At 48.6% G+C, this 453,092-nt stretch overlaps 13 protein-coding genes, 1 long non-coding RNA gene, 1 other non-coding gene and 1 pseudogene across 69 annotated transcripts; 11 read left to right on the top strand and 5 right to left on the bottom strand.

Moving 5' to 3' along the window:
* Nucleotides 1–538: 538 nt before the first annotated feature.
* ZMYND12 (zinc finger MYND-type containing 12) lies at nt 539–22,008 on the bottom strand. The gene is made up of 8 exons (XM_070078644.2): nt 21,722–22,008; nt 13,772–13,913; nt 11,465–11,636; nt 7,992–8,161; nt 4,956–5,078; nt 3,460–3,571; nt 1,725–1,870; nt 539–874 (listed from the first exon to the last, which is right to left on the bottom strand). Exons 1-8 carry the CDS (start codon nt 21,829–21,831, stop codon nt 749–751), a joined length of 1,101 nt encoding a protein of 366 aa, XP_069934745.2. The 5' UTR covers nt 21,832–22,008; the 3' UTR covers nt 539–748.
* A 360-nt stretch (nt 22,009–22,368) lies between these two features.
* On the top strand, nt 22,369–25,371 carry PPCS (phosphopantothenoylcysteine synthetase). Its single transcript, XM_008265464.5, has 3 exons — nt 22,369–22,894; nt 23,038–23,141; nt 24,556–25,371. The coding sequence occupies exons 1-3, from the start codon at nt 22,387–22,389 to the stop codon at nt 24,877–24,879; spliced, it is 936 nt and encodes a 311-aa protein (XP_008263686.2). The 5' UTR covers nt 22,369–22,386; the 3' UTR covers nt 24,880–25,371.
* A 3,567-nt stretch (nt 25,372–28,938) lies between these two features.
* On the top strand, nt 28,939–186,104 carry CCDC30 (coiled-coil domain containing 30). 11 transcript variants are annotated; one of them, XM_089300843.1, is made up of 18 exons: nt 28,947–29,948; nt 36,918–37,111; nt 42,133–42,286; nt 47,675–47,746; nt 70,421–70,536; nt 99,708–99,845; nt 103,931–104,094; nt 115,014–115,257; nt 123,717–123,896; nt 138,660–138,869; nt 148,146–148,300; nt 154,160–154,322; nt 163,584–163,696; nt 175,449–175,590; nt 177,272–177,408; nt 179,747–179,861; nt 185,353–185,411; nt 185,756–186,104. In XM_089300843.1, exons 2-18 carry the CDS (start codon nt 36,944–36,946, stop codon nt 185,946–185,948), a joined length of 2,523 nt encoding a protein of 840 aa, XP_089156969.1. In that variant the 5' UTR covers nt 28,947–29,948; nt 36,918–36,943; the 3' UTR covers nt 185,949–186,104. The 11 variants fall into 11 exon arrangements, 10 of the variants coding, with proteins under 10 accessions (XP_089156969.1, XP_089156965.1, XP_089156960.1 ...); XM_089300834.1 differs by lacking the exons at nt 99,708–99,845; nt 103,931–104,094; nt 115,014–115,257 and adding an exon at nt 74,512–74,610 and having other exon boundaries at nt 28,955–29,948; XM_089300839.1 differs by lacking the exons at nt 99,708–99,845; nt 103,931–104,094; nt 115,014–115,257; nt 179,747–179,861 and adding an exon at nt 74,512–74,610 and having other exon boundaries at nt 28,949–29,948.
* Nucleotides 75,908–79,801, top strand: LOC149125740 (tRNA methyltransferase 10 homolog B pseudogene; annotated as a pseudogene).
* Nucleotides 186,105–186,945: 841 nt separating the features above from the next.
* Nucleotides 186,946–203,978, top strand: PPIH (peptidylprolyl isomerase H). 28 transcript variants are annotated; one of them, XR_011390754.2, is made up of 11 exons: nt 187,755–187,844; nt 188,164–188,228; nt 188,503–188,526; nt 188,783–188,827; nt 191,726–191,768; nt 192,692–192,784; nt 195,961–196,048; nt 197,494–197,534; nt 198,540–198,629; nt 199,969–200,873; nt 203,466–203,978. XR_011390754.2 is itself a non-coding variant. In XM_089300854.1 (10 exons), the coding sequence occupies exons 2-9, from the start codon at nt 188,176–188,178 to the stop codon at nt 198,606–198,608; spliced, it is 456 nt and encodes a 151-aa protein (XP_089156980.1). In that variant the 5' UTR covers nt 186,976–187,338; nt 188,164–188,175; the 3' UTR covers nt 198,609–198,629; nt 203,818–203,978. The 28 variants fall into 28 exon arrangements, 14 of the variants coding, with proteins under 14 accessions (XP_089156981.1, XP_089156980.1, XP_089156979.1 ...); XR_011390755.2 differs by lacking the exon at nt 203,466–203,978 and adding an exon at nt 201,403–201,974; XR_016211074.1 differs by lacking the exon at nt 203,466–203,978 and adding an exon at nt 201,403–201,974 and having other exon boundaries at nt 198,778–200,873.
* Nucleotides 203,979–210,464: 6,486 nt separating this feature from the next.
* Nucleotides 210,465–227,329, top strand: YBX1 (Y-box binding protein 1; the record flags this gene model as incomplete). The annotated part of the gene is given in 8 exon segments (NM_001082785.1): nt 210,465–210,733; nt 211,379–211,442; nt 219,787–219,820; nt 222,331–222,420; nt 222,764–223,066; nt 223,330–223,412; nt 225,978–226,243; nt 226,968–227,329. Coding segments are annotated over 7 exon segments (975 nt in total). The 5' UTR covers nt 210,465–210,567.
* A 21,817-nt stretch (nt 227,330–249,146) lies between these two features.
* Nucleotides 249,147–253,407, bottom strand: CLDN19 (claudin 19). 2 transcript variants are annotated; one of them, XR_011390753.2, is made up of 5 exons: nt 252,906–253,341; nt 251,703–251,867; nt 251,515–251,599; nt 249,888–250,107; nt 249,147–249,285 (listed from the first exon to the last, which is right to left on the bottom strand). XR_011390753.2 is itself a non-coding variant. In XM_002715178.6 (5 exons), exons 1-5 carry the CDS (start codon nt 253,126–253,128, stop codon nt 249,237–249,239), a joined length of 675 nt encoding a protein of 224 aa, XP_002715224.3. In that variant the 5' UTR covers nt 253,129–253,407; the 3' UTR covers nt 249,147–249,236. The 2 variants fall into 2 exon arrangements, 1 of the variants encoding a protein (XP_002715224.3); XM_002715178.6 differs by having other exon boundaries at nt 249,955–250,107; nt 252,906–253,407.
* Nucleotides 253,408–258,179: 4,772 nt separating this feature from the next.
* On the bottom strand, nt 258,180–274,321 carry P3H1 (prolyl 3-hydroxylase 1). The gene is made up of 15 exons (XM_002715177.6): nt 273,776–274,321; nt 269,921–270,073; nt 269,056–269,245; nt 268,703–268,834; nt 267,462–267,601; nt 266,124–266,213; nt 265,786–265,838; nt 265,492–265,613; nt 263,207–263,334; nt 262,837–262,932; nt 262,281–262,431; nt 259,918–260,035; nt 259,445–259,520; nt 259,002–259,142; nt 258,180–258,653 (listed from the first exon to the last, which is right to left on the bottom strand). Exons 1-15 carry the CDS (start codon nt 274,238–274,240, stop codon nt 258,498–258,500), a joined length of 2,211 nt encoding a protein of 736 aa, XP_002715223.5. The 5' UTR covers nt 274,241–274,321; the 3' UTR covers nt 258,180–258,497.
* A 199-nt stretch (nt 274,322–274,520) lies between these two features.
* Nucleotides 274,521–282,708, top strand: C7H1orf50 (chromosome 7 C1orf50 homolog). Of its 6 annotated transcripts, none has more exons than XM_008265444.5 (5): nt 274,521–274,622; nt 274,732–274,847; nt 280,471–280,557; nt 281,042–281,173; nt 281,870–282,708. In XM_008265444.5, the coding sequence occupies exons 1-5, from the start codon at nt 274,553–274,555 to the stop codon at nt 282,053–282,055; spliced, it is 591 nt and encodes a 196-aa protein (XP_008263666.3). In that variant the 5' UTR covers nt 274,521–274,552; the 3' UTR covers nt 282,056–282,708. The 6 variants fall into 6 exon arrangements, with proteins under 6 accessions (XP_008263666.3, XP_002715753.3, XP_089156956.1 ...); XM_002715707.6 differs by having other exon boundaries at nt 274,521–274,631; XM_089300830.1 differs by having other exon boundaries at nt 274,521–274,631; nt 274,732–275,158.
* Nucleotides 282,709–289,099: 6,391 nt separating this feature from the next.
* Nucleotides 289,100–300,897, top strand: TMEM269 (transmembrane protein 269). Of its 4 annotated transcripts, XM_008265445.5 has the most exons (7): nt 289,100–289,114; nt 290,344–290,455; nt 293,014–293,152; nt 295,634–295,731; nt 296,328–296,471; nt 296,917–297,120; nt 300,428–300,658. In XM_008265445.5, the coding sequence occupies exons 1-7, from the start codon at nt 289,100–289,102 to the stop codon at nt 300,547–300,549; spliced, it is 834 nt and encodes a 277-aa protein (XP_008263667.3). In that variant the 3' UTR covers nt 300,550–300,658. The 4 variants fall into 4 exon arrangements, with proteins under 4 accessions (XP_008263667.3, XP_089156951.1, XP_089156952.1 ...); XM_089300825.1 differs by lacking the exon at nt 289,100–289,114 and having other exon boundaries at nt 290,284–290,418; nt 296,328–297,120; nt 300,428–300,897; XM_089300827.1 differs by lacking the exons at nt 289,100–289,114; nt 290,344–290,455 and having other exon boundaries at nt 296,920–297,120.
* A 6,543-nt stretch (nt 300,898–307,440) lies between these two features.
* SVBP (small vasohibin binding protein) lies at nt 307,441–313,911 on the bottom strand. Of its 4 annotated transcripts, none has more exons than XM_002715176.6 (3): nt 313,779–313,911; nt 313,085–313,225; nt 307,441–307,820 (listed from the first exon to the last, which is right to left on the bottom strand). In XM_002715176.6, the coding sequence occupies exons 2-3, from the start codon at nt 313,196–313,198 to the stop codon at nt 307,734–307,736; spliced, it is 201 nt and encodes a 66-aa protein (XP_002715222.1). In that variant the 5' UTR covers nt 313,199–313,225; nt 313,779–313,911; the 3' UTR covers nt 307,441–307,733. The 4 variants fall into 4 exon arrangements, with proteins under 4 accessions (XP_002715222.1, XP_069934730.1, XP_069934729.1 ...); XM_070078629.2 differs by having other exon boundaries at nt 313,768–313,909; XM_070078628.2 differs by having other exon boundaries at nt 313,724–313,837.
* Nucleotides 313,912–323,658: 9,747 nt separating this feature from the next.
* ERMAP (erythroblast membrane associated protein (Scianna blood group)) lies at nt 323,659–343,914 on the top strand. Of its 3 annotated transcripts, none has more exons than XR_016211071.1 (12): nt 323,659–324,025; nt 330,429–330,530; nt 330,747–331,085; nt 331,891–332,172; nt 334,255–334,371; nt 334,890–334,918; nt 335,899–335,931; nt 338,254–338,274; nt 338,960–338,980; nt 339,078–339,104; nt 339,195–339,221; nt 341,695–341,781. XR_016211071.1 is itself a non-coding variant. In XM_008265438.5 (12 exons), the coding sequence occupies exons 2-12, from the start codon at nt 330,452–330,454 to the stop codon at nt 342,417–342,419; spliced, it is 1,704 nt and encodes a 567-aa protein (XP_008263660.1). In that variant the 5' UTR covers nt 323,659–324,025; nt 330,429–330,451; the 3' UTR covers nt 342,420–343,914. The 3 variants fall into 3 exon arrangements, 2 of the variants coding, with proteins under 2 accessions (XP_008263660.1, XP_089156949.1); XM_008265438.5 differs by having other exon boundaries at nt 334,890–334,922; nt 341,695–343,914; XM_089300823.1 differs by lacking the exon at nt 341,695–341,781 and having other exon boundaries at nt 339,078–339,197.
* Nucleotides 343,915–345,704: 1,790 nt separating this feature from the next.
* On the top strand, nt 345,705–351,508 carry ZNF691 (zinc finger protein 691). 2 transcript variants are annotated; one of them, XM_089300822.1, is made up of 3 exons: nt 345,747–345,823; nt 347,424–347,488; nt 350,024–351,508. In XM_089300822.1, exon 3 carries the CDS (start codon nt 350,033–350,035, stop codon nt 350,870–350,872), a length of 840 nt encoding a protein of 279 aa, XP_089156948.1. In that variant the 5' UTR covers nt 345,747–345,823; nt 347,424–347,488; nt 350,024–350,032; the 3' UTR covers nt 350,873–351,508. The 2 variants fall into 2 exon arrangements, with proteins under 2 accessions (XP_008263658.2, XP_089156948.1); XM_008265436.5 differs by lacking the exon at nt 347,424–347,488 and having other exon boundaries at nt 345,705–345,823.
* Nucleotides 351,509–383,890: 32,382 nt separating this feature from the next.
* Nucleotides 383,891–413,589, bottom strand: SLC2A1 (solute carrier family 2 member 1). The gene is given in 10 exon segments (NM_001105687.1): nt 383,891–384,981; nt 385,272–385,475; nt 386,459–386,560; nt 387,015–387,119; nt 387,356–387,543; nt 387,644–387,806; nt 388,310–388,550; nt 388,694–388,854; nt 399,995–400,090; nt 413,446–413,589. Coding segments are annotated over 10 exon segments (1,479 nt in total). The 5' UTR covers nt 413,464–413,589; the 3' UTR covers nt 383,891–384,780.
* On the top strand, nt 413,082–419,270 carry LOC127493468 (uncharacterized). Of its 3 annotated transcripts, XR_016211068.1 has the most exons (3): nt 413,855–414,081; nt 414,324–414,453; nt 418,857–419,270. It is a non-coding gene; the product is annotated as an uncharacterized LOC127493468 (long non-coding RNA). The 3 variants fall into 3 exon arrangements; XR_016211069.1 differs by lacking the exons at nt 413,855–414,081; nt 414,324–414,453 and adding an exon at nt 413,082–413,209; XR_016211070.1 differs by lacking the exons at nt 414,324–414,453; nt 418,857–419,270 and adding an exon at nt 416,119–416,448 and having other exon boundaries at nt 413,795–414,081.
* Nucleotides 419,271–437,443: 18,173 nt separating this feature from the next.
* Nucleotides 437,444–437,546, top strand: LOC127493804 (U6 spliceosomal RNA). The gene has a single exon (XR_007924345.1). It is a non-coding gene; the product is annotated as a U6 spliceosomal RNA (small nuclear RNA).
* Nucleotides 437,547–453,092: the final 15,546 nt, after the last annotated feature.

Here is a 453,092-nt window from a genome sequence, read left to right as displayed (position 1 = left end):
TCCCAGGCCACAGCCGAGAGCTGGACTGGAAGAGGAGCAACTGGGACTAGAACCCAGTGTGCCAGCGCTGCAGGTGGAGGATTAGCCTATCGAGCTACGGCAGCGCTAGCAGCGCCAGATTCTGACCTAGTTGCTCCTCTTCCAGTCCAGCTCTCGGCTGTGGCCCGGGAGGGCAGTGGAGGATGGCCCAAGTGCTTGGGCCCTGCACCCGCAAGGGAGACCAGGAGGAAGCACCTGGCTCCTAGCTTCAGATCAGCGCAGTGGCCATTGAGGGGTGAACCAATGGAAGGAAGACCTTTCTCTCTGTCGCTTTGTCTCTCACTGTCCACTCTGCCTGTCAAAAAAAAAATGCACAAAAAAAATTCCTGTAGAATAGATAATTTTGGTTTCAGCATAGCTCTCCTTCCTACCTCCTCATTTAGAAAACATGCATTCCTGGGAGACTTCTGTATTTGCAAGTCAATTGTAAATACCTGGTTAGTGATCTGACTACACGTGACTGAAAGACGTAAAAAGTCATGGTAACTACGTGCAAAGGTCACGATCCATGTGAGTTTTACTGCTTTCTGTGCCTAAAGCTCTACTCCCACACAGAGGCTGTGTCAGAATAAAGCTACAGCTCTGCATGCAGGCCCCAGGGAAGAAGGTGAACACGTCAACAAAAAGTGTCTCGGAGCAGTCAGGCAAGGCAACACATTGGAGGCTCAACGGTCCCTTGAATGCGCTCTGATGCCCAGCTCACGGGCCCCTACGTAATGGGTTGATCTTCTTCAGCTAAGATGAGACCCAGCAGCTCCTGAATGGTGCTTTGCTCCTGGATGTCGAGCTGATACTCTCTGCAGAGACTGAGGGCCTGCATGGCATATTCCTCCGCCTGAAATAGAAATGCAATGACAAAAGGAAGCTGTCACAGGAAGGCAGAACATTGGGAGGAGGCCCCATCTGTGCTCAGTTCTAGAAATGCAGGAGAGAACTATTCACCTTCTCCCGCTAGCTGCTGAGCTCTTAAAATCTCCGAACACTGAGAGCTGGTGTTGTGATGTAACGGGTGAAGCTGCTGCTGCCTGCGACGCCCACCAGCATCTCATAGGGGCACCAGTTCGTGTCCCGACTGTTCCACTTCCAATCCAGCTCTCTGCTTACATGCCTGGGAAGGCAGTGGATGATGGCCCAAGTGCTTGGGCCCCTGCCATCCATGTGGGAGACTCGGATGGAGTTCCAGGCTCCTGGCTTCAGGCTGACCCAGCCTCAGCCACTAGGTCCCTCTGGGGAGTGAATCAGTAGATGGAAGATTCCCCGCCCCACACACACACACTCTTCCAAATAAATAAATAGATCTTTAAAGAAACAGAAGCCACAACGGTGACGTTTTTAATGACCTGACAGCACTTCCTCCCTGCCTGACTCTGAGCTCAGTGACTGAGGGTAGCTGGGGCTGCTCCTTCATTCCTGCCAGGACTCCCTGGAGCCCCCAGGCTTCCTGCCACTGCCAAGGCTCAGTTGCCTATGCAACCCTGGGAAGCCTCCCTGAAGGGAAGAGGATAACCCAGTGCCCATTACGCAGGCTGCACCCAACAAATGAGCAATGGCACGTGTGTCTGAACATTGCGGCTCCGGGGCTCGCTCGGGACAGAAGCCAGTGGAACCGGGCCAAACACAGCAGAGCTGGACTCCAGGCCTTCCTGCCTCCCTTTTGGGCAGGCGGGCTTTCCTGGGACACTTGCCTTTGAAGAATTCATCATCAGGTAGTAGAGCATGACCAGGGTTTTCAGAACGAAGACAGTTTTTTGGGGGGCTTTCTCAGTTGTCAATTCCCGAATGTTCAAGACTGAAGTCAGAACCCGGATGGCTTCTGCTTCCTGGGCTTCGTCTGCATTGGAAGGGGAGGGAAGACAAGACAGGCCTTGAGCAGCTGTGATGGTGCCTGGCAGGCAGGCGCCTCCTCTCGGGGGCTCTGGCAGAAGCTGTGCGAGTCACCTCACCGGAGCAGCCATCAGGGCAGCTCCGGGCACAGCCCAGCCTTGCCTAGCATGCCGTTTCCACGGAAACCTCTAAGGATGCTCACTCCCTCAGGCCCCCGAGTTGCTGAGGTGTCTCTCCTACAGAGTCCTGAGATTTAAAGCACTTAGGCTCCCCTTGGGCCCAATTCAGCTAACAGGGAGAGGCAGGGGAGGGGCTTGTGCCCGGCAGAAACTGAATTCCTCTTCCCCAGCCAAGGGTGCTTAAGACATAGCCTTCCTGGTTCCCTACGTGGGTCTCTTTTTTCCTCTCTGATTTCTGATCTTTAGTCACCATTTGTGGAGCAGTTATGGGTCAGACACTCTTAAAATCACTCAAGTACTAAGCTGAGAGAAACAGTTAGCAAGATGGACACCATAAAGTCAAAGTCGGCGCTCTTTGGGTATCTGTGACTTCCAAGTTCTCTGCTGTCACATGGACCCCTTTATAGTGAGAAAAGCAAACGAAGCTTCTCAGCTTCTAAGCTGCAGCTCAAAACCTCTCCTCCCCAAGTCTCCTTCTCCAGCCCCACCCGTCCTCCCCTTTGCATCCTGGGTCTCACCCAATGGTGTGATGTGTGCTCGTGCAGGGGTTGTTTAGCTGTCGCCCATAGCTCCCGTGTCACCCAGGGCACTGTCCATTTGGAGCAGAAACTAGATCCTCTCCTTTTAGCATCTCCGAGGGCAGGATGATGTGCAGTGCCACTCAATGCTTAACTTTTGCTGAGGCTGGGGAGAGGGGGGTTCAGACAGGGCCCTTCCACTGAGGAGCTCACTGTTCACGGAGGAGGAGGGCAAGGCACCAGAGCAAACCAGCGGCACAACTGCTGTGTGGAGTGTGCTGACCCTGGAGGGAGAGTGCTTAAGAAATGGATGCTGGGGCTGGCACTGTGGCACAGTGGGATAAGCCACAGCCTGCGGCACTGGCATCCCATCTGGGGGCTGGTTCATGTCTTGGCTGCTCCACTCCCGATCCAGCTCTCTGCTATGACCTGGGAAAGCAGTAAAAGATGGCCCAAGTCCTTGGGCCCCTGCACTCGTGTGAGATACCGGAAGAAGCTCCTGGCTCCTGGCTTCGGATCAGTCCAGCTCCGGCTGATGTGGCTATTTGAGGAGTGAACCAGTAGATGGGAGACCTTTTTTCTCTGTCTCTCCCTCTCTCTGTCTGTAACTCTGCTTTCAAATATAAATAAATAAATAAATAAATAAATCAAATCTTGAAAAACAACAACAACCACCACAACCAGATGCTATGAAGAAACCACGGGGGCTCTCACACGGGCTTTCCCTCCACAGCTATCCCTCATTCGCTCCCTGAAAGGCTGTGTGGGATGACAGGGCACTCCTGGAGCCCCACGTGTCACTTTTCCCATCAGCAAATGGGCAAGGATCGAGATGAGCACAGGGAGCAGGGGTGAGGCTGGAGCAGGAGGTGGGATGAAGTCACTGCTCTGCCACTTACCCAGGCCGGTGTCGTTCACAAATTGTTTGCCCAGTAAGTCTATCTGTTGGACGCGGGCCTGTGAGAGGACTTGATAGTGGTCATTTAAATATTTATACCAGATCTCAGCAACCTGTTGGGAAGGAGACAGAAGTCAGTCAAGCAGGCCAGACCTCAGCCTTTGGCCCCACCGGGTGGCGAGAGCAGCCAGGTTTCCTAACAGTATCTCTCATTGCACTTAGAGACAGAGGGGGCCAGGAGCCCAAGCAGGCCTGATCAGATGGAGTGTGAAAGGAATGGGCTGCCAAGGGCGTGTGGCAGGCTCAGCCGGAGCAGCCACAGTGGGATCAACGGCTACCATCTATGGGGCATTTTCAACACCAAACCTTCACAGCCTCACCACACCCCAATTGAGGTGACATTGTTACTATTCCTATTTTAAGTGTAAGTAAAGGAGGCTAAGAAAAGTCTTGATCAACTGGTAAGTTCTGTTAAGTGGCATAGCCAGGAACTAAACTCAGGTCTGACTCCAGAGCTTACTATGTTTCAGCTACACCAAACCGCCTCTGTCTGAGAAGTGGGTCTAAATAAAAATCAGCACTCACAGCGTGACAGCCTGTCACCTAGACCTGCTTCTTGTTAGGTGAGGTGTTACAGAACCAACGTAATTGATATTTTAATATCCTGGAAACCATCTAGAAGATTTCACATGTTAAGGTAAAAATAAGAAAGTACAGTGAGGCACCACAAGCATTTCAGACGACAGACTGTGTAGTGGCAGTGGTTCTGTGAGGGACCATCACCTACTGATCTCAGTCTGTGTCAGTACATGCTATGTTTTTCACAAATGGTGCAAATTCCTAAGGATCAATTCTTAGAATGTGTTCCTGTGATTAAGTTACACATGACTACAGTCTTATACTATTTGTTTTCATTTTTACTTTATTTATTTGAGAGTTCCCATCACCCCCCAAAATACCCATGATGGCAGGATTGGGCCAGATCAAAGCTGGGAAGCACATGGTTGGCAGGGCCTTGAGCCATCACTGCTGTCTCCCAGGGTACGGATTGGCAGAAAGCTGGAGTTGGGCACCAAACCCAGCTACTCCCATGTGGGACGCAGGTGTCCTACCTGGCGTCTTGACCCAGAGGCCAGATGCCTGCCCTCCCATATGCTCTTTGATCCCTTGGAAAGCTCTCCTCTATCATGCACCCCAACATGCCCACATGAGTGTGCATCTATGAGTATGTGCCACCAGCTATCTGGAGGGGTGTGATGCTTACTGGCCCATGACTCACTATTTGTTAATCACCCTATGGATAGTACAGATTAGTCTATTTTAGCAGTGAAGAAATGGGAAGGAGAAAAGTGGAGTATGTCATGTGTCAGGCCACGTAAGCTTGAGCAAGTCATTCCATCTCTCTGAGCCTCTCTCTCTGGTGTGTTCTCTAGAATGGTTTGACAGCAGTTCTAAGGTATCAGGGTCAAGGCTCTGTTGCCACATTCCCCAGCTCACCTTGGTGTACAGTGAGTCTGCCAGGTCCAACTTTTTAAGGCCATAGAAGATGTTGGCCAGGTGGAAGTACCCTCCTGAGGTTCTGATGTCCTCTGTTCCAAACGCGCAACTGGCAAAATAAATCTACAGCCAGAGGAAGAAGGAGAGTACTTGGGTTCACACTGAAAATCACACATCTGATAAAAGACTTGTAAACATAATACATATAAAGAACTTTTAGAAAAGCCCAATTTAAAAATGGACTAAGGATCTGAATGACACTCCTCCAAAAACATACATGAATGGCTAAGAAGCACAGGAAAAGATGCTTAGCATTGTTAATCATTGGGGAAATACTGAATAAAACCACAGTGAGATATCACTCCCTGCCCACTAGAGTGGCTATAATCAAAAAGACAGAAAATAACAAGTGTTGACAAGGTGTGGAGAAGAATGAAACCCTCTTGTGTCACTGATGGGAAGGTAAAATGGCACCGCCCTGTGGAAAGAGTTTGTCAAGTCCTCAAAAAGTTCAACAGAGTTACTGTGTGACCTGGTGATTCCTCCCCTGGGTGCTGACTCAAGAGAACAAAAGACGTGCCCGCACAAAGACTTGGAGATCAATGTGCGCGCAGCATTAGTCGCAATGACCAATGTGCAAACAACCGGAGTGCCCATCAACTGCTGAATGGACACACAAGTGTTGTGCAGCCAGACGGCCTGCTGCTGCTCAGAAACACAGAGGAACGAGTGCCGGATGCTGCAGCAGCAGGGACGCATCTCAGAACCATTGTGGTGGGTGAGAGCGGTCAGGTACAGATGACCACATGTGGTTCTGTTCAGATAAAATATCCAAAAGAGGAAAATCAATCGAGACCGAAAGTGCTGGTCTGGGCCTGGGCTGGGAATGGGAAATCACCGCAATGGCTAGCAGGGAGCTCTTCGGGGTGATGGAAGGTTTCCACGACTAGGCGGTGCTGGCGGTTGCAGAACTCTCTGAATTTGTTGAAATGCATTGAATTGTGTGCTTAAAACGGGCGAAGCTAATAATATGAAGGAATAAATTTGTGCTTTTTAAAGCTAGGCTGAGGATTGTGAACTTGATCTAATGCTTCACTGTGTGGCCCACCCCAGGACAGAATGTGCCTCTGCCTGATGTGTTGGAGGAGGCGCAGTACAGAGAGGAAACACAGTAAAGAATTGTGTCATTCATGGCCCAGTGGAAAGACATGGCACCCTCAAAAGAGACTGAAGATACTTCATTGGAAGAGTTATCCAAGATATGGAAGGGTTAAGGAACCAAGAATGGCTAGTGAAGCGCTAGGGACTACCAACAGTCAGAAACTGTTACCATCCCAGCATCTGAAGAGGTCAGGATTACCAGGGCCTGGCCAGAGCTAGCACTGTGCAAGAAGGCCAGGGAGGAGCACTGCCCCTGCCAGGGTGGGGGGAGGCCGAAAGGCAGCAGAGAGAATAAACACCCCCTCCTCTCATTCTCCACCGCCCTGCTTTGCCTCCTATTCCACAAAACCAGAGAACAATGGAGTCCAGGTTGTGTAATCTCCGGAGGTCAGCCTCCCATGGCACAGAGGTTTGGGTTGGAGGACATGGGGAACAAACAGCCCAAGGGTGAATCTGTGGGTAGTGTGCAGCAGCAGGCCCCAGGGGAGGGCTGTCCAGTGGAGTGGACAAGAAAGCATCAGCCTGCATGGGGACGGCAAACCAATTCTAAAGTAGCCCAACATTTCAGGCTCAGAACCTCTTCCTTTCGGTAATAGTTTCTGGTAATTAGACTGAAATCTTAATGAAATCTCATACATTTTGGAAGAATAGCTCGTTTATCACCGTCATCATCTTATCCAACATGTGCACAGAATTTGATAGTTTGTAGTGTTCTCTTACAAATCTAGCTCATTTAAATTTAACAATCACACTCTGATTTTAAAAAATAATAGCCAGAGGCTGGCACTGTGGTGCAGCAGGTTAATGCCCTGGCCTGAAGTGCCGGCATCCCATATGGGCACTGGTTTGAGTTCCAGCTGCTCCTCTTCCAATCCAGCTCTCTGCTATGGCCTGGGAAAGCAGTAGAAGATGGCCCAAGTCCTTGGGCCCCTGAATCCGTGTGAGACACCCAGAAGAAGCTCCTGGCTCCTGGCTGCGGATTGGTGCAGCTCCGGCTGTTGTGGCCAATTGGGGAGTGAACCATCGGATGGAAGACCTCTCTCTCTCTCTCTGCCTCTCCTCTCTCTCTGTAACTCTTTCAAATAAATAAATAAATCTTTTTAAAAATAATAAAAAATGAAAAACCTGCTGGCACCGCGGCTCACTAGGCTAATCCTCCGCCTTGCGGCGCCAGCACACCGGGCTCTAGGCCCGGTCTGGGCGCCGGATTCTGTCCCGGTTGCCCCTCTTCCAGGCCAGCTCTCTGCTGTGGCCAGGGAGTGCAGTGGAGGATGGCCCAAGTGCTTGGGCCCTGCACCCCATGGGAGACCAGGAGAAGTACCTGGCTCCTGGCTTCGGATCAGCGCAGTGCGCTGGCCGCAGCGCGCCGGCCGCGGCGGCCATTGGAGGGTGAACCAATGGCAAAAAGGAAGACCTTGCTCTCTGTCTCTCTCTCTCACTGTCCGCTCTGCCTGTCAAAAAAAGGAAAAAAAAAAAAAAACCCTAAGGGCTGACACTGTGGCAGACTGGGTAAAGCCACCACCTGCAGCACCGGCATTGCATTTCAGTACCAGTTCAAGTCCCAGCTGCTCCACTTCTGATCCAACTCCCTGCTATTGCATCTGGGAAAGCAGCAGAGAATGGCCCAAGTGCTCGGGCCCCTGCACGCACATGGGAGACATGGAGGAAGCTTCTGGTTCCTGGCTTCAGCCTGGCCTAGCTCTGGCCGTTGAAGCCATTTGGGGGAATGAGCCAGCAGATGGAAGATCTCTCTCTCTCTCTCTGTCTTTCTCTCTTTCTCTAACACTGCCTTTCAAATAAAAACAAATCAAACTTTAAAAAAAAGTAAACAGGCATTCTCAGGACCATGTGGGTGTTAGAATTGAACTTGTTTACATCATTGGCCAGATGATAGCGGGCTTCCTCATAGTTTTCCTTAGCCACGTAGAGAAGTCCAAGGTTCCGATGCAGTAAAGAATGGGTGGCGCTACTACAGTGAGTTGACTTGAGAACGGTCCACTGGGCTTGGGATAGATATTCTTCAGCCTGAACGATCCGGCCCAGACCTGCCCAAAAGCAGTAAAAAAGGTGATTCAGAATCCAGCCATGACGAAGCATGAGTCATCACCCATTCATTCGTTTATTCATATTTACTGACACACAAAAACTTGTACAGGAGTATTCATAGCAGCCTATCCACAGCAGCAAAACAACAGGGGCAGGTACTGTGGCGTGGTAAGTTAAGCCACTGCTTGGGATGCCTGTACCCCATATCTGAGTGTTAGTTTAAGTCCTGGCTACTTCACTTCCAATCCAGCTTCCTGCAAAGCAGGAATGACAGCCCAAGCGCTTGGACTCCCGCCACCCATGTGGGAGACTTAGAGTTCCTGACTCCTGGCTTCGGCCTGGCCCAGCTCTGGTTGTTGCAGGCATTTGTGGAGTGAAGCAATGGATGAAAGATATTTCTCTCTCTCTCTCTCTCTCTCTCTGTCTCTCTGACTTTCAAGTAGGTGAAAATAAATAAATAAGTCTTTAAAAACAGTAAAAATTTAAATGTCCATCAACTGATGAATGGACAACATGGTATATTTGTATCCATGGGTAGAATATTTTTCAGTCACAAAAAAAATGAAGTACTATTCCTGCTACATTGTGACTAAACCTTGAAATCACTGTACTCAGTGAAAGAAGCCAGATACTAAAGGCTACATATTTGCATGATTCCATTTCTATGAGATGTGCAGAATAGGCAATCCACCGAGACACAGAGCAGAGCAGGGACTGTCAACAGCCAGCAGTGCCTGGGGTGACTAACAGGGAACAACTCCTGACACTTCCCGGCTTCCTCAGAGGGGTAATAAAAAGGTTCTGGAATCAATCGTGACGATGCTCATACAGCTTTGTAAGTATACCAACACCCCGAACTCCACTTGAAAAGGGTAAATTTTATGATGTATGAATTACATTTCAATTAAATATATATCCTTATTTAATGACTTTTATGTGCTAGGCCTTGTGTTGAGTGATGAGGATTCAAAGATGAATCAAATCCATTACCCTGGAAAAACACACTGATGGGTTGGGGAAGCCATGAAAACCCCTCAGTTCACAGTACAGTGTACTCATAAATGTGACGATAGAAACATCAGGTTTGGGAGTGGCGGAGTGGGAAGTGTACAATGCTATGGCTGAGGTAGAGAGGGACAGTGGAGTAGGGAAAAGCGTGATCAGCAGAATCTGAGCCAGGTTTTGAGAAATTTTTCCCAGACAGAAGACATGAAAGGCAGCCCAGGCAGAGGTAAAAGCACGGGCAATGTCGTGGAGTTAGGAGAGAGAGTTGGGTTTGGAGAATTACAGGTTGTGATGCTTGAGTGTCAGGAGATAAGGCTAGAGAGATAGGCAGCAGGGCTGGGCTCTTGCACTTCCTACCCAGTTTCCCACTAATGTGCACCCTGGGAGGCACAGGTGATGGCTCAAGTGCTGGGTCCCTGTCACCCATGTGGGAGACTCGAAAGGAATTCCTGACTCCTGTCTTTACCCTGGCCCAGGCATCTGAGGAGTGTACCGGCAAACCCAAGATCTCTCTCTCTCTCCCTCTCTCTCTCTCTCTGCCTTCCAAATAAAATTAAAGTAAATAAATTTTTAAAAAGAAGAAGAGGTAGGCAGATCTCCCATGGGGGAGACCTGGATTGGATTCCAAGCTCCTGGCTTTAGTCCTGGCCCTGCTGATAAAGTCATTTGAGGAGTGAATCAGTGTATGGTCTCTCTCTCGTTCTCTCTTCCTCTCCTTCTCCCTCCCTCACTCACTCTCAAACAAGTAAATAAATAAATACACTTTAAAAACAAAATCACATTTATTTCTGATATCTGGATACTCTTGATACTTGGAACTTTAATTCCTAACAGCTACCTGCCCCCTCCCTGGCTTTCCCCCAGAGAGGTTGCTGGGACTGGACAGGAAACTAGAGCGGCAGAATTCTCAGAGCAGGAGGCACACTCTGGGTGCGAAGCACTTTGTGTGGCAGATGCTGCCGCACAGACGGCAGCAATAAAGGGTCCGGGGTGAGGACGCAGGCCCCTTGTAAATCAGCCTCCTGCTCTTCGTCCCTCCTCTCAGGCCTAGTTCCTAGGTACACATCTTGTTCTGGTTGTAATCCTAGGCCACTGAGGTAAAGGGATGGGCTGCTGCTGGCCCTCTGTCCTTAGCCCGAACCAGGAAGGTGACCAGCGAGTGGGTGCGTTCAGCCGCGCCTCTTCCACACAGAGCCTGCCTGCCGCGGCACAGGGCTGAAGCGAAGGCGGTGGAGGCCGGAAGTGCGGCTCTCCCAGGGCTGACAGGAAGAGCACACGGAACAGAGGACAGCCACCTGAGGACCAGTGGCACTCGTCTGGAGGGGGAGGCTTACGCTGGGTTGGAGGCAGATCTCAGAGAGTTGGCAGGACTTGGTGATTGACAGTAAAGGAACACAGAAGAGAGCAGGCACAGATGACTCACGGGGTGTGGCTGGGAGGCCCCTGGAGGAAGAGAAGCCAATCGCCCGTACTGAGAGTGTGCTAGCTGCCCTGCTCTGTGTGGACCATTTGCAGATGTTACTTGAAAAAAGTTATTTGTTGATTTTTATTTACTTGAAAGGTGGGCGGCAGGGGAGACAGAGTTAGAGAATCTTCCATCCACTGGCTCATTCCTCTACCCACTACACCACAACACCAGATGGATAAAGCCCAGACTTCTAAAGCAAACTATGAGACCTTGCTTATTCTAACCCTTAGATGAATTCTCTTACCACAGTTCTATAACCTGTGTTTTTCAAATTATTTTCTCCCTTTCATCCAGGCACAGGGGCCTTCTCCCAGTGGCTGCTCTATGGCCACTTCCTCCACTTTTCCCCCTCCCCCCCTCTTAACCAACTGGTTACTGTGGAGGGCTCAGCTTGAAGGTTACTACTTCCTTGTCTAGAAGCCTCTTCCTAGCACCCCTGCCACAGTGGGTCTCTTTCTTTTTTTTTTTTTTTAATATTTACTATAATCATTTGAGAGGCAGATGGAGGCAGAGACAAGAAACAAGGGTGCCAGCCTTGGTTTATGACAGCAGTGCAGTTCTAGTCCCTTGTGAAGCCTCAACTCACTTCGGACACTCCAGCATCCTAATAAATCTCTTCTGTTTCATAGGCCAGCTTTAGTAGATTTCTATCTGCTGTGGCCCAAAGTCTGTGACATCTCTTCCTCCACATTGGGCCATACTTCACAACAACCTTGTTCTTCCATAAATGGTGTCTTGGTGACATTGTCAAAGCTGGACTCTGGTCATCAGCGTGACTTAACTTAGCACTTCTTAAGGGCTCCAGGAGGTCTACGTCAGCGTTACTCACCAAGGCTGGCCTCAGCCAACAGCAGGTAAGCAGGCACAAGCTCTACTGAACTCAGGCCGTGAATGTTCATGCGGAAGCGGAGGGAATGCAAAGCTGCAGGGACAGCATCTTCGTGTCTTCCTTCAAAGAGATATTTCTGGGCAACAGTGTAGCAGAATTCAATCAAATGCTTCTGTGGAAGACAGAAATAGAGCATCCAAGACAGTGAGCAGGTAAGAGGCAAAGGGGGATACAATACACCTGGAGATGAAGCCCAAAGCTAAGGAACCAATGGAAGACATTTTAAGACTGCTCCTACTATTGTGGACATGAGACCCTAATGGACGACATAAAAGGCAACCTCTGGACGGTGAGGCCCTCAGGATCCAAGAGCACGTGTCCTTTCCCCAAGTTCAGTGCTTGACATATGTGAAAAGTTCCTAGTTGGGTACATGAGTGTTATTTTTGTGGTCCCAATACAACATCAGTTGAGCAATGCTATTGTGTGTCACAGAAATTTAAAACTTGCTGCCTTTTGATTTAACTTTGAGAGAAACATCTCAGTTTTCCTTCTGGAACTGTCTTACTTAGCTAATATAGGAAACAACTTTAACTTTGCATTGTTCCAAGGCCACTATCAAAGTGTCATTAACACTAAAATTGATGAACCTAGTGTTTGGAGATTGACAATTAATGAAGGGCTAATTAAAAAAAAAAAAGAAAAAAACAAGGGTGCTATTATCAGAGAGTAAAATATCCCACCCCAAAGATGTCCTTTAGCACATTTTGAGTTGGTTATTCAGAGAAACCGCAGACCTGCAGACATGGGCATGGCCCTGGAAAGCTGTGCTTCTGTAAAAGGAAACTGAAGTCTCTACATTAGACAACAAGGATGCAGGCAGAGGCTTTTCTATCTGATACCCCCTTATCTACTTAGGAAAAATGTCTTCATAGGAAGATGAGAATGGGAGTTGGACATCTGGCCCAGACTGAAATGGCCAGAGGCAGCCTTCTGCTGTTACCTGGGAGACTAGCTCCCTTATAAGACCACCTTAATTGGGTGAATTTTTGTCTCGCCCTTCCCTAATTTGTGCCACCACCCACTCCCAGCAATCTCAAGCCCCTATTTCTTTCTATAGCTCAAAATGCTATTTAAGCTTCAGCCATCTGATCCTTTCTTTTCATCTCAAATTTTGTATATGGCTCCTGTGTTTCTACACATTAACACAGTTGTGTACATTTTTCTCTGTTAATCTCTTTACTGCCATTTCATAGACTAAAATTACAGAAACTTAAGAGGGAAATTAGAAAATTTAAAACTTCCCTACACTATTGATGTGACAGTAACAGGTGCTAGTTTTGCTGATATCCTTTATTTATTCAGTAGTGTATTTAAAAAACCTCTTCTTACATAACCAGGCTCTTATCTGGCATATGAGGATGCTGTGAGCGGATTTATTTACTTATTTATTGACAGGCAGATTTAGACAGTGAGAGAGAGAGAGAGAGAGAAAGGTCTTTCTATCCGTTGATTTACCCTCCAAATTGCTGCTACGGCCATGCCGATCCGAAGCTTCCTCCTGGTCTCCCATGGGGGTGCAGGGCCCAAGCACTTGGGCCATCCTCCACTGCACTCCTGGGCCACAGCAGAGAGCTGGACTGGAAGAGGAGCAACCGGGACAGAGTCCGGCGCCCCGACCAGGACTAGAACCTGGAGTGCCAGTGCCGCAGGTGGAGGATTAGCCAAGTGAGCCGCGGCACCGGCCTAGAGGATTTATGTTCTCCGCACATTCCTATGTTAAAGCCCTGTTAGTCTCTCTGAATGTGACTGTATTTGAAGAGAGGGTCTTTAAGGATGTGATTATGATAAAATGAAGCCATCACAGGGGACCCTAACCTAATCTGATGGTGTCTATGAGGAAAAGGAAGTTGGGCATACATAGAGTCACTAGGAATGGGTGTAGACCAAGGACAGCAAGAAGGTCGCCTTCTGAAAACCAAGAAGAGAAGCCTCCGAAGACACTGAACCTGCTGACTCCTTGGTCTTGAACTTCTAGCCTCTAGAAGTGTGGGGAAATAAGAACGTACTGTCTGAGCCACTCAGTCTGTATTATTTTGTATGCAGCCTGAGCAGACTAATACGGTGAGAGTTTAATAAATGTGTGGGACACAACTGACCAGAACGTATGGAGGATATAAAATCATAGAGAAAACCCTCTGCCCTCATCAAGGCTACACTGTGGTTATCTCAGCACAGTTGAGGCCTTCCCCTCGTGCCGTGTCCTCTGGCTGCACCTGTGAGTTAGCCCTGCGACAGGCGGGACCTACCTGCCGCTGCTGCAGCTGCTGCAGGCCGTGTTGGCGCTCTTCCTCGGAATTGTAGAAGGGCATGGTAGTGCGCAGTGGAATCAGGAGCTGACATATCTTCTCATGGATGCTGCCCCAGTCAGCTCTCTGATGCACCACTCCACTGGCAAGAAAAACACGGGCTTCATTATCTTTATCTTTGGCCTGACCTAAGACGTCATGGGCCCTCTGAGTGCCCTAGACCTAGAGACTGGAAAAAGACATCCAACACAAACCAGGAAGGGAGCCTCAAGCCATTTCTGACACACATTTCTTTGCCTGCATGTGGATACTTAATAGTAATGAAACCATGTTGGGGCCAGCGTTGTGGCAAAGTGAGTAAATCTGCCGCCTGTGATGCTGGCATCCCATAGGGGCCCTGGTTGATGTCCCAGCTGCTCCACTTTCAATCCTCTCTGTAACTCTGATTTTCTAATAAATAAATCATAAAAAAAAAAACAAAAACAAAAACAAAAAACAGTGTTGAGGGTGGGGAGGGTGGGAGGATGGGAGGTTGTTACTTCTGTTGGCACATGTTCACATTCTGAAGTCACACAGGGATATGGTGGTTGATCTGTTTAATTAATAATAACAGAGACAACTTTAGTTCTTTTTAAAGATGTATTTATTTATTTACTTATCTATTTATTTATTTAAAAGGTAGAGTGACAGAGAGCGAGAGGGAGAGACACAGAGAGAGAAATCTTCCATTCACTAGTTCACTTCCCAAATGGTCTCAACAGTTGGGGCTGGGCCAGGTTGAAGCCGGAAGCCAGGAATTCCATCTGGGTTTCCCATATGAGTGGCAGTACCTGGGCCATCATTAGCTGCCTCCTCAGGTGCATTAGCAAGAAGCTGGATACGAAGCAGAGTAGCTGATCTTGAACTGGCATCCCCACATAGAATGCTGATGTTGCAAGTGACAGTTTCACACACTGGGCCACGATGCTATGAGGTCATTTTCTTATTTATTTATTTATTTATTTGACAGGCAGAGTGGACAGTGAGAGAGAGAGACAGAGAGAAAGGTCTTTCTTTGCCATTGGTTCACCCTCCAATGGCTGCTGCGGCCGGCGCGCTGCGGCAGGCGCACGGCGCTGATCCGATGGCAGGAGCCAAGTGCTTCTCCTGGTCTCCCATGGGGTGCAGGGCCCAAGCACTTGGGCCATCCTCCACTGCACTCCCTGGCCACAGCAGAGAGCTGGCCTGGAAGAGGGGCAACCGGGACAGAATCCGGCACCCCGACCGGGACTAGAACCTGGTGTGCTAGCGCCGCAAGGCGGAGGATTAGCTTAGTGAGCCGCGGCAACGGAGGTCATTTTCAAGATGTCTGATTACCAAAGTTGATGGATTTGAGTCTTTTTCTCGGGAAATGGAAGGAATTTACTTTTTTTTTTTTTTGACAGGCAGAGTGGACAGTGAGAGAGAGAGACAGAGAGAAAGGTCTTCCTTTTTGCCGTTGGTTCACCCTCCAATGGCCGCCGCGGCCGGCGCGCTGCGGCTGGCGCACCGCGCTGATCCGATGGCAGGAGCCAGGAGCCAGGTGCTTTTCCTGGTCTCCCATGGGGTGCAGGGCCCAAGCACGTGGGCCATCCTCCACTGCACTCCCTGGCCACAGCAGAGATCTGGCCTGGAAGAGGGGCAACCGGGACAGAATCCGGCGCCCCGACCGGGACTAGAACCTGGTGTGCCGGCGCCGCTAGGCGGAGGATTAGCCTAGTGAGCCGCGGCGCCAGCCAGAATTTACATTTGATAAGGCTCTAGGAGATACCCTAAGAACCTGTTTTCCTAGAACCAGTGCCACCAGTTGCGTGGCTGTGATGAGCACCTAGCATTGTCTGCAGGGCTTTCAGTGGTGGGGAGGGGACTCTGAATGTTCCCTGACTTCACTGGAGCAGCAGGTGATCTTGTATATAACTACTTAACTCTTTTTTTTCTGTTTTTATTATTTAATTTTTAAAAAGATTTTATTTATTTGAGAGGCAGAGTCACAGACAGAGGTAAAAGGTCTTCCATCTGCTGTTTCACTCCCCAAGTGGCTGCAACAGCTGGAGCTGGGCTGATCTAAAGCCAGGAGCCAGGAGCTTCTTTCATGTCTCCCATGCAGGTGCAGGGGCCCAAGATCTTGGGCCATCTTCCACTGCTTTCCCAGGCCATGAGCAGAGAGCTGGAACAAAAGAGGAACAGCCAGGACACAAACCAGTGCCCATATGGGATGCTGGAGCCACAGGTGCCAGTGCACTGCACCACAGTGCAGGCTCCTAACTACTTAACTCTTTACAAACAAAACAAAGTCGGGACCAGTGTTGTGGTGTAGCAGGTAAAAGCTGCTACCTGCAGTGCTGGCATCCTATATGGGTGCCTGTTTGAGTCCCAGCTGCTCCACTTCCTATCTAGCTCTCTGCTATGGCCTGGGAAAGCAGTAGAAGATGGCCCAAGTCCTTGGGCCCCACTGTCTTCAGATCGGCGCAGCTCTGGTTGTTGTGGCCATCTAGGGAGTGATCCAGTGGATGGAAGACTTTCTCTCTCTCTCTCTCTCTCTCCCTCTCTCTCTAACTCTGCCTTTCAAATAAATAAATAAATCTTTTTTAAAAAAAAGTCTGTTATTAGCACCTTGAAGGTCAGGAGCATTAGTATAGAGAAATTTTTTTTTTTTTAGTATAGAGAAATTAAGGAGTTGCTCTTAAGCTTGTATTCCAAAAATCAATGTTTTATAGTTCTCCAGGAAGGAGCACTGTGACAATGTGGTTTATAGCTTTTCTGAATGTGTGTTTGCATATCTAGTGTTTTTGAATACTCAGTTGGACAGGACACAGACAGAACATTTGCATCATTGCAGACAAATTCTACTGGACAGCACTCCCGGAGTAACCACTCCCATCTCTTAAATACCTCTATGAATGACTCCCAAATCCATTATCAAATTTTGACTTTTTTTTAAAGATTTTATTTATTTATTTGAAATTCAGAGTTACACAGAGAGAGCAGAGACAGAGAGAGAGAGAGAGGTCTTCCATCCACTGGTTCACTCCCCCATGGGCCACAACGGCCAGAACTGTGCTGATCCAAAGTCAGGAGCCAGGGGATTCTTCCGTGTCTGCCACAAGGGTGCAGGGACCCAAGGACTTGGGCTGTCTTCTACTGCTTTCCCAGGCCATAACAGAGAGCTGGATCGGAAGTGGAGCAGCCAGGTCTTGAACTGGTGCCCATATGAGATGCCGGCGCTTCAGGCCAGGGCATTAACCCACCGCGCCACAGCGCCAGTCCCAAAATTTTGACTCTTCCTCCAATCATGTGGGGCTTCCCCCCTCAATTTTAATTGTAGCATAATTCAAATGACATAAAATCTACCATTTTGCAGTTACAATTTAGTATTTCTTAGTATATTTACAAAGTTGTTTAACTATCATTTGATGTAAGTCTAGGATATTTTCATCAACTCCAAAGCAAACGTTGTGCCTGCCAGCAGCCATGCCCATTCTTCCCTCCTAAAATTGACATCCAGCAATCATCAATCTATTTTCTCTCTCTCTCTCTCTCTCTCTGTGTGTGTGTGTGTGTGTGTGTGTGTGAATCTAACCATTCTGGATATTGCATATAGATGGAAATCAATTTGGAAAACCTGTGGTCTTCAGTGTTTGCCTTCTTTCACTTACAATAAGGTTTTCAGGGGCCGGCATTGTGGTATAGGGGTTAAGCTGCCACCTGCAGCACTGACATCCCACATGGGTGCTGGTTCAAGCCCCTGCTGCCCCACTTCCGCTCTGGCTCTCTGCTAATGTGCCTGGGAAAAGCAGCGAAGATAGCCTAAGTCCTGCGACCCCTGCCACCCAGGTGGGAGGCCCAGAAGAGGTTCCTGGCTCCTGTCTGGCCCAGCCCTGGATGTTGTGGCCATTTGGGGCATAAATCAGTGGATATAAGACCTCTCTCTTTCTCTGTCTCTCCCTCTCTGTAACTCTTTCAAAGAAATAAAGTCTTTAAAAAATGTTTTCAAGGTTCATCCACATTGTAGCTCATATAAATATTACATTCCTTTTTTATAACTGAATAGTATTCCTCTGTGAGGCTACACTACATTTTGTTCTTCCATTCCTTAGTTGATTCACATTTGGGTTGTTTCCACTTTTTTGCCATTATGGATAACGTTGCTGTGAACATTTGTGTACAAGTTTTTGCATGAACACGTTTTTAATTTCTCAGGGATATAACTAAGAATGAAATTGCTGGGTCATATCATAACTCTATGTTTAACCATTTTCTTCCTCTACCAGCAATGTACGAGGGTTCCAATTTCTCTATATTGTCACAAACATTTGTCATTTTCCACTTTTTTTAATTATACCCATCTTAGTGCATGTAACATAGTATCTCATAGTAGTTTTGACTTGCATTTCCCCAACATTTTTCATGTGCTAATTGGACATGTACTTGCATAAGTATACTCCATGCTATTTGCACAACAACAACAACAAAAATCTAATGATGCATTTCTCAGAGCTTCTCCACAGTCCACTGTTAAGTGACGCATGATTATTTGGTAATTCCAAACATTCCCATCTGTTACCACTGATTTTATTACATTGTGATTGGGGAACTTTGTATGATTTTAGTCCTTATAAATGTATTGAGATTTGTTTTATGGTCTAACATGCAGTCTATTCTGAAGAATGTTCTATACACACTTGAAAAGAATATGTATTCTGTTACCGAGTGGTGTTCTACAAATGTCTGTTAGGTCTAGCTGGTTTATAGTGCTGTACAAGCCTTATGTTTTCTTATTAGTCTTCTATCTAGTTGTTCTATTCATTACTGAAATTGGAATAATGAAGTCGCCCACTGTTATTACTGAATTATCTATTTCTTCCTTCAATTCTGTCAGTTTTTGCTTTATGTATTTTGAAGCTCTGTTGTTAGATGCATACAATCATGGGTTTTTGCATTTCTTTTGCCTGTTACACATTTTCACTTACACGTGAGACAGCTAACTGTTGGATTCCACTTACACATATTACAGAACAGATAACAATAATCTAGGAGAGAGGCCATATGCAGAGTAAATGTTTTAAGCTTTGAGAACTACATGGTCTCTATTGCAGCAACATACTGTTATAGCACAAAAGCAACCAGAGACAATACATGGCTCTTCTATCTGCAACAATAGAAATGTGATCATATTGACCTTAGAAACTGTAACTGCTACCATAGAAAAAGTTGTTTGGGGGAGGAGGGGTTAGAGAATTACTGTAAACAGATCAGTAAAAGCACTTAACAGCCAGAATATAGAAACAGCTGCCTTTCAAATAAATATATAAATCTTAAAAAAAAAAAAAAAGCCTATAGAAAAAGTACCTAGTTTTGTTCTAGGACAGGAGGGCATAGAACTCTCTTAAAAAGAGACAGAGAAAAAAAGAGATGACCTTAATGAAAGTTAAAAACATGTGAAAGAAGAGAAAGAAAAAACATTAATGATAAGGGCATAGAAAATGACAATTTATTCATACATTTATCAAATATTAATAGCAACTATTTCAAGATATTTTGCTGGAGACCATGGGGCATAAACAGACAAGTCTAACACAGATGAAAAGATGCTAGCACACATGTGCCGTTCCTTCTATACACATTCAACATAATACCTGACGTCAATGAAGAGCACTGAAACAGAGATAACATGCTCACAAACAATTAAAACAGAGGGGAATTAAGAGCGACCTGAGAGGACAGAGTGAGTTGTGAGGAAGGAATTACTTCTGGCTGGAGGGATAAAGAGGGCAGGGTGTCTTAGTTGAATCTCTCCCTGGAGTGCCAGACCTGTACTTGGGGTTGTATACTGGCCAGCTCTCCCAAGGCAGCCTGAAACCCCTCAAAGTCTGCACTCACAACAGAATCTATCACCCACCACCTACTCCGCTGCATCCCTTACCCAGGTTAATGGATTTATTGCACATTCAGAAATTCATTTATTCAACAAATGTGCACTGGGTGGCCGGCATGTGTGGGCACTAGTAAAAGGCAAAGGCATTAGTTAAGTGAGCAATAACTAGTGTGGTGGGAAATGAAGGTAGAGAGGTAATCAGTGCTTGCAGGTCCTGTTACAAATTCAGAATTATATTCTAAATGCAGCGAAGCCACCAGAGGGCACAGCAGACGCCATTCCTGCCCTCCTAGAGCATACAGCTTAATAAAGGGTGCAACGAACAACGAACTTCAGTCCATGCCCTGAGTGTTAGGCTGGGGGACGTGGAGTTCTGTGAGGGCACTGAGGAGGGCGACCTGGTCCCATCTGAGACAGGACCACCGCACTAGCTCCTTACTCGGTCATACAGCCGTTAGTGGCTGCCTTCCAGTCACCACTGCCTATCATCTTTCCTAACACAAAATACAGCATGTTGGCTCAGAACCATCCACAGCTTCCTGGAGGATAAATTCCAAGCTCCTTGATCTCATGCCACTGCCTGGCCCTAATATTTATCTTCTTTGTTTAAATTTCTACCACTATTTTATAGCAATGATTTTCATATTTTTGACTCAACCCACATAGTAAAATAATTTTACCAGTATAATACACACATATCCCCATAAAACACTAAAACCAAAGTTTTAAGAAACAATTCAACCATGGTTGCTCTGACACTTTCTATGCTATGCTATGTCTTTTCTTTAAATGCTGATTTTGACTTATTTACGACCTGCTAAAGAATCCTGGTTTACAGCCTGAAAATCATTGACTGCTTCCTCCACTATTATCTTTTCCACTCACTTTTCAGAAGATTCTGTTCTTTCACCTTTCACCCAAGCAATTCGGGATGCCAGGAATGCCCCACCCTTCTTCATATATCAAGTTCCAAACACTAGTTCCTCAGTGAAACCCTTCTAAATACTGCCCCAAGCACTATGCTTCCTTCCTCAGAGGTCCTGGGACTTAGCATACCCCGCATTACCAGTCCTTGTCATGTAGGTTGTGTTTTGACTTTTTAAAAATAAACAAGTCAGGGCAGGTTTTCTGGCACAGCAGGTTAAGCCACCACTGCTTGGGATGCCCAGATCTCATATTGGAAGGTGGGTTGGAGTTCTGGCTCATCTGCTTCTGACCCACCTTCCTGCTAAAGAACCAAGAAACCATGGTTTCTGCCACCCATGTGGGAGCCACAGATGTTGTTCCTGGCTTCTGGCTTCAGCCTGGTCCAGCCCAGTTGTTGGGGCATTTAAAATGAACCAGCAGATGGAAGATCTCTCTCTCTCTCTCTCTCTCTTTTAAATAAATAAAACTTTTAAAAAATAAGCAAGTCAGTCTGCTGTGGATTAGGTTTCTGGATGTCAGTAACATATCTCAGGCCCCAGTTGGATGTAGTCTAAAGCAAAGGTGGGGCACTGTCCGGCTGAATGAAGACAGACTCCTCTGGTACCACCCTCCTTCCTCCCCTGCCAGCCCATTAGCTGTGTTCCTGCTGCTGGCTCACCGCCCTGTCCTATTCGGAGCTGCGCTGGCTCGCTCCTCCCCTCTCTCCCCTGTATCTGCAGATCTGTAGGTCTGCTCTCAGACAGGCTGCCTGCCTGCCCAATGGCCCGTCACATTTCTTTTACTTGTTTTTTGACACCTATCGTTCTCCGAAAAGCTCCTGCTTTCTCTTTAAACGTCTGTCTCCGGCGTGTGACTGTTCCTCTTGGAGGGAACCGGTCGACCGCGGTGCCGCAGTAACTTCAGCACCTAGAACAGTGCATAGCATACAACAGGCCCCCTCACAGGGCACCGGGCGACCACCGAGGGGGCGGAAGAGGCGGCGGACGAGCTCACAGAGTCCCCGGGGCCTGTCTCGCAGCAGCCTCGGGGGTCCCTGGCAGGACCGCGGCTCACGCAGAGCGCCCCGGCGCAGGCCGGCGAAGGGGCCGAGGGAGGGAGTCGAGGCGCCGGGGCCACGTTCCAGGGCCTACCAGTAATAGGTGACCGCGCAGGCCGCGCACACCCGCTCCGCCGGGGCCTCGCACACCTCGCAGCACAGCCGGCGCCCCTTGGGCACCGCCAGCGGGTAGATCACGTTCATGTTGCGGGCGGCGGCGTCGGTCTCTAGGACGGTTGCCCGGCGAGGCTGCGCTGGACCCTGGGCGTCACGTGACGATCGCCGGGCAGCCCGGTTCTCCCGTTTCAAGGGCAAAGGGAAGGGGTGTCGCTCTTCCGACCTCTGATGTCTATTTTTGAAGTGTTTAAAAAAAAAAAAAAAAAAAAACTAAAAGGACGTAACCCACAGCTTCAAAGACTAAGCAGCTAGGGAATGTAACTCCAATCGAATCCAAGTTCAGGAAGGTCTGTACGGTGGCCGGTCAAGGTCAAACATGGTCGGTACTAACAAGAGGGAATGTGACCCTTCCGTATGCTCTCCCAGCCGAGAACACGCCTCAGCCGCAGTGTCACTGGGCTCCAAGACAAAGCAACCACATGCCTCCAGACTTGGCGAGGCTGAGACCAGCGGCAAACGTAGCGTAGAGACCCTCAGCCGGGACCCGCCCGCTCACACTGCGGTTGCGCGTGGGCCGGGCTTGAAGAGCCGGGCGTGGTGCCGGCCCCGGGCGTGCGCAGGCGCAGAGGCGTTCTGGGACTGATGGCGGAAAGGGACTTGGTTGCTGAGTTTCCTCGGCCCGCCGGTGCTGCGCGCTGGGCCGAGGTTATGGCCCGCTTTGCGGCCAGACTGGGCGCGCAGGGCCGCCGGGTGGTGTTGGTCACGTCAGGCGGCACCAAGGTCCCGTTGGAAGCGCGGCCAGTCCGCTTTTTGGACAACTTCAGCAGCGGGCGGCGCGGTGCAACCTCGGCCGAGGCCTTCCTGGCTGCGGGCTACGGGGTCCTGTTCCTGTACCGCGCCCGCTCCGCCTTCCCCTTTGCCCACCGCTTCCCGCCCCAGACCTGGCTGGCGGCCCTGAGGCCCTCCGGCCCGGCGCATTCGGGCTTGCTGAGCCTGGAAGCCGAGGAGAACGCGCTGCCCGGCTTCGCCGCGGCTCTGCAGAGCTACCAGGAGGCAGCGGCTGCCGGCACCTTTCTGGCGGTGGAGTTCACCACCTTGGCAGACTACCTGCACCTGCTTCAGGCGGCAGCGCAGGCGCTCAACCCGCTCGGTGCGTGCCCTCGGAGTCAGACCTTTCTCCCCAGCCACGTTTCCCCCTTACCTTCCAGGGGTTTCACGGCCGGAGGACCCGAGTCGACAGGAGCGGATCCCACACCTTCCCCGGCTCCTTACAGCTTCTGCTTGTTTTTGCAGGCTCGTCCGCGATGTTTTACCTGGCTGCGGCCGTGTCCGATTTCTATGTTCCTGTCTCTGAAATGCCTGAACACAAGATCCAGTCATCTGCGGGCGCACTGCAGGTGATGGGCGCTTCTCTTCCAGAGCTCTCTGATCCCCCATAACCAATCCTGGGTTAATTTCTTCCTGATCTGGAGATGGCCTTGCGCATTCTCCGTGCGCTAGGCAGTGGGGATACCGAGATGAACAGACACACCTCAAGGACCTCACAGTCTAGTAAGAGAGCTGGACACAGACATAATTACAGTACAGAGTGATAAATGCGCTAGCGGAGGTATGTACGAAGTGCAGGCAGGCCATGGGGGAGTGAACCCTGGGGTAGCCATCTGAGAAGACCTGAGCTGGGTTTTAAGGGATGAGCAGAGGGTTTACCAGACCCAGTGCGGAAGTCATCCCAAGTGGGGTTATGCGGTGGACAGCAGAAGGGGAGAGGGCGGGCCGAAGAGGTAAATGCTAGTGGCCTTTGTGTTACTCCTTAAGGAGCCTGGCCTTTACCTGTGGAGCGGAGGGGCTCATAAGGAGAGTGAGATGCAGTTTTTGAGAAGAACATTCTGGCATCTGTACAAAAAGTGAGTTAGGAAGACTGTAGGAAGGGTATTATAGTTTAGGGGGAAGGCAGCCCTGTGTTTGAGATGTTGAGATAATCTGGTGTCTTGGAACCCAGGGGAATTCATCGTTTTTATCATTGGGTGATACAAATAGGATTTAAATAGAAAATTGACTGGTGGAGCACTTGCCAGCTTTGTAGTATATGGTTCACATGGTCATTTCTTCCATGCTTATCTGATGATAAAACAGCAAAAGGAAACGTACTCAGCTCTTGTGTTTCTTACGCTCATGAAGGAGAGACAGTAGGTCAAATACATACTACATCTTGTGGTCATAAATGCTAAGGAGAAAAATAAAGTGGGATATATAATCTTTATCAGTTGCTGACACCTTTTTCTAGGGCAAGCCTTGAGGATTAGTGATTTCACACTTTTTCAACTCTGTGATCTTTTTTATCCCTTATTTCTTAGTTCTATCTTGAAGGTAGAAAAAACAGCATTTCCCATAGGTAGGATTGAGAATCAGGCGGTAGGAGTTTTAGTCCGGGGACAATGAAGAAAATCAGTTGTTTCCTCAGTGCTAAGTGTTAAATTCTGCCAGTGCAAGAAATATTTTAGGCTGGGCGATTTAAAAACCCAACTTTGTTGGTTTTCTGCCAAAATAACATTTGCATAAACAGATTATTTGTTTCTTTGAGGGTTTTGTTTTAAAAAAATAAAGGGGAATGTTTGGTAATGTAGATTGTTGTTCTTTAGAGTTCTATTAATGGTAAAGAGAGTGGCCCAGCAGGACTTGCCCAAAGGCTTTGAAAAGTTTGGCCGTGGGAAACCTCACTTAAATTTCTGTAAAAATCTGAGTCCTGGATTCCTTAGTGTCCTGGTAGGTAGTGACCAGTTTGCTTATTAAGCTTTTCTTTTTTCGATACAGATAACAATGAAGATGGTGCCAAAAATGCTTTCTCCTTTGGTTAAAGATTGGGCCCCCAAAGCATTTATTATTTCCTTTAAGTTGGAGACTGACCCCTCCATCGTAATTAATCGTGCTCGGAACGCTTTGGAAGTTTACCGGCATCAAGTGGTGGTGGCTAATATCCTTGAGTCACTACAGTCCTTTGTGGTTATTGTAACCAAAGACTCGGAAACCAAATTGTTCCTATCAGAGGAAGAAGTAGAAAAAGGCATAGCGATAGAAGAGAAGATAGTGGATAACCTTCAGGCTCGACACACAGCTTTTTTAAATGACAAAAACTGACGTGAAAAGCCCTTAGAGGATCAGAAATTGTTCAGTGGACCAGGGCTCTTGCAGATGGTGAGAACCAGAATAAGCCCTCTGTTTTCACAAGGGCAGGGGAAATGAAAGGAAAGGGAAAGCAGTGGTGTGCAGGCAAATATGATTTGGCGTTTGTCTTTTAATGATGGAACCACCTGACACACTCAGTTGAATATTGTCTTGATTTTGAAATCAAACACTAGACCTATTTCTCACCTTTTATAAAAGGAGCATATGGGAATTATATATTCCTCAGAATATACATGGGGGCCTCAATGGCAGCCTTCTCCATACTATAAAAAGGGGATTATGGGTGCATGAATGGTCATGCTTTCTTTGAAGATCAAGCATTTGTTGAGTGCCTATTATGCCAGGCCCTATGTTAAGCTATGGTGATTAAAAAGATGAGCAAACATGTCTTGTTTGAGAAATGGATGTATAAAAAATTATGTGCAATAAAGTCTGTGCCCAAAAGCCTGCTGAATGGACTGGATGTTGTTTTTTGGAAATGTATCAGAAGTGGGAGTAGGGGAGACCTTGAAGGTAGACCCTGCAGAATGGCGAGTTTCCCTCAACATTCAATTTTTAACTCCTTGTCCTATATTTACTCCATATTTGATTCACAGTTTACCTTTCAAATCTTTTGAAGAGTACTCTTCAGACCAGGCTGAGGTCAATTAGTGTTGTAAAGAGTTACCTGTTTGGAGTCAAGTTAGCCATCTTTGCCACCTATTTAGCTTTATAAACAGGTGTGTAACTTAGTTTCTTCATTTACACAATGGAAATGAGGGGGGTGAACTTTTGAGACAGTGGTTAAGGTGCCTTTTGGGACTTCTGCATCCCAAATCAGACTGACTGAACTCAAGTCCCAGCTCCATTTCTGATCCAGGTTCCCGCTACTGTGCACCCTGGGAGACAGTAGGTGATGGCTTAAGTACTTGGGTCCCTGCTACCCACATCAGGGACCTGGCTTCAGCCTCACCCAGCCCTCACTGTTTCAGGCATTTGGAGAATGAATCAGTGGGTAGAAGATCTCTTTCTGCCTTTCAAATAAATGAATAGATTTTTTTTTCAAATGCCAATAATAAATCTCTGGAAAGTAATGCCACTTGTGAGGATTGAATGAAGCATAGAAGATAGCATTAGCCTGGTGCTGGCACTTTGTATTCAGTGAATGGTTACAATTACTGTTCTCACTTAGCAAGGCAGTGTTATCCCAGCATCCCTGAGAAACTTTGAAACTCCTCTCACTGTCCTGGGTTTTGAGTTGGGAATGCACAAGAAGTATAGTGTATGAAAGTCCCCTTGGAGGCCAGCACTGTGGCTCACTTGGCTAATCCTCTGCCTGCAGTGCCTGGTTTCTAGTCCTGGTTGGGGCGCCGGATTCTGTCCCGGTTGCTCTTCCAATCCAGCTCTCTGCTGTGGCCTGGGAAGGCAGTGGAAGATGGCCCAAGTGCTTGGGCCCTGCACCCGCATGGGAGACCAGGAGGAAGCTCCTGGCTCCTGGCTTCGGATCGGCACAGCACCAGCCGTGGCAGCCATTTGGGGAGTGAACCAATGGAAGGAAGACCTTTCTGTCTCTGTCTATAACTCTGCCTGTCAAAAAAAAAAAAAAAAGTCCCCTAAGTGAGTGCACTTTGAAAAACTGTGAATAACTTGGTAGAAGCAAGGACTGTCCTTCACATAAATATTTTATTTAAAATGCAGTTCATACAGTTTCACAGAGTTGGGAAGGATAGGCCAATTTGACAAGTTACAATAAATTTTAGTTGAGAAGGTTTGATCAAAAGTGCCAAGATACACTAACTACATTAAATCAGAAAGTGTGACTTTGAGCAGAGAAATAAAGCTGCAGCACTCAAAACTTCTGGAAGCAGCAGTCCCACTGAACAAAGATTTTAAGTGAACTTTGGGTTTAGTTGGCGAAACTGCGGGAGCAACAGGCTCTGTCAGCAGCGGCTACAGTATTGACAGGGCAGGAAGTAAGTGGTTTCCTCCCCAACGTCCATAGCTTCAAGTGAATGATGACACTGTCATTGAATGGGAATGGGGATGAGGGTTACAACTGGAAGTGATCTTTGTTTTTGCGATTGTTACCTGCCTTTCATTTCATGCCCTGTTTTGTTAATACAGCTGGCACCGCGCTACATGAAGTTGAAGTGTTTTCCGTTCAGTTTAGGTTCTGTTCAGAATGCTAACACTGTTTACAAAGTACAAATTCCAGGAGTGTGTGTATTTTTTTTTTTTTTAACTTGACAGCTAGAGTTAGACAGAGACAGGAGAAAGGTCTTCCTTCCGTTGGTTCACCCCCCAAATGGCCACTATGGCCGGAGTTACACCAATCCGAATCCAGAAGCTAGGTGCTTCCTCCTGGTCTCCCATGCGGGTGCAAGGCCCAAGCACTTGGGCCATCCTCCACTGCCTTCCCGGGCCACAGCAGAGAGCTGGACTGGAAGAGGAGCAACCGGGACTAGAACCCAGCACCCATTTGTGATGTCGGCGCCACAGGTGGAGGATTAACCAAGTGAGCCATGGCACCGGCCCCTGTATGTTTTAACAATGGGTAAAGCAATGGCACATAAGCCAGTGAAGGCAGATAAGAAGGAACCTGATCCGGATTGGAGGATCAAGGACTGTCTCCCTGAGGAGATGATGTTTACACTGATAAATAGTTTAAGTGGGTGAAGAGGTGGTGGTGAGCATTTTGGGTCAGAGAAAAGACACTTGGAAGAGCTGTAGTGCCAGAGAGGGAAGCTGAAGTACAAACAGTAAGTAAGGGGTAAGATCCATCCAGGCCATGCATGTGGAACCAGCAAAGGTTTGGCAACTATCCTCTTGGGGAACTAGACTGAGGCCAAGGAATATTAGTGTTTGGGATACCTGCAAAGCAAGGGCTTTGGAGTTTTGATAACTGGCACCTTGTAATAAGAGCGTCATTCAAAGATAATGTAAATTGAGCCTAGGTTAAATTTTTTGTCCTTCAGAATTTTTTATTTTGTATTACATAGATGGGACCTAAAATTCACCCAAAATTTAGCAATAGCAATCGGGATCTCCAAAGATATTCAGCCTTAGGGACAATTTTGCTCATGTCTCGTTTATTCATTTTTACACTAATAAGGTGAGTCCAAAGGTGTTATTTAACTCCATTGGTTAGTGGCCTTAAAACCAGATGCCCTGACCTAGTGAGTCTGCCTTCTATAAGAAGGAATAACTTGGGGCCGGTGCTGTGGTGTAGCAGGTAAAGCCGCCACCTGCAGTGCGGGCATCCCATATGGGCACCGGTTTGAGTCCCAGCTGCTCCACTTCCGATACAGCTCTCTGCTATGGCCTGGGAAACCAGTAGAGGATGGCCCAAGTTCTTGGGCCCCTGCACCCGTGTGGGAGACCTGGAAGAAGTTCCTGGCTCCTGGCTCCTGGCTCCTGGCTTCGTATTGATGCAGCTCTGGTCACTGGGGCCATCTGACTTTCAAATAAACAAAATTTTTTTTTAAAAGGAGTAACTTACAGAAAAATAAATTGAAGGTTGGTGGGTAGACCAGCCCTCTGGATAAGGCCTTATAAACTACTGGGGCACTTGGAAAAGTTAGTGAAGAAAAAATGGAATTGAAAACTTGTTTATTTTGGTGCAAAGACATTTTTAAACACATACAGTTTTGCTTTAAAACTGTTTTTCATGCATGGAATAAAAAAAAAAAAAAACTTGCACCAAAAGAAACATCTTCTCACTCCACTTCTGTTACCGGAGAAATTGCAGGGTTCTTGTCTTCGCACAAGAAAGAATTCAGGCGTGAGACAGAGAGTAGTGGGAGGTAAAATAGCAGGTTTATTAGGGAAGGGACATCCGTAAGGATGGATGGGCACCTCTCCAGACAAGACCTGGGAAAGAGTGCAGTCACTCGGACTGGGGGTGGGGGGCGAGGTTACATGGTTGAGTGGAGAGATTACACCTGGCCAGACCAGGCGGGCGGCTCAGCAGAGAGGCAGATGGTTGAGTGCGCAGTCCAGTTGAGGCGGGGGGGGGGGGGGGGGGGGGGCGGTTAAGGAGATGGGTATCAGACAGGAGGAAGCCTAGCTGGCGCCATCCTGAGTTCAGAGGAAGGGTGAGCAAGACCCCTGGAGAATGGGGATCCGGAGCAGGGTGTTTGAAGTGCAGATACTGGGCTGCACCTGGGAGATTGTGGAAGATTTGTCAGGCAGAAGGGGCGGGGACCTCCACCTGGCAGGTTATCAGGTACAAGGGGGCAGGGCAGGATGCGAATACCTGGCTGCCCCTAAAACATTGTCAGGATGACTTTGAGATGCAGATGCATATGCTGGACATAGATGTCTTCTCTTTAGGCCTTTATGTCACACACACATAAGCTCATAACTGACTTCCTACCTAACGCTTCCACGACCTTTGTGAAGTGCCTTTGTGTTGAGAACTGGAACACCCTAGGAGGAAGAGGTATCCCGTCAGCCGCAAACGCGCGCCCTACGGTTACTATGGCTACTGCCCTCGGAAGCCAACGAAAAGAGCTGTGGTGGGACCTGCGCGGAGGGCTCCGCCCCCACGGCCTGAAAGCCAATGACGTGCACCGTAGCAGCGGTCTCCACAGGAAGAGCAGTCCCCGGCGCCAATGGCGTGCGTCGTATCTATGGTTCCCACCGGAAGGACGCCTTAGCGTCTCCGCAGCGAGCGCGGTTGCTAGGACGCTCGGGCTGCTGAGGCCCCTGCAGCTCGCGGCTGAGGTGCCGAGAGCCGAGGGACCCACGGGTCTGGTCGCCTTCTCCAGCGGAGAAGTCCAGGCGTGGTTCGTGGGGTTCCCGCCTCAGCCCCGAGGAGAAAAGGACCGCGCCTCACCTGTTTCTTTCCAGGACGTAGCCGCTTCTCTCCGGAGTATGGCCCGAAACTGCAGGAGGACAGCCCCTCCTGGCCCGGCCCTCCTGGCCCCCGGCTGGACTGACTCGGCCTGAAGGAGGATTCGCGCGTTCCCCCGGGCCCCCGCTGGCCCAGGCGTTTAGGGCCAGGCCGCCGCTCCTCCCAGGGCGGGCTTGGAGCACCCTCGGTGAGTTAGGGGAGGAGGCGCGGCCCTGGGTGCAGGCCCCTAGGGGGGCCGCGACGGCACAGCTCCCGCCCGCCTGCGGGTGCACCCTCTTCCCGCTGTTTGGCCGGCGTTCGTCCCGATGGAGCTTCTGGGGCCATCCAGTCAGTCGCCTTCTGCCACCTCACCACTACGCTCACCGCTCAAAGTCCAGTTTGCTCCACGCAGTCGTTTCCACCCTTCTTTGTGTGTGCTGCGCGGTGTTAAATGTCCATTCGCCTCCACCACCTCTGTCGTCCGTGGACCACCTCCTGCTTTCCCGCTGCAGTGCTCTGTGTAGCTAATAGGGAGGTTTTTCTGTGTCTCTGCACTGCGGACAGCCTAGGGACTAGCGTGGAGACGTGCACAGTGGCAAATGCGAACATGAAATTACCACAGAGTGGAAGAAAGAAATCAAAACGGTAGCCTGGGCCCCATTTCGGGACTTACGTAAAGGAAAGGAAGGACGTTCCTTGTTTAATTAGGTGATTATTATGTCAGGCAAAATGTTAGTGATGTGTCTTACCTGTGAAAAGGCCATTCAAAGTGATCGTGTAACAGGATTTCAACTTTAAGCCTCTATGAACCCAGCAGCTGGGATGGCATAGAATTTTCTGGAGAGGAGATGACTGAAACAGGCTTGTGCCTCCTCTTCATCTCACTTTCTGAATCAGAAAACATTGTTTGTGATGTGAACTAGGAAACAAAAACAGTAAGGATTGAATGGAAATATTTTTGGCAGAGGAGTGAGCTTAATAGACTTAAAAAGACTTAATAGCTTAAAAAGACTACAGTGCTGTGGCTTAAATACAAAATTAGATGAATTTAGATACAGTACAATTATAGTTTGGAAAGCTTGATTTGTCTTAACAGTATGCCCTCCTTGTTAAGTCTTAATATTTTTTGTCAGTATTTAGGTTTCAATATAAACCTTTGACAATATACAAAATATACATTTTGGAAAATATTTATTTATTTGAAAGGCAGCGTGAGAGAGAGAGGTCTTCTATCTGCTGGTTCACTCCCCAACTGCCCAGAACGCTTGGGGTTAGGCCAGGCTGTAGCCAGGAGCCAAGAATCCCATCCCAGTCTCGGATATGAGTGGCAGGAACCCAAGTACTTGTGCCATCATGCACTGCCTTCCAGGTGTGTTAGCAGAAAGCTGGATCTGAAGTCAAATCAGTCTCTTCAGTATGGGGTGCAGGTGTCCCAGGCATCAGCTTAATCCACTGCACCACAGCACCTAACCCAAAGTGCACCCTTTCAGCAGGTGTTTTGGGGGTTATAATGATTTGAATATTTTGATTTCTTGGGCCAAATAAAGCAACAATTTTTAATATCTCATGTTAATAAAGCCAGGTTTTAGACACTGAGAAATTCAGCTTTCTCTTATAATATATTGGAAAAGAAAAACAAGTTATGCAACATTTTCAATTTTTCACATTAAGTGAGAACTGAATAAATTTCCACTTTTGAAAAAAAAGAGGCTGTTAGATGCTATATGGCAAGAGGCCTTCTTTTTCTCTTCCAGTATGTACTGAACAAAACATTGGCAAGGTTAACATAAATTAAAAGATTTTTTCCCCTCTCATAGTAACACAGTTCTAAACCTGGGAGGTGAATTGCCCCCACGAGACATTTGGCAATATATGGAAATATTTGTCATAACTAGGAATGTGCTACTGGCATTTAGTGGGTAGAGGCTAGGGATGCTGGTAGATATCTTACTAAGCACAGAACAATTCCACAGCAAAGAATTATGTAGCTCAAAATGTCAGCAGTGCCAAGATTGAGACACTCTGTCCTAATGTATCATTGGTTCATTCTGTTCTCTGTCAGTTCTTCACATGTGTACATTTGTACTGTTGTATGACTTTTTCACTCAATGTTGTATTTTGAACATTTTCCACATTGCTACATTATTTTCAACTTTTTAAAAAGGTGCATTTCTCATCTGGGAATTGAAAAGGAAGAAACTATATAATACATATTGTATTTTAGATATCTAAGTTTGAAATTATAAAGAAGGAAGAAAGTAAGGTTAGGGTGAAAAGTCACTTGACTAGGTATTTCTGTTTTGGTGTCATGCTGTTTCCTTTTGCCCCCTACTGTCACTCAGAGATGATTGTATCTAAATCTCATCCTTTGCTCGGAGCCAGAAGATGTGCAGTAGCCTGAGGTATGGTCCTGGCCCCTGTACTGTACTCAGACCTGCTAGGAGGAAGAAACAGCAACAACAAATAGAAGTAACTGCATGCATTCTCTTTGTGCTCTTTCCTCTTAAGAGTCTTTGTCTCTGTGGCAATTTACTTTGACAGCCTCAGCACCTCATTCTTTGCATCTGGAAGTTTTTGGAAGCCTAAAAACACTGCAGGATGTACTTCTTTAAGATACTTAATGATCATTTATTCAATTACTACGTTGGAAAGAATAATATTTTTTTAAAAAATGTTTTCTTACTTTTACTTAAAAGGCAGAGAAACAGAGACAGAGATCTTCCATCTACTGGTTCACTCCTTAAATGTCTGCAACAGCTGGAGCTCTTCACTCCCCAAATGCCTGCAACAGCTGGAGCAGAGCCAGGCTGAAACCAGGAGCTAGGATCTCAAGTATTTCACAGGGACTCAAGTGCCTGAGCCATCACTTCGTGCCTCCTAGGCTGTGCATTAGCAGGAAGCTGAAATCAGAAACAGAGATGAGACTTAAACCTAGGCACTCTGAAATAGAATGTGGGTGTCTCAACTACTAACATCAAGAATAGTATGCTTGTATATCTTGTATGGACAATTTTAGGTACAGTTTAGATGTCAACATTTATAATCCAAAGAACAGATTTATATTACTTCCAGAGCTGCTTTATTAGAATTTTCAAACTACTCAACCATCAGATTTCAGTAAGTCCACTGGAAAAAAATGTTCTGGGATATCAAAGCAGCATTCCACAGAGAGGCACCTGTGTGTCTGAAGTCAAGAGTATGTATGGGGAGCAATAGGTATCCCGGCACAGAGAGCTAATGTCAAGGAGTGACAGAAGATAAAGTTATAGAGATAGGCACCAGGTTGCGGAGCATCTCTGGTGCCAAGCTACAGGCTTTAAACTCTGAAAGCACGGAGATGTGAAGCAGCAAGTGATTTGCATTCAGAGACCAGTCTGGGAGCTTTATAGAGCACAGATTGGAGGGGGGCCAGTCTGGCAGGAGGAACATCAGTTAAAGATGCTATTACACTAAACTGAGCAAATAGTGAGGAGAGCCTAGACTAAGGCAGCAACCACAGCTCTGAAGAGGAGCAGTTAGAAAATGATGAAAGAAAATTAAAAACAAAAAATGATAAAAGAAGTAGAACCTGCAAGTATTGATTGGTTGTGTATGAGAGTAGAATGAATAAGGAAGAATCAAGCCAGGTTTCTGGCTTGGGAAATGACATTGATAGGGATTTTAACTATGGAATGCAGAAAGAGCAGGGAAAGATGAGTGGATTGTTTGAGCTGACATGCATTGATCTTAAATAGTAGATTTTTTTATATTGCCCCATCTAGCTTATATACTCTTCTCTGGAATTTGCATCTGTGTGCCAAATCTTGCTTGAAGCATAGCTTCAGTGGCCACATCTGTACTCCTGCTTCTGACCTATTCCATCCACAACTGACTGAATGAGAAATATACAACAAACTTTGGAAAGAGGACCAAGCCTTACTGAGTGAACAAATGATCATTAAGTATCTTAAAGAAGCACATCCTGTTTCTTTTTCAGTGTTTTATTTTTAAAGATTTATTAATTTATTTGAAAGGCAGAGTTACAGAGAGAGAGATCTTCCATCCATTGTTTCACTCCCCAAATGGCCGGAGCTAGGCTGATCCAAAGCCAGGAACCAGGAGCTTCTTTGAGTTTCCTATGGGGGTGCAGGGACCCAAGCACTTGGGCCATCCTCTACTTCTTTCCCAGGCGCATTAGGGAGCTTGATCAGAAGTGGAGCAGCCAGGACCCAAACTGGTCCCATATGGAATGCTGGCACTACAGGCAGCAGCTTTACCCACTACACCACAGAGCCAGCCCTTTTCAAAAAGTCTGAAACTAAGATGAACAAAGAAACAGCTTAGGAGGTGAATGGTTGTTTTCAGCCTTGCTGAAGAGGTACAGAAAGTCTGTCCTTATAGAGAAGCCGGATGATGTAGAGAGATGATCCAGTCCCATATTCCATTCCTGTGTGGTCATGTTTGTTCCAGGTGTGTGTCCTTGTATCCCAGCCTTTCAGTAACCCTTCTGTAATAGTTGGAATGGAGTGGCTGTGAGGGACGAGTCGGTCATAGGACATATTTCACATGTAGTGCACGCTCATGGTTTTTTCCTTTCCTGCTTTCCACTGTGTAGATCGAGTTTTCTTCTGCTGATGTAAAAGTTTCTATTCAAGTTTTGTTTTCATGGTGGTTGCCTTTTGAAGTTTTCTTTCATTTCTTATGGCATTTTTAGTAGGAGAGTTGTTCCAGACTCTAGTCTGATAATACTTGCAAGAAGCAGAACATGCTGTGTATCCTGCTTCCAACATGGTTTTGCCCTGTGAATTTTCTCATGGTGGATTGGCACCTAGGGGGATGATATAATAATGTGGAAGTTCATATGTAATTTTCCTGGCGATTTTCCCAGGAAAATATAATTTTTCCCAGGAAACCTTGGAGTTTGTACATGAATCCTATTCACCCCACGTTCTTCCTTTGTGCTCAGTTTGTCCACTTGTTTTTGGCTTGATGGTGCTTATTTCACAGATATCCCCAATCTTTGTGCATTTTTTTGCCTTTGTTTCCACAACTCTGTGGTCTTAACTCCTCCTTTAGCCCACATTTACATAATCTTGATTTTTTAAAAAAAGATACTATAATTCCTTTATGTTTTAGGAATTTGACATATCTGTTTAAATGTCACAGTATAATTATAAAATTATCAATATTTTATTTTAAATTTTTATTTGAGAGTCACAGAGCCAGGAACAGAGAGACAGAGAAACTCTTAAGTGGTGTTGGGAGCTGGGAAGCAGAAACTCAATCCAGGTATCCCACATGAGTGGCAGGGCTCAAATCCTTTAAACATTTTTTTTATTTATTTTATTTGAAAGGCAGAGTTACAGAGAGAAAGAGAAAGGGAGAAAGAGAGAGAGAGAGATCTTCCATCTGCTAGTTTGCCCCTCAAACTAGCTGCAATGGCTAGACTTGGGCCAGACCTAAGCCAGGAGCCAGGAGCTTCTTCTGGGTCTCCCATGTAGGTACAAGGACCCAAGCACTTGGGCCAGTTTCTGCTGCTTTCCCAGGCGTATTAGCAGGGAGCTGGATCAGAAGTGGAGCAGCCAGGAATCCAGCCAATGCCCATATAGGATGCCTGTGTCACAGTTGATGGTTTAACCGGCTACACCGCAGTGCTGGCCCTAGGATTCAAATACTTGAGCATCACCTACTGTATCCCAGGGTACACACTGGCAGGAGGCTGGAATCAAGAGCAAAGCCAGAACTCAAACCCAGGCATTCTGATGTGGGATGTGGGCATCTCAACTGTCATTTTAACCACTAAGCCAAAAACCCACTCTGGATTGTCATATTTTTATAGCACTCTAGTTACACAACAAGGGTTAGGGTGGATTATCCGAATCTGTGCTTTCAATAAACCCTATTTTTCTAGTGAGAAACTTTGCAAAATGCAAGATTTTTTTAGGAACACATGTATCTGTGATAGCAGTAATACCTGTGGAATCAAAGGATATATTTGAAAGTAGAGTTAATATAATTTAAGGTGAATTAAATGTTGTTCAGAAGGAAAGAAATCATTGGTAACCCATAGATTTGTCTTGAATAATTAGAATATTGGCATTTCTAACTGCTCAGGAGGAGATTGTGGGAGACTTAGCTTGGGGGAAACAATAAAGGGTTTGCTTTTGGACATACAAATTTTGAGGTGTAGGTTAGACATCCAAATGGAGATGTTAAGAGGGATCATTAGAGAATAGGCTACTTGAAATTGATATAGGGAGAGTTCACTGCTATTGGTAATGGCAAGGTATAGGGAATTACTGTGGAATAGGTGGCTGAGGTGGGGGTGAGTAGAGGACTGGATTTTTAATTTTTTTTTTTGAAAGTTACAGAAAGAGAGAGAATCGTCCATCCACTGGTTCACTCCCCAAATGGCTGCAGTGGCCAGCAGTGGGCCAGGCCAAAGCCAGGAGCTTTATCTAAATCTCCCAGATAGGTGGCAGGGGCCCAAGTACTTGGGCCATTTTCCACTGCTTTCCCAGGAATATTAGCAGAGAGCTGGATTGCAAGCAGAGCCACCAGGACTCAAATGGGTGCCCACATGGGATGCTGGTGTCACAGGAGGTGGCTTAACCTGCTACGTCACAGCCCTGAGGGCTGGATCTTTGGAAGTTAGTTGGTGACAGAACTAAGAAACCAGGGCACTGAAATAATTATCTGAATATTGAAATCACTGAGAATTTTGTCAGCATTAGTTGAGTGACTCTAGACCAGTTATTGAATTCTTGATGCCTATTTTTTCTCTTAAATAGTAATAATAATTGTTCTGACCCAATTGGGTTATTATAAGAGACAGATGTGTCATAAGTGCTTATACTATACTGCCAATATAATAATTGTTTGATAAAACAACAAATATATAAGCATATATAAATTCATATTTGGATTCCTAACAAACCTTTCAAAAAAGGATGTGCTTAATCTTTATTAAATGAAAAATTTAAGGTTATGCGACAGTTAGCATATCTACTGCTTTTAAGAACCTTTTATTGTTATTGTTTCTGAAAGTGTAAATACTATGGAGAAACAGAGAAGGCTGGTAATATCAATATAGCTTTTTATATTAATTTTTATCTAATAATTCATTCAATATCTTATAACAGCAGTAATTGACCTATGCTCTTTTAACAGTTTTGTTTCTATTATTTCTTCCTAACAGAAACCCAAATAAAGGAAGATGAGGAAATGTTGTATCAAGAAGGCTTGTCCAGAACACCTCTGAGTAGACCCAGTGAATATAGTGCATGCTTATTGGTGGAGAGACATATACTCTTGGGGAAATTAGAACTTGTAGACCCCAAGCCAGAGTCTCAAAGATGTAAGAGCAGTAACCTACAGAAAACATTTCTACAGGTATTCTAAAATTAACTAGTCATTGAATAAGATGCATGCCAGTTGTAAAATGTGTTCAACAGGGGGCAGCACCATGGTGTAGCAGGTTAAGCCTCTGCCTCTGGCACCTGCAATGCCATATGGGTGCCAATTCCAGTCCTGGCTGCTCTACTTCTGGTCCAGCTTCTGGCTAATGCACCTGGGAAAGGCAATGAAGATGGACCATGTGTTTGGGCCCTGCACCCATATGGAAGAACTGAAAGAAGCTTCTGGCTCCTGGTTTCAGCCTGGCCCAGTTCTGGCCCTTGTAGCCATATGGGGAGTGAACCAGCAGATGGAAGATATCTCTCTCTCTCTTTCTCTCTCTCTCTTTCTCTTTCTGAAACTCTGCCTTTCAAACAAATAAACAAATCTTCTTAAAAATATGCATTCACTGGGGCAGGCATTTGGCCAAGCAGTTAAGATGCCAGGTGGGATACCCACATTGTATATTGAAGTGCTTGAGTTAAAGTTCCAGTTCTGCTCCCAGTTCCAACTTCCTGCTAATGTGCACCATAAGAGGCAACAAGTAAAGGCTTTATGGGTCCCTCTCACCCTATGGGAGATCAATTGGGTTCCTGGCTTTCAATTTCAGCCTATCCTGTCCTGGGATGTTGTGGACATTTGGAGAGTAAACCAGTGGAAGTGCTCTCTGTGTATCTTTCTCTCTCTCTCGCTCTCGCTCTCACCCTCACTCTTGCTCTCTCTGCCTCTAAAACTGATAAATTAAAATGGGTTCATTTATTTAACCAGTCATTCATTAAAATATCAGGAAACCAATTTCTTCCTGCTTAAGAATACAAGGGGCTCAATGAGTGCCTGGAGGCATAGGTAGTTAACCTAGCAGTTTAGATGCCCGTGTTCCTCATCCAGTTGCCTGCGTTTGATACCTGGCTCCAGCTCCTGATTACAGCTCTCTGTCAGTGTAGATGCTGGAGGGCAGCAGTGATGGCTCAAGTCGCTGGGTTCCTGCCACCTAAGTAGGAGACCTGGATTGATTTCCTAGCTTCTGTCTTCAGTCTGTCCCAGCTCTGGCTATTTGAGGCATTTGGGGAATGAAACAGCAGATGGGAATACTCTCTCTCCCTTTCTCCCTCTTCCTCTCTCTACCTCTCAAATAAATAAAATTTTTAAAAAATACTATTTTGCATCCTTTGGATAAATCCAACCTGGTCATAATGTGTTATTCTTTCTAAATATTACTAGTTAGATTTGACAACATTTTGTTTAAGATTTTTGTGTCTATGTTTGAGTCAGATTACCCTGTGATTTTTCTTTCTTGTATTATCTTTCATGTATTATCTTGTATTAGTGTCAAGTCAGTTAGTCCAGTGTTATTCAACCTTCTTTCTATTATGGCCTCTGTAAAGAAATTTTTAAAGTAATTTTTCCTGATCATTCTCCCATGAAACTTTAATTTTACAATTATATCCTACATCACTTTATGTACTGTCAGCACATCCATGCTGTGTACATCAAGACAGTAAGGAGGTTTTTGTTCCCTCTAAGAATCAGTATCATCTGACTGAGAACACAGGTTTCGCAGGTTTTTGCCTTATAAAATGGATTGGACTGTGTTTCCTCATTTGCTAATATAAATTGGTTATTAATTTTTTTAGATATAAAATTTATTTGAGAAGACTGTTCAATAGAAGTTTTATTTATGTCTTGATTTTTAAGGAGAGACTTAAACAAATCCACCAGCCTCAGGAAAGAGAACATCAGAAACATCAAGAACCTGTGCAGCAATCTAAAAAAAACTTGAATGAGATATTTAAAAATATGTGTTATATGTAATATCACTGCTTGGGATATCCGCATCCCGTATTGGAGTATTGGGTTTGATTCCCAGATCCTGTTTCCTATCCAGCTTCCTGCTAAAGCACTGGGAGGCAGCAGGTGATGGCTCAAATTCTTGGGTCCCTTCCACCCACATCGGAGACTGAGCTTTGGGCCCCTGGGTTTGACCAGGCCCGGGTCTGGCTGTTGTGGGACTTTGGGAAGTTAAGTAACAGATGAAAGGTCTCTCTGTGTCTGTTTCTCTGTATCTCTGTCTTTCTGCCTTTCAAATGAAATAAAAACATGTAGACAAATCGTGTTTTTCAAATGTGTAGATGCATGCTGTAAAGATGATCAAAGTGACCATTAAAAGTATTACAAACACATCATAAAACTTTGTGGAAAAAAATGAATCTCCGTCTAATACATTGGATAACTTTTATTGAATATATCAAAATTTAAACAATGTGTGTTATATCCTTTAAAAAAATCACAAATATATTTGTGATATACTCCTCCTTTGGGGAGTCCTTTATAAAGAATGCCATGTATTTTTAAATATAATCAATTCTCTTCAATGAATTTAATTTTTTGATCTGGGGGAATATTATTAAGAGCTAAATCTGGTGAATAAACTGTATTCTGGAAATTTAACCATGAGAAATAACCCAAGAAAAGGAAAATACATACAGCTGAAATTATATATTACAGTATTTATAATAGAAGAAATGGAAAACTATCCAAGTGCTTAAATGATTGTATATGTGTATATATATATAGATATGTGTGTATATGTATGTGTGTATATATAAATATATATGTGATGTTATACCCACTGTGGAGCATTATACAGCCTTCAAAAATCATTGTTCCAGGCTTAGGCATTTGGTGCAGCTGTTAAGCTACTACTTGGGACACCCAAATCCTGTGTCAGAGTGCCTGGGTCAGAGTCCCAGCTCTGCTTCTTATCCAGCTTCTTGCTAATGTGTACACTGGTAGGCAGCAAGTGGTGGCTTAAGTAGTTGGGTCCCTGTCATTTACAGATTGAGTTCTACCAGCTCCTAAATTTGGCCTTATCCGTCCCTGGCTATTGTAGGCATTTGGGGAGTGAACAGCAGATCTGTTCTGTTTCTATGTCCTCTCTGTACCTTTCAAATAAAATAAATAAATGAATAAGACATTTTAAAAAAATAACTTCCATGGGGCCAGTGCTCTGGCATAGTGGGTAAAGCTGCCACCTGCAGTGCCGGCATCCCATATTTGTGCTGGTTCGAATCCCAGCTGCTCCACTTCTGATCCAGCTCTCTGTTATGGACTGGGAAAGCAGTAGAAGATGGCCCAAGTCCTTGGGCCCCTGCATGCTCATGGGAGACCCGGAAGAAGCTCCTGGCTCCTGGCTTCAGATCGGTGCAGTTCCAGCCATTGCGGCCAACTGGGGAGTGACTCAGCGGATGGAAGACCTCTCTCTCTGCGCTTCTCCTTCTCTGTGTAACTCTGACTTTCAAATAAATAAATAAATCTTTAAAAATAACTTCCTTTAAAAAATTGTCATATAGTGGTATGGGAAAATGTTCCTGTTATAATGTAAAATTAAAAAATAAAAAAGCTGGGGGCAGGTGTTTGACCTAACTGTTATTCCATGTCAGAGCACCTGGATTCTATTCCCAACTCAGGTTCCTGATTCCAGCTTCTCACCAATGTAGACCGTAGGAGACCAAAATCAAGTTTCTGTCTCCTAGCCTCAGCCTGGCCTACCTCTGACCCTTGAAGCCATTTTGGGAATGAACCAACAGATGGAAGACCTCTTTCTCTGTCTCTCCCTTTCTCTCTGTCACTCTGCCTTTCAAATAAGTAAAATATTTTTTAAAAGTAAAATAAAATCTTTTGAAAATAATTGCAGAAAAGCTCTTAACATGAATTGAGCCTTGTTAAATGTGTGCTTACTTAAAATTAAATGAAGTGTTTTATATGAAAGCATTTTATAAGGAGTGTTGCCTCCTCTTTTTTGCCAGATGATGCTCTATTTTGAATGTTTAATTTTTTAAATATCTACTTATTATTTTTAACTACTTAAAAGGCCAAGTGAGTAAGTGAGAAGAAAGAGCAAGAGATATTCTGCCTGCTACTTCACTTCTTCAAATGCCTGCAACATCTGGGACTTGGGTCAGGCTGAAACCAGGAGTCAGAAACTTCATCCAGGTCTCCTTTGTGGGTGGCAGGGGCCCAAGAACTCAGGTCATCATCTGCTGCTTTTTCCCAGGATGCATTAGCAGGCAGCTGGATCAGAAGCAAAGTAGCCAAGGCTTAATATGTTGTGCCTCAGTGTTCACCCCAAGTTTCTGTTTTTTATAGTCCTATGAATATGATGACTTAGATATGTAAGGTTGAGCCATGTAAAGTCAAATATGTTTTAAATTGTTATTTATATTATTTTATTTGAGAGAGCAACAGAGAGAGCTCCTATCCATTGGTTTACTTCCCAAATGCCCACGGTAGCCAGACTGGGCTGGGCTAGGCTGAAGCCAGAAGCTGGGGATTCAATCCAGGTCCCTCATGTGGATTTTTTTTTTTTTGACAGGCATAGTTAGACAGTGAGAGAGAGAGACAGAAAGGTCTTCCATCTGTTGGTTCATCCCCCAAATGGCTGCTACAGCCGGCACGCTGCACCGATCCAAAGCCAGAAGCCAAGTGCTTCCTCCTGGTCTCCCATGTGGGTGCAGGACCAAGCACTTGGGCCATCCTCCACTGCCTTCCCAGGCCACAGCAGAGAGCTGGACTGGAAGAGGAGCAACCGGGACAGAACAGGTGCCCCAACTGGGACTAGAACCCGGAGTACTGGCACCACAGGCAGAGGATTAGCCCCTCATGTGGATTTCAGGAAACCAACTACTTGTGCCATCACCTAGTGCCTTCCAGGGTGTGCATTAGCTGGAAGCTAAAATCAGGAGATGGAGCCAGGAACCATACCTAGGCACTCCAGAATGGAATGTGTGCATCTCAACTGGTGGCTTACCCACTAGACCAAATGCCTATCCCGAAATTACATTTTATAAGTAAAAACCATAAAATACCAATTTTTTGGTCAACCTAATGAAAGAAATGCATGTAAATGAAATATTGTTTACTATTTTCTTTACTAGCTTTCAAGCATTATAGAAAATAGCAACTTATCATGAAGACTATTTACTGTTTTATTACTAATAAAATAATTAACTTTATTTCAGTCACATAATGAAGACCTGGAAAAAAATAAAACATCTCAAAACTGCATAGAAAGAGGTGTTGAACACATAGCAAAGAGGTTAGTGATGGCTCATGCAGAGATTCAAAGGCTCACTGATGAACTGCAAGAGAAGGAGAAAGAACAAAGTGAATCAGGTAAGATGTGGTTTCAGATGACCATTTCTGACTATGTTTTAACTGTAATGATCTTCTCTCAAGATGGAACAGGAGTACACTGAACAAAAATATCTTTCAAGATGAGCACGTAAAAGTCTGATAAGCAGTCTCATTTTGTATGATGTTCAGAAATCTTTATTGAAGCATAAACATAACATACCTACCAAAAAGCACCCCCCAAAAGTCCCAGTATCCCAAGAGACCAACCCACAGATTGGGAGAAAAAATATATCCAGAATATATAAGGAATCTTACCACTTAATGATAAGAAGATAGCCCAGTTTAAAAATGGCAGAGTTTATGTGAATGACCAATAGGCACATGAGAAGATGCTCAACACTTTCTATCACAAAAATTGATACATGTATGTGAGGTGCTGGATATGTTAATTCATTTGGTATATTCATATCACAATCTAAAATGTTTTAGCTTGAATGCATCCTTCAGAATTTGTGTGTTGGAATCTTTATCCCCAGGGCAACAGTGTTGAGAGGGAGGACCATTAAGAGGTGGTTAGGTCATGAGGGCTCTGCCCTGATGAATGGGTTAATGCCATTATCATGGGAGTGCGTTAGTTATTGCAGGAGTGGGTTCCTGATAAAAAGATGAGTTTGGCCCCGTTCTCTTATTCTGTCTTGCATGGCTACTTTCCTGCCATCCACCATGGGATGAAGGCCTTCGCCACATGTGGCACCTCAATTTGGACTTCTCAACCTCCAGAACCATGAGCCAAATACATTTCTGTTGATTATAAATTACCCAGTTTCAGGTATTCTGTTATAGCAGAACAAAACAAAGTTAAGACAGACATATCAAAACATCACATTGTACTTCATAAATATATATAATGCTTATTTGTCATTTTTTAAAAAAAGATGCACAACACTTTTAGTTGTTAGGAAAGTGCAAACAAAACCACTATGAGATACTATTTCATACTCACTGGAATGGCTTATAATAAAGAAAGATTGACAAAGGTAAGAGTTAGCAAGGATGTGGAGAAATTGCAACTCTGATACAATCCTGGTAGGAATGTAAAATAGTTAGACACTTTGGAAAATGATTTGATGATTTCTCAAAATATTAAAAGTGAAATTACCACATGACCCAGTAATTTCATTTCTAGGGATCTGCCAAGGAAAAATGAAAGCATTTGTCCACACAAAGACTTTCCTGTGAATGTTACTAAGACTATTATTCACAGTAGCCAACAGTTAGACAACTCACTTATCCATCAATTGGTTGACTGAATAAACAAAATATAATGTAGCTATCTGCAGAAAATAGTTAACATACCATGCCTAACACTGCTGTCCCTAAGGAAGTCCTACTTGTAAGGTTAGTCCTTGACTAACATCTGGAAACTTGGGTTTTGGGAGAGTTTCCATCATTCCCTAATTGATAATTATGGTTCACTGTGCTCAAATTGTTTGTACAAACACTGTGATTTGCTTTCCTTCTGAAAGGCTGGGATTTGGGCACACACTAGGCAGAAAGTGCAGATGTGAGCAGCCCCCAGTAAACACCTTGAGCACTGAGTGTCTAATGAACGCCTGGGTACACAGCATTTCGCATGGGTTGTCATAGTTCACTGCTGGTATACACACAACTTTTTCCAAGTATGCAGCCAAATGCAATGGAGATGCTGCTGTGAAGAGATTGTGCAAGTACAGTTATCACAAATAGGCTGGTCTGAAGGAAAATTATCTTTGGTGAGTCTGATCTAATCAGATGGGCCCTTAAATGGGTTGGCCTTTTCCTGGCACAGATTTGAAGTGTGAGAGGGATTTAACTTGAGGGAGAACTGTGAACTAACCCTCGGATGATGTTTTAATCTACTGAGTTTGTGGTAATTTGTTATACAATGTTAGAAAACTAATACAATATGTAAAGGGTGTAAGTGAAACAAGATTTGCTGTGAGTTGATTGTTGTTAAAAGCCAGATGATGGGGGCTGACGCTGTGGCATAGTGGGTAAAGCCGCCACCTGAAGTGCTGGAATCCCATATGGATGCTGGTTCAAGTCCTGGTTGCTCCACTTCTGATCCAGCTCTCTGCTATGGCCTGAGAAAACAGAAGAAGATGGGCCAAGTGCTTAGGCTCCTGCACACATGTGGGAAACCCAGAGGAAGCTCCTGGCTCCTGGCTTTGCATCAGCCCAGCTCTGTCCATTGTGGCCAATTGGAGAGTGAACTAGCGGATAGAAGACCTCTCTCTCTCTCTGCCTCTGCCTCTCTGAAACTCTGCCTTTCAAATAAATAAATAAATAAATAAATAAATCTTTAGAGAAAAAAAATGGTGGGAGGGGACACCACTGTGGCGCAGCAGGTTAACGCCCTGGCCTGAAGCACCGGCATCCCATATGGGCGCTGGTTCGAGACCCAACTACTCCACATCTGATCCAGCTCTTGGCTATGGCCTGGGAAAGCAGTAGAAAATGGCCCAAGTCCTTGGGCCCCTGCCCCTACGTGGGACACCTGGAAGAAGCTCCTGGCTCCTGGCTTCAGATCAATGCAGCTCCAGCTGTTGCATCTGGGGAGTGAACCAGCAGATGGAAGATCTCTCTCTCTCTCTCTCTCTCTCTCTCTCTCTCTCTCTCTCTCTCTCTTCTCCTTCTCTTTGTGTGTAACTCTGACTTTAAAATAAACAAATCTTTTTTTAAAAAAAGTAAATGGAGCTACGAGTTTTAAATATCTTCACAAATGCAACAGAAGAAGCTAACCTGGCAACACAAGTTAATGAGTCTGATGGTCTCTGAAACTGTTTAAATTTGGTGTACAATATATTCAGTTTTGTCTGTTACCATGAAAATAGCTATCTTAAAATGGAAATGAAATCAAATATTTCAGAATACCTGAAGTTCCTGTTCAGTTTGGAGGCCGCTGGCTTGGGTAATAAATCCTGAACTCTCCTGTGTAGTAAATAAGGCTTTTGTGGTTTGGCGCCTGCCTGTCTCTCCTGCTCGGATCTCACGCTTGTCCTAACCCCTGGCACTGTAGACACAAGCAGTATTCGACTACATATAGTTCCCACAACACTAAGCAGTCTCTTCAGCCTCCCCTTCTTTGCTCTGTTCTTCTTCCTTTCCTTACTCATACCATTCTCGCTTTCTGTAACATCCTTTCTGCCTAACATCACTCTCCTTCTTCTAAGGAAGAATATGTTGGAAAACCATTCTTTGAGTATAACAGAAGCTGTTCTCACATCTCAGGCCCAGTGAAAGCAAACCTAGTCTTACATTCCAACCATGGCATTTACTAGCTGTGTGACATTGGATAAGTTGCTTTACTTTTCTGAGCCTTTCTTGTCTCATCTATAAAATGAGCATATTAATATCTGTTTTAGAGATTTGTCATCATGATTGACATATCTGAGATTAGGGGCAGGCATTGTGGCACCACAGGTTAAGCTGCTGCTTGGGATGCCCACATCCCATATCACACTGACTGGGATCTAGTTCTGCTTCCCTTTCTGATCCAGCTTCCTGCTAAGATGATCACTGAAGTACTTGGGTCTCTGCAATCCATGTGGGAGACTCAGATTTCATTCTTGGCACCTGACTTTGGCCAGGCCCTGGCTGTTGTAGGCTCTAGGAAATGAACTAATAGATAGAAGATTCTCTCTCTCTTTCTCTCTCTCTCATTCAAATAAATAGTTTAAAAAAAAAAAACCTCATATGACTATAAAGTAAACACATGTCACCAACTAAATATATCTCTGATATTAATAACTGCTACTGGTGGTAGCAGCAGTAGCAGTACTATTGCTATATTTAGGAGAATAATTTTAGGTGAAACTGATAGGTTAAATTGGAATTTGCTTGAAAAAACTGAGTGTTTGGGTGTAATTATAATTTGGGTGTAATTTGTAATGCACAATTGTGCTGATAGACTCACCCTGGTTAGGAGTGATCTCTTGGCTGGCTGCGCCACCACTCTGGGTTCTAGTCCTGGTTGGGGTGCCAGTTCTGTCCTGGTTGCTCCTCTTCCAGTCCAGCTTTCTGCTGTGGCCTGGGAGTGCATTGGAGGATGGCCCAGGTGCTTGGGCCCTGCACCTGCATGGGAGACCAGGAGGAAGCACCTGGCTCCTGGCTTCAGATCAGTGCAGCGCTGGCTGTGGTGGCCATTTGCAGGGGTGAACCAGCAGAAGGAAGACGTTTCTCTCTCACTCATTCTGCCTAGAAAGAAAGAAAGAAAGAAAGAAAGAAAGAAAGAAAGAAAAGAAAGAAAAGAAGAGGAGGAGGAGGAGGAGGGAGGGAGGGAGGGAGGGAGGGAGGGAGAGAGAGAGACAGAGAGAGAGAAAGAGAAAGAACGAGAAAGAAAGGAGGGAGGGAGGGAGGGAGGGAGGGAGGAGAGAAGGAGAGAAAGAGGAGTGATCTCTTGTAAGATTCACATTAGCTCCTTGCCTCTAGGAGATTTTCCATCCTGACAGTATTGGTGACCCACTAGTCATACACTGGTGATTAGGAGATGTCAGGAGGCAGAGGGGTAAGATCTGGATTAGACACCTCAAATTCGATCAACTCCAATGACTTCTGCCACCCTCATACAATTCTCCAACAGCACCAAAAGCTGTGTCCTGAAATTCTCTCCCCCCTCCCCATCCTTCTCCCTCTCTCTAGCAGACATTGGGAAAATTCTGAGTATAGTCATGTGCTTGCATAATGATGTTTTAGTCAAAATAGACTGCGTATTTCATAAAATTCTGATACCTAATTGTACCTTCGCCATCTTAGCTTGTGTATATATGCACTCTATATGTATATTCATACATAGAACCTACCCTGCTAGAGGAGATAGCATTTATGCAGAAACTCCAAGGACAGTTAGTCAGATGAAAGGTAATGTCCCAGAGTTGGTCTTCTGTATATAAAATTAAACTAAAAATGAACCATAATGAGGAAGGTGATGGGAGAGGGAGTAGGTGGGATGGGAGTTGGGATAGGAGGGTAGGTAACCTAAAGTTGTACCTATGAAAAATGCATTCATCCCCCAAATGGCTGCCACGGCTGGCGCGCCGTGCCGATCCAAAGCCAGGAGCCAGGTGCTTCCTCCTGGTCTCCCATGCAGGTGCAGGGCCCAAGCACTTGGGCCATCCTTCACTGCCTTCCCGGGCCACAGCAGAAAGCTGGACTGGAAGAGGAGCAACCAGGACAGAACCGGCACCCCAAATTGGACTAGAACCCGGGGTGCCGGCGCCGCAGGCGGAGGATTAGCCTAGTGAGCTGCGACGCCCACCAAAAAATGCATTCATTAAATAAAAATTTTTTTTTTCAAAAAAGAAAGGTAATGCCCCAAAGATAGAGTTATTTGAACTGAGATTGCTGTACTAATCATTTGCTTCTTACGCAGATATTTTTTTCTTTTAGATTCTGCACTTGAGAAGGCTCATCTAGAAATTGAGAAACTGAAAGAAAATTTGATAAAACTGAAAGAAAATGGTGAGTTATTCTAGCAGAAGTAATGATAATAAATTAAGCAATAATGTAATAACATTAAATAATATTTAATACCTGAAATAGTGATTACTACTGCTAATATTACTATTGCTATTACTTCTACCATTTGTTTATTAAGTGACAAGTACTATGCCAGGGTCTTCACTGCATTATCTCTAATTGTCACAACAACTCTAAGTAGTGAGTATTATTATTCCCATTTCATAAAGAAACTGAGTCTTAGCAACATTAAATGAGCTCTCCAATCATTAAGTATCAGGACTGGCATTTGGATTCCTATTTGGCTAATTCCAAAACCTGTCATGAACACCAACAGTACATATTTTACTAGAACCACTGAGAGCAAGACAGCATATATGCATTTAACCATACTTCACATATATTTGTTTACTGCAAAGCCAATAGGTTTGGGATCATTGCTGAATTAATGTATTTGACCCTAGCTTGACTACATAGAAATGCTACTAGCTATTTGAGTGTTGTAACAATAACAGCTATACAAGTCATTTAAAATGTGTTTATCAGCTTTAAATAATTCTAAAATTAGATGTGCTCTCCTTTTCAAAGATATATGAATATAATTATAAAATGAATATTGCTTTCTTAGCAATCAATGGAGCAAACAGAAAAAATTAGGATAGAGAAGACTGAAAATGTTACCAACAAGACCTAGTTGAGGCTGGCGCCGTGGCTCAATAGGCTAATCCTCCGCCTAGCAGCGCCGGCACACCGGGTTCTAGTCCCGGTCGGGGTGCCAGATTCTGTCCCGGTTGCCCCTCTTCCAGGCCAGCTCTCTGCTGTGGCCCGGGAGTGCAGTGGAGGATGGCCCAGGTGCTTGGGCCCTGCACCCCATGGGAGACCAGGAGAAGCACCTGGCTCCTATCTTTGGATCAGCACGGTGCGCTGGCCGTGGCGGCCATTGGAGGGTGAACCAACGGCAAAAGGAAGACCTTTCTCTCTGTCGCTCTGTCTCTCACTGTCCACTCTGCCTGTTAAAAAAAAAAAAAAGACCTAGTTGATATGCATAGAAAATTCTACCAGAATGCACACTTTTTTCATGTACCCGTGGAACTTTCACCGAGAGAGGCCACCCTGAGCCATAGGACAAAATTGCTGTGCAGAACTAAAGTCATACAAATTATGTTCTCTGACCATAATGGAAATAAGCTAAAAACCAGTAGCAGAAATATATTGAAAAAATCTCCAAATATTTGGCAGTTAAACAACATACTTCTGAAAAGCCCATGTCTTCAGAGAAAAAATATTACAAGTTACATTAGAAAGTATTTTGAATTGAAGAAAATAAAAAACAGCAATATCAACATTTGTGGGATGCAATTTAATCAGTGTTTAGAGGGAACTTATAGTATTTGATGTTTCTACCAGACATCAAAAAAGGACTTAAAATAATCTAGGCTTACACATTAACAATTCAGAATAAGAAAAGCAAATTAAACCTTTAGCAAGCAGAAGGGACAAGTTATCAAAAATAAGAGTTAGAATGAATAAGACACAAAATAGAACCACAGTGGAGTAAATCTGTAGAACCAAGAGCTGGTTCTTCACAATGATCAATAACATTGGATAAGCCTCTGACTAGACTGATCTTGAAAAAAACAGAAGATATAAATTCACAAATTGCCAGTGTCAGACATAACAGAGAGAATATTTCTACACATTAAAAAGATAATAATAGAAATGATGAATAACATTATGCCATTAAATGTGATGATCTGAACGACATGAACACATTCTTTGTAAAACACAAACTACCAAACCTTACTCATACAAAGAGATGGCCCTAATGGTAATAAGGAAATTGAACTTGTAGTTCAAAATCTTCCCACAAAGAAAATCCTAGGCTCAGACAGCTTCACTAAATTCACTATGAGCAAATTCTAACAGATGCTCAAAGAATAAATAACATCGTTTTATATAAGCTCCAGAAAATTGAATATTTCTTAACTTTCATTTTTCTTAATATTCCTGTTTTTTATATTTTTTTACCTTAAATTTTTTATTTATATTCCGTGAACAAATTTCATGTATTTCATTTATACAGATTTAAGAGCATGATGATACTTCCCACCCTATCTTCCCTCCTGTCCACACTCCACCCTCCTTCCTTTCTTATTTTTTCTTTTAATTTTTGCAGTGATATACTTTTTTTTTTTTTTTTTTTTGGACAGGCAGAGTGGACAGTGAGACAGAGAGACAGAGAGAAAGGTCTTCCTTTTGCCCTTGGTTCACCCTCAAATGGCCGTGGCGGCCGGTGTACTGCGGCCGGCGCATCGCACTGATCCGAAGCCAGGAGCCAGGTGCTTTTCCTGGTCTCCCATGCAGGTGCAGGGCCCAAGCACTTGGGCCATCCTCCACTGCACTCCCGGGCCACAGCAGGGAGCTGGCCTGGAAGAGGGGCAACCGGGACAGAATCCAGCACCCCAACCGGGACTAGAACCCGGTGTGCCGGCGCCGCAAGGCAGAGGATTAGCCTGTTGAGCCACGGCGCCGGCCAACAGTGATATACTTTCAGTTTATTTTATAATCACCAGCTTACCCCTCTACCAAATAAAGAATTCAACAAGTAGTAAGTAGAAAAACCATTGATCCTCAAGAGTATAAACAAGGGCTATAAATAATAATCAAATCTCAAAATGTCAATTTCACTCATGTACATTGCATTTTTTGTGCTGTGTATATTAGTTACCACAAATCAGGTAAAACATACAATATTTTTCTTTTTAGGACTGGTTTATTTCTCTAAGCATAAGCATTTATATTCACATCCAGTTTTTTGCAAAAGAGAGGATATTTTTCTTTTTACAGCTGAGAAGTATTCCATAGTATATATATACCACATTTTCTTTATCAGTTGATGGACATCTGGGTTGATTCCATATCTTAGCTATTGTCACTTAAGCTGCAATGAACATCGAGGTACAGATAAATCTTTCTATTTTTTATTTTTTAAAATTTTATTTTATTTTCCCCCAAAGAAACCCTTTATTTAAGGAATACAAACTTCATGCATCATAAGTACAACTTTAGGAATATAGTGATTCTTCCCACTATACCCGCCCTCCTACCCACTCTCCACATCTCCTCCCCCTCTTGCATCTCCAGTCTCATTCTCCACTAAGATCCCTTTTTTATTAACTTTATACACAGAAAACCAACTCTATACTAAGTAAAGAGTTCAACAATTTGCACATACACACACACACACACACACACAAAACAGCAACAACAAAAGAAATGTTCCTCAACAGTCATGCCAAGAGCTATTCAAAGTCATTGCAACAGATAAATCTTTCATATACTGATTTCATTTCCTTTGGGTAAATTCCCAGGAGTGAGATAGATAGATGGTAGATCTATTTTCAGATTTCTGAGGAATCTCCATACTGTCTTCCATAATGGTTGTACTAGTTTACATTCCCACCAACAGTGTATAAGATGAACTTTTGGGCCGGCGCCGGGGCTCACTAGGCTAATCCTCCGCCTAGCGGCGCCGGCACACCGGGTTCTAGTCCCGGTCGGGGCGCCGGATTCTGTCCCGGTTGCCCCTCTTCCAGGCCAGCCCTCTGCTGTGGCCAGGGAGTGCAGTGGAGGATGGCCCAGGTGCTTGGGCCCTGCACCCCATGGGAGACCAGGAAAAGCACCTGGCTCCTGGCTCCTGCCATCGGATCAGCGCGCTGCGCCAGCCGCAGCGCGCCGGCCGCGGCGGCCATTGGAGGGTGAACCAACGGCAAAGGAAGACCTTTCTCTCTGTCTCTCTCTCTCACTGTCCACTCTGCCTGTCAAAATAATAAAAAAAAAAAAAAAAAGATGAACTTTTTCCACTTGTCCTCATCAGTGTTTATTGCTTTTTTATTTTTGGATGATAACCACTCTAAGTAGGGTGAAGTGAAACCTCAGTGTAGTTTTGATTTTCATTTCCCTGATGGCTAGCAATCCTGAGCATATTTTCATGTGACTGCTGGCCATTTGAATTTCATCTTTTGAAAAATGCCTGTTCATGTCCTTTGCCCATTTCATGACTGGGCCATTTGTTTTGTGATTGTTGAGTTTCTTGAGCTCTTTAAAAAATTCTGAATATTAATCCTTTTTCAGTTGCATAGTTTGCAAATATTTTCTCCCATTCTATCAGTTGCCTCTTCATTTTGTTGAGTGTTTCCTTTGCAGTGCAGAAGGTTCTTATTCTGGTGTAATTTCACTTGTCTATTTTTGCTTTTATTACTTGTGCTTTTGGGGTCTTTTGTAAGAATTCTTTGCCTATGCCAATGTCTTGCAGAGTTTCCCTGATGTATTCATCCACTAATTTGATGGTGTCAGGTCATAGATTTAGGTCCTTTATCCATGAAGAATTGATTTTTATATAAGATGTAATGTAGGGGTCTTGTTTCATACTTTTGCCAATGAAGATCCAATTTTTTCAGCACCATTTTTTAAGAGACTGTCCTTTCTGCAGGGATTAATTTTAGCTTGTTTGTCAATGATTAATTGGTTGGAGATGTGTGGATTAATTTCTAGAGTTTCTATTCTGTTCCATTGGTATGCATGCTATTTTTATGCCACTGCCTGGCTATTTTCATTATAACTGCCCTGTAGTTTGTCTTTAAATCTGGTATTGTGATGCCACCAGCTTTGTTTTGTTGTTTAAGATTTCTTTATTTGTTCAGGATTTCTTGTGTTTCCATATGATATTTAGCATTGTTTTTTCTAGATTTGAGAGAATGTCTTTGGGATTTTGATTGGGAGTGCATCGAATCTGTAAATTATTTTGGGTAGTATGGACATTTTGATGATATTAATTCTTCCAGTCCATGAACATGGAAGATTTTTCAATTTTTGTGTGGGTGTGTCACCTTCTATTTCTTTGTTTAATTTTTTGTAATTTTCATTGCAGAACTCTTTCATGTCCTTAGTTAAATTTATTCCAAGGTATTTAAAATTGTTATAGCTATTGTGAATCATAATGATCTTTTTTTCTTTTTTTCTCAGCCATGGCATTCTTTGTATACAAAGGCTAGTTATTTTTGTGTGTTGATTTTATGTCCTGCAACTTTATCAAAAACTCTCTTATAAATTCCAATAGTCTCGGGCCGGCACCGCGGCTCACTAGCCTAATCCTCCGCCTTGCGGCGCCGGCACACCGGGTTCTAATCCCGGTCGGGGCGCCGGATTCTGTCCCGGTTGCCCCTCTTCCAGGCCAGCCCTCTGCTGTGGCCAGGGAGTGCAGTGGAGGATGGCCCAGGTGCTTGGGCCCTGCACCCCATGGGAGACCAGGAAAAGCACCTGGCTCCTGGCTCCTGCCATCGGATCAGTGCGGTGCGCCGGCCACAGCGCGCCGGCCGCGGCGGCCATTGGAGGGTGAACCAATGGCAAAGGAAGACCTTTCTCTCTGTCTCTCTCTCTCACTGTCCACTCTGCCTGTCAAAAAAAAAAATTCCAATAGTCTCTTGGTGAAGACTTTTGACTTTCTTATAAATAGGATCATGTCATCAGCAAGCAGGGATAATTTGACTTTCTCCTTTCCAATTTCTATCCCTTTGAGTTCTTTTACTTTTCCTTGCCTAATGGCTGTGGCTAAAACTATATTAAGGGACCAGCGCTTTGGCTTAGCAGGTAAAGTTGCCTATAGTGCCAGCATACCATCTGGGTGCCAGTTCAAGACCCTGTTCCACTTCTAATCCAGCTCTCTGCCATGGCCTGGGAAAGCAGTAGAAGATGGCCCAAGTCCTTGGGCCCTTGCACCCACGTGGGAGACTCAGAAAGAAGCTCCTGGCTCCTAGCTTTGGGTCGGCGCAGCTCTGGCCATTATGGCCATTTGGGGAGTGAACCAGCAGATGGAAGACCCCTCTCTATATATATCTGGCTCTCCTTGTCTTTCTGTGTAATTCTGACTTTAAAATAAATAAATAAATCTTTTTTAAAAAGTGAGAAACATCATGAACAAGGAAAAATATTTTTTAAAAACTATCTTAAATAACAGTGGTGAGAGTGTAAATCCTTGTCTGGTTCTGAATCTTAGTGGAAATGTTTCTGACTTTTCCCCAATATGATGCTGGCTATGTTTTTATCATATATTGCCTTGGTTGTGCTGAGAAATGTTCCTTCAATCCCCAATTTGCTTAAGATTTTTTTTTATCACGAAAGAGTGTTATATTTTATCAAATGTGCATCTATTGAGATAATCATATTGTTTTTATTCTTCAGTTAATGCAATATATCAAATTTATTAATTGCATATGTTGAACCATCCCCGCATATAAGAAATAAATCACATTGGCCCTGATGAGTGCTCTTGCTGGATCTGATTACCTAGTAATCTGTTGTAGATTTTTATATCTGTATTTCTCAGGGATATTGGTCTATAGTTCTGTTGTTCTGTTTTTTTTTTTTTTTTCCATATCTGTTTCTTGTTTTGGAATTAAGGTGATGCTGGCCTCATAAAAAGAGTTTGGGAGGATTCTCTCCCTTTTAATTGTTTTGAATAGTCTGAGAAGAATTGGAACTAGTTCTTTAAAGATTTTGTAGGCTGGCGCCGTGGCTCACTAGGCTAATCCTCCGCCTAGCAGCGCCGGCATACTGGGTTCTAGTCCCTGTTGGGGCGCCGAATTCTGTCCCAGTTGCCCCTCTTCCAGGCCAGCTCTCTGCTGTGGCCCGGGAGTGCAGTGGAGGATGGCCCAGGTGCTTGGGCCCTGCACCCCATGGGAGACCAGGAAAAGTACCTGGCTCCTGCCATCGGATCAGCGCAGTGCGCAGGCCACAGCAGCGCTGGCCGTGGCGGCCATTGGAGGGTGAACCAACGGCAAAGGAAGACCTTTCTCTCTGTCTCTCTCTCTCACTGTCCACTCTGCCTGTAAAAAAAAAAAAAAAGATTTTGTATAATTCAGCAGTGAGGGGCTGGCGCTGTGGTGTAGTGGGTAAAGCTGCTGCCTGAAGTGCTGACATCCCATATGGGCGCCGGTTCAAGTTCCGGCTGCTCCACTTCTGATCCAGCTTTCCACTATGGCCTGGGAAAGCAGTAGAAGATGGCCCAAGTCCTTGGTCCCCTACACCAGTATGGGAGACCCAGAAGAAGCTCCTGGATCCTGGCTTCAGATCAGAACAGCTCCGGTCATTGCGGCCAACTGGGGAGTGAACCAGCAGATAGAAGACCTCTCTCTCTCTCTCTGCCTCTCCTTCTTTCTTTGTGTAACTCTGACTTTTATATGAATAAATATAAATTTAAAACAAACAAACAAACAAAAGAATTCAGCAGTGAAACCATCCAGGCCTGGGCTTTTTTTTTTGGGGGGGGGGGTCTTTATTACTGATTCAATTTTTGTCTTGGTTATTGGTCTATTTATGTTTTCTGTGTCTTCATGACTCAATTTTAGTAGATTGTATGTGTCCAGAAATCTATCCATTTCTTCTGGATTTTCCCTTTTGTTTTCATAAAGCTGTTTGTAGTATATCCTGATGATTCTTTTATTTCTGTGGTATCTATTGTAACATCTCCTTTTTCTTCTTTGATTTATTAATTTGGGTCTTATACCTTTTTTTTGATTAGTTAGGCTGACAGTGTATCAATTTTGTTTATTTTTTTAAAAACCACCTCTTCATTTCATTTCACTAATCGTTCATATTTTTGAGGTCCAATTTTGTTTATTTATTCTTTAATTTTTTCTTTCCTCCTTCTAATTTTAGACTTGTTATTTTTTCTAGGTCCTTGAGATTCATTGTTAGATTGTTTCTTTGATGCCTTTCCAATTTCTTGATGTAGGCACCAATTGCTATAAACTTCCCTCTTAATACTACTTTTGCTGTATCCCATAAATTTTGATATATTGTGTTGTCATCTTCAATCACTTCCAGGAATTTTTTTTATTTCCCTTTTGATTTCTTCTATGACCTACTGTTTATTCAGGAGCATGTTGTTCAGTCTCCATGTGCTTGCATTTTTCCTAGAGTTTCTTAAGTTGTTAATTTTCAACTTCATTCCATTGTGGTCACAAAAGATGCATGATATGATTTCAATTTTCTTGAATTTGTTGAGACTTGTCTTATGACCTCACATATGGTCTATCCTAGAGAAAGTTCCATGCACTCATGAAAAGAATGTGTATTCTTCAGCTGTGGAATAAAATGTTCTATAGATACCAACTAAGTCCATTTGGTCCCTAGTGTAGATTACCTCTGTTGTTTCTCTGTTGATTTTTGTCTAATTGATTTGCCTATTTATAAAAGTGGAGGGTTGAAGTCCTCCATTATTACTGTATTAGAGTCTATGTCTCCCTTTAGATCCATTAACATTGGTTTTAAATAGCCAGGCACCCTGGCATTGGATGCATATATATTTACTATAGTCACATCTTCCTATTAAATTGTTCCCTTAATAATTACATAATGCTCTTCTTTGTCTCTTTTAACAGTTTTTGTGTTAAAGTCTGTTTCATCTGACATTAGGATGGCTATTCCTATTCTTTTTAAATTTCCATTTGCATGGAATATCTTTTTTTTCATCCTTTCACTTTCAGTCTGTGTGTATCTTTGTTGGTGAGGTGTGTTTCTTGTAGGCAGCAAATAGGTGGGTCTTATTTTTCAATCCATTCAGCCAGTCTATATCTTTTAATTGGAGAGTTTAGACCATTTACATTCAAAGATATTGATAAGTAATGACTTGGCTCTACAATTTTTCCCTTAACATTCCTATTGTTTACTTTGGATTTCTTTAGTATTTTTCTTTAATAAAAATTTTATTTATGTATTCAAAAGGCAGAGTTACAGAGAGGCAAAGATGTCTTCCATACACTGGTTGACTCCTCAAATGACCTCAACAGCCAGAGATGGGCTGACCTGAAGCCAGGAACCAGGAGCTTCTTCTGGATCTCCCATGTGGGTGCAGGGGCCCAAGGAATTGGAATTGGACCATCTTCTGCTGCTTTCCCAGGCCATAGCAGTGAGCTGGATTGGAAGTAGAGCAGCCAGGACTCGAACCGGTGCCCATGTGGAATGCTAGCACTGTAGGTGGCAGCTTTACCTGCTGTGCCACAGCACTCGCCCCTCCTTAGTACTTTCACTAGGAAATTTTCTGCCTTCACATTCTTTCATAATGATGACTATCTTTCTTTGTTTCTATGTGTAGCATATTCTTAAGTATCATTTGTAAGGCTGGACAAATGGTGACAAATTCTTTCAATTTCTTATTTTTTAAAAAGATTTATTTATTTTATTTGACAGAGTTCCACAGAAAGAGGAGAGGCAGAGAGAGAGAGAGAAAGAGAGAGAGAGGGAGTTCTTCCATCCAGGGTTCATTCCCCAATTAGCTGCAACAGTCGGAGCTGCGCCCATCTGAAGCCTGCAGCCAGGAGTTTCTTCCGAGTCTCCCATGTGGGTGCAGGGGCCCAAGGTCTTGGGCCATTTTCTACTGCTTTCACAGGCCATAGCAGAGAGCTGGATAGGAAGTGGAGCAGCTGGGACTCAAAACGTCACCCATATAGGATGCTGACACTGCAGGCAGTAGCTTTACCCACTATGCTGCCGCGCCAGCCCCCTCAATTTCATTTTGTTATGGAAGGTCTTTATTTCACCTTCATTTATACACGAGAGCTTTTCTAGGTACAGTATTCTAGGTTGACAGTTTTTTCTTTTAGGAGTTCAACTATGTTTCTCCATTCCCTCTAAGCTTTTAGGGTTTCCAATGAGAAATCAGCTGTCAGTCTAATTGGAGATCCTCTTAAGGTCATCTGGTATTTCTCTTGTATATATTTTAGAATCTTTTTTTTTTTTTTTTTGACAGGCAGAGTGGACAGTGAGAGAGAGAGACAGAGAGAAAGGTCTTTCTTTTGCCGTTGGTTCACCCTCCAATGGCCGCCGCAGCCGGCGCGCTGCGGCCGGCACACCACGCTGATCCAATGGCAGGAGCCAGGTACTTATCCTGGTCTCCCATGGGGTGCAGGGCCCAAGGACCTGTGCCATCCTCCACTGCACTCCCTGGCCACAGCAGAGAGCTGGCCTGGAAGAGGGGCAACCGGGACAGAATCCGGCGCCCTGACTGGGACTAGAACCTGGTGTGCCGGTGCCGCAAGACGGAGGATTAGCCTAGTGAGCCGCAGCGCCGGCCAGATTCTTTTCTTTATGTTTTACTGTTGAAAACTTTACTATAATATGTCATGGTGAAGATCTTTTCTGGTCATGTCTACTACGAATTCTATGTGCTTCCTGTACTTGGATTTCCCTTTATTTCTCCAACCCAGGGAAGTTTTCTACAATTATTTCATCCTTTTAATCCATTCACACTTTCCACACCTTCAGTAACTCCTAAGACCCATATGCTAGGTTGTTGAATAGTATCCCATAAGTCTCAAGCACTGTTTTCAGTTTTTCTTCTTTTTTTGTCTGAGATATTGACAAAGATATGTCTTCCAACTTGTATATTCTTTCTTCTGCCTCATCAAGTCTATTAAAGCTTTCCATGGTATTTTTTATTTGATATATTGAATTCTTCGTTCCTAATATTTCAAGTTGATTTCTCTTCAATATCTCTATCTATCAGCAAAATTTTTCATCCATGTCATGTATGGATTTCTTTAACTCATGAATTTGCTTCTCATTGTTTTTGAGTAATCTTACTATCATTCTTTTGAATTCCTTTTCAGGCATTTCATCAATCTCTGCATCTTCATATTCCAATATTGAAGTGTTGCTGTGTTCCTTTGGGGGGAGTCCTAGTGTCTTCCTTGTTCATGTTTCTTATATTTCTATGTTTATTTTTAGGCATTTATAGAACCACTTGTTGGTTTTCCCCTCTGATGGTTTTTATCTTTGAAATATGCTTCTGTGGCTTAGTGGAGTGTCTGCTCCTTTCGTGGATATTCAGAGGCATGTACTGGGTGGGGCCAGGGAACTCCAGTCAGTGCTCAGGAGTGGTAGAAGGGTCTAGGGTGACACCCATGTTGAGAATGATAGATCACCTCTATTGCAGCAGTGGGGAGGGGGAGGGTATGATAACAGCTGGTGTGACCACTGCCTCACCTCCTCTCTGCCAAGGTGATCAATGCCTGGGTGAACCCACAGTGGCTACACACCCCACCCATGCAGACACGTGAACCATACAAAGGATCTGTGTGATCTTCAGTGTGACCACAGAACCCTCTGCAATGACCCACCCCTAGCACTCAGAGAACTTAGAGCCACTGAAACCAGACACAGTGATATCCCAGAGACTCAGGTACAGCCCACACCCTATCTTGCAATCATAGAATTCCCACAGTCATAGTGTGTAGTGCTCCCACAGTCACAGGGCAGAGGGATCCACTCTCAGCCCCAAGGGGAGAATGAAGGTGTCCCAGAGCCTGCTGCATGTCGATTTTCCACCTTGGCAGTTTGAGTATGGTCACCTGTGATAAAGTTAGGGGAGGGGAGCGCCTCACAGGCTGCAGTGGGATCCCTGCCCCCTGACAGCCCTCCAGACCAGACTCAAAGTCAATAGGGACTGTGGATTTATCCCTCAGATAAAATCCCCTACTTACTTACATGTACATGAGCCACTGCTGCCTACACTCGCCTTATCAAGATGGTGCCTCCTTCCTGCTTGTTGCCCAGAGCCCTTTGTAGGGAGAATGGGAAGCAGGCAGTGTGCTCTCCTTTCACAAGGTGAGGTGGTCACCCTACCCCCAACTAGTACTTCAGGCCGGACTCAAAGTCAGTGTGGTGTGCAAGGTTCTCCTTGAGGCAACATCAGCAGGGGCCCAGGTTGCAGCAGACTCCTTTCACTTCTCTCTAAGAATATGATGTCTCCTCCTGACTGCCCGACTTTTTAAGTATGATGCTCTGTGGGAGCTGGGGAGGGGAAGGAAGCAAGCTGGCTTCCCTGCTCGAAGCCTGGCAGTTGCTGAACTCCCAGTCAACTCCCCAGACTGAAATAAAAGTCAGGGGCTGACTGTGGAATTCCCTCTCAGCTGAAACTCTGAGTGGTGCAGCACACAGCCATTTCTTCCTGCTTTGACATGTAAGATGGTGGATCCTCAATAGAATCCAACAACACATAAGAAAGATAATCTACCCAGACCAAGTGGGATTTATCTCTGTTATGCAGGGATGGTTCAACGTTTGCAAATCTATCAATGTGATACATCACATTAACAAACTGCTGAACAAAAACCATATGATTATCTCAATACATACAGAGAAAGCACTTGATAAAGTACAACACCCTTTCATGATGAAAACTCCAAGCAAATTGGGTATAGAAGGAACATTCCTCAACACAACCAAGACAATTTATGACAAACCCATGGCCAGCATCATATTGAATGGAGAAAATTTGGAACAATCCCACTGAGATCTGGTACCAGAGATGCCCACTCTCACCATTGCTATTCAATATAGTACTGGAAGTTTTAGCCAGAGTTATTAGGCAAGAAAAAGAAATCAAAGGGATATAAATTGGGAAGAAAGAAGTCAAACTATCTCTATTTGCAGACAACATGATTCTTTATTTAGGGCATCCAAAGAACTCCACTAAGAAACAATTGGAACTCATAGAAGAATTTGGTAAAAGTAACAGGATATAAAATCAATACACAAAAATCAACAGCTTTTTTATAGATAGACAATGTCACACCTGAGAAAGAACTTCTAAGATCAATCCCATTCAGAATAGCTACAAAAAAAAATCAAATACCTTCAAATAAATTTAACCAAGGATATCAAAGATCTCTATGATGACAATTAAAAAACTTTAAAGAAATAGAAGAGGATACCAAAAAATGGAAAAATCTTCCATGCTCATGGATTGGAAGAATCAATATCATCAAAATGTCCATTCTTCCAAAAGCAATTTACAAATTCAGTGCAATATGAATCAAAATACCTAAGACATTCTTCTCAGATCTGGAAAAAGTGATGCTGAAATTCATGTGGAGGCACAGGAGACCTCGAATAGCTAAAGCAATCTTATACAACAAAAACAAAGCCAGAGGCATCACAATATCAGATTTCAAGTCATACAACAGTGTGGGGAGCAACTTGGACTAGACTAAGTTACTGGAATTAAGACTTATTCTATGCATCTGCTCTCCCACAATATGGCGCTGGGAGAGGAGGAAACAGCTTCTACACAGCTGCCTCCAGTTCAACCAATAAACAGCAGGACCTGCTCCTGATTGGAGGAGAGCAGAGTACTCGGCGTTGTGGGTAGCAGAGTTGGGATTGGTGGAAGAGGACTATAAAGGAGGAGAGAGACAACATGCACCAGGAACATCTATCTGAAGAAACACCTGAGCAGCCCCCGAGAGAGCCGGCCGGCGGTGTGCCGCTCCCCCGTGGAAGTGGGGAAAGTGGCAGGGGGAACCGCCCTTCCACGGAGGTGGAAGGGACGATAGCCAACCCGGGAAGAACCAGCAGCAAACCCGGGGAGGGCCGAGCAGACAAAAGAACAACGCAGGGTCCTGTGTCGTTCCTCCGCGAAGAGGGGGAGCGACATAATGGTGCCGTGACTCGGATAGGAAGCCTAGGCAGGGTTTAGTGTCGTTCCTCCATGAAGAGGGGGAGCGACATAATGGTGCCGTGACTCGGATAGGAAACCTAGGCAGGGTCTAGTGTCGCTCCTCCACGAAGAGGGGGAACGACACAACAGGGCAGTTATAATCAAAATAGCCTGGTACTGGTACAAAAACAGATGGATAGACCAATGGAACAGAATAGAAACACCAGAAATCAATCCACACATCTAAAACCAACGTATATTTGATCAAGGAGCTAAACCCAATTCCTGGAGCAAGGACAGTCTATTCAACAAATGGTGCTGGGAAAACTGTATTTCCACATGCAGAAGTATGAAGCAAGATCCCTACCTTACACCTTACACAAAAATCCACTCAACATGGATTAAAGATCTAAATCTATGACCCGACACCATCAAATTATTAAAGAACATCAGAGAAACCCAGCAAGATACTGGCATAGGCAAAGACTTCTTGGAAAAGACCCCAGAAGCACAGGCAGCCAAAGCCAAAATTAACAACTGGGATTACATCAAATTGAGAAGCTTCTATACTGCAAAAGAAACAGGAAAGTGAAGAGGCAACCGACAGAATGGGAGAAATTATTTGCAAATTATGCAACTGATAAAGGATTAATGACCAGAATCTACAAACAGATCAAGAAACTCCACAACAACAAAACAGACAACCCACTTAAGAGATGGGCCAAGAACTTAAACAGACATTTTTCAAAAGAGGAAATCCAAATGGCCAACAGACACATGAAAAAATGTTCAGGATCACCAGCCATCAGGGAAATGCAAATCAAAACCACAATGAGGTTTCACCTCACTCCGATTAGAATGGCTTACATACACAAATCAACTAACAACAGATGCTGGCGAGGATGTGGGGAAAAAGGCACACTAATCCACTGATGGTGGGAATGCAGACTGATAAAGCCACTATGGAAGACAGTTTGGAGATACCTCAGAAATCTGAATATAGATCTACCATACAACCCAGCCATCCCACTCCTTGGAATTTACCCAAGGGAAATTAAATTGGCAAATAAAAGAGCTATCTGCACCTCCATGTTTATTGCAGCTCAATTCACAATAGCTAAGACAAGCAATCAACCTAAATGTCCATCAACAGAAGACTGGATAAAGAAATGATGGGTTATGTACTCTGTGGAATACTACACAGTGGTAAAAAAAAAAAAAAAGGAAATCCGGTCATTTGCAACTAAATGGAGGAATCTGGAAAGCATCATGATGAGTGAAATAAAACAGTCCCTGGGATATGTCCCTGGGATATGTACTCTTTAGAATACTATACCGCAGTAAGAAACAACGAAATCCAGTCATTTGCAACAAAATGGAGGAATCTGGAACACATCATGCTGAGTGAAATAAGCCAGTCCCAAAAGGACAAATACCATATGTTCTCCCTGATCGGTGACGACTGACTGAACACCAAGAGGGAAACCTGTTGGAGTGAGGTGGACACTATGGGAAATGGTGGCTTGATCAGCATAGCCCTGACTGTTAATGAACAACTAAATACATTATCCCTCTTAGTAGTTTTTTTATCTGTTCTACTTAATATGACTGGTTTAGATCTGTAATTGATGCACAGTTATTCTTAAGTGTTGAAAATTAACTGAAATGTGAGCCCTGTTGAACATGGTGGTGGGAATGGGAGAGGGAAGAGATGTATAATTTGGGACATGCTCAGGCTGACTTGCCCCAAGTGGTGGAGTTGGAAGCATACCAGGGGATTCCAATTCAATCCCATCGAGGTGGCATGTACCAATGCCATCTCACTGTTCCAGGTGATCAGTTTCAGTTCACATTTGGTCATGGTGAAGGGACTGGGAGTCAAAGGGAGCACATAGACAAGTCTAGTACCTGCTAACGCTAACTGATGGAGTAAATAAAGGGGAGAGTGATCCAACATGGGAAGTGAGATACTCAGCAGACTCATAGAATGGCAGATGTCCTAAATAGCACTCTGGCCTCAGAATCAGCCCTAAAGGCATTCGGAGCTGGCTGAAAAGCCCATGAGAGTATTTCAGGCATGGAAAGCCAAGACACTCTGGCAAAAGATCTCTGCGAGTGAGATCCCAGTGGAAAGAACAGGTCTTCAAAGAAGGAGGTACCTTTCTCTGAAGGGAGGAGAGAACCTCCACTTTGACTATGACCTTGTCTAAACAAGATAAGAGTCGGAGAACTCAGAGGGCTTCCATAGCCTTGGAAACTCATGACCGGAGCATAGGGAGATTACTGATGCCATAGACAGGAGTGTCAATTGGTAAAGTCAACAACAGGAGTCACTGTGCACTTACTCCTCATGTAGGATCTCTATCCTTAATGTGCTGTGTATTGAGATTTAATGCTATAACGAGTACTCAAACAATATATTTCACTTTGTGTTTCTATGGGGGTGCAAACTGTTGAAATCTTTACTTAATGCATACTAAACTGATCCTCTGTAAAAAAAAAAAAAAAAATTATCAATTCCCAACTTGACTCTCACTGGGATTAAACATGACAATAGGTCTGCTCTGATTTCATCATCATTTAAAAAAATCATCTATTATTTTTCACTTTATGTTTCTGTGTGGGAGCAAACTGTTGAAATCCATACTTAATGTATACTAAGCTGATCTTCTGTATATTAAGATAATCGAAAATGAATCTTGATGTGAATGGAAGGGGAGAGGGAGTGGGAAAGGGGAGGGTTGTGGGTGGGAGGGACGGTATGTGGGGGAAGCCATTGTAATCCATAAGTCGTACTTTGGAAATTTATATGCATTAAATAAAAGTTTAAAAAAAAAAAACAGTCCCAAAAGGACAAATATCATATGTTCTCCCTGATCTGTGACAACTAACTGAACACCTAAAAGGAAACCTGTGGAAGTGAAACTGACACTATGAGAAACAATGACTTGGGCCAGCGCTGTGGCTCACTAGGCTAATCCTCCGCCTGCGGCGCCAGCACTCTGGGTTCTAGTCCTGGTTGGGGCGCTGGATTCTGTTCTGGTTGCTCTTCTTCCAGTCCAGCTCTCTGCTGTGGCCCAGGAGTCAGTAGAGGATGGCCCAGGTCCTTGGGCCCTGCACCCACATGGGAGACCAGGGGAAAGCACCTGGCTTCCAGCTTCAGATTGGTGCAGCGCGCCGGCCGCAATGCGCCAGCTGTAGCAGCCACTTGGGGGGTGAACCAATGGAAAAAAGGAAGACCTGTCTCTCTCTCTCACTGTCTAACTCTGCCTGTCCAAAAAAAAAAAAAAAGAGAGAGAGAGAGAGAGAGAGAGAGAAACAATGACTTGATCAGCCCTTGTCCTGACTGTTGAGGAACAGCTTACCATTTTATTCTTTTTGGTATTTTCTTTTTCTACTTAATACCATTGGTTGAACTCCTTAATTAATACAGAATTATTCTTAGTTGTTTGAATCCAATTGAAAATTGATCCCAGTAAAAAAATAAGAGTGGGAATAAGAGAGGGAGGAGATATACAGTTTGGCACACATTCCCTCAGATTTACCCCTAAGGGTAAAGCTAAAAATTTGTCATGGGACTCCAAATCCCATTAAGTTGGCAAGTACCAATGCCATCTTACTAGTTAAAGTGATCAGTTCACGTTCATAACTGATCATAAAGATAGGAATAAGTGTCAAAGGGTTCACATAAATAAGACCAAGTGTGTGCTAATAATAATAGATAGAATTAAAAAGGAGAGAATGATCCAACATGGGAAGCAGGCCACACAGCAAACTTACAGAATGACAAATGCCCTAAACAGCACTCTGGCCTCAGAATCAGCCTTTAAGGCATTCAGATCTGGCTAAAAAGCCCATGAGGGCACTTCATGAATGGAAAGCCAAGACACTGTGGCAAAAAATGATCTACATGAAAGATCTCTGTGAGTGAGATCCTGGTGGAAAGAAGGGGCCGTCAAAGAAGGAGGTAACTTTCTCTGAAGAGAGGAGAGAATGTGAGACCTGAGCCTGGATCAAGGTGCAACTATTTTAAATTAGGCCTCCATCTTGTAACTTGGGCCTGACCAGGCCCTGAACCCTGAGCCAGAAGCTCCTAAAAGTAAATAAATGAACTCCCCTTGTGATAAACTCTCCTAGCAATAGCCAATTAACAGATAATAGAGAAATACCTAGAGTTTCTGGTGTCTTCGCAGGGCAGATAAGGTGATTGATAGCTACCTGAGACCCTGCAGTTCAGTTCAGCACGTACACCCCATCAGCTCGGACCCTATGCTTCGGCCAATCAATTCAAAAGGCATCAACCCCAAAGCCATCCAACCACCTTTAGTAGGTCCGTTCCCGCCACTGGATGCACTAATCAGTTCTAGGAGATGTCCTTTGAATTTCCCGCAGGATGAGATGATTTGCTAAATGGTACCATGATGTATAAAATGTCTCTGAAAACCCTATAAAAACCCTGTTAACTGAAGGGTCGGGGCTCTCAATTCAGACCCGCTGCGTCGGTGTTGATTGAGAGACCAGGCCCGGACCTGCAATAAAACTCTCATGTGCTTTACAGCAGTATCGGCTCCTTGGTGGTCTTTGGGGATGACTGAACCGGGCATAACAAGAACTTCCACTTTGATGATGACCTTGTCTAAATAATGACAGAGTTTGTGTACTCAAGAGGCTTCCATAGCCTTGGCAGCTCATGACAAGTGCCTCAGGTGATCACTTACGTCATAAATAAGAGTGTCAATTGTTAAATCAATAAAGGAGTCACTTTGCACTTGCTCCCAATGTAGGACCTCTGTCTTTAATGAGTTGTACTATGAGAATTAATGGTAAAACCAATCTTCAAGCAGTACTTTGGACTTTTTGTGTCTGTGTGGGTGCAAAGTGTTGAAATCTTTACTCAGTATGGAGTTGATCTTCTGTATATATGGATAATTGAAAATGAATCTTGATGAAGAATGGAATGGGAGAGGGAGCAGGAGATGGGACTGCTTGGGGATAGGATGGTGGGTATGAGAGAAAGAACTGCTGTAATCCAAAAGTTGTACCTATGAAATTTATATTTATTAAATAAAAGCTTTCTATAAAATAATAAAAAAAATGGTGGTTCCTAGCTGGCTGCCAGCTGCACTGCACAGCTAGCTGCAGTGGTGTCTCTGTCTTCTCTCCTCTTGTTCTATGGAGTCTGTTGTGTTTTCATTTCATCACTGAAAATTTCTATCAGTCATACCCCTGGAAACAGGGTCCTTTGTTCTTTTCATATCCCAGAGCCAATATTTGTCAACTTTCTAAGTGACAAGCATTAGTCCAATACCAAAACCATTCAATGACATTATAGTATCCTTAAAGAACATAGAAGCACCTGTGAAAACACAGAGAATTAGAACTAACTTATTAGGTAGTAAAATTAAATAAGATGTACTTACCAACAATCCAACTTGGTTGCTTACCAACAATTGCTTACCAACAAGTCACTTGGTTGAATCAGTGACTGCATGGTTAATACCTTGCACCTGTTAGTAAGACTAACAGCTATGTATGCTCATGTGAATACATGACTGTGATATATTATTAAGTGACTAAATCAACTTGCGATATAATAACATTTGGATTTTTATATTTGTGATGTGTGATAGGGGCAGGGATAAGACCCATGGAACTATTATAAACTGGTATACACTGGTATGGCAGAAAAGTTGTAAAGACACTAGAATAATTGTGTGTAAGTAATTGATTCCCTGAGTCTTCTAAGTCCTCCATCTGCCCCAGCTGTTGCAGCTCCTTCTAGTCCTGGCCAACTCAGCCACTGAATAAATAATAATTGGCACAGCAAGGTATTCTCTGGGACTCTGCTCTAAAGGGATATTCTTATAGATGAGGTTCATGTTTTACCACTTGCTAAATACTATATATATATATATATATATATATATATATATATATATTTAAAAGTATTTATTTATTTGAGAGGCAGAGAGAGAGAGAGAGAGCAAGCTCTTCCACTTGTTCATTATCTAAATGCCCAGAAGCCAGGAACTCAATCCAGGTCTTCCACGTAGGTGGCAGAAACCCAATTATTTGAGCCACTACCTGCTGCTTACCAGGGTCTACACTAACAGAAAACTAGGGTCAGGAGATAGAGCAAAGGATTCAACCCAGGCATTAGGAGCCAAGAATTAAACCCAGGCACTAGGACATGGGATATGGGTGTCTTAATCTGTGGGTTAAATGCCTCCCTCAGGTGGTGCTGTGGCTTAGTGGGTAAAGCCACCACCTGCAGTGCTGGCATCCCATATGGATGCCAGTTCAGGTCCTGCCTGCTCCACTTCCAGTCTAGCTCTCTTCTATGGTCTGGGAAAGCAGTGGAAAATGCCCCAGGTCCTTGGGCCCCTGCACCTTCATGGGAGACCTGGAAGAAGCTCCTGGCTCCTGGCTTTGGATCAGCACAGCTTCAGCCATTGTGGCCAATTGGGGAGTGAACCAGTGGGTGGGAGACCTCTCTCTCTCTGTCTCTCCTTCTCTGTGTAACTCTGACTTTCAAATAAATAAATAAATCTTTTAAAAAAAATGTACCTGCCTCCCTTGTTAAGAATTTTTAATCCAACATTTTTCTGTATATTAGTATATGCATATAAAATTTTTTGAAGAAAATTAACCAAATCTTAACAATATTATTTTGTGACAAGGTGTCAGTTAAAGATTGAATAAAAATTTCCACTTTGGGGCTGTTGTTGTGGTGCCCAACCTCATTGCTTGCCACACTGGCATCCCATATCAGAGTGTGGGTTAGAATCCAGCTGCTTGGCTTCTGATAAGCTCCCTGCTAATGTACATGGGAAGGCAGAGGAAGACAGCCCAAGCACTTGGGTCCCTGCCACTCACAAGGGGGACCCAGATGGAGTTTCTGGCTTCTGGCTTCTGCCTGGCCCAGCCCAGGCTGTTCATTTGGGGAATGAACCAGTGGATGGGTGGATGGATGGATGGATAGATGGATAGATGGATAGATGGATGGATAGATAGTTACATAGATACATAGATCTTTTTGAAAATGCTAGGGAGAACTTGCTAGGCTGTTTTGGTCCATGCTCATGAGCAGGCCCTTCCTTTGGCTGTGTGATTCATGGGTAAAGAAAGAGCACTTGTTCTGCCCTACCCAGCATGTGCAGCATCACAGGGGCACCCCAGGTGTGGTGGACTTTGCCTGGCAGCAAGGCTACAGAGAGAGCTTCGTGAGGGACATTCATCCACCACCCTGGCTGCAGTGCCCTGCTCGCAAGTGTTCTTGTGGGATCTGCACAGGTTTAAGAGGCAGAAGCAGCTCCCCTTCACCACCATGAGCATGCACACAGCCAGTTCAGGTGCTGCAGCAGAAGGCCCAGCTCCACACTGGTAATGTTCTCCCCATAGGCACCATGCCCAAGGGCAAGATTGTGTGCTGCCTGGAGAGGAAGCCTGAGGACCCTATGTCACCATCACTTCCCACAACCCTGAGACTAAGATGACCTGCATGAAGCTGCCTTCAGGCTCCAAGCTCATCTCTTGCCCACAGAGCTGTGGTTGCTGTGGTCGCTGGAGGTGGTTGGATTGGCAAACTCATTCTAAAGGCTAGCCGTGCCTACCACGAGTATAAATCAAAGAACTGCTGGCCATGTGTGTGGGTGTGGTCATGAGCCCTGTGGAGACCCCCTCAGAGGGAGCAGCCCTCAGCACACGAGTCAGCCCTTCACATCCACAGGGATGCACCTGCTGGCCACAAAGGGTCTCATTGTGATCTGCAGGACTGGGCATCTTCAGGGAGCCAAGACTGTGCAGGAGAACAAGATTAAGGGTGAGAGGTTCAATGTCCTTCTGCCAATAGGCTGTGCAAGAGAAAAATAGAGCATGATGTACAATTTCAGGAAAGTTATAGGCAGCAAGTAGCAAGTTTATATTATTGAAATGATAACTTGGAAAGTACAGGTCTTAACATGAAGTGCTGAGTTGAGAGAGAGCAATGATATTATGGGCAGTGGTGCAGACAGAAAGATGGTTTAATTTTTTTAAAGATTTTATTTATTTGATTGACAGGTAGAGTTACCGACAGAGAGAGAGAGAGAAAGGTCTTCCTTCCATTGGTTCACTCTCCAAATGGCTGCAACAGCCAGAGCTGTGTCGATCCAAAGCCAGGAGCCAGGAGCTTCTTCCAGGTCCCCAATGTGGGTGCAGGGGCCCAAGCACTTGGGCCATCTTCTGCTGCTTTCCCAGGCCACAGCAGAGAGCTGGATTGGAAGAGGAGCAACCAGGACTAGAACCGGCACCCATATGGGATGCCGGTGCCACAGGCGGAGGATTAACCTAGTGCACCACAGCGCCGGCCCCAGAAAAATGGTTTTAAATACTCAACTTTATTTAACTCGAAAATTCACTCCCTGCTCTTAGGTGTGATCTTATGAAGGTCTTATTGTTGATGAGTGGAAGAGAAGTGTCCAACAGGTATATAAAAGAGGCAGAATGGAAAGCAAGCTAGGAAGATGACTTTCTTGATGGTTTAGCTTTTAGAAGGTAGGCTCAATTGTTTAGAATTCCAGGCCCAAGAAGGGTCTGTGTTACTGGAAACCTATACTCAGAATGTCCAGCACATTAGTATAGTGTAAGAAATACAAAACTTGGGGCTGGTGCTGTGGCATAGTGGGTAAAGCCCCCATATTCAGTGCTGGCATCCCATATGAGTGCTGGTTTGAGTCCCAACTGCTCCACTTCCAGTCCAGCTCACTGCTATGGCCTGGGAAAGCAGTAGAAGATGGCCTAAGTCCTTGGGCCTCTGAACCCATGTGGGAGACATGGAAGAAGCTCCTGGCTCCGGGCTTTGGATAGGCACAGCTCCAGCCTTTGTGGCCACCTGGGGAGTGTAATAGCAGATGGAAGACCTCTGTCTCTCTGCCTCTGTAACTCCACCTTTCAAATAAATAAATAAATCTTTAAAAACGAAGAAGGAGGAGGAGAAGAAACCTTATTTAAAAAAATACAAAGCTTTCTGTTCTGCTTCAACAGTTTGGTAGAAAATTCTGGGACTAGAGAGTCTAGCCACTGTCCTGTGGAGAGAGCCCCATACAGACACATGGTGGGACTGACAAGGGAGCAGGACTAGCCCTACCCCAAACTAAGGCTTTGATCCAGCCATGTAAACTGTGTTCTCTCTATTTTAGATGCAATTGACCTACAGAAAGCAAAAGAACATAATCAGAGACTGGATGAGGAAATACTGACTTTAAGAAATCGGGTTCGATCACTTGACTCAGAAAAAAAGGTGCTTGGGGAAATGGTAAGTTTGATTTAATCCTTAGAATGTGTAAACAATAACAATATTGTATTTGATTTAGTCCTTAAATATGTATACAAAAACAATCAGTAGCTTGAACAATGTAGATAGTGCTTGAGTTGGCCATTAGTGAGATCTGATCCTGGTGACTGTAACATTCCAGTTAGATGCCAACTTTGGCCTTACATGCATTATATCAATATTTATATTTTATACATTTTAACACTTGTGCTAAGCAGTAAGATTAATGTTTAAGTATAAATCTAGTATTTTTTTTCCTTTTAGTAAGGATCTAGAAAATAGTTTGTAGTTAACATATTTGCTCTAATAGGATTAAGTTTGACATTTCTGATATAAATCTTTAGTTGTATCCTAGTTTTTAAACTATTTCTCCTTAGCAATTTATTGATTTTAATATATACTTCCAGAATTTGGAAGTTTATTTATTTTAGTTCATACTCATTTCACAATTTTATCTCTAGTGTCAAACAGAATGCTTGGCATAATACTAGGTGCACAAGAGATTTTATTGCAAGAATGAATAAGTACTCATTAGAATGACTATTATCAAAACTATAGAAAATAACAAATACAGATAAAAATGTGGAAAAATTGGAACCTCTGGGCATTGCTGGTTGGAATATAAAGTACTACAGCCACTGTGAAAAACAGTATGACAATTCTTTCAAAAGTAAATTGTCATGTGATCTCACAATCCCACTTCTGTGTATATATCCAAAAGATTTTATAACAGAGACTCAAAGATATGTGTATTTACCCACATTCATAACAGCATTATTCACAATAGCCAAAGATGGCAGCAACTCAAGCATCCATTGATAGATGGATCGATAGATGAGCAAAATACAGTATATATACAATGGAATATTATTCAATCTTGAAAATACAGGAATTCTGACACATGCTATAACATGGGTGAATTTTTTTATTTTATTTTTTTTCTTTTTTTTTTAACTTTTATTTAATGAATATAAATTTCCAAAGTACGATTTATGGATTACAATGGCTTCCCCCACATACCGTCCCTCCCACCCACTACCCTCCCCTTTCCCACTCCCTCTCCCCTTCCATTCACATCAAGATTCATTTTCGATTATCTTAATATACAGAAGATCAGCTTAGTATACATTAAGTATGGATTTCAACAGTTTGCTCCCACACAGAAACATAAAGTGAAAAATAATAGATGATTTTTTTAAATGATGATGAAATCAGAGCAGACCTATTGTCATGTTTAATCCCAGTGAGAGTCAAGTTGGGAATTGATAATTTTTTTTTTTTTTTTTTTTACAGAGGATCAGTTTAGTATGCATTAAGTAAAGATTTCAACAGTTTGCACCCCCATAGAAACACAAAGTGAAATATATTGTTTGAGTACTCGTTATAGCATTAAATCTCAATACACAGCACATTAAGGACAGAGATCCTACATGAGGAGTAAGTGCACAGTGACTCCTGTTGTTGACTTTACCAATTGACACTCCTGTCTATGGCATCAGTAGTCTCCCTATGCTCCGGTCATGAGTTTCCAAGGCTATGGAAGCCCTCTGAGTTCTCCGATTCTTATCTTGTTTAGACAAGGTCATAGTCAAAGTGGAGGTTCTCTCCTCCCTTCAGAGAAAGGTACCTCCTTCTTTGAAGACCTGTTCTTTCCACTGGGATCTCACTCGCAGAGATCTTTTGCCAGAGTGTCTTGGCTTTCCATGCCTGAAATACTCTCATGGGCTTTTCAGCCAGATCCGAATGCCTTTAGGGCTGATTCTGAGGCCAGAGTGCTATTTAGGACATCTGCCATTCTATGAGTCTGCTGAGTATCTCACTTCCCATGTTGGATCACTCTCCCCTTTATTTATTCCATCGGTTAGTGTTAGCAGGTACTAGACTTGTTTATGTGCTCCCTTTGACTCTTAGTCCTTTCATTATGATCAATTGTGAACTGAAATTGATCACTTGGACTAGTGAGATGGCATTGGTACATGCCACCTTGATGGGATTGAATTGGAATCCCCTGGTATGTTTTTAAGTCTACCATTTGGGGCAAGTCAGCTTGAGCATGTCCCAAATTATACATCTCTTCCCTCTCTTATTCCCACTCTTATGTTTAACAGGGATCTCATTTCAGTTAATTTTTAACACTTAAGAATAACTGTGTATTAATTACAGAATTAAACCAGTCATATTAAGTAGAACAGACAAAAAAACTACTAAGAGGGATAATGTATTAAGTTGTTCATTAACAGTCAGGACTATGCTGATCAAGTCACCGTTTCCCATAGAGTCCGTTTTTATTCATTTGAAAGACAAAGTTACAGAGAGGCAGAGAGAGAGAGAGAGAGAGAGAGAGAGAGAGAGAGAGAAGTCTTCCAATTGCTGGTTCAATCCCCAAATGGCCACAATGGCCGGAGCTGAGCTAATCCTAAGCCAGGAGCCTAGAGCTTCCTCCAGGTCTTCCCATGTGGGTGCAGGGGCCCAAGGACTTGGGCTATCTTCTACTGCTTTCCAATCCATAGCAGAGAGCTGGATTGGAAGTGGAGCAGCCAGGACTCGAACTGGTGCCCATTGGGATGCCAGCACTGCAGGTGGATGCCTTTACCCACTGTACCACAGCACTGGGCTCCCATCCCCTACCCTCTGAATGTATTTGAAGACACTATTCCAAATGAAATAACACACTCACAAAAGGACGAATCCTGTATGATTCCATTTATATTAGGCACTTAGGACAGTCAAAATCATAGACACAGGGAGTAGAATCATGGTTGCCAGGGCCTACGGGAGAGAATAATGTGGAGTTATTTTTTAACGAGTATAGAGTTTCAATGCAAAATGAAAAGAGTTCTGAGGGGGAGGGCAGTATTTTGGTGCAATGGGTTGAGTCTCTGCATCCAACACTGGCATCCTATATGAGTCATTCAAGTCCCTGGTGTTCCACTTCCAATCCAGCTCCCTGATAATGCACCTGGGAAAGCAACAGAAGATGGTCCAAGTACTTGAGCCCCTGCCATCTTCATGAGAGACCTGGTTGGAGTTTCAGGCTCCTGATTTTGTCCTGGCCCAGCCCTGGCTATTACAGCCATTTGGAGAGTGAACCAACATATGGAAGATTTCTCTCTGTATCTTCCTCTCAGTCTATAACTCCACCTTTCAAATAACTACAGTAAATCTTTACCAAAAAGGAAAAAAAAAGTTCTGGAGATGGATAGTGGTGATGCTTGTTCAACAATGCGAATCTGATCGTTACCACTGAACCATGAACTTAAAAATGTTTAAAATGGGAGGCAGTGTTTGGCATTACGTGGTTAAGGTGCTACTTGGGATAGTTGCATCCCGTGTTGGAGTGACTGGGTTCAAGTCCTGACTCCACTTCTGATTCCAACTTTCTGCTAATGAACACCCTGAAAGGTAGCAGGTAATGCACCACATAAGAGTCTCAGATTGAGTTCCTGTCTCCTGGCTTTGGTCTAGCCCTGCCCTGGCTGTTGTGGGCATTTGGAAAATGAACCAGAGGATGAGAGAAATATCTCTCAAATAAAAAATGTTATTAAATTATTAAAATGCTAAATAAGTAATGCTGTAAAATGCAATTATAGAAAAGGATAAATAAAACAATGGAGATTACTCAAGTTGTCTTATTATTGATAAATTTATGTATCTAACACACGTATGATTGTATTTTGTGTGTGTGTGTATATATATGTGTGTGTGTGCGAGAAAGAGAGAGAGAGAGACAGAAAGAGAGGGAGGGGGGTGAGTTCTGGAAGGGTGTATCCAAGCAGTGTTACTTTGAGGAAGAAAAGAATTGTTACATGGGGGAAAATGCACTTTTTATTTTGTAGCTATGTGTTGTTGAAATTTTGCAAGAAGAATGTATTCATGTACTGTGTATTTTAAAACAAAACAATATTGTCATCAAACAAAAATTAGGAAGTCTACAAACTGCTTACTTTTGTATTAAAGGTTGAAAGACTTAAAGGAGCGATGTGTGAATCTCAAGAGAATAAACAACTTGGAAACCACTCCCCTGGAAAAGCTGCAGGTGCTGAACAGAGAGTACAGGTATTTTAAGTTCTCTTCCTTCTGATTTCTAATTTTTTGGTGAGTTGCATTTTTATAGAGTATACTAGACCAATTGATGCTAAACATTTGCTGTCTTTTTACTGGACTGCTTTTTTTTTCTTTCTTCTTCTTCTTCTTCTTTTTTTTTTTTTTTTTTTTTTTTTTTTTGTTATTGCACAACCAGTTAGAGTAGAAGAAGTTGAAGTACAGAAGATGTGTTTCTGTTCACTTCTTCCCCACAAAGAGCAATTAACTCAATAATATAGTGGATTTTTGCTTTACACACAGACACACACACACAAGAACATTACAAATATACAACCAATTTGAGCATTTTAAATGATCACATACAGTTGGTTTGTAGAATCAGCCAATCCTGGGGCCTGGGTGTAGTTGGAACCATACCAGACATAATAAAATATGGTAGAGAATGACTGAGGTGAAGGCCTTTATGTGTACAGCCTCTAGTTACTTCTGCATGATTAGTCTCTGAACTAGTGGGCAAAGCAGTCCAACCTAAGACAGACTGAAGCGGGCACTAATGTCCATTTAGTAGACCTGTTGGCGGTATCTCACTGTGGTTTTAATTGCCTTTTGAGTGTTTCTGATGACAATGAATATGTTTTAATGTGTTCATTGGCCATCTGTGTTATGCTTTTACAGAGCATCTGTTCAAATCTTATGCTCAGTTTTAATTGGGTCACATGCATTCCTTATATTGAATTGGAGAAATTCCTTATGTATCTTGCATTCCAGTCCTTTGTTAGGTTATGTACAAGAGGTCTTCAAGAAGTTTGTGGAAAGTGGAATTAAAAGATTGGCTTATTTGGGTGCAAAAAATTTGAAATCCACACATAGTTTTTTCACAACATGTGTTTTCCATGAACTTGTTGAAGACTTGTATTACAAATGATTTCTCCCAGTCTGTGTCATGTCTTTTCATTTTCTTAAAAGTATTTTATGAAGAATAGAGGTTAAAAATTTGAGGACAATTCATCAATATTTTCCTTTATAATTTTGCAATAAGATATAAAAGACTAAGAAGTGTTTGTCTACCATAAAGGCACAGAAGATGTTTCTTATCCTTTCTTCTAAAAAATTTACAATTTTAGCTTCCTGATTTAGTCTTTTGATGTATTTCAGATAATTGTATATACTGTGAAATAAGGGTTATGTTTCATTTATTTTCAATTGTATATCCAGTTATTCCAGAAACATGTTGAAAGTCAGTTGTTTCCTTCTTCTGGGTTTTATGATTTATTTCAAAGATATATTTATTTTTTTGTTTGAAAGACTAAGTGACAGAAAAAGAGGGAGAAAAAAAGAAAGATCTTCCATCTACTGGTTCATTCCACAAATGCTCACAACAGCTAGGCCTGGGCCATGCTGAAGCCAAGAACCAGGAACTCCACCAGGTTTCTCATGTGGGTAGCAGGGACTCAAGCCATGATTTCCTGCTTCCCAAGTGCATCAGCAGAAATGTGGGCTTGTCCTGCAAGGCCCACACTTTTGAGATGGTGGGGCGACAGCGTCCTTTGACAAGAAGTACCAGAGACAGTTTCAGTGAACATGTCCGTTTATTAACAGTCAGGCATGGCATGAGGTGATGGCATCAGGACCGGGGACTAAGTACATGGAGTGGAAATTTGAAGGGAGTGCTCAGAAGACAAAGTCAGCTGTTCTGCAGGAGCAGGAAGGCATCCTGGAAGACACATGTGAAGATGGAATCTCTGAAAGCTCCCAGCTTCTGCAGATTGACATGGGATGCAAGTGCAGTGAGAGAGAGACCCTACCCACAGGCAGTGCATCATAGTGCTCAAAAAATGTCCAGAGGAAACAGAGGCGTTGGGAAAAAATCGTTGCAGCAAAGAAGAGTAAAAGAAGAAAAAGAAAGAAAAGCCAATCATGCAGAAACTCCAGACATCTGCCCCAGCACGTTTTCTGAGAGCCTTAACCCAAGGACCAAGATTGTATTGATTTGAGTATGACCCACCATATGTCAAAGAAGCAACTGAGTAGACTGGCTGGACAGATCTGAAGGTTGTATGGTTCAAACGAGAAGGCTGACAGGCCATTTTGGGTCTACCTCACTGAGTTTACAACAGACAGCCCCTCTATAAAGAGTGTTTGCGGATGAATGATGGATTTGCTGGTTACCTGCTAGACATAACAGAAGAAAACTACTTTAACTTATTTCCTTTGGAAACCCTAGTTTACCTGACTCCTGACTCAGAACATGCTTTTGAAGATGTTACTCTAAACAAAGTTTACATCCTTAATGGACTTGTGGATGAAAGTATTCAGAAGAAAGTAATATTTCAAAAGGCTTGGGAACACTCTGTCAAGACAGCCTGCTTGAAAATACAGGAATTCATGGTCAGATGCAAGAATCGGAAAAACTATCATTCAGAGATACTGGCCATCAACCAAGTATTTGATGTCCTGGCCACTTACTCTGAGACTCACAATTGGCCTGAAGCCTTGAAGAAAGGAGTCTTTAGGAAAAGGCTATGTTGTGCGCCGTTCGGTAGAATGATGGACAGTCTAACACTGCAGCTGCTGCAGTCGTCCTCACCAAAGAGCAGGGTAGAGGGTGGCAGTGGACACACTTACCTTTACTTGATGTCTTTGATCTTCATAGGATATAACCTACCAATGACAGGGACCACATTTTATGCCCTTCTTATCTCCTATAGTGCCTAGCTTACCAAAAGTGACTAGATATATTTTAAGTAAAAATTTTACATAACAGTTAGCCCTAAAACTACATGGCTCTGTATGTGTTGATTCACCTGTCCCTGTTTGTCAAAGACTTAGAGACTGTTTATTGTTACATCAAGAATTGAATTTTCACTAAATTGGCATCATAAAAATGTATGCAGTTCTCTGGCTTCTTCTGATCATGCTGATTTTTCCCACAACTCAGTAATGAGCTTTAAACAGCTTTGTAAGGAATAGCCTGTCCCAACCTGGTTCTCCGTTGAGACCCCACAGCACTTTGTTCCCTCCTGTGGCTCTTGCCCTGTTCTCCCTTGTTCTGAGTATGGGCAAAGAGAGCTTCTCTCTTCCCAATGGCAGGATCCTAGCAAGAGGATTTGTATTAATAGCCCTGTATCCTTCTTAGACTTTTACAAACTAGATTCTTCACATAGAGTAGTCCTCTCTTATCCACAGTTAATTGGGGTCAAGATAATTGATAAATCCCAGAAATAAATAATTCATGTTTTAATCACTTAAAAAAAACAACCAGGCACAAGCTTTTATAGGGCAGGCAAAGGGGAGTAGCTAGCTCAGTGCAACACTAATTCTATAGGATAAAGCAGATACTGGCACCTCTACTCTTCTCCAATTAGCTTGAAGGTCATGGAGCCTACATAGCCTTCCTGATGGTCTTATAGGTCTTGGCCACACTCAGGAGCCATTTACCTAGTACAAGGCCCTTCAACAGGAAGTGGGGTGGGGGAAATGTGCCTGGGGTCACTACCACCCGTCAGCAGTCGGGTCATGGGTGGATCTCAGTGTGCTGAGTCCTCAACCAGGGTTTTCCCCTAGAGGCATGGTGTGCCATGCCCTCTTGACCTCCTGCATAGGCTAGGCAGGCAGTCTTCTGGCCAGGCATTGGATCACGCACATAGGAATCTGAATCAGAAGTGGAACAGCTTAGACTCAAACTAGCATAACCCACTATATCACAACGCCTGACCTGATAGTGTTATCTTGATATTTAAACACTTCTAGTTTTCTTTTTTTAAAGATAGATTGAGGCCAGCACTGTGGCTCAATAGGCTAATCCTCCACCTTGCAGCGCCAGCACTCTGGGTTCTAGTCCCGGTCGGGGCACCGGATTGTGTCCCGGTTGCCCCTCTTCTGGGCCAGCTCTCTGCTATGGCCCGGGAGTGCAGTAGAGGATGGCCCAAGTCCTTGGGCCCTGCACCCGCATGGGAGACCAGGAAAAGCACCTGGCTCCTGGCTTTGGATCAGCATGATGCGCCGGCCGCAGCACGCCGGCTGCGGCGGCCATCGGAGGATGAACCAATGGCAAAAGGAAGACCTTTCTCTCTTTCTCTCTCTCTCTCTCACTGTCCACTCTGCCTGTCAAAAAAAATAAATAAATAAAAATAAAAGATAGATTTATTTATTTATTTATTTGAAAGTCAGAGTAACACAGAGAAAGGAGGAGAGGCAGAGAGAGAGGTCTTCCATCTGCTGGTTCACTCCCCAGTTGGCTGCAATGGCCAGAGCTGTGCTGATCTGAAGCCAGGAGCCAGGAGCTTCCTCTGGATCTTCCCACATGGGTACAGGGGCCCAAGGACTTGGACCATCTTGTTCTGCTTTCCCAGGCCATAGCAGAGAGCTGGATCAGAATTGGAGCAGCTGGGACTCGAACTGTCACCCATATGGGATACTGACAGTGCAGGTGGCGGCTTTACCTGCTACACCACAGCGCCAGCTTTACCTGCTACACCACAGCGCTGACCCCTAAACACTTTTAATTTTCATGAAGTAAATTTGTTTATTTCATTTGGTGCTGTCTGTGTCTTTGATGTCATATCCAAGAAACCATCATCAAATATAACATCATGAAACTTTTCCCTTAAGTTTTTTTCTTAAGTGTTTTAGTTTCACAATTTTATCCCTTCCAGATTTTTTTTAATCCACTTTGAGTTAATTTTCATCTATGATATAAGGCAAGGGCTCAACTTCATTATTTTCATGTAGATGTTGTTTCCAATCATCATTTGTTTCCTTTATCCATTGAATGAATGCTTTGGCACCCTTGTTGAAAATTATTTGACTGTGCATGCAAGGACTTATTTTTAGACTGTCTGTTTTATTCCCTGGGTATATATTTTTATGCCAGTACCACACTATATTTTAAAAGATTTATTTATTTGAAAGTCAGAGTTACACAGAGAGAGGAGAGGCAGAGATGAAAAGAGAGGTCTTCAATCTGCTGGTTCACTCCCCATTTGGCTGCAATGGCTGGATCTGTACTGATCCAAAGCCAGGAGCCAGGAGCTTCTTCTGGGTCTTCCCTTGTGGTTTCAGATGTCCAAGGACTTGGGCCATCTTATACTGCTTTCCCAGGCCATATAGTACCACACTATTTTTGATACTGCAGCTTTAAATTAAGTTTTAAGATAATGAAATATGCATCCTCCAAATTTTTTTTCTCAATTGTTTTTGGATATTTGGGGCTCCTTTGAGATTTCATATGAATTTTAGGTCAGATTTTTCTACTTAGAAAGCATTGGGATTTTGGTAAGTATTGCATTGAATCCATAGACAGCTTTGGGCAGTGTTGATGTTTTAACAATATTAAATCTTTTAATCCATATTTATTCCTATCTTCTTTAATTTTTTTCAGCATGTTTTGTAGTTTCCATTGTACAAGTCTTTCACCATTAATTCCTGAGTATTTTATTGTCTTTGATACTATTGTTAAGTGAAATTGCTTTCTTAATTTCCTTTTCAGATCGCTCATTGTTAGTGTACAGCAGGGATGGGGAATGTTTGGCCCGTGGGCCATGTAAGGCCTACAAAATCATTTGGTCTGGCCTAGCCAAAGTAATCACAAGCAGGACTCCAAATTCAGTAAATCTATAGCAGCCTAATTTTTAAGTTGATAATTTTGTATGGCCCACAAATGATGTTATAAACATCCAAATGCCCCTTGACAGAAAAAACATTCCCCCTAGAAATGCAGCTGAGTTCTGTGTATTGACTTCGCATGCTGCTGCTATGCTTGATTTTTTTAAGTTCTAAAAGGTCTTTTGGGGAAGTGGGGGAGATGAGCACTGTGGTGCAGTGAGATAAGCCACCACTTGGGACAACCACATCCCATACCAGAGTGCTGGTTCAAGTCCCACCTACTTTGCTTCCCATCTAGCTCCCTACTAATACATTGGGGAGATAGCAAATGATAGCCCAAGTACTTGAGTCTTTGCTGCCCACATGGGAGAGCTGGATGAAGTTCCTGGCTCCTGGCTTCTACCTGGCCACCCTGGCTGTTGCAGCCATTTGGGGAGTAAACCAGCAGATGAAAGCTCACTCACTCTCTGTCTCCCTTCCTTTCAAATAAATCAATCAATCTTAAAAAAAAATAAAAGTTTTTTAATGAAATCTTTAGGGTGTCTACATTCAAGATTATATCATATGCAAACAGAACTAATTTTATTTCTTACTTTCCAAGTTGAATGCCTTTTATTTCTTGTCTAATTGCTTTTCCTAATAATTCTAGTAGTGTGTCGAATAGAAATGTTAGCTGTGGACATCTTTGCCTGATCTTAGAGGAAAATTTTTCAGTCTTTCATCCTTAAGGACAATGCTCACTGTGGGTTTTTCACATATGGATTTTCTTAAGTTGAGGTAGTTTCCTTCTGTTCTAAGTTTGTTGAGTATTTTTTTTCATGAAAGGAAAATTTCATGAAAGGAAATTGATGCATTTTCTGCATCAATTGATATGATTGTGTGGTTTCATTCTGCTAATATTGTATATTACATTGATTGAGTTTTGTATGCTAAACCATCTTTGATTCTAGTAATAAATTCTTTTTGGATATGATTTACAGTCCTTTAGACTGCAGAATTCAGTTTGTTAATATATCATTGAAGATTTTTTTTCATCAGTGTTCATAGGGATACTGTTTTGTAGTTTTCTTGTGGTATCTTTTTAAATTTATTTATTTGGGAGACAGAGAGACATACGGAGAAACAAAGAGAAAAACTCCCAACCAATGAATGATTCACTCCCCAAATGCCCACAATGGCCTGGGCTAGACCAGGTTGAAGTCAGGACTGGGTCTCCTCTGTGAGTAGTAAGGACCCAACTTATGTAACGTGCTGTCTCCCAGCATGCGCATTATCATATCAAGCTGGAATCAGGAGCGGAGCCAGGACTCAAACCCAGGCACTCCAATATGGGATGCAAGTGTCCCAACTGCCAACTAAACTGCTGGGCCAAATGCCCCCATTTTGTGGCGTCTATCTGGCTTTGCTTTCAAGGTAATGCTGGTCTCTTAGAATGTGTTAAGAAGTAGACCTCCCTCCCCCGCTTCAATTGTTTCAGAAAATGAGGAGTGGCATTATTTCTTTAAATGTTAGTAGAATTCACAGTGAAGTCATCATATCTGGGGATATCTTTGTTGGGAGTTTTTGGTTACCTATTCAGTCTCCTTCTTAGCCTTGTCAGATTTTCTATTTCTTTGTGATTTAGTTGTGGTAGGTCTTGTGTTTCTGGGATTTTGTCTATTTCATGTCAGTTGTCCAATTTGTTGGCATACAATTGCTCATAGTGCTCTCTTACAATCACTTTTAGTTCTGTAGAATATGTAGTAATGTTCTCACTTTCATTTCTGGTATAATCAATTTGAGTCTTATCTTTTTTTTTAGTCAACATAGTTAAAGGTTTGTCAATTTTGTTGATCTTTTCAAAGAACAAACTTTTGATTTTGTTTATTTTTCCTATTATTTTATTTTCTTTTTTATTATCTTTCATATAATTGATATTATTTCCTTTCTTCTAGTTTTGGGTTTATTTTGTTCTTTTTCTAGTTCTTTTTCATAATTTCTAAGAACATTTATTTATTATTTACTTTATTCATTTGAAAGGCAGAGAAACAGAAAAAAAGAAGAGAAGGAGAGACAGAGATATCTCTCACCTGTTCATTCACTCCCTGAATGCCCATGACAGCCAAAGCTAGGCCAGGCTGAAGCCAGGAGCCAGGAAGTCTATCCTGGTCTTCCACGTGGGTTACAGGGGCCCAAGCTAAAATGGAGAGCAGAAGCAGGACCCAAGCTCAAGCACTCCAATAATAATACTTGGATGTATTATTATTAAAAACATAATACTAGATTTTATAATTGCCAATATGTTTACCTTTACTGAGAATTTTATTCATTTCATAGGACTTTGGTTAGTATATACTCTCCTTTCTTTTTTTCTTTTTAAAAAGATGTATTTATTTACTTGAAAGTCAGAATTACACAGAAAAGGAGAGGCAGAGAGACAGAGAGGTCTTCCATCCACTGGTTCACTCCCCAATTGGCTGCAATGGCCAGAGCTGCGCCAATCTGAAGCTAGGAGCCAGGAGCTTCCTCCAGGTCTTCCCATGCAGGTGTGGAGGCCCAAGAACTTGGGCCATCTTCTACTGCTTTCCCAGGCCATTGCAGAGAGCTGGATTGGAAGTGGAGCAGCTGGGACTTGAACTGGGCTGGGATGCTGGCACTGCAGGCAACGGTTTTACCCACTATGCCACAGCACCAACCCCCTACTCTCCTTTCGTTTTCACAGGAATCCTTTACTGTTTATTGTCATGTAATGATAATAAACTCCCTTAGTTTTTGTTTAACTGAGAATACCTTAATTTCTCCCTCACTTTTGAAGGACAGTTTTACTACATCGTTCTTGCTGCTCTCAAGGTTTTCTCCTTGTCTTTGGCTTGATAATTTGATTATAATGCATCTCATGGTTCTCTTTAAGTTCATCTTATTTGGAATTTGTTAAGCTTCTTGGATGTTTATATTCATGCCTTTCATAAAATTTAGATAGTTTTTAGCCATTATTTCTTCAAATAATATCTCTCTGCCTCTTTCTCTGACCATTCTTCTGGAACTCCCCCAATGTGTATGTTGGTCCACTTGATAGTGTCCCATAGGTGCCTTGGATACTATTCACTTTTATTAAGTTTCCCCATTTGTTCCTCAAACTCAGTAATTTCAGTTGTCCTATCTTTAATCTGAATCTTTTGCCTGCTCACATTTACCTTTGATTCTATCTAGTGAATTTTTATTTTAGTTATTGTACTTTTTAGCTCTAAAATTGCTTTTTGTTTTCTGTTTTCTAAAAATATTTTTATTGGAACCAGCACTGTGGAATAGTAAGTTAAGCCTTTGCCTGTGGTGCTGGCATCACATATGGGTGCCAGTTCAAATCCCAGATGCTCCACTTCCAATCCAGTTCCCTGCTAATGGCCTAAGAAAGCAGCAGAAGATGGCCCAAGTGCTTGGGCCCCTGTACCCATGAGGAAGACCCAGAAGAAGCTCCTGCTTCAGACTGGCCCAGCTCCAGCCACTGCAGCCATTTGGGAAGTGAACCAGTGCATGGAAGACCTCTCTCTGTCTATCTGTCTCTTTCTGTAACTCAGCTTCTTAAATAAATAAATAAGTCTTTTAAAAAGTGTTATTGATATTCCTAAAACATTTTTAAAAATAAATTTAAATTTTTTGTGTATTTGAGAGGGAGAGAGAGAGAGAGAGTGAGTGTGTGTACGTGTGTGTGTGTGTTTGTTACCATCCACTGGTTCACCCCCCAAATGCCTACAGTGACCTCAGTCAGGCCAAAATTGGGAGCCAGGGATTTAATTCAGGTTTCTCACATGGGTGGCAGGAACTCAACCATTAAGGCTAATACTGTCAGCTCCTAGGACCTGCATTAGCAAGAAACTAGAATCAGGGGCAGGAGCCAGGAATTAAACCCAGGCACTCCAGTACAGGACAATAGAATCCAATATCTTAACCACTGGACCAAATTCCTGCCCCTCTTTACTAATATTTCTGTTTTGCTCAAAGATCATTTTCTTGACTTCACCCATGTCTCCTTTAGTTCTCTGAGCATCTTTTAAAAAAAAGATTTATTTATTTATTTGAAAGTCAGAGTTACACAGAGAGAGGAGAGGCGGAGAGAGAGAGGGGGGGGTCTTCCATCCGATGGTTCACTCCCCAATTGGCTGCAGTGGCCAGAGCACCAATCTGAAGCCAGGAGCCAGGAGCTTCCTCCAGGTCTTCCCATGCAGGTGTGGGGGCCCAAGAACTTGGGCCATCTTCTACTGCTTTCCCAGGCCATTGTAGAGAGCTGATCAGAAGTGGAGCAGCTGGGACTCAAACTGGTACCCATACGGGATGCCGACACTGCAGGCGGCAGCTTTTCCTGCTACATCACAGCACCAGCCCCTCTCTGAGCATCTATAATACAGCTGTTTTTAAGTCTTTGCCATAGAATCTTTTTCAGGGACAGTTTCTGTTTGTTTTCCTTTTGAATAAGCCATCTATGTCCCTGTTTCTTTGTATGCCTTGTGTTTTCTTAGGGTTGTTGAAAATTGGACTTTTGAATACAATATCACGGTGGCAGGCACTGTGGCACAGCAAGTTAAAGCCCTGGCTTGAAGCACTGGCATCCCATTTGGGCGCTGGTTCTAGTCCCGACTGCTCCTCTTCAGATCCAGCTCTCTGCTATGGACTGGGAAAGCAGTGGAGGATGGCTCAAGTCCTTGAGCCCCTGCACCCACGAGGGAGACCTGGAAGAAGCTCCTGGCTCCTGGCTTCAGATCAGCACAGCTTTGGCTGATGCGGCCATCTGGGGAGTGAACCAGCAGATGGAAGACCTCTCTCTGTGTCTCTACCTCTCTCTTTATCTCTGTCTTTCAAATAAATAAAATAAATCTTTATAAAGAATGAATACAATATCGTGGTAACACTGGAATCAGATTCCTTATCTTCCTCAGCGTTTGCTGTTTTTTGTTTTCATTTGGTTTTGTTTTTGAAAAGTTTTTTTTTTTTAATTTGAGGTGCAAAAAGACTGAGAGACACAGACAGAGACTACATTGGCTGGTTCACTCCCAAGAGTCTCCAAATAGCTGGGGTTGGGCCACGCCAAAGCAGGAGCCTGGAACTCAGTCTGGGTCTCTGTGTGGGTGGCAGAACCCAACCACGTAAGCCATCATCACCTGCAATCTTCTAGGGTGCATACTAGTAGGAAGCTGGAGTAGGAAGCTGAATCAGAACTCAAACACAGGCACTCCAATATAGGATGTGGACTCTCAACCTCTATGTCAGATACCCTCCCCTGTTTTGCTTTTGATTGCCGTAGGATTTTTTTTTTTTTTTTTTTTTTTGACAGGCAGAGTGGACAGTGAGAGAGAGAGACAGAGAGAGAAAGGTCTTCCTTTGCCGTTGGTTCACCCTCCAATGGCCGCCGCTGCAGCCGGCGCACCGCGCTGATCCTGGCAGGAGCCAGGAGCCAGGTGCTTTTCCTGGTCTCCCATGGGGTGCAGGGCCCAAGCACCTGGGCCATCCTCCACTGCACTCCCTGGCCATAGCAGAGAGCTGGCCTGGAAGAGGGGCAACCGGGACAGAATCCGGCGCCCCAACCGGGACTAGAACCCGGTGTGCCGGCGCCGCAAGGTGGAGGATTAGCCTATTGAGCCACGGCGCCGGCTGATTGCCGTAGGATTAACTGGAGGTATAAATTGGGTCTTTACTGAGCATGTTTCTTCCCTTTGGCATAGGTGATGATTTTCTACTTTCCCCTGCATTGCAGTTGCTTTTGGATCTCCTACTCTTTAGTGTCTGGCTTCTCAGAAGGGAAAAAGAGAAAAATGAAAGGGAAGCCAAAAAGGCTGGAGGTCCTTTAAATTCCCTGGATGTCAGTCAGGTTGGATGTGAAGGTGCAAAATGACTGCCCAGCTCAGTGTTGTCGCCTACAAAAGGAGAAGCAGCAATCATGCATCAGAACACAGATCCCCAGTACTTGAAGGACAGGGTCCTTGTTGTCCATCCTGGCTCCTCCAGGTTAAATGCAAGTCACTCAAGGAACTCATGCATGCTCCCTCATGGGACTAAGGGATAGAGGATGGATAGCTGCTGCTGAGCTGAGAGCTAAATTAAAGTTAACATCAATTTGTCATAAAAAAAAAGCTCCTCTAAACATTGCAAACCTTCAATAGATTCCAGAGTGCCAGAATAGCTACATCAGGCAGATTCCACCAGTGGTATTATTGTCCATTTGGGAAGACAGATGTCTGATGCTTCCTCTCTGTCATCTTCCTCTTGTCTTCATTCTTGGAGAATATTTTGCCAAGATACAGAATTTTAAGTTGACATTTTTCTTTCATTACTTTATAGATACCACTCCTTTGTCTACTTGCTTTCATGGTTTTTGACAAATCTGTAGTCAATTTTGTTTATGCATGCTGTTTCTTTTTTTTTTTCTGGCATTTGCAGCATTTTTTCAGTAGTTTTATTATAATTTGCCTTGGTTTTATTACTATTTACCTTGCTTAGAAGTATTTGAGTTTCTTGGTTCTGTAGGTTTATAGTTTTTATCAAATGCAGAAAAATTTTAGTCATTTTTTAAATATTATTTATTTGAAAGGCAGAGTGACAGATAGGGAGAAAGAGACGGGGGGTGGGGGGAGGGAGAGAGAATCTTCTATCCACCAGTTCATGGCTCAATTGACTAAAATAGCCAGGGTTGGAACTGGCTGATGACAGGATCCAGGAACTCCACCTGGGTCTCTGATGTGGGTGGCAAGGAACCAAGTATTTGGGCCATTATTCGCTACCTTCCAGATGGATTAGCGGGCAGCTAGATCAGAAGCAAACTATCCTGCATTTGAACCAACACTCAAATATGGGATTTGGGTGGCCCGAACAGCAACGTAACTGACTGTGCCACAGTGTCCACTTCTTGTTATTATTTTTTCCAAAAAATGTTTGTTACCCTGCTTCTGTGACTTCCACTACATATGCACTACATCTTTTGGTATGATATTCAAGGTTCTGTTCACTTGTTCCCAGTTTCTCTCCCTTTGTTTCAGTTTGATCACTTCTATCATTGTACCTTCAAGTCATTCACTTTTTTCTGTCATGTCTATTATGCTTCCAATTCCATCCAGTGAATTACTCATTTCACATACTGAATTTTCCATCTCTAGAAACTCTGTTAGTCATTTTTAGAAATATTTCCCAGAATCCGGCTGAAAAGCCCATGAGAGTATTTCAGGCATGGAAAGCCAAGACACTCTGGGTGAAAAAAAAAACAAAAACAAACAAAAAAACAAACAAACAAACAAAAAACCTAAATGAAAGATCTCCGCGAGTGAGATCCCAGTGGAAAGAATGGGTCATCAAAGAAGGAGGTACCTTTCTCTGAAGGGAGGAGAGAACTTCCACTTTGACCATGGCCTTGTATAAATATTATCAGAGTCAGTGAACTCAGGGGGTGTCGCTCCCCCTCTTCGTGGAGGAACGACACAGGACCCTGCGCTGTTCTTTTGTCTGCTCGGTCCTTCCCGGGTTTGCTGCTGGTCCCTCCTGGGTTGGCTGCCGATCCCTCCACCTCCACCTCTTTATTTAATGTATGCTAAACTGATCTTCTGTATATAAAGAGAATCAAAAATGAATCTTGATGTGAATGGAAGGGGAGAGGGAGTGGGAAAGGGGAAGGTTGCGGGTGGGAGGGACGTTATGGGGGGGAAGCCATTGTAATCCATAAGCTGTACTTTGGAAATTTATATTTATTAAATAAAAGTTAAAAAAAAAAAAGAAATATTTCCCAGAGCCAGCATTGTGGCCTAATGGCTAAAGCCTTTTGAGTCCTAGCTGTTCCACTTCTGATCCAACTCCCTGCCAATGTGCCTGGGAAAGTAGTGGAAAATGGCACAAGTGCTTGGGCCCCTACACCCACATGGGGGACCTGGAAGAAGCTTCGGGAATAGGAAGCCAAATCAGGACTCAAATCCAGGCACTCCAATATGTCTGGCCCATCCCTGGCCTTTGTAGCCATTTGGGGAGTGAACCAGAGGATGGAAGATCTTTTTTGATCTCTCTCTCTCACTCGTTCACTCTCTTTCTCTTTCTCCCTGAAACTCTTCCTTTCAAATGAATAGAATAAATCTTTAAATATATATACTATATATATATCTTCCATTTTAAAAATTAATTATATCTCTAAAAAGATCCACTGTCATTTCTGGGCCTATTTCTGTTGATTGATACTTCTTTCCTACTAAGGTCACAATTTCTTATTTCTTTGTGGATCTAGTAGTTCTTTAAATAAAGATTTATTTATTTATTTGAAAGTCAGAATTACAGAGAGAAAGGGAGAGAGACAAAGAGAGAGATCTTCCATCCACTGGTTCACTCCTCAGATGGCAGCAATGGCTAGGGCTGGGCCAGGTTGAAACTAGGAGCTAGGAGCTTCATCCAGGTCTCTCATGTGGGTGGTAGAGGCCCAAGTACTTGGGCCATCTTCTGTTGCTTTCCCAAGCACATTAACAAGGATCTGGATTGGAAGTAGAGTAGCCAGGATGTGAACCAGCACCCATATGGGACACCAGCATCTTAGGTCATAGTTTTACCCACTAAGCAACAGTGCTGGCCTGGTCTGGTAATTTTTTACTGGATGTTGGATATTATGAATTTGATGTTATCAAGGACTGAATTTATTGTCTTGCTAAAATAGTATTGAACCTTGGCTGGCGCCGCAGCTCAACAGGCTAATCCTCCGCCTTGCAGCGCCGACACACCGGGTTCTAGTCCCGGTTGGTGAGCCAGATTCTGTCCTGGTTGCTCCTCTTCCAGTCCAGCTCTCTTTTGTGGCCCGGGAGTGCAGTGGAGGATGGCCCGAGTCCTTGGGCCCTGCACCTGCATGGGAGACCAAGAGAAGCACCTGGCTCTTGGCTTCGGATCAGCGCGGTGCACCGGCCACGGCGCGCTGGCTGCAGAGGCCATTGGGGGGGTGAACCAACAGAAAAGGAAGACCTTTCTCTCTGTCTCTCTCATTGTCCACTCTGCCTGTCAAAAAAAAAAAAAAGTATTGAGCTTTGTTTTAACACTTGAGTACATTGCTTTCTGAATAGCTGGATTGTTCTTCAGCTTTTTTTAAGATTTATTTATTTATTTGAAAGTCAGAGTTATACAGAGAGAGAAGGAAATGCAGAGAGAGAGAGAGAGAGAGAGAGAGAGAGAGAGGTCTCCCATCCTCTGGTTCACTCCCTAAATGGCTGCAATGGCCAGAGCTGGGCTGATCCGAAGCCAGGAGCCAGGAGCTTCCTCTGGTCATCCCATGCCAGGGTAGGGGCCCAAGGAATTGGGCCATCTTCCACTGCTTTCCAAGCCATAGCAGGGAGCAGCCGGGACATGAACTGGCATCCATATGGGATGCAAGCACCCACTAAGCCACAGTGCCGGCCCCCTTAAGCTTTCTTAAGGCAAATTTAAAGTAACCTGTATTCTAGGGCTAGAATAGTTGAATAGGGCTCCTTTTAAGGTGTGACCCTAGGTGCTCAATGAAGACCCTCTAATCTGGCTTGTCGGAACTGAAACATTTCCTAACCCTGTTGATCTCTGAGAATTCTTAGAAATTTCCCGTTGTTCTTTGCCTGTCTTTGTGGAGTTTTGCCATACTCTCATGTAGCTTAGTGTTCAGGAAAAACTTGGAAGACCATGTGCAGACTTCTGCTGTTCCTTCTCTGTGGCTGCCTTTTCTCTGGTAGACTGCCCCACACATTTCTGACATGTTGCCTCCCTGGCCTCCTTTATCTATCCACTCAGTTTTGCAAGACTGCTGTACTCTGCAGAGGATTCCCTTCATGTTAGCACATTCTGGAAAGTGCTTTCCATCAGAAATCCCTGGAACTTGCCGTGCTCACCTAATCCGCCCCACCCCACCCCATCGATAAAGTCTTCTGATGTTTCTTATCAAATGTCCCAGAGCATTTATTTATTTTCTACTTTTCTGCTTGTAATGATGAAAGTGTCATCCTCATTTTTTCCTCATGCCACTTTATTTCTTTTTCAGTGACTTGTTTTTCTTGTTCATTGCCTGTTTTTCTGTAGGAAGGTTGAGGTGTATTTTTTTTTTTCAAGAATGAATTTCTGGTGCCAGAGTCATGGCATAGCAAGCTAAAGTGCCTGCTATGCCATATGGGTGATGGTTTGAGTCCCAGCTGCTCCACTTCTGATCCAGCAGATGATGGCCCACGTGCTTGGGTCCCTGCCACCCACATGGGAGACCCAGATGAAGCTCCAAGCTCCTGGCTTTGGCCTGGCCAGCCCCAGCCATCTTGGCTACTTGGGGAGTGAACAGCAGATGGAAGATCTCTTTGTCTCTCTCTGTCTTTCCCTCTCTGTGTCATTCTGCCTTTCAAATAAACACAAGTTGGGCAAAATTTCTGCTTGCTGAGTACCAAGGTTTGTGCCCAGATCAGCTACAGAGAAGAACATAGCTTATGATGGAAATTTTATACCAGATCCAAGATTTTATGCCAGATCCCAAAGCATTTTTTTTTTCAAAGAATTGTAATAAGAGATGGAGCATGGCTTTACCAGATGATTCTAAAGACAGAGCACAATCAAAGCTATGGCTACCAGGAGGGGGAAGGGGGCCAGTTAATGCAAAAGTAGACCAGTCAAGAACAAAGGACATGATAATAGCTGGAGGGTGAGAGAGAGAGAGAGGGAGAGAGAAAGAGGAATCTTCTGTCCACTGGTTCATTCCCCAGATAGCTGCACCAGCCAGGGCTGGACCAGGCAGGAGCCAGGAGTCAGGAGCTCTTGCTGTCCTCCATGTGGGTGGCAGGGATCCAAGTACTTGTGCCATCTTCCACTGCTTTCCCAAGTACATTAGCAGGAAGCTGGGTCAGAAGGAGAGCAGCTGGGACTTGAAGCAGTGCTCTAGTATGGGATGCCAGCATTGCAAGAGGCCTCAACCCTCTGTACCACAATGCCAACCCCACTTACTTGATTTTTATTTATTTATAAGTCAGAGACAGAGAGATCTCCCATCTTCTTGTTTACTCCCCAAGTGCCTACAACCATAACTGGCCCAGGCCCAAGATACGATCTGGGAGCTCAATCTGGGTCTCCTCCATGGGTGGCAGGGACCCAGCTACTGCAGCCATCACTTGCTGCCTCCGATCATTAGCAGGAAGCTGAGATCAGGAGTAGATCCAGATCTTGAACTCAGGCATTCAGATATGGGTTGTGGATGCCCCAAATGGTGTCTTAACTGCTGTGCTAAATACCTGCCCCACTTTTCTCTAATGTTTAACACGCAGTATTATAATTATTTTTCCTATGTCTAATAATCCTCTCTGCTGTGGTGTAAACCAGTTTTCTTTTCCTTGACATCAAGACTTGAAATATGTGTGGATTTCCCAAATAGTAAAATGAAGCTTCATATTGCCTCTGAAGATCCTTTCTCTTCATCCCAGGTAGAGACAGCTGGAGTGAGTGATGAGGAACATTGCAAGTGCATGTTTCTTCTCTGTAAAGATGTTTACCAGAGAAGGCGATCAGTAAACAGTAGTCAGAGTTAAATGATCTTTCAAAGTCATTTCCTCAATAAAGAGGAGATAACTGAATGGGGTTTTATCTTCAGTGTTCTCTTTTAATCATTCATGAAGAAAAAGCCTTGAGCTTCCTGGATTGTGTCTGGCAACCAGGCCATGGTGATATCAATAATAACGGGTAACTGAAGGCTAGTTCCTAGCAGAAGTGAGTGACCCGAGTGCTGTCATCAGCAGGCAAGAAGCACAGCCCTTTCCCAAGAGCGCGTTCCCAGATCTGACGTGGTTCCGTGCTGTCCTCAGTGCGGATCTTCAGCTTTGCCATGGCTCTGGGGTGCCTCCTGCGGTCATTCCTTCCTGATTGCTAACGACTTTCCCTTCTGTTTCTCACCAAAAGGAAGTCAAATGATGATGTGATGTTTACTTTCATGTGTCAGTTTGATTGGAACACAGGATACCAGACATCTAGTTAAACTTTATTTCTGGGTGTGTCAGTGAGGGCATCTCCAGAAGAGATTAGTCTTTGAGTCTGTAGCAGATTGCGATACAGATTCCAAATTTAAGGGGGCATCACAGAATCAGCAGAGGGCCTGAATAGCACAAAAAGATGGAACAAGGGAGTTTACTCTCTCTGCCTGTTTGAGCTGGGTCATTTGTTTTCTGTTGTCTGCTCAGCCTCCGTAATTACATGAGCCAATTCTTCATCTCCCCCCGACACACACACTCCCACCCCATGTATGATCCCGTTGGTTCTGGTTATCTGGAGAACACTGTCTAAAGCAGATAGGCACTAATGTTTAAGTGTTTGCAATGTTGCAATGACTCTGCTAAAGGACTGACTAACTCATTTATCATTAACAAATTCTAGGAGGTAGATATTATTCGTGTAGCTTTACAAATGAGGAAAGTAAGATTACAAATTCAGGGCTAGCACTGTGGCATAGCAAGTTAAGCTGCTGCCTGCCGAGCTGGCATGGCATATGGATGCTGGTTCGAGTCCCTGCTGTTCCACTTCTGATCTAGCTCCCTGCTAATGCACCTGGGAAGGCAGCGGAAGATGGCCAAGGGCTTCAGCCCTGCATCCACGTGGGAGACCTGGAAGAAGCTCCTGGCTCCTGGCTTCTGACTCCTGGCTTCAGCCTGGCTGTTGTAGCCGTTTGGGGAGTGAACCAGCAGATACAAACTTCTGTCTCTCTGCCTCTGCCCCCTCCCTTTCTGTAACCCCACCTTCCAAATAAATAAATAAATAAATCTTTTTAAAAATCACAAATTCATAAATATGAGAGCTCAACTTGAACAAGACCCATGTTTTTGTTTTTAAGCTGTTTCCAGGTATCCTTGATATTGCATCAAAGATGAAAATCTCTTGGTCTTCTACCTCCCCACCAATCAGAGGAGCCTCCACTTCTGGGTACTTAGTACAGTGTTTCCCCTAATAATTCCTTTGAAAATAAAAGGAAGAGGGGATCCCTGTGTCTTTTTTTTTTTTTTTTTTTTTTTTTGACAGGCAGAGTGGACAGTGAGTGAGAGAGAGAGACAGAGAGAAAGGTCTTCCTTTACCGTTGGTTCACCCCCCAGTGGCCTCTGCGGCCGGCACACCGCGCTAATCTGAAGCCAGGAGCCAGGTGTCTCTCCCGGTCTCCCATGGGGTGCAGGGCCCAAGGACTTGGGCCATCCTCCACTGCACTCCCGGGCCACAGCAGAGAGCTGGCCTGGAAGAGGAGCAACCGGGACAGAATCCGGCGCCTCGACTGGGACTAGAACCCAGTGTGCCGGTGCCGAGGATTAGCCTATTGAGCCGCAGCGCCGGCCAAGGGATCCCTGTGTCTTAAAAAGGAAGAATAGTGTAGAACAGCACTCCTTTCTATCAAGCAGACTCCTTGAGATAGAACTGTGTTCCTGACCCATCTTGGCCTGCAGACTTACCACTCAGTGGGGCCTCTTGGTGCTGTTGTTACACATGTTCTCAGAGAAATGCTTAGAATGGAAGGAGTGCCAGGTGTCTGGCAGGAATCATGATAGCCACAGCATGCTGAGCATCTGTAATGTGCCAAGGTCTGCTCTATTTGCCTTACAAACATCCTCTCATGAATCCCTGGAGCAGTCCTCCCAAGGTATTTAGGAGTGTTGCCATTTCACACTCACATTTGTGAGAGCTTAAGGGAACTTGACCAGAGAAAGAATCAGATTCAGGAATTGATCCAGGTTTACCTGGCCCTAGTGCTCATTTTCTGCACTATACTACCTCTTGTGTAGACATGTAGAGGGGATTTATTATAACCCACAGGGACCATTGCATGACCAGCACTGAGCACATAAACTACCTCCCATAGAGTGATGACTGGGCAGTGTTCTATTCTGTACATAGTCTCAGTTGGCTGTGCACATCCTGAGTAAGCGTGCACAGGGTTGGCAGTAAAACTCATCAGATGGTGCCTGGGAGTCACAGTTTAGTTCAGAGCACTGGAGATCCCCACCTTCCAGGTAGTAGAACACCAAATGTGGAAAATTCTGAACTGTTAAACCGTTGTTCTCCAGTCCTTGGTGGCTAATTGGGCAATCTGAAACAAAGCACTGCATCTCCTGTTTACTGCTGGCTACAGGTGAGGTAGGCTCCTCTCAGCTCCCTGGAAAGCTTTATAGCTCATTGTCCATTTCTCATATTACTTCCTGAACCTTTCCTGTGTTTTTCTATTTTAAATTTGGTTGGTGATCTCAGGAGGTATATAAATGCCTGAATACATTATTGTATTCAATATGTTGCAAATTATTACACATTTCAAATATATCTTATTTGGGAAAGCTATCTTTTTTAAATTATAGCATTAAAATACATAACATTCTTTTTATCGTTCAATTTTAGTATATGTGCTGCCAAAGCGAGCACATAACATTCTTTTTTAAAAGGTTGTTTATTTATTTATTTGAGAGGCAGAGAGAGATTGATCATCCGCTGGTTCACTCCCTAAATGTCTGCAGAGGATAGACCTGGACCAGGCTGAAGCTGAGGGCCAGGAAATTCAATCCAGGTATCCCACTTGGGTAGCCATCACCTGCTGCCTCCCATGGTGCATGTTAGCAGGAAGGTGGAATCAGAAGCAGAGCTGGGACTTGACCCCAGGCACTCTGATATGACATGGGCATCAAATCAGCATGCTGTGCTAGTGCCCACTGCACATGACATCCTTACACTGTGAAAACACAAAGGAATTGAAGAGTTTTTAAGAGCTGAAGTGCTTCCTCTACCGTGTTCTGAGGCATCTCACGTGGTATAAGACAGCTAAGAAAATTCTTGCCTTGAGTGTTGAATGCCTCAGCATGTCATATGTAGATTTGCAGAAACATTCAGCAGAGGTGGTGGCTGATGAAGGGGAAAAGATTCATCCTAGAAAAAAATATATGTCATCCTTCTTCACATCCATGTACAATGTTGTCAAGTCAATACAATTCTCATTAGGCTTATGGTCCATATAGCTGGACAGGAAGAACTGTGAAAGTCGTACCTGAATCTTAGCATTCATTTTTCTCTTAGCATTCCCCATTATTCCCAATTCATCATTTTGGGATTACGTCCTATTTTATGGATGTTAAACATGAGAAAGTTTTAATAAGTAAAAAGTTTTAATAAGTTTGATTAACTCAGAACAGTCAGAGTTCTGTAGTGTAGTTTCTAATGCTTATTCCCTTCAGTTCAGCTGCCAAACAACAGCAAAGGCTCACATCCGTAATAAAGCAAATCTCCAAAGGCTCCAGGACCAGATAGGAGGTGAACCTGCTGTTCGGAAGAGACCTCATGGGTATAGGTATATCCCTCAGGGAGGGATGCTTAAGGAATGTAGCTTATTTTTTTTTTTCAAATAATGTGTGTATGTATTATAACTAATGATTTATTTGGATTAAGATTTCCATCTTAGAGCCCAAGTTATCAATATTATAGGAAGACAGAAAAGAACCAGTATGAAAGGTCAAGAGACAATTAAAGCACAAGATCTGAATGAGGTAAGATATTAAAAAGACAATATTCTGCTACATTTTCTAATACAGGTAAGGTAAACTCCATAAGGATGCTTAAGAATTACTGAAAATGGGCAAAAGGAGAAAGCACACATCCAGAAATGGTAACTCTACATTCTAAGATTGTGATCAGTAGTTACAGAATGCCCTTTCCAAGGCATTCCCAGCAGTCAGTTAGAAAGGAGCCACTAAAGATGTCTTTCAGATAAACTAGTCTGTCAAGATTTAAGAGTGAAAAATTAGGACAATCTGATAATAATATAATAGAACTTGTTCTATGAATGGGGTGTCCATGGAGAGAGAGAGAAAAAGAGAGAGAGATTCAGGCATCATTATCCCTATTTTACACATGAGGAAACCAGGTCTAAAAGTGAAGCAACTGCTCTGGTCTCTCTGTTGTTAGCTAGTAGTACAGAACTGGTAGGGCTTCCTGCTGTCACACCATTCTTCACTGCCCAGCTTCCAGAGTACACATGAATCAGTTGCATGCTGTTTCCTAATTGGCCAAATCTAACATGCAGTTAGTTTCCTGGGCAGGTGTGCTTTCACCATGGAGCAGTGTCCACAGCTTGCTTGATGACAAGGTAGTCATCAAGGAAATTGTCCCCATTCTCACAGTTTGCTCACTAAGCTGCATTTTTATTTCAATTTAATTACTTGGTATGTTAAAAATGTTTTTAACTGTACATAATTTTTGGGTTCAGTATGATAATTCGCTACAAGTATACATGTGTAATGATCAGATTGATTTAGTTAGCATTTCCATCTCCTTAAACTTAAAACATATTTTTTGGTTAGCACATAGTTACACATGTTTATGGGGGTACAGTGTGGCGTTCGGTTACCTGCAACAATGTATGTTGATTAAATCAGGGTGATGGGCATTTGCCTCTCTTTATTATTACTCTCTAGTTAGAACCTCCAAGCTCCCCTCTTCCAATTATTCATAAAGTATAGACTAGGTTATTGTGAACTACAGTCACCTCACTGTGCTTTACAACACTAGAACTTAATCCTTCCGTCTGTTTTGGATGGAAGGAATCAGTTCTTAACAGAATTTTTTTTTTTTTTTTGGACAGGCAGAGTGGAGAGTGAGAGAGAGAGACAGAGAGAAAGGTCTTCCTTTGCCGTTGGTTCACCCTCCAATGGCCGCTGCGGCCGGCACACTACAGCTGGTGCACCGCGCTGATCTGATGGCAGGAGCCAGGTACTTATCCTGGTCTCCCATGGGGTGCAGGGCCCAAGTACTTGGGCCATCCTCCACTGCACTCCCTGGCCACAGCAGAGAGCTGGCCTGGAAGAGGGGCAACCGGGACTAGAACCCGGTGTGCCGGCGCTGCAAGGCAGAGGATTAGCCTAGTGAGCCGCGGCGCCGGCCTTAACAGATTTTTGTAAAAGAGAAAACACACTTTGACAAAATTGAATAGAGTAGATATTAAAAGGACTTTTAAGTTAGACTTGGATTTGAATCCCCTTACTGACTGTGTGACCTTGGTCACGTTATCTAAGTTATCTAAGCCTTGCCTATCTCTTCTGAAAAAGAATGTAATAGTAATTCCAGTCTCATAGGAGTCCTGGGAAAACAAAATGAGATAATTCATGTAAAGCATGTACCGTAGCATCTAACATATAGGAAGCTCTTGATAAGTAGTAGCTGCCACCATTATTACTCCGATGATTATTATCACTTAATTTGGATAGATTTGAACAACACCTTATATTTATAGGTACCTAGAATTTATAAAATACTTTCAAAATCATATTTTATTCCTTCTGTGATGGCTATAATGTAGGAAGAATGAGTATTACTACATTGTACATTGCATGAACAGGCTTGTTGAGAAAAATACATGTTAGGAGCAATGGTACCCTGACCTAGTTTTCCTCAGTTCATATTTCCTGGGTGACTTTATAATTGAGTTAGGCAGAAAAATGTTATTATCAGAATTTATAGGAAACACTGCTATTGTATGTAGAATTAATTGTGTAAAATGCTTTTTACAGATATTTAATATGAGCCAAGAAAAAATTGAAATATTTGAAAGTGATTTATCAAAAGAGAAAAAGAAGAGAAAGCAATTAGCATGCAGTCTTAATTCCATACAGAAGGCTTTGAAAGTTAAAAGTGAGGTACTGCCATTCAAGATGTTTTTTTTCTCTTATAATAATCCTAACTTGGGAATTTCACATTATCTTCTATTTTAAAATAAATTATAACTATATATCTTAGCCTATGGTGCCATAAGTGGTACTATAGACTCAGTAGCTAAAATAACAGATATTAATTTTCATACAGTTTTGGAGGCTGGGAAATCTCAGCTCAAGCTGCGGAACAATTCACTTCCTATGGAGGGCCTTTCTTCCTGGCTTGCAGACAGCTGCCTTCTCGATCTATGCTCACATGATGGAGACAGAAGAAGCTCTGGTGTCTTCCTTTTTTATAAAAGCACCAAGCCTATCAAGTCAGAGACTCACCCTTACATTCTCATTTGACCTTTATCACCTCCTTGATATTGGGGATTAGGGCTTCAGCACACAAAGGGGGTGGCCACAATTCAGTCCATGGCACTATAGAATGTGTACCTCTAGTAACAATAATGGAGTAGGTAGTTCTGTTGCTTCCCCAAGCTGAGTTCCAGCACTAGTCAAAGAATCCTGCAAATAGCAGGTGATTGTTACGGTGTTCATAGACTCATGTATTTGTCTCTTGTTTTAACCTCATATTGGAAAGATCTATTAGGACACAATCAATCTATACTTTGAAGAGAAGCATGGAAGTGAGTTTGTGGAAGTCCAGTGTAGAGCACAGTGATACTGAATCAGTTTGCAGGATGGGTGGCAGCCAGTATAATGTCCCAGATCCCATCCTAATGAAATGAGATAGGAAATTGATACCACTTGCCCTTCCTGTGGTGTTGGGAAGACACTCCCTTATCATCTTGCCTTTTTGTTGAGTGCTTATTAGCACACTCCCTCTCTGACTTCAAGGTTTTGGGGAAGTACCAAGTAGCTGTTCTTCTAAAGTAAATTTTATGTAACCTGTTCCCTTCATTGGACACCACAGTCTGACTCTCAGACCCTAATCTTCCACTGTATAGTCCATATGATCAATGTAAAAATTTGATGAAAATCTTCATCTGACTTAAGATGAAAATCATCTCATGGATATGAACGGAAAATCAGAGGACTAGTCACTGGGTATACACTGTTAAATAAGGCAGTATAATTTGTATTTAAAAGCACAAAGTCTAAAGTCAGATAGACATGGGTCTGCAATCTCAGCTTTGCCTCTTCCTGGCTTTGTGAACCTAAGTGGGTCATTTAAGTTCCCCGGGCCTTAGTTTCAATAATCCATTGCTAAGATTGTCACAAGATTAAAGGAAAACCACATAACACATTATTCTGTTAAAGGTAGTTTTTAAAATACATTTCAAAACAGATAATAACCATTTAATACAGGAGTCTCTGAAGAGTTTACCTCTATACAAACCTTGCTTAATGTAGGAATGACACTAGAAACCCAGTCTTTCAACCTGTGGATCAGAGAAACAGAATGCTAAGGTTAATTAAAATTTTTTAACAAAACATTATCAGAACCATTTTAAGACTTTTAGAAATATTATACTTTGTATGAAGAAATAGTCTCAGCCAGCGCCGCGGCTCACTAGGCTAATCCTCCGCCTTGCAGCGCCAGCACACCGGGTTCTAGTCCCGGTCGGGGCACCGGATTCTGTCCCGGTTGCCCCTCTTCCAGGCCAGCTCTCTGCTGTGGCCAGGGAGTGCAATGGAGGATGGCACAGGTGCTTGGGCCCTGCACCCCATGGGAGACCAGGAGAAGTACCTGGCTCCTGCCATTGGATCAGCACGGTGTGCTGGCCGCGGCGGCCATTGGAGGGTGAACCAACGGCAAAGGAAGACCTTTCTCTCTGTCTCTCTCTCACTGTCCACTCTGTCTGTCAAAAAATAAAAATAAAAAAATAGTCTTATTCTAAAAATTATCTTCATTTTTAATAGGAATTAGAAAAATCAAAATCAGAACTTACATTCCTGTATGATGAAATTCAAAGTCTTCCAGGGGCAGTAGACAGCAGAGGCCATTTTTTAACAGCGTATGACCTGCTACAGAAAGAGAATTCTGAATTAGAAACAAAGGTGAGATTGAATTGTTAAATATTTAAATTTTCAATATTTAATATATTTTAATGAGGGTAGGATAGAATGAAATAATTTTCAATAAGAAATGACTTGGAGATTAAAACTTCTTTTATTATTATAGAACAAATTGCCATATAAAGTGGATCATAAGTCAAGTTATATTTGTATTTCAGGACAAATATTAAGACTTCAACCAGTACTTGGTATTTAGAATTAATGTGTGAATTTTTAACTTCAAATCAGCTTCATGACAACTTAATTGCTAGAGCACATATTACAATGTGAAAAGTTTACTTAAATGTCTTCAATTTAGAAAAGTATAGTTCTGTTATAGTGAGAAGTGGGATTATGCTTAAAATTAGGAAAATGCTTAAATGTCCTGACCTAAATTTGTTCCCTGAGCTTAAAAATGACTACCAGATCAGAGTTAGTCCAATGGTAGATGAAGAGGTTACCTATGGTGTAATTTATAGAGTCCTACCTATTATGTTATCTTCTCCTGGCTGAAAATTCCTTTCCTCAATCACTCTTTCAATCTAGATTAAAATGGTAGCAAGGAATGAAGGTTTGAAAGCAACAGTTAAAATATGCTGGGTTGTATTTTAATGTCATGTATGAGATGAAGAGCTAGATCAAGGCCTAATTCATCCTATCTGCAGTTGTTTAGAAACGAAGTAGCAAGTTGCTGAAGGATTGAGATCTGGATTATGTGACAGTAAGGAGGGAAAGATCCAGAATACTTCCTGGGAGGGTGAATGTGTAGGGCACACCCTGCAACTAAGCATAGCTTGTGGGGCCTTGTCACACAGTGAGTTATCACTGTGTGCAAGGAAAGAACTTGTGTTTCAGAGAAACATCAGGAAAGTTAACACAAAGGAGGGACTGGAGTGAGAAGAGTATAATGTATCCTATAAGGTAATAATGTAAGATCGAGAAACCCAGATCACTATCCTGGTAATATAGATATAGCTATCCTACTCTCTCCCTTGTTTTTTAACCTGTTTATGTTGAAACAATTTCACACTTTATACAAAAGTTACCAAAATATTACAAAGAATTCCCATAAGCCTCCACACTTCTAAATGTTAGCATGATGCAGTGTTTGCCTTATTATTGTCTCTCCCTACACACACACACACACACACACACACACACACACTGTGAACCCTTAGAAAGTAACCTAGAGGTATAATCTTTACCTGTAAATATTTCCATGTGTGTTTGCTAAAAATAGCAATATACCTTATGTTACTACAATACAAATCTGAAAAATCATAAAATTAACAGTGACACAGTATTTCTATTACATCTACAACTTGGATTCAGATTTACCAGTTACCCCACTTTCTAACAAATGAACAGTTTTTTTCTAGTAGAATACCTAATGCAGGATCATAAATTGTATGTAGTTGCCACGTCCTAAGCTCCTTTAATCTCCAACTGTTCCTCAGTCTGTGTTTGTCTTTCATGACCTTGCTATTTTTGAAGAGCACGGTCATAGTCTGAGCAGCTATAACAGAATGCCATAAACCAAGTGGCTTAAACAGCATTTATTTCTCACAGTTGTGGAGGCTGGGAACCCAAGACCAATGTACTAACAGATCCCATGTTTGGTAGGACTCCCTTTCTGCACACTGTCATCTTCTCATTGCACCCTCACATGGCTGAGGGCTGAGGGCAGAGACAGAGGAGGCAAGCTCTGTCCTGTTTTGTCTTAAAATGGCGCTAATGTCTTCGTGAGGGGTCTACCCTTGTGACCTAATCATTTCTCAAAGCCCTTCCAAATCCCATACCACTGAGAGTTAGGGTTGCAACATCTTGAGGGAAAACAAGCACGCAGGCCATAACAGGTATAGACCACTGACTGTGAAGAATGTCTCTCAGCTGGCTTTGTCTGATGTCTCCTCACAACACAACTCAGGTTAAGGCACTGTCTGATAGATTTCTCCACCTTTGCAATTAGTACATGTTCAGGAGATTACTTTTGAGACTATATGTGTTTTGTTTCCCATCAAACTTTTATCCCTTAAAAAGTTCCTGTTTTGAATATTTGATTCATTATATTCCATTTTCTCTACGAAACTGAGGATGGTTTAGACTTAAAGGTTGGTTTGCTAGGTGTGGCTAAACAGGTTGAGTCTTAAGTATTTGATGAAGTGCCTGTCTTTTGTTTGGATCACAATACCCAGGCTCCAAGTTCAAGCTGAAAGGGCTGAGATCATGTAGGTCAACTCCTTCAGCTGATACATGAGAACTCTGAGGCCCAACAATACTAACCCACTGCCAAGTTACTTGGTGATTCTCAGCCTATGCACTTTCTATCCCACCCCAAGCCCTCAATCAGAAAATGGAATGATCAGTTTAATTTTTATAGTATTTAAACATGGCTGATTGTTAGGTTGAGCTGTTATTCATTAAGATATCATCCTGACAAGGAGAAACCTGTGGAACAGAGCTGGCCTGTTCCACAATGTCCAAGTCATGGAAGATCCTGTAACTTTAACTTTCCTTGCAATAAAGAACAAAGTCTCTACTCAGCAAGCTTGTCATGCAAAAATTCAGAATACCCAGAAGTGTATTATTGTCACCATCCCCTTCAGAAACCTTCAGCAGTTTTCACATCAAATTTAAACTCCACTGTTTGCCATCCTTTACTTCTGAAGAACTGAACATTTATTATCTGTAATGTTTACTTCTCTTTTTTTTTCACAATGACCAGAGAATCAGTGATTAAGTCACATTTTGGAAACCTTTTTCTTGCTTACAGTAATGCCAGCTCATTTTGAAAGTTGTCTTTCGAGGCCTTTCATAATCTGATCCCTCCGCTCAGCCTCGCGTTGTTTCCTCAGCTTCTCCTCCTGTAGCCTCTATTCCTTTCTCCACAGATTACTCTCACTCACTCTGTGCTAGTTCCTTTGACTACATTGCTCCCAAGCTTAGAATGTGCTGTTCATAGTCTCTTCTTCACCCATCTATATCATGCCGTGCCCCAAGACCCAGTTAAAGCCAACCTTCTCCCCAGCGAAGGTTATAGTCCGTGTGAGATTTTTGAGATTATAGACCACAATCGAACACTGCAGTTTCTCTTCAGGGAACTGAAAAGGCATAGGAAACCAAATTTAAAGAACTCGTAAAATAAAATTAAATTGATCTTTAGAATGTAAACCAATCTGTTCTTAAAATCATACATAGTTACAAAAGAAACTGCATTTCCAGAGAGACTCAGGGTCTGAGCTAGGAATGCTGTTGCCTCCTTTAGTGCAATGCTTTGATGGGGATCCCTCTGCTGTTCCTAGGACCAGGTCCTACCCATCCCTTCTACTGCCTGAAGGAAGTTGTCTTTCATTTTATATGAAAGTATAAAGAGTAACCTTTGAGGAAAAGAATCTTGAGAATCTATTTATACAAAACAAATAAACAACAAACAAAACCTGAACACATGCTTTTCCCAGTCACACACAAGGCAGTGACTGAGAGCATCAGCTTGCATCAGAATTCCCTGGGAGACTCGTTTCAAGGGTGGATCTCTTCTCCCACCCTACTTCTCTGATGGAATCTTGGGGTTGGGGCTGCAACAGTGCCCTTACTAAACTACTCAGGTGATGCTTTTATATGCTAACGTTTGAGAGCCACTATGATAGCCACTAAGATAGTCTGGGAGTCTTTACTAGTTCGTGTGTTTTCAATAGTCGGTTGTTCTGTCTTGCGTGTATCCAGTTTTTCTAATGTTCTCTTTTACAACAGTGCATTCTTGCTTTTAGGAGTCAGCAAAGTACATTTGAAACTTGACAACAAAGAAGTGTGGAAATAGTGTAGAACTTTACAGATAGCATCATTTTGCTTGTTAAACGGTAAAATAAAACTCAAAACACCAATGTATACACTTTTATGCCTATAGTAAAAATGGATTAATTTATATAACAACTACAAAGTATTAACCTGGAATGAAACTTCAATTAGTACATCAGTTTATGCTATTTAAGGCAATAATTAAGCATTTAATATAACCAGTATAGTTTTTTTCACAGCTATACATAACAATATGCAAAATAGAATATTTGTCTTTTTACTTAACTTTACAGGTCTTGAAGCTTTCACAAGAATTTGAAAATTTAAATCATTTTACTCTCGGGGGGAAAACTGCAAATTTAATTACAAGTGAGAATACCTGTAAAGATCTTGTGTCTAAATTATCAATTTTGGAAATAGAGATTCAAAATCCAAAGGAAGAAAGAGAGGAACTCTGGTAAATAGAGTAAAATCTCTTATCAATGACTTAGGATTCATTTTATTTATCTTGATCACTGTAAGAATTTGATATTCATTCCAAATTATGTGACTGGAAAAAATTAGTCATAACCCATCTCTAAGGAGTTTGTCTTTTGATGTGTTATTATATTTTTTAAACATTTTTAACATTTTTTCTTTCTTTGTAAAAAAATACGCTTTTTACAGAGAATTTAGAAAGCATGGAGAAACATAAAAGGATAATCATAACCTGTAATTCTCACTAGGATTATCTCAATTTTTCTTTCTTTTTTATATGCATACATATTTATATTTTTATGTAACTAAGATCATACCCTCCAGAGATGTTGTTTTTTGCTGTTTTTATTTAACATTGTGTCTGATAGCTACATTTTGAAAAACTTTCTCTTTCACTTTTTAATATGGGGGAAATAATCTTGTCTTCTAACTGTTATATTTTTGCTTTTTCACAAAAAGTATCTTTCACAGAAATCTTTGAGGCTTTGAACAAATGCAGTGCTATGCTTTGGCACAAAAACAAGCACATGCAATCAAATTATGTTTGGACAAAAGCCTAAAAGTCAATAATCAAAAGGAAATGATAGATATCAATTTTTATTTAACTGCCTTACTAAAGGATGCACTCATCAATAAATTGGGGAAATACAGTCTAGAAATAACCAAACTTGTATCTTTGTAAATGTTTTTAGAAGGAGATTAGTTTGCTAGCTTGGAGCCCCTGAATTTTATGCCCACTTAAAATTTGCTTTAAACTTTAGAGTAAGCTCTCAGTCCAGGATTCTCCCTCAAGAGATATAGTGTCAGAAGCAGGAAGAATATATTAGCGGGATGATGGGGAAGAATATATTAGCGGAATGGTGGGGGAGAATATATTAGCGGGATGGTGGGGAAAGAGACATGATCATGGTGGCAAGAACAAAAGCCACAAAGCTGGATCATAGCTGTAGTTTGCTGTAGGGGAGGAGAGCACTAGGAAGGTACATTACATGACTTTTAAGTGATACAGTTCTGGTATTTCTATAATAGATGAAATGGGAAGCTAATTAATCCACTTATGAGCCACAGATGAAAAGACATTTATCTTGATAAATGACAGTGGAGATGAAATGGTCCAAATTAAAGCTCTATCAGAGGAGGAGTTGACATCAATGATCAAAGCAGATAAAAATCCACCCCACTGATTGGGGTAGTTGGCAGGGATACTTGCCACAGTGAGCAAGGCTGCGGCCTTCTTTCGTCGGGGACGAGGAGCCTTGCCGTAAGACACTGGGCTTCCTTCTGAAGAACTCCTTCCTGCGCCTGTTTCCACAACTTGGTTCACACTGCGTCCTGTAGCTAGGACTGTGTGAAGTCAGTGCATCTGCCATATGCTACTCTCTCTCCTTTACTCGTAGTGCTTTCCTGTGTCCACCTTCACAGCCAGCACTTACTCAGGTCCATATACAATCACATTCATCTATAAATTGCACATCTACCATGTGCTGAGTACTGTAGGTAGATAATAAGGATACAAAATAAGACACAGTTGCTGTTCTTTGGCCCACACAGTCTGCTGGGGGAAGATAATGAAACAAAGCAGACTAGACGATATAGGAACACAAAGCTCAGGCCCTGGCCCAGACCAATGAACCAAAAATTAGTCTTAAAGTGAATGAGTCTTGAAATATGACTGATCCGGGGCTATCAAAGAAGGAGGTACCTTTCTCTGAAGGGAGGAGAGAACTTCCACTTTGACTATGACCCTGTCTGAATAAGAACGAAGTCGGTGAACTCAAAAGGCTTCCATAGCCTTGGCAACTCATGACTAGAGCCTAGGGAGATTACTGACGCCATAAACAAGAGTGTCAAATTGTTAAGTCAACAACAGGAGTCACTGTGTACTTACTCCTCATGTGGGATCTGTCCTTAATGTGGTGTCCAATGTGAAGTAATGCTATAACTAGTACTCAAACAGTATTTTACACCTTGTGTTTCTGTGTGGGTGCAAACTGATGAAATCTTTACTTAACATATACTAAATCGATCTTCTGTATATAAAGATAATTGAAAATGAATCTTGATGTAAATGGAATGGGAGAGGGAGCAGGAGATGGGAGGGGTGCGAGTGGGAGGAAAGTTATGGGGGGGGGAGCCATTGTAATCCATAAACTGTACTTTGGAAATTTATATTTACTAAATAAAAGTTAAAAAAAGAAATATGACTGATCAAAGGCCAAGGCAAAAGACTGAAGAATAACTTTCAGGGGGATGGTGATGGCATGTACAAGAGAAAGCATCATTTATTTGAAGTCCTAAAAGTCGACCTCAATCTTGACCTCAATGGTGATATAAAATTATCAACTTAAACATTGGCCTGCTATAGATTTATTGAATTCTGAGTCCTGCCTGTGGTTGTTGTGGCAGAGCCAGACCAAATGATTTTGCAGGCTTCCTACAGCCTGTGGGCTGAATGTTCCAACCGTGGCATAGAATGTGAAGAGAGGAAATGGGGAAGGGGTGATGAGAGTGAAGACCCAGTTGTGAAAGGACATGAGTAGGAAACTTAGGTGATAGAAAACTACTGCAGCTTTTAGAAACACGGATAAGACAAAAATAGATTTGTTCTTTAAAAAAATCTCTGCCTGCTCTTTATAAAATAGATTGTTGGTGCAAGAATGAAGGTAGCAAGATGTGCATTGTGTCACAGCAGGTTAAGCTGCTACTTGGGATGCCTGCATCCCATATCAGAGTGTCACTTTTATTCCCAACTACTCTGTTTCCAATCCAGGTTCCTACTGAGGCATTCTGAGAGGCAGCAGATTATGGTTCAAGTGCTTGGGCCCCTGCTACTCATGTGGGAGATGAGGATAAAGTTCCTGGCTTCTGGATTTGGCATTGGCCTGATCCTGGCCATTTTGGGAATGAAGCAGTGGGTAGAAGTTTCTCTGTCTCTCTCTCTCTGTCTCTGCGTGTGTGTGTGTGTGTGTGTGTGACTCTTTCAAGTACATGAAAATAAATAAACATTAAAAAAAGAATGAAGGGGGCCGGCGCTGTGGCGTAGCAGGTAAAGCCACTGCCTGCAGTGCCGGCATCCCATATCAGCGCCAGTTTGAGACCCCGCCGCTCCACTTCCAATCCAGCTCTCTCTGCTATGGTCTGGGAAAGCAGTAGAAGATGGCCCAAGGCCTTGGGCCCCTGCACCCGCGTGAGAGACCTGGAAGAAACTTTTGGCTCCTGACTTCAGATCGGCTCAGCTCCAGCCATTGCAGTCATCTGGGTAGTGAACCAGTGGATGAAAAACCTCTCTCTCCTCCTCTGCCTCTCTGTAACTCTGCCTTTCAAATAAATAAATATATCTTTAGAAAAAAAGAATGAAGGTAGCAGTTAGGGGGTAATCTAGGTGATAGATGATGATATTTGTGGAGATAGAGCAAAGTCCATGGAATTGAGAGGAAGAAAATCAATAGGACTTAAGGAGTGGTGAGTATGGAGAATGAGGAAGAAGGCATAGTAGACAGTGATTTGGCTGTGGAAAGAGGTTAAGGATAACTTAATTTTTGATTTGATGGTGTCATTCACTGAGTTAGAGAATAATTTTGAGGAAGGAGAAAAAGGAGTGTAGCTTTTGGCACACTGACTTTGAAATGTCGTTAGAATAGCCAGCTGGAGACAGTCATCACACAATTGGATTTAAGGATTTGGAACTCAGGAATTTACCTCTGGAAAAGAGGTAAATTTGGGAATCCTTTACAAGTAGATGGTAACAAAAGTTACCGGTATGTTGCTTGATAAAAGCACCTGTAGGCAGAAACCTAAGGAAAACCTCTCTCTAGGAGGCATAAAGAATATCCTCCTCGAACACACATCAAAGGTAACCGAGACAAAGCAGTCAGAGAAGTAGGGAAAAAATCAGGAGAGTGTGTTACAGAAGCCAGATTAAAGAGTATTTCAAAGGAGTGGTGAGTTACATTAAGTACTGCCACGAAGTCCATGAAATAAGGAATACGGAGTGACTACTGAGTTTAGCAGTAAGGAAGTAAGAGTAGTTCCAGTGAAGGCAAAAAAACAGATTGCTTTCTGAATGACAGCCTATGGGGCAGTGAGTGGGAATGAACTGAGGAACAAGTAGGGAATGGAAACGTGAATGGTGAATGTAGACGAGGCTTCCCAAAAAGTCTGGTTGTGAAGGAGAAAAAAGGAGATGGAGCTGCGATAAGCAGAACCTAGTGTGTTTAGATGCTTATGGGGATCTGCAAATTGATAGATGTATCGGAGTATCAGCAAAGGGGCCAGCCTTAGCCGGGGGTGGGGGAGGGGGCATACCTGTCCATTTTAACAGGAAGAATAATAGAGGATAAATGGAGCTGCAGGTGAGTTTTTAGCGTAAGAAGAAATCAAAAGACACGCTCAGTGGTTTCTGTGCTCTCTGAAGTGGGAAGAAAAGATACCTGCTGGAAGTGAGAGAGGAATAGCAACAGCAGAGAATTGTAAAACTTTGAAATAATCAATGTGGAAATGGAAGAGATAGCAACAGGGGAGGGTGGTGGTATTGAAGGCCAAGTTGGGCTACAAAACCTGAAGTTATATGGCATCCATCTTTGAGAACATGTGATGATCCTTAGCAATGCTCAGTAGTTTACTTTTAGGGAAGAAAAGACAGTGGTATTTACTCAAGGTTAAAGTTTTGCCACTTCAGCACGGTGGAAGGAAAATGGGGTAAGAGAGTTGTTCATTTTGTTTACACAGTGATGGAAGCAATGAAGTCTAAAGTCTGCTGGATAAAGAAGTAAGAAAAGGGAACTGATGGAGGAGACAAGGAGGACTATTCTCAGTGGGCATTTCTTTTCTTTCCAGGCTTGAGCACTTCCTTATGGCCTCTATGGTTTCTTTTTCTGTTAAGATTCATTTATTTATTTAAAAAGGGGGAGTTAGAGGGAGGGAGGGAGGGAATGAGAGAGGCAGAGAGAGAGATGGATCTTCCATCCACTGGTTCATTCCCCAAATGCTCCCGCCAAAACACAGGATTTTTCCTTTCAAAAGGTGTAAGAGACAACATATACACTAGAAACCAGAGTCAAACTGAGCATATTCTTTAAAAGAAATACATATTTCTATGGATAAAAGTGGGGTCAGCAAAAGTGAACTACCAGCCAAAAATGACGTGGAGCTGAGAACATGCTTTGTAGCTAGCAAGGGTCTGGAGATCCACCATGGCTCTCAAATTTCCCCTTCTTTCTATAGTAGTTTGTTTGTTCCAAAGATTGCTTCATTCATTTATTTATTTGACAGGCATAGTGACAGAGAGCGGGAGAGACACGACAGGAGCCCTGAACTCCATTCAGAACTCCCACAGTGGTGACAGGAGCCCAAGTACTTTGGCTGTCACTCACTGCTTTTCCCCAGTGAATTTGCAGGAAGCTGGATTGGAAGCAGAGCAGCCAGGACTCAGACTGGCCCTGTGCCACAATGCTAACCACTATAATAGTTTTCAATTTTCTTTATTTGAAAAGGTTATATAGTTCTGACAGAAACTCATCTGTTCTGTTATCTTTATACATCCTACAAAAAGCAGAGGTGGCACTCGACCCTAGACGCTCAGATATGAGATGCTGGCTTCCCAAGCAGAGATTTAACCCCCTGCTAACCCACTGCCACAACACCCACCCCTCTGTAGTTTCTGATGAATGTCCATTCTCATTCTAATTGTTTTCCCTTATAGGTAAAACAATATTTCTTACTGCTTTCAAGATTTTTCTGTCTGGACTTTTTCAGAAGTTTGACTATTGTGTGGCTTGGTATGAATTTCTTTAGGTTTATCTTGTTTAGGGCCATCCCCGTCTTCTTGAATCTGTATGTTTATGTCATTTGGACAGTTTTATAGTCACTCTTTCCACAAGTGCTTTTCAGCTATGCCTATATGCTCCTCTCTTTCTGTGATTTGATGGGATAAGTGCTAGACCTTTTGTTGTAATCCCACAGGTCCCAGAGGCTCTATTCATTTTTTTTCCATTCTGTTTTCTATCTCTTATTCAGATTAGGTCATTCCAAATGCTCTATCTTCAAGGTCACTGGTTGTTTTCTCTATTCTTTGCGTTCTGCTGGTGGGCCCAGGCATTGAGTTTTAAAAATTTTAGTTACTATATTTTTCAGTCCTAAAATTTCCATTTGATTCTTTTTTATGTATTTTATTTCTTTGTTGAAACTTTTTATTTCTTTTCTGAGACTTTGTTTCAAGTATGTTCATAATCCCTCATGAAATATATTTATAATGGCTGACTTACGGCTTTGTTAGAAAATTCTAACATCTCAGTCTTGGCATCAGTTCTTGTCTTTCTTCATTCAAGTCAAGACGTTCCTGTTTTGGGTTGTTGTGGTGAGTATGATGAGTGATTTTAGAATGAAATTTGGATATTTTGTATATCTTACTTAGACCTTTGGTTGAGCTGATCTTTTTCAGGGGCTACTCCATGAAGGGAGGTGTTTGGGGGAGGTAAGTGCTGTCTCAACACTGCCCGGAAGGGGCAGAAGTCATAGCCTCACCCAGCCTCCATGGACACCCAAGGAAGAAAAGGGTCCTTATTACAGCTGGTAAGGGTGGGAATTCCTCCTCCACCTGACTGAGAGGGAGAAGGGTGCTTTGTTATTTCTCCCTACTTGGGCTCCACTGATACCACAAGGCGGGTAGTGGGAATGGTCTCATTGTGCCAACTCTCCACCTGGCTTCCTCTGACACCACCCAGTGGAAAGGGAGTAACATGCCCATCTGCACTCCAGCTTGGAGTAGAATGCTAGACTCCCCACATGGGGCATGGACACTGCAGTGTAGGAGAGCTCATCACTGCCTGGCAGAGATTCAAGTCCCTGCTCCCAGCTTGGGCTTCTCTGATTTCAACCCAGTGGTCTGGTGAGGGTAGAAGTCTAAGCTCCCAACTCAGCCAGTGAAGTATCCTGCTGGAGGAAAGTAGGTGTTAAACTAAAGTCCTCTCACTTCCTTTGTATCCTTTTCTTGTGTTTGGCTAAAGATAGCTGGATTTGGGGGGTTTGTTGTTTGTTGTTGTTTGTTTGTTTTTGGCCTGTGCTTGTTGGCGTTGTCTGGGTTGTTATCTTCTGAAGCTCTGAATCTGACGTATTTGAGTATGAAGCAAACAGAAAACTTGTGAAATTTCCAGCCATTATCATTCCTCAGGTTTCAAAATCTATAGCTAGTCTGCTACCTTCTCTTCACCTTTCAGATTCTTCTTATATTTGTTTTATATGTAATGTTCAGAGTTTTTAGTTGCACTTAGTGAGAAAAATAAGGAAAGGTGGATTTCCATCTTCTGACAAGAAAAAATCCTTTTTCCATCTCTAAACATATAAAGTATATGTTTACATTGTCCCAGTCTTTTGTTTTTTAAACATTTATTTTATTCATTTGAAAGATGGAGTTACAGAGAGAGGTAGAGACAGAGAGAGAGAGAGGTCTTCCATCCATTGGTTCACTCCCCAGATGGCCGCAAAGGTCGGAGCTGCGCCAATCCGAAATCAGGAGCCTGGAGCTTTTTCCAGGTCTCCCATGTAGATGCAAGGGCCCAAGGACTTGGGCCATCTTCTACTGCTTTCCCAGGCCATAGCAGAGAGCTGTATGGGAAGAAGAGCAGCCAAGACTAGAACCGGCGCCCATATGGGATGCCAGCGCTTCAGGCCAGGGCATTAACCCACTGTGTCACAGCACCAGCCCCTGTCCCAGTCTTTCTTAAAATATTTACTTATCTATGTATCTATTTATCAAAATGCAGAGTGACAGAGGAAGAAAGCAGGAGCTTCACTCCCCAAATGGCCACAATAGCAGTTCTGGACTAGGCCAGGGATTCTACCTGATCTCCCATCTGGGTGGCATGGGGCCTAAGTACTTGGGCCATCTTCCACTGCCTTCCCACATGCATGAGGAGGGCATACGAGCATCCAGTTTAACCCACTGTGTCACAATGCTTACCCCTTTCCCATTCTTAATGTGATTTAGCTTCCACTGGGAGTAGGAAAAGGAAAAAGGGTTATAAATGATGTAAAATTCATTATTATTTTATTAAAAAATTAGTTAAGGTATTTTTCTCTACTACATGCTGTTTTGTATCATTTGGATATATTATCTTTTGAAAACTGCTGAATCCAAAATAAAATGTTTAATTATTTTCTATAGTGTATTAGAGAGGAAAGTTAAAAGGAAAAAGCACTCCTGAGATACAGTCTTTCTTCCTGTTTCTTTCCAGATTTTTCCAAGTGTACATTTTCCTATAGTATGCATGCAGGTACTTCAGAAAGTTCATAGACAAATGGAATTAAAAGATGAGTTTATTCTGGTGAAAAATTTTGAAATTAATGCATTTTTTCATAATACACACATTTTCTATGATTTGTTATTTACTTGAAAGGCAGAGTGACAGAGACAGACAAAGAGAGAGACAGAGAAAGAGATCCTCCATCTGCTTATTCACTCTCCAAATGGCCACAACAGCCAGGACTGAGCCAGGCTAAATCCAGGAGCAAAGAACTCTATCTGGGTCTCTCACATGGGTGACAGTGACTCAAGTACTTGGGCCATCAATTGCTACCTTCCCAGGTGCATCAGCAGGGAGCTATATCAGAAGTAAAATAGCCAAAACTCGAATGGCACTCTAATACGGGATGTGGGCGTCCAAAAGGGCGGTTTGACCCGCTGTGCCAGTGGTGGCTGCCCCTTCCATGAACCTTTTGAATATCCTTCATATGTATGCATATGCAAACATACATGTTTTTTTGTCTGATGATTTTACTTTGATAATATTCTTCATGTTGATGACTAGTGTTTATATCGCTTTCTGGTTGAATTATCTTTAATCTCATAGCCATTTTCATGTCTCAATTTAGTCACTGTTTTAATAACGTAAACATTGTACATTCAGCTTTTTTGTAATGCATTATTTTGTTGTAATTATCTTTAATCTTATAGTCATTTTCATGTCTCAGTTTAGTCACTGTTTTAATAGCATTGTTGTAACTGTACATTCGGCTTTTTTGTAATGTATTATTTTGTTGTAAAGTAATCTCATGTACAATCATTCGCAGAGTCTTGGCATATTTGGTCTGCTCTACTCTTCGTCCACATTCTCTAACCACGCAAGGCGCATTTCCTGCTCTTGGTTTCTGAGGCTCACAGTCTCCCGTTTTTCCTCCTTCCTCAGACTCCTCAGGCTCCTCTGCTTGTTCCTTGCATGGTTTTTGTCTCCTCCTCCAACTTCTGCTCTTTTCCCTGGGTTGTTTCATCCAACCCAGTGTTTATGTCACAGATTCTGCCCACAGACATCTCTCCGCTCCATATCCACATTCCCCCACCTTGGTCTTGCCCATTTGCCCCAGGCAGAAATCCAGGTGTCATCTATGACTGCTGTTCTTTTCTTTTAAGGATGTGTTTATTTATTTAAAAGGAAGAATGACAAAGAGATAGAGACTGACAGAGGGAGAGATCTTTCATCCACAGGTTCACTCCCCAAATGACTGCAACAGCCAGCATGGAGCCAGGCTGAAGCCAGCATCCTGGTCTCCCACATGGGTGGCCAAAGCCAGGAGCCCGTGATTCAGTCTGGGTCTTACATGTGAGTGGCAGGGACCCAGGCACTTGAGCCATCGTCTGCTGCCTCCCAGGGTGCACTAGCAGGAAGCTGGATTTGCAGTGGAGGAGCTGGGACTCCAAACAGGCACTCCAATACAGAATATGGGTGTCACAAGCAGCAACTTAACTGCTGTGCCAAACACCTGCTCCCCGTGAACTTTTGAAGACCTTCATATTTACACACTTCCTTTACATTTATTTAGCTCGTGTCTACTCACCTGTCAGGCCTCATATTACCGTCAGCCCTATGCATCTGGAGGCTCCTCAGCTATAGACTCAACTCAGTGGTGGTTCAAAAATGTTTTTTAAAAATTGCATCCAGGTGGGCATTGTACAGCAGGTTAAACTGCTGCTGCTTGGGACATACACATCCCATATCAGAGTGTCCACTTCGTGTCCAGCTACTCTGTGCTTTTGATCCAGATTCTTGCTAATGAACCTGAGATGCAGCAGATGATGGCCTAAGGTATTGGGCCCCTGCCACCCATGTGGGAGACCTGGTTGGAGTTCCTGGCTCCTTGTTATGGCCTGGCCTAGCTTCAGCTGTTATGGGCTTTTGGGAGTGAACCAGTGGATGGCAGATCTCTCTCTGTATCTCTGTCTGTCTCTCTGTTGCTTTAAAAAGAAAATTGCTCTACTAACATATGTACAGACTTTTTTCTTTGTCATTATTCCCTAAACAATATAGTATAACAACTATTTCTATAACAATTACATTGTATTGGTTATTATAAGTAATACTAGAGATGGTTTGAAGCACAAGGAAGGATATGTGTAGGTCATTCTAATACTCCACCAGTTTCTATCAGTCACTCAGATGTTGGAATCTGCAGGGGTCCTGGGACGAATCCTCCGAGGATACTGAGGGATCATTGTACTTATTACTCATTTAGTCTAATCATATACATACCTGTCTTTCTTTTTCACTAAATTGTAAGCCCCTTAGGTCAGAGAGTTTGTCCTGTTACAGACCTGGTGCTTGCTAAAATGCCTGGCTTCCTGTTGAGTTATTTCTTTAAGAAAAAATCTTTATAATGTTTGCCCAATGTCATACTAAACTTTGAAAAGTTAAAGAATTCATTTAAAGTGATTGTTTGTGGTAAACAGAAGTCTGTGAGTGAAAAATATAACTCACTGTTTCTAAGGTTACTTATAATAATATTACTCTACCTGAGAAGTCATTGGAAAATCTTGCTTGTAGTACCATCCTGACTTGTAAGATATTTTCTCCCTGTTCTGCTACTCCAATAAGCACTTTGATAGTTTCTTACTGTTATTGTTGCACCAAGTCCCACATTAGGAGAAAGTGAGCAGAAGGAAGCTCCAGAGGAATCAGGAGAGGAGGGCACTGCCTCAGCAGAGAGGCAGAAGGAAGAGGACTGCCAGCAGAATCGAGAGATGAAGGGTGAAGAACAGCCCTTGACCGTGAAGCCTGAGGAGGTTGTGAGGCTTAGAGAAGAGCTGAGCCATATCGATCAGAGCCTCCTGCAGTCTCAGAGCTCTGGGGATAGTTCAGATGACAGTAGTGCCCAGGTAGGTGCTGTAAACACACGCTCACATGGGGTTCATTTCCTACTACTAGATGTGAATGTACACTTTTTTAAAACTTTTTTATTTATTTGAGATACACACAGAGAGACAGACAGACAGAGAATAAGATCTCTTATTTGCTGGTTCACTCCCCAAACGCCCACAATAGCCAGGACTGGACCAGGGCTGCTGAAGCTGAGAGTCAGGAATACAGTGCAGTGAGTGGAAGAACCAATCACTTGAGCCATAACCTGCTGTCTCCCAGAGTCTGCATTACAGGACCCTAAGCTGGGCATCAAGCCAGGCATCTGCATATACAGCTGTTACAAAACCAGGTTCTAGGCCGGTGCCATGGCTCACTAGGCTAATCCTCTGCCTTGCGGCACCGGCACACCGGGTTCTAGTCCCGGTCAGGGCGCCGGATTCTGTCCTGGTTGCCCCTCTTCCAGGCCAGCTCTCTGCTGTGGCCAGGGAGTGCAGTGGAGGATGGCCCAAGCCCTTGGGCCCTGCATCCCATGGGAGACCAGGATAAGTACCTGGCTCCTGCCATCGGATCAGCGCGGCGCGCCGGCCCTGGCAGCCATTGGAGGGTGAACCAACAGCAAAGGAAGACCTTTCTCTCTGTCTCTCTCTCTCTCACTGTCCACTCTGCCTGTAAAAAAAAAAAAAAAAAAAAAAAAAAAAAACAGGTTCTTTGACTCACTTGCAAATCGAAATTGACAAGAGACCAACATACAACCCAGACAAGCTTATTGGGGGTTTATGCACAAGCACAAGGGAGACAGCATGGTAGGCAGAAGTTTCACTGATGGGCTCCCCAACAAGAGTGGATCAGGTGTTTCTATGGGGATGGGTGGGCGTGGGGGTTTTTCTCCTTAGCAAACAGCACTTTAGTCTGCTCAGTCACCCCTGGTACATGACACTTAAGTTTGTACCTTGCCTGGTGTCCTGTGCAGGCACTGTTGGTTGGTTGATGTGTTTTATTTTTCTATATGACATGTTCAAAATGGTGGTGTTGCTCACTGCCAACAACCCAGGAAGATCACTTAGTCACATTGGGCTATCCTGGACATGTGTGCAGGTTGAAGTCTCTAATAGGGCAGTAGGGGTCTTTTGTGGTTAGGGTCTGGATGCTCCTTGCTCTTGATTGGTTTGGAACTGGAGCTGGATGCATAATTAGGTGGGAGGGGGATGTATATCATTTCCGGTGGAGCTTGATTTTAGTGAGTCCTGCTTCTGTCCTGTCTTAGAACAAGGGCGTCTTAATCAGTGTCTTCACTGCTAGGTTAATTGCCCATCCCAACATCATTTTTTTTTTTTTTACAAGCAGAGTGGACAGTGAGAGAGAGAGACAGAGAGAAAGGTCTTCCTTTGCTGTTGGTTCACCCTCCAATGGCCGCCGCGGCCGGCGCACCGTGCTGATCTGATGGCAGGAGCCAGGTACTTATCCTGGTCTCCCATGGGATGCAGGGCCCAAGGGCTTGGGCCATCCTCCACTGCACTCCCTGGCCACAGCAGAGAGCTGGCCTGGAAGAGGGGCAACCAGGACAGAATCCAGCACCCTGACTGGGACTAGAACCTGGTGTGCCAGCGCCGCAAGGCAGAGGATTAGCCTAGTGAGCTGCAGCACCGGCCTCCCAACATCATTTTTAATCTCATCATTAACATGTACTTACTGAGTGATATTATAATCATGGCATAAATCGTAATACAGTAGCAATTAAAATCTGAACTAAGTCCATCCATTGATGTGCATTTTTACAAACTTTTGTTGGAAAGGCAGAGTGACAGAGAGAGATCTCACCCATCAACTGTTTCATTCTTCAAATGCCTACAACAGTTAGGGCTAGACCAGGAGAAAACCAGGAGCCAGGAACTCCATCTCTGTTTCCCATATGGGTGACAGGGACCCAACTACTTTCACCATCTTCTGGTGTCTCATGGGTACATTTGCAGGAAGCTGAAATCAGAAGCAGTGTTGGGAGTCAACCCCAGGCACTCTGGATATGGGGTGTGGGCATTCCAAGAGTCATCTTAACCTACTACCACCTCAGTTGGTGTACTTTATTATCAAGAATTCTTAAGCTCCATCTAAGCTCATAAGGAAAAATTGCTGATTGATTGTTGAGGTCTGCCCTGAGCAGGTGGGATAGGGAATGTCAGGATAGGTGCTACCTTTTCTATTCCTGATATGCAGCTTCCTATACAAAGTACTTCATTTTAGTGGGGAGAAGACTACAAACACAGAACTATTTTAAAGATGGCTTTTGCTATTTGCTAAAAATCTACTTGTAAGAGAAATAATAGGAGTGACCACAAGCCACATAAATTCTTTCTTATGTCTCACTTTTATGGGCTCTTGTACAAGTTAAGATTTCAGTCCATAAATATTCTAGAACTGATTTTGAGATCCCAAGAGGGAGGCCTTTGTATTCATAAGAAAGCCAACTTCAAAAATCTGATAATTTGCATTTGAAAAGTGATTCAAGTATACATTTGGGAAAAATAAAAAGAGTAACAGTAAGGGAAGTCAAAGGTATATTTGAGGGGCTGGTGCTATGGCATAGAAGAGAGTTATGCTGCCACCTGCAGCGCTGGCATCCAATAAGGTCACTGGTTCAAGTCCCGGCTGCTTCACTTCCCATGCAACTCCCTGCTAATGCGCCTGGGAAAACAGCAGAAGATGGCCCAAGTCCTTGGGCCCTGCACCCATGTGAGAGACCTGGAAGTAGTTCCTGGCTCCTGGCTTAGGATTGACCCAACTCCGGCCATTGTGGATTAGGGAATGTGACATCAAATATTCAGGAAGAGATCAATTTTACAACTCCCAGAAAGTCCCCTTGTTGGGTATTGGGCTAGCAGAAGAGGCTTGAGCTGAGGCTGAACACACAGCCTTATAAATAACAAAGCTCACAAAGGTTATGAAGTGTTTACCTAGGAACTTAAAATGATCAGCATGCCTTTAGAGTATGCAATTTAGAGCATGAGAAGTAATAACTTGGTTAATTTATTAATTTTCTTTTAATTTACACTTTTCCATTGTAATGAAGAATAATTTCTCAAAACCTAGAATGGAGGTGAAAAACTATGAAATATATAAAAATTCTATGGAACACTGGGAGAATAGGCACTTTGTAGAAGAGCAAATATTCCTATATAACCCACAGTCTTTTAGGATTTTGCTGAATTCTAACACTAGTTCAGAAATTTTTTCCCATAATAGTGACCAGGAATTATTGGAAGAAGATTAAATTTTTCTTATTCATTTATTAAACCAATATTAATTGGCTATCTATGATATATCAGATCCTGTATTAAGGCTTATACAGTAATAAACTAGATAGATTTGGACCTCATGGGGAAAAAATAACACATTTGTATTTGAACTTTACATTTCCCAAAACTTTACATTTCCCAAAGCCCTGTTGGATACTTCATTTACTTCTTTAAAACATTTTTTTCTGCCGTGTGCTGTACATTGGTGATTTCAGAACCTCTTTCTATGTGTAGCATTCTTTGGCTAACTGATGGCTGTAGAATGTTCTGCTTTTTATCTGGTCTGTGCCTGTGTGTGTTTGTATGTGTGGCTTTCCTGGTCTTTGTTCCTATGGTCGGCCAGCTGCTATTCTGTGTGTGCTGTGTCTTCATTACCCTCATAATGGACACATTTAAGTAGCGTCAGCCTGAACCAGATACCAAATGTTTAATGTTTATAAGTGTTAAAGACATAGAAAAAGAACTTTGAGAGCACTTTTATAAGTAAGTATGTGAGCTGTTTTGGTCATAAGTATTTTGTAGCATCACATATGAGGCTTAACTTCTGCTGCTCCACAATATTACAGGGTGCCTGATAGCTGATTTCTAGATAACACTCTTGAAGTAGTTGGAACCAGCATTGATTATCTTAATTTTATGGGCTAAAACCTAGTTTCCTGGTTCTTTTTCCTAACATTATTGATAATTTACTATGCTCTAGGCACTATACTAAATATCCTTATGTATCAAACAGTACAATGAGGCAGGAATATTATTGTTGCCTCTATGTAGATACGGAAACTGAGGCTTTAGAAAAGTTACATATTTTTCCAGAAAGGGAAGCTTATTTGCCCATGTTAAGGAAGTGATAGAGCCTGAGTCTGCTTACTCAGGCTCTATCACTTAAATAAGCAGTAAATAAGCTTACTGCTTATTTAATAGCTATGCCATTTGCTTCTACTTGCTGCAAACTTCACAGAATGCTTACAGTTCTCACTCAAGCTGGTGTCCTAAGGAAGACTGCCAACTGGCTCCCAGAAACCCCAGGTGTTAGAGATTTCTTGGTGAATTTAGCAAGAGTTTAGCGCTCAAAGGCCGGCACCATGGCTCACTAGGCTAATCCTCTGCCTGCGGCGCCGGCATTCTGGGTTCTAGTCCTGGTTGGGGCGCCGGTTCTGTCCTGGTTGCTCCTCTTCCAGTCCAGCTCTCTGCTGTGGCCCGGGAAGGCAGTGGAGGATGGTCCAAGTGCTTGGGCCCTGCACCCACATGGGAGACCAGGAAAAGCACCTGGCTCCTGGCTTTGGATCAGTGCAGCACACAGGCTGCAACACCCTGGCTGTAGCGGCCATTTTGGGGGGTGAACCAATGGAAGGAAGACCTTTCTCTCTCTCTCTCTCTCTCTCACTGTCTAACTCTGCCTGTCAAAAAATAAATTAAAAAAAAAAAAAAGAGTTTAGCGCTCAAGCTTCTAGCCTCCAAAACCTGGAACAGATCTGTCTTAGGAATAAATTCACATTAACAAAATTTTCAAAGCAATTAGATAAAATAAGAGCATTAATTCTTCAGTGATAATTAATTTAAAATATCACAGGAGCATGTGTAGATGAACAGTTCAGTCTCCCGGGGTTTGATGGCTGTCTCTAGCTCCTTACTCTGGCTTCCTGATGATGTGGCCGCTGGGAAGCAGCAGGTAACAGCTGAAGTACCTGGGTCCCTGCCACCCACATGGGTGACCCAGATTGAGTTCCTGCTTCCTGGCTCTGACGTGGCCCAGCCCTGAATATTGTGGACACTGGGGAGTAAACTAGTGGATGAAAGAGCTCTGTCTGTGTGTCTGTCTGTCTGTGTTTGACTCTGTGTCTCTCTGCCTTTCAAATAGAAAAAAAAAAACACACACACACAATGATCACGTCACACCTGTTAGAATGGTTATTATCAAAAAGGCAAAAGATAAGTATTGGTAAGGATATGAAGAAAATAGAACTCTTGTACACTGCTAATGGGAATGTAAATTAGTATAGACATTATGGAAAACTGTACAAAGAGTCTTCAGAAAATTCACAGAAAATGCACATTTTAAAATCCCATTTTCCACGAACTTTTTGAAGTCCCCTGTGTAAGGTAATCCATATGACCTAAAGCTATTAACACTTCACATAGCACCTGAAACTGTAAAACCACTAGAAGAAAACATAAGTGGGAAAACTACCTGGCATTGATCCAGGGAATGGATTTTTCCATTTGATTCCAAAAACTCAAGCAATGAAAACAAAAATAGGCAAATAAAATAGCATAAAACTAAAAGCTTCTGCACAGAAAACAATTAGCAAAGGAAACAGGCAGTCTATAACTGGGAGAAAATATTTGCAAGGCAGGCATCTGATAAGGGACTAATGTCCAAAATTATGAAAATTCCTCAAAACCTAAAACTAGCCGGCACTGTGGCTCAATAGGCTAATCCTCCACCTTGCGGCACCGGCACACCGGGTCCTAGTCCTGGTTGGGGCACCGGATTCTGTCCTGGTTGCCCCTCTTCCAGGCCAGCTCTCTGCTGTGGCCAGGGAGTGCAGTGGAGGATGGCCCAAGTGCTTGGGCCCTGCACCCCATGGGAGACCAGGAGAAGCACCTGGCTTCTGCCTTCGGATCAGAGCGGTACGCCGGCCGCAGCGCGCCAGCCACAGCGGCCATTGGAGGGTGAACCAACGGCAAAGGAAGACCTTTTTCTCTGTCTCTCTCTCTCACTGTCCACTCTGCCTGTCAAAAAAACAAAACAAAACAAAAACCTAAAACTAGAATTGCCATATGATCCCACTTCTGGGTATGCATCCAAAGGATCTGAAAGACATTCCTGACTCCAATTTCATTGCAGCATTATTCACAAAAGCCAAGCTACAGAATAAACTTAAATGCCTATCAATCAGTCGGCGCCGTGGCTCACTAGGCTAATCCTCCTCCTGCGGCACCCGCACTCCAGGTTCTAGTCCCGGTCGGGGCTCCGGATTCTGTCCTGGTTGCTCCTTCCAATCCAGCTCTCTGCTGTGGCCTGGGAAGGCAGTGGAGGATGGCTCAAGTGCTTGGGCCCTGCACCCGCATGGGAGACCAGGAGGAAGCACCTGGCTCCTGGCTTTGAATCGGCTGCGCCAGCAGTGGCGGCCATTTGGGGGGTGAACCAATGGAAAAGGTAGACCTTTCTCTCTGTCTCTCTCTCTCTCACTGTCTAACTCTGCCTGTCAAAAAAAATGCCTGTCAATGAATGAATAAAGAAAATTAAGTATATATACTATATACAATGGAATATACTATTCATACTTGAGAGCATGTCTTGAGGTGGACAATTAGCCTAGTAGTCACACACTAGTTAAGACGCCCATGTCCCACATTAGAGTACCTGGAATTGATACCTAGCCCCAGGCTCCTGACTCCAGCTCCTGCTCATGTAGACCCTGAAAGGCAGCAGCCAGGCAGCCATGGCTCAAGTGATTGGGTGCCTGCCACCTGCATGGGAAACCTGGATTGTATTTGCAGCTCCCAGCCAAAGCTGCCCAGTGCAGCCCTAGCCTTTGCAGGCATTTGGGGAGTGAATCAACAAACTAAACTCTCTATCTATCTCTACCTCTCAAATAAATAAATATTTTAAAAAACAGAGGCTGGCTCTGTGGCATAGTAGGTTAAGTCTCCACTTGTTGCCCTGGCATCCCATATGGGCGCTCATTCGAGTCCTGGCTGCTCCATTTCTGATCCAGCTCCCTACTAATAGCCTGGGAAAGCAGTGAAAGATGGCCCCAATGCTTGGACCTCTGCACCCACGTGGAAGACTTGGAAGAAGCTCCTGGCTCCAGGCTTTGAGTTGGCTCGGCTCCAGCCACTGTGACCATTTGGGGAGTGAAACAGCGGATGGAAAACCTTTCTCTCTGGCTCTCCCTCTCTCTGTCTGTAACTCTGCCCCTCAAATAAATAAATAAATCTTTAAAGAAATAAAATAAAAAACAGCATTGGGGCTGGTGGTGTGATACAGCAGATTAAGCTGCCACTTCTGATGCCAGCATCCCATATCAGAGTGTTGATTTGAGTCCCAGTTACTCTGCTTCCTATCCAGCTTCCTGCTAATGTGCCTGGGAAGACAGTGGAAAATGGCCCAAGTACTTAGGCCCTGCCACCCACGTAGGAGACCAGGATGGAGTTCCTGACTCCACCCTGACCCAGTCATGGCTGTTGCAGCCATTTGGGGAATTACAAGCAGATGGAAAATACCTCTGCCTCTCCCTGTCTCTCTATCATTCTGCCTTTCAAATAAATAAAAATAGGTCTTAAAAAAAACAGTGTTGGTGAGTAATAGCTGGAAGAGAATTACTAAGCAGTAAAAGGAAAGTGATGAGGAAAACTAGGAACTTAAGATCTTTTGCTAAAGTTTCTTGCTTTTTGCCAGCAGATACCACATGTGTGTGTGCACGCATACACACATACATTCACACTTATTTCGCATAGTGACTCTTTGAATTCCCCATTTAAAATGTTTTATTCTGAAAGTGTCCGTGCTTCTGTTGCCATTAATTGATATGAAAAATAGGAAGGGTGATTGTCCATGCCTAACTGCTTTTATTCACTTGATTTCCCTGGTATTCTCACCATAACAGGAGTTCAGTTATATGAACATGTAACAAATAGCCATAAATGTAAAAGAGTAATGTGTTGTAAATAAACTAACTGCAGAAACATCTACATGTGAATACTTACAACCTGGGGATAGGAAGTTGGCCTGGTTGTTAAGGACTGGTTAAGACACTTGTTTTCCACAACAGAGTGCCTGGGTTCCATATCCGGCACTGCTCCTGACTTCAGCTTCCTGCTAATTTAGATCTGGGAGGCAACAGTGATGGATCAAATGATTAGGTTCCTGCCATCCACATGAGAGACCTGGATTGAATTATTGGCTCAGCTTAAACCCCTGGCCTGGGGCCGCAGCAGGCATTTTGGGAGTGCAACAGTGGATGAAAGTGCATTCTCTCTCTCTCTCTCTCTCTCTCTCTCTCTCTGCCTTGCAAATTAATTAATTAAAGTAACCAAAAAAGAACTAAAGTATAATTTAAAAGAGAGAGATGCTTTGAAAAAAAAATGACATTTTGATAATTCTGACAGCTTGATCCCATATTTTACCAATAATCTTTCAAACTGCCCTGGTTTCTTTTTTTTTTGAATGTTTGCTTTAGTATTCATTGTCTGGAGAAAAACTAAAATGCCAGCAGCAAGAGGAAGTACAGCAACTTCGCCAGAATTTGCACCGGCTCCAGATCCTTTGCAACTCAGCTGAGAAAGAGCTTCAGTATGAGCGAGGAAAGAACTCGGACTTGAAGCAGCATAATAGTTTACTGCAGGAAGAGAGCATTAAGGTAACTCCAGCGGGCACATCCTTTATTGTGGGCCTCAGTTGGCCTTGGCAACAAACAAGTCAAAATTCTTCAGTTTTATCATTCATGGCAGGATCCACAGATGGGTGAGCCACGTGAACCTGGTACCTCCTTCAATTATTCCCTACTGAATAAGGACACAGCTCAGTTATTTCTCTGCCGTTTAAGGGCTGTATGTGCTATCAACTTGTAGATGGAAAAAGGTTTTAAATTATGCGATCTTGGGGCTGGCATGTGGTCCAGCAGTTAGGATGACCACATCCCTTGTCAGAGCACCCGGATTTGATACCTGGCTGTGGCTCCTGACTCCAGCTTCCTGTCAGTGCAGGCCTGGGAAGCACTGGTGATAGCTCAAGTAGTTGGGTTCCTGCTGCTCACATGGGAGACCTGGGTGGAGTTTCTGATTCCCAGCTTAATGCTCAGTCAAGCCCCAGCTGTCGCAGGTGTTTGGGGAGTGGACCAGCAGGTCAGGGTGCTGTCTCTCTCTCTCTCCTTCCTTGCACCTCTCAGATAAATACATAAACATTAAAATGATGTTTAAATAAATCAATCTTTTGAACTCATTATCTAAAATTTTTAGCACCTATAAATTTCAATGACTAAGCCAAAATACTAGTTGTCCTGCCTTAGTTGTGTATCACTTATTGATCCCTAACAGAGGTATCTATTATTATTGATCCTTTTAAGTATTAACGGCCCGTGATAATATTCATGGGAGGGCAAAGATATTTTTCCTAACACAAGAGCATTATAAGTTAAGGGGACCTCTCCCAAAACACTCACTTTCAAATAATCTATGTAGAGGGTAGGCGTTTAGCCCAGTAAGATACCAGTTAAGACACCTGTGTCCCATATTAGAGGGCCTGTGTTCAATGCCTGGCTCTAGGTCTTGACTCCAGTTTCTTGCTACTGCAGTCCCTGAGAGGCAGCAGTGATGGCTCAAATAATTGAATTCCTGCTACCCACAGGGGAGACCTGGATTGAGTTCCTGGCTCCCAGTTTTGGTCCAGGCCAGGACCATCATAGGCATATAGAGAGTGAACCAGTGGATGAGAATGTATGCTCTCTTTCTCACTTTCCTTATCTCAATACATCTCACATATATACATACATAAAAATAATATATGTAGAGCTGTCACGCAGATTCATCTAAATTTTATGTGCCACATAAATGTTCAAAATTATTCACCAGGGGCAAGCATTTGGCACACTGATTAAGCCACTGTTTGGGAAGCTGCCATCCCATATTGGAGTGCCTAGGATCAAGTCCCAGCTCTACTTTTTTTTTTTTTTAAGATTTATTTATTTATTTGAAAGGCATAGTTACAGAGAGGCAGAGGCAGAGAGAGAGAGAAAGAGAGAGAGAGGTCTTCCATCGCTGGTTCACTCCTCAGGTGACTGCAATGGCTGGAGCTGAGCCAATCTGAAGCCGGGAGCCTGGAGCTTCTTCCAGGTCTCCCACGCAGGTGCAGGGGCTCAAAGACTTGGACCATCTTCTACCGCTTTCCCAGACCATAGCAGAGAGCTGGATTGGAAATGGAGCAGCTGGGACTTGAACCAGTGCCCATACAGGATGCTGGCACAGTAGACAGCGGCTTCACCCGCTACACCACAGCACCAGCTCCCCAGCTCTACTTCTGATTCCAGCTTCCTGCTAATGCACACTCTAGGAAGCAACAGGTGACGGATCAAGTTTCTTGTATCCTTGCCACACATGAGGGAGACCCATAAGGAATTCCAGGCTCCTGGCTGTGGCCTGGCCTAGCTCTGGCTGTTGCAGACATTTAGGGAGTGAACCAGTGGATGAACATTCTCTCTGTCTCTGTCTTTCAAATAAAATGAAAATAAATAAATAAAATTACTCAATTCTATAAGTTTATATTAAATAGTTAGGATGCTAATGGATCCTGGGAGGTAGCAAGCTTTGGGGGAGTGAACTACTGAATAAAAGACCTCTTTCACTCTCTCTCTATATCTCTGTGTGTGTGTGTGAATGTGTATGTGAGATTCTGCCTTTCAAGGAGATGAAAATAAATAAATAAATAAACACTAAAAATTGTTTTTGAATGATCATTTTGTTTGTTTGTTTTTAATCTCCCTCCTCGTGAGGTGAATTATCATCAATGAGACATCAGCCTCTGGGCTAGCACTTTAGATCAGGCACCTAGGTAGAGTCACATTTGATTAACAGTTTGTTCACTTTATGTCTTAAAAACCTCCCTTCAACTCTAAAGGGTCAACCTTTAATAGATAAGGAAACTGCAAAGTTGATATAACAAACTGTAGAGTAAGAACTTATTCTGGCCGGCGCCGCGGTTCAATAGGCTAATCCTCCACCTTGCAGCGCCAGCACACCAGGTTCTAGTCCTGGTCGGGGCACCGGATTCTGTCCCGGTTGCCCCTCTTCCAGGCCGCTCTCTGCTGTGGCCAGGGAGTGCAGTGGAGGATGGCCCAAGTCCTTGGGCCCTGCACCCCATGGGAGACCAGGAGAAGCACCTGGCTCCTGCCTTCAGATCAGCACGGTGCGCCGGCCACAGCATGCTGGCCGCGGCGGCCATTGGAGGGTAAACCAACGGCAAAAGGAAGACCTCTCTGTCTCTCTCTCTCTCACTGTCCACTCTGCCTGTCAAAAAAAAAAAAAAAAAAAAAAAACAACTTATTCTGGGGACTGGTGCTGTGGTGTAGCGGGTAAAGAAAGCCGCCACCTGCAGTGCTGGCATCTCATATGGGCGCCAGTTCAAGTCCCAGCTACTCCACTTCCAATCCAGCTCTCTGCTATGGCCTGGGAAAGTAGCAGAAGATGGCCAAAGTCCTTGGACCCCTGCACCCATGTGGAAGACCCGGAAGAAGCTCCAGGCTCCCGGCTTCAGATTGGCTCATCTCCGGCCATTGCAGCCACGTGGGGAGTGATCCAGTGCTGGAAGACCTCTCCCTCTCTCTGCCTCTCCTTCTCTCTGTGTACATTCAAATAAATAAATAAATATTTTTTAAAAAAAAAAAGGACTTATTTTTAAACCTTTAAATCATTTTATTTGTTTTCATTTTATTTGGAAGGCAGAGAGACAGAGACAGAGATCTTCCATCCACTGGTTCACTCCCTAAATGTCCCCAACAGCCAGTCAGGCTGAAATTCCAAGCCTGGAACTCCACCTTGGTTTCCCATGTGGTGGTAGAGACCCAATTACTTGAACTGTCACTTGTTGCTACCCCAGGTGTGCGTTGGCAGGAAGCTGGGTCAGAAACAGAGGATCTGGGACTCTAACCAAGCTCCCCAATGTGGGATACAAGCTTCTCAAGTGGCACTCAACCACTGTCCCAACACCTGCCCCTAGAATAGGAATTTAAAAGCGTTTAAGCCTAGGTCTTTCTTCCACGTGTAGTCTTGTCTTCCATATTACATCTCTCCTCAATCTGGGCTCATTCAGAACCTCAGCTTTGCAAACTTATGGCTCACTTTTTAAAATTCACTGACAGATGGCCAAACACTGAATCCCTAGTTTGTGTCAGGCAGACTTACAAGACTGATTAAGAAACCAGAATACTAATTTATTGCTTTTTGTTGTAAAATATAACATTCAGAAAATACATAAAATGTAAATATACTGTTTCACAAGTTGTTAGAAAGTAAATATCGGGGCTTGTTCTGTGGCATAGTAGGTAAAGCCACCGCCTGCAGTGCCCAGCTGCTCTACTTCTGATCCAGCTCTCTGCTATGGCCTGGGAAAGCAGTGGATGATGGCCCAAGTGCTTTAGCTCCTGCACTTGCATGCACCAGGAGGAAGCTCCTGGCTCCTGGCTTCGGATCGTCCCAGCTCCTGCCATTAAAGTTATTTGGGGAGTAAACCAGTGGGTGGAAGACCTCTCTCTCCTCTCTGCCTCTCTGTAACTGTACCTTTCAAATACATTTTAAAAAGAAAGAAAAAAGAAAGTAAATTTCAAAGTAGCCACCACCCAGAACAAGAAATAGAAGGATACCAGCAGCCAGCAGCCCCTACATGCCTTTTTTCTATCACAATCCCTTCACCTTCCCCCCTCAACAGTAACTGCACTCTTTGGAATTAAACTCTTGGTTTACTTTATAGTTTTACCCTCTAGGTTTGAATCTCATGAATACAGTTCAATTTGCCTACTTTAAAATATTTTTCAAGTATAATCAATATGTGCATTTTATGAATATCTTTTTTTTTTTTTCTGGACAGGCAGAGTGGACAGTGAGAGAGAGAGACAAAGAAAGGTCTTCCTTTTCTGTTGGTTCACCCCCTAATGGCCGCTGTGGCTGGCACACCGCGCTGATCCAAAGCCAGGAGCCAGGTGCTTCTCCTGGTCTCCCATTTGGGTGCAGGGCCCAAGCACTTGGGCCATCCTCCACTGCACTCCCGGGCCACAGCAGAGAGCTGGACAGGAAGAGGAATGACCGGGACAGAATCCAGCGCCCCGACCGGGACTAGAACCCGATGTGCCAGCACCGCAGGCAGAGGATTAGCCTATTGAGCCGCAGTGCTGGCCTGAATATCTTTTTAAAGTTCTCTTTATTTATTTGAAAAGCAGAATGACAGAGAAAGGGGGAGAGACAGAGAGAGATTTTCCATCTGCTGGTTTACTCCTTAAATGACACAAAATCAGGGCTAAGCCAAGAGCACGGAACTCTATCCAGGTCTCCCATGAGAGTGGTAGGGACCCAGGCATTTGGCCCATTATCTGCTGCTTTCCCAGATGCATTGGCAGGAAGCTAGACCAGAAGTGGCAGAGCTGGGACTAGAACCCACACTCTAAGATGGGAAGCAGGCATTGTAAGAGGCAGTTTACCCCTGCACTGCAGCACTCACCTGTCTTCTCATGATCAGCTGTTTGCAAGATTCATCCATGTTGTGGTGTTTAGCCACTGCTTTTCATTTTTTCTTTGCAGTCTAGTGATCTCTTCTAAGAAAATGTTGTAAGTTTTTCCCCCTATGGCTTAAAGACACTTTGCCTGTTTCTTGCTTGGCAATATAAAGAATGTTACAGACCTGCAGAGCATCAGGCAGAGAACCGTTCTGTTTCCACCAACCCCAAAACAGTGTACTGGGTCCTCTTCTTGGTATTCCAGTGTCCCAACCAAAAGCTGAAAAGGCCACCTTGGGTGTACAAATCATTGGCCATAGCAGCATTTGTCCCAGTGTTGTCTTATATCATCATTACTAGGCATCATCAAGATTGATGACCACAGTTCCCAGAGGCCTTTAGCTTTTTTGGCTTCTCAACTAAATGGACAATATACTGTGAAAGGACTCAAATCCTTTCTATTTATGGTAAGTAGTTTATGTTTCATAATCCTGAACTAATCCAATGCACCAAATTCCATTATTTGTTTTTTTTTTCCTTTAGATTTATTTCTTTGAAAGGCAGTTGAGAGAGAGAGAGAGAGAGAGAGAGAGAGTTATCTTCCATCCTTGGTTTATTCCCCAAATGACCACAACAGCCAGGGCTGAGCCAAGCCTAAGCCAGAGGCCAGGAACTCCATTCAGGTCTCCCACAATGATGAGAGAGGCCCAAAATTACCTGAGCTATCTTCTGCTGCTTTCCCACATGCATTAGCAGGGAGCTGGATCAGAAGTGGAGCAGCTGGAACTCAAACTGGTGTTCCAATATGGGATGCCAGCACTACAGGCAGCAGCTTATATATAACCTGCTGTGTCACATGGAGGGCCCCAGTTTTTCACTGATTTCTTGGTTCCTTCTTATGTATTCATTGGATTTGTCTATGACTGAGTTTTTTTTTTTTTTTCACGCAAAAAAACTGAAAAAAATGATTGCCCACAAAAAGAAAATGAAATGCCTAAGCTTTCTAACAGGGTGGAATGTCTTTTGAGAAAATTCCAACAACTAATGAATTTGTTCCCATCAATGAAGTTTCAGAAAGCTGCACCAATCCTCCAAAATAAAATGAAGACATGAGAGAGGGGGAGAGAAACAGAGAGAGAGAGAGAGATTGAGAGATTAGATTGAGTTTGAATTTAGAATGGCAGGGAGGAAAAGGATTTTTACTGAAAAAATAAGAAGCTTATTCAAACTTGGTCAGGAATTTCCTTTGAGTAATATCAAAAAGACAAGTTACTATATTTTTCCTGTTGACCTACATTGACCAATGACATCAAGGCACTTTTCTGTTAGGGTTTAATTTCTTCATTTCTACTCTATTTAATAAAGCATTTAATAATTTTTACATATCTCTAGTATTTTTGGATTTGACGTTTCTGCTCTTTAGAAATTAGTGCAGAGCCAGTGTTGTGGCTTAGTGGGTTAAGCTGCCACCTGCAACACCCACATCCCATATGGGCTCCAATTCGTGTCCCAGCTGCTCCACTTCCAATCCAGCTCCTTGCTATTGCACTTGTGAGACTAGGAAGAACCTCCTGGATTTGCCCTGGCCACTGTGGCACTTAAGGAGTGAACCAGCAGATGGAAGATCTCGCTCTCTCTCTCTCTCTCTCTCTGTGTCCCTCCCTCTGTAACTCTGCCTTATCAAATAAATAAATAAGTATTTTTTAAAAACTACAAAATTTCTTTTAAAAAATAGTAATGCAAAATAAGGAAGTGGCGTCTCATTAGCTGACCACTCTGGATACTTGAGCAGCTTCTGTCCAAGGAGATTTGCTTTTGAGCAGGGAGCACCAGAGCACGTGATTTGAGACACTCAGAGTTCATCTGAACACGAGACGAATGAACGGAGCTGGGTGGTGTTTCTGCTTTTTAAGAAATGCAGCAGTGAACCTTCCTGTGCATGTGTCCTGATGTCACCAAGTGTGGACTTCCATGCGAAGACAGGAGAATTACTGTGACGTAGATACGTATTACTGCACCTCTTTCCCGAAGTTACATACTTCTACCAGCAGTGTTTAGAGGTTTCCTTTGCCCTATCAGACATGCTAATTTATTGTGTGTATACAGTGCTCATTTCTAGCAGTTTTAATGTGTATTTGCCTGTTTATAAATGAGGTTGAACTGCTCTTCATTTATTTGTTTATTTGACACTTGAATTTCCATCCTGTGAAAGGCCTATTCGAGATTTTGTTCATTAGCTGGCGCCGCGGCTCACTAGGCTAATCCTCCGCCTTGCCAGGTTCTAGTCCCGGTCGGGGCGCCGGATTCTGTCCCGGTTGCCCCTCTTCCAGGCCAGCTCTCTGCTGTGGCCAGGGAGTGCAGTGGAGGATGGCCCAAGTGCTTGGGCCCTGCACCCTATGGGAGACCAGGATAAGTACCTGGCTCCTGCCATCAGATCAGCGCGGTGCACCAGCGCGCCCGCTGCGGCGGCCATTGGAGGGTGAACCAACGGCAAAAGGAAGACCTTTCTCTCTGTCTCTCTCTCTCACTGTCCACTCTGCCTGTCAAAAATTTAAAAAAAAAAAAAAAAAGATTTTGTTCGCATTGTTTTGGGGTTTCTGTTATTTTAATTTTTTCAGGACTGTTGGAATTCTTTACATATGAATCCTTTCTCAAGTGTGTGTTACAAACATCTCTGTGGCTCACATTTATATTCTCTTTATACATCTTTCGATGACTCAACTTTTAATTTTCACCTGACTACTATATTTTTTATTTTTACTTGCTTATTTGAGGCACACAGACACAAAGTGAGAAAGAGAGAGAGTGAGCTCCCATCTGCTGCTTCACTTCCCAAATGCCTTCAACAGCCTCAGCTGAGCAGGGAATGGGAATTCAAGCCAGGTCTCCTTTGTGGGTGGTATAAACCCAACGACTTGAGCCACCACTGCTGCCTCCCAGGGTTTGCATTAGCAGAAAGCTGGAGTCATGAGTGAGAGCCAGGTATCAAACTCAGCAACTCTGATGTGGGACATGGATGCATTAACCACTAGACTACACATCCACCCACCCCTGCTTTCTTTTTCAGTTAGAGGTTTTGGAACCTGATTTTAGAAATCTTTGTCTCCCTCAAAGTCATAAGCATATTCTCCTACTTTTGTCTTTTCGAATTCCGATCTTAAATCTATTGGAGTTTATTTCTCTGTATAGTGTTTTTTTCCATTTGGATTTTCAATTTTCTGGTGAGGAAAATTGGTTTATATTGTCACCTGGGTCATAAAAAAATTAGTGTGTGTGTCTCTGTGTCTGTGTGTGCATCTGTGTGTGTCTATGTGTGTTTCTGTGTATCTGTGTCTATGTGTGTCTCTGTCTGTGTCTGTGTGTCTGTATGCGTGCATGTACCTCTGTGTATGTATCTGTATGTGTCTGTGCGTGTGTCTGTGTGTCTGTGTGTTATATATTTCTGAGCTCTCTATCCTGCTCCATCATTGTTCAATCTGCCTGTCCTTGTGCCAATACCACACCATCTTGGCAATTTTAGCTTTATATCAATATTAGTATTAGAGAGAGCAAATGTTTTCACATTGTTCTGATTCCAGGATATCTTCGTTATTCTTGGCCTTTTGATTTTCTGTATAAATTTTATAATCAGTTTGTTAAGATACACACAGATACTCACATGAACTTACACATATATTCACACCAGACCTTCTAGATTTCAGTTGGAATTACATTGAATCCATAGATGAATTTGTACAGAATTTTAATGTTTTAATCTTTTAAAATATGAATCTTCTAATTTGTGAAGTGTAGGTTTGTATTTAGGTCTTTAATTTGTCTCTTTATAATTCTCTTATACATCTTTCTTAGACATAGTCCTAGGTACTGATATTTTCTATACGATTATAAGTGGTAACTTCTTTTAAGGTGAACAAATTTCATATATTTCATATAAATAGATTTATGAGCATAGTGATACTACCCACCCTGCCCTCACTCCCACCCATGCTCTGACCCTCCCTCTTCCTTTCTTTCCTTTTCTTTCTTTTAATTTTTAGAAAGATCCACTTTCAGTTTATTTTATATTTATAAGGTTAACACTACACTAAGTAAATAATTCAACAAATAGTAAGAAGAAAAAAATACTATTATTCAGCAGTAGAGACAGGGACTATAAATAATCATCAAATCTCAAAATGTCAATTTTGATAAGTGATAACTTTTAAATTTTTCATTTTCTAAGTATTTGAAATATATAAAATATACTTCATCTTTTTCTTATATTTTTAAAGGATTTATTTATTTATTTATTTATTTGAAAGGCAGAGTTAAAGAGAGAGAGGTCTTCCATCCACTAGTTCACTCCCAAAATGGCTGCAAGGGCCGGAGCTGAGCCAGTCCAAAGCCAGGTGCAAGGAGCTTCTTCTGGGTCTCCCACATGGACTTTGGGCCAACGTCCACTGCTTTCCCAGGCCATAGCAGAGAGCTGGATCGGAAGTGGAGCAGCTGGGACTTGAACCGGCACCCATATGTGATGCTGGCACTGCGGGCAGTGGTTTTACCTGCTATGCCACAGCACCGGCCCCACTTCATCTTTTTCTAATAAAAATTTTGTCATAATTTTTATTCTTATAATTTATATATATTATTTTGGATACTCCATGCAAACAATCATATCATCTGGAAAAAAAATATAATATTTCTTCTCTTCCAAATATTATCCTTTGTATTCTTTTCTTTTTGACTAGCTAGTAATCATACAATGCTGGATAGAACTGGTGATTGGCCGGCGCTGCGGCTCACTAGGCTAATCCTCCGCCTTGCGGCGCCAGCATACCAGGTTCTAGTACTGGTTGGGGCGCTGAATTCTGTCCCGGTTGCCCCTCTTCCAGGCCAGCTCTCTGCTGTGGCCAGGGAGTGCAGTGGAGGATGGTCCAAGTGCTTGGGCCCTGCACCCCATGGGAGACCAGGATAAGTACCTGGCTCCTGCCATCGGATCAGCGTGGTGCGCCGGCTGCAGCGCGCCGGCCGTGGCGGCCATTGGAGGGTGAACCAACAGCAAAAGGAAGACCTTTCTCTCTGTCTCTCTCTCTCTCACTGTCCACTCTGCCTGTCAAAAAAAAAAAAAAAAAACCAAAAAACAAAACAAAAAACTGGTGATAGTAGGCATCCTTTTCTCATTCCTAATCTCAAAAGAGAAACTCTCAAATTATATAATTTAATATGTTTTTGTAAGCCTTTTAAATTTTTTTTTAATTATTGTAAGGAGGCCGGCTCTGCAGCTCACTAGGCTAATTCTCCACCTGCAGCGCCGACACTGCGGGTTCCAGTCCCGGTCGGGGCGTTGGATTCTGTCCCCGTTGCTCCTCTTCTAGTCCAGCTCTCTGCTATGGCCCAGGAAGACAATGGAGGATGGCCCAAGTCCTTGGGCCCTGCACTCACATGGGAGACCAGGAGAAGCACCTGGCTCCTGGCTTCGGATCAGCACAGTGCGCCTGCCACAGCAGCCACTGGGGGGTGAACCAATGGGAAAAAAAATCATTATAAGGAAACTACTTTGTAGTGTGACTTTGCTCAGATTTTTTTTTTTTTTAGAAGATTTATTTATTTATTTGAAAGGCGGAGTTACAGAGAGAGAGAGGTCTTCCATCCGCTGATTCACTCCCTAGATAGCTGCAACACCCGGAGCTGAGCTGATCCGAAGCCAGAAGCCAGGAGCTTCTTCCGGGTCTCCCACGTAGGTGCAGAGGCCCAGGGACTTAGGCCATCTTCTACTGCTTTCCCAGGTCATAGCAGAGAGAAAGCTGGATCAGAAGTGGAGCTGCCGGGACTCAAACCGGCATCCACATGGGGTGCCAGCACTGCAGACGGTGGCTTTACCTGCTACGCCACAGTGCCAGCCCCTGCTCAATGTTTTATTGTAAATGCGTGCTGAATTTCATGAAACTATTTTCCTGAATATTTTGAGAAAAGGCAATATTAAGAAAAATTTTCAATCTGTTAATAATGTTAACCCACCTTAGCATTCCAGAGTTAAGTCATACTTTATTGTAAATTAGCATCCCTTTCCTACATTGCTCCATTTCGCTTGCTAATATTCCTTTAGGAATTTTGTTTCTTTGTGCTTGAGTGAGACTTGCATGTCATTTTCTTTCTTGTAATGCTCTTGTTGGATGTGTCGTTGTAAAATAAGATGGGTGGTGCACTCACTTTTTCTACTCTCTGAAAGAATTTGTGTAAAATTGCAATGGTTTCTTGAATTTTTACAAGATCTCATCCCTGAAGCCTTCTCATTCTAGAATTTTCATTTGGAAAACCAAACTGAAGCCAATTGCTGGTTCTTTTTCTTTAATAGTTAGGAGAAATCAAGTTTTCAAACTTTCTTCTTGTATCAGCTTTGGTATATTTTATTTTTCTAGACAATTTTTCGGTTTCATTTAAATTTCTAAAATGTCTACAGAAACTTTTTTTTATTTATTTGAAAAGCAGAATGACAAGAGAGAGATATCTTCCATCCACTTGGTTCACTCCCCTAAATGGCCACAATAGCCAGAGCTGGGTCAAGCCAAAGCCGGTACCCAGAACTCCATCAGGTCTCCCACATGGGTGACAAGGACCCAAGTACCTGGGCCATCCTCTGCTGCTTTCCCAGGCACATAAACAGAGAGCTGGATCAGAGGTGGAGCAGCTGGGACTTGAACCAGTCCCCAAATGGGATGCTGGCACTGCAAGTAACAGATTAACCTGCTGCACAACATAAGCCCAACTTCTTTTATTTTTTATAAAGATTTATTTATTTACTTGAAAGTCAGAGTTACAGAGAGAAGGAGAGGCAGAGAGAGAGAGAGAGAGAGAGAGGTCCTCCATCCACTGGTTCACTCCCCCGTTGGCCACAACTGCCAGAAGCTGGGCTGATCTGAAGCAAGGAGTCAGGAGATTGTTTTGGGTCTCCCATGAAGGTGCAGGGGCCCAAGGAATTGGGCCATCTTCTACTGCTCTCCCATTCCACAGCATAGAGCTAGATTGGAAGTGAAGCAGCCAGATCTCGAACTGGCACCCATATGGGATGCCAGCACTGCAGGCGGCGCCCTTACTATGCCACAGTGCCAGCCCCACCACTTCTTTTTTTAATGTAGTGATGGTTCTTTTTACTTTCTTGTTAGTTACCTATGTTATATTGCTTTTTCCTTAATTAGTCGTACTAATTAAGAAGTTGATTCACTTTAGTAGACTTTTCAAAGGACCAACTTCTACCTTTGTTGATCAACTGTATTATATTCTTTTTAGCGAGATAATAAATACATGTATGTCATAGTCAATGTAGTGTGAAGTCCTGGATCAGAATCAGAAAATCTGTTTTGCAGACCTGGATCTCTCATTTGCCAACTTTATATAATAGTTTTTTTAAAAAGTGTATTTTATATTTGAAAAGCAGAGCTACAAAGAGAGAGAGGTCTCTCTCTGGTTCCTTCCTAAATGGCCACAGTGGCCAGAGATGAGCTGATCCAAAGCCAGGAGCCAGGAGCTTCTTTCAGGTCTCCCACATGGGTGCAGGGGCCCAAGGACTTGGGCCATCTTCCACTGCTTTCCCAGGCCATTAGCAGGGAACTGGATCAGAAGCGGAGCAGCCAGGACTCGAACCAGCACCTGTATGGGATGCCAGCACTGCAGGCCAGGGCTTTAACCAGTGGCACCACAGCACTGGCCCCTATAATACAGTATTTTCATCTCTAAAATGGAGCAAATTACCAATCCCAGTGACTTTGTAGATGTGAAAAATTTAACACATGAAAAAGTAATATTTCAGTTACATGCTTCATATACAATAAGTATTCTATAACTGATCCTTGAATGACAACAGTTAACTTTTAGATTTTTTTCCATCTTATTTGAAAGGCACACAGAAAGAGAGACAGACAGGGAGAAATCTTCCATCTGGGGGCCAGCGATGTAGCATAGCCACCGCCTGAAGTGCTGGCATCCCATATGGGTGCCAGTTCAAGACCTGGCTGTTCTGCTTCTGATCTAGCTCTCTATTATGGCCTGGGAAAGCAGTAGAAGATGGACCAAGTGCTTGGGCCCCTGCACCCGTGTGGGAGTCTTGGAAGAAGCTCCTGGCTCCTGGCTTTGGATCAGCCCAGTTCTGGCCATTGCAGCCATTTGGGGAGTGAACCAGCAGATGGAAGATCTCTCTCTCTCTCTTTCTCTCTTTCTCTCTCTCTCTCTCTCTCTGCCTCTGCTTCTCTGTAACTCTGTCTTTCAAATAAATAAATAAAACTTCTTTAGAAAATGAAGAAGAAGAAACCTTCCATCTGCTGATTCACTCCCCCGAATACCCACACCAGCCAGGGCTGAGCCAGGCCATAGCCAGAACACTATCAAAGTCTCCCACATACATATCAGGGACCCAGGTACTCAAGCCGTCACTGTTGCCTCCCAAGATTACATTAGCAGGAAGCTGGATCAGAAGCAGAGTAGCTGGGACTTGAATCAGTCACTCTGGTGGCCTTTCCAAACAGTGACTTAATCACTGTGCCAAATGTCCACCCCATCAACAGTTAACTTTTACTAGGTGTTTCCTATGTATCTGCCTCTATTCTTCATGTTCTAATTGCTTTGTTTTACTTACTACAGTCTCACAAGTATCCTATAAATTTAAGCAGTAATTAGCCCCATATTACAGATGAAGAGACTGATGCTCAAAGAGACTGAACACCAATAACGTTTAGACCCATTTTATATACTATGGTTAATACATAGAAGTTAAATATAGAAAAGATATTGTAATTATAATTCCCATTAACTTAGTTGAAAAGCTTTGAAACCAGTGAACACAGCTTTCCATGAGGACAAATAAAAATTTGTTGTAACATTTTTTCCTGTGAGGCTTCCCTGCTAATATATACATTCTCCAGGTTCTGACATTCCTCAGAATAAATTTACCTGCACAGTGAATACTGATTAACTGCCTACTGTCTGGCACTTGGATTGGCCTCAAACACGGGAAATGAGTAAAAAAAAACATGCATGATGCCGGCATCCCATGTGGGCGCCGATTCATGTCCTGGCTGCTTCACTTCTGACCCAGCTAAAGGCCTGGGAAAGCAGCAGAGGGTGGCCCAACTGTTTAAGGCCCTACCACCTACGTGGGAAGTTCCTGGTTCCTGGCTTCCTCCTGGCCCAGCCCTGGCCATTGCAGCCATTTGGGAAATGAACCAGCATATGGAACACACACACACACACACACACATACACTCTCTCTCTCTCTCTCTCATATATCTTTCTGTCTCTCCCTCTTTCTGTAACCCATTCAAATAAATAAATAAAAAATAAGGCAGTCCTTGGGGCAGGTATTTGGTGCATCAGTGACAAAGTGACATCGCTACTTGGAACAATGACATCCCACACCTGGGTCCCTGGGCTCCAGTCCCAGGTCTCTTCTGATCCACTTCTTGCTAATGCACACCATGGGAGGCAGCAGGGGTGGCTCAAGTTCTTGGGTCCCTGCCACCCTTGTGGGAGACCCAGATTGAGTTTCAGACTCCTGGCTTTGACCCGGCCTAACCTTGGCTACTGGGCACAATTGGGGAATGAAGCAGTAGATGGAAGATCTCGCGTGTTCTCTGCTTTTCAAATAAATGAGTAAATCTTTTAAAAGGAAGGAAGAAATCCAGCTTGGAGTGAATAGAAGAACATGTGCAAATGCTTCAACCACATGTGTATAGAAAACCCTTAAGAAAATCCCTTTGTCCCACCTCTGTCTGACTAGATGAACTAATCTGACAGACGCATGACAGTCCAGAAAGGCAATCAGTCACGTGCTGCTGGCATGTGTCAGCCTTTGGTGTTTGTGTGCCCTCCTTTGAAAGCTGCCTATTCCAGCTCAGATTCCCATTCATGCCATCCTTATTGTTGATATCAATTGGATTCATCCCCCACCTCTAGATGAAAATTGAGCTACAGCAAGCCCAACAGAAGTTACTGGACAGCACAAAGATGTACTCCTCCCTCACGGCAGAGTGGAAGCACTGTCAGCAGAAAATCAAGGAACTGGAGCTGGAGGGACTCAAACAGGCTCAGAGCATCAAAGCGCAGCGCACCCTGCAGGAAAGGCTGGCTCAGGAGAAATCGAAGGCTGCCAGCGCAGAGGAAAAGGTAGTTCCCGTCACACTCGGGAGGCAGGGAGCCCCGGGTACCACTGCTGGAGCCCTGTTTCTCTGAGGATGCTAAGAAATAGATGCGATGCGTACTTGATAGAATTCTGTTTTATCTTTACCATGTTTTCAATTCTTTTGATTGCATCCATTCCTACAATTCCAGCAAATGTTGCATTTTTTAAAACTGCGTGAACTTAAAAAGATAAATTTCATTAAAGCTAGAACTGACTGAGCCCATATGAGTTTTTTTGTTTTGTGACTTTTTACAGCTATTTGTCTTGTGAATGAAACGAACCATTTTGAAATATTGTCCCTGCATTTTAGGGTGCTTAACACCAGGTGGCAGTAGTACATAACGGTTACACAATTTTATGTGTAGGTTTGAGTAAAAACTTAAATAATTGCATCAAACTATATACATATAAAGCAAATATTAAAAAGTAGAAGACATAACTCTGAATTAAACTTAAAAAAAATCTGGGGTATTTGCTGGCGCCGCAGCTCACTAGGCTAATACTCCGCCTTGCGGCACCGGCACACCGGGTTCTAGTCCCTGTCGGGGCATCGGATTCTGTCCCGGTTGCCCCTCTTCCAGGCCAGCTCTCTGCTGTGGCCAGGGAGTGCAGTGGAGGATGGCCTAAGTCCTTGGGCCCTGCACCCCATGGGAGACCAGGAGAAGCACCTGGCTCCTGCCATCGGATCGGCGCGATGCGCTGGTTGCAGCGCGCCGGCCGCGGCGGCCATTGGAGGGTGAACCAACGGCAAAAGAAGACCTTTCTCTCTGTCTCTCTCTCTCTCACTGTCCACTCTGCCTGTCAAAAATAAAAATAAAAATAAATAAAAAAAATAAAAAATCTGGGGTATTTCTTTGGTGTCAAGGTTAAGATGCCACTTGGGACAAGTCAGAACCTGTATCAGAGTGTCTGGCTTAAGTCCTGGCTTTGCTTCCCATCCAGATTCCTGCTGATGCACACCTAAGGAGGCAGCAGATGATGGCTCAAGTACTGGGAGACCTGAATGGAGTGCCTGGCTCCTGGCTCCAGGCTCCTGGCTCCACACTGTTACACCATTTGGAGAGTGAATCAGCAAATGAAAGATTCTCTCTCTCTCTCTCTCTCTCTCTCTCTCTCTCTCTCTCACTCTTGCTCTTGCTCTCTGCCCTCTGCCTTTCAAATAAAATTAAAATGAATAAATAAAAATTCTTAAAAAATAAAAAGTCTAAGGTTGAGCTAAATAAGGCAGCACAAAATAGTTTATCCTGTATGAATCTGTTTGTTGAAATTCAAGAATAGATAAAACTAAGCTATAGAGATAGGATAGTAATTATCTTTATGAGGGATGTCTACTAAAAGGGGCCTGAGAGAATCTTCCATGCTACTGGAGGCATTCTATATCTTGGTCTGGGAAGCAGTTATGTAAGTAAAACTTTATAAATAAAATTTTATCTAACATACTTAAAATATTTATGTTAATTACCAAATGTATGTGTGTTACTTACCATACATATGTTATTACTTTATTTTTAAAAAACCAATTGTGGTACAACTTGTTAAGCCACCACTTGGGACGCCCACTTCCCATCTCTGAGTATTGGTTCAAGCTCTGGCTACTCTGCTTGCAGTCCACCTTCCTGCTAATGCATCTGGGAAGGCAGCGGAAGATGGCCCAAGTGCTTGCATCCCTGCCATCCGCGTTGGAGATCAGGATGGAGTTACTGGCTCCTGGCTTTGACTTGGCTCAGACCTTGCTGTTGAAGCCATTTGGGGAGTGAATCTGTGGATAGAAAATCTCTTATCTCTCTCTGTCTATCTCTCTCTGTCTGTCATTCAGCTTTTCACATACATACATATATACATATGTAAATAAATAAATATTTTTAAAATGATAAAGTAACTGATGAAGTTAATGAAGATTGATGACTTTTTTTTGTTATTCTATTACCAGGCTTTTTTTTTTTTTTTTTTTTTGACAGGCAGAGTGGACAGTGAGAGAGAGAGACAGAGAGAAAGGTCTTCCTTTTGCCGTTGGTTCACCCTCCAATGGCCGCCGCGCACCGCGCTGATCCGATGGCAGGAGGCAGGAGCCAGGTGCTTTTCCTGGTCTCCAATGGGGTGCAGGGCCCAAGCACCTGGGCCATCCTCCACTGTACTCCCTGGCCACAGCAGAGAGCTGGCCTGGAAGAGGGGCAACCGGGACAGAATCCGGCGCCCCGACTGGGACTAGAACCCGGTGTGCCGGCGCCGCTGGGCGGAGGATTAGCCTAGTGAGCTGCGGCGCCGGCCACAGGCTTTATTTTTTTCTTGACCAAATGTACATGACTCAACAAAATATGGAAGAATACCTTAATACTTATCCCTTGAAAAGAAAGCAGTGATTTTTTTCCCAAAAAAAACTTTTATTTAAAGAATACAAATTTTATGTATTTCATAAATACAACTTTCTGAACATAGTGATTCTTCCCACCATACCTGCCCTCCCACCCCTCTTTCTCCTCCCTCTCCACTGTGTAGTATTCCATGGTGTATGTATCCCATAATTTCTTTTTTTTTTTTTAAGATTTTATTTATTTGAGAGGTAGAGTTACATATAGTGGGATGGAGAGACCGAGAAAAAGGTCTTCCATCCGCTGGTTCACTCTCCAAATGGCCACAACAGCCTGAGCTGTGCCAATCTGAAGCCAGGAGCCCGGAGCTTCCTCTAGGTCTCCCTCGCGAGTGCAGGGGCCCAAGGACTTGGGCCATCTTCTACTGCTATCCCAGGCCATAGCAGAGAGCTGATTGGAAGTGGAGCAGCCAGGTCTTGAACTGGCACCCATATGGGATGCCAGCTCCTCAGACCAGGGCATTAACCTGCTGAGCCACAGTGCTGCCCCCCCCCCCATAATCTCCTATCCAGTCTTCAGTTGATGGGAATTTGGGTTGATTACATGTCTTAGCTATTATGAATTGCACTGCAGATAACACTTTCATTTGCTGATTTCATTTCCCTTTGGGAAATTCCCAGGACAAGGATGGCTGGGTCATATGGTAGGTCTATATTCAGATTTCTGAAGTATCTCCATACTGCCTTCTATAGTGGCTTTACCAGTTTACATTCCCACCAACAGTGAATTAGAGTACCTTTTTTCCCACATCCTTGCCAGCATTTTTTGTTTGTTGATATCTGTATGTAAGCCATTCTGATGTGGATGAGGTGAAACCTCATTGTGGTTTTGATTTGCATTTTCCTTATGGCTAATGATCCTGAGCATTTTTTCACGTGTCTGTTGGCCATTTGGATTTCCACCTTTGAAAAATGTTTAAGTCCTTTGCCCACTTAACTGGATAGTTTGTTTTGTTGTTGTTGAGTGTCTTGATCTCTTTATATGTTCTGGTTATTAATCCTTTATCAGTTGTATAGTTTTCAAATAATTTCTACCATTCTGTTGGTTGCCTCTTCACTTTCCTGACTGTTTCTTTGCAGTACAGAGCTTCCCAATTTGATGTAATCTCATTTGTCAATTTTGGCTTTGATTGCCTGTGCCTCTGGGGTCTTTTCCAAGAACTCCTTGCTATTCCACTGTCTTGCAGGGGTCCCCCAATGCTCTCTAATAATTTGATAGTATTGGGTCACAGATTTAGGTCTTTAATCCATTTTAAGGGGATATTTGTGTGAAGTGTAAGGTAGGGGTCTTCCTTCATACTTCTGCATGTAGAGACCCACTTTTCTCATCACCATTTGTTTAAGAGACTGATTAGTTGAAGGATTGATTTTAGCTCCTTTGTCAAATATATAAGTTGGTTGTAGATGCTTGGATTGATTTCTAGTGTTTCTATTCTGTTCCATTGGCCTATCCATCTATTTTTGTACCAGTATCAGGCTGTTTTAATTATAACTATCCTGTAGTATGCTTGAGTTCTGGCATTGTGATGCCTCTGGCTTTGTTTTTGTTGTATAAGATTGCTTTAGCTATTTGGAATCTCCTGTATTTCCATATGAATTTCAGCATCATTTTTTCTATATCTGAGAAGAATGTCCTTGGTATTTTGATTGGTATTGCATTGAATCTGTAAATTGCTTTTGGTAGTATGTACATTTTGATGATACTGATTCTTCCAATCCATGACCAGGGCAGATTTTTCCATTTATTTTGTGTCTTCTATTTATTTCTTTAATGTTTTGTAATGAGAATTACAAAAGAGATCTTTGATATCCTTGGTTAAATTTATTCCAAGGTATTTCACCTTTTTGGTTCCTATTGTGAATGGGCTTGCTCTTAGAAGTTTTTTCTCAGCCATGGCATTGTTTGTGTATATGGAGGCTATTGATTTTTATGTGTTGATTTTATATGCTGCTACTTTACCAAACTCTTCTATGAGTTCCAATATACTTTTAGTGGAGTCTTTTGGAACCTCTATATAGAGAATCATGTCATCTGAAAATAGGGACAGTTTGACTTCCTCCTCCCAATCTGTATCCCGTTGATTTTAATTTATTTAATTTATTTATTTATTTATTTATTTATTTTTGCCTAACAACTCTGGCTAAAACTTCCAGGACTATATTGAATAGCACTGGTGAGATTGGGCATCCTTGTCTGGTTCTGGATCTCAGTGGAAATGCTTCCAACTTTTCCCCATTCAATAGGATGCTGACCGTGGGTTTGTCATAAATTGCCTTGATTGTGTTAAGGAATGTTCCTTCTATACCCAATTTTCTCAGAGTGTTGAAAGTGTGTTGTATTTTATCAAATGCTTTCTCTGCATCTATTGAGATAATCATATGATCTTTGTTCACCAGTTGTTAATGTGGTGTATCACATTGATTGATTTGCAAATGTTGAACCATCCCTTCATAACAGGGATATATCCCACTTGGTCTGGGTGAATGATCTTTCTGATGTGTTGTCGGATTGGATTGGCTAGTATTTTGTTGAAGATATTTACATCTATGTTCATCAGTGAAATTGGTCTGTAGTTCTCTTTCTGTATCGTATCTTAATTGATGCATTAATCATTACATAGTGCCTTCTTTGTCTCTTTTAACAGTTTTTATGTTAATGTTTTTGTGTTTTGTGTTAAAGCTTTTGTGTTTTGTCTGATATTACGATGGCTACACCAGCTTGTTTTTGGTTTGTGCTAGTGTGGAATATCTTTTTCCATCCTTTCACTTTCAGTCTGCATGTCTTTGTTGGTGATGTGTTTCTTGTAGGAAGCAAATAGATGGGTTTTGTTTTTTGTTGTTTTTGTTGTTTGTTTGTTTGTTTGTTTGTTTTGACAGGCAGAGTGGACAGTGTGAGAGAGAGAGAGAGACAGAGAGAAAGGTCTTCCTTTTGCCGTTGGTTCACCCTCCAATGGCCGCCGCGGCCGGCGCGCTGCGGCCGGCGCACCGCGCTAATCCGATGGCAGGAGCCAGGAGCCAGGTGCTTCTCCTGGTCTCCCATGGGGTGCAGGGCCCAAGCACTTGGGCCATCCTCCACTGCACTCCCTGGCCACAGCAGAGAGCTGGCCTGGAAGAGGGGCAACCGGGACAGAATCCGGCGCCCCGACCAGGACTAGAACCCGGTGTGCCGGCGCCGCAAGGCGGAGGATTAGCCTAGTGAGCTGCGGCGCCGGCCGGGTTTTGTTTTTTAATCCATTCCACCAGTCTGTATCTTTTAACAGGAGAGTTGAAGCCTCTTACATTTAAAGTGACTACTGATAAGTAATGATTTCGCCCTGCATTTTTCCATAAATATTCTTATTGTTTACTTTGGATTTCCTTTTTACTTTTATTGGGAAATTTTCTGCCTTTGCCTTCTTTTGTAAGTGATGACCATGTTTCTGTGTTTCTATGAGTACCACATCCTTAAGCATCTTTTGTAAGGCTAGATGGTTGGTGACAAATTCTTTCGATTTCTGTTTGTTATGGAAGGTCTTATTTCACCTTCATTCATAAATAAGAGCTTTGCAGGATATAGTATTCTGGGTTGATAGTTTTTTCTCTTACGACTTGGAATATATCTTGCCATTCTCACCTAGCCTGTAGAGTTTCTGATCTGAAGTCAGTTGTGAGTCTAATTGGAGATCTTCTGAAAGTAATCTGGCATTTCTCTTGTGTACATTTTAGAATCTTTTCTTTATGTTTTACTATAGAGAGTTTGATTGCAATGTATTATGGTGAAAATCTTTTCTGGTCGTGTCTCTTAGGAGTTCTATGTGCTTCCTGTACTTGGATGTCCCTTTATTTCTCCAAATTAGAGAAATTTTCTATCATTATTTCACTAAAAAGCCTTCTAATCCTTTCTCTCTTTCCATGTTTTCAGGAACTCCTAAGACCTGTATGTTGGGTTGTTTGATAGTATCTTTTGTTTGTTTGTTTGTTTTTGACAGGTAGAATGGACAGTGAGAGAGAGACAGAGAGAAAGGTCTTCCTTTTGCCGTTGGTTCACCCTCCAATGGCCGCCGCGGCCAGCGCGCTGCAGCCGGCGCACAGCACTGATCCGATGGCAGGAGCCAGGTACTTATCCTGGTCTCCCATGGGGTGCAGGGCCCAAGGACCTGGGCCATCCTCCACTGTACTCCCTGGCCATAGCAGAGAGCGGCCTGGAAGAGGGGCAACCGGGACAGAATCCGGCGCCCCGACCGGGACTAGAACCTGGTGTGCCAGTGCCACAAGGTGGAGGATTAGCCTAGTGAGCTACGGCACCGGCCGATAGTATCTTGTACTCCAACAGTGTATTTTAGTTTTCTAATTTCTTCTTGTTTTTGTTCTGACTGTAAAATTTCCTGAGATTTGTCTTCTAAGTATGATTTCCATTGAAAATAGCAATGTGAGCAGTCACAGTTCTATTTTTTTAATCTTTATTTATTTGAAATACAGACACAAACAGGGCAGGTACACAGACAGACAAAGAGATCTCCCATCTACTGGTTTGCTTTCTTTTTTTATATAATTTTTACTTATTTATTTATTTGAAAGTCAGTTTCAGAGCGATAAAGAGGAGAGACAGAGTTCTTCCATCCACTGGTTCACTCCCCAAATGGCCACATGTCCAGGGCTGGGCCAGGCTGAAGTCAGGGGATGGGAGCTTCCTCCTTGTCTCCCACTTGGGTGCAGGGGTCCAAGCACTTGGGCCATCCTCCACTGCTTTCCCAGGTGCATTAACAGGGAGATAGATGTAAAGTGGAGCAGCTGGGACTCAAACTGGTACCCATATGGGATGCCAGTGCTGCAGGTAGCGGCTGTACCCACTATGCCACAGCACTAGCTTCTGGTTCACTTCCTTTCAAAAGCCCATTACGGCCTGGACTGTGCCAGGCTGAAGCTAGGACTCAGTCCAGATCTCCCACACGGGTGGTAAGGCCCCAAGGACCTGAACCACCCTCTGCTGCTTTCCCAGGCATATTATCAGGGAGCTGGATTGGAAGTGGAGCATCTGGAACTTGAACCAGTGCACATATGGGATGCTGAAACTGCAGACAGTATTTTAACCTGCTACATCACAACGCCAGACCCAAAGCACCACTTTTAATCCAACATATAAATTGTAATATATAATTTTATAAAAATATCTCTTTCAAATTCATAAATCATTTTTAGTTTACCAGGGCATTAAAGAGGCCATTATTAAAACTAGGCAATATACTAACAGATACTTCATTTGTAAGAGACTTCTACTTTGTTTTGAGGTATTATTCATTAATTTAGCCACACTGTGGAGAAATGACTCTTTCACATAATGCTATTGGAAGTATAGATTTGTCTGATAACCTATGGAGGTAGTTTGGCACTATCTTTCAAATACAAACTAGTAAGCTTTGCCCTAGCAAATCCACATCTCATAGTTTACTCTATAGACATTAAAATAGTATTATTTGTAGTAGTAAAAGATTTGGAATCCACCTAAATGTGCATCAGTAGGGGGCTGGTTAAGTAGTTTATAGTATATCGATACAGTGTGATGGTATACAGCTGCAAAGAAGATGGGGCTGGCTCTGTGGCGCAGTGGGTTAATGCCCTGGCCTGAAGTGCCAGCATCCCATATGGGCACCAGTTCGAGACCCGGTTGCTCCACTTCCGATCCAGCTCTCTGCTATGGCCTGGGAAAGCAGTGGAGGATGGCCAAAGTCCTTGGGCCCCTGCACCCATGTGGGAGACCTGGAGGAGGCTCCTGGCTTCAGATTGGCACAGCTCCGGCTGTTGCGGCCAATTGGGGAGTGAACCATCAGATGAAAGACCTCTCTCTCTCTCTCTCTCTCTCTATCTCTCTCTCTCTCTCTCTCTCTGCCTCTCTCTCTCTCTCTGTGTAACTGTGACTTTCGAATAAATAAATAAATCTTTAAAAAAAATGCAAAGAAGACAATTCCATGTGTATATGGATATGGAAGAATCACCAAATTGTTATTATTGAAAAAACAAGATACACACTTGCATATAGTATGTCATCATTTATTAAAAATTTTTGTGTGTATGGGGAGAACTATAAATGTTTGTTATATGTACATAAATCTCTGAAAGAGTACACAAGAAGCTAATAACAAGGTCACCTATTTGGTGGAGGAAAACTGGGAGGAAATGGCTCAGGGATGGGAGATTTTTCACTATGCAACATCTTTTATACACACATCACATATGGCAAAAACTGAGTAGTTTATTTTAAAATTAAGATAAATCTAGAGTGGGCCTTGAGCCTACCAGCTAAGACATCTACTTCACACATTGGAGTACCTGCATTCAAGTTCCAGCTCTAGTTCCTGATCCCAGCTTCCTGCTAAGGCAGACTCTGGGAGAAGTGGTGATGGCTCAAGTGGTTGCCACTCACATGGGAGACCTAGATTGCACCCACCCCAGCCATTGTGGGCATTTGGCAAGTGAATTAGTGAAAGAGATTTCTCTCTCTCTCTCTCTCTCCCTCTCCCTCTCCCTCTCCCTCTCCCTCTCCCTCTCCCTCTCCCTCTCCCTCTCCCTCTCCCTCTCCCTCTCCCTCTCCCTCTCTCTCCCTCCCTCCCTCCCTCCCTCTGTGAGATTTTTTTTAAAGATAGATTAAATCTAACCACACACTTTAGATTAGATTTATATGTTAGCCCTGCTGTATTTGAATTTATTTGCTATTTCTCTAATTTGAAAAAGGTCATACTTTTCTTAACATTTTACTTGTAAACTGATTTCATTAAAGATAGATTAAATCTAACCACACACTTTAGATCAGATTTATATGTTAGCCCTGCTGTATTTGAATTTATTTGCTATTTCTCTAATTTGAAAAAGGTCATACTTTTCTTAACATTTTACTTGTAAACTGATTTCATTCAAGATTGTGGAACTGCAACAGAAACTGGAATATGCTCAGAAAATCTGTCTCACAGACACTTGTATTTTGAAGAAGAAGCAACTGGAGGAGAAGATCAAAGAAGCACTAGAAAATGAAGCTAAAGTGAAGCAACAGTATCAGGAAGAACAACAGAGGAGGTAAGAGCAGCCAAGACAGCTTGACACTTGGGTTTAGCAGTGACTGGAGTTCATCCGTGGTGTCAGTTTACCAACGTACTGTTTATTTCTCCTCTGTCCCACTGGGTAAACTCATCACACAACTGCTTATATATAGCACTTACCTCACTGTATTCTGTTTATTTTCCTGTTTGCCTCTGCCACTGGAGTGTGGGATTCTTCAGGGGAGGTTACTTCTTGTTCTGAGACACAGCAGGTGCACCAGTGAATTTCCTTGAATGTCAGGATTACCCAGGAAATTTGATAGTCTAGGATTTGCTTTTCTAACTCCTTGACATGACTGACACAAATGCAGATGACAGTGGTGTTGATATTTTGTATTTATTAGCTGACCTTCCTCAAACTGGTTCCAAGTACTATGTAAGTATCTTAATCACCTACTATCAGTTCAGTTGTTTATTTTTTTTTCTAAAATTACTATGAATGTCATTACAATTCTTACACAAAGCATCCTTTTGAATGCCTTCAACTTCAGTAACTGGTGCTTCTTATTTACATGACATTCAGAGTGGTCCACATACATTTTGAGAGAAATGTGGTTTTAGCCCCTGAAAAGATATGAAGATGTTCCCACTTACTTTGTAGCTCAGAAACTTACTTGCACCTTCAGTGAAAGCTATAGCATAGACTCTGGCACTCAATAGGTTCATAATAAATATTTATTGAATGAATGAAAGTTTGAATCAATGAATGAGTTAATGTATATATGAAGTATCATGATCTGTTTATCTGATATTAATTCTTCTCTTTCTAGAATATTATTTTAATAGCATGCCAGAATTTACTGTTTTAAAATTGTATTTATTTACTAGAGAGACAGAGCTCCTACCTGGTAAGCCCCCAAATACATGCAACAGCCAGTGCTGGGCTGGTAACAGAGCCAAAAACTCAATCCAGGTCTCCCATGTGGGTGACAAGGACCTAACCACTTGAGGGTTTGCACTGGTAGGAAGCTGAAATCAGGAGCTACAGTCAAACATCAAACCCAGGCATTCTCATATGAGATGTAGGCATCCCAACCCACATCTTATCTGCTAGGCCAAATGCCTGCCCCATAATCTATTCAATGAATCCCTTACTGTTGGTCACTTACATTTTTCCCAGTGTCTGGCAGTTACAATGACATAATATATATCCTGGCACATAAGCACTTGTAGCAGTAAAGATTCAATCAGAGATACAGAGTCAGTAGGAAGCGTACATATATATACATTTATATTTATATATACTTAAGATTTATTTTGTTTATTTGATAGGCAGAGTGAGAGAGGGAGGGAAAAGAAAAAGAGATTTTCCATCCACTTGTTCACTCCCCATGTGGCTGCAACAGCCAAGCTAAGCTGAAGCCAGGAGCCAAAAACTCCACTGTGGTCTCCCACATGGTTGGCAGTGGCTCAAGTACTTGGGCCATCTTTTGCTGCCCACACAGGTACGTTAAGAGGAAGATGGATCAGAAGCAGAGCAGCTGGAACAGACTTGAGCCAGCACTGTGAGATGCTGGTATTGCAAGCAGTGGCTTAACATGCTGTGCAACAATGTTGGCCCCAAGGGAGTTCTTACAGGAGTTTGGTCATAAGCAATTGTGGGAGTTTATGCCATTCTTTCTCTAGTTACCTATGGTGGAAGATTAGATGACTTATTTCAAATTTTTCTTCCTTTATAATATATGCATTTAATTCTACAAGGTTCCTGCTTTTGCTATATCCCACAAATTCTTTAAAAAGCTGTATTTTTATTTGCTTCAAAATGTTTTTAATTCCCCATGAGATGTCATCTTTGATTCATACATTATTAGAAGTGTGTTGTTTATCTCCAGACACTTGGGATTTTTCCATCACTTTCTTGTTATTGATTTATGGGTTTTTTTGTTTGTTTGTTTTTTGGTTTTGTTTTGTTTTGTTTTGTTTTGTTTTTTGACAGGCAGAGTGGACAGTGAAAGAGAGAGAGAGAAAGGTCTTCTTTTTCCGTTAGTTCACCCCGTTATGGCCGCTGCGGCCAGCATGCTGTGGCTGGTGCACCGCGCTGATCCGAAGCCAGGAGCCAGGTGCTTCTCCTGGTCTCCCATGCGGGTTCAGGGCCCAAGCACTTTGCACTCCCGGGCCACAGCAGAGAGCTGGACTGGAGGAGGAGCAACCGGGACAGAATCCGGCGCCCTGACCAGGACTAGAACCTGGTGTGCCGGCGCCACCGGCAGAGGATTAGCCTATTAAGCCACGCCGCCAGCCTATAGTTTTATAATATGTATCATTTTAAGCAGTTGTATAACATTCTGTTACACAAATATATCATAATTTATGTAATATGTCTTTTAGACATCTTTTACCATTATGAATTTTTCTGCATTGAATATCCATGTACATAGACTTGGGTACTGCAGTGAAATGTGATGAGTATTATACTGAAGGAGGCACAGGTTTCTGTGGTGGCACATAGCAGGGACAGCTGCAGAGCTCAGGTGCTTAAGAATGCTGCTCTTGGCAGGCATCGTGGCATAGTGGGTAAAGACGCTCCCTGAGATGCCTATATCCCATATGATCACTGATTCCTATCCTGGCTGCTCCATTTCAGATCCAGTTCCCTGCTCATGCACCTAGGAAAGCAGTGGAAGATGGCCCAAGTGCTTGGGCCCCTGTTCCCACGTGGGAGACCTGGATAAAGCTCCCAGCTCCTGGCTTTGGCCTGGTCCAGCACTGGCCATGGTGGCCTTCTGGGTAGTGAACCAGCAGATTGAAGACTCTGATTGAAGACTCTCTCTCTCTCTCTCTCTCTCTCTCTTTTTCTTTTTCCCTCTCTCCTTCTCTCTCTGTAACTGTAACTTTCAAGATAAATATTTTTTTTAAAGTAACCTTCAAAACTCCTGAAGCTGAAGTGAAGTAGTTGGTATGGGAAAGGTAAGTAGGGAAAAGTATGCCAGGAGAAGTCTGGAAGAAGACAGGGAAAGGGTTGGAGTTGAAGGTGGGAGAGGAATACCAAGGAGACCACTTGTTTGAGAAAGTGAAGAAAGTTCATTGGCAAGAACAGAATGTTTGGGATCAGGAGGTTGGCAGGAAAGTGAGACTACAGAGTTCAGCTAAGCCCATGCCTGAGGCATACAACAAGCCACAATGAACGGTTTAGGCTTTAGTCCAAGAGCAGTAGAAGCCACTGAAGGGTTTTAAGAGGGAGTGATAGGATTAGATTGTGATTAGAAAGAAGCTCTCACCGCCAGGTAGGGAATGGACTTGTGAAGGGCTCAGGCTGCAGAAAAACAGAGTGTGATCAATCCATGGATTTCTTAATTTTGTTTTAAGATTTATTTATTTTTATTTGAAAGTCAGAGTTACACAGAGAGGAGAGGCAGAGAGAGAGAGAGAGAGAGAGAGAGGTCTTCCATCCAATGGTTCACTCCCCAGTTGGCTGCAATGGCCGGAGCTGTGAGGATCTGAAGCCAGGAGCCAGGAGCCAGGAGCTTCTTCCAGGTGTCCCCAGCAGGTGCAGGGGCCCAAGGATTTGGGCCATCTTCTACTGCTGTCCCAGGCCATAGCAGAGAGCTGGATGGGAAGTGGAGCAGCTGGGACTTGAATCGGCGCCCATATGGGATGCCAGTGCTTGAGGCCAGGGTGTTAACCTACCGCGCCACAACACCGGCCCCAGATTTCTTAATTTTATTCACTAGTCTTTTATAGCCTAAACTGTCTATATGGTATATGAATTATTTGCTGATATATTCATGAGTTGCTGTTTTCATTTTGACTTCCTACTTTTTATTTATTTATTTTTGAAGATTTATTTGAAAGGCAGAGTAACAGAGAAAGGTGAAGAAAGAGACCAAGAGGGAGAGTGAGAGAGAGAGATTGTCCATCCATTGGTTCACTCTTCAAATGACAAAAATGGCCTGTGTTGGGCCAGACCAGTCAAAGCCAGAAGCAAGGAACTCCATCTGGGTCCCCCATGTGAGTGGCAAGGCCCAAGCCCTTGGGCCATCTTCTACTGCTTTCTCGGGTGCATTAGCAGAGAGCTGGATCTGAAGTAGAGCAGCTGAGACTCAAACCAGCACTTATACATGATGCAGGTGACTAATCTTGTTGTGCTACAATGCCAACCCCAACTTTCTACTTTTTTAAATTCCAGTTTTCAACTCTCAAATTTTACTACAGATAATTCAAGGTTGTTTAGTTTCAGCAACTCTTACTAGTCCATGGTTTATCTCTTAGTGCAGTCCTTTGATCAGAAATCAAGAATGAAAGCCAAAAGCAGAAGTAAGCAACAACAGTAAGGGGAATCCAGTGAATCACGTGAAAGAGGGCGTGGTGGGGCTGGCAACAGCATAACTGGTAAAGTCGCTGCCTGCATCCCCTGTGGGTGAAGGTTCCTGTGCTGGCTACTCCACTTCTGATCCAGCTCCCTGCTCATGGCCCAGGAAAAGCAGAAGATGACCCAAAAGCATAGGTTTCTGCTTCCTACATGGAAGACCTGGAAGAAGCTCCTGGCTTTGGCCTGGCCCAGCCCTGGTCATCACAGCCATCTAAAGAATGAACCAGTGGATGGAAAAATTTCCTCTTTCTTTCCCTCTCTCTGTAACTCTGACTTTCAAATAAATAAATAAATCTTAAAAAAAAAAAAAAAGAAGAAGAAGAAGAAGGAAAGAGGGTGTGTTGATATACGGGTAGGTATGGATGGTAGAAGCCACAACTGTCCTTGTAGAGCCTGTGCCTACTCCAAGCAACGTAACTAGAAGAATGAGATGGAGAGATCTGAATCCACATCTTGAATATAAATACCCTCCCCCTATAATCCATTGTCTTCTCAGAATACTGAAGTTAGAGAATCTTTTTGTCCAGTGTTTGTATTTGACTGCCCTTTTGCGTGGGTAAGAATTTTTGCTAACCATAATCACCATATTCTTCAAGAGGAATCTTCTAAATTCACAGAACCTTGGTCCCAAATCCTCAAGAACTCTGCACAAGCAGTATCCTGATGAGACTTTCTCCAAAGCAGGAAAGTACAAATGGTCCTCTTTTGCAAAAGGGTGAATTTTCTCACCAAATGCCACAGGCTCCTTCATGATTCAGCTGTACCAGTGATAACATGCATGCATTAGCAGCAGTAGAGTTTGTAAATAAGGACCTTATGTTGTGAGGAAGAAAGAATATGGGATTCAGGATTAGAACCCTACCTCTACCTTGTCCTGGATGTCCCCTGCCACAACTTCCACATATCTGAAAGAAGGAAAATTCATTTTGTTAAAGATTTATTTTATTTATTTGAAAGGCAGAGTTAGAGAGAGAAAGAGAGACTGGAAGGCAGAGAGAAAGAGCTAGAGTGAGAGTGAGAGAGAGAGAGAGAGAGAGAGAGATTCCATCTGCTGGTTCACTCCCCAAATAGTCACAATGGCTGGGGCTGGGTCAGGCTGAAACCAGGAGCCTGGAATTCCATCTGAGTCTCCCACATGGGTAACAGGGCCAAGCAGTTGGGCCATCCTGCACTACTTTCCCAGGCTCATTAGCAGGAAGCCAGATTGGAAGCAGAGCAGCTAGGACTCAAACCATTGCTTCTATGGAATGCTGGCATTGCAGGCAGGGCCTTAATCTATGGCCCTGTTTATCCACTGCCCTGGATAATTATTTCTTCCTCAGAGAGCAACTTGGATGAGTGTGAGAGAACTAAGAAAGGTTTCTGACACAAAGGAGGTTGCCATGTCAGTCCCTTTACACTGAGGACACATACCCCATCTATTTAAGCAAAAAGTCTCCTGTGGAGGTATCAGAATGTTAAGTCCGAGTTTCGTGTGCAATGCTGTGGTATTCACAATGTGATTTAATGTTCATTAACTTCCCTCAGGAAACTCTTAGATCAGGATGTCAGTGAGCTACAAAGACAAGTGAAGACCTTACAGGACAAAGAGAACCGCCTGGAAATAACCAGTTATCAGCAACAATCCAGAATTCAGCAACAAGAAGCCCTCCTTAAACAACTGGAAAATGAGAAAAGAAAATCTGATGAGGTAAGAAAGGAGACAGACACGCGTCTCCATCTCCCTGTTCCTACAGGCTTGAGTGACAGCACTTCACCTGTTAGCTTTAGTCAGGGGTTCAATCAGGAAAGCAGAAACTACTCCAGGTATGTCAAGATGATGGTGATAGGGAAGGGTGGCAGGGGAATGGCGTCCTCTACCCTTCCAAGTTCTTTGGCTGGACTACAAACTGGATTGACATAAAACAGATCAACAGGAGAAAAGCCACTTTAAATACGTGCATACACATGTGAGTCTTGCCAAATGAGACATGAAGTATTAGATGATTAAAGCTTATAAATAGTGCTATAGATAGCTTCCTCCTGAGCTACAACCAGGGATAGCCCCTTGGGGATGGTGGCAGAAGGGACACAAGTCCTGAGAACGTGAGAGGAGGAAAGCATGAGAATAGAGGCTGTCCTGTTGGGCTGGCGGAAGTCTCTCCGGTAACACAAGAGCCGCCCTCTTCCTGACGGTGCAGATACTTTTACTAATGGGGATTTCCTCAAGGACGTAATTGCTTCTACAAAAGGATCCTTGTGGGAGCTACTCCCATGTCTGCTGTTTTTCAAAACAACCAACTCAAAAGACACCAAAGTATATTTCCAGGTAGCATATTCTGGTCTCCTGTACTTGTGCTTTGGAATGATATGTCCTGAGCCCAAACACAATCAAGCAGGAATTTAAGATGCTTACGAAACTGTCTGAAGGCAGGGAAGGGGGAGAGTGGATAGCCAGAAAGAACTGCCGCTGGCTTCCAAAAAGCCCTGAGGTTCAGAAATCACAGGAAAGCCATCTCCTACAGCACCAAAGTGGGAGATTTGCAGAAACTCCTTGAAGCCCCTGCAAATGTCTCATCCTCTGCCATTCACCTACTGGCTGGTGCTAGACAAGAAAAAAGGGGGAAAATCCCAAACCTGTTTTTTTCCTCTCCATACTCAATGCTACTCTTAGCACTTCCCTTATGATACCAGCTGTGTGGGGTATTCTTACACTGTTACAGGCAAGAAGACAGACAGAGATGGGAGAAAGAGCCAGAGGAAGTATGTCACCACACCCTCTCCCAGGGCTGCCTCTAAAACTTCTTCCATGGCCAGCAACTGTGAAGCCACTGGCCAGAACCAGCCAGGCTGAAGATACCCAACGTGACTGCTGACTGCATCCTGCAATGACCTATATATGTAACCAATTATAATATCACTATAATAGGATTGCCATGGTTGACACTTCTACTCCCATCATACACTATGAGGCTTCCAGGACTTCCTAAAAAGGCCAAGAAATGAGAAGTTATCAAATTCCTGGAAATCTTTGGCCTTTCCCGAAAACTCTGTCCAAAGCACCATCACCTGTGACTCCAGATCATGTCGAAGGATGACTCCTGAATCTCATGGGTTGCAGCTCACTCTAGAGTGAGCCCACTGTCCCTTTAAGTATGTGCTTTCACTTTGCTAATGAAGCTTAATCCTCCACTAACCTTTAGCTATATCTAGTCCTTGAATTCTTTCACAAGTCAGAGACAAGAATCTGGACCCCTCAGTAACACTGAGCAAGTTCCGTAGTTCTCTGTGGACACCAACTCGGCATAAGGAATTTATCTCAGTTTGGAAACTTCAGATCCCACAAGTTAAGGGCTCAGTCCCACAAGACTATACTCATTTCAGATGCCAATTGCAAGTTCAGGTTTTTACCTGTGCTTCCAACCAACCAGCAATAGAGGGGAGGGTCCCACAGCCCACCCTCAGGTTTGACCTTTTGTTAGACTCACAGAACTCAGGAAAACAGTTTCCTTACTAGCTCATGGGTTTATTATAAAAGGATACAACTCAGAAACAGCCAGATAGAAGAAATGCACAGGGTATGTGGCAGTGGGTGTGGAACTTGAGTGCCCTCTCTGGGTACCACCCTCCCTGCACCTCCATGTGTTCAACCCAGATGCTCTACAAACCCTGTCCTGGGCGGTGCCCTGTTAGGGGCCGGTGCTGTGGTGTAGCAGGTAAAGCCTCTGCCTGCAGTGCCGACATCCCATATGGGCACCAGTTCCAGTCCTGGCTGCTCCACTTCCAATTCAGCTCTCTCTCTGCTATGGCCTGGGAAAGCAGTAGAAGATGGCCCAAGTCCTTGGACCCCTGCACCCACATGGGAGACCTGGAAGAAGCTCCTGGCTCCTGGCTTCGAGTTGGCCCAGCCCATCCACTGTGGCCATCTGGGGAGTGAAACAGTGAATGGAAAACCTCTCTCTCTCTCTCTCTCTCTCTCTCTGCCTCTGTAACTCTGCCTTTCAAATAAATAAATAAATCTTTTTAAAAAGTTAATTAATTAATTAACTTAAAACGAAAGTCCTTTTGAGGTTTTGTGGAAGCTTCTGGTTTTTGCTTCCGCATGAAAGGAACTTGGCAATCATCACCGCCCTATCCTAACAAGTAAAAAGCTGAACAGACTGAAAAATCAACACCCCTTCTAAATTCAATCAGAGAGGTGAGGTCACAGGGCAAACCACTGCTCCTGAAATTGGAGACTAATGGACTACAAACAGAACCTCAGCCTACAAGAGCGGAACCTCTGTGAGGACCAGTGCCCAGGTAGAGAAACCTGAGCTGTAATTAATGAACTGCTGGACTCTCAGTGTGGACAAGTCTGGGAAATTTAAGAACTCCAGGGAACCCTATCATTTCGGGGTCCCAGGGTCCCCACACTTTGGTGAATTTTACCTCCTGGAGTTAGTTTATTGGTTTTGTTTGATTGTTTATTGTTTCTGTTGTTGTTGTTGTTGTTTTTGAGAGGGCAAGAGACAAAGAGAGCTCCCATGCTCTGGTACATCCCCAGATACAGATATACTCTCAACAGCTGGCCAAGCCAAAGCTTGAGCCAGGAATCCAAGCCTTCCACATGGGTGGCAGGAAACCAGTTACCGGAGCCATCACTGCTTTCCAGGGTGTACATCAGCAGGAAGCTAGAGTCAGGAGCTGGAGGTGAGTACCAAACCCCAGGCACTCTGATATGGGATCTAGGCAGCTTAAACAGTAAGCTGAACACCCATCTTTTATACAGCTTTTACAGTGAGTATCTGAGAAAAACCTGCTCCCAGCAGGGGGAGGGGAAAAAGAACCAGTTTTGAACTTCTTGACAAAGCTTGCCCTCAGGAGAGACTATTTCACCCAGCCTAACTGATCTAGAGGAAGGAGGATGTCCAGCTCAGATCCCTCTAGGCATCTAGTCCCACAGCAGGGACGTGGGAGGGCGGGGAGGGCAGCAAGTGTGCAGCTCGCAGTCCAGAGACACAGGCTTGCTGAAGGACTGAGACCTGAGCCCACGAATGCGGAGCACTTCCCAGTCTCCCAACTTTTTTTTTTTAAGATTTATTTTATTTATTTGAAAGACAGAGTTACAGAGAGATGTAGAGACAGAGAGAGAGGTCTTCCATCCGCTGGTTCACTCCCCAGATGGCCGCAACAGCTGGAGCTGCGCCGATCCAAAGCCAGAAGCCAGGAGCTTCTTCTGAGTCTCCCATGTGGATGCAGGGACCCAAGAACTTGGGCCAGCTTCTACTGCTTTCCCAGGCCATAGCAGAGAGCTGGATGAAAAAGGAGCAGCCAGGACTCGAACTGATGCCCATATGGGATGCCAGTGCTTCAGGCCAGGGTGTTAACCCACTGTGCCACAGCACTGGACCCCCCAGTCTCCCAACTTTAAACTACATTACTGAAGGCGTATTTACCGCAATTCCTTTTACACAGTACATCATGTTCAGCTATCAAGAAAAAAAAAATTACAAGAGATACTAAAAAACAGCATAATTTAAAGAAACAAAGTAGGCATTAGAACAGACCAAGTATTTAAAACACCTATGCTTAATATACTGAGGGTCCTAATTAATAAGGTGGACTACATGTATGCAAGAGCAGGTGGGCAATATAAGCAGAGATGCAAGATCTAAGCAAGAATCAAAAGAAGTGCTCAATTGAAAGCACTGTAACGGAGATGGCATGCAGCACAGTGGTTTGGGACATCCACATTCCATATCAGAGTGTATGGGTTTGAGTCTCAGCTTCACTTCCAATTCTAGCTTCCTGCTAATGTGCACCCTGGGAGGCAGCAAGTGATGGCTCAAGTAGTGGGATCCCGGCCACCCATGGAGGAGACCAAAATTGAGTTCCAGACTCCTGGCTTCAGTCTGGCCCACTTCTGACTGTTGTGGGTGTTTGAAAAGTGAACTAGTACATGGAAGATCTCTCTCTCTAATGAGCTCTTGTCTGTCTCTGTCTCTGTCTCTCTGCTTTCAAGTAAATAAAAGTAATTTTTTTAAAACCAAAAAAAACAAGTATAACACCAATGATAAAAGCCTTTGTGAACTCATCAATAGACTTCTCCACCTGAGACAAGAGTCTCTGAGCCTGAGGACATCTCAGCAGAAACCCACAAGACAAACAAAAGAAAAAAAAAAAAAAAAGACAACCAGGATATCCAAGAACTGTAGGGCAAGTGCAAAAACACGTAACAGACATGCAATGAGAATATCTGACAGAGAAGAAATAGAGAACACAGCAGAAGAAATATTTGAAATAATGATTGAGAATTTCCTTAAATTAAGGTTGGACCCCAAACTACAGATCCAGGAGGCTCAGAGAACAGCAAGCAGGATAAATGCTAGAAAAACTTCATCTACGTATGTAATTTTCAAATGACAGGAAATCAGAAAGAAAAAAATCCAGAAAAAAAGATGGAGATGGCGGGGCGGTGGCAGGAATCCTTACTTGTAGAGGAACAAATGTAAGAATTATGTCCAACTTCTCCTCAGAAAACATGCAAGTTTGAAGACAGTGGAATGAAATATTTAAATTATTGAGAGGGGAGAAAAGTCTAGAATTCTGTACCTTGCAAAGTTAGCCATCAAAAAGAAGGAGGTGGGGACTGACATAGTGGCATAACAGGTTAAGCCACTGCCTACAATGCCAGAATCCCATATGGGTGCCGGTTCGAGTCCCAGCTGTTCTACTTCCTATCCAGCTCCCTGCTGATGTGCCTAGGAAAGCAGCAGAGGATGGCCCAAGTGCTTGAGCCTCTGCACCCATGTGGGAGACCCAGAAGAAGCTCCTGGCTGCTGGCTTTGGATATGCTCAGCTCTGGCTGTTGCAACCATTTGGGGAGTGAACCAATGGATGGATAACCTCTTTCTCTTTGTCTCTACCTCTCTCTGTAACTCTGACTTTCAAATAAATAAATCTTTTAAAAATAAAAAAAAAACTATAGCAAACATAAAAATGATATGATGAAATCCAACATCCATTCATGATATATTAGGAAAAAAAATCTCAGTAAACTAAGAGTAGAGAATTTCCACACGGTTTGTCGTCAGGGAATTACAGTATAAAACAACAATAAGATCCCACTGCACAACTATTAGAATGGCCAAAGTCCAGAACACTGACAGTACAAAATGCTGGCAAGAATGTGGAACCATAAGAATTGTCAGTTATTGCTGATAGGTCTGCTAAGTGGTACAGCCACTTTGGAAGACAGCTTGGTAGTTTCTTGGAAAACTAAACGTATAATGTATTATCTTAACATAGAATCCAGGATTCATGCCCCTTCATATTTACCCAAAGGAGTTGAAAATGTACACCCACCCAGAAATCTGCACATAGATGTTTGTAGTAGCTTTGTTCAAAGTTGGCAAAACATGGAAGCAACAAAGATACCCTGATATGAGCACCACTGAAAACTTGCAGCCCTGAAGGTTACTTGATAAAGGTGTTGAAGGAGCGAATGTGGCGCATATGTATTCCAAGAGGCAGCTCCAGGCACTTGGCTACCTTTTCTAACATCAGTAGCCCCCACTCCTCAGGTCAAAAAGCCAGCGTGGAGAACCTGAAGTTCTGATTATGCATTCAAAAACTGAGGAAATAACCACTGGGGAGATCCACAAACTCACTAGGCCCACTGTAAAATGTACGCTGAGCTATGGAGTCGCCATAAACACACTCTTTTATTTTATTTTGTTTATTTTATTGTTTTTAAGATTTATTTATTTGTTTGAAAGGCAGAGTTATAGAGAGGCAGAGAGAGAGAGAGAGAGAGAGAGAGAGAGAGAGAAAGAAAGAGGTCTTCTATCTGCTGGTTCACTCCCCAGATGGCCAAAAATGGCAGAAGCTGGGCCAATCCAAAGCCAGGAACCAGGCGCTTCTTCTGGGTCTTCCCACGTGGGTGCAGGGCCCTAAGCACTTGGACTATCTTCTACTGTCTTCCCAGGCCATAGCAGAGATCTGGATCGGAATTGGAGCAGCCGGAACTTGAACCAGCACCCATATGGGATGCCAGCACTGCAGGCAGTAGCTTTACCTGCTACACCAGAGCACTGGCCCCTCTGTTTCTTTTTATTTTGTTTTATTTTTGTTTGTTTTTTGGTCTTTTTTTTTTTTAAAAAAAAAGCACATTGTAAAACACACTGAATTAAAACTCCATTTTCTACCTTATTTTCTTGCCTCCCCCACCCTGAATTGTGAAAGATCAATGTTGTTTTGTTTCCTAAGGTCTTAGTGTCTCCAAACCACTGTACTGTAATCCCCCAAAAGTCTATGTAATTCCCTTTCTCCAGGTTCTGGTCTTGGTAAAAGACCAGAGGTCTCTTTGGGAAAAGATCACACACTTGTGGCAGTAAGCAGGGTTTCTCCTGAAGAAAGCCTGGTGTTTCTATCACTCAAAGACCTCTGAATCTGTGAAGTGGCTCAGGTATAGAGAACGAGGAAGAAAAGGCCATGCCTCACCATTCTTGTCATTTAAGTTGAGCCTCTGTTCACCTCAAGTAAGACTTTCATTGGCAGCCCATCTGTTCTAATCCTGCAACCGTTGTGATCAATGATCCACAGCCAGATTGCCACGGGTCCAATCATTTGATTATGTCTCTGGTCCTTTTGCCTATTTACAGTACTGATGTCCACCCTGTATCTAGGGGCTAAGTACTGCTACTTAAGCTCTGACACTCTTTGGAACCACCACCCCCTTAAAATCAGGGAGCCATTTCAATGTTAGCATCCTCAGCAGGTTTGCACTCGCACTGTAGAGCACTGCAAGGAATTTGGTGCTCCCTCACAAGGTTCTTGGTAACGCCTTGGTGAAAACAGTGTCTTCTGCATCTCCATGGTTTTCTGCTGCATGAACAGGTCACCCTGATAAATTTACTCCAAATTTTCTATCTGTTTAAGCCTATGGATACCCTCCTCTTCCTCATTCCAAAGAAGTATGTCATTTAATATAGGTCCTATGGAGTTCAAATATAAGTCAACCAACCAAGAACACTAGTTTTAGATGACCCAATTAACATATTAAGTTCTGACTCTCTGATAAGTGCATTCATATCAATAAATTCTGCATAGTCAACATTATATTCCTTCCTCCATAACATAAAGCCCTACAAGCACATTCCTACATCTATATATTCCTTGAGTTTATGCCAATTCGATTGGCAAAATTTTGCCAGTCCTTGTACTCAACTCACACCCCAGGATGTGCTGGGATCTCACTCTAGTTACAGGATTGGAAGCCGTGTGATGGGTAGTGGTACAGAGGTGAACAATAGGTAACCTCTTACAAGATAACTGTCTCAGGTGGCATCAATGCTGATCTAAGCAAAGGTGGCTAAAATCTTTAGCCATCAGAGGAGGGAATGCTGATGCTGGCATGAGAGTCTCCATCCAATTCGGAGACCTAAGAACTGAATGTCACTGCAGTTCCCTCAGATGTTGTCACTCCCAGTTCTCAATTAACCTGGCCTTTCCCAAGCCCCATTTATCACAAAGGAGACTTGAAAAGGCTATGAAAACAATGTGTGCATAATTATGCAACCTACTTTATGAAAGTTAGGATTTGGTTTTTGGATAAATTGGCCTTCTGGCTCCAAGAGTGAAGAGGTTTCTTCAGGATACTCCTAAAAGCTCTCTGGTTCTCTGATGATGCTCTGTCCCAATAATTAAATCTTCAATTTGGACATTTTCTCCTTATAAACTTATTAAGAAGGCCAGACGTGGCTAGCTCAATCCCACAGTCCCACAGTCCTTAAGTTCTCAATTCCAATGTAATATTACTTGTACAGCGAAGTGGTCTCCCAAAGCACTTCATCATAGGCATCTATAAGTGATAATTTAATCAACTCTTTTGCCACATAGTGTTAGTGACAAGATCTTACTACCTTCATATCCAACCAGGTCAGATAAACAAGCTCAGACTCCCACCCTTGAGCTTCAGCTCACTGCAGTCACTTCTAGAACCAAGTTCTTTCATCAGTCAAGATTAGGTCAACAGAACAGCTTTCACTTTCTGAACTCCATGCTGGGAGGATTTTTAATGTAGGGAATTAGGTGCTTACAAAATTATTGGGAAGGCTGGAGAGGGTTAAAGTTAAGGAAAACAGCTGCTGCCTTTAAGGAGAACTGGAAGCACACATATAACAATCAGATGAAGCTACTGTGACCTCAGAACCTGGAGTGACTCTAAAGTTTTTTTGACAGAAAGGCTTCGCCAATTCAGCATCAAGCTATTATGAGCACAGAGTATCCTTACACCCTAAAAAAATGTTTTGGGGCCACTTGTGATGCCCTAATGCTATTATCAGAGTGCCAGTTTGAGTCCCGGCTACTCCACTTCCAAGCCAGCCTCACTGCCAATGCACCTGGGAAGATGCATTAGAAAATGATGGCCCAAATATTTGGGTTCCTGCTACTCATCTGGGAGACCCCGATGGAGTTCCCGGCTTTGGCCTGGCCCAGACCTGGCTATTGAGGCCATACTGGGGATGAACCAGCAGATGAAAAAATCTCTTATCTTGCCCTTTCTCTCTTCACTCTTTTTTTTTTTTTAACAATTGACAGAGAGAGGGAAAAACACAGAGAGAGAGAGAGAGAGAGAGAGAGAGAGAGAGAGATCGATCTTCCATCCACTGGTTCACTCCCCAGATGGCTTCAATGACTTTAATGCTAGGCCAGGCTGAAATCTGGAGCCAGGAGCTTCATCCGGGTCTCCAGTGTGGTGGGCAAGGCCCCAAGCACTTGAGCCATCTTCTGCTGCTTTTCCCAGGCCCTTAATAGGGAGCTGGATCAAAAGTGGAGCAGCTGAGCCACAAATCAGCATCCATGTGGGATGCTGGCATTACAGGTGGTGGCTTTACCCCATATGCCACAGCACCAGCCCCCACTCTGCCTTTCAAATAAATAAATTGTGTTTTTAAAAATCAAACAAATATTTTTAAATGTTTTTCAGCATATGAAGAACAACCAGGAATTGTCAGAGAAGCTGTCCAGGTTACAGCAGGAGAAGGAAGTTCTCTGTGAAGAGTACGGGCGATTTCTGAAGCAGGTTGATGTCCACGTGAGGTAAACAAAAACAAATTCCCACTGGAGGAAAACCAGGGGGTGGTTCCTTCTTACTGAGTCTGCTCTAGGACTAAGCCAGCAGATGCTCACGGAAGCAACCTTTCAAGAGGGCCAACTTAATTTCCCTCTGTTTCCAGAAGTTCTAGGGCTTCTCCTAGGGAGATGAGGGGCCCGATTTCTGCTCGATCTGGAGGAAGAGGAGGATTCCCATTTCTTGAGCTCTGGGGAATCTCACCTGTTTTCTCCTAAATGAACCCTCTCACTTACCATCAGGCTGTTTTCCCGCTCACATACTTTCCTCAGCCTGTACCACCCTCTCCCCAGCATCCCTAGATTGGGAGTCACCTCTAAGAAGCCTTTCTTGACTTCTCCAGCTCGGGCTGGATGCATTGCTCACTCCTGGTGTCCCTCTGGTCCTTGGTACATGCCTCTCTGCACTTGCTTCAGACTTGCCGCAGTGTTTTGAGACAATGTGTTTTATTAGCTATCTTCTCACCAACCAACTAGAGACCTTTCAAGGGAGTGGGCCATGGTGTTACTCATCTCTTCACCCATAGTTCCTAGTATTGATTAGGAATGCAATAAAAATTTATGTTCCTGAACTTCCTGCTCTTCTCTCCGTTCCCTGCTCATTGTTCAGCCAAATTCCTTCCACTCTCCTCCTCTCTGAAGTGTAACCCTGTAGTTGAGAGAATGGACAAGGGAGCCACTTTGCCTGGGGGATGAATCCTGAATCTATTAGAAACCAGCTGTGTAGCCTTGTGTGAGTTATTTAGCCTCTCTGTGCCAGAACTCCTTCATCTTTAAAACAGGCAAAACAATAACATTTACCTCTTTAAGTTGTTGTGAGAATTGAGTGAGTAAACACATGTAAGGCACTGACTTAGAGCCATGTCTGGCACATGCTAAGTGCTACCCCTATATTGACTTTTTGTTCTTTCTCCATGACCCACCTCTTGACTCATAGCTCTTGTAGTCTTTGGCTAATTTGAAGTTTCTTGTTCAATTAGGTCATTACCTACTGTATTGATGATTTTAATAATCTAAAAGTCATTGTCTACTTCTTATAGCAAATATTTTTCAAAGCCATGGGTATTTATTATCTCACCTTGACCCTTATATCATTGAGAAATGTAGAAACCATGGTAGAGGGAGTGTGTGTGTGTGTGTGTGTGTGTGTGTGTGGTTCAGCCATGCTGTTAACTATCTGAGACTGGAACTCAATCCTATGATAACCTATGCAGGTGCCCTTGCCACACTGTGTCTTGCTATTGAGGCAGGAGGATGAGGTGCTGGATTTACAGTATATAAAAATGCCAAATGAATTGACACTGGGTATTATTGATATGTGTACCGTATGAGGGGTCTTCAAAAAGTACATGGAAAAATCCATTTTATGAAAAAACTAAGTGTGGATTTCAATAAACTTTTGCACCAAAACCTATCTTTTAAAAATTTTATTTATTTATTTATTTGAAATGAAGCATAATAGAGTTAGAGAGAGAGAGAAAGAGATCTTTCATCCACTGATTCACTCTCCAAATGGCCACAACAGCTAGTGCTGGTCCAGGCAGAAGCCGGGAGCCCAGAGCTCCATCCAGGTCTGCCACATGGGTGGCAGGGACCCAAGTACTCCAATTGGCAGTCCCCTGTGGAAAGTGGCATCCCAAACATCAGCTTAACCTACTCTGCCACAATGCTTATCCCAAACTTATCTTTTAATTCCACTCTTCCATGAAGTATCTAACATCTTTTCATAGTCCCACTCCATAAGCTTCCTAAAGAGCAGAGCCTTCTTGGACTCTTGCTGAGACGAGGTATAGTCTTCATTCTCACAGTCACCAATAAAAAATGCTGACAGACTGGTCCCAATTGCTATGAAACTCCTGGGGCCTGTGGTTAAGGAGCCACATTACTTTAATCAATATACTTCATGCTTTGCCCAGCAGAACTTAAGCAAAGTTGCTTAAGTTAATTCTAGGCCTGCTAGAATTAACCCTCACAACACAACCCTATTTTAGTTCAGAATTGCTCAGTAATTTGATGATGAATAGTTTTATTAACAATAACACTGGAAAAATGATTTTGATATATACATTTCATTTGGATCTTATCATGTTTTAACAAAAACATTCAGGGGGCTGGCGCTGTGGCTCAGTGGGTTAACGCCCTGGCCTGAAGCACCGGCATCCCATATGGGTGCCAGTTCTAGTCCCAGCTGCTCCTCTTCTGATACAGCTCTCTGATATGGCCTAGGAAAGCAGTAGAAGATGGCCCAAGTCCTTGGGCCTCTGTATCCGCGTGGGAGACCCAGAAGAAGCTCCTGACTCTTGGCTTCAGATTGCAGCAACTCTGGCTATTGCAGCCAGTTAGGGAGTTAAGCATTAGATGGAAGATCTCTCTCTCTCTCTCTCTCTCTCTCCCCACCCCCCCTGCCTGCACCACGGCTCACTAGGCTAATCCTCCGCCTGAGGCGCCAGTACTCTGTGTTCTAGTCCCGGTTGGGGCGCCGGTTCTGTCCCGGTTGCTCCTCTTCCAGTCCAGCTCTCTGCTGTAGCCCAGGAAGGCAGTGGAGGATGGCCCAAGTCCTTGGGCCCTGCACCCACATCAGAGACCAGGAGGAAGCACCTGGCTCCTGGCTTAGGATCGGCGCAGCGCGCCAGGTTTGGCTGCCATTTGGGGGGGTTGAACCAGTGGAAGGAAGACCTTTCTCTCTGTCTCTCTCTCTCTCTCATTGTCTAACTCTGCCTGTCAAAAAAAAAAAAAAAAATTCAGAAGCATCCTACCAAACATTTCTGCCACCATGGTATAAGAATAGCAGTTTTTCCACATCCTCAGTAGTACTGGGTGCTACTATTGTTAGGGGAGAGGGGCTTTGATGAAATTTCCCCCATTACTCTCTGTTTAGTTGAAATACAAATTTTTTTTCATGTAAAATTCGTTAAGTTTTGACAAATGTATACACACCCACATGACTGTCACCCTGGTTAAGACACAGAACATTTTCCCTCTCCCTTTAAGCTCTCTCCTGCTGTTGCAGTCAATCTGCACCTCCTGCTTCTTCAACCTCCCTCAAGCAACCACTGTTCTAATTTCTGCCAACTTTGGAATTTCTTTTTTTTTTTTTTGTAATATTTATTTTTATTATTTTAAAGTGTTACAGAAAGAGGTAGAGCCAGAGAGAGAGAGAGAGGTTTTCCATACGCTGGTTCACTTCCCTAATGACCACAATGGCCAGAGCTGAGCTAATCTGAAACCAGGAGCTAGGAGCTTCTTCCTGGTCTCGTATGTGGGTGCAGGGGCCCAAGGACTTGGGCCATCTTCCACTGCTTTCTCAGGCCATAGCAGAGAGCTGGATTTGAATAAGAGAAGCACCTATATGGGATGCCGACACTGCTGGCTGGGGCTTTAACCCACTGTGCCACTGCACTGCCCCCCTGGAATTTCATTCTCATAGAAGCATTCTGCATATAATTTTGCTCAACATGTTTAGTATTTTTTTAAGATTTATTTGAAAGTCAGTTACAGGCTGGCGCCACGGCTCAATAGGCTAATCCTCCGCCTACAGCACCGGCACACCGGGTTCTAGTCCCAGTTGGGGAGCTGGATTCTGTCCCAGTTGCTCCTCTTCCAGTCCAGCTCTCTGCTGTGGCCCGGGAGTGCAGTAGAGGATGGCCCAGGTCCTTGGGCCCTGCACCCGCATGGGAGACCAGGAGGAAGCACCTGGTTCCTGGCTTAGGATCAGCGCATCATGCCAGCCGCAGAGCACCAACTGCGGCAGCCATTGGAGGGTGAACCAACGGCAAAGGAAGACCTTTCTCTCTATCTCTCTCTCTCTCACTGTCCACTCTGCCTGTCCAAAAAAAAAAAAAAAAAGATCAGTTACACAGAGAGATCTGTCATCTGCAATGGCTGGGGCTGGGCCAGGCCGAAGCCAGAGCCAGAAGCCAGGCACTTCATCCTGGTCTCCCACATGGATGTAGGAATCCAAGCACTTGGACTGTCCTCCACTGTTTTCCCAGGCACATTAGCAGGGAACTGGATTGGAAGTGGAGCATCTGGGATACAAACTGGTGCTCATATGGAATGCCAGCATCACAGGCAGGAGCTTTACCTGCTATGCCACAACACCTACCCCATATTCTAATGTTTTATGTGTTTTTAGTCAGAATTTGTCATTTTATCTTGAGTTTCTCTGATGGCTGGTGAGGCTGAATGTCTATTCATGCTATTTGGGGCAGAGCCTTTGGGACGGTGGACCCTGACACTGCCAGCACTCACCTGGGCTCCACCATAAATAGATTAAGTTGATGTTTGTAGGGCCTATGGGCCTAGGGCCTATGGATCAGTATTTTTCTAATATGCAACCAAAGTTGAAAACCATAGATTTAGGAAAGGAAATGGAAAAAACTGTCAAAACCCCATGTTCATTTTTGCTTTCATTCCTTTGATCCCAATATTGACCTTTACAAACTAGCTGATTTTTTACTTCTTTTCCCAACCACTTCCCCAAAGAAACAAATTCCTTGCCTTTTTAAAATAAAAATAATAGGTGATCTCATTTTACTTAAATACATTGTTAACTTAAAATTGTCCCTACATTTTAGAACGTAAGTATTGTGCTACCTCATAATGCTAATAGTTAACAAAACCAAAAGCAAATAAACACAGTGAATCCGCATGTTCTTTGGGCAAGTTGGTCAACAGAATTTTGGCCAAGCCAATAACGTACCAAATACCCAGCCTCCAATGGCAAGAAAACGCTCTAAGCTCTCATCTGCTCTACTGCATCTTCATCATCTCTTCCAACCATGCCTAACACTCCAGAGAGAAACCTGAATATCCACTACTGGGATACTGGGAAGTAAAGGATAACCGTCCGCTTTATGGAATGCTACTCAGCTGTAAGGCTAATGGCTGTGAATGCTAGATAACAACATGGAAACATGCTTGTGATAAAATAATGAGAGTGCAAGGTAAATATGTTAATACGGACAATATTTAACTAAAGGATGCTTCTGAAAAGACTAAAAGGTGGAGTGGACATTTGGTGCAGTAGTTATGACACCACATGGGACACACATTCCATATCAGATTGCCTGGGTTCAGGTCCCAGCTCTCCCTCCAAAACCAATTTGCTGCCACGCACATGGGAGACCTAAATTGATTTCCAGCCTCCTAGCCTTGGTCTAGCCCAGCCCTGCTGTTGTAGGCATTTGTGAAGTGAACCAGTAGATGAAAGGTTTTTGTTTCTCTCTCTCTCTCTTTCCCTCTCTCTCCCTTTCAAATAAATAAAAATAAATTTTAAAAATTTTAAAAAGACTAGAAAGAAACACAACAATATCATAATACTGATCATATTGGGACTTTGATTTTTCCCAAATTTTTCTATAATTTATCCTCTTTCCTTGAAGAATAAATTTATTTTTTAGTAACCAAAATGGCAGAATGAAAGACAATAGCAGCTATTTGGCATGGGAAACTAGAGACTTGGTTTTTAGTATCCCAGGTGATAGTTGAAAGAAATTCCAGAAGTACATGCTACGTTTCCTTGAGAACAGCTGAGAAAACCAGAGAATGACAAGTAAATTGTACACTGCCAGATGTTACATCTATGAAGCTGTAGACCAAAGGACATTGAAACCCAGTGAAATCTTACACCAAGCATTTCCAGTAAAAGGGAAAATGAGAACATTTATAAGATGCAGATAGCTCCTTACAAAGATTCCAAGTCACAACAGTGGTTATTGTGAGCACAGTCTTTAAAAGTATGTGCCTCATATTACATAGTGATTGCTTTGAGGGCTGCAGAACTGAATGGGCCTGAGACAATATGATGAATGCAGCCAACTCCATTAATTAGAGTGCAGGTTGAGAGCTTGTATCCGAGATCCTGAACAAGAATGGCTTCAAAACAAGTGAGTTTTGAAGCATGTCTTACTCCTCGTTCCTTTAAAAAAAAAAAAAAGATTTTTTAAAAAATTTATTTGAAAGACAGAGTTACAGAGAGACAGAGAGAAAGAGGTCTTCTATCCAATGGTTCACTCCCCAAATGGCTGCAATGGCCAAAGATGAGCTGATCCAAAGTCAGGAGCCAGGAGCCAGGAGCCTCTTCCGGGTTATCCAACACAGGTGTAGGGGCCTAAGGACTTGGGCCACCTTCTACTACTTTCCCGGGCCATAGCAGAGAGCTGGATTGGAAGTGGAGCAGCCAGGACTAGAACCAGCGCCCACATGGAATGCTGGCGCTTCAGGCCAGGGCTTTAACCCATTGCGCCACAGCGCTGGCCCCTCCTTGTTCCTTGAACACATTTGATGTCTTGGTTAAAAAGGAATTATTGACATTTCTAGGCATTCAGGGATGTCAGGGGCTACAGAGACCATTAGACTAATTTTTCTGTTTGGGGGCTATCAGGATGCATTCAACCACAAATGTACTAGTCAGAAAACGTAAGTAATATCTTTAGACCAAAAAATATTATTTTCTTTCATAGCAAGAAATCTACAGGAAGGTAGTTATTAAGGTTCATTCTACTATTTGGCATCATGAAGCACCAGATTCCTTCCTTCATTCTGCTCTACCAAGTGTGGCACATTGGCATTTTTGTCCTTAGGCTTATCGCATCATGGTTACAAGGCAGTGACTTCAGAGAGGGTACGGTGGCCTAGCGTTGTGACGTTAGGTGAAGCTGCCGCTTGCAACATGGGCATCCCAAATGAGGAACCAGTTCAAATCCCAGCTGCTCCACTCCCAGTCCAGCTCCCTGATAATGTGCCTGGGAAGGTAGCAGATGATGGCCCAAGTGGTTGAATCCAGGCCATCTGTGTGAGAGACCTGGATGGAGCGCCTGGCCTCAGCCTGGCCCAGCCCTGACCATTGCAGCCTTCTGGGGAGTGAACCAGTAGATGGAAGATCTTTTTCTCTCTTCCTGTCTCTGTCATTCTACCTTTCAAAAAAATAAAATAAGTCTTAAAAATATTTAAGGGACTGGTACTGTGGTGGGCTGGTGCTGAGGTGCAGTGGGTTAAAGCCACAGCCTGCGGCATCAGCATCTCATCTGGGCACCAGTTCAAGTCCCAGCTGCAGCTTTTTTTTTTTTTTTTTTTGACAGGCAGAGTTAGACAGTGAGAAAGAGAGAGACAGAGAAAGGTCTTCTTTTTTTCCGTTGGTTCACCCCCCAAAGCAGCCGCTATGGCCGGCGCGTTGCAGCTGGTGCACTGCACTGATCCGAAGCCAGGAGCCAGGTGCTTCCTCCTGGTCTCCCATGCGGGTACAGGGCCCAAGGATCTGGGCCATCCTCCACTGCACTCCCGGGCCACAGCAGAGAGCTGGACTGGAAGAGGGGCAACTGGGACAGAATCCGGCACCCCAACTGGGACTAGAACCTGGGGTGCCGGCGCCGCAGGCGGAGGATTAGCCTTTTGAGCCTATTGAGGTTGGATTCCAGGTCTGCTATGATAGGTAAAGGCTCCTTTCACTCTCAAGTGTGTGGCTGAGAAGGGAACTGGGTAACGTGACTCTGACAACAGCTTGTCCCTCCACGGTAAAGAGCCACCATTGCTCTTGCAGCTCCCTTTCTCCAGTTTCGGAAGTCTCCAAGGTGTGCATCCCAAGTCACCCATGGGAAACATGCTAGCATTTGCCACAAAGCAGGATAACATGTTTGTTTTCCTTTGGACCCAGCATCTCTCCAGAGCAGCCCCTCCAGCACTGTCTGGGCTGCTCTCATAAATCCCAACTGGGTTGTTCTGGGCCCTCTGTGATTTCTAAAGGCTTCAGCTAGCCTCACAGGCCTACTCTCAACTGCTATTATGATCCTACCTATAAAGCTATCAAACCCTTGAGCCCTGGATGTCTCTTTCAGATTTCATATCTTCCTCAAATTCACTAAATGCCTCCTGAATTTCAGAAAGCAGTTACTTACCAGCTAATTCAAAAATGCAGCCTAATTCTGTGTGAATCACTGCAGAGACCAGCTCTAAAGGTCAGGAAGGGAAGGTGTGGTGTACCAGTCCCCCTCCATCCCATCACACAGATCCCCAACCTGGCCCTCATACCCTGACCTGCCTGAGACTCCTCTGCTCATTCCTTCTTCCTAGCTGCCACTCAGACCACAGGTGAGGCCCTGGGCTGCACACAGGTAGCCTGAAGTAGATACATACTGCACTGTGGGTCAGAACCCTGGACTGCAATTTGAGCCATACTGTGGGCCTGCATCATTGTAGAAAACAGAGCCACACCGGGGCTGCTTTACCTATCACCTTGACTGGAAACACTCTCAGTATGGAAGGAAAGAGGCTGTGCTCAAGGGGACAGGCTCAAAGCAAAACTGAAACTACCTTTGTGTACAGTGTTGTGAATAGGTAAGGGGGCGGGGTCAGGGTTCCTCAGTGACCCCTCTTCCAGGCACCGTAACTTACAGGGCTTAGGCTGGTACCAAGAGCCCTACACAGTAGAGTCATTGCCAACAATCTTCCCACTTTGAAAGAGGAAGAGAAAAAGTTACGCGGAATACAAATAGATTGAGCCTATGGAACCTAATTTAGGAACATTGGCTACAGCAGCGGTCCTTGACTTAGGACAGTCTGCTTCTAAGGATTTATAGGAAAAAATATAAAATAACTTCTCCCCTGGTCTCTTATACAGTCACTCAACACAACACTTCTGACATCAGCCGTGTTGCAGAGTTCTCCCCACACACCAAGCAGGGCGCTTCCCCAGTGGACACCAGTTGAGTGGCATCTAATTGAATTTGATTCTGACACTGTCTATCTGAAGATAACGTCATATCCCAGACACTCAGTCCCACAGGCCTGTTCCCCACTTCAGTGCTTCTCACTGACCAATCAGCTTTCCCAAGAAATTCAGGGAATTCGCCAGAGCATCTCACAGAACTCAGGGCAGCACTTACTTAGGCTTGCCCAGTGATAAAGCAGCATCGCACCAACAGTAAGATGGACAACTTGATAGAAAAGGTGCACAGGGCAAGGCCTGTGGGAAGAGGCACCTCTTGGGGTGTGCCACCCCATGCAGAGGCTCCCCAGACATGGTCCTTTTGAGTTTTCATGGGAACCTCATTGTGGATGCTTTGGCCTTCCTGGGGACCAGCCCCCAACCTGAAGCTATCTAGGGGCCTCCAGCCCCCAGTCATCAGCATACAAAGGATACAACCTTCACTTTGGAGGAGGTTCCAAAGGTTTTAGGAGCTTCATGCCAGGAAGCTGGTACCAATTATGTGTTTCTCAGTATCACAGCCTCCCAGGGCAAGCAAACATTTGGCAATCTCTGGACATAGCTGTACTGACTGATGGATTTCAAAGGCAGAGAGACAGAATCAGAGGCAGATTGGAATCCAGAATGGAGCTGGAACTCAAACCCAAGAACTCTTAAAAGGGATGGGGTCTTAACTGCTGTGCCAGATGCCTGCCCTTCAAGTTACTTTTTATTGTGTGTAAGGATTAAGGCAGCAGGGACTGTTAGGCCAACTGAAACTGACCTGTTTGGGAAATTGCACTGTGAGCTTCATAGTCATAGTTCTCAGAATGTCAGATACACAGCTTAGTTCCAACTTGGTGATGTAGAATTAGTTTCAGGATTTTGGGATCTAGTACAGGAACTTAGTCCAAAACAATGGCCCCTGTAATTTTTATTAAATGAGTTCTCAAAGAAAAATTTCTTAATTTTTTTAGAGATTTATTTATTTATTTATTTGAAAAGTGAAGTTACAGAAGCAGAAGAAGAGAGGTCTCCCATCTGCTGGTCCACTCCCCAGATGGCTGCAATGGCTGGAGCTATGCCAATCTGAAGCTAAGAACCTGGAGCTTCTTCCAGGTCTCCCATGTGGGTACATGGGCCATCTTCTACTGCTTTCCCAGGCCATAGCAGAGAGCTGGATTGGAAGTGGAGTAGCCGGGACTTGACCAGTGCTCATATGGGATGCCAGCACTGCAGGCAGCAGCTTTACCTGCTACACCACAGTACCGGCCCCAAAACTTTTAATTTTTAAAAATTAACTTACTTGAAAGACAAAGAGAGCCCAAACTCTGACAGTTCCCTCCCCAAAATGCCCTCAACAACTGCTTGCCAGGGCTGAAGCCAGGAACCAGGAACTCCATCCAGGATTCCTACTTGGGTGATAGGATCCAACTACTCAACTTGAAGCATCAGGCCTAACTCCTAGGATCTGCATTACCAGGAAGCTGGAGTCAGGAGCTAAGTCAGGAATCAAACTCAGGAACTCCAATATGGGTTGCTGGCATAACCAGCACCTTAACCGCTGGGCCAAATGCCCACCCCTGAATAACGATCTTAGCTTGGAAAGCACAGTCACTCTCAAAGAGATTTGTCTAGGGGCAGTATGCATTCTTTAATCTGTTTTATTTATTCTGATTAGCTGTTCTAGTAGTTTGAAATGGTAACAAATTTTTGTTTGGTTGGATTTTTAAATAAATATTCATTATATATAATTATATATTATACTATTATTATTAATATAATATATAACTAATATAATTTATATCCCATACAGTTCACCCATTTAAATTATACAGTTCAATGGTTTTTAGTTGTCCATCCATCACAACTTTAGAACATTCTATCACCTCAAAAAGAAACCCTGTACCCCGGCCCTGATTTCCCTTCTTAACACTAGGCCTGGGCAATCACTAATCTACTTTTTTTCTTTGTTTGTCTATTATGGACATTTCACGTACTTGAAATCATAATATGTGATCTTTTGTGACTGGCTTCTCTCAGCATCACGCTTTCAAGGTTTCATACATGTTGTAGCATGTGTCAATACCTTACTCCTTTTAGTGCTGAATGATAACCCATTTCATGGGTATACCATAATTGTTTATCCATTCATCAGCTGATGGAAGTTGGGTTGTCTCCACCTTTTGGCTATTATAAATAATGCTGCTATGAGCATTTGTGTATAAGGTTTTGTGTAAACACATGTTTTCATTTCTCCTGAGTATATACCTAGGAGTGGAATTGCTAGGTCATGTGGCAACTCCAGGTAAACTTGTTGAAGGAAATACCAGGCTAGCTACATGGGTTCCAATTTCTCCACATCCTTACCAACACATATTATCTGTCTTTTTGTTCTAGCCATCCTCCCTGTGGAGTAGTACTTCATTGTGTCCTTGATTTGTGTTTCCATAACAACTAGAGATGTTAAGCATCTATTCACGTGTTTATTGATGCAACTTAAGATCAGAGTAAGAATCTTTAGCAGGGACCTGATAGAATTGACATTTAGATGTACAGACTCAACGCAATGATAGAAAACAGATCCAGCTCCATGGAAATTAGATAAGATTGAACTGGGTGTATCACTGCCCAAGGGTGTAGCCAAGTACGAGGAAGTTGTACATTAATGACTGAATAGGTTGAGTAGGATTCAGAATTTAGGTGTCAGGGATCAGAAGCCAAGGAGTTTCTTAAATTAAACACAGGAACTAAAGTCATATCACAACCATTGGTTCTGACCAAGGTAAGCTAGAGGCTTAAGACCTCAGGGATTCTTCAGATTGGTGTTAGGTAGGGGGTTTATCCTTGGTTCATTCCCCAATATGGGCAGGGGAATGAGACGATGGAGAGACGATGCAAGGCTGGATATGCATCCCTTTCTGGTGCCAGGTTCCTTAGATTAGCAAGAAGAGGAAACTCAGGGAAGGTGTCGCTTGAGGAGGCAAAAGAAACTTTAACTGTGTTCAGGTGTGCCTGTACTCAAGTTCACTTTTACAGGAACTATAACAGGAAGCATCACCACAACAAAGTCAAGCTTCAGAAAGTCAAGGAGGATTTTGTTCAGAAAGTAGAACTACAAGCGGAGAGAATCAAACAACTTGAACATGAAATTGGAACACTGCAACAACAAATGGAAAAGGTGAGAAAATGAAAGGTGAAACAGCTCCATGATGTTGCTGGTGACTGACCATTCGGAGAAAGACCACTTTTTTAAAAATTACTTGTGGCCTCTTCATAGCCTTTATTTAAATTTATTTGCTTTGTACCATCTTTTTTTTTTTTTTTAAGATGTATTTATTTATTTGAAAGGCAAAGTAACAGAGAGGCCCACACGCACACAGATCTTCCATTCCTCACTCGTTTACATCCCAAAATGACCTCAATAGCTAGGGCTGGGCCAGACTGAAGCCAGGAGCCAGGAACTTCATCCGAGGCTCCCACATGGGTGGCAGGGGCCCAGGTATTTGGGCCGTCATCTGTTGCCTTCCCAAGCACATTAGCAGGATGCTGCATCAGAAGCCGTCCACTGTTTCACTACTCAAATGGTTGCAAATGCCAGATTGGCCCAGACTGAAGCCAGGACCCAGGTCTCCCATGTGGGAGGCAAGACCCCAAGTACTTGGGCCATGATCTGCTGCTTTCCCAGGCCATTAGCAAGGAGCTGGATCAGAAGTGGAGCAGCCAGGACTCAAACCTACACCCATATGGGATGTTGACATTGCAGGCAATGGCTTTACCTGCCATGCCACAATGTCAGCCTCCCAATATCCTTTCTAATCCAGTTATAACTGCAAAGGGCATTATTGGGGGTGGGGGCTGCTTCTCATATCAATTCTTACCAATCCGTTATTAATTAAAAGTCCTTCAATAACAGCAGGCAAGACTGTTATCCAACATTGAAGGGTCCTGGGGAAGGACTTTAAAGTCTGGAACGGTTTGTTTCAGATCATCGACTGCATTAAGTGTCCTATTACACTAGATCTTAGCCAAAAGGCTGAGAAGCAATATTAGCCTTGTATGTAAAAGAAACCTATGGAATTGCCCCTCTTGACCTTGTAACTCCCTCTTTGTCAGAGATTGTCATTCTCCTGCCACCTCCTGCAGGTGAGAAACAAACACAAAAAGGTGAGGTCACTTCCCTGTTACCATTGACAAGTCATTAGTGAGGGAAGACTGGCAGTTCTACACATCTGAGCTCTAAACCCTCACCAAGAGTGAGATTTATAACATCTACTGATTCTTTCAATACAAGGATGTTAGTTTGGTGGGTTTTATTTTCCCACAAAATACACTCCTTGATCGTTTTAACTGTAACTTCACAGTTATTGCTTTGGTAGAAATCAGTGTTAGAAAATGAAATGTGGTATCAGACTAGAAATCTCAGCATCACTGAGAAGAGACTCCGCTCCTGGCTTCCATGCTTGACTTGCTGTGCTGACTGACAGCCTGACACTACATGCCAAGTCAAGTGGCCAGATTTCCCCTTTTAGAGTGGAACCCTACGGACTGAGAATACAGAGAAGAGTTTTGGGACCATAGTGGAAGCTGAGTGCTCAGGGTTTTTTTGTTTTTTTGTTTTTTTTTAATGTTTCCACAAAAGAATGATTAAATGTCCAAACAAAATACATGACATGAAACAACCAACATTGAACTATTGAGCTGGGATGAATGGCAAGGTCAGCCAACAGGCGAAAGGGACTGGAGAACAAGAGAGAAAAAGCCAAGGGGAATGTGCAGTGAGGGCTTAAAAACAGAGTGATGCTCTTAACTGTCCAGTTCATTCTCCTGCTGTGGCAGTTAGAGGACTTTCTCATCCCTAGGAGAGGGCACTGCAGGACCAGATCACTGCCCAGAATGATGTCCTGCTCCTGGAGAAAAGGAAACTTCTGGAGCAGGTGACAGAACAAGAAGAAGTGATCCACAGCAACAAATGGATAATAACTTCCATCCAGAGCAGGTAGGTGCAGTCCTGCCTGAGAGCCAACCAAGGCCACCGAAAGAGTGTTTCTCCCTCAACAGAGAGGTGGTTCCAGAGACTGACCTTTGACTTTGTGGCCTGTCCTGTGACTTCTGCTCTGCTGTCTGCTGTTTCCAGCAGACTGTACAATGAAAGAGAAGGAGGTCCCGAGTAAGCAAGCCAGCTATTCAGGAGGATCTTGAAGAGGGCCTGGCTGTGTGGATTCTGGTCTCATACTGATCTGTTGACATTCCCTTTTTTCATTTGATATCTATGGAATTAAGGTGAGAATCAAGCTCACAAGAGTGACTTAAATTCATGAAACCCACAGGATACCAATGTGTTAATGTAAAAAAAATTATATTTCTTTGACACACAGAGACAGAGAGCTCACATCTGCTAGTTCACTCCCCCAAAGCCACAACAACTCAAGTTGGGCTGGGGACAAAGCCTGGAGCTGAGAACTCAATCTGGATCTCTCGGATGTGTGGCAGGAGTCAATTGAACCATTACTGCTAATTCCCAGGGTCTGCATTAGTAGGAGGCTGGAGTCAGGAGCCAGAGCTGGGGATTGAACCCAGTCACTCTGTTGTGGGACACAAGCATCTTAACTGGCATTTTAACCTCTAGCCTAAATGCCCACCCTTGGTGTATTAACTTTTAATGAAAATACTCTAAGTAGACTGTTCAGTTGCTAGCCAACAGCTTTAATTACAATGAAAAGTTTTTCCTAGCAGTAGGCATTTGGCACAGTGGTTAAGACACCAGTTGGGACACTCATATCCCATATCAGCGTGCCTGGTTCAAGTCCTGGCTCCTCTACTCCGGTCCAGCTTCCTGCTGATGCATTCTCTGGGGGGCAGCAGATCATGGCTCAGGTACTTGATTACCTCTCCCGACTTGGGAGACCCACATTGCATCCAGGCTCTTGGCGTGGGCCTGACCCAGCCCCGGCTGTTGAGGACATTTGGGGAGTGAACAGTGGCTGGAAGATCTCTGTCTCATTCTCCCTGTGTCTGTCTCTCTGCCTTTTGAATAAAATGAAAATAAATTTGACTTATTTATTTATTTGAAAGTCAAAGTTATTCGAGCAAAGATCAAGGCAAACAGTGGGTTGATCTTAACAAATAATGTCACCAATAGTAACTTCAGAGGTTATCATTTATATGAGCATTTACTATATGCTAGTAAGTTTCTCTCTCTCGCTCTCTCTCTCTCTTCATTTAATCCTAACACCAATCTCAAGAGATCGGCACTATTATTTAGCCTTATTTCCTGGATGAAGAAAAAAGGTGCCAAGGTGCAAAGAGGTTAGTCAGTGGCTGAGCAGCCTGCAGTTCTGAAGTCTGGGGAGAGATTGGTTGAGCCCACTGCAGCTCTCCTGTCCACTGCATTGGGTTTTCTGCCCTGGGAAGGACTGGAGAGTCTTTGATTATCTTTTATTGTCTGTGTCTCCCATTTGATTTATCCTATACAAATCATCACTCCTCTCAAACAGTCATAGCTTCTGACAGTCAGGACCCAGCACAACTGACTTGTGTTGCTTTTACCTTCACATTAATGATGTTCCTATTTGCCCTCCGGGGACACAATCTGATCATTTGGAGTGGTCTTGGATGTTTTAGAATATGCATCTTCTCCAGGACATTCCTTCCTTTTACAGATGAGGAATCTGAGGCTCGGATTTGTAATTTGTCAGGGGTTATATAGCAAGTAAGTGGGCGAATCAGAATTCAAACACAAGTCTCTGATCAAAACAATTACACTGTCAAGTCTCCCAAACAAACTGTGGCCCTAGAGAGTGAGCCTGAGAAAGAGGTTCAGAGCTCAGCCATGGAAATCTAAAAGATCTGAATTGGCATCCTAGCTCTGTGAATTCCAGCTCTGTGTGCGTCACCTGCCTAGGTGATGGTGCCTGAGCACACAGGCAGTAGTTGGTAAATGGTTGCTACTGCTGCTATGTCTGCATCTGCAGAGAAGTCAGATCTAGGTGAGTACAACAGATACTAGCTGTAGAGCTACAATGTTTGAAGGCATTCAGTCAGTCTCCTGTCTCAATCCCACCCATAAATGGGCTCATATTCTTCCTTAAATTTCTCAGGGGCTGGAATTGTGCCTTTCACATATTGCACCTGTTCTTAATAACCACATAGGGGTCAGAAGCTTAATAATTTTTACTTGATCATGAAATGTGGTTGGAATTATTCTGTCAAATTTTGCTTCTAAAATCCGGACAGTGGTCTAAGACCTAGAGCTAGTGGAACATGGAACGTAAATTTTAGTACTTAGGAATGATACAGGAATTTCTAGTTACAACTCTGCTTTGTGCCATTCTTAGAGCACTTTTCCTGGACAAAGAAAATAAGCAATTACAGGAAAATAGTCTTCGGCTCACCCAGCAGATTAGCTTCTTAGAGCGCATTATACGAAGCATCAAGATTCGTGGAGGACAGGTAAGATGTGAGCTTCCTGTTGGGTCTTTTTTTTTTTTTTTCAAGACTTATTTATTTGAAAGGCAGAGTTAGGGGGTGGAGGGCCAGGGAGAGAGATCTTCCATCTGCCAGTTCACTCCCCAAAATGGCCACACAATAGCCAGGACTGGGCCAAGCCAAAGCCAGGAGCCAGGAGCTTCATCCAGATCTCCCGCATGAGGGCAGGGACCCAAGCACTTGGGCCATCTTCAGCTGCTTTACCAGGTGCATTAGGAGGAAGTTGGATCAGAAGTGGAGCAGCTGGGACTCAAACCAGTGCCCATATGGGATGCCAGCGTTGCAAGCGGCAACTTAACCAGTTCTGCCACAACGCTGCCCCCTGCTTTTGGGTCCTTAATCTGAAGCATGTATTGCTAAGGTTGCCGTGCCCTTTTCTCCCTTCACCCTTGGGTAGCAGTTGCCTCCTTTCAGCGTTGCGATCGGGTGCGGCAAACAGGCTCCCTGGGCTGCATGAAGGGCAGAACCGACACTGCTCTTGACCAGATGCTTTGCTCTAACGAGGTCAGCTCTTACTAAACACCTTCCTCTGTGTGCCCAAGCGTCTTCCGTAACGTCATCCTGTCACTGCCTGTGTCTGTCCATCACCTCCACAAGGAGACCCTGGGACGAGAACTGTATCCCACATGTTAGAGCCTCAATAGGTGCCCCATCCGTATGTAAGAATGAATGAATGTTGGATGTTTTCTCATATATGACTCATTCCCAACACTCCTGTTTGCTAATTGCAGCCCCATTTGAAAGGAAAGATGAGCAAATCTGCTCAGAGACAGGAAGCAAGGCCGGGCTGATCTGGGAAAGAGTTTGTCTTAAGGAGACTATCTGAGGCAGAGAAAAGTGTTTAAGCTCTAAAACTCCAAACAGACAAGTAGCTAAGTCCAGACAGAATATATAGATAAAATAGGTAACTCCATACAAGGTACAGAGTAACTTCAGTGGTCAGAACTGCGTTCTGAGTCCAGGGCTGAAGCTGCTGACTTTGTTCCCTGAGACATCAGCTGCAAGACTCTTCCCGAGCTACTGCACAGTGCTTCCTGCATGTTGGGCTCTGTTCCTATGACTACAAGACCTGCATCTTGTGCTGTCAGAAAGGTGATTAGGGGCCAGTGTTGTGGTACAGTGGCTTAAGTACCCGCCTGTGACTCTGGCATCCTATATGAGCACTACTTTGAGTCCCAGCTGCTCCCCTTCCCATCCAGCTCCCTGCTAATGCAGCTGGGAAAGCAGCAGAAGATGGCCCAAGTACTTGGGCCCCTACCACCTATGTGGGAGACCCAGATGGAGTTCCAGGCTCCTGCAGTCATTTTGAGCGTGAACCAGCAGGTGGAATATCTTTTTCTCTCTTTCTGCCTTTCAAATAAACACTTTTTTTAAGTGATTATTTCCAACCTCTGTTTTGCAGATTTTGTCAAAAGTAGAATTGCCAGATTATGTGGCCTGGTTTCCAGTAATTTTTGTCTCATTTATTTATTTTTATTTATTTTTTTATTTTTTGACAGGCAGAGTGGACAGTGAGAGAGAGAGAGACAAAGGTCTTCCTTTTGCCATTGGTTCACCCTCCAATGGCCGCTGCAGCCGGCGCACCGTGCTGATCCGAAGCCAGGAGCCAGGTACTTATCCTGGTCTCCCATGGGGTGCAGGGCTCAAGGACTTGGGCCATCCTCCACTGCACTCCCTGGCCACAGCAGAGAGCTGGCCTGGAAGAGGGGCAACCGGGACAGAATCCGGCACCCCGACCGGGACTAGAACCCGGTGTGCCGGCGCCTCAAGGCGGAGGATTAGCCTAGTGAGCCGCGGCGCCGGCCTCATTTATTTATTTAAAAATGTGTTTATTAAATCCACAAAACAATGTCTTTAAAAATTCATATATTTTTTTGAAAGCCAGAGAGAGAGAGAGAGAGAGAGAGAGATCTTCCATCTGCTAATTCAGTCCGCAAATGCCTGCAACAACCAAGTCTGGGCCAGGCTGAAGCTGGGAGCTGGGAACTCCATGCAGGTCTCCCATGTGGGTGGCAGGGGCCCAGCTGCTGGAGCCACCCTGCTTCTTCCCTACTGTGCTCATTAGCAGGAAGCTGGAAAAAGGAGCCAAGCAGGGACCTGAACCTCTGAGGCATTTTAATGTGGATTGTGGGTGGCCCAAGCAGCATCTTAACTGCTGCACCAAATACCTTCCCCCACAAAGTAATCTAATGTGATGTCTGTCATTTAATTTCCACATCCACACAGGAAGAAATAGATCTAGGGAGGGAAATGATGTCATTACTCAAGGTTACACAGTTAATTAGTAGAAAAACAAAGGCTGAAACCAACTCTGTAGCCCCTTGATCTTGGCCATTATCTCATGATACCCAAAATCTACTATTTCCCTTCCAGAGGCATGGAAGTAACCAGGGACACAGACTGGTAACAGACCACATTGCTCCTTGTACTGTGATTCCATCTTCCTTCTCTCTTGGATTATTGACTCCATGAGGGCAGAACTATGTCCCTCTTGTTACCCATTGTATTCTAGATGGCACCTGGAATAACAAAACAACTATTTAATTATCTCCTTTTAGGTTTTTTTTTTTTTTTGACAGGCAGAGTGGACAGTGAGAGAGAGACAGAAAGGTCTTCCTTTTCCGTTGGTTCACCCCGCAATGGCCGCTGCAGGCAGAGTGCTGTGGCCGGCACACCGTGTTGATCCAAAGCCAGGAACTTCCCCTGGTCTCCCATGTGGGTGCAGGGCCCAAGGACCTAGGGCCATCCTCCACTGCACTCCTGGGCCACAGCAGAGAGCTGGACTGGAACAGGAGCAACTGGGACAGAATCCGGCGCCCCAACCGGGACTAGAACCCCCGGGTGCTGGCGCCGCAGGCGGAGGATTAGCCTAGTAAGCCGCGGCGCCGGTCTCCTTTTAGTCTTTATTCCTCTTCTCATCTATCTCGTGCCACCAGAACAACCTATTCACGTGTTGCTTAACAATGGGGATCCATTCTGAGAAATCATCAGTAAGTGTTTCCATCTTTGTGTATACATTGTAGAGTATACTTGATATAATTTGAATATGATATGTCCTCCACCCCCACCCCCACCCCCCAACTCATGCTGGAGTTTAATCCCCAGGTTAAAAACTTAGTCTGACTCTGGCCTTTAGAGGTGGCGCCTTTGAGAGGTAATTAGTATTAGATAAGGCAGTTAGGGTGGAGCTCCCGTGATTGAATTCTGGTGGCTACATAAGAAGAGAGAGGGAGCAGATGTTTGGTGCAGCAGTTAAGATATTATTTACAATGCCCACATCCAATATTGAAAATGCCTGAGTTAGAGTTCTGGCTCCACTTCTGATTCCAGTTCCCACTAATGCACGTTAGCGGAAGGAAGCAGGTAATAGCTTAAGTACTCAAGTCTCCGTCACTCTTGTGGGAGATCCAGATAGAGTTCTGGGCTCCAAGCCTGACTTGGCCCAGCCCCAGCTCTTGTGGGCATTTGGGGAGTAAATCTGCAGAGGGAGGATCCCTCTTCCCCTCTCTTTCTCTCTCTCTCTCTCTCTCTCGTCAAATATAAATAAATAAATAAATTTATTTTTTTTAAAAGGAGAGAGACCAGGCAGATACACAAACATATACACACACTACCTCTCTGTGGGACTCCTTGCACTGCCTCAGACTCTGCCAGCAAGAAGGCCATCTCCAGACTAGACTTTAGCCTTTACACATCTAGAACTGTGAACTAAAATCAACTACTTTTGGAGCCGGCCTGCAGTACCAGCATCCCATATGGGTGCTAGTTTGAGTCTCAGCTGCCCCACTTCCAATCCAGCTCTCTGCTATGGCCTGGGAAAGCAGCAGACGATGGCCCAAGTCCCTGGGCCCTGCACCTACGTGGGAGACCCAGAGGCAGCTCCTGGTCCCTGGCTTCAGATCAGCTCAGCTCTGGCCATTGCAGCCATGTGGGGAGTGAACCAAAGGGTGGAAGACCTCTCTCTCTCTGTCTCTACCTCTCTCTGTAACTCTTTCAAATAAATTTAAAAAATATTTTGAGGGGCTGGCGCCGTGGCTCACTTGGTTAATCCCCTGCCTGTGGCACCAGCATCCCATATGGGTGCCAGGTTCTAGTCCCAGTTGCTCCTCTTCCAGTCCAGCTCTCTGCTGTGGCCCGGGAAGGCAGTGGAGGATGGCCCAAGTGCTTGGGCCCTGCACCCGCATGGGAGACCAGGAGGAAGCACCTGGCTCCTGGCTTTGGATCGGCGCAGCGCACCAGCCGTAGCGGCCATTTGGGAGGTTAATCAACAGAAGGAAGACCTTTCTCTCTGTCTCTCTCTCACTGTCTAATTCTGCCTGTCAAAACATTAAAATATTTTGAAAAATCAACTTTTTTTAAATAAAGTAGCCTGTTTCCGATATTTTTATAGTAACAGAAAACAAACTAATACAGGATTTACATAAACCTAGATAGTGCTTAACCATTATAGTATAGCATATTTTTAATTTTTTTTTTTACTTTTTAAGATTTTTTTGTTCAAAATTAAGACAGAAGAACACACATCAGCCTAGACTTGTACGGGGTTGGGATCATCAATATCACTGTCTTTCACCTTCACATCTTGTCCCGCAAGATGTGGGATATATAGGCTGCAGCTATAGACATCAGGGAGCTGATGTCCCTGATAACAGGGCCTCCCTCCTGCTGGAACACCTCCTGACAGACTTTCCTGAGGCAGCTTCGAAACAGAAGTACACTGTAAAATGGTGCTGGAAAATATAGTAAAAATGTAAAACAGTAACTTATTATCAAGTATTTTGTATGTGTTGTTCTTTGTACTACTGGCAGTGCAGTGGGTTTGATTACACCAGCATTGCCACAAACACATAAGTCGTGCATCGAGCCAGCCACTGTGACAGCTGCAGCGTTGCTAGATGATGGGAGTTGTTAGCTTCATTATAATCTTACAGGACCACCATAGTATATGAGGACCATTGTTGACCAAAGTGTCATCAGTGGCCCGTGACTATACTTCATTGCCAAGAGTTTCAGTCTTCCTTTGCCTGTAAAGCAAAGTTCACACAATCCACAAATATTGATCGAGCATAGATGGTGTGCCAGGCCTCATGCTGCCTCCCATCTGGCTTGGATATGAAGAAGAACGAGAAAGGGTGTCTGCCTGCTCAGAACTCAGCTGAGGGAATGACAATCATGTCACTGCCACTAGCATACATTCACTAAGTTCTGCAAGTATAGTAGGCCCACAGTGCTGTGGAAACCAGAGGAGTGGTATCTAAACCAGCATGAGGTGGTCACAGATGCTGATACCTAAGCCGGAAAAACTGGAGCCACATAGGGACTCCAGTTTCAAACCCCTTTTTGATATCAAATAAGCCTGATGAAATAAAACCAGTGTATTCACAGTTTGCCCCAAAGCTTTGACATGTTCTTCCTATCATTATTATTTTTAATATTCACCTTTTCTTTCTCTTAGGAAACAGAAATCCCTGAACTTGAACTAGTGAAGAACATACTGCCTTTACCAAACTCCAGGTTAGTAAAATCAAGACAATCGTCTGCACGTCTGATAGTCATGGATGCTAAGCAGTCCTGAGTTACTCGCTTGTAAAAGCATCATGTTTTGGAGTGATTTTTTCTATATTTGTATTTGAACCCTCTTCCAATTCTTTCTCCCCTCACCACTCCTTCACCCCTACACCCCACAGAATCCCGTCTTAAGGTAGAAGTTAATTCATGAGCATGAGTTTAAGGTATATTTCACTTGGTTTTCTTTGTTTTTGACAGTTGTAAAAAAATGCAAATCCTAGTATCCTTGTATGCTAAACTGCCACCAAGAAATTCTGTCCATACAATGTCCTTACACGTGGTTTTCTTAGTGTTTTAGGAACCAGTTTGGGAGTTGGGAGTCTTCAAGAGACTGAAGATAATGTGTCGGAAGCAGCAATGGCAGCCCCAGAGTCCCTTGAATCTCCTTCACGTTTAAAAAGTCCCAAAGCTGGACAGATAACTGAAGCTTCTGTAAAAGAGACACACAGCACGCCAGAACAGGAACACAAGTCAGGACTATGACATCACTGCTCTCCGAAGCTACACGGACCACACCTGCTCACTGAAAGTTTAGACACAAAACTGGACCGTGACAGAGAGAAGTACTGCAGGTCCCCACTTACATCAACCAGAAGTCTTTAAAAACTACCGATATATTTATTAAATCAGTTCTAAGAATGGTTTTCTCATTTGTTTAATATCCTCAGAGATCTTGCATTCATCAGTATTGAGACTTAAGTTCAAGGATTTAATTTTCTCTTCAGCAGAGCACATACACAATTAATTGAATGTCCCTTCCCATTGTCATGGTGTTATTTCTTATTTGATTACTTCTCCCTTTTTAAAGATTTATTTATTTTTACTTGAAAGGCAGAATTAGAGAGGAGAGACACAGAGATATCTTAGGTCAGCGATTCACTCCCCAAATGGCCACAACGGCCAGGGCTGTGCCAGGTGGAAACCATGAGCCAGGAGCTCATGTGGATGGGTAGCAAGGTTTAAGTACCTGGGCAATTTTCCACTGAACTGTGAACTAAAATCAACTACTTTTGGAGCCAGCCTGCAGTACCAGCATCCCATACGGGTACTAGTTTGAGTCTCAGCTGCCCCACTTCCAATCCAGCTCTCTGCTATGGCCTGGGAAAGCAGCAGAGGATGGCCCAAGTCCCTGGGTCCCTGCACCCATGTGGGAGACCCAGAGGCAGCTCCTGGTCCCTGGCTTCAGATCAGCTCAGCTCCGGCCATTGCAGCTGGGACTCGAACCGGCGTCCATATGGGATGCCGGCACTCCAGGCAGTGGCTTTACTCACTATGCCACAGCATTGGCCCCTATCCTCGGCTCCTCAGATCACAGAATTACAAAGGATGATCAAAAGTACCAGTTGCACACTCTGACCCCGAACCTTGCCCAGTCCACCTTTCACTCAGTGAACTGAATCTATTGAATACCGCTAAGAGCTCAGCAATAGCAGGCACTGCAGCTACAGCGGTGAACCAAACAGGCGGAGTCCACTTCCCTGGAGGTTCCGGGCCTTCAGGGAGCCGGATGTCCCTGTGGAGACAGGTGCTGCAAGGCAATTTTGGCTGGGGGAGTGGTGTAAAGAAAACAGGTGATCCGAGTGCAGGAAGGCTGTCTTAGGTTGGGTGCAGTGTTGTCTCTGAGGGGGAGCCGTCAGGCTGCGCCCTGCACCTTGTACAAGGAACATCCCCTGACCTCCACTGAGATCTGGAAGAAGAGGGGCCAGCTCGTACCAGGGGGCATCCCAGAGGCCCCAAGAACACAGGCCCGCGCCCGGCAACAGTGCGAGGGGTAGCAGGGGAGGCCAGGCGGGTGGCGGCAAGTTCCAGCTGCTCTGGGGGAAGTGGGCTGGAAGCCACAGAATTCCGATGTCCCGACGTGAAGGAAGAAGGGGTAAGCATTCACCGAGGGAGTCTGCGTCAGGCTGCTCCAAGCGCCCGCTGAGCGCGAGCAAACCAGAGCGCCTGCCTTGGGTCTCACCTGGGCAGCGGCAAGACCCTGCCCGCGCGGTGGGCGCTTCAGATGTCTTAGCTGTAAGCTGATGGAATCTGCAGACTGCCCAAAGACCCTAGAATTTGGACCGTATTAGTACAGATACGCGAGCGGGGTCCCGTTGACCTTGAGGGAAAAGACGCCGAGGCTTTACCGGCGGTACAGCCTCCACGCCACCGCCACGGAGCCGCCCGGAGCCACCGCACCCGCCCCGGAAGCCGGTCGGCTTCTACTGCGCCTGCGCCGCGGCCTCCTCTCCCTCCCGCCCCGCCTCCACGAGGGGGCTGGGTCTTAGTCAGCCGGAACTCCCCGCTCTCGACGTTTGCTTCCGGGTCGGAGCCATGGCGGTGGCAAATTCAAGCCCTGTCAACCCCGTAGTGTTCTTTGATGTCAGTATTGGCGGCCAGGTGAGATCCAGGCGGCCACTCCGACTCACGCGGGAGGGAATGGGGTTAGAGGGGCAGAACCCACCAACCCAGGGACGCCAGAGAGTGAATCTGCAGCCAGACCCAGCGACCCGCTGCCAGGGGCCTGGTAGCAGGAGGCGTGGGAATGGCGCGCATCCTGGCTCCCTGCTTCTGGAGGGGCTGGGGGGACCCACGGCTAGGCCAGGGATGCGGAGGCGGGAGAAAGCGGACGGGTCAGCCTCCGGGGCTCCCAGCTCCCTGAGCCCTTCACAGACTTGAACTGAGCCTTGTGACCATCTCCGTCTCCCTCCGGTTACAGGAAGTTGGTCGCATGAAGATCGAGCTCTTTGCAGATGTTGTGCCCAAGACGGCCGAGAACTTTAGGTAAGGAGATGCTCCAGCTCCGCCAGGTGAGCCGAGCCAGCCGCCGGACCCCAGGCGGCCTGCAGAGTCGCTTGGTGCGGGCTCGGCCCGAACGGTCACCATGGTGACTGTTCGCGTGTCAGTTCGCGTCCGCAGTCTGCAGGCCTGCGTCTGTGCACGCGTGGGGGCAGGTTGACGGGCTTGCTGGCTCCGGCGTCTGCACCCGGCCCTCCGAGGTCCGAGGCGCGCACGACTGTAATGCCACAGTGACTGAGTCTTCACTCTTTCCTTTCAGGCAGTTCTGCACTGGAGAATTCAGGTCAGTCTCGGGCGTGCTTCACTTCTCTGCCTGCTCCTATGGGTGTCTTAGGGCCGCACTGACTGTATTGGGGAACCACCAGCAGGCCGCCAGTGATTGCAGGCGGTGCTGATAAAAGGTGGCACCCCAGGGGTCTGTCCTTCGCAGGTGCTCTTCTCTCAGCGGTCTCTAGGAGAGCCCCTCTGCTCCAGTGCAGGAGCTGCAGAGGCCTTTGATTACCTGTCGTCATTCCAAGTCTCTTTCTTTTTGCTTATAGAAAAGATGGGGTTCCCATTGGATACAAAGGAAGCACCTTCCACAGGTAAGGCCGTTGGCAAGCATCCTGGGGGCTGGGACGCCTCTCAGCATCCACAGGGGATTGGTTCCAGGATCCCCCTCAGGTACCTAAATCCAAGGATGCCTGGTCCCTTACATAAAATACATAGTACTCGTATATATGGATTTCCCAAGTTTTTGCACCAAAATAAGTTTATCTTTTAATTCCATTTTCCATCAACTTTTTAAAGTGCCCCTGTTTTGCATATAACCCACACAGTCCTCCCATATATATTTTTAAGATTTATTTATTTATTTGAAAGAGAGAGAGGGAGAGGCAGAGAGAGAGAGACATCTTCCATCTGCTGGCTCACTCCCCAGTTGACTGCAACAGCCAGAGCTGTCCCAATCTGAAGCCAGAAGCCAGGAGCTATTTCCAGGTCTCCCATGCAGGTGCAGGGGCTCGAGGACTTGGGCCATCCTCCATTGCTTTCCCAGGCCATAGCAGAGAGTTGGATTGGAAGTGGAGCAGCCAGGACTAGAACCAGCACCCATATGCGATGCCAGCACTGCAGGTGGCGAGTTTACCTGCTATGCGACAGCGCCGCCTCCCCCCTTACGATTTATTTATTTATTTGAGAGTTGGAGTTACAGACAGAGGGAGAGGCAGAGAGATATCTTCCATCCACTGGTTCACTCCCCAAATGGCTGCAATGGCCAGAGCTGGGCCAGTCAGGAGCCTCTTCCAGGTCTCCCACGTGGGTGCAAGGGCCCAAGCACTTTGGGCCATCTTCTGCTGCTTTCCCAGGTCACTAGCAGAGAATGGGATCAAAAGCAGAGCAGCCAGGACTCGAATCAGCACCCATATGGGATGGCAGCATTGCAAGCTGCAGCTTTACCCATTACACCACAGCACCAGCTCCTTTGCATATACCTAATAAAATGTAATACTATATTGTTCAGGAAATAATGGTGAGAAAAATAACTCAATACATGTTCAGTTCAGATATAGTTTTTTCTCCCAAATATTTTTTATCTCAGGTTGCTTGAATTCCTTGGTTGTGGAATCTATGGATATGGAAGGCTGAGTGTACTTTGTTACGGGGTTAGGATTTTTATTTTTTATTTAGTATTTGAGAGACATGAGAAACAGGGAGTTAGCTCCCGTCTGCTACTTCACTCCCCAAATTCCCACAATAGCCAAAACTGGACCAGGCTGAAGCTGGAAGCCAGGAACTCAGTCCAGCCCTCCCATGTGGGTGGCAGGGACCCAGTGACTTGAGCCATCACCTGCTGCCTGCCAGGGTGCGCGTTATCAGGAAGCTGGAATTGGGAGTGAGCCAGGCATTCCGACGTGGGATGGGGATGTCCCCAGCAGCATTTTAACCACAAGACCAAACATCCGCCCTCCTGATGAGGAGCTTTGAAGAGAACTAAATCAGAGGCTAATTCTTAGCCCTTGAGAAGACATGTTTCTGTGGACTCAGCAACCTGAAGATCTAAATGTTCTAGCTACACTTACAGTCCTCCACTGATTCATCTTATGTATTTAACCCAGAAACTGCATCGTTCCACTGTCCTATCAATTTCATGCCTTTATTTGTGTGACCACAGATTTTAAAGATTTATATATTCATTTAAAAAGCAGAGTTAGAGAGAGGGAGAGAGAGATCTTACATCCACTGTTTATTGCCCAGGCGAGGGCTAGACCAGTTCAGAGCCAGAAGCCTGGAACTCTATCGGGGTATCCCACATAGGAGGCAGGGGGTCAGTACTTGGACCATCTTCCCTGCTTTCTCTGGTGCAGTAGCAGGGAGCTGGATGAAGTGGGCAGCCAGGAGTTGAAGCGGCACCCAGAAGGGATGCCAGCATTGCAGGCAGCGGCTCAGCCTGCTGTGCCACAACAGTGACTCCTAGTTCTTTTTTTTTTTTTTTTAAACTATTTATTTATTTATTTATTTGAAAGGCAAACTGACAGATCTTTTATCCGTTGGTTCATTGTCCATATGGCTACAACAGCTGGGACTGGTCCATGGCAAATCCAGGTCTCCCAGATGGATCATAGGGGCCCAAGTCCTTGGGCTATCATCTGCTGCTTTCCCAGTCACACTATCAAGGAGCTGAATTGTCAGGAGAGTGTGCAGCACGCATGGGATGCCAGTGCCACAGGTGGCGGCTTCACTGGCTGCAGCACAACGCCACCCTTACGTAAGCGATTTTAAAGCACTTGGCTACAGGGAGCAGCACAAGTGTGGCACGCAGCTGTCCTCACAGAAGTGCTTCCTGTGCAAGGCCGTGGTGGCCTTTGTGCGTGGTTGTTCCGGTGGAGTCTGGTGGTGATTGTTGATATCGGGCAGTTTGTGGATGAGAATCCTTTCTTCATAACCTCCCAGCTGTATCCTTTTATTTATTTTTGTTTGTTTATCTATTACTTCCATTTTAATCCTGACAACTTTCACATAGGCAGGTGTGGTCTCTGACCTCCAACAACACCCCTGTGAGGTAGCACGCATTATTTTCTGTTGCAGAGGAGGAAACAGGTTGAGAAAAGTTAGGGACCCCTGCCTAAGAGTAGTAGCAACCGTTATTAAGCCCCCTGGTGTAGGGGCCATCCCACATATATTCTCCGTTGTTCTTGGCCCCAAAGCTGACGTCAAGCCCTTGACCCGCTTTTGCCATGGTGAATATTTTGGTAGTTTTTCCTGCAGGGTTTTACTTGTTCCTGTTCAAATACCAGATCATGCACTTAGATCACCTCTCCAGGATGCCCTTATGTATAATTAAAACCCTTCCTAAGGTTAGTGATCCTTTCAGCCCACTCATTCCAAAAAGAATAATCATTTGATAGTAAAAGTGATGTAAACATTGTACTTTGAAGTCGACATTAGTCTGACACCTCGGTGGCTAAGTCAATGTTTTTCTAAACCGTGGAATCTTGTTTCAGGGTTATAAAGGATTTCATGATTCAAGGTGGTGACTTTGTTAATGTAAGTGTTTTTCCTTCCCTGTCAAACCCCGGGGGTTAGTTTTGTTGTTACTGCTGCTGCTGTTCTTACTAGGGGGGACCCAGGCCGGAGCTTGAGAAAGAACAGTAGCCAGGATTGACGGGGTCGAGTTAGAAGATGGTGAGAGGGACATCCTTTAGAGTTGTTGGCCACTACTGACTGCACCAGTGACATCAACACTTGCACAAAGTCATTAAACCTCAGCCCTTCAGGTCAGAAACGACTTTCCCAGCCTACTGCCAGACGGTCCATGACAGCCCTGCAGGAACTGTCCACAGGACCTGAGTTAGAAGGAGCTGACCTGAGTGTTCTGAGTGGCGGTATAAAGCTTCCTCCAGTGAGTTGGATGCTTGCATCCCATTTGCCCTTCCACTTCCAGTGCCACAGTGCCTGGAAAGCTAGGTCTTTCATCAGAAATTGATTGGTAGGCAAAGAATTAGAACCAGATAGGTAGTTCTGAAGGGATGTTCACTGTATTCACTGAGAGAGCCCACTGGAATCATCTTTTGCTGCTAACCATGATGTTCTTTTTTAAAATACTGATTTGAAAGGCATACGCACACACACACACACACACACACACACACGAGAGAGAGACAGACAGAGATATCTTCTGCTGGTTCACTCATCAAATGCCTGTAACAGCCAGGGGTTGGCCAGTCAAGAGCCAGGAACTCAATCCAGGTCTCCCATCTGAGTGGAACGGACCCAACTACTCAGTCCATCACCTGCTACCTCTCAGGGTGCACGTTAGCTTGGAGCTGGGACTCCAGCCCAGGCACTCTGATGGGGGATGTGGGTGTCCCAAGCAACACTAACTGCTGGACCAAACACCCTTCCCTTTCTTCTGGTTTCTAAGATGCTCAATGCTCCGTGTTGCTAACACTTCCCTTCTCTCCACTCAGGGAGATGGTACTGGTGTTGCCAGTATTTACCGAGGACCATTTGCCGATGAAAATTTTAAGCTTAGGCACTCAGCTCCAGGTCTGCTTTCTATGGTAAGTGAGTTCCAATCAGGGTTTTGGGTTAGATTTATAGCCAGCTCATTTCTGGGCCCCTCTTGAGGCCCCATGCTGTCTTGTGGGATGGAAGCAAATACTTTGCTGCCTTGCCAAGCCAGGACCTCAAATCCAGCTCTTCCATATGGGTGACAGGTACCCAAGTAGCTGCCCCCAGCTGTGCATTAGCAGGAAATTGGAACAAGGAACAGACCTGGGACCCAAACCCAGAGACTCCAATATGGATGCAGGTGTCCCAAGAGGTATCTTAACTGCTGTGTACCTGTTCCTAAAACTTTATATTTTAAATTTTTATTTAAAAGAGAGAGTGAGGCAGATCTTCCATTCACTGGTTCACTTCCCACATGCCCACAACAGCTGGGATTTGACCAGGCTAAACCCAGGAGCCTAGAACTCAAGCCACATGGGTGGCTGGGACCCCAAGCACTTAAACCATTACTTGCTGCCTCCCAGGGTACACATTATTAGAAGCTGGAATCGGAAGCAGAGGCACTCTGAGATGGAATGTGAGTGTCCCAAGTGATGTCTTAACTGCTGCATCAAATGCCTGCCCCAGCTTTGTGGTTTAGAGTCAGGATCCTGCCCACAATGTGAGTGGCAGAAGGGGATGATGGGACTGGGGCAGAGAAGCCATTTAGGGCACTGCCATACCCAGGGGAGAGACCAGTTCAGCAAACAGTATGCAAGCCTCCTTCAAGGAAAACCACTCGGCCAAGTGCAGGATGAGTGCAGAAGCCGCTCGGGTAGGCTCACTTTCACCATGAGGATTAGAAGTCCCCTCTGATGCTTGCCCCTGCGGGGTGGCACTGGCTGGACTGTGCGGTCACGTATCTTGCAGCACAGTTGTTTTTGTTTCCATCTTCTACTAAGTCATGAGTTCTTCCAAGGCAAGGACTGGCTGTCATTCATCTCCAGACCTCACTTCCTGACCTAGAAGGGCTTCTGAGCAGGTGTTGGTGAATGACTGGGTGATGATCGGAGTGGAAGCGAACACTGAAGGTGCATTTGACAAGTGCTTTCTGTGTGTTAATCCATTTCAGTCCTCTCCTCATCCATTTGAGATGGGTACACGTGAGGAAAGTGAGACATAGACATTATGTGGCTAACCAAAGTCACAGTCAGTGGTGGAGCTAGGGTTCGAGCCAGGTCATCTGGACAAGACCTTAGGCTGTAAACAGGAGCTACACCACCAGAGAATGAATGTGAATAAATAAGTGCCTACAGCAGAGAGTGTCCTTGAGCTATACAAACGTGTATGACTGTTTTTGTACCTACTTGAGGAGAAATGATTATACATAGCAGCAGCAAAAAGAAACAAGATGATCGGAATCCTTGGGAATTCTATCCTACATTCCAAACTGGGACTACTCTGGCCTGTTTAGGCAGTCTGTTACTTTTCATACGAAATGTTTTGAATACATCCCCAAAATAGCCCCATCTTTTTTTTTTTTTTTTTTTTTTTTTAGATTTATTTACTTATTTGAAAGGCAGAGTTACAGAGAGGCAGAGAGAGAGAGAGAAAGGAAGGTCTTCCATCCGCCGGTTCACTCCCTAGATGGCCACAACGGCCGGAGCTTCACTGATCTGAAGCCAGGAGCCAGGAACTGCTTCTGGGTCTCATGCAAAGACTTGGGCCATCTTCTACTTCTTTCCCAGGCCATAGCAGAGAGCTGGATCAGAAGTGGAACAGCTGGGACTTGAATGGGCGCCCATATGGGATGCCAGCACCACAGGCAGCAGCTTTACCCACTACGCCACAGCGCCGGCCCCTAGCCCCTTCTTACATGAGGGATTTGTAAAATATGATATAAAATCCCTAACTGGTGGTCACCTCTCTAAACATAATCTTTAATGTTTTGCCAGTACTTCGTTCACATTTTTTCCTCACAGTTGAAACACAGACCTAGCCAATTTAAATCCATTAAAAATCTGATTCAAGTTAGTGGCCTATCTAATCAAATTGCCACTTTTGTCTCAGTGGGTAATTTTATGAGATCTGTCTTTCCTTCAGAGTAGTAATAATTTCAGTTTTCCTCTCTCTACTCATTGTTTTCCAAAATAAGGGAAATGTACAACAAAATATTCACATAGTTAAACTGACCCTGTTGTAAGGCAGTGCTGCCGAATTCCAGCCGGAGTTCACTGATATACAGAAGTCTGAATTTCGCAGGTTAAAGGCAGTTTAGGTTATCAGTTTAAAATGTATGCAAAGTCCACTTCATATGAAAGTCAAGGATTCTTTGCAAGGTATCACTCTGCTGTGTAATTATAGTGCATTATTAAATACAATAATTAAAAACAATGTCAAAGAAAGAGATGGCTAGACAGTTTCAGATTCTCTGGAAAGTAATTTTTCCTATAAATTTCAATAATAATGAGATTGGGTGTGGCTCTGAATATGAATAACTACAAGCAAGCATAAACTAAATGTCGTTTTTCTAGCACAGCAGCTTCTTGCAGCTCCTTACATTTTGTTAGTATTGTTATGATCTAGTACAAAGTCATTCAGACAGGCCTTTCCCAGCTGGCAGCTAATTTGTAATTATCAAGTTGTAACCAGTTTGGGTCTAATACAACAAATCATGTCTCCAAAACAATTGTTCCTATTGTAAACACTCTGTAGGGAAAATGTACATTTATTAAAGGGTCCAGCTCCTCAAGAGCAGGGCTGCTGTGTTTGTTCATCTTTGTGTTTTTGGGTTTTGCTTTTTAAGTCTTTTAATGTTTGTTATTTAAGAAGCAAAGTTAGAGGGGAGAAAGAGAGGGCAAGCTCTTCTGTCTGCTGGTTCACTCCACAAATGGCCACACTGGCCTGGGCCGGGCAGAAGCCAGGAGCCTGGAACTCCATCTGGCTCTCCCACGTAGGTGGCAGGAACCCAAGTACACGAGCCGTCCCCTACTGCTTTCCCAGGTACATTAGCAGGGAGCCGGATCAGAAGTGGAGCAGCCAGGACTCATCAGCACCTGTTGGGTACTGGTGTTGCAGCCCCCATCTCTGTATCTTTTGATCCTGGCTTAGGCTGTGACTCCTAATAGGTGCTCACATAGGTTTACTGAAAGGAAGTGTGGAGGAACCAGGGCCACAGGCTCCTTTGGGAATCTCGCCTCTAACATGGACAGAGAAAGTAACTGCAGGTGTGTTTGGTCCCCATCAGGCCAACAGCGGTCCCAGTACAAACGGCTGTCAGTTCTTTATCACCTGCTCGAAGTGCGATTGGCTGGATGGGAAGCACGTAGTATTTGGTAAGTTCTACTCCTGTCCTGATGGCTAGGCTCCATTCATCCAAGGTGGGACTCCCAGAGGAGCCAGTCCCAAACCCTTGCCAAGAATGTGCAACTGGTGTTACCTCCAGGTAGTAGGAGGGCAGATGCTAGTGGGGTGGGGAAGATGTGCGGTTAGAGGACTAGAAGGAAGGGCAAAGGGGCGACCTGATGTGGTGTGTAACCACTTGGGTAGTAGGTATGCTGAAGGAAAAAACTCAGATGTTGGGACTAAAGAAATGCCCTAGTAGTGAGCTAAGCCATCACCTGCAGTACCGGCATTCCATGTGGGCGCTGGTTCAAATCCTGGCTGCTCCACTTCCGATTCAGCTCTCTGCTGTAACCTGGGAAAGCAGAAGATGGCCCAAGTTCTTGGGCCCCAACACCCCTGTGAGAGACCCAAAAGAAGCTCCTGGTTTTGGTTCGGCCCAGCTTGGGCTATTGCGGCCATTTTGAGAGTAAACTAGTGGATGGAAGGACAACCCTCCCCCCCCAACTCTGCCTTTAAAATAATAAATCTAAAAAAAAAAAAAGACATGCCATACAGGCAACATACTAGAGTGGGTTTTAAAATTGTTCAGACGTGGGGCTGACACTGTGGTGTGATAGGCTAAGTTTCCGCCTGTGGCACTAGCATCCCATATGGGTGCTGGTTCAAGGCCTGGCTGCTCCTCTTCCCATGCAGCTCTCTGCAAATGTGCCTGGAAAAGTAGTGGAAGGTGGCCCAAGTGCTTGGGCACCTGCACCCTTGTGGAAGACCCAGAGGAAGCTCCTGGCTCTGGCTCCTGGCCCATGGCTCCAGATCTGCTCAGCTTTAGCCGTTGGGGCCATTTTAGGAGTGGACCAGCGGATGGAAGACCTCTCTCTCTCTAACTCTACCTCTCAAGTAACTAAATCTATAAAATAAAAAAAAATAAGCTTGAGCCCTAACTTTGCTACTTGTTACCTGTGACCTTAGGCAAGTCATTTTGCTTCCACTGAATCCCAATTTTTTTCTAAGATTTTGTTTGTTTATGTGAAAGTCAGAGTTGCAGAGAAAGAGGGAAAGAGAGATCATCCATGTGCTGGTTTACTCCCCCCATGGCTGCAATGGTTAGCGCTGGGCCAGGGCAGAACCAGGAGCCAGGAGCCTCATCCATATCTCCCACGTAGGTGGGAGGGGTCCAAACGCTTGGGACATCTTCCACTGCTTTTCCTAGGCCTTTAGCAGGGAGCTGGATCAGAAGTAGAGCATCCTGGACACAAACCAGCACCCATATGGGATGCTGGCATCGTAGGCGGCTTTACCTGCTACACCACAACAACAGCCCCTCCATTTCTGAAAGTTAGTAAAAGGGATTAGTAAGATAATATCCAAGAACATGCTTTGGAAATGAAAATGCTATGTAAACAAGAAGAATAAAGTCCAACTTGTACTCTTCCTGCAGGAAAAATCATCGATGGCCTTCTGGTGATGAGAAAGATTGAGGTAAGTCCTACTTGCTCTCCTTCCCAACCATTCGGGTCTGGTCCCTGCTGACTAGAGAAGGTAAAGACAGGGCCAGTCTTCCCTGCCTCTGGTTCCCTGCACACCCTCTGGAAAGGGAGGAGGTCGCACTCTCCCCTCGAGTGCTCTGTCCCTGTTGGTTAGGCTCTCTGTCCCACAATGAGGAGCGGCCTCTGGCAACCTGGTCCCCTCAGCCCTGCGTCCAGGGTCCCTCGTGATCTGATCCCTGCCTGCCCCACTGTGCTGCACTCTCTGTGTCGGGCTGCTGGCCCTGCTCCCACTGTGCCACACACGGCTCCGCCCCAGCCCTTGCCCCTGCTGTTTCCTCCACCTGGATGCTCTTCTTTCTCTTCCCCTTGGTGGGATCGCGTTCATCCATCTAGGCCCAGATCAAGCCTTCTCTATTTTCTTTTCTGTTCATTTAATTTTGCCCCCTCCCCCCCCCCATCAAAGAGCTAAACAGATCTTCCATCTGCTCGTTCACTCTGCAAATGCCTGCAGTAGCTGGGTCTGGGAGACTGAGGCGGGATCTGGGAACTCAGTTTAGATCTCCCATGTGGGTGACAGGGACTCAAGTACTTAAGCCATAACCTGCTGCCTCCCAGGCTGTGTATTAGCTGGAATCGGCGGTGGAGCTGGGACTGGAACCCAGGTACTTCCCTGATGGGGGGTGCCGGTGTCTTTAACTGCTAAGCCAAACGCCCTTCCCCCTATGCCACCCTTTTAAGCATCAGTTTAGTTGCTTTGTCTCTGTATATAACTCTGTGACTTACTGTGTTGTTATGAATCATAGCTTGATATTTTCCAAGTGCTTTACATTTTTCTTTGAACTGTACTGTGTCCTTTTCCTGTCTGCTGGGATGTAGATTGTCATATCAGTCTCTGAGTCCTGGGTCATTAGCACAGGAACAGGCAGACATCGGTATGGCTTCAGTGAAGGAGTGAACACGTGACTGAGAAGGTAAGTGTCCTCTGCTCTCTTCCCAGAATGTTCCCACAGGCCCCAACAATAAACCCAAGCTGCCTGTGGTGATCTCACAGTGTGGGGAGATGTAGTCCAGACCAAGACTGAACCAGGTAAGTGGGTCTGTATCCTGTTTGGTTAGGAACCAGACCCCAGAGAAGGTGGCATGGTCCAGTGGAAAGAATTTTAGACTTGAAGATACAGGATGGAGCCCATGTCCCCTGTTTGTGACGTGGGGTATCAGTTCCCTTTCCTCTGCAGAATGGTGATAATGCCTCTGTCTCAGGGTCGCTGTGAAGATGGCAGAGGAAGAGTGTGTCTTAGTCCCTTTTAAGAATAGACTAGCGGCTGGGAAGACCAGGTGCAGCTTGGAAAGAAAAGCAAAACATGATCTGATTAAGGCTTCCCTGTTCCATTAGACAAGTGACACAATACCGTCTCATGAGAACTTTCAGTTTCCTGAACAACACCAGACTACCTTGTTCACTGTGTTTTCAACGCGGCATTATATCTTGAAGATCTTTCCTTGTTAGTGCGTGTGAGACTACCTTTGTATTTATAAAACAAAACTATGCCATATTCCATGAGCCGCTGGCATCGTGCAAAATTGGCCCTCCCTATTCGCAGGTTCCGGTTCTATAGATGCAGGCAAATGCAGACTGAAAATATTTGAAAAAGAATTTCTTTCCTTTCTGGTCATTCTTCTCCGCACAATACAGGATAACAACTTTACATAGGATTTACCCGCTTTGTGTATCATAAGTAATCTAGAGATGATAAAGTATCCAGGGGCCCTTGTTGTGGCATAGCAGGTAAAGCCACTGCCTGTGACGCCACCTTCCCACATGGGCACAGGTTTGTGTCTGGGCTATTCCACTTCCAATCCAGCTCCCTGCTGATGGCCTGTGTCCTTTGGCTCCTGCACCCACATGGGAGACCCAGAAGAAGCTCCTGGCTTCAGGCTAGCCTGGCCCTGGCCATTGTGGCCATCTGGGGAGTGAAGCAGCAGATGGAGGATTCCTTCTTCTCTCTAACTCTGCCTTTCAAATAAATCTATCAATCTTAAAAAAAAAAAAAAAAAAAAAAGGGCTATCCAGAATTTATTTTTATTTATCTCCATATGGAGATCCAGGCACATACCAGGCCATATTAACGACTGCCTGTACCTGTATCTGTGACTCACTTGGTGCTCAGAGCATCTGGCAATTATAGGCATTTGATAAAAATGTATTGCATGAGTTAGTAGAGAGGCGGAATGTCAGGCATTTTAGGCAGGGACCTGGCGTCAGCAATGCTGAGGCAGGAATGCGCAAGTGTGTGCTGAGAGCTGTGCATGAGCCTCTCTCTTCTGCAACCAACGGGGCCTCCCCAGGCCCGACTGACAACCCTGAACTTTCCCTTCCGCCAATCCCAGGGGCCCCTTGGGCTCAACCTGCTCTCCCCTTTCAATAGGTGCTGGCAGCTCCCTCCGTGTGCACAAGCATGTGCTGCTACAGTTGAACGCACACGTCCTTTTCCTTCAAACAACGGACCACCCATAACTACTGGAGGATAAGAGTGATAATACAAAACTCAGAATTTCTACGTTTGGGGTCTCTTCTGCGTTTTCTGAGTCCTTCACGGGAAGTTGCTGGAAGCCCCTTCCCGGGGGGGAGGGGGGAGATCATGAGCTTTCCCCTCCCGTCTGCCGTTAGCAGAAGCATGTGCACTCTGCCCCATGAAGGCCCTCCTCTCAGCCCGGGGCTCCAGCAGGACACGCTCCTCTGGGGCTGTTTGACATTCCAGAGGCCCTGTGGACCCGGGCCCTGGAAGAGACCATTCTTTCCGTGACGAGGGCGACGTTCTGTCTCTGCTGCCCTGTTTGGAAGGTTCTGGCCACAGGACTGTTGAGCACTTGAGATGTGGCTAGTATGACTGAGGGATGAATTTTTTATTTTATATAATTCAGGGGCCATATGCAGCTACTGGCTACTAAATGGGACAGTGAGCTCCAAACTTAGGTACCTCCCATTCAGTCTCATAATCTGGACTTGCTCAGAATTCCATCTCATAAGTGTTAGAAACATGATAATAAAAGCAATTATCATTTATCAAATACATCACTTTTTAAAATTGCTTATTTAAAAGGCAAGAATGATGGGGGTGGGGTAGGGGAGAGAAAGAGATCGCCATCTGCTTGTTCACTCCCCCAAATGGCTGCAATAGCTGTGGCTGGACCAGGCTGAAACCAGGAGCCCAGAACTTAATCCAGGTCTCTCAAGTGGGTGGCAGGGACCACTTGCTGCCTCCCAGGGTGCACATTAGCAGGAAGCTGGATCCGAAGCAGAGAAGCCTAGACAGATCAGGACTTCAGAGTGGTATGTGGTTGTCCCAAGCAGCTGCTTGACCCATTGTACCACAGAGTCTGCCCTGCCAAGTACTTGTCCTGCCCAAATATTGAGCTAAGAACTGTACTTCAATTATTTCATGTTACTCTACCAGGAAGCCCTAACATAGGCTTTACAGTGTTAGAGAAGCTAGGGGCAGTCTGATGGAAAGGATTCTACAAATAGGTAGCCCACTCTGGGTTGCTGCATAATGTGATTTGGGAGAATCAGGGAGAAGAGATTACTGCCCCAGGGAGTGGAGGGGGCCATGGAGGGAAGTGGTATCATGATACCATTTTTCTCTAAAATTTCAGGAGGGTTTCCTAGCCCTCAAGTTTTTTGGTGGCAGAAGAATGCTTGGACATAGATGATGTTTTTAAGCCCTCCTGGGCAGTATTTCTCATAGTTCCATGTGTAGATCAGTATCCAAGAGAAATTGTTAAAATAACTGGGTCTGAGTCAGTGGATCTGGATGGTGCTGAAATTTTGCATTTAAATTTTTTTTAAATTTGTTTGAAAGGCAGAGAGAAAAATGGATAGAGATCTCCTGTCCACTGGTTCACTCCCCAGTGTCTGTAGCAACCAGGGCTGGGCCAGGCCAAAGTCAGGAAACCCAGGTCTCCCACATGGTGGCACTGCTGCCTCTGCTGCCTCCCAGGGTGCACATTATCAAGAGGCTAGAATTGGGAACACAGCCAGGACTTGCACCCAGGCATCGTACAGGAGGTGGGCATCCCGAGCAGTTTCTTAACTGTTGCACCAAATGCCTGCCCTGGGTTGTTCCTTTGTGACCAGCTCCCAGGTGATGCTGGTGCTGACTTTGAGCTACAAGAGAATAGAGCCACAGTGTCTGTTTTGATTGCGAACTCGCAATAGTCCAGAGAAAGGACCCAGGAGGAGACACTCCCTTGGTGGCCCTGGAATATGGGATGAAGAGGCGAGGAACCAAAGATGGAAGACAGGTGAAATCACTTCATCAGCTGAACCTCCTTTGGGAGCACTTCCCTCCGGAACTCTTTTGTGTTTTGCCTTCCTAAGTTCTGACTTAGTTTTTAGTGAAAATAAAGTTTTCTGTACTGCTCTAGACCTTGAGATGGAGAAGCCTTGGTCGTTGTGTTGGGTTTTGATCTCAGTGGCTCTGCATGATGAATATGGTTAGGTATAGAGTAAACTGACATCAACCCTCAGGATTCTCCAACTGTCATCTGAACTGGGTCCTTTGCTACTTACATACACAAGAGGATTCTAAAAGTTCAGAGAAAAATGAAGTTATTGGTGTAAGATGTTTTGAAATCATGGACATCTGTTTCATAATACAGTGTCCATGAACTTTTTAAAACTTTTATTTTCATTTTACTTAAAAGGCAGAGAGACAGACACATATCTTCCATCCACTGATTCACTCCCCAAATGCCTATAGCACCTAGGACTGTGCCAGACCAAAGCTAGGAGCTGAGGCTTTAATCCAGGCCTCCTAGGTGGGTGGCCGGGACCCAAGTATTTTAGCTTATGCTTGCTGTCTCCAAGGGTGCACGTTAGCAAGAAGCTGAATCCAAAGAAGAGAAGCCAGGATTTGAACTCAGGCTCTCCAGTGTGGAATGTGGGCATCCCTAGTGGCATCTTAACTGCTGTACTAAATGCCCACCCCAGTAGTTCAGAGTAGATAGCAGAGAGACTCTTTACAGTTGATATTGTCCTTTTTACACTTGAATCTTCGGTGTTGACTATGATCTTATAACACAGTATAAATGTAGGTTTTACTAATCCTAATCCCTCCCGGCCCCTCTTCAGGAGCACGCCCATAGCTGGTGCTAACATCAGTTTGTGAATCCCTGCATCCTCTCCTCCCAGGCCTAGGCTTAGTGAACGGTTCCAGCCCGGGGGCTCCAGCAGCGTTTGGTTTATTCCTCCTTTACAGCACTTAACCCATTGGTCACTGAGCTCCTTAAAGCAAGAACCGTGGTCACTGACACAGTGCCTGATCTATTAGAGCTTGGGTCCAGGTGCGCTATGCAGTTCCTTTTCTTTTCTTTTCTTTCCTTTTTTTTTTTTTTTCTTCTGGACAGGCAGAGTTAGTGAGAAGGAGAGACAGAGAGAAAGGTCTTCCTTCCATTGGTTCACCCCCAAATGGCCGCTCCGGCTGGCACACTGCGCCGATCCAAAGTCAGGAGCCAGGTGCTTCCTCCTGGTCTCCCATGCGGGTGCAGGGCCCAAGGACTTGGGCCATCCTCCACTGCCTTCCCAGGCCACTGCAGAGAGCTGGACTGGAAGAGGGGCAACCGGGAGAGAATCCAGCGCCCCAACCGGGACTAGAACCTGGTGTGCTGGCGCCGCAGGTGGAGGATTGATTAGCCTAGTGAGCTGCGGCGCTGGCCGCGCCATGCAGTTTCTAAGTGAGTTTATACATTTTTATAGAGTTTGGAGGACCCGGGGTTTAACTTCTGTCTATCTACATTATGACACCACCGGGACCCACTGTCCACAGGGGGAGGGTGGGGCCCGGCGGAGGGGGCAGTAGTATCTGAGAGTGCTCTTCAAGGCCATAAACACAGTGTGGACCTTCCTTTCTCCAAAACGTGCCAGGAGGAAGGACTGCTCTGTTCTGGAGCTCCACAGACAGCTGTCAGTCCAAGAAGCACGCGCGGGCTTTGGAGCCCAGCACACTCACCGCCGTGACCTCAGGACAGTGAGCCCCGGGCCTCCTGTGCTCCTCTCCATAGAAACCATGCCTGCTGCTCGGAGTGGGACGGGGAAACAGTAAACGGGACAGTATGCCTGGTTCTTGTGCGCTATACCTCTCAAGGGTGCCCTGCGGAACTGGAGTCTGACCTGTGGCTGTGCTGTTGGGAAAGAGGAGCAGGAGTGTGGAGGGCAGCGGGGAGCCCCGGCGGCTCACCTGTGCCCCTCACTGACCACCACTGCTCTGCCGTCGTAGGCCTCCCCTCGCTCCAGGAGGTGTGCTTCGCTCTGGCTGTGCTTCCTGCCTGCTGCTTCCCCTTTGATCAAGAGACCCAGGAGGTATCACAGATTCAGAACCCAAGATTGTCTGTGTTTAAGTTTTCAACTGTAAATAAAGTTTATGTGTGTTTTCTTGTATTGTGTTGTTATTTTTGTTTATTCGAGAAAGAGATCTATCTGCCAGTTCAGTCTAGGTCTCCTCTGGGTGGCAGGGACCCCAGTACTGAACCATCACCTGCTGCCTTCCTGCATTAGCTGGCCGGCAGCTGGAATTAAAAGCAGAGCCAGGACTGGAGCCCAGGCACTGCTCCGCGGGGTGGGAGTGTTCCTGGTGGCATCTTACCTGCTGCACCAGACACCTTCCTTGTTTCTAGGGTGCTACAGTGAAAGCACTGTCTCCTCAGAAGATCAGCGTCTCCAGAGACCCACACAGCCCAGAGCCAAGGCCTTGCTGTGCATGAAGTTATTTCAGAAACTTCAAGGACAGGGCCGGCACTGTGGCATAGCAGGTAAAGCCACCACCTGAAGTGCCGGCATCCGATAGGGGCGCTGGTTCAAGTCCCGGCTGTTCCACGTCTGATCTAGCTCCCTGCTATGGCCTGGGAAAGCAGTAGAAGATGTCCCAAGTCCTTGGGCCCTTGCACCCGCGTGGAAGACCCAAAAGAAGCTCCTGATTCCTGGCTTCAGATGGGCACAGCTCAGACTGTTGTGGCCATCTGGGGAGTGAACCAGCAGATGGAAGATCTCTCTCTCTAACTCTGCCTTGCAAATAAATAAATCTTAAAAAAAAAAAAACACTTCATGGAGAAATGGAATTAAAGGATATATCTATTGGTATAAAAATATTTATTTTAAAGATTTATTTATTTGAAAAAGTTACATAGAGGCAGAGACAGAGAGAGAGGTCTTCCATCCACTGGTTCACTCTCCAGATGGCTGCAACGGCTGGAGCTGCGCAGATCTGAAGCCAGGAGCTTCTTCCGGGTCTCCCACGTGGGTGCAGGGACCCAAGGACTTGGGCCATCTTCCACTGCCTTCCCAGGCCACAGCAGAGAGCTTGATTGGAAGAGGAGCAGCTGGGACTAGAACCAGCGCCCATATGAGATGCCGGCACTTCAGGCCAGGGTGTTAACCAGCTGCGCCACAGCTCCGGCCCCTAAAAATATTTTTAAGTCCATATATTTTTCATGAACCTTCTGAAGGCCCATGTATACGTGGATTTCAGAATTTTTTGCATCAAATACTTTTACGTCCATGCTCCATGAACTTGTTAAAGTCCCCTTGTTTGTTCATGCTTAAGACTAGCTATCTCCCGCTTAGGTTCAAGCTTGCTGGTCAGAGAAGGCAAAGCCCCAGGTGCTTCACAACACCATTCGGTCCAAGGATGTTCCAACAGCTTCAGTGTGGTCAGCTCTGGAGAGTGGCAGAAGGGCCACTTACTTGGGATGTTTGAGGCTGGGAGACCCTTTGGAAAAAAGGGTTTTGATGATGAAGTGGGAATCATTTGGCAAGCTTTTGAGTCTGGGGTCATTTTTTCAAACAGCTGAGAGGTTGAGAATTTCACTTCCTCTTTCAGCTTCGTCACCTGTACAGTGAGGATAATACCTTTGTTCAAAGTGTCAAATAAGCGAATGGATACGAGAGTACCCTGTGAACAGTAACATGACTTGGGGAAAATGGGTGTCGCATTGAGGGAAAGAAAGTCCCCGGTGTTCCTTCCGCAAGGCATTGTCTGGGTTCTGTTCTCCCTTCTTGTGGACAGCGATGCCTCCCAGCGACTAGCGGTGGCAGAGGAAGCAGCTGGAGTCCACGACAGCATAGGGTGTCGTTCAACATGCCCTTCCTGTGCAACAGGGACGAGGGCAATGGTGAGACAGCCAAGGACCCTGCGGTTTAGATACCGACCACTCTGCAGCCAAGTCACGGGCTCCAGGAGACACAGGGGAGGGAGGACGGTGATCCAGCAGAGGAGCCAGCTCTGCGTAACTACCCAGTTTGGGACTGTAGAGAGGGGGGGGGGGCAGCCCGGTTCTTGCCATGGGCTGTCCAGCAGGTGCAGCTACACCCGAGGCCTGCCTTCTAGTGTCCGCATAGGCACGAGGCTGGGAAAATGTGTTTGTGATGGAAGATGGGCAGTTTCCCTTCAAGACAGTCTTAGAGTGAGTGCCTTTATGAGGGCAGGAAGGATGGCCTGGTGTTTTTGGTTTTTGATTTTTACTGCTGTGTCCTGGAAGAGTTAAGCATCTAGTATCTGTTCCATGAGTGACTGAATGAGCATGCTGTGTGCAAGACTTTGTGGGAACAGAGAGAGGTGCCTGGGATGACAGCAAGAGGTCAAAAAGGCTTCTTGGACGAGAATATTTGAGGCAAGCATTGACAGATTGCTTGGAGTTCACCAGATCAGCGTAGGGAGGGCTTTCCCGGGAGAGGGGAACATGTTCTTGGGCCAGAGTTGGATACAGATGGGGGACAAGGTGAAAGTTACTTCACAAGGAGACTCTTGGGATGAATGCCCTTGCTCCTCTTTCCACCTTAAGACAGGCGGTGGAGTTGTTGGTCCTGTGTCACGATGTGGAGGCCCTGGGCGGGCTGCAGGGGAAGGCTGGAACAGAGACAGAGCTGCATTTCCACAGGGGCTCCGTTCTGTGGTGCTCAGTGCCGTCTCCGTCCGCAGTGGCCGAGATGCGGCCGTAGGAGACTGGCTTTTTTTTTTTTTTTTTTTTGACAGGCAGAGTGGACAGTGAGAGAGAGAGACAGAGAGAAAGGTCTTCCTTTGCCATTGGTTCACCCTCCAATGGCCGCCGCGGCCGGCGCACCGCGCTGATCCGATGGCAGGAGCCAGGAGCCAGGTGCTTCTCCTGGTCTCCCATGGGGTGCAGCACCCAAGCACCTGGGCCATCCTCCACTGCACCCCCTGGCCACAGCAGAGGGCTGGCCTGAGGGCTGGCCTGGAAGAGGGGCAACCGGGACAGAATCCGGCGCCCCTACCAGGACTAGAACCCGGTGTGCCGGCGCCGCTAGGCGGAGGATTAGCCTAGTGAGCCGCGGCGCCGGCCGAGACTGGCTTCTTTCTTAAACAGCTCGTCTCCGTGCTCTGCACCGAAGGAAGTCATCGGATGAGCTGTGATACTTTAGTTTAAAGGCGAAAGTTACAGAATTTGTATTTCTGCTGGAGAAGTCATCCCTGGGAAGCAGATTCCGTAACTCAACTCTGGGGAAGAGCTCCCAAGCTGGTAGGGGCAGCGCGGCAGAACCGCCTTTTGAGGAGAGATTTTAGCACTCAAAGCCGTGTGAGGCTGGAAAGATGGACGGGCGACTCTGGAAGTGTTGCTGCAGGCCTCTCCGCCCTGCATTACTGGCGCTGCCCGGATGAGCTGTGTGCTGCCTGGACCTCCCTCAGACCATCTTCCGCAGCACAACGTTCATTTACCAAACACATTGCATTCATGTGTGCCGGGCCCTGGGTTCAGTGCTCGAGGAACTCAGTCTGGTAGGGAAGATTTAATCTAAGCCAAGATGTAAAGGATGGGGAAGTAGGGAGGTAACGGAGAAGAAGTGTTAGAACCTTCTGTGGCCACCCAGGGGAAGCAACGGCTAAGTGGAAGTTTGGACAGGAATGGGGGAGAGTGGCGAGGTAAAGTTGGAAAAGTCATACCGAGGCCCATCAACTCCCTTGAGGAATTTGGACTGTCCTAAACGTCATGAAGATTTTAACTAGGACAGTGTCATCCGATGTTTTTAAAAGAACCCAACACTTGAGTGTTGTGGGGAATGACAGAGTAAGAAAGAAGCTGAATCTTACTAGCACCAGCTCAAGTCCCGGCTTCTCTTCCGATCCAGCTCTCTGTAATGGCGCAGGTCCTTGCACCCACGTGGGAGACCTGGAGGAAGCTCCTGGCTCCTGGCTTCGGATTGGCCCAGCTCCAGCCATGGCGGCCATTTGGGGAGTGAACCGGCAGATGGAAGACTTCTCTCTGAAACTCTTTCAAATAAATAAGTAGCTAAATCTTGAAAAAAAAAAAATGTTTAGTTGAGGGGCCAGTGCTGTGGCATCAGAGGCTAAACATCCGCCTGCTGTGCCTGCATCCCACATGGGGGCCGGTTTGTGTCCCGACTGCGCCCCTTCCAATCCAACTCTCTGTGCTGTGGCCTGGGGAAAAAGTGGAAGATGGCCCAAGTGCTTGGGCTCCTGAACCCACATGGGAGACCTAGAATAAGTTCCTGACTCCTGGCTTCCAGTCTGCCATTTTGGGATTGTACCAGCAGATAGAAGACCTCTCTCTGTAACTCTCTCTCTCAAATAAATAAATATTTTTTTTTAAATATTGACACTATCTAAAGATTTTGTGGCATGTTAAAACTGCATGAAATTTTGGGCCAGCACTGTGGCATAGCGGATAAACCCACCACCTGCAGTGCCAGCATTCCATGTGGGTGCCAGTTCAAGTCCTGGCTGCTCCACTTCTGATCCAGCTCTCTGCTATGGCCTGGGAAAGCAGTGAAAGATGGCCCAAGTCCTTGGGCCCCTGTACTCGCATGAGAGACCTGGAAGAAGCTCCTGGCTTCGGATCGGCACAGCTCTGGCCGTTGTGGCCAATTGAAGAGTGACCCAGCAGATGGAAGACCTCTCTCTCTCTCTCTCTCTGCCTCTCCTCTCTCTGTGTGACTCTGACTTTCAAGTAAATAAATCAATATTTTTTTAAAAACTGCACGAAATTCACATATCAGTGTTATCAGTGTCCATACCCCCCCTTTTTTGGGGGGGTAACACACGCTGGTTTATGATTGATTTCAGGCTCCCTAGATGAATGGTGCAGAACTGAATGGCCCACCAAGCTTGAGGTGGTGACCATTCTACCCTCACAGAAAAGAACTTGCCCATCCCTGCTCTAAACAACAGAGGAAGACAGGCTAGGGCGGTGGCCTAAGGAATGAGGGACTGCATGGTCCTTTAGGGATCTTTGCACAGGGCTGAGCCTGAGGCTGTTGGAGGTGGGACCACCAGGCTAGGACCGGGATGACACGGGTGAGATCTGCACTGGCTTCCCATCCTTGCTCCTCCACAACCGCTCTCCTCTCGGCAGCCTTTTTTTTTTTTTTTTTTTTAAGAGGATGCCATTCCCTACTCACAACACTAATGTTGCCTGTTCCACTCCTGACCTTTGGAAAAATTCCAAATTAATCTTTCTGCCTTTCAAATAAATAAAATTTTTTAAAATAAATAAAAGAGCTGGCGCTGTGGTGCACTGAGTTAAGTAGCTGCGTGTGACACCAGCATCCCATCAGAGCACCTGTGGGAGTCCTGGCTGCTCCACCTCCAATCCAGCTCCCTTCCACACACATGGGAGAGCCAGACGGAGTTCCTGGCTCCCGGCTGATGGGGTCATTTGGGGAGGGAACCAGCAGATGGGATCAATCTCTGTATCTTCCTTTGTGTTTCAGATACATATAAAAATGCCCAAACAGCTAGTTGACCTTGCCTACCCCTGTAGCCCCGGGCTTCACTCCTGTCTTAGTGGGCTACCGGCATTCCCCAGACCTCTTCTCTTCCTGCCTCCAGGCCTTTCCACAACCCTCCCTGTGCACCCCACCCTCTTCCTGCTTCCACTCCCAAAAGGCTTTGTGCTTTCGCAGCTCCGGGGCGTTCGGAGCGTTGAGTACTTAAATTTCTGTCTCCGTCGGAGGGCAGATGGACTCGCGAACTGTTTCACCCCAACCCCCGCGAGACGCCTAATTAGGACGGAACCAAGTGGGCGGAAGACTTCGGCCACATCAGGCTGGCAGCCTCAGGTGTGCGTTTGTGAAACGTGGACACTAATTCCTATCTCACGTGGTTGTTCTAGGGATAAAATGCAAAAGTAAAGCCTGGCTTGTTCAATAAACGTGATCCGAAATCCAGTCCCACTCGTGGCCAGTACAAAAAGGGCGACTAAAGCAGGAAGACACTCCTCGCACGCGGGGGTCGGAAGTCAGGTCCCCGGAGTACACCCCCCGCCCCAAACGCGCTGAGCCCGGCGGCTGAGAGCCTGCGTGGCCGCTCCAAGGTGACTGCTCTCCCAGCACGTACGTCTTCAGTCAGCTCCAGAAGCCGCCGGCTGTGCCGCGAGTACACGGCCATTAAAAAGACGGCTCTCTCGCCCGACAGGACGGGAGACGAGAGAGGGAGGCCTCTCTCCGAAGCGCTAAGATGTGGCCCCGGGTCAAGCCAAGCAACGACGGCCCAGGTGTTTGGTCATGCCTTCTCTTCAGCGGGCATGGGATAGATACAACCGTGAACGTGGAGCGCCCGCGGGATGCAGCCTCGTGAAAGTCACGTTCCCTCTGCCCATCCTCGCGGGTACTCTATGGTTCTTGTGGTAACTACTCTAATTCTAGTTCCGGTCTCTATGGCGGCGGAGGCAGGAACGGTTGTAGGTCGGCCGAATTAGCCGCCGACGGGCCAATGAGAATGGAGGAGTGATAACGTGTTAGCCAATAGAAGCCAGGAATTGGGGTCAGGTGGTGAGATTGACAGCACTGCGGACCAGTGAACAATGCCGGGGGCGGGTGGATCGCAAGGCTTATCCCGCCTGTCCCGCCATTCTCGCTAGTTCGATCGGTAGCGGGAGCGGAGAGCGGACCCCAGAGAGCCCTGAGCAGCCCCACCGCCGCCGCCGGCCTAGTTACCATCACACCCCGGGAGGAGCCGCAGCTGCCGCAGCCGGCCCCAGTCACCATCACCGCAACTATGAGCAGCGAGGCCGAGACCCAGCAGCCGCCCGCCGCCCCCCCCGCCGCCCCCGCCCTCAGCGCCGCCGAAACCAAGCCCGGCACCACGGGCAGCGGCGCAGGGAGCGGTGGCCCGGGCGGCCTCACATCGGCGGCGCCCGCCGGCGGGGACAAGAAGGTCATCGGTGAGGGCTGGACGCGGACGGGGGTGGGGCCGTGGGGAAGCCTGGCCGCGGAACCGTTAGCCGGAGCGGGGCGAGCCGGCGGGCGCGCGCGGCCCGCGGGACGGGTCCGCGGCGCGCGGCCGCCCCTCCCCCCGGCCCCCACTCGGCCCTCGCGGGCTGCGGCGCGCGCACGCCGCCCCCGCGCCCCCTGTGGACCCCGCGCGGCCCCGCGCCCCTCCCCCTGCGGCCGCGCGCCCGCCGGCCGCGTGTGCGGCGGGGTCCCCCCCGGTGCGCCCGCCCGCCGGCCGGCCTCGTGCGCTGCGCCCGCACGCCGTTGTTCCCGGCTCCCACCCAGCTCCCTTCCGCGTGTGCCCGGAGGGCGCGGCGCCGCCTACGCAGGCCGGAGTGGGCCGGGACGGCTTCCCCTTCCCTCACGTGCTCCGCGCCCGCGGCCTGCGCACACACCCATCTTGGGCCTGCCCCGGGGGCGGCCCGCGCCTTCGCGCTCACCCACGTGTGCGGCTGAGGCGGCCGCGCTCGCGGGGAGAAAGGGCTGTCAGGTGGCCGCGGCCGGATGCCGAAGCCGGGCTGCTTGAAGGAGGAAAAGGAAGGAAAAACGGACAGTGTGGTGATCGCGGCTTGTTTTGCTTTTGTTTTGTTTTCCAGCAACGAAGGTTTTGGGAACAGTAAAATGGTTCAATGTAAGGAACGGATATGGTTTCATCAACAGGTGAGATGCCCGCCCTGCAGCCTCCTCCCCACCCCGGCGCGCGGGCCCTGCGGGGCTCGGCGGCTGGCGCGCCGGCACGTTTCGTGATCGAGTTCCTGGGTGACTGCGGGGACGCGTGGGTCTGGAGATTGCCTTTGTTCCGCAGCTAAGTGGTGGTCGGGCTAGCCGCGGAGGCTTGGTTCCGGTGCGGTTAGAAGGGCAGGCGGAGTGGCAGCCGTGCGTGCGGCTCGGCGGTGGCAGGCTGGCGGGCAGAGAGGGCCAGGACTTGCTCGTCCTTGGCAGCCTTTGACTTTGCTGCGATGAGTATTCGGGAGTGGGAGCCAGCGGTACACAGCCTGCCTGTTAGCTTCGGAGTGACAGGATGCGGTGTGTCCAGTGTAAAAGGTTTTGTCACGTCGTAGGGTGATACTGCCTTTGTTTAGCGTTCCATGCCTTTGCCTTACGCTTTGCTCATAGAGTGAATAGCTGAAAGAGAACGGGCCTTTTCCTTCCTCAGTTTTGACTTCTGCTTCCTTGTCCCAGAATTAGACTGATGGAGCCCATTTTCGTTGAAGCCCTGGCAGTAGCTTATTAGAGTGGCCCCAGGCCCTGGGACGTTAACAGTGTTCTCTGCATTGAGAGGGGAAAGCTGGAACTGCGTCTCCAGGGTTTGCACGTAGAGCCGTTGTAGCAGTAGTGGTGGGAACGTGCAGTTGACTGTACTCCGTGGGCTCCCTTGTGAGCCGGGCATCATGTTCAAGATGGCTGCCAAGGCGAGTAGTGCAGTTCCAGGGGTGCAGAGCACCGCGAATGCCAATCGCAGTGTTGGCCTTACAGGTACACCTGGCGCCGTGTCAGCATGTTCTCCCTCACATCCTTAGAGGGTGCTAAACAGCCAGGCGTTTGAACGACTGCTTGAGTGTAAGAGGAAGAGAAAATGTTTGAAATGGACACCAAATGAGAAAAATCGAGCTTTTAAGAGACAGACATAATTGATGGGAAATTGTTCGTTAATCCACCCCAGAGTATAGTGGAAACACACAAAATAGGAGATTATAGGCATTTGATGGTCTGTCTGCTCTCTACATTGCAGTTGGGGGAAAACAATTTTGTTTCTCCCAAAATCTGCCAAAGCCAGATTTTCTGTCAGTGTTTTTGATAATGGGTTACTCATGAAGGAACAGAATGCTTTGTGCTTCCATATGATTGATTGCTTTAACTGACATCTGAATTAGTGTTTTAGTTGATATTTTCATCTTACTTTTGGTTTCTCATTACTGGCCCAACCCAACCAATAGTTTCCAGATTTCAGTGTGCTTACCTTGGGAGGGTGTAAAAATGCAAATTCGGAATTCATTCTTTCTAACTTGGGATTCGTTAGGTCTGCATACATTTTTAACAAAATTGCCAATGATAATGGTCTATGGGTGTATCTTCAGAATCATTGCTTTTAACCTTTGATCCAACGTAGTAAGATCTGGGTACATTGGAGGGGTCTATAATTGGCAGTCTTCTCAGTGGACAGATTGTAGTTTTTGTATGTATTTTATGGTGTAGTTTTGTGTGTGTCAAACATGTGTCAGTTGCATTTTTTGTAAAGTGGACATAGGTTATGAACAGTTTTTATGCAAGTTAAGAGTGTACTATGTAGTTTACATTTTATTAGTATCCCTTGAGATGCCATTCATTGACTGTCTTGGCTTTGTGTTAATTCAGTTGATCATCCTTGAGGGCAAGTTAAACGCAAGCTGGCTTTTGATGTTCCTTTGTATCCCAACCTCAGCTATTTTTGCCAAATCTCTGGTAAAACTTCCCTTTTTGTTCCTATACTCGTTAGAATTCTGGGACTTTTGTTTAATAAGTACTGTAAAATCTGACTCCAATTAAATATAGGGGAGGCTTGCCTTAATTAAGGAAGACATTCTTAACTACAGTTTGGAAGTTAGCAGTTGGTTTTATATGTGGTTCATGTAGTAAAATACCAAGACTGGATTGAAGGCACTTGGCTTTCGTGTACTGTTCCTGTATGTATTCTAGGTTAGGGTATGTCTACAATTAAACTGCAGGGCATTTCAAATTTTCTGCCTTTAAAGACATTTCCATTGTAAGTTTCTTTTCAGCCTAAGCTTTTGCTCGTGATGAATTAACAGCTTAGGGTATTTTTCATTAAAGGGTTTTCCTCTGATTTCATTTCATGAAAGGTGTTAAAATAAGGAGAATACAGCTCTTAAAATAGCAAAAGTTGTAGCTTTATTTTATTAGTGTATTCTGGGAACTTTAGACATTGGTGTAGTTTGTTGTCTGCAAAAAGTAATTAACCATGTGACTCCTCCATGCTACTGCCCCATTGTATTAGCTGTTGAGGATTGAACCACACTCAACCAAACTTGTAAGATTGCCATGAGTAAGTGATTTGTTTTCCCATGGGACATGCATCTTTCACAGTGAGCAAAATTTGGAGTGTTTTCTGTTATCCAGAGTAATTAAAATACTTCATCCTGAAGCTTTGAGGTGAGCAAGAAATTTGAAGCAAAGAGAATCAAATAGAGGTCACAAACTGATGACCTGCTGGCTAAATTTACTCTGGCTATTTTTGTTTGGACAGTAGCTGTCTTTTAAAAAAATTAAGGAGGCGGGTGTTTGGCCTAGCCTTTAGGATATCCCTGTTCCACATAGGAGTCCCTGGGCTCAGTTCCTGGTTCCAGCTTCCTGCTAATGCAGGCCTTGATGGCAGCTGTGATGGCTCAAGTAAAGACCTTAAACCACCTAAAATATTTAATGCTCTTGCAGAAAAAGTTTGTACACCTGTGGGAAGATGATTGCCAAAAGTCTCCAGGACTGCTGAAGTCAGGCAGAGCGTGGCCTCAGGCTTTACTTTGTAAGCCATGTGAGTGCACCATAATGTGACTAACTGCTGGGCCTCTAGGGAAGGCGGTAAAGACTTCTACAGAACTGGGAACCTGAGGAGAGATCTTTACACTGGTTACATCTGCCACTGTATTTTTGCTATTTATTTACTTAAGAGGCAGGATAGTCTGTCCTGGTTTGCTCTCCAAATGCCCACAGCAATCAAGACTGGGCCAGGCAGAAGAAGCCAGGGCCTGGCAACTCAAATCTGTGGGTAGTAGGCACCTAATACTTGAGCCATCACCTGCTGCTTCCCAGGAAGCTGAATCAGAAACAAAGGTATTGCCAGATGCCAGTATCCCAAGTGGCTTAACTGCTGTGCAAACTTCACCCCTAGCCACTGATCTTTAAATGGCTGAAGTCATCCATGTTCACAAGGTCACAGAAATACTGCCAAGTAGTGGTCCCTCCTGTCTTCCCACCCCCAAAAGTAAGATCTTGTGATCTTACAAATCTCTTACAATAGTGTATTAACTTTCATTTTCCTAGTGGTGGAACTGCAGTTTGTGTTTCCTACCCTACAGTCTCAGCCCGTAGGCGTCCATAGTCCAGCCCAAGGTGGAAGGTAGAAGGTAGATTGAGTGCGAAGATAGAAAACAAATTTGGGAATGTGTATCTGGATGCTTTAGGTGGTGGAGTCCTGGAATTTGTTTTATAACAGGAGCATAATTTATGCAGTTAGGTGAATTAAGATGTTAATAGCAGCTTGGTTAATAGCTGATTGTCTACAGCAAGGTAATAAAGATCCGTATTTGTTTCGGATAAACTTAATTGTAGTTGGTTCCCTTAAGGCAATATTGGCAAAAACTTAAAATGTGTACAGCTAGAATAGTGTGTGTCTTAGGAATGGGAGGGTTGGTGAAGGTGCTAGCCAGCACTTGGTGGGGGAGAGGGAGGGAGGAAGGGGGCCATGAAAAGCAAACTAATGCAGAGCATTAGTCAAGCTGTAATTGCTGTTTTGAGTTGCTAGAAGGTTGCTTTGAGTGGGTTAGGTTTTTGGGCTACTTCCCTGTCCCTTTTTAATTTAATTATTTATTTGAAAGGCAGGATCTCGCCCCTCCCTCAGGGGAAGAGAGGCTAGGCTGGTCTGGGCCAAGCTGAAGCCATGAACTCAACTCCATGTCTCCCCTCCCAATGTCTTCATTTGCTGAAAGCTGAAATAAGGAGTAGGGCTGGGTCTTGAACCCAGTGACCCCTGACTGTTAAGACACTTGTCAATCTGGATAGGTTTAGAGGAGTGATGGTAATTATGTTTTAATCAAAAGGAAGGCTAAAAGTTAGTGACTAGTAGGCAACCCAATACGTAATTGAAAAGCTTGACATGGCCTGCCATAACCCTACAGTATGTGGGTGCTAATGGTAGAAGAAGGATGTAGATCAGGGGTCGTCACCCACCCACAGCCTGTTCTTGTATGACTGGTGAGCTGAGAATGGTCTTTACATTTTTAAAGACTTTGGGGGTGAGGTGTGTGAGAAAAACAAGACACTGTGTGGTCCAAAAAAAGCCTTAAATATTTACCATTTGCTCTCACAGAACCCTGTTACATGTAATAATTCTGTAATCTACCTCTAAAGATAAGATGTCAGATTTCAGAACGGGCCTTTTTGAGCTGGCAGCATAGTAAAGAGCAGGGCCCGTGGAGCTGAAGACCAGTACTACACCTTAAGTTTCTGGGTAGTTAACAAGTTGCACCCTGACTTTTAGGCTGCCTTAGTGTCAACAAGATAAATGAGTACTTTTATCTGGCATGACATTGTTAGCCTGTAGTGATACTACTTTTTATTGCTAACCATATACTTCTGTTTTTGAAGATTTATTTAACTTTATTTGAAAGGCAGAGTTAAAGAGAAAGATGTTCCTATCCACTGGTTTCACTCTCCTTGCCAGTAAAGGCTAGTGCTGGACCATGCTGAAGCGAAGAGCTACAAACTCCATCTGGGTCTCCCACGTGGGTGGCAGGTGTTCCAATACTTGGGCTATCTGCTGGTTTCCTAGATTATATTAGCAGGAAGCTGGATCAGAAGTGGAGCAGCCAGGACTCAGAGGTAGCACTCAGGGAGCATCTTCCTCTGCCCACCATGTACTATTCTTTCAGACTGTCCTTACTAGATCAGTAGTGTCAGTAAATTTCCTAATGCTCTTTTGTTGCAGTACATAATCCTTTTGGTGTATGAATACTTGTTTGCCTCTACATTAGAAGACATAACTAGTGAACGCCACCCTAAATAGGGTTTGATAAAGAAAGTTGTATTAGCCACTTAGATCCAAGTGTAGAATTATCATTAGTAATGAAAACTTCTCAGCAGGAGTTGGGATTTTAATGAATTCAAAGCACATTAAAACAGTCTAAGCATCACTCAGAATACCAGATTTTTTAAAAGGGTTTTATTTGAAAGAGTTACACAGAGGAAGAGACAGATCTGTCCAAATTGCCACAATGGCCAAGGCTGGCCCATGCTGAAGCCAGGAGTTAGGAGCCTCTTCTGGATGCCCCAAGTGGGTGCAAGGGCCCAAGCACTTGGGCCATCTTCTGCTGTGTTCCCCAGGCACATGAGCAAGAAGCTAGATCAGAAGTGGAGCAATCTGATCTCCAGCCGGCACCCATAGGGGATGCTGGCATCATAGATGGAGACCTCGCCTGCTGTGCCACAGTGCTGGCCTCAGAATACCAGATCTTGAGAGGCAGTTAGAGAAAGGTCTTCCATCCGCTGGTTAACACCCCCCACCCCCAGTGGCTGCAATGGCCAGAGCTGAGTCAGTCCAAAGCCAGCCCAGGAACTTCTGGGTCGCATGGGGGTACAGGGGCCCAAGCACTTAGGCCATCTTCCACTGCTTTCCCAAGCCATGAGCAGAGAGCTGGATCAAAAGAGTAGCCGCAACTCGAACCAGCAGCCATCCACAGGCAGAGGCTTAGCCTACTATGCCACAGTGCCTGTCCCAATTCTTAGGTCTTAATAGTCATCATTTCTTTTGAAAGATTAATTTTTAGTCACTCATGATTATCTTTTGCAATTTTTTACTTGAATTATCTTGTTCCTATAAATTAAAATGTTCTTATGTACTGGTAATCCAAGGTACAACTTTCAGGTCTGAAATTAAGTTAATCTTTTGTGAATTGTTTTCGTGTATACATTGCTTCACAGATGAGCAAGAAACTGTCAAATCAGTAAGCTGGTCGGTCTAGTTCACTGTAACCTTTGTTCCCTTTGTCATTAAATACTAGAGTTACTATTGGAGCCTCTTCTGACCTCCTGACAGTGAAGAGGGTGGGGCAGGTCACCAAACACCTGGAAAATTGTTTCTCCTCCAGTGTGGTTCTTGTTCTGATATCATCACCTAATCCCACCCTCCAAGCTAAAGAACCCAGATCATTTTTTTTTAACTTCCTCATTTCTAACGTTCAGTTAGCCAGAGTTTTCCCCAGTTTGCCTCGGGGAAAGATATCTCAGTTACCTCTTATCTATGGTTGCATGGATTCTGGAGTGGCTTTTAAAACAAAGTGGGTTCCTTATACATAAACTTTCCTTAGATTGCCTCTAGATTTTCATCCAATAATATTAGGTCATGTTCTTATTTGGAGTGTGAGGGGTTAACATGTATTTATCCATTTATAAATAAATAAAACATACAGAGTCCCCATTATCGGTTCATTCCCCTAAATGCTTACAACAGCCAGGTCTAACTAAGCCAAGGAGCCAGGAACCCAAGGTCTCACACACAGATAGCAGGGTCCCACCTACTTGAACCATCATTGCCACCTCCCAGGATACACATTAGAAAGCTGGGTGAGGAGCTGGAGCTGGTATTTGAACCCAGCCACTTAAACAGTCTGACCCTTTATCTACCTAGTACAGTGCTTGGCACGTGAGTGGTGGGAATGATACTGGCTGTGGTCATGTTTGTACTTATTTAGCTTTGTTGTTTCTCTGCCTTCAGAAATTTCTGGTTCACAGATTAGAATTGGGCTCAAAGTATAAAGATTTGACAGCCCTTTATTTCCTACAAACATGGTCCTCCCATCACCACCAACACCCTGAACCAGAGTTTATTGCAACTGAGAGAACAACAGTGTGACCCATCTAAGTTGCCCAAAGTCCAAGATTTACATTGGGTTCACCCTGAGTTCTTCCTGTGGGGCAGGCTTCTGAGGACATTATGACAACCTCCAAGAAGTTTAGGAGTTAGAAATGTTGGGAGAGGAATGATGAGGGTGAAGGGGAAAAAGTGTTGCTGCTTTTCCTGTCAGTAACCATGCTTCAGAGGTAAGGGTGGGGTGTGCTGGAACATTGTTAATGTTTAATAGGATAAGGAGTGGTAGAGCATATGTTGCTAGTCACTTCTGCCCACTTAGTTAAGGCTCAGTAGGTCACACTTTGATTTTTTTTGACAGGCAGAGGCAGAGTGGACAGTGAGAGAGACAGAGAGAAAGGTCTTCCTTTTGCCGTTGGTTCACTCTCCAATGGCTGACGCACCTTGCTGATCCGATGGCAGGAGCCAGGTACTTATCCTGGTCTCCCATGGGGTGCAGGGCCCAAGCACTTGGGCCATCCTCCACTGCATTCCCAGGCCATAGCAGAGAGCTGGCCTGAAAGAGGGGCAACCGGGACAGAATCCGGTGCCCTGACCAGGACTAGAGCCTGGTGTGCCGGTGCCGCAAGGCGGAGGATTAGCTTAGTGAGCCGTGGTGTCGGCCACACTTTGATTTTTTTAAGAATTTATTTATTTACCAGTTGCCCCTCTTCCAGGCCAGCTCTCTGCTGTGGCCCGGGAGTGCAGTGCAGGATGGCCCAAGTACTTGGGCCCTGTACCCCATGGGAGACCAGGAGAAGCACCTGGCTCCTGCCATCGGATCAGCGTGGTGCGCCGGCCACAGCGGCCATTGGAGGGTGAACCAACGGCAAAAGGAAGACCTTTGTCTCTCTCACTGTCCTCTCTGCCTGTCCAAAAAAAAAAAAAAAAAGTATTTATTTATTTAAAAGAGTTACACGGAGAAGGAGAGGCAGAGAGAGAAGTCCTCCATCTGGTTCACTCCCCAGTTGGCTGCAATGCCCAAAGCTACACCAATCCAAAGCCAGAAGTCTCTTCTGGGTCTCTGACACAGGTTCAGGGGCCCAAGAACTTGGGCCATCTTCCACTGCTTTCTCAGGCCATAGCAGAGAGCTGGATCAGAAGTGGAGCCCATATGGGATGCTGGCACTGCAGGCAGCAGCTTTACCCACTACCGCACAGTGCTGGCTCCATACTTAGTTTTCTTAGGCTTTTTGATTATCCTTATGGGCAGTGAGATTACAGTTTACATTACCATGTCTTTAAAGCAGAGCTGGCTTACTTGACTTTGCTTTTCAGATTTCCTGGTTGCTGATTGGCAACCAGAAAGTCTCTGGGGGCAAAAAGGGGAGGGGAATATACCAATGTATTCCATTTTTCTAATTTGTTCAATTTGGTTCTGTCTTGCAGGAATGACACCAAGGAAGATGTATTTGTACACCAGGTGAGTGCTTGTATAGATATTTGTACTTCTGGCTCAAGGTTTGTGAGAAGAAAAGGTTGGATGTCTTATTGAATTAGTGTTCCTTGCAAAAGGTTAAGTCGAACCATCACATGGTTTTAATTCCTACAGGAAGGGTGTGTGCTGGTTAAATATCTACCTTGTAATGGAGTCTACTTAATTAGATGCTTCAAATTGGTATTTTGTTAATAGCTGTAGCTTTTTCAAATGCTGCATCTGCTGAACCTCATTGCACTAAATTTCCATACCTAATTTCAGATGAACATAGTCTCCATGAATCTTGAGCTAATGTTGCTATTAATACCTAGAACGACGGCAGGATGCTTTCAGGTGTTGTTAGGTCTGCCTTTTTGGTAAGGACAGATCACAGTTCACAGAATAGGACAGATGCAGTAAAGTCGTGAAATGGGCACCAGAGCACCAGCCTAGTAACAGGGGTCCTTCTGTTCGTTCTGGAGTGTTTGGAATGGGTAGTGCTTATTTGCCTCTGCCCTCTGCCCCTTTTTAATCTTTGCAGGTTTGATTGGTTTGGAAAATCTATTTTAGGAGTCCTCACTAGTTTAAGATGAAGTGAAAGGCAGTGTTTGGCACAATTGATGATTGTACGTTAAGTAATTTTTAGATTGGCTTCCAGCATTTTCAGAAGAGAAAATTATAACTGCTACATGCTAAACTTTCTCCTCAAGTATAATTTGAGAAAATGTTTTGGAAATGCTTGGACATTAAGGAATTAAGATGACTGCCAAAGGAAGCCACTGCCGAGTGAATACTAATATCTCAAATTTTAATATGTCATAGGCTCCATTAGAGTTACGCTCACAGGTGTGGAATGGGTAGGAAAAGCACATTTGTGTATGTATACTTCTGTGATGCAATTTTTTTTTCACTAAGACTTGAAATGTCACCTTGTACTAAATTTAAGAAATTTTTAACCACTTTTTAAGTACTGTAATCTAGAAGTCAAAAGAACCTAAAGTCCTACTCGCACCTTGATTGAGGCAGATACCGAGCTTGGTTGGCAATATGCTTCATGAGGAGGACTGCTGTAGCTTGGTGCTTGGAGCATTTACTGACAAGGGGGGAACCGGATCATTTGTAATATAGCCAAAACCCTACCCAGTCGCAGGATCACGTGTAAATACGGAAAGACTTAATTTCTATATGTGAGTAAATACAGACTTGCTCAGAATATTTTAAAATAAATGGCCTATAAGATTGGTGTTTTTTGAGTAAAGACAACTCTTCTACGTGTCGGTTAACTTCCCTTCTGTATGTTCAGAAGAATATGCAGCCTTAGGAACACAGTGAACTTGTCAGGCTTGCTGCCTGTAGACAGCACTCCAGTGGTGGGGGTGGGGGCTAAAGATGCTGACTGAAGGTCGGGGATTTCAGTTATCCACACTTCTGCTATCTCCCGTGACTGCAGGTAATTGACTGCAGGCTATTGCTGAAAGGTATGAAAACTTACATGACAGTTTAGATGACAGGTGAGATCAAATTATTTGAACTCATCCAGTTGTACTGACCCACAAGGTGTCACCAATATGCTTTCCTCTTTATTTTGGAAGTGGTTGCAACACGTAGTTATTTCTTGGGACTTTGGCTGGCTTTGGTCTTCGTTGTGTATGAAGGAGACTGCAGTTCTGGGCAACACAGTTTAATTGCCCTCAGATTTGTCGGTTGTCCTGCCTCCTCTGAAACAGAAATGCATGAGTGCTCCTGTAATGGATACCACTGTGATGTAGGAAGGAGCTGGGATTTGGAGTCCTAAGACCTGGATTTAGAGAAGTCCTCACTCTGCCACTTGCACCTGTAAAAAGTATAACCTACAATGGTGAGGTGTTAATTCTTCCCTCTGACTTTACCCCAAGAGTCTGGAGAAGTAGAAGTAATACATCACTAAGGTTATTGTGTTCTGGGGAGGTAATAGCCAACAGTCCCATGCAGTCATAATAAAGAATGGCATAGTTAACACATGTGAATTGCATTTCCACTGACAGGTTGGAAGGGATTTTGGTTGACATTTGTAATTGAGTTTGATGTCGAAACACAGGGACAAAGTTGGTTTGGTCAACTTTGAAGCATGTAAAGCCAAACTCGCCTGTCATCTAAACTGGTCCTGTGTGGGGCTAGCTTTTACTATTAAGTGCAGTCTTTGGGGGATAGATGGATATCCTGATTTTGCTCAGAGTTGCATATAATGCTTTTGCAAAAAAGCATTTTTAAAAATATTGTTGTCTTGTGTTAAATTGTTTTTGTTTTGCAAAAAAGTGGTAAAATGCTGGGGTCTTGTATAATTGGAGTATTTTGGTTGAGGCTGGGGGTAGCATTGATCCCCACTTTGCTAATCTCACTGATGGTTTCATCTTATTTAAAGCAAATGTAAGATAAGTGTATATCCAAGCTAAAGTAATATTGACTCTGGTACATTTTAAATGAAAAAGCGCATTATTCTCCCCTGTTAATCTATTTTTGGAATGTGATATTACTAGACTGCCATAAAGAAGAATAACCCCAGGAAGTACCTTCGCAGTGTAGGAGATGGAGAGACTGTGGAGTTTGATGTTGTTGAAGGAGAAAAGGTGAGGATGCTTTTTGTGTAAAGGTTTGACTTTGGTCGGTATGGAAATAATTTGGAGATGTCATCCATTAGGATGGTGGCTTTAATGTGGATGGTTGCGTTCAGGTGACCACATGAACACAGGTGCATCAAGCCTAATGTGCTGGCTACAGTTAGAGGGCAATCTCTTCAGAACAGTGAGGAGCTGATGTGTAGTCGTTCATATGCACCCCTGGCCACACATATCCCCGCCCCTCCCTCCCTTTTCCCCTTTTATTTGCTTTTTTTATTTTTCTTTTTTGCTTGATTTTGAAATTTGTTGAAGTGTTCTGATTTCCTTTGTCACTGTATAATGGCTTTTGTAGGGTGCGGAGGCAGCAAATGTTACAGGTCCTGGTGGAGTTCCAGTGCAAGGCAGTAAATATGCAGCAGACCGTAACCATTATAGACGCTACCCACGTCGTAGGGGTCCTCCACGCAATTACCAGCAGAATTACCAGAATAGTGAGAGTGGGGAAAAGAATGAGGGATCGGAGAGCGCTCCCGAAGGCCAGGCCCAACAACGCCGGCCCTACCGCAGGCGAAGGTTCCCACCTTACTACATGCGGAGACCCTATGGGCGTCGACCACAGTATTCCAACCCTCCTGTGCAGGGAGAAGTGATGGAAGTAAGTGTCACCAAAAACCAGCAGCAGCATGATGTACTGACTTGTGATCAGACTTTGTGTTACTCATTTCCTGGAGTTATCATCCTACTTGTTAACTAATCAATGGAAAGCACTTGATTGCTGATAACAAGGGGATTAATATAAAGTATGGTCATAATTACTAATGATTTTGGGTTGTTGGGGGTATTTTTGTTTTAAATATGGTTGATATTTTACCCTTAATGTTACCGATCCAGTAGGCTTGATTTCCTCTGTCTCCTCAGGGTGCTGACAACCAGGGTGCAGGAGAACAAGGTAGACCAGTGAGACAGAATATGTATCGGGGTTATAGACCACGATTCCGCAGGTATGGTCCACATTAACCAATTTTACTTTTAAAAAACCATCAAGCATGTGTTAGGGTCATGCTTTTCCCGCAGTCCTTTTGTGTCCTTTGTTAACACCTAACATTTTCTTTCATCAGATGCCTAAGAGGTGAACTTGAAGTCAGTTATCTTTGAGAATGTGTTCTTTGCATCTTTGATGGCACTTGGTAAAAACAGCTTGTGTAGATGAGGTCTACTTTTTTTTTTTTTTTTAATTTTAATGAGGGCATGGAATTTCAAGTTTTTCTGTCCTTGAACAGGTAAGAAAATAGTTTAAGCCACATTCTATGAAGCCTGCTTCCTTGGTAGGGAGAAAAGGTAAAGGTTCTCTTGTTAAAGCATTAGGAGTGTCTGAAGAAGTAGACCAGTAATTCTGAAGTCAGGGTTATACTTTTATTATTTTTGTTTTGTCACTCTTAAGAATATACATTTTGGTGGTGATTGTGTCAGTTTAAGCCACTGCTTGGGAATGCTGGCGTTGTATGATGCTGTAGCACTAGCTCTGTCTTGGGACTGTTCCAGTCTGGCTTCCTGCTGATGTAGCTGCACCTGGGAAGGCAGCATAGGGCAGCCCAAGTACATTACCGCTGCTACCCATGGGGGAAACCAGCATGGAACTTCTGACTTTTTCTGGCTTAGCACTGGTTGTTGCACTCATTGGGGAGTGAACTAGCAGATGGAAGATTTTTCTATCTCTGGTTGCCCTACCTCTCAAGAGATTTTAAACCAGAGTATCTGGGTCCAAGGGTATTAGTGGAAATACTAATACTTCTAGAAGTCTTAGCTAGGTTGAGTCAGAAGGAGAGAGGATATTTGGGAAGTTAGGGGCAAAGATTTGAAGTTAGTCACGGTGGAGAAATAGATAAGAGAAATTTTAAGTAGAGTAGTGAGCACAAATTTTAAATGTGTGTACCCAGCATGGTTGTATTTCTCTAGTCAATTGAGGAGCAGGCTCAGATTGGGCAGAAATGGTAAGAGATAATTGGAGAGTCAGATGTTTGAAATTGAGAAATCCAGTTTGGAAACAAACCCCAGATGAGAGATCAGTCTGAAGGTAGCAACTGCCTCTGAGGCTCTAGCAGCAGAGGGTAGTGAATGGAGCTGTCTGTAGGATTGAAAGGCTCATGTTGCAGGAGCTGGGAGGGTCTGAGCAATAGTGATGGTGAGTTAGAGCAGCCACCACTTGGGCTGCAGAGGAGTGAAGTCAGTACTGTCTTGCTAAAGACTGACCTAAGGGAAAGGGATTTGGGGATGGGGCATGAGTTGGGATTGGTAAATAATGGTTTTGGGGAATGTGAAGGTAAGAAATGAAATACATAGAAGCGCATGTGAGGTCTCACTGTGACCTGTAGATCTAGAAGGCCTGATGCTGATGTTGGTTATTCTGAGGCTTTCTGGGGAGCTGTGAGTGCAGGTGGAAGGAAGGACAAGAGTATGTGCAGCATTTTCATGACATTGCTCATTTCCAGGAAAAAGAAGTCTTAGTGTCTTCCTTGATTTTTTGAAAAGTCCTGATACCTTTAATCTCAGTGCATTGAAGATAATACATTGCTGGAATACACTGCTTGAACTTTATTTTTCAGATAGTGTGTAGCCCAGTGGCTCTTAATCTTTCTGTCTGTAGATTTCTTTATTCTGGACATTACATACGGGTGGAGTCATCCAGTGTTGGCTTTTTATGTCTGACATCTTTGAATTAACACATTTATTTTCAAGATTTTTCAGCACATTTATATTTATCAGTGCTTGGTTCCTTTTTATGTCCAGAATATATTCCATGATGTACCTAACCATATTTTTGTATTCCTCAGTTGATCAATATTTGGGTTGTTCCTACCTTTTAGCTTTAGTGAATATTAATAGGTGGTTTGCATAATGTACATGTAATGTTTTGTAAATAATCTCAGCTATGGGCCTTGCTAACTCTGCTTAGCAAGGAACTGTCACTGTTTTCTATGGTAGCTGTACAATTTTACATTTATATTACTACCAGGAAGTATGAGAGTTCTTGTTTTCCCACACCTCACCATAACTAGCTTATTTGCTGTCGTTTTGTGTGTGCATGGCACACTGGGTGTAATTGGTATCTGTGCTTTAAACTTGGATTTCCCTAATGACAAATGACTGTATAATTTTGTATGGTTTCCTTGATTTTGATTTCCTTCCTTTTGCAAGTACTCTCTGAGGTTAATAGCACTTGTTCACAAAACTGCTTATTGAAATACTTTAAAACAACCATCAGAATGGATGATGATGTTGTTAGCTATTTCGTGATTTTCTGGTATGCTGCGGTCAAATATTTGCCAGTCCATAAAAACCTTCTACTCTGTATTTCCATCTCCTTGTGCACATTCATCACACTCGGTCTGTGAGATGTGAATTGTCTTGTGCTTGGTTTTTGCTAAGTTGCCTGAATGAATCCTGCTTGATAAAAGGAGAGCGGCCAGACAGCCATTTAGTTGAGTGAACCACGTGTTTTGTGCATGGGTGAGTTGCAGGAAGGAAGCTGCTTCTGCCATTCTTCAGTTGTATGATGTTCATTGCAGAGGTCCTCCTCGCCAAAGACAGCCTAGAGAGGACGGCAATGAAGAAGACAAGGAAAACCAAGGAGATGAGACCCAGGGTCAGCAGCCACCTCAGCGTCGGTACCGCCGCAACTTCAACTACCGACGCAGACGCCCAGATAACCCTAAACCACAAGATGGCAAAGAGACAAAAGCAGCCGATCCACCAGCTGAGAATTCGTCCGCTCCCGAGGCTGAGCAGGGCGGGGCTGAGTAAATGCCGGCTTAACATCTCTACCATCATCCGGGTAAGCACACCCAGACGGTCTTGGTCTTGGTCTTGGCCCAGTAGTCAGGAGTGGTATCCATTGCGTTTTAACAGGTGGCTGGGGGTAGGGGGGATCCTGTGTTCATGGGGTAAGGGAAGCCAAGTCTCCCACCTTAATTAATCTAGGCATGTTATATGTTAAAGCCATATTTGGTCCCTCAACCAGTTTCAGTTCTGTTTGAATACTAGAGATGTAAAGCTGAGGAGAGTCTGGCTAATCTTAACTTTGAAATAGTTACAATCACATTGGTAACTACTAGAGCAAGGAAGCTAGATGTTTATTTAGGATAAGTGTTAACCCTGATAACATCATGTAAGAATTTGTAGTTTTTAATTATTTACTTATCCTTGCCTGGAATAAAGGTGAGAACATAACTTCTAGAATGGCCTCTGGCAGATCAGACAATGATGCAGTGGGTCCTGGTAATGCAGTTACTGGTGCACTTGTTTCTTACCCTTACATTCCAAAATCAGGGGGTTCCTTCCCATTTCCAGTTTTCTACTTGACACTGGGGAGTGTGCAGTCATCTCAGTCTGGGGTTAGTGGTGCTTTGTCCCCATCCACTCCTGAGTGAAATCGCTGTCTTAGGTTAAGCCAGTTTGAGGTTTGTTGGTATCTTGGGATGGTGTTGTGATCTGGAGCATTCATTCGGTGTACTGAACTTGGCCGTGAACTATGCGTGATAGCTGTTTTTTCTTTCCAGTTTAGTCATCCAACAAGAAGAAATGAATATGAAATTCCAGCAATAAGAAATGAACAAAAGATTGGAGCTGAAGACCTTAAGTGCTTGCTTTTTGCCCGTTGACCAGATTACTAGAACTATCTGCATTATCTATGCAGCATGGGGTTTTTATTATTTTTACCTAAAGATGTCTCTTTTTGGTAACGACAAACGTGTTTTTTAAAAAAGCCTGGTTTTTCTCAATACACCTTTAAAGGTTTTTAAATTGTTTCATATCTGGTCAAGTTGAGATTTTTAAGAACTTCATTTTTAATTTGTAATAAAAGTTTACAACTTGATTTTTTCAAAAAAGTCAACAAACTGCAAGCACCTGCTAATAAAGGTCTTAAATAATTGTCTGGTGTGCTTCTGTCTGGGGTGGAGCTCGTCAGCTCTTAGTTCTTCGACAGGATCCGTAGGTGAACCACCTGCAGGCAGATGGCGCTCAGTGGTGATTCCCTCCAGGAAGTGGACCTTCGCTGAGTGACAGACACGGGGTTCATGCTTGAAGTTGCGAAGTCCACACTCTGGTAGCCTGTCCCTTTCCCCTTGATGGATTCACTCATCAGTGGGAGAGCTTCATAGCAACTTTGCCCCCGTGGAGACTGACTCAGCTGTAACCCTTCTCCACTTAGTTCTGTCACCTGGAGAAAATCCTGGTGCACTGTCTACACTCTGGACATCGTCACCTGAGTTGTAGCATGCCTGCCACAACATGGAGCCTCGTGTGCTGGCAGCTGGCACAGTGTATAGGGAAATGGCTCGGAATTTGTAAATCTATGGCCCTGATCTGGCTGTTCTTTAATGACTGTGTTAGATGCTCTGTGGCCTGCTTTGTGGAACAATCAAGATAACATAGTTGAAAGTGACTGCTATTGGGAATCACTCTAGGTCATCCCAGCCATTGTCTGGGACCAGAGGAGTCAAAATGGACAGAAGCTAGAGCAGCGGCATCTGAGTCCAGGTGCTGGTGGTGGTCTCTGAATAGACTCAGGGTTCGCAGAGCAGATCACGTTGCGTCTTGGGGACTGACTGGTCAGTGCAACAGGGAAATGAGTGACTTGGCTGCTGTTGGATCTCTTTGGTCTTAAAGAGTGAGAGCAGTTCTTGGCAGGAGGGCCTGAGAAGATACTCAAAAACCAAGCCTACCTGGTGTGACTGTTCAGAGGAATGTGTTGGTACTGGCCCGTTCTTTGCTGGCTGGTGGTGAGAATGTATCCAGCATTGGTAAGGGTAAAATGGAACAAGCACAGAATGCCCATGTGTAGGACATTCATTAGGGTGTATGGCATGGAAGCAGGAAAGCCTGCAGTGTCCTCACATACCCACTGTAATGCTGAAGAGCGAGCAAGGAGGACAATGTCTTGTGCCAGTGTAGAAACAAGACTGCAAACACCTTAGACGCAAGTCTCATGTGCTGTTGTCCTGCACTTAGGAGTACTTTGGCTGACAAAATTTATTTTTTAGTAAGTTTTTTTTTTTTCATCCATTGATTCACACATATATGCAGACCCCAGATGGTCACAACAGCCAGCTCTGAGTCAGGCCGGAGCCAGGAGCTTCATCTAGGTCTCACAGGTGGCAGGGGCCCAAATACTTGAGCCACTCTCTACTGTTTTCCCAGGTGCATCAGCAGGGAGCTGGCCCACAAAGTGTAGCAGCCAGGACACAAACCAGCAGCCATATGGGATGCTGGTGTCACAGTCAGTTGGCTTCACCCGCTGCGCCAAGGTGCCTGGGCCCTTGGTGAAGAATTTCTATAAGGAATTCAGAGTTTGTAAATCTAAGGCAGCCCAGGTACAGATCTAAATTGATCTCCCAACATAGGCCAGCCTGAGGCTTTGGTGTGGTCTGTGCATGAGTTAGGAGGCTGTACTCGGTGGCAGCTGGTGGTTTCCACTGGCAGCCCCTCAGCCTTGATGCTTGACCTTCAGAGTGGTCCCCTGTGTGACAGTGGTGGACCACCCATATTCCTTCATGGGAACTGGAGCACCGGGGACCATGGACAGTGGGTGCTAAGGAATTAGGTGTCCATTGGGCTATACCTTTCAGATGGGGGCAGCACAGTGAGGATTTCTGTCATGGTTTCTATGATTATATGCTAGAGGATCTGTTAAGAGTAAGTTTGGAAAGGAAAGAAAGTGTATAATACTGCCACACAGAAAACCAAAGAGGGGCCAGCGCTGTGGTGTAGCAGGTAAAGCCACGACCTGTAGTGCTGACATCCCAATGCGTCTGGGATGCCACAGATGATGGCCCAAATACCTGGGTTCCTGCCACTTACATGGGAGACCTGGATGGAGTCCTAGGCACCTGGCTTTGGCCTGGCTCTGCCCTGTGCACTGTGGGATGTTGGTGATTGAACCCGTAGGCAGGAGCTCTGTAACTGCCTTTCAAATAAAACTTTTAAAGAAAAAAATTCAATATGACGTTTCATACATTGAGCCTGCGAATTTCAGTTAAAGAACCTTGGGTAATCTTGAAAGGCTTGGAGGAGTTTTGAAAGGATGTTGGAATTTTAGAGAAAACCAACAGTTTTGGAGACTAAGACAACTTACCTGGAAAGGACAGGTGGGTTGGATACAGCCAGGAGCTCACCAGGTGAATTCAGAGCAAGTGAAAAATGAAGGTGTAGTTGACAGTGACCGTCCAAGCCCACTACCAGACTAGATCCTGAATTGGCCAAAACTAGTAGATAAGTCGCGTGCACTCTCTTAAGATTTATTCATTTGAAATCCAGTTAGAGATCTTCCATCTGCTGGTTCACTCCTGAAGAGACTAAAAAGGCCAGGCCAAAGCCAGGAGCTTCTTCTGGGTCTCCCACATGGGTGCGGGGGCCCAGGGACTTGGGCCATCTTCCATTGCTTTCCCAGGCTGTAGAGAGTTGGATCAGAAGTGGAGCAGCGACCCCAGGTGTGCAGCATTCTCAAGTGGTTAGAATTGGTCTAGGATGAGTAAGTCCCAGCTTCGTTCCATGAAGGAGTACCAAGAGGGAGCCAGCTGGCTCTGACGTCCTGGGTTGCAGTGAGGTGTGGTACCCTTGACAGTGACCGAGTGTAGGTTATGGCCATGTAAAAGACTGGATGTGAAAGGAAAAGCAAGAAGTCTTGCTGTGTGAAGTCAGAAATGGACCATGAGCTTTAACTTCCATAATTTAGGTTCTGTGCCTCAAATCCCTACTCAGATGGTTAGTATTTCCACTTTGAAATTAAAATATAAACACTAGGTTTATTGTTAAAGGTGCATATGCACACGTGCACGAGGGAGGTGCTGTTTCACTAGAAAATATTAGACAAGATTGGCATAAATGGACCTCTATAGATAGAGAAGTAGAATTTTTTTTTTTTTAAGATTTATTTGGAAGAGTCACAGAGAGGTCTTCCATATGCTGGTTCACTCCCCAGATGGCTGCAACACCTGAGGCTGTGCCAATCTGAAGCCAGGGAGCCAGGAGCTTCTTCCAGGTCTCCCACATGAGTGCAGGGGCTCAAGGACTTGGGCCATCTTCTGCTGTTTCCCAGGCCATCGCAGAGAGCTGGAGTGGAAGAGGAGCAATCAGGACTAGAACCAGTGCCCATATGGGATGCTGACACTTCAGGCCAGGGCTTTTAACATGCTGCACCATAGCACCAGCCCCAGGAAGTAGAATTTAAGCTTGATTGGCCGGCGCCGCGGCTCAAAAGGCTAATCCTCCACCTTGCAGTGGCGGTACACCGGGTTCTAGTCCCAGTTGGGGCGCCGGATTCTGTCCCGGTTGCCCCTCTTCCAGGCCAGCTCTCTGCTGTGGTCTGGGAGTGCAGTGGAGGATGGCCCAAGTGCTTGGGTCCTGCACCTGCATGGGAGACCAGGAGAAGCACCTGGCTCCTGGCTTCGGATCAGCACGGTGCACCGGCCGCAACGGCCATTGGGGAGCGAACCAATGGAAAAAGGAAGACCTCTCTCTCAGCGCACCAGCCGCGGCGGCCATTGGAGGGTGAACCAACGGCAAAGGAAGACCTCTCTCTCTGTCTCTCTCTTACTGTCCACTCTGCCTTAAAAAAAAAAAAAAAAAAAGCTTGATATGCAGGCAGGTTTTACCCTCAGATGAATATATGCTTGTGTGACAGCAACTGCACTTCAGCCAACCACAGTAGCTGACCCCCACACTCCGGCTGAAGGCCCCCTGGTGATATACAAATAAATCAGATGCCAGACTGGTTATACAAGGAGCTCACTGTTGAGGGGATGGGTGCAGGAGGAAGCATTTGGGACCATTTTTGGTCTGGGGAGCTGCCTGATTTTAAAACCTTTCCTTGTTCAAATAAACTGTTGAAAAAGGTACGGACTGTGGAGTTGATGTCTTCTGTGTGGGTTGAAATTGCCACAAGTGAGGGCAGTAGTGGTGGATATGAAGAGGACGAAGCCAGAGACCCAAGAATGAATGCAGAATGACTGGGTGATGGAGTTGGAGGCTTTCGCTTCAAAGAACTGGAATTTTGGTTTACAAGTGGGGCTGGCATGTGGCAGGTTGAGCTGTTGCCTACGACGCCATCTCCCTATGTGAGCACAGGTTCAACAGCTGCCTACTCCATTCCAATCTGCCTCCCTGCTAATATGCCCAGGAGGACAGTGGAAGTTGATGGCCTAAGTACTTGGTCCCCTGCTACTCATGTGGGAGACCAGAGGGAGTTCCAGATTCCCATTGAGGCCAGTTAGGGAATGAACCAGGAGATGGGAGATTCGCTCATTCACTCACATTTGCTCTTTGGCTTTCAAATATCTATTTATTTTTCTTTAAAAAAGTAGTAGTGTGGAGGAGACAGCAGCCTGCTACCAGGCATCATGGAATTTGGCCTACGGGGTTGAGGAGCCACCACTGGAGAGCAGTAGTGTCCTACAGTGAGTCTGGCTACAGGTTGAGTACGAAAAATCCACAGGAACCTTCAGAGAAGGGGCTGGAGGTATTTTAGCACTTTTCAGACTCTGGGCAGCTTGCCTGCACTTTCTGTTCTGTTAGGCCGGGGAGCTGATGAATAGGGATTCTGGTTAGTTTTTGTAGTTTTTGTTGTTGTTGTTGTTGTTTAAGATTTACTCATTTGAGGGCCGGCGCTGTGGCTCAATAGGCTAATCCTCCACCTTGCGGCGCCGGCACACCGGGTTCTAGTCCCGGTTGGGGCGCCGGATTCTGTCCCGGTTGCCCCTCTTCCAGGCCAGCTCTCTGCTGTGGCCAGGGAGTGCAGTGGAGGATGGCCCAGGTGCTTGGGCCCTGCACCCCATGGGAGACCAGGAAAAGCACCTGGCTCCTGGCTCCTGCCAGGATCAGCGCGGTGCGCCGGCTGCAGCGGCGGCCATTGGAGGGTGAACCAACGGCAAAAGGAAGACCTTTCTCTCTGTCTCTCTCTCTCACTGTCCACTCTGCCTGTCAAAAAAAAAAAAAAAAAAAAAAAAAAAAAAAGATTTACTCATTTGAAAGAGTGACGTATCTCCCATCTGCTGGTTCACTCCTCAGATGGCTGCACTCTGGGTCTCTCACATGGTTGCAGGGGCCCAAGCACTTGGTCTGTCTTCTACTGCTTTCTCAGGCGCACTCACAGGGAGCTGGAACAGAAGTAGAGCAGCCAGAACTCAAACTGGTGGCCGGCTTCGCAGGCAAGTGGCTTAACTCTGTGCCGCAGTGCCAGTCCCCAGTTCAGACGTGGCAGAAGTCTAGAGAAGGCAGAACTGGCCCAGAGATAGAGCGTAAGGAAGCAGGGGCCAGATTACAAGTTTTCAGAGAGGCAGTCGGTGTATCTGGCAGAGCTGGGGAAGAGGGTGGGTCCGAGCGTGGTCCCCCCCACCCCACCCCGCGCTGACGCAGAGGGTGCTTGTTGCGAGTGCCCAAGGAGGTGGGAGCTGCGTGTTGCCATCAGTAAGAAGCTTGAGGTGCCCGTGGTGCACCCCTGGGCAGTGCAGGAAGGTGTGAGCTGAGGAAGCAGGTGTGGGCTGTTGGGAGCTGTGGCCATGGGTGAGGCCGCATCACTCCAGCAGCATTGTGGAGAGGCGAAGGGGAGACCCAGACTTTTGAAGTAAGGCCAAGGACATAAAAGTGATGGCTAGGAAAAATGAAGCCATAGGGGGCTAGGCCTCTGCCTGTGGCGCCGGCATCCCATACGGGCACTGGTTCAAGTCCTGGCTGCTTCTCTTCCCATCCAGCTCCCTGCTAATGTGCCTAGGGAAGCAGTAAAAAATGGCCCAAGTGCTTGGACTTCTGCACTCATGTAGGAGAGCTGGAAGAAGCTCCTGGCTTTGGATCAGCTCAGTTCCAACTATTGGAGCCACTTGGAGAGTGAACCAGCAGATGGAGGACCTTTCCCTCTGCCTCTCTGTAACTGTCTCTCAAATAAATCTTTTTTTTTTAAAAAAAGGCCAGTCTAGAAAGGGGACATCTTGTACTCCTGGGGTTGCCGCGTCTGTGGAGCTGAGTGACAGGGAGGCAGCAGTGGGAGCTCTGAGGAGTGTGGGGGGGGCCCAGGCTGCGGCAGGCCCAGGAGGAAGGCTGCCTCACTCCACACACGTCACTGACCACGTCACGTGGCCAGCCGTGAAAGGTACTCAGTCACACTTCCTCACTCCACATCCGATGAGCTTACAAATGCCGCCAGTTGTGGCTTTGAAACCTCCAGAGTCTGAGCACTTGTCACCACATGGGGCCACGCTGTCTCCTGGGCAGTCACGGTCGCCTCCTGAGGGGGCGCTCGGACCTCAGACCTGGGACAGGTGTCAGCCTCAGGACATGCTCAGACGCCTTCAGGGACCACCACCATTTTCTGTTTTTAAGACATATATATATTTTAAAGATTTTATTTATTTGTTTGAGAGGTAGAGTTACAGTGAGAGGGAGAGACAGAAAGATCTTCCATCCACTGGTTCACTCCCCAGATGCCCACAACGACTGAAGCTGAGCTGATCCGAAGCCAGGCACTTCTTCCCAGTCTCTCATGCGCCCAGGTGGGGCCCAAGCACCTGGGCCCAAGCACCTGGGCCATCTTCCACTGCCCTCCCAGGCCACAGCAGAGAGCTGGATCGGAAGTGGAGCAGCCAGGATCTAACCAGCATCCATAAGGGATGCTGGGGATTCAGGCAGCAGGTTACTGCTGCACCACAACGCCAGCCACATCTGGTGCCATTTTCTGACCTTCACCCACCCTGCCACGCCCCTGCCCTTGCAGGTTCCCAAGGCCGCTCCCTCGAAGGCTGTTAGGCTGGTTTTCCTGCTTCCTGAAAGAACATCCCCCAGATAGCTAAGGGACTTTCTACTTCGTTCTCCCAGGTCTTTGGCCAGGAAGACCTTGCCTGCCCACATTGCTTAAAATGGCAGCCCTTTCCCAAACTCCTTGCCTGCCTGATTTTTTTTTTTTTAATTTTCTATATTTTTATCTACTTGAAAGGCAGATCTTCCATCTGCTGACTCACTCCCCAGTACCTACTCCTCAGTACCTACGCTGAGAACTCAATCTAGGTCTCCCACATGGGTGACATAGTGGTTTAAGTTCCAGCTTGCGATGCCTGCCTCCCATAGGAGCATGGTTTTGTCCCGGCTGCTCCACTTCCGATCCAGCTGCCTGCTGATGTGCCTGGGAAAGCAGTGGAGGATGGCCCAAGTGCTTGGGATTCCAGGCTCCTGGCTTTAGTCTGACCCACCCCTAGCCATTGTGGCAATTTGGGGAGTGAACCAGAGGATAAAAGATCTCTCTCTCTCTGTAACTTTTTTTTTTTTAAAAGATTATTTATTTGAAAGTCAGAGTTACACAGAGAGAGAAGGAGAGGCAGAGAGAGAGGGGTCTTCCATCCGCTGGTTCACTCCCCAGTAAGCTGCAACACCTGGAGCTGTGCCAGTCTGAAGCCAGGAGCCAGGAGCTTCTTCCTGGTCTCCCACATGGGTGCAGGGCCCCAAGGGCGTAGGCCATTTTCTACTGTTTTCCCAGGCCACAACACAGAGCTGGATTGGAAGAGGAGCAGCCAGGACTTGAACTGGTGCCTATACGGGATGCTGGCACTGCAGGCAGTGGCTTTACCTGCTACACCACAGCGCCAGCCCCAACTTCGACTTTCAAGTAAATAAATAAATCTTAAAAAAAAAAATCAATAATGGAGGGGCCAATGCTGTGGTGTAGTGAGCTAAGCCTCTGCCTACAGTGCCAGCATCCCATATAGGTGCCAGTTCGAGTCCCAGCTGCTCCTCTTCTGATCCAGCTCTCTGCTTATGGCCTGGGAAAGCAGTGGAAGATGGTCCAAGTGCTTGGGCCCCTGCACCCGAGTGGGAGACCCGGAAGAACCTGCTGGCTCTTGGCTTCGGATCTGCTCAGCTCCAGCCACTGTGGTCATTTGAGGAATGAACCAGCGAGGGAAGACCTTTCTCTCTGTCTCTCCCTCTCACTGTAATTCTACCTCTCAAATAAATAAATCGAATTCTTAAAAAAGAAATCAAAAACAGAAGGGAAACTGGAAAATAGTGTTTGTGGAAATTAAGCAATACACTCTTAATCAATGGATCAAAGAGAAACCACAAGGGAAATTAGAGAATACTTAGAGTTGAATGAAAGAAAAAACACAACATACCAAAACATGGAAACCAAGGAGGCCAGTGCTGCAGGAGAAATGCATAGCTATAATAAATGCTTGCATTAAAAAAGAAAAAAGAGGGCGTGGGCATTTGATATAGTGGTCAAGACACTGCTTGGGGTACCTACGTGCCACGTAAGAGTGTCTGGGTTGGAAGCCTGGCTTCACTCCTGGTTTTAGTTTCCTGCTAATGTGCACCTTGGCAGCAGCAGGTGCTGGCTCAGGTAATCGGGTCCCTGCCACCCACATAGGAGACCCAGCTCCTGCCTTTGGCTTGGTCCAGTCTCGATGATGTGCACAGTTTGGAGTGAATGGATGGGACATCTTTTTCTGTCTGTCTCTCTGTGTCTCTCTGTCCCTCTGCCTTTCAAATAAATAAAATTTTAAAATAAAAATTTAAAACATCAAAGAAAGCTCTCAAATCAGCTACCTAACTTTACAGCATAAAGAGCTAAGAAAAGAACTAAAACCAAAGCCTAGCAACAGGAGAGCATTCATAAAGATCAGAACAGCAAAAATGGAAATGGAGAATAGAAAAAAAGGAGAATTTTTAAAACCACATTTGTTATTCAAAAAGATCAACAAAATTGACAAACTTCTATCTGAAGATACTATGAAAAAAAATAAGGGCTGAATTACTAAAATCAGAACTGATTGTGGGGGGCCCAGCGCTGTGGCATAGCAGGTAAAGCCGCCACCTGCAGTGCCAGCCTCCCATATGGGCGCTGGTTCTAGCCCCAGCTGCTCTACATCTGATCTAGCTCTCTGCTATGGCCTGGGAAAGCAGTAGAAGATGGCCCAAGTGCTTGGGCCCCTGCACCCTTGTGGGAGACCCAGAACTCCTGGTTCTTGGCTTCCAATCGGCACAGCTCCAGGTATTGCAGCCATTTGGGGAGTGAATCAACGGATGGAAGATTCTCTCTCTCTCTCTCTCTCAAGTAAATAAGTAAATACATCTTTCTCAAAAAATATGAACCAACAAACTAGATAACTGAGATGAAATGGACAAGTTCCTAGAAGCACAAAACTTTCCAGTGCTGAATTAAGAAATACAAATCAATCATTGAAAATATCCCGACAAAGGCATTGGTTTTGATGATTTCACTGGTGAATTATATTTATTTTTTATAGAACAACACTAATCCTCAAACTTCTCTCAATGGGGAGCACTTAATTCCGAGACCAGCATTGCCCTGATAATTAAGCCTGACAAGGACATTGCAAGAAAATAAAACTACAGGTCATTATTCCTTATGAACATGGGTGAAGCAATCCTCACAGACTGAGCATAGCCAACCTAATTCAGCACGTAGTAAAAGGATTATGCACCGTAACTAAATGGAATCCATTCCTGGAGTGCAAGGATGGTTCACCCTGTGGATCTTTGTACTACACCACAATAATAGAACAAAAGAGAAAATCCACATGACCGTCTCTGATGATGCAGAAAAAAGAATTTGACAAAATTCCACATTTCATGGTTTTAATAAACTCAACAAACTAGGAACAGAAGGAAAGTACCCCCAACATAATGAAATCCACGTATGAAAAATCTACAGTGAATATCATGTTCAGTGCATTCAGTGGCAAAAGACAAGCAGAAGGCACTTCCGTTCAACAGCACCAGATGGCTGAGTCTCCGCAGTTAGGCAAGAAAAAGAAATAAAAGGTACCAAATGGAAAGGAGGTAGTAAACTGTCTGATTTGAAGTTATATGAAGAAAATCCTAAAAGATTCCACAAAACAGTATTAAAACTAGTAAATGAGTTCAGCAAAATAGCAGGATACAAAGTCAACATAGAAAAAGAATCAGTTGCATCTATAAAACTGATGAATAGTCTCAAAAAGAATAAAACATTTCTGAATTAACAAGGAGATGAAAGCCTTGTATATAAAAACTACAAAATATGGCTGGAAGAAAGTAAAGAAGACATAAGTAAGTGGAAACACGGCCATATTCATGGATTAGAAGATTAATATGGTAAAGATATCAATACTACCCAAAGCATTCTATAGATGCAAAGCAATCTCTATCAAAATCCCAAAGACATTTTACAGAAATGCAGACATCCATGCCCAAATTCACATGGAGTCTCAAGGCAGCTCAGATAGCCAAAAGAATCTTGAAAAATAACAAAACTGGAGGACTCACACTTCTCATTTGAAAACTTACTACAGGGGTCAGTGTTTGACTCAGTGGGTTAAGCTGCTGCTTGCAACACCAGCATGCCATATTGGTATTCCAGCTGTCCCATTTCCGGTCCAGCTCCCCACTGATGCCCGTGAGAAGGCAGCAGATGATGGCCCAAGGGCTTGGGCCCCTGCCACCCATGTGAGAGACCTGGAATGAGTGCCTGGTTCCTGGCTTCAGCCTGGTCCAGCCCTGGGTGTTGTGAGCATTTGGAGAGTGAACCAGAAGATGGAGATATCTCTCTCTAATAAAGTGAAAATAAATAAATGTTAACAGACACTGCCAGTAGAGTAAAAAACGATGCACAGATTGGAATCAAACATTTGCAAATCCTATCTCTGATAAGGGGTTACTATCCAGAATATGTAGAGAACTAAAACTCAAGAACCCAAAACAGCAAATGGACAAACCAAAAAAGTTGGCAAAGGATTTGAATAGACATTTTGCCAAAGAACACTCAAATGACTATTAAGCATGTGAAAAGATGCTCAGTACTAGTATTGTTAAAGAAATGTAAATTAAAAGAATTATGGGGGGCCGGCGCTGTGGCATAGCGGGTAAAGCTACCGCCTGCAGTGCCAGCATCCCATATAGCCGCCCATTCAAGTTTTGGCTGCTCCACTTCCGATCCAGCTCTCTGCTATGGCCTGGGAAAGCAGTAGAAGATGGCCCAAGTTCTTGGGCCCCTGCACCCACGTGGGAAACCCAGAAGAAGCTCTTGGCTCCTGGCTTCGGACTGGCGCAGCTCCGGCTGTTGCAGCCATCTGGGGAGTGAACTAGCGATGGAAGACCTTTCTCTCTTTCTGCCTCTCCTTCTCTCTCTGTGTGTAACTCTGACTTTCAAATAAATAAATCTTAAAAAAAAAAAAAAAAGAATTATGGGAGTCCACTTCACACTGTTAAATACCATATGTTGGTGAGGATGAGGGAAAATTAGAAACTAGCGCTCTGATATGGGATTCAGACCTGCATTGTGCTTGGGTTCAAGTCCCAGCTCCACTTCTGATTCCAACTTCCTGCTAATGCGTGTTCTGGGAGGCAGGAAGTGGTGGCTTAAGGGCTTGGGTCCCTGCCACCCATGTAGAAACCCAGTCTGAGTTTTGGGACCTGGCTTCAATCTGGCCAGCACCAGCTGTCGCAGGCATTTGGGGAAGTGAACAAGCTGTGTTTCTCTTTAAAATATTTTTTTGCATTTATTTGAAATGCAAAGTGACAGGGGGTGGGGTGGGGGTTGGGGGTGGGGGGGTGGGAGCTTCCAACCACTGGATTCACTCCCTGAATGGCCACAACAGCTGGTGGCTGAATCCAGGAGCCAGGAACTCCATCTTAGTCTCTCAAATGCGTGTCAGGGAACTAAGTACTTGGGCCCTCACCCGCTGCCTTCCCAGGTGCATTGGCAGGAAGCCAGCTCAGAAGCAGAGCAGCCAGGATTGAGCCGTCACTCTGATACGGGATGCAGGCATTCCAAACAGCATTTAGCCCTTTGTGCCAGAGTGCTGGCTCTGCAACATACTTTTTAGAGATTTATTTATTTATTTATTTTCACCATTTCCAATTTTGGCCTTTTCTCCTAGGCCCTTTTTTTTTTTTTTTTTTTTTTACAAATTTTTGCCTTTGCCTTGCTTTGGTTTTTTCCTTCAATGTCTTCAACATTTGTGTCAGGTGAAACATGTGTCTCTGACTCCTGTAGTAGATTAAAATCAGTTGGTATTTCTGGAGCTGCTATCATTTCCTTATTATCTTCTGGAACACTCCAATGTCAGAAATATATTCATATATTTACGTGAGTGATGGTTTGCTTCTTTCTTTTTTTTTTTTTAAGAGTTAGTTATTTATTTGAAGGCAGAGTACAGAGAGAGAGAGAGAGAGAGAGGTCTTCCATCTGGCTAGTTCACTCTCCAATTGGCTGCAACGGCCAGAGCTGCGCCAATCCGAAGCCAGGAGCCAGGAGCTTCTTCTGGGTCTCCCACACAAGTGCAGGGGCCCAAGGACCTGGGCCGTCTTCCACTGCTTTCCCAGGCCATAGCAGAGAGCTGGATCAGAAGAGGAGCAGACGGGACACAATCCAGCATCCATGTGGGATTCCAATGCCTCAGGCAGAGGCTTAACCCGCTACGCCACAGCAATGGCTCCATGAAAATATATTTTTTAAAAATTGACTGTCACTGGGACCAGTGTTGTGGCCCAACAGGACGAGCTGCTGCCTGCGAAGTGGCTTCCCATATGGGCACGGTTTGGGTCCAGCTGCTCCATGTGTGATCCAGCTCCCTGCTAATGCACCTGGGAAAGCAACAGAAGATGTCTCAAGTGCTTGGGACCCTGCACCCATGTGGGAGACCTGGATGGAGTTCCAGGCTCCTGTTGAAGGTATTTGGAGAGTGAACCAGTGGATGGAAGATCTCTATCTCTCCCTCTTTCTCTGTAACTCTGCCTTTCAAATCAATAAAATGAGTCTTAAAAATTCTTTTACTCTTCTGTTTTCTCCTAAGAGTTTTACATCCTGGGCCAGTATTGCAGTGCGGTGGGTTAAGCTGGCCTCCCAGGTCGGAATGCCAGTTTGCGTCCAGGCTGCTCTTGCTTCCATTCTGCTTCCCTGCTATTGCTCCTGGGAAGGGAGCAGATGATGGCCCAAGTACTTGGGGCCCTGCCACCCACAAGGAAGCTCCAGACTGAGCTCCTGGCTCTCGGCTTCAACCCAGCCCAGCCCTGGCTCTTGCAGCCTCTTGGGAAGTGAACCAGTGGACAAAAGATCTCCCTCTTGCACTCTGTTGCTCTGCCTTTCAAATAAATAAATCTTTTTTTTTTAAGGTGGTTTAATTTTTTGCCTTTAGATTTATGATTTATTTTGAGTTAATGCTTATTTAGGGTCTCATAGGGGTCCAACTTCTTCCGTTTGCATGTGAATGTCCAGCACCAGTTGTTGAAAAGACTATTGCAGGCCGGCGCCGTGGCTCACTAGGCCAATCCTCTGCCTGTGGTGCTGGCACCGCGGGTTCTAGTCCCGGTTGGGGCGCCGGATTCTGTCCTGGTTGCTCCTCTTCCAGTCCAGCTCTCTGCTGTGGCCTGGGAAGACAGTGGAGGATGGCCCAGGTCCTTGGGCCCTGCACCCACATGGGAGACCAGGAGGAAGCACCTGGCTCCTGGCTTTGAATTGGTGCAGTGCGCCGGCCATAGCAGCCATTTGGGGGGTGAACCAATGGAAGGAAGACCTTTCTCTCTGTCTCTCTCTCTCTCTCTCACTGTCTAACTCTGCCTGTCAACAAAATTAATTAATTAATTAATTAAAAAAAAGAAAGAAAAGACTATTGCTTCCCTCTTAGAATTGTAGTCTAGGCAATTTGGTGTTTTTTTTTTTTTTTTTTTAATTTGGAAGATATGCAATGACTGATGCTTTGTGGGTATTTTTTATGTGAACTTCTCTCTCTCTCTCTCTCTTTATTTTATTTGAAAGGCAGAGTTTACAGAGAGAGACAGGGAGAGATAGAGAGAAAGAGAGAGGTCTTCCATCCTCTGATTCACTCCCCAAATGGGTGCAATGGCCAGGGATGGGCCAGGCCAAAGGCAAGAGCCAGGAGTTTCTTACGGGTCTCCCACATGGCTGCAGGGGCCCAAGCAATTGGGCCATCTTCCACTGTTTTCCCAAGCTTATTAGCAGGGAGCTGGATCGGAAGTGGAGCAGCCAAGACTTGAACAGGTGCCCATATGAGATGCCAGCATGGCAAGTGGTGGCCCTGGGCTTGATTAATTTTGAATGATTGCCATATACTGTGTTTAAGTTATTTGTAGAGATCTGCGGAGACCATAATGAAAGACTCTTCCAGAGAGAGTTGCCTGGGACATCATGAATCTACACATCGTACAATACATAATAAAAAAGGAACTGATATGCAATTAGTGGAAACTGAACTTTTTTTGATGTTTTATAATTTTTTATTTGAAAGGCAGATTTACAGAGAAGCAGACGCAGGGGGAAAGAGAGAGAAAGGTCTTCCATCTGCTGGTTCACTCCCCAGATGGCCGCAATGGGTGGAGCTGTGCTGATCTGAAGCCAGGAGCCAGGAGCTTATTCCAGATCTCCCACCCGGGTGCAGGGCCCCAGGGAACTGGGCCATTGTCCACTGCTTTCCCAGGCTCATTAGCAGAGAGCTGGATCAGAAGTGGAGCAGCCAGGACTTGAAGTGGCGCCCGTATGGGATGCCAGCGGCACAGTAGGCCAGGCCTTGAACCCACAATGCTCACCCCCAGAAATTGAACTTCTAATTCTGATCTTTTCCTGAGCTAGCCAGATGTGCTACAAAACTCGGCTGTGGTGCTGGACAGCTCCCCATCAGCCCGGGGCTGCGAAGCAAGGGCTTCAGAGGGTTAGGTGTACTAAATCCATTTTTCACTTCATGGGGCCCTCAACCCACAGTGGGTTATTAGGGGTTTATACAAGGAGTTGAAAACCCCATTGTAACTTGAGAAGCATTTGTACTTCAGTGCATAATTCCTTAAAAACCATGACAGTGTCCTCCAAAAAGCTTAAGTCATCAAGCTCAGGAGATGAGCTCCGGCGGAATGTTGCCGCGTCAGCGCCACCTACCATTCAGGTCGTCCCCAGACCGCTCCTTGCATTAAGTGGTAACAGCTCTTCCGTCTCCCGTGTCTTGGTCTTCCTGACTGGGACAGTGCTGAACAGTGCAGGCCGGCTGTTCTGGGCCGTTTTTCCTTCTTGTCACAAGTTGATTCAAGCCACACCCCTTGGGCAGGATTATCAGGTGCGCACGACACGCCGTTGTCTCCTCGGTGCGTTATTTCAAGGGACGCCCATTTTAAAAATGTTTGCGTTTATTTACCTGAAAGACAGAGTGATGGGTATGGGGGTGGAGAGAGAGAAAAAAAGATCATCCGTCTCCTAAGCTTACTCCCCCAGTGGCCACAGCAGCTGGGCCAGGCTGAAGCCAGGAGCCGGGGACTTCATCCAGGTCTTCCACGTGGGTGGCAGGGGTGCAAGCACTCGGGCCATCAACTGCTGCTTTCTCAGAAGCATTAGCTAGAGGCCGGTGCCGCGGCTCACTGGGCTAATCCTCCACCTAGCAGTGCCAGCACACCAGGTTCTAGTCCCGGTCAGGGCACCGGATTCTGTCCCGATTGCCCCTCTTCCAGGCCAGCTCTCTGCTGTGGCCAGGGAGTGCAGTGGAGGATGGCCCGGGTCCTTGGGCCCTGCACCCCATGGGAGACCAGGATAAGTACCTGGCTCCTGCCATCGGATCAGTGCGGTGCGCCGGCTGCGGCAGCCATTGGAGGGTGAACCAACGGCAAAAGGAAGACCTTTCTCTCTGTCTCTCTCTCTCACTGTCCACTCTGCCTGTCAAAAAAATAAAGAAAGAAAGAAAGAAAGAAAGAAAGAAGCATTAGCTAGAAACTGGATCAGAAGATGAGCAGCCAGGGCTTGAACCAGCACTCTGATAGGGGATGCCTGCATCACTAGCAGCTGCCTAAGCCACTGTGTCACAACGCTGGACCCAAGGGGCACCCATTTTGATCTGTCTCATTACCGGCAGTGTCACCTCTCACTGGATTGAGATGTCTATAAAGTTGTTTTATAATTACTAGTTAACAAGTTACTCTGGTTAGTTGGTGTTTTACTCTAAGGTAGAGCTTTCTTATGTATTTGATTATCCAGATCAGTATGGGCTACTGGAGTCTCGTTTTTATTGTGTGGGCTACAATCCACTTTGCACTGTTGTCATTTGTTTGGATGCTCTGGTTGTCCCAGGAAAAGCCCCTGGAAGCGTCTTTCATCTGGCGTCTGTGCCCTCCAGCCCAGTCTCTGGTACTCCCGGAGCAGTCTCTTCCTTTCTGATGCTCCAAGTTTACTCTGTACTTTCCCTACCTCTGCCACTTCTCCATGGAGCTCCACCTGTTAGTGGAGGATGGAATACAGACGGAAGACATGGCTTTAGGGGTACCTGTTGCTAGTGGGGTGTCATTGCAGCTAGGCCTTCCAGGGAGCAGAGCTCATAGATACATGGGTGTATCTACATCGCGCGGTGCATGTACACACACACACACACACACACACATACTGGTATCTAATTTGATATTTACCTAGAACTGAGAAAAACCATGTGTGGGCAGGCATTGTGGCTCAGCGGCTTCAGGCTCCTCTCGGGACCCTTGCGTCTCATGTCAGAGTGCAGGTTCAGTCCCAGCTCCTCTGCTTCTGACTCGGCGGCCTGCTAATGCACCTGGGAAGCAGCAGGTGTTGGCTCAAGTACTTGAGTTCCTGCCACCTATTTGGAATGGGCATTCTTGGCTCCTGGCTTCAGCCTGGCCCAGCCCCAGCTGTTGTCTCTGTCTGGGGAGTGGCCAGCAGATGGAAACCCTGCCTGTCTCTCTCTCTCTCACTCAGCCTTTCAAATAAATTAAAAAAAATAAAAAATAAAAAAAAAGACCCACAGTGGGGCAGGTGTTTGGCAGAGCAGTGAAGACACTGCTTGGGATGCCCACTCCCCATATCAGAGTTCCTGGGTTCAAGTCACAGCTGCACTTCTGACTCCAGCTTCCTGCTAATATGCACTCTGGGAGGCGGTGGGTGATGACTCAAGCTACTCGTGTGGGAGACCCAGACTGAGTTCAGGGCTCCTGACTTCATTTGGCCTGGCCCCGGCCCTGCTGTTGTAGGCATTTGGAAAGTGAATCAGTGGATGGGAGATCTGTCTCAGTGTCTCTGTCCCTCTGCCTTGAAAAATAAAATGGAAATAAATGAATGAAAGCAAACCAAGCCTGAGTTCATCCAGACACTTGCAGTTCCAATGCAGGTCCACAGGCTGGATTCTGGTCCTTCCCATCTGAGCATGTGAGCTCTGTGACGGGGTAAGCCCGGCCCCACTGCCTTCAGGACGGACGATCACTGCTCAGCTCCTCACCTGGAACGAATCTGCCACCGTGCCAGCCAGGGACCGGCAGCTTTGTGGGGACCTTGTGGGCACTGCGTAGCTGAGAGGGGAGGGGCTTCTTCAGCTTGGACTTGGGGATCCTGTTTTGTCTTGTGAGCTTTGAAGCTTTTTTTCATGCTTTACCCAACCATTTTGAGTTGTTCGTAGCAGGAGGGTTCTCAGGATAACAGCACAGGCCATCTTCTTGATGAGAAGAAAGCGTTGGGAAGTGCTACTTGGGGATGTTGTCTGCTCGTTTAAGTTTTGCCTGGATCAGGTTTAGTTGTAGGTCCGCATAAATTGCCAATTCTAGACAAAATCATCCATGAAATGCTTTCAATATCCCTAATATAGGAAAGGTGGCAGAAACAGCATCAGCTCACATTAAATTCTCATTTAAGAAAGGAGAGACACCACACAGCCGCACAGTGCTCACTGGCCCACGTATGCTTGAGTCTCTAACTCCAAAGTGCACGAGGTCCCCGGAGAGCCGGTTAGCATGCACTCTGACTACCTAGGTCTGGGTAGGGCCTGAGGTCCCAGATTTCTAGGGTTGCTTTCTATTTATTTATTTGAAAAGCAGAGTCACAGAGAGGTTGTGGGAGGGAAGGTCTCTCTCTCTCTCTCTCTCTCTCTCTCTCTCTCTCTCTCACACACACACACACACACACACACCCAGGGAGAGAGAGAGAGAGATAGAAGCTTCTATCTGCTAGTTCAGTCCCCAAATGGCCACAACAGCCAGAGCTGGGCCAGACCAAAGCCAGGAGCCTGGAATTCCATGTGAGTCTCCCACATGGGTGGCAGGGGCCCAAGCACTTGGGCCATCTTCTGCTGCCTTCCCAGGTGCATTAGTAGGAAGCTGGATCAGAAGCAGGGCAGCTGGCACTCCAATATGGGGTGCCAGTGTTGCAATCTGCACCTTAACCCACTGCGCCCCAATGCTGGCCCCGAGGGTTGCACTTTGAGTAGCAAGAGGAACTGGAGCACAACGATTTGACTTAAGATTTCGACTTCAGGATGGTGTGAGAGCGATACGCATTCACTACAGACTGTACTTCCGATTTTGAACTTTGATATTTTCCTGTGTTAGCAATGATCCTCTTGGGGTACCCCAGCTCCCCATCATTCCCACCATCATGAGGGAAACAGCTGCTGCTCTGCAGCCTCCTGTCATCAGCAGTTTTTGGATACAGGTGCACAATAATGACAGGTGGCGCTCAAAGCTTAATTGTGAAAGAGGCTTCGCATAAGATGAGGTGTTCCACTTTTGGCTACTCTTAAGTTTTCTTGCCACGATTAAGGTAGGCAAAGCCGAGCCACAGCACTCCGTAGGTTAGGTGTACGCGATGGGTTTTTGACTTACAATGCTTCCCACTTATGATGAGCTTGCTGAGCCGTCACTCCATGGCAAGCCCGGGACCTGTGCATTCAGCACCCTCTTTCCCCGCTCTGATGCTGTACGGTGAATCACAGCAGCCGGAAAACATGACCTTAGAGGTATCTTTATCCCTCTTATTTATTTTTTTTCATTTGCAAACATACACATAGAGAGAAGAGTAGCATGAACCTTTAAGTACCACTGGCATTTACCAGTCTGATAACTTTCCTTGCCCTTGAAACTTTTGTTTCTGGAGCATTTTCTTTCTTTTCTTTTCTTTTTTTCCTAGAGCATTTTAAAGCAAACCCAGCCACGGTATCATTTCAATGCATGCCTTTAAGGATGCAAAAGTAATCACCACAGCATCATTATCACATGAAATTAACACGATCTACAACACAAAGCTAGCAGATTCCCCCAAAGCATCTAATATGCCACAGGCCGTAGCCTCACGTGTGCATTTCATGGGCCCTTCCCAGGTCCTGCATGAGTTTCCTGGTGGGCTACTCCAGAGGCCCCAGGCCCGCTCCCCAGAGCTGAACAACTCCGGTGGCGGTGCCCCTGGGCACGGGCCCTTAGGCATATTCAGCCTAAAATCCTATCTTACAGGCTGCAGATTTTGTTCTCACGCAAACCTGCTTCCTAACAGCCAAGTGTTTTAGAAGCACAGCTCTCGAGTCCCAGCCACACCCTCCGTCTCAGCCCGATCCTGTAGCCTTGAGGCTAGGATAGTAAACAAACAGCCCGGCCATAAAACCTGGAACCGCGTGTGCATCTGGTGGGCAGCCCCGCTGACCTTGACATGCACATTTGGAGGGGGGGAGGAGGGGCTGCCCCAGGAGAGGCTGGGGAGTCAGGGTTCCCTGCTCTTGGAGCTCCAAACTCTGCGTTTTTTCCTGATATCTCCTTCCCATTGCTAGGATCTCACCACAATTTAAAAATGTATTTATATTTGTTTTCATTTTTTTATTTGAGAAGCAGAGACACAGAGAGAGAAATCCTCCATCAGTCCTGGTTCAATCTCCCAATGCCCGCAATGGCCAGGGCTCGGCCAGGCTGAAGCAAGCAGCCCGGGACTCACATGTCGATGGCAGGGACTTGGGCTATCCGTTGCTGTCTCCTAGGTTCGCATCCACAGGAACCGGAAGTGGAGCTGGGGCTAGAACCCAGGCGCTGGGATATGGGACGTGGGTGTCTCCAGCGGCATCTTAAGCATTGTGCCAGCTGCCTGCCCTCTGGTTTGAATCAGTACGCTGATTGGTTGTGCAGTTTGGTGAGGTCTGTGTGCACCTGCCCCTCGCCTCTAGTCCCTGGCTATGCGCAGGAAGAGCTTCCCTTAAAGGAGCCTCAGACTGGCGCTTGCTCCCTCTTGGCTGCCAGGTCCCCTGCTTGTGTGGATCTTGCTTCTCTCACAGCTGCCCCTGGAACCCGCGAGAAGCAGGCAGCACGGTTAACTCCCTGCCAGTCTCCTGCCAAGTCCCCAGCTTCCAGCACCCCACGAACAGGGAAAGACAACACACGTTTGTCCAGCTGTTTCGTGACCAGGTCCATTGAATCCCAGAGCAGGAGGAAGAGGACCATCTGTCCCTGCTCAGCCACCACCACATCACGGGGACTCCCAGTGCCGTGCTCAGCTGCAGCTCGGCCAAGTCTACGTTAGCCGGTGCTCTTTTGGCTGTGCGTGGCACAGCTCAAACTCGGGATTCTTTCATCCTGCAGGGGTGCTGATGGGAAGAACAGGATCTGGACTCAGGACAGGCAGGAGGACGAGCGGCTTCCGCTGCAGGCTCGCTGCTCTTCTCCACCCCTCAGAGTGGCCTAGCCGGCCTCACAGAGGCGCCTCTGTGCTGAGTGTACACTGCAGGCCCCCTTAGGGCTCCCGGAGCTCTGAGGAGCAGGTGCACCCAGGGTGTCTGCGGCAGAGCCTGGGGTCAGCCTTCCCGGCGACTCTGATGTGCACTCCAGGGCGGGTGAGAGCCACAGCATTTCAGCTGCAGGCACCCAGCCAGGACCTTGCTGTCCCATTCATAATTAGGGTGGCAGGACTCCCAGTGCACCTATTAGGGCCAGGTGGCCGTCCCTCTGCAGCCAGGCCAGCCCCTGCCACTTGCCTCTCTCATTCGTCACACCTCTGCACCCTCTGCAGTTTGCGTGACAGCCAGCTTGTCTCACTTGACTCCCATGGCTTTACTGCTCAGCATCGGGCTCGAGGAGGGAGGTGAGCTGTGTCCTCGGGACTCAATGACTTAGAGGAAGCCAGGCAGAGGCGGGGTGCGAGGGGCAGGGGAAGGGGTTGTAGGTTGTAACAACTCCTTCCTGAGGTTGCTGTGTGGACGGCGGGAGGGGTGGGGGCAGTGGCCACACAGAGACGCAGGGTCCAGGGAGGGGGTTTGGGTGGGAGGGGCCTGCACGTGGAGGAGCCCTGTGTGGGTGGGGTGACACCAAAGGCACAGGACAGGTCCTGTCTGACTTGGGCGGGGCTCTCTGCATTCCTCCCAGCCTTTCCTCCTTGCTTGCAGGGGAGGTGATCCCCAGACTTCAAGACCGGAATCCTGTCCGGCTCTGACTGCACCTCTGGGTGCTGCGCGGAGCTCTGTCCACAGCTGGCCTGCCCCCCTTCCCGCTCTGGGGCGAGGCTGGGGCCTCGCAGACCTGGATTCGGGGCAGGACTGGGGTGGGTGGCCTCAGCCCTGACGCCCAGAGGTCCCAGTGTCCTTCCCTGCCGCCTTCTCCACTGAGCAGCCTACCACACGAGGTCGCCTTGCTCAGCCTGCTGCCTGGCACCCAGGGTAACAGGCAGAGCTTGTCACCCGTGGGCCTCACTCCCCGGGGCCTCCTCCAAGGGGGTCTGCGGGGCCAGGCCTCAGGGCAGCCTCCAGGGGGCAGGATCACCCCTCCCGGAGGTTCTGGTGCCAAACTTGAGGCCAGCCCGGGCACCCTACTGGGGAGGGCAAGGAGCCCCCGGTTCTTTCCTGCTCAGCCTTGGGTGTGCCCCGAACCCCACAGCAAGAGCCCCAGGGGTCAACCCGGAGCTCCCTGAGCCTGGCCCCTTCCACGCCACGCCAGGGACAGACCAAATGACACCGCACTTAGGGCTGATGGTCGCTTCTTTTTCCATAAAATATCAAACACACAGTGTAGATGTGGCAGGGGACAGAGCCTGGCTGGGGATCTGGATTTTACACACCCAGGGGGCCCTTGGCGGAGGCGGGCAATTTAACGACTGGTCTGAAAGTCAAAAGAGAGAGAGTAGGTTAGTGGGAGGGGCAGGGGCCGTGGAGTCCTGGCCGCACGGGGCCTGGCCAGTGGGCTGGGCCTTGCCTGCGGCCTGTCCCTAAGGGTGGCACCAGGTGGGCTGACCTAGCGGTCAGTGCGAGTGTCCAGGCAGTGCCGGGCGCACTGGAGGGAGCCAGAGAGCGTGGCCGAGCCTCCTGGTCTGAGGCTCGGGTTCCTCATGTGCAACATGGGGACGGTCCTCCCGGCACTGCCTCCTCCATGGGGTTCCTGGGAGGAGCCCTCCCTGAGACCAGGGCCTGGGAAGGGCTCTCCCCACCCGAAGGTGCCGCGCACTGAGACCCATCTTGGTCACGGTGGATTGGCCCAGGCCCAGCACATGGTAGATGGTTGGCAGCCCTTCGAGGGCAGGTGAGTTGGGCTGGTACTATGCACAGGCCGCCCATGAGGCTGCACAGACGGGAGTGGGCCCTGCCTCTCACCCCTCTCCAAATGTCTAGGTCTGGCTCTCAGATCGCAGGGTGGGTGTCCATGTTACAGACCAACTGCCCAGAGCCCTGGCCTGAGCTCAGGGGACACGCCATTGCCCCGGGTACCGTGGGGGCTGGCTGGAGTGCCGGGCGAGGCGTCGCTGGGCGGGCGGGCGGGCGCACTCAGACGTACTCTCGGGCAGCAGCCGAAGGGCCGGGCCGGTAGGGCTGAGGGCTGCTGTTGGCTCTCTCGGGCTCAGGGCACGTGCAGCAGAGGAAGGAGCCTCCCAGCATGGCCAGGCCAGCCGAGGCCCAGCCCACGAACAGGGCGGGGCCAAATTCATACCTGCAAGGGGTAGGGAGAACGTCAGATGTGGCAGCGACCCCAGGCCCTCCCAGTCACAGCGGCGGGGGGACCTGCAGTTTGGGGTTACAGCCCTCCCCGGTTCCTCCAGATAAGCGGGGTGAATGCCCATCCTTCCTGCTGCCCCCACCCAGGACAGTGCCATCCCACAGGTGGCCCAGGCCCGAGGGGTTGGGAGTGGGGAGGTGGGGGACTGCAGGCCTGAGGTTTGCCCTCCATGCTCCGCTTTGAGCAACCTGGGCTCACTTCCTCATCCGGCCAGTGGAGGGGCAGGGGAGGGCCTATGAACTCCAGATGGGAGGAGAGGACAACCCCTGCTCCCTTGGGAGAAGGCCCCGCCCTCTGGGCTCTGCACAGGGGCCCTGATGGCTGCCACCTCCACTTCCCTAGCTCTGTGCCTGAGCACCAGGCACCTGCCCCAGTCTCCACCTCCCCAGCTTCAGAGCCCAGTTCCGTGGCCACCTCCTGGGGAGCTTCCTGGCCCCCTCTGTGCTCCGCCTGCCCCACCAGACTCCTCACCAGGAGGCTGCTCTAGCCCCAGGGGGCTCTGTCTGTTCCCCAGGGTCCAGCACGGGACCTGGCAGCCTCAGGGCCTGTTGAAGCAATGTTCCAGCCTGGCATCCTTGAGCCAGGTCTTTGTGGTTGTAGACACCCACCAGGGGGAACAAGCCGCATACCTGAGGTCTCCTTTTCCTCCCCCTCCACGCCTCTGCCTCCTCCAGGAAGTCTTCCTGACTACTAAAGCAGCCCAGGCAATTTTTCTCACCTTCCTTTGACTCCAGGGCCCGAGGCCCATTGAGATGTCTGGAGTTGGGACTATCCCATTCACTGGCCAGGCCCTTCCAAGAAGCCCACGGCGGGGCCTGACAAGCCCTCCTAAGTGTCTCTGAGCCTGCCTTCCTCTGCTACCTCCTTGGCCCTAGGCCCCTGCTCCAGACCTTGACCACTCCGTCCTACAGTCTCCCCTTGCCCTAGTCAAGCTGGGAGCCTTGCTCTGCCTTGCACTCCAGCATGGGGAACCAAAGTTCACACCGTCTGCCTCCACCAGGCTGCAGCCCCATCCCTGCCCCCCATAACTGCAGGACACCGCTGCCCTGCTGTCTCCAGGGTTACCCAGCATCCTCCAGGGTCTGGGCACCGGCTACCTGGCTGCCTGCATTGTCGGCCTCACAACCACGGGTGTGCCGCCCCTCACTTTACAGGGGAGAAGGCAGGTGCCCAGATTATACCTTCAATCTATGCAGAGCTGGGATTAAACCTGGTCAGCTCCCGGAGGGTCCTCGCTGCTCCCCTGCAGTGCGCCCGGCCACACCCTGCCTGGCTCCCTTCCAGACTTTCTCAGGCAGCGCCCCCGCCCCCAGGTGAAGCGGGAGCCCAGCTGGCACTCACCTGGCGTTGACAGGCGTGCTGGGGTTGAAGAACTCCCGGGTCACCAGGGTGGCATACCACGAGACGGCCGTCAGGGTGCAGAGGCCTGCGGACCAAGCGGGATGCTCAGCTCCGTTAGGGTGCCCTCCCATCCAACTCCCGCCGGCCACCTGCGAGGCCCGGATGGTGGAGGAGCGGGGAGCACTCACCTGCCAGGAGGAATAGGGCGCCCCCGGCGATGGCCACACGGCCCTTAGCGATGGGGTTGCTGTCCCCGACGCGCGTGCACTTCATGCCGACCACACTGAGGACCATGGCCACGAAGCCCAGGAGCACAGCCACCACCATCAGGGCTCGCGCAGACTGGATGTGACCTGGGCGGGGCGGGGCGGCACTCAGTGTGGGGTGGAGCCTGGGGTTGGACTGTGGTGGGAGGGGCCCAGCGTGGGAGGGGCCCAGCCTGGGAGGGGCTTGAGCAGGAGCTGGCCGGCCAGCAGGTGAGACCAAGGTATCGAGGCCAGGGCTAGGAGAGTCCCCTCTTTATCCTCCCATTTCTCACTCTCCTCCTCCACACCCCATCACAGGCTCTGCCGTAGCGCGTGGTGACCGCGTCCTTGGAATCCGCTCTTCCTCTGCTTCCTGGGCCGGCCTCCCTCTGGGCCTGCCTCACCCTCCCAAGCAGTGGGAGGGTGGAGCTCCTGTTGGGGCTCAGCAAGGAGCCTCTGAGGGTGTCGGAGGCCCTGCAGTGACCCCTCCCCCCTGCCCTGGGAGCCACCCATGTGGGGGCCAGTTCTGGGCCCCAGGCCTGCTCTAGAGACCTAGGTCCCTGAGGGAGGCGGGACCACCTGCCTGGACCAGCGCAGTGCTGAGGGCGGTTCTGAGGGCCCAGGGCAGAGTGTGGGCGGGGGCCCAGCTCCACAGTGACACCCCCTGCCCAGCCACCTGTCTGTCACCACTCCAGACCCTGGAGAGGCCTGTGCCCAAGCCCCCGTGCTTGTGAGCCTGTGCATCTGCCCATGGGGTGCACCTGCCAGGGTGGCAGCCTGGTGTGAAGGTGTGCACACACACAAGTGTGGGAGAGGTGAGAGGGGTCTTACCTGGGCCTCCGCCCCTGCCCTGCCCATGTCCTACAGCAGGTGTTAGCCTTGCCTTTCTCAGGGAGGACCCCCAGTGCTCACAGCTTGGGTGACTCATTCAAGGTTACAGAGGATCCCAGGCTGGATTCTCCCGGAGCACAGGGTGGCCGTGGGGAGTCAGGGGTGGCACCGGCTCCCCACGGTGGCCCGTGGAGCCCCACACTGACCCCAGACTGGGAAAAGCTTGCTCCTGACCCTCCCCACCTCCCTAGCCCACCTCCCAGCCCTGCTGTCCCAAGATAAACACCCTCCCCCTGGCCCCATCCCATCACCTACCGTCCAGGGCAAGCAGCGAGTCGTAGAGCTTGCACTGCACCTGGCCGGTGCTCTGGGAGGCGCAGGACATCCACAGCCCTTCGTAGAGGCCCACGGCGGTGATGATGGCGTCGCCTGCGTAGGAGGACTGCTTCCACTGCGGCAGTGCCGTGCTGGCAATGATGCCCACCCAGCCGCCCAGGGCCAGGAAGTACCCCAGGAGCTGGAGGCCCGAGTTGGCCATGGCCCTGGGGGAGAGGGGGCTGAGGGTCCCAGGGCTCAGAGCTGGGCCGGAGTCCCCAGGGGCACTGTGCGCATGGCCAGGTGAGAGGGGCAGCTGGAGCGGGGGAGCAGTGAGCGATCAAGGGCAGTGGCGGTGGCAGCAGCGGCAGCGACAGCAGAGGCAACAGCTCCCGACTCCAGAATGCAGGGGGAGGCTCTGGGGTTGGAAAAGGCCAGGGGCCCGCCCACAGCTGCTGGCTAAGCCAGGGCAGGGTCCCAGCAGAGCTCATGCCCAGCCCCCTGGGGCGGAGAGGCCGGCCCAACGTCCAGGTGGGTCCCCTTGCCCCGCCCCTGGGGATTGGGAAGGGAGGGGCTGGGAGGAGTAGCTCCACTGCCTCCAGGGCCTTTCCCCCCAAGGAAACCCTTAGGAACCTGGTTCCAGTGCCCTCAAATTCTCATAATCCCACCCAGGCACCAGCCCTGGGAAACTGGACTTTGCCCCGTGCGGCTGATCTGATCTGACCGCCGGGGTTTTCTGCCCTCTGACTTGAGGACAGAAAGGAGACGGAATTCCAGCTCGCAGCAGGCCAAACTAGAGTTAGACACCATGGAGACCTTTTTGGCAAAGGATCTGGGGCCAGATGCGGAGATGCTGGGCTGGGCTGGGGAGCTGGGAGAGGGGTCCTGGCAGGTGCGGGGGTGTGTGAGGCTCCGTGGGGTCTGTTTGAGATCTGAAGAGTCAGTAGGGGGCCCCACTGAGGCTGGGCCAGAGCTGGCTGCCGGCCAGCAAGGGGCCTGGCGGGGAGCTGGGGAGACAGCACCGACCTCCTGGCATCAGCTTGAGGGAGAGCGGAGTGCTCATTCGTTAATCCCTGGCTGGCCGGCTGAGCAGCTCCTGCTGGGACACCGGCCCCTGGCCCCTGGCTCCAGAACAGCCTGGCGCGGGCAGTGGCCTCTGCACACATTCCTGGGGTTCAGGCTGCCCCCTCCTAGTACCCCACCTCCCCTTTCTTCCTCCATGCAGCTCAGGCCTCAGGAGCAGGGGAATATTTAACTCTCCTCAGCCTCATTAGCAATCCCCTCACGTTCACTTGGCCCCTGGCGTGGCGTGGGTGCAGCAGGAATGTCACAACCTCGTCCCCACTGCCTGCAGCCCCGGCCGCCCCCCCCATCCCTGGCAGCCCACCGGCCTTCCCTGGACCGACTGGGGGGAGACAGGGTCCTGCTGCAGACCCCAGCCAGCTGCCTCCCCCACAGTCCCTGCCCCCTCCCTCTGCAAGGACCCGTCCCCAGCCTGCTCCCTCGCATTCTTCACGTGGCTATGCAAACGAGAGGGTGCCAGGCACAGCTCGGACAATGGCGGCCCTGTGTGCCCGCCCAGGGCGTGGGCTCCTGGTATGGCCTGCAGCTCCGGCCCTCACAGGGGTCAGGGTGGGCGCTGTTTGGCCTGCAGGTCTGCACACTGGGTCCCTGTGAGGCCCTCTGAGCTGGGAAGGTCAGAGCCGCATGGGTCTGTGCGTCCACTGCGTGCTGTGGCGGCCTGCGGGCCCTGAGACCAAGTGGGGCCTCGAACAGTGGCAGCCAAGTCAGTCCTGAGTTCAAATTCTTTTTCAGCCAGGCCCTGCCCCACCCCCCACCCTGCCCCCAGCTCCCCCCCAACCCCGGTTCATTCTTTGAGTCCATCAGGCAGCCCCTGCAGAAGGCCACAGGGAGCCTTCCCATGAGGATCTGAGCCGCGCTGACTCCCAGGGTCTCTCCCCACACCTGCCTTTCTGAGGGGCCCCGGGCCTAAGACCCCCTCATAGAGGCAGCCTGTGCTGCCTGCGGGGCCTCAGTGCCACCCCCTCAAAACAAACCATCAGCTTAAAGCGGGCCTGGGGCCACACCTGGGCCAGCAGGTGCAGCTCCCGAAGGCTGAGCCCCATCTCCCCCAAAGGGTACAGGGTGAGACCAACCTGGATGACGGCTCTGAGCCTCTGAGATTGCTGGCCACGCCCCTTCGGTGAGGGAGCGGAGATGCCTGTTCCTCCATCCTGGGCAGTCCCAGAGCCAGGCTCTTCTGCTCATGCCTTCTCCTGGTCACTTGAGGTACTCTGAGTCTGTCCTGCCTGCTCCCATGGCCGCCCCCTCACCAAGGTGCCAGCGCCTTGGGGCTCAGATCTGGGTTTATATAGCGTAAGTGGAGTGGTGTCCACACCCCACACAGCTTCTGCAACTGGGCACCCCGACCCCCAGCTTTTGGGGGTGCCCTCCCTAGCCCCCATTCAGAGCTAACCGAAACTGCCGTGGAGTGGCGTATGTCACCGTCACTGCTTAAAGTGTGTTCCCTTGCATTACAGGACATCCGGAGTTCCAGCTTTACTTCTGCTGCGGAAAGCTGTGTGACACTAGGCAAGTCTCTCAGCTTCTATGGAGCCAGGAGCTTCTTCTGGGTCTCCCACGCGGGTGCAGGGGCCCAAGGACTTGGGCCATCTTCTACTGCTTTCCCAGGCCATAGCAGAGAGCGGGATTGGAACTGGAGCAGCCAAGACTTGAACCAGCCCCCATATGGGATGATGGCACTGCAGGTGGTGGCTTTACCCGCTATGCCACAATGTCAACCCTAAAGATTTATTTATATATTTATGTGAAAGACAGAGCTTTTGAGAGAGGGAGGTTTTCATCTGTTGGTTCACTCCCCAGATGACCCAGGAATTCCATCTGGGTCTCCCACATGGGTGGCAGGAGCCAAGTACTTGGGCCATCCTCCACTGCTTTCACAGGCACATTAGCAGGGAGCAGGATTGGAAGTGGAGCAGCCGGGACTTGAACTGCAACTGTAAGTTGGAAAAGAATGCAGAGGTGGGGCAGAGAATACAGGGCATGGGACCAAGCCGACCTAAGAACACAGGAGCTAGGGAGTCCCCTGGGGGACTGGATCTGCTCTCAGGCCAGGAACCAAAGTGGCTCTGAGACCTATGTCCTTGCTCCATCAATACTGATGCCTGTGTTGCAGGTGCCAAGCTTAGCCCACTGCACCACACATCAGCCTCTTAATTTTTTTCCAGATTTATTATTTATTTATTGAAAGGCAGAGTTACAGGGAGAGAGGAAGAGAGAGAGAGAGAGAGAGAGAGAGAGAGAGAGAGAGAATCTTTCATCCACTGGTTCACTTCCCAAATGGCCACATCAGCCAGGGGGGGCCAGGCTGAAGCCAGGAGCCTCTTCCAGGTCTCCCATGTGGGTGCAGGGGCCCAAGCACTTGGCTGTCTGCCACTGCTTTCCCAGGTGCCTTAGCAGGGTGCTGGATCAAAAGTGGAGCAGCCACGACTTGAGCCGGTGCCTATACAGGATTTACCTGTTACATCACAGTGCTGCACCCCCAACCTGAAATTTTAAAATTAAACTTTTTAGTTGAAAGGCAGAGAGACAGATGCCTCCCATCTGCTGGTTTACGTCCCAAATGCCCACAACAGCCGGGGCTGGGCTAGACTGAAGCAGAGCCTGAACTCAGTTTGGGTCTCCCACAAGGGTGGCGTGGACCCGACTCCTTGAGCTATCACTGCTGTGTCCCCGGGTGCGCATTTGCAGGAAGCTGGAGTCAGGAGCAGAGCTGGGACTTGAACCCATGCAGGTGTCCCCAGGGCAGCATCAGGGCGATGCCAATTCCCTGCCCTGCGAATGCCTCTGACCTGTCTGGTTCATGAGTGAATTTACAGGGATCGGATAATACATGAGAAATGCTGTTGGGAAGCCAGAAACGCCGAAGGCAGTGCCTGATGCAAGCTCTGTTCCCAAAGCCTCCTGGCTGGGTCTCCCCTCTCCCAAGGGCCTGTGCACTACTACAGCGTTGGTGCCTTCTCCCGGGCACGACTGCTGAGGCTGTGGCCCCGCTTCCTCAGGACGGTGTCCTCGCTAGGTCTCTGTCCACGGTGGGCCAAGTGGTGGGCCGATGATGGCAGCAGGCAGTTCACTTCCCAGCTGCTTAGGCGTCGTCTTCACGCCTGTTCCATCCATCGGCACCGCCTGCTGGCTCTGCTTTAAAAACACGCCCAGAACTGGTCTCTGCCACCTTTACTGCCTGTCCCAGGCCCAGGCCCTGGTGCCCTCACCCTGCCCTGCACCCCTGGTCTCAGCCCCCAAGACTTACTCTGAAGCAGAAATCTTTTTAAGGCTTTACAGTGTGACTCCATAACTCCCATGCTAGGAATCTTCCTGACTCCTGTCTTGCTGAGCAGACGCCCAGACTCCACAGTGGCCAAGGCCCCCGAGGTCCCCGGCCACGCTCCGCCCACCTCCCGGAGTCTGCATCGCCGTCTTGGCCCCCTTGCTGTTCCTTCTGCCTCGGGGCCCTGGCTTGCTTTTCCTCCTCCAAGGGTTATACACACAAACACAGGTATGGACACGTTTATCATGTCTCCCCTACACCACACAAGCTTCATGAGTGGGGGACTTGTTTGGTTCACTACCACATTGCTTGGTTTACTACCACATTCCTAGCATCAGGCAGGTAGCTGGTGCTCAGTGAATGAACACCGGTTGATTGAATCAATGATCGATGACTGCAGGTGCGCAGGCTCACTGCCCTACCGCACGTCAAGCCCAGGAAGGGCGATGGGCTTGGTGCCAGGGACACAGCCTCAGGAGCCGGAGCTCCAGTTCTAGCCTGTCTTCTGGAGGGGCGGCGTCCTGCACACGGAGGCCCCGGGTGCGGGCTCTCAGGCCAGAGCGGGAAGCACGTGGCTGACGCGGGGCACCGTGCCCGGGTGCTGCTGACCCCGCTCCCTGCCAGGAGAGGATTAGAAATAATCCCGGCATTCACAGCGCTGCAACAGCTGAGCTTGCATCTGGGCCACACCCCCCCAACCCCGCCCCCCACCCCCCGCCCCGGAAGGTGGGCAGGTAACGGGCAGCCCGTTAACACAGATGGCAATGCCGGGTCCCTGAGGCTACACAGAAGTGGCGGGCTGGGGCCCGGGCCAGGCCCTCCGGTACCACACCTGCCGCTGCATCCTGCCCAGAGTGATTTTCATCACCTCAGGCCTCCAGGGCAGACGGGCTTATTTCCAATCTTTGAACAAACCACCAAGCAAAAAAACACGAATCATTTATTCTTTGGTTGTCTACAGACACTTAAATACTGTACTGCCGTCCAGCAGCTCCCCGCGTGGGCCGCCGCGGTGGCTCCGGGGCTGCGTCCTGAGCCCGGAGCCAGGTCCAGAGGGGAGCAGCGTCCTGCCAAGTCTGCTCCAAGAGCAGCAGCACCGTGCAGAAGGCTGTGAGCAGGGTCCCCGAGGCGGGACAGCAGACCCGAGCCCACAGCTCGGCGGCCCCGAGGCCCGGCCAGTCCAGGGTGCGGGACAGAGTTCCTCCCTGAGGGCCTAAGCACCACGGGCGTGTGCCCGGACACTGTCATAGCTCATCCTTGTGCCTCGACTCGCCGCCTGCGAGGGCGTCTTCTCCAGGTTGTGAGGGGCCCTGCTGGACGCCCAGGGGCTGCTCCTGGGGGAGGTCCACGTCTTCGGGGCTGAAGAGCATCTTGACCAGGTCGTCGGCCTGCACCCTGTCCTGTAGGGACGGGCCGGGCCGACTCAGAGAGGCCCCTGGCCAGGTGCTCGCGGCCCTCAGCGGCTACCTCCGACAGCGAGAGCGGCGGAGGCGCTGCCCCACAGCCCGTGAGCGCCCCTCCCTCTCAGCAGGAGCCAGGAACGCAGCACTGCTCCCCATCTGCGCCCCCACACCCCACCTGGGGCTGCAGGCCCAGGGAGGGAAGGAGGCCCAGTGAGGATGACGTGATGCGACCCTGGGGACACAGTGCTGGAGTGAGGAGCTCCGAAGCCAGTGGCAAGAAGGCCTGGGGACGGACAAGGCAGCACAGGGCCTCTGTGAGAACAGACCGGGCCCAGGGCCACTCACCCTCTCGCTGTGGCGGGGATCCAGGGTGAACCACAGGGCGATGGCACAGCGCTGCCCCCTGGTGACAGCCTTCACTCCGTGTGGATTTTCAGTGCCCGAGGAGAATCCCACAGCCCTGCCGCACTGGGGCTGTACCTCTGCCTAGAGGGGACAAAACAGGGGCGCACAGGGCAGAGTGGAGCCCGCCCTTAGAGGAGACATGGGCTCGCTGAGGCCCAGGATTGAGGGCAGCTCTTTCCAGAGCCAGAGCCAGAGAAAGGGAGGCCAGGCAGTGTGAAGGACCCATCTGAAAGCCCCCCCGGCCCCCTTCCCCTCTCATTTGGGGATGGTGGCGCTGGCCGCCAGGGAGGCCAGCTGCTCACTCTGTCCACTGCACTTTGGGGAGGTCAACTCCAGAAACCAGGAGTTTCGTCTCTCAGAGAGGAGAGCAAGGGGACACTCACCGTCACAGTCTTGGCATCCAGTTCTGTGAAATAGAAGTTCCCTCCGTCGAAGTCCCGGTTTAGGTAAAGGATGGCGCTGGGAAGGAGAGAGCGCGCAACACTGCCATCTCCTCCTCCCGCTCTCCCGGGCCTGCACTGCCACGTGCAGCCGGGGGCGGCCCTTTGCAGGACCCTTTCTGAAGCAGAACGAACACAACCTCCAACCTTCCCACCGCACGCCCTTGCCCTAGAGAACCCATCACCCCCATGGTGGGAGGGGACGGGGGCTTCTGTAGCAAGCCCACCTACACGGCACCGCACACATCACACTGCTGTGACGAATCCTTCATGTGGGTCTCCCTACCCAGAGGGTGCTGGGATGAAGTACTGGTTTCAGGAACAGCTGGCCCCAGCAGTGAGTCTGTGCACGTGTCGGGGGCGGGGGGAGAGAGCGTGGGGCGCTGGCTGCCTCACCACACCTGCCCTGTACTCACCTGTAGTCCCGGAAGGTGTAGGCGGGGGGCTCCTTGACGCACACGAGGGTCTCGGCATTCAGGATGCAGTTGTCCACGTGGACTGGATGGCTGCTGTCCTTCCTCTCAGCCTGCGTCTCTGGGCCAAGGCAACACCGGTGAGCACGGGGACACCACAGGGGACGCGACAGCCCTTCCACTGGCATGGATGGGATGCTTCCCCAGATGGGTTGGGGCACATGGACATGGTCAGTGTGTGTCTCTGGTTAAGCCATAAGCCTAGCAGTCCTATGTCTGCAGGCCTCAGGGATGGCTGCAAGCCGGAATGGGCGGATCGTGGCTGAATGGCACACGCAGGCAGGCAGTCAGACCTTCCAAAATAGGGAGGGCTGGGGAGTCAGGAGGCGGCAGGCTGGACGCAGGGCAGAGTCGGGGAGGAGACCTGCAGGCGAGGGCGCAGGGGAGGGGCCCGCAGCCCTGAGGAACTCACTCCAGCAGCAAGCTGCAGGGCGGACTGCCTGGGGAACCAAGCAGGGAGGTCACGCAGAGTGCCAGGCAGACCCTCCCGCGGGGCAGCCTGTCCAGCCGGCTGCTCCCTGCTGCGCCTGTGTCAGGCACCAGGTCCTCCCCACCCTCTCTACTGCCACTGGCCCTTTCCAGGTTTAGGCCTTCGTCCGCCTCCCCCGGAGCCACTGCTCATGAGCTTCCCTGCCCCTGGCTCAGAATCTCGGCGCAGTGGCAAGGCTGGTCTCTAACAAACCAGGACCTTGCCGGTCCGCTGCTTGACAGGCCTCCACGGGGCGGCCCTGCCGTGAACTCCACCCTGTGGCTCCAGGACACAGACTGCTTTCGGCGTGCCCACACTGGCAGAACTCTACTCATCCCAAGGAAGCAAAGCCCTCTAATCTGCACCACCTTTTTAAAAAAGATTTATTTTATTTATTTGAAAGGCAGATTGAGAGAAGAGAGAGAGAGAGAATTTTCCATGAACTGGCTCACTCCACAAATGGCTGCAACAGCAGAGGCCGGGCCAGACGGAAGCCAGGAGCCAGGAGCTGCATCTTGGTCTCCCACGTGAGCGCAGGGGCCCAAGATTCAGGCCATCTTCCGCTGCCTTCCCAGGCGCAGTAGCAGGGAGCTGGATTGGAAGTGGAGCAGCTGGGACTGGAACTGGTGCTCATATGGGATGCTGGTGCGGCAGGCAGCTGCTTAACCTGCTATGCCACAACGCCAGCCCCTGGCCACCTTCCAAAGGCACACCAGCGCTACATCTGATCCCTACAGCCTGTTCCATCTCACCCCTCTTAGGAAAGCAGAAGGGAAGGTGGCAGCGGGAGAATAAGGAATAACCTTGGATCCCTCTACCTGTAAGTCAAGGAGCTCTCTCACAGGTGTGGTGTTCAGCAACTGGGACCAGAGAGCTTATAGCATGGCTCAGGACTGATCTAAAGGGTAACAAAAGAACTCTTGGGCCAGTATCGTGGTGCAGCGGGTTAAGTCACTGCTTGCGACACCGACACAGGCATGGCATGTGAGGGCCTGTTAGAGTCCCAGCTGCTCTGCTTCCGATCCAGCTCCTTATTTATGTGCCTGGGAAAGAAGCAAAAGATGGCCCAAGCACTTGAGCCTCTGTTCCCCATATGGAACACATGGGGTTGGAGTTGCAGGCTCCTGGCTTTGGCCTGATCCAGACCTGGCGGTTGTGGTCATCTGGGGAGTGAACTAGCAGATGGAAGATCTCTCTCTCTGGGGGCTGGCACTGTGGCATAGTGGGTTAAGCCACCACCTACAGCCCTGGCATCCCACGTGGGCACCAGTTTGAGTCCTGGCTGCTCCACTTTTGATCCAGCTCCCTGCTAATGCACTTCAGAAAGCAGTGGAAGATGGCCCAAGTGCTTGGGCCCTTGCACCCACGTGAGAGATCCTGCAGAAGCTCCTGGCTTAGGTCTGACCCAGCCTCGGCCATTGCATCATTTGGGGAGTGAATCGGAGGATGGAAGATCTCTCTCTCTCTGTAACTCTGCCTTTCAAATAAAGAGAACAAATAATAATAAATAAATTTAAAAAACAGCAAATAGAATAAACTCTTGAACACATTCCCACAATTTGGCGACTTTCTTAGTTCCCTTAGCTACCAGGATGCTCAGGGCCTCCTGTGCCCTCTCTGGGCTGCCCATCTGCCCACTGCCCTGTGCACGGCACAACGTATTCACCCTGCAGAATCGCCTTTGCCTCCTCTGGGGAGCCCTCCGGCCTCCAGGGAGGCTGACTGTATTCCTCCACGCTGCTGTGACACTGAGTTGCTGTGGATCTGTTGCCCTCAGCATGCCATGCAGTGCCAGGGCACAGCGTGCTCGGGGTGCTGCAGGGGCAGCAGGGCCCACCTTCGATTGCAGTGCGGCACACCAGGTGCGAGTAGGAGAAGTAGAGGGGGGTGTCCAGGCGGAAGTAGGACTCCATGACCCGCCGCACTTTCTCGGTCACGTTGTAGTACAGGCGGGCGCTCTGCAGGGGAACCTTCCCTTCCTGCCCCAGCTGCAAAGGAAGCAGGCGGTCAGCTGCCCTGAGGGCCCTCTGTGGCCGCCAGACACACCAAGGCACAGGCCACACGCCGCGACCCCTGCCGAAGGCACAGTCTCTGGCCCCTACTGCAACACCCCCGTCCCCTGGCCTTCACGCTTCTCCTCATGGATAACCTGTGCCTCCCGCGCAGACAGACGTGCAGCGCTCTGGAACGAGCCAAGCTTCAGGGAGCATCGTGTGTGCTCACTCGTCTTTGTTACGCTTGGTCTAAGGGACATGGACTCGAAAGCTGAGCTCGTGCCAGGGGCCTGAGCCTCACTCCGCTGCAGCTGGACAGTGAGTACAGGCAGGTGTGAGCTCTGTGCCTCCTCCCACCCCTCAGATGCACGGCTGCAGAACGTCTGGTACCGACTGTACCTTGAGGGCTTTGAAGACGGTGACGCCATAGAACTTCTCGTTGGGGGTGTGTGGGGAGGTCTGACCCCGGTAGCCGTCTCCTGAAGTTGCTGCTGCCTGCAAGATCCCAACATCAACATGACATCAGCTGGAACGGCAGGGGCGGGGGTGGGGGGCGGCGGGGAAGGCCTGAGTCCAGGTGGTCACTGGGGGCAGCAGAGGCAGGCAATCACTCACTGCCCCCCACCCCAGCCCGCCCTGTACGTTGGTCAGTCTCTGCAGCTCCCGACATCAGCCATGATGGCTGGGGGAGGGCGCGAGTCGAGGTGGTCACTGGGGGCAGCAAGGGCAGGCAATCGCTCACCGCCCCCCACCCCGGCCCGCCCCGTACATTGGTCAGTCTCTGCAGCTCCCGACACTCGTCATCAGAGATCACACCGTCCATCACCACCCGCTGGGACCCGTTCAAGACTTTGGAGTTCATGGTGAGACTGATGCCCTCGTACAGCAGGGGGCCACCTGCAAGGCAAAGACCGGACTCCGCTGCAGCTCTGTCTGCACAGACCCTTCACGGGATCCCGCCTCTGTGCCGGGAGCAGAAGTTCCTGTTGTTTCCCACTCGCCGGAAAAATCACAGTCCCTCCCAAAGGTAGGGTAGTCTGGAGGGGGGCCTGGAGTCCAAAGACGGACCCAAGAGCCAGTCCCAGTGCTGCTAGCAAGGCTGCTGGGCCTTCATGCATTGTGCAGGAACATGATAAACGCATTCTTAAACAAGAGCTCCACAACCAGCAGGAGCTGGGTTTGACTCCTGGGTCCTCCACTTCTTAGCCTCATGCCCTTGGGGAGTTAACCCTTGGTTAACCTTGAATTCATTCACGTTCTAATCTGAACAGCGCCCACCTCCTGAGTTTGATGGTAACAAGTAAGGGAAGTTAAAAGCCTAGCACAGTATCTGATACATGGTAAAGGCTCAAAAGTTTTGGCTAGCATTCTTAGCATTTTTTTTTTTTTAATTTGACAGAGTTAGACAGTGAGAGAGACAGAGACAGAAAGGTCTTCCTTCTATTGGTTCACTCCCCAAATGGCTGCTACAGCTGGCGCTGCACCGGCCTGAAGCCAGGAGCCAGGCGCTTCTTCCTGGACTCCCATGTGGGTGCAGGGGCCCAAGACTTGGGCCATCCTTCTCTGCCCTCCCGGGTCACAGCAGAGAGCTGGACTGGAAGAGGAGCAACCGGGACTAAAATCGGTGCCCATATGGGATGGTGCCACAGGCGGAGGATTAACCAAGTGAGCCATGGCGCCGGACCCTTGGCTACCATTCTATCACCATCATAATCATTGCCATCATCAATGGTCACTTAAACATCAATGGTCTGGCTGGCGCCGCGGCTCACTAGGCTAATCCTCCGCCTTGCGGCACCGACACACCGGGTTCTAGTTCCGGTCGGGGCGCCGGATTCTGTCCCAGTTGCCCCTCTTCCAGGCCAGTTCTCTGCTGTGGCCAGGGAGGGCAGTGGAGGATGGCCCAAGTCCTTGGGCCCTGCACCCCATGGGAGACCAGGAGAAGTACCTGGCTCCTGCCATCGGATCAGTGCGGTGTGCCGGCCGCAGTGCGCTGGCCGTGGCGGCCATTGGAGGGTGAACCAACGGCAAAGGAAGACCTTTCTCTCTCTGTCTCTCTCTCTCACTGTCCACTCTGCCTGTCAAAAAAAAAAAAAAATCAATGGTCACTTCACAGTGAGCCCAGCCCACCTCTCAGGCAGCTATAAGAGGCACACAGAGGCCTCTGGAATGGAGAAGTGCTGGACAAATCCTTGTGCCATGCTAACGCTGCTGAACCAGTCACTGTTAATTTAAGCAACTGTAGGGCAAAGACCAACCTTCCTCACCATTCTCATGGTGTCTCTGTGCTAGGGACCTACTGGAGACTCCAATCAATTCCTCTGTTTGCTGAGGCCTCAGTGTGCTAAGCACTGCGCCAGACAAGGTGAGGGGTCAGCACTTGGAGACCACACCTGTTCTCCAACAGTCACTCAACAACCACCACAGGGAGGCTGTGACGCCCTAAGGAGTTCAGAAGAAGGGGACCCCGACTGGCTGGGAGGTGTAGAAAGGCTGTGTAGGGTGTATCTGAGGCGTTCCTGGGCAGAAGAGTGTGGGCAGTGTGTTGGCAGGAGGGACAAGCTTGCCCAAAGACTGAGCAGCGGAGGCTCCAGAACAAGGAGCTGCCCTGTGAGGCAGGAGGCTGGGGCAGTGTCCCAGGGTTCGCAAGCTGGGCCTGCACCCGCCGTGGGAGGCGCACGATAGACCGGACGAGGAGAGATGACTGCTGGCAGTGGGTGATGGAGCCAGAGGCACTGGAAAAAGAAAAAGGCAGGGGGATAGAGGGGATGGGCAAGGGGGAAGAGGAGCCGGAAGGGACCTGGGGCCTCTGAGGCTCCTGTCTGTGTCCTACAAGCAGGCACCAAGCGAGCTAAACCAGCGTTTCTGGGACACAGGAATCTTGCTTCTTGGCCAAAGCCCAATGCCCAGGGCTCTTTCCAGGTGGAAGTCCTGCTGGTGAGTTGGAAAGGTGAGGTGAGGCCCTAACGCCTGCTGGACTCAGCCCAAGGCTGGCCCACAGGGCCCTGTGCAGCCATGGTGCGCTGCCCCGTGCCTTGGGCTTCCTGCTCTCACCTTCCCGAGTCAGCCTGCTCACATCCAGCGACTCCTTGGTCTTCTCCTCCACCAGGGTCTCAATCTCCTTCATGAGGTTTCCGATCTCCTGGGAGATGCGCACGGCCGTCTCCCGCTCCGACCTGTGAGCACAGCCGCCCTGAGGCCTGCGCCCGAGCCAGACCTGGGCTCCCACCCCAGCACCCACGCTGGACCTGCCCACCCCGTGCCCAGAGTTCACATCTGCCTGGGCTCCGGAAGCCGCAAGTGCCTCATCAGACTGATCCAATCATGCAGTTTCTTCAAGGTCCTCACTTCTGTTTCTCTTGCAGTCTCTTGGGAATCACATCTTCTGGAGTCCACGAATCCTAAAAGTAGGCCAGGAAGAAAGGAACAAGGTAGGGACTTCCTTAGTCTTCCAGGTCTCCACATACACAACAGGGCTACAGGGGAAACCCCCCCGCACAGAGACAAAGTGGGCGGAATCCCGGGCCAAAGCACTTCTGCTGCCCCGGGGTGCCCGTCCCCCTTCACCCTGCCCCTCCTGCTCCTCCTGCTCACTTTTCCAGAGCACCCCCGACCCGCCCAGGCTGCACAGTAGCACCTGCCCCAGCCCGCACCGCGCTTCCCTTCCCCTCTGTTTCCTGGCTCACCGGGTCCACAAAGGGAATTCCAAAAACATCATATGCGAAGTAAAGCAGCTCCTTCTCCAGCAGGCTGCGCTGTCGGTACTCCCGGGCATTCTGCGGACACAGGAAGGAAGCCCTGGAACTCGGGCCCGCTTTCACCCTGGGGGACCCCACTTCCCGGCACCTGACCCTGTGTCTCCCCACCACGACTGGGAAAAAATCTGCCCTTCTAAGCCCAAGGCCCCACATGCTTTCTGCACTGCCTCCTGCCTTCCTCAGGCCCGAGCAGAGTTCACGTCTCTTGGGATGCAGAGCCTGGGTCTGGCTTGCCCAGCATGGGGGCCCGGAGTACCTCCTGGGGTCACACCTTGCCCTCGGTACCCTGCTAGTCTCCGAGCAGCAGAAGGAAGATGCAAGGAAGACACTGGCAGTAGAGGTAGAAGGTGAAGCAGTTGAAGGAGGGCAAAGCTAAGGGACTCAGTGATTGCTGTGTCGTGATTGTACGTGGACTTGCTGTCGGCTGTCTCAGGATGGGCATTGGTACTAGGACAGGGTGGGCAGTGGAGACTTTGGGGCCAGCCACGGGCCCTGGGTACGTCACTTCAGCTCTCAGAGCCTAAATGTCCCCATCTCTAGGCAGGAGCAAGAGTGCCCAGCTCACAGGAGAGCTAGGCTCGCATAGGGGCTCAGCAAATTTGAGTTACCTTCTTTCTAGAAGGGAGCTCCAGTTAAAAATGGCAGACTGCCCATGTGGGCTTATTTTCCCTCTCTCTTCCAGACTCACTAGTATGATCAGAAAAAGGGGGGTGAGAGTTTTAACCAAGCGAGACAAAGAGACTGAAGTGGCATCTGAAAGCCAGATTGTCACCACCTGGTGGGCAAAGGAGCAACTACAGACAGGCGGTCTTCCCCGGAAGGGCGGCAACAGGATCGTGTCTACCGGAGAGCCAGGGTTCCAGGGCCGGGAAGGGCGACCCTTGCGCTTCTCTTCTGAGCGGCAGCCTTTGTGTCATACGGATCGTCCTTGTTTTAGAGAGACGAGCAAGACTGCTGAAGGAGGGAAGAGAACAGACGATGGCAGGAAGGAAGGCGGCGAGGAAACAGAAAACAGGTGACGCGAGCAACCAGCGCCAAGTGAACAGTGACAGATGCTGGCCAGAGGGTGCGGAGCATCCGAGGACGGGGTGCCGAGGAGGGGAGCGCTGGCCTTGCCGTTAGGCCTCCTGCGCTGGCTCTGGGCCCAAGTACTCCCCAGCCCCCGCCCCAGCTCCTAGTGCTCCCTTCTGCCCAGAGCGACAATCAGGGCACCCACCCCGACCCTGCACACGCAGCCCTACCCCCTAACTGGAGCAGGTCTCTCACCTCACGGGGGCTGATGGAGCTGGCCTGTTCTTCTCCAAGCATCGCCGCGTAGTAGGCCAGATTCTGGCTCATCACCTCATCGCTGGGGAAGAAGAGGAGGTAGGTCTTGGCACATTCAATAGCCTGGCTGTAGTTCCCAACTGCACAGCAACAAATAAATACAACAGATACAATTAAAAACGGCTGAGAGAAAAGGAACCACTTCGCGTCAGTCTCAGCGCAGGACACGGTGATGTAAGCGGTGCCTGCTCCATAACACGACTGGGGCAGGTGGGTGGGCACAGCCAGCTAACACACTGTTGGATAGGCTCAAATTCCATGTCTGAATTTGAATCTTGGCTTCTCCACTTCTTTTTTATGAGTTTTTTTTTTTAAGATTTTATTTATTTATTTGACAGGTAGAGTTACAGACAGTGAGAGAGAGAGAGACAGAAAGGTCTTCCTTCCATTGGCTCACTCCCCAAATGTCCACAACAGCCAGAGCTGTGCCGATCCGAAACCAGGAGCTTCTTCTGGGTCTCCCACATGGGTGCAGGGGCCCAAGCACTTGGACCATCTTCCACTGCCCTTCCGGGCCACAGCACAGAGCTGGATTGGAAGAGGAGCAGCCAGGACTAGAACCGGTGCCCATATGGGATGCTGGTGCCTCAGGCGGAGGATTAACTTACTATGCCATGGTGCCGGCCCCGGCTTCTCCACTTCTAATCTGGCCTCCTGCTGATGCATCCTGACAGGCAGTGGATGACGGCTCAAGTGCTTGGCCCTGCCACCTATGTGGGAGACCCAGATGAAGCTCTGGGCTCCTGGCTTCAGCCCAGTCCATCCTGGGCCATTGCAGGCATTTGGGAGCTCACACGGGTGGCAGGGACCCACTAGCTGAACCATCAAGTCCTGCCTTCCAGGGTGTGCATCAGCAGAGAGCTGGCAGGAGAGCCAGACTCAGGCACTCCCACACAGCATTCAGTGTCCCTGGGAGCACCTTAACTGCCAGGCCAAAGGCCAACCCTCGACACCTCTACTTTCGCTATTTAATTCAATTGTAAAAAATAGATTAAATGTTCTAGAGGGGAAGAGAGGTGCTACATCTCAGCTCTTAACAAAGGGATCCCCTGGCTTGGGGCCACCCACAGCCACAGAAAGAAGCCAAACACACTGAAGAAACACAGGGTCAGAACCCCCCCTAATATGCTCTTACCGTCTCAGATAAGGCAACAGAGAGAGAGCAACAAGCGAGGTCTTACTGTTGTAGTAGGCAAACTGCAGGTAATTATAATGTGACGGCAGGAAGTCTTCAAAGGGCTTTTCTCTACTCGGGTGGGACGCCAGCTCGGTGACACAGTTCTGCTTGCAGCTCAGGACCTGGACATAGTGATCTGGAAAGAAACACAGAGCGGGAGTAACAGTGAGCTCAACCTTCAAATTCTGCCTAAGATGAACAAATTCAAGTGGAAGCAGCTCGTAGTCGGAGGGGAGGCTCAGATCTAAGGAACTTAGGAACACGGCTCAGCATGCTGAGTGGGCGATACCAAGACGCTGACCTCAGGGCTGGGGGGTGGGGGAGGGGCAGCCGAGGCGGGCTCTGAACTGGGTGCACCTGTGATGGCCTGGAAGAGGTCAGCGTTGTAGTCCAGGTAGTTGTAGCCATCGTAGTCATAGGGCCCCTCGCAGAGGGCGCGGCACTCCTCGTCGGCCACGAAGTACTCCCGCAGCGCTGTCTCCAGGTGGGGCACGGCCTCCTGCGGCTGCTCCTCCGAGTAGAGGTGCACTCCCAGCCGGAACTCGTGCTACTAGGAGGAAGGGGCGGTGAGAGGCCGCAGAGGGGCCCTCTGCCTGCTGCGGGCCCCGGCAGCCGGGCTGTGGACAGAAAGGACGGACTTCGGGGCTGCTGTGTAATGAAGGCCTTTTGTCAACGGTCTTCAACAGGCCTCCTTTTTGGAATTTCAATACTTTTAACTCCTAATCTGGACGAGACACAAGGGGGCGCACCGTCATTTGCTTGCACTTTTCCATAGGCTTAAAAGTTGTCAGACGTACAGAATTTACTTTAAAAATGTCATCCTGATGTTTCTGTTGGTCCTACTTCTCAGTTCTTAAAACGCAGGAAAGCATAAGCTCTTTATAAAAATGCTCTCTTGTCACACTCTTTCTAAGAGAAACGAATTACAAATGCAGAGATTTTTATGTAAAAAATGTGTTTTCAAAGGAAACCTGAAGATACAAGAAAAGGCTTATAGGTTAAAAATTAGATATGAAAGTCTTAAAAATAGTACAAAATATTTACTGTTTTTAGGGTGACAGTAATAAAAATGATTTTTACAAAATACTGACATTGTTCTAATGTTATACAATGAGTAGGACTTCTGTAATCAAAAGACAGCCCTACTACTAAAGGTCACTTGAAATAGAGAAGGAGAGGGGGAGGGGAGGGGAGAGGGAGAGAAGGGGATAGTGGCTTTCACCATGTGGGGCTTCGCCTCGAGATCCCTGAAGTCCGCCTCCTTCACCCCAGACATGGTCTGGTAATAGTCCAGGTTCTGCCGCATCTCCAGGTGCTCAGGGTTGCCCACGAAGAAGGTGTGCGCTGCCGCTACAGCTTTCTCCAGCTTGTTTATCTGAGAACGAAGCACCAACGGTAACTCTCACATCCAGTCCTGCTCAGATGTGCAGTCCACAGCAAACAGGCAGTCCTGGTCTTTCTGAGCCTGAGTGTGCCCGGCCCCTGCCAACCCCAGAAAACACAGCTGCCTCAGGAGCAACATCCCAGAGACTCGGGGCACAGTGCCCGGGGCAGACGTGCAGCTACTTCTTAAACCAGGGGCAGGGCCCCTGCATCACAGGAGGTAATGAAGCCTCAGTGACGTGCACATTCTGTTCTAAGACAATGCAGGAGTGTGGTGGGAAAGACTGCTGCCAACACAGTTTCCATACTCAGATGCAGTGACTGAGCTGAAGTAAGCCTAAGGCTTCAAGCATTTAGAGGTGGGGAAAAAAGAGCAATCAACAATCAGACCCGTGTCCAAGAATTTTCTTGCCTTTTCAAAAATAAGATTTATTGATTTACTTGAAAGGCAGAGTTACAGAGAGGACACTCGTGTACACACACACACACACACACACACCTTCCATCTACTAGGTTCACTCCCTAAATGGCCCCAATGGCTGGGGCTGGGCCAAGCTGAAACCAGGAGCCAGGAACTCCACCTGGCTCTCCCACGTGGGTGCGGGGGCCCAAGCAGTTGGGCCATCATCCACTGCTCTCCTAGACACATTAGCAGGGAAGCTGGGATTCAACCAGTGCTCATGTAAGACCCCAGAGTCACAAGCGGAGGCTTAACCTCACTGTGCCACAAAACCAGCCCCATGAATTCTCGTAAAATATACTTTTTCTGGCATAAAATAAAACTGTTTCCGATACATTCAGGGAAAAAGTGGTAACTAAAAATCCTAAGGGTCCTTTACAAAATCCGGACATGGTATCTTCTGACACCAAGCCCAGGAGGTTACAACACACATCTGTTAAGAAAAAAACAAAACAAAGATCTAGAGGGAAAAACGTGCTACAGGCCACAGAAGTGCCCACAGTAATGGACTACACTGTATCAGAGTTCATATACAGAATTCAAAATAAATCACAGAGGATCTAGTGATCAATGACATAGAATTTTTTCTTTAGATTTACTTATTTTGAAAGTCAGAGTTACAGAGAGAGAGAGAGGATCTTCCATCCATTGGTTCACTCCCCAGATGGCCACAACAACCAGTGATGGGCTGAAGCCAGGAGCTTTTTCTGGATCTCCCACATGAATGACAGGGGCTTGGGTACTTGGGCCATCATCTACTGCTTTCCCAGGCAATCAGCAGGGAACCAGGTTGAAGTGGAGCAGGTAGATCTGAAACCAGCGCCCGTTTGGGATGCTGGTGTCACAGGCAGTGGCTCAGTGGCTTTACCAGCTACATCATGATGCCAGCTTCAAAGACATGGACTTAAAAAAAAATTATTAGAAAAGCAGAGAGACAGAGAATGAGAATGAGAGAATCTTCCATCTACTGGTTCACTCCTCAAATGCCTGCAACAAATGCCTAGGTGGGATAGGCCGCAGCCAGCAGCCAGGAACTCAATCCAGGCCTCCCATGTGGGTGGCGGAAACTCAATTACTGGAGCCATCACCTGTTGCCTCCCAGGGTGTGCATTAGTAGCACTCTGCAGCTGGGCTGGGAGTCCAGTCCCATATGGAGTCCAATATGGAATGTGGGCATCCCCAGTAGCATCTGTACCACTGCACCAAATGCCAGTCTCTGTCTCTACATGTAGGCTTTGATGTCACAGACCAGGAACCCATCCAGGTTTAAGTCCTCACCTGCTGGGCCGCAGACAAGTTAAGGTTTCCTCTAAACTCGGATTCCTACAAGCCATCCTAGGAGCACGCACTACCTACCTCACAGGATTGGTGGGTGGTTAAACAGATGAAATCATCTCATTTCTAATACATAACACATATGTAGTGCTCCATGAATGTTAGCTGTTATTGCCACTATAAGAATTTTTTTTCATTATGATCGCTACTAGTAAATGCACACAGAAGAGGCAGTGAGTGTTGGCTAAGTGACCATGGTGAATAAGTCCCCCATCTCGTACCTGTTTCTCTAGCTGTAAAAGAAACTCTCAGGGGCCAGCGTTGTGGCGTGGTGAGTAAAGCTGCTGGCATCCCATGTGGTCGCCGGTTCAAAACCCAGCTGTTCCACTTCCAATCAGGCTCCCTGTTAATGCACCACAGAGGACAGCAGAGGATGGCCTAAGTCCTTGGGCCCCAGCACCCATGTGGGAGACCTGGAAGAAGCTCCCGGCTCTTGGCTTCAAAGCCATTTGGGGAATGAACCAGCAGATGGAAGATCTCTCTCTGTCTCTTTTTATAACTCTGCCTTTCAAATAAATAAGAGAGTCTTTCAAAAAGCTTCTGGGCCTGCCCGTTTTGTGGATTTCCTCTCCCCTATCTTTCAGACTGCTCCGTCTTCTCGCCCGCCTCCTCAGGCACGGGGGCACCTGCCTGCCCTCTCCCTGGAGACCCGAGGCCCGTGTGTCTTCATCACTCGGCCTGCCGCCACTTTCTTCCAGGGCTTATTCCGTCTGGCTTCCAGAATTCGCTGTCTAAAACCCGATTCTGACGCCCTGAATCCTTGCAGCCTGCAGATTCCTCTGGGCGTCACCCTTCCTGCTCCCCACACACCCCAATACCGCAGCCGTAACTGACTGGCTTTTCCCTGAATACACCACGCCGGGGCTCTCCTCCTCCCAGCCATCCCGCCTCTCTCCTTAGCAATATTCGGGGCAGGAGGCAGCGCCAACTCTTTCAAGACTAACTTCAGAGACAAAAGCCAGACTCTCTCTGCTTTGTGGTTCCATGAACCACAGTGGTTCTTCAGAGCAAAGTGAGACAAAACCAAAAAACCAGGGAGGCATTTGGGTTACCTGCACAGGAACTGGAATGGAGCAGGTATTCAGTCGAGTGCTTGTTACAGAATTTAAAAAAGTGCTCTTAGGATGGGCCCAAAGCCACAGCCTCAGTATCATGGTCCCCAGTCCAGGGCTCTTCCGAGTAACTGGGTGGCTCGGAGGGGAGGTGTGTAAGCAGAATGCGTGAAGGGGTCCCCCAAAGTCTGGGGTGGGGGGTCTCTCTTTAGGCTGACGGGGACAACATCCACCCCACAGGAGAGGGTGAGGATCGGGGCGAAACGCTTGCAACAGAGCCGGGCAGCTCTTGCCGGCTCCGGTTGCCATCACCATCGTCGCCGCCACCGCACACGGCCGCGGTGCCTCCAGCCCATTTGCACAGCTGGCACTGGCTCTCCTCAAACGACCAACTTTCCTCGGAAACCTGCCGGACTAGCCCGAGGACCCGCACGGAGCGCGCCGGCAGCCCCTGCTGGCGACGTGGCAATCCCACGTCCCGCCGGCGACTGCTGCGCTCGGCGGCAGGAACAGCATCACTGGGAAGCGAACCGGAAGGAGAAGTCGCCGAGGCTCCCGGCTTCCCACGAGGACACCGAACCGAACCAGGTCGGAGCCTCAAGCTGCCGCTCCCGTCTCCTCTCTCCACGAGGTCTCCCGGGGAAACACGAGGCCAACTTTCTCTGGCCTGTGCGCGAACCCCCAAGCCGTACCTCTGCGGTCTGCGTCTGCCCACTCGCTGTGTCCCAGGAGCGCTCCCCACCTTCCCTCTCTCGGCCACTTCTCCGGCCCCGCAAGTGCCCCCAGGCCGCCTGCAACCACCCTCTCCCCGCCCCCGGCAGGACCCCGGCTGCGGGCAGGTGTGCACCTTGAAGTAGGCGACTTGCAGGTAGTTGTAGGGGCTCCGCTTGCGGAACTCCAGCTCCAGCTCCTCGCTCAGCGAGTGGGCGGTCAGCGGCCCCAGGCAGCGGCGCAGGCAGGCGGCGCGGCGCAGCAGGCCCCCGAAGAAGCGCAGGTCCTGCAGGGCTGCGGCGCCCGACGTCTGCGCCAGGCTCGGGGCCGACTCCGGGTCCAGCTCCCACGGGAGGTCGGCGGCGCACCGGGTGCGGCAGCGCAGGCGGAGGGCGCGCAGGGCGGCCCGCGAGCGCAGCGCCCGCTCCATGCTCAGGACCACCCCTGCCCAGTCCCCGCGCGCGTAGGCCGCGGTCCCTTCGGCGTAGAGCAGGTCAGGCGCTGCCAGGTCCCATCCCGCCTCGGACTCGACCTCGGCTTGGGCGGCAGCGGTGGCGACAGCCAGCAGCGTGGTCAGCAGCTTCAGCGCGCGCGTCGCCATCGCCTCCAGAGACCTAACGGGACAGCACGCCTCCCGCCGCCGCGGCCAGAGCCCCACCTCGAGGGAGCCCCGCCCCCGGGGGAAGCCCCGCCTCCCGAGAGGGCGACGCATGCCCAGGAGGCTTGCACCGCCTCCTCTTGACTTTGACCAACTGGCCCTTAGCGGAGCGTAGTGCCCCAGCCGAAGCCCCGCCTCCGAGCGCGGGCTCTGACGCCTAGTGGCGGAAGAATAGAGAAGCTCCGCCCACCCGCCTTTTACGCATTTTTCTCCAACTCGCTCCGCCCAGGTGGGAGGGAGGGACAGGTGGCTGTCATGGAGGACGCGGTAGCGCGCGGGCGGGCGGAGGCCGCGGCTGAAAGTCCAGGAGTGCGGTCGCCGGCAGGTCGGGGAGGTACGCGGGGCAGGCGGCACCGGGGGACGGCTAGTCTCCGGGGCTCCGCGGGGGCCGAGGGCGGGCGCTCACGGCTTGTGTTCCCGGGTGTGTGTCGCAGGAGCCCTGGTGGAGCTCACCGCTACCCCCGGCGGCCTGGCCCTGGTGAGCCCCTACCACACGCACCGGGCCGGGGACCCCTTAGACCTCGTGGCGCTCGCAGAGCAGGTGCAGAAGGTGAGGAGGCGCGGCCGGGGGCCTGAACCACCCTCGTCATTCACGCAGCCACCGAACGTGGGGTCCTGTTTGTTGTGTCTCGCTTGTACAGAGGAGCGAAACCGACCGTCATTGGGGGGTCGGTGGCAGGACCCGGGCTCCGAGCTACTGAGAGCAGCTTGGGGGCCCGCAGTCTGCCTTCGTGGGAAGGTTTGCATCGCGTTTTCAGTCGGTCCTGGGAGGCAGCAGGCGCCGGAGCCATTGCTCCCGCCTATTGAATGAATAAAAGTTGCCGTGGAAGTTTCGAGATCGCCCCAACCCAGATTCTTCAGGTATGCGCAGGCCGCTTATTTTACTTTTTATTTATTTAAAAGATTTACTTATTTGAGATGCAGAGCCACAGAGGGAGAGACAAAGAGAGAGAGGTCTTCTATCCTCTGGTTCACTCCCCAAATGGCTGCAACGGCTGGAGATGGGCTGAGCCAAAGCCAGGAGCCAGGAGCTTCCCCCAGGTCTCCCATGGGGGTGCAGAGGCCAAGCAGTTGGGCCATCTTCTGCTCTCCCAGGCCACAGCAGAGAGCTGGGAGCACGAAACGGCGCCCAAATGGGATGCCGGTGCCACAAGGAGGCTTAGCCCACTGTACCACAGCACCGGCCCCACTTTTTTTTTTTTTTTTTAATTTATTTGACAGGTACAGTTATAGACAGAGAGACAGAAGAGAAGGGTCATCCTTCCGTTGGTTCACCCCCAAAATGGCCGCTACGGCCAGTGCTGCGCTGATCCGAAGCCAGGAGCCAGGTACTTCCTCCCGGTCTCCCATGTGGGTGCGGGGGCCCAAGCACTTGGGCCACCCTCCACTGCCTTCCCCGGGCCACAACAGAGAGCTGGACTGGAAGAGGAGCAACCGGGACTAGAACCCGGTGCCTATATGGGATGCCGGCGCTGCAGGCGGAGGATTAACCAAGTGAGCCACAGCGTCGGCCCCAGGCCTCTTTTTTTAAACTGCTTCCCATAGACCTTCAAATGTTACCTGAGAGTTTGTAGAATTTAGCTAAACAGCTTCTTGGAGCAAGGACTCTTAAAATAGTCCAGGGTCCTCATTCACTGCATACAGAATTTCCAAGGCTAGTGCTTAGCCAGAAATGCAGAATAATGGAAACAGCATTGGAAGTTTGGGCCCAAGTCTTAGTCCCATTTTTGATGTTAGTTTGCAGTGGGACTTCAGGCAAATTACTTCTCTCTGAACGTCCTCTTCTTTACCTCTGAGAGGGAGGGTTGGAAACAAGAGAGGTCCAAGATGGAAAGCTCTGACCTCGTTCAGTCTTTTTTTTTTTAATAGAAAGCTTTTATTTAATAAATATAAATTTCATAAGTACAACTTTTTGATTATAGCAGTTCTAACCCCCCTTCCTGCCCTCCCATCCCCAAACCATCCCACCTCCTATGCCCTCTCCCATCCCATTCTTCATTAAGATTCATTTTAATTATCTTTATATACAGAAGATCAACTTAGTATATACTAAGTAAAGATTTCAACAGTTTGCACCCACACAGAAACACAAAGTATAAAGTCCTGTTTGAAGACTAGTTTTACTGTTAATTCTCATAGTACAACACATTAAGGACAGAGGTCCTTCCTACATGGGGAGCAAGTGCACAGTGACTCCTGTTGTTGATTTAACAATTGACGCCTTATTCATGACGTCAGTGATCACCCGAGGCTCTTGTCATGAGCTGCCAAGGCTATGGAAACTCTTGAGTTCACAAACTCTGACCTTATTTAGACAAGGCCATAGTTGAAGTGGAAGTTCTCTCCTCCCTTCAGAGAAAGGCACCTCCTTCTTTGATGGCCCCATCTTCCCACCGGGATCTCACTCACAGAGATCTTTCATGTAGGAGTCGTTCAGTCTTAGGTGACTTCCAGTTGTAGACCTGCAGGGTGCACGTAGGGACTTGCTGCTTCAAAGCTTGGGTGCCCCGATCCTGAATACACTATCAGATTTGGCCTTGGTTAAGTCCAAAGTCTTTGTGTTGCTCAAAAATATTTGATAATGGGCTCAACTTCCCTTGCACAAACACCTCTACTATTTTTAATTAAGAAAAATTCAAATACTTATGAAGGTCTTTGAATTCAAACCTTGTTTGTGTCTTCTCTTCTTTAGAGAGGTGAAGAGCAAAGTAAACTTTTGTGAATTGAGTAGACATTGTGTGTCTTCAGTCAGTGGCCTGAACCAAAGAAAGAAGGGACAGATTTTTTTGTCTTTTCTCCAATAACGTAGTTTGATGTATGGATTTAATATTGTACTGCTCCATTTCTCTATTATAACCAGTCTTTGAGAAACTGAAAAAAAACATGTCACAGAGAAAAGCTCAATCAAGTCTATTTACTGCCTGTGTACTGAAATACACTTTCTTTTGTTAAAAAAATCCTCCAGTTTTTTACAAGGCTGGCATTATGACATATCGGGTTAAGCTACCACCTGGGACACTGGAGTCCAGCTGCTCCACTTCCTTGCTATGCACCTGGGAAAGCGTGGACCCCTGCCACTCATGTGGGAGGCACAGATGAAACTCTGGCTTCAACCTGGCCCAGCCCTGGCCATTGTAGCCATTTGGAGAGTCTCTCTCTTTGTAACTGCCTTTCTTTCTTCCCCTCCCTCCCTCCCTCCCTTCCTTCCAATTTATTTTATTTATTTCAGAGTTACACAGAGAGAGATCTTCCATCCATTGGTTCACTCCCCAGATGGCCGCAATGGCTGGAGCTGCGCCAATCTGAAGCCAGGAGCTTCTTCCAGGTCTCCTACATGGGTGCAGGGGCCCAAGGACTTGGGCCATCTTCTACTGCTTTCCCAGGCCATAGTAGAGAGCTGGATCGGAAGAGGAGCAGCCGGGACTAGAACCGGCACCCATATGGGATGCCAGCACTTTAAGCCAGGGCTTTAATCTGCTGCGCCACAGCGCCAGCCCCTGTAATTGCCTTTCAAATAGATAAATTAATCTTTAAAAATTTTAAAAAACAAAAATGTACTTTCATTTTATTTGAAGGGCAGAGAGAGTTATCAGTCTATCTGAAGGGGCTGGCACTGTTGTGTAGCAGGTAAAGCCGCTGTCTGCGGTGCTGACATCCCTTATGGGCACCAGTTCAAGACCTGGCTGCTCCACTTCTGATCCAGCTTCTGCTATGGCCTGGGAAAGCAATACAAGATGGCCCAAGCCCTTGGGCCCCTGCACCCACATTGGGAGACCCAGAGAAAGCTCCTGGCTTCGGATCAGTGCAGCTCCAGCTGTTGCGGCCAGTTGGGGAGTGAACCAGCAGAAGCAAGAGCTCTCTCTCCCTCTCTTCCCTCTCTCTCTCTCTCTCCCTCTCTCTCCCTGCCTCTCCTTCTCTGTGTAACTCTGACTTTCAAATAAATAAATAAATCTCTTTAAAACAAATCTGTCTGATGCCAGGAATCCAGAACTCAATCCAGGTCTCCCACACAGGTAGCGGGGACCCAAGGACTTGAGCCGTCCCAGGGTGCACATCAGCAGGATGCCGGATCAGAGTGGAGGAGCTCAGGTCTGAGCCAGGCACTCTGATAGGGTCCATTGTCATTGTCATCTCAGGTGGCAGCTTCACCACTGTGCCAGATGCCCACCTCCGAAGTGTACTTTGTACCCAGACTGACCTCTGTCACCTCTGAACACCTGTGTGTGTTCAGGAAGCTTAGGAGGCACCTGCTGTTAAAGTGTGAGCTTTGGAATCAGGCTTCTGTGTTCACAGCTTTAACTGCCATTTATTAGCTGTGAAACCTTGGACAGGTTGCCTCATCTCTCAATCTTATTCTTGTTTATTGTTTGTTTGTTTGTTTTAAGATTTATTTATTTATTTGAGAGGCAGAGAGAAAGGTCTTCCATCTGCTGGTTCACTCCAAATGGCCACATCTGCTGGAGCTGGGCTGATCTGAAGCCAGGAGCCAGGAACTTTATCCCGGCCTCCCACGTGGGTTCAGGGGCTCAAGCATGTGGGCCATTTTCTGTTGCCTTCCCAGGCCATAAGTAGAGAACTGGATGGGAAGAGCAGCTGGGACACAAACTGGCGCCCATATGGGATGCTGGTTCTGCAGGTGGAGGCTTAGCCTACTATACCACACTACTCTAACCTGGAACTGCCTTGGCTCTAGAAACTACTCTGCTCTCATTGCCACGAGGCCCTTCTATCCCAGGAACAAAATACAAATTATTTATCGTGGACTACAAAGCCCTGCATAATCTGATCCCCCTTTCATTCTGGGGGCTGGGCTGAGCCTCTGCCTATTTGCCAGCATCCCAAAAGGGCACCGGTTCGAGTCCTGAGTCCCATCTACTCCACTTCCAATCCAGCTCCCTGCCAATGTGCCTGGGAGAGCAGCAGAGGATGGCCCAAGTGCTTGGGTCCCTGCACCCTTGTGGGAGACCTGGATGAAGCTCTTGGCTCCTGGCTATTGTGGACATTTGGGGAGTGAACCAGTGGATGGAAGATCTCTATCTCTCTCTCCCTCTCTCATTGTAACTCTGCCTTTCAAATAAATAAATAATAAATCATTAAAATAATTCTGTGCATTCCCCTCTGTAACTCTTGAGCCTGTCTGGCCTCAAATGTTGAAGCTTTTTCCTTGACCTTTTTGGGTGACTGACCCTTCCCTTCCCTTCCTTACATCCTCTGTGAGGCTGCCATTTTTTTTCTTTTTCTTTTTAAAAACCTTATTTATTTATTTGAAAGCTGAGTTACACATTGAGAGAAGGAAAGACAGAGAGGGAGAGAGAGGTCTTCCATCTGCTGGTTCACTCCCCAATTGGCCACAACATCTAGAGCTGAGCTAATATGGAGCCAGGAGCTTCTTCCAGGTCTCCATGCGGGTACAAGGGCCCAAGGACTTGGGCCATTTTCTGCTGTTTTCCCAGGCCATGGCAGGGAGCTGGATTGGAAGTAGAGCAGCCGGGACTTGAACTGGTGCCCGTATGGGATGCTGGCACTGCAGGTGGCAGCTTTACCTGCTACGCCACAGCGCCGGCCCATCTGTTTTAGAGATAGAGAAAAAGAAAGAAATAGAGAGATAAAGAGAAAGGTCTTCCATCCACTGGTTCACTCCTTAAGTGACTACAATGGCCAGGGCTGGGCCAGGTTGAAGCCAGGAGCTTCCTCCAGGTCTCCCACATGGGTGCAGGGGCCCAAGCACTTGGGCCATCTTCTGTTGCTTTCCCAGGCGCATTAGCAGGGAGCTGGACCGGAAGTGGAGGAGCTGGGACTTGACACCTGTGCTGTTCCCCCCTCCCCCACATGAGGTCTGCATTCCTGTCTGAAGAAAGTTATCCTCCATCCCATCCAAATGGGTGCTAACTGGGTCCTAGGGGAGCTTCATTCATCCCCTGTGAGGTTGGAACCCCCACGGACTGAGTCAGAGGTTCCTGTACCTCTCCACATCACCGTCCTGGGCTGACAGCCAGCACAGGAACCTTGGTGGGGGCACACGTGAAACCACACGGAATCCATAGCAAAGTGGGGAGAGTGTGTCAGGCGTGGGCAGAGGTGTCGACATAGCTCTTCACTTTGGATCTCAGTAAGAACGTCACGGAAGCCTTAGCGTTTTTTCAACCCACAGTTTGGTTTTCTCTCACCTGTAGGCTGATGAGTTCATCCGAGCAAATGCCACCAACAAGCTGACGGTCATCGCTGAGCAAATCCAGCATCTGCAAGAACAGGCCAGGAAGGTGAGGGACAGCTCGGGCTTTTGTTGTGTTCATTTCGTTCAGGGCGTTGCTGAGCTTGTAGTCATTGTCGCTTGCTTGCCGCTTGTCTGTCCTCGGTGTCTCCTAGAAGCGCAGAGGTGGTGAGTAAAATGAAAGCATACGCTTTGGAAGTTCAGGGTAAATTTTTTTTTTTAATTTATTTTATTTATTTGAAAGAGTGGCAGAGAGACACTGACACTGTGTGTTCTGCTGGTTTACTCCCCAAGTGCTTGCAGTAGCCAAGTCTCCTGCGTGGGTGACGGGCCATCCTCCACTGCTTCCCAGGTGTGTTAGCAGGGAGCTGGGTCGGAAGCAGAGCAGCTGGGACTGAGACCCACTCTGATACGGGTGTCTTACCCCGCTGCACCGCAGCTCCCGCCCCGCTTTCCACATTTTTATTGACACGATCGCCGGCGTGAGGGCCTGTTTCCTCGGATGCCAGGTCTGTCACACCTCTGGTTCCCAGGTACTGGAAGATGCTCGCAGAGATGCCGACTTGCACCACGTAGCTTGTAACATGGTGAAAAAGCCCGGCAACATTTACTACCTCTATAAACGCGAGAGTGGCCAGCAGTATTTTTCCATTATTTCTCCAAAGGTAAGGACCTTTACTCTTTGCCCAACACTCTTGTAGCCTTTGAGAAATTCTCAGCCTATGTGAAGATGTAGGCATGTACACTGGTAAAGGGTTTTCTAGAACACTGGGGGTGGCGTCAGTGCAAACGTGACTCTAAAAGATCTGGCGTGCCTAAATTATTCCACAGACTGCTGAGAGAGGGATCTGACATGTAATGCGACTTTATTATTATTATATTATTATTATTATTATTATTACTTTAAGGGTTTGTTTATTTATTTGAAGAGTCACCCAGAGAGAGAATGTTCCGTTTGCTGGTTCACTCTTCAAGTGGCTATAATGGCCAGCATTGGGCCACACTGAAGCCGGGAGCCAGGAGTTTAATCCATGTCTCCCATGTGGGTGATAAGAGCACAGGCAGGCACCTGGGCCATCTTCCACTGCTTTGCCCAGGCCGTTGGCAGGGAGCTGGATCGGAAGGGGAGCCGCTGGGGCATGGACTGGTGCTTACGTGGGATGCCGGCATCACAGGCAGCAGCTTTACCTGCCACGCCGCAACGCAGGCCCCGACGTCACTGCTGTCTAAGTATGGTTCCGACTAGCCTGAAATGAAAAGCTGGAATAGAGATTTGTGTCCTACATAGGTGTAGGGAGGGAGCTCACCTTGGTTTGTTCACATCCTGCCCTGACCAGAGCTGTCTCCTTTGCCTCTTCTAGGAGTGGGGGACAGGTTGTCCCCATGACTTCCTGGGGGCCTACAAGCTGCAGCACGACTTGTCCTGGACTCCATACGAGGACATTGAGAAGCAAGATGCTAAAATCAGCATGATGGACAAGGTGCTGGGCCAGCCTGTGGCCCTGCCTCCGTGCTCCGAACCCAGCTTCCGGGCACTGCCTCACTGAGAGGGAACTCGGACGAGCGGCGGTCGTGACAAGGGCCCGTCACCCGTTCTTTGCCTTACTGGAGGGCGTGTAGGTGAATCATGACTTCTCGGCAGGAGATCCTGTGTGAATCTGCATACTGTTGTCCTTAGGACTTTTACTGGGGTGTGGGGAATCATGTGACGCTGTCTGTTGGGTCCTCTCTGGGCCACCAGTGCCCAGCCAGTCAGTTTCGGGTATCGGCCGGTGGGTGAGCTTTCTTCCTCTCCTCCTGTTCTGCCCGAAAGTTGAAGCATTCATGGAAGAGCTGCTGCTTCTCACAAAAAGGCCGGCGGGTCATTGTGCAGACAGGACGGCTTTCAGGCCTCTTCTGAGGCTGGAGTTAGGGAGGCGGGTGCTGGGCCTCCCGGGGAAGACAGCACTGGAGATGCGCACAGCCATGCTGGCTCCACTCCCGACTCCAGCCTCATGCCAAGTGTGCTCAGGAAGGCAGCCATGATGGCGCGAGGAGCTGGGGCCCTGCCACTCAGTGAGAGACCTGCTTTGGGCTCCTGGCTCCTGGCTTCAGGCTGGCCTGGCCCTGGCTGTTGCAGGCATTTGGAAAGTTGAATCAGCAAATGGGAGAGCTCTGGCGCTCTCTGCCTCTAAAACAAATAAATAACAATTTAAAATGACCTAAGACTGAGGTTGAGGGATCTTCACGTTTGGCGTAACTCTGGCTGCATTCCTCTGGGACCAAGAATGCTGGCTAATGGAGAGCGACTGGGAGCTTGCTGGACTTGTGCTGTGGGGCTGTCGGGGCATGCCTCGTGCTCTGCCTGCCCAGCTAGAGGGTAGAATCGAGTTAGCCACGAGGGCCAGGTTCAGGGAGGGTCCACTTCTAAACCCCGAGTTTTAGACTTGGGAGAGATGTAGGAGGCTATCACATCCAACTCCCTCTGTAGCCTCCGCGAGCAGAGATCCTGAGTGTGGCTGCCTGCCGCAGAACACACCCAGCCAGATGGCAGCTTTACAATGGTGTGAGAGAGAGAACAGGCGGGCAGTGAGGCGAAGGAGAAGCGGCCACGCTGATGACAGGTCAGCCTACACGGAGACTCGACCAGAGTTGTTCAAGAACTTAGCAGGCAGCACCTCTCTGGCTGCATTGCTCGAGTTCTGGTTCTGGCTGGCTTCCGGGTGACCGCGGTTCGTGTTTGCCCAGAAGAGTTAACTGCATTCACAGCACAGCTGTTCTCTCCTCCGTGCCTATACTGCTGTGAAAGGGGCGGGTGTTGTGGCCTGGACCCCACCGGTGCCCGGTGGCTTCCTGGGGCGGATGTTGCTCCTGCTGAGCTGCTGGGTGACCCCCTAGCCCCATTCCGGTGTTGGTGGCTGTGCTGGATGTGCCCCTGGTGAGCTAGCGTCGGCACTGTGTACCAGAAGGCTCCGAGGTCTGTCTGTCCTGTGATTCTGGTGACTGGAAAGTGAACAGCGTGGTGGCGTCAGCTTCCGGCGAGGGCCCCTGGGCTGTGCCACGGTGGGAGTGCTAGAGAGCGGTCCGTGAAGATAGGAAGTGACTGAGGAGGGCCTGGCCCATCTTTTCTAACCACCTGCTCGCTCTCGTGGGAGCGAATCCACACCACTGAGACCTGACACACTGCAGGCTCAGCGTGAATCCCTTCATGAGGGCAGCCATGACCCAGTCACTTCTCACCTCTGCCTCACCCGCCTCACCCGCCTCCAGTCCGTTAACTGGATGTTTTGAAAATGCAAATCCCCTCCACTCTCCTAATCACAAGTCCTAACCTGGAGGAACTGGAGATTGAGATCCAGGAACGCTCCTCTGTTCCATGGGTGCACTCTCTGAGCCGACCACCAGGGGGTGCCATTGCGCTTCCCTGGTTAAGTCAATTGCTGTACTTGGGAAGTAAATTCAGTAGCAGTGAGGTGATTTTGAGATGCAGCACCTTAGAATGAGGGACTAGGATCCAGTGATTCTGTGCAGTAATAACTTTTAAAAAGATTTATTTGTTAGCAGAGTGAACAGGGATGGGCATGGGGAGGGAGAGAGAATTTTCAACCTGCTGGTTCATTTCCCAAGTGGCTGCAGTGGCCAGGGCTGGACCACCTGAAGTAGGGCGCCCAGAACTCTATCCAGGCTTCCCATATGGGTGGTAGGGGCCCAAGCACTGGAACTGTCATATGCTGGTTCCCAGCCCCGTTAGCATTACCTGGATGGGAAACAGAGTAGTCAGGACTAAGAACCTGTGCGGCAGGGGCGTCCCAAGGGACAGCTTAGCCTGCTGCACTGCAGCGCCTGCCAGCACCTGCCAACACCGCCCCGGCAATCACTCTTCATCCCCCAGTAATTTCCTAAGTATTAAGTGCTGTCCGGGTTCCAGGTTCTGGGGAAAACAGCTGAGTTTCCAAGGAGCTCTGGTCCAGAGGGGAGAAGCCAGCCGACAGTTGCAGTGTGGTGATGGACTGTGACAGAGGCAGGCATGGGTTGTGGCAGCACTTCAGGGTCCCTGACTCAGCCTGGGGGTTTGGAAGGGCTTCTTGGAGGACCTGACACCTGACTGGGTGCTGAAAAACAAGCAAGACTTAGAACTTCTTGGGGGCTCCCGGTGTCCTCTCTGTAGGAAGACTGTCTTTAGGGTTTGTTTTTGGATGACCTTTGTTTGTAAATGAAGAAAGGGGGCATCCTAGTAACAAACTGCATCGGCCAGAGGAATCTTGGTCATCGGGAGGGGTAGAGTGACACACATCCTGGCCAGGAAACGCTCATTTCTGACAGGCACCTCTGGGCACCTCTGTCCCCAGGGAGAGGTGAAAAGGGGAGGAAAAGCCATTCCAGATAAGACATGTGGGGGACAAGGACGAGTCCAAGGTGAAGACGATGGCTCAGGCACCATGGGTGGGGAACTGAGGAAGGATTCGGGGATGGAGTTGGTAGCATTGGTCTTTTAGAAACCTCAGTTTTGGGGGCCAGCATTGTGCAGTGTGGGTTAAGCTGTTGCCTGCAACAATGGCATCCCATATGGGCACTGGTTCATTCATTCAAAAGTCAGAGTTACACAGAGAGAGAAGGAGAGGTAGAGAGAGAGAGAGAGACGAGAGAGAGAGAGGTCTTCCATCCACTGGTTTACTCCCCAATTGGCTTCAATGGCCAGAACTGCGCCTATCTAAAGCCAGGAGCCAGGAACCAGGAGCTTCCTCCGGGTGTCCCACGCAGGTGCGGGGGCCCAAGGACTTGGGCCATCTTCTACTGCTTTCCCAGGCCATAGCAGAGAGCTGGATTGGAAGAGGAGCAGCCAGGAATAGAACCAGTGCCCATATGGGCCAGGGCGTTAACCCGCTGCACCACAGAGCCAGCCCCTGCTCCACTTGTGATCCAGTTCACTGCTAATGTATCTGGGAAAGCAGCAGAAGATGGCCCAAGTGCTTGGGCCCCTGCACCCATGTGGGTAACCCAGATCTAGAAGCTCCTGGCTTCAGCATGGCCATCGCAGCCTTTTGGAGAGGGGACCAGTGGATGGAAGATGTCACGCTCTCTCTAACTCTACCTTTCAAATAAATAAGTCTTAAAAAAAAGAAGAAAAGAAAAAAACCCAGAACCCTCACTTCGGCAGCAGAGGCAGGATGAAGGGAAGACCATTAGGCACCTCTGTCCCCAGGCCAGCGAGAGATGATGGGCTCTGAACAAAAGCAGTGGCAGAACGGGGGGTGCCAGAGCTCCTCACTTGAAGATGTGCTTTCGTTTCCGCGCGTTCAGCGTCTCTCAGACCTGGGTGCTTCTGAAACTCAGTGGCATGTTTAAGTGGCAGAGTCTGTCTGTCTTCCTTGGTGCTACATAAAATAGTGGTGTCTTACAGCAGGTGCCATTTAGATTTGATGGAGCGTGCATTTTGAAAGTACAATAGATTGGCATCTTGTTAAACAGCAAGATGCAGGGGAATGAGGAGTCAGGTACGCTTCAGTTTCTGGTGTGAATGTATGGGATCCCTGCAACCCGGTATGGGAGAGGGCGACATCTTGTTTTCCAGAGTCTAGTGACCTGTGTTTGCTTATTCCACTTGCTGGCCCTGTCCAGCTGCCTGGGGCGCCCTCTGTCCACCCTAGAGGTCTAGGAGGACTGGAGGGCTTGCTTGTGTCCTTACTTTCTCCAGTTACTATCCGTCCACAAACATTGAGTGCATTGATGTTGTAGAAACAACAATGATAAATACTGTCTAGTGGCCGGCGCTGCGACTCACTAGGCTAATCCTCCGCCTGCGGCGCCAGCACCCCAGGTTCTAGTTCTGGTTGGGGCACTGGATTCTGTCCTGGTTGCTCCTCTTCCAGTCCAGCTCTCTGCTGTGGCCCGGGAGTACAGTGGAAGATGGCCCAAGTTCTTGGGCCCTGCACCCGCATGGGAGACCAGGAGGAAGCTCTTGGCTCCTGGCTTCGGATTGGCACAGCGCGCCTGCCATGGCAGCCATTTAGGGGGTGAACCAATGGAAGGAAGACCTTTCTCTCTGTCTCTCTCTCACTGTCTAACTCTGCCTGTCAAAAAAACAAAACAAAACAAAACAAAAACTGTGTAGTGAGCTTTTTTTTTTTTTTTTTAATTTGAGAGGCAGAGAGCACAAGATAGAAAGAATGTTCTCATCTGCCAAATGGCCACAGTGGCTAGGACTTGGCCAGGCCGAAGCCAGGAGCTGGGAACTGCATCCAGGTCTCCCACATGTGTGGCAAGGACCCAACCACTTGAGCCATCACTTGCTGCCTCCCAGGTGCATGTTAGCAGGATGGTGGAAGGAGACCTGGGACTTGAACCCAGCCACTGCAATATGAGATGCGGGCATCCTTAATGGTATCTTAATCACTAGGCCAAACAGCTGCCCCTAGTGAACCTTTATTCTGCCAAATGTGTCCATTATTGCATTTAATCCTCACAAAACCCTGCATCAATGAGGCATGCAGTATTCCTGTTTTACGGAGTTCAAAGATCCGCAGAGTCGGAAACTGGCCCATGGTTTTACTGGTAAAAAGTCGTAGAAGCAGAGTCATGTTTGTTACATTCTAGTCATAACCTTCATCCTGTTTTGCCTGATGAAGACAGTCTCTGTTTCCAATCTACGTTGTTATCTCAATGTGGCGATAACGACAAAGTTAAATTACAGACAGGAGAGAGGAAGACGTGCATGTGAGACACTATAGCTGTAGGTGCCCCGAGTGTGCAGCGATGGCATACAGGGGACTTACATGGGGTACTCAGAACGCTCCTGGAGGGGCCGGCATTGTGGCCCAGCAGGTAAAGCTGCCACCTGTGATGACGCATCCCATATGGGAGCCAGTTCATATCACAACTGCTCTACCTCCAATCCAGCTCCCTGCTAGTGCGCCTGGGAAAGCAGCAGAAGATGGCCCAAGTACTTGGGCCCCTATATCCACATGGGAGACTTGGAAGAAGCTCCTGGCTCCTGGCTTCAACCTGCCCCAGCCCTGGCCATTACATCCATCTGGGGAGTGAACCAGTGGATGGAAGATAAATCTCTGTTTCTCTCTCTTTTATGATTTTCAAGTAAATATTTAAAAAGTTCATGGAAAATGAATATTATCAGAAATCTATGCATGGGATTTCAAAATTTTTGCACCAAAATAAACATTTTATTTTTAAAAGATTTTATTTATTTGAGAGGTAGAGATACAGAGAGAGAGAGGGAGGGACAGAGAGAGAGAGGTCTTCCATCTGCTGGTTCACTCCCCAAATGGCCGCAACAACCAGAGCCAGACTGATCCGAAGCCAGGAGCCAGGAGCTTCTTCCGGGTCTCCCACATGGGTACAGGGGCCCAAGGACTTGGGCCATCCTCCACTGTTTTCCCAGGCCATAGCAGAGAGCTGTGTCAGAAGTGGAACAGCCGGGACTCGAACCAGCACCCAGATGGGATGCTGGCACTGTAGGCGGAGGCTTAGCCTTCTATGCCACAGTACCAGCTCCTCGTTACATATTTCATTTGTCCACAACTAATCTCTTGAGTGTTCATGTCCGTTGGCCCCTGTCCCCCACTGTTGTGGAGGCTGAAGACCTTGATTCCATTTGTTCTGCCCACACTAAGCAGCAAGTCATCTCAGCTCTGCTTTCAAAATCTGTCCCGACTCCGATGGCTCCTCCCCATATCCACCCTTTGCCCTGAGCCCGGGCCATCAACACTGCAGCCTGGGTTGGTGCAGTACCCGCCCTCCTTCAGTCTACAGCCATGGAGACTGTAAGTCAGATCACAGCACTTCTGCTTTAAAAGCTCCAAGAGTTCTCATTACACTTAGCATTACACCCGCACTTCTTGCCAAGGTTCTGTGTGAGGCCTCTCGCAGTACTCCCTGTGTTCCTGCTGTGCCGACCCACACACCACGCTCAGTCCTGAGTCGGTTCCTGCTCTCTGCTATGTCCTGGGAAAGCAGAAGATGGCCCAAGTCCTTGGGTCCCTACACCTGTGTAGGAGATCTGGAAGAAGCTCCTGGCTTTGGATCGGTCTGGCTCTGGCTGTTGTGGCCAACTGGGGAGTGAACCATCAAATGGAAGACCCCCCCCCCCTTCAAATAGAACAATGAAAATAAATACAAAGAAAACATTATCTTCAGGGCTGGGTCATCCATCTGACAGATCTAGAGCCAAGCACAGAGAACCGCCCAGAAGCCAGCCGCACCAGGCACGGCCGTGTGGTGCTGCCGCTGCTGCTCGCCGGCCCTAACCAGTGGGAAGCCAGCTTCCCCCTCGCCCACGTCCCTCCCGGCCAAGTCATCCCCTCTGCCCACCTCCACGCCCCGTGCTCTGCGACTGGGGCTGTGCGCTGGGGTCCCGTTGCCTGCGAAGCTTCCCAGGTCCTCCCAGACCCAGGGAGCGGCCCCTCCAGGCCCGCATACCCCTGAAAGTTGAGGCCCCTCTCACCCTGCCAAAGGCCCGCAGCCCCTCCCCTGCTCCCGGGGATTGTGAGCTAAGAGTCAGGGCCAAGAGGCTTGGTCTGGAGCTGCGTCCTCTCGCCCGGGGCGGCCTCTCCACCGCACAGGCAGGGGACGCAGCGCGGGCCTAAACCCATCTAGGGATGTCTTGCCCCCAGGTGAGCGGCGGCGGCGCCTGCGTCTTCCGCGGAAGTCCTGGCCTGGGTGGCCCGAGGTGGGGCGGGTGCGCCAGGAGCGGCGTGGGGAGCAGGGGAGCGAGGCCCCGCGGCCTGGCGCCAAGTGCCACCGGCCGGATGCTGCACGGAGACCGCTCGCGTGGTGCCGTCTCCCGGCGAGGAACCCGCCCGCAGCGCCCTCCTTTGGGAACCGTGGAGTCCTGGTCAAGCCCGCTTGCTCAGCGCCGACTCTGCCTCCCCCTCGCTCACATCTCTCGCCCCAGTCAGGGCTTTCATGCCTCCTTTTCTCCAGTTTGTCGCTCCAGGACACCCTCTGCTCCCGACCAGTATCTGACAGGGACACTGATCACTGCTCTCCCACAGCCTCAGTCAAGGTCGCCTATGCACACCCTTGACCTGCGGCCGCCCCGCCCACCCCACCGCCAGTGGCACCTGCTCCCTGCTGTGCTTCTGCACCTGCCATAACGCTGCCCAGAATACCCCCTCCCTCCACACACTGTTAGCCACCCTGCTGACTGTCACGGCGTTGATGGGACCTTCCTTTGTCCCCACTGCAGACTTAGTCTCTCCTTCCCGGTGCACGCATGGCAGCTGGAATGTCCCCGGACGCACTTAACACCTGTGCCTACACCCAGCTGCCTCCCCTACCAGACTCAGCCTATAGAGGGCGCAGGCTGGCTCGTGGTCCTCTGTCCCCCAAACACACTCGGCCAGACATCAGAACAAACATTTAAATGAGTAAGTGGAAGAACGCAAGGACTGGGTAGCTGGTTCTTGAAGTTCATTTGAGAAAAAAAAGTTTTTAAAGATTTACTTATTTGAAAAGCTGAGTGTCAGAGGGAGACAGATGAAATCTTCCATCCTCTGGTTCACTCCCCCAGTGGAGCTGCATCTGGGTCTCCCATGTGTGTGGTAGGAGTCCAAGTACTCGGGCCATCCTCTGCTGCTTTCCCAGGTTCATTAGCAGGGAACTGGATTGGAAGTGGATCAGCTGAGACTTCAAAAGTCGCTCCGATATGGGATGTCAGTATCCCAAGTGGAGATTTAACCTGCTGTGCCACAACACCAGCTCCAAGAAGGCCTCTTGGAGGCTGCATTGAACAGGCTGGAGGCAGGGTACACAGGGTTTGGTCCAGTGCAAGGCTCCCGGGGAAGTGCCAGCCTGACGCACAATAGTCATTTAATAAACACTGAATGACTTCTATTGTCAGGCCTCATACTGGCCCCAGGGGACCTCCGTCTGCACTCAAGTTGCATCCCCTGTAGCAAAAGAGGAAGATGACAAGGTAGGCGAAGTCAGTACCGATTGCCAAGTGTCACACGGTGAGCACAAGGGGATGTGACCACACAGAGGAGGAGCACCTAACAGGCTGCGGGCGGGGGTGGGGGGTAGGGGAAGGCTGGGGAAGGGGCCCAGGGACCAGAGAGAGGAAGTACGAGGGTTGGGTAGGGCCACAGTGGCAGTGAAGGACTTGGACTCCATCTCGTGGGCTTCAGGAAGCTAGGGAGTGACGGGATGTGCTCCTGTGGGCCAAGGCTGGCCGAAGCGTCAGCTCGCCCCTCCTGCGGTAAGCCCTCTCGCCCGCTGGCAGGCTGTGCCCCTGGTGCCCCCTCGGCTGCCTGGCCACTTCCTGTCTGTGCAGCGCTGGTTGCTCTTCAGAGATGAGAACATGTCTTCATCCTCCCTGTGTCCCAAGCACCAGGCACCAAATGCTGCTTGCGACTGGATGATTGCTTAATTAGCCGGGTTGTTCTTTATTAATACAGATTTTCACAGCCCCTGCTGGTGACCCCATGTCCCTTCATGCCTGGGACTTGTGCGTTAGGCTGCAGGTAGTACTCAGCTGGGAAACAGGAGGCCCGGTTCCAATCCTGGCTCCATGATTTACTGGGACTTAGCTGTCCTGAAACCTATTCCCCATCTGTACCCCGAGGGGCCTCCGTGAGCAGAGTCTGCGAGTGTCCGTGCACATGTTCGAGTCTCATTTCCCACGGGTGGTCTGTACATTCCACGAGGGCCCTCCCAGCGTCTGGCTCAGGCTGAGCATACGGCCAGTAGGCTGTACAGGCCTGTTGATTGGCAGCCAGCAGGGCACTTAGTCTTGCTCTCCACTTCTGGTGTGACTTTGAAATAGGCTCCTCCCCTCTCTTGGTCTTTGCCTTGCCCAGGAAGCAGGGACAACGACGCTTGTCTGGCAGAGTTCCCAGGGCCAAGGGAAATCCTGGATGCGGCAGTGCTTGGTAAATGGAGGTTGCAGTGAGAGAGATGATACAGTAAATCACACAGGTGTGGAGTGGCATGCAGGTGTCGCAGTGCCTGGTCATGGGAAGACTGACTCCTAGGCTGGCAGGTGACGAGGTACCTGGCACAGGTGATTGGTCCTGCTGAGGTCAGCCCTGACAGCCAGGAGAGACAGCCATGGTGGGCTCACGCAGAAAGGTGTGCAGCCAGGTCTGGCTTCCTTCCCCTCCCAGACTTCCCGGGCCTGCTTTGCCTCCTGCCCTGGCATGAGAAAGCCTTGGAAGGATGGCTTTGGCCATGCAGCTGGTGATACCCTGTGGGGCTCGAGGCTGGCCTGTGGGGCAGTGAGCCCCGAGAAACTCCTCAGTCCCAAACCCCAAGTGCAGCCGCTCCAAGCCTCTGACATCTTGGTGGCAGGGTTTATGGAAAAGGAACATGACTTGGTTGACTCCTACGCAGACTGGAAGGGTCTGGGGCTGCAGAGGGGCTGGATGCAGGCGGAGCCCGACTTCCTTCACCTCTGCTGTTGGGGGGCTAAGCGAGCAGACAGCATGGGAGACCTTGGGACTTGTGTGTTTTGCTCAAGTGCAGAATCCCTGTTTGTGACTGGTGTGTTTTACCCCAGCCAGAGGGCCTTCTCTGTTTCAGAGGACCGGGGTTTCTCCAAAAGGCCCTCTGCTTCACAGGCAGTTTCTGGGTGAGGGATTCACACATTCAGCCTGAGTGAACACAGACGAGACAGCCTGTGCAGATGGTTCTCTGCACCGGGAGAGACTGGGTGGCTTGGGGAGGCCTGGCCATGGCCTGCAGTACCATGCAGCAGACCTGGTCGCCTGAGCCCCCTCCCTGTGCCTGTCCTGCAGGCTTCCTCCTGCTGGCTTCTGTGCCCCCAGCAGACTTAGAGCCGAACAGGGCTTTGTCTCTGCGGGCTTAGTGTGTGGTTTTGAGCAAACACCTGCATTTCTCTGAGCCTCGGTTTCCTCATTCATGCACGGGGGAGGATTCTAGCCATCTCAGCAGGTCGTCGGGATCCGACGTAAGAATACCTGCATGTGCTTTTTGGACTGTTGGGTGTCGTGTGTGTTCATTTTCCGCCTTTCACGTCTTCCTGTTGGAGGCTGGAGGTAGGCCTGCTCTTCTGGTCAGGGACTTGGGGCACCTCAGCTGCAGCCCTAGGCTTCTGCAGATGTGAGCTCGGCTTGCAGGACAAAGGGGGCTCCTGCTCCACGGCTCTCTCAAGCCAGCCCTAAGTGCACGACAAAGACCTGTCTCTTCAGTGGGGAGGGCCTGTACCTCTCTTGTCCTGGCCAGGGAGGTGCTGGGGGGTCAGCATATGTGCTGGGGGTGTCTGTGCTGTGGGGCAAGGGGTTGTGTGAGAGACAGAGTGCACGCTGGGATTGTGTCCATTCACTCCATTTGCCTGCACTTTCCCAGGTATTGTCCATCTTCTTTCCTCACCTCCTGTGTCCCCTCCATCTACTCCTTCTCCCTTAGTCCAGCCAGAGCACCAGGGCGGGGAAGGCTGCTGCTCTGGCATGAGGTCTAAGGGAATGTGAGTACCAGGTTCCTGGAACCTTTTTTTTTTTTTTTTGGACTTCTTGACCTTGGGAACTCCTTGCCCTTCTTTCCTGGGGCCCAGGTCAGTGCAACTCTTTCTCCTTGAGCAATGAACACAACCACTCCCAGATAAGTGAACTTTCCTGGAAGGATATTACCAATGCCTTATCCCTGGCCAACATGGTCCTGGGGCTCTTCTCCATCTTCTGCAGCTTCAGCAGGTAAGTCTGGGACCCAGCATGCTCTTGGCCAAGAGCTGGAGCCAATGACATGAGGGAAGAGGGAGGAAGGGGCACTGAGACCCAGGAGAGACCACTCAGTGAGTCATAGGGAGAGAGTGCACGGCCAGTTCTTCTCCCTCTTAACCCCACCCCCTCCCCCACCCCAGATTTCCCTGGCCTGCTTTGCTTCCTGTATTGGGTTTTGAGGGGCCCTGGCATAAGAAGTTCTTGAGGGTCCTGATGGCTTTGGCCAGGCAGCTACTGATAACCTTTGGTGAATGAAGCTGGCTTAGCGGAGCAGTGAGTCAGGGACCCACTGGGGAGCGGGGCAGTGGCCTGGGAGTCAGGGCCCAGGCCCCGAGCCTTACTGACACCCACCTGGTATGTGGCCTTGGCCTCAGTCTCTCCTCCTGTGAAACAGGGAGCCTGCATTCTCATCTCCCTAGTGCCTTCAGCTATGGCAGTCTAGAAGAGCATTTGTGAGCACAAAAGGATTCTGTCCTGGTGGCCTTTCTGCAACCCTGGGTCGGCTGCTGTTAATATGTTTTCTGCTTCTTAAACTAGAATGCATGCGCCTGCACAATATTTGCAATTGGCACTATTCTGGGAAGTCTGAGGCATGTATATGTGCCCCCCAAAAGCTGCAAGTAAATTATATCTCTGTGGACAGAGTCACATTTCAATGCCTGTGGGAATTAGCTCTGTAAGGAGAATCCTTTGTAATACAAACAACACCCTCCTCGTTGATTTGATTCTCCATAACCACAGCATCTCTGGGTCTTTCTCATCCACAACAGAAGGAGACTTTACCAGGTGTTGCTCCCATCCAGCTTGAAATTTTGCTCATCCTCTTAGTCTGGGTTTTTAGAGTATGGTAAGGTGAGGCACATCTGTAGCAAAAAATCGCTATCTTCTTAGTTCAGACAAGTAAGTCTGCTCGGAGTATGGGCTTTAATGCCATGGTGGTGGGTCCAGGATTTTTACTTAGCCCCTCTAGATATGTGGGTCTGGATGTACACAAAGGAAATGCTGAACTTGGCTTGGGGACCGCTGAGATCTGGAGCCAGGCTCTCTGCTTCTGCCGGGCCAGCTGCAAACAGGCCGCAGGTCTGAGAATGGGTCTCCTGGGGCAGGTCTGCCTGGGACTGTGGCAGCTGCTTTCCAAGGGACCTGGGTGCGTGTGTGGACAGAGGCACAGAATCCAGCAGTGTGGGGTCTGCAAGAATCCTGGGACTCACAGAGGGCACAGAGCCCGGGAGACAACAGCTGATAGGACAGTGAGAAGAATGAGCAAATCCACTCTCAGAGCTGCAGACAAGACGCGAGCACACGGCTGAACTGACGGCACCGTCACGCCAACAACAGCGGGTGACACTTTCCACCTGGCACATTCACCAAGAAGACCGTACTCGGGGTCAGCAAATGCATCTCAACAAACTGAAGACAGTAGAAACCACACAAAGGATGCGCTCAGACCATACATGGCTGCACTAGACATCAGTAACCGAAAGATGCAAAGTCCTGAAATATTCAGAGAACAAACAATACACTGCTAAATGACACATAAAAGAAGTCTCCAGAGAGGTTTACAAGTGTTTTGAGCTAAATGAGAATGAAGATCCAACTTAGCAAAGTCTGTGGGATGCAGGGAAAGCAGCATGTAGCGGGAAACTGATGGCACTGAACGCATAGATTAGAAAAGAAGACCTAAAACTGATCATCTAAGCTTCCCACCTCAGGGAATTAGAAAAAGAAGGATAATCTAAACCCAGAGCAAGCAGAAGAAAAGAAATAATAAAAAGTAGAGCTGCAATCAAATTAATTCAAAATAGGAAACAGAAAATCAATGAAACCAAAAGCTAGTTCTTTGAAAAGATTGATAAAGTTGATATACCTCTAGCCATGCTAACCAAGAAAAAACAAAAACACAAATTATCAGTCAGAAATGAAAGTAGGGCCATCCCTACTGGTCCCACCAACAATGAGAGGATAATGAAGGAAAACCACAGACTACTCTAGGCATACAAATTTGGTAGCCCCGATGAGATGGATCAGTTCCTTAAAAGACACGAGCTACTTAAATCCACACCGGGGAAGGAGGTTATCTGAACAGGTTTAGATCCATTAAAAAAAATCAACCCTTGTTTTATAGATGGGGCCACAGATGCCTAGAGAGGGGGTTGTGATTTATCTGAGAGCCCACAGTGAGATGGTGCAGAGGCTGTGCCATCCGACATATCTGGAATTTAGAGCTGGGTGGGTCCTTAGTGATTGATGAGGAGTTCAGGGCACCTCTTCGTGATTGTGGGTTAAGAGTATGTGCGTACGGCAGGTGTACCAAGTTTAGAGCAGAAAGGACGTGAGTGTGGGAGATGTGCAAACACAGGACACGTGTAGGAAGGGTACAGGTGTGTGGGGTGGGGTTGCCCAGTGGAGACCATGAAAGGGCCGCCTGTTGGGGCCTGCTGGCCTGCGCTGCAGGAAACCCCAGTGTGCCTCCTGGATGCTTCTGATCAGCTTCCTGTTAGACACGATCATCGGGACGATGACCAGACACCTCCCTGTCTGCTCCAAGCTGGGTGAGTGCAGACCCCAGGCTCCTAATCCCTGCCCCTGGGGGCACCCATCAGGTCACCACCCCGTCCTCTGACACTCCACTGGCCTGCACCTGTCACCCACTCCTGCTCACATCCTTGGGGCAGGAGCCAGGCAGCTGCACAATCTGGCTCCAGCGCCTCTGTGGGCTCACTTACCCATCTGTGGTTGCTCCCTGTCCTGCCCTGGCCTTCAGGGGCCATGCTTGCCCAGCCTCTCCCAGCTGGGACGGTCCAGATGTTGGAGTGGGGGTAGAAGCGTAAAGTGTAGAGAGAAAAAAATCTCCCAAGCAACGTGGCTGGCTTGAAGCACAAATGTTCCCGTGCAAGATGTGGCTTGGGGAGGGGGTCCCACCGGTTTGTGTGTCGTTCAAGTGCAGCCCTTGCATATTGAAGGATGGGAAAGCTAGGCCCTGCTGAAGGGCACACGGCCAATCGGAGGCAGAGCTGGGGGGAGACCCAGACCGCCCCAGGGAGCCGCTGTTGCCCCCTGGGGCCTGAGGACTCCAGCTTCCGGACCAGAGGGGCACTAGGGCGCCAGCCAGGGGAGTGTGCGTTCTAACCGGGGGCCTCTGGAGCAGGAGCTGAGCTGAACGATTTTGCTGTCTTCACCACCTTCGGCTTGGCCTCGGCCCTGCTCCTAGGCGTGGATGGGCCTCTGAATGGGTTCCTGGCCATCATCTATGTGCTAGCCGCTTCTTTCCGCCTGTGCTTTTGTCCAACTGGTGAGTGGACTCGGTGGCCTCAGGACGGAGGGCAGGGGCCCACGGAGGGGAGGCGCCGTCGCGTTTGTTGGAGGGGTCCCTGCTTCCTTCCCCCATGCTCTGTGCCCACAGGAGGCTGTGGGCTGCACTGCAGAAGCCTGCCCTGGGAGGCGGGACTCACTGCCTGGGACAGCTATGCCTTCCTCACTGTGGGACATCCGGGTGGAGCAAAGCATGCAGATACGCTCAGAACCCCCCGGAGCCTCCAGCAGACATCCCCGGCTCCCCGCTGGCTGCCTGCTTGCCCTTGGGAACCGCAAGCAGAAGGCTGTGTAGCCTGCCACTGGCGCCGGCTGGAAGGGGACTTTGTGGCCTGGGGAGGGAAGACCCGAAGACGCAGGGGCCGGCCTCGTGTGGACGCCTTTCCACAGGGCCAGCGGCTGAGCCCTGTGCTTGTCTCCCCCAGGAGGAGCACCCGCGTCCTACAAGGGGCTGCCCTGCCCCTACGCTTCCTGCGTCCTGGCTTCCACCTCGCTCCTGACCAAAGGCAACACCTTCATCCTCAGCTGCATGGCCTCGCTGATGATCCTCTTCATGATCGACCAGAGCTCCTATCCCCAAGACGAGATCCTGGAGTCGGAGAGCTGGAAGAAGGTGGTGTACATGGGAGGTGAGTGCAGGGCCGCTCTCCCGTCTCCGGCGGTCGCTCGCTATCACTGCCACTGGTCGCCACCCACGCCTCACTCTGGCCTTCCCGGTCTCCTTATCCTGTGCTGTGTGGAACCGATCAGCAGCTCTACCCCAGCAGAGGCCTGCCTTTTAGTCGGGCTGTCATCCCAACGCCTAGAATTGGGCTAATCACATAGTAGGTGCTCAGTAAGTGTTTGTTGGATGCTGACGAGCTCGGTGAAATTTAGGGAGCACCTAGAGCACCTATCATGTGTCAAGTACTGGGAATCAGACTGATAACCTAGACTGATGGTGTGGCCGGAGAGACAGATGGTAAACAAGAAACGGTTAGGAATAGCTGGAAACACCCTGTGTTAAGGTACTGTGGGAGCACAGGTTGTGCTGAAAGGGTGCCGGGGGTGACCTAACTTACAGTGGCATGACCTGACGGCAGAGACAGGGTCCTTAGGAGATGGCACTTAAGGGAGACCTGCAAGACGCACAGCCAGTGGGCAGGAGGAGGCAGTGCCGGAGAGGAAGCAGTGCTTTGTGGGGGCCCTGAGGCCTGAGGGCAGAAGACGCTGCTGTGTTGGTGGAACAGGGCATCTGGAACTTGCCCGGACACAGCCAGTGACACAAATAGAGGCAAGCGAAGCTGGCAGACCACGTGGGATGGGGACCCTATTCCCCAAGGCAAACGAGAAGCCCCGGGAGGGACTGAGGCAGGGAAATGATGTCGCTGGTCACCTGGCCGCGGCGGGGAGGACAGACTGTGGGGATGGAGAACAGTGGTGGGAAGACCAATGACATATCGCAATGCCAGGTGATGCGGCAGTGGAGATAGAGTAGTGACTGGATTTGAGAGAAGGGTGGAACAGAACTAACATCGAGGCAGGAGGAGGGGCCGTGGGCGACTCTGGGTTCTAGGTTCACACGGGGCCTGGAAGATACCTCCCTAGAGTTCACACTGATTTGGGGCCTCCAAGGAACACCTGTTTTCCTTATTTTAAAATGTGCTCATGTAAACAAGACACACATCTATGGGGACACCAGGTTCCCCCTTTCTCCCTTTTGGTGAGTCCAGTCTAGTTTGTAGGGTCCTCAGTTCCATCCTGACCTTCCCCTTAAGGTTTGCATCCTCAAAAAAAAAAAAAAAAGATTGATTTATTTGTTTGAAAGGCAGAACTGCAGAGAGAGGGACACACACACACACAGAGAGAGAGAGAGAGAGAGAAAGAGAGAGAGGTCTTCCAACTATTGGTTCACTCCTCTCACAGCCTCAACAGCCAAGGCTGGACCAGGCTGAAGCCAGGAGCCAGGAACACCAAGCTGGTCTCCCACGTGGATGGCAGGGGCCCAAGTACCTGGGCCATCTTCTGTTGCTTTCCCAGGTGCATTAGCAGAAATAGGAGGATAGAAAGCAGAGTAGCTGGGACTTGAACCAGCAAGCATATGGGCTGCTGGCGTTCTAAGTGGTGGTTTAACCTGCTGCGCCTAACAGCAGCTCTGGGTTCCACCTTTCTTGGTGTCAGCATCAACAACCCTGGCAGGTTCCAGGTGCTGGTCCCTCCAGTACCCTTGGTGATGGAGGCAGAATGGCGGAGTGGAAAAGCTGGCTTGGAGCCAAGCAGAGTTGGGTTCAGGTTCTATTGGCAGCACATAATCGTTGTGTGAACTTGGACTAATACCCCACTGTTCTGAGCTCAATTTCCTTTGCCTATAAAGTGAGGGCAGTGGTCCCTATCTTGCAGGATTATTGATATTAAATGGGATCACGAATGTGACTCCTCTGGTGCACATGTGCGCTGTGAACGGTAATTTCCAGCCCCCATTTGCTTGTCCACCTGCCGTTCTCCTATGTCATAGCAAGGTTTTAGCAATGATGTTGCCCACAGCGTTCTTTGCCCTTGTAGATACTCCTGACCCTCTCTGCTCCACATGAGCTGCGCTCCTGGCCTTAGCTCTGCTGTGGAGTAACTAACACCAGCCCTACAGGTGAATCGCAAAGCAACTGCTGTTCCTCTTGCCTGGGGTAAACCACTCACCATTTTAGAGAGGGGTCCCCTCTCCCCCTGAGAGCTTCTGAGCCCTCGTCATGTACTTCCCAGGTTTGAAATACACCCCCGAACTTGCCTCACAGGTCAATGACTGTTCTCAAAATGCAGAACCCCCAGAATGGCAGTCCCTGCCCTCAGCTACTCTGCATCCCTTGGGTGGGCTTGTGTCGGATCCTGTGTTCTGGTTCTCTTATTGGTGGTTACTCCCCTGGAATACTCCCCTGACAGTGTAATGGTCTAAAGTCAGGCAGCCAAGGGTACCTCCTGTCCACTTCCTCACCTCACAAACAGACGTAATTCTGAATCGCAGGGCACTGAAATGCGAAGGGAACCGTTTATGTGCAATATCCACCGAACGCCCAGTGTGGGGATTCGGACATCCCTTGTGCCTTTCGGTGGTGAAGCTGAGATTCAGAGTGGACTGGGAGTGCCCAGAACCTTCCCACCCCCGCTGTCCCCAGCCCGGGTTTGGTGCTTTGCTGCGAGGACTCAGCATGTAGCCCTTCTCAGACTGACTCCGTGGGTGAGGTCCATCACATCAGACGCAGTCGAGGGAAGAGCTGCCCAGGCCAAGTTCAGAGGAGGCCAGGAGCAAGCTTCTGAGAGTCCTCTCCCAGCGGGGCACCCCGGGTGCATGTGGCTCCTCCAGCATGGAATCGTGATAGCGTGCGGGAAGTGTGTGTGGTCTGCCAGGGAAGCTCACAGGAGGCCTGAGTGCCCGACTTTTGCGCGGGGCGGGGGGGCGGGGAGTGCTGGCCACCCAGGCACTCTCTGCCCCACGTGCATCAACATTCTGGGCTCCCTGAAGGGAAGCAGGTGTTCAGCGCAGACACTGTGCTTGCACAGACCGTCTGGTGCAGGCGCCGCTTGCATGCGGTGGGAAATGTATGCGGGTGTTAGGAGCTGCTTTGCTGCACGTGTCCGCCGTCGGCTAAGGGGCAGGCTTGTGAGCAGCTGTCCTAGGCAGAGCAGGCTCAGTCCCAGGCCTCCGCTCTTAGCACTTCCACACGCGCTCTCCGTGGAAGATTTTTGTTTCCCTAACAAGGGATCCAGGCAACTTACGCTTGGCTAGGACTGACCTCTGATCTGAATTGGCCCAAATGGAGCCTGAGATCCCATTAGGTTGTCATACTGATCTATAAAGCTGGACTTAAAGACAGGGCGCTGTGCGTGACAGATGGAGGAGGGCGGCGAGGAGACACGGCAGGAGACAGCGCCAGAGAACTGAAGTCTCGTCTTTGCTTCTTCCAGGTGTCATCATGATGTTCTTCTCCCCGTTCTCTCTCACTGCTTTTTACTGCCTCCTGTGGTCGCTCTCCTACATCTTCTTCCCGGATGCCCTGTGGGGCAAGGCGGTCTGTCTCAGGCTATAGCAGCGAGGAGACAGTCCATCGGCTCCGCCAGCCCTGCAGGGTTTGCACCAGCACTGGGATCCTGCCTTGCTTTATCTTCACTAAAGCATTTATTGCATCTGTGTTGCCATACGCTGGACACATGGTATCTCTGTACCCTTGAACCAGAGCAACCCAGAGTGGGCTGTGGCTTTTGCCTTATGATACTCATATGCATCGTGTAGAACAGACGCCACTCAGAGCCAAGCTAAACTGGGGCTGGATTTGAGTCTCAGCTCTGCTCCTAGCGGGTGACCTTGTGTGCTGCAGTTCATCCCTTGGACAGGGGCGCGACCTTTAGGATAGGCAGAGCTCCGCCTCATCCCTACTGCATCACAGTAGGGATCACAGCTCCCTACTGCATCCACTACACGTGCAGAGGCTGGCTCTGAGAGCAGGGGCAGCCACGGGAGAATCATGTTACCCACTGGGAATGCGTGTGGGGTTTGGTGACTTCACAGTTGTGTGTTTTACAGTTCGGAGCATCTGCCGTTAGCTTCATTTTGAGACTACATGCCTCGGCAGCACAAGGGCCTCTTCTGATTTCAGGATCTCATTAAGTGTTTTCTTCCCTAAACTTGAAAATACCACACTCTGGATACTCAAACACTACTTCATGTTCTTTTAAAAATTTTATTTGATTGAGGGACCAGCACTGATGTGTAGCAGGCAAAGCTGCCATGTGCAGTGCCAGCATCCCACATGGGTGCAGGTTCAAGTCCTGGCTGCTCCATTTCCAATCTAGCTCCCTGGTAGTGTGCCTGGGAAAGCAGTGGAAGATGGCCCAAGTGCTTGGGCCCAAGTCCTTGGGCTCCTGTAACAGTGTGGGAGACCTAGAAGAAGCTCCTGGCTCCTGGTTCCCGATTGGCACAGCTCTGGTTGTTCCGGCCATTTGGGAAATGAACCAGAGGAAGGAAGACTTCTCTCTCTCTCTCTCTCTCTCTCTCTCTCTCTCTCTCTCTCTCTCTCTCTCTTTCCCTCTCTCTCTTTCCCTCTCTCTCTCTCCCTCTCTCTCTCTCTCTGCCTCTCTATAACTCTTTGTGGTGGAATGAGAAGGCCATGCTAAGATGGCCACTGCAAAGCGATTGTCAATTACTCAGGAGTGGCTTTGGGAAACCACATGGCAAATGGAGCCTGCCTGGCAACAGGCTGTGATTGGTTAGGGCATAAACTGCCCCTTGACTGGATTGGCTGCCTTGGCTATTTAAGCCGCTGTACCAACTGAAATAAATGAGTCTGCAGGCTGCTCGCCTCTGGCCCCCTTTTACCCGACTCCCGGGGTTTGTGTGGTGACTCCAAGCCTCTTGCCCCTACCACGCTCCTCCTCTCAGAACAAATCCACCGCAACAACTCTTCTTTTCAAATAAATAAATAAATAAATATTTAAAAACATTTGTTTGGAGCCAGTGCTGTGGTGTAGCGGGTAAAGCTGCTACCTGTAGTGCTGGCATCCCATAGGGGTATTGGTTCGTGTCCTGGCTGCTCCACTTCCGATCCAGCTCTCTGATATGGCCTGGGAAAGCAGTAGAAGATGGCTCAAGACCTTGGGCACCTGAACCCACATGGGAGACCTGGAGGAAGCTCCTGACTCCTGGCTCCAGGCTCCAGATCAGCCCAGCTCAGGGTGTTGCAGCCATATGGGGAGAGAACCAGTGGATGGAAGATTCTCTCTCTCTCTTTCTCTCTCTCTTTCTCTCTCTCTGCCTCTCCTTCTCTCTGTGTGTAGCTCTGACTTTCAAATAAATAAACAAATCTTTACAAAAAATTGATTTGATTGAAAGGCAATGAGAGAGAAAGGGAGAGAGTGAGAGTGTGAGTGAGTGCAGGGAGTCCAACTTGGGTCTCCATGCCCACGTGGGTATCAGACTCCAACACCTGAGCCATGATCTGCTGTCTCCTCGGATGCACGTTGGTGAGAAGCTGGAATCTGCAGTGAGGCCGGCACGTGAGCCCAGGCGCTCTGACCTGAGATGGGGCATCCCATGGGGCGCCTTCACCACTGTGCCAAACATGTGCCCCTGCCACTTCATACTCTCAGATTCACATGAAATAGAAGCAGTCTTCTATAGTAAACTTGTGCTTCACAGAGAACTTGGGGCCATTGAAAGCAGTGACCACCCCCCAGATGACTATGCCAAACGCTCTGCCCCTTTCCCAAAGATGGTGCCAGAAAAATGTGTGTGGTAGATATCCATCAAGTCTAAAGTTAGGTTTTTAAAAATACAAACCCAAAGAACACCACATTACTATGATTTGGCCCTGAACAGATAATACCATCTTCTCCATTTCTCTCTACTCCTGTCTATTATTTATTTTATCATGGGGAGAGGAATTTGTCCCACTAGATTTTATTTATCTGAGAGACAGGACAGAGAGAGAGCTTCACTGGTTCATTCTCCAAATTCCATAACAGCTAGGGCTAGGGCCAGGCTGAAGCCAGAACCTAAAAACTCAGTTTGAGACTCTCACATGGGTGGCAGGGATCCAACTACTTGAACCAACACCTACTGCCTCCCATAGTGCACATTAGCAGGAAGCCAGAATCAGAAACAGAGCTGAGGTTAAGGCGCCACGTGGGATGGCTACATCTCAAAAATCATTGTGGTGCAGTGGGTTGAGCCACTGCTTGAGACTCCTACATCCCGTATCAGAGTGCTGGTTCAAGTCCCAGCTGCTCCACTTCTGAGCCAGCTCCCTGCTCATGCACCTGGAAAGCAGCAAAGGATGGTCCAAGAGCTTGGGCTCCTGCCACCCATGTGGGAGAGTAGATAAAGTTCCAGGCTCCAGGCTTTAGCCTGGCCCATCCATGACCATTGTAGACATCTGGAGAGTGAACAAGTGGATGGAAAATTTCTTTCTCTCTCTGAAAAATAAACAAATCTTTAAAAAAATCCCAAACTATCAAATATTGAAAGAAAGAGAGAAACAGCTGGGACTTGAACCTGGGCATATGGAATCTGGATCTCCAAAGTGGCATCTTAACCTCTTCCTGCACCAAAATGCTCACCCTACTTGTTTTTTAAGAGGGAAGCTTTAAAGGAGGAGTCAGAGGTGGCCAGCCCTCTCTCCCAAGACTTTTAAAAATTAATTATTTAGGGGCTGGTACTGTGGTGTAGTGGATAAAGCCACTGCCTGCAGCACCAACATCCCATATGGGCTCTGGTTCTAGTTCTGGCTGCTCCACTTCCAATCCAGCTCTCTGTTATGACCTGGGAAGGCAGTAGAAGATGGCCCAAGTCCTTGGGCCCTTGCACGCATGTGGGAGACCTGGAAGAAGCTCCTGGCTTCAGATTGGCTCAGCTCCGGCTGTTGTAGCTATTTGGGGAATGAACCAGAAGAAGGAAGGCCTCTCTATCTGTCTCTCTCTGCCTCTCTGTATCTCTTCTTTTCAAATAAATAAATAAATCTTTTAAAAAATTTGATTGGGTCCAGCACTGTGGTGTAGCGGGTAAAGCCGCCATCTGCAGTGCCAGCATCCCTTATGGGCACCAGTTCATGTCCCAGCTGCTCCACTTCTGATCCAGCTCTCTGCTATGGCCTGGGAAAGCAGTGGAAGATGGCCCAAGTCCTTGGGTCCCTGCATCTGTGTGGGAGACCCAGAAGAAGCTCCTGGTTCCTGGCTTCTGATGGGCACAGCTCTAGCCATTGCGGCCAGCAGTTGCACTGGGAGTGAATGAGCGGATGGAAGACCTCTCTTTCTGCCTCTCCTCCTTTCTCTGTGTAACTCTGATTTTCAAATAAACAAATACATCTTTAAAAAAGGAAAGATATCTGAAAAATCATAATCTCTTATTTAAAACAATTAATTATTTGAGAGGCAGAGAGACAGACAGATCTCTGCTGTGCTCTGCTAGTTCAGTCCCTCAGTGCTCTCACAGCTAGAGCTGGGCCAGACAGAACCAGGAGTGAGGGGCTCCATTTGCATCTCCCACGTGGGTGACAGGGACCCAAGTACTTGAGCCATCACCTGCTGTCTCCCAGTGTTCACATTAGCAGGAAGCTGGAATTGGAGTGGAATTGGGACTAAACAGGTACTCTGATATGGGATGTGGGGATCCCAAGTGGCATCTTAACCATTAGGCCAAATGCCTATCTATCTCACTAGATTTTTTTTTTAAGATTTATTTATTTTTGTATTTGAAGGCAGAATGAGAGAGAGGAAGAGATAGAAAGAGGAGGAGAAAAAGAGAACCATTTTCTGGTTCACTCCTGCAAATGGCTGCAGCGGCTCGGGCTGGGCCAGGCTGAAGCCGGGAGCCTGAAACTCCACCTGGATCTCCATGTGGATGCAGGGACCCACGCACTGGGGCCCTCTGCTGCTAGGCACAGCAGCAGGGAGCAGGATCAGAAGTGGAGCAGCTGGAACTCAAGCTGGTGCTCTATGGGATGCCGGCGTTACAGGCGGCGACTTAACCTGCTGTGCCACAATACCAGCCCCTAGATTTTACTTTTTTGAAAAAAATTTTATTTATTTTTAAAGTTTTTATTTGAAAGGCAGAATGACAGAGAGAAAGAGAAGGAGAGAAGAGATCTCCATCTGATGATTTCCTCATAAACACCTGTAACAGCTGGGGCTGGGGCAGGCAGCAGCCAGGAGCCTGAAACTCCATCTTGGTCTCCCACGTAGGTGGCAGGGACCCACGTACACCTGCTGCCTCCCAGGGTGCATCTTATCAGGAAGCCGAGAGAGCGAAGGGGGATGTGATCCAAGGTTCATCAGATATGGGATGCTCATGTCACAGGTGGCAGCTTACCTGTGTCATAACACCTACCTCCCCATCTCCCTCAGTTTATGTATTTCTGTTATCTGCCCACAGTACCTGGCACTCAGAAACGGTGTCCTTTGTATACAAATTTAGTTGTGGATTCCAGTAAGTTAACTGAGATTATCATAATGTGGTGACAACTGTATGCGTACACTTGAGCTCAGATGTTTTCAGGTGGTGTCTTCAGCTCCCCAGTTGGCTGCACCAGAAAAAACTGTGCTAATCGGAAGCCAGGAGCCAGGAGCTTCTTCCGGGTCTCCCACATGGGTGCAGGGGCCTAAGGACTTGGGCCATCTTCTACTGCTATCTCAGGCCATAGCAGAGAGCTGGATGGGTAGTGGAGCAGCTGGGACTCGAACCAGTGCCCATAAGGGATGCCGGCACTGCAGATGGTGGCTTTACCCACTATGCCATAGCGCCGGCCCCACCACTATTATTTCATAAAAGGAAGAACTGATCTTAATTTGCAAAACTGACCTTACAATCACCTGCAGTTTGAAAAACTCTGCCCGATTAGAGTGCTCCTCCAGTACCAGAATATCCCCAAAGCTGAGACGCTTCAACGCAAGCAGTTCCCACTAAGGAGCCCTATCTTTCCCGACAATGCCCCTGTGTTATTCCTTCATTATTTGAAACTTGAAAATTTTCCTGTGAAACTATCTGAAAGCCAGGAAGGGAAGAACTTTTTTTTTTTTTATTTATTGATTTTTTTAGTTTACAACAATGATCTGAGAACAAGAAAAAACCACCCTATTATGTTAACCTCAGAGAGGTTAACTGGTCCTTGACCCCAGGACATTTGCTTCCAAAACTGTGCTCTTTCTAGCACACAGCAGCATCTCCTTCTATTTATGGGGATAGCTCCAACTCCCTGCAGTTCCCCCAAACTAAACCAAAACATCCATTAATTAAGCAGGATGCTGTAGAACCTAATTACCACTTTGGGGTATAACCTATGTAGAGATGACCCTTCATTATAACTCGGGCTCTCACAGTGGTAGCAGGTTTCTTAATGCCCCAGGAACTCCCCAGTTCACTCCTAAAACAAGCCACAGCCGTGGGAACAGTGTTCTCAGGGATTTCAGATGCAGCTAGGAGACAGGGATGGGGTCAGCTGAGCCATTCCCAGCTCCAGCAGGGATAACAGAGGCTTTTCCCACTGGGTGTAAGATAGGGAGGGGCAGTGGCTGCTCTGTTGCCAAGTGATCTATTTCATGTCTGTTTATTTATTTATTTAAAACTCACAGATAGAGATGTTTCATCTGCTGGTTCACTCCTCAGATGGCTTGTGCAATGGCTGGGGGTGGGCAAGGCTGAAGCCAGGAGCCAGAAGCTTCATCCAGGTCTCCCATGTGGGTGGCAGGGGCCCAAGTGGCTGGCCATCTTCTGCTGCCTTCCCAGGCCATTAGCTGGGAGCTGGATCAGAAGTAGAGCAGCCAGGACTCAAACCAGCACCCACATGGGATGCCGGTGCTGCAGGAGGTGGCTTCACCCACTACGCCACAGCACCAGCCCCTCTCACGTCCATCTTTACTCATCTCTCTGAAACCCTTCTACCCCTGCTCCAGGGAGTATCTGGAAATAAAGCATCCTGAGAGAACAATTCCTTTAGCTTGACATTAAAGTAACTCTGCTAGCATTCGGGAGCAAACTGCTGTTGCCGATACAAACGTGTGAAGCCCAACCTCACATCTCTATACCTAAAGATGGCAGCTGGATGGGGAGGGCCTGGTTTTGGGGTCCAGTCTGAATAGCCCCATCACAACTTGATTTCTAGACCAAAAATGAAAGGCACTGCTGCTCACTCCAGCACACATCCCAGGAAGTCCTGGCTTTAAGCTCCTGGCCCTGACCAGTGGCTCACCCTGGAGGGGGTGGGGGGGTGGGGCGGCGGCACACGCTTTACCTGCGTGCTGGTGACATGGTCACCGGGGTCTGCAGAGCTTCAGCCCCGGGAAGAACGAGAACTTGCGTTGCCCGCTTCTTCCTCTCCCCTCTGAAGGAGCGGCGGCGCCTCCTGCTCGCCTCACCCCTCTGACCCATTGCACTCCTTCTTGCCTCACTGCCTGTGGTGAGCCACGCCCATGGTGAAGTATGAGCAAACGAACACGTTATTAGTATTTTATTTGCATTTTTGGAGAAGATACAGTTTTACAAGAAACACTGATTTTTCTTAAACAATAGAAAAAGGTTTTTTTTTAAAAAAAGAATCTCATCATAGAAGAAAAGAAGTCTCTTCAGCAAACACTGGGCCAGTGAGATCCGGGGACCAGTGCAGTGGTTCCACACAGGAAGCGAGTCCGGATCGTCCATGGTGCACTCCAGCACAGTTCTGTAAGGCTCCACCGGGCACATCAGCTCACACTGGGGGCAGGCGCACGCCCCAGGGCGGGCTCCTCCTCACTCTCCGGGAGGCTGCATCTGTTTGCAGAACTCGTCGAACTGCTGCTGCTCCAGTTCTGTCATGACTCTGTTGAGGGCGTAGATCTGGACGGGAGAAACATCTGTGAGCAAGGGAGTGGCTGCTCCCCAGGCTCCACGCACGACAGGGCTGCCTCGCTGGAGAACAGCCCGGGACCGGCAATGCAGAGAGAACGCGACGGGAGGCAGGCAGCGAGGCAGGGCCTGCTGTGGCACTTAAGGGATGGGGTGTGACAGTAACGGGGGAGGGTATTCAGCATTCGTAAATACGATGGGGAAGTCCAGGGCAGTCTGGAAACTGCCAGCTTGCCAATCTGAAGGATACTGCAGCGTGGAGCATGGGCGCTGGGGAGCCTTAAACGCCCTGCCAGGGACTCCGGACTTCCTCTGGTGGACCACGGAGTGCTGGCGAGGGTAAGTGTGCAGGGTTCTACCCGTGCTCTGACAAGGCTAAGTGGAGCCGTGTGAGGAACTGTGACCCCAGGGCAGGGCTACGGCACGGGGTGGGCGGAGGTAGTCGGGGGAAGACCACGGAACACAGTCTAAGGCACAAAGCAAGGTGTCTACGCCTTCCTGCTCCCTCCTCCACCTCGCAGTGCCTGATCTACCACCAAAGAACAGGAGCAGATCATAAGCCTTCCCAAATTGCAGAAGAAATGAAGGGGTGTGTGTGTGTGTGTGTAAGATACAACTTGATTAATTGAAGAAAGGGAGAAAAGTGAAATGACAAGTAGGACAAACAGAAAACACAAAATAAGGGTAGAGTCAGTGGAGTCGGAACCACCCGACGGACAAGCCCACAAACCTCTACCAGAGCTGCTCAGCCTAAGAGGGAGGGCACACGGGCGCTCGGAAGAGCACGTGACACTGACACGATGGGGAGACAGAACAGGCCGAGCTTCGTGCCAGTCCATCTGACAGCTTCAAGAAGCAAACTCCCAGAAAACGGAACATGGTCACAACTGCCTAGAAGCTCGAACGCTCTGCAAGGAAAATGGGACTCCACCGATGAAAACGTCACGAACACCCGGCTGAGCCTCAGAGGTGACGCTGCTGATGGTGAAAATGGTAAACCTGTGTTACCAATGTTTACCACGATAAGAATAAAATGTGAGTGGTTAAAAAAAATGAATGCTGAGTGAATAGAGCCAGTCTCTACAGTGCACTGCTGTACTTCAGAATGCTACTTAGGGGCACATGGACAGAGGCTCTAAATTAATACAGAACACTGAGAGAATGACTGGCATTAAATCGGGCAAAGAGGGTACTGTTAGTGGGTGGGACAGGCATGTGACCAGACCCAGGCACGCAGAGACTCCAAGTTCCAGGTCATGCTCTATTTGTTTAGCTGGGGGGGTGAACCCAAAGGTGCTTATTTTCTACTTCTCTAAGCTGTATATACCACACACACACACACACACACACATTTCTAACACATCCGAGGGGACTTGAAAAGTCTGTAGAAAAGTGGAATTAAATGATGTTTATTTTGGTGCCAAACATTTTCAAAATCCCCGCAGTTTTTCACATTATGCATTTTCCATGAACTCTCTGAAGACTCCTCATATATGTTTTTAGATGGGACGAGGCACATTCAGGGTGGTGTGGCTGTAGACTTCATATGTGTTTTTGTTTGTTTGTTTTTTTGACAGGCAGAGTGGACAGTGTGAGAGAGAGACAGAGAGAAAGGTCTTCCTTTTGCCGTTTGTTCACCCTCCAATGGCCGCCGCGGCCGGCGCACTGCGGCTGGCACACCGCGCTGATCTGATGGCAGGAGCCAGGTACTTCTCCTGGTCTCCCATGGGGTGCAGGGCCCAAGCACCTGGGCCATCCTCCACTGCACTCCCGGGCCACAGCAGAGAGCTGGCCTGGAAGAGGAGCAACCGGGACAGAATCCTGTGCCCCAACCGGGACCAGAACCCAGGGTACCAGCACCGCAGGTGGAGGATTAGCCTAGTGAGCCACGGCGCCAGCCCTCGTGTGTGTTTTTAAAACCCATTGCCTCATTCAATTACTATTTGACGAGCATTTGTACCCGCACATTACTGCACCAGGGACAGAGAGGGCTATTACAGACACTGTGGAGACTTCCATATCAAGAAAGCAGGGAAAACAAAGTAAGAAGAACTCGAAGTGAGTCCCGGGGCAGGGCCGAGGCAGGAAGATGGACAGAGCAGAAGGGTCCCCAGCAGTGTCGGCGCTGCTTAACCGGCCACATGTGCCTTCTGTTCCCACTCACGCCTCACATCTCCCTTTCTGGCCGTGGCATCTTTGCAGAACTGAATGGAAACTCTGTGCCCCCCACCCCGGGGTGGGGGGTCTTGCCGCTGCCTATTTTAGGAGATTACATCCCAGGCAACACAGATTGACCAGCATGGCGCCTGCAGGGCAGAGCAAGCAGAGCAAGGGTCGTTGGGGCTGTTTAGGGCACAGTCCTGCCCCGTATCCACGGGGGCCTCTGGCCGCGTCACTTCACTTCAGAGTGAGGGCAACCCCTCTTCCCTCGGGATCACACACTCAGTCATCCCCATGTCATTCTAGGAAGGGTGCACAAAGGTGCCCATGGTGGTGACAGGAACACCTGCCTCAAGGGCCCGGTGTGAGGACTACATGGGGTCACGCGTGTGCAGGCTCGGCCCTGGCGCATCGTGAGGTCTCAACAGGTGCAGCTGGAGCGCAAACCCAACAGGACGCAGCGCAGCGAGTCAACGCCAACACGACCAGCTATCAGCCTAGAGTCCACGCGACACACGAGCCAGGCACTCATGGACGCTGCGATTGCGGGTTGCGGACGCTACCGCCTACTGGCCACTCTCCTGGGCCCGACACTGCCTAGATACTTCACATGGAAGATTCCCACTCCTCACAAGCTCCATGAGGTACCTGGCATCACTTCCATCTTATCAAGGAGGAACTGAGGTTCAGAGAGGTTAAGTATCCTGCCCAAGGTCACACAGAGAGAACTGGGATTCACAGAGGGGCTGGGGTCTGAAGTCAGGTAGATTCACCTTGTGGTGTCTGTGAGCCATGAACAAGGTTCACAAGAGGACGCTGTCACAGGGCTGTTTCTTACAGCAACCCTCAGCCTGCCTGCTCAGTACTGAAACCACCTGGCGCCTGGGGCCAGGTGAGCGTGGGACGGTAAAGCCAAGGCAAGAGCGGGGATGACCGCTCTCGGAGGGTGTGCCTTCCTCCAAAGCAAGGCTCAGTTCACAGACTCCTCCAGACCCACCACCAGCTCACTTCCTGTGTGAGCAAGCTCCACGCAGGCAGGGCCTCTTCCCAGCTTTGCTGGTCATGGGTCTCAGGCTCCCAGGACAGGGCCGGGCAAGCAGTCACAGCTCAAACACTTGCTTAATGGTTGGATCACGTTAACACAGATTAAGTTCTGACAATATCAAATGCTACAAAAGAAATGACAAATGAGATTCTCTGGCACTGCCAGTGCAAACTTGCACAATCCTTTGGAAAGCAATCTGGCACCACCTAGTAAAACTGAAAATGTACCTCGTGATTCTTCCAGTGAAGTGCCCCACAGAAATGCTAGCACAGGTGCCAAAGGGGGCATCTAAAAGTTTTTCCCTATCAAGGTGTTTGTAATAGCAGAAAAAAACAAGGAATAATTTAACTCTGTCACTGGAGGAATAGGTAAACACAGTAAACAAAATGGACTTACAAAACAGACTATTTAAAGAGTGATGCAAATAGATTCTTATATTAATGTGAAAAGTCCCAAAAAACATGATGCAAGGGGCCGGTGCTTTGGCGCAGTGGGTTAAAGCCAGCTTACAGCGCTGGTGTCCCATATGGGTGCCGGTTCGAGTCCCGGCTGCTCGGCTTCCAATCCAGCAGCCTGCTAATGTGCCTGGGAAAGCAGCAGAAGGTGGGCCCCTGCACCCACGTGGGAGACCTGGAAGAAGCTCCTGGCTCCTGGCTTCAGATTGGCGCAGCTCTGGCCATTGTGGCCATTTGGGGAGTGAACCAGCGGATGGAAGACCTTTCTTTCTCTCTCTCTGTCTCTGCCTTTCAAATAAATAAAATAAATCTACAAAAAAAAAGATGCAAACAAAATACAAAATAAGATGTATGGAATTTTACACAAAGGAATATTATATATTGTTCAATGACATCCATTAATCTATCTGAATATAAATGTATAAAAATAGTGACCACTCATGGAGAGGGCACAAAGGGTGTAGGACAGGAAATGGTAATGGTCAGGGGGTTTCAAATTTGCCCGTTATTTTTTATTTTTCTTATTTTAAGAAGCCTCGAGGCAAGCCTGACAAAATGCTTACCACTACCAATCTAGGGGTCTGGGTACTCAGTGTTCTTATATTAGTTTTATTTTATCTACTTTTAAAAAATATCTAGTGGGCATTGGCCAACACTGTGGCACCGGCACCCCGATATGGGCGCCAGTTTGAGTCCTGGCTGTTCCTTTTCTGATCCAGCCCTCTGCTGTGGCCTGGGAAAGCAGTGGAGGATGGCCCAAGTCTTTGGACCCCTGCATTCACGTTGGAGACCCAGAAGAAGCTCCTGGCTTCAGTCTGACCCAACCCCAGATGTTGCAGTCATCTGGGGAGTGAACCAGCAGATGGAAGATCTTTCTCTATCTCCCTCTTTCTGTAACTCTTTCAAATAAATAAAAAACAAATCTTTAAGGAAAAAAAAAAGACGCTGCTCAGGATGCCCACAGCCCATCCCGAGTGCCTGGGCCCGGGTCCTGGCACCACTTGGGATTCAGCTTCCTGCTAACGTGCACTTGAGGGGGCAGCAGGTACCGGGATTCCCTCCACTCGTGGGAAATCGGGACAGCACTGCAGACCAGCACACGGGCCAGCTCTGCCTCTGTCTCTCTGCCTTTCACATAATAACAATGAAATATAGAAAATTTTTAAAAATTCTCAAAAACATAAAAACGAATGAGGAAAATGAGACCAGCACGCCTTCTCCTGGTAATCAGACATGAAGATGTGGTTTAAAGCTTTTGATTCTCAAACTGTCCTTAAGCGTTAGAGAACAAAGGAACTCCCGAGTGGGCCTTCACCTGCCTGGCAGCAGCTACTTTCTGCAGCAAATGCAGACCCCCCACCCCTCCCCTCACTCACACGGCCTCTTTTTCTGCGTCCTTCTTCCTTCAAGTCCCCACCACCAGAGCCCTGTGCCAGGAGCCGTCCGCAGTCCTGGGCCCCGTGGGGCTCCGGCACCCACCTGCCCTGCGGCTCGGGCGGCCACGCAGGCCCCGGGAGAACACCTGCCCCCGTTTCTCCATCCCGCCAGCCCAGCCCAGCCCAGCCCACAGGCACCGGGACCCCTGCGCGGCTCACCTCGGCTCTCTGCCTCTGCTTCAGCTCCTGCTGGGCTGATTTCTGCTTCGCCTTCTCCACTCTGCTCACGGGCTCTTTAACTTTGGGTTTTTCTTTCCGCGCGGGCGGATCCATGGCGTGGCCCCGGAACGTCTCAGGCAGCTGTGACCGCGGCGGGACAGACGGAGGCAGATGGTTATACAAAGGCCCTGGCGGTCACTCGCCCACCTGACCCCGCGGCGCGGCGAAGGCGCCGGCCCTGAAGGCCCGAGACCCGCGTGCCACCGCTCCCTGCGAGCCTCAGTGTGCGGTCCGCACAATGGGACGGCAGTGCCTCCGCCGGCCTCCGCCCAGGCCTGCGGGGTGAGGATCCGCGGTGACCACCACGGGAACGCGTTCCACACACCGCAGCGCGCCGTGCACCGCGAGCCCCGCTTACGATCAGGACGCCGAGGCCCGGAGAGACCCGTGTCCGGCCTCCAGGCCGGGGCTCTCTACCCACTGCCCGGCTGGCCGGTTACAGACCCGACCCTGCCCTCAGGGCCCCAGTCCCGCCCCCGCCCCGGCCGTCCAGTGCCCAGGGGACCGCTCCTCTCTCGCCCTCCCCGCTCCACTCGGGCAAGATGGCGGCTCACGAGCCGCGTCGGTGCCGGCTCCTACCGGGCTTCGCACACAAGCCCCCACGCGAGCCCCCAGACCCTTGCCTTTTCCCTACCGCGGGTCCTGGAGGCCGCACCCACCGCCCCTCGCACTGGGCGGGGCCGGGGCGGGGCCGCGCGCTGGGCGGGGGGAGGGGCCGGGGCGCGCTGGAGGTTCCAGACCTCCCGCCCGCACAAATCGTCGCGCGTGCGCAGATAGGACGTCTGCGTTGCCTTGTAGGGGGCGGGGTCATGGGCGGGCTCAGGTGGGCCAGGGGTGGAGACAACTGGGCAGGGGCGGGTGACAACCAACACAACTTTTTCCTGGGAATATTTTTGGTACAGCGGCTGGGCATTGATGGGTAAAATCTGAATTCTGAGATTGGAATTACTCAGAATTCCATGGGGCATCTTAGCTGATGTCTGAACCTCCGAACAGACCGCCCACCACTTAGCAAAGTATTACTGTAGGAGTCTTGCAGATAAGGGCACCCAGGCCCTGAGAAGTCCAAGGTCACATAGCTAGTGAGTGCCAGGATCCACAGGACGTCTCCAAATAAAAACGCTGCCAAGGCCGGCGCCGCGGCTCACTAGGCTAATCCTCCGCCTTGCGGGGCCGGCACACCAGGTTCTAGTCCCGGTCAGGGCGCCGGAGTCTGTCCCAGTTGCCCCTCTTCCAGGCCAGCTCTCTGCTGTGGCCAGGGAAGGCAGTGGAGGATGGCCCAGGTGCTTGGGCCCTGCACCCCATGGAAGACCAGGAGAAGCACCTGGCTCCTGCCATCGGATCAGCGCGGTGCGCCGGCCAAAGCGCACCAGCGGTGGCGGCCATTGGAGGGTGAACCAACGGCAAAAGGAAGACCTTTCTCTCTGTCTCTCTCTCTCACTGTCCACTCTGTCCAACAAAACAAAACAAAACAAAACAAAAAAAACTGCCAAACTGGGGAGAGTTGAATCCAATGACAGATGCTAAGCAAACGGTGAAGAAGTAGCCATAGCGACACCCACACTTCCAAAGTAAGTTTTGCAGTCCTGTGGGAGTCCAGGTTAGCGCTGGCCATCAAAAAACTTAAGAACCAGCCCTATCCCATGAAACAGCAAATACTGCATGATTCCATTTGTGTGACTATCTAAAGTAGCCTGACTCTAAGAAACAGAAAATAGGATGCTGGTTTTGGTTTCCAGAGACTGGGGAGGAGAAAAAAGGGACTTGTTCACTGGTTATAGAGTTTCACTTTTAGGGGCTGGAGTTGTGGTAGTAGGTTAAGCCTCCGCCTGCAATGCTGGCATCCTATATGTGCACTGATTCAAGGCCCGGCTGCTCCACTTCCAATCCAGCTCCCTGCTTATGCACCTGAGAAAGCAGCGGAAGATGGCGCAAGTCCTTGGGCCCCTGCACCCACATTGGAGACTAAGAAGAAGCTCCTGACTCCTGGCTTCTGGCTTCTGGCTTCAGATCGGCTCAATTCTGGCCATTGTGGCCATATTTGGGGAGTGAACCAGCAGATGGAAGACCTCCCTTTCTCTCTCTCTCTCTAATGATGTCTTTCAAATAAATAAATAAATCTTTAAAAAATTAGAAAATAGAGTTTCAGTTTTGCAAAATCAAAAAGTTCTAGAGATGTGTTACATCCAACTAACACTACTAATAATGGCTAAGATGGTAAATTTTATTGTCACAGTAAAAAGAAATGACTACACCCTTTGGCTAAACAATTCTGCTTCTAAGAACTTATACCAGGGGCCAGCACTGTGGTGTACTGGGTAGAGCTCCCTCCTCCAGTGCTGGCATCCCATATGGGTACTGGTTTGAGTCCCAGCTGCTCCACTTCTGATCCAACTAGGGATTGGTGAACTAAATAATAGGGTTTTATGCAGCCGTTAAAATAGCATAGAGGAACAACTGTCGACATAATTAAATATCTTCAGTGAATAAGCTACCAGGAGACATATGCAGTCTAGTCATAATATTTGCTTTTTTGTTTTGGAAAAGATTATTATATATGCATGGAAAAGAGAATAGAGGAAAACACTTCAAAATGTTAATACAGGTTGAGAGTTTTTTTTTTTTAATCTTCTTTGTGCTTTTCTGCATTTTCCAAAATTTCAGCAGTGAACATTTATACTTTAGCAATCAGAAGAAAGTGCAATACATTTAGTCTTAGAAATTTTATTAAAATACTGGGGCTGGCGCCGTGGCTCACTTGGTTAATCCTCTGCCTGCGGCGCTGGCATCCCATATGGGCGCTGGGTTCCAGTCCTGGTTGCTCCTCTTCCAGTCCAGCTCTTCTGTAGCCCGGGAGTGCAGTGGAGGATGGCCCAAGTTCTTGGGCCCCTGCACCCCGCATGGGATACCAGGAGGAAGCACCTGGCTCCTGGCTTCGGATCGGCACAGCTCCGGCCATTGCGGCCAGCTGGGGAGTGAACCAACAGAAGGAAGATCTCTCTCTCTCTCTCTCTGCCTTTCTTCTCTCTGTGTAACTCTTTCAAATAAATAAATAAAATCTTAAAAAATAATTTAAGAAATTTTATTAAAATACTAGTTGGATTACTGTTAGTAAAAATTACTATGCCTCTGTGTGTGTGTGTGTGTGTGTGTGTAAGGGGTGTGTGTGAGAGGCCAAGTTAGGGTGTGTGTGTATATGTGTGTGTGTGTGTGTGTGTGAGAGAGAGAGAGAGAGGTTACACTTGGACTGACCATAAGAGAGTTGTACAATAAGAAGTTACAAGAGTCCAGAAGGCACGGGGCTGGAGATGCTGGTTTGTCACTTTCATCAGGAAAGTGACCCCAGGAGCGTGCACTTGGAGGCTGAACACCATCTGTCCAAGTCCCCTTCCTATTCCTCTAAGAGTTTGTTTTCTCTCTCTTTCCCTCCCTCTCTCTCTCGCTTTTAAGATGTATTTATTTATTTGAAAATTAGAGTTACACAGAGAGAGAAGGAGAAGCAGAGAGAGAGAGAGAGAGAGAGAGGGTCTTTCATCCACTGGTTCACTCCCCAATTGGCCAAAATGGCTGGAGCTGTGCTGATCCGAAGCCAGGAGCCAGGAGCTTCCTCCGGGTCTCCTATGCCAGTGCAGGGGCCCAAGGACTTGGGCCATCTTCCACTGCTTTCCCAGGCCATATCAGAGAGATGGATCAGAAGTGGAGCAGCCAGGACTCGAACCAGCATCCATATGGGATGCCAGCACTGCAGGTAGCGGCTTTATCCGCTACACCACAGCGTTGGCCCCTCTGTCGCTCTTGTGAGCGTCAGGAGACTCTGGGTGAGGTTGCTAAATTCCCTGGTTGGTTGAATCACCAGTCAGTGTCTACATGAATGTAACCATGGAATGTTTTCACAGGTGAGGACTATGCTAGGACTATATTCACTTTATTGGGCAAGTCTTTTATTTTTGAAGGCAAGAATTATATTTTTAAAATGTGCTCCATTATGCAGACGTCTATTGTGTTTTTTTATTTAAAAATTTTTTTTATTTAGTAAATATAAATTTCTGAAGTATAGCTTATGGATTACAATGGCTTTGCAGACATCTGTTGTTAATCCTTCTCTGAATTCTCCATCAGAGTTATAAAACATCTTTCCATCTCATCCCATGAAACCGGGATCTATCGGGGTCTTTTCCTCTTTCTTGCAGCAGGTCCCCCACCCCTGCCAGAGCCCATCCTCTCCTGGCTCTGGACTCCCCTCAGCCCGGCTGCACGGCCCTTGCTCTCAGAGTCTCCTAACCACGGTCTGGGAAGTCTCTTCCCGCCTCTTGGGGCCAAAGCCCTGCTCCCTGGATCTTGTCTCCCCCTTGGTTTCTTGAATTTTGGGTGAGCACCTTCTCCAGTAGCTCCTCAGAGGGGCTTCACGGGGAGTAAGTTTTTGAGTCCTTGCTCGTCTAAAAATGGGCTTATTTTCTCTGACTCTTGACCAATTTCCAGGTTGGAGATCTTTTTTCCTTCAGAATTTCAAAGGCATTCACTGGCCCATTGTCACCTCGCTTCTCACGTGACCAGACTCTCACAACCTGTTTCTGTTACTTCCCGTGATCATTGTGTTTGTTTCTGGAAGCTTCTAGAATTTTTCCCCCTTTATTCTTCACATTCTGAACTCTCACGATATTGTGTCCTGACGGCCTCCTTCGTCCTTTGTGCTAAGCTCTCAGTGGCCCCTGTTAACAGGAGACACAGTCTTTGCCGTGGGAAAATGTTCTCCGAGTTCTGGACTCACCTTCTAATGTGTTCCGTTGTGCTAGTTTTGGTTATTCTAGCTCACAAGAGATTTTCCTGAACTGTGTGTATCCTTTAGTTCCTGTACTGCATTTTCTCCTTTCTACTACCAAAGTCTTACCTTCTAAGACTTTTTCATTGCCCTGTTGTCCCTGGACTGCTTTGTGGTAGCCCCTTCTGTGCTGTGGATTCAGGAGCTTCTCTAATTTATATATTTCATTTTGTGATCGACTGCTGCTTTCTATCTTTTTCTTTTTCTTTCTTTTTTTTTTTTTTTTATTTGACAGGCAAAGTTAGACAAATGGCCGCTATGGCCGGCTGCCTTTTTTTTTTTTTTTAAAGATTTTATTTATTTTTACTAGAAAGTCAGAGTTACACAGAGAGAGAAGGAGAGGCAGAGAGAGAGAGAGAGAGAGAGAGGTCTTCCATCCACTGGTTCACTCCCCAATTAGCCACAAGAGCCAGAGCTGCACCGATCCGAGGGCAGGAGCCAGGAGTTTCTTCCAGGTCTCCCACGTGGGTGCAGGGGTCTAAGACTTGGGCCATCTTCTATTCTTTCCCGGGGCCACAGCAGAGAGCTGGATCGGAAGTGGAGCAGCACTGCGGCGGCAGCTTTACCCGCTACACCACAGCGCCAGCCCCTCAACTACTGCTTTCTTCTGCTCCCTAGGTCTCTGGCTCCCACGCAGGAACCTTCCCTCAGATAGTTACCATTTACCAGGCTGCGAGCCCTGTTCTAAGGACTTTGCATGTTTTCACTCCTTTGATCCTTGCAGCACCCCAGTGAGGCCGAGCTGAGCACCTGCTCTCTTCCTGCCGATGCTCCCAGCCAGCAGGCCCCTGGGGCCAGATGTCTGTCTTTATGTGATCAGCTACGAAGCCACGAGCCATCCGTCCATCTGCTTCTCTTCCTTCAAAAATGTAGGGACAGCTCATTTCCCAGTTGTTTCCTGGCCCATTCTCGTTGTCTTCCTGCACTGCTCTGTTTTCATTCCAAGATTGTCCTTTTAGTGGGATTTCGGGAAGGAACACAGGCAAATGTTGGTGTTCAGTGAACCATGCTTGTTTAACGGGAAGTGGAACCCTCTGGCTCTCTCTTTAAAGCCAGAAACAATTTAATGTTTAAAGTTTGACCTGTGACTAATGACTAAAGGATTAGAGACTTCCCCCAAACGGAAATTTAAAAATCTAAGGACAAAACCAAGAAATAACTATTGAGGTTGAAAACTATTACATATTTACCTAAGATAAATAAAGTTTATTCATTATTGTGTGTAGTGTGGCCCAAATTTGGGGGAAAGGAAAGTCTGGAGGTATGTGGGCCGAAAGGTGACTAGAGTTTATCACACCGGATGCTGAGTTTCTGAGTAATATCTCCATCACTGTCTATTGCTGTTTTTCAACTTATGGGGTTAGAAATAAAAAAAGAAAGTTTAAAAAATTATATAGGATGATTTAAATTATCTGATAACGTGCTTCTTGAGTGGCTGGCGCTGTGGCGTAGTAGGCTGAGCCTCCACCACTGGCAGCAGCATCCCATATGGACACTGGTTCGTGTCCCTGCTGTTCCTCTTCTGCTCTCTGCTATGGCCTGGGAAAGCAGCAGAAAATGGCCCAAGTACTTGGGCCCCTGCACCTTCTTGGGAGACCTGTAAGAAACTCCTGGTTCCTGGCTTCAGACAGGCCCAGTTCTGGCTGTTGTAGCCATTTGGGGAGTGAACCAGTGGATGGAGGACCTTTCTCTCTGTCTCTCCCTCTCTCTGTCTGTAACTCTACCTCTCAAGTAAACAAATAAATAAATAATGTTTTGAAAAACACTTTAAAAAAGTGCTTTTTGAGGAAGCCATAAAAGTACTAATTATGAAAATTAAGTAATAAATTAGTGCAATCACTCTGGAAAAGTTTGACATATACAGCTTCTAGATATAAATTCTCAGGAATCCTTTACTTCCTTTAAAATTGGGGAGGATCCCAAAGAGCTTCAGTTTATGTGGATTATATTTTTTTCTTTTTTCTTTTATTTAAATTATACCAGTTTCATGTATTTCATATATACAGATTTAGAAACATAGTGACACTCCCCCTCCCCACCTTCCCTCGCGCCCACGCTCCAACCTTTCCTTCTCCCTCTTACATTCTCACTCTTAATTTTTGCTAAGATCTATTTTGTGGGTTATATTTTATTAAAAAAAAACCATTTATTTGAAAGGCAGAGTTACAGACAGGCAGAGGCAGAGAGAGAGAGAGAGAGAGAGATCTTCCATCTGCTGGTTCACTCCCTAGATGGCCTCAACAGTGGGAGCTGTGCCGATCCAAAGCCAGGAACCAGGAGCTTCCTCCGGGTCCCCCATGTGAGTGCAGGGGCCCAAAGACTTGGGCCACCCTCCACTACTTTTCCAGGCTATTGCAGAGAGCTGGATTGGAAGTGGAGCAGCTAGAACCTAACCTGCACCCATATGGATGCCAGCACTGCAGGTGGCAGCTTCACATACTACCCCACAGCGCCAGCCCCATGGGTTATATTTTCTTAATCAGCCACATTAGAAATTAACTTTCGGCTTTCTTTCTTTACTTATTTGAAAGGGAGGGAGGCATAGACTTAAAAAAAATTTATTTATTTGAAAGGCAGAATTATATAGAAAAAAGGAGAGTCATAGAGAGAGAGATATCTTCCATTGTTGATTCATTCCCTGAACAGCCACAATGACCAGGGCTGGGCCAGGCTGAAACCAGGAGCCAGGGACTCCATCTGGGTCTCCCACATAGGTGGCATGGGCCCAGCACTTGGGCTATCTTCAGCTGCTTTCCCAGCACATCAGCAGAGAGCTGGATCAGAAGTGGAGCAGCCAGGACTCCAAATGGCACTTTTATGGGATGCCAGTGTGGCAGGCAGCTGCTTAACCTGTTGCACCCCCTGCCCCCCGATGCTGGCCCCCAGAGATAGACGTTCCAACCATTGGTTTATCTCCAAATACTCACAGCTGTCAGTGCTGAGCCAGGCAGAAGTCAGGAGCCTGGAACTCAACCCAAGTCTCCTATGTGGGTAGCAGGAACCCAAGTACCTGAGCCATCACCTGCTACTTTCTTACATTAGAAATTAAAATTGAGAAAAACATAATTCATTTAAAATGAAAATAGTACATATTTACAAGCTAACATAATTTTATGAAAAAACAACTTTTCTGAAACACAAAAAAAGAAGAGTGACATTCATATCTTTGTAAATATTTTCAGTATCTGACTTATAGAAGATGGCTGTATTCTCATACTGGCTGTTTCTTGCACTCTGGACCAATATGTTGTCTGGCTGAAGTGTGTGTAGTTGGGAAAGAAACGTTTCAATAACGTGTTCAGGTAATTGTGGACATTCTTTAGTACAACACCAAAACTCAACAAGTGGTAGTTTCTTAAAGATTAATTGCATCAAGGAACCTGAAACCATAGCAATGAACTTGTTATACTCTGTTACAGTAAAACTCATGAGTTTATCTTGCATTTTTTAAAAGATTTGTTTATTTATTTGAAAGTCGGAGTTACACAGGGAGAAGAGAGGCAGAGAGAAATACAGAGGTCTTCCATCCATGGTTCACTCCCCAAATGGCAGCAATGGCCAGAGCTGCGCCGATCCGAAGTCAGGAGCCAGGAGCTTCTTCTGGGTCTCCCATGTGGGTACAGGGGCCCAAGGACTTGGACCATCTTGTACTGCTTTCCCAGGCCATAGCAGAGAGCTGGATTGGAAGTGGAGCAGCTGGGACTAGAACTGGCGCCCATATGGAATGCCAGTGCTTCAAGCCAGGGCATTAACCCACTGAGCCATAGCCCCAGCCCCATTGTCTTGCATTTTGCATGTCTTATTTACCTATACATGACTTTTTCAAGGCATGATTGTTCATTTGGAAATTATTGCTTCTCTGAGTTGCACAGATCTTCCAAATGTTGACACATTTCATGATACAACATCAAGAAATCATATTCATTCGTATTGCTGCCAATCTCAACAGAAAAATCTTTTATTACCAGGAACTATCAAGCTCACAGTGGCAGACAGAAGTTTTTCAAAATTCTAACTTTCACTCAAAATATTAAATTTTCTCTTTGGCAACAAACACAAGTTTTTTAAAAATATTTATTTATTTATTTATAATTAGAAAGGCAGAGTGATGAGAGAGAGCTTCCATCTGCTAGTTCACTCCCTAAATGGCCACAACAGTTGGGGCTGGGAAGACAGGAGCCACAAACTCCATCTAGGTCTTCCGCATGGGAGGCAAGGGCCCAAGCACTTGAGCCACCATCCAGTGCCTTGCCAGGTCCATCAGCAGGGAGCTGGATCAGAAGCTGAGCAGCTGAGGCTCAAACGGGCACTGAGATATGGGATATGGACTTTAAAAAAAAAAAAGATTTATTTATTCAAAAGGCAGAGCTACAGAGAGGCAGAGGCAGAGAGAGAGAGAGAGAGAGAGAGAGAGAGAGAGGTCTTCCATCTGCTGGTTCACTCCCCAGATGGCCACAACATCAAGAGCAGCACCAATCAGGAGCCAGGAGCTTCTTCCGGGTCTCCCATGTGGATGCAGGGGCCCAAGGACTTTGGTCATCTTCCGTTGCTTTCCCAGGCCATAGCAGAGAGATGGATCAGAAGTGGAGCAGCCAGGACTCGAGCCGGCACCCATATGGGATGCCGGCACTGCAGGAGGTGGCTTACCGGCAACGCCACAGCGCTGGCCCAGGTATGGGCCTCTTTAAGCAGCAGCTTACTCCACTGCACCACAGCGCCAGTCCCAGTGGTTTTTCTGGAAGGGCAAGCACACTTCATTCATTTTGGGGCAGATGCCTGCTACATCCCAAAGTCTGAATACTCACCTTTTGTGGGGCCGACTTTCAGGTAGAATGATGCTGCAACTCAGTCACTGAAGTGCCTTTTCTCGGGAAATTCATCGGGCTTGGAAATGCAGCAAAGCTGCCTATGCACCCTCCTTTTTGTCCACAGAAGGTTGAGAAGTTGTGTGTCCATCAGTTGGCATTTCCTTCAGTTAGTAACTCTCACTGCAGTTTAGTGCCACTCGAGCATGGTACTGAGGTACCACTCATTTTTTCCCATCATTGCCTTTGCAGTGCACTTGAAAACGTCAAGAAATGTCTGTGCTATTATGCAAGCAGCTTTGACCTGACCGGCGGGCCTCGTGAAAGGGTCTGGGGGTCTCCCAGCATTTTGTGGACCCCACCATAAGAACGGCCACTCTGGAGGCACCCCACGACGTGGGCCAGGCAACGTCCTCCAGAATGTTCAGAGCTGCGCTGTTTGTGCGGTTCGTGGCCTGGGACGTGGCGTGCTGGCAGCTTGCCTGCAAGTCTCAGTGACACTGAAACGGTGAGCAGAGGGGACACAGTGCCGGACTCAGAAACGAAGGTTGAGAAAGGAAATGAGAGGGAATTGTGGGCAATCAGCTCCGTCTTTAGAAAATTCACGATACAATTTGAAAGTATATGCTGCACTGTTAAGCACACAACTCTGCTATTATAATGAATATAGTCGTGAGTACTACGGGAGCAAGACAGGCGGGAAAGGGTTTATCACTTGTTGAGGGACAGTGAGCAAGCTTGCTTGTCAGAAGGGGCCAGTCAGGTGCAGCTGGAGATAAGGGTACCCTCAGTTAAAGAACGTGGCTAATTGGAGGGTGTCTCTGAGGCCAATCTTCCTCATTACTCTGATTTGAAAAGTAGGAGGGAGCAATAGGGTCAAAATACACCTAAGGGGATCCCTGTTTGCAGCTAGCATCGCTGGCCAAGGGGTCAGGGGTCAGGGGTCCCGCGTGCGCAGTGGTATCCACAGTTCCCTCGCTTTTTGGGGGCCTCCTCTTGGCTGCATTTCTTTATCAGGGCACACAGGCAGGGCGTGGTTGGGTGGTATAGGGACAGCTAGAAGAGAGTCTGTGGGGCAGAGGAAACCCTGGCCTTGGGCTTCAGAATAAAAAAGGAGCTTTCTCAGGGCTCAGCTTCGGAGCCCTCCCTGCCACACCTGCCTGCCTCCTGGGCTCCCTGCATGGCGGGGAGGCTGCCTTCCCAGCTTGGAGACTCCTGCTCGCCAGCGAGGGACCAGGGTCTCTGACTCCAAAGGTGGTGAGTTGTCTGCCGCTTGCCTCTCCTCACTCCCTCCGGTTCCTTAACTTCCTCCAGGTCCTTCAGTGTGGTAAAGATAATCGATGGACATTTTATTTTAAAGATTTATTTATTTATTTGAAAGTCAGAGTTACACAGAGAGAGGAGAGGCAGAGAGAGAGAGAGAGAGAGAGAGAAAGGTCTTCTATCCGATGGTTCACTCTCTAATTGGCCACAATGGCCTGAGCTGTGCCGATCTTAAGCTGGAAGCCAGGAGCCTCTTCTGGGTCTCCCACGCGGGCACAGGGGCCCAAGGACTTGGGCCATCCTCTGCTGCTTTCCCAGGCCATAGCAGAGAGCTGGATCGGAAGTGGAGCAGCCGGGTCTCAAACTGGCACCCATATGGGATGCCGGCGCGTCAGGCCAGGGCGTTAACCCGCTGCGCCACAGTGCCGGCCCCTCAATGGACATTTTAAAGGATGAAATGGGGCGAGGCTTAGCTGTCATTTAAGGAACACGGAGGGAACCCATGGCAAGGGCGGGTTTGGTGAAGACCACTGCTTAATTATAACGGCTGTCATTGCTAGCGTGACAGCGAGGGTGCTTTCACACCGATCACCTGAAGGTTGGCAGGAACTCCTTCAACTGCTTTTGGGAAGGTCAGTTGCAATCTTTTCTGATTTAGAAGTTTTAAAAATTAAAGTATTTCAAACTTAAAATATAAACAACTGCCCTTGAAAAATTTTCAATATGCATAAAAATGCATAAAAAATATTACTATATAGAGACTTTTGCAAGCTATTTAGAGACCAATGCCCCAACAGAAAAATGAACAAGGAAGATAATCGGCAAAAGTCCAAATAGCCAATGACCAAAGAAATGCAAATTAAGATGTAATGACATAATTCTTTTTAAATGATACCATATTTAAAAAAGATCCATGGGAGCCGGGGCTGTCTCTCACATGGGTGCAGGGGCCCAAGGACTTGGACCATCTTCTACTGCTTTCCCCGGCCATCGCAGAGAGCTGGGTTGGAAGTGGAGCAGCTGGGACTGCAGGCAGCAGCTTTACCCACTATGCCACAGCGCCAGCCCCTGACAAAGATTTTTAAAATGATATAATGTAGGGATGACAAGGTTGTGGGAAAACAAGCCCATTTCATATGCTATGGCAAGTTGATATGACCTTTCTGGAGGACATTTGGTGGTGCGAATTCAATGTCTTCCCATTTCAAAGACGGGCGACTGAGGGCCCGAGTTTAAGTGGCTTGCTTAGCTAGCAACACTGCAAGTTAGGAACCAAGCCAAGCCGAGGGTGAAGCCTTCTCATCCCAGCCTTCAATCCACTACTGCTTGTGGCAGTGTTCACTACAGCAATGCATTGCAAAGCAACCTCAATGGACTACAATATGGGATGATTTTTAAATTCTTGCTTTTCTGTGAAGAAACACTGATGTCATCGGAAAGTATTTGGTGGCACTGGAAAGCACCCATGATGCAGAGCCCGATGGTGGGGAGCGTTTGGCATGGGGTGGAGACACCTGCATCCCACAGCAGAGTGCCTGAGCTTCAGTCCTGGCTCTGCTCTAGATTCCAGCTCCCTGCTGGTGTGCTAATGTGCACAGTGGCTGATGCCTCAAGTACTTGGTTCCCTGCCACCCGTGTGGGAGACCTAGGTTAGGTTCTGGATTCCTGGCATTACCTGGGCCAGCCCTGGCTGTTGTGGACCCTGGGGAGGGAGTCCCCAGGTTGGAGATCTCTCTGTCTCTCTGCCTTTCAAATAAATTAAGTAAGTACATAAAATGTTTTTAAAGTTCCTGGTGAAAGCGTTTACATATCAGTATATATAGTATGTTCTTAATTTTTAAAATTATATGTGTGTGTGTAGAAAAAAGATTCAAAGAAATATTGCTGAGTGGAGGAATTGCAGGTGACTTAAAATTTTTCTTCTTTTTAAGCTAATTTCCAGTCGTCATTACAATAAATAGGCTAGAAAAAGCCCCCAATGGTGGCGTGTACATTGAAATATAGGAAGTGAGATCATATTTTGCATTTATTAGGGGAAATTTCTTCATCAAGGAATTCTGTGACCATCACTCTACCGAGTGAGGAAGTCATTTGTGCATTTTGTAACTCGTGGCGTGGAGCTGCTCCCGCAGGCCTCATTGCTCTTCTTATCCGCACTTACACTCCATCTGCTCCCCGAAAGGGCCTGGCCATCTGCTTGCAAGGTACCCTGGTGTGTGGGTGTGATTGCCTTCCCTGATCCCTGTGCAAAGGGGACAATGACAGCTGCTTTGGGGGTGGCCTTTGGTACTGAAGACGACATACATAGGTGTCCCTGCAGATGCAGCATATGGGAGCTTTTCCTATGGGACGCTGTGAAGTTTTAGAAATGTGTTTATGATGTGGAGTTAGTTCAGTCATACATTAGCATAACGCTGAGGACTACAATATTGATATGTGTCAGATGAGGGCATGATGGGAGAAGGAACCATCCTGGCTATCCAGGTCTGGAGAAGAATCCCTGGAGGTCAGCAGGGTGACCGATGCGTCTCAAATCTATGCGAGAAAATATGCAACGGAGGAGCTGGTAGCACTTCTGAATTTTCCACTCAGATCTGGGGCGTGGGAGGGAGGCGGAGGCGCAGCTGCTGAGCAGCTGTGGCCGTGGCTCATGTTCAACAGAGCTCGGGGTGTGTGTGTGTGTGTGTGTGTGTGTGCTCCAGCCCTGCCCCTTTGCCTGCTGGGCCACGTGTGTCTTTGTCCAAAGCAAACTCTTTCTTCTTCCCTTTCCCCTCCTCTTCCTGGCCATCCCTCCTCTCCTTCTTTCAATATATTTGTTTTCCGATAACCGCAGTGACACATGTGTGAGGTAGAAAATTTGGAAAAAATAAATAAATAAAGGGGAACATGCAAGGAAAGTCGCAGAGGTCAAGTAACACCCCTCCCCCCGGAAGTAGCCATTGTTGGCATCTGCATTCTTGCCCTTCACTAAGTATTCTTCCTCCTATTAGCTCATACTGACACTTGGTTTTAAAAAGCACAGTATTTGGAATGTAGCCAAAATTCCCCAGTGCTATGAAGGATTGCTATGCCAGGTGGTTGTGAAATGCTGCATTTGTCCCATTGTACGAATGCATCCATGAATAATGATCCCCCTTTGAGTGGACTTTGAGGTTCTTCTCCTCCTTCTTCTCCTCCTTCTTCTTCCTCTGCCTCCCCCTCCCCCTCTCCTCCCCCTCTCCCCCTCTCTTCTTCCTCCTCCTCCTCCTCTTCCTCCTCTCCCTCCTTTTCCTCCTCCTTCTCCTTCTTCACTAAAGATTTATTATTCCTTCTCAAATGCCTGCAATAGCCAATCAGGGCCAGGAATCCAGAACTCCATCTGGGTCTCCTATGTGGGTGGCAGGGACCCAAGCACTTGAGACCCCCCCCCAGGGTCTGCATTAGCAGGAAACTGGAGTCAGGAGCTGGGTATGGAACACAGGCACGCTGATATGGAATGCAGGTGTTCCAAGCTACATGTTAACTGCTGAGTCAAACACCCACCCATTGGTTTGCTTTTCTATCAGGTGTGTGGGGAGAAACATCTTACATGTATTTTCTTGCTCCTCCTTATAGCCCTTTCTGGGGGGTGGTAATACCAACTTCATTTCATGTGTGCACAGAGGAGGTCTGGAGAAGTAAACTGACCGAAGGCCATGAGCAGAGCCAGGACTTGACCCAGGCTGACTCCACACTGCAGACGCTGTCTGAATGGAGGCCTACGGGGCCCTGGTTTGCTTTCGGGTAGCCTTGTTTCACTTTGGAGCTCTGGACCACTCTGAGCATGTGTCCCCAGGGCATGTTTCAAAATCAGCAGTCTGTTGAAAGGTTTGGGGGATTGGCGGCAACTCTAGGAGATCCAGGGCCCATGCCTACTCCTACCTTGAACCCCCTTGATAAAATGGAGAGCGCCTCTGTTGACTTAAAGTCTTTTTCAGTCCAGAGTAGCTTGTAGGAATGTGGTGGGCTACAGGTGGCAAAATTGTGTCCAAATGTAACCGTAATGTCACATGGCCCAGTGTTCATGGTGTCATTTGCAACATGGTGTCATCCCAGGATGACGGGGGTGAGTTGCTTGCACCATTGATAAAAAACAAACACAAACAGAAGCTGAAATCACTGAGCCTTTCCTCCATGAGAAAAACAGAAGTGGATGTTCTGAACACGAACATGCTCAACACCTTTTTTTTTTTTTAAGATTTATTTATTTACTTGAAAGAGTTACACAGAGAGAGGGGAGGCAGAGAGAGAGAGAGAGAGAGGTCTCCCATCCGCTGGTTCACTCCCCAGATGGCCGCCAGGAGCCAGGAGCTTCCTCCAGGTCTCCCACGCAGGTGCAGGGGCCCAAGGACTTGGGCCATCTTCTACTGCTTTCCCAGGCCATAGCGGAGAGCTGGATCGGAAGTGGAGCAGCCGGGACTGGAACTGGTGCCCATATGGGATGCTGGCACTGCAGGCGGCGGTTTACCTGCTACTCCACAGCGCCGGCCCTTCAGCACCTTTCATCATGTTTAATTCCCCACTCTCCCTCCAAGTCCCAGCTTTGACCTTCTGAGGCCAGGCCTGCAGCCTTCTGCAGATCCTTCTCTGTGGACTGGACTGGAAATGGCGGGGAGGATTTGAGAGCTGCGTTATCCCTCCCCAGAGCGTTTGTGTGGTAAACTTCATGCTCGCTGTGGCACGAGGGGTTCTGTTTTCTGCTATGGGGATTTCCCCAGCAAGTAGGTAGGAAAGAGGTATATGGTAGGAGACGCTTGTGGTGCACACAGGTGCACACCTGCCCAGGGCTGCTGTCCTCTTTCAGTGCAGGAACAGTGAACACCACACAATTATCACGCACTTGCTCTGCCAGCGCTTTATGTGCATGGTCTCCTTAAGTCCTCTTGTTCACCTGTGAAGTAGGGACCCACTTTCTATTGAGCAGCCTGATGCCCAGCGATGTTATGCAACTTTCTTAGGGACACAGAGCTAGTACGTGAGCAGAGCTAAGACTTGAACCCAGGTCTGTCTTTCTTTTTCTTTCTCTTTCTTTCTTTCTTTTTTTTTTTTTAAGATTATTTGAAAGGCAGAATTGAGAGAGAGAGAGAGAGAGAGAGAGAGAAAATCTTCCATCTGCTAGTTCACTTCCTAAATGACTGCAACAGCCAGGGCTGGGCCAGGCTGAAGCCGGGAGCTAAGAACTACATCCAGGTCTCCCATATGGGTGGCAGGTGCCCAAGCACTTGGGTCCCCTTCTGCTACTTTCTCCAGGTGCATTAGCAGGGAGCTGGATGGGAAGTGAAGCAACTGGGACTCAAACTGGTGCCCAAAGAGGATGCCGGTGTTGCAGGCAGTGGCTTAACCTGTGATGCCACCATGCCATCTCCAAACCCAGGTCTTCCTAAGTGCAGGTCTTGAGTTTGCAAGATGAATGCCTTCATGATGACATGGAGAGGTTCTCACTACCTGGGTTTGTTATCTGTCACGGGAAGAGCTCCAGGCTGCATGTGAGTGAAGTCTGGCTGGAAGCATTGGACACTAAGTGCACACAGATGCCAGAACTCTGCGGTTTGTTGATTGGTTCTGGAAGTTCTTGCTTGTCTAGATTTGTCCTTTTGCTTTCTAAATCACACGTGGTGGTTCTACCACTTTTCCATCATCATTCTCACTCACAGCATTTGTAGACTTATCCAGGACGCTCACCTGCTTCCTACCCTCGAGACATTCCTGCAAGGAGGCACTATTAGATGGACATGACTTAACTGTCATAATTTGGTCTTTGAATGCTGAATAAATATCTTGAAATATCACACTGTACCACATACATATGTACAATTTTTACATGCTAACCAAAAAGGTGTGAACCCATGTATGTATTAAAATTATTTGTTGGGGCGTGCACTGTGGTACAGGGTGTTAAGCCGCTGCCTGAGATGCTGGCATCCAATAAGGTCATCAGCTCAAGTCCCGGCTGCTCCACTTCCAATCGAGCTCCCTGCTAATGGCCTGGGAAAGCAATTTGTCCTTGGGCCCCTGCATCCTCATGGGAAACCCAGATGAAGCTCCTAGCTCTTGGTTTCGGCCTGGCCCAGCCCCAGCCATGTGGCCATTTGGGGAGTGAACCAGCAGATGAAAGATCTTTCTCTTTCTTCTCTCTCTGTAACTCTTTCAAATAAATTAAAGAATGCAACATATAATGTCTATATATACTATATATGTGTATATATATACTATATACATATATATGTATATAAAATTTCTTGAAAAGATAAAGAAACGGAGTCTCAGGATGGCTCAGCCACAGTATGAGAAAGAGGGAGGGAGCGGAGCCCATCCTGGAAGCCAGGACTGTGTGTTTCCATCCAGTTCATAACCTGGTTCACCTTCCTGGTGTCCCCAGTGTCTGTCCCCACTCCCTGGGAAATGGCAGCTTCCTGTGACTCCTGGCTGGCTGGCTGCCTCATCACTCTCGTCTTTCTCCAGTTGCCGACGCACCTGTCAGGTAGGAGGCCTTAATCTCTTCTCTTGGGACCATTGACAATGGTGACCCCGAAGGAAGGAGGCTTGGCCAGAGACCTTCCTTCTTCCTGGGTTCTGTTCTTCCCCCAGTCCTTTCAGGCGCTCTGCCAAGGCTCCCCGCGCCCTCCCCAGGCTGCCCCCACCCCTGGCTCCCAGACCCCCGGTCTCTCTCTCACTATCTCTGTCGGCGCCCGCACAGGAGATGCCGACAAGTACCACCTGGCCCCGCTCGGGGGCACGGCCGAGCTGCTGTGCCCGCTGCCGCTGTGGCCCCAGGTGGCATTCGACGAGGTGCGCTGGCTGCGGGCCGCCGGGCCGGGGCGCGCCGGGGCCGTGCACGTGTTCCGGGATGGGCAGGACCGGGAGGACGAGCTGCTGCCCGAGTACCGGGGCAGGACGGCGCTGGTGAGAGACGCCCGAGAAGGAACCGTCACTCTGCAGATCCGTGACGTGCGCCTGGAGGACCGCGGGCCCTACCGCTGCCGCATCCGGATCGGGAACCTGAGCCGGGAGGACGCCGTGAGCCTGCAGGTTGCAGGTGAGGATGGGGGTGGGCGTCCGCTGCCGGTCGCGGCCTCCTTGAGCTTGCTCGGGACCTTCCTCGTCGCGCCTTAGCTTGGCATCCGTGGGCACAGCCTTGGCTTCTGCCCCAGGGCCATGGATGTCAGCCGTGACCGTGGCCAGGCCTTCATCGCTTGGAGGAAGGAAACCGGACTTTGTACAATGCCAGTCCTGGATACCTAAAGAGCTGGCCCCTGGGGCCTCGATCCCCAACTGTGAAAGGTCCAGCAAGGTAGAGAGAAGGTGTTTCAGAGGAGCTACAATATTAAAAACAAGCAAGCAAACAAACAAACAAACCAGTCCACCAAAGCCCACACCAAACCAAACTCATGTCTGTGTTAGTTTAACTTATTCAGGTCCCATGATCACAGGGTGAGGGCTTTTTGGTCAGAACTTAGAAACTAAGAAGAGCGGGTGGACCTACTACTATAAAACAGGCTGTGGTTGGTAGACAGACGCTTTCCAAACCTTGTCCCTTGAGGTGGAGAGTCGTTTTCAGAAGGGGGCCGGAGCACCCAAAAGAGTCTGAATCATGGGATGTCGTTACTGCCCTGAGTGGATTTTGAAATGTATGAGGAGAAAGTTGGAGACTGCGTTATCCCAAGATGGGGAGGTGGTAGGATGGGGGGAGGCAGACACCCCAGTCTTAGAACCAGCTGCCCTTGTTCATCAGAGGGGGTGCTGGGGTGGGAGGGGGAGAGGTTCTGGCAGGGACCCCGCTCTCGCTAAGAGCCTGCCAGCCTGGATCTGGGCTCGTCAGCCAGGCAGCATCTCCTCTTCAGTCCTAGGCTCCGATCCTTACATCCATGTGACCGGCTATGACGCTGGGTGGATCCAGCTGGTGTGCAGATCGGCGGGATGGTTCCCGAAGCCTTGGGCCGAGTGGAGAGACCCGGAGGGCAGAAAGCTTCTCTCCCTGTTGGAGGTCCATTCCCCGGACGAGGCAGGGCTCTTCCGCACAGCAGTGGCCAGCAGGATCAGGGACAGCACTCTGGGGAATGTGTCCTGCACTGTACGCAACGTGGCCCTTGGCCAGGAGAGGACCACTGTCATGGTCATAGCAGGTACAAGCTGGGCTGCGGAAAAAGGGCTGGGGGCCCCGAGGAGACTCGGACCCTAGGGGAAACCTGATAAGGAATTTTCGAGTTTGGGGCCAGTGCTGTGATATAGTAGGCTAAGCTGCCAGCATCCCATATGGGCGCCAGTTCGAGTCCCGGCTGCTCCTCTCCCGATCCAGCTCTCTGCTATGGCTGGGAAGGCAGTGCTTGGGTCCTGCACCCTCGTGGGAGACCCAGAAGAAGCTCCTGGCTCCTGGTTTTGGATCGGCCCAGCTCCAGTCATTGCGGCCATTTGGGGAATGAACCAGTGGATGGGAGACCTTTTCTGTCTCTCCCTCTCTCTGTCTGTAACCCTGCCTTTCAAATAGATAAAAAGATTTTTAAAATATTTTCAGATTTTTTTTTCAGTTCTGAGAATAAAGCACATGTATGGTAGAAAATGTGAAAGAATGCAGAGTGTTTTAAAGAAGCCAGATGGTGGCCTGTGATGTCTTGAACTGGGGAGAATGGCTGCTAACAGTGTGATGTCTTCCAAGATGTGCATGTGTGCATCTCCCAGTGTGGCTGTGTTTACATGGACGTATTCTTGTACCCGTGCCTGGGGTCTTTTCCCCGACGGGTGACAACACGAGCATTTTGCCCACATCCTTAATTAATTTGCTTGTGGCATGATTTTAGGGTCTGCGTCCCACTTCCTTGCATGGCTGTAGAATACATGAACCCAAGCCCATTTCTGGGCGTCTGAATGTCTTTCAATTCTCCCCCATGTTGTAACCAACACATCAATGGACATCTCTGCCCGTGCTGGGGAAGTGCTTTCTCATTATTAGAATGGATTTCTGGAAGCAGAATTACTGAGCCTTTTAGCGGCCCTAGCAACAGGGAGTCATTTGGCAGAAAAGGGTGGTTTTGGAGCCAAGAGCCAGCCTGGGCTTGGGGCTAGAGGGGGGAGGGGTCTTTTCCCCCCTCTCTGTGCCCCTCCCTTCTTCCCTTGCTCCTGCCACTGCCCCTAGGTGCTTTCCTTGATGATCTCTTCGCATGGCCCAGAAACCTCAGGAGACAGGAACTCCTGCTCCTCTTACAGACGAGGCAAACCAGGTTTGCAGGGGCTCAGCCGCTTGCCTGCTTCGGGTGGGTCTTGACATGTGTTTGGGCAAAGCTTGAGACTGTCTTATCCTGCAGGCAGGAGCATGGTGGAGGGGAGAGGCAGACATCCAAGTCCTAGGAGCAGCTGCCCCTTTCATCAGAGGCAGCTGTGCAGGGCCCAGGGCCCTGGGTGCTCAGGACGGTCACTGGGCAAGGACACATACCCACCTGTGCTCTTCTCTGTGTGCTACAGCCCAGTTTGTGCTTTTCATTTCATTTTATTTATGTATTTTAAAGGCAAAGTTACAGAAAGAGGGGGAGGGAGAGACACAGAGAGAGAGAGGTCTTCCAAATGCTGGTTCACTCTGCAAATGGCCACAATAGCCAGGACTGAGCCAGGCTGAAGCTAGGAGCCAGGAGTCTCTTCCGGGCCTCCCACATGGGTGCAGCGACCCAAGCACTTGGGCCTCTTCTGCTGCTTTCGCCAGGCGCATTAGCAGGGAGCTGGATTGGGAGTAGGGCAGTGGGGGCTCGAACCAGAGCCAGTACGGTGGGCTTTCTGTAGTTCTTTCTTCCCTCCTTTCTCTCCTGCCCAGGCTTCAGGCCTGCTGCCCAAGGCTCTGATGGCCCTCGGGCAGATAGCTGACTGCTACTCCGGGGACTAGAAGGGTTGGGGGTGCGTGAGTGCCCAGAGAAGCCTGCAGCCAACACCAGGAGATCGCTGAGGGCACCCTTGCTTCCCTGGAGCCCCCGGCTCCCCAGGCTCTGATGCTGTCAGGGTGCGGAGCCAAGTCTCACCTTGGTCTGCAGGCAGGACCACCTGAACCACTCCTTAGCGGTCCCAGCTAGCTTTGCTGTCCTGGCTTTGAGAAGAGTAGAGCCTGTGCGATGTCAACTGGAGGGCTCTCCCTAGCAGCGATGGGGAGCGTTGGGAGGTGCCTGAGCCACCTGCGAGCTGAGGTGAGGGGCCGGGGGCGGGGTCCCTGGCCATCTCTCTTGCAGCCCCATCTCCAGGAAGGCTGTCTGCCTCGGAGGTGGCTCTCGCTGCCATCCTTCCTGTCCTGGGGCTTCTCATCACAGCAGGCGTGTATCTCATCTGGAAGCAAAGACAATCGAAAGGTAACTGAGGGCCGAGGGAGTCCCAGCTGGCAGGGAGTGGGATGCTGACTGCTTGGGAGAAGACCAGCAGCAAGTGGACATGGAGCCGATGCCTGTCTGTAGGTTGGAGATCCCTGGAGCTGGCTGGGAGAAAACTGGGAGAGCCGTGCCCTGGGGCCTTGCACTGCACAGGGAATTCACCGACCTGCGACAAGGCCTCTGGGCAGAGATGTGAATTCTCATCTTCTGAGACAGTAGAGAAGAACTGGCTGCGGCAGCCATCTCATTAACTAAGAAATTAATTACAGCCTTGTAGTTGGGAAGCCCAATTATAGCCCCTGGGTAAAACCCTCATAAAAACAGTCATGCGGCATACAGGCTCTCAGGGTTGCAAAAGACAGTTGCCCAAGGCAGCGCTGCTCTGTCGTCTGCTGCTTGGAAGACCTAATCCTTTCACAAGTCACACACTGGCTGTGACGAGCTGTCAATCCCATCAGGCCCTTCCTAAATCTGAGCTGACCTTTCTCTCTCCCCTCTAGAGAAACTTCTCTATGAACAGGTGATGGAGGTGGGTAAGTGTCCTGGGCTGGGGGTGGGGGAGATGGGGCTCTGTTCGGTTCATTTCTGTACCTCCAGCACCCACTAGTCCAGACGGTGGCCCTGAGAGTTCCCCCACCCGCTGCCCTTGGTGCTTGGTGGAGGTGGTCAGGTCGGAGTCTGTTGCTCCCAGTTTTTACTGACTCTTGCTTGGAATAGCTTGGTCTGTGAGCCCATTGCTTCATCTTGTGCTATGGAGTTTTATAGGGTGAACACAGGGGAAGCTTTTATTCATTCAACAGGAACTGATAAGCAGTTAGTACTTGCCCTAGACCCCCCTGGAGGGGCGATCCTAGTTCTAGGGGTAAAAGCAGACACAGTCTTGCTCTCCTGGAACTTTTGGTCCAGTTGGGGAAATTGCAGGAATGCAGTAATTATGTGATCAATGCATCCAGTGCCACGAGAGAAAGCCTCCAGTTCTGCGACAGCTGCAACTAGGAGGAACCCACCGGGTCTGAGTGGAGGAGCGCTGTTGGGCTCGAAGGACCGGAAGTCGGGAGGGAAGAAGGAGTGGAGAGCCATCACGCAGAACAGAAAGCGTAGCTTGCGAGGCACATGGTGGTGGACAGCAGCCCTCGTGTGGGGAGCTGGAAGGGTGCAGAGCGGAGGGGGTGGTGCTGGGGGCTGGGTGGTGTGAGGTCTTGGGGAGCCTGTTGAGCACTTTAGTCTCTAACTGAAGCCCGAGAGCTGTGACAGAGCAGTGGATGGAGGTATTCCTTGTAGGGTTGTGCTTAGAAAAGCTCCCCTGCTGCAGTGCTGAGGGTGTGGGACAGGATGCAGGGAGGGGTTGGGGCCCCCTTACTGTCATCCAGCCGAGTGAGGGGGAGTGGGGGTGAGGACGGGTGGAGGTGGGTGGAAGTGGGTGGGCTTAGGGCAGGTGAACTCAACGGGAAACAGAGACCCTCCTGGTAATGGCGTGGAATCTCACTTTCTTTTCCTTCCCTCCTCTAGAAAACCTTCTCTCAGACCACGCTAAAGAAAAAGGTAATTACAAGAGTAAGGGGTAGGGAACAAATAACACGTTCTCTGACAGTCTAATCACAGTGCATTGCATATACAGGGTACTTCAGAATGTCTGTGGAAAGGGGTAATTGAAAGATAAGTTTAGGAGAGGGTGTTTGACCTGGATTTTAAGACTCTGGGTGGAATGCCCAGGTCTCACATCAGAGTGCCTGGGTTCAACTCCCGGTCATGGCTCCTGATTCCAGTGTCCTGTTGGTGCAAACCCTGGGAGGCAGTGGTGCTGGCTCAAGTAACTGGATTTCTTACACCCATGTGGGAGACACAGACTGAGTTCCCAGCTCCCAGCTCCGGCCCCAGCCGGAGGCCAGCGTAGGTATCTGAGTAGTAAACCAGCAGATGGGAGTTCTTTCTGTCTGCCTGTCTCTCAAATAAGTAAATAAATAAATTTTAATTTTTTTCAATATTATTTATTTGAAAGATGGAGTTACTAAGAGCGAGAAGGACAGGCAGACAGATTTCCATCACTGGTTTACTCTTCAAATGGTTGCAAAGCCCGAACTGGGTCTGTCCAAAGCCAGGAGCTGGGAACCGGGAGTTTCTTCTGGGTCTCCCATGTGGGTGCAGGGACCCAAGGACTTGGGCCATCTTCTGCTTTCCCAGGCACATTAACAGGGAGCTGGATCAGAAGAGGAGAAGCTGGGATTCGAACCAGCTCCCATATGGATGCCGGTGTGGCAGGCAGTGGTTTCACCTGCTACATCACAGCACTGCCCCTCCAATACTTTTTTTTTTTTTTAAAGTAAGCTTCTTTTGGTGCAGAAATTATTGACATCTATGCATAGGTTTTTCATGATACACATTTTCCACGGACTTTTTGAAGACCCCTCATATATATGTGTGCATACCCCAGTTAATATTACTGGACTTTCATTTCTGATGTCAAGGGGCAACAGAATTGGTGGTGGTGGGTGGGGGATGCCCATGGCCAAAATTCACAGGGCCCTTCCTCAGCCTCAACACCAGTCACTTAAATAGAAGCCTGCAGTTAGTGGAAAGTGTATTGTGTGCTCACATGGGAGTCCCCAGGCCCCCCAGGCCCCTGCCTTGGGGGAGGTGCTGCGACACAGTGGAAGGGCACAGGCTTTGGAGTCAGTGACCCCTGATGCAGATCCCTGGTCTGCCACCTTGGCCTTGGAGAGGCCACTGTGCTGCTCGGAGCTCTGCTCTCCTCCCTACCTGATTGCCTTTTAAAAAAATTGATCCCAGTGCTTGGAGCTGCTTTTCTGAATTGCCATTTCGCCTTCACTAGTTGAGGACATGGGCCCCTGAGGGTACACGCCAGACCCTTCTGGAGACAAGGTCCTGGCTCCGATGGTTCCACGTTCAGTGGTTCTGGCATCTTTTCTCCCCTTACTGGGGAGAAGTGTGGGGTACACCCTGGCTGTTCCTCCCAAGAGCAGAAGGGAACAGCGCAGTGTAATGGTAAGGGCCTCTGACTCAGAAGCCTGGCAGGGTAGGGTTTGAATCCTGCGTCCTGGCCACTGGATGGCCTTGGGCAAATCTGACAGCCGTGTGACCAGCCTTCTGTAAGACAGGAACAATAGCTCTGTGCGTCTGTGTTGTGAGAGGCCCCCAGGTCCACCTCGGCATGGTGAATGGAGCTGTTAGTAGTGGACATGGTAGCAGCAGGCGGCAGGTGCCCCTCATTGCTCCAGTGCTTCATGTCTGGTGTGCCCAGCCCTTAGCACAGGGCCCAGGGGTGGACTCCGGTGTGCGACTTCGGTTGTCTGCCAGGGCCAGTGCTAGCCTGGGGGAAGTGCAAGCCACACCCCCTCTGGAGAAGCCACAGGCCTCGCCTGAAGCACACACAGTCCCCACACCTTCTGGGACCTCCACATTTGTAGCGTGTATAACTTCCGGGGAGCTTCCATAGAGAATACTACAGCCACGTCAGCAAGTTAGTGCTGGGCCTCCAGTGACTTTTACACTTTAGATCCCTTAAACAGGAGGCTGTGGAAGGGCACTGGGGTGGAGGCCCGCGTGCCACGTGCCGCGCTGTAAACGTGTGGGAACACTCACATGGATGGCAGAAATGAAACCAGACAGAAAGGAAGTGAAGAAGGAGAAACCAAGGGTGTCCGTTCATTGGGAAAGTGGCACCGTCAGGGTCCCACATGTGTGAGACGGGACTGAGACGGGGACTGCATAAGGGGCTGATGGAGATGTCATCACTGTTTCCATCACGGAACGGGGGCGGGGATGAGCCTTCCAGGCTCCAGGGATGAGATGAGGGGCAGGGTTCGGTCACTCACTCCTCTCTCTCTCTCTCTCTCTGGTTTTCAGGGAGACTCCACAAAGCACTCAGTAAGTTCTGCTCCTCCTCCACGCTACAGACTTCCTTTGGCAGACGGCTCTGCTGCTTGCTGACTGTCGCTGTTTCCCTTCCTGGGGCAGAAGGGAGGGGCATCCAAGCCCTGAGGATTTCTCGGCTCCCAGACCCCCTGCTCCTCTTCCCTGCACGTGTCTTTTCTACTCTCTAAGTGGGAGCTGCTTTCCCAAGCAGTGTATACCTCCCATGGGGGAAGCCGTCTGGAAACCCCTCTTCTCACCCACGCATGGCACTTCCTTAGGGGGATCCAGGCACACGGATTCCCCAGCAAATGGAACGTGCAGACACACAGCATCTGTTTTATTTTGCACGATGCAATGTGCATGATAACAAAAATCCAGTCGAGACTCCATGATAGTTTTTAAAAGAACTTGCGTTTTATTCCTCACCCACACACATCTACATACGCGTATGCTGTGTTCCCTGTAGGTGTGAGATGTGTGATTTGTTCAGTCTGCAGGTGGGGTTTGGCGCACATGGGGATTTGCTGATGCTCGGCTGGATCTCTGGGGACCCCTGGCCCTAGCAGGGAGCTATTGCCGTTGCCGTCACTTAGAGGGAGGTTCCAGGGCATCCATGAATGTGCTTGGGATGGGACAGTGGCGTTAGGGCACTGTGCAAGCCCTCGTTCTGACTTGTCAAACTCTCTTTGTTCTTCAGAGAAACTCCGGAATGAGCTGAGTAAGTTGCCCACATTCCTTGAACTTCCTCACCGACTCGGCTCCCTTTGTCCCAATAGTTCCGGTGACAGCTAATCTCCTTGTTTCTTCTTTCATAGAACTGAAAAGAGCTGCAGCCAACTCAGGTGAGATGCGTTTTCCTCCTGCTTGGCCCCCACCCTGAGGGCGTTCCCAGTTTTTCCACGGCTCTAACAGTGCCTTCTGCTGTCCCCCAGGCTGGAGAAGAGCCCGGCTGCATTTTGGTGAGTTCCCCGCGCCCAGTTGCTCCACGCCGCAAACCTTCTCCTCTTTAAGGCTCTGCCACCTGAGAATGCAGGCTGTCATTTTACCTTTTATCAGATTTGCTTATTTCATTTCTGTTTTTATATTTATTTATTTATTTGAAAGTCAGAATTACACACAGAGAGAGGAGAGGCAGAGAGAGAAAAAAAGGCCTTTCATTCACTGGTTCACTCCCCAGATGGCCACAATGGCCAGAGCTGTGCCAATCCGAAGCCAGGAGCCAGGAGCTCAAGGACCTGGGCCATCTTCTACTACTTTCCCAGGCCATAGCAGAGAGCTGGATGGGAAGTGGAGCAGCCGGGTCTCCAACCAGTGCCCATACGGGATGCCGGCACTGCAGGTAGCGTCTTTACCTGCTATGCCACAGCGCCGGCCCGGATTCTTTGGACTTTTCTTAAGTTTATGGATCATTTGTGTTTCTTTGTGGCTTGTCTGTGTCTGCCCTATTTGGGCTACTTTTGGATTTGTGAAGATTCTTTTTCTCTTTCTTTCTTTCTTTTCAAAAGATTTATTTATTTATTTGAAAGGCAGAGTTATAAAGAGGTAGAGGCAGAAGCAGAGAGAGAGAGAGAGAAGAGAGAGATAGCGAGATAAAGAAAGAGATATCTTCCATCCACCAGTTCATTCCCCAAATGGCTGCAATAGCCAGAGCTGGGCCTATCTTAAGCCAGCAGCCAGGAACTTCTTCCTTGTCTCCCATGTGGATGCAGGGGCCCAAGCACTTGGTCCATCCTTCACTGCTTTCCTAGGCCATTAGCAGGGAGCTGAATGGGAAGTAGAGCAGCCAGGACTCAAAACTGGCACCCAAGTTGGATGCCGGCAGTGGCTTAACCTACTGTACCACAATGCCAGCCCTGAGGATTCTTTCTAAAATATCTGAACTGTTTGTCATATGGTCACACATTATTTTTCAGTTGCACTGTAATTCCCTATGGTGCTTCTAGATGCATGCGTGCTTTATTTTGATGTGGTCAAATTCATCAGTCTTTTCCTGCAGGCTCTTCTGTATTTTCAGGTCTGGGAAGTCCGTTCTGTCTCACAGTCAGGCAAGAGCCACTGTCTCTGTCTCTTTCTGCACAGCTGCCGCATCCTTCTTTCTCTGGAGAGGGGGTTGGAGGGTGATAGAGATTCTCGAAGAAGGGAATGGGCTGGGCATACACCCTCCAAAGTACAGACCACCCTAAAGGATTGCGCGTCTCTCTTTTGAAGCATTTCCAGATAGTTTGTGTGTTTTGCTGCTGAATGAACAGGGTCTATTTATTTTTATTACTTTTATTGGTATGTCAGATTCCCAGACCCTCCTGTCTCCTCCTGTTCAACAGACTGGAGGAGGTGGCCACGGAAGAGGACTCCAGGCCACCCTGGCTGGCGTTCTGGGAACTCAGGAGCCTCTGTCTCAAGGCACTGTCTGGCTTCCTCCCACCAACCCAAGTGTGCCTTCCGTGGATTTTTAACACCTTCCTGCCTTTGGGGAAAGAGGGAGACTCATGTGACAGCCATCATCCACCCTTTTTAAGGAAGAATCCGTCTTTCTATATTAACATTTAAAAGTGATTGTGGCCGGTGCCGCGGCTCACTAGGCTAATCCTCCGCCTGCAGCACCGGCACTCCAGGTTCTAGTCCCCATCGGGGCACCGAATTCTGTCCTGGTTGCTCCTCTTCCAGGCCAGCTCTCTGCTATGGCCCGGGAGTGCAGTGGAGGATGGCCCAAATACTTGGGCCCTGCACCCGCATGGGAGACCAGGAGAGGCACCTGGTTCCTGGCTTCAGATCAGTGCGGTGCGCCGGCCACAGCACGCCAGCCGCGGCGGCCATTGGAGGGTGCACCAGTGGCAAAAGAAGACCTTTCTCTCTCTCTCTCTCTCACTGTCCACTCTGTCTGTCAAAAAAAGAAAAGAAAAAAAAGTGATGGTTGCAATACTTTTAGGTTACAGATAAGCATCACACACACTCACTGATGGGTCAAGACCTGTCTGAGTCTGCACAACAGCTCCACAGCACAGGTTGTCCTTATTCGCACTCTACAGATGCAGACACTAAGGTTGGAAGTGCATGCTGCTCCGAGAGGGTCACGTGACTAGCATGTGGCAGAGCCTGGGACTCAAGCATCCTGTGTGACTGTAGGCGCTAACAAGGCTGGGTGTATGATCTTATTTGAGGTTCCTTTGGAACATCGAAGACGAAGGTAGTATACTTCTTGAGGATTAGGATTGTTTCATAGTCGAAGAACCTATTCCTCTTTTGTTTAGGACTGTCCCAGAGACATGTTGTTTGAAGGACAGTACTCTTTGGTCCCAGTCCACGTGTGGGAGGGACGCACGAACTAGAATGGGTCAATGACAGTGACTGCAGACCAAGAGGTTACTTTTCATCCCAAAGCTCCCGTAAGCCCCAGCCTGCCTAATCCTCACCTCTCTCTGTGGCTCCCTGCAGTGGCCGTGGCCCTTGACCCGGATACAGCACATCCTAAGCTCGTTCTGTCCGAGGACAGGAGGTGCGTGAGGCTTGGCGACAGAAAGCAGCCCCTGCCCGACAACCCCCAGAGATTTGATTTCGTCGTCAGCGTCCTGGGCGCCGAGTACTTCACGGCCGGCTGTCACTACTGGGAGGTGTACGTGGGAGACAAGACCAAGTGGATCCTTGGGGTGTGCAGCGAGTCGGTGAGCAGGAAGGGCAAGGTCACCGCCTCGCCCGCCAACGGACACTGGCTCCTGCGGCAGAGCCGTGGGGATGAGTACGAGGCACTCACGTCCCCGCAGACGGCCCTCCGCTTGAAGCAGCCTCCGCGCTGCGTGGGCGTCTTCCTGGATTACGAAGCGGGAGTCATCGCCTTCTACAACGTGACTGACAAGTCGCACATCTTCAGCTTCACCGACAGCTTCTCCGGCCCGCTCCGCCCTTTCTTTGAGCCTTGTCTCCACGACGGAGGGAAGAACACGGCGCCTCTGATCATCTGTTCCGAACTGCTGCAGTCCGAAGAGTCCCTCGCCCCCAAGCCGGAAGGAAAAGGCCACGCGAATGGCGACGTGTCCCTGAAGCTGAACCCCTCCTTGCGGCCCCCTCCCGCCCCGGAGCTGCCCCCACTCAGGGACATGATCGAGTCCTGGCCCTCGGACGTGGGCCCGGCCCTTCAGGGCTTCAGGGCTCCTTCCTTGTAGGCAGGGCTCTGCCTCATTTCCTGCTGCCATGACAAGCCAGCCCAGCACCCTGGCCTGGGGTCTCCTGGCGCAACATCTGATTCCGGATCGCCCCTTAGCCCAGGCCCCCTGGTGGTTCCTGTTCCGACCACTGTCATGCCAGGGCTCGGCGCTGAGCACCGCCTGTCCTCTGAAGACTTAGGGTCCCCACTGCGCTGCAAGGGGACATCCTGGAAAGCAGGGGAGCAGTTTGGGTTGAGGGGGAGGTGCTGACTGTGGACCCCTGGGGGACAGAGCCTGCTAGGGGCGCACTGACAAGCACCCTCCTGCCCCACTCTGGTGCCTGACTTCTCAGTGACGCCCACCGGGATGGTTTTCTTGTTTTGTGCAGTTCAGGCCTCCGGCCCCCAGAGCCAGCTTTGTCCCCTCGCTTTGCATCATTGTCCCCCGAGCTCTTTCTTCAGGACTGGGGTGGGGGAGGGGTGACGCATGCCACCCTCTGTTTTCTGGATGCTGTTGACAGCACAGTGTGATGACGTCCGGAGCTAACGTGCATGGTTTCCAATGCTAACGTATCTCTCGACGATATCCAGGTACTAGAACTTTAAATGCAGGGCCATAATCCTGAACAGCCTCAGGAGCACTGACTGGGGAGCTGTGTGTGGCCCTGAACAGGCTGGGGAGACGAGACCGTGGCCTTCCCAGTGTCCTCCCGAGACTCAGAGCGGCCCAGCTAGACTCCAGGGCTGTTTAACCCACAAGTCTGCGCGACTGGAAGACTCCCCTATTGCAGCAGCAGCCCATCTTTTAGGTCAGACAGAATTGGTCTCAAATAAGAAGTTGGTGGACCAGGTGTGAGGATGAAATAGCAACCTGATTTGGGGGGTGTGGATTACAGAGAGAAGTCTACTCACTTTCACCTCCTACCACACCTGTGAGCTGGCCTCTGGCGATACACACCATCAGATTGCAGGGGGGTACATACACTTCTCCCCATAGGAACTCGGACGTTTTGTCATGAAGGCTGGCTAGTCCAAGACCTGGGGGTGACTCAGCGAGCGGGCATCCCAGGCATAGTTCAGGGTTCAAGGCCAGTAGACTGGAGACCCAGGAAGACAGAGTGTTTCTATTCCAGCCTGAAGGCAGGCGGGCAGGAAGCATACTTAGCTAGAGGAGGCTCAGTCTTTTGTTCTACTGAGTTCTTCAGCTGATTGGATGAGCCCACATATATGAGGGAGGGCCACCTGCTTTACTCAGCCTACCGATGTAAATGTTAATCTCACCCAAAACACCCCACAGAAACTTCCAGAATGATGTGTGACCAGATATCCAGGCACCCTGTGGTCCAATCAAGTTGATACATTAACTATCACAGTGCCTGTGTGGATTTTTTTTTCATTTGCTTTTGTACAGTTCTTAAATAAAAGTTTGATATTTGCTGTTTGGCATGCTGTTATTTTCACTGTGAATGAGAGGTGGTGGAGAAAGTAAATTATGGGATTGTTTTCCACATAGCTCTGAGTCCACCCAGTCCATAATAAAGTCACAGTTTTATTCCTGAATTTATGCTCTAGTATTTTTTCAGTTTATAAACTAATAATACATATCAGGTATTCATATTTTCCTAATAGATATTCAGCACCAATACTTTCCTGAATATCTTTTCTTTAAAAAAAGATTTATTTTATTTATTTGAAAGAGTTAGAGAGAGAGACAGAGATAGAGAGGTCTTCCAACCACTGGTTCACTCCCCAGATGGCTGCAATGGCTGGAGCTGAGCCAATCTGAAGCCAGGAGCCAGGATCAGCTTCTAGGTCTCCCACACGGGTGCAGGGGCCCAAGGACTTGGGTCATCCTCCACTGCTTTCCCAGGCCATTAGCAGGGAGCTGGATTGGAAGTGGAGCAGCTGGGACATGAACCAGTGCCCATATGGGATGTTGACGCCTCAGGCTTTAACCCGCTGTGGCCACAGAGCTGGCTCCTTTCCTGAATATCTTAATCTTAAACCTAACAGTGTTCATACTGGCCCCACTCAATAGAAAAGTTACCATTTGTGGAGGGTTCTATCCATCTATCTGTCTACCTATCTATGAGCTCATTTAACTCTTACAACAATCTACCAGGGATTTTATAGAGAAGGAAAATGGTGCTCCAAATGGTGAGGTAGAACTGCTCTACCCAGCTCGGAAGGCAATCATTGTTCTTTGCACTGAAACGTGGTGCAGGTATGAGAAACCTGAGGTTAGCCTACATACTCAGACATTGTCTTCTAAAATTACCCCTCCCCCCTAATCCCAATCCTGGCTACGTTATTGGTCCTCTTGTGTCTGGATTGATGGATCGCTCTCGGGTTTAACCAGGATGCAGGTAGGGCCTGGAAAAATCCCTGCATGGGGACTATGGGAGGCCTGGAGTTTGTTTTGGGTCATTTATCTTCAAACTCCCTTCCAGTTCTACACCTCTTTAAGTTATAAACTCCAGGCTCCCCTAGATGTCTAGGGGATCTCCAAGAGTCACCAACCAACTCAAGGAAGAAACTTTGTGTGACCCCTTGGAGGTCATGCTGTTAGCTGTACATCGTCTTCAACTCCCCACAAGGACAGGAAGAGAAATGACCGCATGGCGTATTTTTACAGAAGACTAGGCTTAGCTTGAGTGCAGCCATGATACCAGGGTTCAGTAGCACGCAGGATAGAGAGATGACCAGAGCAGGTCAGCTGCTCAGCTTGCTTTGCAAACCTTGCACACTTGCTACCTTTGCAGGATGCTCCTTGCAAAGTATGCCAGCATCTCCCGGAATCCTTGCTGTTTCAACAGCTAACTGCACCCTTCCCGTCCCACTCAGCGCCTTCACCGGCTCTGCTTGAGGCGCCTTGTGGGGTACAGTTTGTAACTCCCAAGTTGCGCAACCAGTGAGGACCTGGAGGAAGGGACCTCTGCTGGCAGAGCTAAAAGGAGCTTAGTTTCTGAGGGCGGCGCCTGCTGGTCCCGTTCTCTGGACAGGGAGTGAGTAAATGCCTCCTCTGTTTCCTTCCTGTCTCTAAGTCCATCCTTTGGTGGGTAGGTGGTCTCAGGTGGGCTTATTTCCCACAATAGCTAACCTGCATCTTGGGCTTGGACGCTGGAATATAACTTAAAACGGAACCCGGTTCCCGCAGCTCTGTTCTGAAGTTCCCAAACATTTCCCCCAATACCGTCTTACTCAGGACTACAACTCCCAGCATGCCACGCCAGAGGCCAAAGCTTATTGGCAATCTCGCCTTGGTCTTGTGTGTTGTGACAGCTACTTCAACCAATGGAAATGAAGAATTAGCGCCAGAACCCAATCCTGGAGAACGAAGGCGGATCCTTTCCGGGTTCCGGCTCCGGCTCCTTCCCCGGCCCACCGAGGCGGCGCTGTCCCTGACCGAGCGGCGGGAGTGAGGTGGGTCCGGGTTCGGCTGGAGGTCCCGGAGCGAGGGGGGAGGCGGACACGACTTCGCGGGGGAACTCTGAGCACGACCCCTTCCCCCGCATGGAGAAGTTGGAGGCTGCTGCTTTGCTTCCCGGGCGCAGCGGGAAACAGAGGGGCCCTGTGGCCCCTCCTCGCCGACCCTTGCTCCTGTCCCCCCTTTCCCGTTGCTGGCTGCTGTCCCCGTCCCCACTCCGGCCCCTTCTTCTGTTGGCCTTGGAGCACTCCAGCCCCTCTGCTGCTGATGGTACGTTTGCGGTCCCATCCCTCCAGCCTCCAGCCCCCAGCCCCTAGCCCAGCGGCCTCTCTGAACTTAGCTCCCGTCCTCCAGAAGAGTGCACCCTTGGACTCCGACACAGCTGCTCCCCGTCCGGAAACACACCACCCAGACCCCGGGGCCGCGGTCCTCTGACACCTCTGGTGGCAGAGCGTCCGGGACCCTCCTCCTTCCATCCTCTCTGCCTCTGCACCGCCCCCCACACTCCCTGCCCCATTCCCCATTCTTCAGCACCTTGCTCCTGGTGGTCGTTCCAAGTCCCCCTGCCCCCCTCCTCCCTCACTTGGCCCTTCCCTCTAACCCAGGTCCCCAGCCCCCATCTTCTTGGTGTTTACTCCTTAGACCTGGTGCCTTCGCCTCTGCCTCAACTCCTTCCACCCCTGCTCCTCCCCATGCCACTGAGTGGCTGGGAAGACAGGCCCAGTAGGCCCCTTTGCCCCTTTGTCTCTGAAACGAGGTGTCCAAGTGTCTTTCTACTACTTAGCTGCGCTGACTTCTCAGTGGGTGGGCAGTGAGCGCCGGGGTCCTGGGACTTGCAGGTCATTGCCACCTCTTCCGTGGGGCTGCCCCTCCCTGACCTCCCCGAGCACTCACTGATCTCTCTGCCTCTGTGTCCGAACCCCACCGCACTGCTTGTCTTCCTTGCCTCCCTCCTGGCTGCTAATACTAGTGCAGTGCTTCATAGCATTGGCTTTGGCGTGGTGGGCAGAGGCCCCAGGTCTGCCACTCCCTATGAGCCCTGGGCATGTCCCTGAATTTCACTGATCCTCCATTTCCTCGTCTCTAAAATAAGGATGATAGGTGTGAAAGTGATATGAGGCGATTCAGATCCGCGCCAGGGTCAGCACTCGGCGTGAGCTTGGGAAGTGCCAACTGCTGTTGGTTCCTGTGTCACGTGGGAGGCACTGAAGGGTGGGCACAGTGGTGGCAAGGGCCCAGGTGCTTTCCCGGTCCTCTGGGACTTAGCCTTCTGCACTGCATGGAGGTGTCTGGCGCTCCTGGCCGCTGCGCTACACTGTGTCATTAGCTGTTCCAGTGTGGTCATCATAATCCCCAGTCTTTCTGCTCTTACATTGACCCGGTATTCAGCCCTGGGTAGAGCCAGACTTTGGCAAATTATAGGCTCTCAGAATAGCAGTTTGGGAAGTGGCCCATTGTGTATAGAGGATGCTGGAGCCCCAGGTGGGTGGGCAGGGGCCCGGAGTGAATAAAAACCACATCCGTTCCTCCATTCGTCCACAGCACCCAGGCTGTGCTGCAGAGGGGAGATTAAGTTGACCCGGTCCTTTTCCTCAGGTTGCCTGTAAACTACTAGAGGACACAGACGTGGAAATTGCCAGGCGTTGTAAAGTAAACACAAGGTTTGTGGGTGTCTACAGAAGAAAGTGGGAGGGAATCAGGAGACTGCCGCCGCCGAGGGGGACTAGACACAGAATTCCGGGGCAGGTCTTGCCTGCCTTTATTCCTCCTAGGCAACAGAATTTTATTAAGAACCTACTACTTATGTCTTCCACTGCTCTAGGAATTTGGGTCACGTTGGGGAATAAAACAAACAAACAAAAAATCTTGGCCCTCATTGAATTTATGTTTTAGCAGGGGAAGTCAGACAAGTAATAGTGGACATAAAATGTCACAAGGAGAGACATGATGTAGGCAGGGGGACTGAGAATGGGGGGCGGGTTGTAACTCTGAAATCTTTTTTTTAAACCAAGAAAACCTCACTTTCCCCTCACCTCCAGATTTATTTGCAGAGTTACAGAGAGGGAGAGACGGAGAGAGACCCTTCATCTGCTGGTCCACTCCCTAAATGGATGCAACAGCCAGTATCTACATCTGGGGTCTCCCACGTGGATGCAGGGGCCCAAGCACTTGGGCCATCCTCTGCTGCTTTTCCAGGCACATTAGGGAGTTGGATCAGAAGTGAAACAGCTGGGAGTTGAACCATTGTTCATATAGGGTGCCGGCATTACAGGCATAACCTACTGCACCACAACCACCTTGTATTTTTTAAAAAGATTTATTTATTGGGGCTGGTGCTGAGACACACCACACACACACACAGACACACACAGACCTTCCTTCTGCCAGTTCACTTCCTAGATGGTTGAAACATTTAGGGCTGGGCCAGGATGAACCCAGGAGCCCAGGCCTCCTATTTTAAATAAAGTTTTATTAGAACACAGCCACACTCATTCCTTTGTCTTATCTGTGGTTGCTTTCATAAAGCAATGGCAGAGTTGAATAGGGGCAGCAGAGGTACCGTGGCCCCAAATAGTTGTTATCTGGGCCTGTGCAGCAAGAGTTTGTTGACTTCTGCTCCTTAAAGAGTTGGGGTTCTGCCCACATTTCACATTTTACATTACATGAGGTCATGTACTCTTTTTTCATTAAAACATTTTTTCTTTCCCAAGAGAATCATTTAAAGGATCTTAATTCATTCCTGTATTCTTCATAGGCCTAGGACAATTATCCGAGCAGCTGTCCTTTGCTGACAATACATGTCCCACACTCTGCCAAGGGACGGTGTCCCACACTCTGCCGAGGGTGTATTCTAGTACAGCGTAGGGAGGGGCCGCAGGGTTAGTGAGGACGGAGTCGTGGCCGAGTCGTCTGCACACCATCATCAAGGGAGTGTGAGGCACATTGTAACCCAGCCCTAAATGTGGTCAGTGCCCCTTGTCCCAGAACGCCTCCCCCAAAGTACTTGGGGCCCTGAAGGAGTGAGCACTAGCACTCTTCCATCTTCCTGACATGGGCCTTGCTTCCTGCCTCGTCCCTTTGTTCGTGTCACCTGGGGACAGCATCTCCACCAGCCCACTCTGCCCACTGAGGTGGCACTGTCTGGGCAAGGCCCAGAGGAAAAGCCAGCACTCTCCTTTCTTTCCACTTCCCTGTCCTCGGCTTTGGGGACTCCAAGGAGTCTGTGCAGCTGCGCAGGCGTTTACTGATGTCTGTGTAAGCAGGCCCTTGCTGGGCAGTGAGTGGGTTCGGCTCTGTGTGTGGGGTTGGGGAGAGGCAGTGTGGTTTGTGTATGGTGTGAGAGTAAGGCTGTATGTGTGTGGTATGGACGTGTACCCATGTCTGTGACTATATGTGTGTATGAGATAACGTGTGTAGCCTTGTGTTGTGTGTGGCTATAGGTTTGGGAGGGCTGTGGATGGCATATGTGATATGTGTGGTGGGGGGGCCTTGTATGTGGCTGTGTGTGGTGTATGTGACTGTGTGGCGTGACAGCGTGGCTGAATGTATTTGTGGTGTGTGCACATGGCTATGGCATGTGTGTGTGTGTGTGTGTGTGTGGTGGGAGGGCGTGGTGTGAGCAGGCACCATCAGTCAGACACAGCTCAGGCCCTGCAGCAGGCTCAGAGGGACCAGATGTTAACCCTTTAGTCGCCAGCAGAGGGCTCAGGTGGCAGAACACTTCAAGGATTCACAGCTGGGCCCTGTGAATGAGAGGAGCCTCAAGGATAGGAGCTTTTATCACTTTGGTTTGAAAGCAGGCACGTACATGGTTACTTTTAAGGAAGGGTCTCCCAAAGAGATTAAAGTTGAAAGAGTTTCAGTTAACTTACAGTTGGGCAGAAAGAACTTATCCCCAAATGGAAGCTCCTGTACTTGCACACAAAATATAGCCTAGACTCTCGTCATTCAGTGGTGTCAGGAAGTGACATTACATCACACAGATACCATCTATCAGTGGCAGGCCAAGCCACTGCCTTCTTTTTTGCTCTGTTGGGTAGCCTGAAATATCCATGACAATTTATCACTTGAAAGTGACTAAGTAGAAGTGTTAACTGAGGTACTTCCTGCCGGATGGCTCCACAGTGAGCAGAAGCTTCCTGTGGTCTGGCCTGGCCCCAGGAATAAAGGTGTTGGCCGTTTGTGTTCGTTCTCAGGGTTCAGAGATGGGCAGTGAGAAGGAGCAGAGTCCGGAAGCACCCCTGCCCGAGGAAGGGGAAGGGGGGAAGCCTTGGCGAGTGGATGACCCAGAGGGTCCTCAGATCCCACCTCGGGAGGAGAGCCTGTCGGAGGGGCCGCAAGGAACCCACCCCCAGCCGCCTTGGCAGAAAGCTGCTGCCCCAGCCGGAGAGCCAGGGGGCCCTATCGCTCACCCACAGCCCGAGGCAGACGGGAAGCCCTTTACCTGTGCCCAGTGCGGCAAAACCTTCAATAACACCTCCAACCTGAGGATGCACCAGCGGATCCACACCGGCGAGAAGCCTTATAAGTGTTCCGAGTGCGGCAAGAGCTTCTCCAGGAGCTCCAACCGCATCCGGCACGAGCGGATCCACCTGGAGGAGAAGCACTACCAATGCCCCAAGTGCCAGGAGAGCTTTCGGCGGCGCTCGGACCTCACCACCCACCAGCAGGATCACCTGGGCAAGCGGCCCTACCGCTGTGACATCTGCGGCAAGAGCTTCGGCCAGAGCGCCACGCTGGCCGTGCACCGCCGGACCCACCTGGAGCCAGCGCCCTACATCTGCTGCGAGTGCGGCAAGAGCTTCAGCAACAGCTCCAGCTTCGGCGTGCACCACCGCACGCACACAGGCGAGCGGCCTTACGAGTGCGCCGAGTGCGGCCGCACCTTCAGCGACATCTCCAACTTCGGGGCGCACCAGAGGACCCACCGCGGGGAGAAGCCCTACCGGTGCACTCTCTGTGGCAAACACTTCTCCCGGAGCTCCAACCTCATCCGCCACCAGAAAACACACCTGGGCGAGCAGGCCGGCAAGGATTGCAGCTGAAGGGGGGTCCCGTTTAGACAGGGAGACCGCACGAGACCCAGCCTAATGGAGGAAGTCGATCTTTAGGGTATGTCGCTGCCACTTGACCTCAAGCCCTTCCATCCCACATATGGGGGATGGTGTCCGATTACAGTGAAGCCCGGATCTCTGGGAAGGTGTTAAAAGGGGTTCTGAATGACAATCCTTGCCTCTTGGCAGGAGGTTTCTTGCCCTGGAGAGTCAGAGGCCCCAGTTCTGGCTTCTGCTGCACGGGGCGAACAAGGAATGGGATGATCGCAGAACATGCTTGGGCCATTAGGGCAGCAGCCCCCGGCCTCCCAGGAAGTAGCTGTGAGATGGGGGTCACGTCTGAAGGTCCTCCAGACTGTGAACCACTTAGGGTGCAGCACCATGGCCTGCTGGTTCCCCCTGCAGTCCCCGACGTAGCTTCCAGATGCCCGGGCTGCAAGGAGCAGCCTTCCCAGTGGGAGGGGTCTCCTTGGCCTGGAGAAGAGGTTTGAGGTCCTGCCTCAGGGAAGCCCTCAGGGAGCCATGGTCCAGCAACCTTCACACTACCCCACGTTTGTACCCATTCTCCCCATCCCAACCCGCATCTGTGTCCTCAGAGAGATTGGCAGTAAAACCTTTCAACGAAAAGGACCTGTGTACTTATTCGGGGAAGTGGGAAGCCGGGGAGATTGTCCCAGTGCAGCCGTTGTGGAAGGAGTTGAAGTCTAGGATGGATGGACAGACAGCTGCTCTGAAAGCAAAGGAAAGTCGGCTGAGACCGGGGCCTTTGGGGAGAAGGGGAAACGTGGGACCTGGCATTAATCAAGTATGCAGTCTGTGCTGTTGGTTCTACCCGCCACGTTGACATCCTGTATCTTGTGCAGCTGTGACAGCCACCCTCAAGGGTATGTGATGAAGAAAGAGGTTCTTTGTGGAGTCGCGCAGCAGGTGTGTGGAGGAGGCGGAGTTCCATCCTGCTTGTCCTGCTCCTTCCACTCCACTCACCTGAGTGGCTTCTGGAGGAACCGCTTGGGAGTCTGGCTGGAGGTGGCAGCCAGTGTGGCCTCTTGCTTTGGCCCTGGGCAGTTTGCTCTGTGGGAAGTGAGAACCTTTTCAACTTCAGATGAACGGTTGATGCTATGCCTAGGACAAATGGCAAAGGCAGGGAATGGGAGGAGGAGTGGGGTGAGACGAGAGAAATCAAAGACCCACAAAGAGAGTCCCTGCCTTGAGTGGCAGTTGTGCAGTCCCCACGGCTGGGACAGCTTGGCAGGCATCAGGCCTGGCTTCCTGTCCTGGGTTACAGCTGGCTGCATGTGGCAGACTAGAATGTTCCGTGTGAAAGTTTAACACCCACACAGCTTTCCTCTAACAAGTACGACAGTGCACTCTCTGTGGCAAACACTTCTCCCGGAGCTCCAACCTCATCCGCCACCAGAAAACACACCTGGGCGAGCAGGCCGGCAAGGATTGCAGCTGAAGGGGGGTCCCGTTTAGACAGGGAGACCGCACGAGACCCAACCTAATGGAGGAAGTCGATCTTTAGGGTATGTCGCTGCCTCTCTTGTCAGGCTGGAGCCCAGAGCTGCTAGAGTGAGGCCTCTCCTCACTGGTAGCCAGTGGGCGGAGTGTGACCACCTGGCTGTCTGATTTGGGCCCTGCCTCTTGCCCGGGAAGGGATATGACTTTACGCGAGCTTTACACTCATCATCTTAGTGAATTCTCACCACAGCCCTGTGAGGTAAGAATTGCCTGCATTTGACAGCATGGAACCAGGCTGTCAGACAGCTAGGAGCTGACCCTGGAGTTTTTTTTAACTACAAAGGAAGACTTCCTCAGTGATTCTCTTAAATTGAATTCTCTCTTTACAATTTGTATGCACTTTCATTCTGTACACATTTTCCCACTCCTTGAGAATGTCTACACAAAGTATTTTAAGCATATGGTCACCCGAAGTTGCACCTGTAAATGGTACAACTGAATGGCTGATTCAGTAAATGATAAAAACCGCCGTCTATGGAACAGCTGCCAAGGGCCAGTTAACGCCCTTAGCATTGCTATTTGAGTCCTACGCCACCCTGGAAGGTGTCCCCACTTTCTACATAAGAGAATCCTGCAAGGCTCCATGGCCTGCCCTACTAACAGAGCTGATTTGAATCAAGGTCTGTCTGATCCCACTGTACCCACTGTCACGCTTGGTGTGAGTGACACCTGCTGTGACTCTTTGGGACTCGGCTGCCAGTCAGGCTGAAGATGAGTGTACCAGGCACCTGTGTCACTCTTGGGACATGACTCCCTAGCCAATCTCATTTGCCCTTTTCGTAGGCTAAGGTTCACAGGCTAGGGTTGCTGAATTAGTCCATGCTTTTGAATCCAGAGTAGTTCATTTACTTGAGTGGTGAAGTGGGGGAGAGAGGATACTGAATTTTGTCTTGAGGAATGAGTAGATGTTTACCGGGTAAAGAGAAGCAGAAGGTTGTTTCAGATGGAGGAGAGAAACTCGGTGTTTTAGGGAACAAGGAAGTACTTGAGGTAGTAGTAGTGACTTGTGTGAGCAGAGAGGCCTGGCAAGATAGGCCGGCCGACTTTGACGCTCAGCGCCACGCAGAGGCATTTTGGACTGTGGGCAATGAAGAGTTTTTAACCTGTGGATGACAGGGTCACATCCGCCCTTCCTGGAGAACACTCAGGCCAGCATGAAAGATTAACTAAAAGGCTCAAGTATTTGCGACTGTGCTGTTTATGTGAACCGTGGGCCAGTCGGGGCCCTCTCCGGCCAGAGGGAGTTCTGTCCCTTGGCTTCAGAACCTTGCCAGTTCCACACAGTGGAGAAGTCCAAACCCTCCCCGCAATTCTGTACCCTCCTGGGGTCCATGGCCCGTTGATCCATCTGAGGTTTCTGTGCCCTTGTGAGATGCCTTTGTTTTGGCCCTGTTATCCCTGTCACAGAACTCAGTGCCTTCATCAGCTTCTTCAGATTCTGTCACACCGAGGGAGTGAGCGAGTGAGCGACCTAAGTTCCTGATCCTCTCTAGACCTGGGGGCATCACAAAGATCACCAGCTTCCTCTCCCCCGTCTCGGCCCTTGTCCCTCCTTGGGCTGTTGTCACATGGCTGTGGTGCATCTTACTGTACATGCTGACCTACCATTGCTACAGGTTTCTTTTCCCGCCTTGACATCTCTTAAATGAGGAGGGTTCTTAAAGTTGATGACATTTTAGGTGAAACGTCACATAAAAATATGAGGCAGTGACTTCAGCAAGGTGGTGGAATAAGAAGTCCCAACCTCTGTGTCCCCACAGAGGCACTGACTTAGGAATGGGCTAGATACCTTTGGGAGCACTGTAGGACCCAAGTTCAGAAGGCTCAGTACCCCAGACAAACAGCCAAGAAAGGCCACAGTGAAATGGGGAGGAGGAGCTGTTTCACTTTACACACTGCCGCCCCTCCCCCGGCTTTCTTGCCTAGCTTGAAAGCTGACCTTGGAACAGCTGAGATGCGTGGTGGCCACTGGTAGCAAAGACTGGGGTTGCAGCACCAGGGGACCTGCCCAGCCTGAGCGGCAGGCGCCCCTGGGAGAGGCTTCCCAACTTGCGGCTTGGTTTGCGCAGGGAGGGAAGAGAAGGGTCTGGGGTGCTACCTAGGCAGGGTGGGAGGAGCTGCCTGAAGGATTGATTTTTGTCTTGTTTGGGGTGCCGAGGAGGATCTGGCATAATTTGAATGGGGACCACTGAGCTTTGAGGAGGGCCGGGCAGCTTGCAGATTAGTTCCAGGGAACCTGCAGTACTGCAGATGGACACCAGGGGGAGCACAAGATCAAGAACTCCTGAAAAGGAAACTGGGAAACCTCTTGGGGACATTAAAAGCAGGTGCTCAGAGAAGTTCCCCACAGAGGCATTCAGAAACCCCCAGAATCCAGCTGGGCTGGTTGTTGAAGGTTTTCCCCGATGAAGTCAGTCTGTTAAGCCACAGAAATGGGATGCATGAATAAAGACTACAACAGAACCTATGAAAAAAATTCTGAAATTGAAGAATACAATAATTGAATTAAAAATCCACTAGATTTTAGCAGCAGATTTGATCAAGTAAAAGAGCAAACACAAAGAGAAACGGTTTGAAGTGATCAAATCAGAGGAACAAATAAAAAAGAATGAAGGGAAGTGAGGAAATCATAGGGACTTCTGGGCGGCACATCCAGGGAACCAAAATGTGCAGAACAGGAGTTTCTAAAGGAGAGGAGGGCAAAGGAGCCAGAGAGCTCCCCAGATTTGAGGCAGGAAGTGAATGTCCAAACCCAAGCTCAAAGAACGACTGAGATGAACCAGAGCGGCCCGCACCAAGCAACGTGCAGTGCAGCTGTCCACATCAGATCCAGAGAGACCCCTGAAGTAGCCGGGGAACAGGGAGTCATCCCGTAGAAGGATGCTTCCATAGAATGATCCGGAATTTCTCAGCAGAAACTGCAGGCCGGAAGAGAGTGTAGTGATCACGTCAGAGAACTGAAAGAATGAAAAAAGGTTGTCAAATAAGGATGTAAAACTGCCTTTCAAAAATGAGGGAGGAAGAAAGACTTCAGGACCAACGAAAGCCGAGGGAACTCGTCTTCACTAGACCTGCCTTACAAGATATGCCAACGTTACGCCCCAGGCTGAAACAGAAAGATGTTAGCAAAACAAGTGGTCCCAAAGCGTGCGTCTCGCTGCTCAGGGCGAATGTGTGCACAGATACAGAGCAGCATAAGCATGGTGCCAATCACCTTCAGTTCTGGGTAGAGTTTAAAAGAGAAAAGAATAAAATAACTGTGATGATGAAGCTGTTAACACACACCAAATATACAAAGATGTAATTTTTGACATGAAGTGAAGGGTGTAGGAGAACAGTTGTATAGGACTAAAGTTGTTGTGAGCCTAGTGTAGACTGTTAGGACTGTAGGGGGTTTGTGTAAGCCTCACGGCAAGCACAAAAGGTACACCGGAGGAAATGAGAAACGCGTGAAGGCGCATCAACACAGAGAAATCATCGGCGCAGCACGAGGGGAAGCGGAAAGGAAAGGAGAGAACAGCTACAGGACCGAAATCATAAAATGGCAACAGGAGTTGCTCCCTATCAGCAATTATTTATTTATTTTTTAAGATTTATTGAAAGGTAGGGTTACAGAGAGGGAGAGGGAGAGGCAGAGAGAGAAGTCTTCCATCCGCTGGTTCACACCTTAAATGGCCACAACGGCCAGGGCTGGGCCAGACCGAAGTCTGGAGCCAGGAGCTTCTTCTGGGTCTCCCATGCAGGTGCAGGGACCCAAGCACTGGGCCATCCCTTGCTGCTTTCCCAGGTGCATTAGCAGGGAGCTAGATCAGAAGTGGAGCAGATGGGACTTGAATTGGCGCCCATATGGGATGCTAAGGCTGCAGACTGTGGCTTAACCCCGTGCACCACAGTGCCGGCCTCATGTAATTACTTTAAATGTAAATGAATCTCCACAATCAAGAGACAGTGTGGCTGAATGGATTTAAAAATAAGAGTCCAAGCTCTGGATTGCACATAGGGAGCTTGGAGGTCACCACGCTGTCCTAACAAATGACTGCTGAACAAACTGAAGAATCAGCAGCTCTTTTTAGATACATAAAAGGGCAATAAAGCACTGCTTCCCAAACTGGAGAGGCAGATGCGTGTACAGGGAGAGGTACAACATCCTGGTACCCGGCCTCCGGGGGAGCCGCTGCCACTGCAGGAAAACATAAACTGTAATTGATGAATGTCTGGAAGCCAGGTGTGCACAAGACAGGGTTAAACGCCCCAGGGGAGCTGGTCGGTTGGAGAGGGGAGAGGGCAGCACGCATGTGTGAATTTAAGCTCTGGAGGCTTGGCCAGGTTCTCAAAGTAAGTGTGGGAGAGAAGCCCCCTCGTGCTTCTGGCCTGGGAAGGCAGAAGCCCATTGTTTTGAAATGTACCACTGTACTTTATTCTCTTCCTTCTCTTTTGCCTCCTCCTCCTTTAAAGATTATTACTTATTTATTTTAAAGGCAGACTTGCAGAGAGTGGAGAGGAGAGAGAGAGGTCTTCCATCTGCTGGCTCACTCCCCAGATGGCTGCAACAGCCGGCACTGGGCTAGGCAGAAGGCAGGAGCCTGGAGCTGGATCAGAAATGGAGCAGCTGGGACTTGAACTGGCACTCATGTGGAATGCTGGCGTCACAGGCAATAGTGTAACCTGCTAAGCCACAGCCCTGGGCCCAACAGGAGCTTTTATTCATTGCTGGTGGGAACCCAAAATTATACAGCCACTTTGGAAGACAGTTTGGCAGTTACTAAAAAAAACATTTAGCATCAAGCCAGCAGCCATATATGTCCACTGGTTTCTATGTGCACATTGATATTATGGTCACTTTATTAACATTTTCCAGAACTTGAAGCAACTAAGATGTCTTTCAGTAGGTGAATGGCTATGTTGTGGTGCGTTGACACAGGGGATACTGTGGGGCCGGCACTGTGGCCTAGTAGGTTAAGCCTCCGCCTGCAGCACGGGCATCCCATATGGGCGCTGGTTTGAGTCCCAGCTGCTTCTCTTCCAAGAAAGCAGTGGAGGATGGGCCAAGTCCTTGTGCCCCTGCAACTCACATGGGAGACCTGGAAGAGGCTCCTGGCTCCTGGCTTTGGATCAGCCCAGCTCCAGCTGTGGCAGCCATCTGGGGAGTAGACCAGTGAATGGAAGATCTCTCTCTCTCTCTCTCTGCCTCTCCCTTTTTCTTACTCTACCTTTCGAATAAAATAAACAAATCTTTTTAAAAAATGAGCTTTCAAGCCGTGAAAAGACATGGAGAGATGTAAATGCATATTACTGAATGTGGGAAGCCAATGAGGAAAGGCTACATACTGTGTGATTCCAACTATATGACACTCTGAAAAAAAATAATGAAACTATGGTGACAGTAGACAGATCAATAGTTTTTATTTTTTAAAAAATATGTATTTTATTCGTTTGAAAGAGTTGCAGAGAGAGGCAGAGACAGAGAGGTCTTCCATCTGCTGGTTCACTCCCCAGATGGCTGCAACAGACCTGAGCCAATCTGAAGCCAGGAGCCAAGAGCTTCCTCCAGGTCTCCCACATGGGTGCAGGGGCCAAGGACTTGGGCCATCTTCCACTGCTTTCCCAGGCCATAGCAGAGAGCTGGATTGGAAATGGAGCAGTTGGGATATGACCCAGTGCCCATATGGGGTGCTGGCACCGCAGGTGGAGACTTAGCCCACTAAGCCACAACGTCAGCCCCCAGATCAGCAGTTTAGGAGAAAGAGTGGAGGGAGGGATGAACAGGTGGAGCACAGAGGATTTTTAGGGCAGTGAAAACACTAGGTGTAATACACTAATGATGGCTGCTTGTCATTGTACAAGCCCATAAAATGTACAGTGTCAAGAGTGAAACCTAACACAAACCATGGACTTGGGGTGATAGTGACGTTGTCAGTGTAGGTTCATCAGTTGGGAGAGATGGGCCCGTTGGGTAGGAGGTGCTGATAATGAGGGAGGCTATACAAGTGTGAGCGATGGGGTTCAGAGAATGTCTATACCTTCCTCTCAGTTTGCCTAGAACTATTCCAATGAAATACATGTCTTAAAAATGTATGATGCTAGGCCGGCGCCGCGGCTCACTAGGCTAATCCTCTGCCTTGTGGCGCCGGCACACCGGGTTCTAGTCCCAGTCCGGGAGCCGGATTCTGTCCCGGTTGCCCCTCTTCCAGGCCAGCTCTCTGCTATGGCCCGGGAATGCAGTGGAGGATGGCCCAAGTGTTTGGGCTCTGCACCCCATGGGAGACCAGGAAAGGTACCTGGCTCCTGCCATCGGATCAGCGCAGTACGCTGGCTGCAGCGCACCGGCCATTGGAGGGTGAACCAACGGCAAAGTAAGACCTTTCTCTCTTTCTCTCTCTCTCTCTCTCTCTCTCTCTCTCACTGTCCACTCTGCCTGTCAAAAAAAAAAAAAAATGTATGATGCTATGCTGTGTACTACAAGAGAATCGCTATAGATACAAAAAGACCCATAGGCTGAAGGAGGAAGAATGGAGCCGGTGCTGTGGAGCAGTAGGCTAAGCCTCTGCCTGTGGCATTAGCATCCCGTATGGGCGCTGGTTCATGTCCCGGGTGCTCCTCTTCTGATCCAGCTTTGTGCTATATCCTGTGAAAGCAGTACAAGATGGCCCAAATGCTTGGGCCCCTGTACCTGCATGGGAGACCCAGAAGAAACTCTTGGCAACTGGGTTTGGATCAGCCCAGTTCCAGCCGTTGCAGCCATCTGGGGAGTGAACCAGTGGTTGGAAGACCTTTCTCTCTGTAACTCTACTTCTCAAATAAATAAATAAATCTTTATTAAAAAAAAGAGAAAGGATGAAAAATACATTCTATGCATTTAGCAAAAGAAAGCAGGGGTGGCTTTCTTTTTGTAGATAATACAAATTTTAATTCAAAAGCTGTTATGAGACAATTAAGGGCCTTATATAATAGCAGTGTCAGTTCCTTGGGAAGATGTAACAATAATAAATACACATGGACCGGGGCTGGTGCCATGGCTCACTTGGTTAATCCTCTGCCTGTGGCACTGGCATCCCATATGGGTGCCGGGTTCTAGTCCTGGTTGCTCCTCTTCCAGTCCAGCTCTCTGCTGTGGCCTGGGAGGGCAGTGGAGGATGGCCCAGGTGCTTGGGCCCCTGCTTCCACATGGGAGACCAGGAAGAAGCACCTGGCTCCTGGCTTCGGATCGGCGCAGCACTGGCCGTGGTGGCCATTTGGGGAGTGAACCAACAAAAGGAAGACCTTTCTTTCTCTCTCTCACTGTCTATAGCTCTATCTGTCAAAAAAAATTTTTAAAAATACACATGGACCCAACAGAAGAGCACAAATATGTACAACACTGACAGAACTGAAGGGCGAAACAGTGACACAGTGAGCGAGATCCCAGTCCCTCATTTCCAGTAACAGAAGCACCAGGCTGAAGATCACTAAGGAAACAGCACTGGAGGAATACACCAGATCAGCTGGACCTCACGGATGCCCAACAGCAGCAGGATTTACCTTCTTCTCATGTAAACACTGAGTGTTTTCCAGGATACAACACTGGGTTGGCTACAAAACAAGTCTTAAAGAATGTAAGAGATTGCAACTATATTATTTTATCCAATCACACTGGATTGAAACTAGAAATCAATAGCAAAAGGAAAACGAAAGTTGTCAGATGTGAAACTGAGCAATATACCCCTGAGCAACCAAAATGGACGTCATGAGTGAGATCAGAAGATATATTGACTGATGAAAGTGAAAATGCAGCTTACCACAGTTTACAGGATGCATCAAAGCAGCACCACCAGTGAAGGTAAGAGCAGTGAACATCTAAAAACGATGAAAAATCTCAAGTCAACAACCTAATTTTATCCCTCAAAGAACTGGAAAAAGGAGAAGCCCAAAGTTAGCAGAAGGAAACAATAAAGATTAAAGCAGCAATAAATGAAGTAGAAAATAAACAAATAGAAAAAATGAGAATTGGCTGGATTAATTTTTAAAAAAGATTTATTTATTTGAAAGTCAGAGTTAGAGAGAGAGGAAGGGAGAGAGAGAGAGAGAGAGAGAGAGAGAGAGAGAGATCTTCCATCCACTAGTTCACTCTCCAAATGGCCACAATGGCTTGGGCTGGGAATGGCTGAAGCCAGGAGTCAGGAGCTTATTCTAGGTCTCTTACATGGGTGCAGGGGCCCAAGCACTTGGGCCATCCTCCACTGCCTTCCCAGGTGCCATTAGCAGGGAGCTGGATTGGAAGTGGAGCAGCTGAGTCTTGAACCAGTGTCCATATGGGATGCCAGCATTGCAGGTGGAGCTTAATCCACTACACTCCAACACCAGCCCCAGGTAGATTAATTTTGAAAAGGTAGAGAAGACTCAAATGTTTAACATCATAAATGAGGGGCTGGCATTGTGCAGCAGGTTAAGCTTCCACTTGCAATACCAGAATTCCATATCAGAGTGCCAGTTCAAGTCCCAGCTGCTCCTTCTGATCCAGCTCCCTGCTAATGCATCTGGGAAAGCAGTGGAAGATGGCCTAAGTGCTTGGATCCCTGCACCCAAGTGGGAGACCCAGAAGAAGCTCCTGGCTCCTGGCTTCAGATCAGCCCTGCTGTGGCCATTGCAGTCATTTGGGGAGTGAACCACTGGATGAAAGACTTTTTTTTCTCTCTCTCTCTTTCCTTCTCTCTGTCTGTAACTCTCTCTCAAATAAATAACAAAAATCTTAAAAAAAAAAAAAAACAGAATGAAGGACAAAAATCCCATGATCATGATCATCTCAGTTGATACAGAAAAAGTGTTTGATAAAATCCAACACCCTTTGATGATTAAAATCACTCAACAAATGAGCCTTATGATTGGGATTAGTGGTCTCATAAAGAGGACTCTTTCTGCTGTTCACTCTGTCATGTCAGGATACAGCCTGGAAAAGGGCTTTCACCAGAACCTGATCACACTTTTCCAGCAAGGCCACAGAAGCAGGCATTTTGGTGCCAAAGCCTGTGGACTCATTGCCAATCTGAGGTGCAAAGCTGATGTGTTTTGAAGTTGTATGAAGGTTATGACAAGTGTTCCCCAAACCCATCATAGAAAATGGCTGTGAATAAATTCATAGAACTCCCTCCCCCCAACACTCACCGTGTGTGACATGAGATACTGAGAGTTTAGGTGAAACAGTTACTAAGCTGAAGTGGGATGAAAAGTGCATAGTTAGAAACACATTTAAACCTGCTGTGAAATGACATGTCCCTAACAGCCGTGAGCTACAGCTCTGCGTGTTTTTGTTGTTGTTGAGTTTCTTGATTTCTTTATATTATCTTGTTATCAATCTTTATCATTTGCATAGTTTGCAAATAATTTCTCCCATTCTGTTAGTTGCCTTTTCACTTTGCTGAGTGTTTCTTTTGCAGTGCAGAAGCTTCTCAATTTAATTGAATCCCATTTGTCAATTTTGGCTTTGCTTACCTGTGCCTCTGGGGCCTTTTCCAAGACTGTTTGCCTATGCCAATGCCCTGCAGGGTTTCCCCAATGTTCTCTAATAATTTGATGGTATAAGGTTGTAGATTTAGGTCTTTGATCTAATTTGAGTGGATTTTTGTGTAAGGTATAAGATAGGGGTTTTGCTTCATACTTTTGCATGTGGAAATCCAGTTTTCCCAGCACCATTTGTTGATGAGACTGTCCTTGTTCCAGGGATTGATTTTAGCTCCTTTGTCAAAGATAAGTTGGTTGTGGATGCGTGGGTTGAGTTCTGGCATTTCTATTCTATTCCAGTACAAGGCTGGTCAATGTTCAAATTATAACTTCCCTGTAATATGTCTTGAAATCTGGTATTGTGATGCCTTGGCTTTTTTTTTTATTGGTGTATAAGATTGCTTTAGTTACTCGGGGTCTCCTGTGTTTCCATATAAATTTCAGCATCATGTTTTCTTTTTTTTTTAAAGATTTATTTATTTATTTGAAAGTAAGAGTTACACAGAGAGAGAGAGAGAGAGGTCTTCGATTCGCTGGTTCACTCCTCAATTGGCTACAACAGTCAGACCTGTGCCAATCTGAAGCCAGGAGCCAGGAGCTTCTTCCAAGTCTCCCACATGGGTACAGGAGCCCAAGGACCTGGGCCATCTTCTATTGCTTTCCCAGGCCATAGAAGAGAGCTAGATCAGAAGTGGAGCAGCCGGAAGTCAAATCGGCGCCCATATAGGATACTGGCACTGCAGGCGGCGGCTTTACCTGCTACACCACAGTGCTGGACCCTCAGCATCATTTTTTCTAAATCTGAGAAGTATGTCCTTGGTATTTTGATTGGCAACATATTGAATCTGTAAATTGCTTTCTGAAGTGTGGACATTTTGATAATATTGATTCTTCTAATCCATGAGCGTGGAATATTTCCATTTTTTGTGTCTTCTATTCTTTCTCTAATGTTTTGTAATTCTCATTGTAGAGATCTTTGATATCCTTTGTTAAATTTTTTCCAAGGTATTTTTTTGTAGCTATTATGAATGAGATTGATCTCAGAAGTTCTTTCTCAGCCATGGCATTGTCTGTGTAAACAAAAGCTATTGATTTTTGTGTGCTGATTTTATATCCTGTCACTTGACCAAACTCTTCTATGAGTCCCAGTATTCTCTTAGTGGAATCTTTTGGATACCCTATGTATAGAATCATGTCATTTGCAAATAGTGATAGTTTGACTTCCTCCTTCCCAATTTGTATCTCTTTGATTTCTTTTTCTTGCCTAATGGCTCTGGATAAAACTTGCAGAACTATATTGAATACAGTGGTGAGAGTGGGCATCCTTGTTTGGTTCTGGATCTTAGTGGGAATGCTTCCAACTTTTCCCCATTCAAAAGGACACTGGCTGTGGGTTTGTCATAAATTGCATTGATTTTGTTGAGGAATGTTCCTTTTACATCCAATTTGCTTAGCATTTTCATCATGAAAGAATGTTGTATTTTATTAAATGCTTTCTCTTCATCTATTGAGATAACCATATGGTTTTTGTTCTTCAACTTATTAATGTGATGTGTCACATTGATTTGCAAATGTTGAACGACCCCTGCATACCTTGGATAAACCTCACTTGGTTTGTGTGAATGATCTTTCTGATGTATTGTTGGATTCGATTGGCTGGTATTTTGTTGAGAATTTTTGCATCTGTGTTCTTCGGAGAAATTGATCTGTAGTTCTCTTTCTCTCATATTTTTTCAGGTTTAGGAATTAAGGTGATGCTGGCTTCATAGAGGGAGTTTGGAAGGTTCCCTCCCTTTCAATTGTTTTGAATAGCTTGAGAAGTATTGGAGTTAGTTCTTCTATAAAGGTCTGGTAGAATTCATTAGTGAAGACATCCAGTCCTGGGCTCTTTGTTGGGAGGGTCTTTATTATGGATTCAATTTCCATCTTGGCTATGGGTCTGTTTAGGTTTTCTATGTTGTCATGGCTCAATTTAGGTAGATCGTATGTGTCCAGGAAGCTATCCATTTCTCTGGGTTTCCTGATTTGTTGGCATACAGCTCTTTGTAGTAATTTCTGATGATTCTTTTAATTTTTTTATTTCTATGGTATCTGTTGTTATTTTCTTTTTCATCTCTATTTTATTGATTTGGGTCTTCTCCTTCCTTTTTTGGTTAATTGGTTGAATGATGCGTCAATTTTGTTTACTTTTCAAAAAGTCACCTTTTCATTTCACTAATGTTTCGTGTTTTATTTTTTTGTTTCAATTTTGTTTAATTTCTTCTTTAATTTTAATTATTTCTTTTTTACTATTAGTTTTGGGTTTGGTTTACTGTTGTTTTTCCAGGTCATTGAGGTTCATTGATAGCGCATTTATTTGGTGCCTTTCCAGTTTCTTGATGTAGACACCAATTGCTATAAACTTTCTTCTTAACACTGCTTTTGCTGTATTCCGTACGTTTTGATACATTGTATTGTCATCTTCATTCATTTCCAGAAAGTTTTTTATTTCTCTTTTGATTTCTTCAATGACCCACTGTTCATTCGGAACATGTTGCTCAGTCTCCATCTGTTTACATATGTTCTAGAGATTCTTGAGTTATTGATTTCCACCTTCATTCCATTGTGGTCAGAGAAGATGCATGGTTGGATTTTGAATTTTATGAATTTGCTGAGACTTGTTTATGGCCTAGCATGTGGCCTATCCTAGAGAAAGTCCCATGCACTGCTAAGAAGAATGTGTATTCTGCAACTGTAGGATGAAAAGTTCTGTAGATATCCATTTGGTCCATTTAGTCTATAATGTCGATTAACTCTGTTGTTTCATTGCTGATTTTCTGTCTGGTTGATCTGTCCATTGCTGAAAGTGGTGTATTGAAGTCCCCCATCATTATTGTATTGGAGTCTATGTCTCCCTTTGCATCTATTAACATTTTGTTTAACTAGCCAGGTGTGGGGCAGTGCTGTGGCATAGTGGGTAAAGTTGCCGCCTGCAGAGCCAACATCCCATATGGGCACTGGTTCTAGTCCTGGCTGCTCCACTTCTGATCCAGCTCTCTGCAATGGCCTGGAAAGGCAGTAGAAGATGGCCATGTCCTTGGGCTCCTGCACCCATGTGGGAGACCTGGAAGAAGCTCCTGACTCATGGCTTCGGATCAATGCAGCTCTAGCCATTGCAGCCATCTGGAGAGTGAACCATCAGATGGAAGATCTCTCTCTCTCTCTCTCTCTCTCTCTCTCTCTCTCTCTCTCTGCCTCTGTCTCTATGTATCAAGAGCTGCTTAACATGCATTACAGGTTGATTCTAAAGCTAAGCACTTTCAGCTTAAGGAAAGAGAATTCATTGGCTGAAAGTCTGGCTCCAGGCCTGGTGACTATAGACTCAAGCCTTTCTTCTGCCTGTCCATCTGTCTGTGTTGGCTCCATTCAGGGACAGCTTTTCCGCCTCCTGTGGTAAAAGACAGCTGGAGCTATCCTTCTGGGCTTGAGTACAAGCTAAAAAATGCGACTGCCTCACTCCTAATTGTTCCCACAAAAGCATCATTGCATCTTGTTATCGCATGGATTTGATTAGGTCATGGATCCCTTCTGGAACTAATCACTGGGACCAGGCAAATGGGAAGCTTTAATTGGCCTTGACAGGGGTCAGCTATTGAGCCTGGGGGTTCGGAATGGAGTCATCTCCATCACACACAAATGGGCTGGGAGTAGGGGAGGAGGGCTTCTCCTTGAATTGAGTGATTAGATGACAGGTGGCAAAAATATATATCTACAGTGGCAGCCTTACCTCTCTTACTTCAAAGTTCTTGGGAATACGTATCATTCACCGTTACTACTGACATTCACTTGTTTTTAAAAAAAGATTTATTTATTTATTTGAAAGTCAGAGTTACACAGAAAGAGAGAGAGAGAGAGAGGTCTTCCATCTGATGGTTCACTCCCCAGATGGCTGCAACGGCTGGAGCTGCGCCGATCCGAAGCCAGGAGCCAGGAGCTTCTTTTAGGTCTCCCATGTGGGTGCAGGGGCCCAAGGACTTGGGCCATCTTCTACTGCTTTCCCAGGCCACAGCAGAGAGCTGGATTGGAAGAGGGGCAGCCAGGACTAGAACCGGCGCCCATATGGGATGCTGGCACTGCAGGCCAGGGCGTTAACCCGCTGTGCTACAGCACTGGCCCCCACTTTTCCTCATGCCAAAATCACAACACCAGTCTATAATTTAATGGTGTCCATTATTTCTGCCATGACTGAATTTTGAAGGCAAGGATATCTGTCTTGCTTTTGCTTTTCTTTTTCTTTTTTCTTAAAGGTAGAGTTAGAGAGAGAGAGAGACTGATCTTCCATTCTCTGGTTCACTCCCCAAATGGCCACAACAGCCAGGGCTGGACCAGACCAAAGCCAGGAACTAGGAGCTTCTTCCAGATCTCCCACATGGGTGCAGGGGCCCAAGGACTTGAGTCATCCTCTGCTACTTTCCTAGGCATATTAGCAGAGAGCTGGATGGGAAGTGGAGCAGTTGGGACTCGAACTAGCACCCATCTAGGATGCCGGCACTACAGGTGGTGGCTTTACTTGCTTTGCCACAATGCCAGCCCCTGTCTTGCTTTTCTTTAGTGACCCACCTAAAAGCTGCTCAGGCACTTGTCTAAATGAACGAAATTCAGATTATGGGTGTCTGGATTTGTCACTTAGGGAAGAAATCATGGAAAATGAAGATGAAAAGATATTTTTAGGGGCCAAAGCTATGGCATGGTGGGTTAAGCCTCCAGCTGTGGCACCGGCATCCCACATAGGCACTGGTTTGTGTCCCAGTTCTCCACTTCCAATCTAGCTCTCTGATAATGGCCTGGGAAAGCAGCAGAAAATGGCCCAAGTACTTGGGCCCCTGAACCCATGTGGAAGACCTGGAAGAAGCTCCTGGCTCCTGGCTTCAGATCTGCCCAGCTCCAGCCATTGTGGCCACCTGGGAAGTGAACCAGCAGATGGAAGACCTCTCTCTCTCTCTGTCTCTGTCTCTCTCTGTAACTCTGCCTCTCAAATAAACAAATCTAAAAAAAAAAAGATGCTTTTAGGGTATTGCAGTTGACAGTTGCATAGTGTAAGGAGGAAAGTAAAGTTCACCACTTATCTTTTAAATTTTTATTTAATTTATTTAAAAGGCAGAGAGACAGATGGTTAAGCAGAGAGCGATCCTCCAACTGTTGGTTCCCTCCCCCAAATACCTGCAACAACCAGAGCTGGGCCAGGCCAAAGCGAGGAGCCCAGAACGTCCATCTTTGTCTCCTACATTGGGTCACCAAACACCTATTGATAACTTATTTGTATTAGGCTGGATCCCTGTTGGTGATAGTGTTCACAGAGCAACCATCCTAGAGGAAAAGACTGGGTGGACGGCATTGGTTACTGGAGCTTGGTTTTGGTCCAGATTAAGATTATATTGGACCAGCACAGAGCACTTGGTAATGAATTGAGTCCTAGAGAGTGTTGTGGTTGCCCTATGTGAAATTGGTTGGGTTTTTATTTTCCATTTTTTGAGAGCCCATGGCAAGTTCTTGATACTCAAATCCTGGGACATGGGATAGGAAGGTCAGAAGACTATGATGATGGGCCCTGGTTCTGGCTCTGGGCTACACCCATTACTCCATTAATACTGTGAGGAACCTAGCCACAGGTAAACACTGACACACCCACCAAACCCCAGATATAGGGGGAAGGCTGGGCAAAAAACAGAGACCCAGGCATTTGGGGAAATTGAACATTTTCCCAGGCATAGCGTGTCTCTAGACATGGAAGGCTGTGGCTCAGTTTCCCAGGGAGGAGTGTGGGGGACTTGGGCTTGAGAATCTGTTGAGTAGAGTCGTTCACCCTTCTCATGTTGTGCAGAGAACTGAACATTCCGTGAATCTGACTGCGGCTTTCGGAAACCAAGGATTGCTTAGGAAGTATGGGCAAACAGGAGGAGAGCTGGATGAGGAGCCACATGGACCCCAGAGGAGAGAACAGTTCATTCCTTCTCACCCCTCCCCCAGAGGGAGAGCCTTGTGAGGAAAGGTAGCTCACTATAACACTGCTTTCTCAGTGTATGTGGGTCTGAGATAAGGGTTGGGGGCTTCCTCTGAGAGTGACTTCCTTTCAGACAGGCCTACAATGGATTGGTTGACGCCCACACCAGAGTAAGTAGATCTTTTTTACTCAGTTTTCTGATTCAAGTGCCAATCTCTTCCAGGAACACCCTCAGAGATACTCCCCAAAATAGTGTCTTATTGGCTATTTGGTATGTCTTAACCCAGTCAAGGTCTCATACAAAATAACCATCACAGGTCTACCCTTGTCTACTTGGCATATTTCCTTTTTTAAATATATTTAATTCCACATTCGGACAGTAACAAAGTCATAATCCCACCTAACACGATACAATCATCCTGTATACAACAAAACCCACACTAATCCCTTCCCTAGCAGAGGAGGTAATATCCTTGGGTGATGTGTACTCTTCTCTTGATGTCCTGTAATCTATATACCATGATGTAAAAATTAGCAATCCTTAAATATTGATATAAAGTCAATATGTCTTATGTTACATGGTGACAGAATAAGAGAGGAAAGAAAACAGAAATATTTGCTTCATATATTTTTTCTTCCTTCCTTTTTTTTTTTTTTTTTTTTTTTTTTTACAGGTAGAGTTAGACAGTGAGAGAAAGACAGAGAAAGGTCTTCCTTTTCTGTTGGTTCACCCCCCAAATGGCCACTATGGTCAGTGTACTGAGGCCAGCGCGCTGCGCCGATCTGAAGCCAGGAGCCAGGTGCTTTCTCCTGGTCTCCCATGCGGGTGCAGGGCCCAAGCTCTTGGGCCATCCTCCACTGCCTTCCCGGGCCACAGCAGAGAGCTGGACTGGAAGAGGAGCAACCGGGACAGAACCGGAGCCCCAACCGGGACTAGAACCTGGGGTGCCGGCGCCACAGGTGGAGGAGTAGCCAAGCGAGCCGCGGCGCCGGCCTGCTTAATATATTTATACATACACATAAGCTTAACCAAATAGGGAGGAACTATGGCAATCACAGGTCTCATTTCTGTAATTGATCACATAGCTGTAGCTTTTATTTATAACTACCACTTCCTACTGCTCACTCTATGTTTTCTTTGCTTTCAGCAAGAACCTCTCATGGTCACTGGTGACTGACATCTTCATTCCTGAAGGGCCAGGACCATTTGTAGCCCTGTCTGGATTGTATTGTTGTAGTTATCCTTTTCCCTTAACCATAGAGCGTGGTAATACCAGGAGATGACCAAAATGATCTATATTCCAGATATACTCCTCCTTACTTCTACTGTGGAGTAATAATTCAGTTTCCTCTTTGTAGATAAATTACCGCAGCTGACATCAACCTCTTACTCTGCACAATAATGTTACCAAAATGGCTCTGTAAGAATGTTCAAGGGGACATTCCATTATTCAGTATTCTATCAAGCCAGATGCTTTAGGATTCTGAGGTGCCTGGTAAGAGCAGTGCCTTCTATGAGCATAAGCCCACTACCACACTTCTTTGGTTGTGAAATGAGTTCCTTGGTTAGAAGTAGTACAGTGTGCCACACCATGACAATGGATAAGACATTTTGTAAGTCTGTGGATGGCAGTTATGGAAGAAGTATTGAGCAGAGGGAAGGCAAAGCCAGAGAGTGTCTATTCGAGTCAGGACAAAATGCTGCCGCTCTCATAATGGAGGCAGTGTGAAATGATCAACCTGCCACAAACCAGCTGGCTGAGCGCTTGGGAAGTGGTGCCATACGAGGGCAGCCTCAGTGTTGGTCTCTGCTGCTGGCAGATTGGACATTTAGAGGTATATGCTGTCAGGTCAGTCTTATTGACTGGAAATTCATGTTGCTGAGCTCATACGTGACCTCCATCCCTGTCACCATGGCCACTTTTTCATGAACCCATTGGGTGACAATGAGGGTGGCCGATGAAAGAGGCTGCTTGGTATCCACAGAGAAGGTCATCCTGTCCTCCCGGTGAGTGGAATTGCTATCTGCCGAGGCTGTCCTTTGGTGAGCATTCACGTGGGACATACATCTCTTCCCATTTTGTGCCCATTCAGAGAAGTCCATCCATACCCACATACCTCATCCCCAGATTTTAGCACCCATTTTCCAGTCATGTTCCTTGCAAATGTCTACTCAGCTAAATCATTGGCTAAAACCCATGAATCCATATTTTATCATATGTCTCACCATTTTTCTTTTCAAGAAAACTGCACAACCAGGTGGACTTCCTGAAGTTCTGTCCACTGGGAAGATTTCCCTGCACCACTGTCTTTCTGGGGTGTCTCAGAGAGGGCTCTAGTGCTGTAGATGTCCACATTGTGACAGTGCCTGCAGACTGTACAGAACTGTCTTTAAACCAGGTGTGAGTTCTCTTCCTCAATCATTTCAGGAAACTCCCCTTGAGGCCATAGATGTAGGTTAGGAGAGAGAAGGCAGTGAACAGGAGTGAGGGTCATGGGCATTTGGGCCACTTCTTCGCATAACTTACTTGTGCCTTCAGGGCTTACTCTGGCCCTGTCACGAATCTATCAAGTCCACTTGATGATAGACTGTTGCTGTGCCAGCTGTATGACTTGGTAGGTCAGATATGAATCCAACTCACATGGTGAAGCATTCAGGCATTAGCAGGCCAGAAGCTGCCCCTCAAAAGGACAGTGGTTTGCTTCAGCAGATGACGGCAGGGCCTTGCTTTAAAATTCTATAGGCTTTACTTCGATTTATCTATGGGTGCCTGCCAAAAGCTCCAAACAACATCCTTATCTGCCACTGACATTTCAAGCACCACTGGGTCTCCTGGATCATATGTCCCAAGTGGGGAACAGCCTGGATCTATGGTAGAGTCTTATTTTATTTTGGGTGCAATTAAAAACTAATAGCTTTTGGCTCTGGGTAAATGGGCTATAGTAAAATACTCAAATGAGGAATAGGTAGCCTCCACAAAATGTGCCTCTTTCTTGGTTGTAGGAGGAGCCATATGCAACAGCTTATTTTTTGCTTTAGGATAAATATCACAAGCCAAGGCATTTAGCCTAGTAGCTAAGCTGACTGCATCCCATATCACAGTGCCTGAGTTCATATCCCAGCTCTCCTCCCAATTCCATCCCTCCAGAAATTCGAAACCTACAATGCAGTAGTGATGGCTCAAGTAGTTGGATCCCTGGGAGACCTGGATTGCATTCTCAGCAACTTGTTCAGCCAGGTCCAGACCTGGTCATTGCAGGCATTTGAGGAGTAAACCAATGGATAGGATCTCTCTCTCTATCTCTCTCTCTGTCTCTCTCTCCTCCTTTTCAAATAATTAAAAATAAATTTACAAAAAAATGGAATATCTAGACATGCCCCATTACCACCAGACCTCTAGAAATTTCACTGAGGTGAAAAGCCCCTAAATTTTAGTTGGCTTATATGCTACTCAACTAGGTCCAATCAGATAATGTCATCAATGAAATATCGTGTGGAAGAAAAGAACAATCAAGACCCCTGTGAACAAGACACAGGAAGAAACAGAAACCTGACCCAATCAAAGAAACAAATCTCAGGAAAGATGTGTGAATTATCTAACAAAGAATTCAAAATAACTACCTTAAAGAGGCTCAATTTGTTATGAGAGAATCCAGATAGTTAATTAAATGGAACCAGAAAGTGACATGAGCAAAACAAGTAGGTAACCAAGTGATAGGGAACATAGAAAGACTGAATAGAAATTCTGTTGCTGAAGAATGCAGTAAGTGAATTGAAAAGTTCACTAAAGGGGTTCACAGCATATCTGATCAAGTAGAATAAAGAATCAGCAAAAGAAAAAAAAAAAAAAAGAAGGAAAAGAATCTGTAAACATGATAGGTTATTTGAAATGACTGAGTAAACAAATGAAAAAACAATGGCTGTCGCCGCGGCTCACTAGGCTAATCCTCTGCCTTGCGGCGCTGGCACACCCAGTTCTAGTCCCGGTCGGGGCGCCGGATTCTGTCCTGGTTGCCCCTCTTCCAGGCCAGCTCTCTGCTGTGGCCAGGGAGTGCAGTGGAGGATGGCCCAAGTCCTTGGGCCCTGCACCCCATGGGAGACCAGGAGAAGCACCTGGCTTCTGCCATCGGATCAGCACGGCGCGCTGGCCGCAGCGTGCTGGCCGTGGCGGCCATTGGAGGGTGAACCAACGGCAAAGGAAGACCTTTCTCTCTGTCTCTCTCTCTCACTGTCCACTCTGCCTGTCAAAAAAAAAAAAAAAAAAAGGACAGTTAGTAAAGCCCCAGGGACTTATGGGATACCATCAAGTAGACCAATGTAAGTATTATGGGAGCTCTAGAAGAAGAAGGGAGGAAAAGGGGAAGAGAGCTCATTTAGGGAAATAATGGCCCCAAATTTCCCCCAAATCCAAGAATATCAAAGGACTCCAACTAAGATGAACCCAAATAGGCCCATCTGAGACACATAACCAAACTGTCAAAGGTCAAAGACAGAGAGAGAGTTTGAACACAATGTAAAAAAAAAAAAATCATTCTGGTATTCATATAAGGGAGATTCCACTAGATTATTGGGGAATTTCTCAGCAGAAACTTTACAGGTCAGAAGTGAGAGGGGTGACAGGTTCAGAGTGCTGCAAGGAGACAATTACCAACCAAGAACAGCATATTCCGCAAAGCTCTTTGAAAAGAAAGAGAAGAGAGCTGGTCACTTGGAACAGCAATTAAGTAGCCACCTGGGATACCTGCATCCCGGAGCAGAGTGCCTGGTACAAGTCCTGGTGATTCCGCTTCAGATCAGCTGCTCTGCTTCCTATGCAGCTCCCTGCTAATGTGTCTAGGAGGGCAGCAGAAAATGTCCCAAGTGCTTGGGCCCCTGTACCCACGTGGGAGACCCAGATGGAGTTCTGGGCTCCTGGTTTTGGCTTTGTCCAGCCCTGGCCATGGCAGGCATTTGGAAGTAGCAGATGGAAGATCTCCCTCTCTGTTATTTCCTCTCTCTGTAACTCTGCCTTTCAAATAAATAAATCGAAACTTCAACATACATACTTCCAAATAATACAGGAGTAAAGAAGTCTCAAGAGAAATTTTTAAGTATTTTGAGCTACATGAAAATGAAAATACAATTTATTCAAATTTGGGGGATGCAGAAGAAGTAGTATTTAGGGAGAAATTTACAGTATTAAATGCATGTAATTTTTAGAAAATTAGAAAAAAAAATGAAACCAATAATCAAGCTTCCATCTTGGAAAATTGGCAAAAGAAGAGTAAGTTAAATCTAAAACAAACAGAAAAAATTAATAAAAGTTAGATCAGAGGTTGATTAAATTTAAAATTAAATCACTAGAGAAAATCAGCAAAATTGGAAGCTTGTTCTTTGTAACAATCAATAAAATTGACAAGTCTCTAGCTAAGCTAACTAAGAAAATAAGAGAAAAAACATAGATTCTTCTGTAGACCGCAGATGAAAGACAGGACATCAGTGCAGGCACACAGATGTTAGAATGACAATCAGGGCAGGCATCTGGCCCTGCAGTCAGGGTGTCCCCTCCCATGTCGGACCGCCTGAGTTCCACACCCATATCCAGCTTCAGGCTCCAGTTCTGCTAATGCAGGTCCTGTGAGGCAGCAGTGACTGCACAAGTAATTGAGTTCCTGCCACAAGTGTGGAAAACCTGCGTGGAGCTCCTGGCTCCTGGCTTTGGCCTGGCTCAGCCCTGGCCATTGCAGGCATCTGGAAAGTAAACCACCAGATGAGAGTTCTCTTTTTCTGTTTCTCTCTCTACCTTTCAAATAAATTTTCATAGAAATATATATTTTTTCAAATGGGTAAGATAATCAAGAAATACTATGAACAACTCTATGCCCACAAATTAGATAACTTGAGTGAAATAGACCAAATTCTTGAAAGGTAACAACCTGTTAAAACTCACACAAGGTAAATAGATCATCTGAAAAGGTTTGTATCCATTGAATAATTTGAATTAATTGTTAATTAATAAACTCCCCCTAGAGAAAGCACCAAAACCAAATGGGCTAACTGGTGAATTCTACCAGGTATTTAAGGAAGAAATTATAGCAAATCTCTACCATCTTTTCCAGGAATTAGTGGAAGGAATATTTCCTATTTCTATGATGACAGCATTATCTTAATACCAAAACAAGTAAAAGCCATCATAAGAAAGGAAAAGTATATATAGACCAATATTTCTTATGAACATAGATACAAAAATCCTTAACAAAATATTAATATACCAAACTCCATGACACAAAAGAATTAGACACCATTAACAAGCTTTATTCCAGGTATATGAGGCTGGGTCAACATTCAAAAATCAATTAATGTAATCTACCACATCAGCAGTCTAAAGAAAAATAATCACATAATCGTATCAGTGGAGGGAGGAAAAATATTTGGCAAAATCCAAACTCCATTCATAATAAAAAAAACTTTCAGAAAAGTAGGAAAAGAGGGGAACCTCTTTAACTTGATAAAGAGCATCTACAAAAGCACTATAGCTGATATCATACTTAATAGTGAGAAATTTGAAGGTTATTGCTAAGACTAGGAACAAGGCCAGGGTGTCTCCTTCTAACTACTACTTTTTAAAATTTATTTGACAGGTAGAGTTATAGACAGTGAGAGAGGCAGAGAGAAAGGTCTTCCTCCCATTGGTTCACCTCCCAAATGACTGCTACGGCCGGCACTGCGCCGATTTGAAGCCAGGATCCAGGTGCTTCTTCTTTTCCCATGCGGGTGCAGGGCCCAAGCACTTGGGCCATCCTCCACTGCACTCCCGAGCCACAGCAGAGAGCTGGACTGGAAGAGGAGCAGCCGGGACTAGAACCGGCGCCCATGTGGGATGCTGACGCCTCAGGCAGAGGATTAACCAAGTGAGCCATGGCGCCAGCCCCACTAACTAACTACTCCTTTTCTTTTCTTTTCTTTTCTTTTCTTTTCTTTTCTTTTCTTTTCTTTTCTTTTCTTTTCTTTTCTTTTCTTTTCTTTTCTTTTCTTTTCTTTTCTTTTCTTTTCTTCAGGCAGAGTGGACAGTGAGAGAGAGAGACAGAGAGAAAGGTCTTCCTTTTGCCGTTGGTTCACCCTCCAATGGCCGCCACGGCCGGCGCACTGCGGCCGGCGCACCGTGCTGATCCGATGGCAGGAGCCAGGTACTTATCCTGGTCTCCCATGGGGTGCAGGGCCCAAGTACTTGGGCCATCCTCCACTGCACTCCCGAGCCACAGCAGAGAGCTGGACTGGAAGAGGAGCAGCCGGGACTAGAACCGGCGCCCATGTGGGATGCTGACGCCTCAGGCAGAGGATTAACCAAGTGAGCCATGGCGCCAGCCCCACTAACTTACTACTCCTTTTCTTTTCTTTTCTTTTCTTTTCTTTTCTTTTCTTTTCTTTTCTTTTCTTTTCTTTTCTTTTCTTTTCTTTTCTTTTCTTTTCTTTTCTTTTCTTTTCTTTTCTTTTCTTTTCTTTTCTTTTCTTTTCTTTTCTTTTCTTTTCTTTTCTTTTCTTTTCTTTTCTTTTCTTTTCTTTTCTTTTCTTTTCTTTTCTTTTCTTTTCTTTTCTTTTCTTTTCTTTTCTTTTCTTTTCTTTTCTTCAGGCAGAGTGGACAGTGAGAGAGAGAGACAGAGAGAAAGGTCTTCCTTTTGCCGTTGGTTCACCCTCCAATGGCCGCCACGGCCGGCGCACTGCGGCCGGCGCACCGCGCTGATCCGATGGCAGGAGCCAGGTACTTATCCTGGTCTCCCATGGGGTGCAGGGCCCAAGGACTTGGGCCATCCTCCACTGCACTCCCTGGCCACAGCAGAGAGCTGGCCTGGAAGAGGGGCAACCGGGACAGCATCTGGCGCCCCGACCGACCGGGACTAGAACCTGGTGTGCCGGCGCCGCAAGGCAGAGGATTAGCCTAGTGAGCCGCGGCGCCGGCCTCCTTTTCAATACTGTACTGAATGTCCTAGCTAATGCAATAAGACAGGAAAAGGAAATAAAAAGTCTACAAAGTGGGAAGGAAGAAATAAAAGTGTCTTTTTTTTTTTTGATGGATTACATGATCACCTATGTGGAAAATCCTAAAGAATCAACAAGAAGTGACAATAGCAAGTTTGCAGAATGTAAGGTTAATGTACAAGCTTTCCTACATCTCATTAATGAATAAGAGAAACTTAAAATTAAAACACGTTATCATTTATATTACTACCTCCAAAGCTGAAAAACTTAGGACTATGAGGGTACTTCAAAAAGTGTGTGGGCTGCCGCCAGCATTGTGGTACAGTAGGTAAAGCTGCCACCTGTGACACCAGCATCTCATATGGGCACCACTTCATGTCCCTGCTGCTTCACTTTTGATCCAGCTCCCTGCTAATGTGTCTGAGAAAGCAGAGAGGGATGGCCCAAAGTGCTTGGGCCCCTGCACCCATGTGGGAGACTGGATGAAGCTCTTGGCTCCTGGCTTTGGCCTGGTCCAGCCCTGGGAGTTAAAGTCATAGGGGAATGAATCAGCAGTTGAAAGATTCTCTCTCTCTCTCTCTGCCCCCCCCCCTCCTTGTAATTCTCTCAAATAAAACTTTTTTTAAACTTGTGGACAGTGGCATTAAATGCCAATTTTAGTTGTGGGCATTTGGTCTAGCAGTTGGGATGCTCATACCCCATACCAGAATCTGGCTCTGCTCCTGATTCCAGCTTCCTGCTAATACAGATCCTAGTAGGCAACAGACAATGGCTCAGCTACGTGGATCCCTGCCACCCACGTGGGCTACTTGGGTGAGTTGTTGGCTTCTGCCTTCAGCCCAGGGCTACTGTATGCATTTGGGAACTAGCAGATGGGAACTCTCTGACAGCCTTTTTCACTTTCTGTCTTATAGGAAAAAAAAAAAAAAAAGCTTATTTTGGTGCAAAAACCTGAGAACTGCAGTTTCATAAGAAAATTCGTAGAGGGGCCTGGCACTGTGGCGTAGCAGGTAAAGCCACCGTCTGCAGTGCTGGCACCCCATATAGGTGCTGGGATGAGACCTGGCCTGGGAAACACAGTGGAAGGTGGCCTGACTTGGGCCCTTGCTTCTTCTATGTGGGAAGAAGCTCTTGGCTCCTGGCTTCACTTGGCCAGGAGTTGAGAGTTGAGGCCATCTGAGAAGTGAACCAATGGATGGAATTTCTCTCTCTCTCTTTCCCTCTCTCTAACTCTGACTTTAAAATAAATAAATAAGTCTTTTCTTAAAAAAAAAGTTCATAGGAAATGCATATTATGAAAAGACTACTCATGGATTTCAAAATCTTTTTGTACCAAAATAAACAAATTTTAATTAGATTTTCCATGAACTTTTTGAAGTACCTTTGTAAATCAAACAAAATATACATATATCTGAACAGCAGAGTGAGAGAGAGAGGGAGTGAGGGAGGGAGATACCCCCAGTCCTCTGATTCATTCCTCAAACGGCCACAATGGCCAGGGTGGGCTAGGTTAAAGCCAGAAGCCAGAACACCCTCCACATGGGTGGCAAGGGCCCAAGTATTTGAGCCATCTTCCACTGCCCTCCCAGGGGCATTAGCAGGGAGTTGGATCAGAAATGGAGCAGCTAGGACTTGAACTGACCCTCCAATATGGGCTTAGGCTGCTGCGCCACAACGCCAGCCCCAGATCTTGTATCTTATGGCTATGGATATCAGATCACTGTGGCATGTGGTTGAATATAGTTAGAATGATAATGTACCAGTTTCATTTTTAAATGACAATATCAAAAGTTAAACTGCCCTACAAATATTTACATTTAGGATTAAAAAATATTAATGTCAATCTAATAGTGAGCAAACAGTTTTTCAAAATTCATTTACAGGGCACGTGAGCAAAAGAGTGTGAAGATAACTAGGCTAAAGAGAGATCAGGAGTCTGCTTTGAGACCGTGGAGAAACAGCAACTGATATTCAAGGTTAGGGTCAACACCATCCTCCTCTTCAGCCTTAAATCAAAATCAAGCCCTTACCAGGAAGAGCCTGAGGCCCTGGAGGCCAGTCCTTTGGAAGAAGGGGAATAAAACAGCGAGGGAAGAAACCCACCGCCACTTCACACACACCTTTAGGTCTTCTCCCCCACTGCTTGAGTTCAGGATGACTTTTCAAGAGATTGTAAATTAAGGGGAGGGCTGTGATTCCCCCAACTCCCTGATGTAAACTGCTTAGAGAGCTGTACAAACATTTAAAGGGACAGGTCCTTACCAGCTGTCACCTTAAAGCATCAGCTAAGGTCTCTGATAAAGAAGGAGGGGAACAGGACAAACCGGCTGGAGTCCAGACTACGTGACTAACTCTCAATGTTAGGTTACATTGCCATGATTTCAATCCCTTCTGCCCTAAACGTTCTGTAAAGGTTTATGTGAACTTCAGACTAGTATTTCCAGCTGCCTGCTACTCACCGTCTTTGTTCAAATGTCTAATAGGCATCTAACTCAACACAGGCAGACCTGGACACTGGATTCCAGCTTCCTCAGTGCTTTCCTTCTCAGTTAACACACCACCATCAGTCTAGGTAATCCAGCTCTCGGTTATTCCTCTCTGTTTCTCAAACCACACAGCCATCCCTATCAGCAAATGCCATTGGCTGAAATGTCAAGATTCACCCCGATTTTGACCATATCTACTTGCTGCTACTTATCTGAGGTGAGCCACCGTCACCTCTCACCTGGATAACTTCAACTACTTCTTCCTGGTCTTCCCACTGCTGCTCTTGCTCCCCTATAGTTGACAGTACCCGGATGATCCTTATGATTCATCGTGTCACCTTTCTGGCCAGTATTCTCTAGTGGCTTCCCATCCTTGAAATAAAACCCAAAGTCCAGGGCTGATGCTGTGGCGCAGTGGGGAAAAGCCCCAGTCTGCAGTGCCGGCATGCCATATGGCTACCGGTTCGAGTTCCAGATGCTCCACTTCTGATCCAGCTCTCTGCTATGGCCTGGGAAAGCAGTAGAAGATGGCCCAAGTCCTTGGGTCCCTGCACCCATGTAGGGGGTCCGGAAGAAGCTCCTGGCTCCTGGCTTTGGATCAGCACAGCTCCGGCCATTGTGGCTATCAGGGGAGTGAACCAGTGGATGGAAGACTGACCTCTCTCTCTCTCTCTCTCTCTCTCCCCTTTTCCTTCTTCCCCCTCCCCCTTCCCTCCCTCTCCCTCTGTAATCCTGCCTTCCAAATAAATAAATAAATCTTTAAAAAAAAAAAAACCAAACCGAAGTCCTCATGTGACCTATGAGGTCCTACGTGATCTAGCATCTATCCCTCTGGCCTCATCTGTGTATCATTCTGGTCCAGTTGTCCAGCGTCCTTGCCGATCCTCCACTGTACCAATGTGGTCTTGTCCTGGCAGCTTTGAACTTCTTTAGAAGGCTTCTGTCCCTAGATCTGTGTATAATTTGCTCCCTTACTTCACTCAAGGCTGTGTTCAAATATCATTCTTTCATGGTCTCATCTAAATCTGAGCACCCTCTATCCCCGACTCCTACCTCTGCCCTCATAACCCTTGATCCCCTCTCTCCTTAGGTTACTTTTTTCTTTTTTTAAAGATTTATTTGTTTATTTGAAAGGCAGCATTACAGAGACAGGAGAGATAGAGATCTTACATCAGCTGCTTTACTCCCCAAATGGCTGCAACGGCCAGAGCTGGGCTGATCCGAAGCTAGGAGCCAGGAGCTTTTTCTGGGTCTCCCACATGGGTACAGGGGCACAAGGACTTTGATCATCCTTTGCTGCCTTCCCAGGCACATTATCAGGGAGCTGGTCAGAAGTGGAGCAGCCAGGACTTGAACCGGTGCCCATAGGGGATGCTGGTACTGCAGGCAGCGGCTTTGCCTGCTACACCACAGCGCCGGCCCCTAGGTTATCTTTTTTACTCATAACAAAAATCATCACATGACACTGCATTATACATTTGTTGACTGTTTATTGGACTTCCCCAACGGATTGTAAGCTCCATGGAGGCAAATCTTTGTCTTCTTGTTGCCGTCTCCTTGGCACACAGGAGGCACTCAGGAAAGGAATGAGGTGAATGATAGTAAACAGGAGATCTGAGTTCCATGACAGGCAACAGCTTGTGCTGGAAACCTTGCACCAGGCAGTTAGGGGATGCCAACTGCCAGATCCAAGGGATGAGCTTAAGACGAGGAAACCTGGGAATTCACAGAAACCTTGGGGCTGAGTGTCCGATTTTTGAAGCATGTGGAAGGGGGAAGATTATCTAACTCTAGCTGACAGCTGCATTACACAGATCTTAATTCGTCTTAATGTCACAATGGACCAGGAAGCTCCGGAAGTGAGCTTGCCCAGGGTTATTTAGCTCAGTAACAGAGTAAGACTCTGAAATCAGTTCTTTTCCACTCTGGAAACCATCATCTTCCCAACAGCTAGCTTGGGAGAAAACTGCACAGCTTAGGGAGAACGCTTGGCCGAGAGTGGGTGCTCAGCAAAATGACTGCTAAAGGAAGAAGCAAGCCCTTCATAGCGAAAGTGATGGCTCATAGGTCTTTTGCAATCACACAACCTTGTAGAGCTCTCTCCTGGCAGACCAGGAGAAGGGAGATAAGCAAAAAGTTGTAGAGTAAGACAGGGTGAGGAGCTGTCCTGGTAATACTGGATAGGTCAGGTCGCTTGCAGCTTAGGGTGCTGAAGGAGTATAGTGGGACCAGAATGTGGCTAAGGATTTGGTTTGGAATTTATCATGAGACAGTGGGGAGCAGAAAGCCGTAGAGTAGCATGGTCAGAGCTTTGCTTTACTACGATCATTCAGGGCGCTGGGGACAGGGTTTCTCCATGGATTTGTCGTAACAGGAACAAAGGTTCCCTCCAAAGCAATTCCAGAGAGGTTATGGTTAAAACCTGCCTTCACCCAGATGTTCATAAAAACAGCCACTAGTTGGCAGCAGTGTGCCAATGAAGAATGGATGGGCCAGACCTCCGACCTGCGGCTTCTAAACTCCACGTCTGAACTTGTGCTGCGGTCTGATCACCGAGGTGGGGGCAGGGAAGAGGACTAGGTGGAAGGGCAGTCTGTGTGGTGGGAATTCCAAAAGCACAGAGGGAGGTGATACAGTGGCTCCTTGGCTGGAGGATATGGCTGGGCAGGCCTGGAATTATCAGGCAAAGAAAGAGGGATGTGGCCCTAGGGAAATGGGCACTGACAGAAGGTTAAGTAGGAGAGAGGTAGGATAAGACTGGCATTTTGAAAACAGCCGAACTATAGTGTGGAGAATGAGGGTAAAGACAGGAAGCAGAAAGAAGAGTAAGGAGTCAGCTGCGTACGGGGTGTGTGTGTGTGTGTGTGTGCATGTGCGCATATACTGGGGCCATGAGTGACCTGCACTAGGGTCAGTAACTGCAATGGACAGAGGGAATAGATTTGTAGGAGACATAAGAAATAAAAATCATAGAATGAGAAAGGGATCATAATAAGGTGGTTTTGTCAGAAGAAAATTTAAAATTATTTCCTTGTTATTAAATATAATTTCTAGGGTCGATGCTATGGGGTAGTGGGTTAATTCACCGCCTGTAATGCCAGAATCCCATATGGGCACCAGTTCAAGTCCCAGCTGCTCCACTTCCCATCCACTCTCCACTAAAACACCTGGGAAAGCATCAGAGGGTTTGTGGCACAAGTCCTTGGGCCCCTGCACCCACATGAGAAACCCAGAAGAAGCTCCTGGCTCCTGGCTTCGGATCGGCACAGCTCTGGCCATGGTAGCCATTTGGGGAGTGAACCAGCAAATGGAAGATCTCTCTCTGCAACCGCACCTTTAAGTAAATAAAGAAGTCGTTAAAAAAAAAAATACAGTTACTAGACTGGTGCGTTGTCTTCCTAAAACCGCACTGGAATAACTTGGATTTTGGAAATTCTTTGGGTCTAAAGTCTAAATTCTGAACCATTCATTCAGTAATTCCAACCAGATTATGGGGTGGGGGGAACTAAGGACCAAGCAGTGACTGAACCCCTATTCCTCCCCGAGTCTGGAGCGCTTTGACGGGAGAACTACAGCTTTGATGGAAGAAATACAGGGGGCCTTGATCCAGAAGGCTTCCAGGGGGAAATTCTGAGCCTAGGATTTCAGATTAAGGAGCTCACAAAACCCGTCAGTGAATTTAACTCAGCAGTGGAGGGAGAAGAGGGCCTGGAGAGCCACCTCTTCAGAAACCGTAGATGTCACTTCACTCGCAACAGGTTTCCAGGCAAGCTGCATTCCCCGGAACGCGCTCAACAAGCCCCTCCCTTCCCGAGAAAAGTGCCCCATCCGGAAGGCTGCCACTCGGGGGTCTTCCCTAGAGGCTGGCGTCTGGGCCGCCGCCCGGGGGCGGTGGCGGTGGCAGCCAGGCTGCTATTGGTGGAGGCTTGAAGCCCGCCCCCGCCGGACTCAAAGGCGGCTCTGATTGGTGGAGACGCCCCCAGGTCCTGCCTCTTCTATCTCGTCGGTGAGCCACAGATGGGCGGGGCTTGTAGGAAGGCTGTAGAGTTTGAAGAGGTTGGGTGATCGCTCCTAGCGGTAGGCGGTTCTACCCTGGCCCCAAGTCTTCTACACTCGGAGTGGGTTGAGGTCTCTAGGGAAGAGGCGTCAGGGGACCGGAAGCTGTGCCTCCCCTAGCCTTCAGGGCCGCTGAGGGGCCGCGCAGGGCTCCCTGCGCCTGCGCATCATTTCTCGTTCGGGAAATGGCGGCGTCCTGGGATTCGGGTGGCAACTCGCGGCGGGAGGGAACTAGGGTTGGGGTGGGGGTCTTGGGTCCCTTCAGCCCGGGGACTGGACCCCTGGACCTGGGCGGAACGCCCAGGGGCGGGCCGTGGTTGCCGCCTGGTCCTGCCGGCTTTCAGGGCTCTTGGGCCCGAAGGAAGGAAGCGGGGCGAGCTCTGCGCGCCATCTGCTTTGCCAGCTTTGCTTCGGCTCCGGTCCCTGGCGGCGGCTCCCTCCCATCCCCACCTCAGCCCAAGTTTTAAGATGCCATGGCATCAGCCGCTGAGCACCGCCGAGTCTTCTTGGGCCCCGTCTCCCTGGCAGCCTCGCACCGTGCCTCCCGGGCCCCGCTCGCCGGTGAGTCGTAGGCATCCCTACGAACTCCCTCCAACAGAAGCCCTTGGGAACGCATGAGGCTTCCCTTTCCCTGGCCCCAGACTCAGGCAGGCCCCACGCCTCCCGCCCTCGTCTGTTAAGCTGGCTAAGTCCTGGTAGATTCTGTTACCTCTTGACTAGGCACTTGGGCAAGCGCTGGTTTTCCATCTCATCCCCTCCTTCATGCTGAAGAGATGTTAGAGTTTTGCTCGTGTGCAGTTCGGAAGGCAAGTCACTCCCCTACCCCTTGGTGCTTTATTTCATCTGTGTGCCGAGTACTATACTGAATGGTGCTGGGGCCCTAGATAAGCCAAATGGCTTCTGTCCCTGAAATCGGAAAGGTGAGAATGTGCGTCTGTGATGGCGGGTGGAAGGGGCACGCCACAGGAAAGGAACAGATGAGCTGCTCTTGAAATTCGGGGCTGAGGATGGGTCAGCAGTAGCGTCTCAGCTGGAAGCCAGCAGGCTGGTCCCAGTGAAGTGGGAACCAGGCAGCAGCAGGACAGCTCGCTGGTCTGTGCAAAGAACATGGGTTCATTTTGCTGGGGAGAGGGGAGGGGTATAGGGGTTGTGTAGCCTGTTAAGACCACGATTTTTAGTATGTGGGGGGAGGGAGGGGGACTTCCGAGACACAACCTCTCCCAACCTGAGAAATGAAGATACAGGAACCACCCTACCTCCTTCACATCGAGATAACACTTATCAAGCCGAAGCATAAAGGTTGGCACGTGGCTATGACCGGGTATTACAGCACGGGTGTCGAGATAAGGAACTCAGATTTTCTCCGGGTAATGGGCATCTGACAGATTTCCAGACAACACGGGGCCCTGAGCAGCGGTGCTTAGGAGCAGTGGGCTCCTGAGTCAGAAGGGCAGGCGCTGCAGGGAAGCGACTCTGCTGCTCCCTCTCCCACCAGGACCTCCCTGCCCTCGACCCGCAAGCATCTCAAGACCGTGTTTCTAAAAACCAGCCATTTATATCTGTTTAGGTAAGTTACAGAAGGAGTGTGTTGGTGTATTTACAAGTTGGTTTGTCCAGATATACTATAACTTAGTGTCTGTATTTAATATTGACAACCAAAAAATATATATAAATATCTTCCATCTATACACAGCAGGGCAGGAGTGTCCATGTCTTCTGGAGCAGTGAGTTCTCAGCCTCGTGGGGCTCTCCTCTCGGGGTGGTCATCTGGCCCTCAGTGCAAAGGAGACTAGAACCTGGCAGCCCAGTCTGGCCCTTCCCCTCTCCTCCCTGCTCTCCAGTGCTCCCAACTGGTCTCAGGCAAGGAAAGATTAATCTGAGTGGTTTGAGTAGGAAGAGAGGGGCGGGTGAATCCTAACGGAGCCTGACCCCCAGGGCAGGGAGATCCAGGCCTGCGGAAGGGGGTGGCCACAGCCACCTCCCGGAGTAGAAGCCTTGAAGTTCGTAGTTCGATTAGTGTGTCCTTGGTCAGAAGTCCAGCCCTACAGATTAGCTTGGCGAAGAAGGCAAGTGTCTGGACAGGGCTTGGTCCCCACGCTCAGGCGTTGAGGCATTCAGAGTGAAGCCTGGAGGGTGGGGACAGGAGACTCTGGCTGATAAAAAAATAATAACAAAATCAGTAATAAAAAACTTATAAAACCTGCTGCTTGTCTGAATAGGGTTGAGCAACAGTCTTGGTTTTGTTCAAATCCTGGAGCCATGAAAAGTCCTGAATGTTCTTGTGGACATTGCTGCTGGCTGAAGAAAGAAGCCCCGGCCCGGCTCGGCTGCGATGTGTCAGTTTGGAAGTCCCACCCAGCTGCCTGTGCTCCAGAGAGCTCCATGGGGCTGCTGGGAGCAGGCCGGGCAGGCAGTGTGGGGCGCCTCACACTTGGGAATCAGCCCCCAGAGGGTGGAAGAGCTCCTCGGGCGTCTTGTCGCTTTGGCTGGCTCCCCCCTGCCGGAAGCCGGAAGCGATCTCATCGAAGGTCCGGCCTTTAGTCTCAGGAACTTTGAAGTAGGTGAAGATGAAGAACAGAACCAGGAGCACGGTGAAGATGATGAACACGTAGGGGCCGCACAGTTGCTAGAAAGACACGCAGACACATGTCACAGTCATGACCCCCGTTTCCCGGCTGTAGGACTTGGGACGGGTCACTTTACCTCTGGGAACACCCGCCTACCACCCAGGAATGCTGTGCTGCCTGCACCTGGCACGTGACAGGCTCCAGGAGCACCAATCAAAGCTAAGGACAGGACTTGGCCGGGTAACCAGGGCTGGGAGCCTCAGCTTCCTCAGCCAGGAGAAAGCTGCCCAGCACTCTGGGGTAGTGTGCACAGGCAGGAAACAGTGGGTCTGGAGGCAGGGGTTCTCACCTCCACATACTGGAAGCACATGCCCACAATGAAATTCGAGGTCCAGTTGGAGAAGCCAGCGACGGCAACAGCTGCTGGCCGAGGACCCTGGCTGAAGAGCTCAGCCACGATGAACCACGGGATGGGGCCAGGGCCCACTTCAAAGAAGGCCACGAAGCCAAAGATGGCCACGATGCTCAGATAGGACATCCAGGGCAGCTGCTCCTGTTGCGGGGAAAGGAAGGGGAAGTTAGGCTGGGTTGTGCTGGATTCTCAGGGAACAAGCTGCAGAGACGACTCAGAGCAGGCCAAGAGCTCTGGGCTGGAAAGCAGGAGGCCAGGGCGCTGGTCCCGGTCTCTCCGTGTGTCCCGGGCACCCTGCACTGGGTCTCCGTTTTCTCATCTGAACCAGAGGCTAGAAGTCTTGCAGTGTGGCTGCAAGCCTGAGTCCACCCTCTGGCACTGGTAATCAGGTGTACGTGAGCGAGCTGCTAAGAGGAGGCCCCTGCTTCGGGTGCAGTTTGCCACCTGCGGGAGAGACCTCGATTGTATTCCTGGCTCCCAGCTTCACTGGGCCTAGTCCTGGCCGTTGCGGGCATTTGGAGACCAAGTAGCAAATGGGAACTGTCTGTTTCTCAAGTAAGTAAACTAAAAATAAAATTTTTAAAATTACCCTCAGGAAAAAGAATTACCTTCAGGATATATGTATAAGATATAGATGAAACATAAATGACTTTCATGTTTAGACTTGAGACCCAAGATATCTTATATACATGGAAATATTCCAAAATCCAAATACATCTGAAATTCATGGGTCCCAAGCACCTTGGATAAGGGACGCCCAACCTGTAATAACTAAACCACTCCTGGGCTGTGAGAGCTGCAGGGGACTGGGTGGTCTGCACCTCTGGGCTGAGGGTGCAGATATTTCTGGGGCTGTTGCGAAGGTGCGTCGAGGCTATGGATGACACATGCTGGGCGAGGAAACTCCTTGGGGATATGGGGGCTTGGGGCCAGAGGTGCTGTGTTGAGAAACCACCGCCAGAGAGGAATAAGTTCAAGACAGAACGCGAATAGGTTGGAAAGACAGCCTGAGGAGCCAGAAGGGCCTGCCAGGCCACGGCAGAGACAGGCGCTTTGGGATCTGAAGCCCAGGGGCACTTGCCACCCCCTACCCCTGCTTCACCTTTCAGGGCGTGGCCACTCACCAGCAGGGCCAGCGCGATGGTCATGAGCACAGCACAGCCTGCCATGCCTGCCAGGCCGATGAGGTGCAGGGTCCGCCGGCCGGCTCGCTCCACCACGAACAGCTGTGAGCAGGGACAGTGTCAGTGCCACCCCTGCCTGCCACCCCTGGGAACTCCCCCGCCCGGAAGCCTGCACCAACAGAATTGCAAAGACTGGTGTGGAAGACTGTCCCGCCTCCTCCCTGGGGTTCAGCTTGGGGGCCAGATAGGAAGGGGCAGAGAGCTGGCCCCGTGCCTGACAGCCGTCTTAGGGGTACAGTGGAGGATGAAATAGGCAGCCCTGAGACTCAAGACAGCTGAGCCTCTCTTGGCTATGACCTCTGGAGGGCCACTTGCCATCTCATTCCTGAGCCTCTGTGTCAGCTATGTGATATGAGTAATGAACTTTCAAGTTGTTGAAGATGAAACGAGATCCGAGTTATGGAGCAGGTGACACATGGCTGGCTCTCAGCAAATGCTGCCGCTGTCATGAGGCCCTGGCTGGACCCTGGCCACCTGACCAGGGGCAAAGACTCACCGATACGACGGTGAAGGCGGTGTTGACGATGCCGGAGCCGATGGTGGCGTACACAGGCTGCTGCACCCCCGCCTTCTCGAAGATGCTCGTGGAGTAATAGAAGACCTGTCGGACAGAGACACCATGGAGACTCGGCTGGGCGCTGGGACCCTGGCCCTCCCTGCCGGTGTGCAAGCAGGTGTGGAATTCCGGGTGAGAGAGGAACGAGGTGGCCAATGCCTCCTGGGCCTTGCCTCTCGAGGGAGGCGTCTCCTGGCAGAGGCCTGCCTGTTGGCCCGTCTGGGGGACTTGATGGCGGGGTTTGGCTGGGGCCACAGGAAGGGGTGGGTGGGGGCACTCACGGCGTTGATGCCGGACAGCTGCTGGGACAGCTGCAGCACCACGGCGATGAGGATGGGCTGGCGGTAGGCAGGTGAGCGGAAGAGCTCCAGGATGGTGACCTTCTTCTCCCGCATCATCTGCCGGCTCTCCTCCTTCATCTCCTGCAGGTCCCGGGTCACGTCGGCATTCCCACGCAGCTTCTTCAGCACTGGGGGTGGGGGAACCGAGGGAAGGGGGCGTGGCTCAGGGCAGGAAGGCGGCCGGGGCTCGGCGGGGGGCTGGGGAGGAGGGCAGGGCCCGGCCCGTACCACTCTTGGCCCGGTTCTCCTCGTTGCGGTTGATGAGCAGGAAGCGGGGGCTCTCGGGGCACAGGGGCAGCACGATGCACTGCAGCAGGGCTGGGACGAAGATGACGCTCAGCAGCAGGGGCCACAGGTCCTCGTTGCCCATGATGGAGTCCAGGCCGAACACCTGGGGGAAGCAGGCAGTGAGCTCAGTTCTGGAGGCTCTGCCCTGAACAGGAGGGAGGCTTGACCTCCCTGAACCTCAGCTTCCTCCCCTGTGACGTGGGCAAGCTAGGACCTAACTCGCAGCATTACTGGGAGGACAAATGGTGGCTACAGATGGGCCTGGGGTGGCGAGGGGAGGGTTGCTACATGGCCACAGGTAGATTTTAGGAGTGGAGGAGGGAGACCCAAAAGGCACATGGACCTGGAGGCATGAGAGAGCTCAGCATGCAGAAGGAACACTGGGGTCCCCTGGGTGGGGTGCCCAGAGTGAGAGGCTCCGTGACCTTGCTATCCCCCTGAGAAGTCCCCTGTGGGGTTCCTGAGTGGTGTCATGTTCTCTGGGTTCCCTGGACCATGAGGCTGTCCTCTCCAGGGCTGTGGAAGGCTGGGGAAAAGCTCCTCCCTGCTGGACACGGACGCTGGAGCCAGCACACTGTGGGCAGGGGCAGTGCCGGGCGGGCTTACCTGCGCGATGAGGATGCCAACGACGATGCCCAGCTGGTGCAGGGTACCCAGGGCCCCGCGCAGGGCTGTAGGCGACACCTCCCCCACGTACATGGGCACGAAGCCTGTGGTCAGGCCGCAGTACACGCCAATGATGAAGCGGCCCAGGATGAGCATCTCGAAGGACTTGGCCAGCTTTGAGAAGCCCATGAGCACGGCGGACACGAAGGCCAGCAGGTTCATCATCAGCATTGAGTTCCGCCTGCGGTAGGGTTGCAGGTCAGGCAGGGGCTGGGGCAGAGGCGGGGAGGTCTCCACCTCCCACTCCCACTCCCATCAGGGACACTCCCCGGGCAGGAGGGTGCAAGCTCCCCCAGGGGCAGGGCCAGGACCCCTCCTGCTCACCGGCCAAAGCGGTTAACGAAGAGGCCCACAGAGAAGGAGCCAATCATTCCCCCGACGGAGAAGATGGCCACCGAGAGGGACCACAGCGTGGTGAGCGTGGTGGGCAAGATGCGCTCCCCATAGCGGTGGATCCACGTCTGGTTGTAGAACTCCTCGATCACCTGCAGGGGAGAAGCAGCCTGGGTGGGCAAGCGCCGGACCGCACAGCCCACCCTCGGGGAGGGCGCTGGGGAAGCCACGGGGGCCTGGCTCTGCCGCCCTCTCACTGCATGTTCTTGGGCCAACTCCCTCCCTTTGTGTAGGCCTCAGTTTCCTCAGAAACAAAGAGGTGGGCTCCCCTTCTGAGCAACGCACCCGCTGTCACACTTGCCCAAGGTGGGCTTCCAGCGCCCTGTGGTCTCACAACATGGCTTGCCAGGGACAATGGCATATGGAGGTGCAGAGCCACCACGCTCTTTATCAGTGGCCCCTTTTCTGTCCTGCTCACTGTGGCCTAAGGCCCCTGGTCCCTGCCACCAGGCCACCTCGCCAACCCCTTGCTGGGGAGGAAACTGCTGGATGGACAGGTCCTGCCATTCCCTGGGCGCTGCAGGAAGTGCAGACATGATGGCTCTGCACGCAGGGCCTGGTGGGTCAAACACACACACAGGACCCTTCAGCCGCACTCCCGCCCCTAGGCCCAGCTCTGTGGCGGCTGGCCTGGGAGGGCCAGCTTGCAGGACCACGGCTTCCTCCCTCTCTGCCGGGGGCCCAGCTGGGAGGTATGGGGAAGCGCTGTGGACAAGGAAGCAGCTCCGGGAACTGCAGCTACCTGTCCTGGTACAGCCCTGCCCCCTCCCAGGGGAGGGCCTGGCTGGAAGCCAGGTAAGTGGTAGGCGGGCACCACTGGATTTCAGGCGACACAGACACACTCCCAGTGCCACAGGGCTGGCTGGACTCACCCAGAAGACAGTTAGCTGGACACAGGCCCAGCTACCCAGAAGAGCTGCCTGCACACACGTCCCCTCACACACATGCTAGCATAATGTGAATACGCCTGACCCCAGCCAGTCACAGCCTGCCTGCCTCTTCCTGCCTCACTGCTTGCAGCTCATATTCCATTCCATGCCAACCCCATCCACCCCAGAGCCCCTCCCCAGACCCCTGCCGCAAGGTCACACACACAGCAGTAGGCAGCCCCTTGGTCCTCCACCCTCACTGCTCCTGGTCCTCTCTGGCCTCCCCAAGCCACAGGAGTCTGACAGCAGAGGCTGGGGGCGAGCCAGCTGGGAAGACTGCCACAGCCTGCCTCAAGGCTGGAGACACCTGACAGATGCCCAGCCCTGGGACCAGAAGTCGACAGAGAAGCCAGCCAGGGCAGGGATTAGGAACCTGGGCTCTGAATCCGGGCACTAGGAAGTCGGCTCCCAGCTCCGCTCCTGATTTTGGGTGTGACCAAGGGCAAGTTATCCCAATGGCCTCATCTCGACATCTCGGCAGGGAATTAGTGGAACATACTCGCGTGCTCCCACAGCCTCTGGCACTGTCGTCACCTCCAAATCACCCCCTGCACACGCTGGGAGCAGCCCGAAGGCAGTGCAGACCCCACAGCGCCCACTTGAGCCTTCAAGCCACGATTCAAAATCAAGGCCCCAGGCCCGCCTCGCGCCCTACCATCATCTTCCACCCGCAATGCGTCGGCCACCCCGCCCTCCGCACCGCTGAGACGCTGTCACTCCTGCCCGACGCTGACCCAGCTCTGCGGGAGAGACAGGAGGACCTGGGGAGGAGACGGACGCTGGGTTCTGCTGGGCGACGAGAAGGCCGGCTTCGCCACAGCCAGAGAGCGAGCGTCTCTCAAGGCTCAACGCCGACTGCAGAGCACTGGCTGGGAACAGTGACATCCCCGTTATCAGGCCCGGCGGAGGACAGGCTGTTCTGGAGCAGGGAGCTATCCAGATAAATGACGCGCGCCCCTCGGAGGGCCACACTGACCCACTGTGGGGACTGAAATTGTTCTTCCTACTGTCGCTGTCACCAGAAGCCCGAGCAGGGCTCCGGCATGACGCCATCCCTGGGCTCTGCTCCCTGGGCGCGGCTGGGGCCCGGTGGCTCTTGGTTTCTGCATCTCATGGTTCTCAGGGTCTCTCCCCACCGCTCTGGGGGCTCAGAGCTCTTCGCACGCAGCTCCCCAGCCCTCTGTTCAAGTCCGCCAGGCAGCCAGCTGGTGGGACTTGTTTGAAGTGCATGCTAAGGGCAAGTGCTCTGCGGGCTCCCACTGCCTACAAGAGGTTTCTCTTTTGGCAACTGGGTCTTTACCTCTCCCCCCGAGGTGTTGAGGCAGCTGGTAAGCAGACCCCGTGTATAAAGGGGGCCTTATCAGAGCCCCACACAATCAGAGAGGGTCCAAGCCAGGGCTAGCTCCTCCAGGGCTCAGCAGCTCCTCCATGTCCCAGCTCACGTCAAGCAGTTGAGGAAGGGTAAGAAGCCGGCCAGCTTCCTTCACTTTGACCTTGCCCCACTCAGCAACCCCCTCCACCACCCCCTCCACCAGCACCACCACCAAGCTGCACTTCTTAGCCAAGCCACAGCCGGGCTGTGGACTTTCTGCCTCTTCATTTGGCGGCTGGATTCCTGGGAAGAAACTGTGCCTGGATTTCCATTCCTGCTCTGGTCTGGGGACTCTGTGTCTGCTCCTCCCCGGGGGTCCATAGGACACGGTGCAGGCATGCCAGGGGGCCCTCAGATAATTGGGAAGAATCCAACATGGGGAAAAGTCCTGGGGCCCCCTCTTTTGCCAAACACTGTCCCCAGCATCCACTTAGAAGTGTCGGGTGCCTCTTGGGGAAGAGGACCCGACTCACCACTGCCCTAGCAGACCAGGCTCCCCCAGGCTCCTGGCTGACTCCTCAGCCCCAGCTCATGTGTGAGGCAGGGCCAGCCATGTGCCTATTTTTTTTTTTTTAAGATTTATTTATGTATTTGAAAGAGTTACACAGAGAGAGGAGAAGCAGAGAGAGAGGTCTTCCATCCACTGGTTCACTCCCCAATTCAACGGTAAGAGCTGCACCCATCAAAAGCCAGAAGCCAGGAGCTTCTTCTAGGTCTCCCATGTGGGTGCAGGGGCCCACGGACTTGGGCCATCTTCCACTGCTTTCCCAGGCCATAGCAGAGAGCTGGATGGGAAGAGGGGCAGCCTGGACTCGAACCGGCGCCCATATGGGATGCTGGCACTGCAGGCGGCAGGTTTACTAGCTATGCCACAGTGCTGGTCCCATGTGCCTGTTCTGAACACTCTACCCACATGCCCATCACAAGCCTGAGCAGGGCCCTGGATCCTGCCACTGCCCCTGCTCGCGACCCTCCCTGGTCCTAGCGATTCTGCCCCTGGCTGGAGCTACTTCTGCATTCACGCGGCACCTGGCCTGGGTCTCGCCTGGGTTCTGCCTCAGACTCTTCCCATCCGCCAAAGCCAGGTCCATTTCCCACAGTTAAGTACTCGGCAGCACGCAGAGCCCTGCAGTCCGCCAGGTGCAGCTGCTTCCTTCCAGCCCATTCGTGCCCTTCACCTTCCTGGAGGCACAGGAAGGGAGGATTCTGGTCAGTGTGTGTGTGTGTGTGTGTGTGTGTGTGTGTGTGTGTGTGGCAGGGGTGAGCAGTCACGGCATTGGCCTGCCAAGAGCAGAGAGAGATCTGCCTAGAGACCTCTGTCCAAGCCCCTTGTTGAGCCTAGAGGGCAAAGAGGCCCCCAGGAGAGCTGGTGGGGCTGGCATGGAGGGTGAGCTCTGGGCAGCTGAGATGCCCAGGACTGGCTGGTTTCCAATAAGGAGCTATTCCTCACCCAGGGGGTCGGCGGGAGGCCTGCGTGTGCCTAGGGATGTCGGGGAAGCCCCCCACCCCCACCCCCAGGCGGTGGATTAGGACGCCACTCGGCCTGCCCAGACAGGAAGTCCTCACTTCCTCTCTGCGTCTGTGGAGGCGCATGCGGTGGCGCACGTCACCTGGCACACGAATAAACCGTTCCTGTCCTCACCGCAGTTCTCTAGAACGAAGCCTCTGCCTCTGGTGGCCAAGACAGTGCCTGGAGGCCCGTGTCCCCTATCAGAGTGCCCGGGTCCCTGTCCCGGCTCCCCTGCAGCTCCCAGCTCCCTGCTACTGTGCATCCTGGCAGGTAGGAGGCGATGGCGCCAGCGGTCAGGTCCCTGCCACCCACGTGGGAGAACAGGGACGGAGCTGCTGGCTCCAGGCTTCAGTGTATCTGGCCGCGGCTGTCGTAGGCATCTGGGGTGTGAATCAGCAGATGGAAGCTCTCTGATTCTGTCTTTCAAAAGAAGAAAGAGCAGCAGCAGCCACTGCCTTCAGGGAGGTGCTTGGGGCAGGGTTCCCGTGTTTCAGTTGCCGGAGGCTCAAGCACTGCCCTAAGGACCCCACAGGGTAAGTAAGGAAGCCCCTGCCTCGGGGGGTCAGGCCGGCTTCAGACCCGGAGGGGCCCGGCAGGTCTGCAGCCGCAGGGGGCAGAACCAGAGCCAGGCTTCAGCTCAGAGAAAGGAAGTGCACAGCAGGCCTAGGCTGCTCATTTTACAGGTAGTGAGCTCCCCGTCTGTGAGGAGCATGCAAGCAAGTTCCAAACAGTCACCAGGAGGCTCATCCGGGAGACAGGATCTTGTTCCAGGCTGGCCTTACCATCCTTCCCTGTGGACTCTCCTGCACCCCAGGAGCCTGGGTTTCCTGAGTCATCCCCAGCAGGGCCCCCTCTCGGCCCTCCCTCCTCTTTCCTAGGTGGGACTGTGGGGAGGAAGGAGTTAAACAGCCAGCCAAACTTCCAGCTCCAGGCAGAGGGAGAAAAGGCCAGCTTGTCCAGCTCCGTCCTTCAGCCTGGCCTTGACCTCTACTCCCTGCCTCCTCCTCCTCCCCCTTCCCAGTTGGGCTGGCCTCCGGTCCCGCACCCTACGACCCAGGGCTTCTATCTCCATAGCAACTCAGAAACCAGCAGATCAGCTGTGAGCCAGGTGGGGCTGCGCGGATAACCCCTCCCAGGGGCTGGGAGAAGGGGACCAGGTTGGAGCCCGAAGCAGGGCCCCAGCCCCACAGCAGAGGATCGGACCACCCAGGCTGCTGGCTTTCTCTGGGCAGGCGGGCAGGCGGCAACAGCCCAACAGCTCAGCCCCTGGAAGTGCTTTTTGGCCCCAACCCTTCCTGTGGTGCTCGCAGGACCTGGACACCCACGCCTCTGTGCTTTGCTCTTAGCTTGGTCACCTTTCAGAGAACGCATGGGGCGGGGGCTCCCGTGCAAAGCAGGCTGGGTAGCCACCCCCCACCATGGCAGGGCAGAAGTTCTCCAGCGGGCGCTCTTGTCCCCCTCCCCTGGAGGACACCTGCTGGGCCCAGAGCCTCCTGTGGTTGTCACACTGGCTACCTGGTGTCTAGCTGAGCAGAGGCTAGGGATGCCACTGAAGATCCTGGCACGCACAGGGCAGCCCCTACCACACCGGGGGACGGACCCAGGGAGCCGTCAGCCCCTGGTCGCCGGGCGGGCAAGTGCCTTCTCCCTCGCCCTTCTCAGCTCCCGTGGTTGTTTCCATCATGGTCCTCAGACCATGTGTGACTGAGGGGGCTCGGAGACGAGGTGGCTGTGACAGGGTGTGGTGGTATGGGGGATGGTGCAACTGCCCGCAGGAGACCGTTGAGATGCCCACACACCAGCAGGCCTGACTCAGCTCCCGTCAGAGCTGGGTGGCAGCTGCGGGTGGCGGCAGGGTGGCGAGGTGCCCTCCTTCCACCGTGGTCAGGGACAGACTGGAGTCTGCCTCCACGTACTCACACCCCAGCTCTGCCACTCGCTAGCCATGTGGCCTGGGCATAGTCGCTTAACATCTCTGTGCTCCAGTCTCCTCTACACCAGGGATCGTAGGAATGGGGGCCATGAGGGGCTGAGCTACTACGGGGTGTAGTGGTGGTGCTGGGCAAAGGAGGAATGGGACCCAGGACTGTTGGCATCAAGGAGGGGCTGCCTGGAGCCAGGACGGGCGGGGAGCTGCGTGTCGCCTCCCCCAGCCCAGGCGGTTCTTTCAATCAAGCCGGGTCCCCTGGCAGCCTCCATCCGCTCTGTCCCACAGCCACCAGGCCCCTCCCAGCCCAGCCTCTGCGTTCTGAGGATACCTCATTCCCAGACAAGCCTGACGCTGCCCTTTGGCCAAGCCCTCGGAGTTTCTCAATGGCTTTTAGTCAGCTGTGTTGGCAACTGAGCCGCTTGGGGAGAGGAGAGGCAGCTCTCAGACGGGCCCCGCGTTCACTTCCCCGCTCCCCCGTACCGCCCCGTGGTTGGGCTGGCCTTGTCTGCCGCCACCCTCCGCCCTCAGGGGCAGGGCACCATCACTCACAGTGCAGGGCAGGGGCAGGGGCAGGCAGGGCACGGGCGGAGGAGGCGCAAGGCCCAGAGTCCACCTCTGACGCAGCCTGGCTCGCCGTATGACCTCACCTAGCCTCGCTTTCCTCCCCTATAAAAGGGGAAGATAATTTCACCCGCCTGCCTGTAGGAGGTAATTTATGGGTCGGGTGCTTTGTAAACATTTAAGATAATATTAAGATTAATTAACCACTTCCAGGAGGAAGCCCTCTGGGGCCTCTTTTATGGCGGAGAACAAGTTTCTGGTAATTAGCAGCAGAGCCGGCGTCTTCACCATGAATGGGGAGAAGCCTCTTCCCGAGAGCAGGCAAACCATGGCCGTTGCCCAAGAGACGTTGTTCTAAGTGGACAGGGGAGCTGGCGAGCCCGGTCTGCGGGAGCCAGCAGCTCCACATCGGCGCACACAGCACGCCGCCGTGTCTTTGCACACGCGGCTCCCGTTGCCTGGATCCCTGTCCCTCCTCCCTGGGAGATGAGGGTAGGGCAGGGGGACTGTGTTGTGTTCCTGCACCTGCCTCCTGCGATGTCAGCATCCATATAGGAGTGCCTGTTCAAGTCCTGGCTGCTCTGCTTCCGATCCAGCTCCCTGCTGAAGCGCCTGGGAAGGCAGCAGATGATGGCCCAAGTGCTCGGGCCCCTGCAACCCATGTGGGAGACCTGGTTGGAGTTCCTGGCTCCTGGCTTTAACATGACCCAGCCCCAGCTGTTGAAGCCATTTGGGGAGTGACCTAGGGGATGGAAGATAACCCTCTCTCTCTCTCTCTCATCTGTCACTCTGCCTTTCAAATAAATAAATCTTAAAAGAAAAAGTCTAGGGGCTGGTGCTATGGCATAGCAGGTTAAACCACTGCCTGCCGTGCCAGCTTCCCATAGGGGCGCTGGTTTAGTCTTACATGTTCCACTTCGGACCCAGCTCCCTGCTAATGACCTGGGAAAGCAGCGGAGGACGCTCCAAGTCCCTAGGGTCCTGCACATGGGAGACCCGGATGAATCTCCTGGCTCTGCCTTCAGCTTGGTCCAGCCCTGGCTGTTGCAGCCATCTGGGGAGTGACCCAGCAGATGGAAGAGCTCCCTCCCTCTCTCGTTCTGTAGCTCTGCCTTTCAAATAAATAACTAAATCTCTTTTTTTTTTTAAAAATGAACATTTACATTGTATCAGGTACTATAAGTAACCTGGAGATGATCCAGAGTACACAGGGGAAGAAACAGAGGCTGTGCGCAAATACTGGACCGTTCTGTACTAGGGATTTGAGCACCCAGGATTTCCTGTCTGCAGGGGGTCCTGGAGTCCCTGCCCCTGGGGATACTGAGGGATGCCTGCATCGAGCTCTCTCCAAGGGGGTCTCTGCTGCCCCTATGGACGGGCAGGCCGTGGAGGGCAGGGACAGAGCCTGGTGGCCCCTCTGTCACAACACGCTGGCTCCCAGCCACACTTTCATGCCATACCCTTGGGTCCACCTAGCCTTCCCTTGCATGTGGAATTGGAATATATCTTTCCAGCCTGTGCTGGTTGGAACAACTCCGGCCAGGCTTGTTTGTACGACGCGGAAGCAAACATGCGCCCGAAACGCTGCTAGCTTTCAGTGTTGTGTCCTCAGCCCTGGGGCTCGGAGCTGGTTCCCATGTGACCCTCGGACAGGAGGCCCCCAGAACTGCTAATAAACGCAGCGCACAGCCCCCGCTGGGGTCCGTGGATGGTCCTTCTCTTCTACCCATGGTCCATGGGAGTGCTGACCTTTTACCTCATTCCGATTAGATGGGAGACCCTGATTCTAGAACTGCCCACAGCTTCAGAAGTATCTTAGGACCTGCCCACACTTCCTCTTCTTCACGGTCTCCTCCACGGATTCCTTACAGCACATTTAAAAGTCCTCAATTAAGAGAAAGGGAGAAGGCTGGCGCCGCGGCTCACTAGGCTAATCCTCCTAGTTCTAGTCCCGGTTGGGGCGCCGGATTCTGTCCCGGTTGCCCCTCTTCCAGGCCAGCTCTCTGCTGTGGCCAGGGAGTGCAGTGGAGGATGGCCCAAGTCCTTGAGCCCTGCACCCCATGGGAGACCAGGATAAGTACCTGGCTCCTGCCTTCGGATCAGCCTGGTGCGCCGGCCACGGCGGCCATTGGAGGGTGAACCAACGGCAAAGGAAGACCTTTCTCTCTGTGTCTCTCTCTCACTGTCAAAAAAAAAAAAAAAAAAAAAAAAAAAGAGAGAGAGAGAGAGAAGAAACCGTAGCCTGGCAATGTGCTCCTGTCTGCCCTCCCTTGGAAGGGCCGACTCCTCGCTCTCCTCTGGTTCCTCAGCCTGCACCGCGAGGCTGCTCCTACCCGCACAGCCCCTCCCTCCAGCTCTCCCAGTCACAGGGCGGCCACTGCCCCTCTGGCCCTCAGCAGTGCTAACTGCCCCGTCCAGTTCAGCCACGGGGCATCTGACGGCTCCTGCACGTCATTTGGCTGCCCCGTGCCTGCTGTCACAAAAGCTCCATTCTAGCGCTGAGGACACGCGGCGAGCGGGCCCTTCACGAGCCCGCATCCTCCTGCTGTTGAAGCTTCCGTCTCCTGGTTTTGGAGGTCCCAGCTCTCCTTGTACCCGCTGCCCCCTTCTCCTACCAATGGGGAGGTCTCTGGAGTCCTGGCTCTTGTTCTTCCTTCTGTCCCACACAGTCTCTCTAGGAGATCCTCCACGCCTGCCTGTGCAGCAGTGACCCACTCCTATTCCCGTCCAGTGCCTCCCGCACTTCCACAGCTGTGTCCAGGCCTCGATTCCTGCACACCTCACCACGCCTGCTCCTCTTCAAGACCCCACCCACAGCACCCAAGCCGTCCAAACCCTTCTGCTGTCCTCACTCAGCTGACGGCCGGATCCTGCCCATTCGTCCTTCTGAGGGCTTGGTTTGGCGTCACCAATGCGACAGCAGCTTGCTCACTGGCTCCCCTGTCTCTGGCCTCACATTCTGATGCAGCCCACCACACCAGACACCTGAGTCGTTTTCCTGAAATGCAGATCGGATCACCCCTGTCCTTTCAAGCCCACACTCCCCAGCCTGGCTAATGCACAGGTGCCCCCAGGCCCGCTGTGCCTGCGCCGTGCCACACTGCTGAATGACCATCTGCCAGTCAAGCCCACCACAAGGCCCTTTGTGGTCCAGCTCTCGCGTGCATTTGCATCGTGGGGCTCCCCGGCGTCCCCTCTCCTCCCGCTCACCTTAGGGCCAGGCCTTCCTGAACACCGGACTTCCTCTTTCCTGGGTATTTTACTCCCATGCTTGCACCTGCCTCCCCACTGCTGCTGGGGTTCTGTTCTGGTTCCTCCTCTTTCCTGCCCTGGGTGCCTCCTCAGGCATGAACTCACTCTACGATCTCCTTCAAGACAGCGCTCAGTCCTTCAGCTCTCAACCTTGGCTGCACAAGTAGAATCAGGATGCTTGAAAACTCAAGACCCAAACAGCATCCCAGACCCAAGTGAGTGAGAATCTGGGGGTGTACAGGAGCCCCCAGTGTGCCATCGAGGTGGACAGCCAGCCTCCCTCGGTTGCATCCTCCTCCGCCTTGCAGACAGACTGCCCATGTGCAAGGATTCCCAAAGGGCACCAGCTCCGAAGCACACACCTTGGCAAGGGCTGCTCAGGGCACTTAGCAAGAAGCAGGGCTTGGGGCTGTTCCAAGCCTGAGCCCACAGTCGCCATGTCCAGGCGAGTCTGGAAAAGTTCCGTCAGCTGGGCTGCAGCTGGGCATGACTCAGCAGCCCCAGCCTTCCTGGTGACCTGCTCCCCAGCATCGGGCGTGGTCCCCATAGCCAACCTCTGCCTATCTGGAGGAAGCCCAGCTCTGATGCCAGACACTGCTCAGTTCCCCCAACAGGCCTGTGAGCCCGAGGAGCCAGTCACACTCATTTTCCTGTCCTGGCTGTCTGGCCGGGGAGCGTGGCCCTGACAGCAGTGCCATCTCATCTCCCTGGGGAGACGCGGACATTTAAACTGCCCAGCCGGTTGGTTAGGAAGACAGCTTGAGATTGTGTGAACAATAGAACTCCGTTCTGGCTTGACCATCCCTGGCTATGTGACCCAGGGCCTCAGTTTTCCACATCTATAAAATGGAAATCAGCACCCAAACCTTGTGCAAACACGCAGAATGCCTGGTACAAGGAATGACTCCATTCCGTTTGCTTTCTTGCCCTTCCCTGTCCCCCCACTCCCCTCTCCTCCCTAAGGCACAAAGGTGGGGCCGCAGGTGATCACCAGGGCCCTCCTAACCCTGACATCCCAGTGAATGAGAGAGGACAGATCTGGGACGCACTGTGGAGAGAAGGAAGTCAGAACAGACTTCCTTCCGCTGCGGGTCCCTTTCTCCTCTGCCTGGCACAGGGCCTCCAGGGACAGGAGGCAGTGTCAACCCAGAACTGAATGCCTTACAAGGGAGTGAGTTGTGTGTGGGTGTAGGTGGGTCAGGGGGAGGCGGTGGGGGGGGTGAGGAGCACAGGCTCCAGGACCACCTGGAGGGAAGGGCTGACACCAGCTGTCTCTCTGCCCAGCCGGGTGGTGGTGGGCAGGTGTCTCCTCTCCGGCCAGCTTCCCCACCAGGCTGCCTGTCTTTAGAGGGCTGCGGTGGGCATCGAGTGACAGAAGCACCAGGAAAACCCTGCAGTCCTGGGGGCGCCATACCGGGGCAGCATCCTTGTGCTGAGTGTGGCTTTGTCGTGAGAGCTCACATTGGGTGGGAGGTTGGTGAAGATGACCTATGAAGACCCCCAAGTCTGTGAGCCCCGCAGCCCCACAATCCCAAGGCCAGAGCTAGGAGGCTCTGACACGGTCAGGGTCCGACAATTGGCTGTGGAGGCAGAGGGTGAACTGATGCCGATGACAAACAGGTGGTGGGTGCAGCAGAGCGAGCAGGTGTCTGAAAGCCATGCAGGCCACAGCACTCACCTTCTGGGGGGCGTTGATGACTCCAGTGTTGTAGCCAAACTGCAGGGAGCCGAGCACTGCTCCTCCCACGGCCAGCATGAGGCGGCCCGTCACCTTCTGCGGAGAAACAAACCACAGTTACAGGCGTGTCTGGGCCCAGGTTACCGCAGGGCAGGGCTCGGGCTGGCAGGTTCCCATGCTCAGATATCTTGCCTGCCTTCTGGCACCACACCCATCCTTCTCCCAGGAAACTTGGCCACTTCCTGACCTCGGGTGGCCAAACCAGCCCTGCTGACTTCTAGACACTGGGCCGGCCAGATCACTTCCTGGGGAGAAAGGGCAAGTAGGGTCTTCTCTCTGCAGCCGGGTCTTGGCGTCAGATTTTCCGGAGCCTCATTCTCTCCATAGAGCCACGCGTGGGGTTCAGTGGCTCCTGACTCTCTGGGGGGTACTCTCGCGCAAAAGGGTGCAAATGGGAGCAGCACAGATGGGGGAAGCTCCTGATCCCAGCCCGTCTGCTCCGTGAGCACTATCAGCGAAGGTCAGACTGCCCTCTCCCCTCTGCCTGCTTGTCTGCAAAATCGGGGCAACCATGATGGTGAGCCCTGGAGAGGTGATCCTGGCCCTGCCCGTGCCTCCACTCATGGGGCAGGAGACCCTGGGGGGAACTCAGGGCTCCAGACGCCCCACCCAGCACCCCTCACGGCAACACTCCCCAAACCACAAGCTTCTCAGGGCTGTGTGGCCACGGATGACATAGCAGCCAGGAATGTGCTTTAGAAAAGCACACGACACAAGGCGAGGACGCGTGTTGGGCCAAGGGAGGAGGGGAGGGTGGTGTTGTGGAAGCCTGAGGGCGCGAAGGCAGCAGGAAGGGATGGGGCCAGCAGGTGAAAGGGCTCTGCTTACAGACAGGTAAAAGGCTGGCGAGGTGTCTGCCTTGCTAGGGAAGGGACAGAACTCTTTCCGGCTTTTCAAATGAGGGAGCCAAGAAATGTGACATCAGACAGGCCCTTAACTGGCTACGGGAGCACGGAACCCGGGGAGGCTCGCCCAGGGCAGGGCTGGTGTTCAGGCCGGGCACCACGGCAGGCTGGGCAGAGGGTGTGTGTGTGTGTCTGGGGGCCGGGTAGGAAGCCCAGACTCCTGAGTCACATTCGTGGAGGATTGCCTCAGCCCGCCACAGCCTGGCTGTGCGCCCCGGTTCCCACACAGAACCCAGAAGCGGCCCTGACTTCGAGATCAGCGCTGATAGCGCTGGGCGGGGCTGTTCATCAGACAGGTTCCCAGTACGGTCCCTGCGCTCTCCAGAAGCCCATCAGGCAGCGACTGCGAGAGCCAAGGCTCTCCCATCAGAAGCTGGGAAAGAGGGAAGAGGCTTCCGCCCGGCCACGGTGCCCAGCTCACACCCATTCCGTGTCAGGACCCCCCTGGCCGGTCCACCTGCCCCTCCTTGGCGAACCTCTGCATGTTCAAAAGCCTGCTTTGTCTCAACTCCTCGGGGAGCCCTCAGACTGGGGACTGTCGCTCTGAGTGAGCCCCTGACAAGCCTCTACTCCATGGGGCCCCCTCCGTGCTCTGCCCCCTGCCATACTCCCTGCCACACCCCCCCTCCAAAAAAAAAAAAACGACCCGGACCAGGCCCAAGTCTGCAGGTGGCCCCTGGCATTGTGGAGGCTGCTGTAGGGCAGTGAGGAGCAGCAGCAGGAGGGCTCAGGCACTGAGCCGTGCACCCTGCCAGGCGCTGGGCCTCGTGCTTTTGCTTGGCTTATCCAGGATGTGATGCTCAGGGTACGCAAGATAAATATTTTTCCAGTACACAATAGAATAGCTAGAAAAGCAGCAAGGCAAACCTATGATTTCATAAGGTACAGCTCAGCTATAAAAAAAAAAAAAAAAAAAAGCCGGAATACCTAAGAAGAAAGCTCTCTCTATGGATTGATCTGGGACAGTCTCCAAGCCACAGTGCTAAGCAAAAGTGAGCTTCAGCGCATGTGGGTTGCATGTCACCTTTCATGTGAAAAAAACCAAATTGGCTGGGTGGGGGCGGGGTGGAGGGAGGATATTTATGCATCTCTCTATATAAAAGAATGGGCAGGAGGGCTGGTGTTGCGGCTCAGCAGGTTAAACCACCGCCAGCCATGCTGGCATCCGTGTGAGCGCCGTTCCCACTTCTGACCCAGCCACTGTACCACGTGAGAGACCCAGGTGGAGCTCCAGGCTTCTGGCGTTGGCCTTGCCCAGCCCCGGCTGTTGCAGCCACCTGGGGAGTGAACCAGTGGATGGAAGATCTCTCTCTCTCTCTCACTCTTTCAAGTAAATAAATAAATCTTTTTTAAGGAAGGGATGGGCAAGAAAATGAATGCTGTTCCTGGAGGAACTGGAGGGGCTATGAGAAAGACATCGTTTTATATCCTTTTTTGCACTTTTTTTTTTTTTTTTTTTTTTTTTTACAGGCAGAATGGACAGTGAGAGAGAGAGACAGAGAGAAAGGTCTTCCTTTGCCGTTGGTTCACCCTCCAATGGCTGCCGCGGCCGGCGCGCTGCAGCCGGCGCTTTTCCTGGTCTCCCATGGGGTGCAGGGCCCAAGCACCTGGGCCATCCTCCACTGCACTCCCTGGCCACAGCAGAGGGCTGGCCTGGAAGAGGGGCAACCGGGACAGAATCTGGCGCCCTGACTGGGACTAGAACCCAGTGTGCCGGCGCCGCTAGGCGGAGGATTAGCCTAGTGAGCCGCGGCGCCGGCTCTTTTTTGCACTTTTTGTTTTTGGATTCTGGACCATGTGAGTGGATCATCTATTCAAAATAATTTTTACAAATCCTTCAAATTCCTACTACTTTATTTTTTTTAAAGATTTGTTTATTTATTTGAAAGTCTGAGTTATACAGAGAGAGGAGAGGCAGAGAAAGAGGTCTTCCATCCACTGGTTCACTCCCCAATGGCGCCAATCTGAAGCCAGGAGCCAGGAGCTTCCTCCAGGTCTCCCATGCAGGTGCAGGGGCCCAAGGACTTGGGCCATCTTCCACTGCTTTCCCAGGCCAGAGCAGAGAGCCAGATTGGAAGTAGAGCAGCCGGGTCTCGAACTGGTGCCCATATGGGATGCCGGCACTGCAAGCAATGGCTTTACCTGCTACACCATGGCGCTGGCCCCACTTTATTTTTTTTAAAGATTTATTTTTATTTACTTGAAAGACAGGGTTACAGAGAGAGGTGGAGACAGAGAGAGAGAGAGGTCTCCTATCCTCCTATTACTTTAAACAAGCAATTTCAGTAAAAATAGTACGTGAAAAGTAATACAGATCGGTGACCCATGAATCTGGCCAAACACACGCCAGCGGAGCATGAGCCAGCGAAGGATGCACAGCAGTGGCCCTGTTCTATTTAAGTCCCGCCCGGATGTTCCAGAGGTCTCCAGGCCTCTGACGTCATCCTTCGGGCCCCCCTGCAGCCTCTGATAGTGGGGGCTGCTGGGAGCCAAGGACAAACCCCTGTGGTGGACTTTTGCCACTGGCAGGTCAAGGCCAAGCTCTGCTTTAGGAAACCTGCCCACCACGCCCTGGTTATACTCACACCCACCCAGGCAGGCTGCTGCCTTAGGACCCACTGCAATCCTGTCACTAGCGCATGTTCCAGGCCCCGACCTGGAGCTGGGGCCCTGGGTGACGCCATGGAAGGAAGGGGCTTGCAAGTCCCTGGGGGGCTGGGGCTGGGGCAGAGCGGGGAGGCAGACGAAGAAAAGAGGTCTGGGCTTCAATGTGTGTGTGTGTGTGGGGGGGTGCCACGAGGCACCGTGGGAGTCCTGGCAGGACAGACTTTTAATTTTGCCTGGGGGAAGTCAGGGATGGGTTCCCAAGAGATGACATTGGAGCTGGGCTGTGGGGGCACACAGGGAGTCTGCCAAGTGGCGAAGCAGCAGCAAGGCTGCATTCCAGGCAGACAGGACGGTACGTGCAAGGGGAGAGATGGGCCGACAGGTCCAGGTGAAGAAGCGGGGTGCTTGGCGTGGCTGCCGCTCCGAGCCCCTGGCTGCCAGCCTCTATCGGTGCCCATCATGGGCCACAAGTGTTTGCCAGATCAGAGAAGGGACGGACAGGAAGCCACCTCCACTGGGCCGTCTCTGTACCACCTGCTCCTGCCAGCCTGACGCCGAAGCTGAAGGGCCGTAATGCAGTCTGTTCACACAATGGGCATTGTCCTAGGTGTGGAGCTAACAGAATAGCTGATGATGACTTAGAGAAGGGTAAAGTGCCGCCAGCTGTGCCTTTCTGGTGGACCTTTTTCAGTCGTGTGCAGCAATGTGGAGCCTAGACTCTCCCCCCCCCCCCCCACAGAGGCCTATTACCACCCCCTGGGAATGCAGCTGTCTTCAGAAATGTTCTCTGCTCTCCTATAGGCCATTGGCCTAGCTGTGATCTCAGCCTCCAGCTTAATACTTTAAGAATGGACGTGGGGGGCCCAGCACGTTGGCATGGCAGTGCCACATATGGACACCGGTACTTGTTCTGGCTGCTCCACTTCCCAACCAGTTCCCTGCTAGTGGCCTGGGACACACAGCAGAGGATGGCCCAAGTGCTTGGGCCTCTGCCACCCACATGGGAGACCTGGAAGAAGCTCCTAGTTCCTGGCTTCGGCCTGGCTCAGCCCTGGGCTGTTGTGGCCACTTGGGGAGTGAACCAGTGGATGGAAGACCTCTCTCTCGTAACTCTGCCTTTCAAATAAATAACCAGGATCTTCTAGTCTCTGCAGTTGAGTACCCAGGGCAAAGACCTCCCAGAGCTATCACAAAACACAGAAAATCCACCACTACTCCATGTAACTTTTCTGTGTGCATCTGTTTTGCTATTCTGACCCAGCTGTTGCTCAAACCCCTGATGAGGACTGGCACGTCAGCTCTGATAAGTGGAAGCTGCCTGGCAGACCCCACCACATCTCCTCTCCAAGCCCATGGGCTGCAAGAGAGATATTGAAGTTAGGGGACCAAACTCAAGTCCCAGCTCTCCCAGGAGTGCCACATGCCCAGTCCAGCCACCGCCTGAGCTCAAGGTCCCCACACCTTGCCCGCAGTTCTGGAGGTCCCAAAGCCCACCAAGAGCTCTCTCTGTCCCAGGAGGCCACTGAAGAGGTGTTTGCTTTGAGGACCTCTCCTGCACAGGCTGGGATGCTGGTTGGCCTGGGCAAAACCACAGCCTTTTGGCTGGTGCCCCTGTGCCTGTCCTCGGCAGCTCCAGCCCCGGGCTTGGCCTGCAGCAGGCCCTCAGTCAATATTGGCAGAGGAAGGGTGTGTGGCCCTGCCGCTCAGAGGCAGGGTGTTCCCTGCAGAATCCAGATGTCACTCCCTTTTGTCTTGTCCTCGTCCTCCTCCCACGGCTTCCCTCACACAAGGGCAGGGGACCCTCTGCCTGCTTTGCCCAAAGCTCGGGCGGGGGGGATGGGCAGGTGGGGTCTAGTTGAGAGCTCCCCTTTTACTGACTTTGCATGCGTTCCTTTTCTGAGAGTTGAACAAAGTTCTAGACTTTACAACTTTTCAGATTGCTCTGACATCCTCCCTGATAAGGAGTCTAAGGCCAGAGGACACCCGGCCAACAAAAGGATTCCCGGCCTGGTGTTTCACCCTCTACCTCCTTCTATCCTGGCTGGTCTTTCCAGAAAGCCAATGCTGGCCCACGGCGGAAGCCTCAGGTACACGGTCCCCTGAGAGTCATTTCCTGGGAGCCTTCAAGTGATGTCAGGACTCTCGCATGGCTGAGCGTCCCCAGCACCCCCACGGTGGCCCCGGAGGCAGAGGGTGCTCACCGGGCTGTAGGGCAGAGACCAGAGGAGAGGGCGGGCAGGCGCAGTTATCGGCGGCACCAGCAAGGAGGTGCTGGGCACCCTGCCAGCGGCCGCTCACACATCCTGATTTAAGCACTGCACAGCAGCTGGGGTGGGGTAGGGGGAGATTGCTCCCACTTCACAGAGGAGAAAGTGGGAGGCTCAGAGAGGAAGAGGTGCGTGCATAGCCAGAGGGCCCTTGGATTCCCTGAAGTTTCTAGTTGGGGGGTCTCTGGTGCCAAATTCTGCTCCCTTCCTGCTCGGATCCTCCCCCCTGCTTCCGGGTTTGGGTTCCTGAAGGAAACAAGGTTTCTACCTGGTGCTTTCTATGTAGGTCAGACTCGGTTCCAGCAGCCACGCTCTGCGCTTCGCCTGCTCCGAGCAGAGACAGCCCCGTCTCAAGCTCAGAAACTTTTTGGCCACCTCACTGGATTTTGCTCCAAGGCAGGGTTGGCAAACTAAGGCCTCTGGGCCAAATGCAGTGGCCGGCTCAGAACAGGCTTTGGATTTCTAAGCAGCAGGGGACAGGTGACCAACAGTTTGTGATTATGTGAAAACTAATATTCAATCCCAATTTCAGTGACCACTGGGTTTTACTGGAACACAGCCACACACGTGTGTTTATGTCTTGTTTATGGCTGCTTTTATGCCACAACGCCAGAGCTGAGTGGTTGGGACAGGCAGAAACCAGATGGTTCAGGAAGCTGACAATTTTTACTACTATTTGGCCTTTACAGAACAAGTTTGCCAACCTCTGCTTTAATCCCCAGGTGCCCTGAACCCAAAGTGTGAAACTGCCCAAGATTGTCAAAGCCTCCCAGGAAAAATCAGATCCTCCCTAAATAATCCGAGAAGTGTGCATCCTATGGGATGCTAAACGCAATTGACTAGCCCTCTGGGCTGTGTGCCCAGACCCTCAGACTGGAACGGGACCTTGGAGATGCTGCCACCCTGGAGGTGGTATGCATTCAATGGTGAGATGGGGCATATGCAAAGGTCACTGTCACTCCCAGCACACAAGTGTAAGTCCCACCTCCACTGGGGGGGCCTTAAAAAAGTCTCTTCCTACGAACAGGTGTTTGGCTCAGCAGTGAAGACACCTGCATTTGCTCACCTCCTGACTCCAGCTGCCCGCGAAGGAACATCCGGGTGGTGATGGCTCAGTGACTGGGCTCCTGCGACCCACGTGGGGGACCTGGATTGAGTTCTCAGCTCCCAGTTTATGGGCTTTTGAGGGGTAAACCAACAGATGGGAGTTCCTCTTTACGTCTCTCTCTCTCAAAAAATAAGTCTTTTTCCTAAAGCTTCAGTTCTCCCTGAGAGGTTTTTCCAAGAAAAAAAATTACTTTGCTAAAGAAAAGCTATGCCTGAATTCATGTTTCCAACCCTATCCTAGCCAATGGGGCCTCGATGACAAACTAACCCTAATCCCTGCCCAGGGAACTTGACATTTCAGTCGAGGGCTAAGGCAGAAAATAAATGCTTGTCATAACATCAGGTGGTGAATCTGCATCACGGTGGGACATGCCTGTAATGGAATAGTACGCAGCTGTTGGAAAGAACGCAGCACATCTGCACATGCTGACTGATACCCGAGGAGCCCTGGGGCTTGTACAACGGCGCTGGCTGGGGTGCGCAGAGACAGGCGCTGCACATATTGGGCTGGTGAGCAAGAAGGGCCAGGCAGAACAATGGAGAAAGCATGATCCAGTTGCACAAACATGACATTTGTAGGCATGCATCAACACATGCATGACAAGAGATCTGTGAAGGCAAGCACCAATGCGTTACAGCTGGAGAAGACATTCTTTCGCCTGTTAAGTGTCATGAGAATTGGTTCTATGACTTCTGTATTAGAAAAAAATTGGAATATCAGGAACTCTATTGGACACAGCTCTGGGGCCCATGCTTGCCCTCCCTGCGCCCCAGAAGTCTCAGAGCAAGCGGCAACCCCACAACACAACACACCATGTAAAGATTCAAAAAGTTCGTGGAAAATGGAATTCAAATTTTATCTTGAAGGAAAAAATATTTGAAGTTCATGCAGGATGGGCATAGCAGGTAAAGCCACCATCTGCAGCGCCAGCATCCCATGTGGGTGCCAGTTCGAGTCCCAGCTGCTCCACTTCCAATCTAGCTCCCTACTAAGTGTGCCTGGGAAAGCAGTGAAAGATAGCTCAAGAGCTTGGGTCCCTGCACCCACGTGGGAGACCCAGGTGAAGGTCCTGGCCCCTGGCTTTGGTCTGGCTCAGTCCCGGCTGTTGCAGCCATTTGGGGAGCAAAGCAGTGGATGGGAAATCCCTCCCTTTCCATTTCTCCCTCTCGTTCTCTGTAACTCTGCCTTTCACAGGTTTTCCATAGTATGCATTTTCCATGAACTTTATGAAGACCCCACTTATATCTGGGAGATAGGGGTGGGCGGCTCCACACACATGAACAGCTTAAATCTTTTACAAATCAGCATCTTAGAAAGATGACGTTAATTCATCCTTATACACCCCACATGCTGGCTGTGTGGGAACAGCCTCCTGTCTGGGGGCCTGGAGGGGTGAGTGGGCAGGAGCAAGGACAGGCACCAGCAACAGGGGCACTGTGCATTCACAAGGCTAACTCCCAAGGGGGCAGCTGCCCATGCCTCTGTCAGGCTGTGGCTGGTGGGCTCAGTGAGGGGCTACTCCGCAGAGAGGATTAGGGCCAGGATGGAGCCTGCAGGTAGGCGGAGTTGCTGGGCAGTGCCCGGCATGCAGTGTCCCTCACAATAGTGATGGCAAAGCGAGCTGTCTGGACACTCAAGCTGTGCTCAGACCAGCGCCCAGTGCCACCATTCGTGGACTGCCACCACCAGGCTGTGGACAGCGATGACGCGGCCACGCCCACTGGGACACCGGACTTCACAACTACCGTGTCACATGATGGGTGGTTGTGAGCTCGGTGCTGCTCCTGGCCATGCCATGGGTAAGGGCTGGGAGGAGAGGGGAGCCCGGAGTAGCACGCCAGCCCCGGGGGGCCGGGACCCTGAGCGGGAGCTCTGATACAGTTGTGTGGGCTGCTCCAAGTTATCACACACCAGGGGGAGCCGGAGGAGGCAGCAGCCAGGGGCAGGAGGAGGTTCTGCTGGAGTCTCCTCAAGCTGGGCCCCAGCCCAAGAGGCCTCCCCCCCCTTTCTCCAGCAGAGGGCCCTACAGCCATCTGGTGGCTCCGGGGCTCCTGCTGGGCTGTGAAAGGCCTCCTGGGCACTGCCCAGCTCCCAAGGGACCCAGACACCAGTGCCAACGAGAGGTGCGGCTGGCCTAAGGTCAGACAGTAGAGCTGATTCGGAAGCAGGGTCCTCTACTCCCCACTCCCACACAAGTGGGCAGGGGGAACCGGAAGTCTGGGCCAAGCCATTCGGGCAGATGTTCTGTCCCCAGAGGCCTCGGCAGCCACATGTCCCATCAGCTGGGGCCTGCCAAGAGCTCTCTCCACTTCAGAGCACGTGGAGACCCTGGGGAGGCAAAAGCCAGTGAAGCCCTAGAAAGGGCAAACGCGACCTTCCGCCGGCCGGGGTGCGAGGCCCGCTCAGTTACTGCGAAATCCCGTGTTCATGCGTCAGCTACTGCCAGGCCCAGTGGCTGGAGGACAGAGCCTCAGGCTCCACTCCACCCCGCCCTCTGAGGGAAGTAACAATCGCAGGTTTGTTTTGGTGGCCAGGGCTGGGCCTGTTGACCTGGACACAGCCTCTCGGAGCTTATGAGTCCAGCCAGGAGCTGTCCTGGCCTCTGCCATCCTAGGGACGCCGGTTACCAGACTGAGTGGCTTTGTCACCTCTGTGCCCAGAAGGGGGGTGGGGGGAAGGGGTTTCAGGCTGCAAGCCAGCGATGCACACTTTCTCCTTTGTTCCAGGCCTCCTGCAGTCTGCCAGCCTGGGGGAGAGGGGAAGGGATGCCCACACCCCTGGTGCTGGAGCAGAGGTCTGGGTCCCGACACCCCGTGACCAGGAGGCACCGGGCGAAGCTGAGCTCCCTGAAGTCACAAGCTGATTACTGCGGATTTGGGGCTGACCCAGCTCCGGAGCAAGTAGGGTCGGATCCCTGGGTGGCTCAGCAGTGGGCAAGGATCATCTCGGAGCTGTGTACATTGTTTGTCCGCCCCGACTGACCACACAAAGGGCCTTTCCATCTAAAATAGCCACCAGGCGGATTGAGGGCACAGGGCCAGTCTCACCTCATCTACCGGAGCAGCGAGGCCCACACATTACAGAGAAGGAAACCAAGGCTGCAGCAAAGCGGCTTCTCCAAGGTCAAATGCTTCATGGGAACAGTTAATGTTTCGTTTGCACTCACAGAAGTGAGTCAAATCAGCCGAATCCAACTTTTAGACTCCTGCTGCATCCACACAGCTTGGAAAGTCCTACCTCCCCAGGGACAGATGATGGGGGCGGAGGTGAGAAAGAAAGTGGCTCCTTTTTTTTTTTTAACTGCTGCAGAGCCCCTCCAATCTTTTGTGAAAGCCTTAACTTGGACAAGTGTCTTCCCTTCTCTGTCATCCGCCAAACCAAGGTCTGGGCCATGGCTGGAAGACCCCTCCGACTACGGCTTTCCTTATCATTGTTACCATCTTGGAACGGCTGGCAGTGTGTTGGGGGGGTGGGCTCAGTGTGCGACCTTGGCAAAGTCATTTTTTATTAGGACTATACAGCTGCTGTGACTTGTGGGCAGATGGGAGGATTCCAGGAGCTAACAGCCTCAAAAGTCCCTCTCGGAGGACCCAAATGCAGGCAGGGAGGGGGAAGCCCAAGGCAGAACCACGGGGGCTCTGGGCCTGGCATGCCCCGCCCAGCTTCCTGAGAAACCATTAAAGCTAGGAGCTTTAATGATTAACCTGAGTGATTCATACTAGCGGGGGGGGGGGGGGCAGGCATCCTGGCCCCCAAATGCTCCCATCACCAGAATACCGGACTTTTGGACAGAGGCCAAGACCCAGGTACAGGTGGCGGGAGGCGCAGGAACATTTTTGGGGCGTCCGTGGGGACAGATACTCTAATGATGGAAATAGAGCAAGCTGAGCTTCAAAACCCATCTGCAGGGCTTCATCGGTGGTGCGCCTGGGGCCACCAGGAGAGCCCCACAGATCCCCGATTTCTTCTGACTGCGGGGCAGAGCCTGGTCAGCCAGGCGGAGGCAGGGGCAGGGTCAGCCCAGAGTTCTCCCAAAGGTGCGAGACATCCCCAGATAGGGCTCAGCCTTGCCTGCTGCTCACGGGGGATCGTGGGTGAACTGGCTGGGATGCGACGGGACTCCTCCTGTCCCCGCCTTCCTTCCGACTCAGTTAAGCTCATTACTACAAACTGCAAGGCGCACAACAGAACAGGAGTGAGTCAGCCCAGTCAAGTCCCAGGTCCTAGGAGATGAAGGGGGGCAGAGCAGAACCAAGGTTTCGGAGCCAGACACACAGGCAAGCGATCCAAGCTCTCCTGGCACCAGCTTAACATCCTGCACAGAAAGGCCGGGCTGGCTGATCAGATCGGCAGGCTCCGAAGGCCAGGACTGCATTCTGGAATGTACACAAGGTGACCCCTGGGGGACTTAGAATCCCCTACCATCTACCTCATATTTGTTTCTTGAAAGTTCTACCTCCTGCAGACATATAATCTACTAACATCATAACGCATGCATATCGTGTATATTTAGAGTATATAAACATTTGCATTTAATTTATAAATACAGACAAACCACAAGGAAGGAGGGGCTGCAAGCTGTTTACTGATGGGGTGGGTGGTGGAAAGTGTGGTGAGCACAGCACCAAAGCACGGTGCAGCCTTTGGAACGGGCTGGCACAAGGACGGCCCTTGACGTGAAGCTAACGCTGTCCCCTCCACCCAAAATTTAAGAAGTGCCCTGAAAAGGGGCAGTGGCGACAGAACCAAAAGCCCTTTCTGAGTAGCCTGGGTTCCGATCCAGCTCGGCCAAGCTGGGTGATTTCAGGAAAGGTACTTCCCTTCTCTGAGTTCAGCCCGGGGAGGAACCAGCAGGGCTGGACGGTGAGCGACACGGCAAAGGCTTTTAGCCAAGGGCCCAGGAAACCATGAGTGGCTGTCGATTCTCCCTTCCACTTTTCTGTCTCCACACCTCCTCTGCATTGATCCACTCCACTCGGAAACGCCCGTGTCTGGGGTCTCAAGGCTAAACAGAATTTTGTCTTGCGGAAGAGAAACTGAGGCCCAACAGGCGAAGTGGCCGCCAGAGCCCTGAGATGGCACAGGGACCTGTCGGGACTTCAGCCCTGGCCACGAGCTGCCAGCGCTCCTCCTCGGCTTCCATCTAGTGACACCCCACCGTGGTGCCACCTGCGCCTGCGCAGAGCCTGTCCAGAGGGGACAGCTTCCTCCAGGTCTCACCTCACCTGCAGCCCCAGGGCGAGGGCAGGATGGAGCAAGTCCTCTGGCTTCACAGGTATGTGGGGAGGCCTTTTCCCAGCGGAGGCTGCGGCCTGGCGCCACGGCGCTCAGTCCCACTGACACCTCCACGGCCCGCGGAGCGGGGCAGTTCTGAGTTCAGAGCCACCCCTCGTCCCAGGAAGAAAGGGCGGGGGCACTCTACTCTGGTGCCTTCCCAGCCGGACAGGAGAAAATCCAAGTAAGAAAGAGAGCGTTTCAAACGAAAAAAAAAAAAGTGACTTGAAAATGATATAGACTGGGGGGAGGGGGGAGAGGAAAGGAACCTAACACCGTCCTATACATCAAGAGTGTGTTGAAAAGAAACCTCTCTGCGGACAAGCTATAAGGACCCCTTACAGGACAAGCCGGTCTACAGAGGGAACGAGACCCCGTGGCGCCAGCGGTCTGCCCCCGAGGGTCCTCGTCGGTACAGAGGCAGAGGCCCTCGTACCCCGGCCCTGGGCGTGCGCTGGGCCCGAGCAGCTGCAACCCGGGACGCCTCCCCGGCCCCGGCCCCCGGAGCCCGCGCTGCTCCTCAGAGCACATCCTCGGGCCCGGGCAAAAAAAAACTTCAGGGTCAGTACGACTATTAAGGAAGGGCCTCGGAGATCGGCCGTTCGTTCCCCACCTCCCCGCTGGGGCCAGGCACGCCCGGTCCGAGCCGGGCCCGAAGAGCGTCTCCCGCCGCGGCACCCCGGGAGGCCGGCTCGAGGCCGGTCAACGCCTCAGGCCAGGCCGTGCACTCCGTGCCGCGCCCGGGCGCGGGTAGCCGCGGACCCCAGCCGGCCGAGCGCGGGCGGGTCCCGCCTCCTCCGCGCGCCGGGGCCGGGCCGGGGGCTCGGCCGGCTCAGCCAATGGGCGCCACGCTCGGGCCCCCTCCCCCGCCCCGGGAGGAGCCGGCGCAGGGCCGCCGCCGCCGAGGTCGTGCGCGACGTGCGGCGCCCGGGCCCTGTGTCCCCGGCCCCCGCCGGGCCGCGTGGACGGCACGGCGCCCCCGGAAGGAAGCCAGGTATGGAGAGCGGGCGCCAGCTACGCACGCGGCGCTCTCCGGCCCGCCACATCCCCAGCCGAAGGCGCCCCGCGTGCGCCGCGCCGGCGGGGCGCTCGCTGCGCTGGGGACCCGCGCCGCGCCGGCTTGGAGAGGCGCCCAAGGCGGCCGCGCGGTCGGGGAGGCCAGGGCCACGCAGGGGCCGGCAGGATCGGCGCCTTTGTTCCGGGCGGGGAGGCCCGCGGCGCGCCGCTCACCTTGCTGCTGGGTTCCATGGCCGCGCTGCGCTAGTGGTTCTGGCAGTGCTGGGTGCGCGGGCGGCGCTCTGCGACTCGGATCCCGAGACTCCGACGGCGGCTGACTCCGACTTGGGTCGCTCGGCCTCTCGCTGCCTGGCGCGCTCGTCCTGGGTCCGGCACGCTCGCCGGTGCTGCCCTGGCCTCCGGCCTCCTGCCTCCTGCCTCCTGGCCGAGAGCGCGCGGACAGCCGCGTTTATAGGACCCCAGCCATTGGCTGGCGCCGCCGGTGTGTCGGGGGGTGTGGGCAGAGCTCGGGGCGGGGCCTGGGGCCCACGGCCCACACGTCCGGGGCGGGGCGCGGCGGGGAGGGGGCGCTCGGGAGGGGGCGGAGGGCGCGGGCCGGGCCTCGCTGCTGCTGCCGCGCTTCCCGGCTCGCGGAGCTCCGGGCCCGGGAGGGCGCTCGCTGTGTGACCCTGGGCGAGCGCGCGCGCCTCTCTGAGCCTCGGTGGCCTCCTCCGGCAAAATGGTGGCGCCGGTACCCGGCTGTAAGGCGAGCGAGCCGGGAGCGGCCGGGGAGAGCGCTTCAGACCCAGGACGCTGCCTCCGAGTGACTTCGGGAAATAGGGGTGACCGCGGCGTCGTTAGGAAGATTGAGTGAGTGAATATTGAAAGTGGCCAGCACAGTACCTGCCCGCAGGAGTCTAGGAGGGAGACCAAGCAGGTCCGGCCCCGGGGCTGGGTTCGCCCTCCTCTTCCGATCCCCCACATTCCTGTTGGCCAGCCAGGCCTCTCTGCGGCACCGGCTGGGCTCCCGGCCTGGAGACCCGTACCCACGTCTCACCTGGGCCCCAGAATCACCACCTCTGCCACGCTGCCTTCTCCCTCCGGATATTCAGGTGCATCCCGGGTGATGGGTACCATAGGCAGCTCAGCCTCAAGGTTAAGGACGCAGGAGAGCTCCAGCTTGGCCCAGCTCTGCTGCAAGCAGGCACTTTTACCCAAGCTTGTAGAACATGGAATTAAAAGGTAAGCTGGCTGCCCTGCAAAAAAAAAATCTTGAGATCCATGTTTTTTTTTTTTCCATTCAGTTTTTGGAACCCCTAGGTGTGCCAACCTGGTAGGGTCCAGGCCGGCTTCTGGTCTGGGAGCCTGTTTTCTTGTGCATCAACTCTGATGTGCATGAGAGTTAGAAGCGCCAGAGGAGCCCATGAGGGCCTCAGTCCAGGCTGTCACACAGCGGGACCTCACTGTTGCCTGTGAGGTCACATGGTGTCCTCTGCTCCACCGGTGCGTTGCTTGGGGGTACAGTGAAGGGAAACCTCCAGCCCCACCCAGTCCCCAGGTCTGCCCGAGGTCCCGAGGTTGGGCCGGGAGTCCTTTTCCCTGAGGAGGGGATCCTGGTGGGGTTATTTATTGTCTATTGGAAACAGGGAGGCTGCGCTGACCACATGACCGCAGGAGTTCTCTGGGCAGGGTGTCCGGTGCTGGCTGGCGAGCTCGCCTAGTTTGGCTTGAAGCCCCGAGGGGGAGGCAGGCCCTTTCTGGGCACTGCTGCCCATGGCTCCGATTTCTGTGGGCTGGGAGGTGGGGATCCGCGGATCTGCTCACCCCACCGTCTACACCACTGCATCTCCCTGCCGGCTGCTGCCAGCTGCAATGTGCAGGGCCTCTGTCTCCTCCGCTCTCACCTCCTGCCATCCCGGACACGTTCATTCCCCTGCTCTCATGCAAGGAATGAGGCCCGAGCTCCGGGACATCAGTGCGCAAGCTCAGCCCTTCTCTCCCCGCCAGCACCTCACAGCCACATCTGTGCTCTGCCTGCCAAGAACCCCTCGGGCATGGGTCCTCCCCCAGAAAATGTTCCTGATCCCCCCAAGGTGGGATCTGTCTCTCCTGCTCCTGTCCTTGGTCTTCCCCAGACTGGGAGCACCTTGAGAACAGCTCCCGTAGCTGGGACGCCTGGTGGGGAGTGAAGGGGTGAACAAATGAATGAAGAATGAATGAACAAGCGAGCAGCTGGTCTGGTTTGCGAGTGTCTTTCCCTCGCACTCCAGTCGGTTCTACCAACACTTGCAGTCTTTCCTGAAGGAACTTTGGGGTTTTGCTGTCTCCCCGCTCCCCCCGAAGCTCCGTGCTTCCTCGCACTTCCAGGACACTGCCTCTCCCCGGTTGTGGGTTTGCCTCACTCAGTCCCTGAGTCACACTCACTAAGCAGACACCTTTTCCTTCCCCATGCTGGCCTTGGGCTGTCACTTTCCCAGGAACAGGGGCACGAGAGCTCACTGCTCGCCCTGAACTGGAGAGGAGACAGGAGGGAGGATGAGCAGCAGCAACACCAAGTTCAGGGTATAGGGATAAAAATGTATGCCTGGTAGGGGGGCAGGTTAGGCCACTGCCTGGGACGCTGCATCCCATCTCAGAGTGTCTGGTTCCAGTCTTCACTAGTCCACACTTCTGATCCAGCTTCCTGTTGATGCACCTGGGAGGCAACATTTGATGGCCCAAGTACTTGGGTTCCTGCCTCCCACATGGGAAACCCAGATAGAGTTCCCGGCTCCTGGCTTTGGTCTGGCCAGCCCCTGCTGTTGCAGGCATTTGGCGGGTGAACCAGGGGATAAAAGATCTCTCTCTCTCTCTCTCTCTCTCTCTCTCTCTCTCTCTCTCTCTTTCAAATTAAAAACAAAACACAAGGGGCTGGCACTGTGGCGCAGCAGGTTAATGCCCTGGCCTGAAGCACTGGCATCCCATATGGGCACCGTTTTGAGACCCGGCTGCTCCTCCTCCAATCCAGCTCTCTGCTATGGCCTGGGAAAGCAGTAGAAGATGGCTCAGGTCCTTGGGCCCCTGCACCCACGTGGGAGACCCAGAAGAAGCTCCTGGCTCTTGGCTGCAGATCAGCGTAGCTCCGGCCTTTGTGGCCAATTGGGGAGTGAACCATCAGATGGAAGACCTCTCTCTCTCTGCCTCTCCTCTGTGTAACTCTGACTTTCAAATAAATAAATATCTCAAAACAAAACAAAACACAAGAATGTGTACAGGAGAACAACTTGTCCTACAAGGGAAGGAGAGAGAGTAGAGAGAGCTTCAGCAAAGGGGTTTGTGTTGATCTGCGTCTAAGAGGCTGAATACGAGTTCATCAGGTGGATGGGGAGGGCTGTACTTGGCAAGGGAAAGCACGTGCCAAGGTCGCATTCAGAGAGCTAAAGGGACCAAAGACTCTGGACAGCACCCAGGGCACCCAGGGTCAGACTCCTGAGACCCAGCCCTGCTCTTTCCTTGCCAAGCGTCCCTGAGCTCCCTTCTCTGAGCCTCAGGATGCACATCTGTAAAGTGGGTGCGACAGTCCCCTTTTGGGTCACCCCTGGGAATAACAGATGTGTGTACAGGTCCATCCAAACAAGCTGGACTACTTGTACAGTCCACCCCCATGGATGGTCAGGAGGGCACTCAAGGTCGAAGCAAAGTGACCAGGAGCACAGCTTAGCTCCGCCCAGCTCCACTCCACCTGCCCAAACACAGACACACACACACACACCCCCATGACACACCTGCTGGAAATCCCATGTCTAGGTGTCCTGTCTCTGTAAATGGTTTATGAGCCCCCCGGGAGAGGGTACTGGAGGGGGGGCAAATTCATCAGAAGTTACTGACGCTGGACCAGAGGCGAGGCTTGTAATTTTGGCGACTGAGTCCTCAGGAGCAGAATTTAACTGCAACTACTACGGAGGTAGCACCAGGAAAAGCCCAAGGAAGTAGTGAAGGCCTGGTGCAGGGACGAGAGCAGGAGCACCTGCCTGGTGGGCAGATACGAAGGTGCAGGGGAAGCCGGAGAGCCGGCCACGTCCTCCCAGGCAGGGGCCAAGGAGAAAGAAGATGAAAGTTGGAGGCATCTGGGCGAGAGGAGTCTGTAGCGGTGGGATCACAGAGGATCCCCAGATGCCAGGTACCAGGACTAGGGGATTACTCCGTGGACGTCAGAGTTTTTGAGCGAGGGAGGCACCTGGAGATATCTCCGCCCTCTCACAGGCCTACCATACCTGCGGCTCTAAAGCGAGTGCGAGGAGGCTCCAGCACAGAGCCCCCCCCCGCACTGGGTCTGGAGGGAGCTGGTGTCCCCTCTCCCAGTCTGCACCCACAGCCACAGCCTTTGTTCCCTGGAGGCTGCCTTCAGCCCTGGAAGGAACTCGGGCTTTTCTGGGTCCGGTTCCAAGCAGTCCCAGCCCCAGCCGGTCGGTCGGAGGAAAAGAGCTCCCAGGGGCCGGAGAGGAGGTGCCAGGGGCACGGGCTGATGCTGGCGCCGTGCGTGCCCGAGCGCACGCACCGTGGGTGGGACGCAGCGGAGTGTGGGTGGAGGCGGGGCCGAGCAGCTCAGGAGTCACGGGTGAGTAGGGCGAGCCTGGAAAAGACTGTTTCTCCTTTAAAGGCAAGTGTGCCTGGCAGCCAGGAGAAAAGGCTCTGCCGAGTCAGCTGCTGCTGATGCAAGGGGGGCTCGCGGGAGCAGGGATGGGCGAACCCCTAATCCGCGCGATGTTTTGCAACTGCAGGTGAATGCAGTGTGGGACTCCGGGCGGGCCTGATGGGCCGGGCTCGACCGCCTTCCGTGTTTAATATGTTCACTCTGATTTGCACACTTCCAACCACCTGCTCCCAGGACGCTTTTCAGCGTCCCTTCTCTGTCCCCTGTGTGCCCCTCCCTGGCCCCCTGCAAGCGCTCTCACCAATGCCAACACCTACTCGCTGATGCTGGGGGCTACCAGAGGAGCCTGTCCCTTCTCCATTCTCTCCTGAGCGCCAGGCTTGTCCAGACAGCTGCCTGCCTCTAGGCTAGCCCTTGGCGTGTCCCACTGGCCACGCTAAAAGCTGAACAACTCGTTGCTCCTCTGGCGGCCGGTTGCCCCAGCCTGAGTGCCCAGTATCCAGTGGACTCTGGATTTCTGAAGTCCCACCGATCTCCACACATTCTCTCCACCCGCACAAGCCAGAGCCGCCGCTCATTCCTCGTCCCAGCCGCCACCACACTGGTCTCTCCAAAAGGCACCGCGGGCTGTGCACGTCCCTGCCTCTCGTGAGCATCTTTCCGTGGCACGCAACAACGTGGCTAGACTTGGCAGAGGTCCTGTGGAGTGACAGGCCAATGTGCAGAAGCATGTGACTGCGAGGAAACAACGCACAGCTGGCCTACAGGACCAGAGTTCTGGGCCCGGTTACCCTAGGAAGTCAGGGGCAGGGTGACTGTGAGGGGAGCGGGGCCTGGGCATGGGCAGGTGGAGACCTGATCAACAGTCTCGATGTTTTCCTTCTGCCCCGAGCTTCCGTGTGAGTCAGCACCGCAAGGTGAACCAATCCTGTCTTCACTTCACATTTCGGTATTTTGTCATCATGGTTTTGTTTTGTTTTGTTTTTCTTTCTCATTTTCATTTTTTTTTCAGAAGCATTGCATCAAAAATATTATTCAAGGCAGACATTTGGCACGGTGGTTAAGATTGCTTGAGAGACCTGGATTCCATCATGAGGTTCCCGGTTCAAGTCCCAGGTCCACTTCCAATTCCAGCTACCCTAGAAGACAGCAGAAGCTGGTCTGAAGTCCTGGGCTCCCTGCCACTCATACAGAAGACCCGGACTGGGTTTCTGGCTCCTGGCTTCACCCTGGCCCAGACCTGGCTTTTGTGGGCTTTGGGGAAGTGAGCAAGTGTGTGGAAGATCTCCCTCTCTCTCACTCTGTCTCTCTGTCTCTCTCTCTCTGTGTGTGTGTGTGTGTGTGTGTCTCTCTCTCTCTGTCTCTTTCCCACTCTCTGCCTTTCAAGCAAAATGAAGAAATAAATAAAGATTTTAAAAGCCAAAAATATTCTTTATCTAGATGACTGAATTTATTGGCACCCCATCCCCGCTATGTTTTCTGCGAGAGACCAGTGCCTCTCTTACCACCCTCTGCTCCTGTCCCTGCTGGTGACATTTGTACCTCATCCGGGTGCCAGTCACACATATGTGTTTACTTTGTAAAAATGCATGGAACTGTGTATATCCCCAGTTCCTGTTGCTTATTCTGTGCATATTATGCTTCAATTAACACTCTTTTTTTAACTTGAATTCCTTGTGACCCCTGGACCAGAAACAGTACATTCAGTTAATTTAATTTCCACAGAAAGTCTATGAATAATTTTTAAGACTTATTTATTTATTTGAAAGGTGGGGTGACAGAGAAAGAGGGACAGACAGAGAGAGCTCTTCCATCTGCTGGTTCATTCCCCAAGTGGCCACCAACAGCCAGATGTAGGCGAGGTTGGAGGAGCCCAGAGCTCCATCTGGGTCTTGCCACATGGGTGGCGAGGACCCAAGTACTTGGTTCATCCTCACTGCTTCCCATGCACATGGGCAGAGACCTAGATTAGAAGCAGAGCAGCCACAACACCAGCGCCTATGAGATGAGTGTTTTTCTCTCCATTTCCTAAAGCAGGAAACTAAGACTTCAGGGAATGCTTTGTCTCAAATCACACAGGTAGCGGGTGTGAATTCCAGCACTTGGATTAAAAGTGAGACAGAGGCCAGTGCTGTGGTGTAGGGGGTAAAGCCACTGCCTGTGACAATGGCATTCCATATTGTCACCCATTTGAATCCCAGTTGCTCCACTTCCGATCCAGCTCCCTGCCAGTGTGCCTGGAAAAGCAGTGGAAGATGGCCCCCGTGCTTGAGCCCCTGCACTCATGTGGAAGGCATAGAAGAAGCTCCTGGCTCCTGGCTCCTGGCTTTGGCCTGGCCCAGCCTTGGCCGTTGTGGCCATTTGGAGAGTGAACCACTGAATAGAAGATTCCCACCCCCCTCTCTCCCTCCCTCTCTGCTTTTCCCTCTCTCTGTGTGTGTAACTCTGCCTTCCAAATAAACAAAATAAATCTTAAATAAAAAGGGGGGTCAGGGGAGCAGGCATTGTGGTGCAGCGTGTTAAGCAGGGTTGCTTAGGAGGTTGAGGTTCCATATTAGAGTGCAGGTTCGAGTCCCAGCATCTCCACTTCCCATCCAGCTTCCTGCAGATGCACTTGGGAAGTCCACAGACTTTGGTCCCAAGTGTGGATCCCTGTCACCCATGTGGGAGACCCAGATGAAGCTCCCAGCTAATGGTTTCACTGTGTTCCAGCCCTGGCTTTTGTGGGCATTTGGGAATCAACCAGCAGTTGGAAGATCTCTCTCTCTCTCCCTCTTTCTCTCCTTCAAGTAGAAGAAAATAACTAAATAAACATTCAAAAATAAACAAATGGGCCAGGGCTGTGGCTGGCTCCTGGCTTCAGCCTGGCACAGCCCAAGCCATTGCTGCTATCTGGGGAGTGAACCAGGGGATGGAAGACATCTCCCTCTATCTTTCCTTCTCTCTTTCTCTCTCTCTAAATAAATAAATCTTTTAAAAAATAAAAATAAACAAACCCAACCAGCAGTGCTTATTCAGGCCCCTGACCCAGTGCCTGCACAAGCTGTGTACCTTGCCTGGCTCTTATCTCTTAGATTACAATTATTTGAGCCTTATCTTCCCCTTAGATAACCAGGGCAGGGGCTCAGACATTCCTGCCTTCCCTGTGTCCAACAAGCTATTCGGCACAGGAAAGAAATGGAGTGAATGACCCAAAGAATGAAAGAAGAGCATGCAGACAGAATGTGGTGGGAGAGTGCAGGCTTCGGAGACACCTGCTGGCTGTGAATCTCTGGGCATCGTACCTAAGCCTGAGACTCGGTGTCCTTATCTGTAAAATAGGAATAACGCCAGGGACCAATTGAAGAGTCTCTCAAGTGTATTCAGTTGAAGAGTTTGTCCCTAGGTATTTGTATGAAATATACTAACTCCCCGAGTCAAATAGGAAATTGTCTGATCTATGCAGTCAAAGAGAATTGAAAGCATTGTTTTGGGCCTGGCTCTGTGGCATAGTGGGTAAATCTGCCACCTGCGGTGCCAGCATCCCATATGGGTGCCAGTTCTAGTCCTGGCTGCTCCTCTTCCAATCCAGCTCTCTGCTATGGCCTGGGAAAGCAGTAGAAGATGACCCAAGTCCTTGGGTCCCTGTATACCCGTGGGAGACTTGGAAGAAGCTCCTGGCTTCAGATTGGCATGGTTCCAGCCATTGTGGCCATTTGGGGAGTGAGCCAGTAGATGGAAGACCTCTCTCTCTCTGTCTTTCTCTCTCTCGGCCTCTGCCTCTCTATATCTCTGCCTTTCAAATAAATAATCTTAAAAAAAAAAAAGCAAGCATCATTTCCAAGTTGGTCAGTTGATCATTCCACATAGTTCCATCAAATCTGAGTCCAGCATATTGTGATCAGCCCGTCCCAGCGTCCTGCACTGGCTTTACATTTGTTCCGTGTTCAGTGTGTCAGGTATGATGCCAAGAGGTGACACGAGCTGGAAGCTGGGTCAGTTGCTGCATATTGGAAAGCAAAGAGAAGCTGAACGTTTCTATCCGCAGCCCATGGATTGTAGTGAGTGGCAGCATCAGGCTGAATTATGTGTGGCAGAATAGGTGGCAAAGTTTGGAATGGTTGCCAACAATTTCCAAATGACCAATAGCTGGCCAGTGGGCAGGATCAGCAGTGTCAGAACCTCATATTTCCCTCTCTGGAATGGGGCTGAAATACTTGGTTTTGTGGCTAGAACAGGACTCGTTGGTTTGCACATAATGACCTGGACACCAAGCTGTGTTGGGTGTAGTGCAAAGTAATGCTTGCATACTTGATGACAGGAATTATAGATACCCACCACAGCATGCACCCGAGCTGCAGAAGCTGCTTTCTCTGTGACGTCTGGAGACCCTGTGAATGGAAGAGGAAGCTGTGCTTGTGGTTGGCGATGTGTGAATATTCAGGAGCCATGGGTAACAAATTACACTGCTTCCGAAGGTTGTGATGGGGGCTGGCATTGTGGTGCAGTGGGCTGGGCCTCCGCTTGCAATGTCAGCATCCCACATCAGAGTGCTGATTCAAGTACTGCAGCTGCACTTCGATCCAGCTCCCTGCTAATGTGCCTGGGAAAGCAGTAGAGTGTGGTCCAGGTACTTGGGTCCCTGCCATCTACATGGGAGATCAGGATCAAGTTCCTGGCTCCTGGCTTTGGCCTGGTCCAGTTCCAGCTGTTGCAAATATTTTGGGAGTGAACCAGCAGATGGGAGATCTCTGTGTGTGTGTCACTCTGCCTTTCAAATAAATAAACATTTAAAAAGTCAATGGCAGGGCCAGAGCTGTGGCATAGCAGGTACAGCTGCCACCTGCCACCTGCAGTGCTAGTATCCCATATGGGTGCCGGTTCGAGTCCCGGCTGCTCCACTTCCAATTCAGCTCTCTGCTATGGCCTGGGAAAGCAGTAGAAGATGGCCCAAGTCCTTGGGCCCTTGCACCCACAAGGGAGACCTGGAAGAAGCTCTGGCTCCTGGCTTCAGATCAGCGCAACTCCGGCTATTGTGGCCATCTGGGGAGTGAACCAGTGGATGGAGGACCTCTCTCTCTCTTTCTGTCTCTCTTTGTCTCTCTCTCTGCTTCAGCCTCTCTGTAACTCTGCCTTTCAAATAAATAAATAAATCTTTAAAAAATAGATTGCAATGTTTCTTGAAATAAATGGTGATCCACTGGGACAAGTAAAATGAAAATATTCTCAAGAATAAAACCACTAAAATTGAATTCGACCTAGACAGGTAAATCACAATTGAGGCATTTGAGCCCCAGAAACAAACTGGGCAAGTGATCCAATGTTAGCTCTCACCTGAGAATCTTCATTGTGAAAATGGCGGGGGTGTGAGTGGGACACAGCAAGTGCTTGAAACCTGGCACTGTTCCTCCTGCGGTGTGTGACGTCCTCAAAGCCCCACCGACTCCAGCGCTGCAGAGGTTTGCTCTCGAGCTCCAGACCCCAGGGCTGCTCTTCCTCAAGCCCACAGGAGGGACTTCTGGAACAGTCCAGGAGTCCGGATTTATGGTCCAGCGCCACCTGCCCGTGGGCGCATGTTCCCTAGGAGCCTCAGTTTACATTTTATCAAATGAGACTCAGAATAATCTTGACCGTGTGGCGCTCTGGGGAGGCTCAATGGCTTGACCCTGGGCCTAGCACTCGGTAGTCTCTGCATAAAAGCTGAGCCTGAGGAATGAAGCTGACTGTTGGGGGGGGGGGGGCAGTAGAGACACCAGAGGGACTCAGAGACCCTGAGAGGTCTAGGGACCCATGAGAAAAACAAGAACCTGGCCCGGCTGCTTTGTGCTTAGAACGCAGAGAACTTTCTCCAGAAGAAAGTAATGGCCATGCCCTGTGCTGATGTAACTTTACAACTGCACAGAATACTCCCAGATGCCATTCTGTGGCTCCTCCCCCGACACACATTGACACTTAAGGCAACAGGGCACAGAGAGGTTAAGGCACTGGCTGGAGATGGCTCCGAAGGGGGCAGTTGGTAGCAAATTGAAGGTACAAAACCTGGGCCTCTTGATTCCTAGATTTGGATCTGAAGAAGGCGCACAGCTCCCCTCCCCCAACCGAGCCACCACCACCTAGCTGGTATTCTGCTGTGCCCGCTTCCCCCACCCAGCCCCCACCTGGACGCCACCTGGCAGTCACACGCACATGCATCAGGAGGAGCTGGCTGACTCACCCGTTATACTGGAGCTGACTCACACTTTACAAGAGGGAGTGAGACCCAGTCGAGAGCCTGGAGGAACTTCTCATCTGCACACTGAGGCCTGCAGTTAATGCCCTCAGTGCTGTGGGCTGGCTGGAGGCAGGGGTCTCTGTACTCAGAGATGCGAGGGTTTTTTTCTTTTAAAGATTTATTTTATTTATTTGAAAGGCAGAGTGACAGGAGAGAGAGAGAAAGAGAGAGAGAGAGAGAGTTAGTTCATCTATCACTTGCTGATTTACTCCCCAAATGGCCACAATGGCTGGGGCTGTGCCAGGCAGAACCCCATCCAGGAGCCTGGAACTCCATCCAGATCTCCCATGTGGGTGATAGGAACCCAAGTACTTGGGCTATCTTTTGCTGTCTTTGCAGGTGCATTAGCAGGGAGCTGGATTGGGACTCAAACTTGTGCTCCAATAGGGATGCCTGTCTTGCAACTGGCAGCCTAACACACTGCATCACAGAGCCTGTTCCAGAGACAGGAGGTGTCACTTGACTCTGGGCTGTGTTCCAGGTTCTCTAAGTGGTGTCGTGATATCATTGCTCTTCAGTGGCTTCAGCTTTGTAATAAAGAGGTTGCCACAGGAAACCTCAGAGACTTGTCACCAACGCGGCCATCAGAGACCCCTCTGCATGGGATGGGTGGAGAAGGGGCAGCTGACCTTGATGTTGTCATATAGACAAGCCTGCAGCCACTGCAAATGTTGTTGAATGGAGACATTCATTCGTTCACAAGGAGACAGTCTTTTTTATGATTTATTTGTTTATTTATTTGAAAGTCAGAGTTAGAGAGAGAGAGAGAGGGAGAGAGAGAATCTTCCACCCATTGGTTCACTCTCCAGCTGGCTACAATGGCCAGGGCTGGGCCAGGCCAAAGCCAGGAGCTTCTTCCATGTGAGTGGTGGGGTCCAGACACTTGGGCCACCCTCTGCTACTCTTCTCAGGTGCATTAGCAGGGAGCTGGATCAGAAGTGGAGCAGCCCATATGGGATGCTGCTGTGGTAAGCAGCGGCTTTACCTGCTACACCACAACATTGGCCCCAGTCATGATGCTTTTGAGTAGAAAAAGCAGGTTATGAAACAATATGTTTATCATGTGTTTAAAGTAAGTATGCGTATGGCATATATTTGGGTTTCTATAAATACACACTAAATGTTAACTGAAATTCTCTATGGGTAGTGGAACCAGGAGTGGATATTTCCCTCTTTTGTAATGTCTACATTTCTCTGATTTTTCTGTAATGAGGGTATTAGTTGAGTAATGAGACAATAACTCTCACCTCCCAAGGTTACCGTGTGTGCTAATGTATGAAAGCCCCAGCATGGGATGGCATTTGGGAAAGTTGCACAATGACTGCTTGGTGGTGGAGGTTCAGTAGGTTGGTGTCACTCAAGACTCTGCCTTCTGGGAATGCAGTGAGGAGGGGGCACTCATGGCCTGGAGCTTCTGCTCTGGTGGTCTCTATGCTTCCGGAAACCTAGGAAACAAAAACGGCGGAGTGTTCCAGCTATCTGCTGTGGCAGAATAACCGCCCCCAAACTTGGTGGCTTTAAATAGCTATGACTTAATGCTTCTCATGATTTTGCAGCTCCACACGATGTCAGCTGTGGGTCACTCATGCAGCAGCAGACAGGGGGACACATGGCTGGGGCCATTCTCTCCACGTGGTGTCACAGCCTCCTGTCTCCTGCGGGGCAGCCTGGACTTGCTTCCAGCATGGCGGCTGGGTTCCAAGAGGGCGTGTTCCAGGAGGACGAGGCCCAGGGTGGAGAAGCACGTGGCGCTCATTGCAGCCATGGCAGTCATTCTGGATATAAATTGCTTTGTCTCCTAATCTGTAATGAATCCTTCTCCGTGAGTAAGTAGTCATGGTGCTATGAGGTTTTTTTTTTTTTAAGATTTATTTATTATTTGAAAGTCAGAGTTACACAGAGAGATAAGGAGAGGCAGAAAGAGGTAGAGAGAGAGAGAGAGATAGGTCTTCCATCCACTCGTTCACTCCCCAATCGGCCGCAACGGCCGGAGCTGTGTCAATCCGAAGCCAGGAGCCAGGAGATTCTTCCAGGTCCCTTACGCAAGTTCAGGGGCCCAAGGGCATCCTCTACTGCTTTCCCAGGCCATAGCAGAGAGCTGGATCGGAAGTGGAGCAGCCAGGACTTGAACTGGCACCCACATGGGATGCTGGCACTTCAAGTGGCAGCTTTACCCACTACACCGCAGTGCCGGCCCCGGTGCTATGATTTTTAATGGTTGCCTGGGAGTCTATCGGTGATTGCACCGTTCTGTAGTGATGAATGCTTAGGCGGTTTTCATTTGAGAGTAGTTGTAAACAACTGTGGGAAAGACAATTTTGAACCAAGAACTGGGCACAAATCCATGTTGGGGGGATTATAGGGCCAAAGGACAGGTGCATTGTTAAGGCTTAGCCCATCGCTCTTCAAAAACTATTGTGCATCTTCATCTATCAGCTGGAAAGAGATCTTCCCTTGTGGCAATCCTCTGGTAAATATTGGGTGTGCTTTGTCTTTGTCAGTCGGATCAATGAGAAGTGGTGTCTTATCGCTGCTCTTGGAAGACAGAAGGTTGAAAGTGAGTTGAGAGAGGTTGAAAGTGTGATGCCCAGTCGGGCGCCTGCTGACTCCGGCTATAAAATCCGAGAGTGGTGCTGACACACGTGCTCCTGGCGGCCGGGAGGTCACCGTGTCTTCACTGTGCGGTCAGTTGGGACAAACCCACTGCTTTCCTGCCTGTGTCTGTGGCCCTGCCCACTGCGCCTGCCAAGCCCATCTTAACTCTGACCCTACTCCCTCTGCCCTACTCTGAGGGCCTGGTGCGGAGCCTGGGCCTGACCGGCAGTGATGAACGAGTAGTAACAAGAGGCAATACAAAACAGGACCGGCCGGCGCCGCGGCTCAATAGGATAATCCTCTGCCTGCGGCGCCAGCACACCGGGTTCTAGTCCCGGTTGTGGTGCCAGATTCTGTCCCGGTTGCCCCTCTTCCAGGCCAGCCCTCTGCTGTGGCCCGGGAGTGCAGTGGAGGATGGCCCAAGTGCTTGGGCCCTGCACCCCATGGGAGACCAGGAGAAGCACCTGGCTCCTGCCATCAGATCAGCGCGATGCGCCGGCCACAGCGTGCTGGCAGTTCACCCTTGGAGGGTGAACCAACAGCAAAGGAAGACCTTTCTCTCTCTCTCTCTCTCTCTCTCTCTCTCTGTCCACTCTGCCTGTGAAAGAAAGAAAGAAAGAAAGAAAGAAAGAAAGAAAGAAAGAAAGAAAGAAAGAAAGAAAGAAAGAAAGAAAGAAAGAAAGAAAGAAAAACAGAACCCTGAGGTTGATCTTCATCTGTGAACAGCTGGAGCCTTGGCAATCCCCGGGCTGGGGGACATCTTCTTGTGCGGAAGCAAGGGCCCCTGGACACAGCCAGCGTCCTGCGAGCTGTGGAAGTTTTCTGAGCCTCAGTTTCTTCTAGCAAACAAGGGCAATGGAGCAGTAAGGACTGTAATGCACTTCCGGTGCGCCTGACGTTTGGGACTCTCACAGGATCCCTCCAAGGTTGAGAGGGATCTACAGATCCCTGCTCTACAGATGAGGCCGCGTGAGGCCCAGGGAAGGGAAACAGCTCGCCCGAGACCACCCAGCAAGGGAGCAGCATTAATGAGCGCCAACGGGCGGGCGGCGTGGAACCAAAGTCCACATAAGCTCCTCCTACAGGCTTGGTGAGGGATGCTAGAGACCCTGCAGCGTCGTGGGTGAAAGGCTCTGTGCAGCTTCAGTGCAGCTTTGAAGACCTGCTGCCACCCACATGCGTGCCTTGCCTGGGTGGCTCACTGGAGGTGCTCTCTGCGGGCGAGGTGGCTGGACTGGGGATCCGCCTTGGAGCTCTCCACAAAGGTGCCTGATTTAGCAGCTGGGATTCGACGGGGCCTTTCGCTGAATCCTTGCTACCATCCACTCACAGAGTGACCACCCCCACGTGTTCATGTAGTCCCCTCCTGCTGTCAGCTCTCACAATGATTCTGTGTCAAAGCTACGATGGCGATTCCCATGCTTCAGCTGGGGTTGCTGGGCACAGGGCCACTAGGGAACCTGCCAGGGTGGGAGGGAGGGCTGGGTTCCTGGCTGAGTCGAGACTTCACCTTCCTAACCAGGGCCCAGGGGTGAGGGGCTCAGGACTGGATCACCAGCGTCTACACAACCTTGTGCCCATTATCCCAGTAGAGCCTCCTCTTGATGCTGGCAGAGAGCCAGGGCAGGGCCACGTTCGCTGTGCACAGGGAGGAATGGAGCTCAGGGAGGAGGGAGGCCTGCTCCGTCCACTGCCTCAGCTGCTCAGTCTGACACCAGGAGAAGGGAAGGGGAAAGTTCACAAATGTGGCTGGATCCTGCCTGCCTGGAAGCTGTGACCTCAGCAAGAGAAGGGCGATCCTTCCAGGGAACAGGGTGGGGCAGGATGGGTAGGGAGCAGGGTCGGGGAGGCCAGGCAGGAAGAGGAGAAGGCAAGTCTCTGGAGGCCTTCGGGAGTGAGGAAGGGAGCCTGGATCCACCCAGGAACGGGGGCTTGGTCGGGGAATTACTGAGATGAAGGTTCAAGCAAGGGCCAGGTGGGAGGGTGCAGCTCTGGGGTCAGAGGCTCTTGGATGCAAATTCTGCCTTTGCTGCTTGGAGGATGTGAGCAGGGCGTGCGATCCCCTGCGCCCCAGTGTCCTTGTCTGCAGAAGGGTGCTTGGAGTACCTGGAGCTTGGGTCGGTTTCCAGCTCCACCACTGCCCCAGTAACCTGGAACAAGCAAATTCACCTCTCTCGACCTCAGTGTCCTCATCCGCAAGATGGGCCTGATAATCACAGAACTGACGTCACAGCAGTGTTGTGAAGAAGAAAGGGTGTGGCGGGCACGCAGCCTTCCAGCAGGCTTTTCATCTGATGGATACGCCTGTGCTGCCGTCATCGCCGCCGCCATCATCAGCCGCCTCAAAGGACTCTGCTGAGGGGCTGATACACAGCGGCTTGTGCAAACTGTCTGGAACGGGCATCATTAAAAAATTACGGCACCAGGGATGCGTGATGCTATGTAAGGTGGTGTGGGGAGACTTGGGAAAAGAATTCTCTCTCTCTGGGTAGATGGATGACATAGAAGGTTTCCTGGAGAAAGCAGCATCTCAGATGGGCCTTGCAGGACCTGTGGGGCTGGCACTGTGGCTTAGTGAGTAAAGTCACCGCCTACAGTGCCGGCATCCCATATGGGCACTGGTTCGAGTCCCAGCTGCTCCACTTCTGATCCACCTCTCCACTGTGGCCTGGGATAGGAGTGGAAGATGGCTCAATTCCTTGGGCCCCTGCACCCATGTGAGAGATCTGTAGGAAGCTCCTGGCTTCGGGCTGGCATAGCTCCAGCGATTGTGGCCATCTGGGGAGTGAACCAGCGGATGGTAGACCTCTCTCTCTCTCTCTCTCTCTCTCTCTCTCTCTCTCTCTTTCTCTTTAGCTCTGCCTCTCTGTAACTCTGCCTACCAAAAAAAAAAATATAAATCCTTAAAAAATAAAAATAAAATTCTTTTAAAGAAAGAGCTCTCTGAGAGAGAGCCTCAACATGCTTGGGGAAAGGTAGCTATTTCTTGAGACTGTGCATTCAAGCTGTGGGGCAAGGCACACGGCTCGCGGGGCACTGGGGCCAGATCGTCTGTCGTCAAGGGCTAGGAACGCCTCGCTGGGCATCTAACTTGATCGAGTGGACGGGGAGTTCCATCAGTCTAAATGGCAGAATCACCCAAGGCACTTTAAGAAGCAGTTTCTGGGATTTCAACAGCAGATTTGATCAAGTGAAAGAAAAACAACAAACTCAAGGAGAGATGGTCCGGGGCTGGTGCTGTGGCGGAGTGAGCCAAGCCTCTGCCTGTGGCGTCAGCATCCCATATGGGCACCCATTTGTGTCCTGCTGCTCCTCTTCTGATCCAGCTCCCTGCTGATGACTTGGGAAAGCAGTGGAAGATGACCCAAGTGCTTGGGTCCCTGCACTCACGTTGGAGATCCGTATGAAGCTCCCGGCTCCTGGCTTCGGATTGGCCCAGCTCCGGCTGTTGCACCATTTGGGGAGTGAACCAGTGGATGGAAGACCCCTTTCCCTATAACTCTGCTTCTCAAATAAATAAATAAATCTTAAAAAAAAAAAAAAGCAGTTTGCATGGTCCCAGCCAGCAGTCTCTGAGTCAGGAGGTCTCAGGTGAGACCCGGGAATCTTCATCCGTTGAGGCTTTCCAGGAAATTCTGATGCTGAGCAGGGTTGGGAGCCCCTGCCAGGGAAGGGGCTGGAGGGATTCCTTGAAGCAGGTGTAAGATCCATCGTGATGTCCACTCCAGACCTCCAAGATCTGAACAGAGAGCCTGAGGGGTGGGAAATGGGTGGTGGCGACCTTACAACCTCCCTCTCTTTTCCAAGGGAGTCCCACACTGAAGGAGTCCCACTGCGGTGGCCAGCCTGGGGATGCTCCCTCCCCGGAGCCCTCGGGCTCGACGAGCACAGTCCCCTCTCTCCCTCCCGCCCTTTCTTCCACCAGTTTTGGAGCTGGAGTTTCTCCTGCATACCAGGTGTTGTGCCCTGGAGGTGCCCTGCTGAATACAGTAGACAGCTTCCCCCTCCCCCATCCTTGGCTGGCCTGAGCACACAGTGCTTTGTCATCAGGAATGTGGCTAAGCACAGGAGAGGGGACAGGAAATCCACCCAGGGGGCTCCCGCAGCACCATCATCCCCCCGACAATGGTCTAGCCTCCAGGCCCTGTGGCTTCCTGGCCTCCACCCCCAGACCCCCGCCCAGTCTCTTCTGTCTTCCTGGCTCTGGCCTAGCCTGCCCAACTCCTAACCCTCCCTAGGGTAGCCCCTGCCAGGAGGGTCCTGGTGCCTAGGGCAGGAGTGAGCCTGTGCACCTGGCCTTCCTGCCGCCTGCCGACAAAGACAGCCGCCTTGGCTGAGGTCTGAGCAGGGCCAGGGATCATTTCCTCACAGGGTAGCAGAAACAACAAACAGGAGGAAATGACAGGGATTCCGGGGATTTCAGAGCACAGAGCTCAGGTGCGGGGGACAGACCCCTGCGGAGAGCTGGGGTTAGGCTGCTCCTGCAGCCACTTCCTCACCTCCCTCCTGGAGCAGGCCCCTTGTGTCTTCATGCTTTGTTCGGTCCTCTTCTTTCATCAGGATCCTTTGCCCACTCCAACCCCTCCCTCACCATCACCGGATGTCACTGTCTCACTCATCCGTTGGCATTCATTCGTTTCTTTCTTCAACAGGGAGGCACCGTGGGCCAAGCACAGGGTAAAGCTGTGGGCAAATAGGGCCTCACATGCAGTTCCCAGTTGGGTGGGGAAACCAGCGTCATCAGACGACTCTGATCCAGTACCATGGTTACCTCTGTGAGACTATGCCTAGGCTGCCATAAAACCGGGGAGAAGCCAATGGAAGGCCGGTTCTCGAAGAAAGGGTAGGAATTTAAAGAGGGTATGCCAAGCGTGAGAACCGCAAGTGCCGAGGTTGGCAACGGCCAGAGCACAGGTACGACTCTAGGGCACCATGGGATTGGGGGCTGCAGAAGTCAGTGGAAGAAATCCACTATTGCTAGACTAAGGAATGAGAACTTACTGCCTCGGGGTGGGGGGGTGGACAGCCTTTGGAGTCTTGTAGGGTGGGGAGGGATGTGATCAGATTTGCATCCCAGAACAATTCTGCGAGAGTTAAGTTTTGAGGAATGGGTTGGAGGAGAGGCCAGGCAGAGCGGCCAGTAAGGAAAACCAAACACAGTTGGGGGACCGGAAGCCAAGACCTCATCCAGGGCAATGCGGTGGTTCAGCTGGTGTGAGCATCTCTCAGTGTACTCTGGGGCAGGAGTGGGGCAGGTGGGCTGTAGAGCTGGCCCCATTAAAGACAGCTGGGTGTTTCCAGGGCGCAGGGCCAAAGGGAGGCTGAGACAGGCAGATCTCTTGGGCTCTTGGCTTGAGCAGGCTCAAAGTGAGATGATACGGCTGGGTCTGCGTCTAGGGGTCTGGAAGAGCCGCAGCAGGGCCTCAGCCTACACCTGGGAATTAGGGCAAAGGCCAGACCTGGAGAACTCTCACGAATGAGGCAAGGTGTCAGGTGGGGCCCTGGTCCTGAAGCCAGGCTACCTGGCTGTCACACTTTTATGTCACTGACCGCTTGCTTTTTATGGCCCTATGTAAAGAAGACGCACAGACACCTGGGAAAACATCACTCTAATTACAGTCTGCTCCCAAGCTAGCACCGGCTCTATCCTGCTCCTGGCTCTGACTTCCTGGTAAGGGTGAACTCTGATTTGGCTCCACCTGCTGAGGTGCTGTCAGGAGGAGCGCGCCCGTCTTGCCAGATGCAGTCTTGGGTGATGGGCTAGGATATACGGATCCCAGACCCTGGAGTCCACTTGGCCAACCAGTCACTCGCACAATAAACAATATGGTAGTCCCTGGGCTGAGAGCTGTATTTCCAGTGTTGAATCAGATTCAGTGTTCGTGCCTGAAGAGTTTAGTGGAGATAAACACACATACCGTATCCCAACACATTCTGTGTAACACAGCACAGCTCACTGTAACTCAGCACCACACATCTCAACTTGACACAGCGTAAAAATCCCAGGTGTGGGTGCCGGCATTGTGGTGCAGCTGGTTAAACCCCTGCATCCCATGGCCCAGCTGCTCGGCTTCCAGTCCAGCTTCCTGCTTCTGTGCCCAGGACGGCAGTGAGTAATTGCCCAAGTGCTTGGGTCCCTATCAGCCACATGAGCGATCAGTTCCTGTCTCTTGACTTTGGCCTGGCCCAGACCTAGCTGTTGTGGCCATTTGGGGAGTGAGTGAGCAGATGGAAGGCCTTTCTCTACCTCTCTTTCAAAAAAAAAGAGAGTTATTTATTTATTTTGAAAGAGTGATGGAGAGAGAGAGACACAGAGAGAGAGAGTTCTTCCATACACTGGTTCACTCCCCAGGTGGCCACAACAGCTGAGGGTAGGCCCTGCCAAAGCCAGGAGTCAGAAGCTTCATCTAGGTCTCCCTCATGGATGGCCAGGGCCCAAACACTTGGGCCATCTTTTGCTGGTCTTCCCAGGCCAGCAGCAGGGAGCTGGATCAGAAGTGGAGCAGTCAGGATACACACCGGTGCCCGGATGGGATGCTGGCTTTGTAGGTGGCAGGTTTATCCACTGTGCCACAATGCTCCCCCCTCCCCGTGTACCTTAAAAAACAACAACAACAAACAAAAACAAAAAAACCTGTTAATTGTGTTTTTCAGCTCTGGGGCCTCACCTCCAGAAAGTGCAGCTCACAGGCCAAGGGGCTGGGAGGTGGGACATCTGCCCTAGGGGGAGAGGCGGTATTCCAGAAAAGGGGGCACCCTGTGCATCACAGCTTCCTCCATGCTGACGGCACAGTGGGGTGTCTGCTGCCCCTCCCCTACCCAACCTTGCCCTCCCTCCCTAGTTGCTCCTGGGAGCCCAGGCTTCCAGCCCAGCCTCTTGAGTGGGGGTGGGCGAGGGAGGACTCTGCTCAAAGCCCTTAGCAAAGCCTTTTCCTCAACCAGGATGGTTCCTTCTCTTCCTTGAGAGGAGGGCTGGGTCCTGTGTCTAGGTGGTAATTTTTGTAGCCGTCACAACCCGAGACTCACGGAAAATTAAAATCTGTCCTAGAAACAGGCATTTCAGAACAAGCCGTTGTAAGGACCACAAGGCGCAGAGAATTTTAGAATGCCCTAAATCAGAACAATTGGAAGGGGCCATGAGAGGGACACAGGCCTCTCCTGCACAACACTGCCAGCAGCTGCTCCTATTGTCTCTGCTTAAACAGGGCTCTGCTCTCAGCAGGTGATCAGCTCCCCCGGGATTAGGGCAGCAGCTGCCTGTGGAACTACTGGAGATAAGGAGGTCCTTAACTGTCTCCTGTACCTGTGGCGGCTCACGTGGACGCCAGCCCCCGGTGAGCGCAAGGTTTACTTATTATGTGTTTATTTTGTATTTTATATGAGATTTTACTTTTACAAGCCAGAAAGAGAGAGAGAGTGATAGTGAGAGAGAGAGAGGGTTTCCATCTGCTAGTTCACTCCCAGAGCTGGAATCCCAAGGGAAACCAGGAATCAAAACAGGGGTGCCAACATGGGATGAGGATGTCTTGTGCAGAGCCAACCCTGCACCAAATGCCCACCCTGTGCTGAGGCTTTAGCCCGGGTTCTAGTCCCAGTCGGGGCGCCAGATTCTGTCCCGGTTGCTCCTCTTCCAGACCAGCTCTCTGCTGTGGCCCGGGAGTGCAGTGGAGGATGGCCCAAGTCCTTGGCCCCTGCACCCGCATGGGAGACCAGGAGAAGCATCTGGCTCCTGGCTTCAGATCAGCGCAGTGCGCAGGCCGCAGCGGCCATTGGGGAGTGAACCAACGACAAAGGAAGACCTTTCGCTGTCTCTCTCTCACTGTCCACCCTGCCTGTCAAAAAAAAAAAAAAAAAAAAAAAAAAAAGGAAATGCAATAACCTAGCTAGACCTAAGACCTGGGATCTGGGTGGTCCAAGGCATGATCACCTCCGCTGAGCTCATTCTTGACTGGAGCGGGGCTGTGGCCAGAGGGCATGGTGTGATAATAGATGGTGGTGGTGGTGGCTACCATGTATTGATAAGTTGTATTTTCCTTTCATTTAGTTAAAAATATTTTAAAAATGTATCTCCAGATTCCTTCTTTGATTCAACTGTTATTTAGAAGTGTGTTGCTTAATCTTCAAAGTATTTGGTGATTTTCCAGTTATCTTTCTGTTGTTGCTTTCTTAGTTTAATTCCATGTGATCTGACAGCACACATTGTACGGTTTCTATGGTTTTAACTTGCTAAGCTGCGTTTTTTAGCCCTGAATGTCATCTATCTTAGTGAATGTTTTACGTGAGCTTGAGAAGATTGTCAGGGTGAATTGTCAGGGTGGCTCAGAAAGCAAGACCAGACTACATGTTGTCTGCATGAAACTTGTTTCAAATGTGAAGACACTTACAGATTAAAAGCCGAGGCAATTGGGCCATCTTCTGCTGCTTTCCCAGGCACATTAGCAGGGAGCTGGATTGCAAGTGGAGCAGCCGGGACTGGAACCAGTGCTCATAATGGGATGCCAGCGTTGGAGTCCTAGGTGGCAGCTTAACTCTCTGTGCCACAATGCTGGCCCCAAATATGGTATACATTAGTTCAACTGTACTGGCTACTATTTACTTTTTAAAAGACTTACTTATTTATTGGAAAGACAGAGTGCCAGAGAGAGAGAGAGAGAGAGAGAGAGATCTTCCATCCACTCATTCACTCTCCAAATGGCTGCAAAGGCTGGGGGCTGGTCTGGGCCTGGAACTCCACCTGGGTCTCCCATGTGGGTGGCAGGGGCCCAAGCACTCCAGCCATCATCCACTGCTTTTCCAGGCACATTAGCAAGGAGCTGGATAGGAAGCAGAGCAAAGCATTCCAGGCCATAGATTAATCTGCTGTGCCACAGCAGGTTCCTAAACAGTCACTTTAAATATCAATGGTCTCAGGGCAGCGCTGTGGCATGCAGTGGGCTAAGTCTCCATCTGCAGCACTGGCATCCCCCATGGGCTCTGGGTTCTAGTCCCAGCTGCTCCTCTTCCAATCCAGCTCTCTGTTGTGGCCTGGGAAAGCAGTAGAAGATGGCCCAGGTGCTTGGGCCCCTTCACCCACATGGGAGACCTGGAAGAAGCTCCTGGTTCCTGGCTTTGGATCGGCGCAGCTCCAGCCATTGCAGCCATTTGGGAGTAAACCTTTCTCTCAGTCTCTCTCTCTCTCTTTCACTGTTTGTAACTCTACCTCTCAAATAAATACATAAATCTTAAAAAAGTCAATGATCTCAATATATCAAATGAAATATGGAGATTATCAGAGTGGCTCTAAAAACAAGACCAGACTATATGTTGTTGCATGAAACCTAATTTAAATGTAAAGACACTTACAGATTCAAAGTCAAGGGGTGAAGAAAAACATATCAGCCTAATACTGATCAAAAGAAAGCGGGAGTAGCTGTATAAATTTCAGAACAAGGAAAATGATGAGTGATAAATGTGAACATTGCATAATGACAGGGAGCTCAATTCTCCAAGTCATAGAACGTGTACACTCCTTAATGTGGATGTGCCCAACAACAGAGCATCAAAATACAGGAGGCAAATACTGACAGGACCGCAAAGACAAATAGGTGAGTTCACAGTTACAGTAGGCGATGTCAACATCCCTCTATCAAAAATGGGCAGATCCAAACAGGCAGAAAATCAGTAACACAACAGCCAAATCAGAACCCAGCAGCACAGGAAGCCACCTGGGGATAGTCAGTGGATCTAGGTGACTCCATCCATCAGCATGCATGGCACCCTGATTGTATGCTGAAATGCCATACTGTCCCGCTCCGTCCCGCCCAGGATGTGAATCATCCCTTTGCCCAGCCTCCCTGTACTGTGTACCCTACCTGCCCGTTAGTCATTTAGTAGCCGTCTGGGTCATCAGATCACACAGTGCTTGTATGTAGGGTCAGTACCAATTGCAGTTTCAAGCACCCCCTGGACGTCTTAAAATGTATCCCCCCATGGCCAATGTTGTGATGTAGTAGGCTAAGCCTCTGCCTGCAGTGCCAGAATCCCATATGGGCAGTGGTTTGAGTCCCGACTGCTTCATTTTTCGATCCAGCTCTCTGCTATGGCCTGGGAGAGCAGTGGAAGGTGGCCCAAGTCCTTGGGCCCCTGCACCTGCGTGGGAGACCTGGAAGAAATTCCTGGTTCCTGGCTCCGGATCGACTCAGCTCCAGCTGTTGCAGCCATTTGGGGGAGTGAACCAGTAAATGGAAGACCTCTCTCTCTGCCTCTGTCTCTCTCTGTAACTCTGCCTTTCAAATAAATAAATAAATAAATATATTTTTAAAAAGGATGTATTCCCCATGGAGGCTGATGTTGTGGCACAGAGGGTTAAGCTGCTGTTTGCAATACCAGCATCCCCTATTGGAGCCCTGGTTGGAGTCCTAGCTGTTTTGCTTCTGATCCCCACCTCCATGTGGGAGACCCAAATGGAATTCCCCGCTCTTGGCTTCAGCCTGACCCAGCCATGGCTGTCGGAACCATTTGGGGAGTGAATGAGCAGATAGAAGATCTCTCTCTCATTTTACCTTTCAAAAAAAATTAAAACAGAACGTATCCTCCATGGATAGAAGAAGGGACTACTGTAACAAAATATTCTTCATTCCTCCTTTACATCCCTTGCTTCATTGTAGTCATTTCACTTATACATAAACTGTAATCAGATGTACTTTGTTACTATGATTATTTTGAACAAATTGTTAGATCAATTAAGAATAAGAAAAATGGAACTCAGTATGTCAGTTCTTGGGCAGCACATAGACTAAAATTGGAGCAATATAGGGGATATTAACATGACTCCTGTGCAAAGCTGACATGCAAATTCATGAAGCATTCCATATTTTTAATTACAACTAGACAGGAGGAATCGATTGCAAGAGACTATTGTACAGCATGGTTAGCACAGTTAATGATGATATATTCTTGAAGAGTATGAAGACAGTGGCTGTTAAGTGTTCTCACCACAGACATGGTAACTATGTGAGATAATATATTTGCTGATTAGTTAGATTTAATCATTTGTTCATTAGTTAGATTTGACAATGTTATTATACTTCAAAACGCCATACAGTACACAACACATATACACAATGTCTGCTGCCAACTAAAAGAGAATAATAAAAAGTGTTTGTTTTGCTTTCAATTATTCCTTCTTCTCTGCTCCTCCTTTCTTTATGGAGATTTGATTTTCTGACCCATATCATTTCCCTTCTCTCTGAAGAATTTTTTTAACATTTCTTGCAAGGCAGGTCTACTAGCTGCAAATTTCCTCACCGTGGTTTATCTGAGAAAGTCTTTATTTATTCTCTACATTAAATATTTCACTTCACTCTCTTCTTGCTTGGTTGGTTTCTGAGAAGTTGGATGCAATTCTTTGCTCTTCTGTAGTTAAGTTGTTTCCTCTGCTTTTTTTCAAAATTTTTTCTTGGGGCGGGTGCTGTGGCATAGTGGGTAAAGCCGCCACCTGCTGTGCCAGGATCCCATATGGATGCCAGTTCGAGTCCCAGCTGCTCCACTCCCAGTCCATCTCCCTGCTAATATGCTTGGGAAAGCAGTAGAAGATGGCCCATGTGAGAGACACGAATGGAGTTCTGGGCTCCTGGCTTCGGGTTGGCCCAGCTCTGGCCCTTGCAGCCTTTGGGGAGCAAACCAAGAGATGGAGGACCTCTCTCTCTCTCTCTCTCTCTCTCTCTCTCTAACTCTGCCTTTCAAATGAATAAATAAATCCTTTAAAAGTGTCTTTTTATTTGATTTTTAGGCACGTTGAACCTGTGTCTGCATGCAGTTTCTGTTGAGTTTTGCTTTGGTGCGTTTCCCCTGTTTGGTGATCTCTGCACCTCCTGGGTCTGTGGTCTGGTGCCTGATAGTCATTTGGTGAAATCTTCAGTTATTAAATTAATGTTTCAAATATTTCTTCTGGTTCTCTCTTCTCCTTTAGATATTTTGAATATGTGTATGTTATGCCTTTTGCCTTTGTCTCTCTGTTCTGGGATATTCTTTCTCGGTGGTTTTACCCTTTTCCCTCTTGCTTTTCAGTTTTGAAATTTCCTGTTGACGTTATCTTCAGCCTTGGAGATTCTCTCCTCCGTCATGTCCAGTGCACTAATGAGCCCATCAAAGGCATTCTTCATTTCTGTTATGGTGTTTTTCTCTCACTTCTTTCTTAGAATTTCCATTTCTTTGCCTACGTGTTGTCCGCCTGTTCTTGCCTGTTGTCTGCTTTTCCCGGTAGAGCCCTCAGCCTATTAATCACAGTTGTTTTAAATTCCTGCTCTGATAATCACAACATTCTTGACATAGCTGAGCCTGGTTCTGTTCTGACGCTTGCTCTGTTTCTCTAAATCGTGTTTTTTTGCCATTAGTATGCCTGCTAATTCTTTTGTTGAAAGCCACACATGATGTACTGGGGAAAAGGCATTCCAGTGAAACAGGTCTTTAGGAGTGACCTCTGGTAAGGCAGTGGTCAGCGTGGGCAAGGGGCACGTTCTGCAGTCCTAGGATTAGGTATCCATCACTGAGCAAGCCTGGGCCCCTGGGCTGCGAACTTTGGTTTTCCCTCCTTGGATGAGACAAGGTGGCCATGGTGGGCTGGAGTTGTGTACTTTCCTCTCCCAGGTCAGCTAGGCTCTGATAAAATCCCACAAGATCCAGCCCTGATAAAATAGTTTCTCTGGAGAGCAGGCCTGGTTAAGAACAGGGTGCTCTGGCATATTTCAAAATGGTTCCTGGAGGCAGGAGGGGATGATTTTCTGGTATTCACTGGGACAGCCGGGTAGAGATCCTGAAGATAGTCACAACCTGTGGGCCCCTTCCCTCCTGAAGTTTTGAACTCTCAGATCTGCCTGCCCTGTGCCTCTCTAGCAGTTCTTTAATTATAGCTCGGGTTTTCCTCTCCCAGTACTGGGTCCAGCAGAGGGTTCTGTTGATGGACTTTCATTCCAGTAAGTTGTGATTCTCTGTATCCACTCCTCCAATTTTTAGGGCAGTGTGACCTCACTTGAATGATGGATCTAAGAAGAGCTGTTTATTTTGCAGCTTGTTCAGAAGATAGAAGACATCTTTGAATTTCCTTAGATGCCGGATTAGAGGCTGGAAGTCTCCCTACCGTGGGTTGAACCCCTATGTGGAAGCAAACAGTTAAAAATACATATTTATTTATTTGAAATGCAATGTTATAGAGAGAACGAGAGACAGAGAAAGAGATCTTCCATCTGCTCGCTCACTCTCCAAATGGCCGCAATGACTGGGTTTGGGCTAGATCGAAGCCAGACTCCATCCTGGTCTCTCACATGGGAGTTGGGGACCCAGGAACCTGGGTCACCTTCAGCTGCTTTCCCAGGCACATTAGCATGGAACTGGATTGGAAGTGGAGCAGCTGGGATTTAAACCAGTGCCCATGTGGCATGCCGGCATGGCAGGTGGCAGCTTAGCTGCGCCACAACACAGGCTCTGGAAGCAAGTATCTCTCTCTCTCTCTCTCTCTCCCTCTCTCTCTTTCTACCTTCCTTCCTCCCTTCCTTCCTTCAAGATTTATTTATTTATTTGAAAGGCAGAGTTACAGAGAAGGGGCGGGAGAGAAAGAGAGATAGAGATCTTCCATCTATTGGTTTACTCCAATGACCCCCAAAGGTGGGAATTGTGCTAGTCTGAAGCCAGGAGCTTCATCTGGGTCTCTCACATGGGTCCAGGGGCCCAAGCACTTGGATCATCTTCTCCTGCCTTCCCAGGCTCATTAGCAGGGAGCTGGATTGGAAGTGGAACAGCTGGGTCTTGAACCCAGAGCCCATATGGGATGCCAGAGCCACAGGCAGAGGTTTTACCTGCTATGCTACAGTGCCGGCACTCACTAAAACACTTCTTAACTAGGATCTCATTTGGGCCTAGCACAGTGGTGTGTAAGCCTAAGCTTCCACCTGTGGTGCCATATGGGTGCTGGTTTGAGTCTCGGCTGCTCCTGGCTTCTGATTGGTCCAGCTCCAGCTGTTGTGGCCATGTGGGGAGTGGATGAGCAGGTGGAATATCTGTCTCTGTTGCTCTCTTTCTCTCTGTGTAATTCTGCCATTCAAATAAATAAATAAATCTTTTAAAAAAAATAGGATCTCATTCAACCCTCAGACACCCTGCGAAGGAATATGGTTACTCATTTTGCAGAAGCAATTTTTGTGGTTCAACAAGAATCAAGCTCACACATAGTAGGCAGGATTTGAATTTGGGTATGTGTCTCTCCCATCATGCCACTGCCCAAAACAAAGCAGATTCAGGGTGAGGCTTCAGGCTCAGAGGCAGACACAAGCAAGAAACAGAGATGGGAGCCTAGGCCCAAGTGGAGGATAGGACCGAGACACTAAGCAGGTTCCCAGGGCTCAGGCCTCCATCCAGTCTCCAGAGGGAGGTAAAGGTAGAATCCTGACGCTTCCCCCTTCTGGCTGTGTCACCTGGGCAAACTGTTCTGTCCCTCCTAGACAGGGCTTGGCACGTGTCGCTGCTGGAAAATGAAAGTTTTTATTGTTGTTGCTAGGTAGTGGTTAATGCTGCCAGCTGGGAGGGCAGGTGAGGGGAGAAAGCAGAGAGGAGGCCAGAGCTGCCGGGGCGGGGGTGGGGGGGGTGGGGGGGAGGCACCCTCACTCCAGCTGGGGAGGCTGGTGGAAGCCAGGGCCTGGCAACCTCCAACCTCAGGGAGGAGTCATTCCGTGGTCGAAGCTCGAGTGAGACACAGCCGTGCCGGCTGCTCCCGGGGCACACTGGTCTGCTCCTCTCGGTGACCATTGTCCTGGTTGGCCCCCAGGGCCAGAGAGCCTGAGAGCACAGAGGATCGGTCTTTCCCTGGGCCCGGGTGTGCCAGGTGTTGTAAGGGGGGGGGGGCCCGCTCCAGCTCAGAGCCAGCCCTGACACCTCCTGACCGACTCCAGCGCCGGCCCTGATGCCGGGAGCTTCTGCTTCTGCTCGGCGTGGAGAGACAGAGACCTGGTTTACTTTCCTGTCTGGAACAACTTAAAAACCAGAACGGACAAAAAGCGTTGCATTCAAGACTGCACGTTAGGCAACGGCCATGAGAGAAGGCAGGAAAAACCAAGTGAATCCTGTGCCTGCCTGGAGAACACTCCTGGGCGGTTGCTGGGGCCAGGGCTCTCGGCAGAGCTGGCTCCCTGGGATATGGAGACGCGACTGGGGGTGTGGGGGAAGTCAGAGGCTAGCGCTGGTAGAGCAGGGAAGAAGACAGGTGCGGAGGAAGCGCTCTGAGAACTGTGCGCAGGCTCCACCCCAGCTATTCATCTCTGTATTGATGAACTGGAAATCACCCGAGGGTGGGGGAAGCATCAGCTAAACTGATCAGAGGGAGGAGTGCTCAGGCTCAGACGGGCTGGGAAGCGCAGCCTGCTCCTCAGAGGCAGAGAGGAAAGACTCAAACACAAGGGCATCAACAAGACAACCAAGAAGGGGCTTGTCTGAGAATGGGGGGGGGGGGGGAGGCGGGGGAGAATAGCCCTGCATGCAACACATCGCTGGTTCCCCTAACCAAAGGATCAACATTTCCAAGGGACTTCATTATCTCTCACAACAAAACTCAAAATGATTTATAGAAATACAAAAATATTTAGCACACTACAAAGCACAATCCCTAAATGTCTTACATCCACCTACAGGTACCAGGCATGCAAAGAAGCAAGAAAACACTTCATGTAACAAAGAGCTTATCCATCTGTTGACACCGGTCCAGAAATGAAAGTGAGGATACAGTCAGCAGACAACAACTTGAAAAGTCATTATGAATGTGTTTCATATTTTAAATATGTTGATTATACAGAGGCATGGAAATGTTTTTATTTTTAAAGTAATGTTAACTTTTTTAAAAAAATATTTATTTGAAAGGCAGAGTTATATATATATATATCTTTCTATCTATCTATATCTATGTCTATATATATATATAGAGAGAGAGAGAGAGAGAGAGAGAGAGAGAATCTTCTGTCTGCTGGTTCACTCCCCAAATGGCTACAGCAGCCTGGTCTAGACCAGGCCAAAGTTAGGAACCAGGAATTTCCTCTGGATCCCCAACGTGGGTGCAGGGGCCAAGCATTCAGGCCATCCTCCACTGCTTTCCCAGGTGCATCAGCAGGCAGCTGGACCAGAAGTGGAGCCACTGGGACTTGAATTGGTGCCCGTATGGGATGCTGGCATGCAGGCAGTGGTTTAACTCACTGCACCACAGAGCCAGCCCAGAAATGTGTGTGTGTGTGTGTTTAAGATTTATTTATTATCTGAAAGACAGAGTTACAAAGAGGTAGAGGCAGAGAGAGAGAGAGAGAGAGGTCTTCCATCATCCAGTTCACTCCCTAATTGGTTGTAATGGCTAGAGCTGCACTGATCAGAAGCCAGGAGCCAGGAGCTTCTTCCAGGTCTCCCATGCGGGTGCAACTTCCACTGCTTCCCCAGGCCACAGCAGAGAGCTGGATCAGAAGTGGAGCAGCAGGGACTCAAACCGGTGCCCATATGGGATGCTGGTACTGTAGGTAGCAGCTTTTCCTACTATGCCACAGGGCCGCCTGCCAGAAATGTATTTTAAGGCCCAAAGAAAATGTATAGGGATGGAAACTACAGTTTCTAACATGAAAAATGTAGTAACTGGAACTAAATATAGATGAGACAATTAGTGAGTTTGAAGGGACAGTTATTAAAAACTGCAAAATAAACACAAGAAAACTGTTTTAAAAACCTAATATTTTATTCAAGTGCAAGACAACTGTAAACAGCAAAATCGATAGTACAATTAAAAAAAGAAATAGAAAAATTACAAAATCAATGTACAAGAATCCGTAACATTATTACACACCAATATGAATCATCTGAAAAAGAAATCAAGAAAGCAATTATATTTCTGAAAGGATTTTTTTTTACAAAAAAAAAAAAAAAAAGAGGCCAGGAATAAAGTTAACCAAAGAGGTGAAAGATCTCTATAGTGAGAACTGTAAGTCATTGATAAAAGAAATTGAAGAGGGCAGAAAACAATGGAAAGTCTGTCCCGGTTGCCCCTCTTCCAGTCCAGCTCTCTGCTGTGGCACAGGAGTGCAGTGGAGGATGGCCCAAGTGCTTGGGCCCTGCACCCCATGGGAGACCAGGATAAGTACCTGGCTCCTGCCATCGGATCAGCACGGTGCGCCGGCCGCGGCGGCCATTGGAGGGTGAACCAATGGCAAAGGAAGACCTTTCTCTCTCTCTCTCTCTCTCACTGTCCACTCTGCCTGCCAAAAAAAAAAAAAAAAAAGAATGGGAGAAAATATTTGCAACCTAGTCATCTGACAAGGGGTTACTATCCAGATTATATAAAGAAATCAAACAACTCAATAACAAAAAAGAATCCAATTTAAAATGAGTAGTACATCTAAACAGATGTTTCTCAAAGGGAGCTGCACCTTTCTGAATCCAGGAGCCAGGAGCTTCTTCTGGGTCTCCCACACGGGTGCAGAGGCCCAAGGACTCGGGCCATCTTCTACTGCTTTCCCAGTCCATAGCAGAGAGCTGGACTGGAAGTGGAGCAGTTGGGATTCAAACCAGCACTCATATGGGATGCCAGCACTGCAGGTGGTGGCTTTACCTGCTATGCCACAGCACCGGCCCCCAGATTGGCTTTTTTTTTTTTTTTAATTTAATTTTATTTTATTTTTTTGACAGGCAGAGTGGACAGTGAGAGAGAAAGACAGAGAGAAAGGTCTTCCTTTGCTGTTGGTTCACCCTCCAATGGCCGCCGCGGCCGGCGCGCTGCGGCCGGCGCACCGCGCTGATCCGATGGCAGGAGCCAGGTGCTTTTCCTGGTCTCCCATGGGGTGCAGGGCCCAAGCACCTGGGCCATCCTCCACTGCACTCCCTGGCCACAGCAGAGAGCTGGCCTGGAAGAGGGGCAACCGGGACAGAATCCGGCGCCCCGACCGGGACTAGAACCCGGTGTGCCGGCGCCGCTAGGCGGAGGATTAGCCTAGTGAGCCGCGGCGCCGGCCCCAGATTGGCTTTTATCAGAAAGACGAAAGAGAGCAAAGAGGCTAAGAAGAGGGAGCCCGTGCACACTGTTGGTGGGAATGTAAATTAGCACAGCCCCTGTGGGAAACAGTGAGGAGGGTCCTCAAAACTCCAAAACTAGACCACCTAATATCCAGCAATCCCACCCCTGGGTGTACCCAAGGGAAAAGAAGTCCAGCTGCAGAAGGCGTGTCTGCAGCCCGTGTTACTGCAGCGCTACTCAGATAGCCCAGAAATGGAAACAACCCCTGACGAGTGGATTCAAAAATGGTGGCACGTACACCACTATTACTCAGCCACAAAAAATAATAATAATAAAAATCTTGTTACTTGCAGCAACGTTGGTGGAATTGGAGGTCATTATTTTAAGTGAACTAAGCCAAGCACAGAAAGACAGACATCACATGATCTCATACATATGTGGAGTCTGAAAAATTGGTGACTTCATAGAGTTAAAAATACGATGGTGGTTACCAGAGGCTGGGGAAGGAAGTGGGAGGGAAGGTGTGGGGACAGGTTGATTGACAGATACTGGGTTCTAGCTAGAAATGAAGGGATTCCAGTGTTCTATTGCACAGTAGGGTGACAATAGGAAATGTTATTGTACTACATAGTTCTCTTTACAAAAAAAAACCTAGAAAATAGGATTTGGGGATGCTTTAATTATAAAGAAATGCTAAATACTTGAAAGGGTAAAATATATTTACCCTGATTGGATATTTTGCAATATATACATGTAACCATCACATTGTAACCCATAAATATGCACAATTTTTATATCTGTTAAAATGTTTTAAAATAAAAAACATTTTGAAACTATTTTATTTATTTATTTATTTGAGAGGTAGAGTTGCAAACAGAGAAAGGGAGAGACAAAGAGAAAGGTCTTCCATGGGCTGGCGCCACGGCTCAATAGGCTAATCCTTCGCATTGCGGTGCCGGCACACCGGGGTTCTAGTCCCGGTCGGGGCGCCGGATTCTGTCCCAGTTGCCCTCTTCCAGGCCAGCTCTCTGCTGTGGCCCGGGAGTGCAGTGGAGGATGGCCCAAGCGCTTGGGCCCTGCACCTGCATGGGAGACCAGGAGAGGCACATGGCTCCTGGCTTCGGATCAGCGCGGTGCTGATGGCCCTGGCAGCCATTGGAGGGTGAACCAACGGCAAAGGAAGACCTTTCTCTCTGTCTCTCTCTCTCACTGTCCACTCTGCCTGTCAAAAAATAAAAATAAAAAAAATAAAAAAAAGAAAGGTCTTCCATCCACTGGTTCACTCCCCAAATGGCCACAGTGGAAGCTGAGCCAGTCTGAAGCCAGGAGCTTCTTCTAGGTCTCCCACGTGGGTACAGGGGCCCAAGCACTTGGGCCATCTTCCACTGCCTTCTGAGAGAGCTGGTGCTCCACAGCAGCTGGGGCTGGGCCTGGCTGAAGCCAAGAGCCAGGAGCTTCATTCAGGTCTCCCACACAGCGGCAGGCACTCAAGTATTTGAGTTATCATCTGGTGCTTCCCAGGTGCGTTAACAGGGAGCTGGATCAAAAGCAGAGCTGCTGAGCCGGCGCCGTGGCTCACTAGGCTAATCCTCTGCCTTGCAGCGCTGGCACACTGGGTTCTAGTCCCGGTCGGGGCGCCGGATTCTGTCCCGGTTGCTCCTCTTCCAGACCAGCTCTCTGCTGTGGCCAGGGAGTGCAGTGAAGGATGGCCCAAGTGCTTGGGCCCTGCACCCCATGGGAGACCAGGAGAAGCACCTGGCTCCTGCCATCGGATCAGCACAGTGCGCCGGCCGCGGTGGCCATTGGAGGGTGAACCGACGGCAAAGGAAGACCTTTCTCTCTCTGTCTCTCTCTCTCACTGTCCACTCTGCCTGTCAAAAAATAAAAATAAATAAAACAAAAGCAGAAATAAATAAAACAAAAGCAGAGCTACTGGGACTCAAGGCTGCACTCTATAATACGAACTGTGGGCTTCCCAAGTGGCAGCTTAAACCTCTGGGCTTCCGCACCTACCCCACAGGCAATATTTTTACCATTTCAGTTCAGTTATATACATGAAGCTTTCTTTACCCTTTCCTGGATCAACCTTGTATCTGTTTTGAAAGTTTATTAATTTATTTATTTAGATATTTCTCTTATTTGAGAGACCAAGACAGATAGACAGAGCTCTCATCCACTGATTCACTCCCCAGTGTCTGCAACGGGGCCTCGGAGCCAGGAGCTCAATCTGGGTCTCCCTGGCAGATGGCAGGGGTCCAGTTACTTGAAGCATCCTCCGCTGCCTCCCAGGGTACACATTGCTAGGAAGCTGGAGCCTGGGGAGCATTCAGGACTTGAACTCTAATATAGGATGTAGGTGTCCCAATGGCTTCTTAACAACTAGGCCAAGTGTCCGCCACCCCACCCCCAGCCTTGTATCTTTAATTGTGGTCTTACACTCTTTCTCATAAGAATGCGACGGGGAGCAGATCTTAGGGAAATAACTTTGTGCTTTTAGGGAAAGCCCCAGAGGTGGGATGCAAGATTCAGTGTGTTACCAATTTTCCTCCGATCTAATGAAAACACACAAGTTAGCCTTTTTACTGTCAGTCTTGGCTGGAGCCCTGCTACCTGTCTAATGCAGACCCTATGATGCCTGTGACCTTTGTAATTTTTGGCCATCAATTACCCAGTCTACCGACACCTGTAGGAAGCAGCTCATTCTCCAGCACCAGGAATAGGCTCAGATTGGTTTTAGCCAATCCACATAGCCAGGCTTGGCCCAGAGACAAATCAGAGCCAAGGAAAAGTAAGGCTTTCTCAGGTGCTCCTGAGGATGAGAAGGTGGTACCAGTTACCCCCTTCTGCAGGATGGTACAGGGAGGTACTAAGTTTCCTTAGCAAGCTGGTGGTGGGTGTTGGGTGGTGGGAAGGTTGAGCAAGGCATTGCAGAGCTTGGAGCAGATCAAGATATTATTTGAACCACTTGAAGCCATTGGACATTGTATTCAAACCCATTTTCATTTAAAGTTTTATTTATTTATTTATTCAAAAGTCATGGGTGGGGGGAGGGAGAAGAGAAAAAGAGAGAGATCTTCCATCCGCTGGTTCACTCCCCAAATGGCTGCAATGGCCAGGGTCAGACCAAAGCCAGGAGCCAGGAGCTTCGACCATTCAGGTCTCCCCTGTGGGTGCAGGGCCCAAGCACTTGGACCATATAGAACTGGTTCAACCCACTGTGCTGCAAAGCTGGCCCCTCATTCATTCATTCATTCATTCCATCCTTTTTTGATCAACATATACCGAGCACGTATACACACAAACTGTTCTAGGAGCACTATGAGTTAGGTTTCCCTAGGAACATCATCCTAAACCTCACCTTATTAACCCTTAGTCGTAACCTAGAACTCTGACTCTTTTCTAGTGAAGAATTTTAGTGGCAAGAAACAAAGGACAAGACCACTTACCCGACTCAGTCAGTGTACAAACACGCAAGGAGCACTCTGCAAAATCCTGAGAGCGTTTCAAAGATCCTGCTTGGTGACGTGCCTCGTGAGGGCTGGGTGGCGAGGGCTCCTTAATCAAGATGTCCTGTGTGTCTGATGCTGAAGATTCCAGATCTCAGTCCCAAACAGAGGTCAGTGTTTGGCCTAGCAGCTACAAACACCAGACAAGATACTCGTGTTGGGGCCAGCACGGTTGCACAACAAGCTAAGCTGCCACTTACATCACCGGCATCCCTCAGCGGAGTGCTGGTTTAAGTCCTGGCTGCTCCACTTCCAACCCAGCTTCCTGCTAATGTGCCTGGCTAGGAAGGCAGCGGAAGATGGAGGAAGCTCCTGGCTCCTGGCTTCAGCTTGGCTCAGCACTGGCTGTTGCAGCCATTTGGGGACTGAGCCAGTGGGTGGAAGAACTCTCTCTCTCTCTCTGTCATGCTTTCAAATAAGTAAAGAAATCTTTAAAAAAAAAAAAAAAAAAAAAAGATGCCCACATTGTACATTGGATTGCCTAGGTTTGATTCCTGGGTCTGACTTGTGATTCCAGCTTCCTGGTAATGTGGATCCTGGGGAGCAAATGTGATGGCTCAAGCAGTTGGATCCCCACGGGAGAGGTGGATAGCATTCCTAGCTCCTGGTTCCAGTCTGGCCCAGCCTCAGTCATTGTGGGAGTTTAAAGAGAAAACCAGCATATGGGAACACACACACACACACATATACACACACACACTCTCTCTGTCTTTCTGCCTTTCAAATACATTTTTTTAAAAAGTGGCTGATCCTGCTTCAAGTCCTAGCCGCTCCATTTCCAATCCATCTCTCTGTTGATGGACTGGGAAAGCAGTAGAAAATGGCCCAAGTGCTTGGGCCCCTGCACCTGTGGTGGGAGACCAGAAAGAAGCTCCTGGCTCCTGGCTTTGCATTTGCCCAGTTCCAGCCATTTGGGGAGTGAACCTGCTGATAGATGACTTCTCTCTCTCTCTCTCTCTCTCTCTCTGCCTTTGCCTCTCTGTAACTCTGCCTTTCAAATAAATAAATCTTTTTTAAAAAGACCAAATCCCTCAATTAAAACAAAGTGGCTGATCTTAAATATTAAAAAAAAATTCCAAAACTAGCCAAGACAACTTCAAATGATTTATCCCCTGGACAAACTCTGTGATTATATGTATAGATCTTTAATAGATTGTAATCTGCCCTGGATAAATATTATAAATATTGTAACACATAGATTGACCTTAAATATTTTACTGGAAAAATGCAATAAACTCAAATATATGGTATGAGAACTCTAAAATTTTCTAATTTTAGCTTAAAATTGGCTAATTTAAAGTATTGAATATGTTTTCCGTTTCCTGGCTGCACTTCTCAAAGCCAGTGTTTTTACTTTAACTCTTCTAGAGGCATTTCATTGTGGTTTCAGTTTGCATTTCTCTAGTGACTGATGATGTTAAAAATATTTCTGTGCCTTCATTAGTCACTTATATGTTTCCTTTGGTGGACTGTCTGTTCAAATATCTTGCCCACTTAAAAATTGATTTATTATTGCATTGTAAGCATTCTTTATATATTCTGGACAAAAGTCACTTATCTGATACGTAGTAAGAGCCTTGCCTTTTTGTTTTCCTAATGGTATCCCACGAAGAGCAGCAGTTTTGCATCCTGATAAAGTCTAATTTATCAGTTTTTTCTCTTACGGTTTCTGCCTTTTGTCTTTGCTCAGCCCAGAATGTCTCGGCCTCAGCACTATTGCGGCGTTGACCCCGACGAGTCTTTGTTGAGAGAGGCTCTTGTGCGTGTGATAGAATGTTCAGCAGCACCCCCGTGGGAGGGAGGAGCCACTGCGGCCTCCAGAGCAGCTCCACGGAGAGGCCCAGGCGCTGAGGAACTGAGGCCCAGCGGACGTCATGGCCAGCCCCCACATGACAACTGAGGCCCAGCGGACGTCACGGCCAGCCTCCAAGCCTCCGAGAGCCCATGAGCCGCAACCATCCTGCCAAGAGGCTCCTGAACTCCTGGTCTTTGGAAGCTGACATAGTAAATGCTTGTTCCAAAGCACTAAATTTGGTATCATTCGTAGCACAGCAGTAAGTTACTAATATACAGCCTCACACACACTTTGTTGAATGTATCACTAAGGATCTGATTGTTTAATGTGATTTAAAAGTTTAAATGCTTTCAAAAATTTATTTCTAATTGTTTATTGCTGGTGTATAGAAATATAATTGAATTAAAAATACTGACTTTTGTATTCTTGGCCTTACTAAACTCACATTTTTATTCTTGCTTACGGCTAGTTCTAGTAGCTTAGAAGCCTGTAATTGCGACAGGTTAAGAAAGTGGTGTGATGGGGCCTGGTGCCGTGGTATAGCGCGTTAAACCCCTGCCTATGGCACCAGCATCCATATAAGTGCTGGTTTGAGGCCTTGCTGTTCCTTGCTATGTGCCTGGGAAAGCAGCAGAAGATGGCCCAAGTGCTTGGCCCCTGTCACCCATGTAGGAGACCCAGGCTCCTGGATTTGGCCTGGCCCAGTCCTGGCCATTGTAGCCATTTGGGGAATGAACCAGCAGACAGAAGACATCTCTCTCTCTCCCTCTGTAACTCTGCCTTTGAAATAAACAGATAAATCATTAAAAAGAGAGAGAACAAAGCTGTTACACACCTTCCATCTTCCCCTGCACTGCGAGGAACCCCCTGTTCCACCAGCAGCCCGGGTGCACAGATTTGGCCCCAGTTCACAGCTCAGCATTAGCTCAACAACCCGCTGGCACCCAGGTGTGCATCGCTTCATTCTGCCAGCGGCTAACTCACGCCCCTCAAGTGTGAATCCCGCTCGGCTTGACCAGGCTCAGACCTCACCGTATCATCACTCCTTTCCCAGTTTTCCCACTTCCAGGTCCCAGTGGTGAGAAGCTTTGCCCCATGTCATCTTTTCCTTCCGTGTCTTTGGTTGTCAGCAGCCTGGGGTCAGAGTTCCCCCTCCTTCCAGCTGGTTCCGTCTTTGTTTGAGTGCTCCAAAGAGGCCAGAGCCCAGGTGGCTTGCGAACCACAGACTTTATTTCACACAGTTCAGGAGCCTGGGAAGTCCTGGTTCAAGGCCTGGGTAGGTGTGCTGTCTGGTTGGGATCCGCCTTCTGGCCCGTGGCTGGCACCTTCTTGCTGTGCACCCCAGCGGTGGAAGGTGCTAGCACAGGGAGAGGGTCCCTGCAAAGTTTCCTCATCTGCCTGAAGAAGATCAACATCAAGGGGGCTTAAAACTCTCTGATCCTCTCAAGGGGGCTTGGGTTTCTTCCACAGACTGGATGGGGACCAGTGTTACGTAAGAGCAAATGTCAAGGTTGGAGGGGAGTGAGAGTCTAGCAAAGCACAGAGCGGAACACAGGAGCCAGCAGTCTTCTCACACCACTTCACCAACCAGGGAAGACCGAAGCTGTCAACCCACCAGGGCAGGTTTTTATCTCACCATTGTCCTCTATTTCAGTTCCATAGGGAATTATTTACTACCCATTGCCTGTTCTGTGCGCCCAACCGATTTGATCCCAAGGCATCGAATGTGGTCCCAGCCAGGGAGTTCCCTGAAGAATCATTTTCTCTCACCCTTGTCTGAACTCCTGTTCTCTCCCACCCCCTTCCTCAGAGAGACCATCACACCAGGGTGCTGGACAACTCACCTGTGGTATAACCCCGGGTCACCAGTTTCTTCTTCCCGCAAACTCCTGAATCTGTATGCACGTCCTCTTACTTAATCTGTCTCTGTCACTTATCCAGCGAACCTTCAGGGGGTGGAGGGGAAATTACCCTTTACCCTACACGTGCGGCCCCCACCGGGCTCAGGGTCCTAGAGGGTCAGGTGTGGCTGGGAGATGAAAGGCACAGAGGCGCAGGACTTGCTGATTTGGAGCTAGAACCAATAGAGCTGCATTAGTCCGCTGTGGCTGCTGTGACAATTTGTCACAAACTGGTGGCTAGGTACAGCAGGCATGGCCTCACAGTTCTGGGGGGCAGCAGTGGGCCAGCAGGTGTGTACACAGCTCCCACCTTCCCAGGCCCAGGGTGGGAGATGGGGGGAGGGGCCGTTCCTTGCCTCCCAGCTTCTGGTTGCCTGCAGGAGTTCCCTGGCTTGCGGCCGGCATCCCTTTCTCTCATCCCTGCCTTCACAACTTCTCTGTATATGTCTGGCTCCTCTTATAAGAGAGAGGAGATTTGTGGTGGCATTTAGAGCTTACTTGAACAATTCAGGGTAAGTGCCTTCTCTCAAGAGCCTCAACTTAATCTTAGCTTTTGCAACAGTGCTCACAGGTTTCAAGGATTCCACCTGGGTAGCTTTTGATGAAATCACTCCCATACTGATTCCACTGTCCGGGGCCCCGCTGGGACGGCCCCAGCCAAGGCTGCAGCTCTGCCCTGTCTACACTCACCATCTTGCCTTCCACTCCTTCCACCCGAAGTGCAGGCTCAGAGCTCACAGCCCTGTTCCAGCAACACCCTGCCTCTGGCCCCCAGGAATCCCAGATACACTTAGGGCTGTCAAGCTGCTTAGGGAAGGCAATCACTGGAAGAAGACAGGGACCCATGGGTCAGGCGTCCGCTGATAAGAAAGGTCTGGAGGGGGGCCGTGGGGAGGCGTTAGGAGGCTCCAGCTCTCCTCCAGCTGAGGACCCAGCAGGACGGCCTCTGATCTCTGGCAGCCTGTGTCACATTCTGGGCCTCGGTTTCCTCAGGTGTCACATGGAAGGATTCTGTGAAACCTGTACAATACTGCTCCAGTAGCCCTCCTGTTTGCACAGCCCTCTCCGGTGAACAAAAGGTTTTCACCCGTCACTTGCATTCAGAGAACTGACTTCCACTGCCCACACGAGCTTGGGCCACGCTGGGCCATAACCGGGCCTGTGCCCCTGGGGAACTGTGGTGCAGGTCTACGC

This window comes from Oryctolagus cuniculus, chromosome 7 (genome assembly GCF_051225735.1).
Source record: "Oryctolagus cuniculus isolate XC-2025 breed Fujian yellow rabbit chromosome 7, ASM5122573v1, whole genome shotgun sequence".
Classification (NCBI taxonomy): domain Eukaryota; kingdom Metazoa; phylum Chordata; class Mammalia; order Lagomorpha; family Leporidae; genus Oryctolagus; species Oryctolagus cuniculus.
Note: the sequence above shows the minus strand (reverse complement) of the source record. Positions and strands in the feature narration are given on the sequence as shown.

Coding starts and splice junctions, on each gene's coding strand:
- ZNF691 (XM_008265436.5), top strand. CDS start 350,033: ATGGGCAGTGAGAAGGAGCAGAGTCCGGAAGCACCCCTGCCCGAGGAA.
- PPIH (XM_089300845.1), top strand. CDS start 187,779: ATGGCGGTGGCAAATTCAAGCCCTGTCAACCCCGTAGTGTTCTTTGAT. Junction 188,828..191,725: donor AAAGGAAGCACCTTCCACAG/GTAAGGCCGTTG, acceptor ATCTTGTTTCAG/GGTTATAAAGGATTTCATGA. Junction 196,049..197,493: donor TGGGAAGCACGTAGTATTTG/GTAAGTTCTACT, acceptor CTCTTCCTGCAG/GAAAAATCATCGATGGCCTT.
- SVBP (XM_002715176.6), bottom strand. CDS start 313,198: ATGGATCCGCCCGCGCGGAAAGAAAAACCCAAAGTTAAAGAGCCCGTG. Junction 307,821..313,084: donor AGCAGAGGCAGAGAGCCGAG/GTGAGCCGCGCA, acceptor TCTCCCGTCCAG/ATCTACGCCCTCAACAGAGT.
- ZMYND12 (XM_070078644.2), bottom strand. CDS start 21,831: ATGAACGTGATCTACCCGCTGGCGGTGCCCAAGGGGCGCCGGCTGTGC. Junction 13,914..21,721: donor TGCGCGGTCACCTATTACTG/GTAGGCCCTGGA, acceptor TTTTCTTGCCAG/TGGAGTGGTGCATCAGAGAG. Junction 11,637..13,771: donor AGCAGCTGCAGCAGCGGCAG/GTAGGTCCCGCC, acceptor TGTCTTCCACAG/AAGCATTTGATTGAATTCTG.
- C7H1orf50 (XM_002715707.6), top strand. CDS start 274,553: ATGGAGGACGCGGTAGCGCGCGGGCGGGCGGAGGCCGCGGCTGAAAGT. Junction 274,632..274,731: donor GTCGCCGGCAGGTCGGGGAG/GTACGCGGGGCA, acceptor TGTGTGTCGCAG/GAGCCCTGGTGGAGCTCACC. Junction 274,848..280,470: donor TCGCAGAGCAGGTGCAGAAG/GTGAGGAGGCGC, acceptor TCTCACCTGTAG/GCTGATGAGTTCATCCGAGC.
- CCDC30 (XM_089300843.1), top strand. CDS start 36,944: ATGTTGTATCAAGAAGGCTTGTCCAGAACACCTCTGAGTAGACCCAGT. Junction 42,287..47,674: donor GAAAGAACAAAGTGAATCAG/GTAAGATGTGGT, acceptor TTTTTCTTTTAG/ATTCTGCACTTGAGAAGGCT. Junction 177,409..179,746: donor ATAACTTCCATCCAGAGCAG/GTAGGTGCAGTC, acceptor TGCCATTCTTAG/AGCACTTTTCCTGGACAAAG.
- PPCS (XM_008265464.5), top strand. CDS start 22,387: ATGGCGGAAAGGGACTTGGTTGCTGAGTTTCCTCGGCCCGCCGGTGCT. Junction 22,895..23,037: donor GCAGGCGCTCAACCCGCTCG/GTGCGTGCCCTC, acceptor TTGTTTTTGCAG/GCTCGTCCGCGATGTTTTAC. Junction 23,142..24,555: donor CATCTGCGGGCGCACTGCAG/GTGATGGGCGCT, acceptor TTTTCGATACAG/ATAACAATGAAGATGGTGCC.
- CLDN19 (XM_002715178.6), bottom strand. CDS start 253,128: ATGGCCAACTCGGGCCTCCAGCTCCTGGGGTACTTCCTGGCCCTGGGC. Junction 251,600..251,702: donor CGCCCTATTCCTCCTGGCAG/GTGAGTGCTCCC, acceptor CTTGGTCCGCAG/GCCTCTGCACCCTGACGGCC. Junction 249,286..249,954: donor CCTTCGGCTGCTGCCCGAGA/GTACGTCTGAGT, acceptor TTTGACTTTCAG/ACCAGTCGTTAAATTGCCCG.
- TMEM269 (XM_089300825.1), top strand. CDS start 293,112: ATGGTCCTGGGGCTCTTCTCCATCTTCTGCAGCTTCAGCAG. Junction 293,153..295,633: donor ATCTTCTGCAGCTTCAGCAG/GTAAGTCTGGGA, acceptor CCTGCGCTGCAG/GAAACCCCAGTGTGCCTCCT. Junction 297,121..300,427: donor GAAGGTGGTGTACATGGGAG/GTGAGTGCAGGG, acceptor TGCTTCTTCCAG/GTGTCATCATGATGTTCTTC.
- P3H1 (XM_002715177.6), bottom strand. CDS start 274,240: ATGGCGACGCGCGCGCTGAAGCTGCTGACCACGCTGCTGGCTGTCGCC. Junction 262,432..262,836: donor CCGTCTTCAAAGCCCTCAAG/GTACAGTCGGTA, acceptor CTTCCTTTGCAG/CTGGGGCAGGAAGGGAAGGT. Junction 259,143..259,444: donor TGGATGCCAAGACTGTGACG/GTGAGTGTCCCC, acceptor TGTCCCCTCTAG/GCAGAGGTACAGCCCCAGTG.
- ERMAP (XM_008265438.5), top strand. CDS start 330,452: ATGGCAGCTTCCTGTGACTCCTGGCTGGCTGGCTGCCTCATCACTCTC. Junction 330,531..330,746: donor GTTGCCGACGCACCTGTCAG/GTAGGAGGCCTT, acceptor GCGCCCGCACAG/GAGATGCCGACAAGTACCAC. Junction 339,105..339,194: donor AAGAGCTGCAGCCAACTCAG/GTGAGATGCGTT, acceptor GCTGTCCCCCAG/GCTGGAGAAGAGCCCGGCTG.